Here is a 576,716-nt window from a genome sequence, read left to right as displayed (position 1 = left end):
GGCAGTTTTTCAGAAACCAAGCTACTGCCAACTGGTCTCCCATAAAAAGAGCAGGATCCCCAAAACCCAGTGGCTCTCTGACCATCGTTCTGAAAACACCTGACTGCTGACTGTGGAGGAAAGGTAGCAGTGACATCCAGAGCATAAGCCCCCATGGAAGAACGAGTACAGACGGTATAGGGTGAACAGAGCAGGGCTTGGAGTCACATAGACTCAGCTTAAAATCCCAGCTCCTTCCCCGCCACAAGCGTCTCCTCTACATCTCAATGAACCTGGCTCCTAACTTCTCCAAGTCTGTCTCCCTGTCCATACTTATCACACACGTTTTTCTGAAGCATAAATCAGTGATGAGATGAAGTCATGGCTTTGTCTCAGTTCCCTGGCTCTCTCTAGATTCTCAACCTCCTCACTCCTCCAAATCCTAAAGCCCAGGCGTCAACACAGACACCTTTCCAAGCCTTCCATGCCCCACTCTGCAGGCCTTCTCACCACAGCCTCACTGCTCTGCTTCAGGCCTCGCCCACTAACCCAAGGGCCGGGCATTCTTCCTTCATCTTGATTCCATCTCCGCCTCTGCCCCCAAGGGCCATGTCAGGGCCTTTTTGCCTTCAGCTCCTATGTTTCTGCTGCAGCAGCCTACCCTCTGCTCCCACAGTCACTCCTTAGTCACCACATAAAACTTCTCTCACCACAGTGAGTTCTGTCTCCTCCCAGGAGGCCACCTCAGATTCCCCACAGAGAACCTAGGCAGGCCATCTGACTCCCGCTGTCCCTGTTGTCCCCTCTGGTTTTCTAAAACGCCCAGATTTTTTTTGCTTAGACCAGACAGGGGTCCTTCACCAGGTCCAGGAGCCCCAAGAAGGCCCTCAATATATTTTTGTATTTATAGGAACACATGCACATTTTGTAGGAAAAGAGTCCATAGCTGCAGAGTTCCCTGATCCCAGAAAGCCTGAGATTCACTGCCTGGAGGCTCCAGACCCCCTTCCATCCCACCCATGACAGACAGCTCAGATTCAGTCCTTTGTAATTCAGTGTGAATTTTGGCCTTTCAAAGCCCAGTTGACAAGATTCCTCCTGCCTGGCCCAACATCTACATGAATTTCAGGGACACCACAGACTTTTGGTCCCTTCTCCCTAGCCTTGGCCTCAGCACAAGGCATGGCCTCATTGCTCCACCAGGGGTTTAGTGCACAAGCCACAAGCAGCCACCATCCTTCCCACCATATCTCCTCCAAAACAGAGACTTCTGGTGTGTGGGTGCAAGGCCCTGGAGGGTCTCCTTGGTGAGGACAGGATTCTATACACAGTGGATGCTGCATCGATGCTGTGACCATTAGAAGTTAAAGGGTCTTTGATTACAGCAGGTGGAACTGGGAAATCTGGCAAAAGTGGGGATCCCACAGATCCCTGGAGTAACATCTTAAAAGATACCAACAGACCATCTGATCCAGCCAGTTATTTAAAAACCCACTTCAGTAGCACCTGCACTGTACCCAACACTGGAGATAGACAGACATGCGAGATATGGCCCACTGGGATGGTGTTAGTGCGATTCCCATTTCACAGAAAAGGTAACTAACGCCCAAGGGGTTGATGGCTTGTCTAAGGCCAAACAGTTGGTAAGTAAAGGAGAGGAGCTAGGCAAGACCCAAGCACCCTGTCTTCTTAGGTTCAAGAGTTCACAGCATGTAACCCCACCCAGCGGCCCCAAATGTGACCCCGCAGGCTAGCCTCTGCTTCCTGCTCTAGATGTGGGAATGATGGGAGGACTGCCTGAGAGTGGGCAGACACTGGAGTTACCAGGTTTCTCTTTTGCCTGAGACTCACAGAGGGCTCCTGGCAGAGGAGGGTGGGAGAGAAGCTGGGAAGCCACAGCCTGTGCACGCAAATAAGGCAGCTGCATAATTAATCAACATCAAACAGTTTCATTAAGAGATGGAGCTTTGCGGCTGTTTGTCTTGGAAAATATAAAAAACTGAAACAGCAGGAAGGGGACAGGAGAAGGGAGGCTCAGATTGTTAAGGCTCTATTCAGAGGCTAATGTTTCTGCCCGCTGGGGGCCAAAGGGTCTACAGATGGTGACAAGATCTGTTGGGAGAGGAGGCTAATGGCCCCCAGGATGGCTTTAGCCCCCAAATATTAGGCTTGGGCTCCCAAGAGGTCATTTTATCCCTCCTGGACAGGGATGGTGCCCCTCAGCTGTCAGCCCACTAAGAACCACACCAGCCACCTGAACCCAGGCCTCTTACAAGAGCAAAGGTTTGAGGGAGGAAGGTGGGCATCGCCAGACAGAGCTCAGAGACCCATCCCGGAACAGCAGACCCTCTAAAAACTGAGAGTCCCAGCTTCCGAGCAGGGGGTTCCCCATGGAGGGAGCAGATGCCCTCATACACCCTGGGACTTGGTGCTCAAATTCCCCAAAATGATCACAAAGCACTGTGGGACAGAGAAGAGCAAATTGCAGAAACCAAACCAGGGGACCTATTTATCCCTAAATGTCCAGTTGTCCCCTCACCCCATGCCCAGCACCTCTTCTTTTACTCTAAAATGAAAAGAGGAAAGCAGGGGAGTGAGAGCTCCTCGCCAGGCCTTCTGGGAGCTAACGCCACAAGGCTGGAGTCTCCCTAGGCACCCAGCTGTGGGGTGTGGCCCCCAGTTGCCCTGGCTAAGTTCCCATGGGCCGGGGAGATCACCTCTCAGAAGAAATCCTTCCAACTCTTCATGATCTGGCTCTGATTCTCTTTCCAGCCACTTTCTCATCCCTCTATTCGCTCTGTGTTCCATCCATATCAAAGCAAGTTCCATTCCCCCAGCAGCCATGGCCTCTCACATTCCATGCTATTCCTTCTGCAGGAATGACCTTCCTATTCTCTGTGTTCCCTACCTAGCAAACTCTTTCTTATCTGTCAAGTCACAGTTCAAATACCCCTTCCTCTGTATAGCCTTCCCTGAGTTCCATACCCTACAAGGTCAGGTATCTTCCTCACTGTGCTCAACGTAATTTGTGTTTTAATTATTTGTTTACGTGACAGACTCTGGCCATGAAACCACAAGCTCCTTGAGGACAGGGACCATATCTTTCTTCATCTTTGTAGCACTAAGACTTGGGCTGCACTCTGTAAGTTTATCAAATGAATAAATCTTTCGAACTGAAACAGATCACAGATCCCTCATCCAGATGCCTGACTCTTGACGAATGTTTAAACCATTCAGAATGAGAAGTTCATTCTCTTCCTGAATAGATCTCAAATCCCTGAGACTGGGAAGAGGCGGAGGTGGGAGAAGTGACCCTCACTTAGCAGGTTGGGTCTCCAGGATCATGAGCAACAGTTCCTAAGAGGTCAAGAGGTCAGCCTTAGGCTGAGTGCCAGACCATAATAAAAGCCCAGTGTGCTGGGCCAGAGCCCCCTGAACTCTCTTCCTGAGCTGAGTGCTGCTGGGTGACATGGAGTGTCGTCTGGGAATGCGGTGGGGCGGAAGTTGTTCCAGTGCCTCTGGAATCCCATGGCCACGGGGCCTGTCAGAGAGGCCTCTACCCATCAGGAGCCTCTCCTGCAGACCTGGAGCTCCAGAAAGGAACCAGGTGGGACCAAACAGCCACAGTTCTACATGCCCACCCAGGTCTTCTCACCCTCTCTTCTGCCTGCCTCCCCCACCCCCCGTCCCCTTTCCTCCAAAACTGCTGACTCCTTGTGACTTAAGTCTTCCAGAGATGGCCAGAAGGGCAAGGATCCATTTTAAATTAACAAGGTTATTAGCAGTTAATTACCTGAGGTATCACTGTAATTGAAAAGAAAAAGAGAGGAGAGAGGCTCATAAACATTCCCAGGCGCCCGCCCGTTCTCTTCACTATCACTGAGGGGAGGATGAAGAGGGGAAGGGTGAACAGGGCCCTCTCCCCAACACGGGCCCTGCTCAGACCATTGGCTTTTCTTTCTCTCAGTGTTTCTGCACGTGCTCCCACCCATTTTCCAGAGATATGTGGGTGTAGGGGAACCAGACGCAGGAAGAGTACGCTGCCTGCCCCACAGACACTTCAGAGAAATGCTCAGCAGAAGCTATAAAGATGAAGGGAGATTTATTTCATATTAGGGGTGTGGAAAGGAGGCACATATCTGAGGCCTCCAGTGAATATTTTTAGTGATTTGTATCTCGATTGTCCTTAGTTATTCTACAATTAAGCATGGCTGGCATACGTCGGAATTACTGAATTTTGGTCCTGAATTCACTGCCACCAGAGATACCACTATGGTCAGGGACCCCCTCCTCCCCGACTACTCCTGCCCCTGCCAGGGCTAAAGACCGCAGGGAGGGGTAGGGCCTGGAGAGGACACAGAAGGAGGCGCCCCTCCCTTAGGCTGGCCACCTAACCCCAGCTCCTGCTAATGAGATCCTGAGATGAGGATGCCACACCCCACAGCTTCTTAGCAGAGAGGCCTCTCCTGCAGCAGCTCACCAGAGGCCACCCTGTCCCTGACACCTCACAGAAGGAGCCGAGACCCGCAGTCTCCATCAATGCCTGCCTGTGGGAGATGCAACCATCACAACTGTCTCCCGTTCCCACCAAACTGTTCCCTGTTTAGGGTAAACCAGCAGAAAGAGCTAACCTGAGAGAACCAAAACCCCCTACCAGTCCAAAAACTCTCCCGCAGAGGCAAGTGGCAGGTGCAAACGCCCGCACTCCCAGGCCAGGGCCCTGACACAGGCACTGCTGGGTCTCCTGTGAGGAGAGCAGGGGGTGGGTGCCGGCAGGATGGACAGGGGGCTGTCCAACCACTTCAAGCCTCTGCGGCCCTGAGACGCCTGCCACAGCCCCCGGCCACCCTCCCTGTCCTCCTTCCTTCCCCCGCTAACCCCACCCCAGCAATACCCTGGGTCCCCTGCCCTAGGCTAAGCCCCTTCGCCTCTGTACCTGACTCTCCTGAGCAGCATTCAGCCCCCTGAGGAGCCAGAGTGGTCAGGAGTAGACCCCTCACCACCCCCACCCAACCTTCTAGAGGCAACAAAAAAGTGCAAAGCAGGGAAGGGCAGAGCACGTGGAAAGCCCACACAACCACATACATGTGCAAGTATGAGTGTAGGAAGTATTAAGAAACATGCAGAAAAATGCACATAGCATTAGTTTTTTTTTTTAATTGAGCATTTACTATGTGACAGGTAAGTGACATTACTAGCTGCATTTTATGAATGGAGAAGTTAGGGTTCAGAGATTCTAATATGTCCAAGGTGATGGAGGGAGATATGAACCCAGGCAGTCTGTCTCTAAACTGCCTAAAACCTAAATCCTCCATTACATGCTTGGTAGGGGTGGGGTAGGGAGGGGATGGTTAGGGAGCCAAGGTGTATTAAAATGTTCCTCTCCCCACTCCACATGGGGAGGTTACTGCTCAACAGAGGACCAGAGTCCTTCCTCCTCTTTTCCCCACCCCAGGCAGGAGCAGGGGGTCAGAGTCCTTGGTCAGGGGGAAACTAACTCACCAGCACAGACTCCCCCAGTCATGCCCTCAACCTCTGGCTCCCTGCCCTCCCTGCCCTTCCAGCCACGCTCCTAAGGGCAGAGGAACCCAGCTGGGTCAGGGAGGAAAAGGCCCAGTCTGGTTCCCATTTCCTCACCTGCAGGGCTGCTCCATACACCCCACCCCCACCGCCCCGCACTGAGTTTGCACTGTTCAAAGTCACCTTGTGAGTGCCTCCTGTGCCAGGGAAGGCAGCCAGTGGGAGAGAAGCAGATGGGCCGCTGACAGGGGCAGCATGGAAAGAGCATCTACAGCTAGCATGGGCGAGGGCATGGGGAGGTTGCTGCACAACCTGGAACCTGGACTTGGGGCTCCCAGTGCTCAGGGCAGGCCCAGGGGTGAGCCCAGAACCCTAGGCTGACCCTGGAATCCGGTTCACCTGGACTGGACTCTGAGTCTGGTGGGCCACTGACTGTAACATCTGGAACCTGAATGGGCTTGTGAAACTGGAGGGGGTGGATCTGACACCTGAGAGCCACGAAGCTCCCAGGAACCAGAGCTTCACTCCAAAGAAACCTTAAGCCCTGCCCTTTCTTTCCTGGGAACAGAGGAAACAAAGTAGGGAGGGAAGGAAGCGGCCCAGGGCCTATCACTCCACCCTGCCCCCCTGCCCCACGCATCTCTGCCCACTGGGATTCACCTTCTCCCTGGTCCTCTGAGGCTCTGGACAGGCAAGGGTGTAGTGGGAGCCCACAGAGCTGCCTTCAGATCTCTCCCTGCAACTTACTGACTCTGGGAAAAATCACTTCACTTCTCTGGGTAACAGTTTCTATAACATGGGGAAACCACCCACCTTGTGGCTTACTGCACAGACAAAATGCCTAAGACACAGCTGGCACTCAGCAAATGTTATTTTCCACCCCCTCTCCCTCCCCACCCCTTCCCACTGGAGAAGCTCTCTCCCCGCTGGTGGGCAGGCCCGGGGAGTGGAGGGACAGCAGAGACTCCTCGGGGGAGCAAGCACTGGCACTTTGGGAATTGGAATCTACCGGAAGTCCTGCAGGGACAGTAGGATGTTGGGGCCACGTGCTGGCGCATTCTTCGGAACATGCTGGAACCTTTGGGGGGGAACACCATGCACTCCTGGGCACAGGCTGAGATATCATGAGAGGCCCACTGTGTAGTGTCTGGAGCAACCTGGGCACACTGGGACCTTCCTGACAGTTCCCAGAGTTCTCCTGGGGTTCCCCACCCTGAGGGCTGGGGGCCTTACAGGGTCTCCACTGGAGAGATACCAGAGCACAGTAAGAATACAATAGGAGCTGCTGGGGACATACTGGAAGGCTACTGGGAAAGTCCCTGGGGTGCCACTGGGAGGAGAAGCACACACCTGGGCATTCCAAGGGTCCTCTGGGACGCAATGCCCACTGGGGCCCTTTGGGGACCACCAGGGGCTCCCCGCAGGGCACTCACGGCTTCCACTAAGTGCTCTTCTCTTGATGAGGAGCACGGGTGGCTGGGAGGGTAGCCTGCCTGGGAGCCAGACACAGGGCCGCATTGCCCCAGAAGAGGGAGTCGGCATCTGGACCTGGGACTGGGCAGCAACCACCAGTCTGTGCTTCCGTGGTGTGGCGGCAGGCTCGGGGAACATGCAGCCTGGTCTGGAAAACCGACCCTGAAGAGGGGGGCAGCTCAGTCTGACTGCTGGGAGCCCTGCCTGGAGTCAGTGCCCCCAAACTTGGGCCCTAGGCCCTACATCCACCCCCAGGTGAGAGAATACCCAGGGCTCTGGGAGGCAGGACCGCTGGCTGCAAGGACCCTCTCAGGACTGAAGCAGGGAGACCCAGTGGGGCTGGCAGGGGCCTCATCAACAACAAAGCTTCCTCTGTGTTCCTGGAGCTCGAGCACAGGGATCTAGAAGGTACTCAGCAGAGAACAGCCTTCCTCCCCACGGTCGTGGCACTGGAGGGAGGCAACAACAACCCAAGCCATGCTCCAGGGTCATGTGTGGGTAGCTGCAATCTCACAGGAGCCTGCGGTGGAGGCGACGGGAATGCAGACACCACGGAGCAGCAGAGGGCTAACCTCACAGAGTCCTGCTACAGGCAGGCAGACAGTGCAGACACCCACTAACCAAAAAGCCAAAAGGGGAAGGTCGAGGTCAGTTTCCAGGAAAGGGCCCGGCTCCTTTTGAAGATCTAGATATGGTCAGAGGAAGAAAAAAAAAAGGCAAGACAGACAAAGCCCCAAACTTGAGCATGTTTATTATCAACTAGCAGGTATTCAACACCTCCTTCGTCCCAAGTGACTCCATCAAACGCGGTCCTCGCCCCCAAGGTGTCCCCAGGCAACATCGCCATCTCTCCTTCTTCCCCATATGCCTCTTCTCCTCGGAGAACAGCACCCCTCCGCGCCAAAAACCTGGACCCCACTCTGCCCCTCACGGCCACTCAGGGGCCAGATCCTGCCTTTTCTGCCTCAAGACGTATCTCTCTCCTCCTCCTTGGGCCCCGCACCGCGGCAGCACCTCAGGCAGATAGCCAGTGGGTTGGGACCCTGCCTCTGGCCTTGCCCATCTCCACGCAGTTGCAAAATGTTCTTTGTAAAACACCATTCCAGTCATCCCTGCCTCCTGCACAAAGTCCTCTCTTGCCACCTCAGAGTCCATAAAGTAGTATCAAAATTCCAAGGAGTAAAATGCCCTTCAGCCCAATGCCCTTCAGTCCCCAACACAATCTATCCTCCAGTCACCCTAAGCTCCTTGTCAATCTCTAAACTTTTATCCCTCTCACTCCTCTGGGCCTCTGCGTGTGCTCTTCCCTTGTCTGTCTCCCATGAATCCTTGAGACTGCCTGCAGTTTTGTATCCCCAGCACGTGGAACATGGAAGTGATTGAATGAATGGGTGGATGCCCATGGGAAAGGATATATTAAAAATCTCATGAAAGGATAAATTAATCTCTCATGAGGTTGTAGTATTTTCCACATCATAACAACGAGGAAACAGATTCAGAGAAGTGAAGCAACTTGCCCGAGGTCACAAAGAGTCAGTACCTCATCAGAAGAGCCCTGGAAGGCCCAACACAAAAGAAAGAACAGAATAAGAACCGAGCATGGGGTCAGGAGCGGCACAGGCAGGAGTCACTAGAGGTCAGGGAGAGGAGATGGGGAGCGAGGTTTGTAGAAGGTCGGTGCCTGCTGGTCATACAGCTCACGGTGAAGGAAGGAGGTTTCAGGCAGGTATCACTGGGGTCCCAGTAGGAAAACAGTGTCCTCCTCCAAGAATCAGAATGGGGCTAAAGTGAAGACAAGATACCAGGGTGGGGGACATTAGCTAGTGCTGGCCATGGTGACAAGGCTATGTGCAGGTTACTAAGCCTGGACTAATGGTGGGAGTCTTGACGTAGAAGTAACTCTTCCCCATTCCCAAAGCCCCGTGGGGCGGGGTGGGGACACGTATCCCAGTCTCAGGAAGAGAGATCTGCGGGCACACAGGCTGGACCTCTGGCCTGTGCAAAACAAACCTCAGCTTCTTGGCCCTGGGTGGTAATGGCTGCTAGGGAATCTGGGACCCTTGGGGAAAGATAAAGACTTGGATAACCCTATTGTCCCTATTCCCCAACTCCTATCCTCTTTTCTGCACCTTCCCCACCCTAGCCCTTCTTAGAAACCTTCCTGGTTTCCAGCATGCATTGCCCCTTCAAATAACAAGAGCTTCTCACCAGGCCCCTGACTTCCCGGCTTGTTCTGTGGTCTTCTCCGGACATGGAAGACCATCTCCCTAAGGGGCATGGTGACTGGGGGAGAGCAGTGGGACAGACCCGCCACCTGCCCTAGGCCTGGCCCCAGCCCCATCCACACCTGCTCAGGGCTCAGGGCTCCAGGGCCTGGTGGGAGGCGGCTGTGCTCCAGCTAGCCGGCATGTTTTGTTAAAGAGAATACAGCTGCTGCTCTACTTCAGTGGATGGGACCCAAGATAGCTGCATGCCCTGGAAAGCACCAGTGGTGCTGCTGGGCCAGAGGAGCTTGGCCACCTCTGCCCCCAGCCTTGGACAACCAAGGCAACTCACACCAAAGCAGCTCCTATGCACGCCTGTCTGGGGAAGTACAGACTTGGAGAAGAGTGAGTCACTCGGCTCAGGACACTGACTTAGTTCCTCTACGCCCTGCCGCCCCAGCATCAAGGAACCTTGGATCCAGGTACCCACGAGGCCCCAAGCAACATCATGCACCTGTCCACCCTCACTTGCACTTCCAGGACTGCTCTGCACATCCGTTCACTAGGCCTGAGGACCTGAGTGGCTGAACCAGGATATGCCCACAAGTCCACCACCCAGAGGCCTCCTCTCCATCATCCCTGGCCTGGTGTGAGCTAGCAGCTAGCTGGTGTCGGCCAGTGGAAAGCAGCAGAGAAGCTGTCAGCACCCACCCCTTCAGGGTGACTGGCCTGCCTCCCCACCCCCAGCCCCTGCTCAGCCCATTCCAGCCTGGCCACCAGACAATGAGGAGAAACAGGAGAGGGGCTGAGATCAGCACAGCCAGCCCCGGGCCTGGCCACCCACTCCTCCACCCCTGGCAGCACTGAGCCCCATCATCAGGCACTAATTAAATCCCCCTAATGAGGAAATAAGGATGCAGGAGCTAGCTCCACCATGGCCTCCCCGGCCCACCGCCCTCGCCTCTCCATTGGACTTATCGCTCGTCACAGGATGTTTACAATAATTTTTAATTTGTGCAATTATTAATCACTTTTCTATCTGCCTAATTTGCATAATAATTAGTCATCTCACTGTTTGGCATGCCTGTGAATGACAGTGTTTTAAATTGAATTAAGATTTTAATATTCTGTTTTCCTGCTTTCTTCCCCCTCCACACGCTAATCAAAGTCAGATTTGGCAGCCACAGGGAGGGCGGGGAGGAGGCTGGCAGGCACTGGACTTGGCCCACTCTGTGCTCCTGAGAGCTGTCTCCCAGAGGAGGGCCTGTCTGGAGGAGGCAACGGCAACCACCCCTCACCCCAAACGCGGCACTTGAAGGGTTAACCCAGGCTTGCCTAACCAGTAGAGGTAATGAGTGAGGAGTGGGCAAAGGCTCCGCAGAGGGAGGGGTCATACTGGCCCAGAGGCGCCAGAGATCAAAAAAGCACTTTCACTTTTTTTTTTCCCCCAAACAGCCTGCTTTTTGCAAGGGGACGTCAGAAAGCACATCACAGGCCAGTAATTGATCCTCGGTTACTAGTCTAGGTTAACTTTGATGGCTCGGGGTCCCCCAGGTAGAAAAGCACGCTGCAGCAGTCTAAAACCCATCGCCACTCTTCAGATGGATGGAGAAAACACATCTCTGCAGCTGAGTTTGGTCCCCCCACTCCCCTCTAGAGCCACCGCTGCTCCACAAGCCGGCAGACCCTCTGCCCAGGCTCAGCGGGGCACTTTGCAGACTGTGCCAGGGAGTGTTGGGTTTTGACTGACCAGAGGCAACAAGCAGGGGCACACTGTCCTCTGTCAGGAGGCTTTGGTGGGTTTCTTTCTCTCCTTCTTACCCTCTAGCCCCTCTCTTGACCACCCCAGGAATTCAGCTCCAACCCCGCCTCCCCACCACTATCGGCTTGTTGCCATGGTAATCCCGAGGCTGCCCTGGATACCCACTGCTGCTCCAGAATTCTCTGCTTAGGCAGGCAGCGCACCCCGCAGCCTGCTAAGAACACCTCCCCTTTGCTATCGCTGCAGACAAAGGGCAAGGAGCTGGGGCATGATCACCTACACATGGTCTGCAAAGTCAGACCCTGGTCTCTCCCTCCAGGTGAGTAGGGAGAGAAGACGGGGTGGGGCGGGGGGCAAACATCACACAGCAACCGAGACCTCCCCCAGGCCAGAATAGGAGGAAGGGCCCCGTCCTACCACGGAAATCCCTTCCTCCCACAAGGAGCAGGGCCTCCCAACTCTGCCCTTAGGGGCCAAGGGAGGGAAGTCCCCTGGATGGGAAAGAGGGAAGTGGGGTCTTGCTGCCAGATTTAGAGCTGGGTGAGAGGAGGGAGGGCTACCAGTTTCCAGGGGAGCCCTTCTCCTTCACAGGACTCCACGGCTGGTCTGCATTCCCCACCTGCAGGTCAGTCAGCACGGTCCGGCAGAGAAGTTCCAGGCATCCCTGGGGCCTCCTCTGGCACAGGGTATCTGTGGGCCCTCCAGTCAAGTGCTAATCCACCTAGGATGGCACCAGCCTCCGGGGCTGGTAGTACCAGGAACCACTTGCCTAGTCTTTACCTGAAGGGGCAGGATAAAAGTTGCCAGCGTTCAGGGGAGGTGCACTCCAACCCAGGAATTACAGGGAGAAACCGGGCCTCAGAGCTTTGGGCTGTGTCCTCAACCCCAGCTAGAGGGTGCACACAGCCCCCTTAGCATGTTGTAAAGCAGGCTCTGACGAGCCAGACTTGACACTCTGCTACACTGTCACTCAGGGGACCTCAGCCCTTACCACACCCAGCTTTACCCACCACAGCCAGCTCTCTGCTTCCCCACAGCCCCTGAGCGGCCAAGGGAGCCCTGAAGACAGTGAGGCCTGCACATATAGCCAGTGCCACAGCAGCCTCTGCTGGCCACCCTCGCCTCCCACACCCGACCTCGGGATGAAAAGAAGGCAGCAGCCCCTCAGATGCAGGCCCGCTGTGAGTTCCAATCATGGACCTGGGAGAGACCTGGTTTACCCCTGCTGTCTCAGCATAATTATCAAGAGCACACACACCATTCACTCAAAAAGTGTCCTGGTTTGGAGGATAAACTAATCACAACCAAGTTCAGGGTCCCAGAGAGCCCGGGGAGAAGGTGGAAAAACTCCAAGCACGGAGACAAGCAATCTTCTCTCCACCCCCACCCAGAGTTACTCTCTTCTAGGCAACACAGGAGGAAGCTCAGAGTCCCTGCCCCGGGCCAGAGCAGACGTGTCTTGACAGTCCTGCCTGGGGAGAGGGGGAAAGTAGCTCCTTCCCACTGGAGGAAATACTAGACAGGAACCCAAAGAAGATAGAGGAAAACTCAGCAAAAGGGTAGGAAGCCTGAGGGAGTAAAGTGCTATCTCTACATGTGTCCAGCAGGTGGCAACACAGAGCAGTCTGCATCCACCCATCCCCGTGGCAGCAGGGAAGCCCTATCCAGCTGGTTGCCTTGTCTGGCTCTGGCACGTGGCCTCTGTCCTTCTGCAAAGCCTCTCTCTCCCCTTCACTAGACTCTACACCCGCTTTTCCCCAGCTGACTCCCTAGCCTGAACCGCAAAAATCAACAAATTAACAGACTACGCGCGCGCGCACCCCACCCTTAACCTAAGAGAGGAAGAAGAGAATTCAGAGCCCAAACTAGGGGCTGCGGGACTCCTGGATCCCTTCGTCTCGTGCTGCTGCCTGGTTGATGCAAGGCTCTTAGGGGACCCCTTCTACCAAATGGGTAGAGATACCTGAGAACAGAGGTATAGAGACCACTGTGTTTCTTTGTGGGATGGGAATGGAGTCATAGAAATCGGGGAATTTCTATACGTTCTGTCATTTGGAGAAGTTAATGCAAATTGGCTGCAAAGTAATACATAAATGCACAGGATCTACATCAGGAACCAACAGTGGTGGCATTATGGGGACTCAGCAGTAACTACTCCACAGAGCCTTGTGAGACTAGTGGGAAGAGAAACCGACTGGTGCACAGGGGTTTTCCTGCACTGCCTTCCCACTTCTGGGCACCCCCCACCATCCCCCCCACCATGAAGCACATGGCCAGACCCTGGTGGAGGCAGAGGACGGTGTGTCCTGCACTGAAGTGGCTCATGGTCTGGTTCGTTGGCCCTTGGGCCTCAGTCCCACACCTCCACCATTTCCCCTCCAGCCTAAGACTCTCCCAGCATGTAGCTGAGGCCAAACTGGGATTTTTATCCCCCTTTTCCCCATGCAGGAGAGGATTATTGTGAAAAGAAAAAATAAGAATCACAAAATCCTTACAAAGATTTCAAAAAATGCCCTACCTCCACTTGCACATCGCTTGCTGAGTTCTGGAAGTTCACATTTGCCTGGGTCTCACCTGCAATGGAACCTCAACCTAGCATTTAGTTGAATTCAGCAAATACTTACTGTGTCTCCTATAGGGCAGGCTTCGTGTTGGATGCTGGAGACTGTGGTCTCCACCTTTAGTAAGCTCTAAGTCAGGCCAGGGGAGCAAAACCACATTCACTGTAATATACAGAGATTTATACTACAGTCAGGTATGACCAAGTATTATGGGAGCGAGCCCAAAGAGGAGGCATTTCATTCTGCCAATCTGCCTGTAGCGAGGAAGCCAGGGAAAACCCCACAAAGGAAATGACATCTGAGCTGGGCCCTGAAGGTGCTGCTAGGGGAAGGAGGAACAGGGCAGAAGCAGCAGCTTGGAAAAGCAGAGAGGCCTGAACCAGTGGCATCTGACCAAGGGGAGTGAGAAGTCCAGAGAGTCCACAGGGAAGGGGCCCACAGGTCAGGGCACAAGGGACCTTGACAGAACGCTGAGGATACTGGACACAACCTGCAGGCAAGGGTTTTGTCCTGTCGGCCTCCCATGTGGCCCTGGAGGACGTTCCTGTCCTCGGTCTCCCCTGCCGACACTGGGATAATCATGCTTCCCACACCCTGTCCCCACAAAAGCCACGGACTCTCTGTCACTGGGCCTGGGTTGGCTGGCAGAACCACTCCATGAATATCTGACAGGATGTCCATGTGCTAATTAGGCATTTACTTCATGCTGCAGACATGACAATCAGTTAGCCCAGCCCAGAGCACCCACTGTGGTCCGTTCTTACCCAGAGCAACCCCTCAAGACTCATTCATTCATTCATTTGGACAGAGAGCATAGGCTTTGGTAGCTCCGTGGTCTTTAGCCTTAGTTTCCTCATCTGCGAAATGGAAATATTAGCGTCAAATTTATTGCGTTTTTATGAGATTAATGTATAGAGAGGCCTGGCCCATAGTAGCCTAAATAAATGAAAGCTATTGTTAGTTCTGAGGTGTAACGCCTCGGCCTACAAGCTGGAGATTTGAAAGTGAATAAGAGACCTGAATAAGAAAATAATAATCAGAAAATTAGTAAGAGTCCTGGCCATAGAAGCTTACAACCCACAAAACAGCATGCTGAATGTTGGGTACAAAGTACCATGGAAACTCAGAGAAAGGCTGAATAGGCGAGCAGACTCTACCCTGGGAGAAGTAGAACGAGTCTGCATTCTGAGTTCCGAAGCGGAACTGGGAAGACAGGCCCTTCCAGCCCCTGCCCCATAACCTGGGGGTCCCCCAGCACCTCGGGTGGTTGCTTGAGTTTGCTTTTGTCAACACTTTCTCTTTAGTCCACATCAAAAGACTCCCCAAAAGACTCAGAAGTTAACTCCTCTCCAGCATGAGGCCATGTTGGCTGGGCTAGTCTGAGGGTCAGGAGAAGAAATGGGCCCCCGTAACCCTCATTCCAGCCTCCTCTCCTGCACCAAGCAAAACCAGGACAAGGACCACCATCCTACCACTTTGCATGCTGAGAAAGCGTAGCAGAACAAGAAAGTGGGATTTCTCTTGGAGACTGAAGGTAATCACATTGAGTGCAAACACCAACGGCATACGTGGAGATGGGGGCAACATGGCCCCATCCCCTCTCTCATAATATGTGTAAAGGAGCTGTGGGAACTGCTGACAGTAGTGAGCTCAGTGGTAATCAATGGTGGGATGTGGTCACCGTGAAAGCTAATTCGGTCTTAAACACACTGATTGCAATGCAACACTGATGACACTGATTATCAAATAACATTGATTACAATATAACCCGATCTACATGGAGGGAAGTGACAGTCCTACTGTACTCTGATCAGAATACCCCGAGCCTCAGGACTCACACCAGCTGCTGTACTTTAAAACAGACGGCAACAAACTGGAGTGAGTTCAGAGAAGAAAATATGGGACTCAAAATCATCCATTATAAGGATGGTCGAAGGAACTGGAAAAGAGTCAGATAGGCCCAGCAGCTTTCTTCTAATGTCAACATAACTGTGACATTACTTCCTAATCACACAGGAGGTGCCACATTAGGGGGAAAGAGTCTTACTGTCAGCCACTCCAGCACGATGAATCCCAGAGATTGTTCCCTGGGTCCCTGCCTCACGTTCATGTGGTACAGCCCAACCCACACAGTGCCTGCAGGACGACAGTGTTCAGGAATAGTTCCTCTAACCCATTCGGTTTCCCCTGATCTTTATTTATGACTCTGGGACCCACCTTGAGACCACCCTTCAAGGTTAACTTGAACAGGCCTCCACACCCCTTCAGCTGACCCCCTTGATCCTCTCCTACAGTCCTTCATCCTTTTCCTCCCACCTCTTCCTCTCCTGTCAGCCTCTAGCTGGGCTGTCATGCTTGGTTCTGCTGCTGGATTGGGTGTGGAGGGGAGGGAAGAGGCCCTATGTGAAGCATCTATAAATACAATTAAACTATGTATGAAGATTAATTTCCTACTACCTGATTATGCACAGATCGACTTGCTTCCTTTCTTATACAAGTTTCAATACATAGCTCTCCTCCTATTACCTTAACCTTATGGCTCCTGGGAGGGAAGCAGGTAGGGCATGGGAAGAAAAATGTGTCCCAACACATCTAAAGTGTTGTCAGGTAGAGAAGGGTTATTAGTCTGTTTTTGTAAGCCCCAAGATGAATAACTCAAATGGTGAAGCCACAGGAAATACAACTGAAAGGAGCTGGAGTTGCCCAAGAATGGAACACATTCTGTCCCAGGAGGTGGTGAGAGGACACAAAGTGTTTAAACATGGGTGTAAGTGGCTCTTCCCAGAAATACGATTTGCCTTTGAACTCCAGTACTGGAGTGGGTGTGAGGATTAGATTTCTTTATGGCACTTTCTAACTCTGATTCTAGGATTAAGATAATTAGCATTGCATCTCCATGGGACCAGAAGTTGGGACAGCAGTTGAGCTAATAAGTTGATGGAAAATACTTTTAAATTAATTGGTGTGGGGAAAGTGTAGTGTAGAGAAGTCCTTTAAGGTATCTTCCAACTCTGAGATTCCTATTTTGTGATTACAGGTTGTGAAAGAGTGTCAGCCACTGGCAAATCTATACAGCTGACAAGACGCCAGTCAGTCTTCTGTCTCAAGACGACAGCTGGTGCGTGGGTGTATGTGTGCATGCGCACACTGGGTGGAGATGGGGGCGGGAAAGGACAGGCATCGGAAGGGCCAGAGCTTGGGCTCACACACACACAGCGGAGATCCAGAGCTGGACTTGAGGCTGGCGGCAGATACAAGGCCTGAGCAGGCCCATGCCCACCCCCTCCCGAGCTGCAGCCGCAGCGTCTGTTGTTAGGGACACAGCGGCCTCTGCCTCCTCTGAGTCACAGCACTCTAAGCCATCAGAGCTCAGAACCAACACCAATATGCCAAAGCACAGGCACTCAGGAGCGGGGGACAGAGGACAAGGCCGGGCAGAGAAGCTAGTGCCAACGTGGCCCAGAAAGCCAATGCGCCGAAGTGCCCACCTGCAGCCCCTCTGCGGGCTCTGTGACTGTGGATGAGTATCCAGTCACCCCTCTCCCACGACTGCCACCCACTCCCCTACCTGTCCTCAAAGCTCCTGCTCTCTGCTCTGTCCTCCAATGCAGGGCTGACAAGAAGAGGACACAGGACACTTCCTGTCTTGGGTACTACTCTGGCTCAGGGCTCACCCGGACCTCGATGGTTCGCAGGCAGTCCTCCCACAGAGTTCTCATTACCTGCTCCCCGCTGTAACTGCAGCCTCTCAGTATCAACCAGAGGTTAAATGGCCCTTTGGCAGCCCCTTTCTCCATCCTAAGGACACCACATACCCTACCCTGCCTTGTCCATCTTACACTGGCCGGTCAAAAATGTTCATTATTCACCAGTCAAAAAGGTGCTTCTAAAAGGGCAGCAGCACCCCCTCTCCCAATCTGCCACCCTTGAATCTCAAATGCTGTGTCTGTGTGGCCAATGCAGAGACCACCTTCCTCTCTCTCTGAGGAACTGCAGGGGCTTCCACAGGTCCCGAGGGGTGTATCCTTCCTCGCAGCTTCAGAAGTAGGGAGGGAACAAAATCCATGACTCTAATCCTCCTGCGCTCCTAGACTACTCTTTCCTCTGCCCCTTAGGAAACACAGACACCACAGCAAACGCGCCAAGCCCTGGAGCAGGGTAGCCGCCTATCTGGAGCTCCGCCCACCTTTCAGTGAGTCCACCACTACCCATCCTCCTTGTAAGCCACCCCTCCGCCAGCCAGCACTACTCTCAAAGCCAAAAAATAGCCCAAAAACAAAAAGAGAGCTGAAATACTCATTGAGAAGAACTGCTTTTGAAATGCCATATGGCCTTACCTACAGAGAAAGCCCCCCACCAGTTCTTACTGATCCAACCACAAATAAACTAAATCTGGGTCCTGTCTGGACATACCATCAGCAGCAGTGGCCCACTTCTCCCCTTAGTCGGGTAATGGGTGAGGGAAGGCTGCCTGGAGGTAGATGGGGAAGAATCACTGGACTAGGCCAATCACGACTCCTCCCCCTGCTCTAGACACCCCCTCTCCTGGGGACAGAAGACCCCATCCACTTCAATACCCTTCTTCAAATGGCACAGCCCTCAATCCCACCCAGCAAGAGATGCTGGCTCACCAAACCCAGCCAAGGAAAAGCCATCCTGCTGTTCAGGTAAAGTCAAGAGTGCGGTAAGAGTGGAGTCAACAGGGGCACATGCCACCGATGCAGCAGGCACCACTCGAAATATCTTAATAATACCATTTTAAGAGAAGATACTGATATTTTATTAAGCACCTACTACATGCCAGGGACTATGCTACTTTATTTCAAATCCTCTCAAATAAGGAAATTATGGCTCAGATAATATTTTTTTTTTTTTTTTCTGTGGTATGCGGGCCTCTCACTGTTGTGGCCTCTCCCACTGCGGAGCACAGGCTCCGGACGCGCAGGCTCAGCGGCCACGGCTCACGGGCCCAGCCGCTCCACAGCATGTGGGATCTTCCCGGACTGGGGCACGAACCCATGTCCCCTGCATCGGCAGGCGGACTCTCAACCATTGCGCCACCAGGGAAGCCCATGGCTCAGAGAATTTAAGTAACTTGCTAGATGGTAGCACCTGCCTAGTTTATTGACCTCTCTAGGGGGCTGGCTCCCACCAACTTCCACTATTAATGAGGGGAAGTTAAGAAGGACCCCTCTGAACAAAGAGGTGGAAGTGAACTTCCCGTGATGGGCAAGCAGCAGTAGGGGATTGCTTTGCAGGAGTCAGAAGCCCAGGAGGAAATAGCCCCAGGAGATGGTAAATACTGCCTGAAGCCCCTTCCCAAGGCTCCACTCCAGACACAACATCTAGGCTACTTCGGCCAGCCCAGCAAGTCTCCATGGATTCACTTCAGTACAACCTATGAAGAATGTTACAAGCCCTGAACTTACCATGGAGAGAAACCCTCCCATTCAGGTGAGACTTAGCCTGGAGGGGTGCAGGGTAATAGGGAATAGAGGAGTGGCACTCTGCATAAAGCAGAAACTGACCCCTCTGTTCCCAACTTACCCAATTCCCCCTACCCAAGGGCACTCCCGTCCCCGAGGCGGATCCCAGGCTTGGGAACCACCAACCCAGGAGAATACAATAAGCAGCAAGTACCCCAGCCCTCTCCCTCCAAGAGCCTTGCAGGCAATATTTGGCTCCATGGTTAGCCAGGACCCCTCTGGGAGGGCACCATACCCACTACCCCAACCCAGCCTATGTTTCTCCTTCCTGTTTGGGCTGGACAAGCAGGCAGCCCTGCAGTCCAGGCTTTCAAAGCTCAGGTGATCCAAAAGGGGCTGGGAGGCCACTCTGGGATTCCACACTAATGACTCTCTATTTCTGGTCTTGGGGAGACAACTCTGAAGGTCAGAGGTGCAGAGGAGGCAACGCGGATATATCTGGGATCTGCTATTCCCATTATTAAAGGCTCAGTCGAGTTGAGCCGGCTGTGCAGGAGGTCCAGCCTGCTGGGGTCCAGATTCCCACCTTTAATCTCATGCCTCCCCACACAGAGGACACCCTCTGCACACTTTCTCACTCCCCTTAGGTGACTACTACATGACCACCACTCATCAGATTTCCTTCCAGAACCCTCCTCTTGGTCAGTCGATGTTCCCAGTTCACATTCAGGGCAGAAAAATTGCACTAATAATGCATCCAGTCTACATGGAGTATATCAACCAGTATCAGAGTGACTTCCAAGCCCCAGGATGGAATCAAGTCCTCAAACTTGACCGAGACAAGAGCAGCCAGGGGATCAAGAGAGTAACCAGAACTGTGGGCAACCTACTGTAAGTTTGCTGTGGGGGGAAGGGCCAGAGGAGGGCTCTATTTCCCAAGACAAAGGTAATAACTTCAGACTGTCTTCTGTCCAACTGAGAGACAAAGCTGGAGAAGGCAACAGAGCAAAGGACTAATTGTTTGACAATCTTGGATCTCCATCTAGTTCAGACTAACTTAGTCCTCTCATCTCACATACGTTTTGAGCAAGGACAAACTGCATGCTGTTCATAACGGGGCGGGGGGGCGGGGGTCAGCTCTTGCCCTACGCATCCTGGGAGACGTGAACTCTAACTGCAAGGCAGGAGGTAGAGTAGCCAGGCTTATCCAGTACCCATGAAACTATAGAGAATCAGACATCCCACTTGCCCAACCTTGTCTTAGCTTCTCCCCTATTAAAGCCTGCTTCCTTGGGGCTTGGAATGGCCCTCTACATACCTCTAACTCATCCGTGAACATTAGAAGGCCCAGCACCAACCCAGAGTCAGTAATATGTGCACAATGTTACACAAGTGTTACAGAAACAGCCACCCTATTCCAAGGTGGTAGATGAAAAGATAATCTTCACCCCGAAGTGACCAGGAACACTAACCTAGCAATGAAACAGTTCCTCTCCCTGCCCCCTCAGCAAACACACGTCCAAGCTCCTGTTTCCCAAGACCACATTTTCTAATGTAGCCTCAAGCTGCCTAACAGCGTGATTTAGAAAGTGTATCCATTGCCCTATCCTTCGGCTGCAGGTGTCACATCCTCTCTGCCGGGCCTTAGTATGATAACCGGGGAGTGTGAAAAGAAACGGAGATAAAATAAATTAAATTTTTGTTTTCAGAGAAGAAATAAATTTTCATTTGAAATTACCTGAAAATACACTGTACAGTTTAGGCAGGCACACAAATGACAGGCAAAGAAGGCATGCAGAGGCCCGGTGCCCTTCTATTTGGCATCCCTGGACTGGTTCATAGATATGGATTCTGACCTATAGAAATACTTCTACCCCACGCAGCAACTACATCCAGACCGTGTGGAAGGTCACCGCTCCTGGCTGGCAGACCACTACGGATCAACATCAGAAGCTGAGCTGGCCGAAGCAGGAGATGCCTTCCTGCGTGGGAAGAGTGCTGCCAAGTCTGACAGAGACACAGTGACCAGGGTGAAGTGCCTGAGCTCTCTGCCAAAGGGGGTCACATAAAGATCCCAGCTACCCCTCATCCCAAGAGGGGGCGCAGAGAACAAGAAAAAGAGTTTACCCGGCCAGGATACCCCAACGCCACTTTTCTTGGGAAATCCAGAAATTTGGCCCTCCCAAATCTGCAGCCACTTACAGACTCTGATCTCTCCCTGACCACAGAGGTGAGGTATGTATGCAGTTAACACATACTTGACACGTGGTAAGTACTTAACAAAAGATAGCCATTAAAATCATCAGCATTGTTTTATTATCATTATTTCCCCAGACATGCATTCCTCTCTTCCCAGATATCTTATCTGCTACCTCCCCAATCCCTGGAAGAAAGGGTCAAGGCTAAGTACCCCTCTAGTACATTCAGGGTCTTCACAGCCAAGCTCCAAGCTGAAACTGCCAGCAAGCAATTCTTCCAGGACTGTGGAACTCAGCCCCGAGTATGCCGTGGAGACCCTCATCACAGAGGCTATGAGAAGGCCCTGGTAAGTACTCCTTCCTGTGGGTAGGACACCACCCCCTGGACTCTCCCTTTGCCTCTTACCTGGCTATTAGGGTGAGGATGGATGGGGGGAGAACTGCAGAGAGAGGAGTGTGATGTTTAAATCCTGGCTCTTTTCTCTTGCACAGAGCGATTCTGAGCAAGTTACCCTCTCTTGCCAAAAGAAAAAGAAAACAGGCCCTGCTTACTAAGCACTAGACATTGTTTTACCTGTGACTCCTTGTAATTCCTGAGCTGACAGAGGGTGCTGAACGTAACACGCAGGAAGAGGAAGACTGATTCCTTTTTCAGCTGACTGCTCTCTGCCCCCTCCCAAGGGTAGGGGTTCACAGGCACCAAATGAGAATCAAACTACCACCAGGACCTCCTACATGCCCTTGTTTTCTGAAAGGGTGAACCTGTGTAAGCCCAAAGTCAACAGCATCGAATGTGAGGCAAACACACTTTCTCTACTGAGCAGAGGAAAATATTCAGGTACAAAGGAGAGACTGAGTCATTACCAGATACAGTAATGTTGTCTGCATATGGCAAAAAAGGCCAGCATCCTGGGGGAATCATGACTCGGCTGCAGCATGGCCCTATAATCTCTCTACCGACTTTTACAGGCCAGTCCAGCTGCCTGAAAGCCAGTTCCAGAAGTATTTATGCCAAAAACAGGACTCAAAACTAAAAATAAAAACGAAACCGGAAGAAAGAAACTGTCCAAATAACCTTTGCAAAAATGCGCAGTTCAGGACACACATTTCTTACCAAATTCAAACTTAAAACTCAGGCCTCAAGATAGCTACCTCACAGCCTCGACTCCGCCTTCTCACTGGGATGCCCCAGGCACACCCTAACCCTAGTCCAGCTCTTTGACTAGGGTGAGTAACCTCTTTAGAAAGGAACGACGCTCTCTGTGTCCTAGGTCAGTGTGTTCCAAGATACCTGAGGAAAAAAGAGATCAGAGTATTGCCCTCTTGCTAATGAACCAATGGCAAAGCATTAAGACTTCTCAAATCAGTAAAATCAATTAATTACATTCTATTTGAGCTACAGCGTCTGCTCACTGCTGTTTTTTGCCCTTTATATTTTTTGAGATATAATTCACATACCATAAAATGTTCTCTTTTAAAGTGTACAATTCAGTAGTTTTTAGTATTGCTCACTGCTCCTTAAGCCTAAACTTCAGGCTGAAGAAGGCATAGGAAAGGAAGAAGAACAAGAGAGTCTGAATATGATTTAAAAATTTAAAAAAAAAAAGTCTTCCATGTAGAGAAAGGTTTCCAAAGCCCAAGTAAGGGAGATTCTGGTCAAAACCTAAATACTACGTTTCTCTCTTGAAAATCTTTACCATATTGAAAATAGGATTATGTTTCTGGATCTAAGGTAGGGATAAGAAGTGGAAGAATATGCAACTGAATTTAGCCACCTATATCTTTGAAAGATTCTAGGTCTTATTATTTTGGAAAATGTGCATGGACCCAGCGCCCTGCTTCCCCAGTCCAGAAAAGATGTATCACACTGCCCTCTAGTAGCCAGCCTAGGAAATGACAGTCAGCTTCCAGCTGAACAGGCTTGGAGGTCTCTGCCCTAAAGGTGTGCTGTGCTCATACATGAAAAGGCAGAGAAATCAGAGGGAGGAGGAATTTATAAATTTTCACCAATGCCCACTAAACACAAAGCTTGCCCAGAATAGAATCTATCTGCTTCCCCTCCACCTCAGTCTCTGCTTGAATACAGGTGATAAATTCTTTTGTTAAGAAAAAAATTGGTGGTTTAAGATTTTCAAAGTATCTGAGCCTCTTAGTCCATTCAGGCTGCTATAACAAAAATACCATAGACAGGATGGTTTAAATAACAAATATTTATTTCTTATAGTTCTAGAAGCTAGGAAGTCCAAGATCAAGGTACCAACAGACTTGGTGTCTGGTGAGGGCCAGCTTCCTGGTTCACAGACAGCCAGCTTCTGGCTGTGCTCTCACATGACCAAAAAAGCAAGAGATCTCTCTGGGGTCTCTTTTATAAGGGCACTAATCCCATTCATGAGGGCTCTACCTTCATGACCTAATCCCCTCCCAAAGGCCCCACCTCCTAATACCATCAACTTGGGAGCTAGTATTTCAACAAATAAATTTTGAGGGGATACAACGTTCAGTCCATAACAGCCTCTTAAGGTGAGTTCTTCCTAAGAAACAGTGTAGGGCCCCACAAAAATGAAGTTAAAACCTGAACCCATGTGGAAATAAAAGCCAGCTGTGTACAACAGATGTGACAATAGACTAGAAGTTTAACATGCTCACCGCCACTCACAGGAAAGGGACTGGCTTTAACATAACTTACAAAAGTATAAACTCAAAAGTAGTAACTTAGAGTAGGATCCAGTGTCCAGAGCCTATATTCCCTGGGGACTTTTTAAAAAATAATCTTTTTATTTTGGAAAAATTTTAGACTTACAGAAAGTTGTAAAGACAATACAGATAGTCTCATTACTCTTCACCCAAATTTCTTGACTGTTAACTCACCTAACTACGTTCATTTTTCAAAATTGAGAGATTAACAATGGCATAATTCTATGAACTAAATTCCAGACTTTATTTGGATTTTACCAGTTTCACCACAACGTTCTAACCTTGGGCCTTTTAAAAAAATGTTTGGGGCTTCCCTGATGATTCACTGGTTAAGACTCCACGCTCCCAATGCAGGGGGCCCGGGTGCGACCCCTAGTCAGGAAACTCGATCACACATGCCGCAACTAAGAGTTCGCATGCCACAACTAAGGAGCTGGCAAGCTGCAACTAAGACCCGGCACAACCAAATAAATAAATAAAATATTTTTTTTAAAAATGTTTACAGCAAGGCACCAAAGGACCATACAGGCACTGCAGAGCCCAGGAGAACACTGGGTTCTAGTCCCAACTGTGCCACATGTTAACTATAGAACCTTCAAGTTTATTTTGAGCTGTTTCCTCTCTAAAACTACCTTCCTCTCACAAATGCTGAGTCTAGACACAATTTAAGTTTATCCTTCATCTCTCTGCCTAAGCTCTCCTCTGACAGCCACTGACCAATTAGGAAAGAGATATTCCTAACTTGGTAGTGACTTCAGCTGAGACTCTCCAGGTAGAGAATGGAGTCCCTCTGGGATTTTCCACAAAATCCACAAATGTCTCAAATGGTGGTGGGGGGGGGGCGGGGGCGGGCAGACAGCCTTTCTTCAGGATTGCAGCAGAGAGGATCGCTGTCTCAACAACATCCACTTTTCCCCTTTTCCTGGGTGTGCATCACATTTCTCAAGTTCCTTTGCATTAAGGGGCAGCCATGCAACTAAGTTCTAGCTGACAGAATGTGAATGGCTGTGTGCCACTTCTAGAGCTGGCCCACAATATCTATCAAGCAACCCTCCAAGCTCTGCTCAGCTCACCAAAATGGCAATACCCAAAGCAACCCTGGAAGCCATGTTAATGTTGGCATCAGCCTGGTCCCTAAATGACTGCATGGAGTAGAGAATCCCCCTCCCTCTCACCCAATCTGAAACTACCCTGGACATGAGTGAGGAGGGAGGAAAAAAACTTCTATTGTGGTAAGCCAGTCCATTTGGAGAATGTCATAGCAGTTTAGCCTACCCCAACTAATACAGGTACTAAATGTCAATTCCATTAGAGCAAGACCTTGCCTCTGGAAGTGTGCTTAGAGCCCCAGGCACAAAGAACTGAGTGGATCACATGCCTGAGGTCAGGACACACTATCTCACTCAACCATGCAAGGCCCCTCTTTTGTTTCCCTTTCCCTCCTTCATTCCGCATTCTAGTCCCATTCTGTTCCCTCCCAAGGACACTATTCTAGTAAGTTAAGGTGTAAATTCTCCTTAAAAAATACTTTCTGTGTTCAATTTACTTAGCTAATTTTTGCTATAAATTTCATTATTCCTTATTTTCCTCACCTGGAGTCTATCATGTCCTAACAGCTTGCATCTGACTTTTTTATAATATTCCATCATATACATATACCACATTTTACTCATCAATTCCTTTAGAAAGAGGCTTCTAAGCTGTTTTCAGATTCTCGCTACCTAAGATACATATAGATAAATATCCATATACGTAACTCCTTGTGGATCTGTGCAAGTTTCTCTGAAGGATAAAGCCAGGAGTGGAAACTGCTTTGAGGTAGGGTATGTACAAACTTAATACATCAGTTACCTATTGCTGCATAACAAATTACTTAAAAACTCAGCAGCTTAAAACAATAACACCCACAGAATGAAAGGAAATACTTGCAAATCATATATCTAATAAGAGACTTGTTACCAGAATATATAAAGAATTCTACATAACAGTGTATATGTGTGTATGTGTATGACAAATAACCCAACTGAAAAGTGAGCAGGGCTTCCCTGGTGGTGCAGTGGTTAAGAGTCCACCTGCCGATGCAGGGGACACGGGTTCGTGCCCCGGTCCAGGAAGATCCCACAAGCCGCGAAGCGGCTGGGCCCGTGAGCCGTGGCCACTGAGCCTGCGCATCCGGAGCCTGTGCTCCGCAACGGGAGAGGCCACAACAGTGAGAGCCGCGCGTGTACCGCAAAAAAAAAAAAAAAAAAAAAAAATGAGCAAAGGATTTGAATAAACATTTCTCCAAAGAAGATAAATAAAGATATTCAACAACATTAGGCATTAGATAAATGCAAATCAAAACCACAATGACATACCACCTCACACTACTAGGAGAGCCATAATCAAGAAGACAGATAATAACAAGTATTAGCGGGAGTTTCCTGGTGGTCCAGTGGTTAGGACTCAGCGCTTTCACTGCCGTGGCCCGGGTTCAATCCCTGGTCGAGGAACTAAGATCCCACAAGCTGCGTGGCATGGCCAAAAACAACAACAAAAACAAGTATCAGCAAGGATGTGGAGAAACTGGAACTCTCATACACTGCTTTGGAAGTTTGGTAGTTCCTCAAAAAGCAAAACATGGAGTTAACCATATGAGTCAGCAATTCTACTCAAAGAAAAATGAAAACATAAGTCCATACAAAAACTTGTACATGAATGTTCATAGCAGCATTAGTCACAACAGCCAAAAAGTGGAAACAACTCAAATATCAACAGATGCATGGATAGATAAAATGTGGTATATCCATACAAGGGAATATTATTCAGCCATTAAAGGGAATGTGGTACTGATACATACTACAACACGGATGAACCTTGGAAACACTACGCTAAGTGAAAAGAGCTAGATACAAAAAGCCATGTATTGTATGATAGTCCCATTCACATATTATATGAAATGTCTAGAACAGGCAAATCTACAGCAACAGAAGGATTAGCAGTTGCCTAAGGCTAGGGGAGCCGGGGCCAAGTGAAGAGTGGCTGCTGATGGATACAAAACTCCCTGTATCCAAAATATTTTTAAATGAATTGTGGTGAAGGTTATACAACTCTGTGATATGCTAAAAACTACTTAAACACGTTAAATGGGTAAACAGTATAGTATGTGAATTACATCTCAAGCTGTTAAAAAATAATAAACACCTCCTCTTATCTCAATTTCTTTGTGTCAAGAATTTGGAGCTGCGTGATTCTGGCTCAGGATCTCTCGTGAGGTTGCAGCCATGTTGTTGATCAGGGCTGCACACATCTAAAGGCTTGAATGGAGCTAAAAGGATCCACTTCCAAGGTAGCTCACTCACAGGGCTGATAAATTGGTATGTCTACTGGTGAGAGGCCTCAGTCCCTCTCCGCATGGGCCTCTCCAGAGGACCACTTGAGTGTCCTCATGACATAGTAGCCGGCTTCTTCCACAGCAAGTAATTCAAGAGAATACAAGGAAGATGCTTCAATGTCTCTTATGACTCAGCCTCAGAAGTCACACATTTCCAGTACATCCTACCGGTTACACAGGTCAGCCCTATTCACTGTAGGAGGGGACTACACGAGGGCTTAAATACCAGGAGTCAGGGATCATTGGGGCCACACTGGAAGCTGGCTATCAACACTTGATATTACGAAGACAATGATAACAACAGCTAATAATTTTGTGACATGTACTATGTGCCTGGCACTGTTCTAGGCTCACAATAAACCTGTGAGGTGGGTAATATTATCTCCATTTCAAAGATGAAGAAACTAAAACACAGAGAAGTGAAGTGGCTTATCAAGGTCACATAGTAAAAGACATACCTGAGATTCAAACTCCGACAAGATTCTCTCAAAAATTCTGCAATACTACATCCCAGATATTACTTATTTTCAATTAAGTTTTGCCCATTTGTTCTCCAGAATGGATGCACCAGTTGAAACTTCCCATGAGTTTTCATTCCCCATGAGAATTCAGTCTCTTCCTTATTTTTGCTAATAGATACAAAGTAGAAACTCATTAATGTTTTGATCTCTATTTCTCTAATTACTAGTAGTAATATACTTATTACCCATTCTGGTTTTCCCTTTAGATTTTACATATTCATATTCTTTGCCTATTTTTATTTTGTGTTTTGTATTTCTTTCCAATTTGTAGTAGTTCCTTCTACATTCAATCTCTTATAACTGTAATCCTTTATCAGTTTTAGACATTGGAAATATTTCCTCCTAATCTATACCCATTTTTAACTTTGATTATGGGGTGCTTTGTTGACTAGAAATCTTTAATTATGATGTAGGCAAAGCTATCAAGCCTTACGGATTGTGATTTGGAGATCTAATTTAACAAATTTATCCTCACCCCAAGGTCACAAAGACATTCCCCATTTTTTCTAATTGGCTGTAGCATTTTACCTTTCATTTAGGTAAAATCACTTTGGGATTTGTCTTTCCCTTATGTGGTTTAAGGCAGGGATCCAACCTTATTTCTGTCCATATAATAAACCAATTTTCCGAGCACCATTATCTATCTCTTCCCCACTAATTTGTGACACTACCTTTACCAGACACCGTGTCTCCAAACTGCCATGTCTATTCCTAAGTCTAGTTTAGCAATAATTCTTATTTTCTAAGAGGAAGGAGCTATCACTGTGAAAGTTTGTACTCATCCTGCTTCCTAGATGAATGAGAAATCCAGCTATCACCCTCCAAGATCCCTGGGGGTTCAGTATTAGCTTGTATTCTTCCCCAAAACAGAATATCCGTTTAAGAAAATTATTTTAAAAAAATAAATGTGTGTTTATTAAAAAGGGAAAACCCTAACCAAGAACAAACCCTGGGACACAGAGAAATCAACGCTTCCTCTGAAAGCCAGCAATAGGCAGTGTCGGCACACCTGAGAAGTACAGGTCCTTCAGTCCAAACATTACATCTCAAATATTCTTCTGTAGTCAAAATGGCATCCAACAAGTCGCTGGTCTGTGTGGGCCGTGATTATGAGCACAGATGACTGTTGCAGCTGGACGTCTGTCCACCCAGTGTCCACCACCACAACCCACAGCCACCCCCACTGCCTCAGAAAAGTTACATATCCTCAACACTCCACTTGTAGGCAAGTTCCTCCACCGCCTTCTTGCTGGCAAGCCTGGCAAAGCGCTTCTGTTCAAATCCATTGGATCTGCAATCAAGAAATACTCATCAGCCAGAATCCTGAACTGAACATTGATTTTTGAAAAAAGAGTTCACAATCTAATGAGCAAAAAGGAAAGTAAAGGCAATCGTGTGAAAATATTTAAGATATAAGCAACAGAATCAGAAAGACAGAATAATCCACCCTCTTATTAGTCCTTGTTCAGTTCTTTCTCAAACTCTTTTGACAACTGTTTCAAACATTTACCGCTCTCTAAAGGCCCAACTCACTCTCAGCTGATGTCTATGTATTATACTTTATCCATTCATTACACAAACAATTAGTGAATTCTTATTATATACTAGGCACTGTGTCATGAAAATGAGTATAACACAGCACCTATCCTGATAAACTCACAGACTAGTGGAGGAGATTGACATTTAAGCAAATAATTAAAACAAAAAGCATAGATTATGATAGAAATATGCATTGGGTATCACGGAAGCAGAGTGGGGATCTTACTCAGCTTGGGAGGGGGATGGACAAGAATGGTCAGCAAAGCCTTCGTGAAGGGGGCCCCCACGCTAAGTCTGAAAAGAAAGAGTTAACCAGAGGGCCAGAAGGGTCAGGAGGGCATTTCAGCACAGAGCATAGCACGAGCAACAAAAAGGCACAAAAGTAAGAAACAGCATGGCACATGCAGGGAACCAAAGGCAAACTGGTATGGCTGGAGCCTCAAATATGAAAAGAGAGTAGCACGAGACAAAGTTAGAAAGGTAGGTAGAGGGCAAATCATAATGAGCTCTGTAAGCCATAGTATAAAGCTTAGATTTCACCTAGTAAGGATAAATTTATTTTTTTTAATTTTTATTGGAGTACAGTTGATTTACAATGTTGTGTTAGTTTCAGGTGTACAGCAAAGTGAATCAGTTATACATATACACATATCCACTTTTTTTTTTTTACATTCTTTTCCCATGTAGGCCATTACAGAGTATTGAGTAGAGTTCCTTGTGAAGGATAAATTTAAAGTGGGAGCATAAACTGCATTTCAAAGAGATCACTCTGGAGGAGACTGAAGGCAGGTAAGTTACTGCAATGGTCCAGGCAACAGATGATGAAAGTAATGATAAAGAAGAGGGACAGAAAGAGAGAAAACATAGTAGGACTTAGTGATTGATTAGTTATATAAGAGCAAAGGAGGAAGAGGTAAGTTTGACTCATGGGTTAATAATTTTAGTGACTAGATGAATGAGGCTGCCATTAACCAGGACAGAGCACAAGAGCAGGAGCACGCTTAGAGTAGGGAAAGCTGATGAGTTCAGTTTTGAATATGTTTGCATTTAAGATGCCTCAAGTACATATCAACAGAGAAATCCAATGCACAGCCAGATACTCCAGACTGAGGTGCAAATACAGATTTGGGAATCATGTACATACAGCTGGTAAGTGAAGGTGTACTAGACTAGATTCAGCCAAGAGAGCACATGGAGTGAGAACAGTTAAGGGTTACAGATGGAGCCCTGAGAAACATTTAAGCAGGGGGCACAGAGGAACAGAAGTTCATAAAGGTGGCCGAAATGAAATGATAAGAGAAAATAACCAGAAGTAGGGTGTCCTGGAAGTCACTACAGGGGTGAATTTCAAGGAGTGGCCCTCAACTCCCTTCTAATACCATGTACTTCGTCTTCTTATATAAACTTCTTGAAAGAGTCTTTATTCACTGTCTACTTCCTTATGTTTCATTCACTCCTTGACACGTTAGAACCTGGCTTTTGTTTCACTATGCTATGGAGTTAACGCTCTCTCAAGTCATTACTGATCTTCCTTATTGCCAAACCCAGTGCCTTCTCCCTCTCACCTAATCAGTCACTAGGTCCTGCCATCTTATCACTTAACCAATTTCCCACTTCCTCCTCTCTCCATTCGTACTACCACTGTCATGGTTCAGACCTCCATCATCTTTAGCCTAATCTACTGCAACAACCTTGTATCTTGTCTCTCTACTTCCAAATGTGTGCCTTGCAAATGCTTCGTACGACTGCTACAATGCATCACCTATCTAGAATGTAGAGCTACTGTTAATCCACCAGTGGCTCCCCTCTGCCTCTAAGGTGAACACCAAGCTCCTCAGAAATGTTTCCAAGTCCTTCAGTGACCAGGCCCCTGCTTACCTTTCCAGCCCATCTCACACAACTCCATTTCACACTTACTGCTATCCAACATCAAACTGCTTATAACAGGCCCCCACCCCACCAAACACTAGGATGTTCCATATCCTTATGACCTTGCAATACAGGATGCTCTTCCTTAAATATCCTTCCTTTCCTTCTTATCTTGGTTAATGACATCCCTTAAGACTTAGCTCATGTATCACCTCCTCTAGGAAGCATGCATTCCCTGACCAGTCTCCCAAGGCTGACTCTAACTACTCTTCCTTTGTGCTCCCAAGGCACCTTGAAAATCCTCTATAGTAATACTTAGCAAGTAGCACTGAAATTATTTACTTGTCTGTCTTCTCCTCTAGATAGAAAGTGAGTTGCTGTGCTCAAGGACCGTCTCTCACTAATTGTGAGACCCAGGCACCTAGTACATAGCTGCTTAAAATTATAATACATATGCTAAGTGCTACTGAACTGATTGGGATGACAGGCTTCCCTCTTTCCTAAGGCCTTCCCTAAGGGATCAGTTGGGTGAGTAGTGAAAGGGTGAGGAAGAAGGGAATCTTATTATGAATGGCACCATCTCCAACCTTAGAAGCATGCATGGTGTTCTAGAGCACAAGGAAACCGCTGCTTCTTGTCTTGGGGAATAAGTACTTAAGAGAATCAACACTAATATGATCAAACAGACAAAAGGTCTTATGAATAACAAACCAAACCCTAAACAGAATCAAAGAAACAAACTGCAAGAGAACACACAGTGGAAAGAGATTTAGACCAAAGAATCAGGTGCCCAAGGTCTAATTCCAGCTTTATGAGGTGAGCTGAAAGACTATAAGTTGTTAAATTTATCGGGGCCTCCGTTTCTCTTTTAAATAATGTAAGTTAGTTTAATTGACCTTATGGGTTTTTCTAACTGTAACATACTATAGATCTGTTTTAGAAATATTCACTTGCCAAAAACAGACAAAAGCAGAAAAGGCAATGAGAGAATAAATAATCAGAAAGAAAGCAAGGATGAGAAAGGGAACTAAAAGGAGAAATCTAGGCGAAAAGAAGAATGAGAAGTGCAGGCAAACTACTGGGAGAGATGGAGACAAGTTATACCAGTTAAAAAGCAGGTCACGGAGAGCTCTGTTCTGGGTCCAGAAATTTGGAAAAAAAAATAGAAAAAAGAAAAAAAGAATGACCTCAGTGTAGCAGGAGTATCTTTATGGTTGTGGCTATAAAAAGATCTACTTCTGGCTATACAGCAAATTAGTATTCTGAAAAACCCTCCTGTTACCAAAAAGCCGATATACAGGGTGCTGCAAACGAAAGCAGGAAAGGAGCCTAAAACCACAGCCACCCTGAGGATACCTGCCAATATCAGGAACTAGAGCTCTGGATTTCGATGGCAGCTTAAAGGACAGAAGATAATGCCTTAGGCCCATATAAAGCAGAGCGGTAGATTCCAGACATGGCAGAGAACTCGTGCAAACTAACCTACACTCAGAAAACAATTATAAAATCTGGACAAAATATAAAGATACAAGTATCTGAAAGTATTTGAAGGCATGAGAGAGTGACCAAAAGCAGACAAAACTTGGGTGGGAGTCTGGGTGTCAGAAGAGATTTGTGAGGCTTTTTGCCAGAGGGCACTTCCCAGACTGCACAGCTCATGGAGGCAGAAAGCCACAGGCTTACTGGCTTAAGGTGTCAGTGCAGAGTGAGCAGAGCAGCTGGAAAATCAGGGAAGAAATACTGAAAGGGAGGGAGCTTCAAAAGGGATGAACTCCAAAATCTACATACAAACTGCACCCAAATCTTTGGCTAACTGCTAAACTGTGCTTGTGCAGGGAAAACCCCCTTGGGCCCCATGAAAAACCAGCAGCTAGAAACTGAAAGAACTGAGCAGAAATTTTAGCTGCTGCCCACTGCAAAGAAGTTAGAGTTTGGAGTTAAAATACAGTCAAGTTAACTGTCTGCTGGAATAAAAATCAACACACTTCAAGGACTTACCTGGTGGCGCAGTGGTTAACAATCCACCTGCCGATGCAGGGGACACAGGTTTCGAGCCCTGGTCCGGGAAGATCCCACATGCCATGGAGCAACTGAGCCCATGTGCCACCACTACTGAGCCTGCGCTCTAGAGCCCACAAGCCACAAGTACTGAGCCCGTGTGCCACTACTGAAGCCCGCGCGCCTAGAGCCCGTGCTCCGCGACAAGAGAAGCCACCACAATGAGAAGCCCGCGCACCACAATGAAGAGTAGCCCCGCTCACTGCAACTAGAGAAAGCCCATGCGAGGCAACGAAGACCCAATGCAGCCCAAAATAAATTAAATAAATAATTAAAATAAATTAATAAACAAAATTAAAAATAAGATGGTTACACCATCTTATTAAAAAAATCAACACACTTCAAAGGAATATAAAAGAATTCAAAGTCTCTGCAATGTACCATTCATAATGTCCAGTGTAACATTTTTAAGTGACCAGACATGTAAAGAAACAGTAAAATGTGATGAAACTCAAGAAAAAACTATGAATAGAAACCAATCTTGAGATAACCCAAATGTTGCAATGAGCAGACAGGAATTCAAAGCACCAATTATAAATATTCTCAAGGGAAAAAAAATGACGCATAATGAATGAATAGGTAGGAAATCTCAGCAGAGAAATATGTCAAATGGAAATTCTAGAGTTGAAAAATATAATAAACTAGCTGAGGGACTTCACTGATGGCACAGTGGTGCCCGCCAATGCAGGGGACACAGGTTCGAGCCCTGGTCCGGGAGGATCCCACGTGCCACAGAGCAACCAAGCCCATGTGCCATAACTACTGAGCTTGCACTCTAGAACCCGTGAGCCACAACTACTGAGCCCACGTGCCACAACTACTGAAGCCCACGTGCCTAGAGCCTGTGTTCTGCTACAAGAGAAACCACTGCAATGAGAAGCCCATGCACTGCAATAAAGAGTAGCCCCTGCTCACCACAACTAGAGAAAGCCCACGTGCAGCAAAGAAGACCCAATGCAGCTAAAAATAACTAATAAATATATTTAAACTAGCTGAAACAAAAAATTCAGTGTATGAGCCTAATAGGCTAGAGATGGCAGAAGAGTCAATGAACTTGAAATCAGATCAAAAGAAATTATCCCACCTTAAGAACAGAGAGAAAAATAATGATAGAAAAATGAACAGGACTTCAGAGATCTGTGGGATAATATCAAGTAGTGGAAATAGTGTAATTGGAGAAGGAAAAGTGGTTTAAAAAAAAGGAATTGAACAAAAAACAGCCAAATACCTCCTAAATGTGAGAAACATGAACTCATAAATCCAAAAAGCTCAACAAACTCAAAAAAGGATAAATACAAAGAAAACCACACCTAGGTACATCATAGTCAAACTGCTGGAAACCAAAGACCAGAAGGAAATCTTGAAAGCTGCCAGAGAATATATTATAATATGTATATGTTGGGGTTAGGGGGTGAGACAATGAAACAAATGAAATCTGAGGGTTGACTTCTAACTGGAAACAATGGAGGCCAAAAAGAGATGAAAAGTCTTTAAAGGGCTGGCAGAGCTGTCACAGAAGTCTGGTACTGTCAATCCTGAGTTCTCTTTGTTGGTTTGAAACCTCAGGAGTTCCCTGGGTAAAATCTGAAATTGGCCCCCATACACGGAGGACAACGAGAGACCAAAGAAAGAGGCAGATCACTCCAGATTGGCAGGTGGCAGGTTTAATAAGCAAGGGAACTTACATACAAGGTTTGTCTTGGGCGCAGGACAAGTGGTTCTCCACACCTGCCTGCCAGAACCTTAAAAGTTTATATAGAGGCCTTATATATAAGGGTTCGGTCCAGATGGTCTCAACAACACCCTACTCTCTCAAGGCTATGTCCTTGAAATGGCTGCCAGTATGGGAAGAGTAGGCAGGATGTACATTCCAAGGACAGGGGAGAGGTAAGGGCCTCCAGTTGCCTGCGTCCAGCTCACAGGTCAACCAGTGGTCACATCCCCTCGATAACCTCCCTCAACACTATGCCAGTGAAACAACCCTTCAAAAACGAAGGTGAGAAAAAATTCTCTAATTTAATTAATAGAACTGTGCCAATACCAATTCCTGGCTTTGATAATGTACTATGGTTATAAAAGATATTATCATTGGGGGAAGTTGGGTGAATGGTACACTAATACACTGTACTATTTTTTCAAGTTCTTGTGAGCCTAACATTATTTCAAAATTAAAGCTGTTAAGAAACAAAGGTGAAATAAAGACATTTTCCTATCAACAAAAACTGAATTTTTTGCCAACAGACCTGCACTGAAGGAATATTAAAACTTCCTAATTTCTTTAGGAAAGAAGGAAGAATACCAGAAATTGTAACTATGTCAGTAAGTACTAACAACTATGTATTTTTTTCTTTTGTTTTCTTAGTTTCTTAAAAAAATATATAACTGCAAAGTAAAAATTTTAACACTGTATTGTGGGATCTATACCATTTTTTATGTAGTATGTATGAAAACAATAGCACTAAAAACAGAGGTTAAGTAGAACTGTAGTGTTGCAAGGTTCTTATATTTTATGTGAAATAGTACAATTATAACTCTCAGTAGGCTGTGATAAATTAAAGATACGTACTGTGATCCTTATAACACTGAAAAAAAAATTGCAGAAAGGTATAACTAAAAAGAAAACAGAGCAATTAAAATTCACTACTAAATTCACACACCTAAAAGCCAAAACACTGACAATACCAAATGCTGGCAAGGATATGGAGCAACAGAAATCCTCACTCTCTGTGGTAATGTAAAATGATACAGCCTCTTTGGAAGACAACTGGCAGTTTCCTATAAAATTAAACATAATCTCAACAATACAATATAGCAATCATTGGGTATTTACCCAAGTAAACTGAAAACTATATCCACATAAAAACCCATACACAAATGTTTACTGCAGCTTTATTCACAACTGCTATAAACTGGGAGCAACCAAGATATCCTTCAACTGGGGAATAAACAGACTGTGGTATACCCATCCAATGCAATACTACTCAGTGATAAACAAGGAATACAGTACTGATTCATGCAAGTACATGGATGAATCTTAAAATGCATTTTGCTAAGTGCAAAAGGTCAGACTCAAAAGGTTACACATTGTATGATTCCATTCATGTAACACTCTGGAAAAGACAAAACTATAGGGACAGAAAACAACAGCAGTAATTATAAGGGGTTGGTGGAGGAGGTATAAATGACTAAAAGGAGACTTACACAGGAAATTTTAGAATGATGGAACTATTCCATACAGTACTAGGGTGGTGAATGAATGACTCTACTCATTTGTTAAATCCCATAGAACTATACACCATAATGAGTAAACACTAATATAAGTAAACTATAAAAGAAAAAAATTACCCAGGATGTTTGGGGGGGGGGGTACGGGGGCTGACTCTTTATGTTGGAAAATAGTATTTTGATTAGAAATTATAAGGGTATGAACAAAATGAACTGCACATAAATGCTACACTCTAGATGGTAAATTAGTTTCTCATTTCTGAATTTCTCAATTTTGAAACTGTTTTACATGTGTCCTGGGATGAGCAAAATGGATGGTGGATGGTGGGTGCCAGGTTTCTCAATGTTGGGGAGGTAAGCAAAAAGGAAAGGTAATACTTGGTTAGAGTCAGTTACATCAACATGAACTCTTATTTATATATATATGTAAATATATGTGTATATATAACACACTTGCAGGTGGATAGACGCAGAAACAATTGTAGATATGTGTGTATACACAGACTACTATACATGCATTAACTAGCTCTGTCTGCTGAGAGGGTCTAGAAACAATGACACCTCAGTAACAACAAGCACTCTAGGAGTTGGATCTTGGTTTCTAAATATCTTTCTCCATTAAAAGCAGCCAGGATTTCTTAAAGAAATGGCTATTTTAGGCACTGGGGCAGAGAAAATACAATATGAGCCTGAAGCACCTTATAGTAACAGAAAGTCAAAGAATGCTCAAAAAATAAAAGGATAGGCATATAAAAGGGACTCCTGAAAAAACTCCCAATGGCCAAAGAACAAAACAATTTAAGCAACAAAATAAATAACATACTATTAGATTACTATACAAAGTATAAAATATACATGAGTCCATACTGATATAAACAAATGACTGAGCAAATAAATGGTGAGATGAAACAGATCTTCCTTACAGAAAAAGTCTAAATAATATATGTAGATATCCTTCTGTAGGTCTCCTTTTGAGTGCAAGCTGAACTCAGTTGACTCACTTCCAGAGAAGAGAGTATGAAAGAAGAAAAACAGCAATTTTAAAGCAGAGAAACCTGGCAAACACTCACTACCTTAACCCAGTGATCCAGGTTAACATTACTAGTGATGTCATGTGGATATCATGTAACCCCTAAAATGATGTGATGAGAAGGACACTCCACCACTGTGGAAGTCTTTCCAAAAACCCATACCCTCAGGCTAATCATGAGAAAAACATCAAACAAACTCAATTTGAGGAACAGTCAACAAAAATACCTGACCATACCCCCCCCCAAAAGTGTTAAGGTTACAAAGAACAAAGAAAGACTGAGAAACTGACACAGATCAGAAGAGACTGAGGAGACATGACAACTAAGTACAATGTGGTATCCTGAATTGCATCCTTGAACAGAAAAAGAACATTAATAGAAAACTGGTGAAAACTAAATAAAATCTGGTGCATTAGTAATAACATACTAATGTTGGTTTCTTAGATTTGATTAATGTACCATGATAATATAACGAATGGTAACAAAACTGGATAAGGAGTTTACAAGAATTCTTTATACTATCTCTGCAAATTTTCTATAAATCTAAAATTATTCCAAATTACTTAAAAAAAGAATACAAAAAAATTTTTTCAAAACACTACCCCAAGCAACTGCAAAATACACATTATCTTCAAGTGCAAATGGGCTATTCACCAAGGTAAACCATATACTGGGCCATAAGACAGGCTTAATAAATTTCAAAAGATCAAAATATTACATAGTGTATTCTCTGACCTCAATGGAATTAAATTGGAAATCAATAACAATGAGATATCTAGAAAAGTCTAAATGTTTGGAATTCTAAAAATACACTCATAAGTAAATCATGGCTCAAAGAATGAACCAAAAGGAAAATCAGAAAATATTTTGAATAAAATCCAACATACATTCCTGAAAAAACACATTCCTTGGCAAACTAGGAATAGAAATTTCTCAACTCAATAAAGGAAATCTACAAAAAAAATTCTATAGTTTACAAGATATTTCATGGTGAAAAGGCTGAATGTTTTCCTCCTAAGGTTAGCAACAAGGTAAAATATGTCTGCTCTTACTGCTTCTACTCAACATTTGCACTGGAAGTTGTACCTAGTGCAATAAGGCAAGAAAAAGAAACAAAAGGCATCTGGATTAGAAAGGAAGAAGTAACACTGCTTATATTCACAGAGGACATGATCCTCTAGGTTCAAAATCTGACGGATCCTGCAAAAAAAGCCATTGTACGAAGTGACCTTTACTTCAAGGAAAGTGGCTGATAATATTTGTTGCCAATGATAAAATAGGAGCTTTCAAGCGTAAATTAGAATTTTGAAAAACTTGTACCCACTACCATGAACTCCTTTAGCTTCTAGTTATTTAAGGATTTTTGTGATGAGATCAAAGTTAATATTAATATGTATATATCATTATCTGATATTGTATATGAAATATGTTAACATTTGGAAGGTCTGAAAAACTCAGCAAACCAATGAACAGCAGATGATGTTATAAAATCATGCATGAGTAAAAGATCCATCCAAAATAGGAAAAAGACCAATGGATTTTAATCTAACAGTATGAAAAGCTTTTTGATATGGTTTCTGATTCCATATTACAAATAACCTTTAAGAAACTACCACTTATTGAGTTTTTGTGTAGTATTAAAAAAAATCTAGGGCTTCCCTGGTGGCGCAGTGGTTGAGAGTCTGCCTGCTGATGCAGGGGACACGGGTTTGTGCCCCGGTCCGGGAAGATCCCACATGCCGCGGAGCAGCTGGGCCCATGACCATGGCCACTAAGCCTGCGCGTCTGGAGCCTGTGCTCCGCAACGGGAGAGGCCACAACAGTGAGAGGCCCGCGTACCACAAAAAAAAAAAAAAAACCTAATACACCTTCCTTTTCTAACTACCTATGTATAAGGTTGAATTTTCTTCCTATATTTCAGCTAAACATACTGCAACAGACTAAATCCTGATGTCTTCTTGTACACACTGCTATATTTAAAATGGATAACCAACAAGGGCCTACTGTATAGCACAGGGAACCCTGATCAATATTCTATAACAACCTAATTGGGAAAAGAATTGGAAAAAGAATAGATACATGTATATTTATAACTGAATCACTTTGTTATACACCTGAAACTAATACAACATTGTTAATCAACTATATACCAATATAAAATTAAAAGTTAAAAAATAAAATACAAAAAAAAAGTTCTGATGTTTTCTATCAGCCCAGACATTAGATTTGCAAGAATGTAAATCAAAGCTATCCCGAATCTCACTTTTTTTTTGTTTGAAAAATATAGTTATTTCTCTTTAAAAACAGGGTAACTATGTTAACGTAATGGCTTTTTTTAAAGAATTAATAAATACTTTTTAAACTTCTTAGTTTAATTTCTAATATGGTAAATATTAACAGCTATAACCCACATAAACAAAACTTTTTAGAGTCCTCAATAATTATTAAGAGTGTAAAGGAGTCTTGAGAGGACAAATTTTGAGAGTCACTGTGTTAGATGACAGAACAATGTCCTTTAGCAGGCAAGAGATGGGATCTAACATGAAGTAGAGGGACTGACTTTGGATAGGAGCATATATAGTTCATCCATGATAGCAGAAAGGAATTTAGTGCATGTGGGTACAGATATGGGTAGGTGAAAAGACAAGGTGGTAGGGGCAGTGCAACATTACAAGTAACTCACTCCTAAGGCAGTGAAGAAAAGATTCAAGGGCTACATTTTAAAGATACAACATATAAAAGGCTTCAGACTAGCACCTATCATTCATCCCCTCCAAACCTTAGAAAATATCATTAGAAGTGATCAGTGTCAAAAACAAAGGGTATCCTAGCTGGACCACCTGAGTTATTTGCCCAGAGCTTCGAAAAGGAAAAAAGGAAGGAGTATTCTAAGCATGGGAAATGAGATTTGAGAAACAGAAGCAACCAAAGTGCATATTATTAACCTTGTGATTAGAGCAGAATATGAGGCAGAGTGTAGAATGATTTGAGAACAGTCAGGGAAGGTTCGGGTTAGATGGAAGAGAAAACAAAACTGTAGGAAATATTCAGGTTTACCTGTCTACTCCATCCCAGCGATATCCAGGCCAGATATTGAACCTGTTGGGAGGAGGTGCTGGGCCACTGTAGCGAGGTCTCACTAATGACAGGAGAGGGAGAAAAGTTAGTTACCTACGTAATTCAAATCAGAGCTGGATGGCAGTGGGAAAAAATTTTTTTGTACAGAAGTATCTTGAGTTAAATCTAAATTCCCCAGTACAAGAAATCTGAAACTGTATGGGAAAGCCTTCTTTGCACATAGCTATGTATCATCACCCTACTGATTTTCTCTCTTCACGTAAGTCACCTCATTCTCTGAAGATTCCCAGAAGGCTCACCTTTCTTATTCTTGTCCTCCTTGGCCTTATTCTTCTTGATAAGCTTGGCCATGGGGTCCCCCTCTCTTTCTTTTTCTCTCAGCATCCGATCTAGATCTTCATCATCAATATAGCGGGCCAGAGGCTTTTGCATTTCCTTCATTGCATCCTCCACATTTTGTTGCTGCTGCCGGCTCTGTGCAAGCCTAGACAAAAAGAACCAGGAGTGTCTGTTATCCTGTTTAACATTTCCACTCTTACACTGAGATGTACTGCTACACTTGGAGAACCTCCTCTTTCCAGCAGCCTAGGCCAAATACTGAAAAAGGTAAAATTGTTGAATACCAACTGGAAGTGTGGAATATATCAGTATCTTAGGAAGGAGACTGAGGACACTGAATTTCCCATTCCTAAAAACAGCTTTGAAGGCAGAAGAATAGAGAAATTACTTCCTCCGGTCACTGCAGTCTTGTTTTTCCTTTCAGTGGTTCTCTTACCCTTTTCCCCACTGAGCATACAGCTCATCTCTCTCCGAGTCCTTCTGCGCTTTTCTCCTCTGCTCTAAACGTTCCAGTTTCAAATTCCTCTTACGACCAGACTTATCTCGAAATACGGTTTCAGCATACTGGAATTCAGCTGCAAAGGAAAATTATACTTTTAAAGATAAACACCAGGTATCAAAATCAGAAATAATATTCTAACAGCTGAAATCAACCACTTGGGGTTCTCATGCTAGATAAGAACTTTCACAGCCAGACTACTAGTAGTCCCTACCAACATCTAAGTGCATATTGGTAATGATCCTGAAAATTAATGTTTTTCAAGAAGGAAAAGAACCACTTGGACCCAATGAGAAGTTAAAATAATGCACAAAACCAGAGCTGAAATTTGACAGCAATTACAACTTTTAAATATCAAGTATAATAAGCTACATTAAAAAAAATAAAAGCTACAAGAGCCTCAACTGGTCTCTGCACTTTCACATTTTTACCTTCAAGTGCCATGGTCTCTTGGTCCCGTCTCTCGAGCTCCTGCAGCTCTCGCTGTATGTCAGTTAACACCAACCCAGTTTTAGCCCCAGAATACATGTGTGCAGCCTATGCAATGGAAAAGGGAGCATCCAACATTAATAAGATAATGCAGCAATAGACACCATGGGTATACACAGTTAGGTGTATTTTTGTCTGATAATCAGCAATAACCAAACCAAAAACTCTAGCTTTATATTCTTATTACCAACCACAGGATTCACAAAATAGACAAGAAATAAAACTGAATTTCATGGAAACTTAACAGTACTATCAAGCTTACGAGTAAACAGAAACACAAACCAACAATATGCTAAAGGGAAGGCTAAGCATCTGTATTTCTGACTTTACAGCATATAAACCGCACACATGAAGACTCTCAGGTCACCTGATCAGAAACCTCTATCAAGCTCTAAGCCCTCTGGTAGAGATCAACACTGATAAAATATTTCATTTAAATCACAAAGTCAAGCAGACCTAAGATCCTGAAATTGTGGCTATATTTCAGGATAATGACAAGATATAACCAAATCTAAACTTCTTACTAAACTCCACTCTGTATCAAGATAACAAACCAACCCACAATCAATGTATATACTTATATCCCGATATCCTTAAACAATGTGCTAAATTAAATTTGATTAATAGTAAATTGCCCATGGACTAAGCAGATACATAAAAATGTCAAGGAGTCCAGCTGAAACACAGACCTCACTCTGTTCCCCAAAAGAGAAGAACCCTACTTCCTGGGCTAGGGACAGGCTGGTCTACCCTACCAGGACCACATGGGCTACAGAGAAACTTACCTGAAACGTCTGTGTTAGAGGAAACATGCACACCACAGGCTCTATCATTCTCTTTCTTAACCAACTCACTGGAATAACACCTTTTTTAAAATTTTTTTTATTTTTTATTTTTGGCTGCGTTGGGTCTTTGTTGCTGTGTGCAGGCTTTCTCTAATTGCGGCGAGTGGGGGCTACTCTTCATTGCGGTGCCCGGGCTTCTCATTGCAGTGGCTTCTCTTGTTGCGGAGCATGGGCTCTAGGCACGCAGGCTTCAGTAATTGCAGCACGTGGGCTCAGGAGTTGTGGCACACGGGCTTAGTTGCTCCACAGCATGTGGGATCTTCCCGGACCAGGGCCTGAACCCGTGTCCCCTGCATTGGCAGGCGGATTCTTAACCACTGCGCCACCAGGGAAGCTCTGGAATAACACTTCTTTACTAGTACTGGTGTTCTTTACAACACAATTACTCAGGGTTCATGCAGATTTGTTTTGCTAATTCAGGCTTCATCACAGATTTAAAATAACACAAAACACTTACTTCCCAGGCGATATGATTTCTAAAAGTCGTTTTATATTTTAAGCGCCTCTCTTTGAGCTCTGGAGACCTACAGTCCAATTTATAACAGCAGACTGCTTACACTAAATGCTTACTTTGTCCCAGGCACTGTGCTAAGAGCTTTACTTACTGACTCATTTAATTCCCACAAGAACCTTATGAAGTATGTACTACTATTATCCATATTTTAAAGATGAAGAAGCTGAGGCTTAGAGATATTATGTATCTTGCTCAAATCTCACAGATAGTACATATAAGAAGTACGATCCCAATATGTAACCTGTTTGACACAAGGTTCATGCTCCTAACTCCACTCTGTAAACTACATTCTCAGTTTATTCGTAAGAAAATAGGAAGTTTCTGTGGACCTATTAAAATGGGATTCATGGAACTGAGAGGATATAAAGGCAGAAGCTATTTAGGGAATCTGCTATTTGCAAGTTCACCCGGGCTGGGTTAGGCTGTCCTGACTTCAGAGAGAAGAAAAGAGCCCTAGAGGTCCCGTGAGCTAGATTTACTATGCTACTAAGAGTTACCTCTTGCTGCTTTGGCTTGGATCTCTGGGACTTGTACAGAGCTAGAAGACAGGCGTTATCTCTCTCTAAGAGAAGATATGGCTCCTGAAAATTCTTACCTTCTTTCCCAGAGGCTGACTCCTTCGAGGTGGAGACAGGTCAGAATCAGATGATTTGGCCCTCTGTTTCCTCCTTGGTGGAGAGAGGTCAGAATCAGAGTTCCAGTGCCTAGGTCTATTCCGTGGAGGTGACAGATCTGAATCAGAATCCCGGGGCCCTGAACTTTGTTTATGCCGTGGAGGAGAAAGATCTGAGTCAGAGGCTTTCCTACTATCACTTGGGTAGGAAGAAGCATCCAACATGTGACTCTGATGTCTCCTGGGTGAAGAGCTTGTATGATATTTCCTATGGCTGGGGGAGGAGCCTGGAAATTAAACAGTGAAGTCTTTAATTCCCTTGGCAGAATCTAAAAAATGAATTTGTCAGGCTAATGTTCAATATTCATTTAGTCCTCTTGTGAGGAACTATCACTAACCTAAACACAATTATGAATGACATGGGAGAACAGCAAAGTGAAAGACAACTTTTAAAACCAATAGGCAGGATGTGGGGTTCTATTCCCAAGTTCCTAGTGACTGACTAGCATGTTGAGATCTCAACATACTCATCTGTGCCATATATATATATATATATATATATATATATATATATATATATATATATATTTTAGGTTATTAATCTGTTTTGAGTTTATATATATATATATATATATATATATATATTTTTTAGGTTATTAATCTGTTTTGAGTTTATTTTTGTGTATGGTGTTAGGGAGTGTTCTAACTTCTTTCTTTTACATGTAGCTGTCCAGTTTTCCCAGCACCACTTATTGAAGACTGTCTTTTTCTCCATTGTGTATCCTCGCCTCCTTTGTCATAGATTAGCTGACCACAGGGTGCGTGGGTTTATCTCTGGGCTTTCTATCCTGTTCCATTGATCTATATTTCTGTTTTTGTGCCAGTACCATATTGTCTTGATTTCTGTAGCTTTGTAGTATAGTCTGAAGTCAGGGAGTCTGATTCCTCCAGCTCCGTTTTTTTCCCTCAAGACTGCTTTGGCTATTCAGGGTCTTTTGTGTCTCCATACAAATTTTAAGATTTTTTGTTCTAGTTCTGTAAAAACTGCCACTGGTAATTTGATAGGGATTGCACTGAATCTGTAGATTGCTTTGGGTAGTACAGTCATTTTCAAAATATTGATTCTACCAATCCAAGAACATGGTATATCTCTCCATCTGTTTGTGTCACCTTTGATTTCTTTCATTAGTGTCTTACAGTTTTCTGAGTACAGGTCTTTGACCTACTTCGGTAGGTTTATTCCTAGGTATTTTATTCTTTTTGTTGCAATGGTGAATGGGATTGTATCCTTAATTTCTCTTCCTGATCTTTCGTTGCTAGTGTATAGGAATGCAAGAGATTTCTGTGCATCAATTTTGTATCCTGCAACTTTACCAAGTTCAATGATTAGCTCTAGCAGTTTTCTGGTGGCATGTTTAGGATTTTCTCTGTATAGTATCAAGTCATCTGCAAACAGTGACAGTTTTACCTCTTCTTTTCCAATGTGTATTCCTTTTATTTCTTTTTCTTCTCTGCTTGCCATGGCTAGGACTTCCAAAACTATGTTGAATAATAGTGGTGAGAGTGGACATCCTTGTCTTGTTCCTGATCTTAGAGGAAATGCTTTCAGTTTTTCACCACTGAGAATGATGTTTGCCGTGGGTTTGTCGTATACGGCCTTTATTATGTTGAGGTAGGTTCTTTCTATGCCCACTTTCTGGAGAGTTTTTATCATAAATGGGTGTGGAATTTTGTCGAAAGCTTTTCCTTCATCTATTGAGATGATCATACAGTTTTCCTTCTTCAATTTGTTAATATGGGGTATCACATTGATTGATTTGCGTAAATTGAAGAATCTTGCATCCCTGGGATAAATCCCACTTGATCGTGGTGTATGTTCCTTTTAATGTGCTGCTGGATTCTGTCTGCTAGTATTCTGTTGAGGATTTTTGCATCTATGTTCATCAGTGATATTGGCCTGTGGTTTTCTTTTTTTGTGACATCCTTGTCTAGTTTTGGTATCAGGGTGATGGTGGCCTTGTAGAATGAGTTTGGGAGTGTTCCTTCCTCTGCAATTTTTTGGAAGAGTTTGAGAAGGATGGGTATTAGCTCTTCTCTAAATGTTTGATAGAATTCACCTGTGAAGCCGTCTGGTCCTGGACTTTTGTTGGAAGATTTTTAATCACAGTTTCAATTTCATTACTTGTGATTGGTCTGTTCATATTTTCTAATTCTTCCTGGTTCAGTATTGGAAGGTTATATACCTTTCTAAGAATTTGTCCACTTCTTCCAGGTTGTCCATTTTATTGGCATGGAGTAGCCTTGTAGTAGTCTCTTATGATGCTCTGTATTTCTGTGGTGTCCGTTGTAACTTCTTTTTCATTTCTAATTTTATTGATTTGAGTCCTCTCCCTCTTTCTCTTGATGAGTCTGGCTAAAGGTTTATCGATTTTATCTTCTCAAAGAACGAGCTTTTAGTTTTATTGATTTTTGCTATTGTTTTCTTTGTTTCTATTTCATTTATTTCTGCTCTGTTCTTTATGATTTCTTTCCTTCTACTAACATTGGGTTTCGTTTGTTCTTTCTCTAGTTCCTTTAGGTGTAAGGTTAGATTGTTTATTTGAGATTTTTCTTGTTTCCTGAGGTACGATTGCATTGCTATCAACTTCCCTCTTAGAACTGCTTTTGCTGCATCTCATAGGTTTTGGATCGTCGTGTTTTTGTTGTCACTTGTCTCTAGGTATTTTTTGATTTCCTCTTTGATTTCTTCAGTGATCTCTTGGTTTTTTAGTAATGTATTGTTTGCCTCCATGTGTTTGTGTTTTTTACAGTTTTTTCCCTGTAATTTATTTCTAATCTCATAGCATTGTGGTCAGAAAAGATGCTTGATATGATTTCAATTTTCTTAAATTTACTGAGGTTTGATTTGTGACCCAAGATGTGATCTATCCTGGAGACTGTTCCGTGTGCACTTGAGAAGAAAGTGTAATCTGCTGTTTTTGGATGGAATGTCCTATAAATATCAATTAAATCTCTCTGGTCTATTGTGTTATTTAAAGATTGTTATTTCCTTATTAATTTTCTCTCTGGATGATCTGTCCATTGGTGTAAGTGAGGTGTTAAAGTCCCCCACTATTACTGTGTTACAGTCGATTTCCTCTTTTATAACTGTTAGCATTTGCCTAATGTACTGAGGTGCTCCTATGCTGGCTGCATATATATTTATAATTGTTATATCTTTTTCTTGGATTGATCCCTTGATCATTATGTAGTGTCCTTCCTTGTCTCTTGTAACATTCTTTATTTTAAAGTCTACTTTATCTGATATGAGTACTGCTACTCCAGCTTTCTTTTGATTTCCATTTGCATAGAATATCTTTTTCCATCCCCTCACTTTCATTCTGTATGTGTCCCTAGGTCTGAAGTGGGTCTCTTGTAGACATAGCATATATATGGGTCTTGTTTTTGTATCTATTCAGTGAGCCTGTGTCTTCTGGTTGGAGCATTTAGTCCATTCACATTTAAGGTAATTATCGACATGTATGTTCCTATTACCATTTTCTTAATTGTTTTGGGTTAGTTTTTGTAGGTCCTTTTCTTTTCTTGTGTTTCCCACTTACTGAATGAGATCCTTGCTGGGTAATCTTGGTTGTAGGTTCTTCCCTTTCATCACTTCAAATATATTGTGCCACTCCCTTCTGGCTTGTAGAGTTTCTGCTAAGAAATCAGCTGCTTAACCTTATGGGAGTTCCCTTGTATGTTATTTGTCATTTTTCCCTTGTTGCTTTCAATAATTTTTCTTTGTCTTTAATTTTTGTTAATTTGATTATTCTGTGTCTCAGCATGTTTCTCCTTGGGTTTATCCTGCCTGGGACTCTCTGCACTTCCTGGACTTGGGTGGCTATTTCCTTTCCCATGTTAGGGAAGTTTTCGACTATAATCTCTTCAAATATTTTCTCGGGTCCTTTCTCTCTTCTCCTTCTGTGACCCATATAATGCGAATGTTGTTGCCTTTAATGTCGTCCCAGAGGTCTCGTAGGTTGTCTTCATTTCTTTTCATTCTTTTTTCTTTATTCTGTTCTGCGGCAGTGAATTCCACCATTCTGTCTTCCAGGTCACTTATCCATTCTTCTGCCTCAGTTATTCTGCTATTGATCCCTTCTAGTGTATTTTTCATTTCAGTTATTGTACTGTTCATCTCTGTTTTTGTGTTCTTTAATTCTTCTAGGTGTTTGTTCCTTAATTCTTCTAGGTCTTTGTTAAACATTTCTTCCATCTCCTCGATCTTTGCCTCCATTCTTTTTCCAAGGTCCTGGATCATCTTCACTATCATTATTCTGAATTCTTTTTCTGGAAGGTTGCCTATCTCCACTTCACTTAGTTGTTTTTCTGCGGTTTTATCTTGTTGCTTCATCTGGTACATAGTCCTCTGCCTTTTCATTTTGTCTTTCTGTGAACGTGCTTTACATTCCACAGGCTGCAGAACTGTAGTTCTTCTTGCTTCTGCTGTCTGCCCTCTGGTGGATGAGGCTATCATCTGTGTCATATTTATCCATACAGAGAGTGGGCAAAAAACAAACTGCACTCAGGTCTCAGTGGTGTGGTGAAACTTAAAACTACCTGGATTATATTCTCATGTCCTCAGACTAAAGTATAAAAATGTATTTGAATTTAAAAATTAAAATAGTACCTAGGGACAAAAGATGGAGTAAACAAATTTCACCACACAGCTGTGAATCGTAGACATAAGCATCACAAATCACCTTCCCCAAAAGCAATCTGCAATACATATCAACAGTCCTAAAAGCACAGAACCCTCTGACCCAATAAATCCATTTCTATTGTACTTAGTTTCCTAGGAAACATATCTACAAGTACTTCAATTCCCCAGAAATCTATCTAGAAGTAGATAAGGAAATAATTCAGAACAGGGCAACAGTTTATGTATAAGGATGTTCATTATAGAATTATAAAAGAAAAGGTTTAGAAATAACCTAAAATGTGCAACATTAGGGAAATGGTTAAGTAAACACCAACATAAATTATATTAACAAAGAGATGTTTTACGACATGGGGAAGATAATGTTAAGTGTAAAACAACAGGCAAGATTACACATGCAATATGTATTTACTGCCTAGACAAGTCTCAACTACATCAGAAATGAAAAGAAAAAAAAAAAGACTAAAAGGACATTGGTTACAACACTAGCAGTGGCTGCCTCTGAATGACAGAATTTTGTATGACCTTTTTCTACATTTCTGCATTCTATACATGCAACAAACATGTATATAATATCTTTATATGAGGTGGGGAGAATAAACAAAAGGATATATAAAAATTTCCTCCCTGCTACTGTAAATTTTTAACTCTCCTCAGCCCAACCTGTCACCACTTCCCTCCAGTTTTTAAAACTTCTCCAAAGCTCCATTCTCATTTCTGAAGATCACAAATACCTAATAAAGCAACTAAAATGTCCAAAAGAAAGTGCCTCAGGAACAAGTGTCTCTCACGGACAATCAAATGCTCACCTTTAGAATCATGCTGCTTACTTCCAAAACGGGATTTTGCTTGCTTTTTCCGTGGAGGAGAGAGTTCCGAGTCATATTCATACTTGCTGTTCTTTGGGAGTGATAGATGAGAAGGTCCTGGCCCCTTCCGATGTGGAGAAGTTTTACTAGAACTTTCTGGGGCTTTACTGCTTTTGGTTCTGGGCAGTGAATGAGGGACATTAGAAGCCAAGTCAGGGGAATTATGACGGGCCCTCCTGAGCTGTGGTGTGTCCACAGAGTCAAGAGTCCTTCTAGGCTGAGCTGTGTCAGGGGAGCTGTTATGGGCCCTTCTGCGAGGAGAGTTATCTGAGGAATTGTGGTGGGCTCTCCTAGGTGGAGATGGATCTGGTGTGTCATGACGGGCCCTCCTAGGAGATACACCTGAAGAATGACGGTAAGGCTTCCTGATGGGAAAAGGATCTGGTGAATCATGACGGGCCCTCCTTGGGGGAGATGGGTCTGAGTCATGATGGGCCCTCCTGGGGGGAGATGGATCTGGGGAATCATAACAGACCCTCCTAGGAGGAGATGAATCCGGGGTATCGTGACGGACCCTCCTAGGAGATGACTCTGGGGTATCATGACGGACCCTCCTAGGACGCAATGAATCCAGGGTGTCATGACAGACCGTCCTAGGAGGAGATGAATCCAGGGGGTCATGACGGACCCTCCTGGGAGGAGATGAATCCAGGGTGTCATAACAGACCCTTCTAGGAGGAGATGAATCCAGGGTGTCATGACGGACCCGCCTAGAAGGAGATGAATCCGGGGTATCATGACGGGAATGTCTGTGTGAGGGCAGATCTTCACTGTGGCCTAAACAGAAATAGCAAAAAGTCAGATTCCTACAAATGCTCTGTTCACCCCTGTAACCAAAGTTTCAAAAGATGCCCCAGCAGGATACATCTCAAAACTACTCAGAAAGCCCAAAAGGTATGCACAACTCTTACTTAGGGGTAGTAAACCAGCACTCATGTATATCCTAAGAATAATCTCTCATGTTTGCCTAACAAGTCATAAATCTGCAAAGTATTTTAAATGTATTTTTCATGTTACATCTTGTTAGGTAAGCAGGGCAGGTATCCTTGCTTTACAGACATGAAAACACAGACTCCAGGAAACTAAGTGATTTCTTACCTAGGGGTCATAGCTACTAAGATGAAGAGATAGGCTAGAACTCGGGCCTTCTAACCCCCAATCCAATGTTCTTCCCAAAACCTTATTTGTACAGAGTTCCCCATCAGAAGCTCCTACTGATATTTAGCCTAGATAATTCACAGTTTGTATCCACTCTTCTTTCAAAAGGCAAATTGACTAAATCTGTGCCACATCAAAATGAAATGCTGTTAACTATTTAATCCCTGCCATTATGCTCTTTATTAGAGTTGGGGAGAGCACCAGAAAGAAAGGATCCGCATTTACTGATCACCTACTGCATGCCCATTATTTATATAGATTATCTCATTTAATTCTCATAACAAGCCTAGGAGATAAACACTGTTATCCCTATTTTATAGATGAAGAAGTTGATACTCAGCAAGATTAAGTAGTTTGCCAAAGTGATCCTGCTAGTAAGTGGTGGAATGAATATCCAAATCCAGATTTGTTTGACTCCAGAGTCCATGTGCAATCTTTGAAAAGGAAAGCATTTGAGACTTTCAATATTCAAAGGCATAACAGAATGAAATGTTTATAGCAAATCAGGACAGTTCCAAAATCCAGTTTCTCTTCCCCCTCTATTTCTCATCACTGAGCTCCCTAAACAAAGAAAATACAAACACAAATAAAAGTTGGGTAGGACCCAATGAATACTTGTTAAATGGATGAATGAAACGAAGTCAGCTCCTTTACTTTGGAGAATAGGATCCTCTGACTGGAATCCACCCCTCAGAGAAAAGTACTGATATCTGTGGGGTACCTGACAGTAAGTCTAATCCACGAGGTTGATAAATTCCATGATATTTATAAAAAGGAAGTAAGGGTCAGAGATCAGTCAGGATATTTCCAGTAACCAATGGGCCAGTGAGGGTGAGGCAAATGAAAAACAACTATGCACGTTTATGTTTGTGTGTGTGTGTGTCTCTGTGTGTCACTTCCTAGACTACAGATATGGAAATCAGAAGATTCTCTCTGAAAAAAAGATTGTGAAGAAGACTGGAAACACAGCCACACGATAAGGCAGAAAATAATAGATATGAGTGAACAGGATTCTGATAAAATAATACTGATAATAAAGTTTTTATTCATAAAACATAATAATAATGTACTAAAAATTGAGGCAAAGGTGGTCATTAACCAATAGCTAATTGTCACTTTTTTATGCATTTTTTTCTAATCATAGTTTTAGGATAATTAACCTAAAGGCATAAAGTATAACACAGAAAGAATAAATTCTGTTTAGGAGTTAATTCTTCTACACTCCATATGTGAAAGGGAACAAGCATCAAGGGTAAACAGGAGTTAACTATCAAGAAGCAAGATCCTTCCTTATGTGAGAATGGAACAGAGAGGGTAAAAATCAGCACTCTTCCACTGGCCACACAGAGCCCAAATGACTGCTGGGACCAGGGCTGTGACTCACTGGGACCAAGTATTTCTTAGTCTGTGTCCCTTAGTAAGCAGACCTACCACCAAGTTTTTGGAAAAGGGGAAATGACTGCTAAGCCCCAAGTGATGATTTACCAAAGAGCAGTAGGCTGTAAGAATCAAATACCTATTAGAAATTCAAGAAATATGTCTTAATGGCAACTCTTTGTGCTGGGCAGAGGGAATACTAGGGCAAGTAAGACTAGGTCTCATTTCTGCTCAGACATAACAAATGTCCTTTACCAAACTCTCAAGAACTCAAAAAATGTTTTAAATAGATAGTTAAATTACTAGCCTAGGGAGAGGGTGTAGAGTGGCAAATGGAGGATAATGTGCTGCAAAATACCAATAATTAAGGGAAGAACAAAGAAAGATTTATTAATACAAAAAGAGAAGATAGAAAACATTGATCCTTGGCCCATACATGTGTCACTTCAACCTGGTAGAGGACAGAGGTTGCTTTAGTCTCCAAATTCTGTTCCTCAGATTCTGATAAACTCCTCCAAATATATACTAAGTGCTCTCCTGTTCTGGGCCAGAAAGGAGTGGGTGCTGAAAGACACCCAAATGAGTCACTTCCTGACCTCAGTAACCCTAAAACCAAAATATAAGAAAAAGTGGAATACTTGGTCTCTCAGTTCTCATATCTTACTACCTCTGAATAAGTTCCGAATTCTTTTTCACTATATTTTTCAGGATCGGTGACACACTAAAATAAACTATGCATTCATCTAAAAAGAAAAGTGTAGGATAGAAAAAAAAGGCTTCCCTCAAATCCAACAATACATAAAAAGGATCATACACCATGATCAAGCATGATCAAGTTGGATGCAATCCAAGGTCACAAAGGATGGTTCAACATACACAAATCAAATCAATCAGTGTGATACACCACATTAACAAAAGGAAAGACAGAAACACATGATCGGGCTTCCCTGGTGGTGCAGTGGTTGAGAGTCCGCCTGCCGATACAGGGGACACGGGTTCGTGCCCCGGTCCAGGAAGATCCCACATGCCACGGAGCGGCTGGGCCTGTGAGCCATGGCTGCTGAGCCTGCGCATCCGGAGCCTGTGCTCCACAATGGGAGAGGCCATAACAGTGAGAGGCCCGCGTACCGCAAAAACAAAAACGAAAACAAAAAAAAAAAAACATGATCGTTTCAGTAGACAAAGAAAACGCATTTGACAAAATCCAACACCCATTCATGACAAAAACTCTCACCAAAGTGGGTAGAGAGGGGACATATCTCAACATAATAAAAGCCATTTATGACAAACCCATAGCCAACTGTCACTTTTGTTATGCATTTTTTTTCTAATCAGAATTTTAGGATAATTAACCTAAAGGCAGAAAGTATAATACTTTTTTTTTCCTACTATATATCACAGGGAACTATATTCAATATCCTGTAATAAACCATAATGGAAAACAATATAAAAAAGAATGTATATATAATTGAATCACTCTGCTGTACAGCAGGAATTAACACAACACTGTAAATCAACTATACTTCAATTAAAAAAAAAAAAAGACACTTCTGAGTAAGAGATGAGTAACCATCAGGAAGAACAATTCAAAAGTTTTACACAGGGCTTCCCTGGTGGTGCAGTGGTTGAGAGTCCGCCTGCCGATGCAGGGGACATGGGTTCGTGCCCCGGTCCAGGAAGATCCCACATGCCATGGAGCGGCTGGGCCCGTGAGCCATGGCCGCTGAGCCTGCGCGTCCGGAGCCTGTGCTCTGCAGTGGGAGAGGCCACAACAGTGAGAGGCCCGTGTACCGCAAAAAAAAAAAAAAAAGTTTTACACAGAGATAATACTTTAAGTAAGAATTATAAAATATAAAAGTCTCTACAAAGGCCCCCCAGGCTATGTAGTTCAAATGTCGAAAGATCTAAAGCTGTCTCCATTCAGTGGGCCTGATTTGTATGAAAAAGCAAATATGCAGTTTTCATGTAAAGAAATAAACATATTGTGTCTTGATGTGAACCAGATAGCAATGCTATTTTGCAGTTCACATTTTCTAGCTCAGCAAATCATTTACACACAGGATTATATTCATATTGAAAAGAATCTTTTGTCTAGGTGATATGATTACCTTTGATAACTGGCACTTACTTCATAGCCAATGGAGCTATAATACTCAACAGTGAAAAACTGAAAGCTTTCCCCCTAAATTCAGGAAAAAGACAAGGATGCTCACTCTCACCACTTCTATTCAACACAGTATTAGAAGTCCTAGCCACAGCAATCAGACAAGAAAAAGAAATAAAACCTATCCAAACTGGAAAGAAAAAATAAAACTGTGACATGATACTCTACATAGACAACCCTAAAGCCACCACACAAAAATGATTAGAACTAATAAATGAATTCAGCAAGATAGCAGGATATAAGATTAATATACAGATATCTGTTGCATTTCTTTTACACTAACAATGAAACATCAGAAAGAGAAGGTAAAAAAAAAAATCCTGGTTAAAACAGCATTAAAAAAAATTACCTGGGCATAAACTTAACCAAGGAGGTGAAAGACCTATATGCTGAAAACTATAAAACACTGACAAAGGAAACTGAAGATGATTCAAAGAAATGGAAAGATATTCTGTGCTCTTAGATTGGAAGAATTAATATTGTTAAAATGGCCATACTACCCAAAGCAATCTACAGATTTAATGCAATCCCTATCGAAGTACCCATGACATTTTTCGTAGAACTAGAACAAGTAATCTTAAAATTTATATCGAACCACAAAAGACCCAGAATTGTGAAAGCAATCCTGAGAAAAAAATAATCAAGCTGGAGGTATAACCCTCCCAGACTTCAAACTATGCTACAAAGCTACAGTAATCAAAGCAGCATGGTACTGGCACAAAAACAGACACACAGATCAATGGAACAGAATAGAGAGCTAGAAATAAACCCACACACCTATGGTCAATTAATCTATGACAAAGGAGGCAAGAATATATAATGGAGAAAAGACAGTCTCTTCAACAAGCGGTGCTGGGAAAACCACACAGCCAAATGTAAAACAATGAAATTAGAACATTCCCTCACACCATATACAAAGATAAACTCAAATGGTTTAAAGATCTAAATGCAAGACCTAAAACCACAAAACTCCTAGAAGAGAACATAGGTGAAACATTCTTTGACTAAATTGTAGCAATATTTTCTCAGCTCAGTCTCCTTAGGCAAAAGAAATAAAAGCAAAAATAAACAAATGGGACCTAATTACACTTATAAGGTTTTGCACAACAAAGGAAACCATCAACAAAACTAAAAGACAACCTATGGAATAGGAGAAAATATTTGCAAATGATGCGACCAATAAGGTATTAATATCCAAAATACACAAACAGCTCATACAACTCAATATCAAAAAAACAACCCAATCAAAAAATGGGAAGAAGACCTGAATAGACATTTTTCCAAAGAAGACATACAGATGGCTAAAAGGCACATGAAAAGATGCTCAACATCCCTAATTATTAGAGAAATACAAATCAAAACCACAATGATGTATCACCTCACACCTGTCAGAATGGCTATCATCAAAAAGTCTACCAATAACAAATGTTAGAGAGCATGTGGAAAAAGGGAACCCTCCTCCACTGTTGGTGGGAATGTAAATTGGTGCAGCCACTGTGGAAAACAGTATGGAGGCTCCTTAAAAAACTAAAAATAGAACTACCATATGATCCAGCAATTCCACTCCTGGGTATATATCTGGAAACAATAAAAATACTAATTCAAAAACATACATGCACCCCAATGTTCATAGCAGCACTATTTCTATAGCCAAGACATGGAAACAACCCAAGTGTCCGTCAAGAGACTACTGGTTTAAGAAGCTGTGGGATAGACACACACACACACACACACACACACACACACACACACACCGAAATATTACTCAGCCATAAAAAAGAATGAAATATTGCCACTTGCAGCAACATGGATGGACCTAGAGAATATCATACTAAGTAAGTCAGAAAAAGACAAATATTATATGATATAATTTATATGTGGAATCTAAAAATTAATACAAATGAATCTATATACAAAACAGAAACAGACTCACAGACATAGAAAACAAACTTATGGTTACCAAAGGGTAAGGGGGGAAGGGATAATTTAGGAATATGGAATTAACAGATACAAACAACTGTACTTAAAATAGATAAGCAACAAGGATTTACTGTATAGCACAGGGAACTATATTCTATTTACTGTATAGCACAGGGAACTATATTCTTATAATAACCTATAATGGAAAATAATCTGATATATATATATATATATCTGAATCACCTTGCTGTACACCTAGAACTAAAACAATCTTGTAGACTATACTTCAATTAAAAAAGAAAAAAGCCTTCTCCTATAAATGGGAAATTCAGATTTACCTATTGTTGGAACTCACCTCCCAGAAGCTTCCATTTGGCACTGGAACGAAAGGCTTCCATCTGCTTTACCTCTTCCGGCCGCTCATCCACAAACTCAGCCACCTGTGGGAGTGAGAACAATACGTTAAGGAAATCCACAGGATCCAGCCAAGTAACACTGTTGTTGTCTCAAGAACCTGAAGCTACAACTATTCCATTCCTAATAATACAGGGCACACGAAGACCCAAAACGGCCATGAAGAAACAGGTACTGGTCCTCAGTTACATTTGCTCCATAAACATGTGATTGGCACTGGATGGTTTAACTATAGATCTTTCTCTGACTAATCAATTTCCCTCCAGAGGTTAATTTCTTTCATTACATACCTTCTTATTAATGTGCCAGGTATACAACTGCCACTTGTAAGCTAAAAGCTAAACTCCTTTTACCCTTTTACTTTTACATTCAGAGTGAAAACACAGGCAGGTTTCCTGTCATCCTATCATTCATTAAGGGCTTTGGACTCCTTATGAAAACTTTCTTATTGTAGGTAGTCACAATGACAGTTTTTCTAGTATCCAACCAAAAGAAGTCAATAAAATGTACACAGACTCATAGAATTTTTAAGGGATAAGACCATATTTCATATCATCCAAATTCCCAAACAAATTTGGAATCTTCTCTACAGTATACCTGATAAATGATCACTCACATAGTCCCTCCCTGACAGGGAACTAATTCACTGACATGGAACTCATGTTACAAGGCAGTCCACTGCACTTTGGGGCTAGAAAGTTCTTAGTTTCATTGGACCCATATCTACCTTCCTATAACTTCTTTCCATCCACCCTAGTCCTACCTCTGATGCAACTGATCCCCTTTCCACATGACAGACCTTCAAAGATGGCTGGCATAATAAATTCTAATTACACAGTAGCAACTATGAGCAAGGCACTGTGTTTTGTGCTTTACTTATACTATCTCACTTTATCCTCACAAAAGCCCTGGAAAGAAAGGCTCCACACTACTAAGAGCAAACTATGGCTCAGAGAAGTTAAGTAACTTTCTCAACCTAGCAAGTGGCACAACTGAAACTCAAACCCAGGTTTGAATTCCCCTCTACTTCTTCTCTTCTCCCAAGATCCTACCATCATTCTTCATATAACCTAGTTTTGAGATCTCTCACTGGGCATTAAAAACACAGGCTTTCAAACAAGATGGGGCTTCCCTGGTGGCGCAGTGGTTAAGAATCCGCCTGCCAACGCAGGAGACACGGGTTCGAGCCCTGGTCCCGGCACATCCCACATGCTGCGGAGCAACTAAGCCCGTGCGCCACAACTACTGAGCCTGTGCTCTAGAGACCACGAGCCACAACTACTGAGCCTGCATGCCACAACTACTGAAGCCCGTGCGCCTAGAGCCCGTGGTCCACAACAAGAGAAGCCACTGCAATGAGAAGCCCGTGCACCACAACAAAGAGTAGCCCCCGCTCGCCGCAACTAGAGAAAAGCCTGCATGCAGCAACAAAGACCCAATGCAGCCCAAAATAAATAAATAATTTATTTTTAAAAAAACAAGATGAATTGAGATCTAAATTCCCAGCTTTGCCCCTTAATATTTGTATAACCTTTGGCAAATTATGCTCTCTAAGCCTCAATTTCCTCATTTGTAAAAGCAGGATCAAAGGATTGCTATGAGGATTCAACAGATAATTCATGTAAGCTTAGCAGTGCTTGGTACATGGTAAATTACACCTATTAATCTTGTGCTGCCACTATTACTGTGGTTGTCCTAATTATTGGTTGTGATAATCTTGGAGTAACAAAAATGAATTCAATAACCAAGGTCTGTTGTAACAAGCATAGAGTCTAGCAGTGGGGCTAAAGCTTCCTTTATGTAGGTTTTGGGACAATCATAAGAGAAAAAGACAATATTATGAAGGAAAATTAACAGACCTGACTACAAAAAATCAAAATTTTTAAATATCAAAAACTATTATAAACGAAGAGGCAAATGACAAAATATACCTACGGCATGTAAAACAGATAATATATTCCTATTATACAAATATCAAATAAATCAATGAAAAAAATAAAAACTCCAAGTTTCTAAAAAAATGGACAAATACAAGAAATTCATAAAATACAAAAGCCCAATAAACATATGAAAAATCATTCATTTGACTATTTTTTCAAAGAATATGGATACCACTGTTCACCTGCCAAATTGACATAGGTTTGCAGTTGCTTTGTTGATGTGAATAATGTTCCAATATTGATGAAGAAATGGGGAAACTGACATTCCCATACACCTCTAGTGGGAGTGCAAATTCATACCACCTTTTGGAAAGCAATATGGGAAACACCTAAAATGACCATACTCTCTAACCTATTGCTTTCACTTCATAGGAATAAAGAAATAAATGGATTCTTACAATGATTTATGTCCAAAATGTTTATTAAATCATTACGATATTTTAAAACAGGAAACAACACATACAGCCAGTAATAAGACAGATTAAATTAATATGTATATTGAGCTACTATGCAACCATTAAAAGTCACATTCTCAAAGAATTTTTTAAAGTCTTACTAAAGTATTGACAACATAACTATTAAGTGAAAGAGCAGGCTCCAAAACCATATGTATAGTATAATCCCAATTATATTTGGAAAAATAAATAAAATACAAGTATTACAATCTATGAATTAAAGCATCTAAACGTTAGCAGTTGTTATCTCTGGATGGTCACAGTAAAAGTGATTATATATTCTTTTTAAAACTTAAACGTTCTTACAATTCCAAAATATTCTATAATAAACATGTATTGCTTTCATAAAATAAAAAAATAGGGCTTCCTGGTGGCACAGTGGTTGAGAGTCCGCCTGCCAATGCAGGGGACACGGGTTTGAGCCCTGGTCCGGGAGGATCCCACATGCCGCGGAGCAACTGAGCCCATGCACCACAACTACTGAGCCTGTGCTCTAGAGCCTGTGAGCCACAACTACTGAAGCCCGCACGCCATAACTACTGAAGCCCGCGCGCCTAGAGCCCGTGCTCCGCAACAAGAGAAGCCACCGCCATGAGAAGCCTGCGCACCGCAATGAAGAGTAGCCCCCGCTCGCCTCAACTAGAGAAAGCCTGTGTGTAGCAACGAAGACCCAACAAGGCCAAAAAAAAAAAAGAATAAATAATTAATTTTTTAAAAATAAATAAATAAAATTTAAAAATAACAACAAATGTTATAAACATTAACTAGGCTTCAGTAATTCATTCTGACTGAAACTAAATTGGCTCCTTACGATCACTATTTCCCTTCTAATTACTAACAAACCTTCTTCTAAATAATCTATCAATATTATAGAATATGCTGGGGATTAACATTAAACATACTCAACTGGAATTCACCTTTACAACCTTTTAGTATAATACAGCCTATCAACAGCTCTCCTTTTCACCTTGTTTCTCAGCAATTCTGAGCAAGGTTCCATGACCACACCAATGCTAACTTATTTGCCTATGCTTTTACCCACCTGGCTCTTACTCATCCTTTAAAATTCAATTCAGGTATTTCCATCCTTCATGGAATTTCCCAGTGGAATAAAAAGTATGCTATCTCCCTTGTGTTCTAATGGCACCTGGTACATATGTGAACTCTTATTTCCAACATTCATCATATTGTCATTTGAAATTCAGTCTCCCATTGTAGAGTATGACCTGTAAAGCACAGACACTATGTTCTCTTAATCTACATATTTCCTGTACTTAGGCAAGAGCATATAATTTAAAGCTTAGTTGAATCAGGGAATAAAATGAGCAATTAAAAAGTTTCCTTTGATTGAACCTGAACGTTATTTTTAAGGTAGGTTCCAACAAATTGAACCATGGTGAATTCTAACCATGGCTCTATCACCGACACTGAGGAATCCTGCCTCTCTGTGATCAGTTCCTGTTTCCAAGCAGATGGAGCCCTCCATATACAAAGACTGTGTATAGACATCAGCAAAGAAGACTACTTTAAAATAGCTCCTGGAAAGTGTCACCTCTTCTCTGCCCTCAACTTTCCCCCTTACTAATCTACCCTGCACTGGGAGTCGAGATCGAGAGGCTTGCATTTCAAAGTCCTCACAGCCTCAAAAGATACACACCACAGGCAAATCTCCATCATCTTCCTCTTCCTCCTTTTCTGTTTTAGTGGTTGACATAGATGTCCAGCTCACGTCATCATCCACAATCCGCATTCTAAATGTGAAAAATAAAAAGATCAAAAGAGAAGAAACATTTTTGGATAACAGCCTACAAACACTTATCTTTGGTTTTAGGCTAAAACTCAAAATCCTACAAGATCTATGGTCCATTCTTTGCCAATATGGCCAACTTTATCTTGTACCACTGCCTCCTCAGTTCACTACTCACTAGTCATCTTTTGGTGCCTACAACGGGCCAAATTCCTTTCCATATCAGTTCCACGTCTCAGTTCCTTCCCTCTGCCTGACCTACTCTTCTCATTCTTTACTGGGAAACTCTTACGCATTCTTAAAATCCTAGCATATATATAACTTCCTTCACAGACCTTCCAATACTATTTCACTTACCTCCCCCAACTAAGAACCCCCGTTACTCATTCTTGGAATACTTTATCACAAAGGAAATAAATCAACCAGTTGTGTAATTAGTTGTTTAAAGGCTGTATCCCCATTAAGCTATAAGCTCCATCAGAGTAGGGACTATGCCTCTCTCACTCACAGTGATATCCTCAACACCCTGCAAAAACTGGCATAGGAAATACTCAATAAATGTTTGTTACACGGATAAACTATGTAACAAACATAAATATAAACAGTCATTATTAACAGTTATTATTTGAAAAGGCAAGATCACTTATCACAACAACCATTTAATATAAGTGATATCATTCCGTTTTACTCTCATTTTTAAAGATGAAAAAACTGAGGCTTAGACAGATGAAACATCTTGCCCAAGGCCACACAGCCCATAAAGTGGCACAGCTAGGACGCAAAGCCTAATCAGTGTTACTCCAAAGCTCAAGTTAATTTCACTACATGGCACTGCCTCCAAGGAATCCACACAAGTCAGAGGGGACAGAAAGCAAGAATAACACAACAACCAAACCAGGAGAAGAAATGGATTAGTTCTTCGGAACTACTTGACTTTATTGGGTATATTATTAGTTTCCTAGGGCTGCCTAACAAAGTACCACAAACTGGGCGGCTTAGAACAACAGGAATGTATTCTCTCACAGTTCTGGAGGCTTCAAGTCTGGAATCAGGTGTCTGCAAGGCAATGCCTGCCAGTAAGGCTCTAGGGAAAGACCTTTCCTTGACTCCTCGCACTTCTGGTAACCCCTATTGTCAGCATAAATCCAGTCCAGTCTCAGCCTCCATCTTCACGTGGTAGTTTTCCCTCTAAGTCTGTTTCTGTATCCAAATTTCCCTTTTCTTAAAAGGACCCCAGGACCCCAGTCATATTGGATTCAGCGTCCATCCTAACCCACTATGACCTCATCTTAACTAATTACAACAGCAAAGGCCCTATTTCTAAACAATGTCACATTCTGAGGTTCTGGGTGGACATGCCTTGGAGGGAAGGGGCACTATTCAACCCAGTACACTGGGCCACATAAGTTTTCTCGTTTGAAAAGTGGGGGTATCAAAAATATCTACTTCATGGTACTGTTATGAAGCTTAAATAAATTCGTTTAGGTCTAAAGTACTCAGAACGGTGCCTGGCACATGACAAGAACTGTATAAGCGTTAGTTGTTATTGTTAGTAGTAGTAGGAAGAGTAACAGGAAGTGAGCATAGGTCTCCGACTCAGGACCGGAGTCCTTGGCATCGGAGAATCCCCACCGACATGTTCTGGGCCCTTAATATCCACGCACAGAACCTCTGAATTTGCTTCACCACTTTAGTCTCAGGGCACAATATTCATTCTCTGCGGGAGAGGACGGAATGCTACAAAGGCGGGAAAAGAGTAATGAAAGTTACAGCCAGGCCTGAATACGTCGAAGATACTGCCCAGGGGCGCGAGGAGCGGTCTGAGCGGACTCTGGGCTCAGGCAGCGCCGGGCGAGCAGTCAAGGGCGCTGGGCCCCTCGGGGCCGCCAGCGAGGAGCCCAGGAAGAGCCGGGCCGAGGGCGGAGCTGGGAAGGTGAGGGGCGGCGAGCCGCGCGGACCGCGCCCCGCCAGGGCCAACTCACCCCTTGCCGCCGGCCCCGCCAGTCTTCGGCCGCTTTTTGCGACGCTTGCGGCCGGACTCAGAGCCCCGGTCGACGCCGGCATCTGCCCCAGACAAGTAACGCTTCAGGTATTCGGCCTTTGAGAGCGGCGGAGCTGCCGCCATGGCAGCAGCGAAGGCGGGGAGACGGATCGACGCTGCGGACAAAATTCTTGAACGCGAAACGGAGAGCGAAGACTCTGGGAGGCGGGGCCAGGACCGGAAGTGAGGGAGGGTGTTTGGAACCGACAGGGAGTCTCGTGTGAGCTTTTGTGGGCTTACGAGGGGCACGCGCACGTTGCGGGCCCACTTCACATCCCTCTGACGTTACAATCGTGTTTCTTATCTTTGTCCATTCTGTCATTCAACAGACCGTGCAGCAAGCGCTGTTGTAGCCGCGAGGCTACAGCCACGACCCCAACAAGATCTCTGCCCCCAGCAGCTTCAGAAGGACCAGAGAGCAGTAGTTAGGTACGGGGGCTCTGGAGCTGCAGTGCAGCTTGAGTTTGAGTTCTGCTTCCATAACTTCCTAACTGTACGACCTTGGGCAACATACTTAACAAAATGGGGATAAAAATGACACCGAACCCAATGGTTGCAAGGACTAGGTTAATATTACTGTGTAAAGTGCTTTGAACAGCATCTGGCATAGTGTGTCAGTTATTTTTATTAGTATGTTTAGGTGGAGAGAAATCTGCTTTGATAGGCTTTCAAGAACTATTCAACAGGGCTTCCCTGGTGGCGCAGTGGTTGAGAATCTGCCTGCTAGTGCAGGGGACACGGGTTCGAGCCCTGGTCTGGGAAGATCCCACATGCCGCGGAGCAACTGGGCCCGTGAGCCACAACTACTGAGCCTGCGCGTCTGGATCCTGTGCTCCACAAGAGAGGCCGCGATGAAGAGTGGCCCCTGCTTGCCGCAACTAGAGAAAGCCCTTGTACAGAAATGAAGACCCAACACAGCCAAAAATAAATAAATAAATAAATAAAAAGCCAAGCATTTGAAGCCCTTTAAAAAAAAAAAAAGAACTATTCAACAGAGGAATTCAGGAATTCCAAACCCAATATAATTACTACGAAAAATATGGAGGTTTCTAACCTATGTATCTTACCCACATTTGATATTTGTTGCCCCTAGCTATCTCTTGCGTATATTTCCAATGAAAATGACCTGGATCTATTTTCAACATGGCAAGAGAGAAGCTAGAGAGATTGATTTTTTTTTTTTTTTCATTCAGTGTTTTATTTTTTAAAACTCAGGTAATTTACTTTTTGGCCAGGCAGCATGCAGGATTTAGTTCACCAACCAGAGATGGAACCCGTGACCCCTGCAGTGGAAGCGGAGTCTTAACCACTGGACCACCAGGGAAGTCCCTAGAGAGAGACTGAATTCTAATACTCAAGTTTAGGGAGAAGACTTTTCTTCCTGTGGGCATTAAGAGCTTTACTTGAATTATCTCATTTAACCCTCACATTTCTCAGATGCTTTTATTATCCTTACCTTACAGGTGAGAAAACTGAAGCTTGGAGAGGTTAAGTTGCCCAACTTCACACAGCCAGAACATATGACCCTTGGAAGCAGAGGCTAACAAAGTGGGGTGCAAGAGGTAATCCAAATTTCTTGAAAAAGAATTAGATTGCGTATTTTACTTATCTCACAATATGTTAAATTTTTGTCACGTTTTAAGGTTTATTAGTCAATAAAGTATTGTTATACTTTATAAATAAATACGCATATCTTGGAACACATGTTCAGAAAATATACATAAGAAAACAGGTTTGGAGGTCACTGCCCTGAAGCATGAACTTTTAACCACTGGGCTATACTGGGTGGTCACAGCACAGGCCCAGGAAGAAGAGCAGGCTGGGTCCCTCAGGGCCTATGAGAAGGGGGCACTGGACTGATAGGGCTTCACTAGCTGCAGGGCCCCACAGGTCTCCCATCCACAACCTGCCTTGGCTTCTAGTACACTTCAGTGTATCTCAAGCTGAACTCCACAGCCCTGCCTCCACCCTGGTGTCAGCAGACATCGGGAAAGTCTCATATTTCTGCTCCAGTGAACATTACCAGTATAGTCCTCTCCACCCCATCGCCTCCTGCCCATTTCTGTCTTCAGTTCCACCTCTACCCTTTCTACTCAGTACCAAACCTTAGCCTGACAAGACTAAGCTCAGGTCTTAACCCTGCCTCACAGGGCAGTTACGCAGGATCAAATGCATTCATGACCAGTGGCATGGTCTAAGTTTTGCCCTGTCTCTGCAGTTCCATCTAATAAAGCTAATGCCCCCACCTTCCCTGGCACTACCCAGACCCCTTCCCTGCTTGACATTCCTCCATAACATGGTGATTAATCTGACACTGTTCTACTTGTTGGTTTCTTGTCAACCCCCCACCCACTCTGTTTGCCAATTTTCCCCACTACACTTGAAGCTCCGTGAAAGCAGAGCTTTATTTTGTTAAGTTCTATGATGTGCCAGGCACAAAGCAAGCACTCAAACATCTATTGAAGGAATGAGTGAAATGCCAGCTCCAGTCCCCAAATTACAGTAGCCACACCGGAGAAAATGTTCTTCAGGAGGTTGAATTCTACCAGCATAACAAACAAGGACAGAGTGCAAAATAAACATAAAATAATAATAATTAATAATAAAACAAGGACAGAGTGATTTCAGAGGCCAGTGCTGTTTGAAAGCCACCATTTTAATGAGAACTTCTTCACCGGTCCTAGACTCCCTCCCCTCAGAAGACTCTCTTCCTGTTGAGAGTCAGTATTTTATACACCCAAACCAACTTCCAAACTCCAGACGTAGCTGTCTTCACCTTCTCCAGCTCTTCAGAGTTCCAACTTGACATGAGAGAGCACTGTGTGGAGGGAGGGTAAAGACTTTATAGGAAAAAAATGACAATGACATGCCTGATGGTTCATTTCTGGGTTTCTTGGCAGGCCAATTCAAATCCTCCAAAACAAGGTCAAGTAACCCAAGAGGCTTGCGTTTCCGTCACAAACTGTTCAGAAATTGTGCTCAGATCTCTGACTCAGACCAGGTGTCCTCCCCACATGGGCAAGACCTGGTGGGGAGGCCACTCCAGTCTTTTCCAATAGCAATAAATAACCCCGCGGTCTGAGCAGCACTGGAGGCTGGCCGGGAACCGCCCACGGCTACCGCTGGGAAGCCAGACCTGTCTCATAGCCCTCCGTCTTCATGTCATTGAGCCCCAGTTCCTCGTTTTGGTCAAATGTGCGATTATAGTGCTCCACCTTCATCTCAGGATCATCTTCCGGTGCGTACACGTTCTGCAAGGCCAAGGACAGACCATCAGTGCCTGTGCCATCCTGCCACCCCCACCCCCCCAGACAGCTTCCAATTCCCACTTTCCCAGGACCTTAAGGAGGTGTTTATTCCTTTTTGTTTTGTTTTGTTTTTGGCTGCACGCCATGTGGGATCTTAATTCCCTGACCGGGGATTGAACGTGCGCCCCCTGCAGTGGAAGCACAGAGTCCTAACCACTGGACCACCAAGGAAGTCCCTTTATTCTCTTTTTAAGGGCCTCCAACACCCCATGGCTAGGCTCAACTCGTGGGCAGCAACAGAACCCACATGGGCTAGAAGTGGGACTGCAGGGAGAAAAACTTTCTATCTGCACTTTCTTACGAAGAGAGTAGCATAGTCTTAACAGTGGAGAGACCTTAGAACAGTTTTGCCTGACCCATAATAACTGCTCAATAAATGTTAAAGTTACTGTTAATCACCAGAGTATCTCCCTAGTCAGCTTAAAGCCTTTTCCCATCTTGGCCTCTGGACAAGGCACCATTTCTCCTCAATCCACAGTCAGATTTGCAAAATGAAAATGCCACTGCTGGACTTAGAGCTGGGACTCGAGCTAGACTAGAGGAAGAAGGAACCTGGGAGTCTCCTTTTTCCCCCTCTTGACACACACTTACAGTCCCATACACCTTCCCCCTTCCTCTCTTATGTTCCAATTTCTGCTAAAAGGTTCCTTGATAAAAAGCAGTTCATTTAGAATTAAGTCTCTCAGTTTCTGGAGATATGATACATATTTAAGGAAGGTCAGAAAAGATATCTCTGTGAAATACCAGGGAAGGTCTACAGTACCTGCAAGTAGCTGTTTCCTGCTGGATCATCCATAACAAAGTGGGCCTTCATGTTACCCTCAATGATCTAAAGGAGACAGAATACAGCATGAGCATGTAAATCTTACATAGCTGCTGGCAGGAAGGGACTATGTCTGCCACACAGAAACCAACCCAATTTACACTGCAGAATCCCCCAAAGTTTTAAGAATTGGTGAAATGAAGGTGCCTCTAGAGGTGGAGTGGAGAGAATCTAAAATAAAGACTGTTAGACAGCTATTTAAGAAGCAATCCGGCATCCCCAATCTCCTCTCCCATTCCAAACAGACCAACGACTGCCCTTGCCCCACCCCAATAAAAGAGAATTCTGTGGAGAAGTTACCACAGCACACTATGGACAGGGGGACACTCGCCCAGTTGAGGGTAGAGGGAAAGAAATCAAGAACAGAAGTCAATGTACCCTTATTGGAAACAGACATACACACACCCCAGCCCTCTTCCCACACTCAGCTCTCAGAACACTGCCAGCCAAGCCTCCATCCTCAAGACAGGAAACGGAACACCCACTGATGGGAATTTGACCAGCCCGAGAGGAAACACCTAACAACTCTGGCACTGGAGTTACCTCAACAAAATGGCCAAGCTAAATCCCCCTCCAACGAGCCCAACGTCAGCAAGACTCACCCCACTCAGATGTTTTAGTCCTCTACTTTTAAATAGACAACCAATGACTACCAGACATTTGAGCAAAGCCCGTAATATTGAAAGACAGAAATCAAATGGGAAAAAAAACCTTAAGAGGAAATGGAAACTATGCGAGGAAAATAAAACGTCAAAAAAAAAAAACCCCAAAATTAATATTCTCAAAGAGAAAAAAATACTACATCCTTAAAACAACAGGATGCTACTTTTTTAAAAGGAGGAGAAAGTATTGAAAGACCAAAAGCCACTTGGAAAATAAAAATGTCAGTAGGAATGAAAAACTCAATTGAAGGGTTGGAAAATTAAGATAATCTCCAAGAGTAGAGCAAACACAAAGAAACTGAAAACAGAACAAAAAAATAAGTAAATTACAGAAGACCAGACAAGTCAGTCTAACATCCAAAACATAGGGATTTCAGAAAGAGAGAACAGAGGGGAAGCAATAGAATACTTTTTAAAAGCTTCCTAGAACTGAGCCACATGAGTTTCCAGATTCAAAGAACCCACCAAGTGCTTAGCAACAATGGTTGAAAATTGACCCACGTCAATTTTCTGAAATTTTACATCCTGAAATTTTACATCACATCCTGAAATAATAATAAAACAAGGACAGAGTGATTTCAGAGGCCAGTGCTGTTTGAAAGCCACCATTTTAATGAGAACTTCTTCACCGGTCCTAGACTCCCTCCCCTCAGAAGACTCTCTTCCTGTTGAGAGTCAGTATTTTATACACCCAAACCAACTTCCAAACTCCAGATGTAGCTGTCTTCACCTTCTCCAGCTCTTCAGAGTTCCAACTTGACATGAGAGAGCATTGTGTGGAGGGAAGGTAAAGACTTTATAGGAAAAAAATGACAATGACATGCCTGATGGTTCATTTCTGGGTTTCTTGGCAGGCCAATTCAAATCCTGAAATTTTACATCACAGGGGACAAAAAAGTAACGCAAGAATAGGTCACAAACAAAAGATAGGGAATCAGAATGCCTTCAAACTTCTCAACAGCCAAACTGGGAAACTGAAAGACATTAGCGGGAAACTGGAAGACCTTAGAAATTCTGATAAAAAATTATTTCCATCCTAGAATTCTATTCCCAGCCATTAATCTAATATAAGAGTAGAATAAGGACTTCCCTGGTGGTGCACTGGATAAGAATCCGCCTGCCAATGCAAGGGACACAGATTCGAGTCCTGGTCCAGGAAGATCCCACATGCCGCGGAGCAACTAAGCCCGTGCGCCACAACTACTGAGTCTGCGATCTAGAGCCCGTGAACCACAACTACTGAGCCCACGTGCCACAACTACTGAAGCCCACGCGCCTGGACCCCGTGTTCCACAAGAGAAGCCACCGCAATGGGAAGCCCGCACAGCACAAGGAAGGGTAGCCCCCGCTCGCCGCAGCTACAGAAAGCCCGTGTGCAGCAACGAAGACTCAGTGCAGCCAAAATTAAAATATTAATTTTTTAAAAAAGGTGGAATAAAAAAATTTTCAGACATGCAAAGTCCCAGAAATTTTACTTCCCATGCATTTTCTTAAGAAGCTACTGGAGAAGAGGCTCCAACAGAAAAAAGGGAGAAAACCAAGAAAGGAGATGGCATGGGATATCAGAAACCAAGAGAATCCCCAACATGTCGGTTAGATGTTTACATGTGGCAAGAAAGGGTATGCAGCTTCTTGTTCACTGGAGCCCCAGGACCACAAGCACTGACCGGCCAGAGTCCTCTCACCTGGTTCAACTTCTGGCTAAACTCCTGCAGTTTCTCTGTCCGGCCAGGACTGGAACTGTCGCCCAGTGTGAAAGGGTTCTTGGTCACCTGCAATAAATGGCATCCAAAATGCTAGAATACTGGCTCCATGTTTGATAGGCTTAACCATAAACCTGGTGCGGGGTGACAGGGGTGCCTGTCAGGGAAGCTTGGTCGCCATTTATGCCGCACCGCCTTTCTGACCTAGGCGGCCACCCCTAAAACCGTGTGAATTAATCTGCCAAGATGATAACGGGCAACGTGAAACAAAAACTATAGAAATGTTCTTAAATATGATCTCTAGTCCTCATTGGAAGAAGTGCAAAATAAAGTATAGTTTACAAAGACAAAATGCCCGACGACTGATAACCAGTTAAGCAAAATGATTCATTAAGAGGATAGAGATACGTTCGGTAGATTACTTCTTTCTGCTCGTGGACGCCGCCGAGTAAGCATCGTTGACGTCTCCCCCCACCCTCCACTGCCGTTATGTCTAAGTCAGAGTCACCCAAAGAGCCCGAACAGCTGCGGAAGCTCTTCATCGGAGGTTTGAGCTTTGAAACAACCGATGAGAGTCTGAGGAGCCATTTTGAGCAGTGGGGAACGCTCACAGATTGTGTGGTAATGAGGGATCCAAACACCAAACGCTCCAGAGGCTTCGGGTTTGTCACATATGCCACTGTGGAGGAGGTGGATGTGGCCATGAATGCAAGGCCACACAAGGTGGATGGAAGAGTTGTGGAACCAAAGAGGGCCGTCTCAAGAGAAGATTCTCAAAGACCTGGTGCCCACTTAACTGTGAAAAAGATTTTTGTTGGTGGCATTAAAGAAGACACTGAAGAACATCATCTAAGAGATTATTTTGAACAGTATGGGAAAATTGAAGTGACTGAAATCATGACTGACCGAGGCAGTGGCAAAAAGAGAGGCTTTGCTTTTGTAACCTTTGATGATCATGACTCTGTAGACAAGATTGTCATTCAGAAATACCACACTGTGAATGGCCACAACTGTGAAGTAAGGAAAGCCCTATCTAAGCAAGAGATGGCTAGTGCTTCATCCAGCCAAAGAGGTCGAAGTGGTTCTGGAAACTTTGGTGGTGGTCGTGGAGGTGGTTTTGGTGGGAATGACAACTTTGGTCGTGGAGGAAACTTCAGTGGTCGAGGTGGCTTTGGTGGCAGCCGCGGTGGTGGTGGATATGGTGGCAGTGGGGATGGCTATAATGGATTTGGTAATGATGGAAGCAATTTTGGAGATGGTGGAAGCTACAACGATTTTGGCAGTTACAACAATCAGTCTTCAAATTTTGGACCCATGAAAGGAGGAAACTTTGGAGGCAGAAGTTCTGGCCCCTATGGTGGTGGAGGCCAATACTTTGCCAAACCCCAAAACCAAGGTGGCTATGGTGGTTCCAGCAGCAGCAGTAGCTACGGCAGTGGCAGAAGGTTTTGATTACTGCCAGGAAACAAAGCTTAGCAGGAGAGGAGAGCCAGAGAAGTGACAGGGAAGCTACAGGTTACAACAGATTTGTGAACTCAGCCAAGCACAGTGGTGGCAGGGCCTAGCTGCTACAAAGAAGACATGTTTTAGACAATACTCATGTGTATGGGCAAAAAAACTCGAGGACTGTATTTGTGACTAATTGTATAACAGGTTATTTTAGTTTCTGTTCTGTGGAAAGTGTAAAGCATTCCAACAAAGGGTTTTAATGTAGATTTTTTTTTTTTTGCACCCATGCTGTTGATTGCTAAATGTAATAGTCTGATCGTGACGCTGAATAAATGTGTCTTTTTTTTTAAAAAAAAAAGAGGATAAACATATGGGTTAAGTCAACACACACATATATATGTATGTTTGGGACTTTCTTAGGTGCTGGAAGGACCCTCATGACCCCATTTTACAGTGAAATAAATGACTTATCCAAAACCGCAAAATATCTACATCAGCCCAGAATTAGGTGTGAGAATTTCCATTCTGAATTTCCAACAAACTTATCATCACAATGCAAAATAATATTTAAGCCTCTCAAATCAGCTTTAAAGCAAAGAAACCTCAGTTATCAGCTCCAAAAACTAGGACCTTTGCAGCCTTCCAGCCCCTTCCCCACAGCTGCACTGCGGAAGATGCCATGCACTATACTCAGGGGACTCACCAGTTCCTGGATGTCCTTCAGTATCCCCTCCAGTGTGGTGAACTTGCCCCCGAGGACAGCCATTCCCAGTTCAAATTCCAGCTCTGGGATTTCCATACTACATGTCTCGGACTGTGAGATGAGAGATCAAATTAGGCTTTAAATCAGGAGCTGCTAGAGAAAGCTAACCAGAGTCCTCCTGCCAAATTAGTACCACCAGTGATAATCTGGGGACAAAGTCAGCTGTCCCAGTTTTCTCTGAATCTCCAATTAAAGCTAGACTCACTCCTAGAACCAACCTTAAAAGGGGGCATTCTGAGTCATGGCTCCAGCAGACATCCTGTCATTAGAGATCTATGCTCTAATGACAGCAGACATCCTGTCATTAGAGATCAGAAACAAGGGCCCTCACAGACACTAGAGGCAAAAGGCTGCCAAGTCATCAGAAAGAGCTTAGGGGTCACCTTCTGAATCTGCACTTCCTACCATGGATTAACTCTGCTCAGGGATCCTCAAACCCAAGGAAGTAAGGAGGTACTTCACAACGCCAGGACATGATTGAGAAAAGACAAATTCCCCCTCGACAGAGACAGCCATTTGCAGAGGAGAGTCACTTCCCCAAGCAGGTTGGTACCTTGAGCAGGTCTCGAGTCATATCTGAGGGATCAGTGATGTAGAAGGTGATCCTGGTGCCCAAGGGCTCTACTGCGCCTCCAGATTTCACCTGCAACAGACAGCAGTGCCAGGAGCAGCAGCAGAGGAGACACCCATCCTCACCTGGTGCGGGGAGACCCGGAAGGGCTGGGGGAGTAGGCTTGGACCTCCAATCAGGCCCACTAATGGCTACCAAGGACAGTGCTTTCTAAACCAACAGTGGCAGCAGTCACCCAAACCAAAATCACTGAAAGCTGGCCAGGAGCAGAGTGCCCAGCACCAGCAGCCTGCCAAAGATTCACCCGAGATTGCCAAGAAACTGAATTCACGGTTAAAAAAATGACTCTTGGGGCTGAAAGGGACTTCCAACTGCAACTATCGTGTTGATTCCCTTTATAATTTTCTGGTTTAAGAACTGAAACAGCTTATGCTTGAATACACTCAGGAAAAGGGAATTTACAACCCTCCAAGGCAGCCCACTCTATATTCAGATAGACCTAGAAAGTTTTTTATTACTGAGTCAAAATCTGCCTCCCTGCTCTTCCACCCCTCTGAGCTGTAGGTCAAAAAGTAGTTCTCTCTCTTCCATATAACCAACTTTGAATGTCTTCAACAAGTTATGCTATCTCTAACTTTTCTTCTGTAAGCTAATTTCTAGTTCAAGAGCTCCTCACCCTAAGCAGCTTCAGAAAGGATGAAAGCTACTCTTCCCAAACGATGAAGCCCACCCACCTCATTGGTCCGATGGCCGCAGTTCTCGCAGTTGGTAGCCATGATGATAACCTCCTTAAAGTGGGGAATTTCTGGAAGATGGAATTAAGGAAATCTGCTTCCAGGACAGCAAGACCACCCTGTGGGGAAGAACAAATCCGAACCCCACAAACACACAGTTGCTGGTCCCAGGACTGCAGGAAAGAGATCACAAGAAGCAGCCTAACTCAGACAGCCCCCCAGAAGAGGGCAAGGTCACCACCCACGGCGATCGCTGTTCATCAGTGTTTGATGACATGGCTCAGGCCACACGCAGGAGCCTAGAGACCATGGCCTAATTCTCTCTTTGAACCCAAAAGCCAAGGTGCACGGTCTCATCAAAGGCAACATCCCTCTCATCGCTCGGAATAAAGCCTTGTGCTTTCCCTGAAGGGAGTACTCTCCAGCTTGGATATAATCTTCATGCCTGAGTCAGATGAAGAGCAACCCAACTGCCCGACAAAAGATACGAACTAGCTTCATGTTGGTCTGGGCCAGAGCATTGCATTCCGGGCAGTTGGTGTTGAACTGGAGCACCTGGAACACAACAGGGGGACGTAGAGTGAGCCCTCCCAAGCAGGTGAAACCTGCTCAGGCTGGACATGCAGCTGGTACACTGGCGGCCACCCGTGAACAGCGTCGGTCTCAGCCCACCACTCTGCTCCTTCCTCCACAGTTGCCAATGTGACTCACTTCGTTTCTGAGATCTTCCTCTTCTGGTTTCTCTTCTGGTTCCTCTGCCTAAAGTAGCAGAGATGCAAATCATATGTTGGCACACAGACCTCAGCCTCGCCAACACCCTGCCCCAGAGTGAGAGAAAATGCTCTGGCTTGCTTACGTCGGCTGCCACCTCGTGGGTTTAACAGAGAAGTTGGAAAGCAAAGCCCCAGGCAAGGGAAGAACAGAGCTTAGGATAGGATCACAGCCACTGCTGTCCTGTGTTGTAAAGTTTACCCAAAGTCCTTAAGTGAGCTAGAGGGGAGGCACACACATGCTGAGATAGCGTACACAGGGCGGCGGCAGCAAAATAAGTTCCCACTGACTCCCAGCAATCGGAGTGCAAGATAATTCCAGAGCATTCTTCTGGCTTCTTCAGGGCACTTACCTGGAGCCCCAGCATCTCTTCCTGCTGTAGAGTCCGATTATAGTGTGTGATCACCAGGGCATCATCTTTCCGGGGAGCATGTGGGTTTTCCACAAAGCTGTTCCCTGAGGGATCATCAATGATCTAACAGATGGGTAACGAGAGAGCAGTTATAACAAGAAATTATGTACGATCCTCCACCTACCATCAGACCACAGAGGCGCCACAGAAAAATCTCAGACTGTCTTAATGGTCCCTCCTACCCTAAATCTAGGGCACCTGGAGTCCCTCAGTACTCACCAGGGTGAAAGGAGAGGCCACTTGCTTTAGCTCCTTCAGTTTGACAATGAACTCATCAATTCTTTCAGCCGTGGCTTCTTCATTCGCCTGACAGGAACAAAGAGTAAAAGATCAGCCCTGGGGATAGAATTTATGCCCCCATCACTTCCAACAGGAAGCCACCACCTGTCTTAGTGTGACTGGGAACAGAGACTCAGGCTTCACAATAAGAGGTAGCAAGTAAGTTTGAAGTTTATGGGCGGTGCCAGATGAGCCTCATTTTCTCACTCATTCAGCCATTTAGTCCAGGCATTTGTGCCAGGTTATAGATAACAGTAAATGAACCAGAGCCCTCTCATGGGGCTCCACAGCCAGTTAAGAAGACAGATGACTAAATTTGCAATTATATTATTTCATACACATATATATATGTATATATGAAATGTCATAATAAACATAAGATACAATGGAACACTCAGGAAGCACAGATAAGCCCAAGAATATCAGGAAAGGGTCTTTGGAGGCAATGTTACAGTGTCTGTCTGAGAAGAGGCCTCAATGTACAGTGGGGGAGGGGAAGTGGAAAGGATAGTGGTACAGCATATGCAACATCCAGGCAGCTATAACATCGCTGTGTGCTTGCCCACAAAGTTCTCCAACATTCAATCAGAGACAGCTCAGCCACGTGGGAAGGGGAACAAGTGTACATAAATAATTTTTCCTTGAGCTGCCGCCATCAGAAAACCCCAGCTCACCCTTCGTGAGGGCTGATCCAGCTCCAGGCCAGAGACGGCACGGCTGATCAATCCTTCAACAGTAGTCAGAGCTGGTGAGGAAGAACAAAAGACTGGTCAGTCTTCACTTCGCTATCAAGTGCCTGCAGGACCCTGGGCAGTTCACTTGAACCCTCTGGGCCTTGATTTCACCTGTAAAATAAGGAGGCAGGGAACAAGGTTCCATTCACCTCTAACTCATTCTGGTTTTTCTGTAAGATGATGTGGAAAAACCCGGACGAAGCTTTAGGCCAACCCAATACTATCTTAAGCTGCTTTACCTAAGCTTTCTGTTTATGTTAAACCAATGAAGATCACAATGATGTGGCCAAACCCACACACAAGCCACTAGACCTGGTACCAGGAGTTTTGCAAGAAAGTAAGATTTGAGCTAGGCATGAACAGTGCAAACACTCTGACCTTAAACTTACCTCCTTTCTGGCTGAAGGCAGGAATTTCAAAATCCAGCTCTGGGATCCTTGTGGTGGCAGAGTCAGTCTTCACTACTTCTCTGTTCATGTCCTGGGCAGAAAGAAAAACCTTCAGTCCACAGAGGTCTCAACAATACAGGTTCTTCTCAGGAAATAAGAGTGCCCCCCCCCCCCCCCCCCCCCCCCCCCGCCCAACCACCACCCTCAGAGGCCCCAGCCCAGCTGTCTCTTCCTCTCTCCACTAGGGGGAGTCCGGACTACTCCTGCGGAATAGTACCTTGATGTGAAAACCAGCTACCCAAACGATGAGAGTACTATTCATAACAACTACTGCTCATTTGATACTTTCTGACAAAGTTTACAAAGCGCTTTCACAAGTCTTACCTCACCTGAGCAGATGACAGCACCAACGCCATTTTACAAAGGAGGAAACTGAGGCTTGAACACTTAAGTGGATTTATTTGAGGTCCGACCACCTGGACCAGAGCTCTGACTCCAGTCCCCAGGCTTTCTCTAGGACACTAGGGTAACTGCTCTGGGCTCCTCTCACCTCCTGGGCCCTGACGGTCAAAGTATAGCGCACTCCCTGGTCCTGTATCCTGCCTGCCGACTGGATCTCCGTGTTGTTCCAGCCACAGTGCTCGCAGGAAAAGGAGCTCACGATTATTTCTCTAAAGAAGGGGATCTCGGTGAGCAGGAGGCGCGTCATGCCCTAGGGAAGCAGAAGACAGTTAGGGAAAGAACCAATGAAACCCCCATCCCCCATCTACTGACCCCCGGGCGTGCCTCGCCTCCGGGTCCCCAACTGGACCAGCCTGGCCAGGTCGCCGACCCCCGCTCCTCCCCTCCTCAAACCAACCCTCCAGCCGCCCGTGGCCGCGCCCCCGCCTCACATTACGGTAGCAGTTCATGCACAGCGACTCGATCTCGGTAGGCTGCTGCTCCTCGTCATCAGCGCTAATAGGCCGGAACAAGTGCCCCGTCCCAGGCTGTCGGGCCTGGAAGGGCGAGGGGGCGGCAGTAGCCGCCGGGGGCCCAGGATCCACAGCCCCACTGGCCAACATGACCACGCGCTGCTCAGGCCCCAACTTCGGTCTTCTGCGCCTCTCTTGGCCCCACCCCTTCCTCCGGCACTTCCGCCAGCTACCGCCCCGCCCATCCTTAAAGAGGCCGAGGACTCCCCTCGGGGAACAGTACCTGACACGCGGTTTTCCAGTTGCCGGGATTATTCGGTCCAGACTTCCAAAGCCAGCCGGATCCAGGCTTTGCCTCCACCTCAATTCAGGCGTCACTGCCCCCAGCGCGTCCTCTCAGACCCAGGGCAGTTTTTTGCTCCTTTGCAATAGCTCCGCCATACTGGGTTCTAACTATTAGTCCACAAGTCTAACTACGAGAGGCTTGACGGCAAGGGGCCTGGCCGTCCATCTGTATCCCTGAGGAGGCGCGCTCCTCCCTGGGTTTGCTTGGATCCGCCGTTGGGCCAGATGCTGCCTAGGCTCTAGATCGCCCTCCCTTAGTCCCTCAATCTGTCTCCATTTCTGTTCTTCTCACTCCCTAGTTCTGTCCTCATAAACACCTGCCCAAATTCCTGCCTCAGATACACCGCCCTCACTTTTACCCCTATTGGCTCATCGCACCATATCCAACCCCAGCTGACTCACCCCTCCTGATCTCCTAACCACCACCAACAAAAACACCTCTTTGGGGGGTAAACTTTCCTTCCCAGCACCTCCTCTCCCTGGGCACCTTTCTCCCACTTCTGGTGCTAAATCTAGGGTGTCATGGAAGAGATCCAGTCTGCAGGCATGATGAGGCCAGATTCAGATGGGGTCTGTGCTATGAGGGAGTGTGGCAGTGAGAACTCTGCAGGGTGGGCTAAGCCGGGAGGAAAGGGTGCTGCCCTGGATGTTCTAAGGGTACTGGACTGGGTGTGTTTACCCTTTCCTCTCTCCTCTTCCCTCCACTTCAGCCACCCCCAATTTTAGACTTCCCAGGGAGCTATGAGGAGTTTGGTTGCCCCCAAGTGAATATGTACATGGGGAATGGGGGTGGGGGTATGAGTTTGAGGGTCCAAGAAGAGGGTCAGTCATAAAAAGAGGGACAGTCACAAAAGAGGCCATTCAGGGGCTTCCCTGGTGGCGCAGTGGTTGAGAGTCCGCCTGCCGATGCAGGGGACACGGGTTCGTGCCCCGGTCCAGGAAGATCCCACATGCCGCGGAGCGGCTGGGCCCGTGAGCCATGGCCACTGAACCTGTGTGTCCGGAGCCTGTGCTCCGCAACGGGAGAGGCCACAACAGTGAGAGGGCCACGTACCACAAAAAAAAATAAAAATAAAAAGAGGCCATTCAAAATATGGAACAGCCGGGACAAAGAAGACAGGCCACCTCAGGGGCCTTTACCTCATGCACACCGTCCTGTGGTAAGCAGGCTGGTGAACAATTCAGGTGCAGAGGAAGGGTCTCTAACCTAGGCACACCACAGGTGTGACAAACAGCTGTCAGCCCAGCCAGAGCAACACCCCTCCGATACAACTGGATTAGGAAGAGGTCAATGAGAAAGAGTAGCGAGGGATTGAAGGCGGGTGATGGGTGTGCTTTGGGGATAGTGGTGAGGCCACTGCTTTCAGACATAGTCCAAATGAGAGTCACACCAGGCAAATAAGCTTCCATCATAAGCATCTATTTCATTTGTGTCAGAAATCTAGACTTCCGCCTGGGAGTCGGGAGGGAGGGGCCAGAGATGAGGAGGGCACACAGTAGGCTCCCCAGAGAGTTTTAAGTAGCCCTCACAGATTGGAGGGCTCAGTCAGCTGTTCAGATGTAGTGTTATGTAAGGAAATCCAGGCTCTGCTCCCTCCCATCACGACCCACACCATTTGTCTACACCAGCATCAGCCAGCAGGGGTATATACACACACACCATCACATGTTCTCTTCATCATATTTTCTGCTCTTTCTCCCTTCTCTTCCCCCAACAGAAGCTGTCATGGCAGTCCTGGGGAGAAAAGAGCTCCTCTCTGTGGACCAGCTCTAGCAGTGGCCACCAGGTGGCCAGAAGTGATCAGAGCCTGGCCCTGGGAAGAAGAGGCAAGTGCTTCCAGCACCATGGCAACAGGCTTGCACATAATGACCCTGCACATACAGTGCCTCCTTCCCGCCCTCTCCCGCCACCCTAGAATGGAGCAACTCAGGAGGATTCCCAAATGAGCACGGGAAGCCGGGTTTGCAAAGCCTGGTGAATGTAATGCATCCGGACGGGGGAATTGCAGGTGGCTGGACGGCTTAGGACAACAGCCCTTTGAGTGACCTCAGCTATCCTGTGCAGGGCCCTCCACCCTCTGCCCAAAAGGCCACTGTCAAGGACATAGCTATGTTAGAGGTTCAGATCTTGGGCTCCCCAGACAAGAATCTGGGACGTGGACAAGTAGACTCTCAGGGCTCCCCCAGATGGCCAGGACTATGGTCACGAAGGCTGTAGTTGATGTCTTCCCACAGGTCGTCGAGGCGGGCCTGCAGCTCGCTCCGGGCCTTGCCTCGGTCCCCTTGTAGGAATTCTGGAGCGAAGGCGCTGTGGCCTGGCGGAGGTGGCGCCAGCTGCTGCTGGATCTGCTTGGTCTCTTGGTCAATGGCACGGGTGAAGGCGGCAATCTGCAGGAAGGTGTCGTGGCGGAAAGCCTGGAGTCGTTGGCGCACCTCCTGAGACAGCACCTGGGGGTCCGGCTGGGCCTCTTCCTCTGCACCGTCAGCACCGGCGCCAGCAAAGGCGCTGAGCTCTTCACGCAGCTGGTCGAGGTTCTGCTGGATGCGCGTGTGCAGGGCCTTGGCCTTGAGCGTGAGCTTGCGCGAGAGCACCTGCACGCAGCGGCTGAGGCGCGCCGGGCTGGCGGCCGCGTGCGGCGCCACGCTGCGGTGCAGCTCCTGCACGTGGTGCCCGATGCCGGTCACCAGGCGCTCCGCGTACGGGTGGAAGAGCTCCTTCACGCGGCCAGTGTGGTTTGCCACGTGGTCCTGCAGCTCCTGCAGCAGGCTCCGCGCCTCTTCCACGCCCCCCAGCAGCTGGGCCTTGGTGCCCTCTCCGACCACGCGCAGCTGCTCCTGCAGCTCCTGCACGCGCAGGGCCACCTGCTCCATCAGCTCCACCGTGTAGGGCTGCAGCTGCCGCCGCAACCCCTCCAGGTTCCAGCCCACGCGCTCGTGCACCTCGGCCATGTAGGGCTCCAGACGCTCCCTCACTTCCTCCAGCTCCTCCTGCAGCTGCTGCCGCATGCCCACCGGGTCGTGTGGGAGCCCGGGAGGCTCCCTCCCCTGACCATTCAAAGGACCCAGCTTTTCCAGGAAGTTGTTCATATTGCTGACGTCTGGCTCAAGTCTGTCTTTCAGGCTCCTGGGGAAGGAGACAGACAATCAGGCCATCAGACTGCTAGCGCCCTCATCTCCTTTGCCCCAAAGATGTCACTCACTGATCCTATGGAGAAACCAAGGATGCAGGGCGGTGGCCCCAGAGCCGGGTCTCCAGTACTAACCCAAGCCAACCATGACTCCTCCCACAGGAAGTACAAACACATGGCACACGCATATCCAGGTGAACACTTCCCAATTCCTTGTGCACGGAGGCACCTGGCCTCTCACATAATCCTTTCGTTCTGGAGGCTGCAGTGGGGGGGGCCCTCTCCCCTGCTCCCTGGTCCCACGCCTCAGAGGGCATGGAGGCAGCAGCTAAAGAGAGATCAAAGGTGGAGGCTGCCGGCAGGGGCTGCTGAACAGCCCAGGAAGACCAGGATAGAGGGCAGAGCTAGCACCGCTCTGTTCTCTTCCCAGGGAGGACCACAGGTTGAGCAATCAGGCACTGCATCATCCCACCCTCTGGGTGTCTTCTCCCTTTGACCGCACCCCTTGCCCTGGCCACTCACGTGGGCTCCCGTGCCAGCTTCTGCTGCTGGATCTGCTCCACCCTGCCTTTGTCCGTGCTGCTCTGGCTGAAGTAGTCCCAGAAGCCTTTCCGTGCCTGGGTGATTGAAAGCACTGTGGAGAGGGAGCAGGTGAACAGGGGATGGGTTTCCTCCCCCAGGGTGGACAGACCCCTCAGTCCAGCCTCCACCCACTCCTCCACAGTGAAGTCAGGGTTGGAGACCCACCTGAGAGGAGGGCCAGAGCCCAGGTCAGAACTGCAGCCACACTTGCCATGATGTTCTCTGAGAAGAAAGGTGAATGGAGGCCTGGTGAGAGTGAAGAAGCAAAGAAGGGACACCTCCCATGGGACTTGCCCCAAATCTGTTAACCCTCCCCTGGGTGTAGGGAGCTCAGAGCTATCAGGGCTTAAGAGGACTGACCTAGTTGAATGTGGCTGGGAGGGAAAGGGTGTCTTTCTGGGATGGGTTGGGGGGCTCCTTTTTCACCTCATCACATCATATAGAGTTTGTGGAGCTCAAACTGCTTTGTAAAGGTTCCTCCCCGACCCCACCCCGCCCAGAAGACCCCAGGAGCAGCTCCCTCAGCCACTTCTGCCACCACTCCCCTGCTCACCTATTCCTGCCCCCATTTCATGGCTGGGAAAACTGAGGTATCCCGGGGGTGGGGGAAGAAGCTGCTCTGCCAAAGTGCTCTAAGAGGAGGTCCTTAATTCTTAGTTCCCACCCACAGCTCTCTGCTCAGTTCCCTCCCTTAGGACTCCGACCCACATCCCTCTGCCCTGGCTGCTCACCTGCTCGGTTCTGGGCACAGAGAGCAGACATTCCGCTTTATAGTCCAGGGCCTGGGCCTCTGGCAACAATTGCTCTGAGTAAATACCACGTGGAAGTTCAAAGAAGGATGACCTCAGCTGCCTCCCAGTGCTTACCTCCTGCCCTTTCCTGGTACCCAGGGGGTTAATGAGTACCCTAGTATCTGGATGCTGCCCCAGTAGAAAAGTGCTTCCTGGAAAGTTTTACAAGGAGTGGGCCTGAACTCCTCACCCAGTTCCCCCAAACTCCTTGACTTCCAACCTTCCTGTGGACCTACTGGCTGACCCACCAATACAGACAAGCCTGTTTGTCTGCTGAGGGCCCGGCTCTTACTCAACTGCCCAGAAGCACTGTGCCCCAGCCAGACAGGGACAGTGTCCAGCTGCCTGAACCTGAGCAGCCCTTGACACCTCCACGGGCTACTCAGGCAGCCTGGGAAGAGCCAGCATTTATAGGGTTGAAGACCCACCCACCTTCCACTTTATGAAATAATCCTGGAACAAGCTGGGGAAGTTTGATGGGGTGAAGATGACATCATGAGAGGCATCTGGGCCAGGGACATGGGGCCCAAAGAATGGGAGCAAGAGGAGGATTCTCCCCATGGGGAAAGGCTGAACTCCACCCACAGGGCCTCTGAGGAGGAGAAGCCAAAAAGCCCAGACTTCCTCTGATGATACGCCCACTCCATATACTTAAACACACACATTCATAAACTCCTGATTTTTGCTTCTAAATGTATCTTGAATCGATCTCCTCCCCTCCATTTCCACCACTGGTCATTTTACCACACCACTGTCTCTCACCTTGACCACATTTGTAGCCCCCAGCAGGTTTCCCTGCCATGGTCCTCCCTATTCAGTCCGTGCTCTGCTGTGGCTGTCCCAACCCACTTCTGGCCTCATCTCCTGCCGCACAAACCCCTGGCATTCCCTGAGCATACCGCCTCTTTCAGGACCCTAAGCCTTTGTACCTGCCGTTCCCTCTGTTTGAAATATTCCTTGGTGAACTTATATTCATTTTTTTTCAGATTTAGTTTGTATTAGTTAAGATTTGGCTTAGCTGCAAATGATGGGGAAAAAAAAGGAGAAAGAGAATAGCTTAAACAAAATGGAATTCTATATCTCTCTTAGGTAAACATAGGCCAATCAAGGCTCCTTCTGTCTTGTCGTACTATCATCCTCAGCAAAAGGCTCATGTCCAAGTTTCAGCTGCTTCAGCTCCAGCCATCAAGTCTGCCTCCCAGCCAGCAGAAAGAAGGACATGTACCCTTCCTTTAAAGACACATCCCAGAAATGGTTCTTACCACTTTTACTGACATCCCATTGGTCAGAACATAGTCACATGGCTACACTTAGCTGAAAAGGAGAATGGGAAATGTAGTCTTTATTCTGGATGGCTGTATTCCCAGCTGGGAAAGAGCTATATTACTCAGGAAGAAGAGAAGAATGGATTTGGGAGAACCTGAGTAGGCTCCGCTGCACAGCTCCAGTATCACTCTAAATGCCTTCTCTGCCCTCACACTTCTCTGGAGACAGACGATTCCATATTAACCATAGAACATTTTGTATATTCCTGGAGTATCACACTTATTATCCTGCAGTGCAATGATTCATTGACATATGTGAGAGCTCTCTGAGTGCAGGGACTTTGTCTAATTCATCTCCATGTCCCCCTATTATGTTTGGCACAGCACATATTAAATGACTTGTCCATCATTACACAGTAAGAGGTGCAGCCAGAATTGGAACCCAGGTAGCTAAGGCCAGCATGGGATGGGGCAGAAAGGGGAAAGAGACCACAATCAGGTCATGAAAAGCTGTGTGCAAGCAGTCACTGAAGGGTATATGATGGAAAGATCACTCTGGAGGGCAGCAAGACAGAAGGTAAGGAGACTGCTCAGAGGCTGTTTGAGTAACCTGAGAGATGATGAAGACTCTGAACTAAGGCATAACAATGAGGATTGGTAGGAGAGAATATATTTGAAGGATACTGAAGTGGTGAACTGATAGTACCTGCTGACTGGTTGGATGAAGGAGGTGAAGGAGAAGGAGGAAACTAGATGTTTCCCAGGTTCCTGGGCAAGTATGTAGATGATTGCATAACTTGTGTCCATCAACAGATGAATGGATAAACAAAATATGGTATACACGTATATACAATAGAATATTTTTTCGTCTTAAAAAGGAATGAATTCTGATACATACTACAAAAATGGATGAATCTTGATGACATTATGTAAGTGAAATAAGCCAGACACAAAAGGACAAATCTTGTATGATTCCACTTACATGTGGTACCTAGAATAGCCAAATTCAGAGACAGAAAGTAGATTAGAGGTTACCAGGAGCTGGAGGAGGGAGGGATGAAGAGATAAATTGTTTAATAATACAGAGTATCTGTCTGGGAAGAAGAAAAAGGTCTAGAGATGGATAGAGGTGATGGCTGTATAACAATGTGAAAGTATTTAATGCCACTGAACTGTGCACTTAAAAATGATAATTTTATGTTATGCATATTTTACCACAATATTTTTAAATAGCATTTCTGGTACCCTAATGGTTTTCTGCTGAGCCTATGCTATAAAATATAGCTGCACTGGGTTTTCTGTGAATCATGATCATCACCACTCCTTCTAATGTCTTTTCTGGGATGCAGAGGAGACACCTGGAACCATATTTCCCAGAATCCCCTTCTCTCTATGGGCCTAGGTTAGAGTCAGCGGGGTGAGATGGAAGAGGAGAGACCATTATTCTTCATTGGTTGTTGCAGGCAGATGCGTAGCCAGACTTGGGGTTTAAAGCAGCTTCTGGGTGACTTTCTTAAGAATCACACTCATTGGTTTTGCAAACTAAGATAATTAGATGAGCTTCCCATTTGTAGCCACTTACAAGTGAACTTTTGAGAATCACTCCTTCAAGTGCAAGCTGAGATGGTCACTCCTCAAGCCCTTCCAACAGTTTACAAAACTGTAATTTTCTACATTACAGCCTTTCACACTTGAAAAATATAGAGTGGCTTCTGTTTTTCTGACTGAACTTAGATTAATACAATAGGTAGATGCAACACACACTCATTCTTCCCTATTTGATGATACAGTTTTAGTTTTTGAAATGTTTGGGTTGGTTGGAGGTATTTGTATATGTGTATGTGTTAAGTGCTTTGTGTGTGGAATCATTTTAAATCATTGTAGGCAGAGTGACACTTCACCCTAAATACTTCAACATACATCTCCTAAGAATAAGGACACTTTGACGTAAACAGAATACCACTATCACACCTATGAATATTAACATAATTCTTTACTATCATCTAATATATACCATATATTCAAATTTTCCCAATTCTCCCAAAATGCCTTTAATAGTTGTTTTCTCTCTCTTTTTTCCTTTTTAAATTCAGTATCCAACACATTGCATGGGGTTGTTATGCCTCTGTTGTCTCTTTACATTTAGAACAGTATTCCCCAACCCTTGACATTGACTTTTTTTGAAGAGTCCAGATAAGATGTCTTGGAAAGTGATCTGAATTGGACTAGTCATTTCCTCACCATTAGATTCAGGTTAAACATTTTTGTTCAAGTCTTTGGATTCAAAAACCAGTCCCCTGAAAGCTCTTACTTACAGAAGAAATCAGCTAATACATGTAACTGGAATGATGTAATTTTTAAAAATCACTATTTTGCAACCCTCAGGGAATATGTGATTCAGGCAAGGTTCATCAATGAATGCTAAAACCATTAAATGAAAAATTATTGAGGAAAGGGATGCTCGCATGCCTTCAAACTATCTCCCCACAAATTACTTATAAATCACCAAACTTTACTTTTGCAATGGAGAAATCTGGTGGTTGATTTTAACCAAGTGATCAAACTTAACATCACCAAACAGTGGAACAACCTGATATTTTGTACCTCCAGATATAATGCAATAAGAAGGGTCACCTCTGAAGTGCCTTGAACCTGATTATTTCCACAGAACTTGTTTAAGCTTCCCTGTCTTCACTGTCTCCCTGTTGTGTAGAATCATGGTATTCACAGACAGCTGAATTTTTAGAAGAGAGTTAACCATCTGTTTTTGTTTTTGTTGTTGTGTTTTGATCCGAGAATTGCCAACATAATCTGACTGTAGAGTAAAAAGAATTTTAAAATGTATATTTATAAAGATTAAAAGGTACCTTGCTCTTTAACGCTCTGTAGCAGCAGTTTTACTGTAAACACCTGTATTAAACAAGTATACGGATCTCAAATAAAAACTCAGTGTGAACCGAATGGCAAGACCTCCTAGACAGTCTTTCTCTTGTGACTTGTTCTTCAGAGGAACAATAGTGACTTCTCATTGTATGTAGTGTATAAAATGTGCTGCAGGTTGCCCTCCTTCAGTGTACTCTGCAAAGATCTCAAGTGTAAGCTGTGATGCAGCAATCTCCGCTCAGTGTGGTATCAGTTCCTGGATTCCCTTTCAGAACATAACAGGGACATAGAATATAATCATAATATAATAACTGCTCTTTATGGATCCATTCTACATTGCTTATATTTCTATCACCAAGTCTTAATGGAAGTCCATTTCTTAAAAAAAAAATTTACATCTCAAATACAATTCAAAAGGAAAGGTATTTAACACAGCATTAAAATAGCCAGACAAGTTAAGCACTGACCCGTGGGATCGTTTCTTTGTTTGTCTTGAACGACAATCTATTTGCATTATTTGTCAAAAAGAAAAAGAATTAAATAGGACATCTAGAAGTGAAATATATTGTCATTAAATTTAAAAAAAAAAAAAACTCAGCTACAATTGGAAAGAGAATTAGTAAACTGGAAGGTTGATCTGAGAAAATCACCCAGAAAGAATCATAGAAATAGAGAAAGAAAATATGAAATGGAAGTTAACAGACACTAACAGAATAGGAAAGTCCAATATATTCCTACCAGGATTTCTGCAAAGAGAATAGAGACACTTCAGGCAATATTCAAAAGATGATGGCTGAGAAATTTTGAAAATTGAATAAAGCTGTGACATGAATCATCAGTTATAGGAAGCATCCTGAGTCTTGAGTAGGATTAAAATTAAAACAAATGCAAATCAAGACACATTATAGTGAATCTGCAGAACATTGAAGACAGAGTATCTTAAAATCAACCAAAGAGAAAAGACTAATGATCTACAAATAAAAATTATTAAACTGACAGCTGGCTTATCAGCAATATATCTTCAAAAGACTGAAGGTAAATTAATGGCCAACCAAGAATCATACTCAGGTAAACTATTATTCAAGAGTAACAAGTTAATTTCAGAGAAGGACTGAGAGAGTTTATCACTTACAGATCCTCATTGAAAGACTACTAAGGATCTGAAATGGAAACAAACCCAGAGAGGAGTGGGATACAAATAACATGGAAGCAACAAACAATGAAATTAGTAAATGTTTAGGTAAATTAAAACAGCAGGGACTTCCCTGGGGGCACAGTGGTTGGGAATCCACCTGCCAGTGTGGGAGACACAGGTTCGATCCCTGGTCCGGGAAGATCCCACATGTGGCGGAGCAGCTGGGCCCGTGCACCACAACTGCTGAGCCTGCGCTCTAGAGCCCGCGAGCCACAACTACTGAGCCCACGCACCTAGAGCTTGTGCTCCACAACAAGAGAAGCCACCACAATGAGAAGCGTGCGCACCACAAAGAAGAGTATCCCCTGCTCACTGCAGCTAGAGAAAGCCCGTGTGCAGCAACGAAGACCCAACGCAGCCAAAAAAAAAAAAAAAAGCATTGGTGATTTTACATGTATTTATGTAAATGTGTGTATATATATATTTAAATATCCATATATTTAACCCATATGAGATTAGTTTTTTATAACTAAAATTGGTCAAATATTGGCAATTTCATATAGTTCAACCTAACATGAAACATTTTTACATGTAGTTTAGTCTGTCTTAGTCACTGCTGTATTTCCGACACTCAGAACGCTGCTTGTCACATGGCAGGGGCCTCAATGAAAATTGATGAAGGGATTGCTTTAGAGAAGGTGTTGTAAACAACGAGGAACGAAAATATTATTGACTGACCAAAATCACGTGGAGAATGGGAAAGGAGAGGTCAAGGTGAAAGCATGCGGCAGTCTTTACATTAGTCAGGAGGAAGATAAGAATATTGATTATCTTTAGACTTTAAGTCAAGTGGGAGGATTAAAATTTCAGGGGTAACCCATTAAAGATACAAAGAATACATAACTTTCAAACCAGCAAATGGGAAAAAGAGACTAAAGAACATCAGATTGACTTCTAGTAAAGGCTGGTGGATCGACTGTGTGCATCAGCCTCTGCTCTTTTCTGAAATCCCAATAAAATGACATTAAAGTGCACTTAAAAAATGCATAAACCCACAAAGAGAATAGGAGACAAAAGAAATTTTGGAAGCTGGAAAGCTTCTAGATAGTCAAACAATAGTAACTAAACACACCTGAGAAGATGAAATTTGAAGCAGCAGTGGAGAAAGGCAAGAAACCCCCTGATTGATATTACTGAACTCCCGAAAGCTCAGACATTAGCAGCAACAGATTCTTCTGGAAACATGGGTGGCAGTGGGGCTGAAAATGTGGCACATGGTTGAGAGTCTGTTTGAGAAGCAGATTCCTCTCCAGTTCCGCTCAGCCGGGTTTCTGTCCTTCCCCCAAAGCAGCAGGAAGCCAGAGGTTTATTCTCTGGAGAGAGTAAAAGAACGGGTCTCTGGCCTGAGAAAAACAAGATATTGTTGGGGCCAGGGTTCCTGTACTCAGAAGTACAGGATTTAAGTAAAATTTTATATATTAAGTTATGAGACTCCGCTTTCCACACACCATCCTTCCTTTCGGCCAAAATGTTGGCCTGTTTGACTTTACCCTCCAGAAAGGAGACTGGAATATTCTCCCTGTGAAATTAGACTAAGCCAGGAAAATAGACCTAAAGAAACTCTTTTGCGGGTTTTTGCGGTCAAGATGGTCCACGGTAAAGTGACCCATGGACTCAAGGCTTCACATCAGCTTCGTTTTTTCTTCTAATTTGCTATGAAATTTTCCAACATACAGAAAAGTTGAAGGAACAGTACAATGATCACCCTAATACTCACCATCTAGGTTCAGTAATTGTTAATATTTTGCCATGTGTGCTTTCTCTATATACATGTATGTATTTTATACGTGTGCCTAACCATTTGAAGTTGCAGAGAGCATGCACTTTTCCTCTAACAACTTTAGCTTGTATGTTCTAAAAAATAAGGACACTTTTCCACAAAACCACAGTACTCTTATCATACTTAGGAAAATTAATAAGAATTCCATAATATCATTGGATATACAGCCCATGTTCAAATTTCTCCATTCGTCATTTAACAAACTTTTTATTAGTGCTTTATTATTTTCTCAGTCAAGATCCAATCGAGGTGGGTGAGGGATAAATTAGGTGTCTGAGATTAACATATATACACTACTATATATGCAATAGATAATCAACAAGGACCTACTGTATAGCACAGGGAACTGTACTCAGTATTCTGTAATAACCTATATGGGAAAAGAATCTGAAAAACAATGGATATATGTATATGTATAACTGAATCTGCTGTACACCTGAAACTAACACAACATTGTAATAAGTCAACTATACTCTAATATAAAATAAAAATTAAATTTTAAAAAAAGGTCCAGTCAACATTTATGCATTGTCCCTTGTTGTTACTAAAGTACTCTTTGGTCTTTACTAAGTTGTTCCTACTTTTTAAAAAATGACGCTAACTATTTGAAAAGACCAAGCCGGTTGTCTTGTAGAATGTGCCATATTCTTAATTTGTCTGATTGTTTCTTTGTAATGTCATTAACCTTGTTTCTCTATCTTCTGTATTTCCCATAAACTGGAATCTAAGTCTAAAGGCTCAGTTATGTTCTGGCTATATTCCTTTAAAGAGGAAGCAGGAACTTCACATTACATCACATCAGGAGAAATGCAGTGTCCAGTTGTCCCGCTGGTAATGAACCTAAGTTTCATCAATTGGCAAGGCAGTGACAAGGAGATCTCTTAGCTGTAAACACATGCTAGTTCCCGTTGTAATTAGCAGGTGATCCCTTGGCTCTCTGTCCTTGGGAACCTGATGAATTTACCACACATTCAAGATCTTTGCCTGAAATTCTTATTTCATTGGGGATTTTCTAATTCTATTATTCCTTCTACATGTTTTAGCTGACATTATTCTGTAAAGAAAAGCTCTCCCTTATCAATGGGGATGAACTACAGTTCTTCCTGAAGCAGCAGCAGGGTAAATGCTTAATTCTTTCCTTTGACCAATTTACAGGAGAAGAAGGTGGTAAAATATTCTCCTCAATGGTGGCAAATTAAATGTTATATTTTTCTTTGGGCTGTCACCATGGACTCGGGGAATTTCTCTTTTTCAATTTTTATGATGATGCACAGTTATTACGAGGCAATATAGCCATGGTTGATGCTCAGACCCTCCCTAATTTGGCCAGTGGGAGCCCCTTCGAGCTGCTCCTGTGTTTTGTTTTTTTTAAAAAGATTTTAAATTTTATTTATTTTTTTTGGCTGCATTGGGTTTTCATTGCTGCGCATAGGCTTTTCTCTAGTTGCGGCGAGCAGGGGCAACTCTTCGTTGTGGTGCACGGGCTTCTCCTTGTGGTGGCTTCTCTTGTTGCAGAGCATGGGCTCTACGCGTGGGTTCCAGGAGTTGTGGCACGAGGGCTCAGAAGTTGTGACACGCGGACTCTAGAGCACAGGCTCAGTAGTTGTGGCACATGGGCTTAGTTGCTCCGCGGCATGTGGGGTCTTCCAGGACCAGGGCTCGAACCTGTGTCCCCTGCATTGGCAGGAGGATTCTTAACCACTGGGCCACTAGGGAAGTCCCTCCTATGTTCTTTTAACACATCCCACTTGTGAGTCAGGGTTCTTTAGAGAAACAGGACCAATAGGATATATATAGATATATAAAGAGATTTATTATGAAGGAGGCTCACACAATTATGGCGACTGAGAAGTCCCACAACCTGCCACCTGCAAGCTGGAAGCCCAGGAAAGCTGGTTCTAGTTCAAAGGCCTGAAAACCAGGGGAGTCAATGGTGTAAGTCTCAGTACAAACCCAAAAGCTCAAGTATTGGGGGCTGATACTGTTAACTCCCAGTCAGAGTCCAAAGGCCTGAGAACAAGAGCTCCAACATACAAGAGCTGGAGAAGATAAATGTTGCAGCTCAAGTAGAGAGACCAAATTTGCCCTTCCTCTGCCTTTTTGTTTTATTCATGTCCTCAAATGATTGGATGATGCCCACCCACATTGGGGAGGGCAATCTTCTTTACTCAATCCACTGGTAATCTCTTCCAGAGACACCCTCACAGACACATCCCTCACAGACACATCCAGAAATAATATTTACTGGGCATTCCTTAGACATCAAGTTGACACTTTGAGTGCTTCCTTGATTTCTGATACAACTAGATTTCCCAAGCTCACCTTGTACTTTGTTTGCCCCAGACCTGGATCTCCAAGGGGCCCTGGTTTGTTTTAGTGGAGAATGGTATTACCAAACCAGGTTCCGGTGCTTGGCATTGCCGTTGGGTTGTCTTTGCTTGTAGGCCCTTGCAGTTAACTAAAGGTATGAAATATATGGAAAAAAACCATGATTTCATATAGATATTTCTAATTCAAATTTTAAACTGCAGAATTTTTCTTTTTTTAATTTTTTATTCCTTTTCTCTTATGTATTAATTTGCTTTAACCTACAATACACATAAAATAGTTTCTTTTAGTCTATCGTTTGTCTTTTGACTTTGCTTAGAGTGATTTGATCTTTTGCCCTGAAAAATATTTTTATTTTTGTATAGTCAAATTATAAAGTAATTCACCTATTTTTTCTTAAGTACATGTATGGTTTCATCTTCTCATTTAGATCTCTCATGCATTTGGAGTTTATTCATCTCTCATTTATCTCTCGTGCATTTGGAGTATATGGCATGAGGAATGAATCCAACTTTATCTTTTCCCAAATAGCTATTCAGTTGTTTCTCACATACTAAATGTCCATTTGTTCTTTGGCCTATTTCTGGACTCATCATTCTGTTTTATCGGTTTGTCTCTTCATATGCCGCTACCACACTGTTTTACTTTAGAGCTTTATAGTACGTGTATCAGCTCCCTAAGGGTTTCCCCCTTATAAACATAAGCAGACAATCAAGAACCATAGCATAACCAAGGGGAGAAAGTGGGGGGGTAGGGGTGGTGGTGTGATGAATTGGGAGATTGGGATTGACAATATACACTAATATGAACAAAATGGATAACTAACAAGAACCTGCTGTATAAAAAAATAAATAAAATAAAATTCAAAATTTCAAAAAATGGAAAAAAAGAATCATGGCATATCTAAGGAGAGTCTCTCATATGAAAAATGTGGGCCAAAATAAAAAATAGAAAGCAGCAATGTAGAGAAAGAGTCTTTGCAGGGAGAAGAAAAGAAAAAAGAAAAGTGCAGAGAGATGTAAGAAAAGATATTTTAGGACTTCCCTGGTGGTCCAGTGGTTAATACTCTGTGCTTCCAGTACAGGGAGTACGGGTTCCATCCCTGGTTGGAGAAGTTTCACATGCCATGCAGTGTGGTTAAAAAAAAAAAAAAAAAAAGAAGAAGAAGATATTTTAACCATAAAACAACAATAGTATTTTTCTTTAAATGTCAATATGGATGACCAGAAAAAAAACTCTTGGAAATTAAAAAATATAACAGAAATGAAACTAATCAAAATAAACAAACCAAAACTCAATAGAAGTGTTACAAGATAAAGAAGGTTGATAAAGAGAAGGGAAAATTTAGAAGGTGGGAGAAACAATCCAGGAGGTCTAACATTCAGACAGTAAGAGTGCCAGCAAGAGACAGAATGAGGGAAACCATCAAAGAAATTATTCAGGAAATGAATTTCCAGATTGAAAGGGCCCCTCCAGTACTCTCATGCCTAAGGAAGTGGTTGCAAAGAGACCCACACAAAAACACTTCATCGTGACTTTTCATGACCACAAATGAAACCGTGCACCACAGATTGGGACTTGAACCCACATGCTGGGACTCAAACCCAGCCAAAACCCACGGTCTTCCAACTGAGGTAACACACCTGGTTTCAGGATTTAATGAAACTCAGATTCTTGATGTCTCATCACAGAAAGAATTCAGTGAGAGAAAAAGCGATAGGTAACAAGTGGATTTATTTAGAGAGAAACACACTCCACAGACAGAGTGGGGGCCATCTCAGAAGGTGAGAAAGACACCAGGGTATGGGGTTGTCAGTTTTTATAGAAGGGGTTAATTTCATAGGCTAATGAGTGGGAGGAGTATTCCAGCTATTTTAGGAAGGGGCTGGGATTTCCAGGAATTGGACCACTGCCCAATTTTTGATCCTTATGGTCGGTCTTGGAACTGTCATGGCACCTGTGGGCGTGTCATTTAGCTTGCTGATGTGAGCCTATACTGAGGCTCAAGGTCTGGTGGAAGTCGACTTGTCCACCATCTTGGACCCATTTGGTTCTAATCACTTTATGTCATGTCCTTGGGTTATGTCATTCTTTCAAAGGTTGTGCCCTGCCTCCTTCCCTCCTGTTTCACAAAGAGAAAGAGAAGATGTTATGGAACGCAAGTTCATGTGCCTAACATACAGGGAGTCCAAACAAACAGAAACATTGGAGTTTGGAGCAGAGAAAAGTTTATTGCAAGGGCCAAGCAAGGAGAATGTGTAGCTCATGCTCAGAAACCTTGAAATCCCCAATGGTTTGAGGGTACAAGTTTTTAAAGGCAAAATTTAGGGTGAGGGATGCAGGGTGTATGACTTTCTTCTGATTGGTTGGTTGTGGGGTAACAAGGCTGTGTTCCAGGAATCTTGTGCTCAGCCTGAAGTTACCATCCTCCACCTGGGTGGGAACCCCATTTCTGCAGAAGAACTGAAAGATATGTATGTATATGTATATTCCTTGAGGACAACCAGGACACTGCTTTATCATTGCACCATTGTTTCTTGTCTGCTCCTCCTTTGTTTCAGCAATACCTCCCCTCCCTAATTAGTAACTTTTAAGTCTAACCTTTGGAACTCAGGGAAGGTCTAGGAGGCTGAAGCCTTTTTCCTTCAAACAAGAAACAGGGGACACGGAAAGGATTTGAAGCCAGGAGAGCCCCACAGGGTCCTGCTTCGTTTCAGGAAGGCAGGGGATAGAATGTATGTGTGTGTGTGTGTGTGTGTGTGTGTGTGTCTGTGTGTGTGTGTGTGTGTGTGTGATGTGTACAAGTTGTGTATATGTGGAAGAGAACCCAATTTTCATTGACCATTAGTGGATAATCATAAGTCTGAAGATAAGATAAAGCTAAAATTGAAACATCAGAGTAATAAGATTTTCTAAGAGCCAAGAGTTGTTTTTGCAGAGTGAAAAATGGGGATGAGCTTGAGGGACTTCTGTTTTTTTATACTAACTTGTAGACTTGTTGGACTTTTAAAACTGTGTACCTTGATGAAATAAAAGCAGAATTTAAAAGTACATAAAATTATTTTTAAAGGAATACAATAAAACAAATAGAAGTACAAGCAGGAAGATAAAAGAAGCAAAGAAATACCATGGTAAATAGAAAATATAAAATAATATGATAGAGACAAATCAACAATCACAGTAAAAGGAAACAGATTAAACCAGCCCATGGAGCATCAAATCTGGAGCTAGACCGCCTGGGTTAAAATGCTGACATGGATTAGCTCTTTGACCTCGGGCAAGTTATTTAACTTCTCTGTGCATCAGTTTCCTTATTAGTAAAATGGGGATAATTATAGCATATAGTATGGTATAATTCATAGGTTCTTTGGGAAATAAATGCTTTAATATATTAAAAAAAATAAAATAAAAGCACTCAGAGCAATGCTTGGCACATAGTAAGTGCTGTGTAAGAATTTACTATTGTTATTATTATTATTTTCACATCAGACTTTACAAAACTTCCAGACATTTTCTGTTTAAAGAGGCACACCTGTAACATAATGTCAGAGAAAGTAACCTTTAACAAAGGGTGGGGGGAGAGTGGAAGGCTTTAAAAAGACATACCAGACAAAATAAATCAAAAGAAAGCAGGTATGACAATATAATATCAGAACACATAAGCTTTGGGGCAAAAAGGATTAATAGAAAGAAAAATTCACCAGGAAAAGATAAAACCTAACAGTAGGGACTTCCCAGGTGGCGCAGTGGTTAAGAATCTGCCTGCCAATGCAGGGAACATGGGTTCGAGCCCTGGTCCGGGAAGATCCCACATACTGCAGAGCAACTAAGCCCATACACCACAACTACTGAGCCTGCACTCTAGAGCCCGCGAGCCACAACTACTGAAGCCCGCGGACCTAGAGCCTGTGCTCTGCAACAAGAGGAGCCCGCGCATCACAACGAAGAGCAGCCCCCACTCTCCTCAACTAGAGGAAGCCCATGTGCAGCAACAAAGACCCAACGCAGCCAAAAATAAATAAATAAATAAATAGATTTATTTTTTTAAAAAAAACCTAACCGTATAGTCTCAAAAGACATAAACAAAAAACTGCTGAGTCTCAAAGAGAACTTGACAAATTTGATAGGTGATTTTAGTGCCATCTTCTCAAAACTGATAGAATCACAGAGAAAAGACGTGAATAATAGTCAACAAACTTGATATATAAAGAACTCTGCACACCCCAGGAAGCAGAGAATCTTTACATCACAAGTACATACCTCAAGGGAAATCCAAACATTATTTGTAATAGCAAAAAAAGAAAAAGAAAGGAAGCAAGGAAGGAAAGAAAAAGAAAGGGAAACAACCTAAATGTCATAAACAGATGGACAAATAAATGGTGGTAAATTCACAGAATGGAGTATTAACATTAGCTGGTAAAAATAAACATGTTTGATATGTATGTATTAACATGGATATGTCTCCCAAACAATGTGAAGTGGAAAAAAGCAATGTGCAGGAGGATACAAACAATTGTATATTAATCACTTAAAATTTTATAGCATGTGAAACGATACTGCATATCATTTTGGCTACATAAATATATATAAAAGAATAAACCATGGATGGAAAGGAGATTCACCAACTTCAGGCTAGTGATAGACTTTGGGGAGAGAAAGGAAATGGGGAGGGACTTTCACTATATCTGTCAGATTCTATTCCTTTAAAAAAGGATTCTAAGACATGAACATTAATATTCGTTGAATCTTGGAAAGGGGTGCATGGATGTTAATAACTCTGTCACATGTACCTGTATGTATGTTTGAAATATTTCATTGTAAAATTTTAAAAATAAAAAGCAAGAGATTAAATTGATGGAGAGATAAAGGAAATAAAGGCTTAAGAGTATCGCTGGTTTTGTACACAAGAGGCTCCTGGTGAGCCCAATAGAGGCAGATGCAGTGGCTCCGTGGATGTAGAAGCCAGACAGAGGGAAGTGAGGAGAAATGAAGGAAGGAAGGGGCTTGAATGGACCTTTGCTGTAGCTGCTTTGGGGGAGCAGGAGAGAGAACTGAGTAGGAACTCATAGAAGTCTTAATTAACAGACTAGCCAAGGGCCCACTAAAAGCTGCAGGTCTGAATATACAGTGGCATAAATCATAGCACAGTCTTCTCTAACAGGGTTCCATAAGGTGAAGTTGAAAAAGCAGACACCAGCTTTTTATATATATATATAAATTTATTTATTTTATGTATTTTTACTTTTGGCTGCATGGGGTCTTCGTTGCTGTGTGCGGGCTTTCTCTAGTTGCGGCGAGCAGGGGCTACTCTTCGTTGCAGTGCACGGGCTTCTCATTGCAGTGGCTTCTCTTATAGCGGAGCACAGGCTCTAGGCGCGTGGGCTTCAGTAGTTGTGGCGCACAGGTTTAGTTGCTCCGTGGCGTGTGGGATCTTCCCAGGCCAGGGCACGAACCCATGTCCCCTGCATTAGCAGGCAGATTCTCAACCACTGCGCCAGGGAAGCCCAGAAGCCAGCTTTTTGTGAGGAAAATGAAAGAGAAAGACAAGAGGACAAAGGGTCCAGGGAATTGCAAAAGCGTTGTTGAAGTAATGCACTGGATGGGAATGATGGAAGCAGGAGCCATGGATATGAGACAGAGAATGAGAGATCAGAAGGATGGGCACTGTGGCTGAAATGAGACAGAGGAAAAGGATGCTGAAATTGAGGAGGTCAAGGAGTTGAGAGGGAAGGTGTTTGGATGGGTTTTCCACATACATGATGCCACAGGCAGGAAGGCAGTCTCCGAGGAGAAGAGATAGATGGTCAACTAAGAGCCAGATGCTGAAGTCTGTAGTGAATGTGGAGGTCAACAATGAGGACCAGTGAGGGAGCATGGTCAGGTGGAGCCAGCCTCCAGGCGTCAGTGGTCTGGAAACAGCAACCGGGCTGCAAATCGTCTGCCTCTGTGAAGGAGGGCTGCAGGAGAAACCGGGGAGCAGGCATCCTGCACGAAGGCCAAGTTCCCACAAAGGCCAGGAAGTGGAGAGAGTTCTAGGCAAGGCTGAAGATGCAGAGGCGTCTGGTCCATGGGGCAATGGGAAAATTGGGAGGGAAGAGAACTTTGGGGTGTTGTGTAGAAAGAATAAACAAAGAAGGATGCAGGGGAGTGTAGGAGTGCTCATCTTGCCAGAGAGCCTTACTTTTGGGGCTGTGACCAGGAATGAAAGGGATGTGAGGCACAGTGGGTTTAGAAGAGAGGTTAATGTTGCATCCAACATGTCCAAAGCCTTGATGAAGGCAGCCGTTGACACTGAGACCAACATGGTTGGGACCTCAAGGGTGGGACCACTTACTGTGTTCCAGACACTCTGCCAGGTCTGGAGATGAACTTGGTACAAGTAACACCCAACTAGATTACACTGTGAGCCCAGGGATGTTCCAAGTGCTACACAGCAAAGGACGAGTTCTCTGGGTGATGAAGGGAAGAAGCAGGATGCCAAGCAAGAGAAAAGACGTGGAGGCCAGAAGTTATGCAATCCATAGTATGAATGAAGGGCTCAGTGTGGCTAGAGTGTGGTGGTAGGAAGGTAGCCTGAGCACATCTGCACGTCCCTCTGCCCCTCAGAGTCTGGCCCAGTAGGATTTGAAAATACTTGATAACAATAACCCCTCTACTGAGCAACTCCCATGTGCCTGGTATTTACCCTTTATCATCTGTAATGCTCAAAGCAATACTCCGAGGTAGGTATTGTTATCCTCATTTTACTTACTGAGAAACTGAGGCTCAGAGGGATTCGGGAACTTGCTCAGGGTCTTGCCCTGGGCCAATCCCGGGTCCGTCTAACTCTGAAGTCCATGCTCAGTACGCCAACTCATGCTCAGGATGAGAGAGAACTCTGCTCGTGGGGCCTGTACCACACAAAGCCTCTACACACCTTACTGGGGGACCCAGGGACCCACGTGCTCAGTGGAAAACCAGGTGCCAGGAATTTATGATTCAGTAGAAAGAGGGCTGTTGAAACACAGGGGAGCCAGGGTCCATGTGTAAGCTGATCTGGGGACAGGAAGAATAGCTCAGGGCCAGCCAGGGAAAGGACAGCCAAGCTCGGGACAGCTGCCAAGTCATCATAGGGAGTGGAGTCCACCCCTCCCTCCTTGTCCCATCCCACACTTAAATATGCCCCCTTCAGTGCCCCTTCTCTACTGTCCCCTACAGAGGTAGAAGCAGCTCTAGTTGTGGCTGGAACACCAGGTCCTTAGGTTTTTAGCCTTGTCAATCATGGCCTCCACAGGCCATGATCCATTGTGCCTCAGAAATGCCCCACAACAAGATGTTTGTGTCAGAAACACCTACTGGTGGTGCAATAGCTAGATGAGACCTAGCTATTGACATGGACTTTGATACCACAAAATGTACTGAGCACATTCTGAGTCAACACAGTGATGGGGGCCAAGAAAGATAAGGATTTTAGTTGTTTGGGTTTTGCTTATGTAAACCCTCCTTCGTCACCAGAGGTTTGAGGCTCCTGGCAGTGAAAACTGAAATGATGACTATGGTTATGATGATGATGATGATGATGGTGATGGTGATGATGATGACGATGATGAGAGAGAGAAAGAGAGAAGACCCTCAGGACCAGTGAAAATAAAAATTGTAGAAGACAATCGTGACCTGAGAAAGCACAAGACCTGAAGAACACAAGCACAAGCAATAAGGGCTGACAAAGTTGCAACAGTTGACTTTTGCGTTGGCTTTGGGTTTCCTGGAAATCCATGAAGAGGGAAATCCAGTTAGTTACATAATTGTCGTAAGCAGAAGAAAGAAACAGACCAGAATCAAAAAGAAAATAAAGCTTTTCCAAACATGAGCTGCAAAATAAACATCTCGATGGGACTTTGTATACAAGGACTTTTGAATCGTATTAAAAAGTCACTGAGAGATGTCAATTTTGCATAAGATCAAGGTGAGGAAGCCCAAATATCTAAGCTTCTGGTGATAAGATCTGTGGATAGGATTAAGAGTGCCTGATATTTTTTAGTAGGAAGTCCTGTCTATTAAAATATTAACTAACATTAATAAATAGCTTTTATTTTTAATCTAGGCATATGTTTAGATTTTTTTTTACAAATTTATTTTTATGTACTCAGACTGTTTAGTAGCCTGATTTATTGTTTAGAATATGTCATACTTACAATCCATGTCAATGGATTGTAATGTTCATTCACAATATGATTTTTAAGAGATTAATGTGGACATATCATAATTTAACAATCTCCTCTTGTACATTGTGTTTTCTTAATTTTTAAAATTATAAACAGCAATGTAATGAACACTTTCATAGCTAAATGCATGCATTCTTTGGTTATTCCCTTACCATTAATTTTTAAATGGAAGAACATTTTCTAAACAGGTGTATCCCTATTCACAAACCCTTTGCAGTAATACTGAGACCTCCCAGTGTTAGGACCAGTTAACCTCCCAGGTTGGAACCAGTGGCTTAGACTCTAAAGGAGAGATGCACCACAAAGCCTTCAGGCATTTTCTGTCTCTGTTACTTTCATGGATTTTCAGATACAAATTGAGTGCATGTATCTAATTTCACTTTTCTCTGAAACCTCCCTCAAAATATAGTGAAGAGATTTTTTTCTTTTTTTTTTTAGAAAAGATGTAGACCCATAGGGACAAAAAGAATGGAAAAAAAGACCACAGCAAAATTTTGAAAGCTAGAAAGCAGACAGACCAGTTGCAACTAATTTAGCAGGCCTGAGCAAACTGATCTGAAGTTGGCAGTGGGGAAAGATGAGTGCCAATCTGATTGATTGCACTGAATTCTCAAAATGTTAAGGAATTGTAGTAAATCTTCTGCTAGCCAATGTTACACCCGTGTATGAATTAGCAATACCCTCCCTTTTCTCAAGACACTCTACTGCCATCTACCAGAAGTTTGTCATAATAAATATACAATTCCATGATGTCTACAGGGCGGGAAAGGTGCACTCGGAACTGTGCCCTGCACAGCTTGCACAGCCATACATACCAGCCCTGACCTGGAGGCACCAGGTACCACTGAAAATAGACATGAATGAAGAGGCTGTTGTAAAATATGAAAGATTGGTTAAAACTATTTAAAAAGTTGGAAAAGCTTTAGCTTTATCTCTCTCACCTTGGCGGAAGATTGGAGGTTTATTCTCTGAAAAGGGGAAGACCGAATATCTATGGAAAGAGAATGCCTGGCAGAGTTCTGAGCACCAGAAACAGAGGGATTAAATCAAAGTGTGCCCTCTGAATGCTGAGTCCCATCCTGCTTCTTCCACTTGGCCCCGGGAGCACTGGTATCCAGGCCTTTACCCTCCAGGCAGGAGAGTAGGAGAAACTTCCTAGGGAAACATGACCTGCTCAAAGGAAAATACCTAACTATTTTTACTTTGGGGGTTCCCGAACTAAACTTTCCAGTGGATCACCCAACAGTGAAGCTCATAGTCAACAATACTATGTACTCATGTACATGGAGCTTCAAATCAGCTTTAAAATCCCCACTCTGCAGTTTAAGTAGATAAGCAAAGTTTACCAGGCATTTGAGGAAAGAGCCTAACATGAAAGATAGAGACCAAAACAAACAGACATTTAAAAAGGAACTTGAAGAAAACTGAGACTGTGCAGACAGAAGAACACTTAAAAATACCATTAATATCATCAGAGGGTTAAAAGAATATATTACAATGATGAAACAAGAACAGGATACTGCAAAAGAACATTCACAGAATTTTTTTAAAAAAAGCCCTTGCAAATTAAAAACACAATTGTAGAAACAGAAAACTGAATAAAGTGTGAGGAAATCTCCCAGAAAGGAGAGCATGCAGAGATGGAAGAAATGAGTGAAAAGAAAATTAGAAGACTTGTCCAGGAAGGTCCTATTATTGGAAGCGACTGAGCAAAAGTGGTATAATCATCTTAGAAAACAATTTTGCATTACCTGGTAAAGAAGAACATACGTATACTGTACCACTGAGCAAGAGAATAAAGATTTATTAAATTCATTCATTTATCCAACAAATATTGAGCACCTGCTAAGTCATTGTGCTGGGCTTTGACTATACAAGAATAATAAACAAGATAAACAAGACCTCTGCCCTCGCAGAAACCAACCAAGATTCTCATCTCAAGGCAGCTGGGAAGTATGACCCATCTCAGGCTCAATTTTGTCCACAAGGTTTGGGTTTTCGTGCAAGGAGTCTCTGGATAGATTTCCTGTGGGCAGAACATGTGTATGAAGGAATTGTAATTATTCTGTGGCTCAAAAGAGGAGTAAAAATTAGAACAAAGCTGGATTGAGAAAGAACCAATTGAATTTTTTTAATTTTGATAAACTTGAACAGAGTTGTCCAAAGATAGAATCAATTGTTTGGGGAGGTCGTAAGTTGGCTGTCAGTGGAGGTGTTCAATACTAAGCAGGATTCATTCACTGAGTGATTGCATGATGGCTATGTGCTGGACACTGGGCTAGGCACTGTGTATCAGTTAGCCATTGCTGCATTGCAAATCACCCCCAAATTTAATGTCTTATGATCTCTCACAGTTTCTGTGGGTCAGTGGCTTGGCTGTGTGGTTCTGATTCGGGATCTGTCATGAGATTGCAAGTAGGACGTTGCCCAGGTCTACACTCATCTAAAGGCTTGACCAAGGCTGGAGGATCTGTTTCCAAGGTGGCTCACTCGTATGGCTGGCAAGTCGGTGCTGGCTGTTGAGGAGGGGCATTGAGTTGGAGTTCCTTCCTATGTGGACCCCTCCACAGGGCTGCCTGAGTGTCATCACAACATCACAACATGGTGGCTGTCTTCCCTCAGAGTCAACGGTCTAAGAGAAAGCAGGATGGAAGCCACAATGGTCTTTATGCCCTAGCTTTGGGAGTCATATACCATGACTTTCACAAAGCCTATTGATCACCTAGGTCAGCCCTCTTCAATGTGAGAGGGGCCACACAAGGTCGTGAGTACCAGCGAGAGGAGGATCAGTCTCAGAGGCTGGCTACCACAGTGTGAATGCAATGATGAACGAACGAGTGGGGTGCCTGACCTCAAGAGTCTGTTGGTGTAGAGTTAGGATATTTCTTAGAGATGATGTCAAAGGAACAGGACTGAGACACAAGACAGATCCCTCCAGTCCTAACGTCCTGTGATTTTGTTCTTCTAGGTCTTAGTTCTTTACTCACTGTACCACTAAGCCACCGTCTCAGAACCAGCAACTCACATCCTCGTTCTTCTGCCACGGGCAATTCTGAGGTCTCCATTATTAGCTGCTTGTCATCACACAGCGACATAACATGGTCCCACTCTTGGTGCTCTCAGATACAGAAGTCCCTGGATAACCCCACGCTTGTTGTTTCTCTCCCCAGAGTGCACCACTGCCTGTTCTCCTCTTCCTGGGAGCGCAAGGTGTCCTATGATAATGCCAAGAGAACACTGTGTCCCCATGCGGGAGCTACTTTCGATCCAGCTGGGCAATCCCTCAACAGCAGCAATGCCCTGTGGGTTCAAGAGGAGAGCGGGCCCCGCCCCCCTTTACCCTGTTGTGCTCTTCTGTCCCTAATCAGGGCCATGCCAACCACCAGCCACTTCAGGGGCCGTGACCCCTCGGACGTTCTCAGATGACTTTTTACCTTCAAGCTTTGTGGAAGGGTGCAGGGGTATGGCTAATGTCTTAGCCTGGCCCACACTGATGCTGGTCGACCCTCGGTTTGGTGCACTAACCCATGCGCACAGAGGAGTCTGTTATCTCCAGTTCACCCAAGGAGCCAGAGGTGGCTGGGGGAGCTTCAGGCCTGAAATTGTGCTGGGTTCTGGGAGGACCATTGGGAGATACTGATGTGGGCTGCACCGGAGTCCAGAAAACGCCCTCCCCTGCCACTCGCAAGGGACTCTTAGGGCTCAGTTTTCCCGTGTGTAAGTGCTTCAGTCTTGCCAGGTGGTAAAAACCGGATCCTGGCGAAACTCTGGTGAATATTTATGTACTTGTTTGTTTGTTTCTAGTTTTTAAAGTAATACTATTAGGATGGCTATTTTCAAACACAACAACAGAAAATAACAAGTGTTGGAGAAGATGAGAGAAAACAAACCCTTGTGCACTGTTGGTGGGGATGTAAAACTGTGTAGCTGCTGTAAAACACAATATGGAGGTTCCTCAAAAAATTAAACAGAATTACCGTGTGATCCAGCAATTCCACTTCTGAGTATATTCACAGAAGAATTGAAAGTAGGGACTTGAAGAGGTATTTCTACACCCACATGCATAGCTGCATTCTTCACAACAGCCAAATGGTGGAAGCAACCCAAGTGTGCACAGACAGATGAATGGATAAACAGAATGTGATCTATACATGCAATGGAATAGTATGCAGCGGTCAAAAGGAATGAAATTCTGATATATGCTACGACACGAGTGAATCCTGAAAACATTATGCTAAGTGGAAGAAGCCAGACACAAAAGTAAAACTATTGTATGAGTCCACTTACATGAACTATCTAGAATAGGCAAACTCTAAGAGACAGAAAGCAGACAAGCAATTACCAGGAGGTGGAATGGGGGAGTGGTAATGGGGAATTACTTAATGGATACAGAGTTTCTGTGCGGTGATGAAGAAATTTTGGAGATAGTGATGATGGTTGTACAACATTGTGAATGTAATTAATGCCACGCCACTAAACTGTACACTTAAAATGGTTAAAACGGCAGATTTTATGTTATATATATTTTACCACAATAAAAAACTAATACTAAAACATTATCTTAAAGTCCCAACCCTACATAAATCTATAAAGTAGAAAGAAAAATCCCATTCTCCGGAGAGGAGACCCGATGAATTTTCCATCTAGGTTTAGAGAGTTCTTTCTTCCGTGTAGAGGGCATCCCCTCTTCTCTATGGGATTCTTGGTGGGGCCCACACTTCCCACTGTGCTGGGCTTACCCTGGTGGCGCCACAGCCTGGTAGTTAAAAGTAAAGCTCTCTAGCTGGATGGCCTGGGTTCCAATCCCAATTCCACCACTTGCTAGATAACGTTACGTCAGCACCCTGTACTGCCTTTTTCTCACCTACTGCATCTTTGATGTCACTTTCTGTCGTGAGGATTATATGAGTCGATGTGGTACATATACCATGATTTTTTAAAGCATCTAGCATTAATGAGTAGAGTGTCAGCTTTAGTGTCATCTCTGTATTTAAAATTTCTAGAAGCTTCTGCCACTGGTCGTTCCTTATTGGTCATGATCTTGGGGTGTGGGGCAGGGGGTAGCTTCCTCTTTTACTCCCTGTCGTCCCTTGGTGTCTTTCCCTTGAAAGCCCTGTAACCCCATTCTGAGAAGGAAAGGGGTGCCGGGCTAGACGTGGAGACCTGGGGTCAGAGCTAACAGCTGGGAGGTCAAGTCATTTGGGACAAAGGCTTGAACTGGCCCTTCTCTGGGGCTCCCTCCTGGGGAGGGTCTGTGAGCCTCTGAGGGTGGGGGGATACCCCACCTCCGAGGCTGCAGCAGCAGTCCACAGCTGGCTGTGCTGATGAAACTGCTCAGAGCCCGACTCCTCTCTTCCCCTGCCCCCTGCCCCAGCAGTTGGCAACCCGGGCCCCAGACCGACAGGCCCCGTTGCAGGAGGCTCCAGGGCAGAGCTCACCAGGGCCCCACGGCACCTGCTCCTCCCGACCTCCCAGGACTCTGCCCGGTCTCTAGGTCGCATTCCTCAACTCTGGAGACCATGGGTTTAGCAGTCAAGAAATTTCTGAAATAAGCATGAATCGATATAATGGAAGTGTGATGGGGTGGGGTAGAATAAATCAAAATTCACAGCAATAAGTCAGGTTAAAGGCACAAAAGAGCTTATGCCAGGAGGGACAGTCTCCCCCACTGTGCCGTGAGCTCTCCAAAGCCAAAGACCCTGTCCTGACTACCTCGGTGGCCCCTGTCCTGACTACCTCGGTGGCCCTCTCAGAGTGCAGCACATTGTCAGACCGATGCTCCACAAAAGCTATTTTGCTCATTGCCTGGTGCCTACGATCCCACATACAAGAAATATCTAGAGCAGGCAGACTCACTGAGACGGAAAGCAGTGGTGGCCGAGGGCCGGGGGAAAGTTACTGTCTAATGGGTGTGGAGTTTCAGCTGGGAAGATGAAAAAGTTCTGGAGATGGACGATAGTGATGGTTGCACAACGAGGTGAATGTACTTCATTGAAGACATTTGTTGGCTGAGTGAGTAGAAGCGGGCTGCATACTTCCTCTTTGGGTAACACGTGACACCTTTATCCACCTCCCCCTCGAGCTACCGCCACACCTCTCTCAGCACACCCTGCCCTCCCCCCACCCCCGTCGCACCTCCCAGCCCTCCGTGTCCCTCTAAGCATCCCCTGGCAGCCCCTGCTAAGCTTTGCCAAGCCCTCACCTCAGGCCCTGCAACACCAAGGATTCCCATGGTAACCAGACTGGGCTAGCTTCTCAGCAGCTTTATTGAGTAGCGAGAGGTAGTGTCACTTTCCACTGGACAGGTATCCACGGGTTGGTACCAGGACTGCTTTGGGACAGACAGACAGACAGGGGGCAGGGCAGGGCAGGTGTCAGTGGTGGGGCAGGAGCAGCAGGTGTAGCTCAGCCCTCCAAAGGGGCAGGCGTCGGCTCCTGGGCGGTGAGGGCGTGGGCCTGGATCTCTTCCTCCTTGAGGGTGTTGAAGAAGGTGTTGACTTTGTCCCGCAGGTCCTTCTCCAGGAAGCTCAGGTGGTGTTCCATGTCCCCCGCCAGGGGGCCCAGCTTCTGCCTGAGCCCCTCCACCTGCTGCACCATAGCTTTGTTGAAGGTCTCGCCGTAGGGCCCCACGGTGTGGCGGAATTTCTCCACCTGCTGGTCCAGGTGGCTGCTCAGCTCGGCCAGCGACTTCTGCAGCTCCTGGGCGTTGCCCTGCAGATTGCCACGCACGCTGTCGGTCACGGGCTCCAGCTTCTGCCGCAGCTCCTCCGCGCGGGCCGAGACCTTGGCCTTCAGCTCCTCGGCGTGCTTCTTCATCTGGAAGGCCAGACCCTCGAGCTGGTGGCTGAGTTTCCCCTGGACGTCCTGCGCGTAGGGGGCCAGGCTGCGGCGCAGCTCCTCCACGTTCTGGTCGATCTTGGCCTTGAGCTCGTCGGTGTAGGGCGTGAGGCGCGCCTTGAGCTCCTCCACGTTCTGGTCGATCTTGGCCTTGAGCTCGTCGGCGTAGGGCGCCAGCGAGGCCTGCAGGTTGTCCATGTTCTGCCTCAGCACCGCCTCCATGCGCTGGGCGTAGGGCGTCAGCTGGCGCTGCAGCTGCTGGGTCTGGGCGTTGACCTGCGCGCGCAGCTCCTCCGCGTAGGGCTCCAGGCTCTGTTGCAGCTGGCGCATGTTGGCCCCGATCTTCTGGCTCACCTCGCTGGTGTGGGGCAGCAGCCGGGCCCGCAGCTCCTCCAGCTCTTTCCGGATCTCCTCCTTCAGCTTCTCTGAGTCTTCGGTCAGGCGTTCGTGCAGCTCCGTGGCAAAGGGCACCAGCTTCTTCTGCAGGTCATCCTTGTAGGTGTTCACTTCCCCAAGTTTGTCTTGGAAGAGGGTGCTGGAGCGAAAGGACACAAGGGGGCCACCGTTACGCTTGGCCCTCCATGCCAGGACCTTGACTCCTTCCATAGCACTCACCTTACACACACCTGCCTAGGACAGGTGAGTGTGCAGGTTACTGAGTTCACCCATCTTCTCCCTGTGGCCTTCCCTATGGTGGATCATGATTTGAGCAAATGGATGTAATAGACGAAGGTATTAACATTGAACTTGTATCTCTGAATCTCCCCCTGAGCTTGAGTCACAATATCTACCTATCATGTGACCTGGAGCAGTTTGCTTTCCTCTGCTTACCTGTAAAGTAAAACATGTGGACTCTGAGGTCCTTCCCAGCCCAGGTGTGCTGTGACAGAGATCACATTCCCTAGTAGAATGTTATGTTCTGGACCTCTTCCAGCATCTTCTAGCTACACCAGGTGCTGCTTCCCTGCCATGTGCCCACCCTCAGAAGCTTGCCAAATATCCCCACCTCCCTTCCCATGATTTCACAGAGGCTTGTCCTTCTGGAATGTATTAGAAGCCAGCTCACACGACATTTCTTTCCCTTCCTTTCTTCTGCGAGCCGCAATACTAAGATGTGGCCATTCGTCATGCTCTAGAAAGTTAAAGCAGGGATTATTCAGCCCAACTTTTCTGTTTGTATATGTGGATCCCAGGTCTGGAGACCTTGGGTCACCAGAGAGTTGGTGGCAGGGCAGTGGGTATCCTAAGCTCAGGTCTCCTGCCTCCGATTTCAGCCCTTGCCCACTCATTGCATGGCCTTTAAGAAGCTCCACCTTGCAAGCTCTGCCCCTCTTACTTGAGCTGCTGGGTGAGCTCAGACTGCTGGAGATGTTCCACAGCCTTCTTGGCATTGTTGCTCAGCTGGCTGAAGTAGTCCCAAATCACAGTGGCCACCTGGTCGGCACTGACCTCCGCCTGGGCACCTGGGTGGAAAACAGAGCAATTCACAAGGACCTGTCTCCTTCCCTGCCCCTCTGCACCAGCCTTGAGCTGCAGACCGGATGATGGGGGGGAGCCCAGCCACTGATTTCCTTCTCTACGCTTGGCTAGCTGGAAGCCACGGGGGTATGTAAAACGGGTATAGCACCAATGCCAGGGGGCCCGCCGCTGTGAATGGACTAGCTCCTGTGAGCCGGGTGGCAACCAGGCAGCCGCCTGCATCCAGCTGTGGGCTGACAGGCGCTCAGAACTGTCCTCTTACCTTGGCCTCAGACTCTCCACCCTTCCCTGCCTGATGCAACAGATGGGTCCTGCCTGAAAGTCCCATCCAAAGGCAGCTCCTACTCACCGGTGACAGCCACCAGGGCCAGGCTCAGGACCACAGCCTTCAGGAACATCCTGGGCTCCTTGCTGGGCTGGAAAAGTCTCTTACTGCACTGGATCCTTCCTGGGTTCAGAGGGGGCCAAAGGAGAGGTTCTCAGGCAACTCACCTATGCTGCTGTTCGAACTGATTGAAGCTCAGAGCCAGCCAGACATTTAAATCCCCACCGGGCTGCACTCCCCGCCTTCCTCCCCATTGTGACTCCACGCTGGAAGGTGACACATTCCCAGGAGGCCTCTTGGACTTTCGTGACTCTAAGGCAACGTGGAAGCTGACGACAGACTGGAGCCCGGGAAGCAGTCAGAAGCTCTGTGCACGTGCCCCACCCAGCATTGAAGGGAGGATGGGTGAGGGGCCATGAGCTGGGGAAGAAACGAGGCCTAGGGAACACCTGAACCTGGGACTGATGCCCCAGAGGCCCTGTGGCAGCTCTGAGTCTGTGCCAGGCTTGGTGAGGGTGATGGGGAGGCAAAGTTCACAGCTCCTCTGTCTGCTCCAGTGAGGAGTGGCCCCCCACTCCTACATCCCCGGAACCGGACTCCATCTCAGAGCACCAGACTCTGGGCTGGGACATCCAGGGCCACAGGTGCGGGCAGCGAGCTGAGATCCAGTGCTCTGGTCAAGGTGTACCCAGGAGCAGGGGACCCCTGCAAGCCTTTGGGAATGTGGGTGGAGTTGGGGGGTGCCCCGTGTTGAAGGTGTTAACTGTAAGTGTGCTTCATGTCCCATCACTGCCAAGTGTGTCACCTTGGTCTAGTGATTCAACTTGGCGTAGCCCTGAGCCTCAGTTTCTCCTTTGAAAAATGGGGTTGTTGGGTATATTAAATGAGATATCGCTGGTGAAGTGAGTAGTACAGTGCCTGACAGAGTAAGCACTAAAAATTAGTTGTTATTGTTGTTAATAATAATATTACTATTTTCCTAATTTGGATCAAAGCAGGGAATACAGTAGAGTGCTCACTGCTCCATTGAGAGTGGCAGAGTTAGACCCAACCCTCCGGGGGTCATCAGGCAGGCGTGATGCAGGGTGAGGGGCAGGCTGGCCCGAGGCCTGATTTCTGCCCACCTCTCCAGCCACACTCCCTGGGTGGGAGCGGCCAGCTTGTGATGAATCACATGACCTGAGGCTCTCAGGGGGCCTCTCACCAGGGGATGATGGGGATGGTGGTGGTGTCCAGGAGATCTTCTCCTTGGGCTTCCAACGTTCTCTCCAAATGAGATCACACACAGGAAGATATCCACCAAGAAGGCGACACAGCCTGGTCAGCTTGGGCCCCTGTGCTGGACCACACACATCACCGTGAGAGACTATGAGATGAGATCCATTGTATCGCACTGTTGGCTGTCCTCTGCGAGTGCAGTGCCTGGGACGTAGATGGGCTTCCAGTAGTCTGCCACTGGAATAGACCACAGTTGTGCTAACCCTGACTTCCATGTCTCCGTTTTTTCATATACCAGAAGTGGCTTGCTGTATCGTGGGATGGAAGACAGCTAGAAGGCTTTCTGATGCTTGCACCCCTTCTGCAGAGTCCCCACTACCCAGCAGTGTCCCACACCACCCGTGGTCACTTCCAGTGTCAGGGAGCTCCTCCTTTCTGGAGCAGCCCGTGCCGTCTCGCAATAGTTATTAAGGGTTCCGGTGCTGGAGTCGGACGCCCTGGGTTTGCGTGTGGGCTCCCCACGTACTGACTGTGCGATCTTGGGTGAGTGTCTTAACCTCTCTGAGCCCCGTCTGCCTCAGCAGGGCATAGAATAGTACCCGCCTCCTGGGGAGTCAGGGAGCTAATCTGAGTAATGCTGGGAATGGTGCCTGGAGCAGTGAGTGGTCATCAAGTACGAGCCACGTTTTACCCCTGAACGCTTTACCTCCCTGCAGCCCTCCCGAATCACGCACAGTCCAGCCTGGGCTGGGTGCAAAGGTCAGTGTCCCATCACTTCCCTCCTCCAGGCCAGAGATGAGGAGGGCAGTGAGTCACCAAGGACACTCAGTTGAGTTTGGCCTCCTGGACTGACCGTCTGAGCAGTGGGCTTCTGGCTGGCACGGATGAATCAGCACTGCCCAGTCCAGCCTTGTGGCAGGGGCATGGGTCACAGAGGCTCATGTGCTAAGCCTCACTCGGACACAAGTGGAAGCAGAGTCAGTCCAACCCCAGAGGACCATTTTTGGCCTCAGCTGGTCAGGCCTTCTCCTGCCCACCCCCCTCCTCTCCTCCCACAACCAGTTATGGTGTGGGGGCCAAGCCTGGAGCGGTCTCCTCATTCCAGGGCAGCCGTGGTCGCGGGGGAGGGAGAGAAGAAGGCGGGGAGAGGTGGCTTAGTCTGGGCCACCGATAAGACCCTTACTGAGATAGCCCTACTGAGACCCAGCTGGAGCTGCTGGGAGGGATACAGGCACAAAAAGGCGCCAAGCCCTTTGAAAGAGTTAAGGTCCCAGGCCCCATGGCATGTTGCAACCCAGCTGCATGGACCCGCACACCCCGGTTCTCTGCCCAGCTTGGCACCTCACCGCTGGGTCTCTCTGCCAGCGTCTTCTGACCTCCCTGGGATCAGTGGCCCATTGCTGAGCAGGAGAGAGAGCACAGCTCCTCCAGACCCTCCACATGCATGGAAAGAGAGCTGGAGGAAACAGGGCCAAGGGCTCCAGCCAGCGCATTCTAGCCTGCCCCAGCCCAGCCTGGAACCTGGACTCCCACTGTGGCCCTCACCCCCGGGGCCGAGGAACAGGCCAGAACAGAAGAGGGAAGTGGACACAGTTGCCCTCTACCTTCCCCAATGTCCACATCCTTCCGTGACCTCCTAATCACCTTCCTTTCCTCCCCACCCCATCACCAAAATCTGTACTCAGGATCTGAAACGGATTGACTCTGATGAGTGAGTGACACAAGTCTCCAAGGGTCTCATCTCTCCAAGCGGCTTGGTACCAGCGTGGCTATTTGAACACCTGGATTCTTGTTCCCAGCTCTGCCACTGATGGGTTATGGGTACTTGGGTAGGCCTCTGGCCCTGTCTTAGGTTTCTCACCTGTAAAATGGGGTTAATAATGTCTACTTCACAGGAATCTATTTGTATTTTAGCAGATAACAAGGTCTAAGTCAAAGGAATGAATCTGTATGGAGAAACTTCAAGTCTCAGCCACAGATAAAGAATTCTGAGGGTAGAGCCAGGTCACTTTCTCAGGCCTGTGATTTCACACTGTGGGTTTAGTTCCTTCCTCCTGAGAAGAGGGCCGCCTGTCAAAAGCTCTACTTCTACATTGGAGGCTCCTTCCACCTTCAGACTGTGCTGTCTAGGTAAGGACAAGGTGTTTGGGAGAAAGGGAGAGAGATTTATGAAGCCCCCGCCATGAACCAGCTGCTTTGTACGTATCTCATTTACATTTCACCGCGATTCTGGCCTATCGGTATTCTAGCCCCATTTTACAGAGGAGAACATCGAGGCACTGAGGTGTTAGATCGCTGGCCCTGGGTCATATGAGTAAGTGCCAAAGTCATCATTTAAACCTAGAATTTCTTGGCTGTGATGTCTTCACATCCAGAAGACAAAGGCCCCTGATCCTGCCATCCAGGCTACAGCTCCCAGTGTGGGCCCAAGGGACATCTCACCCCGAGAAGGGCCCAGGCCTCTCCTGGACAGCTGACTGCCCCTGTAGAGCTCGTCTGGCCCCTCTCGCCACCAGACCAGCCTCACCACAACCTTGGTTCCCTTCAGTTGCCTAGCCAGCCAGGGGAGCTGAGGAAGCTGAAGCCCGAGGTGAGAGTACTCAGCGCTGGGACTCAATCCCAGCTGCCGCGGTTTGGGGAGGGCCCCAAACATGAGCCTGGATCCTGTCCCAGGGAATGTTATCAGTGGGTCCAGAGAGCAAGGTGAGGAGGAGGGGGTGGTAGGATAAAGGCCTGGGACTCAGAGCGGCCTTTGACCTTCTCCCACCACCCCCTGCTCTGGGATCAGCTCAAGGAGGCTTCTGGGTAAGCAGCACAGGGACTGAAGCCCAGAGGTGGCGATGCTGGGGAGGTGGCTGTGTGCCCTTAACTGTGTCCCACCTCCCCGCACAAGCCTCTACCCATAGGTCTTCTGTGACTTCAATCTAGGCACCCCATCCCGACCCGCTGAGTTGTTCCCAAGTCTGAAACAGCCCATCCCCCTCTCACATCACCCACCCCCCTTGCAGGCTGTTGTCAGGGCTTGGGGCTGGGGGTGGAGGGGCGGGAAGGACCTGGGACCCAAGTGTGAAGGGCTGAGCTTTGGCCTCTAATCCCTTCTCCCATTTCGCCAGCCTCTCCCTGGGGAGCCAGGCTGATCAGGAGGAATGGGGTCTCCCCAGGCCCACGCCACCCCCGGGTCCTGAGCCCATGTGGGCTACAGGGGTAGCAGAGAGCAGCATGGGCACCCGTAGCTTCCTAGAGGTTTCCCACCTCCCAGCAGGCCTGACTGCCTCTGGCTACCCTCTCTCAGGCCCTGGTCTAGATTGATCAGCAGGTGACCTTTGCCCAGCTCCCTGGGCCCTCAGTGCCCGCTGCCCTGGGGACAATATAAAACAGGTCAGAACCCTCTTGCCTGCTTACTCAGTTCATCCCAAGAAGCAGCTGCTCCAGGTAATGCCCCCTGGGGGGAGGAGGAGGAAGAAAAGGAGAGCAGGATGGAGAGGGCCAGGCTGGGGTCCCTGCCCAGCGCAGCCAGCAAAGCCTGGAGAAGAGCCTGCTAGAACCGAGGAAGCCTTAGGGCTCGATGAGCGTCCCCTCCCCAAGGCATTCTGGGGAAACCGAGGTCCGTGGGGGAAGGTCACCGGCCCAAAGCTACGTAGAGCATAGTGGCAGAGCTGGGGCTGGCACTGGCTCCATTTTCTATGCATTCTGCATGCTTAGGACTAGAAGAAGCCTCAGACACCCCAGTCCTACCCCAGGCAGAAAAACTGGGGTCTGGAGGGTACAGAAAGCCACCCAGAGTCACACAGCATTTCAGTGGCGGAAACCTGGCCAGGACCCAGGTGTCTTGATTCCCGGTCTGGTGGGGTTTCTGCTCCATGCCGCTCCTCCCTCTCTCTGGCCTGGGTCCCCCAAGTACCCTATCTGAAAGCCCTTAGCCTCCCCCATACTAGGACGGGAACAGGCCCTTCCTCCTCCTGGCCTGACCCAGCTCAGGTCCTATTTTAGGGGCCACTGCGTCTCCCCAGGGAGGGTCCAGCGGCAGTGAGGGGACGTGGGGCACCCCTCACAGGACACTTCCCTGCAGGAACAAAGGTGCCATGCAGCCCCGGGTCCTCCTCGTTGCTGCCCTCCTGGCGCTCCTGGCCTCTGCCCGTAAGCAGCTGGTGGGACTGGGCTGGGGGCGGGGAATGGGCCGCTATCTGCCTGGAGGACCCTTGGCAGGTGGCTTGGGGATGCCGGGCCCCATGAGTGCCTGGGCAGGAGCCACGGTTCCCCAGAGGCTGATCGACCCCACTCTCCTCACAGAAGCTTCCGAGGCAGAGGATGCCTCCCTTCTGGACAAAATGCAGGACTACATGAAGCAGGCCACCAAGACCGCCAAGGACACACTGACCAGCGTGCAGGAGTCCCAGGTGGCCCAGCAGGCCAGGTACGCCCTCCCTTCCCTGCCTCGGCCCCCCACCTGCCCCTGACTTGGTGAGAACCCAAGAGGCGGGCTGTGGCTTTCCCATGGCCACCAAGGACCTGCGCCTCTCTGAGCCTTTCTGTCTGTAAAACAGGCTCCCTCGCAGGGGCCTCTCATCCCTTTGTCCTCCTTCCTTTCTTCCGACCCAATTTCAGCCCGGGGTGTGTGTGTGTGTGTGTGTGTGTGTGCGTGTGTGTTTCTGCCTTGTTCCAAGCCCTGGGGCCCGTGTGAGCAGAAGTCGGTCCTTCCTCTCCCACCCTGCCCCTGCCCACTAGTCCTCTGCTCTCCCCAGCCCCCTTCCCCGCCTCCACTTCACCCGCATTGGCTGGCATTTCCATAGCAGAGGCATTCACAAACATTTTTAGTCCTCAGAACCCGCCGTGGAGTGGGTATTATTTTCCCCATTCTGCAGATGAGAAAACCAAGGCTCACTTTATCAAGTGACCTGCCCCATTTCATGCAGCTAATCAACCCTCTGACGATTTTCTAAATGAGAGACTGCTTCCCTCGGCCCCGCCCCACTCAGAGCCACGGGGATGTACAATTCTAGGGCGCCTCATGTGCCTAGACTAGAACGGCAGTCCTGACCGTACACATCTCCCCACTCAATCACTCCTCTCCGGCTTGCTTCAGACCCATGAGCACAAAGGTCTGCCCCCACCTGGAGAAACTCGGATTGGCTTGTGCTGGGGGTCCCATCATCACCTTCGGCGTCTTTTCCTGGGGTGGCAGCTGTAGGGGGTCCCTGCCTGAGGTCTTGTAGCATTGCTGGGTGGAGTTGAGAAGGTGCTGGGAGGGGCAGTGGGGATATGGTAGGAGCCCCATGGTTGCCACTGCCTAGAGACCGGCTCTCATCCCCACCCTGTTTGTTCCCCTCACTGATTTGACCCTCAGAGGCTGGGTGACCGACAGCTTCAGCTCCCTCAAAGACTACTGGAGCACGTTCAAGGGCAAGTTCTCTGAATTCTGGGATCCTGTCCCGAGCCCCACACCGCCTTCATCCGAGGCCATCTGAGATCTCAGTACCCCAAGTCCACCTGCCCATCCATCCTGCCAGCTCCTTGGGTCCTGCAGCCTCCCAGGGCTGCCCCCAAAGTTCGCTTGAAAGGGACGACATTCTCAGTGCCCTCCCACCCCACCCCAGACCTGGCCCACCCCCTGGGTGTGCTGTCCTTCCAATAAAGCTGGACAAGAAGCTGCCATGAGTGGGATGTCCCACGCGTGCCATGTATGTTTGGGCGTGGGAATGGGCCGGGGCTCTTCCGTGGGTGGGCTCAGGACTGACTCCAACTCGGGCAAGCCTGGGGCTGGTGTCCCACCCACCTCTTAGCAGCTGCGTGGGGTAAGGTAGGAATGACCCTACCTACCCTGCCTGCCTCCACGGGTTTGCGTGGAGGAGCAAAGGGGATGCTAGGCTTGGCAAGACTTTGATAAACTGTCAAGTGCTGTGTAACATGTCTTGAGTGTGTGCTCTGTGCCAGGCCCTGCGCCTGACATTTTATGTCATCATCAGAATTGAGACTGTGTGTGATCATCAAAATTCTGGAGTGGATTTGCCCCGACCGGGCCACCTGGCCCTCTCCACCACATTTGAGGGAAGGAAGCTGAGGGGGTAGTAGTTAAAGTAAGATACATCTGGGCTCTAGTCTTGGTTCTATCGCTTCATACCAGCCTCAGTCTCTTATCTGTAAAGTGGGTACAATGATACCCCATCCACTGTAGGTTTGCTGAGAATGAATGAAGGAAAAGAGACAGTGCACAGCACCTGGGACATCAGAGGCACCTGGTGAATGGCTGCCATTGTCACTACAGGCTGAGCTGCTTGTCCCCTTGGGACCAGGATTGGAGCGGGGGGGGGGGCAGTGTCCTGGGACCTAAGGAGAAACCCAAGGTCACCCAACACAGGCTGCGTCCCTTGTGTCCCCAGTACCCAACAGATGTTCACGTCAGAGAGTTCCAGAACTACAGACTACCTGAGCAGCCCCCCACTCTTCCAATGACAAGACTGAGGCTCAGAAAGGGGAAAGCACGTGCCCAATGTCACTGAGTCAGCAAACAGCAGAGCTGGACCTCAAGCCCAGGACAGCTGTCCACACTCTGCTCAGCTGACACAGAAAAAGGCTTCGTTACTCCCATGCCAGGTGTCAAAGGCTCCTTGACAGATCTTGGTGGTGTCAGGACATCCAGCCCCACCTGGAGACGTCTGCTCTCTCTTCGGAAGTCCACCTGGGCTTCTCTTCGGGCCCAACTTGGCCAGGGATCCCAGCACCCACACCTGGAAAGCGTTCTCACCCAAATCTGGGCTTGACGCCTATCGTAGCTCAGGATGGTTAGGAACCAAAAACAGCCCACTCCTTTATCCAAGAGCTGTTAAGATACACTGGAGGTAGAGGAGGGGTAGATTTTCCAGCACCAGGGCAAAAGGCCCTGAGCGGAGAGGGAAGGGAAGGCTCCACGAATGCACTGCCCAGATCTTTGCAGGTCTGTGAAGCCACAAGCATGCACATGGGGGTGTGCATACCTGAGTGTGAAGAGGGGCCGGCTGTACACGCTCAAGTCCATGTGAACTTGAATGCCTGGCCACAAACTTATTTATTGCTTTTTAATAATCATGCGTGCTCAGGAGCACGTAGGTCTGAAAGGGGCAATCTAGACCACCCTGCTCTTCAACCTCGGAAGTGACTTCACATCTCCAAGCTCCAGCTTCTGCACCCATACCATCAATTTCATGGCAGTCTCCCCAGGATCTGGGGAAGGATGCAGTAAGATGATGGATATGAAAACACTTCGGGGATTAAAATGTGCTAGCTACCTGCAAGAGGTGCTGACTATTTTTCTGACTCAGGCCAGAAAAAGAGGGGCTGGCAGGGCTGGAGCCCCAAGGATGGGGCTGGCACAGCTGAGCCCGAGGAAACAGTGGCTGTTTCCAGGCAGGGTGGGAGTGTGAGGAATGGCACGAGGCCCTTGTGAAAAAGGAAAAGGGACGTGCTTGTTAAAGTCTTTTTTGCATTAATAAAGGATGAAGGAACAAGTGCCAAGCCCTTCATTTCAACCTGCCCAAATCCTTCAAGTTCCAGTGGCTCGTTGCGTCGGCCTCCCCTGCCCTAGAGTAGGAGGGCTGGGGGAGGCTCCTGTCCTCTGCCCACGGGAAACGCTGGGGACAGGGAACCCACTTCCCCCAGCAAAGCCACTACTTCTTGCTTGAGGCCCTTTCAGGGCACCTGCGTTGGATTATCTGTCACTATGCCTGGTCCTCTATTATTTCCTTTCTGTCCCCACTCTTGAGCCCCCCGGCCAAGCAGGTCTTCGAGCATTAAGGCCCTGAGAGGCCCCAGTTCAGAGCTGATGACTCCACTGGGAAATCAACAGGTGTCCCCGCCCCCTGGCCACGCCCCCCTGGAGTCCCCTCCAGCGTCACTCCCCCCACCCCCCCAACCTCATTCTCCCCAAAGAGAATTTCTTGGCTTTTGGAGAACTCTTTATTGTTTAAAAATCATCATCGAAGCGTCAAAAAAACATACAACCCATCACACCCTTCCCGCTCCGAAAATGTTTATTCTAAGAAACTGAAACTGATGGCGAGGGGAGCCTAAGGCATCTCATTGGGCATTCAGCTTCTTGGAGGCCTCGTCGATGGCGGCCAGGATGCTGACCTTGAGGCTCTCCAGCACGGGCACTAGGCCCTGGCGGAGGTCCTCCAGCGCGGGCTTGGCCTTCTCGCCCAGCGCTCTCAGCTGCTCGCTGGCCTTGGCGTGGTACTCGGCCAGGCTGCCGCCGCCCTCCTTGAGCATCTCGAAGCGGGCGGCCATGCGCTGGCGCAGGTCGTCGCTGTAGGGCGCCAGCTGCTGCCGCAGGGTCTCCACGTGGGCGCGCGCGCGGTCGCGCATCTCCTCGGCCAGCGGGGTCAGCTTGTCCTGCAGCTCCTGCACCTTCTGGCGCGCGCCCTCGCGCAACTCCTCGCCCAGCGGCGCCACCTTCTGGCGGTAGATCTGCAGCTCCTCCTGCCACTTCTTCTGGAATTCGTCCAGGTAGGGCTGCACCTTCTGCTTCACCTCTTCCAGGTCCTTGCTCATCTCCTGCCTCAGCGACTCTGTCTCCTTTTCCAGGTTGTCCCAGAACTCCTGGGTCACCGGGCCCAGCTGTTCGCGCACTTTGGCAAACGTGCTGGTCAGGCTGTCCCAGTTGTCCAGGAGTTTCAGGCTGAGGGGGGAGAGAGAGGAGGGCTCAGGGCAGGCCTCCCAGGCACCCCGGCGCTCCCCGGAGCTGCAGCCCAGCGCCCCCGCTTACCTGGGGTGACACCTGGACACACCTGTCCCTGAAGGTGCGGTAGCTGGGGGCAGACCCTCAGCCTGGCTTCTCCCATCCATGATCTCCCCCCCCCCCCGCCCCCCACTCCCACTGCATCCCACTGACCAGATGGACAGAGGAGCTAGAAAGAGACAGAGCTGGTTTTGGTACCCAGTCCTGTCTGTCCCCGAAGCCAGGCCTTTTAAGGATCTAGTCTCCACCCTTCCAGCCCATTCTCCTCTCTGAAGACAGCCATCCTGTTGCTGGCCGGAGCCGAGGAGGGAGTTAAGAAGGGACTTAAGAAGAGGAAGGGGCTCTGCAGGCAGAGCGCGGTGCCGTGAATACTGACCCGGCAGCACGGGTCTGCCCCCTGCTAGGGGGCTGTGACCCTGCGTGGGGATCCCACTTCTGTCTTCCATCCAGGTCTTCTATGGGGCCCATCAAATAGCAGGTGGGGATTCAGCCAGTCTGGCTGCTTCTTCCCACAGGCCTCCCCACCCCCAGCACTGGCACCCCCTACCCCTGCCCCAGGCCCCCAGGCTGGGTCCTTACTTGAGCTGTTTTCCCAAAGCGGAGGCTTCAAATTGGGCCACATAGTCTCTGCCACTGTCTTTGATTGCATCCACGTACACGGTGGCAAAATCCTTCACCCGATCCCAGGATGACTGGGGGTCATCTTGCTGCCAGAAATGCCGAGCCTGGCTCCCTGGAGGTGGGAGGGGAGACCCAGATCAGGCCAGCTCTGGACCGGGATCTGAGCTGAAATGCTAGGTAGGGGAGAAGGGGGTGAGGGAGAAATTCTGCTCCCTGTGCCCAGGAGGGTGGACCACAGCGGTTCAGAGAGAAGTCGCCCCCCAACGGTCAGCTCCCTAGGTTGGGGGCACCTACCGGTGAGGAAGAGCACAGCCAAGGTCAGCAGCACGGCTTTCATCCTGAAGGGACGTGGGTGACCTGGAGGAGAAGACGGGCCCGGCTGAGTGGGGCTTGAAGGAGCCCGCGCACCCCATCTCACTGTAGCCCGGGAGGAGGGGGCGGGGCACAGGGTAGGAGAGGGCCAGGTGTCCAGAGCCCCAGCGTGGGGCAGAGGAGGATCCCAAAGCCTGAGCCTCAGATGCCTAGAGCTGGGGGAAGCAGGTTGCAGCACTTACCTCAATGGCCAGCAGTCTCTGAATAGCCGGCTCTCCCCCAGCCTATTTATGTGACCAGGCAGGGGATGGGCTGGGAGGCTGATAAGGCCAGCCCAGGCCTTGCCACCGCTCACTGGTCCTGGCTATGTGGAACTCAGAGTTCAAGGATCAGCTCTGTCCCTGGGGCCGGGCAAATAGAGCAGGCAAACAGGAAACTGTGAGGGCTGCAGGGCCAGGGATCAAGGGTTCAGGCAGGGGTGGGAGGGAGTGGGTGCAGGCTTGCGGGTCCCCAGAGTCTGGGTCAGCTGCACCCGGCCCCTTCTCCTCGGTCGGGGCTGTGTGCCGGCCATTGTCCATTGTGCCAGTGCAGTAGGTGAATGGGAGGAAGGAAGAAAAACACATGAGCTGCCAGCGATGGCTGGGACTTCTCCACTCAGGCGGTGTCCTCCCCCGCTGTCCACTCGCATTCCAGGGAGATTGTCTCACCTCCACCCTGCACCCGCCTCACAAAGGCAGCAGACGGTGCTCCCACCAGTGCTGTCGCATCTCCTCGTCATCCCCCCTCTCCAGGCCCTTGCAGACCTCCCAGATCCAAAAGCAAAGGGAGCCCTGTGCTAGGATGCTGCCTGGGGAGAGAGACAGGACAGTGCTCAGTGGCTCCCAGACTCTGAGATGTCAGAGACCTCTAACATTTCCAAACAAATTCTAAAGACCAACACAGAGCTGCCAACTTTTTATTTTGTCATGTTAAAAATCTTACCCACCGCTGCGCCCCACCCGGCCCAAACCTTACCATCTGGTGGGATGAACTGGGAGATTGGGATTGACATATATACACTAGTATGTATAAAATGGATAACTAATAAGAACCTGCTGTATAAAAAAATAAATAAAATAAAATTCAGAAATTCAAAAAAAACCCCAAAAGAGCATAACCTCAGAATAAAGGACAGTTGCTTAAATGGGATACATAGATCTTAGCATTGTTAATATATTTAATTAATTAATTTTTGGCTGCATTGGGTCTTCGTTGCTGCGCACGGGCTTTCTCTAGTTGCAGCGAGTGGGGCTACTCTTCGTTGTGGTGTACGGGCTTCTCGTTGCGGTGGCTTCTCTTGTTGTGGAGCACGGGCTCTAGGCGCGCAGGCTTCAGTAGTTGTGGCGCGCGGGCTCAGTAGTTGTGGCACACTGAGTTAGTTGCTCTGTGGAATGTGGGATCTTCCTGGTCCAGGGCTCAAACCCATGTCCCCTGCACTGGCAGGCGGATTCTTTTCTTTTTTTTTTTTTAATTTAATTTAATTTATTTTTAACATCTTTATTGGAGTATAATTGATTTACAATGGTGTGTTAGTTTCTGCTGTATAACAAAGTGAGTCAGCTCTACGTATACATATATCCCCATAGCCCCTCCGTCTTGTGTCTCCCTCCCACCTTCCCTACCCCACCCCTCTAGGTGGACACAAAGCACCGAGCTGATCTCCCTGTGCTATGCGGCTGCTTCCCACTAGCTGTCTGTTTTACATTTGGTAGTGTATATATGTCCATGCCACTCTCTCACTTCGTCCCAGCTTACCCGTCCCCTCCCTGTGTCCTCAAGTCCATTCTCTATGTCTGTGTCTTTATTCCTGTCCTAACCCTAGGTTCTTCAGAACCATTTTCTTTTTTTTTAGATTCCATATATATGTGTTAGCATATAGTATTTGTTTTTCTCTTTCTGACATACTTCACTCTGTAGGACAGACTCTAGGTCCATCCACATCACTACAAATAACTCAATTTCGTTTCTTTTTATGGCTGAGCAATATTCCACTGTATATATGTGCCACATCTTCCTTATCCATTCATCTGTCCATGGACACTTAGGTTGGCAGGTGGATTCTTAACCACTGCACCTCCAGGGAAGTCCCAGCATTGTTCATATTGATCTTGGATCCCACACAGGTGAGAATGGACACCAGCCCTTAGGGATGGCTGGTGTCAGGGAAAGACCTCTGGACTGCTAGTGGCAGGAGCCTAGGTTCTTATTTCATCTTTGCCTTCAGTGTGCAAAATCCTGGAGGAGGATTGTGAGCCAGTTATGTAATGTCCCTGAGCCTTGGTTTCCTATCAGTAAAATGAAGATAAGAACGGGGGTGGCTGGAGGACGAACCCAGGGAAATCCTGTAAATCAGTACCGCGTGCTTGTTGGTGTTTGCAGAGCCATCTTGTAAGGTTTCTCCTGGAAGGTGTGCAAGCCCCCAACACCAGGTCACCTGCAGGGCCCCTGTCATAGAACCTGTGAACGTGCAGGCCGAGAGGAATTTTGAGATCAGCCTCTCCCCACCCACCATCTTCAGATGAGGAAACTGAAGAGTGGAGGAATTTGCCCAGTGTCCGTGGTGTCCCAGGGAGTTAGAGGCAGGGCTGGACTTAGAACCGAGGTCTCTGGACTGAGGACCCAAGGCAGAAATGTGCTCTGCACCACCTACTCAGGAAACTCCCTAATGTTCTCAAACCCAGCCGGGGAGTGCCGTCTGCCAGACCCCGGAGTGGCGGGGCTCCAGGCCTCTCCCACTCTAGCCAGCCTCATGCCTTTCTCCTCAGAGCGGAAAGCTCTGGAGCTGGACCACCTTAGGTTTCAATCCCAGCTCTGTCACTTGTTAGCTGTATGACCCAGGCTGGTCCAGACCTTCCTTCCACCTCACCTCGGTCTCTTATCTGTTAAGTGAAGATAATGATAGAACATGCATCTCCTGGAGTCATCGTAGGGGTAGCACGCATGGCAGGCAGGATAAGCCCCTCCCCCAAACACATCCATGTCCTACTCTCTGGAACCTGTGACTGTTCCCTTACATGGCAAAAGGGACTTTGCAGATGTGATTACAAGGACCTTGAGGTGGGGCAGCTATCCTGGGTTATCCAGGTGGGCCCGTGCCGTCACAAGGGTCCTTAAATACACAAGAGGGAGGCAGGAGAGGGAGAGTTGGAGAAGAAGGTGGGAGGTCAGAAGCAGAGGTTGGAGTGATGTGATTGCTGGAAGGGGGCCATGAGCCAAAGAATGCAGGCAGCCTCTAGAAGCTGGAAGAGCCAAAGCAGCAGAGTTTCCCTAGAGCCTCCAGGAAGAATACAGCTCTGCTGACTTCATGCTTTAAGGCTAGTGTGACCTATTTTGGACTTTTGACCTCCAGACCTGCACTGTCAGATAATAAATTTATGTTGTGTTAAGCACTGCATTTGAACATGCATGGCAAAACTGAAAGGGACCTGGCACTTAGTAAACAGTAACTGTTCTGTGGCCCAGAGTCCCAATTTCGGCCATTCTGCCCCCCTGCTCCCACTGAGCACACTTGCACTGTCAGACCAGAGCTATGACCTCCGTTTCTGGTGGCAGAAGTGGGGTACGGTGAGGAATCACATTTTCTCTGCGTGGCCTTGACGTGCAGATGCCGAGATGAGAGACTGACCCACCCCCAAGGCTCTGTGGGCTCAGCGGAGAGGGAGGCTGCCACTTGGCCAGCCCAGCTCCCTTGCCTGTTGTCTAGAGTCTGAGGGAGGCCGGTCCCCTGCTGGGGCAGCTCAGGGGTGTCTCAGGACGAGAGGCCCCTTCCTCCTGGGGAGGGGGGGCGGTAGAGATCCTCCTAGCCAGCACACGGGGGGCCTCAGAAGCTTTCCGGTTGGGCACTGTTTTGCCCCGCTCTTTGGTTCACTACTGAAACGATGAGAGCAAACCTAGTGTCTGGCGTCTGCACAGTTCTTCAGTGGCCACAGCAGTTTCACGATGAACTCGGTCTGTCCCTTTAAGGCCAGCAGGCCAGATATGCCCCTTGTGGTGTCTGAGAGAAGGCGGCAGCCGGGAGCTGCTGAGAGCCGCCCTGCGCCCTTCAGCTGTTAAGTGCTCGGCGCTGGCAGGAAGGGCATCAAGGGGCCTGGCTTCTAGCTCTTTGGTGGTTGCCTGTCAGCCAACAGCAGCCGGACCCCCGACTCCCAGAGCCCTTGTTTGATAGCATCTTACCAAGCCAGAAGCTTCCTTTTTAAATATACTTATTCACTAGTGTGTCTACTCCACCTCTTTGTAAGATATTTGGCTTAAACCAGCCCAAACCCCTCGTTACTAATAGTTTGGAGAAGCGAGTCTTTCTGGACAGAGACCTATGGGAAAACCACCACCAATAGCAAACGGAGCGCATCTCAGAACCAGACTTGGGGTCCAGCCAGTCATTGTCAGAGGCGCCAAGTGCCCGGATTGGACTAGCTGTTTGGTGGGTGCAGGGCCTACCAATGCAGGCCCGCAGTCCAACCACCCTCTTCCTTGATCTGGGGAGTCTCCAGAGTGACCGTTTCTGAAGTGGGTCCCCTGACAGGTGTGGGAGTGTGGCTGGCTGGCTACAGGAGTGGATTTTGCTCAGAAATGACAGGCCACTCATTTCACAATTGATGTCTCAACGTCGTGCTGGTCAGTCTGCGCTGGGAGGACTCTGTCCCCTGCTGGGCCTGGCACATAACAGACACTCAGCAAATATTTGCTCAAGGAACCACACTGGCAACCAAAGGAAGGGTCACCAGGGAGGCAGATGGTCATCTGAGGGAGTGGGCCTGGAGAGGGGACACAGGAATCTGGAGCGTTTGGCCCTGTATCACGGGCCCTGCTCAGAACATTGACTGGGAAAGCACATGGTGCAGGTCGGGAGGGGAGGCTTGAAGTTAGGAAGGTCTGGATTGATCAGGGGAGGAGATCCCCACAACCACCATCACCCTATTCACTATCTGGCAATTTTGTTGCAGCTCCTGGTGATAGGTTCCAATTTAGACCCAGGGCAGGGCATTGTAACCAACCAAGATTCCCTCCTGCCCTCCCGCCTGGGAGATGAGGCAGCAGGAGCAGACGTCTGGCTCCTTGGCAGGCACGCCAGCCTTCCGAATTCTTGATCTGTGCCGGTGGAACGGGCTGGGGGCTACCACAAAGTCAGAGAGACGAGTAAGGATCTGTCAGCAGGGCTTCCATCTTCTAGAGCTCAGACCTCAGGGCCTGCATCCAGGAGGCAGGGCCCTGAGCTCATCTCAAAGGCATCTTGGCTGCATTCAGGAGGGCGTGGCACCTCCCATAAAAGGTTCTTACAAATCGTTTGAAGTCGTCTGGGTTTATCGCTGTTTGGTTTCAGAGACACTCCCAGCCTTCCACGGGCCTGTGTACACACTCAGATGATTTCTAGAAGACCCTTATTGAGAAGGCTTTTTCCTGTTCTAAACAGTCCCACAGCGACTTTCTGGTCCACCACGGACTCCCTCCTCTCCCTCTTCTTCCTAGGAACTCCGTATTTCCAGCTTTTGTAATCTTTCTTCATAGAAGGGCCTTCCATCAGCTATCTGTCAGCCGTGGCTGGGACCCTGCTAGAAATTCTACCTTGCCCTCTGGAGTCCAGCCGTGGAAAAAGCGGGAAAACTATAGCAAAAGTCCCCTTCCATCCTAACACTTAGAGTTGATCGTATCCCTGGGCTGACTGAGGTCACCCCATAAAGGCCCCAGCCTGTGCCAACTCTTTGAGGTCCTCCTTTTACTCCTTCAATAGTACGCTCTCAAGGAATGTTTTCCACCCGACTCAGCAAACTCTAACGTTCCCTTCTGAGGGGCCAGAGTCCAAGCCAGGTGCCTGACGACCCAGCATGGAGCCGAGTTCCGCCTTCTAGAGAATGCTCGTCTCGCAAGGCGGGTGAGATAAAGCTGCTCAAAGCCCCACGCTACACGCCCTCAGCCTCCAGCATTCCAGCTTCCAGCCTGAGCGTTTCTCCCAACTAGACTCCAAACCACAAAGGCAAGAAACATATCAACGTAAGATCATAATCAGGTGTTTATTTGCACAATCCCCTACGGTCCAACCAAGTTACTAAGTTGTAAGTGCCCACCAAGAAACGACTAAAGGTCTTACTGCAACTTGGGTCTGGAGGTTTTTAATCCTTTTTTAGTTCAACATAAATGAGAAAGAAAAAAAATACTCTGACATTTTCAAAGAACAGAAATAGGAAAGTATGTTCATATACATTCAACATATACTGCGCATATTGGTCACTACAATACAAAGCAATGATTTTTTAAAAGTGTAGTTCGCAAGATGGCACGGTTAATAGGCTCACTGGCTTTCGTCTGGGTGGTCGCAGGGGGGCGGCAGTCTGCTCGGTCCATCAGCACCGTGAACAAAACAGGCTGAGCACGTGGTGGGAGGCCAGCATGGGAAGTGCAACGAGCCCGGAGAAGTCAACAGTGGCTGTCTGGGCTGTCTCGGTTGCTTCCAGAAGGTGAGCAGCTGGTGGCCACACCAAGTGGAGGGGATTTGGGGACCAAGGAGACACGGAGAGATCCCAGGAAAGGCTCTTGCACTGCAGAAACCCACTCGAGGGATACCGGGTCCAGGAGCTGAGCTGCCAACATCAGTGAGAAGGCCAAGCTGCATGGGGATCCTGTCAGCAACACCAGGATGGCCATGCTGGGAACCCGCTTTCCTCTGTGCAAATTCAGGGTGAAAGACTAGGAGGCGCCGGGGGACCTTTTACTCTGCTTTCCCAGCAAAATGGATCAAGAGTCGGGATATTTAACACCTCTTCCTTGTTTTGAAGATCGGAAGGCGATAACCCAGATCCTCTGTCAGCCCCCAGCCAGCAGAGAAGACTTTGGTTTCTAACAGCGAAGAAAAATAAAGATAATGACACAAATAATAGCTATTGCATATGCACTGCTTCAGCTGGGGGAAAGGAGACCACTACATCTGTCACTGGCACGAGTGAGAACGGTTCACAATTACAAGGTCTAAATAAAATACTTTGAACAAAAGGTGCAAGTCACAATTCAAATAGAACAGAATCTGGTTAAACATTTCTCTTTTAAACAAAAATTCCTTTTGTTTTTATTTATTAATAATAATAATAACAATAATAATAACAATAATATCAACATTTACCAAAAACAATTCCTACATGATCAAGAATTAAAATAGGGGCTGAGGATGCCCAGGGAGAAGGAGAAGTTAGGAGAGAGGCAGGACCCAAGACAACCTCCTGTTCTTCTTGCCTGTGACAAAGAGGCTGAAAAGGAAAAGCATTACATGTATGTATATATGGATGTATACGTATACATCCATATATATATATATATATGTATATATATATACGGAGCAACAATCCTTGTTATAGCACAATATAAAATGAGAATAAAAGGTGACACAAAAGCATAGTGTACCACTGTCGGGTGTTCAGTCCATGGGTAGAACCAGCAGGATGATAAAGGCAACCAACTTTCCAGGTTGTAAGAGGGGAGCCGAGTTACACACCAAACAGATGTTCTAACTGGCAACCCATCGACGCCAGGCCACTCGCAGCCTCCGTGCTAACATTCTCATATGACCTTGGCTGGGCCAGACATGCTTTTCAGTGGATCCCAGCAGCAAAGACCTCTCCAGGTTCCAGGCTTGGGGTTTCTCTTTTTGCTCTCCAAGGGCCAAAGGCTGTCATCCCTTCCTCTGTCTCTTTCTCCAGCTGCTAAGATTCCAGAGGATGTTACCCTCTAGCTTCTGCTCCTGCGGAAGAGCAGTGCAGGGACTGGAGGGCGCTCTGTGGACGGAGGCCAGGGAGGGGAGTGGCTCTGCGCCCCTGGCCACCGTACACTAACTGCTTTGCTCTTCTGTCTCAAAAAAAGGAAAGAAAGAAAGAAAAAAAGAAAGAAAATCACCTCCAAAAGAAAACATACTTAAAAAAAAAAACAATCAAAAACAATCCAAACCAAAACCAAACAAAACCACCAACTCAAATACACCAAATACACTTTCACGAAAGGCGGCGAACATGGATTTCCTGTTTATTTCCTTGGTGACTTGGTCATACAGGCGAACGTGGCAAAATCCCCCTCAGAACCCAAAAGAACAGCACGCTGATGAACCAAATGTGAGGAAAGGAGCCGACATTCTGGGTGGAGGGAAACACAATGGCAACTTGGCGCAATGCTGCTAGATACTGTTGGTTTAAAGTCAACCTTTTCATTCCCGCGCGGTACATAAACCTGCAACAGAGCAGCAGACACAGAGGATTAGTTTCCAAAGAGAGAGACTCATATATTCCACTGAAAACTTAAAAAAGAAAAAAAACACAGGTGCGCTTTACCTCAGATATTTAAAGAGCTCTGCCTAGTGTGGATTCGCCAGGTGGCTTAACTTCCATCAAGTCTTTTCTGTCAATGAATTCTCAAAGACAGAACCGATACCACCTGCTGTGTGCGTTCAGGCGTTACTCCAGCCAGACTGGACTGTTTATCCGTTCTCTACCACTGGCCTCTGATCACACATTTCTGGAATATTTTGCCACTTGCAGCACAGCCTTAACAAAATCTGGCTGGCCATGTTTTCTTGCTGAATTTCATCCTTCAGGACTGAGTTCAAGGGTCACCTCCTCTCCCATTACCCTGGCCAGAGGTCCCGTCTGTCCTCTGAAGCCCCAAGCTCACTTACTCTGTGGAGGCTGTGGCACCTATAACACGTCTTATCCCCCATAATTCAACCAAGGGACTATGGCCAGCATCCACCCCCAAACAACTGGCGTAGTGCTTAATGAAGGAACAGGAAGACACAAAGACCTTGATGGGAAGAGTGGCGTTGTCAAGTTCACTGGCTCAAGTTCACGTGGAAGGAATCTCCTGATGGGATCAGGAGCTGGTACTGGGCCGAAGGGCTGGTCTGGCCCCAGCCAGGGTGATACTCACCCTCCATCTTTTGCTACACGCCTGCCTGTTCCATGCTGAAGGAGACCTCGGGGTGCTTGTAGCTGAGCAGTATGTCTGTAATACACGTGGACGGGTAGCAAGAGGCGTTTAAATGCTGGCTGCCGTCAGTCAGGTCTGGATGCTCGTGACCTCCAAGACTCTCCCCGCATTCTGCAAGACCAGAAGCAACATGGGAGATATGCGGGCAGCGGGGTGGTAGGTAGGCAAGAGGTAGACGGAGGTGGAGGAGAAGTCTGAACCTTCCGTAGCCCGACTCCCAGCCCTGAACTCTAGCTCAGAGCAGGCCCTCGGTCTGGCTAGTGACCGTGGCTGGGGGCCAGGCTCCTTCCTGTTGTCCCCAGTGTCCGTTTTTCCCTCTTCCTTTACAGTCTCCCACCGTCGAGCACCGTCAGCTCCTGTGGTGTGGAGGACACCCTCGCGGCTGGCAGACACTGACTCCTGGGCACGCTCTGTACTCAGGACACTGCCCTAAACACTTTAAACCCCCCAAGCTAGTTAATGCTCACAGCACTATCTAGGACAGGGGCTCTGTCTGTCCCTTTACAGGGGAGGACCCTGGGGCTCAGAAAGGTTAAACGCCTTAACCTGTGGAGCCAGTAAAGGGCAGTGAGAATTTACCGCAGACCTGTCCGCTCCCGAGCCTGGGCTTTATAGCAACTATGATACCCTCCCTCTACTGGTCCTAAAGGGAGACAGACATGAGGACACGGTGCCCTCTCATCAGAACCAGAAAGAGTTATGGAAGGAGCATCTTAACAGAGCGCTGCAGACAGAAGTGTGACGCCCCTGCCCTCAACCCGGAGGCGCGCTCCTTCACGCACTCACACTCGGTGCAGGAGAACTGGGGAAAGGCTGTATCCAGACAGAACCCCTTGGGGATGCCGTGGCTTCCCATGGGCTGTTTGTACAAGAGGGGAGTAGTCACTGGTGACCATGAAAGGGGGGCCCCTCCAGGAACTTCTCCGGGCTGCCCCACGCATAACACCCCTCACCCTCATTCTCCCCATCCTGGAACTGCTGGCTCCCCATGAGCGAGGACTGACTGAGAACCGCATCTGACATCCGGGCAGAACTAAGTGCTTTCCCAGCCACGAGACTCATGCCAGGCAAGTTATCCAGCTGCACCTGCAGGAAACAATTAGGGAAAGAAGTAAGGATATCAGAAAACGCGCCACCCTCAGGGACCCCTAGAGACAGCTGTGCCCTCCAAAAGAGCCCAGGCAACGGCCGGCCTCAAGCACTACCACCCAGACTCCCTTCCTCTGCAGGGCCATCTAAAGGGGGACGCGGCAATGGTGACCCCGCGGGAAGCTGAGGCTGGGGCTGGGGGTAGGGTGGGAAGGGAGGGGCACGGTGAATCTCAGCTGGTGGTCAGATGCCCTTGACATCTACATGGCCTTCCAGTGCCAGGTTTCTGACCTATCTCATTACTATGAGGAGTCTGTCTTAGGACAGCACTGTCAACAGCACTCTCTGCGAGGATGGGAATGTTCTGTACCTGCCCCGTAGGAAGCCAGCAGCCACAAGGGCTACTGAGGCCTGAAATGTGACTAGTGCGACTAAAGAACTCAGTTTTCAATTTTATTTTGTTTTAATGACATTTAAAATTGAAAAGCCACACGTGGTTGGTTGCTGCTGTATTAGACAGTGCTGCCTGCGAGTCTGCCCTAAAGAAACGGCACTTTGCCGAGTGGATTAGCTCCCTTATCTGAATAAATCCAATGTAGCTGCCAGAAAACTAACCAAGAGCCTGAAGGCTCATTTGCTGGGGCCTGAGTTTAGACTGTCTGGGGAGAAGTTCAATAACTAAGACAAGAGGAAGCAGACGGCAACCGTTCTCGATTCCTCAGTCTCAAATGTGGAGCTCAGGTTCTACGGAGATGCTCCTGGAGTTCAGGATTGCTTGTTACGGTGATTCCGAGAAATGCTCCCTTAGTGCCCGGAGGTGCTGCACTCTGGCTGAGGAGAAGGAGAGTATATGCCACCCCGCATTCCTAAGTTCTGTTTTCAAGGACCCACTTCCGGAAAGCAGGAGGGGGCCGACATACATAAGCGTCGTCACTGTTCTGGATCGTGTGGTGTCTCTGGAGGGTCCGGGGCCTGTGGTGTTCACTGACTGAGGGGTGTGCTGGGTACCCAAGTCCATTGTGATCTGGCAGCTCCATTGCTTGTCCTGGAGAACTTCTATCCATGCAGTTCCCTAGGACAGACTCTGAGGGGACAGAGCAAAATAGGGTCAGCAGACCTAGAGTTTCTCCCAACACTGGCAACTCTCACCAAAGAAATGTCTCGCCAGGGCCAGCGGGCAATGGTGAGGGCCACGTGCGCACTCTCCGCTCATCCTCAGCTGGCTGGTGATGCTCAGAGGAGCCTGGACCAGCCTGCCAACCCTGAGTCTTAACAGCAAAGCCGAGGCTCTCTCTTGCAGGGATCACACCCTTAGGAGAAAAAAAATCCCACATATCAGTGGTTGGCTGGATCACACTGAACATTTTCTTTTTTTCTTCATTTCTCTGTTGATTTGACAGTGCTATGTTCCCACACCTAGATGCACAGAAGAATCATTCTTGGCGCTTTCAGGACCTCTAGCCTAGAAGGATGGCCTCCATCCTGTGGACGCCTCTCTCCCCTTCCTTGGCTTCCCCTCTGTACACCACCCAGTCCCCTCCTCTCCTCCTCTGACTGCTGCCCCCAGCTCCTTCGCTCTTTACATTTCTATCCTTGACTGTCTCTCTCTCCCCACACTTGCTTTGGCAGTATCATCTATTTTCACGACTTCAACTACACTGCTTCTCTATAAAGAATTACAGAAATGCTCTTTTAAGCTCCAGATCCAAAATTCTAACTATTTACTAGGTATCTTTCAACCTGTCCAATTCAGTTGGACTCAACATGTCCAATTCTAAACTCATCAGCTTTCCCCCACAACCTCTTTCAGACATCCTGGTTTTGGTGCCTACTTTCCTAATCTTCTGGGTATGATGAGCTTGTGGAGTTCATATTGATTCCTTACTCCTGGTTCCACATCATCTTAAGTCAGAAGAATGTGCCCCTCCAATGTTGGCCACTTCAGTCTCTTTCTTACTAATCTCACTGCTTCCACTGAAGTCCTGTTACCTCTTGCCTGGATCACTATAAAAGCCTCCTAACCATCCCTCTAGCACCGTCCTACAAAGACTAACCTTTCTATAGGGGAGCCCCAAACCCCTCATTTTCACAACACCGTCCCAGCCTCTCTTCCCACGAGTACGCCACACGACTCTCCTCTACATTCTAAGCTCTGGTCAAATGGGACCATGGACAGTTCAATGCATTTGCTCTCACTGTTCTCTGTCTCTGGAAATGCTTGATTCTTTTACTTCCATTCCTGCCAATCCGAATCAACTCATCCTTCTAGGTCCAGCTCAAATGTTATAATTTTTATGAAAATTTCCCTTTCAAACAGAAATAGATCTTTCCTTCCTTTAAACGTCAGAAGACTCTATTGGACTCTGATTACTCTAATGTTATTCCTGGCACCATCTTCAATTGCATACTCGTCTTAAGTATTCATACTAAACTGTAAATTCTTGGAAGACAAGCCCTCATGTATTCTACGCATGTTTGTGAGCCTTCACTATTCCAGAACACTGTCCTCTTCCCAGTGTTTAATAATAATCTCTTTAACTGATATTAATAAACACTCTCTTAATGTGGGTTAGCCACCTGTCAGAGTCATATAACCCTGTGGACTGGATTTTGGGGAGAAAGAGGAATTCACGAAGACTGAGTATTTCTTCTTCTTGACCAAGGATGGTCAAGAAGAATACCAGGGCCACACCTAAGTTGACAGGATCCTCCTGGTGGCACTCCTGGCTCCAGTCCTTAAGAGCCTAGAACTTCAACGTACGTTTTCTTTGCTTGGTTGGTTTTTCTGGGTTAAAGCTCCCTGGTAACTATTGGGCTCATCTCCTGATGAACTGTACCTTAGCGAGACCAGGTTTTTAAACAAATTTTAATAGGAAATACAGTCCTAATGCTGCCATCCCAGTATCTATTTGAATAACGAAAGTAAAATGCACTGCTTGAGTGATGGTTAAAGGGTTTCAGGTCTCTATATTCAAATGGTCTCCGTAACCATCAAGGTGAGGCCTGGGTTCAGGGGCTGAGGCAGGACGGGAAGGGAGGGGAACAAAGTGACATGCACGTTGCTGGTAATGCAAAACGCTCTGGAGAAAAGTGAAAGGATGGGAGCTTCCAAACTACCAAAAAATGAAGTCAAGTGAGAAATCTTTTGAAAGTTCTTTGAGCAAAGAGGTCAAAGGAAGAGCCAGGAGCCACCGCTTTTGCTACTGAAAGCTAAAAGCCAGCAGCGAGAGGAAGATAAAAGCAAGCCTACGCCAGGACTTGCTCTGTGGGATTAGGTCACCCATCCTACCCACCCAGCCCGATTCCTCTCAGTGGACATAGCTCACGTGCTGGCCGCAGGGCCAAACAAAAGCCACCGGCAGGAAGTGGTGCAAGGCTGCCTCTGTGGAGTGAGGGCCTGGCTCTTGAGTCTGCTTTGCCAGGAAGGAACACGAGTAGCTGCTTCTTACTTTTCCGAAGTGTTTTCTAATGCCTATACTTTCTTCTTTGATAGCTAACCCCATCCACTCAATTCCCTGGGGCTCCTTTTTTCTGGACTATAGAGCTGGATGCAAATCTCATGAGCTGCACCTCCTTGCTCTCCCAAAGACAAACACGAGAGCTCTCCCGTTTAAAGATTTTTAAAGGATGATTATCAAACGTGAGGAAATGGCGAGGCTAACAGCATGTATAAGCCCTGGTTCTCGACATTCAGTTCCTTCCCACCTCTTCCAGAGGCCTCACTGTGTTTATCTGATACGTATGCTGAATCTCCCTCCCCCAACCCACCTCTCTTTTTTAAATCTATCTTTATTCCTGAGAATGGGGTTTCTCCAAACCCAAACACCTACCCTCCTTTTGGCCCTGCCTTTGAGAAGGTCCCATGGATGCTGTCCTCCTAGCCTGCTCTCTTCACAGCCTTTGGGTCTGGTGCCAACACACCTGAAAGTGCCACCAAGACAGAGCGAGCTATTGCTTGACAATCACATGACGAGCCTTCCTGACTCCCTGGCCTAGAGCTCAGAAGCACTAGCTCTGGGGTCAGGAAGACCTGGGCTTGGATCCTGGCTTCACCAGGATTCCTGAGGTGGGGGATCCTGGGCAAGTTAACTGACTTCACTGGGTCTCAGTCTCTTCATCTGTAAAACAGGACCTACTCCACAGGTGGGTAAAGGGCTTACTTGAGCTTGGTACTCTGTTATGAGCTCAGTAAAGACTCATACTCATTTTAGAGATGTTACTTCTGAGTGGATGGGGCACAATGAACCAGCTGACAAAAACAAACAAGAAAATGATTTTATCACAGAATCCTGCTTCCAGAATTACGGGGGCAATTTACCCACAGGTAAGTGAACAAGTGAGTCACTGAAACTGTAACTTCCAGGAAAGAAGCCTCTGGTTTAGGAGCGACAAATGGGAGTTAAAAACTAGACGAAAGGGAGCTCCCTGGCGGTCCAGTGGTTAAGACTCGGCGCTCTCATTGCTAGGTCCCAGGTTCAATCCCTGGTAGGGGAACCAAGATCCTAGAAGCCTCGAGGCACAGCCGAAGAAACCAAACCAAACCAAACCAAAATCAATCAAACAAACAAAAAAACTAGACGAAAAAGAAGCCTATTAAGGACTTCCCTGGTGGCACAGTGGTTAAGAATCCGCCTGCCAATGCAAGGGACACGGGTTCGAGCCCTGGTCCGGGAAGATCCCTCATGCCACGGAGCAACTGAGCCCGTGTGCCACAGCTACTGAGCCTGCGCTCTACAGCCCGCGAGCCACAACTACTGAGCCCACGTGCCACAGCTACTGAAGCCCGCGTGCCTAGAGCCCGTGCTCCACAACAAGAGAAGCCACCGCAATGAGAAGCCCGCGCACCACAATGAAGAGTAGCCCCCGCTCGCCTCAACTAGAGAGAGCCCGCGCACAGCCAACAACAACAGCAACAAGAGCCTATTAATAGGAGTTGGGTAACAAACCAGGGCTCTGTCTGTTCAAATTTCAATATAACTCACAGGTCGAAGATCTGGAAGGGCTGGCATCTTTTGCTTGGCAGATATAACTTGGAAGGGGTAGAATGGGAGGCAAGAAGGCATAAAGAAAAGAATATGACTAGGAATTCGGGAAACTTGAAGTCAGGTTCCAGCTCCCTCACAAACAGTGTATGAACTTGAATAAGTCATTTAATCTCTCCTAACCTCAGTTTCCCTATCTGAAAAATGAGGGTTGTTTGGGGGCTCAAGAGCTAACACATGTGTAAGGGTCTTTAATAAACTGTAAAGGACTACACAAGAAAAGTATTTTTAGTAAGAATGTTGAGTCCTGCGTTTAGAAGTCCCCTGTGACACTCTATAGGTGAGACCCTCTGACCAGTGTGGCAGCTGCGGGGGCGGGGTGGGGGAATGCGGGCATGTGTGTAAACAGACCAAGCCTCTGGCCAAGGAACGGGAAATTCGGGCTCAAATCTTTGGCCTTCTTTATGCCAGTTCAGCAGCTGGAGGAACTATGGAGCTCACCACAGGATATATAAATAATGCGGAAAGAGGACTGCTGGGGGCAGAATTCTCGGGTATTTACCCAAGTAAACCTGAGACAGTACAGGAGGAAGGATGATCATCTGATCACGCAAGGGGAATAATTACACAAACGGACCCAAAGCACAGCGCCCACCTACCCAGGGAACCTCGGGGCAGCTTGCACAACTCTCTGTTGAATCTGTCAATGTTGACTCATCCTTACTCATTTACTGGGTTTTAAGGGAAAATGAGAGAAATGACATGTGCACATCCCTCCTAAAGGTTCTGAGGGGTAAACCCTCCCAGCCTCTGTCATCATGTGACTCCTCTGTGAAGCCTGAAGTCCACCAATGCTGCGGAAGCTGAGTAGGCTCGGAGAAGAGGATGCAGTTTTCTTTGTGAGTTCAAGCTGGTAATCTCACTGTGTAAACCGGTTATGCTATCGTAGTTATTTGCAAAGTAAAAAAATAAATAAATAAATCAAGTGTATGTAATACTACAGAGGGAAGAGAAACCTTACTTCTACTTCTGGAGTGGCAGACAGGAGATTACAGGCAGCATGGGGCATGTCTAGCCCTGAACCTTCTACACATTACAAAGAGACCTTTGGCATGTTGCCTGCTCAGCGCTCTGGCAGTGCCTGGCCCTGCGCTGATTGGTGGCATACGGCCGTAAAAGAAATAGGTAAGCATGGCCGCTGATACGATGGCATGTAATTTTCCTTGACTAACACCAGCAATCCCTGATAATCGACCCTTAAGAAATTTTAGAAAGATGCCAGTAGCTCTGCTCGTTATAATTATACCTCTTACAGCACTCATTACGTAGCGCTTCATTTAAGGCCATTTATGAGCTTGTCTCTCCCAACCCCCAGTACGAACTCCCTGAGGGCAGGTTCTCCACCTTTTCATCCCTGCATTCCCCACTGGACCTAAAATACAGTCTTGTGTTGATCTAGTCATTCAATAAATTTTGCTGAATTTGCTCTATCACAGAAGTAAAACGTGAAGTGTTTGGGGGCCCGTGTGTAACTACACAGAGATGGAGGTCTCATCAGAGCAAGCAGCAGGCGTCGCCCCAACAAAGACATAAACAAGGACGGGCTGCACCCTCGTGCCTGCAGGGTGGTGGGCGGAGCACATCACAACCCGTTCTTGGCAGAAGGAACGGCAAATTATCGGATGATTCTTTGGCAATTGTAAAACTGTGAGCTCTCATGTTTTTAAGAGTAGAATCATGTCAGGTTAAAGCAGGAAGAGATTGTGGAGCCTAGTTTCTCCTGTAAAAGGGATCATAAGACATACGCCCAAGGTGGGTGTGAACACTAAATGAGTAACTGGCTGGAAAGCACCAAGCCCAGAGCAGACCAACTCTAAACACCTTCTCGGAGGGGGCACCCAGCTAACATCCCTCACGATGGGAGGAGCGGTTAGGTGTCGGGGTGGTCACAGGTTTAAGGTAAGGACAATGGGGGCGCTTCAGGATAAGAAGAAATTTTAAACACACATAGGTACATCCCCGGAGCGATTCTAACTCTAACTCTGGAGTGGCTTTGGGCTTCCCTGGGCTATTTTTTCTCTATTGCATTATTTTACTATACTGGATTCTAAACTCACAGGGTAATAAACTTGGGGCTTTATTTATTAAAGATAATTGTATATATGGTTCCAAAAGTCTCAAAATAGAAGTCGAAAGAGGTTAGAAAGAAGCAAGGTGAATAGTATTCAAGAAAAGGCATACGCCGTAGCTAAGTTAAAGAGTAAGTTGAGAGTAAACTGGGCAGAGACAGGAAGGATCATCTCTACCATACACTGGCAAGCAGGGCAGGAGCTAAGATTAGGGCTTCTAGCAAAGCTCGTATCAAAGGTCAGGAAAAGAAGATTTAAGAAAAAAGAGGGCTTTGGGGGGGAAGCCAAACTGATCATGAGGCAACAAGGACAGGGTAGTTTTGAGCTGAAACCTTTAGGGGTGTACTTATGGCTTGACTCTTCCAGAAACCACAAGAGATGCTTGCAAGGAATAATGGCGGCGATGGTGGTGGATGTAAGAAGTTAGGGGGAAGGAAGTGGCCGAAGTAACCGTAATCACTCAGCTTGGGGAAGAGGCGGGAGGGACTCGTCAAAAGAATCCTGACTGCGGGCTTCCCTGGTGGCGCAGTGGTTGAGAGTCCGCCTGCCGATGCAGGGGACGCAGGTTCCTGCCCCGGTCCGGGAGGATCCCACATGCCGCAGAGCGGCTGGGCCCGTGAGCCGTGGCCGCTGAGCCTGCGCGGCCGGGAGAGGCCACGGCAGTGAGAGGCCCGCGTACAGCAAAAAAAAAAGAATCCTGACTGCAGTTTCGGCCTGAAGCGAAGTGAACTGATTTAAAGCTGCGGGGAGCTGCTGGAGCCAGATCATCCTCTGGATTTCAGGAAACCTTGGCCCTCACAGCTTCTACTAACTCCTTCACGTAGACTAGACTTCAGACCGACCAAGGCAGCTTGCTTCCCCCCAGAAACGTGCCTGAGACACTCCCACCCGCTGGCCTTTCCTCATGCTTCTCCCCTAAATCCAAACGGCAAAATCCTTTTCATCCACCAAGACCCAACTCAAATGTCACCTGCTGCGGGAAACCTGTCCCTGCTCTGACGGAGAACTGGTCTCTCCCTCCCCTGGTCTGCCACGGCACTTGGACCAGCCACGTCCTGCCTTCCTTCAGGCCCCAGACAGACCTGCAAGCCCGCTGAAAGGGGGTTCCTCTGACAATCAGGGGACACAGGCGAATTCAAGCCCCCTGGTCTTCCTGTACATAGGAGTCACACAGGAGGGAAAAGTGAAGGGAATTCAGAGAGAGTATTTTTGAAGAAAAATATTTCAAAAGGTTATTTTCACACGTGGCAATCCAGGGTGCGGGTGGGGAGTGTGCACTACTGTGTGCTCGCTCGCTCGTTCCCCGAGCCTTGCACACCCAGCGTGTGCTCAGCGAGGGTCTGCTGGCGTGAAGTGAGTAGCTCTCGGGTTCAGTGCTACTCCCGAGCTGTGGGCCCTGGGGGCAAATCACTTAATCTGTGCCTCAGGTGTCTCACTGGTAAAATGGGGACAGTAAGAGTTGTGAGGATTAGACAAATTCATATGTGAACAGCATCTGGTGTCTGGCACATGGAAAGCACTACGGAAGTGTCAGCTTTTCTCCTTTTCTGGTGAAAGCTGTCATTCGCACAGGAAGCTTTCCCACAGCATCCCTGATGCCGTCAAGCTGCCTCTGCTAGAACACTCCCAGCCACAGGAAGCTCCCAGGCTGCTGAGCAGCCTATTCTGGAAAGTTCTCAGGAAGGTCTTCCCCAGGGAACTGAAATCTGGGGCAACTTCTATCCTGATCTTGGTTCTGCCCCATAATATGACCCCATACCTTTTCCATCTGACAGGTATGATAGCTCTCCTGAGTTTCTTACCCCGAGCCTAAACATCCCCAAGTCTGTCAGCCAATCCACATATGGCCTGGCTCCGGAACCTCCCACCATCCTACGTCTGCCTAAAAACACAGCAGCCGCAGGTGGACACGATACGTCTGACTGGTGCAGACCTCAAACCGGATGGCACCCATCTGCCCAAAAGCCCAGGATTTAACTGGAGTTTTATGGAACCACACCCCTATCAGTGCTTAATGAGCACAACGTGAAGGCACCAGGTCCTCTGCAGGTAAACTGATTTAGAGCCAGGTCTTCCATCCTGCTCTGTGCCAGCGGACCCAATTCCCCCAGGAGTTGAGTTTTGTGTACTGACTTTAAAAGGACAGGGCAGGAGAGGCAGGCAGCTTCAAGAAGGGGAGGATGGGGAGAAGTGCCCAGCTTCGGGGTTGTATATTTCATGGAGAAACTCGTTTTCAAGATCTGTGATGATGGGAGGGATGTCAGTCCAGATTTCGAGTAGGGTGAATGCCATGACACGAGTGGAACAATGTCTTCTGAGTATAAGTTACTGACAGTAATCCCAATCTCCTCCCAAATGAAAATGAATGTGCTCGCTAATTATACAGTGATACTAAATGAAATGGCATGGGGTCCCTTATGATGCTGTAATATTCTGTGTTTAGCTTATTAACAAAGTGATCAGAGTAATAATAATACCTCAAATTATTTACATCATACATTCAGATGATCCAGTGTGCCTCTCTCTCCCTCTCCCTCTCTCTGTGTCACACACACAAACATTACGTATAAACATAAATACATACGTGTATGTTTTAATCTTCACAAATACTCTGCAAAGGACCGTTATTCCTCCCGCCCTTTTTCACAGATGAGGAAATAAGAACCTGAGGTTTAAGTGACAAGGTCACTGCATTCGTAACACAGGCATGTCCAGGACTGAGGGGCCCTGACTGTTAGTTCAACACTACTTACACTAAATCCTATTTCCTTAGCACTGGCTGGCTTTTATTCTACCGCAGAGGTTAAAGCCAGCTATTCTGATGACAGCCGAGAAATTCTGGGTTCTAAGGAACCACGGTACAAATATAGGAAACAGGTAATATACCTTACTGACTGTACTATCTGTATGTTAATTGTCTATCACTCTCTTTTAAGTTTCAAAACAGATCCCCTTCCCCACCAGACCCCCACTTCCTACGTGCCTCTCCCCTAAACGGTGCTGCAGGGCTTCTCAGGAATTCTTTTTTTCTTAGGAACCCAGAGTACCAGCTGAAGAAAGGTAATACTGCTGAGCTAACTGAATGAGGGCAGACTGGCCCAGGACTGGCCTTTGCGGGGCTCTTACCTCGGCTGGACACCTTATTTCTATTGAACGCAGCAGCTGGCTGTCGGTACGGATGTATCCCCAACTCCTGTACGTGACTCACGGTTCCTAGTAAAGATTCAGGGTCCCCGGGCCCGCCAGTACTCAAGAGCAGGGGGCCATCGTGGCAACCTTTGGTCAACGTGTTCACGTTCTTCCTGTCCGGAAAGCCGTCCTTGGCCCCCTCACACGAGCACTCCTCCTCCATGCTCTCTGAGTGCACAAGCGCCGGCTGGTGAGCGTAACCGTGGGTCGGGGTGGGTGAGGAAACCTGCGAGATACATTCTTGCGCCCTGATTTGCAGAAGATGCTGGGGGCTGGTGTGGTGGTGGTGATAAGAGTCAGCGTTTTGATACGGTAAAGCCTGGCGCTCTGTCATACTCTGTCCCCCGAGGCCGGGAGCCAGACTCCCTGCATCCCCCTGGTTCATATGCCTGAACAGTTCTTGGTACTCTTGCTGCTGCTGCTGCTGCTGCCGCTGCTGCCTTTTAATGAGCTGTGCAAACTCTGCTGGGGGCAGCCGAATGTCCGAGTGGCCGGTGAGCGAATGCCGGGGGGAGAGCAGTCCTTGGAGGATGTGGGGGACCTGCTGGTGTCGGGCGTAGTCCGGCGGCGTCGGGGACAGCAGGGCCTGCTGCAGCGCCGACGCGGTATAGTGCGGTGGCTGCTGATGTGCGCTGGGAGGGAAGGTGGGGAACTGGTCAAGTGGAGGGACTTTCAGGGCTTGGGTGGGAGGTAACCCCACTCCTGCTGAAGGGCTGTAGCTGCTGGGGGAACCCCGGGACTGGTCCGAAAACAGATGGGGGTGTAAATGCGCCTGGTCGTAGTTAGCAGGGGAGAACCGATTCACGTTCAAGCTGCAGACACAAAAGGGAATGAGTACCAGGCATCCATGTGACAAGTGTGCTAGACTCCCCAGGGGAACAGCTACCACGCTTCCTCAGTGGGGAGCCCCCGCTGGTACAGAGGACTGCGGTGGACGGGGCAGGGAAGATGGGGATGTATGCGTCGTCCCCACCCATCCCCTCTGGTTGAAGGTAGCAACGTCACTTGAACTATTAAGATGTACCCATCTCTTAGAATATGGGTGACAGAGAAAGAAAGAATCCTAAAAGAACAGACAAGGGGAAATGGCATTTTTACCAACTCCCCTAATTGGCCACTTTCTTCTTTGCAGACATATAGTAAGGTAGCTTTGTCCTTGTCTTCCTCTGTCTCATTAGCATTTTGACCCTGGGTCAATATACAGGTTTCAAGTCCGTCCCAAACCCACCACCCCAATTTTAATAAGGCTGAAATGAGCACAGCCCAGTCAGAACCCTTCTCCTTTCCTCCTCCTCTCTCACCCTGCTAAGGGGCTTCCTCCCACCTAGGTCACCTGGAGAGGCGGCTAGGTGACCCTGGGCCGGCTTACCTGTGGGCCTCCGCACTGTCGGCACTCAGCTGCTTGGACAAGGGCCGGTGCCCGTAGCTGAAGGCGGCCATCAGGCTGGTCCGGTGCTGCATCTGAACCTGACTGGCGCTGGGGCTGATGGAGACGCCCCGGCCAGCAGAGCCTGCAGCTGTCCCGGGCATGCTGCTGAGCATGTCAACAGGCTCCTGGACTTGGATGGTCACCTGCTGTGACTGGGGAGGCTGCTGTAGGCCCAAGCAGGTCAGTGCCACGCTGGGAGGAGGGGAGCAGTTCTCAGGCTGCTGCTGGAAGACTGCACTGCGGGAGGGGAAGCCTTGAAACTGGGAGGGAGATGCAGCACCTGGAGAGAAAGGAACCTCAGAGTGACCAAATGCCCGGGTTACCAGCTGGCCGGAAGTCACGGGAGCCAGTGAGGACACTTAACCTGCATACCACCCAGAGCAGTGCTTCTCCAACGCCAGGATGCCGAAGGCTCCTCTACAGGACTCGAGAAAACACAGGCTCTCCTGGGCCCGACCCGCGGAATGCCGATTCAGTAATTTGTAATTCCAGGAATTTGTCGTTCCAATAAGTTGCCCGAAAGCTGGTCTGTAGATTATTCTTTGAGGAGCTCTGATCCAGGGCAGTGCTTCTCAAACTCTAACGCACATGCAAACGGCCCGGGGATCTTGCTAAGATGTAGATTCTGATTCAGCGGGTCTGCGATAAGATCTGAGATTCGACTCTTCCCACCGATGTTGTTCGTCGGGGACCCCACTTTGGGTAGGAAGGGCCTAGAGAGCAATTTGAACTCTCCAGGGGATCTACACTGGGTGGCGTTACTTAAGAGATCCTCAGTTTTTGGAATACTAAATGCTCAGAGTGCTGGTCTCTGAAGGCCCACACAGACTAGGGCACACTCATCTTCACCTTCATCTAAACGCCCACAAGCGAGGAGCCACGTGCCCAGTGGATCACCAAACCCAGGCATGACAGGAGGGAAGGTTCCGGTAGTCGCCTTTCATTGGGTAGAGTTGGAGGGGGTTTTATGAAAAATATTATTAACGGTCAACCTTTACTGAGACCTATTTTGTTCTGGAGACTATCTCAAGAATTTCACATATATATTTATTCAGTAAATAGTACTAGCATCCCTATTTCACCTTTGAGCAAGCTGAGGCGCCCAGAAGTTAACAAACTCGCCTGAGGTCTCACAGCTCAGGAGTTGGTAGCAGAAGTCAAACTAAGGCAGCCTCCCTCGAACACTACGTCACTCTGCCACCCGACTCGATCGAGGGCTTGAGGCACTCAAGGCTAGGCCTCACTTCTCCCTGCGCACACCACGGTTCGGCATAAACCTCTGCACTCACCGTGAGGCTGGACCATGGCGCTGCTCATGGGGGGAGGGCTGTTACTGGGCGGTCTGAAGAGGTGGTTGCTGGCATGGCTGGGGGGAGGGCTTGCAGGCTGGATCCTTAACCTTGAAAACAACAGAGCCAGATGAGCAAACGCGCTTCCGGAGGTGGCAGGGTGGCCTTGCAGTTAGTTTCCGCCATTTGACACACAGGCGGAAACTACTTCTTTGGTTTTGATAAGACTCCAGGCTAGAGAGACATGCACAGACCGCCCACCACAGTCTACTTAGAGCCGTCCACATCTTATTTCCCCAGACTTCCCAAGGGGGCAGAGGTCACTGTGGGCCTCCATCTGGCCTCCTCTATTACTGGCGTCAGGTTACTTTGTTCACGGGGCTAAGAAAATGAAGCGGCACAGGGAGTCGGGGTTTTAGGGGGCCACGAAAATTGACACTGGCCTCCCTGCTTTTCAAGTGGGTTCTTCCAAGGTGAATGTTAGAGTCAGTCAGTATCGCCCATGAGAGTCAGGCCAACAGCTTAGGCATGAAACACCACGCTTCATTACCTCTGGAGCTGGTGGGTGAGGAGGGCGGGCTGATTCTCACACGCAGCCTGAAGGGGTGGAGAAGGCTGAGGAGGACAGATAGAATCCTAAAACAAACGCGGGAAAGGAGAAAGAACACTCGTGAGCTTGAGGATTAATGAGAGCCGTTCTCGGGAAGGGAAGAAACTCTCTGTGACCAAGATTTATGCTATTGTTGTTCATCAAAAGGTTTGATTACCTTTACTCAAACATAGCAACCATGCATACAACTCAGCTCCTCTTTGCCCTGCGGGATCTCCTCCAAAGTTCACAGGCAAATCAGCCCGAAAGCAAACTCCAGAGGAGCTGGAGAAAAAGCAAAGAGGGAAGAGGCCTACTTGAATCTGTTGCTGGAGAATTTGATGGTGCTGCTCCTGCTGGTACAGCATGTGCTGCTGCTGGGTCTTCTCCAGGGCTCTTTCATCAATCTGCCCCCCGTACATCTTCTGCAGCTGCTCGCACTCCTGAAGGGAAAGCGGTTAATACAGATGGGATGCAGCCAGGCCCACGCCGCGTGGTGATGTCAGCAGATGCAGATCTGCCCCCAGGTCTCACGGGCAGAAGGAGCCACACAGAAGAACAGTGTCCTTGAGGAGCAACTAACCCATTTACGTAGGCATTTGTGTACGAAATACATTCATGCTCTGTCCTGGCAGAACAAAAGGAAAACACCAAGATGGCCTGCGTACAAGCAAAGGTTCCAGTGTGAAATCTGTGTACAAAGCACATGCCACTCGAAGCTGGGTCGTCAGGAAGGCAGAAAGGAAGCTGGCCCTTTATAAAGCCTGGAGGTGCACTTCCTTCCTCTGGGAGCGCCATTCCATACCAGCTGGAGAGGATGCCAGGTGGTAAGAATGCAGAGCAGGCTCCAACAAGACCCAGTGCCCATAAATCATGAGAGGAATGCCAGGGTTGCTTCGAAGGACGTTCCCTGGGGCCTCCCACTGAAACACAAGCCCAGAAATTCCTCTCTAATGAACTACAGAGACAAGGGGAAAATTTAGTCCCTTCCTGGGGAAAGCTGGACATAACAAGAAGTAAGGAGAGTGTCAGGAAGCTATTTGCTTTGGAACCTCTAAAACTTCAGTGCTGCTGACACGAAGGGGGTAGAAAGTTTAACACCCGGGTCCTCCTGCAATAGCGGTCTCTGTTACCCACGCTTCTCCAGAGATGCCTGCCATCTCTTCCATTACCTGCTGCAACTGTTTGATGCTGCTGTTGTTGCCCATTTTTTCCAGGTGAGCTTTGAAGGCCTGGATGCTGGCAGCCCCATCAGAGAACCGGCGCACAGGGGAGAAACGCTCCGTAGGGAGGTGCAGGGTGTTGGAGTCCTTGTAGGTAGAGCTGAATACATGGGAAGAGAAGGTTAGGGGCTAGGACTCAGGGGTTTTGACCAAATCACCTAGGGACACTGCTCCAGATGAACACAAAGCTTGCTGGCTGCACGTGCAGCCCTGCACATTACGCCATCTCCACGTCATCTCCAGAGGCCAGTCGTTTCCCTAGCCTGCTTCCCTTCAGAGGTATCCAAGTGACCATCGTCCATTTCCACTTACCTTGAGTTGGCTTAACATCCAAGCCCGGTAAGGTCCTGGGATCAAATACATCCGGTTCTTACAAATACACTGGGTCAGAGAGAACAGCTTCACAGTATCCCTCAGGCCCAGCTGTATAGGAACTCTTGCTTTTATAATCATGTCTCTATCTAGTGCCTTTAGAAACCTAGAACAAACCTACCCGTCTGACCCGAAGTTTTCCCTGAGCAGCATTCTCCGTATGATGGACCAGAGGGAAACTACAGTCAACTGTGGGGTCAAAGGTCTGGCCTGGAATTCACAGGTTTTGTGCTAGAAAACGGAGGGTGCAGGTTAAAGTGGGTAAAATGGGGACTTGTGATCCCCAGATGGAGACAGCCCATTCTTAAGGAATGTGGGCCTCAAGATCCTGCACGTACCTGGTCAACGCAAATAAGGTTACCTGCCGTGAAAGTTAACTTCTCAGAGCAGTGGCACCCTCCCAACCTGCTAATGAAAGAGGAATCATGTGGATAACCTTCAAAATGACCCACTGCTCAATCAGAACGCAGCCAGTGTCTTACGGAAAGAAAGAACAAGCTATCGATAAGGAATGCCTAAGACAGCATCAGAGTTAGAAGCTACCACCTGTACTTGTTACCTAATCAGAAAGAGATGTTTATGGGTTGAGGTAAGCAGATAAAAGGCTGCCAAGGCAGCATTCCAGCAGCTGATGGAAAGGATCAGGATTTCATGTCAAGGGCAGAGGTGACATCACACTGAGCCATGGGTGAAATGATGGACCACCTTGCCAGTCACTCCTTCTGGACTGAAGCAGAACCAAGGCTAAGGAAGAGGGTTAACAAGCGAGTTCAAACGCGGCAGACAGGGAGGGACTAGGAGGGTCTGGTGACTGTGCAGAGGGGTCAAGAGGGTTCTGGCAGCAGGTGGAAGCCCTTCACCCTCTCTTCTCTAACGATGGCTCCTGTTTCAGACTCTACCTGAAGCTGAACAGGAGGGAGCTGATGAAACGAACACGAACATGTATCTGGTTCAGCAACACAAAAGACAAATGGTTTTGGCAGACGCACTCCAGAAACAGTGATCGTGAGAGCCGCTCTCAGGAGTATTTCCTCAATACTTCTTATTTCTGCTTCTACTTCAGGTGTTTGGAGTCAAAGCAAGCAAATACTATTGTCTCCTAAAATTTGATTCTTACACTTGCAATATATTCTGATAATGGACACATTTCTGATTCATTCAGAAAGTCATGTTCTTCAAGGAGTTAATATGGCCTGTCTGCACAAAACACATTCTCTCCCCTCAGAGCAATACTCCCAGGTCCGGGTATTTCATGGCTTTTCCAGAAGATCAGGTTGTGAACAGACTGACACCCCCGGCAGCCCAGCACAGCAGATTCAGTGGAACAGTTCTGATGCAGCTGCTCATTTTGGAAGCACTGATAGTATCAACTGTGTTTTATTTTTATTAGCAATCATGTTCAAACTCAGGACAGCCTCATGTTAGGCTGATATTCCCACTACACTCTTCAAACAGGGACTTGGCACCCCACCTAGATAAAATCCATCTGTGTCAGTTGTTTTTTGTTGTTGTTGTTAATTACACTTAAATTTTTTTTTTAAATTTTAACTTACACACTTCCCACATTGAGAAGGTCAGTCAGACCCATCTTCTGTCTCCATGTTGGACTTCATCTATGATACCCCAGAAGAATAGATAATATGTGCTGTTCTTGAGTCATTTCCTCCAGCAAATGAAAGGAATTCAGTAATCTATTCAGGCTACCCATTTGCAGTGTTTTATAGCCTGGGAAAGTTTCTCTTTTCCCCTGAAGACTTACTTCAGCCTCTTGTGTTGCCATGTTTTTACAACCCCATTGAGACACGCTGAGGTTGCATAAATGCCCCACCGTACACAATCTGTCACTCATAAAACATTCATTCCAATTCGAACTGGCTTGACCATAGGAAACCCTCTACCAGGAGTGTTCACACAAAAACAGGCAGCAGACAGATTTCCAGCAGGCAAGGCCTTGACAATGACTAGGCAGGGTGGAGACCACACAAATGGAGCCGTGGGCCAATGTGGTCTTTCTTTAGTAACAGGTGTAAACAGGATATCAGGTCTGATAAAGGCAGACTAGGGAGATGCGCTGAGCTTCATGCTTCCCCCATAAGAACACATCCTGAGGAGCACCTGAATCAAACAACGATTAAACCCAAAGGCCTGAAACTAAACAACAGACCCTGACATAGGATGAAAAATTAAGTGTGGGGCTATAAAGGAGGGGAAGATAGAAACAGGGAGAAACAAAGTAATAAAGGGTCTGTTAGGTAACAGTGTAGAACTCAGTTATTGAGAAATCACAGAAAATGTTTGGAGTGGAAAATGCAGCTAATAATCACTCAAAGTACTCTCGATGTAGTATGGTAACAGTGTAGGCCCTGAGAGATTTTCCTTAGAAAAATACTGTCTTCCCGTGCCATCAGAGTTTTATTTGAGAAATGTCATTTCTACTAATAAACCATGTTCACTGCATTATTCATGGTCATTTATAAAAGCTTATCTTCCTCCTTTCTAAGTTCCAACGTGGCACTAATGAAGTCTCAGTCTGCTCAGAGGTCACCTGTCTCTGCTGATTACCTCTGATGCCCAGTGGGTAACTAGACACAATAAAAGCACTGTGTCAAGACTGCCAGTGTGAGCCTGTTGCAAGACTGAATAACAACACATTTATAAACTTAATCTCCTTGGAATCTGCTTTCCAACCTTCCCAAGTAAGACTGCTTTTCGCTGTCCTCCCAAAAAGATTGAAAGAAAATAAGCTCTAGCAACTGGTGGTGGCTTTCAAAGTGTGGCCTTTGAGCTTGGGGACAGCTTCAGGATGGACTAAAGGTTAAGATTTTCAGTCATCGAGGTGTTCCCAGAAGATAATCATCTTCTTAAGCCAGCAAAGTGTCATACCCCTCTGTTCCAAGGCTTACTTGAACTCAATTTTGTGAAGTTTTCTTGGCAAGAAAGGTTACACTTGTTTTTATTTCTTTAAGACAATGAATTATAAATGTACCAGAGACCTACTGAAAGATCTTGCCGTCAGAATATTGCAAGGATGACTTTTCAAGCACAACACTCAAGAGGATGCAGCATCTCTGCTCTACCACTCACAAAGGAATGCATCTCCCCCATACCTAAGCTCCTTGTTCAGCGGCCACATGATAAGAAGTGCTCATTCTTTTGATGGCGATGGGTTATTAAAGGTCAAGCCTACTGATGTGGCTACAGATCCTTCTATTTCCAGTTGGCCTTCTAAGAGCTTCACCCACTTTCAGGTTTCAAGTTCAGTTTCATCTATAAGTCAACATCTAGAATCATGAGAATCACCTGCAGGTACTAAGCATGCCTACGAGGTAATGGGAAAGAAGCATCTCATATTGCCCTGGGCACTGCTTAGTTAAGGAGTTGAGAAGATGTAAGTTCAGGATGCTATTTAAAGCCACGATGCTAGTCGCCATGTCTGTAGGACTAGCCAGAAGGGTGCCTGTCCAATGAGCCTCAAGGAGCTCCCACGGCTCACGTGGCTACTCACCGATGCTGATCAGGTACCAGGTGAGGGGGCCAGACCCGGGAACGGAAAGGCTGCTGTCCTAGCTGCCGCTGTAGGTCCGGTGGGATCTCAGCTGTAGGGTTGGTCATGGCCAGTGTATGTCTTTTGGACCTATTTGCCAAGTACCTGCAACAAGCAGGAGCACATTTCATAGTAAAAAAGACAGACAGGAATATTCCTCAGCAAGAAGCATTAGAAGTTAATCCAAAGCACTCAGAATGAAACAGTGCCAGAGCTCAAAAAGGGCTCGATGGCCAACAGATCCCTGACTGGATGAAAGTGAAACATGTTCCAAAAGGCCAACAAAAGTTGGCTTACCACTGAAGTGGCTGAATTTTGGACCTAAGAGTAGCCATTAAGAGAAGAGAGAAAACAGATGTAGCTCACAAAGTGGGATCAATTTCCCTTACTTCATTCCATTCAGGAAAAGAATTTATTTTCTACTTGTTAGTTTCATTCCTCTTTTCTCTCCAAATTTCTAAACTACAAGTCAGAGGAAATGAGCCCTAAGGATTGTTCCTAGAGATGAGCCAAGAGAGATATTCAGAAGGGCTTCACATGTGTCTCTTGATGCCACTGGCCCCGAGGGTTGGAGAATGACCTCGCTGCAAGTCACAGAAAACAGATCTTTCCATGTGGGGCTAAGCGAGTTCCAACACCACCCCTTCCCTCATGCCCCATGACTGTAACTCCATCATCAGAGAAGAAAAACTGATGTTGTCCCCAGGGAACCAACATTCTCTAAAGGATGAAGAAATGAAACCACGTGAAATGTTTAGAATTGCTTTTTAGGGGAAAAAAAGGCAAGGCAAGAAAACAGAAGTTTCAAAAGCTGAAGAGTGGACAAGCTGATGACTTTTCTTCTGAAGATCTTTCAGATCCACCACTAATACCATCAATAAGGTATCAGTCCCCCTTGGTCTGACTGATGACTCCCTCCACCACTGATGCTCTTATTGGGCATGAATAAAAGAAGCATTATTCCTTCCATTACCTCAAAACGGATGGGCACTTTACCCTTTAAATGTTGGTCTAAGGAAGAAAGAAGGAGCTGAAGGAAGTAAAGTGCAAGACAAAGAAGATGAAATGAAATACTGCTGTCTAATTAAAGTAGGAAGGCAGTAAGTTTCCTAATTTCTCTTCATGACACCAGCAGCACCCACGTACAACTTTACACACCCTGTGACTGGCAAACTATAGAAACCACAGCATCAAGAGAAAAACAAAGTCAACACGATTCCTCTATCGGCTACGCTGTAGAAGGAGCTGGCCCACCAGCCAACACCCCTGTTCTTCACTGTTCTTCCCACATGGGACCAGACTCTTTTTGAACAGCAGCTCTCACACAAAGCTACTGGGGGTAGGGAAAGAATACTGGCCAGCAACCGTCCGGGTCTTATAAAGTGGTCTTGTTTCATTCTTAACTACTTTGCCCATTCCAGCTAAAAACAGTTAACAGACTAGAGAGTAATTAGCGGTATGCAGACTTGCCAGAGGGTAAGCCATTAGTGGTTTAATATCCATTTGATAAAAACACCCGAAGTTTCCCCAAGAGCCCATGAAAACCATTTTATTTCAACTTCCCTCAAGGGAAAAAAACATATAATCTTGAAGAACACCTGTATTTCTGGGAAAATACATGCTGGATTCTGGTCAAACCCCCCTCCCCGGAAAATAAGAAAGTCAGCTCTCACAAGGGGGCGTGCACGGAGCTGAGGACCATGGCTAATGGAACTGAGGCCAAATGAACAGTACAGCATGCCTGATGGTCACTGCCGTTTTCTGTGAATTAGGCATCTCTGCAAACAATGGATATTTGCATCTGTCCCTGGCCCAAATCCCATATTCTTTTTTCAACATCTCTTTGTTGATACAAGGGGATGGAAGAAACACACAGCAAACAGTACAAGAGGTATTCATTCTCTTGGAAAGGAAGAGTCCATGCCAGCGGTCCATGGCCAGACTAGCTAGGATCACTGTCATCCCAAATCTCCAATTCCTTTTCAGTAACAGTTCTTGGCAGGTAGGAGCAGGCTTTGGGCCTTGTGAATACTATCAGAGTTGCAATATGAAGGCAGGGGGCAAGGAAGGAAGGAGGGAGGAGAGAAAAAGTTCTTATGGTTATTGCTGTCACTTAGGGGACTTCCAATGGTGCTTACAGAAATGAAATTTTCTGGGTAGTCTTCTGTTACTTCCATGTGGGGAGGAACATGCCATCTGGCTTGAGCAAAGAGGCCACACAAATGTTGAAGCTGCACTGTACCACCTCCTTGGGCAGAGGTGACCTTTCGCTGGCTGCAGGGGGAGCCTGCCCAAGGACGTTCTGCAAGCACTGCCAGGTGCCACATTACCTCTGCACAGCTTCCTGATCTGGCTCCCCATCCGAGCTCTCCTCGTCCACAGGGGTAACTGCTGGCACTGCCTGAAGAGAGACAGGAAGGAAAAGCTCAAGGTGGCGCTTCTTCTGCAGGAGCTCTTACTCTAGACACTGGGCTTGGGGCAGGCCTCTCTGTCACTTTTTTTTTAATCTGCAAAGCTTTTCTAGGATCCCTGGGTTATACAGAACTTTCATATACCTTTCCATTGTTCCATTTTTACCTCGCTCGGTTGATTTTAATTTGAATTTCTTCCTCTGATTCATCTTCCTTCGTTCATTTATTCATCCAACAAATAGCTGAATGCCCACTATGTTCCAGGACAAAATGTGAATTAATAAAGTTCTTGCCCTTGTTTTACAGTCTAGTGGAGGACAGAGATAGGCAAACGGACAAGTACAAAACAGCAGGACCCAGTCATGGGTGCTTGGGAATTGAGGAAGGCATTCTGGAGGACACGGCCCCAGACCTGAGACCTGAAGGATGAGCAGGAGTTAGCCCAGCAAAGAGGGGAAGGGGTCGCAAGCGTCTGAGGTTTCCAGGCCAAGAGAAAAGAGAAGGCCTGCGGGTGTCTGAGGACCTGAAAATGTAGGAGAAGCTTGTTTACCTGGAATGTCCAGGAACTGACCTGTTGTTTCATATTAATGTTATTTCCAGACTTTAGATATCCTTTACTCCAGAAAAGCATACTGGTTTTTTAAAAGCACACTTTAGTACATAACATAAAGTTGTGTAATTACAATTCAATGCTTTAAAATCGCCGTTACGCACCAAAACATGTAAGTGAAATGAGGACCGCCATAATGCATGCATTACTGTGACTCTTCCCGTCTGCTTGTGGACTGGAATGCTGTATATCCTGGATAGCTACTCACAGCCTGTGGCTCACATAATCACCCTGCCTCAAGCACCAGAGCAAAAATCATACCTCAGTTATTACAAAAGAGCATTTTTTTAACGGACAATAATTATAAAACAAAACAAACTTTTGGAATAGTTCCATTGTCTGTATGCTCCTAGGGTTTCCGGATCCCTTACTACAGTTCTACAAGGCTGGAGTGAACAGGGTTAGGCAGGAAGTGGCTACAGACGAGGCAGGAGAGGAACACTGTGGCCAGTTATAAATGGCCTTGAATACCACATTAAGAAGTTTATTTTGAGAAAAGGCAGTGGTGAATCACTAAAGATTTTAAGCAGGGACATGATGTTACAAGATTTATGTTTTAGAAAGCTGGCTTGCTTTAGTTGCAGCATGGAAATGGCTGGTGATGAGGATTAGAAGACAAGCCGGAACAAGGAAGCCGGTTAGGAGGCCACTGTGCTAATCCAAGCAGAGGAGGACAGTGGCTTGAGTTAGAGAAAGGGCAGTGGGGATGCAAAGAAGTAAGATACTTACTTCACAGGCCCCGGGTAACTGATTTGACATGGGGAATAAGGGAGAGGGAAGAAGTAAAGATAATACCCACATTCCTAGCTCGTCTAACCAGGAGAGTGGCAGTGCCATTCACTGTTACCCAGCAGGAGAAACAGGTTTCACACAGTCAGGATAAGTTCATTTGAGGACACGTTGAATTAAAATGGTAAGTACTTGTTGAATAACCAACTAAATTCGTGCAGTCGGTAGTCATGTATACAGAAGTATAGAACTCAGAAGAGCATTCTGGGCTGGAGAATCACTGAGTAACTGAAATTAGAGAAGTGGACAAGATCACTCAGAGAGAGCATGTAAAATGAGATGGAAACAGGGCCTCAGATAAAACTCTGGGTTTCACCTACTTCAAGGAAAAAGAAGAAAGGGAACCTGAAAAGGAGGCAGGTGCAAAACAAAAAACAAGGAGAATGGGGTAAAAGACGACAATATTTCAAGGAGAAAAATGGTCAGCAGTGACTAATACAGTTGGGAGGTCCAAAAAGATAAAGATTAAAAATGTCCAGTGGACTTACCAACAAAAGCTTGTTAGCGACCTTGGCAAAAACAGTTACAATGGACAGAGTAAGTCACCGCACCTCCCATAAAGCTGTCCCTGATCCTTCATAACCTACATTGAACTTGCCCTTCTCTGAGTGCCTCGGCCACCTACAAGTCCATGGTCTTCACTCTGGTACTTAATCACATATGGCCCTTTACTGTTATTCCAATACTTCACATATGTGGATCTTACTGTCCCATATTATAAGCTCAGTGAGGCCAGGAACCGTGAATATAAATTCTTTCCTTTTCCCGACAGCAGTGTTACTGAAAGTGTGGCCCGTGGACCCGTGCCAGTCCACAGACTGTTTCGTTACCAATCCAAAATAAGGTGGGTAAAGAAATAGAGAGTGAGATTTACAAACCTTTACAGCAACTTAACGGAGTAATTTTTTTCTGTTGAATCAAATAAAATTTAGCCTTGCAGTTCATATATTTAAAAAGTTTTACTTCTCTAATAATTCACTTTCATTTTATTTTACAAAGGTATTTATCCCTGATGGATGGATTGAAGGGGAAAAAAGGTCCTCAACTAGAGATCCATTAAGAAGCACTGCCCTAAAGCACCCAGTAAGGGCTATGGATATAATTAGCACCCAATCTTAAGGCAGCATGAGACTAAATGAATGAATAAATGAATGAAGGAATGAATGAATGAATTTACCTACGACAGAAAAATAATCAGAAATAAACAGAACCCAGCGGAAGAAGAGAATCTTTGAATGTGACCATCATATATAAAAAAATTGGGATTGAAAGATACCAGCTGTCAGGTTTGAGCTTGTGAAAGCCAAATAATCAAGTGATTCAGGTTGTACCGAAAGTGTGAGGTGGTGTTAATCAAAGGAGGAAGGGTTGGTGAGAATGTAGTTTTGGAAACCAGTCTAAAAAGCAATTAAGTCCAGAGAAAACTGTTAGCTTCCGCTGCCCTCTGGCGGGGAAACGTTACCTGCAGGAAGGCCAGGTCTGAGGCTAATGCTCCCCCCCGCCCACCCGCCCTCGAAGCGCAGGGCTGCAGCTGCCCTTTATGCAAGTATCTATAAGTAGCCCCCTGAGGATGAGGCCTCCAGAAGCAGGCTGCAGTGTGGAAATTATTTGGTTAAGTGAAGAAGTTAACCAAAAATTAACTCTGGAAAATTCTACCAGCCTGAAGAAAATGGGAATGACACTGAGCATCATACACTGAGGGAAAGAAGAAATTCAGACATTTAGGTTGGAGACTCTGGGTTCTACAACCTCTGTACCAAAGGCCTCTGAGAAAGCAAGTTGGGCTTCGTGCTGCAACTCACTGGTGTCATGGTGACAAGAGGGGAGGGTCCCCGTGGCCGCTTCAGCAGCTGCTGGGCATGCAGTTGGATGTTGGCGCCTCCATCTGATGCCCTCCGGCCAAGGGGGCCCATTCCGTTCAGCAGCTGCAGGGTGGGCGGCTGTAACAGGGACTGCTCCTGTCAGGAGTAGAATGGGAAGGGGCAGATTGGTGAGGTGGGAGGAAAGGAGGAGAGAAAACAGCGGCACTCTAATCTACTGAAACTAAGGGATCCTACGATGATGACGTAGACTAGAGAAATCTTCCCTCTCACCCGAGCTGCTTTGCAAGAGAAATCATCCTTCCCTATAAGGACACCCTTAAATCCTGGGGACAGTCCCTTGAAGTCTCTCAAAGGAAGCTCAGATGTGCATCTTTAGGGGCCAGTCCTCTCCCATTTCCGGGTACCTTGTATTCCAGCTGCCCAGCTGGCTGCAGATTTTGCATGGGCAACAGGTTGTGCATGAAGTTCATGTTAGGGGCCACCTGCAGGAATGGAGCCTGCGGGTTGACTCCAGGAAAGCCAGGCAGCAGCTTCTGCAGATCTTCCATAACCTCCGTGCTGATAGGAAACAGGATGACACAGAAGTTCAGTTACAATTCTCACTCACAACCTATATCCCCAAAGTGATGAAACTGCTAAGTTCAGCACAATTTATTTTGTTTTATTTTTCTACTTTCCTCCTAAATCTGTATTTCCCTCTATGATCCCAGAGCGAGTGGAGGTGTGTAGAGCCTAGCGTGTGGAACCTGGCGCTCTGCCATTTTACTATCTGGGCCTGGGAATCGCCATTCTTCACGGACCACTCACATAAAACCAACAGCTCTGAGCCAAGAGGAAACGCTGGCCCCAGTCCAGTTCAGGTTTCCAAGGCCTGGAGGTGAATGGCAAGTTTCTGGAGGAGGACACAGGCCATCCACTAAAACAATGGCTGCCCGAAGTAGCAACTGATTCACCAGGGAAAGAATGCAATCGGTGCCAGTCAGTGCTGATGGGCAGATAAGCGTGGATCTGTCGAGCTCCAATGGTGGGGTTTACCGCACACTTTAAAATAAGAGCTCTTTCCACTAACAGCGCGACACCGGACTCCACCCCTTTGCAGCTGACGCAGTCTCTGGAGCCAGAATGTCCCCCTATTGCCTGTGATCGTAGGCTGAGAATGAGAAACGTGAAGCAAGCAAACCAGCAGGCAGGGGAGGCTTTTCTGGAAATTGAGAACTCGGAGAAAAAAGAACCCTAGCTTTGCCCCTAGCTGAGCTCTCAAGAGAGCCCTGGCCACACCCTTTTCTTCCCTCCTCTGTACAAGAAATAGCCAGAGAAGAGGGGTGGCTATTTCAGTCGTGAGAATCTCCAAGTGCAGAACAAAACTGGGAGAGCTGGTCTTCAGTCCACTTCCCCAGCGTGAGGGCAGCAGGCGACACACTGAAGGACTGTGATGGGGAAACACTTGGGGAAACTGGTACTTATTTGGCGTGTTTTTGGATTTTTGTCTACTTAATTTTTAACATATACAAATTATATCATACTATTTGTCCTCACTTCTTAGATGAGTCTTGCATTAGAATATATGGCAAACAACATCTCTAAAGGCTGTCAAACTCGGATGAATTTTCAGGGGTACCTTTACGTGGCTTAGATCAGAAGACCTTAATCTTTGTGGGAAAAGACATGCTATGCTCTTCACCAAAGTACTGTGATTACCTGCCACGATGGTGGCTTTCAGCCCACCATCCATGAGGGACAGCTCTGTGATTTTTAGTCAAATCCAGTCTCATCTAGCAGGGACCCTGAACTGAGTTAAAAACATGTCTTGGCCACTGGATTAGATCTCATCTGGGAGATACAGTGAAGTAGGGAAAATGTGCCATGGTAGGAACTCAAAGTCAGTGGGAATTCTCCGCCCGGGTGTTAATCGGGCAGATACTCACCGTGGGTCGGCCACGCCCACTGTGTGCCTCCTCATCGACAAATAGCGGACCAGCGCTTCAGGGGAAGGCTCTTCACCCTCATCACTGTCCAAGTTCACCGTCCCATCCGGCTGAGGAGGAGAGAAACACAATCAAATTAGAAATAAGAAGTAAGGAAAGGCAGCAAGGCTATGGGCAAGAAAGCAGTTTCAGCTGACAGCTATCAGAGGATGCTACTTGCCTCCACAATTTGATTCTCTGGGTTGATGAGCTGCACCTGGGGAACGCTGATGTTCATAGTGGTACCAGCCTGCTCCGCCTGGAAAGCAGTACGCACACAGACACACGTTCCTTCAGTACCAGAGGGAAATAATGATAGGCTTGCAAAGCATTCTTGAGTGCTAAACTCTATGTTTCTACCTCTGAGTCTCTGGTTCATCTGCCCTTAGAAGCTACCAGGAAGCATTCTTTAGAGAGGACAGTCTCTCTCAATGATTTGCTGTTTCTTTAAAAAAAAAAAAATTCAACTATTGTTGTCCCTCCCAAGTACTGGGCTACTCTTCCATCCTCTCTGTCAAAGAAAGGTTCAGTTCTTTGCTTGACCTCTGACAAAGCAAGAGATGACAGCCGGGAAGGGACAGAGGTACGGAAGAATAGGAACTCTCGTGACCTAGAGTTAGTGAGCGATGGCTAACCAACCCCCCTCCATGTTACTTGTCCTGAATCTGGTCACTGGAGTTATTGCCCACCTGGATGTTGACTGGTGCTTGAAATGCCATGGCTCGGGGCATGCTAGGAGGTAGTCCGACACGCAGAGTTTTGTGTCTCTTATGCCGATCACACAGCAGGCTGTAGATTGCACTATAGTGATCATAGGCATCTGATCTTAATGACTACCAAGAGAAAAGGGGAAAGAGCAAAAAACCTGGGTGATGTGGCATGTCAATGACCAAAACCCTTTTAATAGTAACATTAGAAGACCAAAGCGCCTTCCTTCCAAGGCCCAGACAGGGGCAGAGGAAGAAGAACGGGAGGAAAACAAAAAGATCCAAGTTCCCAGGAAGAAGGAATAATGGAAAAGGCAGGACAGAGGGAGCAGAGCGACACCCCACCTTGTCCTCCACTCATTTACAGATACCTGTAGTGTCCGCTCTTTGTCCAGTCCCATGTCCTCCATGGCTAAGAGGACATCCTCATTTAGGGGGTCCATCTGTCTTTCTTCCTTCAGCTGCTGGCATTCAGCTATTAACTGTAACAGAAAAAGGCAAGCTATCTAACTCCCAATCAACCATGTCGAGATGGCACATCATATATAATGAACAAGCTGTCCCATGCTGCCTGGCTTGGGAGATTCTTGGCCTCAGACAAAGCTAAGCAAGAAAGCCCTGGGCGCTCAGCTAGGAGCAGGTAAGATCGCTAAGGCCACTATCTTCCTGAGCTCCTTGGGGTACCCGGGATGGCTATAGTGGTTCAAATAAAGGAGTGCTACAGGAGCCACTGGACTGAGCACACTAAGAGAAGGGAAACAACCCCGCGGGAGGAGGCTGTACTGCCCCAAGAGCCGGGAAGGGACTCTGATCTGGGGACAAGCAGCAGGGAACTGGTATCACTGTTCTCCAACAATTCAGCTGGTTTAAGATTCCTTCTTGCTGGCTTCACTTACTTTAGGATTACACAACAAGTCTGTACCCAGGCCCGCCTTTTCAGGTCCTGGCCTGATTACAGTCTCATGCAGAAGAGACTGCAGTAGCCCTAAGAGGAGTTCCCTGGGGCGAGTGGTGCCCAGCTCACCCTGTCAAAGCTGGGATCAGCGTCCCCTAGCTTCATCCACTTGTGCTTGCAGATCTGCTCCATGGAGAGGCGCTTGTTGGGGTCTAACACCAGCATGTGGCGGATCAAGTGCTCACATTCTGCAACAGACACAGAGCCTGTGTCAAGGTCGGTGAGGGAAGCACCGCTGGGGCTGAGGAACCAGAGGCAAGGTGAGCAGGCGGCTTTTCAAGCTCCTGACTTCTAATTTGTTTCTCTTGCTTTGTGATCCTTACCTATGTCCTTGCTTACTCCAGGAGAGACTGGGCAAAGGCAGAAAGAGGTGGAGGAGAGAGAAATTCAAGTCTGGTAGTCTGGTTACTTAATACATTCACTAAAAGTCAGATCAGAAAAAAATCTGGGGATAATCCCTGGATTTCATTTATTTATATTATGTACGATCTCATTTAAGGCAATTAATGAAGAGTTTTGAATGTCCTTCTGAAGAGATTCAGTTATCTTACAAGGTCCTCAAAATAGTCCCTCCCTCCTCTATTCATTCCTATGTGCATAGTAAGGCTTTCAGCTTAGGGTCCAAAGCGCTCATCAAAACTCAAGGAATTAGATGTTCTGATGGTTCCAGGTGTGGGAAGAAAGGCACAGGCACAGAAATGCCTCCCTACCACACACTGGGTCTCTGCTGGCCTTACTGATCATCTTCTCTGCGTTGTTTAAACATTCGCGGGTGCGTACAACTGGGCTCTGAGCTAAAGAGATTCAGGTCAAGAGACATCTCTCTCGGGGAGCTCATGCTACAGAATATATTGCAAAAAGAATGACGGTTTCGAAATCAAGATGCCTATATTCTGATTTCAAAACCACCCTCTTATTTCTAAGTTTTCTCATCTGTAAATTGGGGGTTTTGAGGATGAAGGTGATGATGATGATAGAAACAGCAGTATTAAGATACTCTTCTGAGCACTTTACACAATTATTTTTATCTCATTCAACCCTCACAGCAATCCTAGGAGGATGGAACTATCATTCTCATTTCGGAGATGGTAAAAATTAGGTGCAGGGAAGTCAAGAAGCTTGTCGAAGGCCACATAATAGGTCAGATTTCAAACCAGACAGTCTGACTCTTTGGTTGGTGCTCTGATCCACACCCTATCTCACCCAGAACCCGCAGAACAAAGTCCAAAGTCCTTTGACCTCCCTGAGCTCCAGCACACGGGCCTTCTTTCTAGACCGTGTGCGTGCTTCACTCACGCCCTCCAACGGCATTTACACGCGCTGTTTTCCTCAGTTGGGGCGGCTGCTCCTGAACCCTCACTTGGCTGGTTCCTTGTCATTTGGGAAAGGGCTTAAATGTCACTTTCTGAGAAAGATCTTCCCTGGCCGCCTCATCCTCCTCAAGTAGGCTTCCAGTCGCTCTCTATTACATCACACTGATTTTCTTCACACTAATGACTTCTTTGTGAAATCACCTTGTTTACTGCTTATCGTCTAACTCCTCCCCCCGCCCAGGTAAGGCCCACGTCTTTCTTATTGCTGTTTCCAGCACCAAACCTGCAATGCCAAAGATGATTATTACACCTAATAGGAGCTGAACAAACAGCTGCTGAATACGTGAATAAATAAATATTTATTGAAACTCTAGTCAAACAAGATTGTATTTGTGGAAATGCTTTTTAAAACTATAAAATTCTCTATAAGATACAAAATTGTCTGTTTCTGTTTTACTCCAGCTGTCCTGAAAATAAAACTGGCCAGTGATAATAACAATAATAAATTAAAGAGAATTTAATAAGTTAAAAGACTTTTCATATACAAGGCACTGTGCTTACCAACTCTATTTCATTTAATCTTCACAACAACCCTATGTTAGATACTGTTTTCAGTCCCATTTATAAAAGAAGAAACAATTAACGTAACCAACCATTGCAACCTAAAGGGCCGAGCTAGGACTTGAGAGCTACGCTCTTGCACATTTTCATGTGGATACAAATCATTTGGTATGTTTTTCCAGAGTAAGTTCAACTCTGAAACCCCACACTTTCTGCACCATTTGGCAAACACCATTCTATATCACCATCGTGAAAGGAATACAAAGAGTGATTAAGACAAACTACTCTTAATTTTTAATTTATTCTAACTTTAAACGAAAATACAACAAAGCAATATATCCCTATATCAAACCGATATTACGGGAATCATCAATTTGTTCTTGCTTTATGATCAAAAGTATATTCAAATGCAGTGTGGATCTCAAAGGCTGTGGTTCCTATATCCCTATAAAACAAACGCCATCTACAACATTAAGCTTTTATTAAAATTATGTCTCCAGAGCAGCAAGGCTAGACGCCACAACTGTGGTCTCTATGGAGATGATAAATATCGCTGCCACACATCTTTATGGTCTGCAATCACTTGAGAGGAAAAAAGTGTTCTTGATTTAGAAAGTTACTAAAACTAAAGCCCCCCATGTAGGGAGAACGCCTGGGCCTGATTCCAAAGCTGGGAAATTATTGTTAGGCCCTCTAGATGGCACTCTACTGTTTTCTTTTGGTTTCCACATAGCATCTAGTGCATGAACGGTAGCCACGTTAGTTCTGAATCAGATGACCAAGGCAGAATGATGTTTAGTTACAGGCTCACTTTAAAACAGAATTCTCAAGGCATTTTATTAAAAACAACAACAACAAAAATTAACACCACTGTAGTAAGTCCTGATTAGAAGATGTATCTGGTTCAATATCAGGATCTTGAAACCTCTATTAAGTCATCCTTAGCCATTATTTGGTTTCAGATGCCTTGAAAAATCTCCAGAAAAATATGAACAAGAATTTATACACAAAAATGTGCGTGTATTTTTAGTCTATTCAAGGAGCCCCCAGAGCCTGTCACAGATTCCACAGGCGTCTACAGGTCCCAGGCTGAGAATGCCTTGTTGCGGTGGCAACACCTAACGGATACAAGCTCTTATCTGTGTGCCCTATATAACATCCAGCGCCCAAAAGAGCAGAAATCTAACACTCTTCATATATTGCACAGATGGTAAAGTATGACAAAATGTGGAAAGCCAGGGTATTATTATCAACTCATGTTTCCTAAGTGTCACATATAGCTCAGGAAATTATATTCAAACTAGACTGGAAAGTACCATTCTACATAAAACATGGCAAGAGGGTGAAAACAAAGGAAATAAATGCTTTCAAACCTAATAACACAATTAACCACTGGACAGTCAATTGAAATGAGTGGAAAGAAAATGGGGCCTCAGATCAAAGAGTACAAAACATCATCAACTTTCCCAGATGCCAAAGAGAACTCTATTTTAATGTCAAAAATGTCCCCATCGCTTGTTCCCTCTCAAAGGGCAGACCTTTGCTACTGAACAGAACTGAAGCACTTGGGGCAGTGCAGGAACCCTCGGCTCTGCATGTTCGCAAGCGCCAAGTGGCCTCTGCAGTGAAAATCGCTGTGGCCCCGTGAAACCTGATGCCACCAGAACCACCGGTGACTAGAGGATGCCCAGCTCAGACCCTGCCCCGCGGCGCTGACAGCATTTGCATGACTCTGTGGAGAGAGGGCTGCTGTAAGGGCAGGGTCCTGAAATGGGAATTAAGTTCAGACTGCCATCTCAAGTTGTAATTCCATCTGAGGCGGGGTCTTTAACACCTTTTTTCTTTTTTGACCTTGATAATAAACAGCTTTCTCTAAGAGGCTGAAAGCATTCAGCCCGAAGGAGAAAATAATAAAGGATGAAGAAGGGGAGTTAAAAACCAACTTCAAAATTCACCCAAGATTGTTAATAGAAGCTCTGTCTCTAGTTTCCAAGATAGAAGAAATAAATAGAATAGCTTAAGAAAGAAGTTCCTGACTAAAACTTTGAAAACATGTCCCCCGAAGACAGGGTAAAGGTCATGAGGCTGATTTATCTTGGAGCAGAGAAGGTGTAGGCAGGAAGGGGCACACTGGGTGTTCTTCAAGTATCTGAAAGATATTTATACAGCAGACAATGTGCATTTATATTTTGCTGCTCCAGGACCCTGAATTTGGAATAATTATAAGTAACAAGTTCAATTTAGGAGAAATCTTTCTAATTATTAGAGTTGATCCAAAGTACTTGATCAAGGTCCTAGGGATCTAAGGAGGGGCCCCTTAGGGAAGTGAGGGGGGCAGTCAAGTAGGCAGGACCATACCTGGAGCACAGCTAATTTTATTTATTTTATACATTAGTATTCTTAGTAAGGTTTTATTTAAAAAATTAAGTCCAGGGCCTTCCCCGTAGGCACAGTGGTTAAGAATCCGCCTGCCAGGGGTGGTGGTATGATGAATTGGGTGATTGGGATTGACATGTATACACTGATGTGTAAAACTGATGACTAATAAGAACTTGCTGTATAAAAAAATAAATTAAATAAAATTAAAAAAAAGAATCCACCTGCCAATGCAGGGTACACAGGTTCGAGCCCTGGTCCAGGAAGATCCCACATGCCATGGAGCAACTAAGCCCGTGCACCACAACTACTGAGCCTGCGCTCTAGAGCCCGCGCACCACAACCACTGAGTCTGCATGCCACAACTACTGAAGCCCACACACCTAGAGCCCGTGCTCTGCAACAAGAGAAGCCACCGCAATGAGAAGCCCACGCACCACAATGAAGAGCAGTCCCCGCTCGCCGCAACTAGAGAAAGCCTGCGCGCAGCAACAAAGACCAATGCAGCCATAAATTAATTAATTAATTAATTAATTAAAAAAAATAAAGAACCCCCCCCCCCTTTTTTTAAAAAAAAAAGAAAGAAAATTAAGTCCAGAAGCAACTGAATAGGATGAACTCTTTGGTCTCCTCCAACTCCAAAAACCATATAACTATGAAAAGGGAACAATTTGACCTGAAATATCAATTTGACCTGAAATAAATATCCTTATTGTCACGAGAAATGTCTAATCAGAGGCTGGCATTTGAGATGTCGTTAGAAGGGCCCCAGTATTAGGTGTGAAGAAGACTTGGGATCCTTGAACGTCTCAGTGAACTCTGTGTCCCCAGGGCCCGCATAGCACACGGTATGTAACAGGTTCTCAGTAATGCCAGTTGAAAGAAACACGGGACTAGGTGACTGCTACAATTCCTTCTAACAACTTTAATAATCTGATTCCAAGAGCCCACAATAGAATAGGCATTCTCCATGCTTCAAGCTAGAGAAAGCAGCCAACTATCACCTTACAGAAGATTAAGATGTGGCACTATTTGGGGGCAAAAGCCTGGGTCAGATGATTTCCAAGGCCCCCCCTTTGCAGCTTTAGAGTTCTTTGTCTCATTCACACAGAGGGTACTTACTCACTGATCTGTTCTGAGGCTGCACAGAATAATATGTAAATCAGATTACCACGTGAGGAGACGTCTGCATGTGGCCTAGCCATAGCGTCTAGGTTATGGTACAACAAACCAAAACAGCTCCTGGCAGATAAATCTTCTCCATAAACCCTGTGGATGTGTCTGAAAGTATTAATAATGTATCCTTAGCCTCTTAAGAGAGTGAGGGTGAGAGAAAGAAAAGCGTGGAAAACAACACACGGAAGGAGGGAATGAAAGATTAATAGAGCAATTCATTCAAAAATATTATTTAATAATAATTACTAACATTTACCAAGCACTGCTAATTAAATAAATTAACCCTTTAAGTTAAGTGCTAATTAAAATAAATTAACCATTTAAGTTAATTTAAGCATTTAATTTACACACTAATGCTTATTAGTATTATAAATATTTCACAAGTAAGGAAATTAACAATCAAGTAAGTTAAGAAACTTGACCAGATGATAAGAGGCAAAACCAGGATGCAAATTCTGGTCAGTGTTATGCCAAAGCCATATAATACCTAAATTAATTGTTGATGTATTAGGTAGTAGCTAGAGTATCTTTATGAAAACATATCAAATCAATTTCACTCCTCTTCCAACAGATCAAATGCCATGTAGTCACCACAGGTTCTATCACGATAGAGTCACCTATAAGCCAAGTTCATAGAAAGTGGGCTAGGTGATAACTTCATTGTCAGAAGGCTATGAACAGCTGGAAAACAGTGTTACGGGGAATGGCAAGCTGCATTAAGGTGAACTGAGAAGGCGGGGACACGATGGGGAGGCTGAAGTGCACTACAGAAGAGTGAGCTTGGTTTACATACTCTGGCTGTTGCGTGATGATGGGGACTGGGAAGGAAGGCTGGCAACGACAGGCTTCCCCAGTCAAGGGATCACAGGCAGAAGGCGCAGGCAAAAACTCAGGAACTGGCCCTCAGAGTCTGCAGGCTGATCCCATGATGGAGGAAATGCCAACTGTCCCTTAAGCCCTTTAAGTGTGGCCAAAGTACGGGACATGCAAAGCAACCATTTTCAGCTCTGTGGGCAGAGGAGTGGTCTGAAAGGAACTGAGTCACAGATTCTTTCTGACCACATAAAACTGCTTGGAGCTGGGGGAACAGAAGACATCTGTGTGCCAGGAGGCATGGGAAGAATGTGAGGAAGAAGCAGTCACCCAGGAAATTCATGCTTCTTACAGGTCCTTGGAAGAGGGTATGGTGTGGTGTGTGGTGTCTCACATCCTCTTTCCAGTCAATACTAGGTATGTTCAAAGGTAATGCCAAAACATGTAGCCCAAGAGCTCTTTATTTTCAATAACTTTAACAAACTTCTTAATAAGGTTTAATTCTCCTGAGCAATTCACATTTCAAAGAGAGCACTATTTTTCTCAAATCTCAAAAATCAAAAAAAGAAACCAAAATAAATGGCTAAAATTAAAATGTCTGTTTCCCTGAAAAATGAATTAACTTCATTTTTTTTTTTTTTTTTTTTTTGCGGTACGCGGGCCTCTCACTGTTGTGGCCTCTCCCGTTGCGGAGCACAGGCTCTGGACGCGCAGGCTCAGCGGCCATGGCTCACGGGCCCAGCCGCTCCGCGGCACGTGGGATCTTCCTGGACCGGGGCACGAACCCGTGTCCCCTGCATCGGCAGGCAGACTCTCAACCACTGCGCCACCAGGGAAGCCCAACTTCATATTTTTTTAAAAAAAGTTACATGGCACTAAAGTTTTAACACTTTTCAGAACAAGAATACAATGTGAGATACTGTCTGATTCTGCTCTCCACTTGGCCAGCTCAGGTACCAGCCTGGGGGAGAACTGACACTATTACAGCAGGCAAACAGAACAAGATTGATGACTGGTCTGCAATGACAATCTCTGGATGGAGCACCATGGCTTTGATAAGAATCTGTGTTCTGGACTTACAAATGTTTGTGACTCAGAGCTCCTCTTTAATGCTATCTGACTTTTCCAAAAGAAAAAAAGAAAAGAAAAAGTCTGTCATAATGTCCTGATCCTGTCATAATCATGGCTAAAAGAGTGTGCTATCTTGCAATGTCATGATCCCTACAGAAATAATTAAAAAGAAACTCAATAAGAAATCATAGGTGTTTTTGCCAAGATAACTTCTTTTGGTATGAAGATGGCCGGAGCTAGGAATCCTCACTCTGCTTGTGGACTAAGTCCTAGAAATGATATTTTTTAACATGCCCAAGGAAACCCTGTCATTGTCAGCTGTCAGCTGACAAGGTCAAATCTATCTTACATAGCAACTATTTTAAAATCTAAACAAAGTAGACAAATGGTCTTAAAATAAGACATTTCTATGTATAAAGCACATACACTGAATGCACTGTCATATACCTGCATTGAGAGATCACATAAATGTTAAGTACAATCATACAAAATACAGGGTTTTTGCTGTTGTTACAATGAAGTTTTGTTATACTGGATATTGCTAGAACAATGGTGCTGTAGGTATTAAAAGATTTTTACTCTATAGAAATTAAATTTTGATACTTTACTGTTACAATAGAAATGCATAAACATTTCTAACTTGTATTTCTAACTTTAAAGTGATAGTCAATACCACAGTTTTACACAATGAAAGAAAATACACAAGCTTGGAATTAACTCTAATAGAACTTAATCTGCAATAACGTTGGTTGTGATAAGATTTGACTCATAATAAACAAGCACCGAGATCAGCTCCTCTAAAAGAAGTGACACTGAGGGAAAAAGGTCTTGTTTTGAAGCCATTTGCTTTTAGTTCTTTCGGGGAGAGAAAAATGGGAGTCCCAGTAGCAAAGCACTCCATAAAATTCCTACAAGGATAGCCCAACAGCAAGAGATCAGACAAGGAAGTGGAGAGTGATTTAAATACAAATTCTACCACACTGGTTTCTGCAAATTATTATCAGAATGTTCTGGAATAGAAATAAAGTTCCTTATGACCAAATCCTGTGAGACACTTTCTATGGTTGAACAGAGGCCAAAGGGAGATGGCTTGGCACAATCTAGCAAATAATGATGGCGCAGATAAGAAAAGCTTCTATGAGGAATCCATAAAGTTAGGCTGAGAGGCTAAAACTTCCATTTTAACAGTTTATCAACCTGAGATAGACTGAGGAGAAAACAACTGTTTGACCCATAGGTATCCATTTATTAGAAAACTAACATCTATTTCTTGAACTTTGCTTATTTTCAAGGTGGCCGTGATCTTGCCAGAATTAGGATTTAGAAATTAGGAGCCGCTGGCTTGAAGGCTGGGGACGACCACATCTACCCCTGACATGCCACACTGTCATACTAGAGGCGGTCCAATTTGCAGTTCACATTTTTAAAATAAAAACTTGTCACTTACACTACCTTATTATTCAAATATATTTTAAGTCCTAATAGCAATCATTACAGTGGAAGAAAACTCTGGTTCAGCTTTACATCAGAGTCCAATACATAGTCCTTGATACTAACACTTTTTTCCAAAAATAATCCAGATGCAGATGGGCAAAGATATCCATTCCAGGACTCTCTGGATACTTGGAATAACCTGTGAGATATGTACTCACTGAGAATTAAAGTACAATCGAAGACAGTTAGGTGGCTTCTGAAGCCAGAGTGCACGGGCTCAAATCTCAGCTCCACCACTTCCCAGCTGTGTGATTCTGGGTGTGTTACTTATCCTTACCATGCCTCAACTGTCTTGTCTATCAAATGACAAGAGCAGCTTACCTCATAGCGTTGTGTTAAATATTCAATAGGTTAATGCAACGGTGTCTGGTACCAAGAAAGTGTTCAATGGATGTTAGCTATTATTCATATCTCTGGAGTCCTTCCATCTAGAACTTCTTCCCTTAACTCTGTTTTCCTCTCTAGGGTTGCTGAAGCTAGGAGACAGTGTGCTTGAAAAGGGCAGTACGAGATAGGGCAGTACCCGTATTAACCCCTGGTTTTCTATCATATTAGGTAAAATCACGGCACAGCTGCTCAGGGGAGGCTTGCTTAACTCTGAGGTAGCCCTAGCCTCGTTCCTGACATCGTGTGGATTTCTGCACTCACTAACATGAAAGCACTACACAGGTTGTCTCCCTAGAGGCTGAGTATACCTTTAAAAAGTACGAGAGAACTGTTTTGAGGACTCTGAGCTCCTTAGTATACGGAGACTGATGGGCGAGTTACTTTAATCTCCCGTCCCAATCCCGCATGCTGTGTGGTTCTTGACGAGTAAGCCAATCAGGGCAGAATTGTTTGCATCTAAGTAGAAGCTTTTTGGCAGTAGCTGCATGGTAGTCTCCATCAGAAGCATAATGTAAGCCTGGGTCTTGCGTTCCCAGGGATAAAATGCTTATGCAGTATTACAATTAATTAAGTCACAATGAAGTCTAATCAATAAAGACTCAAAAATATTGTCCACAAGAGATCTCTATATACTTGCCTCAATGCATTTTTTTCACTGTAAATTAATTCTCCTTCAGCTAAATATTGGGCTGGCCCAAAAGTTCGTTCGGGTTTTTCCATAAGATGTTACCAAAAAATCCAAACGAACTTTTTGGCCAACCCAATAAATGACTGACCTTACTATATCTGCTAGCAGGTGATATACGTGGTGAATAAGACAAACCAGGCTTTAAGAAGTAGGCCTCTGATGGTTTTTAAAAATATACTGCTAGTGACTGAGCTTGGTGCTCAAAAACTTTACATTGTTGGCTTCCGTCAGTGGGACCGGAACTCAGAGAAAGCAACTGCTAACATATGTGGCCAGGTCAGGTCTCACCTTCTGCAGAAACTCAAAAAAACAGCAAGGTTCAACTTTGAATCCTTTTATAATTTAGGCTCAGGGTTTTACCTAACTGCTCTCTGGGATGCTCTGAGAAGTTTAATCCAAAAACACTTGCCTAGACCAAATGTATTTTACTTGAGACATTGAAAGCCAACTCTATCGTAGATCAAACCCTTTTAAAAACTAGAAATCACTTGACCTGGTCATTTACATATTAATGTATATAACAAAAGTACGTAAAACCAATTAATAATTCACATCATCAGTGAGTTACGTATCACTTTAATAATAAAATGCAAGAGTCTGATGGAAGAGTCTATAGGTAAGTGATGATTCAATTTTTCATTAAAAAAAATTTACTGAATATTTATGCCATACCAGTTGCTCTTAAGGCTTATGGGAGGATGATGATGTGTGTGTGAAACACAGTTCTGATATACAGGAGCTTGCATTCTAGGGAAGAGGAGAGGAAGACACATACATAGCTATTGAACTAGGTAGTATAATATCGATCCCCCTTGAATAAATCCTCTTAAATTTATACCACTGTCATTGCAACTTGAAAGTATGTCTTTAGAATATCTCGGGATGTCCAGGAAGGGAAGGTTGTATCAAACAAACAAGCCTAGGCCTAGAAATGTCCACTAATTGGGAGGACACTTCATTCCACACATTACTGACAATAAAGAGATGCTTAGAATTCTTAAACTAACCGTATCCATTTGTATAGCATGGCCTCCCACACAGCTGTAGATACTCTGGAACTCAACTTGGCTAGAAGAAGCTGGACCATGAGGCCTTCCCCACTCGGCCACCCAAATGCTCATTTGAAAACCGACACCAGCTCTGCTGGAGTTTCTAGATCCTTCTGGCAGAAAAATGGATAAACTCAGTTCAAGTCCATGACAACAGCCTGAGAAAAAAAGGATCTTGTTTTTTAGGACTTCCCTCAACTACATTATTATCTGTAGCACAGTAATGGCTGACCTGACAGGCTGGAAAGCGGCTGGCTCCAGCCTCCATATAAAGAATTAACTCTAGGTCTAACGAGGTGCAATTATGCCTAGAAGCTAGAGGTGTAATCAGCAAAAAGACTCAGGGACAGACTCTAGGTTTCCTTTACATGAACTCGAAACTTTTTGGTACTTGACGGACGTCTAAGCTGAGAGAAGACTAAACCATCGTATGCCTTTATCCTTCAGACAGCAGTCTCGAAGGGCCTTGGGATTCAGGCCTACGCTGGTAGGCAAGGCCGAGCACATGTATGTCCCTGAGGGCAGAGAGATCACACTAGTAACACAGCAACCGTCTACTCATTTCCTAGATTGGGTTGTCACTTCCTGTCCTTAATCTTACAAAAAATGTTATTCCTACTTAGGGAATTACTTGTCCAGGATTAAAAAGTGACCGCATTTAGGATAATTATGTTGGTGTTCTATGAGTCTTTAAACTTCCATGTTAACGTATATCATGTTATAAATATTAGCTCTCCCTAAATAGTTAAAATGTTACATGGTTTATTTCTAAGCACTGAGACACGATGTGGCTGACAGCAAGGCTAGCTATTTCACCAGCATCCACTATCAGAAGCCAGCTCTGTAAGGCTGCCATGATGTGGAGGTGGAGGGGAGAACGGATCCAAGTTGCTCACAGGAAACACTGTGGACACTAGGAAAGCAGAGGAAGTGGTTTGTTTACACTGCCCTTTCTCTGCAGCGGTGCGGTGTAGCAGAACAGACGCTGAATTTGAGTACTAACTTGGTCACTTATTACCTGTGTGGCTTTAGGCATGTCAACTAATTTCTTTAAACTTCAGATTCTTAAACTTCATTGGCAAAATGATAAATGCTAGTGTCAATACCAATTCCAGAGTACAATTACATAGCTCAAATTACATAGCTCAAATTACATAGCTCAAATCCAGAGTACAATTACATAGCTGAAAGCCCTAAAGAAACGTAAATTACCGTTATTGATATTATTATTTGAATTATTCGGTAGTGAACACTGTAACAAATCTATGCATGCATGCATGCATTCATTCAGCAAATATTTACTGAGTGCCCACCAGGACCCATGCACTGTCCTAAGCCATGGGAACACAGCAGTGAACAAAAACAAAATCGTATTACAGTCAAGAGGCAGTGGGGATAAGGGGTGGGGACACAGTAAACAAATAAGGTCAGGTAGTGGTAAGTGCCATGAAAAACCGTGAAGCAGCGTTACGGAAAGAGAATGACGGGGTACCAGGAGAGGTCTCTCTGGGGGGACATTTAAGCAGAAACCTCAAGTTAGGTGAGGAAGCCATGTAAATATGTGAGGAAACAGGAATGCATGCACTTGGAAAGTCTGAGAAACAGCAAGGACGCCTCTGTAACTGGAGCTCGGGGCCTAAAGGGAAGAGAAGCAGGAAATGAGATTAAAGAGAGGGGCCAACCACAGTGTGCCTTGTAGGCCATAATAATAATGACTTTTGGAATTGTTTTCTAATAATAATGACTTTTGGAATTGTCTTCTAAGTGTAAATGAAAGTGACTGGAGGGTTTTAAGAAGGATCCTATTTACTATCTACATACTGTTTACTAAATCCTACCACATGCCAGATACTCTGCTAGGCTAGAGACAACTGTGGAAAAAAACCCACATTTTGTCTTTACTTTCTCTAAGCTCACAGTCTGCTATGGAAGATATATAATGAAAGAAACAATTACAATGAAAAGTTTGGGAAGTCCCATGATAAAAGAAAGACTGGTAGAAATTATCTAGATTCTTATTTTTATCACATGTAATTTCTTGCTCTAGAATACAGGAGTGGGTGGCATGGGGTAGGGTAGGGGGAGGAAGAAGTACCCCAGGCAGAGGGAGTTGCTCCAGAGAGTATCACTTGTTCCGGGAACCAGAAGGAAATTAGGGCGACTAGATGTAGAATAGGATCTGGGGCTGCAGAGATAGGCACGAGCCAGGTCACAGAAGTATTACTATGTCATTGTTTTTCAAAAAGCAGTCATGAGATCAATTCAGTAAGTTATAATTAGCATTTTTAATGTAACAGAATAAAATGTATTAGAGTGCACTGCACCTAGTAAAGACAAGTTTTACTTTTTAAAAAAACTTTTGTTCAGCTGTATGTATATATGTATTTTCTAGGTCACTGTATGAAATGTATCTTTTACTACGGTCATGGTCAAAAATGAAGTCAGTGCTCTAGCCCCATTAAGGAGCGAACTGCAGCCTAGAGGCAATGGTAAACCATTGAAAAGTTTAAGCCGGAAAATGATATAACCAAATTTTGTGTGTGTGTGTGTGTGTGTGTTGTCATATATAGTTTAGAAACATTACTCATGCAGCCGTGTGGAGAACGCATTAGAGAGGGATAAGGCTGGAGCCAGGCGTCCATTTAATTGGCTATTATTTAATCCAGGCAAGAGCCACTACAGAAGTGTCTACAGGAATGGAGGGTTGAATCTACAGCATTTGGTAAGTGAGTGGCTGTGGTGATGGTAAGAGAGGAGGAATCAAGGCTAGCTTCTTGGTCAGACGGTGACACCATTCACTAAGATAGGGAACACAGAATGGAGCAATTCTAGGGAGGGATTAAATTCAGTTTTGAAAATGTTTCCACTGATGTGAATTCAAGACATACAAGTAAAGCTGACTGGTAGCAACTGGTTGGATATATAGCCTCTCATTCCAGAGGAGAGGTCTGGGCCAGAGAGTTACCCAAGTGTTAACTGGGGACTGAACATCACTGTACTCCCTGAAGCCACAGCAGTGAATAAGATGCTCAGAAAGATGGTGTAAAGAAGAAAAGATTTAAAGGATGAACAGAGAAAGAGAAATCTGGCAAACAAGGTATACTCAGAGAGACAGGAGGAAAACTGCAGAACGTGGCATCTGAGAAGCAATGGGAAAAAAAGTGTTTTAAAAAGTAAGGAGTGACTCAACAATAAGAAAACAAACAACCAAATTTAAAAATGGGCAAGGGACTTCCCCGGTGATCCAGTGGCTAAGACTCCACACTCCCAATGCAGGAGGGGCCTGGGTTCGATCCCCTAGCTGGGGAACTAGATCCCACATGCCGCAACTAAGAGTTCCCATGCTGCAACTAAGACCCGGTACAGCCAAATAAATAAATAAATAAATAATTTTTTTAAATGGGCAAAACATTTAGACATGTCACCAAAGAAGATATACAGATGGTAAACATGCATATGAAATGCTAACCATCATACATCATCAGGGATTACAAATTAAAATAACAAGCTACTACTTCACATCTACTAGAAAGGCAAAAATCCAAAGCACTGACAATACCAAATGCTGGTGGAGATGCAAAATGGCACAACCGCTTTGAAAGACACTTTGCTGGTTTCTTACAGAACTAAACATACTCTTATCGTATAATCTAGCAATCACACTCCCTGGTATTTAGTCAGATGAGTTAAAAACTTACATCCACACAAAAACCTGCACACGGATATTTATTACAGCTTTGTTCATTATTGCCAAAACCTGGAAGCAACCAAGAGGTCCATCTGCAGGTGAATGGATAAGTAAACTGTGGTACATCCAGACAATGGAGTACTATTGAGCATTAAAAAGAAGTGAGCTATTAATCCACGAAAAGACACAGAGGAAACTTATATGCATATTACTAAGTGAAAGAAGCCAATCTGAAAAGGCTACATAATGTATGTTTCCAACTATATGACATTCTGGAAAAGGCAAAACTGTGGAGACAGTAAAATGATCATTGACTGCCAGAGGTTAAGGGAGTGGGAGGGATGAATAGGCACAGAGGATTCTTAGGGCAGTGAAACTGCTCTGAATGATACTATAACGGTAGATACATGTCATTATGTATTTGTCCAAACCCACGGAACGTACAACACCAAGACTGAGCCCTAGTAGACGATGGACTTTAGATGGCAATCCAATGTAGTGTCACAGCAGGTTGACGGACCGTAACAAATGTTCTACTTTGGTGCCGGATACTGACGGTGGGGGAAGCTATGGGTGTGAGGGGACAGGACGTATATGGGAGCTCTCCGTACTTTCTGCTTAATTTTGCTATGAACCCAAAACTGCTCTAAAAAATAAAGTTTATATTTAACAAAAGAAAGAAAGGAGTGAACTTTTAGCAGTTAGCACTAAATACTGCTGGGCAGTCATTAAGATAAAGACCAAGGATATCCAATAGATTATGACAAGATCACTGGTGACTCCGGCCAGAACAATCCACTCCACCCCTTCTCTGCCTCCTTCCAGAGTAGAACTGCGAAGAGCTGTGTCTGTTTCCTTTCTCCGCTTCCCGTCCACCCCTTTCCGGCCGCATCTACATGGGTCAGGGTTTTACTCCTGTTCCTCCACCAAGGCGGTACTTCAGGGTCATCAGTGATCTCTTTAAATCCGGTATCCAGTTCTGTATGGCTAATAGCATAACTGATGACATTCTGGGCTCCTACCATGCCTCCCGTCCTTCCACTGACCCTACCTAGGACTGTGCTAAGTCACTTTTCTGTCATCAAGGACTCTGTAGTTAATAGCCATTGTTTCATGATCATTAGGTCCAGGTGGCCTCTGTGCTCTGGTGGTCTCCAAACAATGATGAAGACCTTTGCTGACATATTCCTGGTGCCCATTAATAGCCTAGCTACCCATTAATAAATATTGACTTAGGAATGCACTTACTGTTTCCAAGCACATACCCACGCCCCTTAGGTTAACGATAAAATTGTCCCCTTGGCAGTGCACGGTACCGTTGTGAGTGTTGCTGGATGGTTGTCCGCCTGATCCTACTTATTCTGTGAGTAAGTTACCCTATAATAAACTGACCCATTGATCACCTGGAGGTGCCTACCTTGTTTTTTGGTCTCAAGATGCCTTCTCAGTTCAATGGGTGCTTTCCGTTCCCTCCGTCCTCCAACAAGTTCTCAGTCACCTGACGTATCAGCAGCACCCCCCACAGTTCCTCATTCCCTCCTCCTTGAAACATCCTCTTCACTTGTTTTCTAGAACAGAGGACTCTCTGGCTTACCTTACTAGCAATTCCTATGCGGATCCCTCTTCACGTTCCTGATCTCTGAATATTAGTGTGTCCCAGAGATTAATCCTTAGACCTCTTCTCTTCTCTGCAATCATGGCCTAAAAAGTGACCTTATCTCAGAGCTTAAAATACTATATTACCTACATACTGATCATTCCCAAATGTGTATCACTAGCCCACCACTCCCAACTAAGGTACAGTCCTATATTCAACTGCCTATACAATATCTCAACTTAGATGTCTAATGGGCATCTCAAACTAACACATATAAAATATCTCTGCATTCCTATCTCTGTTAGCAGTAAATCCACCCTTCCAGTTGCTCAAGCCAAAACCCCTGGATTATTAATAATTACTTTTTCTCTCACATCAAATCCCACATATATGTTGTTGGAGCCAGACTGCCTAGGCTCAAATTCTAGTTTAGTCACTTAGTAGCTGTGTTATCTTGGGAAAATTGCTAAACATCTCCTGGCTTCAGTTTTATCACCTATAAAATGGGGGTAATACTCCCATATATCTTACAGGGTTGTTAATTTTAAATGAGTTAATGTTTGCAAAATGCTTGAAACAGAGCCTGCCACACAGTACATACTATCTCTCTCTTTTTTTAAAAATATTTATGTATTCATTTACTTGTTTAGGCTGCACCAGGTCTCAACTGTGGCATGATGGATCTTCACTGCAGCATGCGAACTCTTAGTTGCGGCATGCGGGATCTAGTTCCCCGACCAGGGATTGAACCTGGGTCCCCTGCATTGGGAGCGTGGAGTCTTACTCACTGGACCTGACGACTTCTTACCATCCCCACCTCTACACCCCAGTCTGGGAACTAGCCACCAATATCTCTCACGTGGATTATTGCAAAAGTCTCCTACTAACTGGTCTCCCTCCTTCAGCCCTTGAACCTTTCAACCAACAGAGCTGCCAAAGTGATTTTTTTAAAACACAAAAGTCACCGTAAAGTTCTTTAGATATTTTTGCATGTTTGAAAATATTCATAATAAAAGTTAGAAAAAACCGAAAAGTCAGATAATATCATTCCTCTGTTAAAATCCTCTGATCCTTTGCATTTCACTCAGAGTGAAAAAGGCCTTAACGCTGACTGACTAAGCCCTCAAAGTGAGCTCTCTGTTGCCTCTCTGATGGCATCTCTCCTGTCCCCTCACTCATTCCTTTCCAGCACAGAGGCTTCCATCCTGTTCCTTAGACACCCAGTCATGCTCCCTCACTGGGGCCTTTCTACCTGCCGTCCCCTCAGCCTGGAAAGCTCTTCCTCAGACTGCACGGCTCACGCCCTCGCCTTCTTCAAGCCTTCGCTGAAATGCTGACTTCTCAGTGAAGGGGTTCCCTGACATACCTTTCCAAATAACCACCCACCCACCATCCCTAACACCCCTTCTCTATTTTATTTTTCTCACAGCTTTTTTCTAAAATGCATTTTAGAAATAAAATTTCTGAAATTTATTCTAGATGCAATTCTCATTTATTCTAAAACGTCATTCCCACGTGCTTATAGTGTGTTGCCAACCCAGCGGACATACACTCTGTATGTTGTTCCTTAAAGTGAAATCATGATTAAGCAAAACTAAATAGATTGCTTACAGCATTGTCTCCAAAATATTCTTAAGTGCACATAGATGGTGATGAAACACTGTAGATTCTGGGTGCCTGGTGTCTGTCTTCAGTGTTAAATTCTTCTAAGAGCTACTTACCCTGTTGCCCACTCATTTAAAAAGTACTTTTTGAGTCTGGGGGATAAATGTCATAGAGGCAGGAAATGTAGTAGCAGCAAGATTAAGATGCAAAGCCTGCTTTATCCTTGGCATTTATTACCACATCTCAATGGGGCCCCAGTAAATAGAAATATCCTGAAAAAGGGTGAGAGATGAGGTGAAGACAGGGGTGAAACTACTATGACTACTGCTACTATGCGATGTACCTATTAACGTTACACACATTATTTAATTTAGTTCTCACAAAATGGTCAGCCATTTATTGATGAGGAAACTGAAGCTCAGAAAGACGCAGTGGTCTGCCACACCACACTGGTAGTCCTATGTAGAGCCCAGAGCCAAACTCAGGAGGGTTATCTGATGCCAAAGCCTAGATGCTCTGTTCCTATAGAACCTTGCCTCTGGAGGTGTCAATTCAGCAAACTGGAGCCAAAAAAGGTGGTTAAATGGGCAATTTATACTCTGTCACTCAATTCCTGGGATAACTTAGCATGTCTAATGTTCCATGAACCCAGTCATAGCTGTGTGATGGCAACTCCCTTACCTGTGGACATAAAAAATGGGATGCGGAACTTTCCACTCAACACCCGGGCCCGCAGATTCTGCAGTGTGCTCCCATCAAATGGCAGGGCACCACACACAAGCACATAGAGGACGACTCCGAGGCTCTGCATCCCAAACAGAGAGTACATACAATTAATCACATCAGAGGAAACAAAAAAGGCCATTACAGTATGTGTATGAAGATAATGGTGAGTCATGCACGAGATAATGGAACAAACTTTTTCTTCTTTTTTTATGAGAAATAATATGGGGCATTGTCAAGGCCAATCATCTTTAGAATAGTCAGCATTCTTCTTTGCTTCCAGACATTACTTTTTGGGAACATAACTAGAATTTCTCTCAGTACTCATCCTAGGGAGAACGCAAGTGGCAACAACAGAAAGAATTTCTGTTCTTGGCAAGGGTACCCATCCAAGCTTGCCCTAGGGATTTTTTTTTTTTTTTTTTTTGCAGATGCAAAGGGGGAGGTTGAACTCCGTGACTCAGTCCATAAGACAAAGGTTGAAGAACTGACTGCACCAAGAATTGGGAATTCAAAGAACAGGTGATCAGTTCTAGTGCAGTACTACGTGTTGTCCAGGATGAGGACAGCTGTCATCAGTCAAGGGTAACTAATGCTATGGGGTATAAGGGAAGGCAGTCACATACCCAGATGTCCACTTTGGGCCCGTCATATTCCTTTCCTTCAAAGAGTTCAGGTGCAGCATAGGGAGGGCTGCCACACCAGGTCTTTAGCAGCTGCCCAGGAGTGAAGAGGTTACTGAAGCCAAAATCTAGAAAGACAAATGGATATAACTCATGTTATCTTTACCCAGTGAATACTAGTTTCTAGTCAATAGAATAAAGGTTCTGGATCCTTAAGTCTGAATATCAAACACGAAAAGAGAACCTTTAGAAATTATATAACCAGCTGTTTAAATTTAAAGTAATAGTGAAATAGAAATACAGATGGGCTGGAATGCAAAAGACGCATGGTTAACTAAAAGTAAATATGATTGGTTTATGTCAGCAAAACCAGCACCGTTTCCTTCATAAATCTGGACTGAGTAAGGTGAGTGGTATTTATTTACGAACAAAAATAAAATTGGATAATGACTGATATTAAGACCACGTCAGAATCGGTAAATACATGTTAAGTCTACTCACCTGGACCCAGGATTTTCAGATTACTTTTACTTCTTATGACAAACACATTTATGACCACTAGAGATATAGTGAACTTAAAAATTAGACAAAGTGACTTTATTATCATTAAGGTGGCTTATTCAAAATAAAGAATATGCAACTTATTTACAAACAAACCACAAACACTTAATATTTTAACTTCAACTCCTTTTGTGCTTCAACTTCCCCCCTTCATTTCTCCCCCTCCCACTGTCTGAAGAAAGAGTTGACGGGAGATAGGAGGGGTGTGGTTTGGGGAGGAATACCAAAAGAAAATGAACAAGGATGGCAGGCAAAGGATAGAGTCTCGTTGACTTATAAATACTTTTATGCACATAGATAGTTAGATGAACAACGTGCAGGTATGACAGGCTAGAGCTCCCTCCTGCCCCCAGGCCTACCACATTCCCATAGTCCCAGCAGCTGAAGACTCTGGGCACCTCCCTACTCTCGGAAACACTCCTCCCTTTCCTAGTTTTACTCTCGTTGACAACTCTGCCTCCTTTTGCTATGTGCTTTTCTTCTTCCTACCTTCTCCAGAAGGTGTTTTCTCGTAAAGCATGTGCTGATTTTGACTATCGCTCCTTGCCCTGTATCTTCTCAGGGCCAGCTCTTCTGGTCCCACAGCTTCCACTCTCATTTGTTTGGTAATGATTCTCCAAATTTATATCTTTGGCCCTGGTACAATGCTTAAGCTCCTGACAAGAACTTCCAGTACTTGCCTGGGAAGAAACATCTCAAACTCCCCATTTTCCAAAATCAAACCTGCTCTTCCAGAAATGTTCCCACGTTCATTCTTGGCACTACCTCTGCGTCACCAGGAGCACTGGTGTCTTCGCTCCTTGCTGCTTCTCATCTCCATTTCAAACCGGAGGTACAGCTTTTACTGCTTCTACCCTGCAAGTGTGTCTTGAACCTATCTCCTTCTTTCCATTTCCATTCCTCCCACCTCAGTTCATACTCTTATCATCTCTGACCTCGACTGATGCTCTTGCTTACTACCCTCTATGCCACCCATTCATAGCACAGTGAACGTGACACAAATCACATCGTGCTGCCTGCCTGCTCAAAAACATTCGGTGGCTCCCTTCTGCTTACAGAACAGTCCAGCTCTCTTAGCATTGTCACTTAAAGGTCCTCAGGACTCAGCTCCGCCCAACCTTTCCAACTCACTCCTAGCCATTCTAGCATCACTAGACTATGCACAGCTTATGTGCCTCTCTTATGCTACTTACTCTCCGTGCCATGCTTTTTCCCTTCCTTGCCACGTTTGAAAGCGCACTCATTTTCAAGGCCCAGTCAAATATTACTTCCTGTATGAAGCCTTAACTGACTCCCACCACAAAATACCATGCCAGTGGCTTCCTCCTCTCTGCTTCCATGGCCCTTTGCTTATACCTCTACAGCCCAATTACAACTCTGCCTCATGCTATACTTAGTTGTATTATGTGTTTATACCCTCCACTAGTTAGTAAATGGGAGGGATATCGTTTTATTTATCTTAGTCTCCACACAGTGTTTTCATACATAGCAGGGGCTCAAGAAAGGGTCACTAAATTAAACTGCAATAAAACTGCAATAAAATCCCTGGGCCAATCCTCTTGTCACCTCCTGGCTACTGGAGCCTTTTCATACTGACTGGCAGCTGGCCAGCTACTAGAGCCTCTACCTCCCAGCCAGCCCTCCTAAGGTTGTAAAAAACTTAATGATCACAAGGGGCTTAGAGGTCAGAGCCATCATCAGAATCACTATAGCTACTTCAAGGAGAGAAATCCAATACTCTCATTCATCAATGCAAAATAAATGCCTCTTCTGCCAAGTCTTCCTGAATCTCCTGTAAGAAATGTCCTCCACCTACTATCTCTGCACTCCCTTATTACTTTGTATTCCTCCTTTATTTTGGGTATTTACATATATAAATACCCTATTCTTCTAGCTCCTTAAAAATATCCTCTCTCTCTAGTAGAGGTCTACCCCCTCTCTCCCTAGTTCCTTAAAAATACCTGTTTCATCTCTGACTCTCTCACATTACCTAGCATACTGTTTAATTTAAACACAGTAGGCACTTAACAAATGTTAACTATGAATGCAACTGCAATTAAAGCCCTACCAACTAACCTACAACTTTTGAAACCCAGTACTTTTAATTTATAAGTTAAAGTCTGCATGCACTGAAACCTGTTTTTCTTAAGAGACTGGCGATAGGTTGCTAAAAATCCCAACAAATGAGATTCAGCAGAGCAGGTATCTTTGGGAATTATCCAGAAAGAGGGCTCTTGATATATCTTTTAATTGGTTGGCAAAGACCTTCACCAGGTCCTTTCCCACGACTAGCCTTCTCTGCACAGCGAGGAAGACGTGCTGATGGAGTCTGTAATAACTAATGGACTCTGACACTGGTGTGATTGGATAGCAAAGTCCAGAAGAGTCATGGAGTATTCTGCTTGTGTTTTGAATGGAGAATGCAACAGGGCAGGCAATGAATTAAAACCACTTGATTTTAAAACTTCCTAATAAGCAGCTTAAAGTACATAGGAAATCTGTCATTTTGAACAATGAATGCTCTATCTACAATTAGTAACCTTTCTATGATTTTACTCTGTCGGGCAGAAGAAGGCACAGACTTAATGGCACGAGCTTGTTTTTTAGTCTACCAAACAGGAAATCTTTACAAAGGAAACAATATTAAAGGAAACCATCTTCAGCGATGGTTATAGGCTTAGATTGCTATTAGGGGTTTATATGAGAAATGAGTGTGCAGGAATGAATGACATGACCAGGGCCTGACATCTGGAGATGCCACATCGGGGGAAACACCTGCTTCCAGAGCATGTTACAGCCACACAGCTGCCCTCAACAGCTAGACCCGATGACCGACAGCAAGATTTCAGTAAGATTCAACAAGAAACCCCCCACCAGCAGCTCGCTCCTATTTCCTATTACAGAAAGCAAAAACCCTTTAGTCTTGTAAACCTGTCATGGGGTCTCCTCTAATCATTCCAAGTATTTTTCTTACTCCTAACCCTAAAGCGTTGCACACTTAAGCGAAGTTTATTTTGCCACGCTTGCTATGACACTTGTTGGAATGGACTTGTGCATCTTATTTTGGCTCAGTAGCTTAGCCAAATGTCTTTCAGTCTTTACTAAAGCTTCTTATTCCTAATGTCTCTTTCATGGTCTCCAAGTTCCACCATTATCTTCACTCATGTATTTAACATGTATTTCTGGAACCCTTCCAATCAGTAGAGCAATGTGTTGGTTCCTATGAAAGAACCAAAGGCAGAAAAGATATGTTCCTATGGAAGGACTCAAAAAGAAAGCACAACTTAAGTTGAGTGGACTGGAGCTAGAGAAGCAGAGGGGGATATGGAAAGGGTTTTCTAAGTGGTGGCTGGGCAAAAGCAGAGTAAAGGCAGATCACTTGGAACTAGTGTGCTAAGTTGAAGCAACAATAAAGAAACTGCCCTGGGTATGGTGTAGGGTTCACCAGAGGTATATGGCAAAAAATAACATTATACAGTAGCAACAGGCCAGACAAAATATAGCTTTAAGTGATAGAACAAGGACCCTAGATTTCACCATGTGGACTTTTCTTTCTTTCCTTTTCTTCTATTTTCCCCAAATTTACAAATTGTATTAGATTTCAGATACAAAGAATTTGATTATGAATTAATTATAATCTTTGGTTCCTGGCACACTCTCACCATTGCTCCACATGTGGCCTGCTTGTATTTAGACTTTTTTTCTATAGCCTTATTATTATATAAAATTCACCCATTTAAAGTGTACTTGCAGTGGTTTTTAGTGTATTCATAGAGTTGTACACCATTACCTCAATCAATTTTAGAACATTTTCATCAACCTAAAAAGAAACTCTGTACCAATGAGCAGTCACTCTCCATTTCTCCCCCCTCAACTCTCCCACCAATGCCTCCACCCTAGACAATCACTAATCAACTTTCTGTCTCTATGGATTTGACTATTCTGGACATTTCATATAAAAGGAATCATACAATATGTGATCTTTTGTGACTGGCTTCTTTCAATTAGCATAGTGTTTTCAAGGTTCATACACATTGTAGCATCTATCACTAGTTCATTCTTTTTTAATTGCTGAATAATATTCCATGGTAAGGACACACCACATTTTATGTATCCATTCATCAGCTGATGGATATTTAGGTTGATTTTTTTTTTGGTACTATGAATAATGTTGCTATGAACATTCACATAAGTTTTTTTGTGGATGTATGTTTTCATTTCTCTTGGGTATATACCTAGTAGTGGAACTGCTGAGTCATATGGTAACTCCATGTTTGGTCTTCTCAGGAACTGCACAAACCGTTATCTGAAGTGGCTGCAACACTTTACATTCCCATCAACAATGTACAAGAGTTCCAATTTATCCACATCTTTCCCAACACTTTCTTTTTTTTTTTTTAATTTTTGGCTGCATTGGGTCTTCGTTGCTGCACGCGAGCTTTCTCTAGTTGCAGTAAGCGGGGTTACTCTTCGTTGAGGTGTGCGGGCTTCTCATTGTGGTGGCTTCTCTTGTTGCGGAGCACAGGCTCTAGGCCTGCGGGCTTCAGTAGTTGTGGCGCGCGTACTCTAGAGCACAGGCTCAGTAGCTGTGGCGCATGGGCTTAGTTGCTCCGAGGCATGTGGGATCTTCTTGGACCAGGGCTCAAATCTGTGTCCCCTGTCTTGGCAGGCAGATTCTTAACCACTGTGCCACCAGGGAAGCCCCTTCCCAACACTTATTACTATCTTTTTATATTTTTTAAATTACAGCTATCCTGGGTGGGGGACTGGTTTTAATTTGCATTTCCCTGATGGCTAATGATGTCGAGCATCTTTTTTCATGTGCTAATTGGCCATTTGTATATCTTCTTTGGACAAATGTCTATTCAAATCTTTTGCCCATTTTTAAATTGGGTTAACTTTCTATTATTGAGTTGTAAGAGTTATTTATATTCCCTGGATACAAGTCCGTTGATATGATTTGCAAATATTTTCTCCCATTCCGTGGATTATCTGTTCACTTTCTTTTTTTTTTAAGAAGATGTTGGGGGTAGGAGTTTATTAATTTATTTTTGCTGTGTTGGGTCTTCATTTCTGTGCGAGGGCTCTCTCTAGTTGTGGCAAGCGGGGGCCACTCTTCATCGCGGTGCGCGGGCCTCTCACTATCGCGGCCTCTCTTGTTGCGGAGCACGGGCTCCAGACGCGCAGGCTCAGTAGTTGTGGCTCACGGGCCTAGTTGCTCCACGGCATGTGGGATCCTCCTGGACCAGGGCTCGAACCCGTGTCCCCTGCGTTAGCAGGCAGATTCTCAACCACTGCGCCACCAGGGAAGCCCTGTTCACTTTCTTGATAGTGTGCTTTGATGCACACAAGTTTTCAATTTTGATGAAGTCCAACTTATCTAGATTTTCTTTTGTAACTTATGCTCTCGGTGTCATATGTGAGAAATCATTGCCTAACCCACGGCCACAAAGATTTACCCCTATGCTTTATTTTAGAAGTAGTTACTTATTCTTCGTTATGCAGTGAGCACCCCTGAACCCACCACCCAAATAGAAAACTGCTATCTTAATAATTACATCTAATCGTAAGCACTACCCATCCCATCCCCTGTCCTCTTCCAACCACTGATTTTCAACCCTGTGTATACATCAGAATCACCAATGTATTTAGAGTGATCCACAAACCTTACTTCAGACCTACTGGATCTCCTGGAAATAATTTAGACATCTGAATGTAAACAGATAAAACAACTCTTTCCTAAGGGGTTTGAGAACCACTCTTACAGTGATGAGTCGTTAGAACTTCTGGTACGGGCAGATGCAGTAAAATTAACCTGAAAGCAAGACTGGATTAAGTGTGATGTGAAGTGGAAGGCCTGTGAGAAAGTAGAAACAGTGAAAAGGAGAAAGACAACTCAAAAATTATTTTGAAAAAAAGACTGGACAGTACTTGAGGACAGATAATAATACATGGGATGAAAAGGAGTGAAAAGTAGAGAGTAGTTGATTTGGGAAGAAAAAAATTTTTTTTTGGTCATGGGTTGAGTTTAAGAAGGTGAGAAGAAATTCAAGTGAAGATGTTCTGATGAAATGAATTGTAGTAATGAACAGATAAAAGTTTTTTGAAAGAATAAGTGGAGAAAGAAGGATGGCTGGGAATCAAGGCTTAGGAAACACCCATAGGTACTTCCTATGCTATAGGTGCAGGAATAGAAAGAAAAAGGAGCAAAAGGGAGAGAGAAATATATCATTATAATAAGAAAGCTGAGAGAGGAGAAAAACATTTCAAAGAAGGAAAAGGTGGTCTGCAGCATCCATATAATGTCACCCAAGTACTATGCAACTTTTATCTGAGGGAAAACTATATCACATGTAATGACTCGAGACTAGAACTGGTATAATTTCCCCTGAGAATTTTTGTTAGTTAATCTGTCTTAATGCTAAGTCATAGGAATGAACTAAGAACATAACCTAGATTCATTATGAATCATCCAGAATGTCACACTACGAATAAAATAAGGCCTTTCTTACTAAGTTGGATGACAACCAATAAATAATAATTCTGAACTATGAGTAAATTTGTTCAGGGTACTTAGAAACGAGCAATGTGGCCACGCAGCTGAGTGGCACAGACGCTGGAGAGCCAAGTATACTGGGCTGCCCTGCTTCGTCTCAGTGCCACAGTTTTCCCATTTGTGCAGCACTTTGAATTCTGTGGAATAAAAAGCCATTTTTCAAGGGACACTCTGTCAAGTGCTGTGTTTTGGTACCATGTATTTATTATCTCATTGAGATGAGCGTTATTTTTGTTTTACGTCTGGGCAAGTGAGGGTCATTAAGTAACATGTTCAAATTTAAAGTTTAAACAAACCCCAAAACTTACTAAGAACAAGGCCCAGCCTATAATTCCAGCCTGGATGCCCTCAAAGCCCACATCCACACTGTGCTTTCAGCATCAGGTATATGTTTATATTTAGGTAAATGTACATCCCATAACTTTTTATACAACTTCCAAATTCCTTAGTTATTATATTCTACTGTTTTTCATCTTCTTCTTGACTGCCAACCCTTTGTTCTGCTTATGTAATTCCCAAAGGCATACAGGGCTTGAGACATACTGCTTCTTTACAAGTTGCTTTAAAAACAGTGCACTGAAAAGAAGAGTAGGCACTGTATATCACTGAGGAAAGGATGAATTTCTTAGTAAATGGCATAGGTACATCTGATTTTCCATATGGGAAAAAATTATATAGGACACCTTCCTCACATCATATCATAAAATTAATTCCAGGTGGATCACAGACTTAATGTAAAAGGTAAAACTACAAAGTTTTTTATAAAACAATAAGGGAGACTATGTTTATAGCCTCAGGGGATGGAAGAATTTCTTAAACAAGAAACAAAAGGCACAAATCATAAAGGAAAAGATGGTAAATTCGGTTACATTAAAATTATACTAAAATGTCTGGGCCAGGAAGCACATAAGAAGCTGCTCAACATCACTAATCATTAGAGAAATGCAAATCAAAACTACAATGAGGCATCACCTCACACCAGTTAGAATGGGCATCATCAGAAAATCTACAAACAACAAATGCTGGAGAGGGTGTGGAGAAAAGGGAACCCTCTTGCACTGTTGGTGGGAATGTAAATTGATACAGCCACTATGAGAACAGTATGGAGGTTCCTTAAAAAACTAAAAACAGAATTACCATATGACCCAGCAATCCCACTACTGGACATATACCCTGAGAAAACCATAATTCAAAAAGACACATGCACCCCGATGTTCATAGCAGCACTGTTTACAACAGTCAGGTCATGGAAGCAACCTAAATGTCCATCAACAGACCAATGGATAAATAAGATGTGGCACATATATACAATGGAATATTACTCAGCCATAAAAAGGAATGAAACTGGGTCATTTTTAGAGACGTGGATGGACCTAGAGACTGTCATACAGAGTGAAGTACGTCAGAAAGAGAAAAACAAATATTGTATATTAACACATATATGTAGAATCTAGAAAAATGGTACAGATGAACCCATTTGCAAGGCAGAAACAGAGACACAGACATAGAGAACAAACGTACAGACACAAACATACAGACACCAAGGAAAGCAGGGCGGGGGGTGGGAAGAATTGGGAGATTGGGATTGACATATATACACTAATATGTATAAAACAGATAATAAGAACCTGCTGTATAAAAATAAATAAATAAAATTTAAAAAATAAAGTCTGTCTTGCTCATAACAAAATTATACTAAAATGTCTATTCATTGAAAGAGAGAGTGAAATGAGAAATCACGAAATGAGAGAAGTTATTTGTAACCCATAAAACAAAAGACTCGGGCTTCCCTGGTGGCGCAGTGGTTGAGAGTCCGCCTGCCGATGCAGGGGACGCGGGTTCGTGCCCCGGTCCAGGAAGATCCCACATGCCGCGGAGCGGCTGGGCTGTGAGCCATGGCCCCTGAGCCTGTGCATCTGGAGCCTGTGCTCCACAACGGGAGAGGCCACAACAGTGAGAGGCCCATGTACCGCAAAAATAAATAAATAAATAAATAAATAAATAAATAAATAAATAAATAAATAAGACAAAAGACTCATATCATTATTGAAACAAAAACTCCTATAAATCAGTAAGACAGACAACCCAGTAGAAAAATGGGCAAAAGACTTATTTAAGCAGACACTTCACAAAAAAGGCCAAAGACATGAAAAGGAGTTCAATCTCATTATTAAAGACAAAATAAAAAACTAAAACTACAATGAGATAACCATTACACACTCACCAAACTGACAAAAATTATAATGTGTAATAATACCCAGCATTACACACTACTATACAGAAGTGGATAGCTAATAGGGACCTACTGTATAGCACAGGGAACTCTACTCAATGCTCTGTAATGGCCAATATGGGAAAAGAATCTGAAGGGGAGTGGATATGTGTATATGTATAGTTGATTCACTTTGCTGTACACCTGAAACTAACACAGCATTGTAAATCAACTATACTCCAATAACAAATTTTAAAAAGAATACACAGCACTGGTGAAGACATGCAGGAATGGAAACCCTCACACAAACTGACACACCAGTTTAGCATCACCCAGTAAAATCTGAAAACAGACATACAGTACAACCTAGCAACTTTACTCCTCAGTTTATACTCTTCATTAATGTTTAAGGATGCACATTAACGTTTAAGAATGCAATGTTCATCGCAATTGTTAGTAAGAGCTCCAAACTAAAAGCAATCCAAATATCCATCAATGGATAAAATGGAAAAGTAACTTGTGGTATACTTCTGTCATGGAATACTAGACAGAAATAACTGCGCCACAACTACCGAAGCCCGCACGCCTAGAGCCCCTGCTCCGCAACAAGAGAAACCACCGCAATAAGAAGCCTGCACACTGCAACGAAGAGTAGCCCCGCTCACTGCAACTAGAGAAAGCCCACGCACAGCAACGAACACCCAATGCAGCCAAAAATAAATAAATTTTAAAAAATGATCCACATCAAAAAATTAATAATAAAAAATAAAAAGGGATAAAGGTATGAGAACTCAGAGCTGCCCTTAGAGAACAGCTAAGAGGGTAGGAACTGGGAGTTACTTGCTGAACAGGAATCCCAGTGAAGTTTTTGTTGAAAACAGCAATAATCCTATTTGAAGAAGAGCAAACTATGAAGATGTGATATATAATGATAGAGTTTAGAGTTGTAGTTAAAAACAATTTAAAAGTAGTAAATATTTTAATGATATATAATTGCTGTCATAATATAACAGCAATTAGGTATAAATGATAAGCAGTTCACTTCATTAAAAATATTAGTAGTAGTGTTATACTAATAAAATAACTACTTCTCAGTAACTCATATTAAGAGACAAAGATGGCATACATTATGTAATGGTCTGAATGTGCCCCCAAAATTCACATGTTGAAATCCTAATTCCCAAGGTGATGGTATTAGAACGTGGGAGCTTTGGGAATCGATTAGGTCATGAGGGTGGAACCCTCATGAGTGGGATTAGTGCCTTATAAAGGAGGCGCCAGAGAGACCTCTAGCCTCTAGCCCCTGGACACACTGGGCAGGCTCTAGCTATGAACCAGGAAGAGGGCCTTCACCAGAAGGCAGTCATGCTGGTGCCTTGAGCTTAGACCTCCCAGCCTGGAACTGTGAGCAATAAACTTCTGTTGTTTATGAGCCACCTAGTCTGTGGTATTTTATTATTGCAGCCCGAATGGACTAAGACGCCTTACTCATAGTTTAAAAATCAATTTTTGTCTATACTGTCACTGTCTCCCCTAACTGAACAAGAGCTGCTATCAAAGAACGACACTGAAGAGACTTAGATTTTCCTTCTTTTCCTTCCGTATGTCTAACTTAAGATAAACAGGCTTGATATACTAGCGAATCAAAAAACACGGACGGCCAGAAGAGAGGGGAGGGAAAAAATTCAAAAAAATGGGATAGTAAAAAACAGAACAAAACAAAACAAAAAATCAACACGTAGGTAACTGAGAGTTAACCTAATCTTGGCAAATCTTTCTGATAAATAATCTTAACTCTCCCCTAACTACAAGATATTTTTTTTCTGCTTATAACATTTTAATTATTCAAATCCCAGTGGTAAGAAGCCAGTGGACGGACAGAGGCTAAACATGTCTTTATCACCTCAGGCACTCTGTATTCAGCCACTATTTTCTTTTAGCTTTCCAGAACTACCGTCCTAAGGAATACTAAAGTGCTGCATGGCCCCAGCTCATGTCAGCCCAGGATGGTTCTAACCAGGGGGCACAAGGAAAATAAACTACGGCATCACAAGCTCACACGGCGGCGTCACAAGGCGAAGGTTGGAGAACGCTGGTGCAGTACAAAGGGAAACGCAGAAGCAGGGCAACGTCCACAAGAATAAAAAACAAGAACAAGAACAACAAAAATAACATAGAAACTTAAGGCAAAGAAGAGAACAGATTCAGTGCATGTTCAAAATGATAAGTATATAAACTCTGTAGTTTTGAAGTGTACTGATAATGCCAAAGAAAGGAAGGCGGGGAGTAAACACCACAGCCCTATCAAGAATTTCTGTGCTCTTACAACAATATGGGAGAGACTAAGTAAATTATGTTATATCTATTTGATATGCAATCATTAAAAATGATTACATGGAACAGCGTAGGGAAAATATTTGACATACCATAAAGGATAAAAACTACACGTAAAATTGTACATACAGTGACTATAATTATAAAAAAGCATGCATAGAAAAAAAATGCGTTCAAAATGGTAAGTTTTGGAGGTGAGATTCCAGTTTGAGTACTTAAAAATCTTTTGTTGTTCTTTAAATTTCCTATAGTATGCTTATATTATTGCTTTATTATTCTGTATTAAAAATTTTTGTTTTAAAAATAAAGACTTGAATAATAAGAACTAAAACACTGAGCAGTTAGTTTCAGAAAATTCTCAGGTACAAAGATGCCATAAAGATACTTTATATCCCTGCCTCTTTATTTATTGGCACAGGAAAAAAATTATGACCTACAGAATCAACATTAAAATGATGAATATTCTAAAGAGTTACAGAAGGAAAGGGAGAAACAAGAGAAGAAACTGGTTGAAGTGAATACTCACACCCACACAACAGAAGCCATATGGGTGGAGTTGTTCTCTTCATGTGGCCTATGGTCATTTATTTCTCCACTCATAAGTGGCTCCTAACATAATTTGTTAGGTCTCTTTTCCAACCCCCAACACCCTGGTTGGTTAGCATTTGTCTGCAGGCTAGAATGGTATCTTACATCCCCTTAATACAGAGCAGCAGACTAATTGGAACCATATGTCTGTCTTCTAGGGATGGTTTAAATACCAGAGCTTTACTATCCATTTTGAGACTTGAAATCCTTTGTTCTAGGCAAGATCAGGAGGCTGGGGCTATACGGGGCAGTGATACTGTAGCCCTAAAAGTTAAGTATATCAACATCTGGGTATGTCTATGCAGCAAGGGGAAAGAGGGAACGGGTGGCACGAATTTAAAAATCAGGACAACTGCAAGAGGAAATTTTCTTACTTGGTCCACCACCTCAGAGTAACACCCTTGACTTCTTTTTTGGCTGACCAAGGAACAACCCGAAGCAGATATAACAGATTAGGCGCAGCCTGCAGCCAGTTCCAAATGTTCACAGTGTCTGTGAAGGTGGTACAGTAGTACAGCTACAAGTGGCAGCCAACCCCTTCAGGAGTGACTTGTGCTTCATTTCACTTCCTCGTTGTGATAAGTAAGCTTGGAAGTACGGGGCAGAGGAAAAACGTGAAGTGGGAAAATAATTACTTATCCTAAATAAACCACCTCACCAGAAAATACCGAGACAAGATCCTTCCTGTTTTTTTTGTTTTGTTTTGTTTTTGCAGTACGCGGGCCTCTCACTGTTGTGGCTTCTCCCGTTGCGCATCACAGGCTCTGGACGCGCAGGCTCAGCGGCCATGGCTCATGGGCCCAGCCGCTCCGCGGCATGTGGGATCTTCCCGGACCGGGGCACGAACCCGTATCCCCTGCATCGGCAGGCGGACTCTCAACCACTGCGCCACGAGGGAAGCCCCCTTCCTGTTTTAAAATCTGAAAGCTTCTGAGGACTCATAACCCCAATGCTGCACTTGCAAGTAAAGACAAAGATCAAGAATAGAAATAATTTAGGGCCCTGATTAACTTCTCAGTGGACTAATAAGTACGGGGTGTGGGCCACAAGCTGTCAGGTATTCTAGCTAGAAATGATTTGACAAATCAAAGATCAAGACCTGTAAAAGAACACTTTATAAACAGGATTTAGACCGTTATATGGACTGTTAAGATAGAACATGACACGGAAGAGGAACTAACCTTGTTTTTCCTACACAATATTACTAGCCTAGAAATCATGTGACCCAAAAGCTTTATTTGGATTTGAACACGAGTCAACTGTGTGAATCTCAAAATATTGGTAGTGACAAAGGATGAGTTTCAAAGTTCCCAGGAGTCTCAATATTAGTTTGCTCTTAAAAATGGGTCTGGGAAGTCCTGAAGTGTTTAGCAATCCCTTCAACCTCTGGCTGAACTTCCTAACTAGGAGCTAATAGAGAAGTAATGCCAAAAACTACTGACTCACAGCCTGAGCATTTATACTCAAGAGAAATTCCTTCATGGGAAAAAAAAAAAAATCAAGTAATCAGCTTATTTGGGAAGGGGGGCATTTGGTTTAGTTTAAGAAACCAGGGGAGGTCAGAATTGGAGGAGGGGACAGATAATATTCAGGAGGTTGAAAGAATATATGTACCTTCTTGGTAATGTGTTAGGTATTAGAGGACCATTCTGTTGCAGCTCCTACTATTGCACCATACACAGGGCTCTTACACAGCTATCACTTAATCTTAGCAATCTCCTGACCCTCCACAACTTCTGAGCACTGTGTATCATACAGCATGATGACTACCTCCGTGGAAAATGAAAGTTTAAAAACAAAAATGCTGGAGCAGCATTACATTGGTATTTTCAATGAATGACATGTATTTGCCCCCAAAGTTTTAAAAATATCTTAGCAGTTAGGATCACTGAACTCAGATATTTTTAAATGAAGTAATAAACAAATCCCCTCCACTCTTATCATAGATAGCACTACCCCAACCCTTCTCAGGAAAGGCAAAAACCCCTCACCAACACGGGATCTTTTAATCAAACTCAGTATTGAGTAGATGTATAAAGGAAAAGGTTATAATAAGACCTTTTCTATAAGACCTACAAACAATATTCACTGGAATTCTTGAAAACATTAATGCATACTATTGCAATTACGATTCTAAAGTGATTCATATCACTTAGAAAAATAATAGTCCAATCATTCAATCAAGTAAGTTTCTAATCCTGACAGGTGAGCACACTATACAAATTTTTAGTGTGCCTTTTATGGACCATAATGAATCAAGGTCCCCTTAACTTCTCAACAGAAACTAAAGATACCAAATGGAAATACAGTATATGGGTATAACAATAATATTTTCCAAATTAAAAATTAAGGCATATGGTCTGATAAGCAGAAGGCTACTTTTGGAGAAAAGAAGGTACGATCACATATAAGATTCTCAGTTGTCACCTAGAAACTAAGCAGGCAAGAAAATACCATCTTAGGTTAAACCTAACAGAATAGAATAAACATAACTCAAATGAGAGGAAACATCTGAACAGTAACCCACCTAAAAGGTAAGGTGTAAATATACTAACAGGAGTAGGATACGCCCCAAGTTTCTGAGGGACCATTAGTGCATCAAGGGGCAAACAACATAATCACACATCTAACAATATAATTATATGCATAAATTGAGTTTTAAGCAAAAGTTTAGGGGCAATTGGTATATCATAGAGGAGAAGGGCTTTCCTGAAAAAGAGTCTATCAAGAGCTCAGAGAATCTCTCAATCTGATTAAAAAGATCAAGGTCATATTTGGACTAGAATGTTAAGAAAACTAACCTATTTAATTGTACAAGTACTCGGTATTTTCCAACTTTTCTGACTCTCAAACTTCTTTCAAAGGAATATATTATCCTAAAAACCTTGCAAGAAAGAAATTTTAAAAATAACTTTGTCATTTTTATGTGATTTATGATAAAGAAGTAATTTAAGTAAAATATTTTATATTAGTACATTATTAAAATTGATAATTTTAATACATTTAATACATTATAATACAGTATGTATTACATATATGTACATATATGTATTGTTTATAATGTAATATATGTAAATAATACATATATGTAATATATGTAAATAATACATATATGTATTATTTATAATGTATTATAATACATTATAATGTATTATAATACATTATAAATAATATTTATCAACAAAATGAAAAGGCAACCTACTGAATAGGAGAAAACATTTGCAAATCATATATCTGATGAGGGGTTAATATCCAAAATACATAAAAAACTCATACAACTCAGTAGCAAAAAAACAATTCAATTTTTTAAATGGACAGAAGATCTGAATAGACATTTTTCCAAAGAAGACATGCAGATGGCCAAGAGGTACATGAAAAGATGCTTAACATCACTAATCACCAGGGAAATGCAAATCAAAACACCTGTTAGAATGGCTATTACCAAGAAGACAAGAAGTAACAAATATTGGTGAGGGTGTGGAGAAAAGGGAACCCTTGTGCACTGTTGGTGGGAATGTTCACTGGTGCAGCCACTACGAAAAACAGTATAGAAGTTCCTCAAAAAATTAAAAAGAGAACTACCATATGATCCAGCAATTCCACTTCTAGGTATTGATCTAAAGAAAATGAAAGCACTGGGAATTCCCAGGCAGTTCAGTGGTTAGGACTCCTTGCTCTCAGTGCTGAGAGCCCAAGTTTGATCCCTGGTTGGGGAAATAAAATCCCATAAGCCGCGTGACGTGGCCAAAAAAAAAAAAAAGAAAAGAAAAGAAAATGAAAGCACTAATTCAAAAAGACATCTGCATGCTCATGTTCATCGCAGCATTATTTACAATAGCCAAGATATGGAAACAACCTCAGTGTCCATTGACAGATGAATGGATTTTAAAATGTAGTATATGTATACAGTGGAATATTATTCATTTTTTCCATTATGGTGTATTACAGGATATCAAATATACTTCTCTGTCTATACAGTAGAACCTTGTTGTTTATCCATTTTATATATAATAGTTTTCATCTGCTAATCCCAAACTCCCAATCCATCCCTCCCTCAGCCCCCTCCCCCTTGGCAACCACAAGTCTGTTCTCTATGTCTGTGAGTCTGTTTCTGTTTCATAGATAAGTTCATTTGTGTCATATTTTAGATTTCACATATAAGTGACATCATATGGTATATGTCTTCCTCTTCCTGACTTACTTCACTTAGCATGATAATCTCTAGGTCCATCCATGTTGCTGAAAATGGCATTATTTTACTTTTTTTAAATGGCTGAGCAGTATTCCAGTATGTATGTGTATGTATATATATATATATATATATATATATATACCATATCTTTCCTATCCATTCAGCTGTCGATGGACATTTAGGTTGCTTCCACGTCTAGGCTATTGTAAATAGTGCTGCTATGAACACTGGGGTGCATGTATCTTTTCTTTTCTTTTTTTTTTTAAACATCTTTATTGGAGTATAATTGCTTTACAATGGTGTGTTAGTTTCTGTTGTATAACAAAGTGAAACAGCTATACATATACATATATCTCTATATCTCCTCCCTCTTGCGTCTCCCTCCCACCCTCCCTATCCCACCCCTCTAGGTAGACACAAAGCACCGAGCTGATCTCCCTGTGCCATGCGGCTGCCTCCCACTAGCTATCTATTTTACATTTGGTAGCATATATATGTCCATGCCACCCTCTCACTTCATCCAAGCTTACCCTTCCCCCTCTCCATGTCCTCAAGTCCATTCTCTATGTCTGCGCCTTTATTCCTGTCCGGTGGGGTGCATGTATCTTATCGAATCATAGTTTTGTCTAGATGTAAGCCCAGGAGTGAGATTGCTGGATTATATGGCAACTCTATTTTCAGTTTTTTGAGGAACCTCCACACTGTTTTCCATAGTGGCTGTACCAATTTACATTCCCACCAACAGTGCAGGAGGGTTCCCCTTTCTCCAAACCCTCTCCAGCACTGGTTATCTGCAGACTTTTTAATGATGGCCATTCTGATTGGTGTGAGGTGGTACCTCATTGCAGTTTTGATTTGCGTTTCTCTAATAATTAGCGATGTTGAGCATTTTTTCATGTGTCATGTGTGTCAACTATGTGTACCTGAAATGCCTTTTTAATGAAGGTACATTAACTTTTCATTTGTAAAAGCTCCAGTCTTAGGAATAGGATTCAGAAGAGAGAATTTTCCAAACTCCATTTTCCCAAGGGTCAATATACGTTAAAGTTCCTTAGCCCCTGCTAGTTGAGGGTCCTATACCATTTCAGGGTGAGAGCACAAGGGTGAGGCGTTATGATTCCTAGGCTCTACTAGGACCCGAATTTGGGAAAGTCACATGGCCTCTCTGGGTCTCAATTAACTACCCATCAATCAGGGAGGTGTACTGAAAGATTACCTAAACAAAGGGTGTTAGGATAATGACATAAAATTTGGGATTGACACGATGAATATTCGTAACTACTTTTTGTGACCTGTCAGGGACATTCTCAATCACCAGACTATGGAAGGGGTCTCAGAAATCCAAGGTTTCCAACCTTTGTTTTGAGATACAGATATGACTGTATCTTAGCATATTCATACTGGCGGTGAAAGGTCAATAGACTTACCAAATGTTTTAGTTTCTCACTTTTAAAAAATGAAGTAGTCTAGATCTCACTGCATTAAAGGTCAAAAATTTCCACAGTACCTCAAATCCATGCACTGTGGAAATTCTTTCCAAAATATTGGCTTTGCTGTAGCTGAACTTCAGATCTTTGCTGTCTACTGATTGCCAACTAAAACAATAACACCGGAGTGGAAACCATCTCATGGAGACCATTCTGGGAGTCGACATTTAAAGAAAAAAGTTTCCAACTTCCTTAGGTTAAAAAAAAAAAGTTTCCACTATTTTCAAAACATTCTCATAATGTCTGAGTATTTCAAATAACTTTGCTTCAGGGAGTAAGCCAGCTACATTTAGGCAATCTTTTATAAATACAGAAATTTCTCTAGTAAATTTTTAAGGACAAGAATTAAAATTCCTTTTGAATAGCAGTGAATCAACCATTAAAAATAAGGCAACACCAGTTTGATAGCTTAATATAATCCATCAATAAGAAAATCTGATTTCTCTATTTCTAAACATATCTGACTGGAAGTTCCCTCTTCCTGGCCCAGAGATGTGACTGGTTACCCAGTCCCAGAAATTCCTCCTCTGCTCACATCTCTTGTATTTGTTGCCCTTTTCTTCCTTCCCATATCCACTGCCACCACCCGTATGCAGGATTTTACCATTTCACAGCCTTTTAACTGATCTTCGTATTGCCTTCCTGTCCCCTCTCCCTACTCCCACCCTTTTTTCCTTATCCACCCTGAATCTGATTTATTAAGTCTGGTATTCAAACAATTTTACAATTTAGTACAAATACCTCCCCCTCCTGCCTTCTCAAGCATGACTCCTTGATCCTTCCCTCTCACCAAGCTTTTCTGCAGATATGCTGTGTGCATTCTACTGCTGCCCATGCTTCTCCAACTCAGCTTCTCACTGTAACCAAAATAAAGCCCCAAATCCTCACCATGTGCACAGGTCCCCAGGCGAACTGGCCCTTGCCAGCTCTCTCATCCCATCTTTCCACTTCCGGCCTTATTTATTATCCTCAGCCATGCTAAACTTTCTCTTACCCCCTAAATATGTTGAATTCACCTCTCGCAGGCCTTTGCCTTGCTCTTCCTTCTGTTTGGAAGGCTCTGACTATCCTCGTTATCCTCTCACAAGTCGTTCTATCAGACTACTCGATATTACCATTTTCACAGCCCTTATGAGAGCTTGTTTATGTGTTTACTGTCTATCTTTCCCCATCAGAACATTAGTTCCAAGGGACTATTTTAATCGCTGCTGTATTCCCAATGTCTGCACACAGCAGTTGCTTTACTAACATTTGCTTACTGACTAATCCTACTGGCATTCTCTCCTTGACACCTATCCTTAAAGAATTCTATTCATCCTTTAAGACTCACCTCAAGTGCTATATTCTCAAAAGGGTGTTTCTGTCCTCATCACCACTGTGTAAAGTTCAGATCAACAAAGTTATTGAGCACCTACTATACAACAGGTACAATAAATGGGATATGCTTACAGTCCCTGTGGCATCTGTAATCTAATGAAATTCTGCAAACTAAAGTGGTTTCTCCATCCTCTGAACTCCTGTGGTGACTGGACTATACAATTAACGTGATAATGAATCATGATGTGCTCTGTAACATCTCTCCTATTGTATCAAACTGCAATTTGGTAGCTGTCGGCCATGCTGTCACCCAGGGATACAAACGATGTGCTAAGAGAGCCATGTTGTGCCTCCTCCATCCTGAATCTGCTCCTTTGTGGATCCTCACACATCTGAGGCACAAAGTGAAAGGTTAGAGACCAAGAACCCTATTCTTTTCCCAGCGTTGAATTCTCTACATGAAAGAGATTTGCACGAGTGCTCTTTATAAGAAATTCAAACGTTTAGCAAGTTAAAGGTGTTTTGGAAACTCTAGTGTTTTCTAAGCAAGACATATTTGCATGCCAAATATGTTGAAATTAAATGATATACGTGAAAATGCTTTGCAAAGTACTTTTTATATATGTAAAGCATAATTTTGGTGTTATTTAACTTTTCAAAGCTCTAAGCATTTGCTGCCCACATAGACTGTAAATTCTTGAGGGCAGGAGTCATGTTCTGAGCCTTCTTTTTTCTGTTCCATGATACCAGAGCAAAAAGCCTTTGTTAAGAACAGTGAAGATTACAGATAGCCACTACAAATTCTTCGTTCCAGACTTGGCAACTGTGCCTTTCAGAAATAAAATTCTTTATTCTGAAAACAATCAATGCTTATGCTGGATTACTAATGATAGAAACATCTTTCAAATAATTCTACAGAAGATAGGTTTGTGACCAGCATTAAGAAGAAAGCATTAAAACCAGAAAAAAAAAACCCAAAGTATTCACCTGAGCTTCATTCTCTCTAGAACTGGCACTAGAACAAAAATTCATAGGTAAGAATTTAATCACAAAAACTCTTAAACAATGGAATGATGTTGAATCTTTTAATATCTGTAACTGAAACTTATCTCTCGTTTCCTGGGAACACATATTCACTTGAAGAGTGCTAACATGGACTTTTATAATAGCTAGATTTTTATAGTAGTACCAAGTATTACATGTAAATTGTCACATTACTTCATACAAAAAGTAAACATATATTCCTGTAAACACAAACATCCCCAGAACAACTTATTCATCTACTTTCGAACAGGATGCATAATCTTTTCATCAAAACTACTAGGTAAATATTGGATAAGGAAAACATGAATTCCTTAAATTTCCTGATCTGAATTTTTATTAATTCCAAGTTAATTTGCTACTATAACATATACGATGATTTTTAAAATGAGGTGCTTAAGACTAACAATATTTTAAATAAAATAAAAAAACCCTCTTTTCTCTCTCATGTGTTTCTTTCATATACAGTAGTTCTTTCTTACTGAGATTTATAATAATTCATCAAAAAGACTACTGAAAAGATCAGGGATCTGAAAGTTACTTTTAGCTTTCAGAATAAAAAGTTGATTTCATTACTTATCTGAACTTATCCCATCAGAACCATCCAACCTACCTCTCTAAAATTAGTCATGCTGTAGTCAGCTTCAACTAGAAGCGTTCCTCCCACTGGTCCATTAAGTTCAAAGAAGGCCTGGCTGATGAGAACGGGTATTTTATCCAATTTATGTGTAGGAAGGGAAGTTCAGGCAATGACTGAGAAACTGAGTAATGACAGCATGTAGGAAAGAATGCGAACAAAGACAATGTCAGATGCTGTAGCAGAGCACAAAGCTAGGGGCGCTCATTTATTCTTTGCTTTGCTCTGAAAACAAATAATAAAAATGCAGATTTTAGGTTAATGAAATAAAAATCTTGACAAAGTATATGTATTAATACACAGAGAGCCCAAGGCTGGCTGTCAGGACCCCTAGGAGTCTGTAATTACACACCAACAGGTAGAGACTCATATTGTGACTGCATGGGTTTGTTTTTAACTATTAACAAAGGAAAGTATTTAAAAATCTCCTTACCCAAATATTTGTCAGTAGAGTTTCTAAATTCAATTATCACCAACCCCTGCTTTTTAAACTTGGCTTCTCAATGCAAAAACTAAAAGCCGTACAAATTTCCCTTAACTAAATCAAAATGATTCTAAATTCAAAATCAAGAACCAAGGAAGCATAAAAACTTTTTCTTAGTCTTTGGTCAGTGAAGGTAGACTAAGACTGTAGCAGAAAAAGAGGGTCTTCTTTTTTTTTTTTTTTGCTGTGCGTGGGCCTCTCACTGTTGTGGCCTCTCCCGTTGCGGAGCACAGGCTCCGGACGAGCAGGCTCAGCGGCCATGGCTCACGGACCCAGCCGCTCCACGCATGTGGGATCTTCCCGGACCGGGGCACGAACCCGCGTCCCCTGAATCGGCTGATGGACTCTCAACCACTGCGCCACCAGGGAAGCCCTGAGGGCCTTCTTTTAACTCACTACCCTAATCAAAAATCCAAAGAACCCTACAGTAACATTTGTGGTAGGCTGAATAACAGCCCTTCAAAGACATCCTTGTCCTAATCCATGGAACTTGTGGATGTGTTATCTTCTTTTGCAGATGTGGTTAGGTTAAGGATCTTGAGCTGGAGAGACCATCCTGGTTCATCCAGGAGGGCCCAACGTAATCACAAGGGTCCTTACAAGAGGGAAGTAAGAGGATCAGATTAGGAGTGGGAGATGTGACAATGGAAGCAGGAGGTGGAAGTGTGATGTAAGGCCTGGAGCCAAGGAACGCAGGAGGCCTCCATGAGCTGAAAAAGGCAAGGAGATGAATCCTCCAAAGCCTCCAGACGGAACCAGTTCCACCAATACCTTGGTTTCAGCCCCACAGGATTCATTTCAGATTTCTGACCTCCAGAACTATAAGATAAACTTGTATTGTTTCAAGCCACTAAGTGTGTGGCAATTTGTTACAGCAACAATAGATAACACATTTTATTATACTTTTAGGGATTGTGAAGCTTAGTAGGTGTTATTACCATTAATTTAATTGAAACTACAATGAATAATTACAAAAGAGGGTTTGCAATTGTCAGGCCTTTCCACCCTACCCACCCTTGTGAGCACTGTCAGCATCTAGAGAGCTTTAGAGAATATAAACCAGACGTCAGGGCAAAGGAAAAACATGATTTCACGTAAGATAAAGAAAGCTTCTAATTCCTGTCTACTATGTACTGAGCAAATACAGAACTCAAAGAGCTTACAACTATAAAAGTTCTAATCAGCCCAACTTAGATAAACAAAAGGCTAGGTGACATTCCGAGGATGTAAAAGTAGAGCCTGGCAAGTGAGCAGTTATGTACACAAAAGAAACTGTCAGAAGAATCAACAACCTACAAGGGTTCACATAGGTACTTTGACCTATAATATAATATATATTTGAACTCTCAGTTCCCACCCAGTTAAGGAGGGAAATCTTCAGAATTGCTTCTTACCTAGGCTTTTCAAGACAGTTATATTCTAGCTAAAGTTCTGTTTTCTATATGAGATTCCAGTCCTTTTTTATCTGGAAGACGAGGGACATACAGTGCAACACCAAAAACTGTCAGAAAAACAAAAATGGTTTATTTTCATATTTATAATTTCTATATAAACTGCAGTCACTTTCTTCTATCAATAGGTGGTGAGCTTGTATTGGTTAGGCAAATGCTGACAGTTTACTAAAATTGAAGTATGAGTAGAGTGAGGCAGTGAAAAGTGCTTTTTTAGGCACTGTCAGATGAGCAGATGAATGAAATTTGAGGATAAAAAGAGATGGACTGCCTTTAAACCACCGTAAGATCTATTCTTCTTAAATGATCCTAAAACCACAGTCTTAAGAATAAGCATGCTCTATATCAGCAGTGACACAAATCAACCTTCTCAAGTGACGGTGAGAAGGCACACAATTTTATCAGTTTTTTTTTTTACTACTTTATTCTATATTTTATTCCTTATTCAAAAATTACTTTTTCTTCTTTCTTCCCAACCTAGTTGCATCCCAAACTACATAAAAAAATAGCATCAATGTATTTTGAAAGCTTATTAATTTTCAAGCCACACACACACAAAAATCCTTTTTATAATACTTCTTTCTGAATAGATAAAACAGATAATCCCTTGCTTTAAGAACCTTGAAGGAAAAGCTGCTTCACTCCTATTTCACATCCTCAGCATACTTCTCACCTGCTATTTTGATATTCAGATTGGCATCCAGTAGCAAATTTTCAGCTTTTAGATCACGATGAACAATATTCCGACAGTGACAAAAATAGACAGCTGCGACAATCTGTTTGAACTTCCGACGGGCCTCCTTTTCTGCCATTCTGCCATGGGCCACCAGGTGGTCTGCAGTGAAGAAGAATACCGTCAGTTCTTGTTTTGGGACAGTGGTATAATTTCAAGAGGTAGACAGAAGGAGTGATACAAGTGGGCCCAGCAAATGAATGAGTCAAAGAAGTAAAACAAACAAATGGAAAACAATACACTTACAGTCCTGATTTGTATCTATAAAAATTCATTAGTAATGAGCACCCAAACTTCGTTAAGTATAAATCCCATTACACATACATATGCATAAGAATACACTCGCCCTACCATAAGGAAGGAAGAGCTGTGAGGGATGCACATAATGGTTTTCTTCAAGGATCGTAACACTCAACACCTTCCTGTGCGTATCTCCGTTGCGAAAGATTATACAGCAAACATGCACATGAAGATACACAGCAAACATGCACATGAAGATAAGTATCAGCAATATTTCCTGTGCTAAAGGGTGAGTCAAAAAGCAGAGTCACAATAATCAATCACTTTAGGAAAGAATAGACAGAAATTAGTCATTGCTGAGAGGGGAAAACCTGCTTTATACAGGATTCTGTTTAGGCTAATATCTCTTCTGCTTTCTCAAAGGTTTACAATTTGACATAAAAATGTACTTATTTGGTGACTATTATCTGGAATGCACGGTAATATGCCTGCATCTTTACATTTGCATTTACTGTGCTTACCAAATATTTTTAAAACTATGTTATTAATTTTTACAGATAACATCAATAGAAAACCATGTGAGTTTCTACCACTTTAAATGAAATAATTTCATTGGCTATGTCACTAACTACGGTATAACAAAAGAATTTACATGTGATAAACTTTGTAATTCTATAAATCAGGCTATCCTCTATATTTAAAAAGGAATTGATTGACATATAATCAATGTCATAAGTTCTATAACACTTTTCTAATAGTGGAAGTACGTTTATATTGAACCAATGACATACATATCTTTAACCCAGTTCTTCATCTGACAGCATATACGGATCACGACAGCTGATGGCATTAGAAATGTCAGTGACACAGTTTGCTCTGTTTGAAATCTGTAATAGCTCATCAGCACTATCCTTAAATCAACTGATCTAGCTGGAAAAAAGACACATTTGCCATCAAAAGCAACCTGAGATAGTGGGAAAGTGGAAAATTAGACAATATAAGTGTATTATTTTTTGTTTTTAATAGTACTTTCAGTAATACTACCCAATTGTTTTGGCACCATTTCCATCCCCCATGGGACAAGTCAGGTGAATCTTTTCTTCATCACAAAGAAGAACTTTGAGATAAAACATATGCACCAGTAATGACTGACAAGATTAACAGTTTAGGACACGAAATGGAGTGGGGGTGGTCTGAAGAAGGGGGCAAAATGACAATCCACCCACATATCAGATTTTCAAATAATTCAAAGTACATTCTGACCACAACGGACATTAAACTTTGGAGACCAAATACATTAGTAATTTTAACAACAATGTTATAAGTAGTTTATTTAAATTATTAAGAAAGACCCCTCAAAGGAGTTGTTATAATTGTTAAGAGTTATCAATGACCCACACATAAGATCTTTGAAGCATTTCCCTCAAAAACAATCATTATTATGGCCAAGATCACCAATTTGGTAGAAAGAAAGAGAAAATAAGAAGTCTTTAGCTTAGATGTTAAAAGGACTAGGATACAGCTTTCTACAGGAGTTTAGACGTGGTGATAAGTGAGCTCACACTCTGGTATGTTTAGGCTTCTGGTGAGATCTGTCAAATGAATTTCAAACAACACAAGGTCCCCAACTAGGGACAGGGAGTGAATACAAGCTGTTGAAGAACTGGATGTCCATCAGATGTGGACACCATGCTCCACTTGAAGAGGCCATTCTCTCTAACAGTACCTGCTCCTTTGACCCACTATTTCTCTTCACCCAAGGCCTAATTATTCTAATAATGTGCTTTAGCTGCTAAACCTTGTCTAATTAAAGAGCTTTGAAGAGACAGCTATTCTTGAGAAATACAAAAATAAACCCTTATGAAGGTTTACCCTCAGAAGCTCATTTGGCCAAGCCACCCATTAATTAAAATGCCCAGGAGACATTCATCTGGCAGTAAATACTAATTACCAGAACACATCAAAGAGCTTCTTAAATACAACAGAATGATTAATTTCGCAATTTCCAAAATAAGTGATTTTCTTTTATTAAAAAAACCTCTTTGTATTTTCTAAGTACTTTGTTTTCCTAAAATGATTGGAAAGTTCTCAAAAATGTTACATAGGCCAGGAGCTGGTAGAATGCAGCCTCGTTCTGTCTTATCTCTACAATGACACATCGGTTGTCCTTGGATGAATCGTTTATACTGCCAATATTGCCACCTCTTGATCTGCTAAACAGAAATAAATTCTGTTACATACTATGGCCAAAGAAAGTATAGCATATTTGGGAATAAACTTGTACTTTGACTAAGAGTTATCATATATGACATAATTTTAACTTTCAAAGACATTTAAAAAGCTATTTTTTAAAAAGGTCCACTCATTACTACACAAATACTATTTCAGCATTTAGTTAATAGATCATAAGGATCTTTGTTCAGGATTCTGTAATGCTTGAAAGTGATTATTATTATACACCAATTGTACTGTTACACGGTTCTGGTTACAAGGTATTTGTGATAGCACACTGGGTAAAATGGCTTAAACTATATAGTACTTTCCATAAAGATACCTCCAGTATCCCTACAGCTAAGAATATAAAGAAGATACACAATTTACTTTTTTAAAAAATGTGTTGCCTGCAAACGTCAGATGTTTCTTACTAGCCATTGTGTTTGATGTTTAAGTTCTTTCTTCTTTGGGAACGTTGTGCTCTTCCCCACATACAGGACCTTCATACTGGCTCAATGTCATTCAGACTTTAGCCTCTGCTTTTATTTTTGCCCATCTTATTACCACCACCACCACCCGCCGCCTCCAGCCCCTGTTAGTTTGCTTTCAGTGTAAACCTACAGGGTCTAGTGGGTGTGCCAGGAAGCCAGAGCCTGCAGCGGTTTTTGGTCCCTGCTGAAATTGCCTTTCAGCTGCCTGCTGACAAATGGCTGCTTTATGTTCATGTGTGCTCCATAGGCAGGCAGCAAAAATTCTTCAAGTTCAAATATGACATTTAACTTTCAGCGAAGAAACCCAGAGCAGCAGTAGCCCAGCCTGGACTTAACACAAAGTCACAGCATTTGAATACATACTGGGGTAATTTCAGAAGGCAAATGAAACAAATAGCTCCCAAGCCACTCAACATTCAAAGTAAAATACATTCTGCAACTTGTCAGGATAAACCCACTTGCAAGGAACTCTAAAGAGTTGTTCTGCTTCTTCTGGACAGTTTAGTGAGCTAGTTCTCCGAAATACTGGGGAAGATGCCACCCATACCTCCAGTCCCAAACACCCCACCCTGCAACCATGACCCCAGCCCCCCATCCACACCCCTGAGTCTAGACAATCTTCACTCCATCACAGTAAGTCCCTTTTCACCATCAATTAACTACTACTCTATTTAGTTGCCATTATACCTCTGGGGCAAATTTAAAGTTTTTCTCTATCACAGCTTCAACCATTTCAACACAGACAAGGATGAGGTGACTCTCAATTAAAAGGAGAAAACGGTTCTCCTGTTTTCAAGTTCTTATCAAAAGTGAGGAGCCTGTGAAATAAAAACAAAACAAAACAACAACAAAAGAAAAAAGTAAGGAGTCTAAGTTCTCTTTCTCACTTTCCAATCACCATAAATAACTTGGCACTGGATTTCTGTAATCTTTTTTATCTGCTCTTCCTCACAAAATCAAAAGTAGTTACTGACACTAAGGGATTTATATACCTCACGAGGAGTATATCATTAGAAGCGGAGGGAATGAATTCTGAAGTTTCAAAAGTCTTAGAGCACCAGCGTTTACAAAGTTTGCTTCAGAGTTCACTGCTTTTTCCACAGTGAATTGCTTCAAATTCACTGTTTGTAATTTTGTCCCAATCTGACTCAGGAAGAAATATCTTGTGGTACAGTTAGATTCTAACCTTTCAAAGAGCAAAAATACACATAAGGCAGTCTTAACGTCCCTAGACCAGCCTTGCTGGAGTGTCAGAGGCATGCCACTAATGGGGTAGCGGTGGGAAGCCAACATTTCTTAAAATAAGTCACTTTCCCACTATAAACAGACAGTGTCTCCATTTGTCTGCTAAGTCTACAACATCTAAGATCCAAAACACTAGCTGAAAATGAACATACCCTGACAGCAGGTCAAGCAACAGGGCAGAAACTTTTCATTTTACATGATGAAGAAACAACCCAGTCTAGAATGGGAAAAAGGCGGCTCATGTGCTAAGCTTAGGTGGCTACCTGGAAAGATTTCTGCCAATTCCAAGCTAACCACAGCTAGCAGTTCTTTGCTTTGCCACTCAGTTCTATCATTTCTTCTTTCTACACTCATGGAAACGACTTCCTGTTTATCAAACAAATGCTTCTTTCCAAAAGAGTCAGGGCGAGGCCAAGATAACTCAGCTTCCTGGGAGAAGGTTAACAAGAGTGCACTCAAATGTCACACTGTCCCTAACCCTCGGAGGCCCCAAGCTGCCAAGGACTAGAGGAAGAGGGCTTGTTATTTGGTTTTCCTTGCCAAGATTCCAGCTACCTCATACCAGTCCTCTTTACTTGTTGCTGCTGCTGGTTACCATCTCTTTTCTTCATCCTTCCAGTGGTCCAGGCCAAAAACCTTGCTGTCGCCTTTCATTCTCTTTCTTTCATACCCCACATCCAATCCATCAGCAGATTTTATAAACTCTGCTGTCAAAATACATCCAGAATTCAACTATTCCTCACCCTTATCCCCACCCCACTCTAGTGCCACCAACCTAGTCCAATAGCCATTATCTCCCTCCTGGTTTACTGCAGTAACCTTAGAATAAACTCCTAACCAGTATCCCTGATTCTGCCCTTGGCTCACTGCGATCTACTCTCAAAATGACAGCCCAGATAAGAAGTCTTTTTTTTTTGGAAATAATTACAGATTCACAGGAAGCTGCGGAGATAGTACAGAGAGATCCCATGTACCCTTCACCCAGTTTCCCCCAATAGTTAAATCTTACATAATTACAGAATAATATCAAAACCCAGAACTTGACATGGGTAGAATATGTGTATACTCCTATGTCATTTTATCACATGTATAGATTTGTGGAACTACCACTGCAATCAAGATACAGAATTATTTGGAGTTACTCATTACTGAGTATTCTTGCAGGCATAAAAACAAAATGTCCACTATTACTTTTTTCTGTCTATCCCAAATATTAAACTTTTTCCTTCGGGGTTCTGAGAAAGCACAATTTCTTTCTGATTCACTTACAGTCACAAGATATGCTTTAGTCCTAAAAGTTTTAAGCTAGAACTATTTCTATTTTTTTCCTATGCCTTCTTACTCATACAAAAGAGCTTTGCATGTGACGGATGCTTAATAATTACAGATTAACTCAGGGAATATCGACCAGAGGAAAGACTATATACATATTTTTGTACTCTTCATCTTGCCACTAACAAAGTTTGTAAACTAAGCATGGTTTATGTTAAGGCTTTATAAAAAACAAACATGCTATTCTTTTGATACAAAGTCTGTTTACATTAATGTATAAAGGAGGATTTGTTTTCTTATAGTTTCTTAAAAAAATACTTCTAGACTAAGTATAAGCCCAGGTAGCCTATGAAATAGGATCCCGTATATTCTTAAAGGCCTTTCAAGAATGTTATTCAGACTTCTCAGATATAGTGCAAATGTTTCTCATGCTACACCAGTATACTAGCAAAGGTGGGTTAGCTAATTTTGTAATACAGAGATTCTTCCCTGATTCCTAGTATAACTGCAGGTTCCAAATCCAGCCCATTCTTTCTCTGAAGCTTTCCCTAACCTACTCATCTACTCTAGAAGAACTGGTCCATAATTTGTATCTAATGGCATTTAGCATATACACCTCTGTAACATCAGTGAACAACTGTATTACAGTTGTTTCTTAACATGTGTATCTCCCTCTCTAGACCAGGGATTCTTAGTCCATGGATGGGTTTCCACCCACGAATCCTGTAAGGTAAAGGAAAATATGGATAGTGTGCTTCCATTTGTGTAGTAAGGAAGAGGAAATACAAATATGTATGTGGGTGTATGTATGTATATTTAATTTATATATTCTAAAGGAAGTAATATTAAGTGAGAGACTTCTTAAAATGGTTACTTATCAGGGAATGGAAAAGGGGTGGAAGCTAGAATTTCCTGAATGTACCCTTTTTTTACAGTTTTAGTCCTGAAAACATGTAATGTCTTAAATAACTTACACAATTCAGAATTGAATCAAAGAGAAGAAAAATTTCTAAAAATTAAAAGCAAATTGGAAAAAAAAAAAGAACGTAACTCTGAGTTAAGTTGTGACATAACCAGAAAATAATTTTTTTAAGTGACAATTGAACACAGTGTCTTGCCTATGCATCTTTAATGGGTTATATCCTAAGGACAAAAAGAACCAGCAGTCTCTTTAATATTTGTAATAATATTGCTATTACTTTGAGTCAGTCTTGCCCTCACTCTCATGTAATTACGTTAAAGTCATTTGAAACCACAAATTTTCAGCATAAGAGAAATGAGACATAAATACATAATATTCAGGAAGTAGAAACACTGAAATCTTAAATTTCAATTGGAATGTTAGTATAAACTTGTATTTTACTTTTCTCTCTATAAAAACCACACATTTGCTACCTCTGTGCCCTAAACAGGCCTCTAAGCAATGACAACCCAGTAGTAATATAAGCATCCTTAGGGGACAGGCTGAAGGAACCAGAGCTCCCAGGAGAAATGTTTGATTCCAGGTCTGAGACAGGAAGTGTTCAAGATAAGCCTGGAACATCTTACCTAAAAGCAAGGAAGCTATTAAAGACTAATGGGATCAGGGACTTCCCTGGTAGCGCAGTGGTTAAGAATCCACCTGCCAGTGCAGGGGACACGGTTCGAGCCCTGGTCCAGGAAGATCCCACGTGCCTCTGCGCAACTAAGCCCATGCGCCACAACTACTGAGCCTGTGGTCTAGAGCCTGCGAGCCACAACTACTGTGCCTGAGTGCCACAACTACTGAGCCCACACACCTAAAGCCCATGCTCCAACAACAAGAGAAGCCACCGCAATGAGAAGGCTGCGCACCACAACGAAGAGTAGCCCCTGATTGCCCCAACTAGAGAAAGCCCTCGTGCAGCAACAAAGACCCAAGGCAGCCAAAAATAAATTAATTAATTTTTAAAAAAAGAAAGAAAGAGGGCTTCCCTGGTGGCGCAGTGGTTGAGAGTCCTCCTGCCGATGCAGGCGACACAGGTTCGTGACCCGGTCTGGGAAGATCCCACATGCCACGGAGCGGCTTGGCCTGTGAGCCATGGCTGCTGAGCCTGTGCGTCCAGAGCCTGTGCTCGGCAACGGGAGAGGCCACACAGTGAGAGGCCCGCGTACCGCAAAAAGAAAGAAAGAAAGAAAGAAAGCTATGTGCAAACACATAGCTTTAAAAAAAAAGACTATTGGGATCATGTCAAAAGAACACAGGAGTCAACTTAAAGAGGCTTCCGCTAGCTAAGTGGAGTAATTTGAGCATCAAAAGAGTAATAACTCAATGGACTGAAACACTTCAAACATGTTAAAATCTGTCAGTTCATAATGATATTACAAAATAAACAAATAAAATCAACTTCATTGGTCACCACTGGTGATTGCTAGGGTACCAGTTCATTACTCTGAAATTTAATACATAATGAAAAAGAATCACGCATTTATTTTGCCTTTATTGTAGTTTCTAAATAGTTTACAGGCAAAGTTCTTTACAGAAGAATTAGAGCTAATAAATGCAGAAAGAATGAGAGAATTAAAAAATCACCATTTTGCAACTTCTAATGAAGTAATGTATTTATTAGGCAACTAAATAAGAGTGGCTAAAACATTTGATCAAAAGTGGATGAGAAACTTTATAAAAACTTTATGAAACTTTATACATCACTAAAAGTGGTGAAATCGGACATTATACAAATCCTGAAATGAAGCAACAGTTAGACTATGATGTATTCCTCTCCCCGACCCCACCAAGGCGACCCTTATTTAACCAAACCACTTTACAATAGAAATAGTGAGCCAGAGACAACATGCTGAATGATGCAATAAGGATCCAAATCCAGAATGTGGGAAATTTTACAAGATGATCCAGTTTCTTCAACAAATAAATGGCATAGAAAAAAAAAAAAAAACGTGTGTGATGGCAGGAGAGAGAAGGGGTTGTTATAAAGCATAAAAAATTTAAGATACTTATCAACTCTGGACTTCGTTGCATCATGATATGAATAAACTATAAATAGATGTTTTGAGACAATTGGAGAAAGCTACGAAACACGGCCTGCCTATTAGTTAATTTTGTTGGGTTTAAGAATGGTATTATAGACTTTAGTTGATTATGAAGGATTAGCTGATACTGGATTTACTCTCCCACTTTAACCAACTGTAAAATTTGGACTGTTTGCAGACACTGGGCAATAACCAACAAAAGGTTATGATTCTTCAGAGAGAGAAAGCACAAGAGTTGAGCCCCATATTCACCCCAAACCACAACCTATGAAAACAGATCAGAGTTAGGGGCTGGTAAGGCAGTTAGAATTTGGGTGGCAGGAGAGCAGAGAAGGAGAGAGAAGCAGAGGAGGAACATCAAAAGTTACAAAAGAAATTCTGATGAGGTCTTGGCCAACTCTCAAATTGCATATGAGCAAAAGCAAGACTATAAAAGGCCTAGCATTAGAAAGTTGCTGGGAGGATGAAAGCTAAAGAGAAAATTTTAGAGATTATACAGTGCACAGGGGATGCTGGCGTTCAGATACAGCTTACAAGGCAAGACCTTGGTGAATATTCTACATATTCAGTGGAGAGCCCAGAGGACAACACCCTGGGAGTAAGGGCTGTGCCATGGGAGTAAGGGCAAAACTAAAACAGAACCAACATGACAATGCCTAGAACTAATAAGCCTCAGCATGATCAAGCTGATCCATCATAATTCAACCTCCTGCCAGCACAAACTCAACATTGTAGAAGATAACATAATCCACAGTCTTTATAACGTGTCACTCTTAATACCCAGTATACAATAAAAAAATTACTAGACATGGGAAGAAGTAGGAAAAGTGACCAATAATCAAGAGTTTAACGTCAATAGAAGCAGAACCAAAGATGACTTGGATATTGGAGTTGGCAGGCAAGGAATTCAAAAATGACTGTGATTAATACATTAAAGAAAACACAGGGAAAGATGTACAAAAAGGATAAGATGTAACACGTCAAAGGAGAATCAGTCTCTAAAATATATATAATTTATAGGGACTCCCCTGGTGGCGCAGTGGTTTAAAAAATCTGCCTGCCAATGCAGGGAACACGGGTTCGAGCCCTGGTCCAGGAAGATCCCACATGCCACAGAGCAACTAAGCCCGTGTACCACAACTACTGAGCCTGTGCTCTAAAGCCCGAGAGCCACAACTACTGAGCCCACATGCCACAACTACTGAAGTCCATGCGGCTAGAGCCCGTGCTCCACAACAAGAGAAGCCACCGCAATGAGAAGCCTGTGCACCGCAACGAAGAGTAGCCCCCACTTGCCGCAACTAGAGAAAGCCCGTGCGCAGCAACGAAGACCCAACACAGCCAAAAGTAAATAAATAAAATAAATAAATTTTTAAAAAGTAAAAAATATATAATTTATAAACATATTCTAAAATGGCAAAACACCCAAAATTGAGAACTTATTGGATAGGTTCAACAGCTGGCACGGCAAAAGACAGGATTAGTGACCTTGAAATAAATATTATTGTTAAGTTTTAAAAAATCCTTATATGCAAGAGAAAATATTAAGTATTTATATGTGAAATGATATGATTTCTTGATCTGCTTTAAAATACTTTTAACCAAAAAAAAGTTGGGGGAAAGGATGAAACAAAACCAGCAAAATATTAATAACTATCAAAACTAGGAGATGAGTACATCAGAGTTTATTATACTATTCTCTTTCCTCTTACATATATTTGAAAATGCCTATAAAAAGAAGTTTTTAAAAATGGAATCTATCATTTGCACACCTATTTTCATAACAGCATTATGTGCAATAGCCAAAAGGTAGAAACAACCCATGTATCTATCCATCCACAGATGGATTTTAAAAATGTAGTATGTACATACAATGGAACATTACTCAGCTTTAAAAAAGAAGGAAATTCTGACACGTGCAAACAACATGGATGAACCTTGAGGACTTTATGCTAAGTAAAATAAGCCAGTTGCAACAGGACAAATACTGTATGATTTCACTTATATGAGGTACCTAGAGTAGTCAAACTGAGAGAAAGAACATAGAATGGTAGTTGCCAAGGGATGCGAGAAAGGTGAATGGGGAGTTGTTATTTAGTGGGTACAGAGTTTCAGTTTTGCAAGATGAAAAGAGTTCTGTAGATGGATGGTGGTGATAATGCAAAATAATTAACACCACTGAACTATATACTTAAAAAGTTACAACAGTAAATTTTATGTTATGTGTATTTTGCCACAGTTTTTTTAAAACAACAAAATCTCTCTCTCTCTCTGTCCCTCTCCCCCTCCCTACCCCACATGCACACACACACAGACACCAGCCCAGAAAATATCTTCAGGATATCAAAGTTTGAAGGCACACTGAAATAAAATGAACTAATTCCAAAAAATGAGCTAAAAATCTCTTTATATGTCAAATATTTTAAAATATTATGACTAAAATATCTTTATTTTTCTAGAAGTTTCACTTTGTCAGAAAAGACTTCATTTTCCAAAGACTTCATTTTCATTTAAAGAAAAAAAAACAGTTCAGAAAACCCTCAGAAAAAATATTAATACAGGAGCCAGGTAAAAATATTCCTTTTGCTCATTCTCTGGGGCATTTATTTTTACATCATGATAGAACCAACAGGATGGTCAGACAACAACCATGAATAGATATCTGGCAGTAAAGTGAGGTCATCGAACTGTAAGTTTCCAAGCACTAAGCACAGGTGGTGGCTTCCTCATATACCTTGGGCAGGTTACAAACATAAATGCTAAAGTCATGTCTGCTATTGAGAAAATAAAACCAAAAAATGAAGAATAATGAATGGGAAATTAATTAGGGAAGGAGACGGAAGTAAACTGCTTTAATTGAGGATGACTGAATGAGATTCAGTGATACAGTTATTTGCTTCTGTCAGTAAAGCCTTAGAAAACATCTAGTTCTTGTAGCCAAAGGGAGTAAATAATTTAGTGAGAAAACAGTATTTTAGTTATAAAAATATATAGAATGTCGTGAGGATTAAATAAGAAAAGCATGTTACAACAACAACAAAAGCACCACCCAAAACACAGTAGTGTGTTCAAATAAACAAATGTGATAGTGTTCTCAAACATTTAGGAAGTTGAAAGATAACATATGTAACACTTAACACAATATCTGGTACAGGATGATTATACAGTTTAGTCTTTCCCATTCTCTGCTCTGTAAGTGAGTCTGAGGGTCCCATAGCATAAATAAACGGCTTTGCGAGAAGTTCTGGGTTCCATACATGTTGACACTTTTAGGAAATGTCATTTTTAAGGCACTGAGAATGTCCATAATAAATCATACACACTTCAACACAGTACTGTTAAGTTAATAATTTATTTTAAATGCTCATGAGTTCTGCCTGGTATTCAGGAAACTTTTCTTGATAAAGTGCTGGATTTATAACTTCACAGTCTCAAACAGGAAGTTTGGGGATATATATCTAAAGAATTCATACTGTGGAAGTTTTAAATTATGAGTTTAGTGGTTTACAGAACTAACCAGCTTCTGAATTCTGTTTATAAAATTAAACAGACTGGGCTTCCCTGGTGGCACAGTGGTTGAGAGTCCGCCTGCCGATGCAGAGGACATGGGTTTGTGCCCTGGTCCGGGAAGATCCCACATGCCGCAGAGCGGCTGGGCCCGTGAGCCATGGCCGCTGAGCCTGTGCATCCGGAGCCTGTGCTCCGCAACGGAAGAGGCCACAACAGTGAGAGGCCCGTGTACCACACACACAAAAAAAATTAAACAGACCCACACTGTAATGGCTGCCCCTTTATAATACAGTGTCAAACAGTCATTTCAATAAATCAATTGAATGAGTAATAAATGCTCATTCAATAATCATTTATTGAAGCCTATTACATTGCTTAGAATTCATAATCTTTAACGTCTTCCTCTGCAGTTATCCAGAAAACAAAAAGGTGTTTTCCTCCCATGTCAAAAACTCGTTTAACTAAAATATGTTACGGAATAACATGAAAATTCTGTGCTTGACTTCGTTATACTTCACTGTGATACAATGAAATAAATATACTGCGTGCCTACTATATGTTAGACACTGCATTAAATAGTGAAAATACAGATGAATAAGATTCAAATGTCACAATCTGCAGTCCAGTGACATTCTTTCATTCAGTTAGTCTTTCATTCAACTGATCAATAAATATTTAATGAACATGTATTCTCTGCGGGCACTTTTCTAAGTACTAGAGATTTATTAGCAAGGCTCAAAAGTTACAAATCCTTACTCTTAAGAGGTTTATATTTTAGTGAGGTGAGACAATAAGCAAACAAACAAACAAACAAATAAATGTCAGTTGGTGATAAGGACCAAGAAGAAAAATAAAGCAAGGAAATACAGAGTAGTGGGCCAATAAGAAAAGTGAGATTTCACACAGCACGGCAGGCAAAGACCTCTCTAATAAGGTAACATTTGATAAGAGACCTGAAGGAAATGGAAGAGAGAGCCACGTGGATATCTGGGGAAAGAGTATTTCAGGAAGAAGAAATGGAATATGTCAAGGCCTTAAAGTGAGAACATATCCAGAGTTTAATGAACAAGAAAGAGATGCTGGACTTCCCTGGTGGCACAGTGGTTCAGAGTCCGCCTGCCGATGCAGGGGACGCAGGTTCGTGCCCTGGTCCGGGAAGATCCCACATGCCGCAGAGCGGCTGGGCCCGTGAGCCATGGCCGCTGAGCCTGCACGTCCAGAGCCTGTGCTCCGCAACGAGAGAGGCCACAATGGTGAGAGGCCCGCGTACCGCAAAAAAAAAAAAAAAAGAAAAAAAAGAAAAGAAAGAGATGCCAGTATGAAACGGGGGAGAGTACTAGGTGCTAAGGTCAGAGAGGTAGCTGGAAACCAGGTAACATAGAGGTTTATAGACTATGCATTTATTCCAAACAGATGAGAAAGCCAATAGAAGTAGAAAGTGGAATGGGAAGATTCCACTTTCATTTTAAAAGAATCACTCGCTGCAATAGAGGAATCAGGGCAAACTCAGGGAGCCTGGTTAAAGGCTATTGCCATAACCCTAGCAAGAGATACCTATGACTTTGGTCAGATTGGTATTGGTGGAGGTGGTGGTATATGACCAGGTTCAGCATATATTCTGATGATAGAGTCACCCAGATTTACTGACGGATCTGGCCCAAGGTATGAAAGCAAAAGAGAAATTAAGTATGACTCTATAGAAGTTTTTGGTGTGAGCAACTGGAGGCACAGAGTTGCCGCTATTGAGACAGGGGAGACTGGTGAAAAGAAAAAGTTGGTGAATGGAAATCAAGAGGTCAGTTTACATATGTTAAGACTGCGACATCCATCAGACATCCAAGGGGAGATGTCAAGTAAACAGCTGGGTATATAAACCTAGAGTTCAGAGGACAAGTCAGACTGGAGAGTTAAAATTTGGAAGCCATGGGACTTCCCTGGTGGTCCAGTGGGTAAGAATCTGTACTCCCAATGCAGGGGGCCTGGGTTTGATCCCTGGTTGGGGAACTAGATCCCGCATGCATGCCGCAATTAAGAGTTAGCACGTTGCGGGCTTCCCTGGTGGTGCAGTGGTTGAGAGTCTGCCTGCCGATGCAGGGGACATGGGTTCGTGCCCCAGTCCAGGAAGATCCCACATGCCACAGAGCGGCTGGGCCCGTGAGCCATGGCCGCTGAGCCTGCGCGTCTGGAGCCTGTGCTCCGCAATGGGAGAGGCCACAACAGTGAGAGGCCCGTGTACTGCAAAAAATAATAATAATAAAATAATAAAATAAAATAGTTAGCATGTTGCAACTAAAAAGTCCGCATGATACAACTAAAAAAAAAGATCCCACATGCCACAACTAAAGATGCCATGTGCCACAACTAAGACCTGGCACAGACTAAACAAACAAATAAATAAAATATTTTTAAAAATAAATAAATAAAATTTGGAGGCCAGAAGTTTCATGGGCCATAAAAATCAATTAGGGAGTAGATGTGCATAGAAGAAAAGAGGTCCAAGGACTACACCAAGCAGCACTCCAAAATTTAGATGTCAGGAAGATGAGGAGGATCTGGCAAAAGAACCAACAGAAGAAAAAGTGATCAGTCAAGGGACTATTGTCTAAATTACTCAGTCTAGTGCCAGTAAATGACACAAAAATACAAAAGAAAAAAACTCAACTGCAAATAGTGGTATAGTAGAGGTATGCTCAAAGGAAGAAGGAAAAAGGCAATAACTCTTCGAGCACAATCAGGGCAGAGTTGACAGAAAGCATAACATTTGAGAAGAGTCATGAACGTTGAGTAGCAATTAATAAAACAAAGAAGGATAGCTGGGCTTTTGTATCTTGTGTTCTGACACGTCCTATGGATAATCAGCCTTCCAACCAATTCCTCTGAGGACAATCCCTTTATAGACCTTGTGAAGTAAAAAAGGACAGTATTCTACAAGAGATCAGGAAGTAATGTAAACTCGTCTGAGTCCCCACTAGCTTCAGACTACCATGGGACATGCTAGGGTACCTGGTAAACCCCTTTCTGCCTCTCTTGCCTTCATAACCTCTAGCTAACAAGGCTTTGAGCCTTCTACATTCATTTCCTACCAAAATTACTATTTTTACTGATGACAACACAACTGGGCATGGGTTTTTTTGTCTTTCATTCCAAATCAAGTCAGCTGCCCCTGGTAACAAAGATGCTAGTTTTAAGGCCAGCCCAGCCTTGGATTACATTACATTTCCCCCTGGGGAAGAGGTACAGGATGTAGGGGCTCAGGAAGGAAAGCCAAAGACTCCCACTGTTCCTACCACAAGTTCAAAAGATTTTCATGAATTAAGCTTCTCAATTTGATGTTTGCTACTGGTTCATTTTCAGAGCCCTAAATGGGTGTTTCTAACAATTTTGTCTAGTTTTATATTTTTTCTTTGGAGAGAAGATATTCTTAACTCTGTTACCATCACTTTTTTTTTTAATATTTATTTTATTATTTATTTGGTTGTGCCGGGCCTTAGTTGCAGCAGGCGGGCTCCATGGTTGCAGCTTGCTGGCTCCTTAGTTGCGGCATGTGTGCTCCTTAGTTGCAGCCGACAGGTTCCTTAGTTGTGGCTCACCAGCTCCTTAGTTGCGACAGGCAGGCTCCTTAGTTGTGGCATGCAAACTCTTAGTTGCAGCATGTGTGTGGGATCTAGTTCCCTGACCAGGGATGGAACCCGGGCCCCCTGCATTGGGAGCGTGGAGTCTCAACCACTGTGCCACCAGGGAAGTCCCACCATCACTTTTATTTATCTTATTTTCAATTGCTACGTCTGTACATATTTTAGAGTTCATTTATTATATTATATAACATTTATGCACTCATACCTCACCCCATTACATTCTGATTTCTATTCTTATTACACTAGTGAAACAGCTCTCTTTAAGAATACTGAGAACATCTTTGTCTCAAAGCCAGAAGTTACCTTGCATTCCTTATCATATTTGACTTTTCTACAGCATTTAATACTGCTCCTTTTTGAAATTCCTATTTTCCTTGGTTTTTATAACACCACAGTCTTATTTCATCGACAGTGGCTTTTCATATTTTATGGCCTCATTTTCAACTTAAATACAAATACTGATGGTAAGAAGGGTTTCATCCTTAAACCCCATTCTTTCATCTTTAAACATACTGATGACCAACTACCATCTATCTGCTGATGGAAACAAAATCCCTAGGCTCTATCTTATCCCTGATTTCCAGATTTCTATATCCAATTACTTGATGGACAACTTTCACCTAACTGGTGCCTCAAACTAAATATGTCTAAAACAACACACTTCATCTGATCTTTTTTTTTAAATTTATTTTATTTATTTATTTTTGGCTGTGTTGGGTCTTCATTATGGTGCACGGGCTTCTCATTGCAGTGGCTTCTCTTGTTACGGAGCATGGGCTCTAGGTACGTGGGCTTCAGTAGTTATGGCATGCAAGCTCAGTAGTCGTGGCTCGCGGGCTCTAGAGCACAGGCTCAGTAGTTGTGGCACACAGGCTTAGTTGCTCCGCGGCATGTGGGATCCTCCGGGACTAGGGCTCGAACCCATGTCCCCTGCATTGGCAGGCGGATTGCTAACCCCTGGGCCACCAGGGAAGTCCCATCTGATCTGTTTTTAACCCTGGTATTCTTTATCTCAATAAATGACACTACTACTGTCAAAAACAGGATCAGAAATCTAAAAATCATCTTACTGCCCTCTTACGCATTTTCTCCTTTACCTAGCACTGTACTTCCCAATAGTTTAGTAACCTCTGATATGCTTAATTAATCTAAAATTTCAGGAATACTGCCTACTTCTTCTATATAAACTATGATAAAATAAAAAGCCTTGAGGAGAAAAGGTGAAGTTGTTATTATATAAGTAGAGGAAATGTTACTAATTTATACATACTAGCTCTGCAAACAAGCTATTGCCTATGCCTAAATCTCACAGTAATAATACCCATCTAAGAAAATCTGTCTCACCCTCTTTTTAAATGGGGACTTATAACAAGAGGGTAAAAAAGACTTCATGTTAAGATTGTTTTGCTGCTATGTCTATGATCTATTTTCAAAACAGAAATTTGGTTTATAGTTATAATAAAAGATCCTCCCAGAAATACTTTATTGAAGTCATTCTACATGGAAGAACAGATTCTTCAATCTGGTGAATGGGAAAGAACATATACTCTGGAGTCAGGTAATTTTCAGCTCTGTTACTGATTAGTTATAGGACTTTGGCAAATTATTTAGTGTTCCTGAACTCCAGTTTCTTTGTCTGTAAGATGATGGCAAAAATATCTATGTTACAAGATTATTGTGAAGTTAAAATGAAAAAGATGAAGTCACTACCTTACTTCAATACGTCATCATTCTTAAGTATTACTATACAGTCTCCTAACTGGTCTTAGAATGTTCCATCCCAATTCTTCCTTATATGGTAATGATTCAAGATGAAATTCAATTCTTTTACATGGTTGGTTCATTCATTCATTCACTTACTCTTTCAGTAGTTACTGATCATTTCCCTCAGTAATACTTGAGTCCAACAGTATGAACTGGAGAGCAAGAGGAGCCATGGAGTTGAATGGTGAGCAAAAACAGACATGGCCCCTAAACTTGTGGAGTTTGGTGCCTGGTGGGAGAGAGAATCCACTACATAATTACAGAAAGAAATGTAAAACCGAACTGGTATCAGTACTGCCAAGAAAGGATACAGTACAATGAGAGGGTGTGATAGGGGATTTGGCCAAGTCAGAGAAGTCTTACAAAGCTCTTTACTATGGAGCCTATCAAACCAGCCTTATTTGCGGCCATTTTCTCACACATAGCCTATATTAAAACCATACTAAACAACTAAATGAATATGAAATACGCCACGCTCTCTCTCCTCTTGAAATCTTTTGAACATGCTACAGCATTTCTGAAATACCTTGCTCCCCCAGTTAATTCCAGAAAGTATCCAAAGATACAGTTCTTACACTACTTCTTTAAAGCCTTCACCACCCATGATATTAATATTAATCACCTGATTATGTTGGGGTATGCCAATTCCTCTACCTGACAACTGATAACCTTTGTAAATCATTAATATTTTACGGGGAGATATTCTGAGATTATGCCAAAATCCTGTCCCCATCTGTATTAGTTCCCTTAGGGTGCTGAAACAAACTACTACAAAATAGGTAGCTTAAAACAACTGTAGTTTATTCACTCACAGTTTTGGAAGCAAGAAATCCAAAATCAAGTTATCAGCAGGGACTCACTCTACCTGGAGGTTCTAGGGAAGAATCTTTTCTACACCTCTTCTAGCTTCTGGTCACTGTCAGTTTTCCTTGACTTGTGGCTGCATCACTCCAATCTGCTTTCTTCTTTTTCAAGATTGTTTTGGCTATTCTGGGTCCTTTGTAATTCTACATAAATTTGGAATAAGGATATCAATTTCTACAAAAATGTCAGCTTAGATTCTGATGGGGACTGCGTTGAATCTGTACATCAATTTGAACAGCACTGTCATCTTAACAATGTTAACTTTTACAATCAATGAACATGGGATGTTTTTCCAATCATTTAGATGGTCTTAAATATCTTTCATCATTGTTTTATACTTTTTTGTACTTTTCAGAGTATAAGATTTGTACTTCTTTTGTTAAATGTATTCGTAAGGGGCTTCCCTGGTGGTGCAGTGGTTGAGAGTCCACCTGCCGATGCAGGGGATACGGGTTCGTGCCCTGGTCCGGGAAGATCCCACATGCCGCGGAGCGGCTGGGCCCGTGAGCCATGGCCGCTGAGCCTGCGTGTCCAGAGCCTGTGCTCCGCAACGGGAGAGGACACAACAGTGAGAGGTCCGTGTACCGCAAAAAAAAAAAAAAAAAAATGTATTTGTAAGAATGTTATTTTATTAATGCTATTGTAAACTGAACCATCTTATTTCTTTCATTCTCACATTGTTCACTGTAAGGATATGGGAATACAATTGAACATATTACTCTTGCATCCTGCAACCCTGCTAAACTCTTATATAGTTCTTACAGTTTTTTAGTGGATTTGTTATGATTTTCCATATACAAGATCACGTTATCTGTGAATAAACTGTTTTACTTTTTCCCTTTCCAACCTAGTGCCTTTTATATCTCTTTCTTGCCTAACTGCTGTGGCTAGAACCTCTAGTACGATGTTTAAATAGAAGTGGAGAGAGATGAAATCTTTGTCTTCTTCCTATCTGTGGGGGAAAACATCTAGTCATTCACCATTAAGTGTGATGTTAGTTGTGAGTTTTCAGACATCCTTTATCAGATTAAAGAAGTTCCCTTCTATTTCTAGTTCGTTGAATATTTTTATCATGAAAGAGTGTTGGATTCTATCAAGCACGTTTCTTCATATATTGAGATGATCATGTTATCTTTCTAAATTTTAAATGTATTGGACTATATATAGTTGATTTACAATGCTGTGTTAGTTTCACATGTATAGCAAAGTGATTCAGTTACACATATACATATATTCATTATTTTTTAGATTCTTTTCTCATATAGATTATCACAGAATATTGAGTAGAGGTCCCTGTGCTATACGGTTGGTCCTTATTAGCTATCTATCTTATATGTAGTATTGTGTGTGTGTTCATCCGAAGCTCCTAATTTATCCCTCCCCCTACGTTTCCCCTTTGGTAACCATAAGTTTGTTTTTGATATCTCTAAGTCTGTTTCGGGTTTGTAAATAAGTTCATTTGTATCATTTTTTAAAAATTAGATGCCACATATGAGTGATATCATATGATATTTGTCTTTCTCTGTCTGAGTTACTTCATTTAGTATGATAATTTCTACAGCACCCTTGTTGCTGCAAATGGCATTATTTCATTCTTTTTTATGGCTGAGTAATATTCCATAGTAAATATGTACCACATCTTCTTTATCCATTCCTCTGTCGACATTTAGGTTACTTCCATGTCTTGGCTATTGTAAACAGTGCTACAATAAACACTGGGGTGCATGTATCCTTTCGGATTACAGTTTTCTCTGGATGTATGTCCAGGAGCGGGACTGCTGGGTCATATAGTAGTTCTATTTTTAGACTTTTAAGGAACCTCCATACTGTCCTCCATGGTGGTTGTACCAATTTGTACCAATTTACATTCCCACCAGCAGTGTAGGAGGGTTCCTCTTTCTCCACACCCCCTCCAGCATTTATTGTTTGTAGACTTTTTGATGATGGCCATCCTGACCAGTGCAAGGTGATACCTCACTGTAGTTTTAATTTGCATTTCTCTGATAATCAGTGATATTGAGCATCTTTTCATGTGCTTTTTGGCCATCTGTAAGTCTTCTTTGGAGAAATATCTTTTCAGGTCTTCTGCCCATTTTTTGATTGGGTTGTTTGTTTTTTTGACTTAGAGCTGCATGAGCTGTTTGTATATTTTGGAGATTAATCCACTGCCAGTTGCTTCATTTGCAAACATTTTCTCACATTCTGTAGGTTGTCTTTTTGTTTGTTAATGGTTTCCTTTGCTGTGCAGAAGCTAAGTTTAACTAGGTCCCACTTGTTTATTTTTGTTTTTATTTTCATTACTCTAGGAGGTGGATCAAAAAAGATACTGCTGTGATTCATGTAAAAGAGTGTTCTGCCTATGTTTTCCCCTAAGAGTTTTATAGTGTTTGACATTATATTTAGGTCTTTGTTCCATTTTGAGTTTATTTTTGTGTATGGTGTTAGAGAATGTTCTAATTTCATCCTTTTACATGTAGCTGTCCAGTTTTCCCAGGCCCACTTCTTTACTCCATTGTACATGCTTGCCTGTTTTATCATAGATTAATTGACCATAGGTGCATGGGAGATGATATGTTATCTTTTATTTTCTTTTATTGATATGATGTATTACATTCATGAATTTTGATATGGTGAACCAACCTTGCATTTCTTGCATGTGGATAAATTCTACTTGATCACAGTGTATAATTCTTTTTATATGTTGCTGGATTTCATTTGTAAGTATTCTGTCGAATATTTTTGCATCCATAGTCATAAGAGAGACTGGTCTGTAGTGTTTTGGTTTTTTTTTTTGCGGTACGCGGGCCTCTCACTGTTGTGGCCTCTCCCGTTCGGAGCACAGGCTCCGGACGCGCAGGCTCAGCAGCCATGGCTCACAGGCCCAGCCGCTCTGTGGCATGTGGGATCTTCCCAGACCGGGGCACGAACCCACATCCCCTGCATCGGCAGGTGGACTCTCAACCACTGCACCACCAGGGAAGCCCCTGTAGTGTTTTTTTCTCTTTTCCTTGTGAAGTCCTTGTCTGGTATTGGTATCAAGTATATATCAAGTGTATATATATATATATGTATATGTATGTGTATGTATCAAGTACTCCCTCTTCTACTTTTAGAAGAGTTTGTGAACATTTGCTGTTAACCCTTTTCTAAATATTTGGCAGAGTTCAGCAATGATCCTCCAGACTTGGACTTTCTTTATGGGTGGTCTTTTGATTCCTGCTTCTATCTCTTCACTTGATATAGATCTATTCAGATTGTCTATTTCTTCTTGAGTCAGTTTCAGTAGTTTGTGTCTTTCTAGGAATTTTTCCATTTTATCTAAGTTAAACAATTTGTTGGTGTACAATTGTTCAAGTATTCCTTTATAATAATTGTTATTAATTTAGGGTCAGTAGTAGTATCTCTTCTTTCACTTCTAGTGATTCTAGTGTTTGAGTGTTTCTTTTTTTCTTGGCCAATCTAACTAAAGATTTGTCAATTTTGTTGATCATTTCAAAGAACTAGCTTTTGGTTTCATTGATTTCCTCTATTTTTTTCTATTTTCTATTTCATTAAATTCTGCTATAATTATTATTCCCTTCCTTCAGCTTGATCTTAGGTTTGGTTTGCTCTTACTCTTCCACTGTCGTAAGGTAGAAGACTAGGTAATTGATCTTTCTTATTATAGGCATTCTACAGTTATAAACTTCCCTCTAAGCACTCCTTTAGTTGCATCCCACAGGTTTTGATATGTTGTCTTTATTTTCATCCATCTCAAAGTACTTTCTGAATTTGCCTTTGACTTCTTCTTTGACCCATTGCTTACTTTAAAATACACTGCTTAATTTTTACATATTTGTGAGTTCCCCAAAGTTTTCCTGCTATTCATTTCTAATTTCACTCCACTGTGGTTGTAAAACATTTTGTATTACTGCTAAAATTGAATAAGTTTAAATTTTATGCACATTTGTTTTATGGCCTAGTATATGGTCTATCTTTGAGAATGTCCTGTGTTTACTTGATAAGCATATATATAGTATTGTTGTTAGGTGGAGTGTTCTATAGATGTCTGTTAGGTATAGTTGGTTTACAGTATTGGTCAAGTCTTATTTTTCCTGTTGATCTTCTGTCTACTTTTTCTATCCATTATTGCAAGTAGAGTACTGAAGCTTCCAACTATTGTTACTGTCTATTTCTCCCTTCATTTCTGTCAGTTTTTGTTTTACGCATTTTAGTGCTCTGTTATTAGATACACGTTTATAACTGTTATAGTTTCCTAATGTATTACCTTCTTATCATTATAGAATGTCCCTCTTTATCTCTAATAGTAGAAATAAAGCTATTGTGTTTTAAAGTCTATTTTGTCTGATATCAACGTAGCCATTTGAGCTTTCTCGTCATTGCTGTTTGCATGATATATAATTTTCCATCCTTTTACTTTCAGTCTATTTGTATCTTTGAATTTAAAGTATGTTTCTTGTAGACAGCATACACTGGACCATGTGTTTTTAGTCAGTCTAACAATCATTGCCTTTGCATTAAATTATGCCACCCATTTACACTTAATATAAGTACTGATAATAGCTGGATTTATACCTGCTGTTTTACTTATTGTCTTCCATATATTTTATGTCTTTTTTTGTTTTCTATACCGCCATTACTGCTTTCTTCTGCATTAAGTGAATATTTTTTTATGAAGCATTTCAACTTCTTTAATGATTTTTTACATTATAATTTTCTGAGGGTTTTTTTTAAGTGACTGCTCTAGTGTTTAGCATGTATATTTTATCTTATCCAAATGAGCTTCTGATTTATACCAGGTGATTATATAGAAGGGTTCTGCTTTATAGCATCATTTCTTTTACCCCCTTTTTTAGTGTTTTTGCAATAAAATTACATCAATTAATGTTACAAATCCAACAATACATTGCTATAATTATTTCTGTGCCATGTGTAATGACTTCCTTAGCCTAATGCAATTTTTCTCACACACATATCCTTTGTATCGTTATTGACAAATATATTACACATATATTACATTATAGCCTTAACAGTGTATTTTATATTCAATTTATTTTTAAACAGGTTAAAAGAAAAAAGGAGAAAGTATGCATCTCTTATGACTTTTATAATTACATAATGACACTTATTGGTGCCCTTTATTTACTGTGTGAACTCAAATTACCATCTGAGGTCACCTGCTTTTACCTTGAAGAACTTCTTTTAGTATTTCTTGTAAGGTGTAGCTGTCAGAAACAAATTTGCTCAGTATATATATTTTTCTTTATTTTTTGGCTGCGTTGGGTTTTCATTGCTGGGAGCGAGCTTTCTTTAGTTGCAGTGAGCGGGGTCTACTCTTCATTGCACTGCTTGGGCTTCTCATTGTGATGGCTTCTCTTGTTGCAGAGCACGGGCTCTAGGCACGCGGGCTTCAGTAGTTGCAGCACATGGGCTCAGTAGTTGTGGCTCGCGGGCTCCAGGGCGCAGGCTCAGTAGTTGTGGCGCACGGGCTTAGTTGCTCTGTGGTATGTGGGATCTTCCCAGACCAGGGCTCAAACCCGTGTCCCCTGCATTGGCAGGCAGATTCTTAACCACTGTGCCACCAGTGAAGTCCCTCCCTCAGTTTCTGATTATCTGAGAAAGTCTATTTCACCTCCGTTTTTGAAATATATGTTCACTGGTATAGGATTTTGATTAATAGTTTTTTTTTTCCCTTTCAGGGCTTTAAAAATGTTATCCTATTGCCTTCTGGCCTCCGTTGTCTCTGCTGAAAAGTCTGCTATCTAAACCTACAGAACTCCCTTTAAGTGACGCATCATTTTTCTCTTGATGCTTTCAATATTTTGTCTTTGACTTTCACTATTCTTACTATGATGTATCTGTTTGTGCATCTCTTTGTGTTTAATCCTGATTGGATTTTATTGAGCTTCCTGGATATGTAAGTTATTGTTTTTCAATAAATTTGTGAGGTTTAGAGTCATTATTTCCTTGCATATTTTTTCTGCTCCTTTCTCTCTTCTTCCGGTACGCCCATTATAAATATGTTGGAGCACGTGATTGTATCCCACATTTCTGAGGCTCTATTCATTGTTCTTAATTTGTTTTTCTCTCTGTTCTTCAACTTGCATAAAAAGCCTATCTACAAATTCACTTCTTGTTCTGCAGTTCAAATCAGTTAAGCCTCTCCGATGAATTTTTTATTTTAGTTATTTTACTTTTCAATTCCATAATTTCTTTTGATTCCTTTTTTTAAAAATTTCCATCTCTTGAACATATGTATATGTATAACTGATTCACTTTGTTATAAAGCAGAAACTAACACACCATTGTAAAGCAATTATACCCCAATAAAGATATTAAAAATTAAAAAATTTCCATCTCTTTATTGATATTCTCTATTTGATGTGACCCTATAATCATATTTTCTTTCACGACTTCAATTGTGAGTTCCTTTATGTCTGTGAACATGTCCATAATGGCTACTTTAAAGTCCTTTTTTGATAAATGTGGCCTCTCTGACAGGCAGTTTCTGTGGCCTGCTTTTTGTTGTGGCCTGGGTCATACTTTCCTGTTTCTTTATATGTTTCATAGTTTGCTGTTGTTGGAAACCAGACATTTTAGATAACATGTTATACCACGTCTAGGTACTGGTACACCTCTACCCTTCTGGAGCATGTTCTTGTTATTTGCTTGTTTATTTGTTTAGTGACTGGCTGGATTGTTTTAGTGAAGTTTATTCCCCCATACACAGTGATCAGCTTCTAATGTTGTTCCTCAGGGGAGGCACAGCCTTGGTATATCCACCACTACCCTCAGATCACTGGATCACCATGGTTTGGGCAGGGCTCTCTTCCTGCCTTTTCTTAACCAAGCCCAGCTGTTAAAATCCAAAAACTGTGGCTGGTTGCTCTTTTTTTTTTTTTTTAATATCTATTTATTTGGCTGCATCGCGTCTTAGTTGAGGCACAGGGCTTCTCTCTAGTTGTGGTCGCGGGCTCTAGAATGCACAGGCTTAGCTGCCCCACGGTATGTGGGAGCTTAGTTCCCCAACCAGGGATCAAACCTGCATCCCCTGCATTGGAAGGTGGCTTCTTAACCACTGGACTACCAGGAAAGTCCCTGGTTGTTCTATTATTTTCAACAATGCCCTGGAGCATAAACTGGTCTATAAACAATCCAATCAAGTTCTGGTTCCTTTGAAGAACAGTTTCTGAGATCAGAGTTTGATTTTTCTTCTGACCTTAGGAAGGCTCTTGTGATGTTTTACTCCCTGGGTTCTTACCTGCAAACTAGCTGGCCTATACTTTAGCCTGCTCGAATCTCCTCTGAAATGCCTGTAACCACAACCTCCACAGTTCTTGTGTGTGCCTTCAGGCTTGAACTTCTTCACTCCCCATTGCAAATGAAGTCAGTTCCCTTGGGAAGAAATTAGGAGCTATATGTGTTATGGTCTGTTTCTCCCTCTGGGCAAATCTCTGAGCCAGGACTCTGAAGCTAGGCTGGGGACAATGGAAAAGTTTTCCTTGAGTAACACTCCCTCTCTAGGAGCTGAGCTCAGTGCAGAGAAAGGGGACACAATCTCAATTCTCCCAGCTTGACTCTCTTGGGATGACCCACCAACTTATAACCCAAGGCAAGAGTGATCTGGGTCCCAGTATTCTCAGCATGCCACACCCAAACTCCACAAGTCAGGGCTGGGTGGAAGAAGGAGTCCCCACTGTTCAACTGCTCTCACCCAGGACTTAGCAACAGCAACAGGTAGCTGGGGCAGGATAAGAAATGCTGATGTCCAGTTCCTCCGGGAAGAAAGCCATTAGTCTAGGTGAAAGGAGGGGACCAGAGGGCAGGCCTGTGTTCTTGGCTACAGTAACCTTGAGTGTAATCTCCACCTTGCTGAGCTGGCTAGGGGGAAGAAGGAAGCAGTACTGGCTTAAAAAATACAGACACTCTTACTTCTTACTAAATTTTCACAGATATTCTTGAATAAATGTTTCTTCAGTTGCTGTTCACCCTTAGAAACATTTCCAGAGACTTTCAATGGCTGGATTTTAGGGGTTTTTTAAATCACTTTCACCAGTTTCACTGGGGAGCAGGGCAGCAGAGCTCCTCATGCTATCCTGCCAGAAGTTGATCACCAAGGTTGCCCACTCTCACCACTCTTATTCAACATAGTTTTGGAAGTTTTAGCCACAGCAATCAGAGAAGAAAAGGAAATAAAAGGAATCCAAATCGGAAAAGAAGAAGTAAAGCTGTCACTGTTTGCAGATGACATGATACTATACATAGAGAATCCTAAAGATGCTACCAGAAAACTACTAGAGCTAATCAATGAATTTGGTAAAGTAGTAGGATACAAAATTAATGCACAGAAATCTCTGGCATTCCTATACACTAATGATGAAAAATCTGAAAGTGAAATCAAGACAACACTCCCATTTACCATTGCCACAAAAAGAATAAAATATCTAGGAATAAACCTACCTAAGGAGACAAAAGACCTGTATGCAGAAAATTATAAGACACTGATGAAAGAAATTAAAGATGATACAAATAGATGGAGAGATATACCATGTTCTTGGATTGGAAGAACCAACATTGTGAAAATGACTCTACTACCCAAAGCAATCTATAGATTCAAGGCAATCCCTATCAAACTACCACATTTTTCACAGAACTAGAACAAAAATTTTCACAATTTGTATGGAAACACAAAAGACCCCGAATAGCCAAAGCAATCTTGAGAATGAAAAACGGAGCTGGAGGAATCAGGCTCCCTGACTTCAGACTATACTACAAAGCTACAGTAATCAAGACAGTATGGTACTGGCACAAAAACAGAAAGATAGATCAATGGAACAGGATAGAAAGCCCAGAGATAAACCCATGCACATATGGACACCTTATCTTTGATAAAGGTGGCAGGAATGTACAGTGGAGAAAGGACAGCCTCTTCAATAAGTGGTGCTGGGAAAACTGGACAGGTACATGTAAAAGTATGAGATTAGATCACTCCCTAACACCATACACAAAAATAAGCTCAAAATGGATTAAAGACCTAAATGTAAGGCCAGAAACTATCAAACTCTTAGAGGAAAACATAGGCAGAACACTCTATGACATAAATCACAGCAAGATCCTTTCTGACTCACCTCCTAGAGAAATGGAAATAAAAACAAAAATAAACAAATGGGACCTAATGAAACTTCAAAGCTTTTGCTCAGCAAAGGAAACCATAAACAAGACAAAAAGGCAACCCTGAGAATGGGAGAAAATATTTGCAAATGAAGCAACTGACAAAGGATTAATCTCCAAAATTTACAAGCAGCTCATGCAGCTCAATAATAAAAAAACAAACAACCCAATCCAAAAATGGGCAGAAGACCTAAATAGACATTTCTCCAAAGAAGATATACAGATTGCCAACAAACACATGAAAGAATGCTCAACATCATTAATCATTAGAGAAATGCAAATCAAAACTACAATGAGATATCATCTCACACCAGTCAGAACGGCCATCATCAAAAAATCTAGAAACAGGGCTTCCCTGGTGGCGCAGTGGTTAAGAATCCACCTGCCAATGCAGGGGACACGGGTTCGAGCCCTGGTCCGGGAAGATCCCACATGCCGCGGAGCAACTAAGCCCACGCGCCACAACTAGAGCCTGCGCTCTAGAGCCCGAGAGCCACAACTACTGAGCCCGCGTGCCTAGAGCCCGTGCTCCGCAATAAGAGAAGCCACCGCAATGAGAAGCCCGTGCACCGCAACGAAGACCCAACGCAGCCAAAAGATAAATAAATAAATATTAAAAAAAAAAAAATCTAGAAACAATAAATGCTGGAGAGGGTGTGGAGAAAAGGGAACACTCTTGCACTGCTGGTGGGAATGTGAATTGGTTCAGCCACTATGGAGAACAGTATGGAGGTTCCTTAAAAAACTACAAATAGAACTACTATATGACCCAGCAATCCCACTACTGGGCATATACCCTGAGAAAACCAAAATTCAAAAAGAGTCATGTAACAAAATGTTCACTGCAGCTCTATTTACAATAGCCTGGAGATGGAAACAACCTAAGTGCCCATCATCGGATGAATGGATAAAGAAGATGTGGCACATGTATACAATGGAATATTACTCAGCCATAAAAAGAAACGAAATTGAGCTATTTGTAATGAGGTGGATAGACCTAGAGTCTATCATACAGAGTGAAGTAAGTCAGAAAGAAAAAGACAAATACCGTATGCTAACACATATATATGGAAGTTAAGAAAAAAAAAAATGTCATGAAGAACTTAGGGGTAAGACAGGAATAAAGACACAGACCTACTGGAGAACAGACTTGAGGATGTGGGGAGGGGGAAGGGTGAGCTGTGACAGGGCGAGAGAGAGGCATGGACATATATACACTAATAAACATAAGGTAGATAGCTAGTGGGAAGCAGCCGCATGGCACAGGGATATTGGCTCGGTGCTTTGTGACCGCCTGGAGGGGTGGGATAGGGAGGGTGGGAGGGAGGGAGCCGCAAGAGGGAAGAGATATGGGAACATATGTATATGTATAACTGATTCACTTTGTTATAAAGCAGAAACTAACACACCATTGTAAAGCAATTATACCCCAATAAAGATGTTAAAAAAAAAAAAGTTGATCACCCATTTGTCATTTAACGTGGAGGTGAAGGAAGCAAAGTGCTGGGGCTGTATATGTGCTGTCTCATTTCATCTTCACAACTGTAAGGCAGATATGACAGATCTGACTTTTATAGACCATGAAACTGAGTTCCAAAGTCCCAGTAAAAAAGCAAATAGTGGCAACAATCTGATTCAAAACCAGGTATAACTGCCTCCAAAGCTCATGTTCTTGATTAAGCCCGTCCCTTCATCTCTGATACAGATAGTTTTAAAAATGAGACCTCATGAGACAGTTATATCCCTGTGCAGGCACAATGATTTCTTTAGGTGATACATCAATTTCTTCCTCCTCCAGATCTTTTATAATAATACCATGAGAAGTACTACTCTGTTTCCTCATGCCTTGAGCTACATTCCCACAAAGAATCTATCTTTTATCTTTTCTGTACTTTTGAAATCTGTTTTCCTAAAGAGCAAAGTAGGTATGATGTGCACTGAGTTTGGTTCTTTGATTATTATGAACATTAAGATGACAAGGTCTCTTTGCTCCCAAGATTACCATTATGCATAAGCACAGATGCAAAGCCAAGCAAAAATGTCATTAAGAAGTGATACCTCCTTTAAAAAAGACTCGCACTTATTTTGAAGATTCTTAGATACAAAATTGTCAGATTTATGGGGAAAGTTTAACATACCAAAATATTCATAGTCACAACTCACAGTCATTAATGAGAAGATTCCACTTTAAAAGTGATATCATGCTCTTTAATATATTTTAAATAACAAAGTGCCAATATTTTGAAAATTAAAAAAATTCTTACCATCCAGATTTAAACTAAAACAAAATCTAAAAAAATAAACTAAATAAACCTAAAATATATAAGAAGAAACCTTTCTCTATATTCACATGCCAAAAAAGAAATAAAATTTAAAAATAAAAAGACATGTCAATCTAGATTTGAAAGTTTAGTCATTATCTCTATTTGGCTCCATTTATCATTGTTACCAAAAAAAAAAAAAAATGGGGGGTGCCAGTTTTTACCACCTCAAAAAGTCATATTTCCTGGTAACAAATTCTCCTGCTTAATTCTGATGTTGTGCTAACCTAAGTGTTAGAGGAAAAAAAGAATAGCTACTGAAGACAAAACGTCCTAAATTACAAGAATCATTAAGGGAACTGTGAACACGTGGTAAGGAATAGAGTTACATGTTATATTTAAATAAATGTTAAAGAATGCATTAGGGTGAGACTGTTTGCTCCGAGTGGCTATTTCACACACAACACAGGCCCACCACACTTGTAAGCGTTCTGTCACACTTGGTCACCCCAATTAGAATCTGGCAATAGGAAAGACCCTCAAAAGTTCAGAGAAATGTTTGTTTTTGAAGATCTTTAATCTCAACCATCAACACCTTACTGAAATAAACAAAACACCTTTGCTAAGGAAACAAAGATGGTGAAGACTTAAAAGAGATGAATCAAAAATAATTAAAATTACTTTGTTGATAGAAAATGACAGCACTGGAGGACAGCATCAAGTCACAGCTGCTCAAGTGACAACGGCATCGAACGGCTATTTTAAGTTTGCCGTGGTGTGCTCAATAGCTGTTTGAAGAATGCAGTAAATGTACTTACCAAATATTTCCCCTCCACTAGCATATTCTGTCACCAGATAAATCATCCGTTCTGTCTCCATAACCTGGTGCAAAGGCAGGAAAGTGACAGTGATACAAATGACAGGCTGATATCACAGGAAGAGAAACGAATGAATCTTCTTTTGTCATTTGAAGTATTAATAACCATTACTGCCTAAAGGAAATTTAAAACATCAGGGGATTGGGAGGGTGACAGACATAAACGTTATTAAGAAGAAAGGAGGAAAACAGGTATTCCTCCAAGTTCTTAAAAGTAGGAAATATTTCCTACTTGAGAGAGTCCTTTTGTCATCCCAGGAGGCCTCTGCAACCTTTTAAGCTCCACAAAACTGAGAAGCGAAGAAGCTGCCAAGAACCAAAAAGTTCACATTCGACAGTGATCACCTGAAGCTCAAAAATGTCCCCCGCAAAACCCAACCAAAACAAAACTTAGGGAGAACAACAGGAATCACTTAAGAACTGCACAAATATCACATATGGCTGTGCTTTTTTTAAATGGAAATGACAACTTTCCTGTCCACCATCCTTTTATTCAAAACTGGGAACGATAATATAAATATTCAACACTTCAATAATATAAACGACTTACTTGTATTTTTATCTTAGTCTCTATTTTGCCACTGTTTACAAAATTAGTTGTAGTGTGTTGTCAGTTCCTTCTTCCTTTTTACCTTTTTCATTAAATATTTATTAAAGTAATATATGAGTATATATGTTCATTATAAACATTTTAAATACCCAGTATATAAACAAAAGACCAAAGGTTTTCCTCTTTCCAACCCCCTCCATTTTATTCCTCAGTGGAAACACTGTTTATAGCTTATTCTGTAACATTTTAGAGCAGTGCTGCCCAATAGAAACATTGTGAGTCTCATATAAAATTTTAACTTTTCTAGTAGCCACATTAGAAAAGAAAAAGTTAATTCTAATAATATATTTTATTATCATTAATATTATTTCAAAAATTTTTAATTGTAAACAGCTCCAATTTTTATATTTACATTAGTATTAAGTGAAAGTAAAAATCCAGTTCCTCATTCACTCTAGCCACATGTTAATACACAATAACCACATGTGGCTAGTGGCTATCATAGTAGGCAATAGTTTTACACTTTCACTATGCTTCAAGGTTAATTATTTTATCAAATCATTCCCTAGTCACTTTATTTTTGACATCTCTATACGTTAATACCATAACAGTATCATACATTACCTTATAATAATAGATCTATTTCTTCTTTTCAATAGTTTCATAGTACTCCATTGTATGTATGCTTATTCTTTTAATTTTTCAATCTAATAACTGTGTCATTTTTTTCACTTTAATTTAAAAACTCTGTATAGACTGGTGATACTAACCCACTATTACATGTATTGCTTCCAAGTTCTTTATATGTTGACTTATATAACAAAAAGTAAGTACCCTAAATATATGCAGTTGTTTAGGAAAAAAAAGAAAAGGAAAAAAAAATGTCATAATGTATATCTCCTTTGTACCAGGCCTTTTATTGACTGTAAATCTTTTAAATTTTATTGAAGTACAGTTGATTTACAGTGCTGTTTTTAATTTCAGATTTTTTTGAAAAGAACTTTGCAGGAGTTCAAAAACTTTCCTATATAGTTATCTATATTTGGCTCACTCTATAAACCCAAAGAGACTAAAGCTTTAACAAATGACCTGAAAACTGCCTTGACAATTCAACAGCCATTCTTCACCTTGGCAGTTCAGAATCTCCCATTAACAATATTAGCTGCCAAAGAGCAAAATTAAAGCTTAAGAAAGGGCAATGTTCAAAGCCAGGGCTGAAAGTATATAAACCTTATAGGCTAATGAAATCTTGGGTAAGAAAGGTAAATTTGCAGATTTCAGTTATAAGGTTAGTACCTATAAGTTAACCTCTTGAGAAAGATCAGCCTAATAAGCTCTACAACTATTTAAAGATGATTTACTTTAAAAAGTGAGGTCAAGGGCTTCCCTGGTGGCACAGTGGTTGAGAATCCACCTGCCGATGCAGGGGACACGGGTTCGTGCCCCGGTCCGGGAAGATGCCACATGCCGCAGAGCGGCTGGGCCCGTGAGCCATGGCCGCTGAGCCTGGGCGTCCGGAGCCTGTGCTCCGCAACGGGAGAGGCCACAGCGGTGAGAGGTCCGCGTACCTCAAGAAGAAAAAAAAAAAAAAAAAAAAGTGAGGTCAAGAAGTTTACTCAACCTGTCAGGATAGGAAGGAAGCAGAGGTTAGACACCTCTGAGTTTGCAGATACAGGTCTTCAGGCAACCCCAGAAACCTTTCATGGGTTTCCTTCTGGGGTACAGTGGAGGTGTGGTTCAACATAATTTAGTGTGATGGATTTCAACAAGCCTGCTCCTGCTGATCTAATTCATTTCATTATGTGAGCAGCTGATGCCAGAGACGAGCCCTAACACTGTAGCCTTAACCGTATACACTAATATCAAGACATGCTTTCTTTCCCATGAAAGCAACAGACTATGAAAGCTTCCCCTTTGGGCCTTGGTCAATGTACTCTTCACACTCTTACACATGATCCCGGATCTGGGCCAGTAACCACTTACTGCAGACTAACAGCAGCAAATGAATTGAGGGGGTGGCCACATCCTGCAGAACCAGGTGATGGCTGATCTGGTAGAAAGCAGTGAGCAGGGCTGGCCCTATGTACAGGCAGAGCTCATGGCTGCCAACACGCTGCAATTTGAGAAGCACCTCAAAGCTCTACCTCTCCCAAAATACCTCCTCTACCAGCCTGCTAAAGCAAGGTCCTCCTCTCCTATCTGGCTTAAAATTCCAGTCATTAGATTTACCGCTTTTGCAGTAAGGCTAGGGAATGACTTTTGATGAAGGCATGAAATATGCATGCTTCTTGGAAGATAAGAAAACTAGAACAGAAATCTCTTCCATTACACAGAATCAATCTCTTGGTTATCAAAGTAATCAAATGCTATCTTAGAAAACTAAGTCTAGTACCCTGTTAGAATAGAAAGGAGGTAGGCTCTGACTCATACAAGAAGCCATGCTTAAAATATCCTTTGCCATCATAATTCATAACATGATCACAGAAATTAGTATTTAAATAATATTGTAAAAATTAATATTACTTTCACCCCTCAAAATTCTGTTCCTTTTGGGTTCCCCATTCTGCTTTAAGATTCTGACCTAAATAAGTAAGTTCTCATCACCTTTTTGTGTAACTCTAAGAATGGCATCCAAGTCTTAAAGAACAAATTATAAAGGCCTACTTAGGTAAGTTAGACCTTACCAGTAAATACCCAAGGGAAACAGAAGTACTGAGTTGGGGGATAATAGGGTAGGATAAATAGTAGGATGAATATATGAACATAGAAACAAAAAAAAGTTGCAGATGTTCACCCACCCACCTTCCCTTCAAAAGTAACCACAGACACAAGTGACCATTCTGGGTTCTTTGTTGCCATACGCTACACCACTAGTGATCCTACCTGGTAAAGCCTGATAATATGGGGGTGGCAAAGCATCTTCATAATTTGAACTTCTCGGAAAATCTTCTTCAAGTTTTCTTCATCCAGCTGGGTCTTATCTATGATCTTGATAGCAACCTGACAACAGAGAAAGAAGATTTACTCTGATGCATTATTTATTATTTTTTAATAAATTTATTTATTTTATTTATTTATTTTTGGCTGTGTTGCATCTTCCTTGCTGCACACGGGCTTTATCTAATTGTGGCGAGCGGGGCCTACTCTTCGCTGCAGTGGCTTCTCTTGTTGGAGAGCATGGACTCTAGGCACACAGGCTTAGCAGTTGTGGCGCACAGGCTTAGCTGCTCTGCAGCATGTGGGATCTTCCTGGACCAGGGCTCGAACCCGTGTCCCCTGCATTGGCAGGCAGATTCTTAACCACTGAGCCACCAGGGAAGCCCTCTGATGCATTATTAAAAGGAGTTTACTAAGGAAAATTAAATCCACTTTAAAACGTATTCCACAAAATACAAACTGCCAGTATTTTGTTTACAGAATGCCAATGAAGAAAATAAATTCACTCTTTTTAGAAAGACAGAAAATGGACTTCCCTGGTGGCACAGTGGTTAAGAATCTGCCTGCCAATGCAGGGGACACAGATTCGAGCCCTGGTCCAGGAAGATCCCACATGCCGCGGAGCAACTAAGCCCATGCGCCACAACTACTGAGCCTGCTCTCTAGAGCCCGTGAGCCACAACTACTGAGCCCACATGCCACAACTACTGAAGCCCGCATGCCTAGAGCCCGTGATCTGCAACAAGAGAAGTCACCGCAATGAGAAGCCTACGCACCACAACGAAGAGTAGCCCCCACTCACCGCAACTAGAGAAAGCCTGCACACAGCAACAAAGACCCAATGAAGAAAGGAAGGAAGGAAGGAAGGGAGGGAGGGAGGGAGGGAGGAAATGGATTCCTAGCAAGTTGGTCTCAAAGGAACAGACTCCTAAAGCTAATGGGTCTTCTGCCATTTCTTAAATTGCTGCTACAGTAAAACCCCAGGACAAAATACTTCATTACTCTGCAGATGCAGTTACATTTTAGGCAAATCACGCTGGGTGCAGAGAATGGTATGTAGGGCCTCTTATTAAGACAAGAAGCTTATATCATAAGTAAGTGATGACTTAGTAAGGGCTGACCAGAAATTCCACAGGTGCATCCCACACCTCACCAGGTGCTTCTGTAACTCAGTAACAGTAGTAGTAGTGGTGATGGTGGTGGTGGTACCAGCAGCAGTTACTATATACTGAACACTAACTGTATGCCAGGCATAATCCTTAGTGCTTTGCAAGTACTGACTCATTTAAACCTTAAAACACTCCATATTATTATCAACCTTATTTTACAAATATGGAAACTGAGACACAAAGAGATTAAGTAATTACCCAAGATTAAGTAATTTATAGCTAGTATGTGGTAGAGCCAAGATTGAAGCCCAGGTATCTCAGCTTTGGAATCAAATTATTAATGATAACCCTCCAAAAATCTGGAGATCTTTCTGTGCCGTATATACACTGCTTCAGCATAAAACAGCTTTCTACTTTGCTCCTAATTCTTTAGATACTCAGCAGCGTACATATTTAAAAACAGAACGAATGATGAAAGACTTTTAAAATTACTAAATCTAAACTTCGTTATTCTCAGTAAAATACTCAAAATATTGGGGTGCCCCCGAATATCTCTATATCTCAGTTTCAATTACTCAATCAGTATGTAATCAATGAATACTAGTTGGACGAAGGACCAGAACTAGGCAAATTCTAGCCCCTTTCAGTTCTTAAAATTCTATGATTCTATACACTGGGGGAAGAAAACAAAATTTATACTAATTGAGAAAAAAAGGAAAAAGAAAAAACAGGGAAGCAAAAATGTCAGTACTAAAAAGTTTAGCCCAAGGATATAAAGACAGTATGGAACTATACGTGGTAGATGATTCGAATGTATGAATGACCAACATAACAATAACTTTGGAGCTGTTTCAGATACAGAATGAGGACTAATGGGAGAAAGGTACAGGCAGACAAATTTCAGCTCAATTCAGAGTTAAGCCCTGCCTAATGATGGAATGTGATAAAATGAGGTGGGTGTAGCTTGCGTTTCAGAGATTAACCAGACACAGCCTTCACTTCAGTGAGCTCACAATCTAGTAGAGGAAAGACATATGTGAAACAGCCAACTATACAACATTGGAAATACAATCAATAAAGCTATGTACACAGTATAAGTAGAAAAGAGGATGAAGTATGACCTTCACTTGGGGGGAGAATAAGTAGACATAGGGAAAGACTTCACAAAGAAGAGAGAACTTGAGAAGAGACAGAATTGAGATGGGCATAAAAGAAGGAAGAGAATTTTATAAGGAACAACAGCAGAATCATTAACAAGTCCTACCAGCTGCTTGACCTCCTAATAAGTCTTGAACCATATGACCCGCGACCACGAGCATTTCTACTCCTCATCACTGTGTCAGATCACACACAGTGTGCTGTCTAATATAGTAGGCACCAGCCACATGTGATTACTGAGCACTTGAAATGTGCACGTAAAATATACACCAGATTTCAAAGACTTAATATTAAAAAGGGAATATAAACTATCTTACTGATAATTTGTACATTGATTACATGTAGAAATAACATTCTGGATATACTAGGTAAATAAAATATATTATTAAAACTAATTTCAATGAAAAAGCAATCCTATGGAATGGGAAAAATATTTACAAATCACATATCTGATAAGGGATTACTAACCAAAATATAGAAGGAATTCATACAACTCAGTTTAAAAAAAAAAACCCAATTCAAAAATGGGCAAAGGACCTAAACAGACATTTTTCCAAGGAGGACATACAAATGGCCAACAGGTACGTGAAATGGTATTCAACATCACTAGTCACCAGGGAAATGCAAATCAAAACCACGATGAGACACCACCTCCTGCCTGTTAGGATGTCTACTATCAAAAACACAAAAGAGGGCTTCCCTTGGTGGCGCAGTGGTTGAGAGTCCTCCTGCCGATGCAGGGGACACGGATTCGTGCCCCGGTCCAGGAAGACCCCATATACCGTGGAGCGGCTGGGCCCGTGAGCCATGGCTGCTGAGCCTGCGCGTCCGGAGCCTGTGCTCCGCAACACGAGAGGCCACAACAGTGAGAGGCCCGAGCACCGCAAAAACAAACAAAAAAAAAGATAAATGCTGGCAAGGAAATGGAGAAAGGGGAACCCTTTTACATTGGTGGTGGGAATGTAAACTGGTACAGCCACTATGAAAACAGTATGGAGGTTCCTCAAGAAATTAAAAAATAAAACTACCACATGATCCAGCAATCTCACTTCTGGGTGGGAAACGAAAGGAAACAAAATCATTATCTCAAAGAGATTATCTGTACTCTGATGTTCATTCAACAGTCAAGGTACCAGAAATGACCTAAGCGTCCATCACAGATGAATGGATAAAAAAATGTGGTGTATGTATACTACCGAGTATTATTGAGCCTTAAAAAAGGAAATCCTGTCATTTGCAACCAGTGGATGAACTTGGAGGACATTATCCTAAGTGAAATAAGTCAAAGACAAATAAATATCACGTTACCGCATGGTACCACCTACATGTAAAATTTAAAAAAGAACGAAAGAACAAATGAACAGAAGAAAGAAAGAGCCAAACTCACAGAAACAGAAAGTAGAAAAGTGGTTGCCAGGGGCTGAGAGGTGGGGAAAATAGGGAGAGGTTGGTAAATGGGTACAAACTTTCAGTTATAAAATGAATAAGGTCTGAGGATCTAATGTAAAAAATGATGACTACAGTTGATAACACTGTGCTGTATCATTGAAATCTGTTGAGAGTGAAACTTAAATATTCTCACCATATAGAAAAAAAAGATAAATATGTCAGGCGATAGATATGTTAATTAACTCAAGGGGTAAACCCTTTCACAGTGCATACATATCAAAGCATCACATTGAACAATTTAAGTATCTTACAATTCTATTTGTTAATTACACTTCAATAAAGAGGGGTGGGGGGGAACCTAACTAATTTCACCTGTTTTTACTTTTTGAAATATGACTACTCAAAAAGTAAAAATTATATACGTGGCCCTCATTTTATTGGACAGCACTGGTCTAGATGATACCAATAAGCTACCAATTAAAGCAGGTATTCCAAGAAAATGACTTCTGAAATACTTGACCCAATACTGAGAATTGCCAGCCACCTATCTCAAACAAACTTGGCAGGCTACAAGGCACTCAATGCTCAACACTGCCTCGGGGAGAATCTTAAATAAGGCCTCAAAAGTTGCATTCCAAGAACTCAATTTAATTCCATTAAAAACTGTTTACTGAGCAACTGACTGGCTTAAGGCAGTGCCCTCCAGCAGCTCACTAGCAGCTACTCTCAACAGGGATTCTGTGAGACAATTAAGTTTTACACTCAGTTTTACAGCAGTTCTCAAACTTTTTGGTCTTGGGATTCCTTCTCTTAAAAATTACTGAGAACCTTCAAAGAAGTTTTGTTTATATGGGTAATATCTATCAATATTTACTTAGAAATTAGATTAAAATTACAATCAGAAATTAAAACAGAAAATTTTAAAGCAGAAGAATACACATGCACACATTTCATCAGCCATCAGAGTAATCATATCATCAAACATCAGGTGGTCTTTTGAAATCTCCACTGCATAATTATGAGAGAATGAGAGTGAAAAATGAAAATAATGTTTGAATATTTATAAAAACAGTTTTGACCGAGGGACTCACTGAAAGAGTTTTGGCGACTCTGGGGTCCCTGGATCAAACATTGAGAACAACAAGGCATCACTGTATGTAATGAATTAACTTCTTGCCTAGGCATCTAGAATGGTACTGAAACAGGAGGGAAGGGGGCAGAACACAACCTTTAAAAGAATGACATGGCCATAGGACATGACAAAAACTGGTTAGAACCAACTAAGTCCAAGATGGCGGAAGATGTGACTTCCACTGGACCTTAAGCCTCATTATATGCTCATTGTAATACATTAGCATATGCTAAATGACACACCCACCAGAGCCAAGACAGCTCTGAGGTTAACCATAAAAGGTCAAAAAGTGAGCGGCGGCCCAATTCCTGGAAATCCCCACCCCTTCCCCAAAATAATTGGAATAATTCTCCCACTCATTAGGCTACGAAATTACCCAGCCCATAAAAACTAATCATGTCATATTTCGGGGCCTCTCACCTTCTGCGATGGCCCACATTCTGTCTGTGGAGTGTGTTTCATTCTAAATAAATCCACTTCTTACCAATCACTTTGTCTCTCACTGAACTCTTTCTGTGACGAGACATCAAGAAACTGAGGTTCATTAAGTCCTGAGACCAGGTGTGTGATCTCAATTAAAAGACCGTGGGTTCAAGTCCCAATCTGAGTTGCACGGTTTCAGAACCACCTTTGGGAAAACTGAGAAAATCTTCACTCAATTTTTTTTTCCTGTAGGACTTAATTCCTTCTATAAGAATTAATTCATTCTCAGTTGAGATGGCTTCTAGAAAAGGAATTTAAATGTCTTTGCAATCAGCCTTGGTGAAAAGCTTTCTCCTTTTAAACTTACTAGAAAATAGAATTGTCATCAGGAAACAGGTTTAATGCAACCCCAAACCACCACAAACTACACAAGCTAGACTATAAGCACTAAATGGCCATGATTAAAGATGTACCATATGTACCACGGTCAGGACGTAGGCTGGTCATACTCTTGGGAAGATCCTGACCTTTGCGCTGGAACCAATCAAGGAGTTGGTATTTTAGTTTGTAACAAATATTCAGATCAAGTACTAAGGGGCAAAGACATACATTTGGAAAGAACCCATTACTCCATCCATTTTACATACCATCATAACTGTTTCTGGGAAAATATGCAGCTGTCAAGCCTAAGGAATGACTGAGATGTTAGGATTCTAGCCAACTTCAGACAGGAGGATTCAACATGACCACCAACGATAATGGTCAATCAGCTCTCAATGAATCCCAAAGGAAATACAGTTGACCCTGAACAATGTGGGTTTGAACTGCTAGGGCCCACTTACACACGGATTTTTCTTGATAGTAAACACTACAGTACTACACAGTCCATGGCTGGTTGACTCCACAGATGTGGAGGAATCAGGGATGTGGAGGGCCAGCTGTAAGTTTTATGTGGATTAATCCCGGTGTTGTTCAAGAGTCAACTATAGTTTTAAATAAAAGAAAAAGAAAAAAAAAGATTCAACTATTGTTTAAAATATCTAGCAGGTCTTTAGGTGATTTTTATTTTTCTATACTTCTCTGTTTGGGCTGTACTGAACAGGGAAAATAAAATAATTCATGCATGCACAATGTCTGGGGGATAGAGAATTGAGAGCTTACCTGCACTGACAAAATATACCATGAAACATGCATTATTCTTGGAAGTATTTCTAAGGTGGAACACGGTATATCGCGCATAATTAATAAATGAAAATTTTCTGGTGACGACTGGGAATTCAAGGCATAGAAGGGACATTTTTAAGGCAAAAAAGAAAATAACTTCTCAGTTCCAGTAATTCCCATCTGGTTAACATTTACCGTCTCAGAAAACAGAAGTCCTAGGAATGTCTCTAACACAATGGGCAACTCCCTCAGCCTAACTGACATTATTGTTGTTGTTATCTTAACATTTACATGGTGCCAACAATACTTTGTATGCTTTACAGAACATTAAATCAACTCCTGGCCTGTAGGTTTACCACTTAAATGAACTGAACAAAAAGATCTTTAAAAAGGGACGGGGGGAGATAGGAGAAGAGGACGGAGTTGATAAAAAACATGAAGGTAAGGTTAGAATTACTTACAAAGTATCAGTCCCCGTTCCATTTTCAGGTATTTATTTTGGATTGACCAAATCTCAGAAGTCTAAGAGGGGGATTTAGATTGAGATTGACGGCTGAATTCTAAGGGAGCTATTTAAAAGGATGCCCTGAAGCCTTTTTTAAAGGAAGAATTTAAAGGAAGAATTTAAAGGAAGGGCAGGAAAGAGGGAGAGGCCCAAAGAAGATTGGAGGGCAAACAGGAGCTTTGAGAAGAGAGGAGGGATTGGGCAGAAAAGCATAGAGAAATGGGGAGGAAAAGGGTAAGAGCTAAATGGTTTAACAAGGAAGTCCTAATAGTTTAAAGTGGCTACCAAAGCAAATGGTATAATGAAACGATACTAATTGTTACAGAAATGTTTTGAAATAAAAGAAAAACAGAACAGCAGTTAGTCCAAGGAGAAATTTAAAGTTATGGTAGGAAATTAAGCTATGAAAGATGAAATTTTCGTGCCAGAGAAGAAAGACTGGACATGTGAGTAAAGAACTTGGCAATGGCCTGGACTGTGAGGTCAGAAGGAAGCAGAAAGCTGAATGGATTTCAAGATGAATTTTCTTAATGAAGTACATGCTACTCCTTCCTAGAGTGCCAGCTCATAGGTAAAAATAACACAGACTCACAGAAGGATTGTGCTCTTCCCAAGAACGGTATTTGTCAAGGAGTCTGTGTACTGTTAGGCACATTTAGATGCAGCACCTAGAACACTCAAAGCTTTTTAAATCACCAGCTGGAAAGAGAGCTAATCTCCCCAATGGAGATTTATTACACTGAGCATCTTGCTAACCTTACAATGAACGGTAGTGTTGTTCCCAGTGAACAAAGTCAGCAACAGTTCATATTTTAAATTGTTTTAAATTATATTAATATGCCCCCAAAGCCTAATAACATAGCCTGCAGTAGCAGGAGGTTGATCGAACCAAAGGGAACACAATAACAGTTGAAAAGCCATTCTAAATTCCTCATCTCTTTGCATCTCCCAATTATTTGGTAATGAAGACTAAGGGAAAATAGGAAACAATCTCCATTATCAGATAAGCATCTTACCCTCCCTACTTCTGAAACTCTTACCTGTCATGCATCCTTAGGTGTCAGGACTGTGAGCTAATTGTGAAGATGTACATCTTCGTCAAGCCAGGCATTTCTAGTCTGAATGGTTATAACACTGGGCTGTCTGTCTTCCCTGCAGCAGCCCAGAGTTAGAGCCAGCTTCCCTGTACCCATCAGGAACACTGCACCAAGCACCTTCTGAGGGGCTTTCCTAATCCCAGCTGCAAACCATAAGTGCTGGCAGGAAATGTCCCCCTGGGATTCCCCCAAAATGGGAATATTTTTGTGTGGTGGCTTTTTGCATTTATTCCGACTTCAATGAGTTCCTTTTATTAAGTAGTCATCACATTTTCAAACCAAATAGATTTTATTTCCATAATGAATGTCTGCGTCTCATGTGAAGTGAACAGTGAAGTTTAAGTGACTTAAATCACTCGCCTGCATAGTCTAACTGGAACATTAATTAATTCTCAAATTTCTGATATTTATTTTAAAGGCAGGAGGAGGAATGTTGATAAACAACAGTGCCATAGAAAAAAATCTGAAAAACTGTTTCAGCAAAGTATAGCTCATTATTATATGGATTATTGCTATTAGATTGGCCAAAAAGTTTGTTCAGTTAGTGAATACGTTGTTCAGTTCAGTTCTTGGTGGAAATTACTTTTATTTTTACTTAAAACTGAATGAACTTTTTGGCCAACCCAATACATATCACATGTATGTTAACATTATTGTACCCATATTAAATGTAAAAACACAACTACATGAAGTATGTACTTCATATCACAGTTAACATTTAATAAGATTGTTCGTCCTTTCCCTTAGCAGGATTACATGCATCCTAAATTCTGACTTTCTATAATAGTCCTAAATTGACATTACAGTACAAGTCTAGAATTCTAAAAAGCTACTAGAAGTACCAGCAAGGATTTTACTTTTCAATAAGCTACCATAATTATGTATTAATTCACTAAAATATTAAGTATAGTTAATAACAGTGAGGGTTTTTTAAAAAATCATTAAAAGCATCCACAATTTAAGCAAAAACCAACCTATTTATTACACTGTCTACTGGGCCCTCTTTTGATGACAGTATTGTTTTTAAGCAAATGGATATGACTCCTAATTCACTGCCAAAGAGACCCAAAAGAATCTCCAGACATCAGAAATAGTTTCATTTAAGACAGACATATTTGCATAAATATCTTTTTAGAAAACTAACAGACCATGAGAAACATCACCCAAAAAATCACAAGGAACGAGAATTATGAGATGAGAAATGAAGGGAGAATAGAGAGCGGGGGGAAAAGAAAATAAAATGTTAATTGATAATAACTTCACACTAAAAGTAATTACCCCTCCCTATTCTTTTTTAAATTTATTTTATTTTTATTTATTTTATTTTTGGCTGCGTTGTGTCTTCGCTGTGCGGGCTTTCTCTAGTTGCGGTGAGCGGGGGCTACTCTTCGTTGTGGTGTATGGGCTTCTCACTGCAGTGGCTTCTCTTGTGGAGCACAGGCTATAGGCGCGTGGCTTCAGTAGTTGTGGCACATGGGCTCAGTAACTGTGGCTCACGGGCTCTAGAGCGCAGGCTCAGCAGTTGTGGCATATGGGCTTAGTTGCTCCGCGGCATGTGGGATCTTCCTGGGCCAGGGATCGAACCCGTGTCGTGTCTCCTGCATTGGCAGGCAGATTCTTAACCACTATGCCACCAGGGAAGCCCTATCCCTCCGTATTTAAAGATCTCTTTGAATTCTCCTGAGATCTCGGGGTCACAGATTTCTTTAGAGATCATACTTGCATTCTTTGAAACAAAGTCAAAGAAAATTCCAATAAATCAAATGTACTTTTCTGAGTAGAAGATGGCACAGAATAAAGAGTTCTGGTAGGAAAGACATAAAAACTAACACATACAGTAGCAGAATCTTTTTCCCTCTGAACAAAATCTCATAGAAGCTCTAATACATAAGATGAGGAATGGGAGAAGCACCTACTCTGGTTAACTCTGGGTAAGAGGTCCAGAGACAGACAAAACTTTTCAGAACCCTAGGGCTCTGGAGAACAATTCAGAAATCACTGGGACAGCAAAAAGAGAACTGGAGTGAGTTGAGATCTAGAAACATTTGTGACCTTGGGCATATCACCTTACCTCTATAGTCCTCAAGGTCCTTATCTACTAAATGAAAGGTGTGACTGTAAGTGACTTGCAGGCAGAGTTATCAAGACAAGGTCTCACCATGCCAATTCCTATGTAGAACTCTGAGAGACTCTGGTGTTGCTTCTTTTACATTTTTATTTTATTTTTTTAAGTTCCAAGGTTCATTCACATAAAATCAATCAGAATCACCAAACAGTTCTCAATCTTGAACAACTAAAATATTTAAGCCATCTAGTTTTACAGTGCTATATAATATAGAACGATATGATAAGCAGAAAGATGTATTTACCACATTTGAGATAACCTCAGTGAGTAAGCTCTCAAGTATTACCTTTCTTACTTAAACAGCAATTAAATACATTGAAGCATAATACCACTGTCTACCTAGGAAAGCCTTGGCATTTTTGCTGCTAATATTTTCTCTATTGGTAAAATCAGTATCTCCTACCACTAAGACTAAGAAAACTGATCATCAATAATATTATTAATTTCCATTCCACTTACAGAACAAACAATGGTAGTCTAAATTAAATGGAATGTGATGCAGGCCACAATTAAATCAAACTAATTAAGCCATAAATTATAAACAAATTAGGAAGATGTCAATATAGAAACCAAAAATCCAAGTCTAAGAATCTTATCCAAATTTGATAGTTTCCATCTATAAAAAGAATCTTAGAAATGAGAAAATTGAAGTGTCAAGTTAGTTTTATATTTTTTCTTTGTGTGTTAGACAAGTTAATCCCAACATATTAAACATAATAAAAATAGCTTTAAATTTATTAAGCACTTAATACGTGCCAAGGCAGTTACTTTTTACTTTTTATTATGAAAAATTTCAAATATATATAAAAGTAGACAGTAATACAATTAAATCATCAATCAGCTTCAACAATTTTTAACTCATGGTCAATCCTGTTTCATCTATACCTCTAACAATTTCCTCCAAAATCCCAATTGCCATAACATTTCATTTGTAAATATTTCAGTATGTACCTCTAAAAGGATCCACTCTCTTATCTTAAAACATAACTACGGAACAGTTATCACACTTGAAAAAAATAACAATAATTATAGGCATTAACTCAATCTTCACAACAACCCTGTGAAGTAGGTACTACTATCATTCCCATTTAAAACTGACGCACAAACCAACCAGGTAATTTGCCCAGGTTATACGGTACTAAATAGCAGAGGCAGAATTTGAACCCAAGCATTTGAGCTCTAGAACCTGAACCCTTAACTACACACTATGTTTTGCTGCCTCTCGAAACTAGATTTTACGGTAAGGAGTTCTTAAATATAAACATAGTAAACTGATTAACAAAGGAATGAATGACAGAATCAGAAGTCAGCAAAATTTTGAAACCGGGAAAATACATCACAGTACTTCACCTCTCCTCCAACTTCTTTCTTCATCTTCTGCTGGTATGCTCATGAACACCTCTACCTTCCTTCGTTTAACATAATGCCAATTATTACAAGGTTTGTTCTTCTCACTACAACCAGCTCCACCAGGTTAAGCTGATATTTGGGATGTACTCTCTGACTAGCTTTCATCAAAACAGACTCACTGGGTGCAGTCCTACTCAAAATTAAATATTCTCTACAGAAGTCATAAGATGTAGCAGACAGACCCTAAGGTGACCAACCTCCAGTGATTGCACACACCATACATTCATTCATGATTTTGTGTAATCTCTTCTCTCCCCTCCATCAAGCTGGAAGTCCTGATGAAGCAAGTGGCCATGTTTGAGAAGCTCCTAAGAAAAGGAACTGTGGATGGTCTCAAAGAACTGTAGGCCACCTCTCTAGAACCTGCGGGCAGCCTCCAGCCAACAGCCAGCAAAAAGTCAGTCATAAAGCCACAAAAAAATAAACTCTACCAGTAGTCAGAATGGTCTTTGGAGTGGGTTCTTCCCCACTGGGGCCTCCAGATAAGAATGCAACCCACCCAATATCTTGATTACAGCTTTATGAGACCCTGAGCAGAGGGTCTCCTGACCCACAGAAACCATGAAATAAAAATGTGTGCTGCTCCTACCTCGACTGGGGAGTCGGCAGTGACTCCCGTGAGGAAGCGATACTTAACTGAGCTCTGATAGATGAACAGGCGTTAACTGGGGGGACGAATGGTCAAAGGTCCCAAAATTGGGGTAGCATGGCAAACAAAGACTGAAAGAAAACGAGTGTGCTTAGAACAGGGTAGAGAAGGAAGACCAGACTGAGGAGGGCCTCATAGGCCCTGGGAAAGAAAGTGATTTGGAGGACTTTATCCTGAAAGCTATGATTAAAAAGTTTTAAGCAGTGGGTACCATAACACCTGAATGTCCCAGAGACATCTTTAATTCAACTGTACAAAATCCAATTTCATTATCCCTATTTCTCACTTCCCAATTTCTATAAATGGCACTATCCTTCTTCTAGCTAGGAAATGACAAACAGGCTACATTATTTTACATTCCTACCAGAAATGCAGGAGAAGGTTCTAATTTCTCCACATCCTCACCAATACTTGTTATTGTCCATCTTTTTTTAATTATAGCCATCCTGAAGGGTATGAAGTGATACTTCATTGTGGTTTTAATTCTCATTTTCCTAATGACTAATAATGTTGAGCATCTTTTTAAGTGTTTATTGGGCAGCTGTATACCTTCTCTGTTCATTTTTTAATTAGGTTGTCTTTTTATTATTGAGTTGTAAGAGTTCTTTATATATTCGCAATACAAATCCCTTATCAGATATATGATTTGCAAATACTTTCTCTTCATTCTGTGATTTGTCTTTCACTTTTTTGATGGTATTGTGTACAGCACAAAAGTTTCTAATTTTGATGTGGTTCAATTTAATGTTTTTTCTTTTGTCCCTTGTGCTTTTGGTGTCCTACCTAAGAAACCACTGCCTAACTCCAGATCACAAAGATTTACTCCCATGTTTTCTTCTAAGAGTTTTACAGTTTTAGCTCTTACATTTATATCTTTGATCCATTTTCAGCTGATTTTTGTGTATGGTGTAAAGCAGGGGTCCAACTTCACTCTTTTGCATGTGGATATCCAGTTGTCCCACCATCATTTGTTGAAAAAACTATTCTTTCTCCATTTAATTGTCTTGGCACTCTGTCAAAAGTCAAATGACCACATTTGGCTTTTATTTCTGGACTCCTGAACCTATTCCACTGATCTGTCCTTACATATACTATATACTGTCTTGTCTCCTAGTTCTTGATATTCTAGATGTTGATATTCACCTTACTCTCTTAAGGTTGGTGTTAATTACACAAAACAATGGGTTTTGTAAAGTCTCAAGCACCCAACACAGGACCTAGGACCCAGAACCCAGAGCAACTATTTATAATTATTTAGCAACTATTAATTATTAATAGCAACTATTAATGAAACAAACCGAAAAGATTTCTGCTTGCGATTTAGGGGGAACTTTTAAAATTATTTTTAAAAAGGTCAATTGATAAAGCAAATATTAAAAATCGAGATGAAAATAACCAACTTAGCAAAATAACAACAGAGAAATAGAACTAAGAAAGAACTGGAGTAACAGTTACTAGGCAACCACAACAATTACTAAAGGGGACGACTACTCCAAATTTTTATTCCAGTTAATTCATTCATTAATGTAACTGTGTATGTTAGATTCTAACTACTTCTTTTAAAAAAGAAAGAAAGGACTGAGGTGCTTACAAAATCAAATACATAAAATAAGACAATTAAAAAAAAATCAATAAATTCTTTCCTCCTATTTTCTCAAAGCTATAGTGCCCTTGGGAAAGGGCCAAACACTTCTAGATCAGCAGATATGCAAAGGATTCATTAGCATTAAGTCCATTAGTCTACAGGCAACACACACGGGGAAACTTCTAATATATGAAACAAGGACAAACTGTGTTAGATTCTTCAAAGGATAGATATAGGAAGTTCTGGCCCTCACCTCCCCAAATCTCTGCTTTTTAACCAAAAAAGAATAAAGAAAAGTGAGGGTTTCTTTGTCCTCTGGTTCCTCCAAAGTAGGTCAGGTCTGTGTGTAATTATTGGCTTTAGCATTCCTTCAGAAAAGGAAGAGATGTCAATGCATGGAGATTTTTAAAAACAGCACACTCAGGCTAGGGGTAGAGGCAAAAGAGTGCCTCTGCTGCTTACCAAAAAAATAAACTAAGAACAGTCTTTTGTTTTTAAAAATCGTAAGTCAATTTTAAGACAGGTAGGATAAGAGGCCTAATTTCTCATTCTAAGGCTACAAACCCCTGAACTTCTTGAACATGTGGATAAATCCTCCTTGTTTCATCTTCTTCCTAGTCATGCTCCCTACTTAGCAAGGTTGACATGAAGAAACCGTGAAAAACAAATTCAAGATATATTTACCGGAGGATTTTCTATGTAAGAACACCTACCAAAAGATTAATTAAGAACTAGTATTTTGCATTACCAAATCTTTCCTTAGAAAAAGAATCACTCTGGGGTTCTTTTTAACAATATGCTCATAGAAATTTTTATTGTGAAATACGTCACATACAAACCACAGTTCCTTATGTGCTTTTCTATTCTAGTCCCTATTTCAAGACAATCACTATCCTAAAATTTATATTATCATTCCTTTGCTTTTCTTTACAGTTTTACCCTATATGTATCACCAAACAACATATTATTTAGATTTGCCTGTTTTTAAATTTTATATCAAGAGAATCAGACTGATCATTGTTAACTGCCTTTTTTTGATCCTTATAATGTATTTATAATATTCCTCCATGAAGATGCATGCAGTGGTACCTAATTCACAATATTTATGCTAAATAGTCATTCTTTTACAAATATACCATCTTTATTATTGCTTTACAGTTGCTGGACATTTAGGTTGTTTGCATTTTTAGCTATTACGAACAGTATTTTAAATATTCTTATACTTGTCTCCAGGGCCATGAATACAAAAGTTTCACTAGGGTATATATTTAGGAACCAATAAGTAAAGCCAAATTGTTTTCCAAAATGGTCATATCCAACAGTGGGACTGTTCCCACTGTCCCATATCATCACCAACAACTGTTATTTCTCATTTTTGCCAGTCTGGTGAGTGGTGGGGAGCAAAGAGTTCCTCGCTGTTTTAATTTGTATTTCCTTGATTACTGAAAAGGTTGAGGATCTTTTCATATGTTCACGGACCATCTATTTCAGCCTCTGTGAAATAAACTTGTTCGCGACTTTCCCATTTTCTTTTTTTTTAATTTGAAAAGTTCTTTTATATTCTAGATGAACTTTGTCAGTACATCTTCTCTCAAGTTGTGGCTTATTTTTTCACTCTCTTTATGGTGTCTTTTTTTAAGTAAATTTTTTGATTGAACTATAACAGATATGCAGAAACATCTCCAAATTATAAGTGTAGCCCACATACGAAAAAGCAACTTGGCCCTTTTGGCTCTATGAGCAGCACCATGGCGGTCGCCAAGAACAGGCACCCTTCTAGGAGGCCTCACTTTTAGTCTAGTGCAAATTACCTAGACTATACGAAGGTGATAAAAGCATATTATAAGTGATTTTTTTCCTATTGTGAAAAATAAAAAAGAACAAGCGCCTTACAAAAGGCAGCAAAATGGGAGTCAAGAAGAAAGTGGTTGATCCATTTCCTAAGAAAAATTGGTATGACATAAAAGCACCAGTATGCTCACTATAAGAAATACTGGAAAACCACTAGTTACAAGAACTCAAGGAATGAAAATCACATCTGATGGCTTCAAGGGTAGTATTTTTGAAGTGAGCCTTGCTGATCTGCAGAAGGATGAAGTCGCATTTTGAAAAGTCAAGCTAATTACTGAGGATGTTCAAGGTAAAAACTGCCTGACTAATTTCCATGGAATGGATCTTAGCCATGACAAAATGTGCTCCGTGGTCAAAATGGCAGACCATGATTGAAGCTCATGTTGATGTCAAGACTACCAATGGTTACTTGCTTCATCTATTCTGTGTTGATTTTACTTAAAAACACAACACTCTGATGCAGAAAACCTCTTAGACTGAGCATCAACAGGTCCACCAAACTTGGAAGATGATGGTAGTAATCATGACCTGAGAGGTGCAGACAAATGACTTGGAAAAGTGGTCAATAAATTGATTCCAGACAGCATTGGAAAAGACAGAAAAGACTTGCCAATCTACTTATCCACTCCATGATGTCTTTGTGAGAAAAGTAAAAATGCTGAAGAAGTCTAAGTTTGAACTGGGACTAAGTTTGAGCTTCATGGTGAAGGTGGTAGTTCTGGAAAAGCCACTGGGGATGAGACAAATGCTAAAGTTGAACGGGCTGGTGGAAATGAGCCACCAATCCAAGAATATGTTTAAGATTCAGAGAAAAAATCCGATTTGTGGGGAAAGAAAGCAATTTTGGGTTCTCAATAATTTTTAAGAGTGTAAGAAGTCCTAATATCAAAAAGTTTGATAACTGCTAAATCAGACATATGTGGTATCTTATTCTCCGTGCCATTAAACCTCATATGTCCCATCTCTCCTTTCTCTGTACTAAATTTCAGAAATTTTCTTCAGATCTATCTTCCACTTCACTCTTGAATTCTATCCAATCTATACCATCCTTCCATTGTGTTTTGTCATTTTTTTCTCTAAATTTATTTATTTATTTATTTTTGGCTGCGTTGGGTCTTTGTTGCCACACGCGGGCTTCTCTAGTTGCAGCGAGCGGAGGTTGCTCTTTGCTGCAGTGCGCAGGCTTCTCATTGCGATGGCTTCTCTTGTTGCGGAGCACGGGCAATAGGCACGCGGGCTTCAGTAGTTGTGACACGTGGGCTCAGCAGTTGTGGCTCGCAGGCTCTAGAGCGCAGGCTCGGTAGTTGTGGCGCACAGGCTTCGCTGTTCCACGGCATGTGGGATCTTACCGCACCAGGGATCGAACACGTGTCCCCTGCATTGGCCGGCAGATTCTTAATCACTGCACCACCAGGGAAGCCCCTGTCATTTGTTTTTTATTTCTAGAAGTTCTGCTGAGACTGGGCTCTTCTTTCACACCTTCCTCAACAATTTTGAGTCTCTTCACATACCGTAATTTTAATCTCCTCTTTTATTTCTTTAAACATCTACAGTCTTTACAAGACTAATGATTACCGCTGATGTTTTAGTTATCTAACACTGTGTAACAAACCTCCCCAGAACTTTGTGCATTCAAACAACAACAATCACTTATTTTGCTCACAAATTTGCAATCTGCCCAGGGCTCAGAAAGGACAGCTTGTTTCTGTTCCATGTGGCACCACCTAGGGCTGCTTGACAGGAAGTTGGAGGATCCAGTTTCCAGAGGCTTCTCACAAGGCATCAACAGGTTAGCACTGGCTGGCAGCTGGCAGCTTAGGCCTCAGTTCATCTCCACATGGGTCTCTCCATGGACTGCATGGGCTTTTTCACAGCATGGTGATGGGTTCCAATAATGAGCATCCCAAGAGAGCAAGGAAGGTGTGCGGCATTTCTATGACTTAGCCTCAGAATTCACATAATATCACTTCCGTGTTGACTGACTTTTGGTCAAAGCAGTCAGAAAGCCCTGGCTAGGTTCAGTGGAATGAGACAGACTCTACTTTTTTTTTTTTTTTTTTTTTTTGCGGTACGCGGGCCTCTCACTGTTGTGGCCTCTCCCTTTGCGGAGCACAGGCTCCGGACGCGCAGGCTCGGCGGCCATGGCTCACGGGCCTAGCCGCTCCGCAGCATGTGGGATCTTCCAGGACGGGGGCACAAACCCGTGTCCCCTGCATCGGCAGGCGGACTCTCAACCACTGCGCCACCAGGGAAGCCCCAGACTCTACTTCTTGATAGCAGAATAGCAAGGTTCTAGAAGGGCACATGGGCTGGGAAATACTGCGGCAGCCATCTTTGGAAAATATAATCTGCTACACCTGACTCACTCATAGTTGCTTGTCTTCTTGTGCAAGCTCACATTTCTTGCAACTTTATCCATAAAAATTTTTGAGGTCTGTCCACAGAGATTTAAATTTGATTCTCCCAGACTCTGGGAATCACAACCAACTAGGACTACTAACAACAAAGTTAGCAGCTGAGAGATTTTCAGGCCTTACAAGTAGTGCAAAATCCTGGCTGCAAATCCACGTGAGGGCAAGCTTCTGTTTAGGCAGTTTCTTGGGAGACTTTTTCTCCTCTCCATTCAGACCCAAGGCATTAATATGCAAGTCTCTGTATGCAGGGAATTTTTTCTCCTACTCATCCATTGAGAAGTCACCTTTCTGGGATCCCAGTTTTATATAGGGCAGTTTCTAATATGACCTCCCACTCTGCTTGGACACTGTTTTCTTCTCTTGTCCCTCCTCCCTTTGGCTCTAAAGCCATAGGAAACCCTCAGCACAAACATCACCATCAGTGCTTACTCTACATTGTGGAATCATGGTTTCTAGTCCTTTCAAGGCCTTCAGTTGTTTTTCTCACATGGGCTTCAGTATTTTACATATATTTTTCCTTTCCCCAGCTTCATTTTAAAATGTTCTGACCAGAAGGGAATTCTCTGCACATCTAATCTACCATATTACTGTCAAAGAAATTACTCACCATTCATTTTAAGCTATTTCACTTACTAAAAAAAGATAAATAATGTCAGGAATACATCTATGTTTTTAAAAGGCAGCCATGTAAAATACCATATTTACTTGGATGGAAATGCTTTGGAAAATGTCCTTAATTAATACACTTCCCACAAAGCAAATCAGAAGGAACTTAAACTTATTAGAAACAGTAACTTTTGCCCCAGATTCTTCACATCTCTTAAACTCTATTGGGCTCTATGCCCTTGTACGTATTTTTTTTTAATTTATTTATTTTATTTGTTTATTTTTGGCTGTGTTAGGTCTTCCTTGCTGCGTGGTCTTTCTCTAGTTGCAGTGAGCAGGGGCTACTCTTCCTTGAGGCGCATGGGCTTCTCACTGCAGTGACTTCTCTTGTTGCGGAGCATAGGCTCCACGAGCGCAGGCTTCAGTAGTTGTGGTAGTTGGGCTCAGTAGTTGTGGCTTGCGGGCTCTAGAGCACAGGCTCAATAGTTGTGGCGCATGGGCTTAGTTGCTCCGCGGCATGTGGGATCTTCCCAGACCAGGGCTCGAACCCGTGTCCCCTGCATTGGCAGGCAGATTCTTAACCACTGAGCCACCAGGGAAGCCCCCTTGTACGTGTTTTAAACATGGTTTAGAACTGCACCACAACCCAAGGTAAAGGAAACTGTACCGATTTAAAGGAAAAAACAACAAACTATTTCTAGAGCCAATGTCTTAAGGTTAAAATTCAAAAAATAAAAAGATGAGGTCAATGTCATATAGGAAGAGGTAAGTTCAAGTTCTCTTTGGCAAAATGAAAATGAATTAACTGGATTTAATATTCATATGCATTTTTTGAAACATATTCTTAAGACTAAAGAAACAGCAGTTCATGAAAAAAAGAGCTATAAGCCACTGGAATAAAGCCTTTGCGCGTCAGATCTCCCCACCATGCTGAAAGCAATGGCTACAAATTACCATACTCCCCAAAAGATGACAGCCAAACTCTTCTATCCCAGAGGAAAAATGGCTATTGCAGCCATTAGTCAGCACTGCAGGAGGCTTAAGACTAAGTCACTGAACAGACCATTTATTGTTCTTCATCTTGTACAATATGACCTTTCCAGCTCAGCCTGCTAAACATCACAGTGGTCCATGAGGAGAAAATCCACATGGAAGCAAATTCCAAAATGCAATTTACCCTATAGGCAGCTTGCTTTTCCAGATTCTTCATCCCACTTTGCTCTACTCCCCTCTGGGTCATAACAGAACTTGGCAAATGTTAGAATTTGCTATGTATAAACTCTGGAGCCCAGATTAGAAAACTCAGCAAAGTATGCATTTGGTACTGGCAAAAATGGTCGCTTTGTGCACTGATTCAGATTTGCTAACTTAGGATATCTACGGTTTCAAAAATGTGTCTGCAACTGTTGAAATAAAAAAAATTGGAGAAAAGGCACGTGTCACACACATCCCAACATAGGCTTACGAGTCTTCTGAGATCATCCTCTCCGTACCAACAAAATACCAAGGCCATTACACAATCTGTGGTTTCTTCTCATAATTGAAGAAATTAATAGCTTTGGATGCAAAACTTAGATAGCTTTACTCTGAGATATTCTCCCAGCCTTGGAGCTCTGTGTATAGAATCCCAAAGTACCAGTTACCAGACTCCTAAGTAGAGGTCTACAAAAGGTTCTTTTCATTCACTAGCAATCTTTCTTCATAGAAAACTTCAAAAACGTCTTTTGGAAGAGTTTTCCACTTATAAAAAGAGTCAGCAACAAAGCCCTATTGTATAGTAGTTTGTGTTTACCAAGTTGATAAAATCCATCTATACTGTAATTTCATGTCATACTTTATTGATAGCTCTTTTCCTTATATTAAAATCAAAGAGTTAGCATCCTAACAAGGTAGAGAGTACACAGGATACATTTAGCACATGACGTATGACCAAGTTTAAAAGGGTTGAACCTGGAAAAGGTAAGTGCTCAGTTTGAATTGTAAGTAATCTGACATACTGATTTGGGGAGCAAAGCTACATTCTATAGTTTTAGGCAATGTAAATCTAAAGCATAACACAGCAATGAGTTTTTCCATCTGAGTAATAAGGGTATTCATATAAACTAATTACAGCCTAGAAATTAATTAACTGATCAAACCAGATGAGTTTACCCTTGGTAAATTAATAAGAGCTTGCTTGTCCATCTGGACATTAAAATGCTAGTCAGCAGAGGTTTTGTTATAACTTAATCTTTTCTGATTTGCTTTACATCAGAATTTTTTTGGCCTCCATTTGTTCACCTACATCTCTGGAAGTTCCTTTATACACATCCAATAAAAGCAAAACGAGTACTTAAGCTTGTACATATGATTCTAAGGGGCTATCTTTTTAATAAATTTTGCATTTATTTAGAGCAATAATGTACATGCATAAAGATATTATTGTTTAAAAAACTTATACTTTGTAATGCAGTCCCTTAACACACCCAAAAAAATCAGTGCAACTAATGCCTATTCAATGAATAGTATAACTACAAATAAAAAGGTCCTCATTTACTCCTGCACAGAAACTGAAGGACCTACTAGCATTAACCTCAATTCAGTATTTTAGACACACAGGCTTTACGGAGAAAATGAGTTTATAATTTCAGATACCTCTAACTGTCAAGTCACATAACCAGGTCTGGGTTTCTACAGGGCTGTGGTAGCTCACTTCAGTTAGTGAAGCAACCCATCAAGGGCATCAATCAGTCTGGTTGGGGGGAAAAAGCATCAATATATTTATTATATTTTGGATATATACATTTTTTTCAGTCCACTCTTCCACCTTTTTCTGAAAAACAATTTTTTGTTACACTCTAAACTTCTGGCTTTTGATATCAAGTAGAGAACCCCAATGTCATTAACGGTGCAGAAAGAAGAGCCTGGGCTTGAGGCAAGAGAATGAAATTGGAATCCCAACCCTACCACTTAGTTTTACATCTGTAGAACAACTACTTTAATAAAGTTGCTATAAAGGTTAAAAGATATATCACCTAGAACTGGTGATATAGCTGGCATAGAACAGATAACTAATAAATATTGGCTGTTCTTATTAGTACCAACACTATTATTATTATTATTATTATTATTCCTGATGGGTCCCTACCCTGTTTCCTAGCAATTCCAAACTTGTCACTTTCTTCAAGCCCTCTAGTCAAGTTCAAATCCCTAACTTTCAACAAATGACCCACTCTTGTGCTTGACAGAGAAAACAGACATGAAGAATTCCCTCAATTTCATGTCTCTAGATATCTTCATGCACCCAAATTTGCCTTTTCTTTTTCATTCTAGAAGAAGCAGGTCTTTCCTCCAACCTCAGGCAAGTAATAAGTGCCCAGTAACTGTTAGTCACTAACTATCATCCTCTTCCTCTTCCTCAACAAAAGGAACAGGAATTTCCAAACTCCACGTTACTGAAGACTGGCTGTTGCTCCAATTTCAGGCTTGGCAACTACCAGCACTCATGTGATTATGGAGAATGGCTACTGGTTTTACAGTAATCCATTACTCTCTTCTTCATCCTCAAAATCCATTTAGCTGACACAAAGGAGGTCAAGTTCTCATAAAATAACTAATGGTTCAAACTCATAGAAACAGAAAGTGGAATGGTGGTTGCCAGGGGCTGGGGGGAAGGGAAAATGGGGTATTTTTTAATGGGCATAGAGTTTCGGTTTTGCAAGATGAAGAAAGTTTTGGAGTGTGGTTGCACAACAATGTGAATGTACTTAACACTACTTAACTGTATACTGAAAAACAGGTAAAATGACAAGTTTTATGTTAGTGTTAATTTTACCACAATTTAAATACATACATACTGGTACTAGCTCAAGGCCACCCCAATATGACCTCTGCCAACCTTTGCCCTGAATTCATTTTCTGGACTCCTATTCAAATTAGGGTGAAAGTTCATTTAGCCATTTCAGTTTGTTCAAGCAAATTCCTGACCAACATCTAGATAACTTATATAACCTATGTTTTTATAAAAGATAAAAAAGATGCCATGTTGTTGAGGGATACTTGGGGGTTAGGATTGAATTCTCAGAGATAACAAGTACAGCATCTGCTTCCCTCCACCAAGCAGAAATAAATATTAAAATAATTCTCCAAGAATACTACTCACACTCCCAGTGGAATCTTCTGACATTGGCACACAGGATACTTGGGACAGAGGTATGGAAGTGAATAAACATGTGGTAGAAAGCTCTCTTAACATAACCTGCTCCAGTGAAACTCACCAAATGAAACCCATGTCGTAGGAAAAAATTTGACTTGAGATGTAAATATTTATAAAAACTGTGACTTAAAGACCATCTATTTTTAGGAGAGAAAATATGCAGTAAATCTAACACAGCAACAAACTAAAATGCAGGGTGAAAAGATAATAGTAAACCATTTCAACCAGAATAAGAAACTGTACTTTTGAGAGTTTTTTTTTTTTTTTTTTTTTTTTTTTTTTTTGTGGTACGCAGGCCTCTCACTGTTGCGGCCTCTCCCGTTGCAGAGCACAGGCTCCGGACGCGCAGGCTCAGCGGCCATGGCTCACGGGTCCAGCCACTCCGCGGCATGTGGGATCTTCCCAGACCGGGGCACGAACCCATGTCCCCTGCATCGGCAGGCGGACTCTTAACCACTGCGCCACCAGGGAGGCCCGAGAGTTATTTTTAAAATGTTAAGTATTCACTCTTTACCTCAAGAATCATTATACAGAGAACTGAGTGTGTTAAACACATGCAAACACATATGAACAAAAGCTAGGTTTGGCTGTATTCACAGAACTTACCTGTAGTTGGGTGGTACAACTCCCACTCACCTCTTGAAGTATGTAAAGGACATTACCTCAACACAAAGGACATTACCTCAACACAGAACCATGTAATGTTAACACTAGAAATATCTTATTCTAACCCAAGCCCTTTGTTTCATAGATGATGAAACTGAAGCACTGAAGGGATAAGTAAAACCTATGTACAAAATAAATTATGAGATCCCAGCATATAAAAATTCAGTAACTTTCTAATATACCAACATTAATTTATAAGAAGATGTGATGATGATAATTTTTAAAAGAACACATTCACAATAGCCACAAACTATCTCAAGCCTTGGAAAAAGCATTACAAAAATGTGTGAGAATTTTATGGAGAAAGCTAGAAAACGTTAGTAAATGACCTAAAAGAGGACACATGCCGTGTCCATAGACAGAAATGCCTAACGTTGAAAAGACCTCAATTCTCCTTCTTGCCCCTATGTAAGTCACACTCTAGTCTCTCTTCCAAATAAAACTACAATAAACAAAAGAATATTCTTCTATGTTGTGGGCGATAATGGCAAAGGGACGCAGGGGTAAAAAATATAAGGATAAACCAGGAAAATAAGTCATCTTACCCAAGCAGTTTAAACCTTAAATGCAGGTTTCTAGCCTATAACGCCTAGCCAGCAGGACTCTTCCTTCTACATTCATTATTTCTGCGAGTTCAAATGTCCCTCAGATGATCTGTGTTTTCATGCAATTCTCTATATTTGCATTAAAAATCAGTAAAGCCTTTTAAAATGTAAAGTGAACTTTGGAAACAATGTGGGCAGACCGGAAACTAATTTAACATTGTAACTTCATAGCCCACCTTACACTTCTTTAAAGTCTGTACAAACTTGCACTTCAGTATTCTGCCACTGTGCTTCCTGAAAACAACACCAATAGAAACTATCTTTCTAAGTCCCTACAGATCAAGAAGACAAGGTCAGCCCCCCACCCCACCCACAACGCCACACACACCTCCAGGACCAAAAAGATACAGCACCATAAAATCCTAATAAAAGTTCTGCATTAAAACTAAAGGCAACCCAAGTTATTTTCAGTGAGTAGTCTAAGATAAAGAAGGGGGGCTTCCCTGGTGGCGCAGTGGTTAAGAATCCTCCTGCCAATGCAGGGGACACGGGTTCGAGCCCTGGCCCGGGAAGATACCACATGCCGTGGAGCAACTAAGCCGGTGCACCACAACTACTGAGCCTGTGCTCTAGAGCCCGTGAGCCACAACAACTGAGCCCGCGTGCCACAACTACTGAAGCCTGCGCACCTAGAGCCCACGCTCCGCAACAACAGAAGCCACCACAATGAGAAGCCCACGCACAGCAACGAAGAGTCGCCCCCGCTCGCCGCAACCAGAGAAAAGCCCACGCGCAGCAACGAAGACCCAACGCAGCCAAAAATATAAATAAATAAAAGGAATTGAGTAAATTAAAATGAAAAATTAGACCTGACCCTGTGCAATTAACTTCCTATTACTGTGGACTTCCAAATTAAAATCCCATGTGTAGATTTTGACACGTGAAGTAGAACGAGGTGGGACAATTAACAACTAAATCTTTAACCTAAGCAAGATAGTTTCTGACAGTTTAACTCAAAAAGGTAACTAAAAATACACATAGGGCCTAAGTTAAACCTTACTGCAAACTGGGAAATAAGCAATTGAAACTTCTGTTCTAATAACTTCCGAGTCTCTTTAATATTTTATTACACCAGATCCAAAGCTGCCAAAGTTTAAATATCAGTCTGGAGACAGGGGCAAAAGATTCTTTTTCCCCTCTCCTGCAGAAAAAAATAAATTGGAAACCGTAGATATTCTGTGAGAAGGCAGTAAGACAGTCTGTGTTTTAACGGTGCAGTCATGTAAAGTCTATGGCCAGACACACCGACTATGCGAGCTGCTTGGCAAGCAATACAACATGGGGTTTACTAATACCAATCACTGTAGGGCTCTTGACTAGCCAAGTACCAGCAAATGTGCACTAAGTCTACAATTCAGAGGTGAGAACTTTCCTGAATACAAAGCTACTATAGAGGCCAAGTGTCTAGACTTGAGGAGGAGGAAACCTGCCAACATCAGAGAGCTTCCCCAGATTAAAGAATGAACATTTTCCCCCTTTGAGAGAGAACGGGAGAAAATGTTATGAATGAGCCCCAACAGTCAGAAAGCTAACCAAAGTTGGGTATATCCTGTATACATTAATGAATAAAGCAACAAGTCTAAACTTACGGGCCTGCAGAATACAGATTTGAATATCTTAGTATAACAGTACGGATTATTTTATTAAAATAAATATTTAAAAGTACATTTAAAAAACATTATTTCTCCAGTTTCTTCAAGAATATAGGACAGGGGCTTCCCTGGTGGCGCAGTGGTTGGGAATCCGCCTGCCAATGCAGGGGACACGGGTTCGAGCCCTGGTCCAGGAGGATCCCACATGCCGCGGAGCAACTGGGCCCGTGTGCCACAACTGCTGAGCCTGCGCTCGAGAACCCGCGTGCCACAACTGCTGAAGCCCTCATGCCATGGCTGCTGAGGCCCGCGTGCCTAGAGCCCGTGCTCTGCAACGGGAGAGGCCACCGTGGTGAGAAGCCCGTGCACCACAATGAAGAGTAGCCCCCGCTCACCGCAACCAGAGAAAGCCTGCACGCAGCAACGAAGACCCAACGCAGCCATAAATAAATAAATAAATTTTAAAAAAGAATATAGGACAAAAGACCAGTGAACTATATCCCTAGAGTTAAACAGGAATAACCTCTTTGACAGGCTCTCAATTCTTAAACCTTAGTTTTCCTTAAGGCTCTCTCTCTCTGCTTAGGCTGCTACTCAGTCACTCCTCCCAGACTCAGATATCTCCAATCAGACCATAATAGCTTCCATGTCTGTATCTCCAGGCTTCATATTTCCAACCATCACCCCCTGGATATCACCCTCATCTTCTCCATTATACTGGAAAGTCAGCCCATCCATAATTAAACTGATCACATTTTCTCTTCCACTGCCAAATCTTCTCTTCTACTCTGAATTCCCTTGTCACCTAAAAGCATTGTTTGGATAAAGCAATAATTAATCTACTTCCTAATTAATCTACTTACCAAAGGTCTCCTGCTTCACTTCCCCAAACCATTAATCCCTCACATTCCAAAAATGTTCTTCTATCATGAAAGCAGTATCACAAAATAATAATCGCTACATAGATAAGTTTTCTGTGTGAAGTACTGGGCTTTATGTATATTACCTCATTCAATCTAATCCTCAAAACAGTGCTCTGAGGTAGGCATTACTGTGCTTGTTAAACCGAGACTGAGGCTTATCCAAAGTCAGAGAAACAGCTAATAAGTGGGAGACTAGGAGTTCAATATCAGATACTAACTCAATCACTATATAAAACTACCTCAGTACAGATTTTTTTTTAATTGAAGGAAGGGGGAAACCAGGCATAATTTGATCATCCTAATAATTAAGTTACTAATTCATCATTTATCATACAGTTTCTGTCATGAAGTACACATTATTTTATATTATTAGAGATACTCTCAAAACACGAATCTGATCTAAAAGACTGAACCAAAAATATATTTTGGTGATTGCCTATTGCTTAAGCAATGAAGTCAAATTGTATTTCACAATCTGCCTCCAACCTACCTTTCAATTATATCTTCCAATACTCCAGCTACTGCCCCCTTCCCCACTCCCCACACTTTTTGGCACTAACTAACGTACACAACTAGTAATTCTCATTCACTCTCCTCAGGCCAGGTCTGTGGGCAATGTTTTTAATGTAGCCTACCCTGACTTCTTCAAGCAAAATTAATTCCTCCCTCTTCTTGCTTCTACAGCAGATTTTTCATTCTTTTTTTTTAAAACACAGCTTTATTATTTTTTAATAGATTCGCTTTTATTTGAATACATTGTTTTGTGTGCATTTTTTTTTTTTGGCTGCACTGGGTCTTCATTGCTGTGCACGGGCTTTCTCTAGTTGCGGCGAGCGGGGGCTACTATTTGCTGTGGTGCACGGGCTTCTCACTGCAGGGCTTCTCTTGTTGCAGAGCATGAGCTCTAGGAGCACGGAATTCAGTAGTTGCAGCATGCCGGCTCAGGAGTTGCGCCACGTGGGCCCTAGAGTGTGCGGGCTCTAGGGCGCGCAGACTTCAGTAGTTGTGGCATGCAGGTTCAGCAGTTGTGGCTTGTGGGCTCTAGAGCGCAGGTTCAGTAGCTGTGGCGCACGGGCTTAGTTGTTCTGCAGCATGTGGGATCTTCCGGACCAGGGATTGAACCCGTGTCCCCTGCAGTGGCAGGCAGATTCTTAACCACTGCGCCACCAGGGAAGTCCCCAGGTTTTTCATTCTTAACTTATACCACACACATCTATGTACATATACATATACATTCATACACATATATCATCAAGTTATTACACACACCGAGAAAGGGAGTCATCTTATCTTTTCATATATTTAGACACACATACAGAAACCTCATATATTTTGCACCTATAAGGAAAGGCACTTGTGTAGTAATTCTTACTATTTCTGTTCCTATCTCTTCCTTTCTTATCTACTTCTTACCTACATACACTCCATATGCTCTCCAGCATATTTTTAAATTACATTGAGGCCAAAGGAAAATATTTCCAAAGGTAAAAGTAAATGACATGGCAACTAGCACTACGGTCAGGATCAAACATGTAGCACCTAATATATATTAACTGTACAAATTGTTTTGTTTGTATTTAAAGAAGTAGGGCTTTTCACTGTGCTTTAGGTAGCAGAAATGGCCACCACTGTCCAGGATAGGGAGGTAACAGCATGAGGAGTTGGGATTCAAAACGTTATCACTAAAGGACCAAATACGAACAACAGATTTTTAGATCTTTACTTCCTTTCCCCTCCCCACAGTAATAGAAATGCTTTTTCATAGACACAATTAAAAAAAAAAAAATTAGAGTAACCCTATAGTAACCACACTATTTCCAGATTATTTTGCCCTCTATAATACCTTGCATTATTAACATATTTTAATTATAAAATGTCTGGATTAACTGGAAAACATTTTTTTTATTACTGTTTAACAACAACAAAAAGACACTATAGGCAACAGAATAAACGTAACCTTTTATGGCAGACATAAAAAGACACCCAAAAAGACAAGGTTACTTAGCTTCTGTAAGTGATTTCTTTTCTCCCTCTATCCTTCTAATATATTCTGAGAAACATACAGGAATGGAAATTTAAGAAAACATTCATATTCTTCCAGTGCAGACCTAAAGCAACAAGGGAAAAAAAACCTCAAGTAATGGAAGGGAATGGGGAGAGGAACAGGGGCTGTAAGATGTCAGCAGGGTGATAGGGGAGGCCAGGTTGCCAAAGAAACCAAACAGTAAAGAATAAGAGGAAAAAAATCGTTAGTTGGAAAACCTCTGAATGCTTTTACAGGAGCTCAATCCCTTGTCCTAAAAAGATGTGCTGCAAAGAGACCAACTGTCACGAATGACAAAGGGGACCTGGAGCAAGAACACCAACTGCCAAGCAACGCCCTCTTCTAAATTACACAGTACATGTCCATCAATTAGAACGACCGCAAATGAATTCGGAATCCATGATGAATCTTCTGACTGCAGAAACCCAAACTTTGTGTGTGTCTGTGTTATTTTTTTAAAAAGAGCTTCTGTCAGCTTACATTTAAATAAGTATAATGGTATATTTAAACAGACATAAATACAAAAACTATTACTGTTTATATAAGCTGACCCAGGTAAAGAAACTCAGCGAGCCAGAAACACTTGTGAAATTTGCTAGCCTCCCTTCTTCCTTAAAGTCCAAAGTTGTTTTGATTTACCACAGTTTAGAAAGAAAAAAGTGAAATTACGAAGTATTATTTATAAGCAGCCAGTAATTACTGGTTTTGAAAAGTTTGAAATGAGCGAACCTACTTGAAATCCCCAAGGCAAACCTTTGTTCTAAGGCCACTAAATCGTTTTGTAGTTAAGGAGATAGGGAATTAATAAGGGGAAAAAATTACACAGAAGAAAAGAATGTTAATTTTATTTTCTCTGGAAAACATAATATTTTAGAGCATGGTGGTTAAGACCATGGTTTCTGAAGCCCTACCCCTTATTAGTTTTGGGATCTTAAGAAAGTTTCTTGCCCTTGCTGTGCTTCAGTTTCTTCACTGGTTAAGGTAAAGAGAGTAATAATATCTAACTCACAGGGTAGCTGTCAGGTTTAAATGAAATAATGATTAAAGCACTTAGGGCAAACAGTGCTCGGTAAGGATTCAATAAATGATCACAAAATCCCTTTGAGATTATCTAATTAATTTTCTCATCTTGACCATGGTTATATATACTGCAAACTATCCCCTATAGTATCACTGTCAGACTAAAGTTCCTAAAATCATCCTTTCACAGTGCATGAGGAGCCATGTTTACTCACAAACTCAAAACTATGGGTCTGGCTTTCAATATCCTCTGAAACCTGTCCCCACACAATCTCTCCAGTTACTGCCCCCAAACAATCAGTTTTCGTCCTACTACTCTTCACTCAACTTCACACAAAACATACTTTTTCATTTCTGCCTTTGCAGCAACTACAGTCTTCTTAAAAGGTCCACTTGCCAGGCACCTCTTACCCCTACTTTCTACCTGAGCAAATATTAACTACCCTTCCAGGACACAGTTCAGGTTCTTTGAGAAGACTCCAGTACTTTGATCTCCTAGTGATCATTCCTAATCCTCTCAACAACCTAGCTCCTGAGGATAAACTGTGACTGTTCTCTACTTGTACCTGGTTCATTCTAAGTATACAAGACAACAATCTCCTTGAGGGCAGGGACTATATTTTCCCTTAAACATCATCCAGAGGTCCAGCAAAGCTATGCACCTTGATAATAAGGCTTTTCACTCACTTGTTTTCACAGTTGAAAACAAGGGAAAAAATTTTATTCAATAAACACAATAAACAGTAAGCCTCCTAAATCCATATTATAGCTTAACTCTAAGAAATTAGAAAATATTCTCATAAATATAGCTGTAATTTTACGACCAGAAAAATATCAGTTACATATAAACTTGCCCAAACCCAGTGGCATGAGAAAGAGGCAGATTCAACAGGATGAAAATATGGTATTTGTCTCTCTTTATTTTTTTTTTAGTATTTATTTATTTATTTGGCTGCGCCAGCTCTTAGTTGCAGTATGTGGGATCTAGTTCCCTGCCCAGAGATCAAAGCTGGGCCCCCTGCTTTGGGAGCGTGGAGTCTTAACCACTGGACCACCAGGGAAGTCCCGGTACTTCTCTATTTTTGATGTAAAAAGAATAAGCGGCAGCGTTTCACTATTCTTAAGTTGCTAATGAAAGCATGCAGGCTTAAAAAAATCGGCATGTTCCCTGATCAGTATCACATTCATCCACAGCAATATCATGGATGACCTTTTCACTTTAATCCATTATCAGAACAAAATCACAGATCTACCCTAATGCAAGCAATTTTACATCTCTCTGAAGTTCAACAACTTGAGGGAACAAGATTCAGAGGAACCACTGGCCATTATTACTGGATTACCTCTCTTGAAATTTCCTCAGTGCCAGTCTTCATTTTGCCATGCACTTGACTCCCTGGCATCTAGTCTGGAAGTAGGCTTAAATACATACACACAAGGAGGTGTGCTGAGCAAAACACTGGTTATATACTCAGCCAGTTCATCTGGATCAAACAGGGCAGGCAGTCTGATAGATAGGCAAACCAGATGTGGGCTGAGGAGACCCGAAACAGCAGACTTTCTCATACGTACATCAATCATTCATTCAACAAACACGCAAGGCACTAAGTGCATATCTACTTCTATGTACTATATACTATATGCAAGGCACTTTGCTCAGTATTGTGGGGTTAAGAGTACTTAAATCACTGACTCATTCTATACTGGCTCATGTTTGTTTATTTATTTTTAATAAATTTATTTATTTTATTTACTTTTGGCTGCATTGGGTCTTCATTGATGTGCATGGGCTTTCTCTGGCTGTGGTGAGCAGGGGCTACTCTTGGTTGCGAAGCGCAGGCTTCTCATTGCGCTGGCTTCTCTTATTGCGGAGCACGGGCTCTAGGCATCCAGGCTTCAGTAGTTGTGGCTCGTGGGCTCTAGAGCACAGGCTCAGTAGTTGTGGCGCACAGGCTTAGTTGCTCCGCGGCATGTGGAATCTTCCCGGCCCAGGGTTTGAACCCACGTACCCTGCATTGGCAGGCGGATTCTTAACCACCGCGCCACCAGGGAAGCCCATGACTCACATTTTTAATAAAAGGCATATGACATATACTACCAAAAAGGCAAATATGTCATTTATTTATATTTCACTTTGATTCAGAAAATGTTTAAGATAGCTTATAAAAAGTCACACTGGATAAAATATAAAATGATGAAGGGAAAAAAGGAGAGAAAATGAGATTAGAAAGACAAGATAAAGAAAAAGTAAGAGGTTTATTTACTAAAATGAGAACATTAAGATCTTTAACATTTTTCCAGAATCGGACAAATGTACAACATAAAGAAAACAGACAGAATGCTATGAATTTGAAGGAGTAACAGATCTCATCCAACCAGGGTGGTTAGGGAAGACTGGGACCCAAAAGAGCACACAGTGCCACTGTTGACTAAGAATGTGAATTCCTTTTTTTTTTCGTTGCAGAGCACAGGCTCCGGACGTGCAGGCTCAGCGGCCATGGTTCACGGGCCCAGCTGCTCCGCGGCATGTGGGATCTTCCCAGACCAGGGCACAAACCTGTGTCCCCTGCATCGGCAGGCGGACTCTCAACCACTGCGCCACCAGGGAAGCCCGAATTCCTTTTTTTAAATAACAAAGCAAAACTGTATTCTGTTGCTCTAAAAACATGTGTATACGAGATGCTTTTCTAGACAACTCCCAAACAGAATTGATCACCTCCTTATCAGTGCCCTATAGTACTTTATGTAACTTTATTCCTTCCTCCCAGGTTTTTCACTATCTTTGTAACATCAATGCCCAGACCAATGTATTATACGAAGCGCATAGTAGGTGCTTAATGAATGTCTGTCAAATCAATTTAACAAGCCAATTATTTCCATGGTTCCACTAACCTCTGCGGTCAATCCAAAGTTTTTTTGCCCCTTCTACAGTTTTAGACATGCCCAGGAGACACAGAATAGATTGGGACAGTGGTACCTCATTAATGTTCAGTAGTAGTATCCTAGGAGGGTACTATATATAATAATCCAAAGATGAGCCCAGGGGCTCAAGGGAAGCAAAGTAAGGAAAAGACTGACAACTGTTGTTTGAAACATATCTGGAATTCTTCTTCCTTTTACCTAGGATGAATTTTGGATGTAAAGAGAAACGAATGTTTAAAATCTCAGTTTCACCGTAATGAGAGTCAGGGACTTTCACAATGATCTCATAGATAAAGAAACAAAATGGCAAGACAAAGGTATGACTTTCATCATTTCCTCAACAAACTGGAGCCTCAGAAAAGCCCCAGCCTGGCACACAGAGGTCTCATCTAATCTAGGGTTTTGCTCTTGCACAACTCCAAGATCACTGAAATTTTTCAGAAATAGTCATAGAATCATAAATCTGTATGTGTGCAGTTACATGAACTTTTTACTTCATAAATACAGTAAAAAGATAATTATTAGCCATATAAAAATAGAAATTTAGCCATAATTCCAAAGTAATCCAAAAAGCTGCTTTTAATGAAACTAAAAGTGGACAGTTAGGGAACTAATTTTATTAACTGATCCATTTTGAATAAATCAAAGAGAATATTGACAACTATAAAGATACTACCTTCAAGAACAAAGGGATATGAAATCAAGGAACATTTCAAATCATATTCCAGATTTACACAACTAATCATAATTCTTAGCTTTTACTTCAAAAGATTTATGAAAAAAATGTATTAGCACAAACATAAGGGAACCAAACTTGCCTAGAGTTTGACCATAGAGTTAAAATATGTTAGAACAGTCCTGGAATCATAGGTTCAAATACAAAGTTTAAAGCATTTTGATGTTTTTTTATTGGTAGATACAGTTGACTTTTATATCCATCAGTTCTTTACATGAAGTTGCCATAACAGGCCAAGTGTTTGATACTTAAGCCATAGATAGATGTTTGCGTTCCAATTACACTTCCAAACTGTAAATGTCCTGCAACTTTTCTGAAACTGCAACTTCAATTCCTCTAAAATTCTTAAAAATCTGTGATTCTTCTAAGCTCCGGGTAGATCGGCAATGGCAAATTAATTACAATCCTAATTGCTATCTAGTCAATCCAGATGAACACTTGTTTTTATATCAATTTGAAGTTCAACATATTTGTAGGTCTTAGCAGATCGGTAAGAGTACAATCTTGTGAGACACAGGAGGCAGCTGGATCTCTAAGAAGGCCTTTAATTGAAAAATATTCTTGATCTGAGGAAGCAGTTCAGGAAAATGCTTCAATTTTCCACGATCTAGCGATCTGGCTTTAAATACAAATCATCTTTCCATATGTTGCTTTAATTTAGTATCTTCCCAAAAGAATCCCATAAACTGGTCATGGCTAAAGGTACAAAAATGAGGTGACTTAACAATCATTTTCATCATCATCACATCACATGCCATTAGCCTACTTGCTAATAAATTCACAACATAAACTCTTCTGACAATTCATTGAACGCTGAGCACCAAACCACCTTTCTATGTTTGTTTTTTAAAATACTGATATTTTTTATTACAAAGCAATACATGTCTATTCTGGAAATTTTAGAAAATACATATCAAAAAAGAAGAAAAAAATCACTAATGTTACCACTTACAGAATGCAACCACTGACATTTTAGTGAACAGTAGTCTGTCACCTGGCTCAATGTTTTCCACCTCAAGCTCAGCTCCATCATCTCCCCAACTTCTTCCAGGTCCACCTGGATTACCTAACTCAACACCTCACCCTAAATTCCTTGAGTATGTCTGTAGTTTTTTCCTATATGTATACCTACCAACACAGAAGTGAAACTATACTATATATACTTACCCTATGAAACATGCTTTTTCCACTTAAGAACACATATTGTTTATCTTTCAATGTCTTTAGTTTTCTACAACGTTATGAAAATGTGTCATAATTTAAAATTGCTCTTCCAGGATTAGACTTTTTGGGTTTCGTTTTGTTTCATTTTGTTGCTATTCCAAACAATGTTTCAGTAAATATTCTTATGGGTACATTTTTGTTTTGATCTGCAATTATTTCTGTAAGACAAACTTCTAAAAATGAAACTGCTAAGTCAAAGAGTATACACTTTTAAAGCTGCTGACACATTGTGGATATGTACCACTAAAGCTGTGCCTATCTAGTCCCCTGCCCCCAGAGCAACACTGAGTATGATCTCTTTTTAAATAAAGCTTTGCCATTTTGGCAAGTAAAAACGACTGTCATTGTAACTGGCATTTATTTGACTGTGGGTGATACGTATATAAGGTATATCTAATATGAAGTTTGTATATTAGATAATTATATGTTTTTTCATTGTTGCTAAAAATTTCTATCAGCTCACTTTTACCTCCAAAACCTCTTTGCCTGACCTCTGAACTTTAGCAGGCTTATATAAAAGGGGAAAGTACAGCATAAAATAACACTGTTCTGCTATTCCTGTCTTGGAAACTATTTTCTCAAACCTAATGTTGGGCAAAATAACATTTCTATGACTTATGCTCCAATATAGAAGGTATACACAAGAGAGGTGACACAATACCTTGAAAAATAAAATCTATCTGCAATTAGCTGCACATTGTTAGAGTTTATAAATCAGATCAAGCCACTTGGGATTTGTTTGTTTTTTAACTACTTTCCTAGACATCCCTTTTAAAATATTAAGTGCATTTTAATGCATAGTCCTGTCATGGAGCCAAGAAATAATAAAACGGGGAATATCAACTCTCTTTAAGACTATCATATTACTAAAACATTAATGACAAAGCATCATATTAAAGTGATATATCTTATAAAAGTAATGACAGATCCCATTAAATTACAACTGATTCATCTCTTGTTACCGTGCCCAAACCAACCTGAAAGACAAAGTAGCTTTCGGGCTCAAGATTTTCTCTAACTTGTCCAGCTCATTCACACACTGCCAAGGCCAGCTCCAAAGTGATTACCTGGATTTTAATGAATGCATTTCTTAAAGTTTATTAATGTACTTACTTGATGCCAGCATAGCTGGAGGGAAGATCACTAGTCCAATGAGATCATTAGGCATTGACACCAGATTATAGAAACATTAGGAAATGACAAAAGGTTGCTTAGCAGCAGTTTTCCAAACCCATTCACATGAAAAACAACTGACAGTAATCTTCTCCATAGAGAAATCACAGACTAAATCTATTCATAAAAGAGCATTCACTGATCTCTCAGCAAAGGAGCTCAACTAAAAAAGTCTACCTTCTTGGCAAATTTTCCTCATAAATAGGAACTAGAATATGGGATATCATAATTCCCTCTCCCCAAAGTTCTCCCACGTTCAGATAGGTGGGGGGACAGCAGGGAAACCTTCCTCTCCACGGAGGTTGAGCTGTCACTCAACTACACTACTATCTAAGTCAATGTCATAAGTCATTTCCAGGTCATCTTTGAATATATGGAGAATGTGAAAACTAATAAAGGGAAACCTCACTAAAATGGAGTCAGGAGGCCAGAAGGGGGAGCTCTCACGCACATACCACTTGTCATCAGCACAGATCCCAGCAGGAAGAGATGTACTTTGCATCTCTGACAGCAGGAGGAAGATTTTCCCCTCGCCAGGCAACAGCTCAGCCAATGAGAGACTCACAACTCAGCAAATGAAAAGCCCACTATCCTTCGAATTCTCAGGTTCCTCCAAAGGACTTTTTGTGTATAACAGCCCCTCCCAACTTCCCCTTCTCCTCTATAAAAGAGTTCCCTCTCCTTTGCTTTACCAGACTATCATTTGTGGTTTGACATAGTTGCATGTTCCGAAGTGCAATTCTATGCTGCTCCCAAATAAGCCAGTTTTGCTGGTAAAATAACTGACTGTTTTATTCTTTTACGTGAACAAGAAGAATCTGGCATCTGTCTCTGCCTTTTCCGTCCTAGTTACAACCATCCTAGGCAACTTCCCATAACTATGACCTTATTGCCAAGGACCTTTATCTCCACTCTACTTTGTTGTCCCAATCCCACTCCTGGATTAGTCATAATCCATAACTACTTCAAGTCTTGAAATCCTAAAGTTCAATATCTGCATCAAGCTAGACTGACTTTTCTAACAATCATAATACCCGTCCTGCAAAATTATGAGAAACAACAAGCCTTCAAACAAGCATTCAAATAAATGTTAATTCTCCTCCCCCACCTCACTGTTCCCCTTGGAGCAACCACAGCAACACATACTCTTCAATCTCATTAGAACCTTCAGTCACTTACTTGGCTCTTCCTCTTCCCTTTTCTCCCAGCTGCAGTTTATCTCCTCATGGCCAACCTGCTAGGACAAGTGCTGCCACCTCCTCACCTAACACTCCTCAACTCCGTGGAATCTGCCTCCCACCCCAACTACTCCACGGAAACTCTCCTCACAAAGGTCACCAACTGACCCACTCATACCAAATTCAGTAGATACTTCCCAGTCTCTATCTTAAGGACCTCCCAGCAGTCTCTGACAAAAGTGACCACTCCCTTCTTCAGTCTTCCTTCTGCTTCAAAAAATAAAACAAACAAATAAAAAACCCTCCCCTACCTCCTTGACACCTTGTTATCCTCCTCCTCTCCCAGTCCTCCACGAAGCAGCCGGAGGGATTTTTCTAAAGGTCTAATTTGATCATGACCCTCTCCATCTTAAAGCAGTTCACTTGCTCTTAAGCAAACTCCTCCTCGTAGTTTATAAGATGACTGGTTAATTCCCCTGGCCTCATTTCTCGCAACCCACTTCCCTGCCCTCCACAATCCAGCCACACTAAACCATCCATAGTTCCGTAAACAAGCTAGAGTTTTTCTCTCACCTCCTCCAGCCACAATTTCCTCAACTGAAACATTTGTGTCTTTCCAACACCCCAAATCCCCACCCCTACATCTTGCACAACTTTACTTGGGTGACTTCTACTCATGCTTTCCTAAAAAGGATTCCCTGCTCCCTGGGGCTGGGTTAAGGTCTACATGATATCATAAGCTCCTTGTTATAGTATCTGAAAACTGTAATTGCCTGCTATTTGTCAAATATAGACAAATAACACTAGACTGGAAGCTCCCTGAAGGCATTAAGTGTATCATGTTCACCCTGTTAACCCAATGTACAACTAACTCTGTGTCTGACACATAACAGGGACTTAAACATTTCTCAAATAATGAATGAATAAAGCGCACCCTTCTCTGTACCCCTAGAACAACTCTCTAACTCAGGTCATTATTCCTTGCTTGAATGATCACAACAGTCTCCCAGATCACAACAGGACTCCTAATAAAGGAGTCTCTCTACCTCCAATCCACCTTCCACGTTGCCACATGAGTTAATAAAAGCAAATTTGATTCTATCTGCCCTCTTCTTAAAAGATATCAGAAGTTTCCCCATTATCTGTGGGAACAAATCCAAATTTCTTAGCATAAAATGCAAAGCTCCTTCATTACCTGGTCTCTACTAATCTATCCTTTCTCATCTCTTGGCACTTCCTCACACTGTCATTGTGCTTTGGCCCTTATGAAACCATTTACAGTTTCCAGAACTTACCATGCTTTTCCAAACCTGTCTTTGTATCTAGCCTAAATTCCCCTTGCCACTTAGTAAAGCCTACAGTCTGAACATGATAGTAACATCTAAAAAACTTCCTGACTCTGGAGTAGACGCTGACCTTAAGTTGCGAATATTGGGATAAAGTATTAGTCTCCCAAGGGAAAGAAAAACCACAGCATCCATCTTAGATCATTTTCCCAAACAGAAGCAGAATCTATTTACATACTTAAGTTACTTTCACTGGGGTCCATCTGGGCAACAACTTCTCCTTCACAATGCACTTGCATCTTAGTTCATTACTGAGAAAAAAAAAATGCCGCATTCCAGAGGAAGAAAAGAAAGAACATTTCACAATACTGGCTTCACGATAAATACACTTTATCCTAAAACAGTATGAAGCAAAATTCTCAATATAATAAAATACTTGTCACTAGCAGTTCTTTTATGGAGAACATGTAGGAGGAAGGCTTGTCATCTGACAGTATCTACCAGGTTAGCATTACGCAAGTATCAGAAATAACAAGCAGAAAGTACCAGCTACTGTCACCAAAAAGTCTGTATCCCTAAGTGAACTCTACTGTGAAATGAGGTGGAAGTTGTGTTTTTCCTGTTCTAAAACCCAACATGCTCACATTCCTTACAGGTAGCCAATACTGGTAAAGTACGGATTTGCCAGCATGAAAAGCAGTCAGTGTTCTGCCTTAAGTATACATGACTTGTGGAGTAAATGCAGCCTTTGTAGTAGTTGCTAGAGCAATAACCAACAACAACCACCAAAAAAAAAATGTTAGTCTGCCTACTACATTAACATCTCTTTTCCCATGATACTGATTTTTGCCACACTGAGCGTCCTGTAATGATGAGAAATTAACAATGACTTTATCAGGTCTACACTATTCAAAATCTGACAGGATTTATACAGAATCACCAAGCCGCATGTGCCCAACACTCACTCCTTTCTGTTCAATGAGTCTTTCGTGAATAAGAACATAAAAGAAAGCCCTGACTCAGGCAGATCTAGTTTGGAATTCAAGCTCCACGACTTACTAGCTTTACACTTTGTCAAATTTGCTTAACATCTCTAAGCACAATTTCTTCTAATGTAAAACAGGTATAACAAAAGTACACAGCTCATAGGGTTGTTCTCGGGATTAATAAAATCACATATTCAATACAATGCCATGTATAATATACAGTAGGACTCTGTAAATAGAAGCTATTATTACTATTATTTAGATTTTGCCACTATAGCTATTCTATTGCTTTAGGCAGGGTCAGTATCACAGAGGGTTATAAATGTCCTCTTTTGGAGAATTTATATCTTGGGAAATTGAATTGAAATAATCCAAGCTGAGAATTTAATGCTCAAAATGATAAACTCTGATTAAACGTGATATTGCCTTCATCTGGGCATCTAGAGAAACTGGTGAAGAAAAAGCAAAAGAAGAAATCAGATTGAAGTATTTATTAAATAACAAAATGCTACCATAGGAGTTGTATATATTAAAAATCCTCTCCAAATAACCTCATCATCCATTGATTAGAAACAAAATTCGTAGAATACAACTCTGAATTTAGCTAGTTTGAACTAAGACTGGAGCTTGTCTTCAATTAAGCTTTGACACGTAAGTTCACTGAATCTACCTTCAGGGGCATATGCTGATAAAAGTAACTAACAATATTATTTGGACTCTATAAACAGGAACCCTGAAAACACTTGGGTAAATGCATTTTGCTAATCAGCTCTGACCTCTGATAATAATAAAGGGGGAGGGAAGTAAAGACACTATTAATTAAGACCTGATTCAATTCTTTCCTTCTAACCTTTTTTTAAATTTTATTTATTTATTTATTTAGGCTGCACTGGGCCTTAGTTGCAGCACACGGAATCTTCGTTGCTGCATGCGGGATCTTTAGTTGCGGCATGCAAAATCTTAGTTGTGGCATGTGGGATCTAGTTCCCTGACCACGGATTGAACCCGGGCCCCCTGCACTGGGAGCACCAAGTCTTCGCCACTGGACCACCCAGTGGTCCCATTAGAGGAAGTCCCATTTCCTTCTAATTTTAATGAACAAACATGAGTCACAAGAGCACTTCTTCCCACTTGCCAATAACTTTCTTCCACCCAAATGCACTGAGACTCCTACCTCCTCTCCCTAACCCACCTTCCACTAACACTAGTCCAATTCCTACTGGGCAATGAGAAGGGAAACAAGGTTAAAAGCTATGGGATAATAAAGAGGTCCCCAAACCAAAGATTTCTAATTGAAGCTTAATGTCACAAGACTTGAGCACTAGAAGGCATGTCAGAGACATCTAGTGCAGCTACCTCAATTTAATTGGTAAGGAAACTCTAAGAGTTGCCCTGTCTCATGCAAATAGTTAATGTCAAAGCCAGGATTAGAACCCAAAACTCTTATCTCCCAGTCCAATGTTTTTCCTACTAAATCTGAAATCAGTTTTTAGAAGACTGTATCAATGACCCCTTCTCCATTTTTACTATCTAATACCCAGAATATAAAAACAAAGTGTGAACAAAGGATGAGGCACTGGAAACAAAAACTACTACCAGCTAACATTTATTGAGAGCTTATTATACACCGAGCACTCTGTTAAGCACTTAGGTGCATTATCTCCTTTAATCTTCATAACAACCTTACAGTTAGGTGCAATTATTAGCATCCTTTCTCAAATAAGGAAATTGAGGCACACAGAGGTTAAATAACTTCCCCAAGGTCATACAGTTAGTAAATGGTGGATCTAGAATTTGAGCTCAGTCTCACCCCAGAGCCTGTGCGTAAGTAGCAAAGCAAAACAGAAAAAGATATCACCAGAAAAGCAGTTCATCTAGTCAATATCCACAAAATTTCCTTCTTCCAAAGATACTATATTAGGGCCTCTATTTTGACCTCAAGAGATCAAATCTCTTAAGAGAGATTTCTGTATGGGATTCAAGGTTTGCTATAATCCTGCCAAATCTAGTAAAATCCAGATCTATATTTGGCTTTGATAGAGCTGCAATGATCAAAAAGTTAGCAAGGACAGAGCACTGTTCTGCTCTCAGGCTATTGGCCCAATTTTAATTTCAAGAATGAAGCCCAAAAGAGGATTTTCCTTATTAAAACAAAAACTATAATTCAAAAAGATACATTCATACCTATGTTCACACAGCAGCACTATTCACGATAGCCAAGACATGGAAACAACCTAAATGTCCTTCGACAGATGAATGGATGAAGAAGATGTGGTACATATATACAATGGAACACTACTGACTCATAAAAAAAGAACAAAATAATGCCATTTTTGCAGTAACATGGATGCAACTAGAGATTATCACACTGATTGAAGTAAGTCAGAAAGAAACAGACAAATACCATATAATATCACTTATTTGTAGACTCTAAAATATGACACAAATGAACCTATCTATGAAACAGAAACAGAATCACAGACATAGATAACAGACTAGAGGTTGCCAATAGGGAGAGGGTTGTGGGAGGGGTGGAGTGGTATGTTGGGGTTAGCAGATGTGAGCTTTTATATATAGAATGATAAACAACAAGGTCCTACTGTATAGCACAGAGAACTACATTTAATATCCTATGATAAACCATAATGGAAAAGAATATAAAAAAAAAGAATGTGGGACTTCCCTGGTGGTCCAGTGGCTAAGACTCTGCGCTCCCAATGCACGGGGCCCAGGTTCAATCCCTGGTCAGGGAGCTAGATCCCACATGCCGCAACTAAAAAGATCCCGTGTGCTGCAACTAAGACCCAACGCAGCCAAATAAATAAATAAATAAACACTAAAAAAGAAAAGAGAATGTGTGTATATATGCATAACTGAATCACTTTGCTATACAGCAGTAATTAACACAACACTGTAAAACAGCTATACTTCAATTAAAAAATAAAACAAAACAGCAAAAGAGACATGCAAGCAACCTAAATGTCCATCAACAGAGGAATGGATAAAGAAGATGTGGTACATATATATAATGGAATATTACTCGGCCATAAAAAGGAATGAAATAATGCCATTTGCAGCAACATGGATGGACCTAGAGATTGTCATATTGAGTGAAGTAAGTCAGACACAGAAAGACAATATCATATATCGCTTATATGTGGAATCTTAAAAAAAAGGGTACAGATGAACTTATTTACAAAACAGAAGTAGCGTCACTAATGTAGAAAACAAACTTATGGTTACCAGGGGATAAGGCGGGGGAGGGATAAATTGAGAGATTGGGATTGACATATACACACTACTACATATAAAATAGATAACAAATAAGAACCTGCTGTATAGCACAGGGAACTCTACTCAGTACTTTGTAATGGCCTATATGGGAAAAGAATCTTAAAAAAAAAAAATAGAGTGGATATATGTATAACTGATTCACTTTGCTGTATACCTGAAATTAACACAACATTGTAAATCAACTATACGCCAATAAAATTTTTTTTTTTTTTAGAAAAAACACTATCATATACGTCCACATTTTCTCTGCTTTCCTCTGCTGTATCTGTCTTTGTTTCATTGAGGCAGTTCTCGGCCAACAAACACAGAAACTGGTAGAAAGCTACAATAAACAAGATAATTTAGAAATCTCAAGACCCTCCAAATAATGTGTCCATTTTTTTTAAAAACTATTAATGCTATGATTGGGTCTGTTTTAAAGGTGCTAGATTTTTTAAAATTTATTCATCTTATTTTATTTATTTTGGGCTGCTCTGGGTCTTCATTGCTGCGTGTGGGCTTTCTCTAGTTGCAGCCAGTGGGGGCTACTTTTCGTTGCGGTGCATGGGCTTCTCACTGTGGTGGCTTCTCTTGTTGCAGAGCATGGGCTCTAGGCACACGGGCTTCAGTAGTTGCGGCACACGGGCTCAGTAGTTGTGGCACACGGGCTTAGCTGCTCCGCGGGCTCCGCAGCATGTGGGATCCTCCTGGATTAGAGACCGAACCCATGTCCCCTGCATTGGCAGGCAGATTCTTAACCACTGCGACACCAGGGAAGTCCCTGTGTCCAGTTCTTGAGTCTTTGTCATACAGACTTTTCTATTCAACTCAGAGAGATGCCTGTTCCACTCAGCAAACTCTCCTTTAAAAGTGGAAAATTTCAGAATGGCAGTCATGGCCACAGCCCAACGGTAAGGAATGCAGCTCTCCACACACTAACCTTCACAAGCCAATACTGGAAAGTCCCAGAGAACTGCAACTTTGGCCAAGCTATATAGTGAAGTGGGTTTCAAGTTTAAAATGCCCTTTAGGGCTTCCCTGGTGGCGCAGGGGTTGAGGGTCCGCCTGCCGATGCAGGGGACACGGGTTCGTGCCCCGGTCAGGGAGGATCCCGCATGCCGCGGAGCGGCTGGGCCCGTGAGCCGTGGCTGCTGAGCCTGTGCATCCGGAGCCTGTGCTCCGCAACGGGAGAGGCCACAACAGTGAGAGGCCCGTGTACCGCAAAAAACAAAAACAAAAAAAATGCCCTTTAAAATAAGGTGCAAGTGGGACATCCCTGGTGGTGCAGTGGTTACAAATCCATCTGCCAGTGCAGGGGACACGAGTTCGATCCCTTGTCTGGGAAGATCCCACATGCCGTGGAGCAACTAAGCCCATGCACCACAACTACTGAGCTCGCAAGCCACAACTACTGAAGGCCGCACGCCCTACAGTCTGCGCGCCGCAACAAGAGAAGCCCCCCACCGCCACTCGCTGCAACTAGAGAAAGCCCGCGTGCAGCAACAAAGACCCAATGCAGCCAAAAATAAATAAATAAAAATAAAATAATAATTAAAAAAAAAAAAGAGACAGTGGCTGGTTCACTGGGTCAGTATCCTTCAGACTCAACAGAGGTCGGTGCATTGATTTTGAAGTCCAAACCACTTGGGTTTGAATCCAGCTATGTCACTCACTAAACTTGGGACTTCAGGTTCAACTACTCCCTTAATTTACTTATCTCTAAAATGGGTATAGTAACATCTAGTTCACAAACTGACAAAGTAATAAACAAGAGAGTACATTCTATGTGGTACATACTAAAAATCTTATTTGTTACTATTTTTTGCTGCTTTTTGATAATATAAAGTATCACAACCCCAAGAACATGATACTTATATAAACAGCAAGTCTAAATGGCCCCAGGAAAGATGTGTATCAGAAAGAGGCAGGATATCTGGCATGTTATATGTGTCATTCATTCCCATTGTGGGGTTAAGGTGAAGCACTGGGGGAATGAAAATGCATCTAGCAAGGAAGAATCATGACGCCACAGTAAAGTAGAGAGAAGGAAGGAAGGGAGGGAGGGAGGAAGGGAGGGAGGGAGGAAGGGAGGGAGGGAGGGAGGAAGGAAGGGGAGCAGAAAGCAGAGGCTGATTAATGAATAAATGCAGTATTCCTTGAACTTTGCTCAAGCTAAAGTAATCAGCTCTATATTTTCATTTAGAGTCAACTACTAACACAGACACGCATGCACACACACACATACAGAGGACAAAGGAGTTCGAATACAGAGCCCTCTCTCTTGGTCTTTGGCACAACTGGGTTAGCATCTGTAAAAATACAGTATAAAATGTAAAGTCACCAGGATATGAAACTGACCGAACTTTATTAAATGAAGGTAAAGAAGAAGGCTCAATGGATGCTTCCTTATGGACTGTAGCTTTGATCTTAGATGGGCAGATTCCATACCTAGCCAGAAGCAGAATCTAGGTAAGCTCCATGATCAAGTGTTGTGGTCAACCTTGGGCCAGGATTTATTTGAAGTCTCTCCTAAGTACTTCACTCTAAGTGTACTCAAGACAAAGGCTCTTTATATTAAACAATGAAGGAGGGAAGGGAGTGAAAGTGGGAAGTAGTAAGAGAGAAGTGAGAAGTAGTAAGAGAGAACCTAAGATCTTCACAATGTGAAACGGTTAAATGTAAAACACTTTGGGGGGTAGGTGCTGCTGTTTTTTGCAAATACAGGTATTTCTGTTCAGGCTATTTTAACCCCTCACTTACCTGGGGAGTGGATAAGAAAAATGCACAGTTGGCATTCTGTTCTATTTTTCCCCCAGAATGAAAACAGCAACTTTCACAGAAAAGCCCTTGTCTCAGATTAATCTTGTTATGGAACATTACACAATTACCACAAAGGAAAATGAACTGATTTGAAAGCAGTCCTAGCAAAGCCATCAACAACAGAGCAGACCAGTGGATTCACTGAAAGAAAGAACCTGGAATTGGGGACTTAACCCTCAAACTGAGATTATCATCCATAATTCACCACTCTCCTAATCAAACCCACAGTGTTCCCTTTGGCCCATCCTCTATTATATTATAGCACCAGCTTCCTACTGAAAGCAAAAGGATGAAAAATAATAATCTGTTTAACTAAATATCTGTAACATACCTAACATTTAATGTAAGCTTGTTTGCCTTCTCTTCACCCAATCTACTCGCCCATCCCTCAGCAATTAGAATCAGCAAATCTGTACTGAATGCTGAGGGTGTGGGTGGGGATATACGTACACAGGTGCACATGCCAGTGCACATTCAATCACAAGTGACTGTGTGTGGTGGAGGCTCCAGGCAACATTCTATCTGTAGAGCCCACGCAGCCCTGGGGCTCACAGTTCTCTTAGGGTGTACCACAATAATTTTCAGATTAAGAGAATTTCTTTCTTGCTAGAAATTTGACATTAGGCAAACTCTAAGAGTTTAGAATGTGAGTTCAGTGTACCGTCAAGTTGTTCAATCTTCCTCACTAAAAAAATGCATACCGTCTTCCTTCCAGTAACTAATCCATCACTTATGGAAAACATATGTTAGAAAGAAATACGTTTGGCAGACAGAAAACCCAGTTTTAAAAGCTGTGAGGGAGGAAGACATACAAAAAAGCCTGACTCTGAAAAAAAAAAAAAATCCTGCAATATAACCATAAAATTTGAATTTATTCCAAAACAAGTAGAAAATTCGACCCTTAAGCCTAAATGATTGCCAAAGGAAAATAAACTAACATTCATTGCTAAGCACTTTTTTTCTGGTTTTTATCCCTACAAAAACCCCAAGAGATGAGTAAATCATCCCATTTTACAGCTAAGGAATCTGAGTCTCAGAAAGGTTAAGTAACTTGCCTAACATCACGCTAGAATTCTGAACCGAGTACTTTCTGACTCCAAGCTCTATATTTTTTCTACTGTAACCTTGCAAACTCACAAATCTATTAATACAGAAACAAAGGAGGAAAAGGCAAAACTATAAAAAATCAATTCAAATTCTCTATGGAGAGAAGTCAAAACCTTGAATTCAGTTAAGCACACTAAATATGTATACTGTGTGTATATATGATTAAAAGCCTTTCCTGCAGAAAATAACACTATGGTTTCTTTTAAAAATGTATTAATCTCAAATTCCAGAATTACTTCAAAATCTTGTTGGCAAGGGGCTTAATTCTATACAATTAAGACAGAAAGTAAGGAAATCAAAATGTTTGACTAATAAACAAAAAACCAAATCCATAAAGTCATTATGGCTTCTGAACCAGAAAACTTAATTACAAATAGCCTTACATTTGGTAAAATTACTTTCCTGAAGCATAAGTCTGCAATTACACTAAGTCCACAGAAAGCAACCCAGAAATAAACTGTTCCAAAATTAGACCAACTAAAGGTAGGAAGACAAAGATATGAGTTGGTATTTTTAAGAAACTATAATGCATAAAGTCAAAATTTATTGTTGAAAACGAACCTTTACGTAAATACCATAGGAGTCACAATTGCTTTATAGGCCGTCAATCTCAGTATACTTATTAGCATGCTCTAACATCTATAACAAACCAACATACCTTACAAATCCTTTAGAGATCCTCACTTAATAATTCACACCTTATTGTCTTCTAAAAATTTTCTTTGGATCTAAATTTTCCTACAGCTGGATGTTCAACTACTCCTCAAGAATGTTTTCTTCATCTATTTTGTTTTAATGCTAAAATGGTACCACTTTTGTTTATTTCTCAACTTCCAGATCAGCATTAATCAATCTTATGAAACTTTATCTACCTCCAAAGTCCGGATACTGAAGATGCATCTGGGGAAAAATATGTATTAAAATATGAAAATTTTAGAATAACACTAATGACAACTCCTGTTACCAGTTTATCCCTAAGGAGGTTGATTCTGGCTGCCCAGAGAAAAGGCCACACCAACATCAATGGGACAGGGGAGAGAGGCTTCTACCATGGAAGCTCAGTCTCCAAAAAGCCTCTCCCAGACAGGCTTCCCCCCTTCCTTGCTCACAATGGGCCCCCCTTTCTGAAGATCAGAGAGGGAAGGAAAGGACGGGAAGCAAAATAAGACCTCCCTGCACTTCGAATTTACTCTTTCCCCTTCCCCTTTCCAAATACCTATATACTCTCAGCAGCCATACTGAAGGTTTTAGAGACTCTTCTCTGCAAAAGGATGGGTGGGATGGGAAGCGTAACTTCTCCAGTCCTGGGGTAAAAGCTGTGACAGGTATCCCCTACATGGAGAGAGCCGATAAACCAGAGACAAGAGGATTAGCCTGCTATGTTCTCATAGGTATTGGAGGTGAGGCGTGCAAGACCTACTAGAATACCAAAGTCTGACTTTTCTCTTTTTTCCACCTCAACTACCCTCTTCAGTTCCCAGGGCCTGTGCCTATTATATCACCAGGGTTCTCTCAGCTTAGTGTGGGACTCTTCTTTCTTCTCTGTTGGCTTATTGGGTCATATGCCAACTGTGCTCCCATTCCCTGACCCCAAGGCCACTGTCCTATTGAACTTTTCCTTTAACTGTTTAAATGCTATTCCTATGGAGGAAGGCCAAGGTTATCTACCCCACTTCATTAAATTACATTATATGAGTCAACCAAAAAAAAGGTTACTATGGGGTTGTTGTTTTTTTTTAATTAATTGATTTTTGGCTGTGCTGGGTCTTCATTTCTCTGAGAGGGCTTTCTCTAGTTGCGGCGAGCGGGGGCCACTCTTCATCGTGGTGCACGGGCCTCTCACTATCTCGGCCTATCTTGTGGCGGAGCACAGGCTCCACACACGCAGGCTCAGTAGTTGTGGCTCACGGGCCCAGCTGCTCCGCGGCACGTGGGATCTTCCCAGACCAGGGCTCGAACCCGTGTCCCCTGCATTGGCAGGCAGATTCTCAACCACTGCGCCACCAGGGAAGCCCTTACCATGTTTTTTAAAGAAATATATCTATAGAGTGTAGAGATGAAATCTGAAATCCCCACCCCACGCCCTCTTTTACAAATTGAACCTGTAAACGTTTTGTAGTAAGATTGCTGATGTGTTGCAAATAGATTAGTCAGGCTAAACCACAATGGGGTGAGAAGGAGTAATAAAAAGGAAGGCTGAATGGGACTGTTTAAACATGTTTAAATGAGTATTTAGGGATGTATTATGATTACATTCTTAATTCCAAGAGATAGTTTTGGATGAGTCATTGTGTTGTACCATCCAGAGAAGAATTTCTTTCCATTGTTACACATAACAGAGAGTAGACTATTCCTAAGGGGTTATTTTCTACAGAAATTAAACAGAAAAAATTCTTTTTTTCCCAGAACCAGAAATTCTGTTGAGATTGGTGAGATTCTCAAAGAATTCAACATCACTTAGCCATTTTGTAACGCTGAGAGAAGCTTCTTGGGATTTACTGAGGCTTCATTCATACATAAAATTCTGAAAGGTATAGCCGAACAACTACCATAAAATAAGGCTTCCTGCTTTGCAGTTTGGCTATCAACACAATTCCAATCTGGTTATCTCTCAAACACTTAAAAAAAAAAATTCTTATGTTGTCAAGGGCAAAACAACACCATTTATTAAATCAGAGCAGATTCAATGGCCTCTACACAGGCCTGTAGAGAAACTAGAATCCTCACTATGCAATCAAACTTGAAACAGTTTACTTTTTTTAAAAATAAATTTATTTATTTTATTTATTTATTTTTGGCTGAGTTGGGTCTTTGTTGCTGCTTGCAGGCTTTCTCTAGTTGTGGCGAGCAGGGACTACTCTTCGTTGTGGTGCGTGGACTTCTCATTGCAGTGGCTTCTCCTGTTGCGGAGCACGGTCTCTAGGTGTGCAGGCTTCAGTAGTTGTGACACACAGGCTCAGTAGTTGTGGCTCACGGGCTCTAGAGCACAGGCTCAGTAGTTGTGGCACACGGGCTTAGCTGCTCTGCAGCATGTGGGATCTTCCCGGGCCAGGGCTCAAACCCATGTCCCCTGCATTGGCAGGCGGATTCTTAACCATGCACCACCAGGGAAGCCCGAAACAGTTTATTTTTGAAACTTAGACCTCAAGAAGGAAAAGAGCTGCCTAAAGTCACAAAGGTAATGTCATAGCCAGGCCTCTAGAATGAAATATAAGTCTCTAGATTCTCAGTCCACTGTTCTGTTTATTACATGATGCTGACTGCTAAGGGCCTCATCTACACAAATAGAATGCAGATTATTTTAGGGCAGGATCCATGCCCTATATATCTTTGTGTCTTCCACTGACTCTTCTGTATAGCTGAAGTTACAATGAATACTTATCCACTAATTACACCTAATCAACTAACACTTAATGGTCTAATAATTTCAGCTCTTAAGAAATTTAAATCTTAAAGGTAAAGCAATAAAACTTTTAGAAGCTAATATTAGAGGTTATCCTCATGACTTTATGTCACAAACAAGATACAGAAAGCACTAATCTTACAGGAAAATACTACTAAATTTCATTACCTTAAAAGTAAGAACTTGTTTATCAAAAGACACCATTAAGAGTGAAAAGGCAAGTCAAAAAGGTATCTGTTACAGGTACAAACAAAAACAAAAGGGCTCCTATCCAAAATATGTAAAGAACTATCACAAGTCAATAAGAGAAAAAGACAAATAGCTGAACAGAAAAATCTGCAAGAGACTCAGACATCACAAATGGCAAATAAACTCATGAAGAGGTGCTCCTACTATTAATCAAGGAAATGCAAACTAAAATCACAATGAGATACCACAACACTCCCATTATATAGCCAAAGTTTTTAAAGTTTGACAATAACAAGTGTTGAAGAAGACGTAGAGCAATAGGAACTCTCCTATACCACTGGTGAGAAAATGAACTACTACAACTACCTTAGAAAAAAGTTGGGCAATATTGAGTAAAACTGAAAATAAGGAAATCTCACGACCTAGTAATAACTTCATTTCTGGGTATATGTCCCAGTGAGGCTGATATGTACCAGAATACATATATAAGACGGTTCCTGACAGAAAATTCATAATAGCTACAAATTGGAAACCACCTCAAATGTCCACTAACAGTAGAATGAATAAATTGTGGTATATTCCTGCAATGGAATACTATACAGCAAAGAAAAAGAACAAACTATTGTTATAACATATAGACAAAACCTAAAACTGGGCAAAAGAAGCATACGTATTTTGTAATTCCAATTACATAAAGCCAGAAACTAGGCAAACTGTATTGTTTAAAGAGGCACATTTAGGAGGCAAAACCATGAAGAAAAGCAAAGAAGTGAATATCAAAAAGTTAACATGTTTGTACACAAGAAGCTGGCTTCTAACATGCTAGGGATGTTCTATTTCTTGATCTGTGTGTGGTACACATGAGTATTTATATTATAACAATTCACAAAGCTGTACATTAATTTTATTTTGCACTTTTCAGTATGTCTACTTTCTTTACCCAAAAATAGGTTTTAAAAGAGCTAAGCACAGGCTAAGTACATAGTAAGCACCAATAAAACATATTATAAGCTTTTTTTTTTTTTAAAAGGCAAGAAACTATTGAATTGATGTGACACACTTTGGGAGAATCAAAGTACCTGTGAGCATGAAGCAGTCACATATGAAAGCAAAAGCAGTTTGACTCCTGACTGAATACGTCATTACCCCACGGAAAATAAACTGGTTGTATAGCTCCTTTACAGCCAAAGGAGGTAGAAGCAATTAAATCCCATATATGGGAAAGCACACAGTTCCTGGAGGCAGACAATGTGGATTTCAATGTTAGCTACTTGGCCTTGAGCAAATTACTTAATGTCTCCAAATCTCAGTTCCTTCATCTGTCAAACTAAGAAAATTCCTGCCTAGCCACATAGCATATCATGAAGTTCAAATAAAACAATGTTTGTGGGCTTCCCTGGTGGCGCAGTGATTGAGAGTCCGCCTGCCGATGCAGGGAACATGGGTTCGTGCCCCGGTCCGGGAAGATCCCACATGCCGCAGAGCGGCTGGGCCTGTGAGCCATGGCCGCTGGGCCTGCGCGTCCGGAGGCTGTGCTCCGCAACGGGAGAGGCCGCAACGGTGAGAGGCCTGCATACCGCAAAAAAAACCAAAAAAACAAAAAGGAATGTTTGTAAAAGCACTTGCTGAGTGGTAACATACCAAATATACGGTCTTATTAAGCTATTGCGCAGTATTATTTTAGACATGGGTAAATCAAGCATAGAGAAGAAAATACCATGGAACACGAACATATGAATACTTCATACCCTACCTTTCATTTAGGATGTCGGAAGAGATGATGCCTCTAAATTGGCGTAAAATATGAGCCCCTAAATTGGCATAAAATATGAGAGGGTAGGAGAAGAAAGGATGAAATCCCAGATAATGTGAAAACTGAAGAGCACCTTAGGAAAAAACCTGCAGCTGATAACTAAATACAATAGTACTCACTAATTCTGACCAAATGACAACTCCAAATGAGAGCGTCACTCATCAAATACCATTACCTAGTCCTAAAACGTATTATTTTTGATGGCAGGAACTGACCTTAATCATCTTTATAGAAGCTTTAGGTGTAATACAAATAGAACAACAGGAAAGAAAGAGCCCCCTGTCAGTCCAATCAACTCCAATCCTCAGCAAGTAGGCAAATGTTGCTGGGAAGAAAGCAAGAAGAAAAAGAAATGCTATGACCATATGCCTCAGAGAACAGCAATTCTGAAAATGTGAAAGACTGGATTATTATAACATTTTAAAGGAAATGAGTAGATTGCAGAATCTCAGAAATGTAATGGACACTAGCCATCATAATAGAAGTCCTAATTTTACAAATGGAAAAATGTGATGCCTCAAGAGAATGAGAAGACAAACCGCAGACTGGGAGAAAATATTTGCAAAGACAAGTCTGACAAAGGACTATTATCCAAAACATACAAAGAACTCTAATTTAAACTCAACAATTAAAAAACATCTGATCTGGGGTCTTCCCTGGTGGCGCAGTGGTTAAGAATCCACCTTCCAATGCAGGGGATGCGGGTTTGATCCCTGGTCAGGGAACTAGATCCCACATGCATGCCGCAACTCAGACAGGCACAACCGAAATAAATAAATAAGTAAAATTTAAAAAATAAAAAAATCTGGGCTTCCCTGGTGGCACAGTTGTTGAGAGTCCGCCTGCCAATGCAGGGGACACGGGTTCGTGCCCCGGTCCGGGAGGATCCCACATGCCGCGGAGCGGCTGGGCCCGTGATCCGTGGCCGCTGAGCCTGCGCGTCTGGAGCCTGTGCCCGGCAACGGGAGACGCCACAACAGTGAGAGGACCACATACCGCAAAAAATAGTAATAATAAAATAAAATAAAAATTTAAAAATCTGATCTAAAATTGGGCTGAAGACCTTAACCGACACCTCACCAAAGAAAATACACAGATGGCAAATAAGCACGTGAAGAGATGCTCTACATAACATGTCATCAGAAAAATGCAAATTAAAACAGCAACGGAATATCACTACATACCTAGTAAAGTGGCAAAAATCTAGAACACTGTCATCATCAAATGCTGGCAAGGATGTAGAGTAATAGGAACTTTCATTCATTGCTGGTGGGAATGCAAAATGGTAGAGCCAACTTTGGAAGACAGTTTGGCAGTTTCTTACAAAACTAAAAATACTCTTACTATACAATCAATAATTGTGCTCCTTGGTATTTACCCAAATGAGTTGAAAATTTAGGTCCACATGAAAAACTGCACATGGATATTTATAGCAGCCTTATTCATAACTGCCAAAACTTGGAAGCAACTGAGCTGTCCATCAGTGGGTAAATGGATAATTAAACTGTGGTACAACCATACAGTGGAATATTATTCAGTAATACAAAGAAATGAGCTATCAAGCCATTAAAAGACATGGAGGAAACTTAAATGCATACTGCTAAGTGAAAGAAACCAATCTAAACAGGCTACATACTCCATGATTCTGAAAAACAGGCTACATACTCCATGATTCTGAAAAAAAGCAAATTTATGGAGATAGTAAAATAATTTGTGGTTGTTAGGGTTAGGGAGAGGGAGCAATAAATAGGTGGATCCACAGGATTTTCAGGGCAGTGAAACTATTCTGCATGATACAACCCATAATGCTGAATACATGTCATTATATGTCTGTCCAAACCCATAGAATGTACAACACCAAGAGGGATCTCTAAAGTAAACTGTGGGACTTTGGGTAATAATGATGCGTCAATGTAGGATCATCAATTATAACAAATGTACCACTCTGGTGGGGGATACTGATAATGGGAGAGGCGATGCATGAGTTGGGGTAAAAGGTATACAAGAAATATCTATAGTACCTTCCACTCAATTTTGCTTTGAACCCGAAACTGCTCTAAAAAATAAAGTATATTAAAAGAGAGAGAGACAAAAAGAAAAAACAAAATAAAACAAACAAAAAACCAACAACAACAACAAAAAACAGTCCAAAGACTAGAACTGACCTACTGAAGGTCACAGTAAGGGGCAGTTTTATTAGTAAATAATTACAAAGAGAGTTCAAAACAAAGTTCCCATAATAAACAGTTAAGACATTCACAATTAACAAAGCTCATGAGAAATCAAAATCTCCTCCTCTCCTCTTCTCCTCCCACTATTAAAGCTTAGAAATCAACCTTGCCATAACAGACTGCAAAATGTAGATTTTAGCCCCTTTAGGGCCAAATTCTCATTCGTTCTGATTTTGTTCACTACTAAGCAATAATGTTTAACTTTAGGGAAGTCAACAGCAAAATCCTGCAGTTACAAAGGTTTCTAAGTGATAAGGCAGATACTGGAAATGACATTTTCCAAGAAAATAATCTGAAACTTTAATCACTGAGGTTCAAAATGGACAGTATATCAGGAAACTAATATTCCCTTTTTTTTTTTTTTTTAAGGATCCTTAACATTCTTGAAGTTGGCCAACAGGTGATCAACTGGGGCAAGAATGAAGCTAATTTAATTGGGAAATTATATTAATTATCTAGCAATGTCCTTTTAAGAATTAGAAACTACTAAAAAGACTGAGATAAACTTTAATTTATATTGTACTTTAGGTTTGGACAAATCCAAAAACTGTGAATAATAATTATTAAGGGTCACAACTTAATGCTTAGGTGCCACATAACCACAAGACTAAACTAATAGAACAGGTTAAAAAAAAAAAAAAACCTGAAATCACTGGAAGAGTATTTTATTTATTTATTTATTTTTAAATAAATTTCATTTTATTTCATTTCATTTTTGGCTGCGTTGGGTCTTCGTTGCTGCGCGCAGGCTTTTCTCTAGTTGCGGCGAGCCGGGGCTACTCTTCGTTGTGGTGCGCAGGCTTCTCATTGCGGTGGCTTCTCTTGTTATAAAGCACCGGCTCTAGGCGTGCGGGCTCAGTAGTTGTAGCTTGCGGGCTCTGGAGCGCAGGCTCAGTAGTTGGGGCACACGGGCTTAGATACTCCACGGCATGTGGGATCTTCCCGGACCAGGGCTTGAACCCATGTCCCCTGCACTGGATTCTTAACCACTGTGCCACCAGGAAAGCCCTGGAACAGTATTTTAAACGATTTTTTTGTTCCCTTAATAATCCTTTCAAAGAATAAAGGGAAATTTGCTATTTTGAATTTAAGTGGTATAGAGGTTTCCAATAGGCACACATCGAACCAATTAAACATAAGCCTCATATGCCCCACACAATTTCAGGAGCAGTGAAACTGTAGATCAGTGGCCTTATGTAAGGCACAGTGACGTCAATTCCATCTCCCTTGACACAAGATAGGGGTTGGATTAAGAAGCCTGCAGGAATTTCATATCACATTTCCATTCTTCAGTACTCATTCATTTGTATCATTTTGCTGTGACCTTCCTCTCCAGAGACATATATTACCGGGACCAGACACATAATCTCTATTAACCTGAAACTATCCTACTAATAGGACTTCAGGCTTAGCAGAACAGAGGGCTGATGTTGCTTCTTCTTTCCTCAGTATGAAATAAAAATAATAAATAAAAATACTTTTTCCAAAATGTACATGGATAACACTAATAAACACTGTGTTCAATATTAGAGAAAGAGATATCTCAAGAAATCGTTGTTAACTAATAGCAGGACTACAAAACAAAATCATTTTCTGCCCCTGTATTTTCCTTAATCAAAGAAGAGGCTACAAAACAAGGATTTACTGATACTACTGACCCATAAGGGGCTACACTATTTCTACCTGAAAGGGAAGGGAAGTTCAAAGTGGTACCTTCCCCAAAGAAAAGCCCCACCTCAACCACCTGAACCACTAGCTAAAACAGAAATAATGACACAAAAAAGAAAAACAACCTCCCAAACCAGAGGCTTGACTACAGGAGCCAGATGAAACTATATATTCGTTTGTTCAGAAAAAGTAAGTGTCACAGCCAACTTGGCCAGTTCTCACAAAGCACACACCCTTGAGAAGAGCCTGGGTCATCCACGGTCATTTGGGCAGTTTCTCCACAAGAAGAGCAAGCACACTGCATGTGTAGTGAAAAACAAACATTAAACCTCCAGAACTATTTGCACAAAAGAAAAATAGGATCAATTTGGGCTGAGAAGGAGTGGTGCTTATCAAAGGTCAACCACGTCGTACACGTTTGCTCAATCTCCTTGGTAAAGAGCAAATGGACAGAAACGACTCCTTACCCAGAATTTTCCAAACATTAACCAATGCCCATAACAGCCTAGTGAGGTAAATGAGGTTTTACACATAGGGAGAGACGCCCTGAGGATACAAAAAAAAAAAAAGTGAGGACCTGGCCCCTGGGCCAATGTCCTCTCTGCCTTTCACTTGGTATATAGACTACTCAAAAAAGACTGCCTGAAGCCTCTGTTTTCCACCTTAGTATAGAAAGCACCTCTCAATTCTCAATTTCACACATAAGAGACTATGTTTTAAGATATAAAGTCTATACCAAAGGTAGCAGGGCTGCTTTGCTTACCACTTTGTCAATTATTATCAAAAATTCTATTAATTGGTTAAGGAAGACCTTCTGCCTATATATACAGGCTTTACTACCAAAAAAAATAGTTTTAAGTAAATTTTACTTTGTATTATTTATACTACCAGTTGCTAAAGAAACAAAGTCCTGATCATTTGGTACTTGGGCATGTCAAAATATTTTTATTATACAAGTAAATATGTCTGGGAACTGACTAGAGGAAAGCACAAGAGAACCACGTGGATGACAGAAATGTTCTACCTTGATTAAGATGGTGGTTATAACATTTATCAAATCTCACCGAATTGTATACTGAAGACCTGTGCATTGCCCAGTATGCAAATTTTACCTAAAAAAGACAAGCATCAAAGATGATTATTTAATAACCAAACACTTGAGTTAGGAAGCACCAAGGGGAAGCCCCATATCACACCACAAAAAGACAAAAATCCCAGTTGAAAAACTTGCTCTTTTTTTCCTCAGCCTGTCATCTCCAACTTCTGTGCACTAAGTAATTCCTAGGGAATCAAGTGGCCACGGGGCCTTCACAGCCTCCACTAAGCAGAAAGGAGAGGGTCTCAGGGCAGTGTGGAGAATTGCATCCGACTGTGAGCATGTAAACCATGTTCATCAACTAGAGTTGCCTCGGATATCAGGCAAAGTAACACAAACCATCCCTGTGTCAAAGGCATCATGGAAAAAAGCATAGATGTCTCCTCTGAGGCAGATTAAGAAGAAATGAATTGAAATTTCATTGGTAACCACATGGCCCAAATTAGTCTCTCATAATTGTCAGTGAGATGCTTATCAGATTGTACAGAGCAAGTGAGGAATGTAAAATGGTACAAATGTAAATGATTTATATTACAAATGGAAATTGCCACTTTCATCAGCAAGTAGCTCAAAGAATATTTTAGCTGAAAAGCCAGGTCTATTTTGTTCAGAAGTAAACCCAGAAATGAGTACATAACAGGATCTCTATTTCAAGGGTTAATAAAAACACCTTTTATTCTGAAATTTTAAAAAGGGGTTGGCGGCGGGGGGGGGGAGTTCCTTCTTGATAGAAATGCCAGGTTTAACCATTGGCATGTCGGAGAAAACACAAGTGACACCCAAGATAACTAGTGTAAGCTAAATTACAACATGTTCATTTTTTAAAATAGCTCTTTAAAATAACTCCAGTGCAACTCCAAAGTCAGTCATTCTTACTAGCAGTCTTAAAAAAAAGTATTACCAACACTGGCTACATAAATGTAATTACCCATGCTCATTTCTGACATTCGCCTCTTCCCTAAAGACTACTAAATATAGCCACTTCAGCATGTAAGAATAGACTGTCTTGGAAGATAAACAGGGCTTCAATAGTGCTTTATAACACTAAACTGATGTAAGGTTGCAATGTTCCCATGGGCTCATCTGGTGACACTACCGAAGTTAATGCTGCAATGTATTTCAGTCTCCTAGGCTGAAACATGACCTTAGAAACCATCTAATGTGGTTGTTTTCAAACTTTCAGATGACTTTCCGCCTTCTTTTTGCCCCATCACACTAAAAAGACACAGAATCATCCATCAATAATAACAGATGCAGAAAAAGACCCACAGGTCATTTGGAAATGTGCAGCCACCACCACACCCCACATTTCCACTCTGTGCCCTGTCTGAACAGCTTTCCCCATATTTCTATCCTTATTCACAAGCAAACCAGGAGGCTACTCTACAGAATCCTGGGACTCTGGGTAAATAGAGCTTGAAAAAAATCACTGATCTGGTCCAACCCTTCACTTTACAATTAAAAGTAAGATGAGAGGCAGTATGGCGTAACTAAAAAGGAGACCATGGAATAAAAGTCAATTCTGGTCCTAGCCCTTGCCAGGTGTATGACCTTGAGCAAATCTCTTAAACTCTTTACACTTCCTCATTATAAAATTGGTATGATCATATCTCCGCCCAGTATTTTCTATAAAATTCCTTTGTAAACAGCAGAGCATTACATACAATATGGTGTTTTTTTGTCTTGTTTTTGGCCACCACGTGGCTCGTGGGATCTTAGTTCCCCGACCAGGGACTGAACCCACGCCCACAGCAATGAAAGCTCAGAGTCCTAACCAATGGACCACCAAGGAATTCCCAATAAGGTGTTATTTTTATTGTCAGGTTATTATAAGCCAAGACAACACAGTGAGTTAAGAGCACCACCAGACCTGAAACTAGAGGCTCCTGACAGCCTCTCCAAGGCCTTTCTCACTACTTCACACAATACTTGTGTTCACTGCTAGACCATTCTTATTAAATTCTCAAACTTGGGTTTTATAATAACCATTTTTATCAGGAAAACAAAATGGTACCATGCATAAATCAAAATCTTTACGATTACGTGAAATAAATGTAAACGCAAGGAATTTACAGTCTCTGCAAGCCAAAAAGGGGAAACACAGATAAAGGGGGTACTTGCATTTTGCACGATGATATGCTGTGAATGCTCACTAAGGTACTAATGAAACAATTTTGACCATTCTGAGCTGCTGTGTGCTATTGATGTGCTGAAGAAAAAAATAAAAGCCTACAATAGGGCTGAATAATAACTTGAGGGTATATGCATTGATCAGAACACAAGCGTTATTTTTAACGGTTAAAAATGTTGCAAAGCAATACATGGTTGAACTCCAGGTCAAATATAAATACAACTGGACAAAGTAATCTAACCTACAAATTATACATTAATAAAAGACTGAATGGGCATTATCTCTGCCACAAGCCTTACCACCTGGGTGCTGACTATTTAGTGCTCTCACATCTACTGGCCCTCCAGCCACTGAGCGTCCCCACTCATAAGCCTAAAATGAGTCATTGCTGTTTCACCTGCCTAAAGTGTGAGGAGGAAACAGTGAACTTAAGAAACCAGATGGAAAAAAGGATGGAGAAAATAAAGCCAGAGACGTCATTAAAATGTAGCATGAATGGGGAAAAAAGTGTGTGTATACATATATTATTCAAAGAATTTCTAAGACTAATGGAAAGCTTCTTCTCACCCCCAACCCCTCCAAAAAAACAACCCTTGGAAAATACTACCAATGTAATTTTTTTTTCAGAACACAAAAATTTCTTTTTAAAGTTGTGTTTATAAGCTCATATATATTCATAAAGTGATTCATTTGGTAGGAACATATAGTCATCCAGAAGCAGTGAACAAGCTATATAGCTTTAAATGCTCAATCTACCCATCTAGACTTAAAGGTTACAGTAGCATTTCTGGAAAACATATTACTCATCACTGTTCTAACTATACATCTCTGTATAGAAAACATGGAAAACAGGGTGGACTAGTAGTACACAAGTTTGTCACTGACAACGGTTAGAAAAGTCCAACCACGTTAGAAAATAGCATGGAACTCTGTTAACATCTGCATAGTTCATCACCCTGGAAATTTCACATCACAGATAATAAGCATATGGACTACTTTCAGGGAAGGCTGTTTTCTGAAAATGACTCACCCTAACCCATCTTCAGTGTCTAAACATGAGATGAGACAATGCAAAAATAAAGCAATGGGTCAATAATGCAACCAAATTATAGCAAAGTAAGGTAAACTAAACTATCTTGTAATTGATAGGTATGTCCTCCCTAAGTTCTGAGTAATTCTCCTCTTATTTCAATGAAGATAGTGCATTACACACATGCAGCCTGAACATACAGGATGCTTTTTATTACTGATAATAATACTAACTAAAATTTACAGAGTATTTATTGTTTAAAAAGCACTTGTTTTATTATTACTACTACTATGATTGCCTCCATTTTGCAAAAGAACTGAAGCTCAGAGAAAGGAAATGAATTGCCTAAAATTATGAAGACAGTAAGAAATAATGGTAGGACTCAAATTCAAGTGCTATGACTCTAAATTCTGTGATTTTCCTTAAAGTTAAACCTTTTTTCATTTATCAGCATGAAATCCTTCATTCATGAAACCTTTCGTTCATTCATTCCTTTATCTAGTAAAGAAATATTTATTCAACATCTATGTGTTGCACACCATTCTCTTCTTAAGGAAACAGAAAGGGTACGCCTGCTTTAGGTGGTAAAGAAGTGTATATTACAATCTAGCATAATGGTCAAGGAATGATTAATCCCTAAAAAAAAAGATACCAGCGTAGGAAGTGGCAAAAAGAAATGTGTATGTGGCACAATGGGAACACAGATGAGGAAGCCCTTAACTCTTCCTATAGAGGGCAAGAAAGTTTCCCATAGGAGGTTATAATGTTACCTGAATCTTGAACCATGAAAGAAATCTGGCCAGTAGATAGAGGAGGTAGGGGGCGTGTAGGAAATAAAAACAAGAGGGGCAAAGGCCAGAAAACTCATATATAATATATTGAGGAAACTAGCTCACCATGACTAGCAGCCAAATCAGGCACCACCCGTGAAGGAGATGGAAAACAGGTAGGGGCCATGGCAATCAAGACCAGGCTTATTGATGCAATGCTAAGGAAAATGGGCTTTGTTTTACTGGAGATAGAAGACAGTGAAGGTGAGTAACATGCCGAAATTTATGCTTTAAAAAGATCAAACTGGTTTTAGTGTGGAGGTTGGAACTGAGGGATAAAAGGCCAGAAACAGGAAAATCAGTTAAAACTCTACTGCAGTAGTACAAAAAATATGAGTGCCTCAATTAAGACAGTGAAAAGGAGAATGAAGGGCAGGTAACAAATGAGAAGTCTATCTTGAAAACAGGATCTTAAAACTTAGTGATTGACAAGAAGTCACCAGGCAAGGTTCAAGGAGTAATCTAGGCTAACTCAAGATTTCTGGCTTATACTACTGGGTGAAGAAGGAGAAGCTGTTTTGGTTAGATAAATAACGAGTTCTGTTTTAGGTAACTGAATTAAGTCTGTGATATCTATGTGGCATAAGGTCAAGATGTCCAAGATACAGTTAGAAACTGCACCCTAAAACAGCACCCTAAAACTCAGAAGAGGTATGGGATTTAGGAGTCATTTGAGTGTAAGTTGTAGCTGAAGACATGGACCCGTCGCTGGTTAGCCCAGAAAGAATATAAATAGAGGAGACTGAGAAGGGAACATTAATGAACCCAAATATTTAAGGGATAAAGAGAAACAATGTCAGAAGACTGAGAAAAAGAGTTGTAGGAGGAGAGCCAAGATAAGATGTTTGGAAACTTAGAGAAAAGAGAATTCAAGAAAGAGCAGGGGGGCACTTCCCTGGTGGTCCAGTGGTTGAGACTCCGTGCCCCCAATGCGGGGCCCTGGGTTCCATCCCTGGTCAGGGAACTAGATCCCGCATGCTGCCAGGAAGACTCGGCGCAGCCAAATGAATGAATGAATGAATAAATAAATACATAAATAAATAAATAAAAAAGAAAGAGCAGGAGTTACTGCAATTAAAAAAGAAACTAAAGAATAAAGTTTTACAAAGAAAGGGGAGTATGAGGGGACGTACACTGAAACCATATTTCTGTAAAGTATTCATATTTGGCAATGTGTGAAAGTTTTCAAAAGCCTGTAAGATACCCACACCCGATGACACAGTAATTCCACATCGAAGAGTCTATTCTAAGGAAGGAATCAGAAATCCTACAGTGGTTTATAAACAAAAATGTTCATCACAGGATTATTTATAATAGCAACAGAATGAAAAATTTTTTTGCTTCATAAAAAGATAGTTTTATTATAAAACAAAACATGGATACAGAAAGAAAAAGTAAAAGCTTGATAAGCTAAGGTGAATATTCTTTGTAACTGACATCCGGGTCAAGAAATAGAATGCTGGGACTTCCCTGGTGGTGCAGTGGTTAAGAATTCGCCTGCCAATGCAGGGGACACGGGTTCGATCCTGGTCTGGGAAGATCCCACATGCCGCGGAGCAACTAAGCCCGTGCACCACAACTACTGAGCCTGCACTCTAGAGCCTGTGAGCCACAACTAGTGAGCCCGTGTGCCACAACTACTGAAGCACATGCGCCTAGAGCCCATGCTCCGCAACAAGAGAAGCCACCGCAGTGAGAAGCCTGTGCACCACAACGAAGAGTAGCCCCCACTCACCGCTAGAGAAAGCACAGCAACGAAGACCCAACGCAGCCATAAATAAATAAATAAAAAGGGGAAGAAGAACAAAAGAGTAACATTTAAAAAAAAAAAGAAAGAAAGAAATAGAATGCTGCCAGCCACCCCAGGAGCTTCTCTTTGTGCCTCATCCCAATCATAACCCTTCTCTGTCCTCCAAAGTATCCACTATCCTGGTGTTTACAGTAATCACCTCCTTGTATTTTAATAGTTTAATTACTCAAATGTGCATCTCTAGACAATATTGTTTAATTTAGCAAAAATGTTTAAAATGTATGAGAGGAATGGCTAAATAAATTATAGTACATCCATACAATGAATATTAAAGTTATTAAAATTATGTTCATGGATAATTTTCAGTGACACAAAAAAAATTTATGATAATGTTTGTTGAAAAGAGCAGGACACAACCCCCATATTCAGTTAATTATGTAAAATTAAAACGCATAGAGTCAAAAAAGAAAAAGGTGTAAAACAACAAAATGTTAGTGGAAGTTATATACAGGTAGCGAGATCACTTGTGGTTTTTGTTTTCTTCTTTAGTCTTCCTTTTTGCATGTACCAAATTTAATAATGTTCATGTATTATTTTTTTCTTCTTTTTAAATTAACCATTTTTTTTTTTAGGATATCTCATTGAGGCTCTACTTTGAATCCCAAATAACTAATGCTGAACATCTCTTCTTGTGCTTATGTGCCATCTGCATATCCTTGTCAGTCAAATGTCTTTGCATGTCTTCTGTCATTTACTAATTGTTTTTTTTCACTATTGAGGTTTAGAGTTCTTCATATATTATAGACAATAGTCTTTTGTTGGACATGTGGTTCACAAACATTTTCTCCCAGTCTGTAGTTTATCTTTTCATTCTTTTAACACAGTCTTTAGCAGAGCAAAAGTTTTTAGTTTTCATGAAGTCCAATTTATCAAATTTTCTTTCTATGAATCCTGCCTTTGATATCAAGTCTGAGAAGTCTTTGCCTAGCTCTAGATTCCAAAAATTTCTCCTGCTCTTTTTCTAAAAGTTTTATAGTTTTATGTTTGCATTATTTAAGCCTATGATCCAGTTTGAGTTAATTTTTATATAATATATGAAGTTTAAGACAAAGTTCATTTTTTTGCTTATGGTGTCCAACTGCTCCAGCACCATTACTGAAAATGCTATCTTTCCTCTATTGAATTGCTTCTATATATTTGTCAAAAATCAATTGGGCAATGGCTAACAGGTACAGCGTTTCTTTTTTAGGTGATGAAAATGTTCAAGAATTAGATAGTGGTGAATGTTGTACAACTTGGTGAATATACTAAAATTCACTGAATTGTACACTTTAAAAGGGAAAATGTTATGGTTTGTGAGTTACAGCTCAATTTTTTTTAAAAATCCACTGGAGATATAGGTATAGGTCCCTATTCTGTTACTCTGAGTTCTCTATTCTTTCCATTGATCTGTGTGTCTGTCCCTCACACAAACTCGATTATTGTAGCTGTGTAAGAAGTCTTGAGATCAGGTAGCATGATTCTTCCCACTTTTTTTTATATTTTGCTATCCTAGTTCCTTTGTATTTCCATAGATATTTTATATTGAGAATAATCTTGTCTATATCTACAAAAAAAATCTTGCTGAAAGTTTTATAGGAATTGTACTAAACTCATGTGTCAATCTGGGAAGACCTGATATCTTTATTATACTGTGCCTTCTAATCCAATATACACTGTTAGTATATTGAAATACAACTGATTTTTGCATGTTTATCTTATATCCTGTGACTTTGCTAATACACATATTATTTCTAGGAGTTTATCAGTAGATTGTTTTCTACATAGCCAATCATGACATCAGTAAATAGGGAGATTTTATTTCTTCCATTCTGGCCTATATTTCCTTTGTTTCTTTTTCTTGCCTTATTGCCCTAGGTAGAACTTCCAGCACTATGTTGAATAAGAGTAATGAGAACAGACATCCTTGTCTTATGCCCAATCTTAGGAGAAAAGCATTCCATTTTCACCATTAAGTACAATGTTAGCTGTAGGGTTTTTTGTAAATGCTTTATATCAAGTTGAGAAAGTTGTGCTCAAAAAGGTTGGGCCCTTCTGAGATTATGTATAAAAAGAGTCTGCAACTCATCAAGGGGGAAAGTAACTACTTGTATCTCTCTCTCCCTCTCTCATGTATATATATCCAAAGATCACCCTATTAACCTCGGAAGGCAATATATGTACTATCTAAGCAATCCACTCTATGGTAAATTATCTACACTTGACTCTTAACAATGCTAATTAAATTCAACCATGATCTTTCCTATCAGGCATTTCCTACCAGAATAGCTCTGTCATAAACGTAAGACAATAACTTTCTGTTTTAAACTAGTAACCTAGATAACTTGGACAATTAGATTATTAAATACAGTAATGGCAGAGACTATGCCACACATTGCTTATATTCCTACTGTGCCTTGAACAGAACCAGAAATAAATAAAGCTATTGATTTAAGTCACTATTTTATGGCATCATTATACAGTTTTTTAAAAAGGAAAGCCCATGGGCTTCCCTGGTGGTACAGTGGTTGAGAGTCTGCCTGCCGATGCAGGGGACACGGGTTCGTGCCCCGGTCCGGGAAGATCCCACATGCCGCGGAGCGGCTGGGCCCGTGAGCCATGGCCACTGAGCCTGCGCGTCCGGAGCCTGTGCTCCGCAACGGGAGAGGCCACAGCAGTGAGAGGCCCATGTACCGAAAACAAATAAATAAATAAAAATAAATCATTCTTTCAAAAAAAAAAAAAAAGGCCAAATGTTTCAACCCCTTCAATGTGAATTATAATGGACTACATCACTATTTAAGTATGACGGATATTTACAACCTATAGAGAGAAACAGTTTGCTTCCCACTTCTCAAATATCTCATCCAAATAATAAAAATGGGCTTCTTTTTCACATTTACTAAGAGGAGTCTAGATGAAAGTGGGAAAACACCCCTGTCAAGTTATAACAACTAAAGACTGAATATGCAGCAAAAATAATAATAAAAATTACTTGTCTACTTTTTGTAGATTCCTTAGGAATCTTTCTATTGACCAAGATTCTATTAATAGTCTGAAGCATTTAAAATATTTTCCCTTCGATGGCTATCATAACATAAGGTGGGGAAGGCTCAAAATGAGCAGACTGGTCTCTGTTCAGGGTGTGTGTGTGTCTGTGTGTGTGTGTGTATAATGTACACAAAGTCAGGTCCTCCTTGCAAAACTTTTTTTTTTAATTTTTTAATTTAATTTTATTTATTTTTATACAGCAGGTTCTTATTAGTTATTCATTTTATACATATTAGTGTATATATGTCAATCCCAATCTCCCAGTTCATCCCACCACCACCCCTGCCCCCCCCACCACTTTCCCCCCCTTGGTGTCCATACGTTTGTTCTCTACACCTGTGTCTCAATTTCTGCCCTGCTTATAGTCATTACTTATTGTGGAAGTCAGGCTAATCCACAAATTAAAGCATTTTTCAAAGATTTTATTTTCAAGCCACTAACTTAGAAATGTTGCTTTATATAAAAGCACTCACCCTGTATATGTCAGTATAACCGAAAGCAATAAATATCTATCTGCCATTTCAAGCAGAATAGAAGTTGTAAGTTCCTAACCCAGCTCCAGTATTTGGTGAGTGAGTATTTGCTCTTAGTTTGATTTCTTCTAGGCCTAGAACCGACTGACCCACACTAATTTGCTAAATAAACAATGGGCCTAAAGCTTAACTACTAGTTGTTAGTCATCAAAAAAAAAAAAAAGCTGTTTGTACTCCCCCAGTTTCTTTTTACTTCTAAGTGGAACACAACCAAAACCCAGAAGGTAAAGTCAAAAGAGAGAAGGGGGCAGGGAAACATGGCTTTGAGCAACCAAAAAGAAAATCAAAAGGTTCATGCAACCGAAGCTCATGCACTATGTTGAAGAGAAGGGGCTCTTGGGCCCTTACTAAAATCTTATTTTATATAAAAATCATTATCACATTTATCTCCTGGTTTCCAGCCCACAGCATATTAAAAGGGGAAAAAAGTAGAAAGAGGAACCAGGAGAGAAAAAAATCCGTTGGAGTAGCAGTGACAGAAGAGACAGAAGTATTACAAAGCAGAATTCAACAAAACATTTAGTTCCTTCAGTTCATGGGAAAGAACTCTATACAGTTCGGCACAAAAAATAATGTTCATAGTGATGACCCTAAGTTATCAAATAAATTTAAATTATACTCATATGTTCTGTTTAAAAAAAAAGAAAATATTAAATACATTAAACATACATATTCAGGAAAGTGTCACTATTAAGCTCATAAGTCAAACAGATCTTTAGACTGAAGCATGTACTGGCTCTGTAACCTTGGACAAGTTACTTATATTCACCAAGACCCAGTTTCCTTATATGTAAAATGGAGCTAATAAAACACACCTCATTGGGTTGTTGTCTGGTACTAAGAGCTCAACAATTATTAGTCATTTCTATTACTACTGCTCCACTACCACTATTATTCACATGAGAAGGATTTCTGTTCCAAATGGTTTTTATTGAGGTATAATTACACACAATGAAACACACATATTAGCGTATCATTTGATGACTTTTGACAAATGTATGCACCCATGTAACTATCACTCCAATCAAGATCTAGGATACTTCCTCCAAAAAGTTCCCTCCTCTTTTCTACTCAATTCCATCCATCCACCTAGAGACAATCACTATTCTGATTTCCATAACCATCACTTAGTTTTACCTGTTCTACTATTCAGATAAATGGAATCATATAACATGTAGCCTATTGTGCCTGAATTCTTTTATTCAACATAATGTTTTTGAGATTCATTTCAAGTTTATCTTTTTAAATTTCTTTCACTGAAATCATAAAAAATTATTTGTATGAATATGCCACTACTTAGTTATCTGTTGGTTGTTTCAAGCTTGGGGCTATAATCCACATATTTTTTAAAATCATAGGGTATATAATGAAGATTCATTTACCAATAGTATTCACCATATAGAATATCTTACCATTGATATTAATAAAAGAAGCATTAATGTGGAGAATGTAGATACTTCAAGGCCTATAGAGGGCCTTTTAATGATTAAATATTCCATACTTCTCACACACCAATAAATATATAATTGAGATTTCAGTTAGTCATAAAGCAATCTTTTATCATATCTGACGAATATTTTTTAATTCTGTAGATGATAAAGAATATCCTCAACACTATTAATAAATTAAAATCCTATACCTAAACAGGAGGAAGCTCCTGTGCCAACACTAGTCTGGTTGACCCACTTAATGGAGAGCTTCAGCATAAGTCTTATATGAATTCAAACTCCTGATACAGACGCTACACAATTTTCTGCCTATAGGACAGTTCCCATCCATGCCCAGTATTGCTGAGTGTAGCAATACATTTTTACTAACATCCCTTAACACCGGTTTACAAGAAAGAACCTTATTTCCTGCGATGAGAAATAAGGCATAAGTTTAAAGAATTCATCTCTTTAGTCATTTTTAAATAATTAACTAATCTGTACAGCCGAAACCCATGCTCTGGCTGATAATATCAATAATAATGCAATTTCTCCCAACACAAATACATTTTAAGTCAAGTTAACTCAGGGAGGAAATTCTGCCTCATTAGTGAAGACCCTATCCTCTGTGAATTTAGACAATGACTAGGCTTAGAACTAGTTATCTAAGGAGAGTGGTTTTCAAAATAATATCCAAAAAATACGAGGACTTTAGCATTTACATTACTTTCATTTATTAAATAAACTGTAACTATTTTTAAGACTTCAATAACAGAGATGCACACAGATGTGTTATATGCCAATTTTAATAAAACGGAGACAAGCTCCAGGCAATTTCACCTACCAGGTTAACTTGCTTTTGTGCAGGACTCAAAATAAGGCTTCTCCAGCCATTTCTGTCCATTTGCTGAATGTGAAATTCTTTAAGATATGCCCTTCACTAGAAAGACTGTAGTTGTGCACTGGTGTTTGTTCTTATTCTTCTTCTTACTCAGGACTGTGTATATCCACTTATGTAAAATGGTACAAGCACACACATATGCTGCACTCCATTAGTTGTCAGGCAGCACTGCCTCAGCACATGCTCTAGATGACACAGCATGACTGTCACAAAATAAGTGAACCTGTAACGTGAAAGTCTGGGTCCTTCTTGCCCTACTTTTATATTTATGATAGTATTATCATAAGCTTTCAATACTTCTTCAATAACTTAATGTCTGTGGTAAGGTAAAATGATTAATGAACAATATCAAAATATGATTAAAATTCTGAGATTTAAGGAAAATATCTAATAATGAATATAGCAAGATTGGTCAGGCTCAAGGCAAATTGACAATTAGTGTTAGAAACCAATACCAACCAATTCTTCAACCATTATCAAACACACTGATAATAGTATGTGAAATGAAAGACTCTCATATCAATAAATACGATAATAGCTCTTTGTCAATGGAGGTCACCTTCTACAGCGAGAAAAAATATATATCTCAACTCCTTGATACGTTTAGTGAAGTTAAACCTTACAAAATAGATTTATGATCCCTGTCAAGTTATGACATAGTTTGTTGGGGGGAGGGGGGAAGAGTGAGCATAAAAAGAAAGCTTAAGGTTATGGGGGGGGAATTCAAACAAAATTTAAATCTAACAATGAAAATACCACAGCATTGTTCAAGGTAAGTTATCACACAGAACATGAGTAACTAGTACACACTCTGGAGGAAAAGCTTATTAAATCCTATACTACTAACACTGTAAAGAAGTTTATTGGATGAATATACTACTGTTTAAATATAATTATAACCATTAGTTGAAACAAGAAACTAGAGAAAAGCATCTACAATACTTGAATAATTGAAAGGCTAAAATTATGTGAAATCTCGACACTTTAGCTAGCAAGGTCATGAATGTTGAAAATCTCATCATGCAAGTGATGATGCAAAGGGTTTATCTGTCAAACATGCACAATAAGAGGGAAAAAATTAATATTTAGATAACTTTTTAGTATGCCCTCAAATAAGTTGGTTAAAACATAATGAGATATGTACTAGTGGTAATAAAACAATGACAGGAAAAACTGCAGAAGTAGTGGCTCTTATAAAAACTATTACTTAAATATAGTTTAAGTAAGAATGGCATGTTCCATAGATAAGCACGAGCTGTTAAGAAGATGCCAGTATGATTCAAACTATCAATTTATTAAGGCATGGTCTGTAAATTTCAGACTTCACAGAGCTATTTGGAACTATATAATGAGTTCCAGAAACTCTTCTTTCATTTGTGAAATTTGTTAGTTATCTAACCCCAAGTTCTATTATAAACAGTTCAAATAAAGCCCCCGCCCCCCCAAAAAAAAACTTGCCGTTTTTACTTTTCGTTACCAAGAAACTCCTTTAGTATCTCTCAGTTACAACACAGCTGCACCAGCTGGTACATCCTGCTAATACTTTAAATAATTCTGCCAAGCAAGATTGTAATGCTACCAAGCTTTACAACTGCAAATAATGTCAACGATAAAATTAAGACAAAATCTCAACTGAACATACAAAACAAAATATATTTATCTGTTTTAAAATTTTGAGTGAATAAAAGACGACAGGCAACGAGGATTCTTTTTTTTTAATGACTCTGATAATATTTTCAAACACGCAATGAAGATTTAAATTAGCCGAGAAACTTACTCAACAATCACTCCAAATTGAACAAGTATGAATTAAGGAATATCAGTGATTCTACTACGAAATTAGGATTTCCCGCTACTCCATTTTAAAACTTCTAGAGCAGATTAACTGAAACGTTTTCAGAGCAATACAAACACAGCACAATGGTTAAGGGCACCAGATATGAGCCTAGCTCTGCCAAGTATTCACTATCTGTAAACTTTGTATTAGTTACCTTAACTCACTGTGCCTCAATTTTTTCATTTGTAGAGATAAAAGTAACTACCTACATTACTGGGTTGTTGTGTAAATCAATACACATAAAGCTCTTAACAGGATTCTAGTGCCTGGGTGCTTAGAAATGTTAGATGCCATTGTTGTTTGTTGTTGTTAGGCAGGGTGGTCTTAAAAATGGTTACCATTTACAAGGACCCTTCTGTGTAAACCAGGATTTTTTTTGATACTGTGCAACTGAAACAAAACACAAAAATAACCTAGAGCTCCCTAGAGCTCAAACATAGACTGACTTTCTTTAAAATTCAGCAAACTTAAATATATATTTATACTAATTTATCAGTTTTGCACTCATTAGGGCTCCAGATAAAAATTCATTTACAAAACCTCAGACTAGGTCAAAGAACTCAGGACAGAAATTTGGGCTATAAAAATGTTCTTTGAGAAACCAACCCAGTCAGAAGTGGTCTTACACTCAACTTTTAAAATATCTGATAGAAGTAACAGTGCTAATTCATCCAAGCTCAAAATTGGATGCTCCCAGGTGAACCTGTTTTCAAAAGAATAAAAATATTTCAAAAAATGTTTTGGGGAAAAAAAAAAGACAATGAATTATTTTCCTCTCAGTGAGTAACAAGATAATCCTAGTAAGGAATGTGTGTGAGGCTCAGATGAGAGAATTGTTTTCAGTGAGAGAAGAGAAACAATAAAGAAGAAAATACAAAATTACAAGGGAAAAATTAAAACAATGTTATATGTGTTTTACCACAATTTAAATTTTTAATTAAGTCAAAATAAATTATTTTCCATGACCCCATGCATAGCATATAACTGTACTTCTCTAAAATCCAAGATCCAACCTTTTTGGACAGGATAGAAATAGGAAATAAAATTTTCAAAAACAATAATGTAAGTAATAAATTGTTCCTCATAAAAACACAAAGAATATGTAAGCTGTGTTTTCCTGAAAGTGGAGATATTTTACAAACAGTTCTCAGAAAAAAATAACCGTAACAAAAGGAAACGTGGAAATATGGATGCTATGGGGACAATTCATGGGCTCATGGGCTCATTCAAAGCTTTGGAAGGCCCACTCTGACTCTACTTAAAGAAGAGTCAGGGGCTTCCCTAGTGGCGCAGTGGTTGAGAGTCCGCCTGCCGATGCAGGAGACACGGGTTTGTGCCCCGGTCCGGGAAGATCCCACATGCCGCGGAGCAGCTAGGCCCGTGAGCCACGGCCGCTGAACCTCCGCGGAGCCTGTGCTCCGCAACAGGAGAGGCCACAAACAACAGTGAGAGGCCCGCGTAGCACAAAAAAAAAAAAAAAAAAAAGAGAGTCAGTATTCTGACTATACTTAGAGAAGAGTCAGAGCTCCTGAAGACAAAAAGCCTTGAAACCTAAGGTAGCAAAATCATCATGGGAAGTATTTTAGGAAGTAACTCGAGGTTTGTGTTTTCCCCACAATGTGTTAGAGGAAAGAAAGAAAAATGAAGATCTAACTACATCATCTCAAGAGCTCAGAACAGTTCCTTTAAAGTAAAATTTTAGACTTTTCTCCCCAAACAAAAATTGACATATCTGTTGTCACAATGCCATCACAGGCAACTTACATTAATGTACAGTTAGCTCCTTCAGAATTGTTACATGCCACCAAGCCAAAGTCAGCACAGAAAATATATTAAATGACTCTCTGGCAAAACAGAGCTTCCAACAGGGCAACGATAAACATAAAATAACTCTTATGAAAGTTGGGGTATTATATAAAAATATGCAGATTCCTTTTAAATTTGAAATCCCCAATTCATTAAGAAATAAATCCCCCCTTAAAAGAAACTCAGAGCACCATATCAACCAGGCCAGGTCATTCAATTCTAATGTTACAGAGTGAATGCAGCAAAATTAGAACATGTTTTATACAATATTAACTAGTCATGTGAGATCTTAATTTTAAATGTTTGCTTGTTTACCTGCCCCCATAGCTAAGTACTGTATATCATTCGTTTCTGTCTTTAAAATATTTGGTGGTGAAAATTAAAGCTAAGTAAAGGATACTATCATTTTCTCTCCAAACAAAAAAACTACTTAAGATAAGTATTAATCTAGGAAGACTCTGGTGCCTGGTCTTTACCCAGAATCTTGGTTGTGTCTGTAGGAAGGGGGAAAAACTGCTTTTATCAAGGCCAAAGGCAAACACTGCCAGGGAAAAATCAGTCACTGTAAAATGTATAGGGAATAATAAATCAACAACAGCCCTTCTCCTCAAGCAGCTTAACATTAACAATAAAAGTCAACTACAAGAGATAACACAAAGCAAAACAAGATTAACTGCCACATGACTCAGAGACAATTAGGCTGAGCTCAAACAAGGGAATGGATAACCTGGGCCAGAATAAACAGAAAGTTTCCCTAAGGCTAAGAAGCATTTAAGGAAGGTAATGGGCAGAAGTTCTTAGAACCAGGAAGGGCACTCAAGCACTGTGCCTGTACTCTCATACTGATGAAGGAGGCTACCTTGGAAGGAAGTGGATCTGACACCTTTTATCAGCATTAAGCAACTAACATGAATGAGGATGGAAAAGAAATATAACTGATTTCCAGGTTTCTGCCACTCCCAAATAATAAAGCAAGCATCAAGACCTAAACTGGGTAAAACAAACTTCAGTGACTCAGCTTAGGACCAGCTGTAAATGAAGTTCTGGTTAAACAAAACAACTGCTTTCTTTGAACTTGCCTCCTGTGTCAGTAGGGTAATTGCCCTAGATAAAGAGACATCTTCAAAGGCAGAAATTATAAAAGACATGGCACTTTGTCACAGCTTACCCTTCCCCCCCCCCCATATCCTCAAGTCCATTCTCGGACATATATACACTACCAAACGTAAAATAGATAGCTAGTGGGAAGCAGCCGCATAGCACAGGGAGATCAACTCGGTGCTTTGTGACCACCTAGAGGGGTGGGATAGGGAGGGTGGGAGGGAGGGAGACGCAAGAGGGAAGAGATATGGGAACATATATATATGTATAACTGATTCACTGTTATAAAGCAGAAACTAACACACCATTGTAAAGCAATTATACTCCAATAAAGATGTAAAAAACTAAAAAATAAATAAATAAAATCAGATAAATATCACTTGTAAAAAAAAGACATGACAATCAAGCAAAAACAAACAAAAAAACATGCACAACAAAAGAACCACAACAGAGCCAGTGGTTCAAACGCTGCCTCGTTTCCTTGCCAAGAAACAAGTTAATTCCTATGCTAAATACCTTTCCTCAGTTTTCACATGGTTTTTCAAATGCTGAATGCATCAAGAAATCATACCTCTTAAGTTCTAATGTTTTATGATTTCTCTTTTTTGTTGTGTGTTCTGTGGTCGAGATCTGTTTTGTCTTATTTCTGAATCAAAAGAAAGCAGAAACCTTAGCCAGAATAATTTACACCAGATATGTGAATTTACATATCAGACAATATTTTTAAAAACAGAAACATCCTCCTGGGGACTCTTCTTATAAGATGATTGAACTAAGGTGGCCTAAAGACAACCTTTTCCCCCTTCCAAGCACAATCTTCCTGTTCTCTCAGCCTCATCTGAACCTGCTCAACTAAACAAACAACCACGCAAAGAAAATTTCACAGAATACTAACTTCAATAATTTACAGACAAACCAACACACCCCTGGCTCCAGTCTAGAATAAATTACAAGGTTCTTTATTTGCAATGACTCTGCGCTCCTCTTCTCTTTATCCTCTTATCTCCACTCCTAATAATCTCATATTTCTTCCCTATACATGAATCAAAGCTAAGATTCTTTGAAATATCCCACACATTCACGCAGAATCTCTCAGATCAGAATCACCTCAGCTCTACATCGAGACTACAGCAATCCTCAGCACAGGAAGGTGACTCTTGAGGGTGCAGTTTAACAGAAAAAGCATAATTAATAAAATAAACCTTATTTGATCAATAAAAAGATACCCATTGTCTTCATATTACAAACACCAAAAATAAAGCTCAAAAATGAGAAAATATTCAGAACAAACTCAGTTTAAGACAGGCTTGCCATTAATGTACGTTTGTAGGTGCAATGTACACTAGAAGTCTTACTGCATATCATAAATGGAAATGTTTCCTCTTCTCAGATAATAGTTTAATTTTGATAATTTTTATTTTAAGAGAGTATTTTTATTTTAAAAATAAGACAATTTTGTAACTATTTCAAAGTACTACAAAAGGGGATAAGGCATGAGATTTTTATGTTTATCAAAAGAGGCGATGAAAGCAGCAAAAATCTCTGATCAATGGCTAGAGCCACAAACTGCGTAACACAAACAACATCTCCTACAAAAAGTGAACTTACTGAATAAGAAAAATGTTGGAACCTAGTGCTTTGAGCTCCTAATCTAGTGCTCACTTATTTGCCGTGAAATAGAGAACAAATAACCTAAATGTTGGACTACTATCTTCCCCAAATTAGAAAATAAAATAATGTGAAGTAGAGGAAAAGAAAAAAAAGAATATCATAAAAAACAGATCTATTTAATACTTTCACTGAAATATGAAGGTCTAAGTTCAAAGGGCATTTTTTTTCCAAAGAGAGAAGCAGCTAGTTTTACATTAAATAAAACTTCCTGTTCTATAAGTAACATCAGTTGAGCACTTAATATGTACTGGGCACCATGCTAAGTGCTTTCCATGATTATCTGGTTTAATTCTCCCAAAGACACTAATGAAGTACCCACTGTTATTTTACAGAGGAGAAAACTGAGGTTTAGAACAGTTAAGAAACTTGCTAAACTAATAAATTAGGAAGCTGAAACTCCTATACAGGTCTTCAGACTCCAAAGCCTGGATTCACCACTATTCCCTCCACGAGGAAAGCAGCGGTTTCTAGCCTAGCACTGACTCTTCTTGGCTATACATAAAATCCTGCATCTCCCCATACACTCATCTCTACCGCTCCCTCAACCCACCTGAACTCTTGCTAATTGTTCTTTGTCATTTAGAACTTCTTACATGGCTAGATAAATGTCAACTTCAAAAAGGTGATAAGGAAAGTGCCTTACAATCTTGAAACACAGCTGATGGGCCCCTTTTCCAAAGCCTGGCTTACTCATTCATTCATTCATTCAAATATTCACTGAGCACCTACTATGGGAAGCAGTGCTGTGTAGTGATTAAGAGCATGAGATTGCTTAGGTTCAAATCCTGGTTCCATCACTAACTTAATATATGACTTTGAGTAATTTACTCTACCTCTCACTGCCTTAGTTGCTTGCCTCATCTATAAAACAGAGATACCTATAGGTCTGTAGTAAAGGATTAATCATGTAAAGAACTTAGAACAATGCCTGGCACTTCATAAACAAATGTTAGCTTGTATTATTACTGTGTGGGGGACATTTAAGCTAGAAGCTATGCATGATAGAGGTGATATGGCATGGTATGCCCTCTCTTCTCAAGCTTGCAAAACATCTGCATAAATAACCACAGACCAATCTGTAAATACTACTACAGGTATTAGTAAATCAATGCTATATGTCCGAGCAAGGAGAGATTACTTCTAGCTAAAGAGATCAGGGGAGGTCTCATGGAAGAGCTAGAACTTCAGCTAGACCTTAATATAAAGGTAGAGAACATTCCAAGTACACAATAAAATCACGGAACAGTTAAGAAATTGAGCTCCAGTAAGGAATCATCATGCGAGAACAGTGGTGAAAAACCTGAAAATGTAGGTAAGACTGGGGTCCGATTATCAAGAAACCTGAAGGTTCAAATAAGGAGTTCACAAAAATACTATCATATTTTAAAATGTGAACTAGTATTAATATTCCCCCCAAGTGGAATACACACGTGGAAACGAGAGAGCGGAGGCGGGGGCGGGGAATGCAGGAGGCGTGGGAAAGAGAAAAAAAATGGCAAAGCAAGTCAGAGGAGTTGCAGAAATCCAGGCTTGCGGGTAACACCATCATATATACCAGCCTTTCTCAAACTGTACAGTGGCCAACTAAATTTGAGAAAAGCTACACACTCCACCCCGTTTCTCTCTTCAGGGGTTCACAAGGCACACCAGTATTTTACGAACTCTCAGATGTCCTATAGCAAAGAAACAGACTAATTTTGTTCACTATTTTGTTATTTTGTTGTGGAACCCTATCATTCCCCAAACTTACCTAATGATTCTTTTCCTCTTAGAACATATACTTAAACATTGAGGGACACTACTGTTCTACAGAACTTATTATGGAAAACTTTGATACTAAATACCTGGGAAAATGGGGTGTGATCACATAAGAGAAAAGAGATATCTTGCAGCCCTATAATCATTTTTTGAAAGTCCCTTCTAAGATCACAGACTACTCTGGAAGTCTCCCTTATTTTGTTTTATCCTAAGTGGCAAATAAACGAACTAAAGGAGTACCATGAGTATCATACCTTTTTTTCTACTTTGAGAACAACAAAAATTTTAAGACTTACACTCCAACAACAATACAACCTGAATTAACTTCTAATTTACTTGCCCAAAGTGGCCCAAGTATTTCACAGATGTATTTTCCTTTCTTAAGCCAAAAAAAAAAGGACTGGTAGAGCCTGTTTATGCCTACTCTCGTGTCTTTTTAATCTTTTTCTTTCCAATTTACCATTCTCTATTCTTCCATCCATAAGTGATTTTCCCTTTACTGGCCCTCTTTTGTCCTAAATACCTCTGTCTTCTTTATTTCTCCCAGGTCCCTGTTGAAATTATTATCTTGAGCCTTTGGGCTCTCAGTATGATCAGAGAACACATTCAACATAGGTGACAACACCATGGATGATAGACAGAAGGAGCACATGCTGCAGTTTCACCATTCCAAACCCTAGTAGACACTGCCCATCCACCATAGCACTCCTCCCAAATAAACCCATAGTGCTCTCAACAGCTATTTCCAATCTCCTGAAAGTGAAACCGATTTACACATAGGTTCTATAGGTCCCATCTGCATTCTTTAGATTCCACCGGCTGAAATGTGAAATGCACTAGCAAACACATCTTACAGGTTACAAAAGAAACACAGATGGTCTTCAAGGCTGGAGTGGTGTCTTATTGCACATCTACATGAGTCTGGGTTTTAAAAGTCAGTACCTGCATCAAAAGTGCCTGAGACACACACAGGGCCTTACCAAAATACTACCACATTCAGGAACCTTCGCCCAGTTAACATACCTATGGATGAATAAATAATGAAGATAAACTTTAAAACAACCTTGAAATATTTGACCTTCTAGGAGGCTTTCCGCTACCCTAACTGAATGTTTTCAGTAAGTATGCATTTCATTATGCTTTCTTCCTGAGTTGGATTTCATCTAAATGTGGATAAAGCACTGTAATTAAGGAAAACCAATTGGCAAAAATGCTTTAAGAGCAAGACCTCTTTTAAAATAATTAATATCTGTCTCTGTTCAACTAAAAATGTGGAGTGCATCAGCATGAAGGAAAATATAAGATTCATTCAATGACGGCACATAACTAAGCTAATTAAGGTAAGTAAAAAAAACTTTACTGTTCGTGCCCCAGTCTGGGAAGATCCCACATGCCGCAGAGCGGCTGGGCCCGTGAGCCATGGCCGCTGAGCCTGCACGTCCAGAGCCTGTGCTCCGCAACTGGAGAGGCCAAAACAGTGAGAGGCCCGCGTCCCGCAAAAAAAAAAAAAAAAAAAAAAAGAGTCCTGTACCACAATGTTCATTGCAGCTCTATTTACAATAGCCAGGACATGGGAGCAACTTAAGTGTCCATCAACAGATGAATGGATATGGAAGATGTGGCACATATATAGAATGGAATATTACTTAGGTATAGAAAGAAACGAAATTGAGTTATTTGTAGTGAGGTGGATGGACCTAGAGACTGTCATACAGAGTGAAGTCAGAAAGAGAAAAACAAATACCGTGTGCTAACACATATATGTGGAATCTAAAAAAAATAAAGGTTCTGATGAACCTTTAATAAATAAATAAATAAACTTCATTGTGTTGAGGGGACAGTCTAGGAACCTAGCCTGAGGAGCTGAGGACTGAAGATCCACTTTATTTTTATATGGTAATAGGTTTTTGTTTATACGATAAGTACGGATTTAATATTGAGATAGAAAAAGAAGTGAATTGCAGTTTAGAAATTGCTGTGTTTCCCTTCTGTTTTTTTCTTTAGTTATTAAACTTTCCCTTTCCTTAGTTTGTAGCGTTATTTCATGGCATCTTTGTGGGGCAGGATGTGATGATTTTTGCTGAATCAAAAACTACTACCGTTTCTCCGGTTTCACAGGTTACAGAAACTCTGCTGAAGTAAATAAGTTGTAATTTGAATATAGAGTCTGTTTTGGGGACTCTTGTGGGCATATCTTAGTTTTAAAAGGGAAAAAAAGATTTAGTGTTCTAAAGGGATATATAAACACAACTTTTTGACACTGGCTTCAGATTTCATTGGTTCAACAGATATCACTATTGCATAATACATAATCTTCCAGTATGGTAGCTAATGAGATACAAAACTGCATAATTACAGCAACAATTATTTTCCTTATAGAATTTCACGGCTACTAAGTAAACAGTGGGATTTTTTGGGGTTTTTTTCTGTTTTTTTTTTTTTGCGGTATGTGGGCCTCTCACTGTTGTGGCCTCTCCCGACGCGGAGCACAGGCTCCGGACGCACAGGCTCAGCGGCCATGGTCACGGGCCCAGCTGCTCCGCGGCATGTGGGATCCTCCCAGACCAGGGCACGATCCCATGTCCCCTGCATCGGCAGGCGGACTCTCAACCACTGCGCCACCAGGGAAGCCCGGGTTGTTGTTGTTTTTGATATTGAGCTGCATGACCTGCTTGTAAATTTTGGAGATCAATCCTTTGTCAGTTGCTTCATTTGCAAATATTTTCTCCCATTCTGAGGGTTGTCTTTTAGACTTGTTTATGGTTTCCTTTGTTGTGCAAAAGCTTGTAAGTTTCATTAGGTCCCATTTGTTTATTTTTGTTTTTCTTTCCATTTTTCTAGCAGGTGGGTCAAAAAGGATCCTGCTGTGATGTATGTTATAGTGTGTTCTGTCTATGTTTTCCTCAAGAGTTTTATAGTGTCTGGACTTACATTTAGGTCTTTAATCCATTTTGAGTTTATTTTTGTATATGGTGTTAGGGCGTGTTCTAATTTCATCCTTTTACATGTAACTGTCCAGTTTTCCCAGCACCACTTATTTAAGAGACTCTTTTCTCCATTCTATATTCCTGCCTCCGTTATCAAAGATAAGGTGACCATATGTGTCTGGGTTTATCACTGGGCTTTCTATTCTATTCCATTGATCTATATTTCTGTTTTTGTGCCAGTACCATACTGTCTTGATTACTGTAGCTTTGTGGTATAGTCTGAAAAGTCAGGGAGCCTGATTCCTTCAGCTCCGTTTCTCTTTCACAAGATTGCATTGGTATTCGGGGTCTTTTGTGTTTCCATACAAATTGTGAAATTATTTGTTCTAGTTCTGTGAAAAATGCCATTGGTAGCTTGATAGGGATTGCACGGAATCTGTAGACTGCTTTGGGTAGTAGAGTCATTTTCACAATGTTGATTCTTCCAATCCAAGAACATGGTATATCTCTCCATCTGTTGGTATCATCTTTAATTTCTTTCATCAGTGTCTTATAGTTTTCTGCATACAGGTCTTTTGTCTCCTTAGGTATGTTTACTCCTAGGTATTTTATTCTTTTTGTTGCAATGGTAAATGGGAGTGTTTCCTTCCTTTCTCTTTCAGATTTTTCATCATTAGTGTATAGGAATGCCAGAGATTTCTGTGCATTAATCTTGTATCCTACTACTTTACCAAATTCATTGATTAGCTCTAGTAGTTTTCTGGTAGCATCTTTGGGATTCTCTATGTATAGTATCATGTCATCTGCAAACAGTGACAGTTTTACTTCTTCTTTTCCGATTTGGATTCTTTTTATTTCTTTTTCTTCTCTGATTGCTGTGGCTAAAACTCCCAAAACTATGTTGAATAATAGTGGTGAGAGGGGGCAACGTTGTCTTGTTCCTGATCTTAGTGGAAATGGTTTCAGTTTCTCACCACTGAGAATGATGTTGGCTGTGGGTTTGTCATATATGGCCTTTATTATGTTGAGGTTAAGTCCCCCGTATGCCTACCTTCTGAAGAGTTTTTATCACAAATTGTTGTTGAATTTTGTCGAAAGTTTTCTGCATTTTCTGAGATGATTCTATGGTTTTTCTCCTTCACTTTGTTAATATGGTTTATCACATTGATTGATTTGCGTACACTGAAGAATCCTTGCATTCCTGGGACAAACCCAATTGATCATGGTGTATGATCCTTTTAATGTGCTGTTGGATTCTGTTTGCTAGTATTTTGTTGAGGATTTTTCCATCTATGTTCATCAGTGATACTAGTCTGTAGTTTTCTTTCTTTGTGACATCTTTGTCTGGTTTTGGTATCAGGGTGATGGCAGCCTCGAAGAATGAGTTTGGGAGTGTTCCTCCCTCTGCTATATTTTGGAAGAGTTTGAAAAGGATAGGTGTTAGCTTTTCTCTAAATGTCTGATAGAATTCGCCTGTGAAGCAATCTAGCCCTGGGCTTTGGTTAGTTGGAAGATTTTTAATCACAGTTTCAATTTCAGTGCTTGTGATTGGTCTGTTTATATTTTCTATTTATTCCAGGTTTAGTCTCGGGAGGTTGTGTTTCTCTAAGAATTTGTCCATTTCTTCCAGGTTGTCCATTTTATTGGCATATAGTTGCTTGCAGTAATCTCTCATGATCCTTCATATTTCTGCAGTAATCTCTCATGATCCTTCATATTTCTGCAGTGTCAGAAATATATTTCTGCATATTTCCTTTTTCATTTCTAATTCTATTGATTTGATTCTTCTCCCTTTTTTTCTTGATGAGTCTGGCTAATGGTTTATCAATTTTGTTTATCTTCTCAAAGAACCAGCTTTTAGTTTTATTGATCTTAGCTAATGTTTCCTTCATTTCTTTTTCATTTATTTCCGATCTGATCTTTACGATTTCTTTCCTTCTGCTACATTTGTGGGGTTTTTTTGTTCTTCTTTCTCTAGTTCCTTTAAGTGTAAGGTAAGATTGTTTATTTGAGATTTTTCTTGTTTCTTGAGGTAGGCTTGTATAGCTATAAACTTCCCTCTTAGAACTGCTTTTGCTGCATCCCATAGGTTTTGGATCATCGTGTTTTCATTGTCATTTGTCTCTAGGTATTTTCTGATTTCCTCAGTGATCTCTTGCTTATTTACTAACGTATTGTTTAGCCTCCATGTGTTTGGGTTTTCTACGTTTTTTTCCCTGTAATTAATTTCTAATCTCATAGCACTGTGGTCAGAAAAGATGCATGATATGATTTCAATTTTCTTAAATTTACCAAGGCTTGATGTGTGACCCAAGATATGATCTATCTTGGAGAATGTTCCATGCACACTTGAGAAGAAAGTATAATCTGCTGTTTGGGGATGGAATGTCCTATAAATATCAATTAAATCTATCTGGTCTGTTGTGTCATTTAAAGCTTGTGTCTCCTTATTAATTTTCTGTTTGGATGATCTGTCCATTGGTGTAAGTGAGAAAGTCCCCCACTATTATTGAGTTACTAGCGATTTCCTCTTTTAGAGCTGTTAGCACTTGCCTTACGTATTGAGGTGCTCATATGTTGGGTGCATTGTTATATCGTCTTCTTGGATTGATCCCTTGATCATTATATAGTGTCCTTCATTATGTAGTGTCCTTCCTTGTCTCTTGTAACATTCTTTATTTTAAAGTCTATTTTTTCTGATATGAGTATTGCTACTCCAGCTTTCTTTTGATTTCCATTTGCATTCTGGAATATCTTTTTCCATGCCCTCACTAGCAGTCTCTATGTGTCCCTAGGTCTGTAGTGGGTCTCTTGTAGACAGCATATATATGGGTCTCGTTTTTGTATCCATTCAGCAAGACGCTGTCTTTTTTTTTTTTTTTTTTTTGCGGTATGCGGGCCTCTCACTGTTGTGGCCTCTCCTATTGTGGAGTAAAGGCTCCAGATGCGCAGGCTCAGCAGCCATGGCTCATGGGCCCAGCCTCTCCGTGGCATGTGGGATCTTCCCGGACCGGGGCACGAACCCGTGTCCCCTACATCGGCAGGCAGACTCTCAACCACTGCGCCACCAGGGAAGCCCAAGCCTCTGTCTTTTGGTTGGAGCATTTAATCCATCACGTTTAAGGTAATTATCAATATGTATGTTCCTATTACCTTTTTCTTAATTGTTTTGGGTTTGTTTTTGTAGGTCCTTTTCTTCTCTTGTGTATCCCACTTAGAGAAGTTCCTTTAGCATTTGTTGTAGAGCTGGTTTGGTGGTAATGAATTCTCTTAGCTTTTGCTTGTCTGTAAAGCTTTTGATTTCTCCATCAAATCTGAATGAGATCCTTGCTGGGTAGAGTAATCTTGGTTGTAGGTTCTTCCCTTTCATCACTTTAAGTATATCATGCCACTTCCTTCTGGCTTGTAGAGTTTCTGCTGAGAAATCAGCTGTTAACCTTATGGGAGTTCCCCTGTATGTTATTTGTCATTTTTCCCTTGTTGCTTTTCATAATTTTTCTTTAATTTTTGCCAATTTGATTACTATGTGTCTTGGCGTGTTTCTCCTTGGGTTTATCCTGTATGGGACTCTCTGCACTTCCTGGACTTGGGTGGCTATTTCCTTTCCCATGTTAAGGAAGTTTTTGACTATAATCTCTTCAAATATTTTCTCGGGTTCTTTCTCTCTCTCTTCTCCTTCTGGAAACCCTATAACGCGAATGTTGTTGTATTTAATGTTGTCCCAGAGGTCTCTTAGACTGCCTTCATTTCTTTTCATTCTTTTTTCTTTATTCTGTTCCACAGCAGTGAATTCCACCATTCTATCTTCCAGGTCACTTACCCGTTCTTCTGCCTCAGTTATTCTGCTATTTATTCCTTCTAGTGTAGTTTTCATTTCAGTTATTGTATTGTTCATCTCTGTTTGTTGTTTAATTCTTCTAGACCTTTGTTAAACATTTCTTGCATCTTCTCAATCTCTGCCTCCATTCTTTTTCCAAGGTCCTGGATCATCTTCACTATCATTATTCTGAATTCTCTTTCTGGAAGATTGCCCATCTCTGTTTCATTTAGTTGTTTTTCTGGGGTTTTATCTTGTTCCTTCATCTGGTACATAGCCCTCTGCCTTTTCATCTTGTCTATCTTTCTGTGAATGTGGTTTTTGTTCCACAGGCTGCAGGACCGTAGTTCGTCTTGCTTCTGCTGTCTGTATTCTGTTGTTTTTGGATGGAATGTCCTATAAATAACAATTAAGTCCATCTTTATTAATGTATCATGTAAAGCTTGTGTTTCCTTATTTACTTTCATTTTGGATGATCGGTCCATTGGTGAAAGTGGGGTGTGTTAAAGTCCCCTACTATGATTGTGTTACTGTCGATTTCCCCTTTTATGGCTGTTAGCATTTACCTTAAGCACTGAGGTGCTCCTATGTTGGGTGCATAAATATTTACAATTGTTATATATTCTTGTTGGATCGATCCCTTGATCATTATGTAGTGTTCTTCCTTGTCTCTTGTAATAGTCTTTATTTTAAAGTCTATTTTGTCTGATATGAGAATTGCTACTCCAGCTTTCTTTTGATTTCCATTTGCATGGAATATCTTTTTCCACCCCCTCACTTTCAGTCTGTATGTGTCCTTAGATCTGAGGTGGGTCTCTTGTAGACCGTATTTATACGGGTCTTGTTTTTGTATCCATTCAGCCAGTCTATGTCTTTTGGTTGGAGCATTTAATCCACTTACATTTAAAGTAGTTATCGATATGTGTGTTCATATTACCATTTTCTTAATTGTTTTGGGTTTGTTATTGTAGGGCTTTTCCTTCTCTTGTGTTTCCTACCTACAGAAGTTCCTTTAGCCTTTGTTGTAGAGCTCGTTTGGTAGCGCTGAATTCTCTTAGTTTCTGCTTGTCTGTAAAGGTTTTAATTTCTCTGTCAAATCTGAATGAGATCCTTGCTGGGTAGAGTAATCTCGGTTGTAGGTGTTTCCCTTTCATCACTTTAAATATGTCCTGCCACTTCCTTCTGGCTTGCAGAGTTTCTGCTGAAAGATCAGCTGTTAACTTTATGGAGATTCCCTTGTATGTTATTTGTCGTTTTTCCCTTGCTGCTTTCAATATTTTTTCTTTGTGTTTAATTTTTGATAATTTGATTAATATGTGTCTCGGTGTGTTTCTCCTTGGATTTATCCTCTGTGGGACTCTCTGCACTTCCTGGACTTGATTGACTATTTCCTTTCCCATATAGGAAAGTTTTCAACTATAAGCTCTTCAAACATTTTCTCAGTCCCTTTCTTTTTCTCTTCTTCTGGAAGTCCTGTAGTTTGAATTTTGGTGCATTTAATGTTGTCCCAGAGGTCTCTGAAACTGTCCTCAATTCTTATCATTCTTTTTTCTTTATTCTGCTCTGTGATAGTTATTTCCACTATTTTACCTTCCAGGTCACTTATCCATTCTTCTGCCTCAGTTATTCTGCTATTGATCCCTTCTAGAGTATTTTTAATTTCATTTATTGTGTTGTTCATTGTTGCTTGTTTCATCTTTAGTTCTTCTAGGTCCTTGTTAAATGTTTCTTGCATTTTGTCTATTCTATTTCCAAGATTTTGGATTATCTTTACTATCAGTATTCTGAATTCTTTTTCAGGTAGACTGCCTATTTCCTCTTCATTTGTTAGGTCTGGTGGGTTTTTACCTTGCTCCTTCATCTGCTGTGTGTTTTTCTGTCTTCTCATTTTGCTTGTCTTACTGTTTTTGGGGTCTCCATTTTGCAGGCTTCAGGTTCGTAGTTCCCGTTGTTTTTGGTGTCTGTCCCCAGTGGCTGAAGTTGGTTCAGTGGGTTGTGTAGGCTTCCTGGTGGAGGGGACTGCTGCCTGTGTTCTGGTGGATGAGGTGGATCTTGTCTTTCTGGTGGGCAGGACCGCATCCGGTAGTGTGTTTTGGGGTGTCTGTGACCTTATTATGATTTTAGGCAGCCTCTCTGCTAGTGGGTGGGATTGCTTTCCTGTCTCGCTACTTGTTTGGCATAGGTGTCCAGCACTGGAGCTTGCTGGTCGTTGAGTGGAGCTGGGTCTTCGCGTTGAGATGGAGATCTCCGAGAGAGCTTTCACCGTTTGATATTACATGGGGCTGGGAGGTCTCTGGTGGACCAATGTCCTGAACTCAGCTCTCCCACCACAGAGGCTCAGGCCTGACACCCGGCTGGAGCAAAAAGACTCTGTCAGCCACCCGGCATAGATCTCAGCAACCTCAGCATATGATTTTCTTTCTTTCTTTGGCAGAGAACTTTCATCTTTTCACTTCAAGGAAGCAATTTACGGCTTCTCTTTGGCATATCTGAATTGCCAGCGTCACTACTCTGGTGCTTTGTGGCCATTATTAAGTAAAATCAGGGTCACTTGAACATAAGCACTGCAATACCACGAGGCGCGAAGTGACAAACGGCAGGATGTGCTGGACAAAGGGAACACAGTGAAGTTTAAATAAAATTTAAAAATAATACTGAAATCATCTTATATTCAACTCTCATAACTAAAGAGTAACAACCCTACCACTTACAAAACCAACTCCAGGTGACATTTTCATGGGAGTTCCCCCAAAATGCCTGAACTCTTCATAATCCTGCTAAATATACTAATCATGCCTTAACATAGCTTGAACATAACAAAGCTTAGCTTCTGTATCATGTCGCTACTAGGATGAACATTAAACTGAGCTTCTCAGCCATAGGGCCCATGTCTTATTATTCAACCATATTTTGGCCTCCAAATCTAATTTCTATTTTCCCTGGTTCTGAACTTAAGTTATATTTTATAATATTATTGTATTTACTTCCTGTCAGTATTTCAAATCCTTTGTAGAACAAACCGAGTATAAGTAATGTTTTATTCACCTTTGTGTCCTCAGTATTTAGTGCAGTACCTGGCACATAAATTCTTCTCTTTTTTTAAATTAATTTATTTGTTTGTTTTTATTTTTGGCTGTGTTGGGTCACTGTTGCTGTGCGCAGGCTTTCTCTAGTTGCGATGAGCAGGAGCTACTCTTCGTTGCAGTGCGCAGGCTTCTCATTGTGGTGGCTTCTCTTGTTGCGGAGCACAGGCTCTAGGCGTGCAGACTTCAGCAGCTGTGGCACTCGGGCTCAGTAGTTGTGGCTTGCAGGCTCTTGAGCGCAGGCTCAGTAGTTGTGGCGCATGGGCTTAGTTGCTCCACGGCATGTGGGATCTTCCCAGGCCAGAGCTCAAACCCATGTCCCTTGCATTGGCAGGCAGATTCTTAACCACTGCGCCACCAGGGAAGCCCAGCACATAAGTTCTTAATTCATGTTTACTGACTTGAAGGCTACTGCCCCAGTGCAGTTCTAGCTCAATAAAATACCTATGGCAAATGACCATAGCAAACCTTAGCAATGTAATTTATTGGCCTGGATCAGAAGCTATATGCCCTGAGCTGGTGTTCTAGACAATGTTTTTGTCAATGAACAAAGGAATGTCAAAACTCTTTTTAAAATTGTTTTATTCCTTGAATCTTTTCAAAGAAAACAATCATTTCATTTTTACATAATAAATATAAAAATTCAAGTAGATGAAAGAGATTTTCAGATTTCAATTTGAATAACCATTATTTTTACTTACTTTTCTGTTTATTTTCACTTTCCAGGCTCTTTTCTTTTGAGTAGATGACAAAGAAACCTATTAAAATGCTTCTAAAATCATTTATCATTTATCATTTATTTATTTATTTATAAAAACCTATCTCATCTCAGTGATCACAGCAGACCTGTATCAGTCTATTGGACAGGAGAAGATGGCAGAAGAGTAGGACGCGGAGATCACCTTCCTCCCCACAGATACATCAGAAATACATCTACACGTGGAACTGCTCCTATAGAACACCCACTGAACGCTGGCAGAAGACCTCAGACCTCCCAAAAGGCAAGAAACTCCCCACGTACCTGGGTAGGGCAAAAGAAAAAACAGAGACAAAAGAATAGGGACGGGACGTGTATCAGTCTATTTCCATACATGGCAAGGCATAGTATATCTATAATATAATTCCTGTTTGGACAAGATTATGAGTCCTGGTGACTATATTTTAATTATGACTCATTCAGACAAGCCAAGACATACTACTAAACAAAAAGTAAACTGCTGACTTAAAGATCTGATGATACAAAACACAGTAGATTCTGCCAGGTAATAGTGTTTCCCTCTTCAGCAGCAAAAGGCACCAAGCCCTGTCACTTTAAAGATAGACCTCTTCACCCCATATTTTGTGCTGCCCCCCTCAAAAAAAAAGTTAAAAACCTTAGGGTCCAATCTAAGTACCTACCTAACTGAGGCAAATCACTCAAACTATCCAATACTGAGGATAATAAATAAAGGAATCAAACTATCCAATACTGAGGATAAAAAATAAAGGACAATAACATATGCAAATCAGCCACTATAATTTATCCAGTTATCTTTCTTGGACACAAACAACGGAGACATGTTCAAGAACAAATATAGGAGATAAAGACTAGTGACAGGAGTTAAATAGATAATATTTGTATACATTAAACTACCACAAGTCAGTTCTACCTACTTCATTATTCTCCTTAAGCTCCAAAAACACAAAACAGAAGAAAAGTCTTCTATTCCAAAAGTTGTTTAGAAAGGATCTGTCAATATATAACCAAATATCTGCTTACTGATGGGAAAAATCTCTGTTCACCAGCCAAGGGACTTTGGAGAATAAGAACTGCATGTGGCATCTCCCCTTCACAGCCTCCTAATTCCACACCAGTTTGTAGTTATTCTTGTACTACAAGAGTATCAGTTTCAGAATGTAAGCCTCATAAGCCCCCAGGAAAGTCATTCTAGTAGAGCTGTTCCAGAAAGTTTCACTTTAGTTCCACAAAGAATCTAAGAGGCCCAGTCCTTGACAAGAGTGAACAGTAATTGCTCTCTTGGTTTCCGTCTCTGACCTGTAAAAGAGCAAAGCTTGGAGCTGTCTGTAATCCATAATCCATTTTAATATTCTGCTAGAACACTACAAAAATGTGGCTTTCACTAAAGGCCCTGGCATGAAGCTAAAATTGGGATTCTCAGTTACTAATCCTGTGTAGAATTTGTTCTAATTCTCAAAAAAGTAGAGGAAATTCTCCTTTCCCCCCCCCCACCACCACAAATAAAAACGGCAGTGGTGAGGTCCACAACACTTCTGACAGGCTGTATAACACACTGTCTTAATCACACTTCAGATAAATAACAAGTAGTAGGCTATTCTTCTCCATGACATTACATTAAGCAAGTAATCTGCTCCATTATTCTGGCATCTATTTCTCTTTTTGTGTGTGTGGTACGCAGGCCTCTCACTGTTGTGGCCTCTCCGTTGCGGAGCACAGGCTCCGGACGCACAGGCTCAGAGGCCATGGCTCACGGGCCCAGCCGCCTCGCGGCCTGTGGGATCTTCCCGAACCGGGGCACGAACCCGTGTCCCCTGCACCGGCAGGCGGACTCTCAACCACTGAGCCACCAGGGAAGCCCTGGCATCTATTTCTTAAAGTTTGATACAGCTATCACTTCCAAAACTTAGGCACTGTGTAAAAATGTATGGAGTAAATTGATGATTCTTAATTTCTGAGCTAGATCATCATCCAGTTTAAACACTTTTTTATAAAAGGAAACTGGAGTTCAAATGTGTTAAGTGATTTGGCCAAGGTCACATGGCCTAGGGTAGAGTCAGGACACGAACTGGGGTCTCCTGACTCCAGTCTCATGTTCATTATGACCAGAGGAACCAGACAATGAGACAGCTCTACTATTCATCAGTGCTAAGTGCAGTGGGCACTTTTCCTATCCATCTGTCTTTTAAAAGATACAGTCCCTCTCTGTTCTGCACAATAGCCTATGTGGAAACAGAGCACATATGAGCTAAATTACTATTCAAGGGTCATTTAAACAAGCATGATGCAACACTGAGGCACAATGTCCGTGTTAAATAAGCAGCAAAATACAATCAAATAAAGGCTTTATTTAAGCCAAATTATGTGTATATGTCCCCACTCCATCATTCAACTACAAACCTTCTTTAGGGCAGAAACTGTCTCTTCTTGATCTCTATATACTTTGGAGTATTAGCTCCAAAAAGTTTTGCTTATATACCCCCTAAAATAAAACTGGGAGGAAAAAATCCTTCCTTGAATATTTTTAAGTTGATACTGAAAATTTTTTATCAAAAGTTTAAATCATTGCAAAGGCTGTACTTTCCTTTATAGATCAATATAGGCCAATTTAAAACTGACAACTAAAAAAAAAAAATTTATGTCATTAATTTAAATACATCCAATGAAATCTAAACACTTGAGTAATCTGATACCCACCATCCTCCTCCATTTTAAAACTATAACAGTATTTCATTTCCTATATGAAATGTTATACTATTTCTTTTTCTCCTTGAAATTATATCTCTATTCTTCTTCTTCCGTAGTATTTTATTTTAATATAAATAAATAAAAATTTTAATATAAATTTTTATCCTTTCCTGTAACGTATTGTTGTTGTTTGTTTTTAAATGACTGTTCTATGTTTTTATTTATTTATTTATTTATTTATTTATTTATTTATTGGGTCTTCATTTCTGTGCGAGGGCTTTCTCTAGTTGTGGCAAGCAGGGGCCACTATTCATCGTGGTGCACGGGCCTCTCACTATCGCGGCCTCTCTTGTTGCGATGCACAGGCTCCAGAAGCGGAGGCTCAGTAGTTGTGGCTCACAGGCCTAGTTGCTCCGCGGCATGTGGGATCCTCCCAGACCAGGGCTCGAACCCGTGTCCCCTGCATTAGCAAGCAGGCAGATTCTCAACCACTGTGCCACCAGGGAAGGCCTGTTTTTTCCTTTTTTTTTTTTTTTTTTGCGGTACACGGGCCTCTCACTGTTGTGGCCTCTCCCGTTGTAGAGCACAGGCTCCGGGCGCGCAGGCTCAGCAGCCATGGCTCACAGGCCTAGCCGCTCCGCGGCATGTGGGATCTTCCCGGACCGGGGCACAAACTCATGTCCCCTGCAACGGCAGGCGGACTCTCAACCACTGCGCCACCAGGGAAGCCCGAAGCCCTGTTTTTTTATTTATTAAAGTATTTCCTTTGGATTGAGTTCCTGTTACTATTATTGGTAGTTGCAATTGGTGAAAACAATGCAAATGTACTATAAATTTTGATAACTAACCGTAAAAAGTTATTTCCTGTTTTGGAGATGCAGATATTAATAAGATGTATGGAGAAGGGTATACACCTTGATAAAGAGAAGTTTCACACTTGATGCCAGTGTCACAGCTATCCTTTTGTTGGAACCCTGGAGTATTTTACACCTCAGATAAACATACATCAGTGAGATTCAAGATGAGTGAAAGGTATGGCTTTTTCTTTTGTCAACCAGAAGAGCTGGAACTAAAGGGAGAGTAGGAAAAGAGAGCAAGGATTTTGCCAGTCTTGTCTTCAGACAACAATTTCAGGAAAGAATATAAATGAATATGGAGGACTCTCAAAACTAGCCAACCTAGATACCTTTAGACATGTACTCCAATTTGAAGATCACTGCTCTAGCTGGGTTCATTTATTGGAACTTAATAAAATGACAACGATGCCTGGCAGACAGGAAGAATCAGTGTACATTTCCCGCCACTAGGCAAATCTTATTTTTCCCCATCTCTCGTACACTTATTTAAATAAGACTAAAGTCTTATTCAGATATGGCAGTGTGATTTATTTTTAAAACATATATAGGACTTCCCTGGTGGCGGGCGCAGTGGTTAAGAATCCGACTGCCAATGCAGGGGACACAGGTTCGAGCCCTGGTCCAGGAAGATCCCACATGCCACGGAGCAACTAAGCCCCTGCACCACAACTACTGAGCCTGCGCCCTAGAGCCTGCGAGCCACAACTACTGAGCCCACGTGCCACAACTACTGAAGCCGGCGTGCCTAGAGCCCATGCTCTGCAACAAAGAGAAGCCACCACCATGAGAAGCCCGCACACCGCAACGAAGAGTAGCTCCCGCTCGCTGCAACTAGAGCAAGCCTGCGTGCAGCAACAAAGAACGAATATAGCCAAAAATAAAGAAATTAATTTTAAAATATATATATATATACACATACAGCTCAGTCTGCCAAAGAATAATTGATCAAGTTGGCTACCGTCTTGGTACCACTTCTACACATACAATGATTTTTACACCACAAACATTCAGATTACTTTGCAAAAAACCAGAAGGCTTTTTAAGCATATATGAAAAGAAAAGTGTGTCACTGATGAAAATCATATTTTTGACACTTTTATAAAAACCCAAGGTGATTTACATTTCAAAAATTAATTAAAATACTTTTAATTCTATAAGGCCTATTAAAACTTTCCTTATAATTCACTATGAGACAGATTTCTCAAGATCTGTGAGGTATACATCCAAGACGGAATGGCAAGAACTTTAGCCTATCGAATTTAACAGGTCAGAACCTGCTTTGTTTAAAATACTTCTTGATCTCTCTCTGTGTTAATATATTTGTCTGGATTCTAAGAGATGGATAATTCCATCCTCATCTGATCTGCTCCTACTTCTACTCTGCCCACTAGGGTTATAGGGCACTGAGCAGTTACCAGGCTTAGGTCTGACAAAGCCACCCCCTTCTCCCACTAATCTTTGGCCTCACTTGGAGCTCAAATGTAAGTAACCTTATATTCCATCACACCAGGCAAACAGGTAACACCCCAAACCACATTACAATTTAATACAGGAAGTTGGGAATACATTTTTTTGAGATATAATTCGCATACTATAAAATTCAACCTTTGAAAGTGCATAATTCAATGGTTTTTTTGTATATTTAGAAGATTGTGCAACTACCTCCACTGTCTAATTCCAGAATATTTTCATCACCCCCAAAAGAAGTTCTATGCCCATTAGCAGTCACTCTCCACTCCCTCATCTCTCATCCCCCTGTAGCTCCTGGCAACAACCAATCTACTTTCTGTCTCTATAGATTTGCCTATTCTGGACATTTCATATAAATGGTATCATAGAGTACGTGGCCTTTTGTGTCTGGCTTCTTTCACTTAGCAAAATGTTTTCAAGCTTCATCCATGTTGCTGTGTTATCAGTACTTCATTGTTTTTTATGGCTGAAATATATTCCGTTGTGTGGAAATACCTCATTTTGTTTATCCATTCATCAGTTGATGGGTATTTGGGTTGTTTTCACTTTTTGGCTATTATGAATAATGCTGCTATGAACATTTGTGTACATGTTTTTGTATGAACATATGTTTCAGATTTCTTGGGTATATACCTAAGAGTAGAATTGCTGAGTCATATGGTAACTCTATGTTTAACTTTTTGAGGAACTGCCAAATTGTTTTGCAAAGTGGCTGCACTATTTCATATTCCCACCAGCAATGTATGAGGGTTCCAATTTGCAAAATAAATTTTATTTTCCAAAATCTCTTCCTTTACAAGCCTTCTGCCTTCTTTAAAAAATGAGCATCAGGATAACACAAGATTGTAAATCAACTATACTTCAATTTTTAAAAAATGAGCATGAGGAAAATAAACTCTTTTCTCCACAATCCATTGTGTGTTTTAACAACTAGCTTATTTTTTAAAAAACATATTCTCTGTGAAGAATATAAGCATTAAAAGAGAATATAAACGGTATGGCTATAAAATATTGAGACTATCTTAACCAACACATTAGAATATTCACATCTAAATGAGTACTGTGCCTCATTTAATTACTTAAGGAGGTTATACACCCATCCCGTCTTTGGAAACTCCTCTTTTGAATTGCTTTCAAGGTCAGTTCATAAAGGTAAATAAAATCAGTCTTACAGTATCATACAGCCATACCTTTTTCCTGTTAAGGACCAGACACCATACTACCCAGCCTGATCACCCACCTAGTCTGTTTTGCAGACATGAGTTCAAGTGATTCCTGGCCACTTCCACAAGTCCAATACAGCCTTTTGTAAAAAAAAAATAAAAAGGGAAAAATAAGGAAGGAAGGAAGGGAGGGAGAGAGGGAGGGAAGTTTTTTTCCTACCACTGAGAATATTCTTCAAAATGGAGTTTTTAAATGGACCTTGTATTATACTACAATTATATAAGATATCATCATTGGGGGAGGCTAGCGGAAAGGTACACAGCACTCTATGTGCTATTCTGCAATTTCTTGTGAGTCTATAATTATTTCAAAATAAGAAGGTTTTAAAATACAGACCTTAAACAAGGGGCAGAGGGACTTCCCTGGTGGCGCAGTGGTTAAGAATCCGCCTGCCAATGCAGGGGACACGGGTTAGAGCCCTGGTCCGGGAAGATCCCACATGCCGCGGAGCAACTAAGCCCATGTGACACAACTACTGAGCCTGCGCTCTAGAGCCCACGAGTCACAACTACTGAGCCTGTGTGCCAGAACTACTGAAGCCCGGGCGCCTAGAGCCCGTACTCCACAACAAGAGAAACCACGGCAATGAGAAGCCCGCACACCGCAACGAAGAGTAGCCCCCGCATGCCGCAACTAGAGAAAGCCCGCCTGCAGCAACAAAGACCCAACGTAGCCAAAAATAAATAAATACATAAATTTATAGAAAAGAAATCTATTCTCTGAATCATTAAAAGGGAAAAGTTTTAACATTTCAATCTTTAGCAGACTTAATAAGAATAGAGTTGAAAAGGCAGAAACAGCTCTACTCATACGCAACAAAACAAAACAGGTCTGATAGAAAATAGACTTTCTAGCTTTGGACTGTGTTCCTTTAATCAAAAAACATTAGAGGTTCTCTTACACTCTGGGAGAAACTTCCTGCAAAGACCACAGGCCATCCGCTGCATTCTGCCTGCTATAGGTAGGAAGCTTCATTGCAGTATCAAATTTCTGGTTGAAGAGCTCACTGAGGTCCTAAACAAACAGTTCTGTGTCTCTAATGCCATACTTTCAGAAAGCAATCATTTGCAGAAGATGTAAGACACTGATTGCTGAAACGCGGGAGGATCCAGCACTTTACTATGGGCCAAGCAAACAGCACGACTGATTCAATGTTCATTGGGGGCCACTGTGTACTAGATACCAGTGACACAGAGGTGACTAAAAGACAAGTTCTGCCTTCAAAGAAGCCACTTTCTATTGGGAAAAATACACCAAAAGAGTAACTGTAATAAAGGTGTAAATGCTATTGTAGACGTATGTAAGAGGTGCTCTGAGAATAATAATAATAACAGCTAATATTTATGAACTACTTCATATGTGCAGGTTCTATTCAAAGCATTTTTCCTATATTAATTCACTTAATCCTCACAATAAGAGTAACATTATACACTTTTTATAGATTAGAGGCACAGATAGGTTAAATAGTTTTATCCCACTTCTACAGCTACATTATTAACCAAGGCAGACTGACTCAGGGATTTTAACTGCCCACTATATGGCCTCTTAAAAAAGGACCAATTAATGTTGCCTGGAAGGGCAGTTAAGACTAAAGAGAGGAAAAAGAGTAGATTAACATATTTATCAATGTATCCACTCATCACTGAAGGATGACCAGAAATTCACCAGACAGATGAGGAGTTTGGGGTGGAGCTTTGGGTGCTTATTCACAGGGAGTGGTTGAGGGGGCAGCACCCTAAGCAAAAAGAAAAAAGAAGTAGCAATAACAGGGGAGGGACAAAGGCCTGAGTGTGTGGTGCAGTCGCTGAAGCGTCAGCAGTCTAACCTATAGACAGGGTAGGACCCAACAGTTCCAGGAACAAGAGATGAGGCTATAAAAGAAGACTGTGGGTCGTGGGTCTTGCAGGTTCACATGGCAGGTAAGAGGGACGCATCTGAGGCCTTTACCACTGAGTGACATGAGGAGATCTGCCTTCAGTAAACATAAATCCATGAAAGGTGGGAGGTAGCCTGGAGGCCGGGAGACCAGCTAGGAGGTAGTAATAATTACCAATAATTATTATATTGTTGGTAACAATAATTCTGTGAAGAAGTGATAAGGAGTGGAACGAATGCAAGCAGATGCTTCTGAAGTAGAATCAACAGTACTTGGTGACTAACTGCAGGTGGAGGTAAGGAAGAGAAGGCAGACCGAAGAAGGTATTTCTCAGGCTCTTGTTCCAGGCAGAACAGGGCAAAAGGAAGATTGAATTTTGGGAAGAATAATAATAAATAATAATAAAGTAAGTCCTACTATTATCGCCCTTTCGAAAATGGAGAATTTGAGGCTTAAAGAAAATAAGTCATTTAGCCACAGTCACTAAGCACTGAAGCCAGAGGGACACCTCAGACAGGCAGTGTAAGGTGCCTAGGGAGGCATCCAAGTGTGAGCCTTTAGTAGGCAGCTGAGCGTCTTTGTATGGACCTCAGGAAAGCTGGGAGTCTTACAGACAGAGTTACAGTAACAACACAACCTTACTATTATTACTATTCCTACTACTAGTATTTATTAAGCACTTGCTGTAAATGAGGTACGGTTTAAATGTTTTACATACATTATTTCATCTAATCCACATGACCCTGAGGTAGGTATCACTATTCTCCTTCATACAGAGAAAGAAACAGAGAAATGAAGTAAATTGTTCAGATCTCTCAGACAGAAAATAATGGAATCAGATTCAAACGTGGGTCTTTCTGATCTGGAGGAGGGACGAGAAGGGAAAGAGGACCTGAACGTGAGTTGGGAGGAAGAGCTAAAGGACTGAATCCGGAAGAATATAAACACTTAAAAAGCAGGGAGAGAAAAAGAGTCAAAGGGGGCTTAAGAAGTAGTAGTGCATCAGTGAAGAGAAGAGAGAAATAGGAAGGCACTTCTGTTTTGAAAACTAAAGGAAAGGAAGTTTTTAAAAAGAACAGGGTAATTAATAGTGTCAAATGATATAAAGAGCTCAGATAGAACAAGAGTTTATATTAGGTAACTAGGTTTATCAGTGAGGCACTGAAAACCCTCCTCAGGTCAGTTTAACTGAAACTGCTGGGACAGACTAAAGATTACCACAGGTGTAGGAGAGAAAGAGAGGTGAAGAAACAGAAGTTAGGTGGTAAAAAGAAATAACATAAAAAATAAAAGAGGTTACTAGCAGGGTCAGTGAACTACACACTGTGTCCCATCTTTTCCTTTGTTTTTTTTTAAACAACGTTTAAAGATGTAAAAAGCATTTTTAGCTCGGATATACAAAAAACAGACTGCAGGACAAATCTGAGCAGTAGTTTCCCAGCCCCTTTTTAGAGCATGGTGGTTAAAAGCACATACTTTACAGCCAGACTGACTGGACTAACATCCAGCTCCTCACTATCTGGGTGACCTTGAGCAAGTCACTTAACTTCTCTGTGTCTTGCTTTCCTTACCTGTAAGATGGAGAGAATAGCGGGAGCTACCTAATAGGGTCTTATGTAAGGATAAGTAAATACAAAAAAAGTATGTGGCTGCTGAAGAAAAGACCTATTGATGTGGAGGATCCGTTAAAGGATCGGCAGACAGAAGAGAGCCAACAGAGGAGGTATGGAATGGAAAAGGTCTAGGGTTTTGTTTTGTTTTGTTTTGTTTGCGGTACGCGGGCCTCTCACTGTTGTGGCCTCTCCCGTTGCGGAGCACAGGCTCCGGACACACAGGCTCAGTGGCCATGGCTCACGGGCCTAGCCACTCCGCAGCATGTGGGATCTTCCTGGACTGGGGCACGAACCCGTGTCCCCTGCATCGGCAGGCAGACTCTCAACCACTGCACCACCAGGGAAGCCCAAGGTCTAGTTTTTAAAAGTCCCAAAGAAGAAACAGAGAAATAGAATGAAGACAGTGAAGGTGAATGCACAGAGCACAGGCTCTATCCCAAACATTGGTCAAAGTATAAACTAGTTTGGAAGAGAGCCTGTCAACTTTTATCAAAATTTCAAATGTGCACACCTTTTAATCCTTTCTCCTCTTCTAAAACTTGTCTGTGCATTTATATCCAAGCAAGTATAAAGCTATGAATGCAAAGATGTTCCCCCTTCAGTAGTGTTGGGAAAATGAAAAAATGGAAATAACTTAAAAGTGCATCAATTAGGGGAAAGGAGAAATGAAATAATGCATACAATGGAATCTTATCTAGCCATTTAGAAGAGATAAATATGCTGACATGGAAAGATTCTTATAATTTTTTAGTTAAACTTTTATTCTGAGATAATTGTAGAGTCACACGTATTGTAAGAAATAATACAGGGAATTCCCTGGCTGTCCAGTGGTTAGGACTCGGCGCTTTCACTGTCGTGGGCCCGCGTTCAATCCTTGGTCGGGGAACTAAGATCCCACAAGCCACACAGCACAGCCAAAAAAAAAAAAGAAAGAAAGAATACAGAGGGACTTCCCTGGTGGCACAGTGGTTAAGAATCTGTCTGCCAATACAGGGGAGAGAGGTTCAAGCCCTGGTCCAGGAAGATCCCACATGCCACTGAGCAACTAACCCCATGCGCCGCAACTACTAAGCCTGGGCTCTAGAGCCCGCGAGCCCCAACTACGGAGCCTGCATGCTACAACTACTGAAGCCCATGCACCTAGAGCCCATGCTCCGCAACAAAGAGAAGTCACTGCAAAATGAGAAGCCCACGCACCGCAATGAAGAGTAGTCCCCGCTCGCAGCAACTAGAGAGAAAGCCCGTGCACAGCAACGAAGACCCAGTGCAGCCAAAAATAGACAAATAAATTTATTTTTTAAAAAAATAGAGATATCCCATATACTCTTCACCTAGTTTCCCTAAATAGTGACCTCTCGCAAAGCTATAGTTCAATATAAAACGTTAACTTTTAATATAAAAAACAAACTTAGAATAGCATGCATATTACATACACTCCCTTTTTTGTATTTTAAGAGTGCATACAGTTTGTACATGTACAGAAGAAGGCATACATTTGATTGCTAGTAGTTGATAACTCTGCAAAATGGTAAAGGTTAAGGAAGAAAGAAAATGAAGGACACTTCCTTTGTGTACATTTACACTAAGTGTTCTTACAAAGTACATATATTGCTTTTAGGATATCACAGGCAAACAGAAGGATTAACTTTTGAAATAAATAGGGCACCTATTCTTTTGATCAAAGGGATTTAACATTTGGAAGCAAAGGGGAAGGAAACTGAGGACAGTCACACTGAAAGCCTCTATTTACTCAATTAAGCAGAATGGCAGCTATGACTCATTCTGTCACAGCCTACTCACTGCCAGGCTCTGTTCTAGGCACTGGAGAATCAAAAATTAACCAGACAGGTGCGATCTCTGAACTCAAGGAACTCAGCACCTACCAAGGAAGGTGGACATTAACAGAAATGACACAGTTATTAAAAAAAAAAAAAAAAAAAAAAAAAAAAAAGAAATGACACAGTTATAACTACCGGTACAGTGCAGCACAGCAGTTTAGAACAGGGGCTCTGGGGCCTGACTGCCAGGGTTCAAATCCCAACTCTCCTACCAAATGGCTCTGTGACTTTGGACAAGTGACTTCACCCTCTTCACTTCAGTTTCCCCATCTACAAAATGGGGACAATTCTAGGCCCTATTTATTTACCCATCTATCTATCCCCTCGGGTTGCTGCGAAAACTAAAAAAGTCCACAAGTGCTTAGAGTGGTGCCTGACACACAAACACTCAAATGTTTACCATTATTGTTGTTACTCTCATGACCATTAACTATTTCAGGGAGAATATGGTCTATCTTCAGGTCAATGGAAGGTCAGCAAAAGCTTTTCCAAGCAAGTGACATGTAAGTCCCAAAGAGGAGTCTGAATTAAACACCAAAAGAGAAAACCCGTCTGGCAGAAGAAAGAGAACCCTATGCTAAGAATGAGCTTGGCGTGTTAAGGATCTGAAAAAAGCCTGTAGAGTGGGGGCTCTGAGAGAAGAGAGATGGCTGGAAAACTAAAAAAGGCTGTTAAACTTGCCAGTTTATCTTTATCTGAATAACAAAAGGTGTTATACGGAAATAATAGATGTGCTGGGTTTTCTTAAATGGAGCATGTGGAAGCTTCTGTGATAGAGGGAGGTGAACCTGAGCTCAACAAAAATGGGTAAAGATTTAGAAAGAACAGTCATTCTGGTGAAGGAGAAATGAAATCAACTACAGACAAGTAAGAAGACTACTAAAGAGAATAACAAGCATAGATGAGGGGGGAACTCATGAATTAGTAACAGAACAAATTAATACGATTCAATCATTTCTTGAAGCCCTACAGCAGGAACACGGAAAATGGGCAGTATTGTTCATCCACAGCTGGAGATCTGCATGACATGTGGGAGAGAAGAATAAAGGTGCAGGAGAACTGAGGATACTTATGACTCATCGCAAGTGACCAGCTATGGTGTCCATATGGGATAAACCGATGCCAGGAAGAATGTCACAAATTTGGAGACAGAAGATTTAACGGGCTGGAGGCCTCAGTGAAATCAGAGAATACGTTCAGTAAATGGCAAACTGAGAAGGCAGGAAACTGCGTTCAGAGAGCCAAATTTCCAAATTTATGATTTCAGAGGTGGAAGTTCTGACTGGCCACAGGAACAGACTGCTACAGACAAGTGGAGGGACAGATAGCTGCAACAAAGATCAAGCCAGAATGAGATTAGGATATTGGACAAGTAAGCAAAATGGACATTAAAGGCACATGAGATCATGGAGGGAGTAAGAGTAAACTATTACAAGGATTAGAATTAAATTTTCAGTTACATTCTTAAATATAATACCATGAGGAATGTGTTTTAAAGTATCTGGAATACAACAGGGATGCCTTGCTAAAAAACAAAGCTTCACCTATTCATTTAGCCAAATAATTTTCAAAGACCTCCCTGCTATAGTAGGCATTCCTGACTAAAGCTCTTAGACAAACAGAGAAAGAAACTTTCTGGATTATTTGTCACAACTGGAGAGCAAGCCTCATGGTAATGGTAAAAACTAAAGGCATAGACAAGCCAAAAACTGGGAGGAAATCTTTGCAAAACATATATCTGACGAAGGACTGGCATCCAAAATAATAAAAACTCAATAGTAAGGAAAAAAATTGTAATGGGCAAAAGAGCTGAACCTCACCAAAGAAGATACACAGAGAGCAAACATGCATAGGAAAAGATGCACAGCTTCATATGTCATTAGTGAATCGAAAATTAAAAAATGAGATATCACTACACACCTATTAGAACAGCCAAAATCCAAAACACTGACAATACCAAACACTGGCAAAAATGTGAAACAGGAACTCTCTTTCGCTGCTGGTGGGAATGCAAGATGGTGCAGCCACTCTGGAAGACAGTGTGGCAGTTTCTTACAAATCTAAACATACTCTTACCATATAATCTAGCAGTCATGCTCCATGGTATTTACCCAAGTGAGCTGAAAACTTAAGTCCACACAAAAATCTGTATGTGGATGTTTACAGCAGTTTTATTCATAATTGCCCAAACTTGGAAGCAGACGAGATGTCCTCAGTGAATAGATAAATAAACTGTGGTACATCCAGACAATGAAATATTATTCAGGGATAAGATGAAATCAGCTACCGAGCCTCAAAAACACATGGAAGAACCTTAAATGCATACTGCTAAGTGAAAGAAGCCAACTTGAACAGGCTATATACTCTATGATTCCAACTATATATGATTCCAGAAATCTGGAAAAGGCAAAATTATGGAGTCAGTAAAAAGGCCAGTGTTTGCCAGGGAGCGGGGGTGGGGGAGGGAGGAATGAATAAGTAGAGCATGGGGTAGTTTTAGGGCAGTGAAAGTATTCTGTGTGATACCATAATCGTAGATACATGACATTAGACATAGGTCCAAATCCATAGAATGTACAAGATAAAATGTGGACCCTAATGTAAACTATGGACTTTAGTTTAAAATAATGTATCAATATTCGCTCATTAGTTATAACAAATGTACCACACTAGTGCAAGATGCTAATATTAGGGGAGAGGGAAGGTAAGGAGGTATATGGAAATTCTCTACATTCTGCTCAATTTTTCCGTAAACCTAAAACTGTTCCAAAAAATAAAATCTATTAATCAAAAACTAAAACTACACTAAGGGCATTTACCATGTGAGTCACACGAGAGAAAATAATGTCTGCTACTGGTGAAGAAATATATCCAAGAGGTTCAGGGTGCAAACTGCTTGAGCTGGATCTGGCTCTTCCACTTACTGGCTGTGTCACTTTGGGCAATAAGTCTCAGTTTCTTCACTGGTAAATTGGGGATGTTCATCATCACGGAGTTAAGAAGAGTCCATACATGTACAGCACTTAGAATAGTGACCAGAATAAATTAAGTGTTCAATAAATATTAGCTCCCTGTTACTCAAAATAAGGTCTATAAGCTTGTAAATCAATATTACCTGCAGGCTTGTCAGAAATGCAGACTCTCAGGCATGCCCAGATTTACTGAATCTGCTTCTTAATAAGATCCCCCAGGTAATTTCTGTGCATATAAGGTTGAGAAGTGCTGTGTCAGGTGGTACTACTAGCATCACAACTATTCTTCAACAGTGCCACTAGAAAAGGAGCATAAATACTGGAAGAATCCAAATTATCATTTGCTAATGATTATGACAGTCTAAAAAACAGAGAGTGAATCAACTGTAATAATTAATGAATTTTGAAATATATGCTAATGTGACAGTAATTAAAACATGTAGTACAGGTACACAGTACCCTTTATTAAGAGTATATGTTAACAAGACCATTTCAAACATGTAGGTAGTAAATGATAAAAAATATTGATAGCCAGTTGTCCTAGTAGTTTAAGTTAGATCCTTATCTCACACTATATTGAAAAACCTGAATATTAAAAATAAATTTACAAAACACCAGAAGAAAATTCAGGATATTTTAAATGCTCACGTAGGTATCTACATTCCTAAGCATACCATAAAACCCTGAAGTCATACTAGAACTACAGTTTTAAAAAACACTTTTATATGACAAAAAATACCACAAAAGTTAAAACTCAAGATAAATGATATGCGGAGAGAAAATACACCATATGTAACAAAGGATTAATAACCATAATATGATTTTTTAGAGGTCCTATATATGAATAAGAAAACAAACAACAGTCTTTCAAAAGCTAACAGAAAAAAATGGGGGTGGGGGAATAAAGTAGGTTTCATATGCAAAGGGAGTTACGAAAGCTACAGTACAACAAAATAAAATAAACGCCCCAAAATTTACCTACAAGTGTTTGTATGTACACAGGAAAAGGTATGGAAGAACATATACCAAACTGTTAATAGAAGTTACCTCTAAAGAGCAAAATGTGGGAATGTGGGACTTTTTCTTTATAAATTTCTACATAGGGGCTTCCCTGGTTGCTCAGTGGTTAAGAATCTGCCTGCCAATGCAGGGGACACAGGTTCAAGCCCTGGTCCGGGAAGATCCCACATGCCGCGGAGCAACTAAGCCCATGCGCCACAACTACTGAGCCTGTTCTCTAGAGCCCGCGAGCCACAACTACTAAAGCCCGTGTGCCTAGAGTCCGTGCTCCACAACAACAGAAGCCACAGCAATGAGAAGCCCATGCACCGCGACGAAGAGTAGCCCCCACTCACCACAACTAGAGAAAGCCCATGTGCAGCAAGGAAGACCCAACGCACCCAAAAATAAAAACATTTATTTAAAAAAAAAATTTCTACATAGATTGAACTTTTTACAATGTACATGCTTTTTTTTTTTAACTTACCTTTGTTTAATTATAAAAGAAAAAATACTGATAGCTTTAGTGTAAAAGGCTAATATTTTCAGTAGGAATCACAAGCTTCCTGGTCTTCCCAACAACTACTTAACCTCAAAATCGTATGGCATTTGGAAAATATACTTCACATTATCAAAATTTTCCTAAGAATTCTTAACTAAAAATATGCCAACTTTTTGTCCTCACCAAATGGGCCACTGTATTCAATTTCAAGTGGCCCTCTGTTCAAAGCCGGTTCCAACCTAACTTCAAAAGTGAAGTGTCTAAACCAGACAAGAAATTTAGCAACATAACACAAAATATTGATATGGAACCCACATGTCCAAAATATGCCTAACAGTAACAGACAGCAACTGTTTAAGGGTAACTGCAAGTAACTCCATATCCACTTCAGTTTCAATTCTGAATCATTTCTCACTAAACTGGAAAAAAAAGTTTTTTGAGCCATTTGTCACCTCTGACTAAACACAGGCTTCAGCCCCCAAATCGCTAAGTGTGGAAAAAGTACATGCCCTTGAGAAGACTGCCAATGGAAGGGTTCTTCCAGAAAAAGTGGTTCACACACACAGCAGGAAAATCTTGTATAGAGGGAACTCGGCTACCACGTTCATTCCCTCAACCAATTTGAAAACTACTGGAAGTAAATGACTAAGAAGTAAAACATGAGACAAGATGAAAAAAATCTTACATACTGAAAAACACATAAAGTGGTTCAAGTCTGTTTGTTTTAAAAAGTTGTCTTTTGCTGAAATTAGAATATTACATTCTTTTGCTCTGGATGAAATAGAAATTAGCTTCACTAGTTTCCTATAATGCACTTCGAAATTTTTAGCTGCTCTCATGGATTATATGACTACTTATACTTAACAAAATGTATTACATGTAGATTTGCCTATTCTTTGCATCATTAGACCTGAATTTAATAAATAAATAAAACTACCAGTTGTTGGAATTCAGCACCCTCCCCTTTCCCTAACACTGTCGCTCAAACAAGTTTAAGCTAAAATAATCAGCATCCATGTCTCAGAAGATGTGACCATAACCACGATAAAACCTTTAATTAGTGAGGTTGGAAATCTTCCACAAAGCAAAGCAAAGATTCATTACCTTTCACCATTTATGTCACAGGCACAGTATCTTGGTTTCTAGAGCGGCCAGAGTCAGAACCACTAAGCAAGGCAGGACCCCCTGCTCAATCTAAATTCAGCTGCCAGGATATCTGCAACCAAAACAAACTGCAGGGCCTAGCTTCCCTTGTTCAAAAGGTAAACAATCCCTCTGGCCTGACTTACCAATAAAGATGTGCGTAAAAAGATTATCAGGAGGAGAGCATACCCAAGTTTTAAGCTCTTAAGTTCTCAGTGAAGTTTCTTAAGATTCCTCACTTAAAAGAGAAAGACAAACCTTGTCAGTAATGTTAGAAATGGCACACTCTACTCCAGGAAAAACAAAACAAAAAAAACCCTCTTCAGGTACACTGATAACTTTATCATACACCAATGAGCATATTATCAGAAAGATCTAGGAAAAAATGTGCCTGGAAGAATACAGCATTAAAATTCATACACTGGTCGAGAGAAAAAAGACCCAAAACTAAGGTCAAAATCCCTCAGTATTTTTAATGTTGGACTTGCTCCTGTCCTGAACAAGCTCCTAAGCTTGCTCTCAAGTGTAATTTGTCAGTAACTGCCAAGGAAAAAATTTAAACAACGCAGAGTGCTTGTTTTATCCAATTTATAACATACTTCATTATCATCAGACAAACACTAAAAGTTACATAACCCTACGTCTTTGTAATTATCTCCTAAAGACATTTTAAATGAAAACAGCCCTACTATTTATTGCCTCCCTTTCTTAACTCCTTTTTCTTTATTTTTTGAGATTACTGACTCTCAAAACTGGATAATAGAGACTGGTTTACCCTTCCTCCAATTCATCTACCAGGCATTTGACCTTCAGTGGTAGTTTAGTGTTTAACCATCATTCACATTTCTTTTCTACTGATAAACACTGCCACAAATTAGGATGAACAATACAATTTGGCATGTTATCTTATCAGACTGTGTACTTACAATTATTGGCTGCTACCCAGATCTTGACTGGTCTACTCTTACACCTACGACAACTCCTTTTGGAAAATGCACCTTAAAACAGAACTTCAACTTAAGCTCTTTCTGCAGAAAAGGCAGGGTAATTAGTAACTAAACGGCCTACAAATTGAGTTCTCTTGAAACACTCAAAATAGTAAAGTTAAGTAGTAGATCTTAACTGCATTTGACTTTTAATTGCTAAAAATCTTGTGCTAGAGAGAAATCAGGAATAGATCCCATAGAAAATAATTTGTCTCTAACGATTCTTTTTTTTTTCACATCTTTATTGGAGTATAATTGCTTTACAATGTTGTGTTAGTTTCTGCTGTACAACAAAGTGAATCAGCTATACGTATACATATATCCCCATATCCCCTCCCTCTTGAGCCTCCCTCCCACCCTCCCTATCCCACCCCTCTAGGTGGTCACAAAGCACCGAGTTGATCTCCCTGTACTATGCAGCAGCACTAACCATTCATTTTACATTTGGTAGTGTATATATGTCAGTGCTACTCTCTCACATCGTCCCAGCTTCCCTTTCCCCCACCATGTCCTCAAGTCCGTTCTCTACATCTGCGTCTTTATTCCTGCCCTGCCACTAGGTTCATCAGTACCGTTTTTTTTTTTAGATTCCATATATATGCATCTCTAACGCATATAAAATGGAATGTGGCTTGACTTCTTGCCCTGCTCTGATAAACCCCAAACTACTTTATTACTTTAAAAACTGAAAGGAGAAAATGAAGACTAAATTTTTAACTTTAACAGCTACTTAAAACAGTAAAATAAAAATAATCACACTAAATAATACATCTCATTAATGAAGGAAATGAATTTTTCGTGCAGCAAATCAGACAACCCATAAACTTTTGAAAATAATTCATGAAAACAAATTTTAAACCTTACACTATATTTCATTTGAGAGCATGGAAATTTAAGTATGCTATAAGATAAACTATTCTATGTAAAGGAGTTTAACAAAATTGATGTATCTGTTATAACTATGAATGGCTATTTTCACACAAATCTAGCACCTTTCTTCAGTATCTTCAATTTTTTCTTAAATCTTCATAAATTGATTTTAATAAAGTTTATCCCCTGACTGATTGATAGATTTTTTTAAACTTCTATCAATCTAAGATCCCTGACATCTTTACACCAAGGAGGGAGTCTGGTCTTCAATAGAAAACATGATTTTTCTATAAACCATGTTAGATATGAACAGGTATTATCCACACAAATTACTTATCTTTCAAATATTATTAAAATCTGATGATTAGTAAACAACACATTGCCATTGCCCCAAGTACCTGAGAAGTAGCTGGAAGACAGTTTGCATGTGCTTGTGTTATGGGTTAACAGCAAGGATTTCTTAGATATGATACCAAAAGCACAATTCATAAGAGAAAAATGGATAAACCGGAATTCAAAATAAAAACTCTTGCTCCTGCAAGACACTGTTGATATATGTATAACTGATTCAGTTTGCTGTACACCTGAAACTAACACAACACTGTAAATCAACTATACTCCAATAAATTTTTTTAAATAAAATAATAAATAAAAGACACTGTTAAGAGGATGAAAAGATAAATCAAAGAAACGAAGAAAATCTTTGCAAAGCATTTATCTGATAAAGGACTTGTTTCCAGAATAATAAAGAATTCTTGAAACTCTACATTAAGAAAACAAACAACCCAATTTTTTAAAATAGGCAAAAGATCTGAACGAGTACTTCACCAAAGAAGATAAACAGCTAGCAAATAAGTACATTAAAAGATGTCAGTATCATTAGTTATCAGGAAAATGTAAATTAAAACCACAAGATAGCACTACACACTGATTAGAATGGTAATGGCTAAAATTTTATCACACTAGTGTTGGTGAGGATAAAGAGCAACAGGAACTCTCACACACTGCTAGACAGAACGTAAGACAGTACAGCCACTTTGGAAGACAATCTGGCAGTTTCTTAAAAAGTTCAACACACACCTACTAACCAAAGGATCCAGCCATTCCACTCCAAGGTATTCACCCAAGAGAAATTAAAACATAAGTCTACCAAAAGTTTCACAAGTTCATAGCAGCTTTATTCACTATAGCCGAAAACTGGAAACAATTCAAGTGTTCAACTGACGAATGAATAAACAAATCCTGTTATATCCTTACAATGTAACAGTGCTCCCATATACCACTCAGCAAAAAAAACTAACAAACTACTGATACAGGCAACAACAATGAATGATCCTAAACACAGGATGCTGATGAAAGAAGAGTACATCCTGGATAAGGCTGTTTACATGAAATTCCAGAAAAGGCAAAGCTAACCTATGGACAGCAAATCAGTGAATTTCTGGGGGTAAAGAAGGGTGGGAATGAATGCAAAGGGCAGTAAAGGAACTTCTGGGGATAACAGAAAAGTTCTTATATCTTGATTATGTGACCATTATTTGAGTGAGTATATCTGTCAAAATGCAAAACGTGTATCTAAAATGGTTCAATTTTACTGAACGTAAATTATACATCAATCAAGTTGATTAAGAATATCAAAAGCAAGATACATAGTGGTAGCAATCAGAAGCATAAGGTAGGGGCATAACATTACACTGGGCAGATTTATCAATGGCAATGAAACAACAACCACCAAACAAACAGACAGGACAGAGGATAAACAAAGTGATGGGTCCTGATCTGCTAAAAAATCCTGGCTAGAACCACTTTTAAAAATTAAGGGCTGGGGGCTTCCCTGGTGGCGCAGTGGTTGAGAGTCCGCCTGCCAATGCAGGGGACACGGGTTCGTGCCCCAGTCCGGGAAGATCCCACATGCCACGGAGTGGCTAGGCCCATGAGCTATGGCCGCTGAGCCTGCGTGTCTGGAGCCTGTGCTCCGCAACAGGAGAGGCCACAACACTGAGAGGCTCGTGTACTGCAAAAAAAAAAAAAAAAAAATTAAGGGCTGGGAGGGACTTCCCTGGCAGTCCAGTGGTTGGGACTTTGCCTTCCAATGCAGGGGATGCGGGTTCAATCCCTGGTCAGGGAGCCAAGATCCCACATGCCTTGCGGCCAAAAAGCCAAAAAACATAAAACAGAAGCAATGCTGTAACAAATTCAATAAAGACTTTAAAAATGGTCCACATCAAAAAAAAAAATAAACTTAAAAAAAAAAATTTAAGAGTTGGGAATTCCCTGGCGGTCCAGTGGTTGGGACTCCACACTTCCACTGCAGGGGGCACGGGTTTGATACCTGGTTGGGGAACTAGGATCCTGCATTCCACAGGGCACGGCCAAAAAAATAAAGAAAGAAAAAAAAACTTACAGGACTTCCCTGGTGGCATGGCGATTGAGAATACGCCTGCCAATGCAGGGGACACGGGTTCGATCCCTGATCTGGGAAGATCCCACATGCCATGGAGCAACTAAGCCCGTGCGCCACAACTACTGAAGCCCGCGTGCCTAGAGCCCGTGCTCCACAACAAGAGAAGCCACTGCAATGAGAAGCCTGCGCACCACAACGAAGAGTAGCCCCTGCTCGCCACAACTAGAGAAAGCCTGCGCGCAGCTACGAAGACCCAACGCAGCCAAAAATAAAAATAATTAATTAAAAAAAAAATTTAAGGGCAAAGAAAAATATATATTCCCAAGAAGAAGGTGAGGTGAGAAAAGGCAGAAAATGCTTAAAGTCAACATTACCTATATGCACTACACATCTCAAATAGAAAAGAATACCAGTTACACAGAAAACAATTACCTTTAATTAAGCAAAGGGAGTAGAAGGAGCTCAGTACCCAAGATATCTGATCTGAACCCAGATCTGCCACTGACTCACACTTTATTAAGGGCATTAACTCTGAGCACCTCAGTGTCCCTCCCCTTTTTGAAACAGAAATATTAATTATGGTCCCTGAATAGCCCTTTTGAGACACTGTAGAAATAATTTATGTGAAAAAACTTTAAGTTATACAGGAAAGTTATATTCTCCATGCAAAAGCATGCAACTAAGAATATACTACATTATCATCAAATCAAATTAATAATTGGGTATCTTAAGAGTCAAAACTGACTCTCCAACCCAAAATGTCTCCCTATAGCCTATAAAGGCAAGCCCAAATGCCTCAGCTAAAAATTCATGTCCTTTATGAACTGACCCAATCCCATCTATCTAAAACATCTTGTATCAATCCAAATTCATCTACTTCTCCCAAACGTAGTATTTTCCCTCCCTGGACATGCTGTCCCCATACTTCTGTCAGCAATCCAACTCCTATACTTTGTTTAAAGGTGACCCCAAAGTCCACTGGCCTAATAAAACCTGCTTATCCCTGGGGGGAAGGATAAATTAGGAGGTTGGAATTAACATATACACACTAGTATATATAAAATAGATAACCAACAAGGACCTACTGTAGCACAGGAAACTATACTCAATATTCTGTAATAACCTATAAGGGAAGAGAATCTGAAAAAGAATATATATACATACATATATATGTATAACTGAATCACTGTGCTGTACACCGGAAACTAACATGATATTGTAAATTGACTATAATGCAATTTTTTTAATGGTAAAGAAACAAAACAAAAACTGCTTATCCGTAACCAAAAATGTTCTTTCCTTTTTCTTAATTTCTAGTGCTTACTCAGCACTATAAAACATGGCATTTAATTTTAAACCATAGTTTCCTATTCTCTAATTATGTATTGCCTTTTAAATCTTATTTCTTCACCTACAGAAAGGAAGAGCCTTAGAGATGCATAGTATGACTTCTACCCTGTTGTAATGTACCACACTGTTGGGAAGACAGAAAGTAGAGCTTGTTGCTTTCTCAATGATGCTGTATTACAGACAGATTACCAACTTAAGGGGATGGAAATCTAAACCACATTCCATTTTGGCAACATCAGCAAGAATCTATGGTTTTACTTGCCCCACCTGGAGTGAAGTTGGAAGAAGGCAGAAGTGTAGGTTTGACAATTCTATACCTAAGTTGTTGGGCTTTTTGTTTTTCTATGGGTTTCAGTGTTTTGCTTTTTTCTTTTTTTTTAGTTTTTATTATTATGGGAACTTTCAAATATACACAAAAGTAGAAAGAAACTGTATAGTGCACCTCCCGTACCCATCAGCCATCTATGACAATTATAAACACAGAGCCATTTGTACCTGTACTCCTGACCACTTCTTCCTCTCCCCAGCAGCCCCAGATACCATATTATGTCATCTACATTACGTCAGTATGTATTTCTAAAAGCTAAGTACTTTTTCTTTTGAATATGACCACAATATTATTACTCTATCTAAAAAGATAATAATAATTCCTTAACATCAAATATCTAGTCAATGTTCAAATATCCTCATTCTCATATAATAATTTTTTTATCAATTGGTTTGTTCAAGTCAGGATCTCAGATTACTTCAGGAGGAAAAACGGTTTCTTTTCTCCTGCTCCACGGCCTTCCACTCCTTCAATTCCATATCCTACCTCTCTTAATTTTTAGGTGTAGGCAGAAGAGCATTTCCTTTTCCCAGTACCTACTACTCTCCTTCTTAATCAAGAAAACATCTATTCTCAGTGCCGATACTGAAGTCTACCATTACCTCAGAGCTCTTACCACATTCAGAAAAACATTTAATCCAATGACACAGCCTCCTTCCTTCACAGTTAAGCTGTCCATTTCATTTACTACTCCAAAGAGTTTTGAACTCTAACATCATATAAATATAAATAATGAAGCCCCTTTAAACGATTATCTTTCCATTTCTATGAATCTCTCTGAGGAGCTCAATTTTAAGTTCTTACATTGTCAGCTTCCCATTTTAAGTGAGTTACTCTTAACAATTCATGAACTAAGGCACAGTAGGTAAGGCATTTAAGCCCAAAAGATTACAGGTACAACGCTGAGAGATCAACATTGGGTTGGCTCTCTTCCTTAGCCATGAAATTCATCCCTCACTAGTCACAAAGGGAACCAGGTAAGAAGCTATGTAATAATCAGCTCAAAAACAAACCCTAATAATCAGCTCAAAAAAAAAAAAACCCCTTCATTAGAAAATAATATAAATGCAGACAGTGAATCAGTGGGGTTATTTAAATTCATTGTGAACACATATTAATAGAAGCAGATAGCAAATGTTAGGAAAACAACTAGAAGAGAAGAGAAAAAGAAAGCATAATCTTCACAACTACTTCTAAACCCTAAGAGCTAGTAACTTGGACATTCAGCAGGGCAGGATGAATCAAAACCCTTTTATTACCCACTTGCTTGGACTCAGGATTGTGAAGGACAAAAAACAACATGGCAGTCTCTGTCTTTAAGGAACCCACACTCTGGTAAAATTAGACTAAGGTATATCAATAAGCACTAAATTGTGCAAAGCACATTTAAAGCAGTGGAGCTCATGGAAGGGGTCAGCAAAGGCTAAAGAAGTCAAAGAGAATTATGTGACAGTCAGAAGAGCTGAACCTTGAAGGCAGGACATAGTAGGAATCAGTAACACTAGGACACACTGTAAGCACATGAGGGTGGAGACCATGCCTCTTTCACCACTCCATCCTAATGCCTGGCACAGAGCCTAGAACACAGGCGACCCTCAAATATTTGTGGATAAATAGAAGGACAAATAGAAGGACGAAAGGTAGAGGGAAAAAAAGAAAAGAAAGAAGGGGGGAAAAAAAAGAATAGGCATTCCAGATAAGAGGGTTTTTTTAAATTATTTTTTACTGGAATATAGTTGAAAGAGTTTTTTTTTTTTTAAATGAAAGATTAAACATGGCAATTTCATGAGGCAGTAAGGAAACACTGAATGGTGAGAAATTAGGTAAAATAGGTAAAATGAACCCAGCCTATCCCATAGTTTTAAAAGTCAGCCAAAAAGATATAAAACTGCTTCCATATTAAGTACTAAAATGAATATGTCCAGAAAGCACAGTTATGTTTCCACTTTTCAGGAACACTAACAAAAAGTATAAATGGCCATTTTTCCTAAAATGGTCATTCATCTTTGTAATATTATTGGGCATAACCTAGAAACTGTGCTAACATTTCCCCAGAGGTGAACTAATACCATTTGCTGGTAAAGATGAGTAATTCTTTGTTTTTGTTTTTGTTTTTGTTTTTTGCGGTACACGGGCCTCTCACTGTCATGGCCTCTCCCGTTGCGGAGCACAGGCTCCAGACGCGCAGGCTCAGTGGCCATGGCTCACGGGCCCAGCCGCTCCGCGGTATGTGGGATCTTCCCGGACCGGGGCACGAACCCGTGTCCCCTGCATCGGCAGGCGGACTCTCAACCACTGCGCCACCAGGGAAGCCCTAAGATGAGTAATTCTTTTCCTGAATTTTTACTATCTGGAAATGTGACTGGGTTATCACTAAGGTCAGTCTCTTTGGTGGTTGTTTAATCAAATGCCTGAGACTCACCACAATTAAAGCAAGAGACGGCTGAGTGCAATCTAGCATAAAAGCCAGTGACTAATGCTGAATCACAGCTTCCAAGCGGTTATTTCACCATAATGTCAACCTCCCATATTAACACCCCCTACAGTGGTCCTTGGAAGTACATCAAAAGTATTATCCAATAGTATTCTCCAATATTTTGCAGGATAATGCTAAAGAATTGAGAGTGGTAAAATCTAGTAGGGTCTTCAGCCTATAAGCCAAAATTTGTGAAGTCAAGGAAATTCTTACCTCCTCAGACTACACAATGGGAGGAGTATTCATGATTATGGCATATACTCAGTGAATATGAATTCCCCAGACATTTGCCCCCAAGAAATGTTCCAGGTCCTGGCTACCACCAGCTACAGTCTTCAGTGGCAGCTATATAATCTCTATATAGAAGGACTTTAGGAACGTCAATCTAATGAGGGAAGGGGACCTTGGAGAATTCATCATAAAGCTACATATGCATGGTAAGTGTATTACTTTCATTTAAATTATATGCATGTTCAGAGTGAGTGTGGCCAGCTGTTAGCATCTCCAGTCATTTTCCTCAGCATTCCTTCTACTCTTCCAGCCCAAATCATGAGAAAAAGGCAAGCTGTCTGCTTATAGATTAACACTGTTACAATGACAGTGATAGAATTCTGGTTATTTACAATTTCACTGTTCAATTTGGGTGCCTAACACCTGGTAAGATGGAAATAACAAGAGCCCTGGAGTCATACTGACCTACTTATAAAATCTCAGCTCTACCACTTAAAAGATTTGTGACCTTGAACAAGTTACCAAACTGAATCTGTTTCCTCTATGGAAACTAGGTATAACAACAGTTTCTTTGCAAAGCTGTTGAGAGATTAAGCATGAAATTATATGAAGTAACCAGAACATAGTAGGCACTTAGCATATGGTAATTATGATGGAAGGCTGGTGACCAGGCCTATACTCAGGTTTCCAAATACTATTAACTATATAATGAAAGCCTTTATCAGCCTCACTCTCTCTAGTCCAGTTGTGAGGTGACTTACCTACCCTTGTATAATCTCATCTGCTGTCTAGAGGAAAAAGGCTCCCTCCCACTAATCAGTCTTGGGGCCAAAAGTGACTCTGACATTACAGCCATCTCCTTGCCATGCTATCATCTCCTCCCTGTCTCTGGAGCCTCTAGAAAATCCTATGTTTTCTCTATTGCCTATTTGTTTCATGGCCTTAGGCTACATGCACTCCCTTAACAAATTCTGAATGCCCAGTTTTGCCCCCAGTCTATTCTAGGAAACTCTGAAAGTATCCAGTTTCTCAAGAACGACCATGTTTTGGTTTGCCCTACTACTATACTCCAAGAAGGCAGCCAACCCATCATGTTCTGCCAATGCCTAAAACCCTTTTTGTCTCTGTCACAGGCTGATTGCCAGCTCTTCTCTCCCCTGGTAAGCGAGATCCTGATTTCTAGAATGACAGGTACATCTCTCTCTCTCACAAGCTTGCCTCACTCAGGTTTATTTCATCTTATTCTCCCACCAGCACTTCCCCACATCCCCACAACAGTATTTCTAGTTTGGGAAAAGTGGAAAGATACTCAAATCAGAGTTAAAAGACCTTGGTTCTTCTACCTCGACCTCTGTTAGTCAAATTTATTCTTCTTTGTAAAATGCTGTGCTTACCTCACAAGATCGCAGTAAGGCTCAAATAAGACGTCTGTGAATATGTTATAGAGATCCAAGATATTATTATAACTATAACAAGTTTCTGTTGTGACTTAATATTTACTTTTTTTATTTTTATTTTTTGACTGGATCAGGTCTTAGCTGTGGCGCACAGGATCTTCATTGAGGCATGAGGGATTTTTCGCTGCAGCGCGTGGGCTTCTCTCTAGTTGTGGCGTATGGGTCTTCTCTCTCTATTTGTGGCACACGGGCTCTCTCATTGAGGCGCACAAGCTCAGTAGTTGTGGTGCACGGGGATCGAATTGGATTGCATTAGAAAGCGGATTCTTTACCACTGGACCACCAAGGAAGTCCCAACATTTACTTTTTTTTTAAAAAAAAATCTTTATTGGAGTCTAATTGCTTTACTATGTTGTGTTAGTTTCTACTGTATAACAAAGCCAATCAGCTATATGCATATGTATATACCCATACCCCCTCCCTCTTGCACCTCCCTCCCACCCTCCCTATCCCACCCCTCTAGGTGGTCACAAAGCACCGAGCTGATCTCCCTGTGCTACTCCCTGTGCTATGCAGCTGCTTCCCACTAGCTATCTATTTTACATTTGGTAGTGTATACATGTCAACGTTACTCTCTCACTTCGTCCCAGCTTACCCTTCCCCCTCCTGGTGTCCTTAAGTCCATTCTCTAGTCTGCGTCCTTATTCCTGTCCTGCCCCTAGGTTCTTCAGAACCATTTATTTTTAGATTCCATATATATGTTAGCACACGGTATTTGTTTATCTCTTTCTGACTTACTTCACTCTGTATGAGAGACCCTAGGTCCATCCACCTCACTACAAATAACTCAATTTCGTTTATTTTTCTGGCTGAGTAATACTTCATTGTATATATGTGCCACATCTTCTTTAACCATTCATCTGTTGATGGACACTTAGGTTGCTTCCATGTCCTGGCTATTGTAAATAGTGCTGCAATGAACATTGTGGTACATGATTTTGAATTATGGTTTTCTCAGGGTATATGCCCAGTAGTGGGATTGCTGGGTCGTATGGTAGTTCTACTTTTAGTTTTTTTTTTGGTGGTACGCGGGCCTCTCACTGTTGCGGCCTCTCCCGTTGTGGAGCACAGGCTCCAGACACGCAGGCTCAGCGGCCATGGCTCACGGGCCCAGCCACTCCGCAGCATGTGGGATCTTACCGGACTGGGGCACGAACCCGTGTCCCCTGCATCGGCAGGCAGACTCTCAACCACTGCACCACCAGGGAAGCCCTACTTTTAGTTTTTTAAGGAACCTCCATACTGTTCTCCATAGTGGCTGTATCAATTTACATTCCCACCAACAGTGCAAGAGGGTTCCCTTTTCTCCACACCCTCTCCAGCATTTATTGTTTGTAGATTTTTTTGATGGCCATTCTGACCGGTGTGAGGTATTACCTCCTTATAGTTTTGATTTGCATTTCTCTAATGATTAGTGATGTTGAGCATCTTTTCACGTGTTTGTTAGCAATCTGTATACCTTCTTTGGAGAAATGTCTATTTAGGTCTCTGCCCATTTTTGGATTGGGTTGTTCATTTTTTTGATATCGAGCTGCATGAGCTGCTTGTATATTTTGGAGATTAATCCTTTGTCAGTTGCTTTGTTTGCAAATATTTTCTCCCATTCTGAGGGTTGCCTTCATCTTTTTTTTATGGTTTCCTTTGCTGTGCAAAAGCTTTTAAGTCTCATTAGGTCCCATGTGTTTATTTTTGTTTTTATTTCCATTTCTCTAGGAGGTGGGTCAAATAGGATCTTGCTGTAATTTATGTCAGAGTGTTCTGCCTACGTTTTCCTCTAATAAGAGTTTTTATAGTGTGTGGCCTTACATTTAGGTCTTTAATCCATTTTGAGTTTATATTTGTGTATGGTGTTAGGAAGTGTTCTAATTTCATTCTTTTACATGTAGCTGTCCAGTTTTCCCAGCACCACTTATTGAAGAGGCTGTCTTTTCTCCACTGTATACTCTTGCCTCCTTTATCAAAGATAAGGTAACCATAAGTGCGTGGGTTTATCTCTGGGCTTTCTATCCTGTTCCATTGATCTATATTTCTGTTTTTGTGCCACTGTCTTGATTACTGTAGCTTTCCAACATTTACTTTTGAATATAAAACCCTAACTTTTTTTTTTTTTTTTTTTTTTGCGGTACGCGGGCCTCTCACTGTTGTGGCCTCTCCTGTTGCGGAGCACAGGCTCTGGACGCGCAGGCTCAGCGGCCATGGCTCACGGGCCCAGCCGCTCCGCGGCATGTGGGATCTTCGCAGACCGGAGCACGAACCCGTGTCCCCTGCATCAGCAGGCGGACTCTCAACCACTGCGCCACCAGGGAAGCCCAAACCCTAACATTTTTTAACTCCTCTAGCATTATTTATATTAGCAAAGGATCAGAAATAACTCAAATAGTCATCTACTAGGGGACTAACTAAAAAAATATATGATACATCTTTTCATGGGAATACTGTATAGCATTTTTTTAAATTAGAAAGCTCCTTATATAGCTACATGTAATAATCCTTAAGATATAATAGTGAAAAAAGATGCAGATCAGTGAGTATAATTTACTACAATTTGTTTTAAAAGAGGGGGTACAGTAAATAGATACACACATTTACTTATAAACACATAAAAAATATCACAGGATATATGACACTGATAATACTGACTATATAGGAAGGAGATCTGGATCGCCATGGGGTATGTGCAGACAGAAAACTTTTCTCTGTATTTCACTCTTTTGTAGCTTTAAAATTTTTGAAACGCTAGCCCCTAGAGGGGGTAGGAAAATCATCTCTTCATACAACTATATACCTGAGAAATAATATGGACCATTAATGAGGATGACAGCATAACTGACAATTCATTTCCTGGGCCAGCCTCAACATCAAAATTACCACCACCTAAAACAAACTATGTTTCCTTCCATGATCTCATTCCACCAAGTGACCAGAGTTAATTTATTCCTTCTAGTCAGACTTCCTGACTTGCTAATTATGTATCCATGTGCTATGCATGTCCACACTCAACGCTATTTATAAACTCTTAAAACTTATTGTCTTAAGGGATCTACTGCAAGTCTTAGAAAGGCCCTCTGAACCATAACATTTTCCACCTTCAAGCCTGGTCAAGGATCATTCCAATGCTAACTTTTCTGAACCAAAGACTGAGTTCTTCCTCTTAATTACTCAAGGTTCACCACAGGATCCAAGCAAATCAGTAATTTGAGTCTCTTTGGTTAGATGACTCTACTGCAGACCACCCCCTACTCAGAGAAGAGTAGATTATGTTAATTTCCTCTAATCTGGCAAAAAAACACTCCTTCCAAACCTTGCAAAATAACTCTTCCAGGGCGATAAATAAAATGTATGAAGGCAACATCCTCCCAAACCTAAACTGTAAACAACATTGCCTTAAACATGACTTTAGTCATGCTGGAATGATATCATAGGAGCTAAAACACTGCTCAAAACAGCAGCAAGTGCTACCTCCATTCTTGCTGTCCTATGACAAACAGGGTATTTTTGGACCTAGCCTATGAAGCAGCACTCTGTTGATTATGAGCTCCATCCTCTGAATTCCTTTCACATTCAACCTTGGTTTTCACTTTTCTGGCACAGCGCTCCAAAACCTCAATGCAATACATAACGAAATGCTGGGTTACTTTAGCGCAGACAGGTCAAGCCTCCAAAAGCTTTCTAATTAGGAAATCTCTTCAGTGAAAGCATATAGAAATGTGCTGACTCCTTTTCCCTTCTCTCTTTTTCCAACAGCTATTTGCTTTCTCCGGAGCAAATCTTCAGTCAAACACAAAAGCCAGCCACCTAGCAAAGCTCAAATACAGACAGGTGTTTTGCAAGCACAGTTAAATCTCAGGAGTAACTGATCAACATGCGATAACATCTATTAACAAGGTGCTTATTGGTGTGCTAGGACAGTTAACTGCCTAAAAATCTCTGTTAAGACTAGCATTGAGAAAAATGAGGAATACAACTAAAAGAAAAAGTAAGCCCACTCTCCACCAACAGAAAACTCGCAAAAGAAAGAATCACGTTAAGTCAACTGGTCCTGCCACACAAAAACACTTTATTCCAGGGTTGTTTTTCAGTGATACTTAATTCCATGATGGAGACTAGGGACCGTAAACAAACCTTTTTGAGTATTTTTCTATTTTAATTCTACTAAAGTCCATGGTTAGGCTTATTAAGAAAAAGTCTGAGAGAGTATGACAAAACCATTGGGTTTTTTTTGACAAAATGGGTACTCATCTGAAAATATACTTGTAAATTAGCAGTTACTTAGAATTAAGAGTTTCGTTGAAACACCCTAGAATACTGTTCCAACTGAAAAGAAAGCAAGGATCTTATCACAATAGGTATGCCCTGTTCCATTAGCTCTGTTCCCCAAACATCAAGTTTCTCTGCTTTAAACTTCTTTAATACTCACAAGACCCTAAAGTTGGTTCCTGCATGAGACAGACATGACAGAAAATCCCAAGAGAATGCTAATTTCAGACTGTAAGAATTTCTAATGTTTAACAGAGAAAAGAAGGCTCAAGAAAAAGAAGTGATTATTTAGCAATGTTACCTGGGCTTTGCCCAAGTCATATCCGAATCGATTTACTGCACGCCACAGGAGGGAAACAAGTCAAGCACAGGTGAAAACTCAAGGTCACTAAACTGAATTCTGTATAGCACTTTTAAGTAGTATCTGTTTCACTATGGGCTTTGGCTTCAGCTGGGTGCCAGTGCAATTTCTTGATGCCTTTTCTGCCACCTATCCTCTCTCTCTGTATTCTGCATTAAAAGATTGTGAGGAAAATGTTATGTTTTCTAGAGATACCCAAGATTATAAAATGAGAGTTTTTTTTTTTTAAAAGGACACTTAGGGGCTTCCCTGGTGGCGCAGTGGTTGAGAGTCCGCCTGCCGACGCAGGGGACACGGGTTCGTGCCCCGGTCCGCGAAGATCCCACATGCCGCAGAGCGGCTGGGCCCGTGAGCCATGGCCGCTGAGCCTGCGCGTCCAGAGCCTGTGCTCTGCAATGGGAGAGGCCACAACAGTGAAAGGCCCGCGTACCGCAAAAAAAAAAAAAAAAAAAATACACTTAGGATGTCAAGCCAGAACGACGTATGTCATATCCTAGAAAAGCTCTTCAACAAGTAACACTCCCAGATCATTTCTACTTTGCAGGCTCTCAGAATGCATTAAATGTTTCATAAGTTAAATGAATGTTTTCTAAGGGAGAGCAAGGAGTTTTACTAAAGGAGATTACAGTGCTTCCCAAACTGGTATTATATTTAAGAATGTTTGAGGCTGACCTTCCAAATATCCTTTAAGTACTACAAAGCTATAATAATTAAAGCTGTACAGTATCGAAGCAAGTAAAGACAGCACAATCAATGGATTAAAAGAGTTCAGAAATGTACCCAAGTATCTGGAGATTTTGTAGACAAAGTAGCTTTTTATTTTTTTATTTTTTATTTATTTTTTGTGTGTGGGATATGCGGGCCTCTCAGTGTTGTGGCCTCTTCCGTTGCGGAGCACAGGCTCCGTACGTGCAGGCTCAGCGGCCATGGCTCACGGGCCTAGCTGCTCCGCACCATGTGGGATCTTCCCAGACCGGGGCACAAACCCGTGTCCCCTGCATCGGCAGGCGGACTCTCAACCACTGCGCCACCAGGGAAGCCCCAAAGTAGCTTTTTAAATCAAGAGGGAAAAGATGGATTATTTAATAATATTGTTTTGGGACAGACAACAAACTAGACATCTGGGGAAAAAGTTAGATTCATTCACTCAATAAATGGAGGGCCTATTACCTGCAAGCACTGTGCTAGATACCGAAAATAACAACATGGGAAAAACTGTACAATCCGTTGCCCTCAAGGAGCTTCCAGTCAAGGGGAAGAAGAGCCATTAATAACCACAAAAATGAATGTAAACCTGCAGCTCCAATAAATTTCACAACTGATTCCCTTCTCACCTGGTTTAAACCAAAATGCATTCCATATGAAACAAAGATCTAATTTTAAAAACAAAACCATAAAAATACTTGAAGAAAACATGGGTAAATATTTTTATAAGATTAGGATGAGGAAGAAAACTGAGAAACCTTAAAGTAAAAAACAAAAAAAAATCTGACTACATGAAAATGTTTACATTTTATAGTAAAAAAAATACACATACACTGTCGAGACAAACACAGAAACATATCTATAATATTTTAATAGGTAACTAATTTCCCTAATATTCAAAAAGCTATGCACATTAATGAGAAAAAGCCAAAAAGCCCAAAAGAAAAATAGACAGGACACAGATAATTCCAAGGAAAAATACGAATAGCCAATAGACAAATTAAATGATAGTCAAATTCACTAATAAATAACTACAAACTAAGATGACATTTTCTCACCTGTCAGACTGACTCCCTAAAAAGACAGTTGGTTGCCAATGTTTAAAGAGAGCAGAGGAGCACTGTCATACACTCTCATTGAGTGAATTAGCTTGGCCTTTCTTGGAGGGCAATTTAGCAACATTTATAAAATTTTAAGCACTCATACTTTGACTCAGGCATTCCACCTCTAGTGAATTATTCTATTAAATTACTGAGAAAATGAAGAACTTAGTTTCTAACATTGTATATATCATAATGGAAAAGAACACAAAACTTTTGGGAGGTTTACTCTAGGTTGGACCTAATAAAACACTGTTTTTTTTTTTTTTAGTTGTGGTTCGCAGGCTCTAGAGCACAGGCTCAGTAGTTGTGGCACGTGGGCTTAGTTGTTCTGTGGCATGTGGGATCTTCCTGGACCAGGGATCGAACCCATGTCCCCTGTATTGGCAGGCGGATTCTTAACCACTGCACCACCAAAGAAGCCCTTTTTTTTTTTTAATTTATCTATTTATTTATTTATTTGGCTGCAGAAGATCTTCATTGCGGCATGCGGGATCTTTAGTTGTGGCATGAGGGAATCTTTTAGTTGCGGCATGTGGGATCTAGTTCCCTGACCAGGGATTGAACCCGGGCCCCCTGCATTGGGAGCATGGAGTCTTACCCACTGGACCACCAGGGAAGTCCCCAAAACATTTGTATTTTTAAAAATTAAATTAAATCTGAGATTTATAAGTCTTTTGAATAATAAACAGTGCAAAAGCAAATAGAAAACCAGTACAAGCATACAAATATAAATGTGCAGAAACTGTTAAGTGACATATAATTTGAAATAAAAAAATAAAAGCCGGAAACAACCCTCAACCTATCAATAGGGCACTACTTAAATAAATTATAGTATATCCATAAAATGGAATACTCTGCAGTATTAAAAAGCTTGAGACTAGAGCAAAATGTATTGATGTGATAGAACGTGGAGATATATTATTAAAATAAAAAATGAGTAGCAAAACCACTATATATAAAATAAACAACAAAGACCTGTATAGCACAGGGAACTATATTCAATACCTTGTAACCTATAATGGAAAAGAAGATATACATATATACTACTGAATCACTTTGTTATACACCTGAAACTAACACAACATTGTAAATCAACTGTACTCCAATTCAAAAACAAAAAACCAAATAGCAAAGAAAACATCGGCAGTACATTCTTTGACGTTGATCTTAGTAATATTTTTGGAATATGTCTCTTCAGGCAAGGAAGCAAAAATAAATAAATAAATGAAACTACATCAAACTAAAAAGCTTTTGCATAGAGAAGGAAACCATCAACAAAATGAAAAGGCCACCTACTGAACTGGGAGATGATATCTGCAAATGATATACCCAATTAATATTTAGTTAATATCCAAAATATACATAGAACTCATACAACTCAACATAAAGAAAACAAACAACCCAATTATAAAATGGGCAGAGGATCTGAATAGACATTTTTCCAAAGAAGATATACAGATGGCCAACAGGTACATGAAAAGATGCTCAACATCACTTATCATCAGGGAAATGAAAATCAAAACCACAGTGAGATATCACTTCACACCTGTCACAATGGCAGGTCAAAAAGACACGAATAACAAGTGTTGGCGAGGATGTGGAGAAAAGGGAACCTTAGTGCACTGTTGATGGGAATGTAAATTGGTGCAGCCACTATGGAAAACAGTATGGAGATGACTCAAAAAATTAAAAAGAAACCTACCAGATGATCCAGCAATTCCATTCCTAGGTATTTATCCAAAGAAAACAAAGCCACTAATCAGAAAAGAGATAGGCACCCCTGTGTTCACTGCAGCATTACTTACAATAGCCAAGATATGGAAGCAACCTAAGTACCCATCAACAGATGAATGTATAAAGACTTGGCATATATATATATATACACACACACACACACACAATGGAATATTATTACTCAGCCATAGAAAAGAATGAAATCCTGCCATTTATGACAACATGGATGGACCTAGAGGGCATTATGCCAAGTGAAATAAGTCAGACAGAGAAAGACAAGTACTATATGATTTCACTTACATGTGGAATCTTAAAAAATAAAACAAATGAATAAACATAACAAAATAGAAACAGAGTCATAGATACAGAGAACAAACAGGTGGTTGCCAGAGAGGAGGGTGGGTAGGGCAAGAAGAGAAATAGGTGAGAGAGATTAAGAGGTACAAACTTCCTGTTGCAAAATAAATGAGTCGCGAGTATGAAATGCACAGTGAGGGGAATACTGTCAATAATTATGTAATATATTTTTATGGTGACAGATCGTAACTAGACTTATCATGGTGATCATTTTGAAATGCACAGAAATAATGAACCACTATGTTGTGTAACAAGAACTAACACAGTATTGTAGGTCAATTGTACTTCAAAAACAAACAAACAAACTCACAGAAAAGGAGATCAGATTTGTGGTTACCAGAGACAGGGGGAGGGGGAGGAGGAACTGGATGAAGGGAGTCAAAGCTACAAATTTCCAGTTGTAAGACAAATAAGTACTACAGATGTAATGGTACAACATGATAAATATAATTAATACTGCTATTATGTTATATGTGAAAGTTAACAGAGTATATCCTAAGAGAAAGGATTTCACAAGGAAAAGGAACTTTCACTTTTGATGTTATTTATTTTGTAGAGTCTGATTATTTTATAACACACATGTATCAGATAGATACATAGATAGATGTTTTTAAAGAGACTTTGCGGCTATAAAATGTCCTGGAAAAGGGAGATCTATCCCAAAGTGAGAGAAAGGTACAAAATGAGTACAGAGGAAAATATTTCAATAGAACATGTAATTTCAGAGTTAGAATAACTTTACAAATAAGGAAACTAGAGCATTAAAATTTAAAACCTTTGTGCTGCAAACAAAACCATCACAAAAGTGAAAAGACAACCTACAAAATAGGAGAAAATATTTGTATGTCATATATCTGATAAAGGACTTATATCCAGAATATATAAAGAATCCTTGCAACTCAACAATAAAAAGACAACCCAACTAAAAAAATGGGCAAAGAATCTAAATAGACACTTCTCCAAAGATCTACAAATGGTCCCTTAGCACAGAAAAGATACTCAACACCATGAGTCATAAGAGAAATGCAAATCAAAACCACAATGAGCTACCACTTCACATTCACTTGGATGGCTAAATCAAAAAGAAAGAAAATAAGTTTTGGTAAGCATGTGGAAAAACTGGAACCCTCATACATTACTGGTCAGAATGGAAAATGGTGCAGCCATTTTGGAAAACAGTTTGGCAATTCCTCAAAAAGTTAAATATGGAATGTTTATGATGCAAAAATTCCACTCCTAGGTATATGCCCAAGAAAAATTGAAACACATGTCCCACAAAACTTTGTACACGAGGGGAATTCCCTGGCAGTCCAGTGGTTAAGACTCCACGCTTCCAACGCACAGGGCATGGGTTCCGTCCCTGGTCAGGGAACTGAGATCCTACATGCCGCTCAGTGCAGCCAAATAAATAAATAAAATAACGTAATTTTAAAAAAAAATTGGTACACGAATGTTCACAACAGCATTGTTCATAATAGCCAAAAGTGGGACTAATGCAAATGTCCACAATTTCATGAATGAATATACAATATGCAATATATCCATACAATGGAATATTATTCACCCATAAAAAGGAAGGAAATTCTGACATGTGCTACAACATAGATGAACCTTGAAGACATTATACTAAGTGAAAGAAGCCAGACATGAAAGGCAATATGTTGTATGATTCCATTTATATGAAATGTCCAGAATGGGCAAATCTATAGAGACTGATTAGTGATTGATCAGGGTTGCAGGACGGAGGCTGAAGAAATGGACAGTGACTGCTAATGGGTCACTTCTTTTAAGAGGAATAAAAACATTCTAAAATGGATTCTGGGGGACTTCCTTGGTGGCGCAGCGGTTAAGAATCCGCCTGCCAATGCAGGGGACACGGGTTCGAGCCCTGGTCTGGGAAGATCCCACAGGCCGCAGAGCAACTAAGCCCGTGCACCACAACTACTGAGCCTGCGCTCTAGAGCCTGTGAGCCGCAACTACTGAGCCCGCGTGCTACTGAAGCCCGCGTGCCTAGAGCCTGTGCTCCGTGACAATAGAAGCCACCGCAATGAGAATCCCGCGCACCGCAACAAAGAGTAGCCCCTGCTCGCCGCAACTAGAGAAAGCCCGCACACAGCAATGAAGACCCAATGCAGCCAAAAATAAATAAATAAATTTTTAAAATAAATAAATAAAAATAAAATAAAATAAAATGGATTGTGGGGACTCCCCTGGTGGTCCAGTGACTGCAAATCACCTTCCAATGCAGGGGACACGGGTTGGATCCCTGGTCAGGGAACTAAGATCCCACATGCTTCAGGGCAACTAAGCCCGAGCACCTCAACTACTGAGCCCGCGTGCTCTAGAGCCCATGCACTACAACTAGAGAGCCCACGTGCCACAACTACTGAGCCCACGTGCTCTGGAGCCCAAGCGCCACAAGAGAGATGCCCGCATGCTGCAACTAAGACCCATTGAGCCAAATAAATAAATATTTTTAAAAATAAAAAATAAAATGGATTGTGGCGGGGAATTCCCTGACGGTCCAGTGGTTAGGACTCTGTGCTTTCACTGCTGGGGCCCAGGTTCGATCCCTGGTCAGGGAACTAAGATCCCGCAAAACGCGCAGCACAACCAAAAAAGGAAAAAAAAATGGATTGTGGTGATGGTTGCACAACTCTGTGAATATACTAAAAACACTGAATCGGGTGAATTGTATGGTATGGGAATTATATCTCAATGCAGCTGTTGAAAAATGATATACATTAAAAAGAAACTGGAAGAAACTTCCCTGGTGGCGCAGTGGTTAAGAATCCTCCTGCCAATGCAGGGGACACCGGTTCAAGACCTGGTCTGGGAAGATCCCACATGCCGTGGACCACCTAAGCCCCTGCACCACAACTACTGAACCTGTGCTCCAGAGCCCGTGCTCCACAAGAGAAGCCACCGCACTGAGAAGCCCGCACACCGCAACGAAGAGTAGCCCCCGCTCGCCACAACTAGAGAAAGCCCGCGTGCAGCAACGAAGACCCAGTGCAGCCAAAAAATAAATAAATAAATAAATAAAATTTTTTTAGAAAAAGAAAGAAACTGGAAGCCCTATGGGGTTAAGTGACCTGCCCAAAGAAAGCTGCCAGGCTAGTAAAAACTGAGACGTGAAACACGTGCCCTGACTCCCACAGCAATGCTCAGTGCATCACTTAGACTGCCTCGAGCTGCTCTGATGGGCCAAAAAGGTTCCCCAAAGACTGGAAAAGCAGAAAACACTGCTACTAGCATAAGGAAAGGAAGAGAAATTTAGGTAACACAACTAAAATGTTGTTTTCAAATTTTAATGTGACTCCAAAATTGATTCTTGGCCTAAAAATCTAAAAACCATTGATAGAAGAGGTTGTGACTTAGTAAAACAGTACCCCTTTTACTAAGAGCTCAATCAGAGCAGGGCACGGGATGCAGCTGCTGGCTGAAAAGGAAGAAGGAAAATGAGATGAGAAGAGGCAGCAGGCTGAAATCACCGGCCACTCTTCTGCATATGTCAGAGGCCAATGGCTAACAATGCTTCAAACAAGCTTTATTCTTGAGGACTGTGAAATCCTGTACCGAGATCCGCAAGTATCAGCTCAAAACTGAATTACCTCCCAGAATTACTATACACATATAAGATATTTAGAAATAAAAAATTAACATGGTATCTCTGCAGCTGACTTGGACACAAAGATCACTGCTGGAATACAACTGCCCCATTTGACTAGAATAACAATATCACTGTTGATGTAGAAATGGAAAGTAAGCCAAGAACATACAATCACTAAAAACATTATTTTGAGGGTTTAAAAAAATGAGCTACCAAAAACCCTCATCTATTGTCAGAACACTGCTTAGGCAACACTAGAACATTTTGACAGAAGGAAAGGACAACAGCAGGCAGGAAGCAGAAAGAAAGAAGTAAGAAATCCTGCAGGTGCCCAGCTAATCCTAGTAAGAAACACACAGCTCTACTCCTGCCTTCCACAATAACAACAATCCTGTTCCTTGTGGTATACGAACACGATTGCTTTTGCCAGGAACAGAAAACAACTTACTACGTGAAAATGTCAACTTGTTCCATGGAACACTACATTGGCAGTGAACAGATATAAACCTTTCAAACTACAAAGTTTTGGCTGTTTCCTCAACCAAATTTTAACATCACTGGCCTATTGTCAAATTCAGTCCAGTTCATGCAAACTCTAACACAAGTGGACAAAAATACTACGCTGAAGTATACACTATAAATAAAAAACTCTATAAAATATCTTGTCCTCAAATTTCTAACAATTTGGCTTACTTATAAGTATAAAATTAATGCAGAAGTTCTCTTAACCCACCACCTCTCAACCAACCTGCCGAAATAACTGATGCTTCCCCTTTCCTCTGTAAAACAACTGGGGCCCCAGCATGCAAGCTGGCCCCAATTAATAGCCACTCCCTCTACTCCTGGATATTTCTGCTCCCATCCATTAAGTTGCATGCTTACCAAGAATTAACTGGTTTTCCCCAAACCTATTTATACCAGTTGTTCTTGTTATTATAGTAATGCAGTTTAATTATCTATGTAAACGGATGAGAAATCTGGGAGAAAAGAAAAACATGTTTCTTTGAAAACTAAGTTGAATGCTTAAAATGACTTGGTAAAGTCAAATTAGATGTGGATGAGACAAGTGTAAAAGACTAGGGCGAGAGAATCAAGAACTCAAGAGAGATTCTGTACTCATATTGCTTCACAAATGCCTTTAAATTCCTACTCTGCTTTAAAAAAGCAAAACAAAACTGGAAATCATAGATGATGAACTATGGGTATGTTTAACACAAACATGATGAAGAACTTCAATCAGGACATCAATATACAGAGAAAGGTCTACATCTAAGATTAGCGAATGTGTTTCTTAGACAAACTGCAAAGAAAAAGAAAAGGAGGGGAAATCTATAGAGTAAAACAAACAATTTTTTAATACAAAACTTAAGGGACATCAATCAATTATAATGTATGGACTTTATTTAGACCCTGATTCAAACAAACAAGTGGATAAAAAAAGAAAAAAAATATATTTATGTATATGACACTAATTTGATACTTAATGACATTAGAGAATTATTGTTAATTGTTTTAGGTAGGATAATGGTACTGTGATTATGTTTTTTGAGAAACAGTCCTGGCCTATATAGAGATACATGCCAAAATATTCACAGATGAAAAAAATTCTGGGAATTGCTTCAAAATAAACTAGGGAGAAAAGAGAAGCTGGAAGTGATATGGGTGAAAGATTGGCCATGAGGTAATAATTGCTTACACTGAGTGATAGGTCGATGGGGGTTCATTATATCATTCTTTTTAATTTTGCTTATGTTTGAAATTTTCCATAATAAACACTTTTTGAAAAAGATTAGTGGATTAATGCATATTCACATTTTAAATTAAAATAAAATATTAAAAGTATATATGCATCATTATTTCTGATTTCCCTGCTTCATTCATTTCCCCTAATTGACTAAGCAAATCATAACCCAAACTGACTGTATAAAAGGCCTTCTATTGGAGACAAAAGAAAAGAGCATATTGTCAGATGCCTAAAATACAGCAGTGGTAACCCCCAAACATTCTAAGAACAATATTCCACATGACCCAATTACCCCTGAAAACCTCTTAACGCATACAGTGCGTAAAGTAAATACAAACATAACAGAACTGGTGTATCACCACATTTATTCACATAATTATTTCCTTTACAATTTCCTCACCACCTTTTCACCATTAAAAAAAGAGAAGAGTAATTTACAACCTTCATCAATCTCTGAAATTCTCATTCAGGTTTACCGAAGGATAGTTATTTAAAAATCAAAGATTCAAGTAATCAGAGTCTTTCTCATTAACCTTTCTTCTCTCCTTCGGCAATTTCTCCAATTTAAGTTTATGTCTCTTTGTAAAAGACCAGGAGAGAATGATGATTCATAAAAAACAACTGAAAAGGTTAGAGTCACACTTAACTCTTTTCATTCCTCGTCCAGGTTTGGTTCAGAGAAGGAAGGATTAGGCAGCTGCTCCAGCCCTCTTTAATGTGTCCCATACCTACTGCCCTAGGTTTAGAGGTGCAGCAGAGACTTAAAAGCCCTACACTCCCAAACCAAGGAGGGCAGAAGTGGAGACAAAATAAAAAAAGAAGAGTTCATTCACTTCTGGGAGGCTAAACTCTGGCACAACCTTTCTGGAAAGCAATGTGCCAATATATGAATCAGATATCTTAAAAACATGTATACCCTCTGACCCAATAATTTCACATCCAACAATCTATTCTGAGAAAAAATCAGAAATGCTTCAAAGATTCATGCACAAAAATAGTCATCACAGAAAATTTCTAACAGTGAAAAACTGGGAAGAACCTTAAATTATGAAAAAGGTTAAAAAAATAATGGCAGTCATACAACAGCAAAGTACACATCCATTAAAATTGATGTTTACAAATAGTTTAAAATGATGAGAAAATGCTTATAATGATAAGGGGGGAAGAAATAAAATAGTATATCAATATGATCTCAATTATGTATTTTACAATATTAATAACTGTTGCCTCTGGGGGGCAGGATTATGGGTGATTTTTTTCCTTCTGCTTCTTTATAATTTTCTGAGTTTTCCCAATTATAATCAGAAAAAAATAGGGCAAGGTGGTAGAAGTGAGCCAGTAATAATAAGCAACTGGGTTGAAGAGAATTTATGCTCAAGACTTCTTGTATTCCTCCTCTATCAGGTCCCGGCTGCGAGCATTCAATTGCTCCTTTAACTTAACCCTTTGCCCACCCTGACAAGAATAACACTTATCCTCTTGTCTTCTAGTATCAGTAGCCGCTACTTTTTGCCTACAGATGACAGAAAAAATACTATTTGAATGAATCCATTTAAGGTAAGGACCAATAAAAGTAACCCATTGAAATTAAGGACCAGTGACAGAAAAACAGTAGTCGTTTTAATCAGATCACTTAGTATAAAGAAAAGAACAAGTGGCAACTCCAACAAAGAGTGTGAAGTTACTTCAGGAAGTGCCAGCAGCCCAAGACAGCTTAGTGGGTCTCCTAGGCAGAAGAGGGAAAACAAGGCACTGGCTGACCATACTGACTGTACCCATGGGACCTTCTCAAGGAAGTAACCCAATGGGAACCTGTATGTGTAAGAAACTTCTCCTTAAAATAAGGGATTTGAATTTAAATTGCAGGATTTACTTTAAATTATACTGAACTTCTTAATAATGAAAGTTTGAGATATGCCAAAAGTAACTTGCCCAGAAAGGCTGTGAAATCTCCTTACCTAGAGATTTGTGAGAAAAAGGTAGAATATTATTTTTCTTTAACATCTTAACTGGAGATAGAAAATTTCAATAATAAAATTCTAAGATGCATTGAGTATAAAAAGCAAACTCAGCTCCCATTTTTTAAAATAAATTTATTTATTTTATTTATTTATTTTTGGCTGTGTTGGGTCTTCGTTGCTGGGCGCGGGCTTCCTCTAGTTGCAGCGAACGCGGGCTACTCTCCATTGCGGTGCACGGGCTTCTCATTGCGGTGGCTTCACTTTTTGGGGAGCACGGGCTCTAGACACGCGGGCTTCAGTAGTTGTGGCACGTGGGCTCAGTAGTTGTGGCTCACAGGCTCTAGAGCACAGGCTCAGTAGTTGTGGCACACGGGCTTAGCTGCTCCGCGGCATGTGGAATCTTCCCAGACCAGGGCTCGAACCCGTGTGCCCTGCGTTGGCAGGCAGATTCTTAACCACTGCGCCACCAAGGAAGCACCCTTTTTTTTTTTTAATCCTTACATTCATTCACTAAATGAGTATTTACAGGCATTGTAGTAGGCACTGGGAATACAGCAGCAAACAATAGCTTAAAATCCCTGCCCACATGGAGCTGACATTAAATTATCACCCTGTGCCTCCTAACCAGCTTTAAAAGTTAGGTATTTTCTTCTTTTTCTTTTTAAGTGAAATGATTTTTAGAAATTTCAAGCATGTCAAAACACTGCCAGAAAACAAACAGCACCTAGCATTTGGACTGATCCAGAGATGCCCTTAATAAATACTGGGGAAACAAGACTAAAAAACTGTGTCTCAGGCACTGGGGTGGCAGGCAGACAATTTCACTATATACGAGTTTGCACGTTTTGAATTTTGTGCCATATATCATTCATTCCTAGTTTTTGATAAACAATTTTTCAAAAGCTTATTGGCTGGCTGGCTGGAATGAATGAATGAAAAATTTCTTCTCCAAAAAATTCAGTCTCAAGAAATGTGGTTGGTTAACCTAAAATTTCACATTCAATTCTTCTGGAGGGAGCAAAGAGAAGCAAAGCCTACTGCTAGTAAGCATGGACTGGAGCTGAAACTAGGTAGAAATTTGAAGATTTCTCAGAAATTCCTAATCAATACCTAAATATAGTTTAAGATAACTGGCCAAAAGTACCCAAATGAGTGAGCCCAGCCTACACAGAGGAGCTTAAACAGGCGATGGGTTTGCATCTCCTTCCTTTTCAGTTTCTGGGAAATGAGACTGAGTATTTACAATCTGATTCCTAACTCTCTGACAAGCTAAATTCTGAGAAGAAATACTTATCAATGTGGCCAGGGACTCCTGGTCTACAGTGGATCACACACCTCCTGAACAGACATATGTTCTAACATAACTTCTCTACGGCTCATCCAACAGTTTTGTCCTTAGCTGATGGAATTTTACTCTGAACAGATCCAAAAGAAACCCTCTCAAGCTAATTCATCCAAGACTGTTGAGGGCTTCTCAAAGACATTGCCAAGGTCATTATACACATTCCCATGGACAAAAGTCCATGAGAATGTACACAATTTTCATCCTCTGGATGTTATCAGTCATCCACAAGACAGCATGACTATACTATTATGCCAGAAGGGACCAAGCTATAATAGGGACCTATTATAAAGGAGGTAGGGACTCACCTGATGGGTGAGGTCATTCACCTGGGGAACAGGCCAAGCTCTTAGATGAGAAACTAGAACCACATAAGAGGAGCCCTAGATAAATGGTTCTCTTGGCCCTCACCTGCATCATCAAGGTATGTATTTTGGTGACCAGTTCTCTTAATGAGTTATAAGATGGCACTATTCCCTGGAAACTGGTAGTGTTCTGGTAAATAAGGAGTCCATCTAAGAAATGTACCTTCAAAGACAGACCAGACCAACCCAACACAGCAAAAGTATAATTACTCATGTTCCCTGAGTGTGAGCTAGATATAGTGGCAAGAGCAAACTATATAAGGCAGACTGTGTTTATGGTCATTGCTTTTTCTGTGTTTCTTTCTCTTTTTACTTCCTTATCATTTTGAAAGGCTTTTTTGACACCTCAGTCATGTCAAGGGAGCACCAAGGGGCATTTGAGTAGGAGATTGAAAGGCAACGCAGTGTACCTATGGAGGACTGCAGGTAAGTGACAGAGGTGATAGAGTGAAACAATGCCAAAGGACAGGTTAAATACAGTGTTGGTATATCCCCTATTTGGAAAATTTTCCTCTCATCATGACTTCTCATCTTTGGAGTTTAATAGAGAGGATAAATAATCTTAGACTTTAATTAGTAGGTGTATCTTGTTTCTCTAATGAAAGAGTAAGTATTCAGAGGGCAAGGGCAATGTTTTCTATGATTGGAGGAGTCACGGTAGAGTTAACTAGGAGTAGGATACCTCGATTCTATTTCTACCTCCCTCACTAACTAGCTATAGGATTCTGGGCAAATGGGGGGTGGGAGAGGTACAGGAGAGAGCTGTGAGTCTAACAGATAATTGATCTAAACTACTTTGATGGCTCCTAAAAGCCTGAGATTCTAAATTCCGTTAAGTCCATCTTTCTAGACTCTAGAAAAGAAAGAGTTGGAATAGAACATCTCTAAGATCTTTTTTTTTAATAAACTTACTTACTTATTCATTCATTCATTCATTCTGTGTTGGGTCTTTGTTGCTGTCCACTGGCTTTCTCTAGTTGCGGCAAGCAGGGGCTTCTCTTTGTTACGAAGCACAGGCTCTAGGCACACGGGCTTCGGCAGTTGTGGCACGTGGGCTCAGTAGTTGTGGCACGTGGGCTCTAGAGCGCAGGCTCAGTAGTGGCGCACGGGCTTAGTTGCTCCGCGGCACGTGGTATCTTCCTGAACCAGGGATTGAACCCGTGTCCCCTGCATTGGCAGGCAGATTCTTAACCGCTGCGCCACCAGGGAAGTCCCCCAACATGAGTTTTTAAAAACATAAATCAGATAATGTCAGTGCTCTGCTTTGATATCTTCTGAGGTCAGTCCCCTGTTTCACACCCAATTCCATAAAATGGCCTATAAGACCCATATGATCTGGCCCCTGTCTAACTTTCTGATCTCATTCCTTACCATCCTTTCTCTTGTTCACTAAGCTCTAGGCACCCTGACCTTGGGTCTAATCTTTGGACAAACCAAGTTCATTTCTACCCCAAGGCCGCTGCACGTGCCATTCCTTCTGCACTGAATATTCCATCTTCTGAATCTTCCCAAGCTGCCTCTTTCTCATCATTCAGTTGTCAGCTCAAATATCACCACCCTGGAAAGGCCTTCCAGCACCCTGCCCCAGACACTCTCTAGCCCATTTATTTTCTTCATAGTATTTGTCACTATATAAAATTATTTGTTTACATGTTTCTTGCCTATCTCCTCCCATCGGAAAATAAGTTCCAAGAAGGCAAGAGCTTTTTTTCTCTTTTGTTTTTGGGGTACTCGAGAGCCAGAGTAGAACCTGACACAAAATCTGCATTCAGTAAACATACGCTGAATGAATGAATGGACAAGGGAAAGGTTCCATCTCTGTGCAGAGAAGTTTTAGGTGTTTTTTAGACTTACAAAGGCTCTGGTAAGAAGAGCACATTTCTTTTTCCTTCCAAAGCATCCATTTTGTTCTCTTTTATGCCAGGAACTAGAAAACATTAGCCAGATTGATGCTTGGAAAATGAAAACAGCACTTCTGGCACAGAAATAACTAGTCTGGGCACCTCTGGCTTGAGCCAGATCTATGACTTTCTAGGGAGCTGGCACCAAAGTCAGAATGTTAAAATAAACAGTTTTGATGCTGAAAGTGGAATACTGGTATTTTGACTCTGGAAAAACTAGTCCAAATCAGTCTTAGCTCTTCACAAAGTTTCAACAAACCTTTCTCAAAATGAAGTTAGTTGTCTTTCAATAGTCATTTCTAGATTATCTAGGGATGGAACTATCCTCCTCAAATGTAACTAATATAAATCTTGCTTTCAATTTCTTTTTGACATAATTCTCTTTTCTATTTACTAATGAATCTTGTTTTCAGCCTTCTAACGAGCACAAGCATCATCCTTAGAAGTGAAAATAATACTATTGGCCCACTTTGAGTTGTTCTCCTTGTGGAAATGAGTTTGCACTAAACCACACAGCACACAGATGTGTCCTGGCTCGTCAGTATTTGGAAGGGGGTCAGGGAGCACAATGTTTTTTCTGTGTAATATCTCAAGTTAAGAATCCTGACCTTAGCCCTCTAGGTAGCACACCCTGCACCCAAGTGCAAGTGTCTCCTTAAGCTTGTAGGAATATTTGTTCATATTCTCCATGAAATTTAAGGGAATCTCTGGAGAAAAGACTGCACTCAAACTCTGTTCTGTCACCAGTCTGACAAAGTGTAGCTACACAAACACCCTGAATATTCAAGGCAGCCCAAATAAAAGCCAGTGTTAGTCACAGTTTTCATTAGACAAGTCTCATAACTATTTTAAAAGTTTAATGGAAAACTATATTTTTAAATGTCAATCGCATGAAATTAGCCCATAGTCCACAGGAATTAAATCCACTCTCTCAAAGAGGCACGTGAAATAATAGCAAACTACTTTTTTAACCTGAAAGCAGCACATCATCAGGATGACATCTACCTACACTAAACAAATGGCATTCACGAACTGTTCCAAAGTGGTGAAAAGCAAACAAAGGGGGCTATGTCTTACTCATTTTTGTTACTATTGCATCTGATGATGATGAAGAAGATGGTGATAGGGACTTCCCTGGTGGTCCAGTGGCTAAGCCTCCGTGCTCACAATGCAGGGGGCCCGGGTTTGATCCCTGGTCAGGGGACTAGATCCCACATGCCGCAACTAAGAGTTTGCATGCCACAACTAAAAATCCCACGTGCCGCAACAAAGATCTTACACACAGCAACAAAGATTCCGAGTGCTGCAACTAAGACCCAGCACAGCCAGATAAATGAATAAATATTTTTTAAAAAGAAGGTGATAATATTTATTATATACCTACTATGTGCCAGGTACATCTGTTCTAATAGTTTCACATATATTATCTTATATAATCTTCATAACACCCAAACTTGTGAGGTAAGTACTATTGTTATCTCATTTCATAGATGAGGAAATCCAAGCACAGACAGGTTAAATTACCCAGCTATGAAGTAGCAGAAGATCCAAACCCAGGCAGTCTCATCCAAAGCTCAAGCTCTTACCACAAACCAATAAACAGGCAGGTGATATATCAATATATTTGTTAAAATACATTTTTAAAGTATTTGATCAATGGCTTTTATAGTCATGTATGCTTTTTTTTTAAATGCATACAAAATATATCTACTCTTCGTTCCCATTCATCCAACCAGTGAAAGTATGATTAGGTACAGGCAACCAAATAAGCAATTGAGAAGAGAAAATCTTTTCTTTTTTTCAATCTCTTTAATATTTTATAGTGTCCTACCAAAAGAATAGGGCCAGAGAATCTCAGACCAAGGCGCCTCCAGAAAAGGGAACTCAAAGAAGGTAGGACAAAGACAGCCGGGGTGAGCTGCTGACCAAAGTATGTCACAGATGAATATTCTCTCCTGTTAACTGTTCTGCAGTGACGCTCTAAGCACTGCAGTGCTGCCAATATTAAGTCTGAGCTCATGAATGCCGTGCTGCAAAAGTCACCAACAACCAAATAGGAAAATATTTCCCTTTCTCTACTAATTTTATTCATCCCAGAGTCCTGATCTAGGAGGTTTGAGAGTTAACAGAATTTGGGAAAGGGCCAGCTTTACCACTTATTATTGGACCGAGCACAGTAGCTTAGTCAATAAATAAAGTTTACTTTAGCCTCTCAGTCCATGGAATAGGTAATGTGTGTAAGAAAAGGTGACCATAAGTATTCCTCTGATGTTCAGAAAACACCTATTACCTAACCTCTTTCAGACAACACAAATATCATCTGAATTACCTAAGTCTGATGGTTATATATGGTTATCGGAAAGACCTAGACCATTCAGTGGCCTACAGGGAGAAAAAGGAGAAAGAAAAAAAATCACATACCTCCAAAAAAATCAAACAAAAAACATGATACATTCTGAAAAGAGATGGGGAAAAAAAATAGCTAGCTCTCTTTGGTTCCAAGTGGCTTGACTGAAGAAGTAAGATAAACACTGCAGTGCATGGGAGAAAAATCCATCTACCTGAGTAACGGAACAGCAGCTTCTGCCACTGCCAATACCCAGGCACCTTCCTTGCCATTATATAACCAAACCATGGCCTCAATAGGCCATCATACTGTATGTCAACAGTTCTTAGACACATCTGAGCTGTCAGCATTTGAGAAACCTTTCCAAAGTGGATTCAGATAAGCATGAAGCAGGCCAAAATACGTTCATCATTTACTCAGAGCACATGACAGCTCCTTGTGAATTAAGCTTCACTCATGTCGTCAGAGTAAGTTAAGTAGAGAAACACAGGGTGCCTATAACTGTAACTAGGAAATTGCACACCGCTACAGAAACGCAAATGAGTGCTGGTGTGGTCCTGTCACACATGCAACTCATTGCCCAAGCCATTTCAGCCTCATTCAAGATTTTGAATATTTCCATGCATAGGAATTGCATAACTGCACACCACAAATGATCAAAGAAAAAACCAACATAAACAGTGACACCCATTTATAAACAAGCTGATGTTTAAAATGCTGCAGTCCTAAAGGATACCAAAGACTTTGAGAAAAACTTAGACACAGACACACACACACACACACACACACACTGGAAAATTAGAAAGCGGGGAGACCAGCCATAATTAGCCACTGGCTTTGCTGACTACTGAAGATAGAAATGTCTCTATTATATATAAAGCCAAGAATCAACTGTTTGCAATTACATTTACAAAAATATTCAACCCTCTCTGTCACAGATTTTTTTAATCAATATTTTGGTGTATCCAAGGGCTGTAAGATACAAAATTCTTTAAACCAGAGATACCATAAACCAGGCAACCAATTAAGTTCATAGAGTCTGTCCCCCAGAGGTCAGAGCAAAATAATCACAGGAGCTCGACATGATTACTTAGGTGGGAGGGGGAGGCCGTGGCGAAAGGAAATACCAAAACAAGGAACAAGGCTCCAACAACTAGAGCTGTTTGTAAACATAAATTTGGCTTGGCTAACAGTAAACACAACTGGAAACACTCAGGGGGGCAGAGATGCACCAGAGTCTTGGCTCAGTCTACTCCCCGCCAGGGGGCTGAGGGGAGCACCAGGAAACCTGGCACTTTGGGATCTCATTCCGCTCAGACCTGCAGACTTGAGGCCCTCTGACAGACACTGACAGAAAGGCTGAAGGGCCCCCCCCCAGAGGAAGTGAAACTGACCAATCAATTTTCCACAGCCACCCCCCAAAGCCACCCTGCTAAGAAGGGCCCCTAACAGTCTGACAGAAAGGAGGGAAAAAGGGACTTCAGGTCATAAGTGAGCAGGAGACAAGGCAGAGGTAAGTCACTGCCTTCTGAAAGCAAGGGGCTGCCATAAGAGCAGAAACAAGGTAGGTGACAAGAACCAGAGGCTAGGCTGAGGAGGGGAGGGGAATTGACGCGGCTTTGGTAGGAAGCAGCAGCAGCTGTAACAGTTCTTCGTTAGTCAGGGTGAGGGAAACACAAATTGCAGCTTTAAATATAATGAATGACTACATCTAAAGTATTCATTCAAGTGAGAGACGGAGCAAAGAAAGAAATCCGGAGTACAAATGGGCTTGTGAGTCCTGTCAAAATCAAACAATTCCTCCTCGGGTCTTCGATTCCAATACTCCCAAAGAAGACCACAGGAAAGAGCCAACCATATTTCCTCCAAAAATGAATTTTCTATGTAAAATATTAAACGGATATGGCTTCCTAACTGACCTTGCCCAATTTCACCACCACAGCTCCACAAATCCCTTGGGAACCAAAGGGCCCCATGAGTGTCTGGGTTCCTCACACACCTCCTCAGTCACCAGGCTTTCCCCTCACCACTGACAGCCCACCCTGGGCTCTATAAGGCCCACAGTTCTGGACCCTCCAACAACTAAATATAACCAGCAATCCAGCTCTCCCAAACTGTTTAACCCCTGAGTACCTAGGGCCACCACAAACCTGGGCCCCCCTTGGGCCTCTGTTCCCTGACCCCCTTCCTGCAGAAAAATAAAGTGCTTTTCTTCCTCCATATTTCCCCATTTTTTTTATCGCCTCCTCCAATAATCCTGTCTGTCCTCAGACTCCCATTCCCACCATCTATCAGTCTTGGACGATCAAATGCTGATTGGTGCCTCTGTCAAAAGGTACCAGGTCCCTCATACCTCTCAGTACCCTGTACCCACCACATACCCCTGGTACGTGCCCCAGCTATCCTCGTTCCCCTCATAATCCCACATCTGCGGGCTGCCGGTTTCACCCGTTTTCCCCCCATCCTCCTGGTCCACATTTCCTATTCCCCTGCCCTCATTCCCTTAGGATTTCCTAACTGCTGGTTCCAAAGGCTTCTTAGCTTACTGCCTCCTGGCTCCGGGAGAGTTCCAAACCTCTTCTTTCCAATCATCCCTTCTACGACCCTCCGCACAGCCCAGGGAGCCCCCTCCCCATCCCCGGCTCCCTAGTTCCCCAGGTCCCCGCGCTCAGTGGCCCCCTGCGTCCCCTCTGCCGTGCAGTTACCCTCTCCCGGGTCCCCCGGTGTCCCCCACCTTCTGCTCGCCCTCTCCGCACTCTCGCCCGACAGCCCCCTACCCGTTTCCCCGGTCCCAAACGCTCTCCCGAGCCCCGCTCCCGCGCCGACCCCTCAGCCTCGGTGTCGCGGGGCTCTCCTGCGCCCTCAGCACTCGGACGGTCCCGGGCCGCGCAGCCCCGCCGCCGCCCGGTCCCACCGCGCCACTACCTTGGCCTTGGTGACGAGGTGCGTGGCCCGCTTGACCACAGCGAAGTTGCCCTTGCCGATGGTGCGGTCGATCTCGTAGTAGCCGATGCGGGCAGGCACCGGCCCGCGGGAGGCCGGGGCTGAGGGACGCGGCGGGCCAGCCGCCGGGGGCACAGCAGCGGGGGCGGCCGGGGGCCCCGAGGCGGGCGGAGGCAGCAGGCGGCCCGCCGGCCCGGCTCCCCCCGCTCCGGCCCCGGCAGCCCCGCCAGCTCCGCTCGCCGCCGCCGCCGCCATCTTGTTGTGCAGTGAAACCTCCGGGGCCGCGGGGAGCCGGCTGGGGGGAGGGGGGGAAGGGGCAGAGGGGCGGGAAAAGAGGTGGGGGGGAGCCGGGGGACGTCACTCCGGGAGGCGGAGCGCCCGCGCCGCCGGGGCCTGGCGCCATGGCAACCGCTCGTCACGTGCCGACGCGCGTCACTGCCTAGAGCCATGGCAACCGTGACCTCACCGGCGAGCTCGACCTTCCCGCGTGGGCACGGTTTCTCGGGTGTCGGCTCTCGGGTGCCCCCCTTCGGGGAGGAGACAGTGGGCACCGCCAGTGTGCCAGCAGGTTCCAAGCCGCCGCAGCGTTGCCGGAGTCGGGGGTGCTTATGCCTGACCCAAACCAGCCCTCGATCCCCCGGAACAGCTAATGTGACCCCTAGTGTGACCTCTGTCCCAGTTCGGCAATCACCCAGGCTCCTTTAAAACAAAGTATTTCCTCATCACCAGAAATATTAGCACTGTCCCACTTTAGCCCTTGAAGCCCCAAAGGCAGGAATAGCTACAGTATCGAAGCAACTGTAACCAAGTCGGAAGCAAGGCAGGGGAATTCTTCAGTAAAATTCCTTCCTCTTAAAAAACGCAACTCACCCGGTACAACCACTCTAATTGTCACCGAATGTAGAGGAATGGGGAAATTAGGATTTGCGTGCTCAAGGGCGGAGAAACCAGCCCAAACACGCATTCCAGTCATTGGGTGGGTGAGGGCCAGAGCAGGGACGTCATTTTCCTTCCTCCCACCCCGTCTCTGAATAAGTCTATAGCTAGATGATTGTCAAAGAAGTGCCTGCGTCCTATTTCTGTCACTTGTAGAACCCTGATGAAGCAGTGGTGCACGTCATGGTTAAATGCGTTACGTCTGTTGGGCAAAATAAGTGAATAATAAAATAAAAATTCACCCTTACCAGCGACTCTCCAAGGACATTAAAGGTGATCAAATCAAATTCCAGTAGTAAATCTCATATCCCTTTTTCTTCTCTCCTGTGTTATCTGCCATTCCACACCCTCCAGAGCCCTCACTATCTCCCGGGTTTCCCCCTCTTTCCCCCCCACCCTTTATTAAGTAGATGGGCTTTAACAGCTTCAGGTAGGGCCGGGGAGGGGTAGGCTACTGGACTGTCAATAAGGAGATGGTCTGGTCAGGTAAGTGGGGAGCAGGGAAGGCTGTGAGCACTCCAATGCTGAAATGTATTCCTCCTTCCAGTCCTGACCCCTCCACATCTATGTCTCTCCTGATGGCAGAACTGTGTTGTCAGGTCACTGCATGTACAATATTAAAAACTGACACCCAGGGCACTGTGAATGTATGAGAAGCAGAGCCCCTATTTACTCTCTCTGACCAAAAGATATTTACTAGCTCTCTGATTCCCCATCTGACTATGAATAATGGCTGGGACTAGGACAGGACAGGGAGGTCATTCCACAATTGCCTTGAATCAATTCCCTGGTTGCTCTTCCAAATTACCAGCACAATTAACACTAATTGGCTTCTTTACTAGCAAATAAGGATAAGGATGAAGTGGTCCTCAGCTTCTTGCAGTGGTTAAGCCGTTTCATTGGTTGAGCTCATTCAATTGCATATAAATGATGGCATGTGGCCAGCCTCTCATCACTTTGACCCTAATCACCTGCCTCGAACAGGGACTGTACATTAACTTTGGTGCTGGGCCCCAGGGTCCCAGTTATCCTATCTCCTTAAGGAAAGGAGGAGGATGGGGGTCTCAACAGAAAATTTATGAGCAGTAAGGCAAGGGGGAAAACTCTTTTGCTCCAAGGGCTGCAAGAGCAGCACTGAAACCATTCTCGTAACAACTTTACAGCCTCTCCTCCACCCATGGAGATCATTTGAACATCAGGTACAGCAACTTCTGCCGCTCTCTGGAGGGTGTCAAAAACAAAGAAGCCTCTGGGGAGAAACTAGAAAATGGAGCGTTGGTCTAACTTCCCAGAAGAAGAGGCAGGCAGATCACCCTTGTCCCTAGTAATGGCCAGAATGTGTATGCTGTGTATTATGTGATTTATGCTCTGTGCCTGTATGGATAGAGGCCAGTAGATGCTGTGTCCTATTGAGACTTGGACAAAGACTTGCTGGAGATTTCTCTGAAGAGTCCTCTTTGGTGAGAATAATATAGAAAATTAGGGAGGGGATTGATGAACGAAGATCATCAGGGAAAAAGGAAAACAGTTTAGATGTATGTATTTAATAATTATTTGTTGAATACCAAGAACCAAGTTAAGTTTGGGAGGAACTCACAATAACAACAATTTGCCAGGCACTATGCTAAGCAGTTTATATAAATGAACTTACTTAATCTTGAACAACCCTGTGAGACAGAATATATTATTATCCCCATTTTGCAGATAAGGAAAATGAGGCACAGAGGGATTAAAGGAGTTGACCATGGTCATAGGGCTAGAAAGTGAATCCTAGAATTAGCATTCAAACCCAGGAAGCCTACCTCTGGAAGCTGAGATCCTCCCCCACTGGATTATAAACCCTGTCAGAGTAGTAGCTAGTAGGAAAAGTAGTTCCCCCCAAAACTCAGTTTAGACCCAGGGAAGAAGAAGACTTGGAGGGTTCTGGAGAACAGGGCAGAGCAGGCACCGAAGCATATCAATAAAGAACAACAGATAGCAAAACTGATTGAAGTGATGGCTTTACTTGCAAGTAGCTCCAGAAAGAGGCTCACTACTTATTGTGCAGGAGTTTTGCTGCCCTTAGAAAACAGACGGGAAGGTGTGTTCCTGCCCTGCTGCAGACTCAGAGGGGTAGCTTGAGGGCTGGATTCTCGGAGTCCTGCAGTCCAGGGTGGAGACAGAGCTAGCCACCACCCAGCTTCCAATCCACCACCATGACAATTTGCCCTTTTCTAAAAAAGCAAAAGATAGATTCAAAGATGAAAATGAGACATTTTCCTCCATAATGTCATTGCGTTTTGTTTCTAAAATTTGAAAAGGGCAAACCAAGGCATTCTTGATGGATAGGATAGGCCCTTAGGAACTTCTGGAAGTGATGCAAAACCTCTGAGGACCTAAGGTCTGAGTGGGGAGTGATATAAGCAGTGGGAGGGAATACATTAACTCTTTTAAAGTCTGCAGAGCAGTTTACCAACAACCCGAAAGGAAACTGCAGCCTCACCACATAACTCCATAGATTCTCAGAGGCATCGGAACCTTGAAGAAAGTCTAACGCCTCACTCTACATTGTCCCAGCTCATTACTGCTCTGAAAGAAGCTAGCATTATATGAGCATTCAGTGACACAGAAGCATTATTCAGAAACTCTGTATGACAAAAGGCAACATCATATAATGTTTACATGCCACATATTCCCAAACAAGGCCATTATTAACCAGTTATAAATTCTGCCGTCACACAGAAATCAGGTCACTGTTGGATACACATTGTCAGGACACTCAGTGTGCCCTGGTTCTCTGGGTGAGCTGAAGGTGCATCTTCTCTCTGTTGGGGCAGTGCTCTGAGTTACCACCTCAGCTCTTGCCTTTCCTTTCCTATCCCAGACCAACCTAGTCATGACCAAGTGCATCCTCTGGGTGCCCAGAAACAGGTCTGAGCGAAGTAAGTACATAGTCTCCTGCTGTAAAATATCTTGGGGAGGGGGCTTGAGAGCAGCTTTCGGTCAAGGATTTTCTGTCCTGCTTGCCCACATTTTTCTTTTTAATGCAACCATTCAAGCTACTAAATGAAACATAAAAATTACCCTTACTACTTTGCATATGTCCTAGGATACGGTTTAAGCATTTTTAGATTATTATTAAATAATTACCCTTTAGATCATCCAAAAGACCTTTAAGTGTGATTTGTTTTAAGGTTTTCTGCATTCTTAGATGTGACTATATTATCATTTGGGATCAATGTTTTCCTCAGGTAAATACACCTGTGGTTTTATAAGGAAAATCAGTGGGAAAATACATTTAGTAAAGAAAAAGAGCTCATTCAGAACAACTTTTTTCACAAAAGGATATGATCCTTAAGGTAAGTCACACTTAGTTACTCTGTGATCAACTCCCAAATATTTACACTAATTAAAAAAATATGTTTGGGGCTTCCCTGGAGGTCCAGTGGTTAAGACTCTGCACCAATGCAGGGGACACAGGTTCGATCTCTGGTTGGGGAACTAAGATCCTGCATGCTGCACAGCTCGACCAAAAAAAAAAAAAAAAAAAACTATATATATATATATATATATATATATATATATATATGTTTAACAATTTCTTTCTTTCTCTTAAATGAAAAGTGTGATACTCAACAAATATTAAGATTTTGGCATATTTGGATCCTTTTCTTTCCCTTGAATATAGAAGTGTATCTCAATTCTAGGAATTCACCTCATTTCACAGAAAATAAAGGCACGCTTCAAAGGTCTACATTAGACAGAAGTTCTTTATTTCCCTGGGTCTAAACCAACAGAACTGCAGCTTTCCTCTTTTCACTTTATCTTCACATCTCTCCTGACTACAAAGCCATCATCTCTGCTACACCTGCCTTGGGAATTGCCTCTCAGTTTTTAGTGCTCACCTTCAAACAGCCCTGCATTGTTTTGGTAGACACTACAGAAACACTGTTTTTACACTGTTTTTACGGCAGCTTCCTTTCATTATAATTGGGGTTTGCTTAATTTTTCTACCAGCCTTTCCAGCTATTGGTTAAGAAAAATTTATACTATTGGGATTGATTTCTGTAGATAGCTAATCTACCTTTGTTTGCTTCATTCCCACCACAATTTTCCTCAGTTAAACTAGAAAATCCATCATCTGCCTCTAAGGCCGAAAGTAGCCCTCTCCCTTGTCTGCAGCGACACCTGCTGGTCAAAGTTCTAAACTACATGATTCCTAGCTGGACTCCCTTTTCCATTCCACTTAGGCTTTCTAGTCCTCTCTGTTTAAACTACAGGCAGTTGAAAACCACAATCCCACAGCAGGAGCCAGGAAGCTGGAATCCAAATGCAAGCCGGCTCCAGGAAGCTGGATGTCTCTATGGCCAAATAGAAAGTACAGTGGGCTAAAGTTACAGTGGCTCTTTGGGCTGGGATAACAGTCCACAACTGTGGCTTTGTGCCACCCAGGGATGTCTCCGGTTATCCCTAGAGTCCTCGTGGCATTTTAAAAGACTTCTTTAGGGTGAAATTATTTCTGTTTGTTCTTATTTTTAAAATAATTTTATTCTTTTGGCATGTTTAAAGGGCAGCCTGGAATAATGAGTAAAAAGAGTGAGGGTTAGACCTCGCTTAGACAGTTAGACCTAAGCTTTCCAGTGGGCTTTTCCACTTCCAGGTTCATCTCTGAGCCTTGGTTTCCTTTTCTGGAAAATCACTCCTACTTCGTGCGGTTTTTAGAAGAATCAACTATCATACATACGTAGAGGAACCTGGATTAGAGTCTGGTACATAGCATGCACTCAAGTATTAATTTTCTCCCTCTCAGTGCTAAAAGCATATAGACAACACCATACTGCTTTCCAAATCACTTTCAAAAGATTAGGAAGATTGAGAATAGAATTAGGGCTGCAAAAATGGATTAACTTCAGAGTTAAAAAGAGAAAATTATAGTTTTAAATGTTTTGATTGGTTGACTAAGCATGTACAGTTCAGTGATTAGAGGTTGGACATATTTGTGTTTATGGTGCAATTCTATATGTCCAATGAAAGCACTTTTACAGCTTCATAAAGTAGTTATTATTTCACTTTATAGATGGTCAGTTTACTTGACCAATCTGATGATTGGCTCACACAGCCAGGACATGGTGAATCTGGAAGCAATTCCAGGCCTTTGAAACTCCGAAGTGAGTTGTCTTCCCAAACTTTAGAGTATTCCAGTGTCTATGGTCTGTTTAAAAAAAAAGATGCCAATGATTTTTTCTCCTAAAATTTATTCAAAATATATATGTAAGAAAAATACTACAATGTTTTTATCATTGCTATGCAACAGTCTGAGAAATTGTGTGCATTTCCAAACTTTCTGCAGAATGCAAGTGCTCTGTGAAAACACTATAGGAGCTCTATGAGCTCCTGGTGGCATTTTTTCCTTCTAAAATTCATTTAAAACCATATATGTAAAAATTACTGATTATACTTATAATAATGTCTTTATTTTATGCAATAATCTGCCTTTAAGAAACTAAACATGTGGTATGTGGTTTTTAAGTCTATTTTTCAAAATAAAACACCCTAATTTCTTTTTATTCTTAATTAAGATGATAACATTGAGTTAAATTCTAAGTTAAAAATAGGGGCAAGATATGATGAAGTAGGATAATAGGGTTTAACCTCCGACCCTACCACGACTCTAAGCTCTGAGTTGAGCCACATTCCACTAAAAGCTGGATGTGGAAACCAAAGTAGGAATCAAATCCTCCATCCTTACATTTCATACCAACTTTAATAACAACTTCAATTTCTCTAGAGATTTTTTTCCTGTGACTTCCAAGCATCAAGTATTTATGGATTCATTGTTCAGTTAAGTCCAATTCAAACTCTTGCAACCTGGCTGCAACTTCTTTTTCAGCTTCTCAAATTTCGTGTATCTTCCCACCCAGCCCTTCTCCACCCAGGAGTGCCGTGGGCTCCTTTCCTGTCAAAGTACATTCTGCACTTCCTCCTTAACTTTTGCTCCTGCTTCTCCTTGTGTTTGGAATACCCTTGAAGCTCACCCATCTGTCATTTGAAATTCTACTACTTCTTTAAAGCACAGCTCAGCGCAGGAGTTTTACAATCTCTGTAAAAATTAGTCACAGCTTTTTTTCCCCCCTGGGGCTCCCAAGCATGAGTTCACATCCTGACTCCACAACATATTCGTTATGTGATCTTAAGAAAACTACTTAACCTCTCTGGGCCTCAGTTCTTCAACTGTAAAATAGGTATAATAACAACACCTATTTCACAGGAATATTGGGAGGATTGAATAAATTGCTACATTTAAAATAAAGTAGTGATAATTGGTGCTCTACGAATGATTGCTAAGATTATTATTATTATTAATCTATTGTAGCATTTTTAACAGCCTAACTTATTTTTAACAGTCTAACCACTTTACATGAATGGCTCTCTAACTAAATAGCAATCTCCAGATAGGCAGGAACGTATCTGTTTTGTTAGCTACTATCCAGGTCTTCACTCTGTGCCTGGGACACAATAAATACTCAGTAGATATTTCTTAAATAAATTAATGCCTCCCCGTTAAATTGTGATTTCCTTGAGGCCAAGGACTTCTGTATGTTCAGAGCATTTCTTCATCACTTTATTTCAACATGTACAGAACCTAATGCAGTGCTGGTACCTTGTAGCACTCAGCATATACTTGCAAAAGTAAAGTAAGAGAAAAATAGGAAAGTTTTATCCGAAAGTGAATACTCTCTCTCTTCTGAGAGTTCAGGCAGACATGACTGGTGCTCTAGGGCTGTCATCCAAAATCTAACTTTGTTCTGAGCAGTTTATCTTGCAGAAATGTGGGGATCCCATGGCACTTCTTAAAAAGCCAAAAGAAAAGTGAAGGGTTTGCTGGGCAATCAAGCACCCTCCAGAAAACTGAGCACATAGGACTCTGCCCCTGCAAGGAAACAGAAGGCTGGAAGAAAGGTACAAGAAGGGGTAGTTGGCAAAGATCCCATTTGGACTTCGATTTGAGAGAAAGGAAAGATGAAAGAGTCCTAACTACCATTAAATCATGACCCCAAGACTGCATAAGAGCTAAAAATAGTTTCTCCAAAGAGGTAGTTTAATCTCGTTCTGTCCCCAGGACAAGTGGGAAGCCATTGATTCTACTTCACTGTCGTTATTTGTTAGACTCTAACCAGGTCTCCAGGGAAAATAAAGCCTTTTAAAAACTCTCCTGTCCACTCTTTCCACCTCTTTGAACGTTGTACCAGAGGTTCCAGAAAGGGCAATTAGGCAAGAAAAAAGAAATAAAAGGCATCCAAATTGGAAAGGAAGAAGTAAAACTATCTCAGTTTGCAGATGACATGATCTTGTATGTAGAAAATCCTAAGGAATCCACTAAAAAACCATTTGAACTAATAAGTGAGTTCAGCAAGGTTGCAAGCTGCAAGAGAAATATACAAAAATCAATTATATTTCCATACACCAGCAATGAAAATTCTGAAAATGAAATTAAGAAAACAATTCCACTTATAATAACATCCAAAGGAATAAAATACTTAGACATACATTTAACAAAAGAAATGCAAGACTTGTACACTGAAAACAACAAAACATTGTTGAAAGAAGACCTAAATGAGTGGAAAGATGTCCATAGATTGAAAGACATAATATTGTTAAGATGACAATGCTCCTGCAATTGATCTGCAGATTCAATGCAATTCCTGTCAAAATCCTACTTGACTTCTTTTGCAGAAATTGACAAGTTGATCCTAAAATTCACATGAAAATGTAAGGGTCCTAGGATAGTCAAAACAATCCTAAAAAAAAGCAAAGTTATAGAACTCACACTTCCCTGTTTCAACACTTACTACAAAGCTACAGAAATCAAGACAGTGTGGTACTGGCATAAAATCATATATATCAATGCAAAAGAATACAGTTGGGCTTCTACCTCACACCATACACAAAAAGTTAACTCAAAATAGATCATAGACTTAAAAGTAAGAGTTATAGGCCTTCCCTGGTGGCGCAGTGGTTGAGAGTCCGACTGCCGATGCAGGGGACACGGGTTCGTGCCCCGGTCTGGGAAGATCCCACATTCCGCGGAGCGGCTGGGCCCGTGAGCCATGGCCGCTGAGCCTGCGTGTCTGGAGCCTGTGCTCCGCAATGGGAGAGGCCACAACAGTGAGAGGCCCGCGTACCGCAAAAAAAAAAAAAAAAAAAAAAAAGTAAGAGTTATAAAACTCTTAGAAGAAAACGTAGGAGTAAATTTTCATGACTTTGGGTTGCCAATGGTTTCTTAGCTGTGACACCAAAAGCACAGCAGACAAATAAATGATAAATTGGACTGCTTCAAAATAAAAATGTAAATAATAATAAATAAATTTGTGCTGTAAACTATACCATCAAGAAAGTGAAAAGATTACTTATCGAATGAGAGAAAATATTTGCAAATCAGATATCTGATAAAGACTTGTATCCAGAATATATAAAGAATTCTTACAACTTATTATGAAAAAGACAAATAATCCAGTTTAAAAGTAGACAAAAGATTCGAATAGGTATTTTTTCAAAGAAGATCTACAAATGATCAATTAGCACATAAAAATATACTCAACACTACTAGTCCTTAGGGAAATGCAAATCAAAACCACAGTAAGATACTACTTAATGGCCACTAGGATGGCTAAAATAAAAAAGACAGACAATAAAAAGAGTTGGTGAGGATGTGGAGAAATCAGAACTTTCATACATTGCTGGTGGGAATACAAAATAGAACAGTCATTTTGGAAAAATAGTTTGGCAGTTCCTCAAAAAGTCAAACACAGAGTAACCATATGATCAATTCCAACTCCTACGTATAGCCAAGAAGAATGAAAACATGTTCATACAAAAATTTGTACACGAATGTTCGTAGCAGCGTTATTCGTAATAGCACAAAAGCAAAAACAACCCAATGTGTATTAACTGATGAATGGATAAGCAAAATATGGTATATCCATATAATGGATTATTATGCAGCAATAAAAATAAATGAAGTCCTGATACATGCTACAACAGATGAACCTTAAAAACATTTTGCTAAGTGAAAGAAGATACAAAAGTCACATATTGTATGATTCCATATATATTAAATGTCCTGAATATGCAAATCCATAGAAACAGAAATTAGATTAGTGGTTGGCTAGGGCTGGCAGCATTGGGCTATAGGGAGGAATGGGTATGATTACTAATGGATACAGCATTTCCCTTTCGGGTAATAAAAATATTCAAAACTTAGATTGTGGTGATGATTGCACAAGTCTGGGAATATCCTAAAACCCTTACCTTGTACACTTTAAATAGGTTAATTTTATGATATGTGAATTATATCTCAATAAAGGTGATAAATTTTTTTATTAAAGAGAAACTCATCAGGAAGAAATTCTCTACCAATAGAGACCCAGCTAAAAGGAGTTCAGTAAAGACGGGGTGGGGGTGGGGGCAGGAATCAAGCTTTTCATCCAAGCACCAAGGTCTTTGTGAGAAGAGGTGCTTTCAGGGAAGCCAGTGGGGAGGGTTAAAGTCTGAACTACTCTTCGACCTGTAGAATCCAGAATCAGAGTCAGTTTTATTTCTATAAAGAACACACACTTCAGGGAAAGAAGAGTGTATGAGAAATATCTCAGGGAGGGAGAATTTCACAGGAGGAGGAAATAAAATGTCTCCCCATTTCCATTCATCAATTTTATTGAACAAGAGCTCTCAAAGATACAACCCAGCTTCATATGCAATGACTTAAATAGGCCACCAGGCACAGGGCTTCCCTGGTGGCGCAGTGGTTGAGAGTCCGCCTGCTGATGCAGCGGACACGGGTTCGTGCCCCGGTCCGGGAAGATCCCACATGCCGCGGAGCGGCTGGGCTCGTGAGCCATGGCCGCTAAGCCTGCGCATCCGGAGCCTGTGCTCCGCAACGGGAGAGGCCACAGCAGTGAGAGGCCCGTGTACTGCCAAAAAAAAAAAAGAAAGAAAAATAGGCCACACCGCTGATCCCACTGATCAGCTGGCAACCTTGTCCTGCAGTCCCTGCAGAATCCCTCACAGTTATAAAAAGCTCATCTGGTTCGGTGGCAGTAGCAATGTCTGCTTATTTCTTGTCTATCCCTTGTTGATAGACCCCAAGGGTTGTTGATTGTAGTCTCCTGGGCTGAATTATTTTCAGCTACCACGTGTTTATGTAGTACCCTGTATGTTGGAGGAGGTCATCAAAAGGATGTGACTGCTGGCTGACCCTTCAGGTGGACCCGGGCAATTGGAGGTTCCTCACTCCCTTCCCTGTCCTTGGAAGGTACACTCTGCCTACCTTTCCCTCAGTAGGAGCTGTTCCAAGGATGCAGCCTTGAGAGAGTAGGGTGTTGTGGAACCCATCTGGACTGAATATGTGACTGAACCCAGTTAAGACCTCTATATAAACTTTTAAGATTCTAGTGCGGGGGTATGGAGACCTATTCATCTTGCCTCCGCCCAAGACAAGCGTTGTAAATACGTTCCCTTGCTTATTAAACCTGCCACCTACCAATTTGGAGAGGTTGGCCTCTTTCTTCATTCTCTCCTTGCCCTCTGTGTAAGGGGGCCCGTTTGCAAACCAACCCTGTCGACTTGGGGGGAAAAAAATTGAACATGCATACCGCTAAAGCTGGGGTTTCACAGCAGCAAAGATACAGTCACGGGACCAGCTGTTCCAAGTATGTGACAGACCCAAGAGGAGATCATGAATTACATCTCCTCCGGGATGGGGTTTGAGGTATGAATTGGGGAAAGAACTAGAATAATATTCACTTACCACACCAAAATAATGGAAAGAGGTTAGCAAAGTTTCCATAGAAGACAGTACAGCAAAGCTGCGCAAAGTACATCAAAAGTAGTGGGATAAAGAAAAGATCTAAAACAAAACAGAGCAGACCGCTTAACTTCAAGTTATATAAACCAACAAGCCATAAACACCTCCTACATTGTGTACATGAACGAGCTTCAGTGAAATGAACTCCCTGTCTTTGAGAAGCTGGTCTAAAATTTTTTTCTTTAATTTACAAAGACAATACTATGCTGTAGTTGATTCTGTAGCAAAAATTTCCTTTCCCAGGGAAATAGCCGAGGTGTACATTAGCATTGCATCTGATAATATGAAATATATGATCAGCACTTAGAAAGAGGGACAGATAGAATGTCGGAATTTGTGGCTGATAAAAAGGAATGCTGGGTAGTCAAGAGACAGAAAGCAACAGAGGAGGAACCTAGGATGCCAGTTCAACTCGATAAAATCAGAGCATTTCATACCAGAAAGGATCCTGTATCTTGTTTTTCAATCCCCTTATGTTGCAGCTGAAAAAACTGAGCCTTAAAGGGATGAAGCTATGAAAGGACTTGTCTGAGCTCACACAGATAGTAGCAGGGTTGGAATCTGAAACGACATCTTCTGACTCTCTCCTTATGAAGCCAGCACTTTTGCCTTCACACTGTTTCCTCCCAGGAGCAAGTCAAGAAAAGCCGAGGAACCAAAGGACCAAAGCAGCAACGAGGGATCCTCTCCTTACCATTACTATGGCAGTTGAGAGATCTGGGAGTCAAAGGCAAAGAAAGAGTGGGCTATGAGGTCTGTATTACTTAGCTCACGTTGCCAGAACAAAATAGATAGACTGGGTGACTTACACAACAGGAACTTATTTCTCATAATTCTGGGAGCTGAGAAGTCCAAGGTTAAGATGCTAGCAGATTCAGTTCCGGGAGGAAGAGTTTCTTCCTGGCTTGGAGATGACTGCCATCTTGCTGTGTCCTCACCTCTCAGAAAAAGAGAGCTCTGGTCTCTCTTCCTATAAGGACACAAATCCCATCATGGGGACCCCATTCTCAGGAACTCATCTAAACCTAATTACCTATCAAAGGCATCACATTGGAGGTTGGGGCTTCAATATATGAATTTTGGGGCAGACACAAACATGCAGTCCACAACAAGGTCTCAGAGGTCCAAGCAAGAGAAGACCCCAAACACAAGAGAGCAAGTTGAAAAAGAAAGGAAAAATGATGAAATAAAAATGGGTTGCCCTGGACTTCACTGGTGGCGCAGTGGTGAAGAATCCGCTTGCCAATGCAGAGGACACAGGTTCAATCCCTGGTCTGGGAAGATCCCACATGCCGCGGAGCAACTAAGCCCGCGAGGCACAACTACTGAAGCCCGCGTGCCTGGAGCCCGTGCTCTGCAACAAGAGAAGCCACCACAATGAGAAGCCCACTGCAGTGAGAAGCCCGCGCACTGCAATGACAAGCAGCCCCCGCTCACTGCAACTAAAGAAAGCCTGCGCGCAGCAACGAAGACCTAACGCAGCCATAAATAAATAAGTAAATAAATAAATAAATAATTTAAAAGAATCTTAAACCAAAACTAGAAAACAAAAGTGTTGTCCTTAGTCCTCTTTCACCTCCTGCTGAGATAGGGAGGATAAAGAGAGGTCATACAGAGGGAAGATTGAAGCTAGATTGAGAGTATAAGCACTGTAGGTGGTCCCTGATGCGCCAGCAGTGCCGTAATGGTAAGAGACCTTCACTGGAGTCAGTTAATAGAGGGTCAAGGCTCAGCTCCACCACTGAGGATCTTGGGACATCTTGACAGCTTGGAACATCTCAACTGCAAAATGAAGATACTGATAACCTAACTACAGGGTGGTTATAAAAACTAAATGAGGTAATGTTTATAAAACTACTTTGCAAATTATGGAGAGTTGTGTAGGTTTGTTTTGCTGAATGTTAGGATAGTTATGGGACTATGCTAGTGTTACAGATACAAAAGAAGTAGAAAGCATGGTTTCTGATCTCCAGTATCTTGTGATCCTATAAGTATAAATAAGGCTTACAAACATGAAAAGCCTTAGGATAGCACATGCCTGCACAGGGTTGATCAGGGATCTCATCTTGTCCATTGCAGGTGACTCCGTTAGGGCTGCTGTGTCTGGCTCGCTGGTAGGGTGGCTTTAAGGAAGTTTATTTGCCGGAAGCCTGTGGTGCCTTATATGAGAGACCTCCTCCTAGGGGAATATGGAATCAGGCATGACAGGCACACCAAGAATTAGTGCCTTGGTCACCTGTGTGGAGTGTGGTTGTTACTACTCAAATGCAACACTGCCCTAAACACTTAGCTGAAGATCCAGGCCTCAGAGAAAAGACAAGTCTATGGACATTGAAAAGAGCTGTTTGCCTATCTCTATAACACACTGGAGCTCAAACAACATGCTTTGGGACCACTCTCTGAGTGTATAACACAAAAGAGTGATAGAAATTATTGCCTCCCCTGCTGCAAACCATGTGCTCCTCTGATACCCAGTAGACACCCCGTGGAGCAATGGGAAAGACCCAGAGAACCCGGAAGAAAGAGCAGAGTCATGGCAGTGCCAGCCTGCAGAGGTGTCAGTTTCCAGCAAGGACTGCAGCACAATAACTGAATGCGACAATGTGTGTATTGTTGCCATCAGAGCGGTGACAGTCCCTAGCAGAAACTGCCATGCCAGGCAGCGTGGTCGGAGGCAGTGTTCATAGCTCAGCTTAGAGCAGCAGCAGCTCTTGATCAAGCATTGCGGATATTTTGGGAATGAAGGATGTTAGGTAGCCTATGGAGCATCCAGGAACATTGGGGTGGGGGTGGGATTTGCAGAGGGATGGGGCCCCTGTATTATCAGGTGACCGGTAAAAGGCCAGCAAAAAAGTTCATGTAATACAGTCATTTCAGTTAACAAAAAAGGTCAGTAGACTGGAATCACTGACATCACAGAGGAGGTGGCCACTGGACCTTGAAGTTGTTCACCATGCATGATTAAATATTGAAAGATGCCTCTTAGCCCACAAGTCATAGAGCAAACATTCAACTATTAATTCTCCAACACCCAAAGTGCCAAGTGAGTTTTAAAAGAGCCCTTTTTAACACCACTGTGCCAGACTAAGAGGTAGCAAGTCTACCTCGCAGGTAATTCTTGCCATTTGCCTATACCCGGAGAAGCTGCTGCCTCTGCTTTTTCCAAAGAAAGCCTTCTCTGTGTTCTCCCTTGCCCCAGGGACCCAAAGGAGACAGAGGCTCCTTAGCTCTACCCCTGGTGAATAGGTTGGTTGAGTCTCTCATGTCTCCCAAAAAAGTCAGAAACAAGTGGTAGCTGGTGATACAATAGATCTAGATTATGCATAGCCCTTGCCCACTGAAGAGTCCCTGCAAAGATGGTCGCCAGTGTTGCTTAGGGAACCTGCAGCAGTAAATCTCAAGTGGTGTGGTGGTTGCCATAGGCAACACTCTATCTTCCCTGAAAACAAGAGGCAGGTGTTCCCTTTGCATCTTTAATACATTGGGGATGAAGCTATGGAGGTAGGGAGAAAAATTGATTGTCCTTAATCCTGAATTTATATTAAAGGTGACTACTCAATGAATTGGAAGCTGAATCTCCTTTAGGATTTCCTATGGTGGAAAGGATTTTTCAGTCTCCTGTTTTGGAGGAGAGACAATAACCAGCGATCTAGCTAAGTCACAAGTAAATCAAATGAAACTTAATGATGATAATAAAAGTTTCAAAGTTTATAAGCTTGTTTCCTGAATGTAACCAAAGAAAAGGGTGTAAAATCAGTGGTTCTTAACCTTTAGTGCCCCTAATATTCAGCTAGGAAATTTGCCTCAGGAATTCTAAATCAATAAGTCTTAGTTGAGGCATAGGCGGTGGCACCCTTATTTACTCTTCTTTCCACCACTATCAAGAGTTTGCAAGCAACTTATTCAACTGAAACTTTGGAGCCTTCAACAGACTTGTTGAAATGATTGGGGAAAAGCTAAGAAATTCATAAAACATAGGAGCCTGAAGACACGATTTTCTCCTTGAATGCTGATCCTTTCACTGACAAACTCCTTCCCTGTCCCAAGATCCCACCACTTCTGAGATTGGGAGAAGTTTGGAATATACCTAGAGCAAAAGAGATGAAACAGCTATTGGCAGGATTTTACCAGTGCATTCTTCCTATTGCTATAGAATAGCTACTCTCTGGGCTACAGATCCTAGAAAGGGTGAAGAGGAGAAAATTAAGAGTCCCAGTTGGGCTTCAGGTACCAGTCCTCCTCTAAGCATGTAAAGGTAAATTTCAGGCTTCTGGGGCTGTATATACTGCCCTGATGGCCCTCAAATTACAAAGCCCTTGATCAAATTATTGTAAGATCAATTCTGACCACATCCTCTACTTAATTCTGGTTGCTGGTTATCTTAGCTCAGACTGCCATAACAAAACACCAGAGACTGGATGACTTATACAACAGAAATTTTTGAAGTTGATTTATAGTTGATTTACAATGTTTGAGGTGTACAGCAAGGTGATTCAGTTATATATGTATACATATATGTGTGTATATATGTATATTCTTTTTCAGATTCTTTTCCATTATAGGTTATTACAAGACATTGAATACAGTTCCCTGTGCTATACAGTAGGTCCTTGTTGTTTATCTATTTTATATATAGTAGTGTGTATCTGTTAATCCCAAATTACCAATTTATCCCTCTCCCTCCCTTTCCCCTTTGGTAAGCATAGTTTGTTTTCTATGCCTGTAAGTCTATTTCTGTTTTGTAAATAAACTCATTTGTATCATTTTTTTAGATTCCACATATAAGTGATATCACATGATATTATACAACAGAAATTTATTTCTTACTATTCTTGAGGCTGGAAGTCCAAGATCAAGGTGCCTGTATGGTCAGGTTCTGGTGAAAGCTCTCTTCCTGGTTTGGAGAAGGCAGCCTCCTGGCTGTGTCCTCACATGGCAAAAAGCAAGGGAGCTCTGGTCTCTTCTTTTTCTTATAAGGACACTAATCCAATCATGGGGTCCTACCCGAATGACCTCATCTAAACCTAATCACTTCCCAAAGGTCTATCTCCAAATAGCACATTGGGGGTTAAGGCTCCAACGTGTGAATTTGTGGGGAACACAAATATTTAGTCCATAACATTGGTTGATTGCTTTATTTATTTATTTTTTAAATTCTCGGAGTCCCATTCTGCCCAGGACACCTCCCCTTTCTCTACCTTTTAAAACTTTTTATTATGAAAAATTTCAAACACAGAAATGTAAAGAGAATAGTACAATGATCCCTTATTTGCCTATATTCCAACTCAGTTATCACCTCTCTGCCTCTCTTTTTTCATTGGTCCCAACCTCCAACACAACAAGACAAGTAGTTTCTATGAAGACAGAAGCTGTGTTTATTTGGCATCCCTAGGATCAGGGGCACTTAATAAGTTGTTGCTGAATCAGTCCACTATGAAAATGACACTGTGCAAATGTGCTAGATGTTACAGGAGGTGCCAAGATAAATTAGACCCAGTTCCCGCCCTCAAGGAGTTTATAATCTAGAGGGGAAGTAATGGAGTCCACCTCACACTGGGTGAAAACTACCTGCCAGATACAGAAAGTGTATCTGTGTAAGATACCTAGGTATCTATTCCCTGGGGCACAGTCAGACTCTAATCAAGGAGTTACTCTTCCTACCAAAGGAAAAGAGTCTTACTTTCCTCATCTCTACAAGAGAGGTGGCAAGAACACCAAGGGCTCAGATAAGCGCTCAGAACAGAAACCTGAAGGGTCAGACAAATGAAAAGAGAACTCATTCCTGGGAAGTGGGCATTTCACAAGAAGTGATAATATGAGCAAACCTCTTCTGTAAGAAGGTGGCCAGGAGTTGGGTACCAAAAAGGAATGGTAAGCAATTGCAGATGAGGAGCTGGAGAATTGTCCACTAACAATAAGGGCCCTGATGCAAGAGGTCACATCCTAACCTAGATCGGATGGGACAGGAATAGCAGTGTTGCATAGAGAGTGGAGCAGCAGAATCTGAAAGAGATGGGCAGAGGAGACCAGAAGTCTTCAAGCCATAACTGCTTAAAGACCTCAGTAAGAAAAGAACTAGAAATTACTATAAGAACCCTACTCTAAACTAGCTTTTAGTAGGTCGCAAACAATTTTATTCAAGTTAACTCTGTGGTGAATTGTATTATGTTTCTCATTCCAGGTTATGAGTTCATTCTAAATAAAATCCTTAACAAACATGCCCTTAAGAAGGTTTATTTCCATCAGGGAGTGCCCCACATAGTGCTAAGACATGTATTCATACAGATGCAATGCCAGATGCCCACAGAAGACACAGGTGAAGTATTATGGAATCTCAGAGGAAGGAGAAATTTTCTTTTCAGAGGTTACAATCAGGGAAGCTTTGTGGAAATGGATATTTCAATTGGATCTTGAGAGATGGGTGAGATATGGACACATATGGGAGATCAGAACAGGACATTTCTTAATAATAGCCACCTTTTTGTTTGGTTTGTTGCTTTGTTTTTAATACAAACTACGTACAATTTTCAAATTTAGAAACTGGTAATAACCCTTAACCAGTGTGGCTAAGAAATGAGTTTGGATGCAGTTCCAGATCTTCTGTGTACCACCCTGGGCTCGTTTCCTCCTTGTTTAGTTGGAATGTTTTCTTGGCTCAGAATTCTGAATTTTATGCGTTTACTCAAAATTCAGTCTATATTGGACCCGCTCCCATTCCCACCATCACCCCCTCAAACCCAGGTGTGTTCTCTTCCTTAGCTTTCTCAATGCACATGTGATGATATGTAGATGATAAATACAGAAAGACACATTAGGGGATTTGCTTGTTTGTTTTTAATCAATAGACTAATTTTTTGAGCAGTCAGGTTTACAGAAAAACTGAGCAGAAAGTACACAGTTCCCAAATACCCCTTACCACTCCCGCACCCACATTTCCTATTTTATTAACATCATGCTTTAGTGTGGTACATTTGTTATGATTGATGAGTTAATATTGACACATTATTATTAACTAAGGTCTGTGTATGTATGGTCCATAGCTAAGGTCTGTGTATGTATGGTCCATACATCTCCAAATGTATAATGACATGTATCCACCATTACAGTATCATACAGAATAGTTTCACTGCCCTAAAAATTCCCCTATGTTCCACCTATTCATTCCTTCCTCCACACCCCAACCAGTGATCTTTTTACTGTTTCCATAGTTTTGTCTTTTATAAATGTCCTATAGTTAGAATCCTATAGTATACAGCCTTTTCAGATTGACTTCTTTCACTTAGTAATATGCATTTACGTTTCTTCTGTCTTTTCATGTCTTGATAGCACATTTCTTTTCAGTGCTGAATAATATTCCATTGTCTGGATATACCACAGTTTGTTTATTCACTCACCTACTGAAGGACATCTTGGCTGCTTCCAAGTTCTGGCAATTATGAATAAAACTGCCTTAAATATTCATGTGCAGGTTTTCATGTGGACTTAAGTTTTCAACTCATTGGATAAATTCCGAGGAGCATGATTGCTGATTGCTGGATCATATGGTAAGAATTTGTTTCATTTTGTAAGACACCACCAAACTGTCTTCCAAAGTGGCTGTACAGTTTTGAATTCCCACCAGCAATGAATAAGCGTTCCTATTGCTGCACATCCTTGCCAGCATTCGGTGTTGTCAATGTTCTGGATTTTGACCCTTCTAATAGGTGTGTAGTGGTATCTCGTTGTTTTATTTGCAATTCCCTAGTGATATATGATGTGGAGCATCTTTTCACCTGAGTATTTGCCATGTGTATGTTTTCTTTGGTAAGATGTCTGTTCAGATCTTTTGCCCATTTTTAGATTGGGTTGTTTGTCTTCATATTACTGAGGGCATTTGTTTTTGTTTTACAAAACAAAATGAGATTATGTATTTCTCTCTGTCTTGCTTTTCCCACTTAGTACATTGTGGAAATCCCTCTAAATCAACTGACATAGATCTAATACATTCTTTTTCATGATTGGGGAACATTCCATGGTATGAATGGTCCACAGTTTATTCAAACATTCCCTGTGGATGGTTATTCCCCTTGCATCTGGTTCTTGCTATTACAAACAATGCTGCAGAGCACACCCTTGAGCTTATTTCCTCCCACCCTGGTGCTTTTATTTCTGTTATGAAAGGAAGATTTAGTTGGTGGCTAGGAGTACAAGTCCTGAATTCAGACAGCCTAGATTTGAAACCTAGCTCTTTACTTATGATCTGTGTCTCCTTGAGCAAGTCACCTGATCTCTCTGTGCCACGGGTTCTTCATTACTCCCTACAAAACAAGGATAATAATACCTCACAGGGTTGTTGTGAGGATTAAATGAGATAATATATTATTGTGCATGGAACAGAATCTGGCACAAAATAAGTACTCAATAATTGTCACCCTTGACTGTTTACAAGATAGATTCCTGGCAGTGGGATTGCTTGCTTGAAGGGTATGTGCATTAAAAATGTTTTTTTAATGATTCAATCTTTTTATTTTTTTTAATTTTATTGACATAGTTGATTTACAATGTGTTAATTTCTACTGTACAACAAAGTGATTCAGTTATACACATGTATACATACTTTTTCGTATTCTTTTCCATTATGGTTTATCACAGGATATTGAATATAGTTCCCTGTGCTATACAGTAGGACCTTGTTGTTTATACAGCATTTTAAATTCTAACAGATGTTTCCATATTGCTTTCAAAAAGTCAACAACGTTCATATTTCCACCACCATGAGAGTCCTTCCTTTCTATGTCACTGTCAGCAGTAGGCAGTATTACTCTTTTTAGTTCTTGCCAATTTGATAGGTATAAATGACAGCATTGTACTTGAATTTGCATTTCTCTGACTGCTGGGAAGATGAGCATCTGTTTATATGTCTTCTTGTCATTTGTATTTGCTCTTCTGTGAATTGTCCATTTATATCTTTTGTCCACTTTTCTATGTGTTGTCTTTTTGTTACCACATTGTGAAAATTCTTTACATTTATAGGTCTTAGTCCTTATACGTTCTTTGTATTGCAGAAACTTTTCTTGGGACTTCCCTGGTGGTCCAGTGGTTAAGAATCCACCTTCCAGTGCAGGGGACATGGGTTCTATCCCTGGTCGGGGAACTAAGATCTCACATGCCAAGGGGCAACTAAGCTCGCGCATGGTAACTACTGAGCCCGTGTACTCTGGAGCCTGTGCACCACACCTAGAGAGAAGCCTGTGTGCCGCAGCAAAGATCCCACGTGTTGCATCTAAGACCCAATGCAGCCAAATAAATAAATAAATACTAAAAAAAACCACAAAACTTTTCTTAACATATTAACAGTCTCTTTGTTTATGGAATCGTTTTCCACAAACAGTTTTTGGGGTTTTTTTGGTATTGTTAAATCTATTCCTTTATAGCTCCTGGGTCTCCTGTCTTGATTTACAGGTTACATAACATTTAGTTTGTGTGTGTGTAGGTGCCTAAATTTTCTTCTATAATTTTAATTGTTTACATTTAAGCAGGGGTTTTTTTGCATATGATGTGAGGTAATGATCAAACTTCATTTTCCCTCTAGGCCATTTATTAAAGCCACTTTTCTCCAATAAGTTCAACTAGCATTTTTAATCTAAAAAAATATCATATATTTTTGATATATTTCTGGATAATCTATTCTGTTCTCATATATTTTATTACAGAGGCTTTATAATATAAATATCTATTATGGCTACTTTATCACTGTTGTTCTTTTTCATAATTTTCTTGGTTATTTTTAAACATTTTTTCTTCCACATAAACTTTAAGATAGTCTAATCAAAATTAAAAACCCTGTTATAAAATATCACAAAGTTTGCAACTATCTCCAACAAAGTATGCATATTCATATATATACTATCTTCCAAAGGTATACACACAAACACACATACTTTTTCACTGCACCATTTGCAGTGCACATTATATTCTAATATATTCTAACACATGGGTAATTTTATTTTCATATGGGAAGATGAGGATATATTTATTTTAATATGCAAATGTGAAAAATATTAACAATTGTTGAATCTAAGGTGTTCATTTGGTTGCTTGAACTATTCTTGCACCTTTTCTGTAAGTTTAAATTCTTCTAAATAAGAAATTTATATTTATTTTATATTATTATATATATATAATATTATTATAATAAATAATCTGGGAATGTAGATTGGGGGATAAGGCCAATAAAATAAAGCCATAAGTTGCTAATTATTTAAGCTGGGTGATAGGGACATAAGGGCTCACTATATTATTCTATTTTGTATATTTTTAAAATAAGAATCTAATTTTTTTAAAAAATTGAAGTGGCATTTTCATTGGAATTCCATTTAAATCATGTAGTAAGTTGGTGACATCTTAGTTGTGTTAAGTCTTCCCATCCAAGAGCATGGTAGATCTTTCCTTTTATTCAGGTCTGGTTTTATGTCCTCTGGTAAGATTTCTCTTAGGCTTCAGATTGGTCATTCATTGTTCCAATAAGTATTTGCTTAGGTTCTTACCACAGGCTAGGCACTGTTCTAGAGGCTTGGCATCCATCAGTGAGCAAGACAAAGATCTCTGTCTTTTTGAAGCTTAATGCTAATGAGGGGAATCCAACAATAAACTATAAAAGTAATAAAGAAATAATATAATATGGTAGAAAGTGACAAATGTGATGGATAAAAGTAAAGTACAGCAGGAGAAAGGATTCAATAGTGCAGGGAGTGGGTGGTCAGCAAAAGCTTTATTGATGGTGGTGACATTGAATAAAGACTTGAAGGAGGTGAGGGAGTTAGCCACAAAGAAACTGGAAGAAAAATATTTGAGGAAGAGGGAAAATGTTTGTATGCTGAAAAGAATTATCTGATAAAGAGTGAAAAATGATGACTACTAGGAAGGAGAAGGGACAATTACTGGAGTGATGTCCTTCATTAGATGACAGCGATGGAATCTATGGTGCAGGTGGAGGGACTGACTTAAGGCAGGAGCACAGAGAGTTCACCTATGAGCATAGGTAGGAAGGTGGAGAGGTGTGGTGTTGGGAGTTTGTGAAAGTCTTCTGGTTGCTTCAACTTTCTCAGTAAAATAGGGAGCAAGGTCATGATCTGGATGGGAGTTAAGACGTTTTGAGGAGAGAGAAGCTATGAAATTCTCATCCAGAAGAGTGGATGAATGAATGAACTAGGGGTATATACCATCGTTGCTGGGCAGCACTGAAACTCACTTGAAGTTCATGGGACCAGTTAGCTAGGCTATGTTTTTTCTCCAGCCACTTTCAGCTGCTCAGAGCAAGTAAAATGTTTTTATGTATCTAGAGTTGTGGTTATTACCAAATAAATATGATTATATACAAGGATTTGAATATAGTGACTGATCATGGAATTTAAGTTAGATCAAGAAAGAAGAAAGGCCACAAAGGGAATAAGGTATAGTGAAAAGGCAGTAGGAGGACAGGACGTCCTGGGGGATTAAAGAATTGCAGGTGTCAGGGTACTGAAAAGAGTGTGGGGTCAGAAAAGAGTGACAGTTGGTTAGAGAGGGAAATGCATGGCCATGATGAAAGGTTGTAGTTATTGGTGAAATAAGATGGAGGATTTCCCTGGTGGTCCAGTTAAGACTCGGAGCTTCCACTGCCAGGGGAACGGGTTCAATCTCTGGTTGGGGAAGTTCCACATGCTGCGTGGTGTGGCCAAAAAGAACCCAATGGAAATAGGGTGGAGGACAATATTAATGGAGGAGAGGATGTCAAGGAATTGAGAGGTAGGATGTTAGAAGGATTGTCTACATGTGTACTGAGATTACCAAGAATTAAGAGGAGGAATTCTGGAGAGTAAGCCAGGAGCTAAAACAGTAAACACTACCGCAGAAAGAGCTGAATGGCTGCCACTGAGACCCTACAGCCTGAAAAGCCGAAAATATTTGTTATCTGCTTCTTGGCAGAAAAAGTGTGTCAATTCCTTCTTTAAAGTCTTGTTCATAAAACTGCAGGGGTGGGACTTCCCTGGTGGCACAGTGGTTAAGAATCTGCCTGCCAGTGCAGGGAACATGGGTTTGAGTCCTGGTCTGGGAAGGTCCCACATGCCACAAACCGCTAAGCCTGTACTAAGCACCACAACTACTGAGCCTGCACTCTAGAGAGCCTGCAAGCCACAACTACTGAGCCCCCATGACACAACTACTGAAGCCTGCAAGCCTAGAGCCCGTGCTCCGCAGCAAGAGAAGCCACCGCAATGAGAAACCTGCACACTGCAATGAAGAGTAGCCCTTGCTCGACACAACTAGAGAAAGCCCACGCGCAGCAACGAAGACCCAATGCAGCCAAAAATAAATAAATAAATAAATTTATTTTAAACACTGCAGGGGTCACATTATCCAACGTGGGAAAAGAAAATGGGTTTTCCTCCTCCTCTCAAATAATATTCTGATCCAAGTAGACTAGCATTAACCAAATACCCTGTGTTCTGTGGCTTTTCTCTTTATTTTCTTCATTGCCCTGGTGGTTTTATCCCATTCTGTAGATGAGTCACTGATGCTCAGAAAGGTCCCAAGGTGAGTAAGCATTGAGGTCGGTATTCATCATTAGACTGCCTCTCTTGGAAAGGCAAAAAAGATAATAAAAACATTTCAGTTTATTACGATACCATAGGTGGCCTTATTGCATCTGAGAGTTGAACTGATAGATATGTAGTTCCTTCTTTGACATCTAAAAGTGAAGGAAACAAAACTAATGACATTGAAAGTAAAAAAGTAAAGAAATAAAATAAAATAGTAAATACATGAGGTGGGTATATTGGGATGAGAAGAATATCAGAAGATGCCCGAAGCTATTACAGAGAGTGGGTGATGTCTGAAAACATGAGATTCTGAGCTTGAGGTTATCAGGGAGGAAAGACTGAGAATGATCTGAAAATAGCAGGACACCTACCTGATGTCCGGGCCCAATAATATGACAGTCGTGGGAGTATATACATACAGCCACCACTTTAAATGCAAAAAGATGAAGGGAATGTTCAAGAAATATTTGAGAATATAGGTGATTTTGCTGATAATGGATCATAAAATTTAGAGTAAATAGTGGAAGAATTTTAGGAGTTGGGAGGGGTGGGGGGGACAGAGTAGGGGATACGCCAATCTTTATGGGGCTTCCAATGTGGGATACGGGGTGTCATGGAAGAACCCCAACCTCATTGAGGAAGGCAAGAAGTAACAAGACTCCAAAGGTGATAACTAGGCAAGCAAGCAGGTTGGTCTGCCACAACTCCTTGGTGGCTAAAAGTTGACATTGAAACTTAATGGATCAGAGCAAAACAGTTTCTTACAGCACAGCAAACAGCAGGAGTATCAGCCTAACTGTGCTGATTCCCCTTGCCCTTAGGCCCCATAGGATGATATAATAGGCCCAGATGGATGCTGCACATGCAGTGGGTTGTGCCACAGCTAAGAATTTCAGGCCCAAGCCTCAGTATCTTTTATAGTAAGCAGCAGACAAGCCAGCCCCCCTCCCCGCAGAAGGTACAGTTGAGCAAGCAAACAGCAGTCACACCGTGGTCACCTTGAGCTACTTAGTTGCTCCTCTGACTATCGAAACTGCTCAATAACATGGGATAAGTCTCGCAGTTGGTACCCTCTGCAGGGATGTCCAGGACACACAAGGGATTGCCTCTCCCAACTTCATGGTGATTGATATAAACAGAGATCAAAAACATAATGGGATTAGTTCCAAGGGATTCAAGGCAGAAGTTCAAGTCTGTTCAGTGTGGTTAGGGAATAGGGAGTGGTGGGTGTCTGGGTATTATTTTTTACCCCTGTTAATAGAGGCAAGGAAGTCTAGGGATTCAAGATCTCAGTCCCAGTTCATGTACCCCTCTTGTTCTCTGATGATGTAGGTAGAAAGCCTGATGGAAGGGGAAGGTTATAATCAAGTTCTCAGGAGCTCAGGTTCACTCTTGGCCCTGTTGGTGGAGGGGCACATTTACACCAGATGCAGAATCCACTTTGATACCTGCTGAAGGAGTTGGGATTTCTCAGGAAACCAGGGGTTAGTCTAAGGTTAGAGATCCCCTCTTTGATCACATGATGTGAATAGAAGACCTGAGAGTTGTGTGGTCTTAGTTCAGTGCACGGACCAGTTACACAGGCACACCCTGCACTCTCTTTTTTTGGCCATGCCACACGGCTTATGGGATCTTAGTTCACTGACCAGGGATCGAACCTGGGCCCACAGCAGTGAAAGCCAGTGAAAGCGTGGAGTCCTAACCACTGGACCACCAGGGAATTATACCCCTTCTGCTCTCTTGATATTGGGGTAAAAGAACTCATGGAGACATGGTCTTAATCCCTACATACCAGTTCACTCAGACTCCTATTGGGGAAGGGCAAAATTGTTTCTTCAGTCTTTGTCTTTTTTTTTTTTTGGATTTTATATATATATATATATATATATATATATATATATATATAAATATATATATATATATAATATAATATAATATTTATAAAACACAAAATGCACCATTTTAGCTTTTTTTTTTGCAGTACGCGGGCCTCTCACTGTTGTGGCCTCTCCCGTTGAGGAGCACAGGCTCCGGACACACAGGCTCAGTGGCCATGGCTCACGGGCCTAGCCGCTCCGCAGCATGTGGGACCCTCCCGGAATGGGGCACGAACCTGTGTCCCCTGCATTGGCAGGCAGACTCTCAACCACTGTGCCACCAGGGAAGCCCCATTTTAGCTATTTTTAAGTGCACAGTTCAGTTGCATTAAGTTGCAAGTTGCATTCATATCGTTGTGCAACTGTCACTGCCATCCATCTCCAGAACTTTTTCATCTTCCCCAACTGAAATTTTGTACTTATTAAACACTAACTCCCCATTCCCCTCTCCAAGCCCCTGGTAACCATCATTCTACTTTCTGTCTCTATAAATGTGACTACTCTAGTACCTCATGTAAGTGGAATCATACAGTGCTTGTCCTTTTGTGACTGGCTTATTTCACTTAGTATAATGTCCTCAAGGTTCATCCATGTTGTAGCATGTGACAGAATTTCTTTTTTTTTTTTTTGACCATGCCATTCACCTTGTGGGATTTTAGTTCCCTGACCAGGGACTGAACCCAAGTCCTTGGCATTGAAAGCACAGAGTTCTAACCACTGTCCCACCAGAGAATTCCCGAGAATCTCCTTACTCTTTAAGGCTGAGTAATATTGCACTGTACACAGACTACATTCTGTTTGTCCATTTATCCATCAAGGAATGCTTGGGTAGTTTCTGACCCTTTTGATTAAAACATCTGGGGAAACTAGAAGGCCCCTTTTCCTCCTTGATGGGGAAGGAAGTCCATACACTTTGATTATAATCATAATTCATAATCTTCGGTATGTATGTGCTACTAACACTGATGCTGATCCAAGTATGGTCTTATTTATTTATATAATGAATTCACTGTCTAACTTTAAAAATGGAACGTTGCCAATAATTTACAATCTATTTATTTGCTTCTTCCTTATCTTCTTCCCTTGCCCACCCTAAGGGTTTTTTTCATATATTTTATTGCACCTTATTCCTGAAATATATACTGTTCATGACACTATCCATTTATAAAAACTGGTAGAACTTTATAGCACAAAGAGTGACTCTTAATGTATGAAAATTTTAAAAAATCAACCAGGAGGACAGAAGATTCTAGGATGGAATATAGACTATTACAAAAGAATCTATATTATAAATGACATTATTTCACTGAAGTGGGTGAGGAAAAAGAGGTGCTGACTTAAGTAACTTTGGAAACTCTGGAAACTGGAAGACTGAAAAGGAACTATACTTAAGCTTTGTCCTCAGGTTGATAAAGTCGTTTTCCTTGGAGGTATGGGTTAACAATTCTAAAACCACTCTACGCATAGACCAGGAATGAACAAATAAGTATATGAATGGCAGATGATGGGAACCCGCTTTCTTACTGTTGGAGTGAGAGGGTACAGTTAGGAAAGGAGGGAAAGCTAGAGTGAACCATGTGATACTGGATTATAGTGAGAGCTATTAGTATGAACTCGTGTTTAGCTTAACACAGATACTGAGAGATGATGATAGTGTTGTGTATACACATATAGGCACAGATACGGTTATTTCCTAGCTCTGTCCTATGAGAGGCCTACAAGCAATGACACCCTGTAGCAACGAGGACACCCATTAGATCTTGGTGTCCAAGATCTCCACACCATTCTCCAACAATATATTTTAGGTGGGCTTCACCTTATATATTCTCTCTCTCTCTCTCTCTTTTTTGGTTTGTTTGTTTGGCCATGCCATGCAGCTTGTGGGATCTTAATTCCCCGGGCCCTTGGCAGTGAAAGCGCTGAGCCCTAACCACTGGACTGCCAGGGAATTCCCTACCATGATACTCTTTTTTTTTTTTTTTTTTTTTGCGGTACGCGGGACTCTCACTGTCGTGGCCTCTCCCGTTGCGGAGCACAGGCTCCGGATGCACAGGCTCAGCGGCCATGGCTCACAGGCCCAGCCGCTCCACGGCATGCGGGATCCTCCCAGACCGGGGCACAAACCCGTGTCCCCTGCATTGGCAGGCGGACTCTCAACCACTGTGCCACCAGGGAAGCCCTCTTTTTCTTTTTTTTAAATTAATTAACTAATTTATTTATTTTTGTCTGCGTTGGGTCTTCATTGTTGCGCGTGGGCTTTCTCAAGTTGTGGCTAGCGGGGGCTACTCTTCGTTGTGGTGCATGGGCTTCTCATTGCAGTGGCTTCACTTGCTGCGGAGCACAGGCTCTAGGCGCGCAGGCTTCAGTAGTTGTGGTACGCAGGCTCAGTAGTTGTGACACACAGGCTTAGTTGCTCCATGGCATGTGGGATCTTCCCAAACCAGGGTTCGAACCTGAGTCCCCATCATTGGCAGGTGGACTTTTAACCACTGTGCCACCAGGGAAGTCCCCATGATACTCTTTTTGAGGTATCAAAATATTTACATTTTTTTCCCATGAAAATATCATGGAAAAAATTTGTGTTTTGTTTTCTTGTTTTGTTCTCTGTCTTCAATATTAGAGTCTTTTCTCAGATATCTGGTAACTTTGGCTTCTGCTTGGCTCTTGGTTAAGAATGAGGAAGTAGAGCTTCCCTGGTGGTGCAGTGGCTGAGAGTCTGCCTGCCAATGCGGGGGACACGGGTTCGTGCCCCGGTCAGGGAAGATCCCACATGTCGCGGAGCGGCTGGGCCCGTGAGCCATGGCCGCCGAGCCTGCGCGTCCGGAGCCTGTGCTCCGCAACGGGAGAGGCCACAACAGTGAGAGGCCCGCGTACCGGAAAAAAAAAAAAAAAAAAAAAAAAGAATGAGGAAATAAATATCTGTTGAAATCTCTGAGCACATCCGTGGGGCTTGCTGACTTTGAGCTTCACTATAGGGGTGAACTGCATGGGTCATTTGTTGAGAACAAGATTCCCCAGAGAAATTTCTTTCAACCACCTGCCTTGATAGTAAAGGTGTATGTTCTGGGAGCCAAGTGGGAAAAAAGGTTAGGGACTCTGCGTACCCAGCATTCAGTATATGAAGAGTCATTTCATCCTCCTGCTTTACTGTGCCTCCCATCCTCCAGTCCAGAACCTCTCTGTTTTACCTTCTCCAGAGAATATAACTCAAATATTCTCCTGGGATGAGGGACAGGCTCAACCAATGCTATGGAGTGGGAAATCTATCTTTCGCACTTAGCTTTCACACAACCCTCCTCATTTTAGTCCAGCCCCACTCCCACACCCAGTTCCAGAGGTACTTAGTGCTGTCAACCCCTGTGCCTTCTGAGGATTTTGTGATGTAATTCAGGTTGGCTCTCAGATTTGCCCACTGCCAGTTAGGCATTGAGCCTACTCTGTTCTTTCAAACTAATAACGCTTTGATTATTACCTACTGTTCTTCCTGTCCTAGTGAGTCTTTTTTCTTTTAAAAATACCATTACTGTATTGATAGTCGTGCTTTGAGAGGGAGTGAAATTAGATGGATGTGCTCAGTTTGCCATATTAATTCAGAACCTTCTTACCTCCGGTCTCGTTCCCGTCAAATCCTACCTACAAGTCTTTACCTCATCTCTTGCCAGAAACAAGTGGAATTAGGGTGAGGGAGTCTAGACAGGCTCCCTGTGGAGGGTGACCAGTGATTCAGGTCAATGTCAGTGAAGGCATGGTAAATCCTGTCTCCCTCTGAGTCAACACTGAGATCCAAGAGGCTCTATCTTCGGGGTGAGACAAGATAGCAAGCACCAACGCACCATGACAATGTTAATAATCAAGCCATTAGTTTGAAACAGAATCTAATGAGGAGGACCAGAGATGGGGCCTCGCCCCCAGAAAGGGTAGTCTGGGAAGAATTGTATAGGTTGTCACTTAACCCAATGGTGAGGTTCAGGATAGGCCTATAGTTTCAGTGAGGAGAACTAAAGGACTAATCCAGAAATCACATAGAGCTAGAGCTGGGATGGTGGGCTTCAGCTCCAAGGATTCACCACTGGAGCAAGACTAACACCAGAGAGACTGTAGCCCCTGGGTTTGTCTAGGTCCTTGCTACTCAGAATATGGGTTCAAGGACCAACAGCTGGGGTATCATCTACTAGCTTGTTAGAAATACATAATCACAGGACCTACCCTAAGCTTATTGTGTCAGAACCTACATTTTAACAAGATCCTCAGCTGATATGAGTCTGCCCACAGTTTAAAGGTCTTCTATACCTACCTCTGGGGGCAAGCTGAGGGCAACAGTTGCTACAATTAGGGATACTCTTACAGACTTGCAGAAAATAAATCAAACTGAACTGACACTACTTTATTCATGGTGAGTAAATGGATTTTCCAGTGCTTGATCTACTCAGATAAAACCCAAGTATACCATTATGATGGGACCACAAAGTCAATAAAATTTGTAGGATGGTCATATTTTCTCAATTAATATGGAAGGGCCCATCACACTCTTAGGTTATTAATTTTATGAAGGCACTAAAACCAGATGGAGAAACACGTGTCTTATGTCTCAACAATTGCCAAGGGTTTAGAAAAACAAACCAAGAAAAACATGAGGACCTTTGGGAATCTAAAAGATGAAACGTAGGATTTGTGTAGCCTCACATTCTTGGTGTAGTAGAAACATAGTATTTTGAGTCAAAAGACCTGGTTTGAATCACATGTCCTTCACTTACTGGCTAATAGTGGCCAAGTTATTCAACCTCTGAGTTTTCTCATCTGAAAATGAGGAATAATAATACCAAATCATAGGGTTAAGTGAGCATTAAATAAGATGGTAAAGGGACTTTAAAGCTATGAGGTACTGTGCAAATGTGACTTTTGTTGTTATTAAGCCCCTGGTTCAATTACAATTCTGTAAAGTAGAGCTATGACCAAACTGTATGACTAGAAAGTCTGGGGAATGCGGTAATTACCTGCATGTTGTGATTTGGGAGACACCAGAAAAGGTCTTTGCTTGAGTGATAACTACAGCGTCTGAAATTCCGCCATCAATGTTATTATTCCTTGAGGTTAAATTAGTCTATTGTCTCCGTGAATCCCTCTGTTAAAATCCAAATTCCACAATGAAAATACAATCAGCCCCTACTTGTTTTATTGCTTTAAATGTTTCAAAATTTTTTCGTATTTATTATCTTATATTACCCTTTCAATTATGTGATATGGTGGAGTTGATATTTTTACTATTTTTGCCATTTTGCAAATAAACTAATTGAGGCTCAGACAGCTGAAAATGACTTAACCAAGTTCACACAGTCACTTCCATCCCTCCTGAAACTCAAGTCAAACATTTAAGTAAGTCTTTATCCTTCCTTTCCCTGCTATCTTATATTCGAGGCATGAGAAGATGCTATCAGTTCTACCTCCAAAATATTTTAAAATCCATTTTCTCTTCTCCATGTCTACTGCTATTTACTTTATCTACCATATTTCTACATCATTATCATCTCTACACTATCATCTCTCACCTGGACTACTGTGATACCCTTCTGACTCTTCTCCCTGCTGCTACCTTTACCCCCACAATGCATCCTCATAAAGTAACCAAAATGATCTTTTAAAAACAGAAAGTGGATTTTCAACAAATGGTGCTGGATATCCACATGCCAAAGAATGAAATTGGACTCTTACCGTACACCGTATACAAAAATTAACTCAAGGGGCTTCCCTGGCGGCGCAGTGGTTGAGAGTCTGCCTGCCGATGCAGGGGACGCGGGTTTGTGCTCTGGTCCGGGAAGATCCCACATGCCGCGGAGTGGCTGGGCCCGTGAGCCATGGCCGCTGAGCCTGCACGTCTGGAGCCTGTGCTCCGCAACGGGAGATGCCACAACAGTGAGAAGCCCATGTACCGCAAAAAAAATAAAAATAAAAATAACTCAAAATGGATGAAAGATCTAAACGTAGAAGCTAAAACTATAAATCTCTTAGAAGAAAACATAGTAGAAGAAAAGCTTTATGACGTTGGATTTGGCAATGATTTCTTGGATACAACACCAAAACCACAGGCAACAAAAGAAAATATAAATAAATTGGACTTCATCAAAATTAAAAACACTTTGTGGGGCTTCCCTGGTGGTGCAGTGGCTGAGAATCTTCCTGCCAATACAGGGGACACGAGTTTGAGCCCTGGTCTGAGAAGATCCCACATGCCGTGGAGCAACTAGGCCCATGAGCCACAACTACTGAGCCTGTGTGTCTGGAGCCTGTGCTCCACAACAAGAGAGGCTGCGACAGTGAGGGGCCCGTGCACCGCGATGAAGAGTGGCCCCTACTTGCCACAACTAGAGAAAGCCCTCGCACAGAAACGAAGACCTGAGACAGCCAAAAATAAATAAGTAAATAAATAAATTTATAAAAAAAAACAAAACACTTTGTGCATCAAAGAACACTATCAACAGAGTGAAAAGACAACCCATGGAGTGGGAGAAAATATTTGCAAATACCTGATAAAGGATTAATGTCCAAAATACAAAGAACTCCTACAACTCATCAACAGAAAAACAAACAAACCAATTAAAAATGAGCAAAGGACTTGAATGGACTTTTTCTCCAAAAAAGATATACAGATGGTCAATAAGCACATGAAAAGATGCTCAACATCACTAATCATTAGGGAAGTGCAAATCAAAACCACAATGAGGGGGCTTCCCTGGTGGCGCAGTGGTTGAGAGTCCGCCTGCCGATGCAGGGGACACGGGTTCGTGCCCCGGTCCGGGAAGATCCCACAAGCTGCGCAGTGGCTGGGCCCGTGAGCCATGGCCACTGAGCCTGCGCGTCCAGAGCCTGTGCTCCAGCAACGGGAGAGGCCACAACAGTGAGAGGCCCGCGTACTGCAAAAAAAAAAAAACAAAACCACAATGAGGTACCACTTCACATTCATTAGGATGATGAAAGAAAGAAAGAAAAAGAAAGAAGAAAGGGAAAAGAAAAGTAAAAGAGGAAAAGAAGAAGGGAAGGGAGAAGGAAGGAAGAAAGAAGAAAGAAGGAAGAGGAAGGAAGGGAAGGAGGGAGGAAGAGATGGAGGGAGAGAGGGAGAAAGGAAGAGAGAGAGATGAAAGAAAGAAAGAAAGAAAGAAAGAAAGAAAGAAAGAAAGAAAGAAAGAGGAAGGATGGAAGGAAGGGAGAAAGAAAAGGAAAGAAAAGAACAAGTGTTGACAAAGATATGCAGAAATTGGAACCCTTGTGCATTGCTGATGGGAATGGAAAATGGTGAAGCCACTGTGAAGAACAGTATGGCAGTTCCTCAAAATATTAAAGAATTAGGGAATTCCCTGGTGGTCCAGTATTTAGGACTCTGCACTTTCATTGCTGAGGGCCCGGGTTCAATCCCTGGTCAGGGAACTAAGATTCTAAAATCCGTGCAGCACGTCCAAACAAACAAACAAAAGAATTACCATACAATCTAGCAATTCTACTTATGGGTATGTATTCAAAAGAATTGAAAGCAAAGACTTGAACAGATATTTGTACATTCATAGGAGCATTATTCACAATAGCCAAAGATGGAAAAAACACAAATGTCCACTGATGTATGAATGGATAAACAAAACATGAGGGGGATTTTTGTATATACATTCAATGGAATATGCTTCAGCCTTAAAAATGAAGGAAATTATGACACATGCTACAACATGATGAACCTTAAAGATATTATGCTGAGTGAAATAAGCCAGACACAAAAGGACAAATACTGTATGATTCCATTCATATGAGGTACCTAGAAGAGTCAAATTCATAGAGACAGAAAGTAGAATGGTGGTTGCCAGGGGTAGGGGGAGAGGAGAATGCGGAGTTATTTTTTAATAGATACCGAATCTAACTTTAGGAAGATGAAAAAGTTCTGGAGATGGATGGTGGTGATAGTTTCACAACAATGTGAATGTACTTAATGCCACTGAACTATACACCTAAAAATATAAAGTGGTAAGTGTTATGTATATTTTACAAAAACAAACCAACCAACCAAAAATCCCTCCAAAGCAGAAACCTGATCTTCTCAATCCTCTCCTTAGGATCTTTTAATGATTCCTGTTTACAGTTAGCATGGGCTGCAAGGCCCTGCATGACCTGGCTGGTGTTTACTTTGCCAGCCTCATTTTGGGAAGGAAGAAAGGGAGGTCAGGAGCGATAAAGGGAGGAATCAGAGTTGAGATCCAAATCCAGGTCTCCTGACTCTCAATGATATAGTCTGTCTACTGTAATTACCTGCCTCCTATATTTGTAAGTTAAACTTAATCAGCTAATTAACACCTTAGATCAAATAATTTAACAATTGTTTTCCAATGTGATACCTTGCTGAGAATACAGTCCTTACCTACATAATATGATAACTTTTACATGAAGAAAGGTATCCTGAGCAGGTAGCACTGGAAAATAAAAGCAGAGTGGGGAACTGCAGTCAGTTCTGATTTGTTCTAACTGGGGAAGCAGGGGAAGCTTTACAGAGGAAGGGCTATTAGGACTCAGCAAAGCTTTAAGAAGAAGTAGAATTTCCATGGGTAAAGGATGGTAAAAAGGACACTGAAGGCAGAGGACAGCCAGAGCAAAGACAAGGGAAAATGCATGAGTGGAGAATGCCTGGGAACAGTCAGGTAGATGGAAGGGTGGAGCAGATGGAGTGTAGACTGGAGGGGTGGGAGATGAAGCTGGGGAGGCAGTTCAGGACCTAAAAGGGAGAAGGGAACCCAAAGCCATGATAAGGAAACTGGACTTTAAGAGAAAAGGAGAGTGAGTCACTGCACTGTAGAATCAGAGCCAAGGAACCCCAGGAGTTTTTGGTGGAGAGAAAGGGAAAGGGCAACGTCATGGGCCAAGTACCTGCATCTGAGCATGTGGGGACTTAGGATGGGGAAGGCAGAAAGATGGGGAAGAAAGAGGAAGGTCTCTTCCGGACCTATGCTCAGACAGGGAAATTAAGAGGAGGGGACCAGAGACAGGCGCTAGACAACTGTGGTACTGTTTGATGAACTCTCAAGAGTGTAGTTGGCACAGGAAACTATATTAAATATCTTGTGATAAACCATAATAGAAAAGAATATGAAAAAGAATGTGTATATATGTATAACTGAATCACTTTGCTGTACAGCAGAAATTAACACAACATTGTAAATAAACTATACTTCAATAGAATAATTGTTTTAAAAAAGAGTGTAGTTCGAACCTGGAATCAAGAGACCTTAATGAAAAAAGTAACAGAGGTGGGTGGATCCTAGAGGGTTTTGATAAAGATCTTAGATAATTTCCTTATTTTAGAAATTTTAGCCTAAGTCCTTGAAAATTGCACTAATACCTCTGGCTGACTGGCTATCTACAACAGCAGAGTGAATGGAATAAATAAATAAGATTTTTTAAAGTTCAATGTTTATAGGCATATTTATTTTAAAAGTGACTGGGGACTTCCCTGGTGGCACAGTGGTCAAGAATCTGCCTGCCAACGCAGGGGACACAGGTTCGAGCCCTGGTCCGGGAAGATCCCACATGCTGCAGAGCAACTAAGCCCTTGCGCCACATTACTGAGCCTGCATGCCACATCTATTGAGGCTGCATGCTGCAACTACTGAAGCCTGCGTGCCTAGAGCCTGTGCTCTGCAACAAGAGAAGCCATTGCAATGAGAAGTCCGCACACTGTAATGAAGAGTAGCCCCCGCTAGCTGCAACTAGAGAAAGCCCACGTGTGGTAACAAAAACCTGATGCAGCAAAAAAGAATTTTTTTTAATAAATAAATAAATAAAATAAAAAATGACTGAATTAGAAGACATTAAATAATGTTGATACACACCAGGAAGGGATTAGGCAAGGAAAGGCACGTTATTTCACCACAAGAAATAAAGACCATAGTTAGAAGTTAATGACCAGCCAAAGATTTAGGTCTTGTGGTAGTTTTCCTAGCTCCAGAGGATCATTATGGTGGAAACTTCTTTATGGTACTTAGCTGAAATAAACAGATGGCAGCTGGAGAATTTTGCTCTGCGACCCCAATGTAGTGTTAAAAAGAAAGAACTCTTTTAATAAGTCTGGTGTGTTAGGAGGGAAGGCACAAAAATCCAAAATGGTTTGGTGATACTGAAAATCCTATCAAGTAAGAGGGCACAGTGAAGCTCCAAGAGGGCAGACAGCTCTGTAGCCCAATCCGCTAGAAAGCGACCAGCACACAGAAACACTCAGTGAGTATTGTAAAAGAACGGGTGGATGCACAGGTGTGGGTTCTTGGCTTTGTTTTAACTTAGAAGATCTCCAGCAGTGAGCCACAAAGCTCTGAGCTTGGTCCTGAGCTGTTATGTTCTTTTGATGGAAGAAATACAAAGTATGCTTACCAAAGAGCTATCAATAATTAGGGCTGGCGAGTAATACGCTGGCCTTAGAAGAAAATTCCCTGTCAAGGGACTACTTAAATCAGAATTTCAGTAAATATCTGTAAGTTGTGCTATAAATAGATTTCTACATGACTTCTCACCTGAGATGCCTTCTAACTTTCAAGTTCCCCGATAATGATTATGTTACTCCTTATACTTAAGCGCCTGCAAATGTTCCCTATTGCCTATCTACGTAACAATTTCCTCTTTGCAATGCCCTGCTTACTTTGATCCTACTCTCCTTTTTTTTCAGCACTTTTTCTTTTTCCAGCACTTTTGAAAAGCTTTTTCTCATCCCACACAGAGGCCATGCCTGTTCTACTTCAGTGGTTAAAAGTTTAAATAACGTAAGTGTTGGATTTAGAAGGAACTGGCTCTGAATTCCAGATCCACCACTTGCTGTGGGGCTTTTGGTAAATTACCTGACTTCTTTCAGCTTTAGTTTTATCATAAAATGGTGATGATGATGATGATGATGATGATGATGTGTTTTCTGAGGATTAATAAAGATCATATGGAAGTTCCCAGGACTGTGTCTGATACTTAGTTCTGTCATCTTACTTCTTCACGGATTTTTTCCCCTTCTGTCAGGACGATACTATTCACTGCCTAACTGCTTTTGAATTGTTTCACATGTTTTCATTTTAGCGTTACTACTAGATTGTTATGAAATCCTGGAGTCTGTAAGCAGGGTCCAAAAAGTTTGACCTCCCGTACCTGTAGTACTTGTCTATAAAATGAGACAGCTGGACCAAATAATCCTTTTATCTATGAATTCTGTTATTTCAATATGCCTTTTGTATCCCTGAGGTGGCTTGCACAGTCTGACACATAACTATTTGTTCACTGATTGACTAAAATCTCTTTGTTGTTACTTCTCTCTTTTCTATTTACAGTAGTCATAATATAGTAGTAGTAGGATCAATATAGTAGGATCAACTAGGATAATGTATATGAAAGTAATTTTAAAATTTGAAGTCGTAATTATATGTGTGTATATAAAGTATATATTTATATATATTATATGTATACATAAGCAGTACATAATATATATAAACTACCATCTATATATATCTGTATATAAATATATGTAAATATATAGATATAGCTAGCTAGCTAGCTAGCTAGATAGATGATGTGATAGCTGTAATAGTAGAAAGAATAGTGGTAATAGGACCATCCATGATTTGAGGCAATTCTAATTTATTTACCAGTGTAAGACTGAGGCTGGACTTATGTGACCCCAGGCCCAGCTTATGCTTGTCCAGGGTGACTCTCTGACAGCAGAGAGGTCCCATGTCATTGGGAAATTATTATTTATTAGTTTTACAGCGCATTGTACACAGAATCCATGCTCTGTGTTAGTCAATGTGAAGAAAATAAAGCTGATTCAGGCATGATTCCAATCTGGTGAAGGAGACCGCTAATATGAAGTTATCACCATAACATTTTACTCCTGAGAGATATTAAGCAAGGGAGATTTTTCTCCTGCTGCCTCTTCTCTTCAAGCCTTTAATCTTGCTGGCCCCTTACTTCTCTCCTTTACCCTCTCTGCTTTATACCTGGCAATTCCTATTTATTCTTTTTGTTTTAATTAATTAATTAATCTATTTATTTTTGGCTGTGTTGGGTCTTCATTGCTGCACGCGGGCTTTCTCTAGTTGCAGTGAACGGGGACTACTCTTCCTTGCGGTGCGCGGACTTCTCATTGTGGTGGCTTTTCTTGTCGCAGAGCACGGGCTCTAGGTGTGCGGGCTTCAGTAGTTGCGGCACGCAGGCTCAGTAGTTGTGGCTCACGGGCTCTATAGCGCAGGCTCAAGAGTTGTGGCACACAGGCTTTGTTGCTCCGTGGCATGTGGGATCTTCCCAGACCGGGTATCAAACCTGTGTCCCCTGCATTGGCAGGTGGATTCTTAACCACTGCACCACCAGGGAAGTCCTTCCTATTTATTCTTTAAGACTCAGTTCAGGTACACAATGCTTCCACTCCCCCCATACCTTACCATCACATTACTAAAGGCCTATTTATAGCAGTTCCTTTTAGCTAGTACATCATGTTCAGCAATCAAGAAAAATTAAAAGGCATATTAAAAAGCAAAAAAAAAAAAAAAACAAACAGCAATTTGAAGAGATAGCACAAGCATCGAAACCAGACATCTAACCACAGTTGTTAGAATGATCAGACCTGGAATTTAGAACAACTATGATTAATGTACTAAGGACTCTAAGGGATAAAGTAGACAGCATGCAAGAACAGATGGGTAATGTAAGAAAAGAGATGGAAATTCTAAGAAAGAATCAAAAATAAATGCTGGAGATCAAAAACACTGTAACAGAAATGAAGAATGTCTTTCATGGCTTATTAGTAGACCGGTCATGGCTGAGGAAAGAAACTCTGAGCTTGAGGACGTATCAATAGAAGTCTCCAAAACTGAAAAGCAAAGAGAATAAAGATTGAAAAAAACAGAATAGGATATCCAAGGACTGTAGGACAACTACAAAAAGTATAAGATATGCATAATGGAAATAACAAAAAGAGAAGAAATAGAGAAAGGAACAAGAGGAATATTTGAAACAATAATGACTCAGAATTTCTCCAAATTAATGTCAGACACAAAATCACAGATCCAGAGAGATTGGAGAACAACGAGAAATATAGATGTAAAAAACCTACACCTAGGCATAGCATTTTCAAACTACAGAAAACCAAAGATAAAGAAAAATGCAAACTCCTAGAAAATAACATAGAAGAAAAACCTAGATGATCTTTTAGATATTAATACAATGCCAAGGGACTTCCCTGGTGGTGCAGTGGTTAAGAATCCGCCTGCCAATGCAGGGGACATGGGTTTGAGCCCTGGTCTGGGAAGATCCCACATGCCGCAGAGCAACTAAGCCCGTGCACCACAACTACTGAGCCTGCGCTCTAGAGCCTGCGAGCCACAACTACTGAGCCTGCATGCTGCAACTACTGAAGCCTGCACACCTAGAGCCCATGCTCCACAGCAAAAGAAGCCACCGCAATGAGAAGCCCGTGCACCACAACGAAGAGTAGCCCCCACTCACCGCAGCTAGAGAAAGCAATGAAGACCCAACGCAGCCAAAAATAAATGACTAAATAAATTTTTAAAAAAATACGCAGCCAAAAATAAATGACTAAATAAATTTAAAAAAATACAACGCCAAAGGCACAGTCCATGAGGGAAATAATTGATAAACTGGACTCCATTAAAATAAAAACTTCTGTACCACAAAAGACAATGTCAAAAGTCTAAAAAGACAAGCCACAGAATGGGAGAGAATATTTGCAAAAGACATCTGATAAAGGACTGTTATCCTAAATATATAAAGAACTTTTAAAACTCAACAATAAAGAAACAAACAACCTGATTTTAAAAATGGGCCAAAGTCCTTAACAGATTCCTTACCAAAGAAAATATACAGATGGCAAATATGCATATGAAAAAATGCTCCACATCATACATCATTAGGGAATTGCAAATAAAACAACGAGAATATCACTACATACCTATTAAAATAGTCAAAATCCAGGACTTCCTAGTGGTCCAGTGGTTAAGACTCTGAGCTTCTACTCTGGGTTGCATCTCTGGTGGGGGTAGTTCTGCATGCTGAACTGTGCGATCAAAAAAAAAAAAAAAAGTCAAAATCCAGAACACCAACAACATCAAGTGCTGAGAAGAATATGCCATTGGCTGCTGGGAACACTAAATGGTTTAGCCACTTTGGAAGACCATTTGGTGGTTTCTTACAAAACTAAACATACTCTTACCATATAACCCAGCAATCATGCTTCTTGGTATTTACCCAAATGAGTTGAAAACCTAGGTCCACATGAACACCTGCACATGGATGTTTAAGGCAGCTTCATTCATAATAGCCAGAACTTGGAAGCAACCAAGATATTCTTCAAAAGGCAAATGGTATATCCATTCAATAGAATATTGTTTATCACTGAAAAGCAATGAGCTATCAAGCCATGAAAAGACATGGAGGAATCTTAAATGCATGTTACTAAGTAAAAGAAGCTAATCTGAAAAGGCCATATGCTGTATGATTCCAACTACATGATGTTTGGAGAAGGCAAAACTATGGCGGCATTAAAAAAAAAGACAGTGGTTGCCAGGGTTTGGAGAGGGAGCTGGTAGGGAGGAATAGGTGGAACACAGAGAAATTTTAGGGCAGTGAAAACACTGTGTGATATTGTAATGTTGGATACATATCATTATACATTTGTCCAAACCCACAGAAAGTACAATACCAAGAGTAAACCCTAATGCAATTTATGGACTTTGGGTAATTATGATGTGTCAGTGTAGGTTCATCAACTAGGGGCAGGACGTAGAGAATGGACTTGAGGACATGGGGAGGGGGAAGGGTAAGCTGGGATGAAGTGAGAGTGGCATGGACTTATATATACTAACAAATGTAAAATAGATGGCTAGTGGGAAGCAGCCGCATAGCACAAGGAGATCAGCTCCGTGCTTTGTGACCACCTAGAGGGGTGGGATAGGGAGGGTGGGAGTGAGACACAAGAGGGAGGAGATATGGGGATATATGTATATGTATAGCTGATTCACTTTGTTATAAAGCAGAAACTAACACACCATTGTGAAGCAATTACACTCCAATAAAGATGTTAAAAATAATAATAATAAATTAATTAAAAAATTTTAAATGTAGGTTCATCAATTGTAACAAATGTACCATCCTGTTATAATAGTAGGGGAGGCTGTCCATGTGGGTGGGCAAGAGGTATATGGGAAATCTCTATACCTTCTTCTCATTTTGCTGTGAACCTAAAAGTGCTCTTTAAAAATTGTCTTAAAAAAAATTCAGATCAGGCATCATTTTCTCCTAGACACCTTTTCTAACCAACCCACCTCCTCCTTCTACTTCTTAGAATATTCAATTCTCTCCTCTATCATTGTGTATTGTATTAGAATCATTTGTCCTCACTATCACTAGATAGTGAGTTCCTTGAGGAGAGAAATGTTACCTTACTCATTTTTCTCCCCATTGTTTAGCAGAGTGCCTGACACATAAGTAAGAATTAAATAAATATCTACTGAAATGAAAAGAAATTCAGTGGGCCTAAGATGACTTTGTCAATTACTTGGACATTGCCTTTAAGAATATCCAGCTTTTTAAAACATACAAGAAGATGCAAGAAACTGTCTGCCAGAACTAATTTGGATGATGCCTGGTTACCTCCTGTGTTCCAACTTCCCACTGCACTGCAGCCTTTTAGGATTCCAGGTGCTGATTCCTATTCTTGACCTCGCTTCCACCATCTGCTCCCCTCAGCTTTAACGGTCTTCTTTCTTGAGACCTGAAAATTAACCTTGACTATTCATCCATCAAATATTTACCAAAAAATATTTATTATGCCTGGCACTTCCTGGTACTGGGGTTACAAGCAAACAAGGCTCCTACCCCAGAACTCATTTAGTCAGGGAGAGAGACTTGTAAACACATGGGTAAGAGAAAGGTAGACATTGTGATAGAAACAGCCATGGACTATTGGCACTCAGAACTCAGGGTTTTATCTTGAGAGAGACCCTAAAAATCCATGATTTAAGGATTTGTCATTTTTAATGAGGTGGAAATTTGAATGAAACTATCTTGAAGGTTGGTGGGCAATGAAAGCAAAGCACTTAGCCAGATGTCTAGACGGGGTGTGTATTTTGGCCTGACATTGAGGTTCTTAACTCATTCTCAAGCACATTGTTACATTCATTACAGATATCAAGCTGATTGTTTAAATTTTTCAGGTACATTTAATCAGAGAGTAAATGCCATTGTAGGGTTCCCAAAAATGGGGTGTTCTCTAAGACCTCAGAAAAATGTTCTTATGAATGTGAAGGATAGATGTACTTAAGGATAAATTTATTAAATATATAGACCTGTACAATGAAAGTTACAAAATTTGCTGAGCAAAATTAAAGATGATCTAAAATGATGGCACAATAAATAGTATTCATGAATGAGAAGTCAATGTTGTTTTCAGTTCTCCCCCAAATATGTATTCAATGTATGCCAGTCAAAATTTCAAAAGGCTTTTTGTAGAAATCAAGAACATGATTCTAAAATTTATATGGAGGGAATATCCTGGCAGTCCAGTGGTTAGGACTCGGTGCTTTCACTGCTGGGGAGCCTGGGGTTCAATCCCTGGTGGGGGAACCAATATCCCACAAGCCACACAGCATAGCCAAAATTAATTAATTAAATAAAATTTATATGGAAATGCAAAGGACCTAGGATAGTCAAAACAATTCTGAAGAAGAAGACAGCTAGAAGACTTACACTATCTGATTTCAAGAGTAACTATATAGTTACAGAAATTGTGATAGTCTGGTATTGATATAAAGATAGACATAAATATAAATGGAACAGAATATAAGTCCAAAATTGATCCACACATATATAGCCAATTGTCTTACAATACAGCAGCCAAGATGTCAATAATTCAATGGAGGACTTACCTGGTGGCGCAGTGGTTAAGAATCCACCTGCCAATGCAGAGGACACGAGTTCAAGCCCTGGTCCGGGAAGATCCCACATGCCGCAGAGCAACTAAGCCTGCAAGCCACAACTAGTGAGCCTGTGCGGCACAACTACTGAAGCCCATGCACCTAGAGCCCGTGCTCCGCAACAAGAGAAGCCACCGCAATGAGAAGCCCGCGCATCGCAATGAAGAACAGCCCCCGCTCGCCGAGAAAGCCCATGCGCAGCAACAAAGACCTAACGTAGCCAAAAATAAATAAACAAATAAATAAATTGCGCCGGAACAATTGGACATCCATATGCACAACAATTAACTTTGTTCTTTACTTCACACTATACACAAAAATTACCTTAAAAAGGATTACTAACTGAAATGTAAAACTTAAAGATATAAAACTTCTAGGAGAAAACATGGGAGAAACTCTATTGTATTGATAACTAATAGTAAAGATTTCTTAAATAGAACACAAAAAATAACACACCATAAATGAAAGAGAATGATAAACTGTATTTTACCAAAGTTAAAAACTTCTGTTCTTCAGAAGATACTGTAGAGAATTCCCTGGTGGTCCAGTTAAGATCCTGCATGACGAGTGGCATGGCCAAAAAACAAAACAAAAATTTAAAAAAAAGCAAACAAAAAGACACTGTTAAGAAAATGAAAACACAAGCCACAGATTGGGAGAAAAAAATGTCTGAAATAAATATATTGACAAAGAACTTTTGTTCTGAATATAGAAGAACTTTTACGACTCAGTAATAAGAAAAATAACCTAATATTTTTTAATGGGCAAAAGAGTTGAACAGGCACTTTGCAAAAGAAGATATATAAATGGCCAAAAAGAATATGAAAAGATGCTTAATATCATCAGGGAAATGCAAATTAAAACCACCATACGATATCATAACAACTAGAATGGCTAAAGTTTTTTTAATTGATAATATTGTGTATTGCCAAGGATACAGAGCAATTGGAACTCTCACAGTCTGCTGATGGGGGTGTAAAATGATAAGCCACTTTGGAAAACAGATGGGAAGTTTACTATAATGCTAAACATACACTTGCCATATGACTCAGCATCTCCAGTCCTAGGTCCAAGAGATCCAAGAGAAAGGAAAACACATGTCCACACAAAGATTTCTACATGAACTTCCATCCTCATTTTATTTATAATAAGCAAAACCAGAAACAACCCAAATGTCCATTAACTATTGACTGGATAAACAAATTGTAGAATATCCATCAACAGAACACTACTTGGCAAAAAAAAGGAGTGAACTATGTACTGGTACACACAACAACATGGATGAATCTTAACATATCATGTTAACAGGAAGAAACCAGAAACAAAAGTTGACTCTATGATTCTATTTATTGAAATTGTAGAAAAAGCAAAACTAAAGTGACAGAAAGCGGATCAATGTTTGGTCATGTCAAAATGACTCAGGAGCCAACTTGAATGGGATTATTTTGGGGCAATCTGGTTATCAATAAGAAAAATAATTGCGATGAATGAAACATATCAAATGTGTTTCAATCCATGAGTTTATAATGATATTAAACCACACACACACACACACACACACAGTTAAAAAAATGTAAGAATATGACAAATTAACAATTTTCAGTTGGGAAGACAAAAATGTTGTTATATAATATGTTCTTTTTTTTTTAATAGATCTTTATTGGAGTATAATTGCTTCACAATACTGTGTTAGTTTCTGCTGTACAACAAAGTGAATCAGCCGTATGCATACACATGTCCCCATATCCCCTCCCTCCTGAGCCTCCCTCCCACCCTCCCTATCCCACCCCTCTAGGTCATCGCAAAGCAAGGAGCTGATCTCCCTGTGCTATGCTGCTGCTTCCCACTAGCCAACTATTTTACATTCGGTAGTGTATATATGTCGATGCTACTCTCACTTCACCCCAGCTTCCCCCTCCCACCCCATGTCCTCAAGTCCATGCTCTATGACTACATCTTTATTCCTGCCCTGCAACTAGGTTCATCAGTACCAATTTTTTTCTTTTTAGATTTGATATATATGCGTTAGCATACAGTATTTGTTTTTCTCTTTGACTTACTTCACTCTGTGTGACAGACTCTAGGTCCATCCACCTCACTACAAATAACTCAATTTTATTTCTTTTTACTGCTGAGTAATATTCCATTGTCTTTACATTATTTCTAACAATATCTTGACCTGACCACAAAGATCTTAAAATTGAGAAATAAAATACTTACTGACCATATGGTTACTGATTGAAATAAATCGAGGCAAATGAAAATGTGTTAATTTGTAAGAATGGGAGTAAAAAAAAATTTTCCTGTTGAAACATTTCTTAATGTTGTTTTAACAATAAATAAAACTCTGGAACTTTTTCTATAAACCATCGGACCTTGCGTTCTACCCACAGAAATTCCCTGAATTCACACTGTGTGTCCATTCTCAGTCCACATAGCTTTTCTTCCTTCTTTTCACATCTGAAATGCCAGGTCCCCTGAAGTCTCCCAGTTTAATTACTGTAAATGATGAAATGTCAAATAGTCTCCTAAATTCCAGGCCACTTGGGTGGTGTTTTGACACTCATTCTCAAAGTCCTAGGTTTACATTTGATCATGTTTACGTTACACCAATCAGTCCATAGACCTTTTGTCAGGGTTTCTATATTTCCTCCCTTTGGGTTGGCATGCAGTCATGAGCGAAACCAGAAAGAATTCGGATGGAATCATTAAACCCATCATCATTAATGGAAAGACAACTTGAAGGGCAAGCTCTCCTGATAGCTTTCAGTCAATTTGTCTCATAGTCAGAAAACAGCTATTTTTACCTATCACCAGCTGTATGGTGATCTGGAAAACTGTATGGAAAACACAGACCCTGAATGGGGCCCAGGGGAAGGGGAGGCTGTGTGTGGGAAGTGAGGAGTGAGATAGCGTTGTATGCCCCAGAATTACGTTCCTGCAAGGAACTGAGGGGATAGTGGAGGCTTAGAGGTAAAAAGAACCTCAGCAATGACCTAGTCCATCCCTTTCACCTTACACATTAAGAAACAAAGGCTCAAAGAAGTAAAGTGAGCAATAGCCTTCAGAGAAGAACCCAGGGTACCCTGAAGCTTAGTTTAGGGTCCTTTCCACTCTACCGCCTGCATTGTTTAAATGAATTATTTAGAAAGCTAAAACAGACATATTAGGAGGCAACATCAATAAATTTCAGGGTTCGGTGACATTCAGATTTTGCCAAAACACTAAAAACTGCCTGAGCCACAGAGGTATTCAAATATTAGCAGAGGCTAGTTTAACCAGCTCTAGTGTTCCCTGGGGCACACTTCCCTTGTTTATGTTTATTAATTAAAAAGTTGAAAACAAGGAAGTATAAAGATAGGTCATAGGTTCCACATAGGCACAAATTCAATGCTTGATCATTCATTCCTGGTTGAGCAATACTTAATGAGTGTCTGCTATGCATCAGGCAGCATGCCAGGTGCTGGGAATCCATACAACAAGGTCTCTGCTCCCTCAGAGCTTAGAGTATAGCAGGGAAGACAGTGTATTGAAGTAGTAATTACATTAAAGTGTGTTGAGTGTTAAAACTGAAGAAATTCAGGATCCTATGGATTTATCCCTGGAGACTAATTCAAGCTGCATGATTTGAGTTCCCCAAACACAAATTCTTTTCGATAAAACATTTAAAGCAACAAACATTTACCTGCTGGTGTGCCATAAATTGTGTGAACATCTGCAAGAGAATTCCTAGGTAAATTAGCGTTTTACAGGTGGACAAATTATTTTGGATTATATACGTCTGATAAATGTAGTACTATTTGACAGTACAGGTCACCTGAAAAATAATTTGACATATCTTAAAACTTTAGGCTTCCAGGTTTTCACAGTAATTCTTAACGGGTTTTGTCTGCAAAACCGACCCCCCTGATAATTTTCAGAACTCTGGAAGGCTCTACCAATTCAGACAAGGGTCTTAATGAATCCTATCCATTTTTAAAGGGCCAGCTCTGGGCCCTGCTCCACCAAACGTTTTCATAGCCTGCGTACATCTTTTGCCCCTCCTCTCTGTTACAGATTCCGCATTTATATAGGATTTAGCACATCATCTTTTTAATATTAACTGTGTGTATGTGTATATATATATATGTATATATATATGTATATATATGTCTTCCCCGAAACTGGATGGATCTCTAAGGAAAAGACTGTCTCTCCATCCCCCTATAGTATCACCTTAAGAGGCGGTCATCCAAAATCCATACATTCATCATCAACAGAAATTCCACCCATAAATGTAAGGGACTGCCTCATTAACCTTGGGGCCCTATTTCCCTCCCACTGGCAGCAGTCTGGTTTATTCCATGGGGTGGAGGAGGAAGCCAGGTTGGCGGGGTGGGAAGGGAATGGCGTCAGTGCGAGGTCACAGCACATTGTCCCGAATGCCATCTCCACACTACGGTGACATGAACGCAGGACTGAGGGATGCAGCCGTAGGAAAGATAGAGGCCCAAGTCACGCAGACTACATGCAAAACGAGGGCAGGATAGAGAACAAAGCGTGGAACCTTGCGGGGCGTGTCAGGACACCTGGGCGCCGGCAGCGAGCTCCCGCAGAAAGAAAGTGAGGATAGGCGAGCTAAGCCAAGGCCTGGCAGGATGGGGCGGGACTTCCGGAAGCCATTTGCCTGAGTGGCAGGGGAACCGGAAGTGGGGGAGCTGCAGCGGGTGCTGAGGCCGGAGGAGGGACGCGCCGGAGCGGGGCTACCGGGACTGAGCGAGCGACAGACGCGCCACCCGCCGACGCCGCAGCCGCTTGGGGCCCGCACGGACCCTGTGCCTGAGTGAGTGCAGTCCGGGACTCGGGGAACCGGTGGCTTAGAGGTGGGGGTTGGAAGAGGCTGCGATTTGTTATTGTGAGAGGCCCGCGACCTCCCCTCCCCCACCCTGCCGGCCCCTCCCCCGCGCCACCCCTCCCCCCCGACCCTTGGGGTGCCTCCCGCGCTCGCCCCTTCTCGGCTGGCCCGGCGTGGGTTCCCTGGCTGCCCTCCCTGCCCCCCGCACCTCCAGGCCGCTCGCCGCCTCCCTCGGAGCCTTTCCCCAGTACCCCACCCCCAAACCTGCCGCCTCCTCGGCCGCCCAGCCGCCCCGCCTCTTCCCGCGGCCGAGCACCGTGGCGGGGCGCGCCGCCCGGCCCGATCCGGCCCAGCCCGACCCCCGGAGCAGGCCGCCCTGAATCCCCCGCTACCGCGGCCCGGGGCTCGCCGCCGCCAGCCCCATTTCCAGCCACGCTTCTGCCTCGGGTCTCGGCTGTTGCCTTTCCTTCCTCCCCGAGGTTGAACCTCTGACCCTTTTTTCCCCTTTCCTCTGTCTGAGAGGCCGTTGGCGCGGGCTCAGACCAGTTACTGTTATTTTGACGGAGCACTTTTTGCCACCCGTCAGAAACTTCTCCGTTATCTTCTCTAATATATTCAAAAATCCATAGGCTGTCACGACTCAGAAGGGCTTATTTCTTAGGGGACTGTCCAGTCCAGCACCTCATTTTAGGGATGAGGCCCAGCGAGGCTGGTGATTTGCCCAAGGTCAACCAACTAGCTAAACCTGCCAATGGACAGGTTTTCTTAGGTGCTTTTTACCTGGTCCCATGTCCACGTACCAGATCAGGATCTTCTGGCCTTCAGGTTTGAGATGTGCCCGTTGCACGGTGACTCACTATTTCCATACCTCCCAGGCCAGCGTTGCTTTTCATAATGTGTATACAAACCTTAAGAAAACCAAACACATGAAGCTTTGGCCTCTTTTTAGAGCTTACCCATGGAGAAAGGGAAGACCACCTGGACCCACCCTAAGGCCTCATTTCGTACAGCTTTAAATGGGGGGGTTCATTTTGGGGGAGTGGTAAAGGTATGGAGAAAACAAGGGGTATTGTCCCCTTGAGCATCAGAATACGCCTTTGCCTTGGATATGCCTGTGTCTTTGGATTCTTCTCCTGGGCACATCGTTCTGATATAAAGGTTGCCTCCTTGTGCGGGAGCAGGGGAGGAGTATGAAATCATTGTGCTTTAATGTGTTGACTTGGGCATTTGATAATAAATTCTGATTGTGCTGGAACCCCGGGACCCACCCACCAGCCCACTGAGGCAGGGTACTAGGGATGAGGCCTGCCTTCGCCTTTAGAATAACCCTGCCAGCTCCATCTGAAACAAAATGAAGAGTCTGAGGTCAGAGTGGAAACATTCTGAATCTTTTAATTCTTAGTGCAACTTTCCCCCTCCATCTGTTTCCTGGTTAAACTAAAGAAACATACAGCTCAGCTTGAGTATTTATAATTCTTTGTTGTTGGAACTGGTTTTTGATTAGACACACACTACACCACGGTGGTATAAGCATTTGGAAATTCTGGTGTTAAGACTGTCATAGTCGGAGTTAAGTAGAGAAGACAGAAAATGCAGGAAAATTGGGAAATGCTGTGCAAGTCACTTACTCCTCATCTTCCCAGAGAACTCATTTTAATGGACAGTTAAAGCTTCCCTGGAAGAGTATGTCTCCTGATAAATTAATTTCTTCTGACCTTTATCTCCATTCTTTTGGGTTTTTCTAACTGAACATGCTGTTTGTGACCTCAGAAGTTAATGACTTGCTGCACAGAGGCGATTATTATGAACCAGTGAGGTGAGATGGGAGTCAAATCCCTCTCTGTTGCTACTTTTTCTGTTGTTACTAATTACAGCATTCTGAATACTTCTGTGCCACAATATCGCTCTCTACGTGAGGCAGGAAACCCCAAATCACTCAGATTTTTGTGACCCACCACAGGCTGTTCTCGGATGGCTCCTGATTTGATTCTTCATTTTTATTATAAACAGTACACAGTTTTTTTTTTTATCTAACTCCCGAATTATTTGAATCCCCTAAATGCATAGTCCCCAGCTTGGTTTTTTCTTTTCTTTCTTTCTTTCTTTCTTTTTTTTTTTTTTAATCCTTTGGCCGCACCACATGTTATGTGGGATCTTAGTTGCCTGACCAGGGATCGAACCCACACACCCTGTGCAGAGTGTTAACCACTGGATTGTCAGAGAAGTCCCCCTAGTTTGGTTCTTAAAGAGGAGATTACATGGGTTTGCCCCTCAGTTTTTTTTTTTTTTTTAACCGCTGTTTAAAAATGTTACCAAGCCATAGGCACAGGTAAAACTGAAAGCTCCTTTGTATTGTAAGATTTTGATTTGGCAAAATAATCCAAAATCCAAGTGTCTGAAGGCACAAAGAAACAAATTTTGCTCAGAGGAGGAAGGAGGATGACCTTGTATTCATAGTTAAAGAAGAAAAAGACTAGCTAATTGGGAATATTGTGCTAAATTCTCTCAGTTTTACCTGCCTAGTAACTTTAGGTAAGTGACATTTTGTTCCTCAGTTTCTCTGTCCCTATAGCTTTTTCATTTTGCTCATGACAAAATTTAGGACTGAGATGAAAGTGTTCTGCTAAGGGTATCAGAATGCCGTTAAATTTGGGTAGTAGTAATAGGATATATAAGTGAATTGACTTAGTAAATTAGAATTTATCATTGTTTCATACAGTCTTTTCTATATAAAGCCTAATGCCCTTTGCTCAAGAGTAATAGATTTTGGAGGGTAGTATATCACCCTGAGTTCAAATCCCAGCTCTCCCTATCATGGAGCAGTTTCCTTAAATCTCCCTGAGCTTCAGTTTTTATTTAAATAACAAAGCTCCTAGCACAGTGTCTTGTAAATAGTAAGTTCTCAATAAATCTTTATTGCAGTTATTATTTTTTGATCAGTTGTTTACCTGTTGGAGAAAATCTAAAAATCCATGTCTGTAAATTGAATCATAGATCTAAAGAGATCTTATAGTTTATATAGACCACTGGTCTTGAAAGTCGAGTATGTGTGCTGCCCTGGGATGCATAAGGAGATCCATTGGAATATAGGAAAATATTTAGAACCTCTTTTTACATTCATTTTTTTTATGTAAAGAAAAAAATTACAAATATTTAATACACAGGTTAACAGCAATTCACATCTAATTTATAAATATACATATATTGAGGAACATTTCAAAAAGATTCTAAAACATTAAAAAATGTTTGAATCCCGCTAATCTGGACCAGTCTTTACTCATATGCTTTAGTTCACTTTATGCTTTTCTAGTAGGTGTTCACCTAGTTTCTGCAGCCCCCTGGGAGGAATCTGCCTTGAGAGACAGGTCATGTCATTTGCAGTTCTGTTTGTTATAAATGTGTCTCACTGTACATTGTATCTGCTGGCCTTGTCTTCCTATTTGGGGACATGCAGAATAGGCCTAAAGTCACTTCCTAGTAATCTTCAAATACTTTGATGGCTATTTGTCCCGTTATTTCCTCTTCCCCACAGTTTTTCTACAGGTTATAAACATACCTGTTTCTTTCAACTATTTCTGATATGACAGGTTTTTTAATTTCTCACCATCTTGGCTCCTTTCCTTGAAACACCCTCTGGTTTCTCAGAATTCTTAAGTTTTTCAACAAAATCTGAACCTGGTGTTCCAAGAACTGAAATGTAGTTGGAGTGCCTGCATTGTGTGTTTAAGTGGTGAGGGATGAATTTGGATACATTTTATTATGGAGGCACCTCATATGTACAGTTTTGTCATCCTTGTTCTTTTAACAATCCCCAGGAAAAATGGTTTCAGTTACATAATCACACAGTGAGAGGGGGACAGATAATTTTTCTCGTTTTTAGTAGTGATCGCTCAGTTAACCCTGTGTCAGTTAACTTTTGCCTCAAAAATACCTAACATGTTAAGAGTTTCTCCAGGTGGGAAAATAAATGAGGAACGGTTGGGTTTTTAAAATCTATTTTAAAAGTTAGGAAATAGACTTTTTCAATTAGTGGAAAAAGGAGCTGTTTTGTTGCTGTATTTCTTTACATTATATATCTAATTTTGAAATACAGAAAATGGGAAAAGTTGCTCCTTGTTGGTCTTAAGGACAATAGAGCTTTTTGATCAGCGGGGAAGAAAGTTACTTACTAAAATTAAAGTGAGTATTAAGTGCCATATCAGATTTAACCTGAATAGCCAGACTTGAATCAAGAATTGAATGTAGACCCCCCCAAGAAACTTTTATATAGAAGATTTAGAATGTTTTATTGGCTAAAAACAAAAAGTTTCTGTGTGGCTATTTGTTTTAACCCTGTAATCCTTTTTTTGTTTTCTTTTATGTATCTTCTGATTTTTCCTCACTTTTCTTAGACAGTGAAACTCCAAACAGATATCATAGTCTAATTGGAACTATGTAGGTTCATCTTGCAGTTCTTCCCGATTCTTGCATTTTACATTGATGTTTTTAGCTCCGTGTGGTATAAGTCATAAGTCTTTTGGGTGAAGTGGTTAGATATAGGTCCCCTTTAGGGAGTCAGCATGAACTGGTTTGTGATCAGTGGGTCAGATGTGACGTAATTGGGGTCAGACAAACCTCATTTCAGTCACTGAACAAAGTACCTAAATTATCTGATCCTCGTTTTCTTCATTTTGCAGTACTTTTGTGAGGATCGGAGGTGGTATGTATAAAGCATAGAGTAGATAGTCCTTCATAGGTAGCTATTGTTTTCTGATAGTTGCAAATTTTAGTAATCTAAAGAAATATACACAGGTTTTGAATGATATTTTACATCTTTAGTCAGATATAGGCTTAACCCTGAGCCCAATTTTTTTTAGACCTAGTGTCATTTGGAACTGATCGAATTTATTTGCATAATTAGTGTTAAAATTGTTTCCTTCTGTAATTTATTTTTCATGAAGGTTTGCTTTCATGTTTAGGGCTTGTTACTTTTTGATCCTCAAAAACTACTACCTTGGTAATCCAGGGTGTTTTGTTTACTCAGTGAATACTTATTAAAAGGCTATAACTCTTTCTGAGAAAGTTTAGTTGTATTTGAGGATGGCAAAGGAAGGAAATAGAGAGTACGGCCTTTTTTTCTATAAGCCACAAAACCCCAGCTTTTTCTCTTTCATCATCCTTTGCATTTTCCAAGTAACCTCTTGAGCCTGATGTCTCTAGTATGTATTGTCCAGAATTGGTTGAAAACAGTCTGGTTTCTTACTTGTCTTTCTAGAAGATTAGCATTTCTAATATTCCTGAATTTCACTTACTCCTTCTTCTCCACTATCAGATGCCGTATTTAGGTCGTCGTTAATCAAATTTTTTTTTAGTGGATACCTGTCAAAAATAAAAATACCTAGTAAAATTTGTAGAAAACCAATTCCAGGGACTTCCCTAGTGGGCTAGTGGTTATTAACACTCTGCTGCGCTCCCACTGCAGGGGACAGGGGTTTGACCCCTGGTCGTGGAACTCGATCCAGCAGGCTGCGGAGCACTGCCAAAAAACAAAAAATTTTAAAAAATAATAAATAATAAAAATGGAAAAACCACTGCCAAAGCCCATGACTAGTTTTGTCATCATCTGTAGTACAGGTATTTGTGTGATTTTAGTGATCACTGGATTCTAATCGGTGCTGTACTAATTCTTAAGTGTGTAACTCTAGCAGCCTAAAAGGCTCTAATGTAGATGTCATTGAACTTGAAGGGTTTAATTTCTTGTCATTTGTTTCTTACAATAACATGTATTTATGAAAAATTAATATAGGTGTAAGATATATACTGATGTAATGCATTGTTCCTGAATGATATTCAAACCTGTCTGGAAGTTTAGTAGTGCTAGATATTTATGGGACTTAGACAGTCATGTCCTGGACCTCGTCTCTGCTGAAAATAAACTCCAGTTGCATCGTTTCTAGGCAAAACCCAATGGAATTTATTTAATTCTTATTGTTTAAAACCTGACTTGTAATATTTAAGTAAGTGGTAACAAAGAAACATTCCTGTCAGTGAACAAAACATAACATAGACATTTTTTCTGCAGGTGTAGAATGAGCCAAGGAGACTCAAACCCAGCAGCCATTCCACATGCAGCGGAAGATATTCAAGGAGATGACAGATGGATGTCTCAGGTAAAAGGGGGTGCACATGCATTATTCACATAGATGAGTCTCTTAAATTTTTAGAGTCTTTTGACCAGAGCTACAATGGGGTGTTTTTAATGGTCAACAAGAATTGATTACTGTAAATAAAAATCTAATGTTAGAGATATCGTTCCTAATCACCATGTGATGTTGGAACTGAGGAATATTTTGAGAGCATGGGCATTGTGTACTGTTAATTTTAATAGATGACAGTGTCTCTACAGTATTCTTTCTTTAAGCTTTTTTAAATTTTGAAGTAATTTCAAAATTATACAAATATTACAAACACTTTAAAAGCAACTTCCTGTATCCTTCTCTAGACTTGCCACTTGTTAACATTTTGCCACATCTGCCTAATCATTCTGTCTGTATCTGTTTGTACTATTTACCAACTTACAGTTTTTTCTGAATCATTTGAAAGTATGTTGCAGTCATCACAATGCCCCTTTACCCCTAAATATTTGAGTGTGTTTTCTGAGAACAAGAACCTTTTCTTACATAACTACAATACAGTTATTAAAATCAGGAAATTTAACACTAACATTATACTGTTACCTAATCCAAAAACCATATTCAGATTTCCGTAGTTGTCCCAGTAGTGTTCTTTTTTTCTTTTTTCTTTTCTTTTTTGTGGTACGTGGGCCTCTCACTGTTGTGGCCTCTCCCGTTGCGGAGCACAGGCTCCGGACGCGCAGGCTCAGCGGCCACGGCTCATGGGCCCAGCTGCTCCGTGGCATGTGGGATCCTCCCAGACCGGGGCATGAACCCGTGTCCCCTGCATCGGCAGGCGGACTCTCAGCCACTGCGCCACCAGGGAAGCCCCAGTAGTGTTCTTTATATCAATTTTCTTCCCAGTCTAGGATCACACATTGCATTTGATTGTCGTTTCTCTTCATTCTCCTTTCATCAGAAACATTTCTTAGCCTTTGTTTTTCATGACCTTGACCATTTGGAATAGTATAGGGCATTTATTTTGTGGAATGTCCCTCTTTTCTCATAATCAAGATTCACAGACATTTTTGGCAGGAGTATCAGGGAAGTGATGTCTTCAGTGCATCACGTAGAAGGCATGTGATGTTGATTTGTCTCATTGATGATAGTAGCTTTGATCACTTGGTTAAGATGGTGTTGGCCTAAACCAATTCTGTTTCATTATAATATGGTCTCACAGGTTCTTATTTTAGTCAAGTGGGTTACAATCCACTGTAATTTTGAAACTCATTGTGCAAAGTTTAGCAAGTGGGAATCCCTTCAAGCTCTGGCCCCTTTGCCCTCTCAGTATGTCCCATTGTTTTTTTTAGCACTTTATTTTTTTTTTTTCAGTATTTGTAGCTTGCTTTTAATAACTGTTATCCTTTACAATAACTATATTTAACCTTTATCTGTTTCCAACCGTATTACCTTTTGAACTAACAAGTTCAATATGATTTTAAGTCCCCAGAGTTTCCTGTTTTAGTATTTAGTGATTCTCTTTATACTCTTCATAGTTGTATTCTCTTTCTGTTTTGGTCATCTCAGACTTAAAAATCAGTCTTTCAACTAGCTTATTTTGAGTGGTAGGTTTTTTTGGTGTTTTTGCAGTACGTGGGCCTCTCACTGTTGTGGCCTCTCCGGTTGCGGAGCACAGGCTCCGGACGCGCAGGCTCAGCGGCCATGGCTCATGGGCCCAGCCGCTCCGCGGCATGTGGGATCCTCCCGGACCGGGGCACGAACCCGTGTCCCCTGCGTTGGCAGGTTGACTCTCAACCACTGTGCCACCAGGGAAGCCCCCTGAGTGGTAGTTTTTTATTTTGACTGTTCTCCTATGGATCAATTATGTGATTATTCTTTCTTAATCTTCCTCATTTGTTTATATCTTTAAAAAAGTATTATGAAATATTTTGAGCATCTGTGTATTTGCTACTCATCCTAAAAAAATAAAACATTGCTAAAAGAATTGCTGTTCCCTGTATACCCCTCATTGATCACATTTCTTTCTCTTTCCTACCTCCCCACCCCCAAGCCAGTAATTTCATGTATTTACATACTACATATATAATCTCTAAACAATATAGTTAGTATTTTTGCACTTTTTTAAATTAATTAATTTATTTATTTATATTTGGCTGTGTTGGGTCTTCATTGCTGCATGCGGGCTTTCTCTAGTTGCGGTGAGTGGGGGCTACTCTTCGTTGCAGTGTGTGGGCTTCTTCTCATTGTGGCTTCTCGTTGTGGAGCGCGGGCTCTAGGCGCACAGGCTTCAGTAGTTGTGACACACAGGCTCAGTAGGTGTGGCTTGAGGGCTCTAGAGCGCAGGCTCAGTAGTTGTGGCGCATGGGCTTAGTTGCTCCGCGGCATGTGGGGTCTTCCCAGACCAGGGCTCAAACCCGTGTCCCCTGCATTGGCAGGTGGATCCTTAAGCACTGCGCCACCAAGGAAGTCCCTTTTTGCACGTTTTTAAATGGTAAATAGTATCTTTCTGAATGTATTTTTCTCTGCAGTAATCATACATATTAAAAATATAGCTGTAGTTTATTCATTTTTTTCTCTTTAAGTAGTATTCAGTTATTTTATATGAAAATACCACTGTGGGTTGTCTTTTATCTCATTGATAGGCATTTAGGTCATTTATAAATTTACTAAAAGTAGTAACTAAAACTAGATGCCTTTGTTGTTTCTGGCATAAATTAGAAGACTTAAAATGATTAGCACTGACTGGGAAAAAATTAGTCAAATGGAAGAAAAACAGATACGAATATTTAAATTTTTTAAAAAACTTGTATAGTATGGAAGGACTAACTTATATTAAAATATATTATATACCCAGATCTTGGTTTTTAAATACAGTTCTCCAATGAAAGGAACCAGGGCTCTTTAGAGAAATGATTGATTCTATAGCTGGAGCAAAGAAAATAAAAATATGGGCCTAGAGCATCTTCTAGTGCAAGAAAGCAAGAAACTACTCGAAAAAGAGAAAAAAAGATGGACGGCAGGAATATCACTGAAGTGATGGGTCCGCGGTGCATCACATAGAATACATGTGGTATTGGTTTGTCTCATTGATGATAACTTTGACCACCTAAAAGACCTGAAAGAGCTCCCAAAGTGCAAAGTTGAACATTTTGAGCAGTGTGACAAATGATGGTATTATTGGTTTATAACTGAAAGAATAAAATAAGTGTTCATTAATGCATTCTGCTATAAATAAATGAGTGGATGAATAAATAAATAGGGGAGAAGGGCTAAATCTTCCTTACAGAATAATTTTAATTAATAAATGTAGAAGTAAGGAGGGAAAAGAAAATCATGGATAGAACACTGCAGTAATAATTACTGTAGGCATGATCCATTGATGAATACTAACATTAGTGGACACAACTTTAAGGAGAAATGGTATATTTGCCTAGCCTTAGAGTATCTCCCTGTAAATTACTTTGGTGGTTTTAAGGTACGCCCACATATTTTTTGAGACCCCTCCCTCCAGGAGGTGGAGCTGAAGTTAGTGTCTTGTTTCTAACATATAGAGTATGGAAGGGAAAATAACTTGATGGTGGAGAAAACTGGCAAACACCACCTTACCCAAATGATCAGTATTAACATCACCAGTAATAAGTCATGTTCCCTGATATGATACAACAAGGACACATCACCTCTGTGGTAGTCTTCCCCCAAAATCCATAACCTCAGCCTATTCATGGGAAAACATCAGACAGACCCAAATTGAGGGACTGTCTACAGAACACCTTACCGCAACTAAATGTGTCAGGTCATGAAAGACAAGGAAAGACCAAGAGACTGTCCCATATCGGAAGAGTTAAAGGAGATATACAGATTAAATGCAATGTGATATCCTGATTGATTCAGGAAATGGGCATTAGTGGAAAAATTAGTGAGATCTGAATGAACTTTATTTTAGTTGATAGTATTCCCTAATGTTAATTTCTTAGGTTTGACAAATGTACCATGCTTATATAAGATGCTAACATTGAGGGCTTCCCTGGTGGTGCAGTAGTTAAGAATCTGCCTGCCAGTACGGGGGACACAGGTTCGAGCCCTGGTCCGGGAAGATCCCACATGCTGCGGAGCATCTAAGCCCGTGCGCCACAACTACTGAGCCTGTTCTCTAGAGCCTGCGAGCTACAACTACTGAGCCTGCATGCTACAACTAATGAAGCCTGTGCGCCTAGAGCCCGTGCTCCCCAACAAGAGAAGCCACTGCAATGGGAAGCCCAAGCACCACGGTGAAGTTTAGTCCTCACTCACTGCAACGAGAGAAAGCCCACGCACAACAATAAAGATCCAACGCAGCCAAAAAGAAATAAATAAAAAGTAAATAAAATTTTTAAAAAATCCTTACACCTGAAAATTCTGTTTTTAATAAAAAAATAAAAGACGCTAACATTGAAAGAAGCTGAGTTAGGGGTATATGCAAATACTCTACAATCTTTTCAGTTCTTCTGTAGATAAATTATTTAGAAACAAAACATTAAAAGAAAAGCAGTCATGATTAAAACAAGTATTGAAGTGATACTCAATACTACTCACGGAGTATTGCTAAAATATCCATCCCTATTCTAGACTTAAGTACCACATATCAAGAAGTACCTAGAACAGATGAACATGTCCACCACCACCACAGGAATGCAGTCAACAAAATCCAGACTATGGGAGAGTCTATAGGTCAGACAGTCATATTTCTTAAAAAAGAAGTTTGGGAGGTGGTGGCAGAGGAAGGGGGAGCCTATAGATTAAAAGGGATTTAAGAGACAAATTGTCTGGATTCTGATTTTAAAAAACAAATCATAAAATAAAATTTTGTGACATTGAATTTGAACACTCACTAGTTATTTGTTGATATTAAAGGATTCCTGTTAATTTTAGAGGATAGAACTGGTATTGTGGTTATATATATTTTTAATCTTTTAAGAGCTACATGTTGAAATATTTATATATGAAATGTTATATCCTCAGTTTGCTTCAAAATAATCTAAGAATGGACTTCCCTGGTGGCGCAGTGGTTGAGAGTCCGCCTGCCGATGCAGGGGACACAGGTTCGTGCCCCGGTCCGGGAAGATCCCACATACCGCGGAGCGGCTGGGCCCATGAGCCATGGCTGCTGAGCCTGCGCGTCCGGAGCCTGTGCTCCGCAACGGGAGAGGCCACAACAGTGAGAGGCCCGCGTACCGCAAAAAAAATAAATAAATAATCTAAGAATGGGGTGGGGCAATAGTTTCTGGAATGTTGAAATAATAGTGGCCGTAAGTTAGATGATTGCTGTATCTGGTAATGGATACACAGAGATCCATTGTGTTATTCTCTCTGCTTTCCTGTATTTCCTTGATATTTTCCGTAATCGTAAGTTTTTTTTAAGGGTGATATTAAAAGACTTGACCGTAGACAAATTTAATAACAATTCGTATCAAAACATTAACCACCTAAAGAAGGCTTAGCAGCAGACTGACAGAAATATTTTCAGTAAATATTACAGATGAAGCACTGATACTGTTGTATTATCAATAAAAATATCCTCAAATATACTAGATAAGTGTCTCAATGAGCATGACAGGAGCTTTAACTTTTTGTTTCCAAAAAGTACAGATTAAAACAATGGGAAAAGAAAGGAGGGAGAGAAAAATATTAATAACCCGTGCAGGTGCAAGTATAGTAAAATGAGTTCTGATACATTGCTGGCATCAGAATAGATATAGCCAATAGCCATTTTGTTAGTAATTTGGAAGTATATCCAAGATCCGTGAAAGTGTTAATCCCCTTTGCCCTAAAAATTCCCAGCCTGTAAAAGAAAATGTGTGTGTGTGTGTAAGTTTCTTCATCTCAGTCAATAGGAGGCTTCTGGCAAATCTGTCATTAGGATAAAGAGCTAAAAAAAAATGAATGTGCCACTGGATGCATCCAGTAGGATATTAAGTGGTGTTAAAAATTATGGTTATGGGCTTCCCTGGTGGTGCAGTGGTTGAGAGTCCGCCTGCCGATGCAGGGGATACGGGTTCGTGCCCCAGTCCGGGAAGATCCCACATGCCGTGGAGCGGCTGGGCCCGTGAGCCATGGCCGCTGAGCCTGCGCATCCGGAGCCTGTGCTCCGCAACGGGAGAGGCCACAGCAGTGAGAGGCCCGCGTACCGCAAAAAAAAAAATTACGGTTATAGGGAATTCCCTGGTGGTCCGGTGGTTAGGAGTCCATGCTCTCACTGCCGAGGGCCCGGGTTCAGTCCCGGTTGGGGAACTCAGATCCCGCAAGCTGTGTGGCGCTGCCAAATAAATAAATAAATGAAGATTTTTTTAAAAAATTACACGATAAAATTTTTTAAAATAATTATAGTTATGAAAATCATGTAGCTACATAGAAAAATATTTCTAATATAATGTTAATGCAGTTATAATGTGTGCTCTTTATTGAGTACCTACTGGGTGGCAGCCAGAAGCTGGACCCCTTTTATACAACTCTCATCTTCACAACTCTAAAAACAGAGTTGCCAGCAGATGTGTAAAACAAAACTCGGGGTTATGTACTTGCTTAAGGTCACTGCACTAGAAAGTAGATAAGCTAGACTTCGAACATAGGTTTTTCTGTCCCCAAAGCTATTGTGCCTTAAGGAGATATATACATACGTTTCAACTGTGTTGCGGGGGGATGTGAAAAAATAATGAGAGAAAAAACCCTAAAACGTTAATAGGTACTGGGTTAAAATGGTAGGATTATAGATGTTTTGCTTTTATCTTCTCTGTTTTTCCAAGCTCATTGCAACTACTTTTATACTTAAAAAGAAAATTTAGAGTACTTAAACCTTTAGAACAGCAGAGCTTAAATTCCATGACATTCTTTAAACATAAGCTGTTCTGTTGGTATTGAGAGGTAGTTGGCACTTTAGCATACACAGTAGAGAGCCGACGTGACGTGAAAGAGCACCTACTCAATAAAACTAGCTAAAGCCTTATTCTTGCTCATCTTATCCCTTCAGTTTAAAAATACTTATTGAAACAGTAGTAATTTTAAAAAATTGTTTACACAAGACATGGACCCAGGAGAAAAGAAAATGTTATCCCAAATCCTGTCACTGTAAAAGAGATGTCTTAATCAGTTGTCAAATTATTTCCAGAAATATTTTTGTATTTTCACCAATAGCAGTGAAATATCTCAGTTTCACCACAGTGTCATCTGCACTTGTATTATCAGCAGAAATACTTAAATAGTAACTCCATCTTAATTAATTCCTAGGGGAAGCATAATTGAATGTAGAGTTTGAGAAAAAGAAACAGTATTCAGATCTTTCCATAGAACTGGGTTAGAGACCTGCTAAACCATCATGTTAATTTGTTTCAGGGATGAATATAAAAATTGAAGGGCTTCCCTGGTGGCGCAGTGGTTGAGAGTCCGTCTGCCGATGCAGAGGACACGGGTTCATGCCTTGGTCCGGGAAGATCCCACATGCCGCGGAGCGGCTGGGCCTGTGAGCCATGGCCACTGAGCCTGCACGTCCGTAGCCTGTGCTCCGCAACGGGAGAGGCCACAGCAGTGAGAGGCCCGCATACCGCAAAAAAAAAAAAAAAAAAAATTGAAACTATGTCCTTCAGTTTAGCATCAATGGGTAAAATCTTTTTAAAGGTGTCTTATGCCTTAAGAGCAAAGAGAAGCATGCCAGGCCTAGGTCACCCTTGCTTAGAAACTTGAATTAGACTGAAAAAGCCTGAGTCCCAGTTTGCCAACATCTCACATTTAGAGGTTAGCAGACATTTTCAAAGACCATATTAAAATCATTCAGATGAAATGCATGCCTTTTGATTGGATCCTAGTTCAAAAAATAGATACATATGATACTTTTGGAACAATTGTGAAGATTAAACGTTAGATTTTATGGGATTATTGTTTATTTTCTTAGATGTGATAATAGTTCTATGGTTTTATAGGAGACTGTCCTTATGCTTAGGAGATGCATGCGAAATATTTAAAGGTGAAGAATCACAATGTTTGCAGCTTACTCTCAAATGATTCAGCAAACACACAGATAAAGCAAATGTGGGAAAATGTTATTGTTGAATGTAAGTGAGTGTGTACAGGTGTTCATTGTATTACATCAGCTTTAAGTATATCTGAAATTTTCTTTAAAAGAGTTGGAGGAAAGGTAAGCTTTTAAAAAAACATGAACGCATTTTTCTGTTCTCATTTTCAGAAGGGCCCGGGAGTTAATAGCATATTGAGAGGAATCAGCTTTAGGGACAGACCAAATAGAATGTTTAACAACAGAGTAACTGGTTGGACAACTGTTCTGTCTAGGCCAAGAAATCTCACAGGGGAAAATGCCAGTTTCTGATTGTTCTTTCTTCTTCACACCAGCACAACAGATTTGTCCTGGACTGCAAAGACAAAGAGCCGGATGTCCTGTTTGTGGGGGACTCCATGGTGCAGTTGATGCAGCAGTATGAGGTAAGGTGCGGGGTGAGGGTGGTCCTTGGCTGCTCATGTCAACACATTCATTGATAACAGACTTGCATTCATTCCACTCTAGTTCAGAGTAGAAGGGAAATCAGACCTACCTGATCGGATTCTTTGTGCCATCAAGCATGATGAGACAAAGGACAAAATACAACATTATTTATAAATAAGCTCTCTTTTTTGCCTTGGCTTCCAAGAAGCTTCACATTGTATTTGTTTGTTTATATTTGTCCTAGTCATGATTTGTATTTTACTATTTTCTTATTTGTATTTGCTCATTTATGTTTGTCTTAGTCATGATTCTCAGTTCTTATTGTGTTTTACCATTTTTATATTTTATATATTTTTGTAGTGAACTGTTTTGAATCTTTTTGAGGTTAGGCATTCTCCCAAGGGAAATTTAAAAGAAAAGATAGCTTTATATCTTTTTGGCTCAAGCACTCTAAATTTTTTCATCTCATGTTTCTACTTCACCCTATTCCTTTAAATGGTTGAATAAAGGGAAAGGAGAGTTTATTGAGTTGGCAGCTTAATTATAAATGTTGGTACCTAAGTGGCATCAGGTTGAGCTGTGACTCAAGTCTTGAGCTGAGATCTAAAGCTGTACTGAAAACTGAGTTACACAATGGCATCTTCAAAGCCCTTTCAGCAGTTGGTAGCATACCACTTGCAGTGATACATTTGAATACAGAAAAGGGAAACTTATTTCAGATGCCTCACAACACATTGCAATTGAGGGATTTTATTTCCCACTAATTTCAGCTTAAATAAATCAAGTTTTTCTCTTTTCAGATATGGCGAGAGCTTTTTTCCCCACTTCATGCACTGAATTTTGGAATTGGGGGAGATACAACAAGACATGTTTTATGGAGACTAAAGAATGGAGAACTGGAGAATATTAAACCTAAGGTGAAATGAAACTTATTATTTTTTTAAGAATATCCTTATCTTGAGTTTTCTTATCTTTTGCAGATAGTTAAATTGTCAGAAACTGGTAGTAAAAAAAAAAATTGCTTCTTTAAAGCGTTATTTCACTGTTGTCCTTTGCTTCCTGCCCCTTTAAGTTAAATGATATTGTTTAAGACATTCCAAATACATGCTTAATTAAGAATCAGTGTATTGCTTGCTTGGTTTGTACTTGTTATAAATATCTTCTGCTGTAGAAAGGGATTTGATGCTAATAAGGTATGCTATTCTGTTGACCTGAGGCAGTATGAGGGGGAAAGTGCTCAGAGGTGGGCCGTGGGAGCAGGGCTATGATACTTGAGGAAGTAATTTTGGATCCATTTAAACATATAAACAGATTGGTAATCAAAGCCTCCAAGTTCTTCTGAAGAAAATTTGAAGCAGATGTGAACAAATGTTCAGCCCAAACATTTGCCCAGTGCCTTATAGCATTATCAACATCCTGAGTTGGCACACTGCATATAAATTTTTTCAACCCAAACAACAAAAAGGAAACAAAGCTGAGCCATTGATAACAGTTGCTGTAGTTGAAAGTATTTTATTTTTGCCTTTCTAACAGAAAAACTCATGCATATTCCTTTCTTTTGTGACAGGTGGAAATTACTTTGGGTTACATAGGAAGGTGTGTGTCTCTAGGTGATAGCCACCTTGTAAAATTATTTTTTTGAAGAGAAAAACTTTTAAAAACTGTATGCAGCCTCCACCCCACTGACTCTTTTCCTTGAGTAGAACTGTGTATTTATACCCACTACACTCCCTTGGGTACTTTTATTTTTTCTAGAAGGTACTTTAACTAAGGGAGTCTTATGATGTCGCAAGTATTTTCCCCCATGTTTCTTAGATTTCACACTCTTTTTTTTTTCTTTTTTGACTTGCAGTGGTTTTATTTTTATACAGTTGAATTTATTATCTTTTTTGTATAGTTTCTGGATCTTAAGAGATTAGCTTCCAACTGCACATAAAATAAGTTTCTCATCTTTTCCTAGTACAGTTTTCCCACTTAAGTGTTTTTCTGTTTGGAATTTATCCTGATGTATATGAGGCATACATTAATAATGTTTTAAGATGGCTGCCCTGTTGAAGTTACCAATACCATTTGAGAAGTTCATCTTTCCTTCTTTGATTTTTAAAAAAATTTATTTTATTTATTTATTTTTGGCTGTGTTGGGTCTTCGTTGCTGCGCATGGGCTTTCTCTAGTTGCAGCAAGCGGGGGCTACTCTTCGTTGCGGTGCACGGGCTTCTCATTGTGGTGGTTTCTCTTGTTGCAGAGCACAGGCTCTTAGGCACGCGGGCTTCAGTAGTTGTGGCTCACAGGCTCTAGAGCGCAGGCTCAGTAGTTGTGGTGCACGGCCTTAGTTGCTCCGTGGCATGTGGGATCTTCCCAGACCAGGGCTCGAACCCCTGTCCCCCGCATTGGCAGGCGGATTCTCAACCAATGTGCCACCAGGGAAGCCCCTCCTTCTTTGATTTTTGAAATAAGATTTTCAACTAACTAGTGGACATTCCTGAGTATTTATCTTTTTTCTCTTTTTCTTCCTTCCCTCAATTATAGGTCATTGTTGTCTGGGTAGGAACAAACAACCATGAAAATACAGCAGAAGAAGTAGCAGGTGGAATCGAGGCCATCGTACAACTTATCAACACAAGGCAGCCACAGGCCAAAATCATTGTATTGGTATGTGGTCTTTGGGTGGGTGGAGATCTTGATCTCATTAGGTAAGGTGGGGGGTCTTTTTAGAAATGTGATCACTCATGAACATAGAGAATCTTTAGGTTGGAAGCAGTTTATCATGCTCCCGAGAAGCTCTTCTCTGATATGTCCCATCGTCTTATTGGTCTCATTTCCTAGAACAGCTGTGGGGTCATCTTTTTTCTGCTCATCCTTGTTTAGAAGTGGAAATCCTCTTTGTTGCCTCAGGTTGCCTTAATTTTTTTTTTTTTCGCCTTGACTATCTTCTGATAATTTTTTAAGTTGCATATGAGACTTTTCATAGTTCCTGAGTCTCTTTTTATTAGACCTGAGTTTGGATTAGCCTAGATGTGTTGTTTTGTTCCATGGTTAATATGGTAAAGGTGGTGTATTTATCAGAATCTCTGAATTCTTTAAAATATCAGAGATTCCATCAGGAAGAAAATGGGTTCTTCATAGTCTTACCACTAACAGGAAATGCTACCCTTTGTAGAATTAAAGCATTGTCTTCATGGTCTCAGGGATAAACAGCTGTCTATTTCAGTGTTAAAGTTTACCTGTAGATATTCTTAACCTAGCTAAAAATGTATGTTTTTGAGAAATCTGACGTGTATTCAGTTCTTCAATGAGATACAGTGTTAAAAAGGTAGTCATTTATTCAACAAACATGAGAGAATCACGATGTACAAGGCACTATCCTAGGTCCCGAGCATACAAAAATGAGTAAGGCGGTTCCTCTCAAGGAGCTGGTGGATGGACACAGCAATATAAACAGAATTATTATACTGTATGCTAAGGAGAGAACAGGGTACATTTTAGACATAAAAATTGACATCTGAGTTTAGTTTTAAAGAATTCATTGGTTTCCAGACAAATAGAGAAATGAAAGAAGAGAAGGTATTACAGAGAAGAATGAGAGAGAGAGAACGGGAGGGAGGAAGAAAGGAAGGAAATGATCAAAGGCTTATACATGTATGTGTTTGTTGGGTGAGTGAAGGAGGGTGCTAGAAGAATTTTAGGGTTATCATTGGAATAAAGTTCAAGTCTGGGATAGTTAGAGGCCACAGCCAGGTCCCATGTTAGGAGTTTGGATATTCTCTTATGACAGGGTTCTGGGGAGCCAGGTCTTATTTTTTTATTACATGGTATTTAATTAATTTATGTATTTATTTATATCCTACATTATTCCAGAAAAGACTACATTGTGGTTAAGAGTCCATCTCTTAAGTACAGTGGGTGGTACATTGTAGTTGCTTAGGACATATTTGTTGCATGAATGTTGCTGAATAAATCCTCCATAAATATTCTTTGTTTCAACCAGACTTTTGAATTTGATATATGGTGGTGTTATCTACAATACTAAAACATTGGAAATAACCTAAATAATCAACCCCATGGGGGAATGATTGCACAAGTCATTGGCTATAATAGCACTAATCATATGACAATTAGGAGGACTGTGTGAAAACAGAATTTATGATGTATTTAAGTGAACAGTCCGAATATTAAACGGTATGTATATTATATTTAGAATTGCTTGAAAGTAAATATGCAAATTGGAAAAGGAAATAAAATTAAAATAGTTGTTACATGGTAAAGGAATTAGGAGTGTATTTTGTCTCCTTTAAAATAATGTTTTAACAATTATCAGTTATTATAGAGAAAAAATCACATGGCATACCCTTGATAGTCATTTATTAAGGAAAATGTTATGCAAGTATATAAGCTATTTTTCTTATCCTTGCTTGACAATCCCAATGGGTATGGCGCCCTGCTCTTGAGGCTTAATCCTTTTTTATGGCTTTAATTACTATGGTATTCTTTGAAAGTCAGAATAACATATGTATTTATTGGTCACTGGCCATCCTTCCTGGTTGCTCATTATATCTCAACCAAGCTTTGATGTGCCAGCGCTGAGGGCTGATTTTCTTTGTTAACTATTAGATTCATAGCCTTATACTTTTAACAGTTATATAAACTAGGGTTTAGGATTGACCTTGTCTGCACTTGACAAGGACGAAAGGAGATGGATTGGGGTAGCATATTCATAATTCTCTGTAGTTCTCTTTGGAACTTTACGGTCACACAGTAAGTTAATAATCGAGGTCCAGCATTTTGCTGAAAAAATTTAAAGCAGACGTGAATAACGCTTTGGGCATAAAAATTTTTTTGATTCTTTTAGTAGAACGCCTACAGAAAACCCGTTTTTATGAAATAAGACCTCTTATCATACCCTGTAGGAGAAACAGGTGACAACATTTTTGCCTAAATAACAATAACTTGCTGTGTGGCATCATTAGCTATAAACCAACTAAAAGGTTGGGGATTTCTGACAGTTTTATAATTGGATCAGTTATCTGTATAAAGGCCATTTCTAGTTTGAGATGATAAAACCTTGCACTTGCCATATAAGAGCTGGCTTTTATTTACTATAGTAGAAGGACAGACATCTGATTTATCTGAAAATTATATTAGATCATTAACAAATAAGTTAAAAATGAATTTAGAACACATCTCTGTTTTATACTACCAGATATTATGTGGCTCTGATTCATCAAGACAGCATTTGTTCCAACTCCATTTCTCGTGTGTTCTAGTGTAGGTTCCATGTGGCATTAATGAATAGATGTGTATTTGAGCTAGATTATTCTAGCTGTGTGGTGGACTATATGGAGGATAAATTGAAAGGGTAATACCACTGGAGGTAGGAAGACTAGTCAGGAGATTTTACATTAATTGAGGTGAATATTGGTTAAGTTCCCTAGCCATAGCAGTGTCTATAGTCAGAAAACAGAATGGATTGGAAAAATACTTAGGATGTAAAAGCTGAGTGATTTAATGATGAATAGATAAGGTACATGGGATGAGAGACTCAGGGATGTTGGAAGGTCAGTTGACACAGAGAATGTAGAAGGAACATAGTCTATGGGGGAGATGATGAATGGGTTTTTGGACATGTTAAGTTGGGTGTGCCTCAGGAGCATTCAAATACACAGTTCTGAAGCTCCAGGAAGAGATCTGGGCTAAAGTGTGTAGGGTGTAGAGAGTACTGGGCCAAGGACAAAACCCTGAAGAATACCAGCAGTTAAGGGACAGGAGGAGGAGGAGGAGCTCAGGAAGAAACCTAAGAGGGATAGTCAGAGAACTTTCATTAAGACAGTGTTTCAGAAATCAAAGGTATAACAAGTGCTAGATGGAGAGTTCCAGGGATATTTGAAATCACAAGTAAGTAGGAAAAAACAGTGAGTCTTCTCATCTTATATTCTTCTCTGCTCTTCCCCAGGGTTTGTTACCTCGAGGTGAGAAGCCCAACCCTTTGAGGCAAAAGAATGCCAAGGTGAACCAGCTCCTCAAGGTTTCCCTGCCGAAGCTTGCCAATGTTCAGCTCCTGGATACAGATGGGGGCTTCGTGCACTCGGACGGTGCCATCTCCTGCCACGACATGTTTGATTTTCTGCATCTCACAGGAGGGGGCTACGCAAAGATCTGCAAACCCCTCCATGAACTGATCATGCAATTGTTGGAGGAAACACCTGAGGAAAAACAAACCACCATTGCCTGACTGGCTCCCATCAGTGTTAATAGCGTCCCAGCTTCCTCAGATCAGTTATATCACTGGCACTACAGAATCCTTCTCTTTCTTAAGGCACTTTGCATTGTAGAATGTTCCTGGATGTTCATATCTAGTGTTTGAAGGGGAGGAGGGATTTAAACTGGTCCTGTACATAGAAGGTTTGTTTGACACAGGAGAAAAATTAGCCAAGGAAGATGGTTGTTTAAATTCATTGGAAACCAGAAGGGGACTTTTTAGTTATATGTGTGACACATTCATTGACTTATCACTGTTTTTCCTAGGACAACATCAAGCCTAAGTACTGAACAAAATGAAGATTCTTTCCTTGGCCTTTCTTTCTATGGATTATGTCATATATAATAATAATTAGAATAACACCTTCTTGGCTTTAAAACAGATGTTTTTCCAGTTTTTAAAGTTCATAATTTAGCCTTTTTTTTATTTTGCTTTACTCATACGTATTCTCAATGTTATAGCAACATATAACATCAGATTGAACGTGCTTGTCATTCAAGTATGGGAGATGCTATGGTTACAGGTGAATTTATTCCACTCTGTTAACCTTTCCCATGCTTAGCAGTGAAAAATAGGTTTTGCCCCATTTGGGGGACTCAATGGAGGGTATTATTTTTATGCTGCTGAATATCACGTCTGTAATAGACCCATGCATGCAGCCTTTCCTCTATTCCCCCTCATCCCCTCTTTTTTTTTGGTGGGAGGGGTCCTTGTTAACATTACAAGCTTTTAACACGTTTTTGACCTAGGAGCTCTGTTGCTGGAAGTATAAATCCCCAGCCAGTTACTCTCATGATGATATTACTGATGGGTAATTCATTCTTGTGTGGTGGTCTGTGCTATAGAGTCTGTGTAGTGCTGTCCATATTCAGAGTTCTGGTTTGTTTTGTTTTGTTTTTCCCTTAGAACCTGTTACAGTTTTCCTTCTTTTGGGGGGAAAAAAAACCCAAAACTCTGTTTCCCACTCCATAAGCCCTGACTTTATTTCAAGTTTTGTAGTATTTTAAGGTGTATATTTTATTTTATTTTTATTGGCTTAGTTTTTAAATTATTATTAGTCCAGAAAAATTTGGCCTCTTCTCATGGGGAAATGGTGAAACTGCTCTTCCGAATAGATATTCTGCTTGATCCCACTGTTTTAGTAAAAAAAGAACTAGTAAAAAAGAACTTCGTTTAACCTTCAGGATTTCTCAATACATCTTCATCTGAGAATTTCTTTCGAGAGAGCTCTTTATAATCTTAATGGTTTGTTGAGCTACAAGAACTGCCATTTAAAAAATAATAGGACAAAAAATAATAGGACAACAGGTGGTTTATTGTTTAATATACCTATGGAATATGTACAAACTGGATTTACAAACAAGTACTTTAAACTGGACCAGGTGGATATTGAAGTAACCCATCAAAATGTGCTCTGCAATGATTCTGCTTAACGTTCAAGTTCAGTAACTAAGGCATATGTTTCTTACTCTGCTTGCAAGGCACATGGCATTGCTTTTGTGTGTTGGAGGGCGATTTGTGGTTTGTGCTAAGAGCCGCTTCTGACTGAAAGGGATAGAACTTGGGCGATTTTTTTTTTTTCCCTCCTCGAGGCTTTTTCTGGGAATTTTGTTTTTTGGTTTTTTTGTCTTTAAAAAAAACAAAAACTTTCCTGAATGTATCATGTCTTCATTAACAACTGAAAATATATGTGGTGTTTACTAAACTTGTTTACTATATTAAATTTTCCTTTTTATTTTTAGTAGCCCAGGTTCTTGAGTTTTTCAAGACAGATTTTTTTTTTTCTTAGCTGAGGTATAGTTCTAGGGAGGAGATTTAATTAAGCCACAATTTTGTGTGTGAAAAGACAGTTTCCTATCCAGGTCTTTTCTGTTGTCAGAGGGAAGGAGTATGGTCCAAACAAACCCCATTAGGTTACTCCTGCAGCATGTGCTTTTAGCTTCTCTCTTGACTAAGGATCAAATATCCCTTTGTGAATTGGCCTTCAGCTCCTTTGCTTCTGTGTATAAACCTTGGATGTTAACTACATTTTATATTTACCAGAGCTATTTGAGCAATAGTATTTGAACCACTAGCCTTTTAAATAAAAGTCTGCCCCATTGCTAATGTGCAGATACTGAGTCCACTTTCATTTCTTGCCAGCTTTCTTTGCACTGCTTTAGGCAAAAAGTGTTCTTCTGTTTTTCTTTGATTGACACTCGTTTGTTGCAGTGACAGAACTTAATGCTTAATCTTTGGATTTCATATATATATATATATATATATATATATATATATGAGAAATATATACACACACATATATGAAGTTTAATGCACTGTCCAAGTGAAATGTCCTAGTTGTCCTTGTGATTAAGGGGCCAACTTTCCAGGCAGCCAGCAGAGGTGTTAATTCTGTTTGTCTCCCAGCAAACTTCCATTCCTTTGCCCACCCATTCCCACTGCACTAGATGGCAGCTGGTGATGGCACAATAAAGATTTCTGCAGTCCCATCTTGAATGTGGCAGGTTGAAGATGTACTGCCAAGGGTGATCTAGGGCATGTTGTTTTGCTGCCACATATTCTAGACTGCCATGGGCAGTGGTTTGGCTACCACCTTGAGTCTATTTGGACATCTGTCTAAACCTGAATTTTTTGTCAAAAACCTTAACACAACAAAACAAATCTTGAGTAGCTCATGCCCTGCTCTTAGGAATTTTGTCGTTGTTTAAAAATAATGTTCAACTTTCTTTATCTTTTTTATTTTTTTAACCTAGTCACTGTTTACAGTTGTATGCTAACGCCTGAAATATTGTCTGTGCTGTGGTATATGAGCATTGCCAATTTTATATTTATTGCAGCGAAGAAGAAACTAAAGATATAAGAAAATGAGGAGCATGACTGTGCTCCTAAATCTGTGTGGGTGCATGTGGGAGAAGTGAGTTGGGATCCCTTGAAAGGAGGCTTTTTGGGGTGGGATCTCCCAGGCTTCTCCTTGGTGTTCCTGCTTGGGGATCACTGCTGCTAGTTGACTGGACCTCCCCAACAGAGTTTGTGATTCCGCTTTGGCAAAATTTCATTGACTAGTAGAACTCATTCTGTTTTAGTGCATATTTCAATATAAATGTAAACATTTCACTCAAACTTGCTGTCTTTCTGTCTCCTTTATCATAGTTTGAATTCCCATGAAGAGAGAAGGGATTTTTTTTTTCCTACCTTATCACAGGCAAATTGGATACTTAGATCATCCTGCTGCTTTTCTGTGGAGCTGAATGTACCAAGCTGACCCTCATCACTTATCTCCTTGGGGGTGCAGAATGGCAGGGTAGGATGAGCAGATAGAAGGAATCCTAAGTAGATACGTGGAAATATTGTCAAGTGAAATGTTTCAGATTTGTTAATAGTATCTGGTAGTTAAAAAGAGAATTAAGTCATTAAATTGACCTCTTGACCCTTTTTCCTAATTTCAAATCTTTAGAATTTTATTCACGTTAATTGTCCCAATTTCTATAGTTTCTCCATTCCTCATGCTAATAATCACCAGTTCTTCTTTTTTACATTTTGGAATATTTCTTTCTACTGTTACCGCCAGCTTGAACTTAAGTGCCTCAAATTAACTGGAGTATTCTGAGTTCCTGTGTCATCTAGGGAGAAAAGCTTCAGGATAACATTTCCCATATATTAACCACCTAAGCAATTTAGGTAGGTGCATTTCCACTTTACTGTTGGCTGGGAGGCCTGGAGAAGTTTGCTGTCTTGTCAAAGATGAGTCATGTAATATAAATGGTTGAGCTGGGATTTGAACCCAGCTTTACCTGACTTCGAAGTCCTTGCTCTTAACCACTACTCATTCAAACTGGGGTGTCTTTTTAGCTCTAGATTCTGATTCACTGAGTTCATTGCAGATACATCCCTAGTTTCTTTTCAGTTGAAAGTCCTGGGAATGAAGTCACAGTCTTCTCACCTGGACCAAAGGCAACAGCTTCCTTCAGTCTCTGCAATCAATATACTCCCTTTCGAGTCCATCCTCCACGTGGCCATGGAATTAGAATTTATTTAAAGCGCATTATCTGGCCATCTTGTTTCCCACTTTAAAACCAGCAGTAGAATTTAAATTGTGTTTATAGAGCCAAGAATTTTTGGTGGTACGCGTGAAGGGGTTCAAAGACTGGCAACTGTATTAGCATGTCAGGAAGTTCAGATTGACAGGAGGATACTTGGGTAAGTGAAATAAGATTTTGAAGTCTAAAACAGGAAAGTGTAAGTACAGTCAGTAATAAATGGCAGAATGATTAAAATAGGAGTTGTCAGCTTCCATATGCTGAGGGGTGGTGGTGGGGGCCACAAGTGCAGATGGAAATACTGAATGAGGGTTCATGTCAGACCTTCAGAAAACACAGCTGCCTCCCTTGAAGTCCACTCCATACATGAGTCCAGACAGTTCTGCAGGTGGGTTTCTGTGGATGTGTGCTGTGGACTACCTCATCTGACCTGGGTGAATGGCCTCAGTCTCAGTATAACAATGTGGCTGCTAGTGACAATGTGGACGCAGTTCTTTATCACCGCCTCCCCAAGCTAACACATCTGCCCCAAGGACAACCTCTTTAGAGCTGTGTGACCAGAACAAGGGTCACTTACCTGGCCCATTAGGGCCTATCCAGATGACTAACTCCACCAACCACGCCAGCAATGATTACAGCAGATTGATATGCCAATAAAATGTTCCTAAGCAGCTAAAAGTGTCTGTGGTTTTTGCGACATTCGCTTTATCACTTCTCACCATGGTGAGGCTATTGGATTAAAATGATTTACTCCTATAAAAGGATAAAATTTGGAGATAACTAAACTGAGGTATTTTTGTTTTTCTACTTGCCTCCCCCTGCCCGCCCTCCCCAGTTAATCACACCAAGTTCCTCTCCACCCACCCCCCCAGAGGCATTGCCTTGTGAGCTGGTCACAGGTTCCCCTTAAATCACAGGACAGCAGTGAAAGCAGCCTGGGGCCTGAGGCTTTGCTGATTGTTTCCAGACTGCTGTGTGAACCTCTTCAGTGGCCCAGAAGTGGAAGAGAGGGTAGTGTGGTGGAAGGGGAAGCTCCCTCACCAGCATCTACTTGGGGAAGGAACCAGCAGGAGAATCCATCCCTGCTCTTCTCCAGCCAAGGCAGGAGTGAAACCTTAACTCAGCTACATGTTTTTACATAGCCACAAAGCAAATAACTTAATTGTTTTGCTAAACACAGTCTTTCTTGGGCCTGATTTTATGCTATGCCTCTTGCCTCTTGCTTATTTGCTGGCTTATTTTATCTTAACAAATCACATCAAAAATATGTATCAAAAAAACAAATTTTACACACTGATAGAGCTTTGACAGCACCCCTGTAAAAATTAATGACACATCAGTGTACTGCAGCATGCTCTTTGATAACCACTGATAGTCCAAGCTATTAAATATAACATCCAGTGTGCTCCATGACCTGGCCCTCTTCAGTTCGTTTATATCCTCCCACCTCTTACTTTGAACTTCATGCCAATAGCATTGAACTCTGAGTCTCTGCCTTTGCCCCAAGTTGAGACCCTCTGGAATATGCTCCTGCCCCTTTGCCAAGCTAGCTCCTACTCATCTGTTAAGAATCCTTCAGAGAGTCCTGGAATGTTTTCTGATTTCTCCTATTTTCAGCTCACATCTGTGCTAGGTCTCTCATCTCTGAATTCCCATAATACCCTGTGTAAATCTTTTACCATTGCACTTAATCACTTTTCTACACTGCTAGATATGAATTCCTTAAGAACAGAGAATGTGTTTTAAGTATCTCTGTGTTCCCAGCACCTAGCTTAGTGACTAGTACACACTAGGCACTGAATAAATGAATGAATGAATGAATGAATGGATAGGAGATCGAGTAATTTCTTCATGATCATCTAGCCAGTAACGGTCAGAATTGAAACCGGAATACAAATCATTTGACTTCAATTTCTGTTCTTTCAATGGTATTATGCTGCTGCTTGTAAGAAACAGTAGACATTATTCCAGCTAGTGATAAATTTACCTAAGAACAGTGAAAACCAGAAAGATGCAGTATATACGTATTACAAAAATTATTGAGACATTTTCTGGAATTGTTTGATTAGAACTAGATGGAATTATGAAAGATACATGCACTCCAATATTCATAGCAACATTATCTTCAGTTGCCAAGACGTGGAAGCAACCTAAGTGTCCATCAACAGATGAATGGATAAAGAAGATGTGGTATTATATACACAATGAGATACTACTCAGCCATAAAAAAGAATGAAATTTCACAATTTTCAGCAACATGGATGGACATGGAGGGTATTATGCTAAGTGAAATAAATCAGACAGAGAAAGACAAATACTGTAGGATATCACTTGTATGTAGAATCTAAAAAATACAACAAACTAGTGAATATAATAAAAAATAAGCAGACTCACAGATATAGAGAACAAACTAGAGGTTACCAGTGGGGAGAAGGAAGGGGGGAGGGGCAAGATAGCAGTAGGGGATAAAGAGGTACAAACTATTATGTGTTAAATAAGCTACAAGGATATATTGTACAACATGGGGAATATAGCCAATATTTTATAATAACTATAAGGAGTATAACCTTTAAAAATTGTGAATCACTATATTGTACACCGGTAACTTATATAATATTGTACATCAATATAATACAAGTATACTTCAATAAAAAATAAAAAAGAACTAGATGGAATTAATAAAGATGGTTTTTATAGGAAAAGTGAAGTTAGAAGAAAAATCTAGACTGGTTCAGAGGGACAAAAATATCGTGAATGAGAAAATCACCTTTGTGAAGACTCTAGGAACCAATGAAATAACAGAAGCAGCTATAGGATGTAGCCTGTGTCCGAGCCAGAGTGTAAAGAGAGGGGACCTGTTCTGATAAGAACAACTTGGAATAAGGACTGGGTAGCTGTATGTGATCTGTAGATACAGTCAGAGAGGAGTAAAATGTTCTTCAGTTGCATCTTCTGATTTCTTAGCCAGAGACCCAAGCTTTCTTGAAATAGGAGGATGGCTGGCTCAGTTTTATCAGTGATCTTTGGAGACACGGATTTGAGTTGATCAATTATTCATCTGCTTGTTTTCAGCAACCTGATGACCAGCTTCATTTCCTGGAAAGCCCTGATGTTGGTTCCATCACATGGCCACAGGGAACCGGATGCCTGAACGCACTGTGCACATTTCCCCTTCTGAATGGTGAAAACGAAGGTTTAGGAAATGCAGAGTGGCTGATCTGTCTCTGGCAGAAAGTCCTGGCCACTTGGTCAAAGCTCTTCTCCCTTGACTCCCCTTCTACTCTTTAGACAATAATTCAGGATGATGAATTCAGTCAAGCCCAGCTCCACTGTGTGCGGCATTTAGGAGGACAATGGAGATGAGAGGTGGATCCTGAAGGCTCAGAAACTGCAATTTGCCTAAGATGCACAATACAGGGAAGTAAACATAGAACTTTCTATCATCAAAGTCCTTCTTTTTTCCACAACACCATGAAGCTATGGGATGGGTATGAGACCTTATCCCCAGAATGACAGAGTAAATACTGTACCTTTAACTGATTCCTAATCTGATGTGCACCCCCTTTTCACAGTCTTTGATGGAGAGATAAACAGACATGAGGGCAGCTCTGGGAAAGAACAGAACTTGCATGGTGGGAAGAAGGGCTGTTCTCTTGCTTCTGGAGCTGCCTATACCCAGGACAATTGTATTTGATCTCCAAGTAGATACACTGAGCCCTTTTTACGGTCACAGTGAAAACAGGGAACTTCAAGTTCATTTCCTTCAGGGGGGCTGGTTTTACAACCTTTTTTTCTGGGTTAAAGTTATACCATTAGTTAATTCTAAAGTCTGTTTTGATTCTGCCGCCCACCTACAGACACGGCCACTACCTACCACCCAGATTCCTAAATTACTCGATCGGATTCAGCTAATCCATCCTGCTGTTGGTGAGTCTTAAGGTCATTTTAACAATACCCCTGAGCCAGCCGAAGCTTCCTTCCTGTCTTCTTGCTCCAAACTCTGAAAATCCTGTGACACAAAATGGAGCTGGACTCGTGGAAAGCTGTGAACCTTGTCAGCTGCCTGGTGAATGGTCCCATTGCCCAGGTCCTTTCTGCATTCAGGATCAGAAGGATGGCCCACAGGGAAATGAAAGGAAGTCATCCGGCCTTGTGACCCAACACTGCCCCCTTCATCACCAGGGCTGGGGTTGGGCTTTTTATATAACATGGCAGAGAATGCAGTAGCTGGGCCTATGCAGAAGGCCAGGGGGCCTGCCCTCAGGACTTGACATCTCTTTGCACTTAGAAGTCTGGCTTTGAGACCCAGCACTGCCCTTCTTTTTTTTTTTTGCCGTACGCAGGCCTCTCACTGTTGTGGCCTCTCCCGTTGCGGAGCACAGGCTTCAGATGCGCAGGTTCAGCGGCCATGGCTCACGGGCCTAGCCACTCCGCGGCATGTGGGATCTTCCCAGACCAGGGCACGAACCCATGTCCCCTGCATTGGCAGGCGGACTCTCAACCACTGCACCACCAGGGAAGCCCTGCCCTTCTTTTACGCTGACTGCTGCAGCCAACAAAAAAAGCCTTCACTCCACTCAGGGCTGCCAAACCTCAGAAAGGGCCTATTCATAACAGGCTTGTGCTGTCTCTCCCTCCGGCCCCCAACCCTCCTACCCACCGTGGGTGGGGCAGCAGGGCTGAGGAAAGTTCTGCAGACCTGAGAAACCCTGGGAAAACACAGGGCTGCTGCCCTCCCACCCTGTCTGAACACTCAAGGTTAAGCCCTTGAGACCTTGAAAAAGGAAAAGATGTTGCCCGGAGAAAGGGAGCAAACAGAAATATTGATCGTCACAGTTGTTTGGCCCCAGATCGGTAGTTCTCAAAATTTATTGTGTATAGCAAACTTCTGGAGTGCTTCCTAAAATGCAGATTCCTGGGTTATACCTCTAGAGACTGTGATTCAAAAACTGCAAGTAGGGTCTCCATGAGCATTTTAAACAGGCCTAGAGGCACATTTTGCCCCCAAACCTGAGGCAGAGTTGGAATGTTTCTCCCCACCCCCAAGCCCAGCCTGGGAATATTCAGTACAGCCTCAGCACCAACCAGCCTATGGCAGAAATGCTCCGGTCCTCAACTTGTGGTCCCCACAGAACCCGGGAAAGCTCCTGGCACAGACAGGGTAGACCAGTTAAATCACATCAGCCTCAGTGGAGAGCTCAAGCTCAGGGTGGCAGTATTTCTTAAGAGTTCCAGATTTACCGGGAGGTTTGTGATGAGGGAAAAAGTGAAGTCCAGTTGGAATGTGGAAATCTACATTGACTCTCCACACTGGGTTGCTGACTGCGTGGAGGGCTCATTGTGAAGATACCTCTTGTAATCCTGAGGGTCCTCTGATTCCGATTCAGGTTTGTATAGATATGTGGGATAGAGTACTGGACCAAGGCACAGGGGACTTTAGTGAACTACTCATGAGCTGACTTTTTCTGGGCTTCGCTCTGCCTATCTGTAAAATGAGGGGTTGGCCCAGGAGTCTGCTAAGGTTCTAGAGTTCTCTAGCCCCTGCAGCTTGCTTTTGTTCTTCATCCTCACGTACGAATGCCTGGGCAGGGGCTAGGTCTAATTCTCTCCCTCACTCTTTGCCCAGTATAACTAGAACAGTACCTGGTACATAGTAGGTGCCCATTAAATATTTATTGCAGGAATGAATACATATTTATAACACGTCATAAGCTAAAATAGTCCTGACTGGAACAATGCCCAGGTAGTAAGGCAGGGGCAGGGACTGAGGCTGCTGGAATCTTGCAAGCAAGAGAACCCTGACAAGTCAATGGCTTAGGTGGCTTCATCAGGGTATCTGACAACTTCAGAGGTGGCCTTTCTTTCCCTTTAAACATATCTAATTTGTCTTAGGTATGTTCTTAGAATTTGTGTACATTGTAGAAAATTTATAAATTTTAAAAATATATTAAATAAATGTAAAGACCATCCAACCAGTGATCTTTCTTTTTTTCTTTCTTTCTTTCCTGAACTTGTCTATACTTTTGGAATTAGAGGAAAATGATATGATACCTGTTATTTATTTACATTTATTTTTATTTATTTATTTTTTACTGCATTGGGTCTTCGTTGCTGCACGCAGGCTTTCTTTAATTGGGGCCAGCGGGAGCTACTCTTTGTTGTGGTGTATGGGCTTCTCACTGTGGTGGCTTCGCTGTATGGCCTCTAGGCGCGGCCTTCAGTAGTCGTGGTGCGTGGCCTCAGTAGTTGTGGTGCAGGGGCTTAGTTGCTCCGCGGCACGTGGGATCTTCCCGGACCCCGTGTCCCCTGCATTGGCAGGCAGATTCTTAACCACTGCGCCACCAGGGAAGCCCGATACATGTTATTTAAAAAGCCACCTGTAATTCAAGGGTAATCATTGCTAAATTTTATGCAGTTTTCAACGTTTTTCTATGCATGTCTATGTATTTGGAAAACATACTGTTTATATAGTGTCATAACCTGAATTCTCTGCTTGCATGTCCCTAAATGTCTTAAGCATCACTTTCAATGGCTTCATGATAATAGTACATTTAAGCACTCCCTCATTATGGACATTTAAGTTGTTTCCTTTAAGCTTTGTATTATAAGGATCACAGTGATAAGGATATTTGCCCACACTTTTTTTTAATCTGTATTTCTTACTTCCTTAGGATAGCATCCCAGAAGTGGAATTATTTGGTCAAAGAGTGTAAAGCTCTTTAAGCTCATTGAGACGTGGTGCCAAACTATTTTGTAGAAGTTTCTTTCAACGAGCTTTGTAGCTGCCCCAGCAGAGAAGAAGAGAAACAGCCCTTCGAGCTTGAAGGCATCCTTGAAGCTGTGTGGCCGCTGCAGTGGGAGGCGGGAGCACACAGGGTTCCTCGGGCATTTCTGTCTCGGCTTCCCCTCCACGGGCAGTTTCCTAGTTCTTAGAAATTTTTCTTTTCTTAAGATAATTGGGAGAAAAAAAAACGTCCCAGGGGTGGAGGATGTTAGTGGTAATGGCAGTGGTGGTGGGGGTGAGGGTGACCCTTACGTGTGAAAAAGAGAATTTGTCAACAAGAATCCAACACTTGGAGATCCTTCACGGAAACATCCATCTAATCCAAAGTGAGCTTCCAGAGAAGGTCGGAATAATGAAAGAGGAGCCGGTTACAGGATAGGAGTGGGAGAAGGCCTCCAGCTGGAAAGCGGCGTCCCCTTTAAGACCCAAACAGAAGCCTGGCCCTTTAAATCTGTGTCAGTTTCCCCTGACGTCAGCGGGCGGGCCGGCAGCCCTGCTGTTTATCGCCCCGCGGCGTTGCTCACTCCCCGGAGTTCTGAGCACCGAAGCCGGCGCCCCAGAAACTCGCCGTGCCGCGCGGCGTCGGGTCGCTACCACCTATCACGCCCCTCACCCTCAGACTTTCCTCCTTTCGCGGCCGACCCCACCGCCGGCTTCCGCTCCCTTCCGCCCTCCCTCCCTCCCTCCCTCGCTCCCCTTTCCCGGCGTCTCCAGGCTCCCAGCAACTAGCCGCCTCCAGGCTGTCACGGCCCTGGCGGGCGTCCGCCGGGTCTCCCAGCCGTGCTCGGCCCCTCGCGAGCTGGGGCCCCTTCCTGTGGCCCGTACCCCAACCCCTCCCCATCCCCTCCCAGCCGCCCCAACCCCTCCCTGGCCGCTGAGAGCGCGTCTGCGGCTCCAGGGGAGGGACCGTTTCCTAATCTCAGGCCGAGGTTAAAGTTCTGGTCCTGGTGAGATGCTGGAAGCTGCGGCCAGAGCCGCAACCCGCCCTGGAGGTGACCTGTCGCTTATCGTCGCCGCCGCCGCTGCTGCCGCCACTGCCGCCCGGCCGGGGCCATGTTCGCTCTGGGCTTGCCCTTCTTTGCACTCTTGGTGGCCTCGGTCGAGAGCCATCTGGGGGTTCTGGGGCCTAAGAACGTCTCGCAGAAAGACGCCGAGTTTGAGCGCACCTACGTGGATGAAGTCAACAGCGAGCTGGTCAACATCTACACCTTCAACCATACTGTGACCCGCAACCGGGTGAGGGAAGGGGCTGGGCTCGGGGCTGGTGGTGAGTGGGCTAGCGGACCAGGGTTCCGCGATGCTGTCAGTCCCCAAGAACAGCCGCCCCACTGGGTTTCCCAGAACCACGCTGGACCCTCTTGCCAGCCCTTCTTCCTTTGCCAGGGATGTTTGTTCTGAAGCTACCAGTGGACAGTTTCTGAAGTTGCCTCTTTCCCATCTTCTCTTTGATCCCTTCCTTTCTACCAGCCGTAGTCTGAGCAGGACTGGCCTGCTCCCTACCCAGCACCCAGAGTCTGACAGTGCTGTGGGGTCTGGGAGCAAGGAAGCAGGCTTGCTACTGGGCTTGGCCCAGAAAACCCCAGGGGGATGAGACAGGCCCAAACTGAAAGGCTCTGCCTCCAGGGAGTTCTAGCTGAGACTCCCCAGGGAAATGAATGCAGGACTTCCCAGGCTGCTTTAACTGCTGGGAACTTCCCAGCCCTCTTCCTTCCCTTGGAAAGACAGCTGGCCTTGTAAGTTGAAGGTGGTGGAGATACAGCCAACCCCAGGTTGGGTGGGAGGGGAGAAGGAGTTTGCCTACCGTGGAGAAGCTTCCTCACCCTGATTTCTCTTTCATTTCTCCCCAGCTGTGAGTTGAACATGGGCACAGCTAGGTCTGGGAAGCCTAGACCCCAGGCAGGGCTGAGATTTGGAGCACTCTTGCAGCCTGGCTCACGGTCTCCTGCTCAGCTCTCACCAGGACTGGATTTACTAAGAAGTGGTGGAGTTCAGAATGGGAATCTGATTTTTTTTTTTTTTTTTTTTTCAGAATGGGGAGGGATTGGGTTTTGATGGCAGGCCAGGATCTGCCTTCAGTGCCTGGTTCTCTGAAGTTTGATCTCATCCAACTTAGAATCCTTTCTCTTTTTGCCCCCATATGTGGGGTTACCCTGAGAACGGTGGCCTCTGTCCGTCTGGGAGGTGCTGCCCTAAGGGCTTGGGTTTCAGCAGCCCAATAACAAGCAATCCCAGGGTTTATTTTATCTTATTTTTTTCTTTAAGCTCCGACTGTCCTATATACTTTCCTCCATAGTGCCAATGGTGGGAGTGTCTCCATTTTATAGAGGGGGATGTTGAGGCTCAGAGATGTGAAGTGACTTTTCCACAGCCCTATCCCTTGGTCAGAGCTAAGGATAGAACTTGGCCTTCTTGGCTTTCAACGATCCCTGTTTCCCCACCTCCCCGTGGCCTCTGGCTGCCAGATGAGTTGTAGAATAGGAACTTCCTGGCTCACAAGGAAGAAGGTTGGGGAGCACTTCTTGCTCTCCCGTGTCCCTGTGTGTGCGCATGTGTGTACATGCACGTGTGTGCAGACGCATGTGTGTGCAGGCATGTGCATCCGTGAACTTTTATAGCAATGGGGTATGCTGGGGATGCCTGAGGTCTCCATTGTGTTTCCCGTCCTCTCCCCTAAGTCCCTCCTGGAGTCTGGGGGCTGCTCCGGCAGATGAAGGGGCATAAGTAGCTCCCCAGCTCCACCTGGATGGGGAAAGCACAAAGCCGTCTGCTTGAGGGAGGGCAGAGCTCACAGTCTCTGGAGCCATGTGTTCCCGTGGCAGAATTAGAGTCACCACGGGCTTGACTGAGGGACATTTCCGTGTCATCTTGCAGACAGAGGGCGTGAGAGTGTCCGTGAATGTCCTGAACAAGCAGAAGGGGGCTCCTTTGCTGTTTGTGGTCCGCCAGAAGGAGGCGGTGGTGTCCTTCCAGGTGCCCCTGATCCTGCGAGGGATGTGAGTAGGACCCGGGGACCAGGGAGGGGGGGTAGGCCCAGGCCAGGCCTTGCCCAGAGCCTCACTCAGGGCCTTGTCCAGGGCCCCCGACCACCTGGGTGCCCCTCTGTTTCTCCTCCCCATTCCCCGAGCCAGGAGGCTGGTCAACGGCACAAGGGCCCAGCCAGCTGACCTGGAGCTTGTCAGCCTAGTGGAGGTGGGGTAGGGAGGTAGTGGGACCAGAGCGGAGGAATTGGGGCTCTGCTCCCCTGGAGTGGCATGCTGGCTGTCATGGAACCGCAGTCATGTCTCATCTCTGCCTCGGACCATAGGTTTCAGCGCAAGTACCTCTACCAAAAGGTGGAACGAACGCTGTGTCAGCCCCCCACCAAGAATGAGTCCGAGGTCCAGTTCTTCTACGTGGATGTGTCCACCCTGTCACCAGTCAACACCACGTACCAGCTCCGCGTCAGTCGAATGGATGACTTCGTGCTCAGGTCTGCAGGGGAGAGCGAGGGGGCCACGGGACTGGCCTCCTTCACAAGCTCTGGGAGTAACGGTGGGGGGCTCTTCTCTGCCCCACAGGACCGGAGAGCAGTTCAGCTTTAATACCACGGCAGCACAGCCCCAGGTAAGACCTCCCTGTCAACGGTCCCTCCAGAGGAGAAATGGGGAAGCTTGAACTTGGGGGTGGGAGTGGTCAGCACTCTTTGCCAGGAGTTTCAGGTTGGTTGTACTCTCCGTGGAGGACTCTCTAGAAGCAGGAGCACTTGCCCTAAGGTGGCGGGGGACAGACAGTATAGGAAGTGCAGAGACATGGGGTCTGGCTGCCATCTTTCCTACTTGCCCCTTGGGCACTGTCCTGAGTGCCCAGCTGAGGTTGAGGGGAGTGGTGTATGGGAAATGGACCTGCTTGTGGGCAAGGCCTTTCTTCCCAGAGAGCCTCCACTGCCCAACCCTGGGAGGATTCACACTCTTCCCTTCTAGAGGGGCAAAGAGAGCATCCTCATGGGATGGGGCTCTCCCCGCCCTCCCTATGCCCTCAGTACTTCAAGTATGAGTTCCCGGAAGGAGTGGACTCAGTCATTGTCAAGGTGACCTCCAACAAGGCCTTCCCCTGCTCAGTCATCTCCATCCAGGATGTCCTGGTAAGTAACCTGCCCTTTTACTCTCCACCAGTGGATAGCAGGGCTGCTGAAGAGAGGGGACAGGGCCCAGGACCCTGCCCATCTGTCTGTCCCCTCCTCCCTCTGTAGTGCCCTGTCTATGACCTAGACAACAACGTAGCCTTCATTGGCATGTACCAGACTATGACCAAGAAGGCAGCCATCACCGTGCAGGTAGGAAATGGGCGTGGCCCGCTGGGGGATGTGGCCAGGTGGTTAGCTTTCCTAACCCTCTCTTCTTTGCCCCTGCCCCATTCCTACCCTACCCACAGGACTGAGTCTTGGCCGTCCAGTCCCTGAGACTTTGGGTCCCCTGATACATGCAAGCATTGAATCACAATCCCAGTTGCCTTTGGGGACAGGAAAGAGCAGAGTACCCTTTATGGCTGCTCTGTACACTTCATTCACCACAGCTGGGAGAGGAAAGGGCCCTGGCTGGTGATGAGGGCTGCCCTTGGCAAAGGCTAAAACCTGTGCTGGGGGCAGGGAGGGAGAGGCATGTGTTCAGCTCACGACGTCTAGTTGTGCAGCTGACGGAGGCAGCACGGCCCCTCCACTTTTTCTCCTGACTGATGCCCAGGCTATAACAGGGCACCCATGGGTTCCATGATGATGGGGCATACCCTCATTTGCTCACCTGGCAGTAGTGTTAGTGCAGGGTATGGGCTCTGGAGTCAGACGATCCTGGCTTTACCACTTACTGGCAGTGTGACCCTAAGCTAACGTCCAACAGGGATAACGATAGTACTTACTCATAAGGATCTTTGTGAGGATTTAATAAAATAATATATGAGCAAAGAGTTTAGCATAGTGTCTGGCCTGACACTATGTATTCAGGCCAGACAGGGTTAGGTATTCAGAAAAGGATGGTGATGGCGATGACAAATGATGACGGTGCTGTGATGATGGCAGTCATCTTCGTCATCACTGTCCTCACCATCCTCCTCATCGTCACCGTCATCGCCATTATCACCGTCCTCATCCTGCAGCGCAAAGACTTCCCCAGCAACAGTTTTTACGTGGTAGTGGTGGTGAAAACTGAAGACCAAGCCTGTGGAGGCTCCCTGCCTTTCTACCCCTTTGTGGAAGGTACATTTTGTGCCCTGGGCCTGGCCAGGGGTGGGAGGGCTTGGACACTTCCTGGGAGGTAGAAGAGCCTGTGTGGCTGATGGATGGATCTGATGGGATGTGGGTTTCTGGCTCCAGACTCTCCCAGGCCTGGTCCCACCAACTCTAGCCAAGCTCCAGGCAGGCGCTGGTTTGCCATTTTGCCATTTTACTTCCAGATGAACCGGTCGATCAGGGGCACCGCCAGAAAACCCTGTCAGTGTTGGTCTCTCGAGCAGTCACGTGTGAGTGCGGGTGGCTGAGTGGGGATGGCCTGGCCACTGGCTCTTCTTTCAGGCCTGGGGTAGGGAGTGTCCTCTGAATGGGAAGGGTGAGGAGGACCTACTCGAGCAGGCTGACAGGGTAGGAAGGAGGAGTGATCTTGGAGGGCTTCATGGCGGTGGTGGTGGGGGGGCGGCGGGAGGCTGAGTAATGTGCTTTGGAGCATCCATGAGTAAAGAGGTGGAGGGACTGAGTTCTAGATCTGTCTCTGCCACTGTGGGCAGTGTAATCTCATTGAGCCTCAGTTTCCCCATCTCTGTAACAGGAGTAATAGAATGTTAGTCTCTATTAGTCTCACTAAGTCGGCTTAGCACAAAATTAGTAGGAAAGTTCCAGGCCCCTTAGTCATGCTCGATAAATGTTTACTGAGTGATTGAATAGAGCCCTTTGTAAACTGGAAAGTATAAGATAAAAATAAAGGATTGTGACGGGAGGGGAAAGAAGCTGCCTCTCCTGCATGGATTCCTTATTCAGCACATTAGTTTCGAGTCCCTTCTGTGTGCTTGGTGCTGTGCTCTAGCTGTGGTCCTGAGGGTGCCCCTGTCTAGAGCCTGTTGCTATGCAGGGTGCTGAAGGCTGTGAGGAACCCAGGACAGTCACTGTGGGAGGTCAGGGCAGAGAAAGCCTCCTAGAGGACACAGCTCCTCAGCTGTGTTTTGAAGGTTAAGTCAAGGAGGGGTCTTGGAGAAAGAAGTAGGGGAGGAAGTTCTAGCAGAGGGAGCTGTGTGAGCAGAGCCAGGAATCATGTCGAGTTTGGCATATTGTTGGCACTGGCGGGGCCATTCCACCCGAGGGGAGGCGTGGAGAGAGGCGAGCCTGGGCCCCGCGTGCTGTGATGGGCAGGCGTGGAAAGTGCTGGTGTGTTTTCCTCCCCACTTCCCTGCCCACAGCCGAGGCCTACGTTGGCGGTATGCTCTTCTGCCTGGGCATATTTCTGTCCTTCTACCTGCTTACCGTGCTCCTGGCCTGCTGGGAGAACTGGAGGTAAAGTGGGACCGCTGGGCCCTCCCCTGCTCCGGGGTAGGTCAGACACGGGGAAATGGCCTGGCAGGATCTGTGTGGCCCTGGATAATCTCCAACCACGAGGCATAGGAATGCAGGTCCCTGTGAGGGTCTGAGGTCCCTGGGCCTCTGCTCTGGAAACCAACCCCTCCCCTCAACCTTCTTCCCAAGCAGGGAGACCCCGCATTGCTTCCCAGCCTGAGAGGACCCCTGGGATCATGGATGGAGGACAGGGTTATGGGGTGGAGAGGGTGGAAGGCAAGCCAGCCCAGCATAGGAGGGATCCTCCGGCTGCCTTTCTGGTTTGTCTCTGGATTCCGTCCCTGCAGGCAGAGGAAGAAGAGCCTTCTGGTGGCCGTGGACCGAGCCTGCCCAGAAAGCGGTACCTCCAGAGGGTCTGGGTCGGTGGGCTGTTTGCTTTGTGGTTTGGTGGGGATAGTGGTGGATGGTTCCCTTGGGGGTTGGAGGAGGAAGGTCCCACTGAGGGCTTCTGGATGTTCAGATAGGGAGTAACACTGTAGGTGGAAATGGGTCTGGGGCAGTGTGCCTGTTGGTCCCTAACGTGCCCGTCTTAAAGACTGTCACTTGATTCATTCAGTGTCTGGGTCTAGGTACGCTGTCTGCCGCTTCAGACAATGCGACTCACCGTCTCTGGGATAATTAACCTTTCGTTCTCTTTCCCCTTCTTCTACCCCTCTCTCTCTATCCTCCCTCCTGCTTGGGACCTTCACTCTCAGCTTCTCTCCTTGGTAAGCTCCAGGTGCTGTGGGTGGAGGAGCTCGAGTCCAGAGTGGGGAGGGGGAGGGGAAGTAGAGGGGTGTCTGGGTGGGACCCGGGCAGGCCGATGCTGGTCTGTCCTTGCTGCTGGTAACTTAGATGGTCAATTCCTTGACTTTGCTGTCTTTCTAGGGAGGAAAGAGGGGCCTGAGAGTTTCCAGTGGGGCAGGTGGTGTTTGCTGGTATAGGTGCTTATTCTTTGCTGCCGCCATGGCCCCTCTGTGTCTCTCTTTGGATTCTTCCTTCCCCCTTCTCTCTGGCTTGCAGCCTCTCTCTGCTTCCAAGGCTAAGGGGTCCTTGACTTCTTTCTTTCTTTTTCTTTTTTTTTAATGACTCATAAATTATAGTTTATTGAATTTTTAGAAACAGAATAATTAAGCATTGCAACTTTGTTTTAACATTTCTGTTGAAAAACCTTTAAAGCGTATACATACATACTTTAATAACCACAATATACTCTATGATATTTAATTTTTCATGGTAACAAAGGGCTTTGAATATTAATCAATATGCTAAATACTAAACTACTGTAATATGTGCAAGAGATTTCCTAGTACATTATTCTCATTTTAGCCCGGTAGCACCCTGCAGGTGAGGAAGGTAATGTAAGGGGTCCCTGACTTCTTGTTGCAGGTCACCCTCGGGTCCTGGCCGATTCCTTCCCTGGCAGCTCCCCTTACGAGGGCTACAACTACGGCTCCTTTGGTACGCGTCCGCACTTGAGCTCATGCTTGCCCACTTGCCGGGTCACCACCTCCAGGGTGGCCTCCTCGGCGCCCCCTGGAGACGGGTCCAGAGTCCCCTGCCCTGAGGTCTCTTCTGCCTGCCTCACCATTTACTGTTCCCTACAGAGAATGGTTCTGGCTCCACTGGATCCACCGATGGTCTGGTTGGCAGCGCGGGCCCTGGGGACCTCTCCTACAATTACCAGGGTGAGTGGGCCAGGCAGGGCAGAGCTGTGCGGTGCAGGGCTGGTGCTGGCTGCATGAACCGTGACAGTGGGCGGTTGCCTCTTCTGCCAGACGCTGGAACCAGGGAAGGGCTTGCTGTCTCCTCACCCCTCTCCTCCCTCATCCCTTCCTCCTTGGTCCCACTTCCCCGGTAACTTTCCCTTTCCTTTGAAGGGCACGACCAGTTCAAGCGGCGCCTCCCCTTTGGCCAGATGCGGCAGCTGTGCATTGCCATGGGTAGATGTGGGGAGGGCGAGTGCTGTTCTACCAATCAGCTCCTGCCAGGGCGGTTGACTGGAGCCAGAAGGCTCTAGGACCATAAAGACGCTTTGTGCATGGCTTCCCCATCTAATGCCAATAATTGCTAGCTCGTGTGTCTTTTGAGATAGGCAGGCACTGGCCCCTGATGCTGGCAAGCTGGCACCCCAGCCTCCCCCAGGCCAGATATTCTGGTTGGCTGTTGTGTTTTCCAGCACCTCACTCCCTGGCCTTCTGGGGCTCATGGGCCGGGGTGTCATGTCCTGGCCCTGGGGGCCTTTGGTCAGCAAGGTTACAGGAGGAAGCTTCCGAAGGCACAAGAAAAGAACAGGATAAAGGATTAGAGAGGAGGCAGCCTCTCACCCTTGCCTGCACCCCAGGGCCCACTGGGTCTTTACCCAGTGGGGGCCAAGGCAGTGTCTTCTCAGAACCCACACAGCTGGGCATCTTCTAATCAGCGTGACTTCTGCCAAATTCAGTCCTGCTGCTCGTGTCTGGGGCCCGGGGTCTGCTCGGTGTCCTGGCCTGGAAGCCTAGCTCAGTGAGGCGGCAGGGCTGGAGCAGTCCCTGTTTGGTGGCCTCTTCGCAGAGTCCACCCTTGTTGCCCTCAAGGACTTAGGAGCACCTGATACCTCCTCCCCAGGCCTGAGCCCACCTCTAACCCCGCTCTGAGGCCACAGTTTGCCTCTTCCCACTGCCTAGTAATTGTGACAATTGTCCCAGGTGGGTGGGGACAGACCTTGGGTTCTGTGCCCACTAGGTTACCCTTCTCCCCTTTCTGCCCCAGACCATTCCCTTGATCCTGTGGGCACCCGGCCACGACTGGACTCCATGAGCTCCGTGGAGGAGGACGACTATGACACATTGGCTGACATCGATTCAGACAAGAATGTCATTCGCACCAAGGTGTGACCCCACGTGGGTTGGCCCTGGTCACAGGTTCCCAAGGAAGGGAGATTGTGTGTTCAGCCCCAGCGTATCTCACCACTGGGTGGCATGTTATGAAAGCAAAGGGAAGGAGCTTGCTGGGGTGGCACAGATTCCAGGGGAAATTGACTCGGCTCCCAGCCCTCTGGACCGCCCAGAACTCGGCCTGCTGGAATTCTGGCCTGTGGGAGGGAGGCCCCCCATGTCCTCCTCTAACCTGGGCGAGAGGGGCTTCTCTGGGGCAGTGGGGCAGGGGGCTCACTCCAGCTTCTCCCCAGCAATACCTCTGCGTGGCTGACCTGGCACGCAAGGACAAACGCGTCCTGCGGAAAAAGTACCAGATCTACTTCTGGTGAGTGGGCGGAGCAGGCCGGCCTTCCTGTCATTGGCAGGACGGTGCGGTGGGTTCTCGGGTTCTTCCTCGGTGCTGCCACCTCACCGCCGCCCTCCCACTCCTCAGGAACATTGCCACCATTGCTGTCTTCTATGCACTTCCTGTGGTGCAGCTGGTGATCACCTACCAGACGGTGAGTGGGCAGGGGCCGGCTCCCCAGGGCCCATGCTAAATGCCCTCGAGGAGCTGCCCCAGGCTGGGACAGTGCCCCAGTGCAGAGCCTTCCAGCCTGCGGCTTTGGAGCCAGCACAGGTCCTAGGTCATGGGTCCCGGGTTCCCATCCCAACTCTGCCTTACCAGCTGGGTGGCCTTGAGCAAGTCACTCAACCTCCCTGAGCCTCAGTCGGTTCATCTGCAAAATGGGGGCAGCATGCCAGCGTGGTGGCCCCTCCCCCAGGTCATGGGGATTTATGAAACAAAAGTGCTGGGACTTTTTAAGTCTCGGTTTCCCTTCCCTCTTCTCTGTACTGTGGGGCAAGAACCTCCATCACGGTCACGCCTCAAGGTTTTCAGCCACACCTAGCGAGGGGGGCAGTGACTTTACCAAAAGTGGGGCTTGCTGGTGTCACGTGTGCACATGTGCTGGCCGTGGCGGCACCTTCCATCCGTTGCAGAACGTGACTGGTGGTGGCGCAGGCTGTGGACTGAGGCAGTTTAGCAGTGCCCCCTCCCTGCTCCCGCTGCAGGTGGTGAATGTCACAGGGAACCAGGACATCTGCTACTACAACTTCCTCTGCGCCCACCCTCTAGGCAACCTCAGGTGGGGATCCACTTGGGAGGAGGCCCCTTTTCCCGTCGTACGGTGAACCAGGGCAGGGGCAGGGGCTCTGCGAATGCCCGCCTCGGGTGGGGAAGTGGCCAGGGCATGAGGCCGAGGCAACGTGCCCGCTGTCGCCCCTTCCAGCGCTTTCAACAACATCCTCAGCAACCTGGGGTACATCCTGCTGGGGCTGCTCTTCCTGCTGGTCATCCTGCAGCGCGAGATCAACCACAACCGGGCCCTGCTGCGCAACGACCTCTACGCCCTGGTGAGGAGCGCTCGCCTGCCCGCTGAGGCCTCAGGCCCAGACCCTTCCTAGCAGGCAGGGCCCTGCCCAGCCCAGCCCAGCCCAGCTCAGCCCAGCCCAGCCCAGCCCAGCCCTGCCCAGCCCTGCCCTGCCCTGCCCTGCCCTGCCCTGCCCTGCCCTGCCCAGCCCAGCCCAGCCCAGCCCTGCCCTGCCCTGCCCAGCCCAGCCCTGCCCAGCCCTGCCCTGCCCTGCCCTGCCCTGCCCTGCCCTGCCCTGCCCAGCCCAGCCCAGCCCAGCCCAGCCCTGCCCAGCCCTGCCCAGCCCAGCCCTGCCCTGCCCTGCCCTTCCCTGCCCAGCCCAGCCCAGCCCAGCCCAGCCCTGCCCTGCCCTTCCCTGCCCAGCCCAGCCCAGCCCAGCCCAGCCCAGCCCAGCCCTGCCCTGCCCTGCCCAGCCCTGCCCAGCCCAGCCCAGCCCTGCCCAGCCCAGCCCAGCCCAGCCCTGCCCTGCCCTGCCCTGCCCGGCCTGGCCCGGCCCGGCCCGGCCCGGCCCTGCCCTGCCCAGCCCTGTCCAGTCTTATCCTGCCCAGCTTTGTTGTGCCCAGCCCTGCCCGGCCCTGCCCTTGCTAAATACCCACTCTACCCCCCATCCCACTCCTTTCTCATGATCTCCCTCTTTAGGGCCCCTTCCTTCCTCCCTTCCCGCCTTACCTCATCTCTCCCTTCCCTTCTCTCTCCGCAACAGGAATGTGGGATCCCCAAACACTTTGGCCTCTTCTATGCCATGGGCACGGCCCTGATGATGGAGGGGCTCCTTAGCGCTTGCTATCACGTCTGCCCCAACTATACCAATTTCCAGTTTGGTGAGCGGGGCCTCCCTCTTCCCTGGCTGAACCTCAACAGGAATCTGCCTGAGTCTGCCATCCCCATTCACCTGCAGGGATTGGGATCCCCAAGAAACAGCCACGTGGGCGACTCCAGGGCTGGAGGACCTGTGTGAACACGCATCCTCGCTTGTAGAACATAAGCGTCTGGATGCTGTTTCATACATCTGTCAAGCCTTTCCTGTGGAAAGGCACGTGCACGCACTGAGAAAACAAAGATCATTAAGATGCAGTCCCCGATCTCAGAGTGCTCGGACTAAGTTGTCCTTGTCGTCAGGGGAAGTCAGACTGTGGGTGACAGCCAGTGGGGCGGCAGTGGGGCGTGGCAGGGACAGTTAAGGAGCTGCAGTTCAAGCGCCAGCCCGCCACCAGCTTGCTCAGTGGCTGTGACGAGGTGTGGGGACCGGGGTTCCATGCCCGGGCTCCGCAGATGTTTCCGTAGCTCACGTCCACGTCCCTCCACCTAGACACGTCATTCATGTACATGATCGCGGGGCTCTGCATGCTGAAGCTGTACCAGAAGCGGCACCCAGACATCAACGCCAGTGCCTACAGCGCCTATGCCTGCTTGGCCATCGTCATTTTCTTCTCTGTGCTGGGCGTGGTGAGGCCCCGGCGTGCTCTGCTCACCCGTAGGAAAGGTGCACACGTGTGCACACACCCCCGTCCACCCCTGCAGGAGAGAGCCCTGCTCCTTCCCTAAAGTGCCCTCCCAGCCTGGTGGGCTTAGAGCCGGCTCTCCCAGAGGAAGGGCGGGCCGGGAGAGCAGCTTTCTCCTCAGCCCTGCCTTTGGTGGCCCCAACAGGTCTTCGGCAAAGGGAACACAGCATTCTGGGTCATCTTCTCGGTCATTCACATCATTGCCACCCTGCTCCTCAGCACACAGCTCTATTACATGGGCCGCTGGAAGCTGGGTGAGCGCTCGCCTGGGGCCTGCTGGGGTTGGTGGCCTCGGGGACCTGGTCTCACGGGAGACTTTTGGGTTCTGCCCTCTCACAGGGGGCCCAGGGGAGTCGCTGGGTACGGAATTCAATGAGGCCTTGGCACAGCTGTGCCCCCGAGAGGCCCTGGGTCCTCTCAGCTGGCACAGATCAGGGGCCGGGACAAAAGGGTGCCCATGCCTTTCAGCACCTTCCCTTCTTATAGACTCGGGGATCTGCCGTCGCATTCTCCACGTGCTCTACACGGACTGCATCCGGCAGTGCAGCGGGCCCCTCTACGTGGTACCTGCCCAGCTCCCCGGGCCCCTCCTCCTCTATCGCCACTCTTCCTCTTCCCTCCACTGGGGGGCACTCGGAGCGCAGCTGAGAGCCCAGGGGCGGGGTGGGGACCCTCTGATGGGCCTCCCTCCACTTCTCTCCCTGTCTCTCAGTTCCCCTGTCTCTGCTTCCCTCCAGGACCGCATGGTGCTGCTGGTTATGGGCAACATTATCAACTGGTCACTGTGAGTCCGGCCATCATCTGTGTAGCCAGGCTGGGTGGGCAGCTCGGCGCTTGGCCAGCCATGGGCTTCTGTGGGGAACATGGACAAATTTGGGCATGAGACACGGGGGCTGGAGAGAGAGGTGTTGGCCCGTGGGGTTCTAGAATCTTCTGTGGGCCTCTGAACCCAGCCCCACATCCTCATAAAACATGGGTTGGTGTGGAGGGAGAGCCCTTCCCTTGCTCCTCCCCTGCTTCACCAGCTCTTCCTCCCTCCTGCCAGGGCTGCCTATGGGCTCATCATGCGTCCCAATGATTTTGCCTCCTACCTGTTGGCCATTGGCATCTGCAACCTGCTTCTTTACTTTGCCTTCTACATCATTATGAAGGTGAGTGGGGCTGGCTGAGCCCCTCAGCCAGCGGCTCTGCCTTGTAGGGAGGGAGATGGGCACAGCCTCCCTGGGGCAGCACCAAGAGGGAGTGAGAATTTTTCTGTCCCTCTCTCCAGGCTACTGAGTCTTGAGGAGGGGAGAGGCTAGTCTCTTGCACGTACTCCCCGGGAGCCAGCTATATCCTCAGACCCGTTTCCTGAGCCCCTTCTGTATTCTAAGTATGGCCCGTAGAACTGGTAGCACTTGAGGCCACAGCTGGCAAGAGCCCCGTTCTGTGGAGAAGGGGTTGAGGAGGTGGGGCTTGCTGAGTCTGTGTTGGGCTTGGGCCTCTGAGGGCTAGGTGCTTCCCAAGGGCCCCTCGTGCCATCCAACGTGAGAGGAGCCCCCAGGCCATACACCCCCCAGCACAGGGTTCTGGGCACATGGATGGAGGCCCAGCCAGGGTGGGCCTCAGGGGTGAGGACACCAGGCTGCTAGTGTGGGGACAAGTTGAGCTGTGTAGGGTGATGGGATGGATCCAGGAAGGCTTCCTAAAGCATCCATGTGAAAGCCTGGGACGGCGCTTCCAGGGCAGGCCAGGAAGTGGCGCAGGGCCCTCAGGCTGCTCTTCCCCATCTTCCCCCCAGCTCCGGAGCGGGGAGAGGATCAAGCTCATTCCCCTGCTCTGCATCGTCTGCACCTCGGTGGTCTGGGGCTTTGCACTCTTCTTCTTCTTCCAGGGGCTCAGCACCTGGCAGGTGAGTGGTCCTCCTGCCAAGAGGCTACGGGAGTCGCCCACAGGCTCATCGTGAGCCCACAAACGGCCAGTTCTCTTTTCAAAAATTGTTTGTGAGCATCGCCCGTGCTTTTCACAGCTGCTTTCTCATTTCGTCCTCCTACCGTTCACCATGCCAGCGTGGAAGTATCCCCATTTTACTTATGAGGCAGTGGAGGCTCAGAGAGACCCAGTGACCTGCCCAAGGTCACACAACCAGTGGTGGCACAGCTGGGGTTTGAAGCCAGAGGTGTCAGGCTCTTCCCTCTGCCTCGTAGGGCACCTGCTGTGATCAGAACGACGTCTGGCAGGGTCTCTGCCTTTGAAGCACTTATAATCTAGTTCCAGAAAGAGAGAGACTGTCAATTCCTGGCTTTTCTTTACAATATAGTACAATGAAGGGTAATAGACTAGACAGGTAGGGGATGTGTAGGAGGGCAGAGGACAGAAAGGCTTCTGTGAGTTAGGAGGTCCAGGAAAGCTGCTTAGAGGAGGCAGGGCTTGCTCTTGGCCTTTAGAGACCCTGGCTGATGGGGAAGGGCCCTGTGGCCCAGAGGTGCCGTGACTTGAGTAACGAGGCAGAGGCAGCTTAGGGGTCAGTGACTGCATTCGCTTGGGAGCCGGGTGAAGACCGTGAGCTCCTTGAGGGCGCTGCGGAGCTTTCTTGGTCATCTCTGTGGTCTCAGCATATGGCACAGACGGCCCCCAGACACAGAGTGAGGTCCAGCCAGTGTTTGCTGGACGGAGGTTGGGGAGATAATGGAGGACCTCGAGGGCCTCGGGTCATGGCCCACAGGTCCTGGCTACTGTCACCCTCGGCGGGGCCGTGTGAGCTGACAATAGTGCTTTGGAGAGAAAGTGAGCCGGGAGGAGCCCTGGAGGACTGATTGGAGCCGGGGGCGGAGTCCAAGGCAGGGAACGGAGTTAGGAGGCTTTGGTGGCCTTCTAGTCCTTCAAGGGAATCATGACCAGTGCTCTCAGGGAGCAGTCTGCAACTAAAGGCCAATTCTTAGGTGTGGGAGATGAGGGCAAGGGGTGAGCCTGAAAAAGGGTGCTCTCCACGGGCTTCCCTGGTGGCGCAGTGGTTGAGAGTCCGCCTGCCGATGCAGGGGACACGGGTTCATGCCCTGGTCCGGGAGGATCCTACATGCCGCGGAGCAGCTGGGCTTGTGAGCCATGGCCGCTGAGCCTGCGCGTCCGGAGCCTGTGCTTCGCAGCGGGAGAGGCCACAACAGGGAGAGGCCCGCGTACCGCAAAAAAAAAAAGAAAAAAAAAAAAGGGTGCTCTCCAGCCTAGGGCTGGGGCTGGGAATGGAGAGTGCCTGGAGGGGATGGGAGCTGGTCTGGCCCAGCCTCCCCTGGGTGGTGTCAGCAGGCAGCTCTCCCTGTTCCACCCCAGAAAACCCCTGCAGAGTCACGGGAGCACAACCGGGACTGCATCCTCCTCGACTTCTTTGATGACCACGACATCTGGCACTTCCTCTCCTCCATCGCCATGTTTGGGTCATTCCTGGTATGTCGGGGAGGCTGGAGAGGAGGCGGAGGTGGCCTCCTTTCCTGGGCTTGACTCCGCATCCGCCCTCCAGGTGTTGCTGACACTGGACGACGACCTGGACACAGTGCAGCGGGACAAGATCTACGTCTTCTAGTGGGAGCCGGGCCCCTTGCTTCTCTCACTGGGCCCTTAGCTCCTCCGCCGCACTGCCCAGAGCCTCCGTAGTGCCAGGGGCGTGAGTCCCAGCCCTGCTGCCCAGTGCCAGGTGGCCGTGGGACAGCGAGGTCCAGCCCAGGCTTGGCCCGGGACAGTCACAGGGTGGCCTTGAGCCTTGTTCCTGCCCTCTGCCGGGGAGGAGGCCTGCCCCCCTGGAACCCTGGATGTTGGCCAAATTGCTGTTTTCTTCTCAGTGTTGGGGCCCTCCGCAGGTCCCCGTCCGTCAGCTCTCTGTTTGTCATCTGCAGAAGAAAGGAGGGAAGTGTTGCCTGCCCATCTCATGCCTTGCATTCTGCCCATCCGTCCCCTCCCCCCTGGCCTGGGACCCAAAGCCCTTTCTTCTTCCCCGAGCTTCCACTCCAGGGCCCTGGTCTGGGGCCTGATTCTCTGTCCTGCACCAGGCTTCTCTCCACTACTCCTGGGTCTGCATCTGGCTGCCATCACTGCCCACTCAGCTCAGCCAGGATGGATGGGGCTGTCGGATTTTGGGGACCGGCCAGCTGGTGCTGGGCTTTTGGTGCTAAGGCCTGCGAGGGGTCCCAGGCAGTGCTGCCTCCTACCTCTGACCTGTGCTCAGGGCTGGCTCTTTAGCAACGAGCGTCAGCCCACATTGTCAGAACCACCTTTGATTGAAGGACTGAATTCAGAGGTCACTTTCGTATCCCGTCAGCTCCCAGACTGATGTTGGCACCAGGATTGGAGGGAAAAAGCAACTCATTTTCTTTCCCTTCCTTTTTCTTTCCAGGCCCTTAGTCCTGCCAAGCCCCAGTTGGGGGCCTTTCAGTGCCATTGACACTGCCCGAGAATGTCCAGAGGCGAAGGAGGGGAGATACAAAGAGCCCAGCCCGGCCCGCCTCCTCCACGGCCACGGGAGCCCCAGTGCCTATCTTAGAAAGGGGCTCAGGGAAGGGACATGACATTCCCCTCTATGTCCCTGGTCCAGCCTCACTCTAGGACCCAGGGCTGGCTTCTAAGTTTCCGTCCAGTCTTCAGCCAAGTTCTGTGTCAGTCGCACACATGCACACATATGAAATCTTGGAGTTTACACTGAGTTGCCCCAGCTCTGGTTCCCCTGGCTGCTCTGCGCCTTGGATCCTCTTCGCCCTACCTGGTCTGTTCTAGATGCCAAGGTCGGGGGAGGTCAGGTCGGGCCTCTGCCTTGGGGATGGGAATGTGTTTTATTCTCCTCAGCTTGTTTTTATAGCTCTCCTTTGGGCTGGGGAGAGGAGGAGGGAGGGTCTGGATCTTTTTTCAGAGCTCCGTTTAATGTCTGTTTCCATGCTATGGTTGCATTTCTGTTTTCTATGAATGAGTCTGCATTCAATTAAAGAAACAACCAGATGCAGTTCTTGGGCCCATCTTTGCTCCCTCTTTCTGGGTGAAGATATTGAGAATGATGGGTGGGGCAAGGCGCCCCCATTTCCCAGGTCTTCTGGTCTACCTTTCTCTTCCAAGCCCCAGTCCCATCGGGAATAGCAGTCCCTCGATGCCCTCACGTGTTTTTCCTCTCCTTTGAGCAACGGCATCAATTCAGTCAACGTTTACCAGGGGCCTGCTCCATGCTAGGTGCCATGAGGGTGGAGAGGATAGCGTAGTGAAAAAGCCTTAGCTGTGCCATTTCACCTCCGAGAGTCTCCCCTTACCTGGCAAATGGCAGCAGCCTCTGCCCACCTGGTCCCCACCCACCAGTCAGACGAGCTTCACTTCTGATCTGAGCCTCTCCCAGCTCGGCGGGCTGCGGGCCGCAGGCACAGGCAGTACTCCCTGACCTGCTTTAATGGACAGGTGGTACTCTGGAAACACCAGATGGTGATGGATGGTTCGAGAGTGGGCATGTGGATGACATGCAGGCTCCAAGAGGAAGGAGATTTGAAATGACCCTGGAAGGTTGATTTAGATTTCCGCAGGCTAAGGAGGACAAGATGGGGAGCGGGTGGGGGTGGGAGCGGGCGGGGAGCGGGGAAGCTGGTGAATTCAGGACACAACCGGAGGTCTGGGCTCCTCTCTAGCCGATCCCCAGCTCCTCTCCATGCTCTTCCCCGCAGATGCCACTAGGGGGCAATATAGCTCTTCGCGCCACTCGGCTCTGGCATCGGGAGCTGGCTGTGGTGGGCAGACCCTCCCTAGACTGCCTGGCCCGGCCGTCCCTCTCCTGGTGGTGCTGGGTGTGTGGTGGAGAGTGTTAGCCCCTCCCTGCCAGGCTGCCCTAGGATGGGGTGGTGCCACAGCAGGCAGGCCAGAGACCCCACTGGGGGCCTCTCACCTTTCTTCACTTCCTATGCGTTCCCGGTACCCCACCACCACCCCCGAAGCAAGATTTGAGCAGGTCTCCTTCCTGGGTGATGGGGTCCAGTCTGTTTTCCAGGGTAGGTAGGGACTGTTTAAAAGGGAGGAAGGGATGACAGCAGCCTCTGAACCTCCTACCCCAGTGTTGGTGTCTCAGGCCCTAGAGACCCCCTGGATGGGGCCAGGGTCAACTGAGCTGTTGCTGAACCCTCAAATCCCACCCCCAGCTAAAGCGTGGAACTCAAGACCCACCCCAACTGTAAACTCTCAACCTGAGCAGGGGGCGGGGTGGGGCGGGGGCGGGGGGCGGGGTGGTCGGCAGGGATGCCCAGCTTCTGCCACTCAAGACTTACCACGTGACCTTGGGTAAGATGCACTCCGAGCCCTTGTTTCCTCATTTGTAAAATGGGATAGTAATTTCGCTGTCACGATGCAGCTGTGAGTATGAAACGAGCAGATGTGCAAAGTGCCCGGTATGTAGCCCGTCCTCAGTAAAGGTGAGTTCCTATCTCCCACTGGAGCCAAAAGCCCCTGGAGGAGAGCGTGGCTGCTTAGTCCCCCACAAACCTCAGGGAGGGGGGCCCCTAGCCTCTTTCCTCTTTCCCTGGACGGCCCCCTCTTGAATTTCCCCCTCCCCTCAAACTCGGAGGCAGGAAACAGTGTTGAAGGAGCAGCCGTAAGTCCAGACAGCAGGGAAAGCCTTCACGGTCCTGTCCATAAAAGGCTTTTCCCGGCTGTTACCCGCCGGCAGCGCGGCCCCGCCCCCGCCCGCTCCATCTCCAAAGCACGCAGAGAATGTCTCGGGCAGCCCCCGGTAGACTGCTCCAACTTGGTGTCTTTCCCCAAATATGGAGCCTGTGTGGAGTCACTGGGGGGGCTGGGGGTGGAGAAGGAGCCAGTTTCCTCTAGCAGGGAGGGGACCGGGGCGAGCCAGCAGCGGGGAGGCTGACATCACCGCGGTGGCAGCCCTTTAAACCCCTCACCCAGCCAGCGTCCCGTCCTGTCTCTCCAAGTCCAGACAGAGCTCACTCCTTCCTGCGAGCACCAAGGAACGCCTGTAAGTACATCTGTCCCAGGGATGGAGGGGAGTTGGGCTGGGGCTTGGCAGTAGCGGTGGGTGTATCGCTGGCAAGGCCTCGGGTGCCCTGCCTGGGGCAGCCCACCCTCTTCCAGCACGCATTCCTAATCTCCACCTGCGGAGCTGGTCCTAGCTTGATGGGTGGGATGGGGTTGCCGGAGTCCCGTATCTCTTAGACTGGGCAGCCTTGGGCTCACTGAAATGCCCAGGGAGACTTGGCTGGTGCAGAGGGATTGATGGTGGAAACCTGGGAACTGGGGTGAGGGAGGCTCCCCATTTTCAGCCATAGTCACACCCACGGGGGTGTGATAGGCTCCAGGTGGTGTTGGTTTAGACCCAGGTCTTGTAGTCTGCTATCTACCTGGGAGGATGTCCGAGGAGGTGAGGAGGCGTGTGGTACACCAGGGCTGGAGAGCAGTGTCCCACGGGTGGGTCCCCAGGTCCTGAGCAGCATCAGAGAGCCCCTGGGTAGCCAGTGCGGCAGTGGGCAGGACCACAGACTCGTCTTCTGGAACAGGCTGGGGTGGCAGGGTGCAGGGCCTGTGAGAGAGCTGCCTTTCCAGGTACACAGCTCCCTCCATACTCTGAGTGGGAGCCCCTCCCACCCCCCACCCCCCACCCCCCACCCCACCCCGGGCAGAGGAGTGGGGGTGAGCACCTCCAGGAGCTTTGGAATGATAGCCTGGGTGGTGCGGGCAGGGCCAGGCAGAGCCTTCCCCAAGGGTCTGGCTGCTTCCCCTCAGTGGTGGCTCTTCAAAGGGCAGCAGTGAGTCGGAAAGGTCTCCTCTGTCCCCAGGATTCAGATGAGCCACCCCTCCTGCCTTCTCAGATCCACGTGTGCGCATCCTACGTGCTGTGTTTTATTCTGAAGAGAGAGGGGCACAGCAGTCCTGCAGAGACCCCTGGTTCTGCCAGTTTTTCTGGGTTCCTGCTGGTGCCAGCTTTGCAGTTGGACTTGTATTTTTCTCAGGGGAGGGGAGGCTGATGGAGCCGCAGGCCAGGAGGGTCAAAGCAGAGCCTCAGGCTGCCCTATCCATCCTGTCCCAGGAGGCTTTGCCTAGAAAGGCCCCTGGGTGGGCCGCCCTGCCACCCTCGCCCTCACCCTCTCCTCACCCCTCCCCTCCCCAGCAGCTCCTAGGTGGGCCTGGGGAGGGCTTTGTCAGAGGACTTTGAGGGATTCTTGGGACCCTCCACTTTCAGACTCTACCAGGAGGGAGGCGGGGGTGCATTTCATCCCCCTTCTTTATTCTGATCAAAATCCAAATGTTGTCTCTGGATCTAGGGGCCGCAACTTTGTGTACTTGTCACTGTGAGCCTTGACACCTTGACTGTCCTGAATCTCCTGAGACCGGAAGCTAGGGGTGGGGGACACACTGCTGGCACCCTGTTCCTCACGGGCCCAGCGTGAGGTCTGGGAGGGGAAGGCAGATGGGAGGGGAGGTGGGGAGGGGAAGGCAAGAAGGTCTGGGCATGGAAGGTGGGGAGGGTGGTGGTGCCCGGACCACAGGGATGCACCTGGCCTGCCTGGGATGGGACGGTGAAGGCTGAGATGAGGAGGGAGGGTGGGAGGCCAGGACGAAGGATGCCCTGGTCCCAGCTGCTTGTGTATTTTGACCACAGTTCTTCACCCAGGAGTCCTCGGGAGGTTGGGAAGCAGGGATGAGACACACAGCGGGGTGGGGAAGGGAGGGACTTGGCCTTTGAATTCTTTGGCCCTCACTTTACAAATAAGGAAACAGACTCAGAGAGAAGTGAGTTGCCCAGTGGCTGGAATTTAGAGGAGCCCTTCTTCTGTTTTTTTTTTTTTTTTTGCGGTACGCGGGCCTCTCACTGCTGTGGCCTCTACCGTTGCGGAGCACAGGCTCTGGACGTGCAGGCTCAGCGGCCATGGCTCACGGGCCCAGCCACTCCGTGGCATGTGGGATCCTCCTGGACCGGGGCAGGAACCCGTGTCCCCTGCATCGGCAGGCGGACTCTCAACCACTGCACCACCAGGGAAGCCCCCTTCTTCTGTTCTTCCTCTCAAATTTCGTTGTCCCCTCAGGGAATGATTTTGAACAGGGGTGGAGGCTGCAGCCGGAAGAACACTTACTGTTTTTCACCATTTGGTCAGGGGCTGGCTTTCCCAGGTCGCTACCAGGAGACCAGCTCTGGGGACAAAGGACTGACATTTTGAGGAGCTCCGCTGAGGGGCAGGCAGTGTGTTCGGTAGCCACAGACAGGGCCTCATGGAATGTTCCCAGCCCTCTGGGGTAGATAACATTATCCTCACTGCAGAGACGGGGCATTCGAGCTCAGAGGAGTTGTTGGTTGCAGGGAAAGAAGGGCCGGGCAAGTGCAGTTTGGCGGCTGAGCTGGGCCCATGTGAAGCGATGATGTTCACTGCCTCCCATGGGGGTGGGTGGGGAGAGGGACTCAGCTCTGATAAGACAGGGAGTTGAGGAAACGCGCTGACTACCTCCATCCGCAGACCATTCTCTCCTCCCAACCTCCGACCTCTCTGAGGGCCAGGGGATGGTTTGGCCTCGTTTGGTTCCTCTTCGAAGGGTGAACTCTGGCACCACCCCAGGGTGATACCTGAGGCGGGTCAGGTTCCTCCTGGCTGGCCACATGCTGGTCTGCCCAGCGGCCTGCCTGCCTGGCCCTGCTCCTGCAGCCTCCCCTCCCTTGGTAGGGCTCTCCTGAGCGAGGCCAGCCCCAGGCCCTAAGGCAGCAGCTGCTGCTGGTCTGGACGGGGAGGGCTTCCCATGCTTTGGTTGGCAGATTCTTGGCTCACGTCCCTGGAGGACTCTGGCTTCCTGGTTACTCAGGCTCCCACCGGGGTGAGAGCCTGAGGGCACGAGGGCCAGCCGGTGGGTATGCCAGCTCGCACGCAGCCCTCTCTCATCTGGCTCCCCGGGGAAATGCAGCTTCTTGGCCCAAAGCTCTTGGGCTTTGCTGGTTTCCTAGCCCTTTCCAGGGGTGGGTAAGCTTCGGCCTCTGTAGCTGCAGGCAGGAGGCTGAGCTGAGCTGGTAGAGAGGCTGAGGGCTGGAGTTCCCACGTCTGGGAGAAGTGAGAGCTGGAGATGCCTCCATAACTTCGGGCAGAGCTGCCAAACCGCCTCCCTGGACAAAGACATCTGCTGGCTTTCTCTTGAGGGGCAATGTGACCTCTTCCGAAAGGCCTCTGCAGTGCCTCCATGGTCAATCTTGGCAAAGAAAGAATGCTCTAGACCAGGAGTTATCAAACCCATGGGCTAAGTACAGCCTGCCATCTGTTCGTGTAAATAAAGTTTTATTGGAACAGAGCCATGCTCACTTGTTTACACACTGCCTAAAGCTGCTTTGGTGCTACAGTGACAGGGACCTTATGGCCTGCAAAGCCTAAAATATGACCGTCAGTAAAATGACTGTCTGGTTATTTACCAAAAAAGTTTACTAACTCCTGCTCTAGACTGCCAAAGATCTGGCCTCCAAGTTCAGAGAGGCTCCGTGGACTGAGGGGATGAGCTGGCCCGGGTGAGCAGTGCCATGGAAACAAAACCAGGAAGCAAGGGGAGGTAGATAACCGGCTAGGGTGGTTGCCCAACACAGAGCTGGAAGACCTGCCTGGCACCAGGGACAGCAGAGCTGTTCTCTGAGCCTCTCCCTCCTCCGGCTTGTGCTGCTTTAGCTCCCCGCTAACATGGCCAACAAGGGTCCTTCCTACGGCATGAGCCGTGAGGTGCAATCCAAAATCGAGAAGAAGTACGACGAGGAGATAGAGGAGCGGCTGGTGGAGTGGATCATAGCGCAGTGCGGCCCCGACGTGGGGCGCCCAGACCGTGGGCGTGTGGGCTTCCAGGTCTGGCTGAAGAATGGCGTGGTGAGTGGCACCCGGGGCAGGGGGGCTGGGTCCATGCCATCCTGCCGGAGTTGTGGGGCAGAACCCCCAAACCGAGTGCCAAGCTACCTTCTACACCCGGCAGATTCTGAGCAAGCTGGTCAACAGCCTGTATCCGGATGGCTCCAAGCCGGTGAAGGTGCCTGAGAACCCGCCGTCCATGGTCTTCAAGCAGATGGAGCAGGTGGCTCAGTTCCTGAAGGCAGCTGAGGACTATGGTGTCACCAAGACTGACATGTTCCAGACTGTTGACCTCTTTGAAGGTACAGAGAGAAGAGGGGTGGAGGCAGGTGGGGGACAGGAGGGTGAGGCAGGGACGAGGGATGATCAGAACTGCCATGATGACGGCTCTGCACAGCAGGAGTGGGATACGCCAGGAGAATCCCACACCCGCAAGGGCGTACCCTGGGATCTACTGTGCCTCTTTCGATTTTAGGACCAACTCTGCCCCGGGTTGGCCAATTTTCTGAGGTGTGGGCAGGCTCTGCCTTGGAGTCCTGTTTACACAGTCCTGAAGATCATTTCCCCTCCCCTCTTTCTACTCACAGGCAAAGACCTGGCAGCGGTGCAGAGGACCCTGATGGCCCTGGGCAGCTTGGCAGTGACCAAGAACGATGGACACTACCGTGGAGATCCCAACTGGTTTATGAAGTACGCGGCCACCAGGGTTTCCCTGCACCCTGAGCTTGGGTCTCTGCAGGAGACGGGCTAACCCTTTAGTACAGTGATTTGGGGAAGCAGATAGCCAGGAAGGTATGAACTGAAAGTCTAGGATGGGGGGAAATGGGTCCCTAATACTTCTTGACTCCTCCCTTTCTACCCTCCTGTCTCAGCCAGTCTCCATAGCCTGTGCTGTGGGGCAAGCTAGATAAGGAAACGAGTGGTGAAATGGGGAGGGAATGGGATCGGCCTAGGAAGTAACACAGGAAACCAAAGATGGGTGGAAAACACACAGTCCTGGCAAGTCTTTAACCTGGTTCCTCCTCTCCTAGGAAAGCCCAGGAGCATAAGAGGGAATTCACAGAGAGCCAACTGCAGGAGGGAAAGCATGTCATCGGCCTACAGATGGGCAGCAACAGAGGGGCCTCCCAGGCTGGCATGACAGGCTACGGCCGACCTCGGCAGATCATCAGTTAGAGGTGGAGGGCCAGCCCCCGGCCCCGCCCTCGCCCAGCTCGCCGGCCGCAGCCCTCCCGCCTCGCCAGCCTCACCCACCCCCGTGTAGTTCCTTCAGCCCCGGCCAAGCTTCGAGGCTCCGTCACTGAGCAAAGGTGACTGCACTTGGGCAGCTCACCCGCACCCCTCAGCCTCAGCCCAACTTCTGACCCCAAAGCACTGCTCCCCTGGCCCACCTCCCAGCTTCCCGGCCAGCTCCACTGTCTCTCCCTCCCGGGCCGAGCAGGGGAGACGTGGGCTGGCAGTGGCCTGGGTGTGGGCAAGTCCACCGTCCTCCTGGGCAGCTGATGCTCATAGAAGGAGACCCAGGCCAACCGCCCCCGGGTTTTTTGCTGGAATATTTTGGGGGTTGAAATTCAAAAGGAAAAAAAAAAAAAATACATCAATCTTTTCTCAGGCCTGGCTGGCAGCGTCTGATTTGCCCTGGTCACTTCCGTTCCGGTTACAGGAAATTTGAGCAGGGAACAGGCCGGCAGCTCGGGTTCACGTGTGTTCCTGGCTGCCATCCTCTGAAGGACCCCTCGAGTTCCAGGATTTCAGGGGCTGGGAGAGGAGAGTGAATCTCGGGACTGAAGGGAACGAGCAGCAACTTGGAGACTTGCATTAGCTTTGGGGAGGCGGCAGAAAGGAGATGGGAAGGAGCAGAACCGTGAGGAAGGTTTTTATTTTGGAAAAGCTGTGCAGAAAAAATTCAACAAAATGTTGCTGTGAAAAGAGAAAACCAAATCTTAAGCGTTAAAAAAAAAAAAAAAATTCAAATCGACCGACTAGCTCAGAAGAGGGGAGGAGGCCAAGAATGGGAGGAAGAGTCGCAGCCTGCCAGGCAGATGGCTGGCCTCCGGCAGGCACGGCCATTTCCCTGAGCACTTTGCAGAGGAAGACGGGTGGTCGCAGGGCTGCAGGGCCAGTGACTGATCCGACACCTGGCCCAGTCCTGCCACAGACTCCCCCAGGATGTGCCCCAGCCCTGCCAGGTGCGTCGTACCGATCCTTCAGGATGAAGGGTGGGCGTGATGGTGAGGGGGTCAGGGGTGTGTTCAAGGTTGGCTTCTGATCAGGGCTAATGGAGGCCGCTGCTTCCAGGGCACGTGTGCCGAGCTGAGGGTTGACTGCCATGCCCATATGCCAAGGTCCAAGGCTTAGGCTGGAAGGTGAGGGGGAGAGAGGAAAAGTCTGCTGTTTCTGGCCCCTGGGTCGTTAAAAGGACAGGCATGTCTGGGGCTCTTCCCAGCCTCCACCCCTAAGCCCTCTTCCCAAGTGACCCAGTGATGTTTCTGCTGAGATGCTCTTCTGGCCATGTGTGGGTGAGGGTCCCTGTGCCCAACACCACTGGCTTGCCCTGGAGAAACAAGGATGGAGACCTGCCCAGCAGGGGCCCCAATCCCTTGTCCGGGACCTTCTCACCAAAAACTCCCGTTGGGTTGGAGGAAGGTTCCATGGCTGTTGCGAGACTGTAATCTGGCTCCGCTTGTACCTTCCGAAGGCCCTTGCCCTCCCTGAGTGTGGTCTTTAGCCAGAGGTGCTCTTTAGGCCCCTGGTCCCAGATGGAAGCGTCCCAGGTGGTCCCAGGTGGAAGCGTCGGGGCTGCCTTCTCCCCAGAGCTCCCGGGCCTGTGGAGCCGCTTTCCAAGCTTCCCCAGTCTTAGGAAGTTAGAGCCTCTCCCACGTTGGCTGTCAGGCCCAAGGTCAGCAAATCTGCGCCTCCTTCGCCTGCAGCAGGTCTGGGGGCAGGTGCTGAGGGCAGTCCAGGGCACTCCTGCCCTGGGACAGGCTCCAGTCCCCTTGATCCAGCAGGTCTGGGGCGTGGAGCCCGGAGGTGGCGGGAGGGCCCTCGCTCTCCATCCCCACTCCACCTGGATCCTGGCTGCTGCAGAGGGGCACTGATTCCAGTTCTGTCCCCTCCTCCTTGGCTGTTCGGCTGCGCTGGGGCCGGTGGCGGGGTCCACTCCTACAGACTGGGTGAGAGGCCACATTCCTCTGGCTCAAGTACACTTCCAGCATGTAGTAAATGGTCCAGAAGACGGCGAAACAGCCTATCAGCACCAGGGTCTGGGGGAAAGTCAGACACCTGTGTAAGGGTGGTTTCCCAGAACAATGGGCTCAGAAACTCTCTCTCTTCCTAGGGGCTGCCTCTCCCACCCCAAACCACTCCCCCTGTTCCCCCCACACAAGGAATGCCCTGGAGAGTTAGCCTGTACAGTGGGGACCTAGGTCTTCCCAACCCCTCACTCCCCAAGTCACCTTGAGTCTCCCACCGAGGACCACATCCCTCAGGACATTCCTGCCTGCCTGCAGCTTGGGTTTTGGCCCTCGTACCTTGAGGGTGTTCGGGGTGATGGTATAACCATCTTCCTCTGGGATTTTCAGCCCGGGAGGGCAGGGCAGCGTGAAGCCATCGTGCAGGTATTTCCCACTCATGGCACTTTCTAGTAACCTGTGGAGAAGAAAGGAGACGAGGATGCCCTACTCAGCTTGGTTCCTCTACCGCCTGCCTCGCCCATCCGCCCACCTCACAGCCAGACAGACGGAAGCCCCATAGCAAACAGGGGAGGGCCACGCTGTGGGTTCCCAGGGAGGTGGCACTCCCTAAGTGGCCTTCTCCCTGACCCCGTGAGTCTCCCTCCCTCTGACACATGTGTCTACACCTACCTTTGTCTGTCCCTGATGTCTACTGGACTCCACACAGAGCCATATAGGGTCAGCTGCCATTGCCGGAGGATGCCAGCCTGGGACGTCTCATCTCCTAGAGCCGCAAGAAGGGTGGTCCGTGAGCCATGCCCCGCTGTTGGCCACACAGACAGCAGAGGCCCTGCCCACCCCGCCACCCAGAGGGACTCAGACCACATGAGCGGCCACAGTAGTTGTCTACCTGTGTCCCACTGACCCCAGGGTACTGCAGACGTGCCTCTCGGGGTGCCCTTAGGAATGGAAAGGCGGAGGTGAAAGGTGGCACTCCCAAGTGGAGAAGTTTTGCCTCTTTCATACATACATATTTTGGGGTTTCAGCTGGGATTTTTCTTGGGAAGAAAAAAAAAAAAATCCAGCTAAATTAAAGGAAGGTTTGAAAACCACCAGTCTGGTGATGAACACCTAACTTGGCTGGAAGTTGGGAGGGTTGGGTTCAATTTCCAGTCCTCACTGAGATACTGTGTGACCTCACACAAGTCACTTCAAACCTCTGGGTGGGCCTCAGTTTAAAAAAAAAAAAAAAACGGTGAAAATTAGTCCTGCCCTTACCTGCCTACCAGGGCTGGCCAGAGGATGGTTATATGAGAAAGAACTTGAAATGTGGTTTCAACAAGGAATTTTTGTTGCTATCCTGAGGAAAAATGGATCAGTCACTTCTCCAAGGAATATGAGAGGTAGTATAAATGAACAGTTCTAGGTATCAATGCCCATATTTTTGGGTGGGGCATACGTCTTGGCATCTACCCTCTTGGTCCGATGGCAACCCTATGTATTCCACCTGGGACAATTTCTGTGGGGACTCTGAGATCCAGAGGGACCAGATGACAATCACGAAAGGCAGGGCCCTGGTGGGGGGCAGGCAGGCTTACCTACATCCCTGACGACGAGTCTGTAGGTCCCTTTCGCTCTTTCCCCCCAGCACCGCACAGTGGAGAAGGTCCAATCATTGAAGCCATTGGGGTCCCTGGGGCACGAACAGAGGAGACAGAGGAAGGCATGGAGCAGGGAACTGACCCCTTTGCCCAAAAGCATTTTCTTACTGTAGTAGCAGTTGCTGTCTGAGCTACAGCCATCGGGAGGGTGCCATGGAGGGCCCTCAAGTGCTGGCCCTTGCCCCTGGGATCTCAGGGCTGAGGGACCTGTGTCAACGTAGTGTAGTGGAAAAAGCAAACGTGGAGAGAACACGGGCTTGGGAGTCCCATAGGTCTAGGCTTACTGCTATTCTCTCAGGCACTTAACTAGCTCTGTGACTTGTTTCCTCATTTGTAAAGGGTTACAAAGTCTACACTGCATGGTCCTTACTAGGATTAAAGAAACTTGTGACTACCTAGAGGGGTGGGATAGGGAGGGTGGGAGAGAGGGAGATGCAAGAGGGAAGAGATATGGGAACATATGTATATGTATAACTGATTCACTTTGTTATAAAGCAGAAACGAACACACCATTGTAAAGCAATTATACTCTAATAAAGATGAAAAAACAAAAAGAAAAGAAACTATATTTCAAGTGCAGTGCTGAGCACATTGTGAGCACTTGAACAAAGAAGGTAATAAAGCCAGTGCCACGGTAGCTTAGGACAGTGCCAGTGTCCACTCCTCCCATATCTTTTCCTGGAAAAGGCCCTTGTCGCAGAGAGAGCTCAGGTGAGGGCACGTGTACGTACGAGTCCAAGCTGCGGGGGGTGCCAATAAGAGACATCATGCCACTGGGGCAAAACAGCTTCAGTTCCAAGCTGCCACGTCGTGGATGAGTGATGGAGACTGTCACGGCCACGTGCTCCAGGGTCTTCAGCCCCGACATTTCCAGGTCCATCCTGCTGACTGTGGGAAGTCAGGCTGGGCAGCTGGGAAACCAGCCCCACAAACGCTTATGCCCTCACTTCACCCCAACAGACAAAGGAACATACTCATGGAAGACACATACAAATATCTTTGGCAACCCTGACTGAACCTCATGTACACTAGTAAATGGAACGCAGTTGCTGCTTTCAAGTTTACAATCGAGTTTAGAGTCCAGTTGGGAGGACAACACATACCCAGGACACAATGGAAGAACCAAACGGAGCAATTTCCAACATTCGTTCACCCAAAAAATAATTTACTGAGTACCTCCTACATTTCAGGCACTGTGCTAGCTGCTGGGAATATAGAGAAAAGTTGGACATGGTCTCTGCCTTCTATGTGCAAGTGGAAGACGATATGGAATGCGGTCTACATAACTGATGCTAGAACAGAGATGAGTCAGATGGGTTTAGGCACGCAGCCATGAGACACACTCAGAGGGAGGAAGTGAATACGATTGGTGGAGAGTGTTGGTAGAGGGTATTCTAGAAGGAGAAATGGCATGTAGAAAGGCAGAGGTGGACATGAACAAGTTTCATACTGAAGGAAATACAAATTAAGAAAAAAACTACTACAGTGAAAAAATTTCAAGGAAATTGTGCTGAATGAAAAAAAGCCAATATCGAAAGGATACACAGGGGCTTCCCCGGTGGCGCAGTGGTTGAGAATCTGCCTGCCAATGCAGGGGACACGGGTTCGAGCCCTGGTCTGGGAGGATCCCACATGCCGCGGAGCAACTAGGCCCGTGAGCCACAATTACTGAGCCTGCGCGTCTGGAGCCTGTGCTCTGCAACAAGAGAGGCCGCGATGGTGAGAGGCCCCCGCTTGCCACAACTGGAGGAAGCCCTCGCACAGAAACAAAGAGCCAACACAGCCATAAATAAATAAATATTAAAAAAAAGGTTAAAAAAAAAAAGGATACACAGTGTGTGATTTTATTTACGTAATATTCATGAATAACATAACTGTAGCGATGGAGAACAGATTAGTGGTTGCCAGGTGCTAGGGATGGTACAGAGGGGACGGGTGTGGCCATAAAGGGGTGGCACTGAGGAGTCTTGGGATGCAGTGGTTCTGGATATTGGCTGTGGTGGTGATTACACAAGGCTATACATGTGGTAAAATTACGGACACACACACACACACACACAGAAATATGAGTCTAACTGGTGAAATCTGAGTAAGTGCTCTGCATTGGACCAATATCATTTTCTTGGTTTTGCTATTGTCCTAGAATTAAGACATTTCACATCAGGAGAAGGGTGCACAGGACTTCCCTGAACATTTCTTTGCAACCTCCTGTGAATCTACAATTATTTCAAAATAAAAAGTAAAAAAAACCCCAAACAAACAAAAAAACCCCACCAAACTACTGAAGTGGAAGACTCAATTGGGGAATATTAAGAAATTAGGCTGCAATGAGAAATGATTCTTTCCAAAGCAACTTTCCTTTCATTAATTCATGCCGACAGGCAAAGCAGAGAGCAGCACCCCCATTTCACAGATGAAGAAGCTCAGAGAGAATATGAGAGTATGGGCAGGGGACCTAGCATGGGAAGGGCTTTAAAATTTTTATTTTAAACAGGCAACTGAGAGCTATTAGAGATTATCGAGCAAGGACAGAGTTTTAAAAAAAAAAGTGCTAAAGGAAGGTTACTCTCAACAGCTGTGAGTAGGCTGAATCAGAGTAGGAAGAAGAAACAGGTGACAGGAAGCCCAGCTAAAATGCTTGATTCTAAGGGTAAGCCGATGTGAGCGTGGATAACTGATCAAAGAAGAAAGAGCGGGGAATTCCCTGGCTGTTCAGTGGTTAGGACTCTGTGCTGTCACTGCCGGTGAAATAAACCCTTTCTCAACTCTTGTGCCTGCTGGTGCTAATGGCATGGGCTCTGGAGCCACCCAGCCTGGGTTCAAATCCCAGCTCTGCCATTTACTAGCTATGAGAATTAGTTTATCTGTAACGTGTCCCCATCATAGTTCATGGTTTATCATTTTTTTAAAAAATTTGTTTATTTTTTATTTTTGGCTGCGTTGTGTCTTCGTTGCTGTGTGCGGGCTTTTCTCTAGTTGTGGTGAGCGGGGACTACTCTTGCCTGCGGTGCGCGGGCTTCTCATTGCGGTGGCTTCTCTTTGTTGCGGAGCACGGGCTCTAGGCACACAGGCTCTAGGTGCACGGGTTTCAGTAGTTGTGGCAAGCGGGCTTTAGAGCACAGGCTCAGTAGTTGTGGCGCACGGGCTTAGTTGCTCCACGGCATGTGGGATCTTCCTGGACCAGGGATCGAACCCGTGTCCCCTGCATTGGCAGGCGGATTCTTAACCACTGTGCCACCAGGGAAGTCCCCATGGTTTATCATTTTAAGGTACACTCTCTGTCTCTTATTTCCTGCTGTACCTGGGGCCCCGGGCTCTGGAGAATAAAATTCCCAACTCCTGCCCGGATAAGGCTGCTAAGGATGGGAGAAGACACCTGGGAGTCTACCTTTTAATTGATCTCTCGTTTTACTCTCACACCTCATCTCTGTCTTCTGTAGTGCATGGGGCCTCCGAGTCCTGAGCCTTTGGGGATTCTGAGGCATGAAACGAGCCTGTTGCCTAGGTTCACCCTTACAGGTATTTGGTTTGCAACTTTCTTAGCCCTGCCCACTTCTCCACTCGTTTTCCGTCTTCCAAAAATGTGCTGCAATCTCTCCTTTGCTGTGGTCTCGCCTCTCATTCTCTTTGTCCTTGTGCTTATACCACTTTTATTCCTTTATTCTCACTTTGGTGAGGTTTTGGGAGTAAGCAGAGATAAAAGCACGTGTTCAATTCACCGTCTTTAACCAGGAATCTTCTTCTGTCCCCACGAACTTTTCAACCCACCGCAGTCTAGCTTTTGCCCCCATGAACAGACTGAAACAAAGTACTCTTGGCAGTGGAAGCATGGAGTCCTAACCACTGGACCGCCAGGGAAGTCCCAAAGTATTCTTCTTAAGGTCACCAATGGCCTCCTTGATAAACCAGGGACGCCCTCAGTCCTTGCCCACTTGCCCACTCCCATCAGAACTACCCTAGATTCCAGTGACACCATCCTCCTGTTTTTTTTCCAACCTCAGGCATCTCTTCTCAGTTTTCTTCTGAGGCCCCTTTCCTCTGTCCACTCCCTTAATGTCAGCCTGTGTCCTAGGTCCTCTTTTATCCTTGTCTACCCCCAACCCTAGTGATCTCCTTCTTTCCCAGACCTTTCTCTTCCATTTTTATGCGGGTGACTCCCAAACCATTACCTCCAGTCTAGACTTTCAAACTTATTTATTCAACTGCTTTCTGAATACAAGCTTTAGATGCTGCATAGAAGCCTCAAACACAGCAGAGCCCAAATTCTCTTCCTCAGCTCTTCACACTCCATAGTCCCTGCCCAAACCTCTTCTTCCTCCTGGGTTCTTAATCTCATGTAACGGCGCCACCATCTAATCAACGACTCCAGCTAAAAATTCACAAATCTTCACATATACAGGTGCGTGTATATAGACGTACATCTGTATACGTACACCTTTATATATAAATTTTTACTATAGAAAGTTTCAGACCTATATAAATGGAGAAAACAGATGTTCTCAATACCTCACTTCAATAACCACCAATATATATGGCCAATCTCGTTTCATCGATGATCCCCACTTCTCCCCTCCCCAGATTCTCTTTTTTTTTTCGCGGTACGCGGGCCTCTCACTGTTGTGGCCTCTCCCATTGCGGAGCACAGGCTCCGGACGCGCAGGCTCAGCGGCCATGGCTCACGGGCCCAGCCGCTCCGCGGCACGTGGGATCCTCCCGGACCGGGGCACGAACCCGTGTCCCCTGCATCGGCAGGTGGACTCTCAACCACTGCGCCACCAGGGAAGCCCCTCCCCAGATTCTTTGACAGAATCGCCAGGCATCATATCCTTTCATTAGTGAAGATTTCCCATGTATCTCTAAAAGGTAAAGCCTCGGGAATCTCTCTGCTCTCCTTCTCCCTTACTGCTAACATCAATTGGTGATAATTGACCTCGAAGGCTCCCCACAAACTTCAAGATAAAGGCCAAACTCCTTACCATGGCAGACACAGTTCCATGTGGCCCTACCACCTGAGTTTCCAGTCTTCCTCTGCCAGTCAGGAGCCACGCTCCAGCCACACCACGTGACTTGCGCTCCCTGAAGATACCGTCGACTCTGCACGTGTTGCCCCTGCTGCCTGGATGTCTCTTTCCTCGCCTCTTCCCCCGGCTAGCTTACCTGGTGGGACTCGGGTCAATCTCAGTTGCTTTGAGAACCCTCCTGTGTCTTCCCTGGTGGCAAGAGGCACCTGCGTCATCTCCACTGCAGTGCTTGTAACACTGCGCTCTACCTGCAGGAGGGACCGTCTTCCCTACCAGACTGGGAGCAGCTCTCTGAGGGCAGGAATCGTGTCTTATCTCTGAATCCCTAAAACTTAGTACAGTGCCTGGGATGAGGTAGGTCTCACATACTTGTAGAATGAATGAGTCAATCAATCAAGAGACATTTCAGAGAAATAAATGAAAGACAAAATTCTGAGGGCTGGAGGAAGACCTAGGGAGAGGCAAGGGATACAGTGGGATTGAAAACTCCCGAGTTTCAAGTTTGGGAGCCTAGGGAATGGTGATGGCACAGACAGAAATGAGAGAAACTTGGAAAGCAAGCTGGCTGTCGATAGGTGATAATGAAATCTAAGATGCTGTACATTTTAAACGTAAAGTACTGATGGGATATCCAACAGCACACAGCGATTTAGGAATAGAAAGATGGAGGAAAATATTCCTGGCATAGTTGAAGGAGAGTGTTAACATGGAAGATAAGGGCCTAACGGAGAGTAAATGACACGTTATAGAGCACGACAGAACAGAATGGAATCCAAAAAGAGCCCCGCGAGTGCTTGTCTGTGTTAGCATGTGTACGCAGTGGCACGTTACATGCATTTCCTTATTGGGGTGTACAGCGACTCGGGTGGCCAGCCATGTGGCAACACGAGAACTGTTTTATTAGAATTAAGTGAGTTAATCCTTAAGCCAGTGCTTGGCACCTAAACACTCAAATCTTAGTTGATGATGATCATATTATTTTGCCTTTGGCAAGCTGGGGTCTTTTTCAACCGCCCTCCCCCCGCCCCACCCCACCCCGAAGATCCCAGGGATTTATTTGCCCATAATCTTGCGGAAGCCAGAAAAATCTCTACCCCTCTCACTGGTTAGGGATCAGAATAAGAGATGTTGATCTAGGAATCATTTGTGGAGAGGTGGCAGCGGAAGCCATAAACACAGCTGTGCCGTCGAGGGAGAAAACGTAGAGGGAGGGTCAAGAACATGGAATGAGTCGTAGAAGGCACTCTTGGTTTGGGAGTAGTGAGGAGAGCGAACAGAAAAACCAAGTTCCTTGGGCAGAGAAGCCAGAAGAGGGCCATGGAGCAAAGGAGGTCACTGCAGCCGCAGGAAGAGGGAGGCTGCCACACAGGTCTCGTGAGTCCAGTCAAAGAACAAGAGGGCTGAGAAGGATGGGCTGTGAGCTGGCCCCTGGTCTGAGCAGGAGAGGGGCGCTGTGAGTGATGGAGTAAGTCTTCAGCGGTGGAGAGGGTGTGATAAAGGCGAGCAATTGCTTTGGTTAATTCATTTGAAAAGGTTACTGGTTGGAGGGGGGCAGAGGCTTAAAGGTGTTTCCTAACAGATGCTCGGAGGGTGTTTGAAGGCAGGAGGAGGAATCAGTGGGGAGAGAAAGACTGGGCAGGAGAGGAAGATTCAGAGCCAGGAAGGAACAGGACTCAAGCATGGCCAGAGGGGGAACCAGCACTGGCTGCAAACAAGGATAAAAGGGTAATTGCAAGTGGTGTTCAGGAATCTTCTGTAAATACACACAGGCTCCCTTGTGTTTTGGATACTCCTCCCAAACCCCGCCCTCCCTCCCACCCTCTGGTAGAGATTTCAGACCCAGAGTCACAGCTAAAGGAACCGAGGGGCGCCAATCCCCTTCCCCCTACATCCTCCTCCTGTCTTGCTCTAGAGCTGCCCTGCCCAAGAAGGTGGCCACCAGCCACATGTGGCTATTTAAATTCAATTACAATAACACACAAACTTAGTTCCTCAGCCACACGAGCCACATTTAAAATCTTCAATAACCTCACATGAATTGCACAGCACAGATAGAGAACATTTTCATCATTGTAGAAAGTTCTCTTGGACACCACTGCTCCAGAGTCTTAGTGGTATTGCACCCCTTTTCCATCTCAGGGATGTTCAGTTCCTTCTACCTTACAAAAAAGTTCACCTTCCAGCCCTTGGACACTGACTCACCCAGGTCTTGGTGGGAAAGACTGTTCCTTGGCTATAGGGATAGAGGTTTACTAACTGTCCGGGACTATGCTCAGCTCTATGTGAACTGGACTTTCTGCAGCCTCCAAGCACGCCCACAAGCGTGGACCTTCAGTTCTGTCTGCTCAGGGGTGAATGGGGTCACGACAGAGGGGAAGACACCTTTGCTGACCTTGAAGATCAGCAGTCCGCTTGCTGCCCTGCAAACCAACGAAGGGCTCCATTGGCAAAACTCGCTGAGTCTTCACCTCCCTTCTCTCCATCCTTCTCTCCCCACTACCCCACCTCCCACTCTCCTCTGCCCAGGACAACCTGTCCTTCTTTCTCTTGCTTCCTAGTGACAAACGAGCAGGTGCCAGATGCCTCTATACCAAGGGAAGTTTGTTAGACACGCCGGGGAACATCCCTGGTCAGTGGGAAGCAGAAGATGATGAAGCTGGGAAGGACCCTAAGTCGACCCCCTCATCTGATGGATGCGATCGCAGGTTAGCAGCCCTGGATGGGAGGTGCAAGTGAAAAGACATACTGTCCCCAAGACGTGCACGTGCGAAGCCCCGAGGTTCCTACTGAACCGCAGTCCTGGGAACGTTCCTGCACTTCTCTGCCTTGGCTGACGCTTTATGCCCTTTCCAAGACAGCATTCCTTTTACGGAAAATGCAATGAACTGGGCCCATGGATTTCCTTCCACGTAGAGGGGAAACTGGGCAAGTGCTGGACGTGGTTAGGGAGAGAGACAACGGGACTATTCCCAGTGAAACCTCCACCCCAGGGATGCCGTCTCCACCTCCCCTCCATGCTCCCATCTTTGGCCATTCCTCCTTTTGCCACTGTTGTGGTTTGAACACTTCCTAGGAGGATGGGAAATGCGAAAACAGTTCCATTTGTGTACAAAGCATGACATGCTTCAATCTTCACAAAAATTAGTGAATAACTCTGCCTGTCAAAAATCCTTGAGGAAAAAAATCCCCAGGGAACTGGAGGTGAGGAAAACTCCCCAGTGGGAAGTCCGGGAAATCTGCAGACAGAAGATCCTCTTGCTCAAGTGTCCCAATCCAGCTGCCCTCTTCTCTGGGAAGGGGCTCAACCTCTGTGCTCAACGTAAGACGACATCTCTGACTGACAACACATGGCCCTCACCCCTTCAGAGAGTCCTAGCGGCCCCAGGTGTGATGGACGCGTGGGCAGAGGGAGGGCCACCACAGTCTAGGGAGCCCTCTGGGGACTCCTCTGTCCTCCCCCTACAGGCCCCAGCTGACTCTCTCTGTATTAGACAAGCCTGAGAATCAAAGGAAGACATCCTCAACTCCCTCATTCCAGCCAAAGGCCACCGGGTTGCAGAGAATCGCCTGGCAAGTTCCTAGCATGGAAGTCAAAGGAAAGTCTTTCAGCTCGTGCCTTGTCTCCCAGGTCCCAGTCCCAGCCCTCCCACCAGCCTTCCTAATCGCTTGCTCGGCAGTCCTTTCCACCACCAGTAACTCAGGAGAAAGGTCTCGTTTAAGCACCCGGGGGGCCAGCCAACTCAGAAGCAGCAACATGTCCTAAAATGGTCAAAGAAAACTCCACAGGTTTGGCTGGAGCTCAGCTCCTACAGGAAGGGGGTAGGATCCGGCAGGGAGGATGAGTTTAGCTTCTCCATCACCCCGCCCCAAACCTCAGGCCCACGATTAACCCCCTTTCTGCTGACTGCTTACCATTCCACAGGACCTCCAGGGGGCGGGCGGACAGTGGGATAGCCTTATTCTCTTTCAACATGGGGCTGACGTAGGAAGCTAAGTAAGGGACAGACGTCCAGATCTATGAAAGGAAGGGGGGACGGCGAATGAACAAACAAGATGGACCCCACACACCCACTCTCATCTACTTGGCCCCTAGGGCACTGCTCTTTTGACTTCCCCCTTCCTCACCACCTTCCTTCGCTCCCGAGGCTCCTGCGGACCACCTGGACTGCTCCCTATGGCACCAAAGCAAGGAAATGCTGTGTCCAGGACAGCAGATGAGGGGCAGAGGACCCTGAGGGCTCCAAACGATACTCAGGTCCCATTTACTCTCCACCCACAGTTTAGAAATTTTAATTATAGTGTTGAGCCTGCTTCTTCACTTGTAAAAGGGGTCTCAGATGAACGAGCATTTATTAAACATCTACGATGTGCCAGGCAGTGTCTTAGGCATTCTCCCCACCTCCTCCGTCATTCCACGCAGGACACCTGTTCACCTTGGCCGCGTTCACGAGTCTCCAAGCATTGAGCAGGCCGAACCCGTGCTGGTGGCTGTGGCTAAAGCCGGCCTCGTTGGTGATCCAGTCCGCGCGGCGATCCTCATACTGACAGGACAGGGGTCCCGGTTAGTCTCTCGGATTTTAAGTTTCCCTGCTCGCCCTGCTAGCTGATCCAGTCCAGACTCTCCCACCAAGGCTGCTAGGAATGGATTTCCCAAGGAAAGCTGGGACAAAAGGGCAAAGGCCTGTGATGTCACCAGCCCAATGGCCTGTTTCTAGAGAGGGAGCCAGGAGCCACAGGCTCGGGTCAGGAGCCCAGCCGGAGCTCTCCTTTGCTGGTAAAAGAGCAGCCCCAGAACAGGTGCGAGTGAATTTAGGTCTGTGGTCTTGAATGGGGTCCCCACACTTGTTCCGTGCACATGCAACTCTGGATGGGATTTGGCACCCAACGTCTGGGACACCTAGAACCTGAATCCTCCTGAAACCTCCAAGTCCTTGGGACCGAAAGTCTGACGTGGGCTGGGCCAGGCCATTTGTCCACCTGTGAGGATCTCACCTGGGTGGCTGTGAAGACGATGATGTGCTGGACGTCACGCCACGTGAGGCAGGGCCGCACCTGCAGCATCAAGGCTATCATGCCGGCTGCCAGAGGGGCCGCGGCTGAGGTCCCCGTGTGGCCCTCGGTGCAGCCTGTGCCCTTCTGAAGGTCCCAGTCTGTGGTCACCTGGGAAGCGGAATGGAGAGGACGGGGACTGGGTTAGGGACTGTTCCCAGGTGCTGTGGAGGGAGGGGTGCGGGGCTGGGCCTCAGCGCGAGCCTCCGGGGGCCCTTCCATCGCGAGAGCTGAATGTCTAGCAGGTCGGGATGATGGAGATTCTTCCTCCTTCTTCGCCTAACAAGAGAATCTCTGGAGAGTTGAGAAGAATTAAAAAGTTACTCTGGGGGTCTGGTTACTGTGGGGGAGGGGGCGGAAAGGAGCTGGAGAGAGGGGAGAGGCCTCACGTGCAGAGGATGGTTTCCTGATTCCGGCTCCTCTGGTGACCCCTTCCCAAATCCTCCACCCAACCCCAGCCCCGCCCCTCCAGACCCCGCAGCCCTTGGAGACAGAGGAAGTGGCCGGGAGCTCCTGGGCCCCAGCTGGAGCGGGGACAACAGTGACGGCACCGGTCGAGGAAATCCAACTTGGCAGCTCAGCGACAGGGCCTGGAGTGACATCCGTGCGAACAAAGGGAGTGTGTTCCCAGGGAGAGGAAGCTGTCCCCTTGTCCACCCGTGGGCTCAGCGTGGGTGTAGCACCTACACCCCCTGCCCACCCTGGCCCGGGGCGATCCACAGGCCTCCCTGCCTCCCTGCTCTGGGCCTGGTGCCTCGGGTGGTTTCCACGAGTCCCCCCTTTTCCACCTGTGGTCCTGAGGTGGGAGGTGAGAGCGGGGGTCAGGGAGACACAGCATCTGCCTGGCATCCAGTTCTTTTCATGCTCTAATCCACCCTGGAGCCACAGAGGGTTTAGCCGAGGGGGGCCCTGCCTAAACCTGCTCCAGCCATGGCCCTCTGGATCTGGCACGCGGTGCCCATGCTAAGACCAGAAAATCTTCCAAGCTTCTCTCCTGGGTCAGATACCAAGGTGCTAACTTCTCCCAAGAGCTGCCCTTTCTCCACTGTACTCACTGCTCGCCTTCCAGCTGTTACAGAGGCTGCCAAGACATGTCATTTTCACTCAGACTTCGTGTGCATGGAAGAGGAGGCAAAAACTCTCCAAGTGGAAGTCTCAGTGAGGGTGGAAAGCCTGGTCTGTGCCAGGGAGCAGGTTGATTTTTTCCTGCTACGGAAACAGCCTCACAGTGACAGTCTAGTGTGTAGCTGCGAGGCCTGTGAACTTGCCTGTGGCAGGAGCCCCAGGCAGCCACTGGAAAGGGCCGGGCAGCAGACGGTGGGCAGCCTGTACCTCCGTGCCCGCCCTCAGGAAGGCAGCCCCACCGAGCTGGTCATTGAACAGAAACTGGCAACTGGTTTCCAAGGCAAGAGCGTCCCGAAGATGGGAGCCTGGCTAAACAAACTCTCTTTTCATTTCCGGACAATTTATAGCTCAGATGGAACGTGGTAGGGGTGGGGGTGAGATGCGGAGCTGTGTCAGGAGGAGAAAGGCAGGCAGCGCACAGTAAGAGGAACCATTGTGCTCGGCAGCCTTCGCAGTCCCTCGCTGGGGCCGGGTCGAGCGGGTTCCCGAGAGTTCTGCCAGGATGTTCCTGCTCGTCCTCCCAACCCAGCCTGGCCTGGGGTGGGCGTGGGCGGTGCCCTCCGCACCCAGACCCCCGCCTGCTGAGCGAAGCCTCCTGCCCACTTACTTTAGTCAGCTCCCTTTTTTCTTCTCTCGGGGTGGGGAAAGGGGCTGGGGTCGCCGGGCCCTGAGCCGTAAAACACTGTGCTGAGCAAAGTCATTTAGTGGCAAAACAGAATTTCAGTCTCTGGGAAAGTGAATGTGACCCAGAGGAAGCAGCCGAATTCCCAACGGCCCTGGAGAGCGCTCCCAACCCAGAGCCGCTGGAGAAATGGGACACCACCTGGCTGCAGCCCAGCTCTGCCCCAGAGCCCCTTGTCCCCGTATCCCTCTGTTCGGGGCACTGGGGACCGGCAGGCAGCTCCAGGATGACGGGATGAAGCTCGGCCAGCTGCGTGTAGGCACGGGACCCTGAATTCTTTCACAAGTTCCCACAGCTTGAGAAACTCCACTCCCTTGCTCCGACCTCTTGTTTGCTGTGGCTCCAGTTCCAGCTCCAAGGAAAGAGCTGTCTCTCGGGCTGACTGAGACATTCCTGACTCCTTTTCCCGCCCATTCCGTGCCGACAACCACCAGCTTGACTCCCAAGGATGAACAGGAACAGAGCTCACAGTATTTACATAAGGGCTGCATAGCAGTGGAATGATGATCCTTTTTTTATAAAGGCTACAGAAATTTAGCCAAAGACCACGTTCTACCAAAGGAAGACATTTCAATCAATGTGATACTTAATCAATGTGAGTGATTCCTATGATAACATGCATATTTGTAAGTTAAAATTTTAAAGATAAAACCCCTTTACAGATATATTTAGAGTCCTCAGCTCCATTCTTCCAACAGGGGCAGACCCTTAGGGACACAGATCTGTAGGGAAGAGGAACCCGAGGGCCCGGCGGGGGGCGCTTACGATGCTCCGGAGCATCTTGTCCCCACCGCTGAAGGTGACCGCCAGCGTGGAGGCACACTCCTCTGCGTAGAAAGGCATCCGTCCCTCCTCGTCCACAGCACCTGGGGACAGAGTAGGGGAAATGGGAGCAGAGATAAGGGCCTGATAACACCAGAGTCATCTCTGAGTTATCACCTGGGGGGTTTTCCTGAGTTTAAAAAATGATCTCAGTGGTCCAAGTCCTTCAAGTACCCACACTCCTCACCAGGACAGGCAGCCTCAAATGGCAGAGGGTATTCTGTGCCCTAAGACCATTCTTTCAACAGGCTCCAGGGTGAATCTGGGGGGCGTTCCACCTCAATACCTACTCATCCATTCGCACATGCATTTTCCTCAACATTTATCAATTACCTACCGTAAGTCGCACACTGTGTGAGGCATGGGGGCCATGGGAGAAGGGCACAGACCTGATCTCAAGGAGCCCATGGTCAGGGAGGAGGTCGGGTAAGTAAATGAAAACAACCGGGATGCTAAATGCTATGGGAGGGAGCACAGGTAAAGGGCATTTGGGGGTCAGGGAAGGCTTCAAGCAGGAGCGAAGGGACCCATGGAAGAGAGGCCAAAGCAGAGGCCTAAGCAGCTGTGGGGAGTGGAGGTGGGGGGTGGGCTTGGTATCCCAGATGATGGGTGGAAAGTGCTCCGGGGTATGACTTCTAAGGAAGTCCTGACATCCTCCGAGAGCAGGGCTAGTCCCTCCTAACCATCAGAGCCTGAAGAGAAGAGCAGATCATGCATACACTTTTAGACAGGCCCATGGAAGCTGGGGGCACACCCACATACACCGTCCCGTCACGACTGAGTGTCTCTCTCTCTCACACACACAGGCGTGAGCACACATGCACACTCGGGGCCACCAGGCCGCTACCTATGGTGACTGTATAGATGGAGTTGGCGTAGCCATCGTAGTTGCAGTTGTCGTTGTGCTGGCCCCCATTGCCACTGGCTACCACGAAGATGCTCCCAAAGCCCTGGCGGCCAGCGATCACCCCGTGTTGCAGGGCAGCCTGAGGGGCAAAACGTCCAGGTCAGTTGAGGAGTTCATAGGAAGACCCCAACCTCCATGCCGCTCACTCTTTCCTCCCCTTCTGCCAAGGGCACTGGACATGGGAGAAACAGATTTAAAGATGGACTCAAGGTGAAGAGGCTGTTAGTGGAACAGCTGTATGGTGCACGGGCTCTGCTTATCAGAGAGGGTAGGGCCAGAAATGGGGAGCCAAGCACACAACCAGAGTGAAACAATCTCAAAGCACTGCTCCATTTCTCTCTAAGAACGTCCTCCACACTCCCCCAACCCCAGGTCAGGAGCGCTCTTCCCAAAGGAGGTGCCCAGGCTACATGGTAGGTCTGGCCCTGCAAATGGGGGTGGGGCGGGAGCAGTCCCAGGAACGGAATGAAGAGGGGGTCCTAGGTCTCCCAAGTCTCCACGCGGTCCCCAGTTACCTTCCCAAGCTGATGGGGACCGTCCACCGTCTTTCCATCGTCATCTGGTCCCCAGCTGTTGAGAGACACCCAGTGGGAAGAGCCAGAGCCAGGCTGTGGCTGCCCACCCAGGCCCCCCAGGCTCAGCCGGCTGTCCCTCCGCCCGGGCCCTTCCTCTCCTCCCAAGGGCTCCAGCTCCGGACTCCCATGATGAAAGGACACAGGGGTCAAAGGTCCAGCCCTCACTCCGAAGTGGAAAACAGAAGTACGTGCTAAAGTTCTTCTTGTCCTTGGAAACTTTCCCAGTTTAGGACTACTTTAACCCTTTCTCAGGTCCCCGGGGAGTACAGAGTGGTAGAGATGGATGGGACCTAGGGATCTAACGCTAGGCTTGATGGCAGAGCACCAGCGAAGGGAGTATCTGTGAAAGCTCTCGGGTCTGAGGAGTTCTCCATTCTTTCTCTGAAAGGAAATGTCCGTGTGGATAATGCCATGCATTTACAGGAGACACTGCTTGGGGAAGAGCAGGTACCATCAGTGCTGGGGGGCAGCCCAGCCTCAGCCCCTCCTTATCAAACACCCCCTCCCCGCCATAACCGTAACCTGGAGCTGCAGGTGTGTTTCTGGGGGGGGGGGTGTGATGGGGCCTGGTGCTGGGTGTCCAGCTCTGCTGTGGTTGGAAAGGAATGCCCAATTTCTTCCAGAGCCTTCTGAGTTTGATAAACAGATAAACACGAGGCAGGATGGAGCACTCCTCGTGTGGCAACCTGATTACTGGGGGGACAAGGGGCTTAAGACTGAGAACCCAGACGCTGGGGGTCTGGAGAAATGAGGGCAGTGGACTTACAGGCTGATCCCAGTAGGGAGAGCCCTGCTGGGACCTGCCCGAGTCAGCCCATCCTGCTGTTCTTTGGTTGGAGGATTCGCCCAGTGCCCGAGCCTCTGGCCCCCTCACCTTGTTCCTGGCTCTGCCTCACCTGCAACTGTAGATGTCATTGATCTGATAGTGCTTGTTGAACGCCACAGCCTCCATGCTGTCTGTCAGGGGTCCATCCAGTACCCGGATACCTAGGCGGTGAAGGCCATACCGGCTCCTCAATAATGCTGGTCCCCTAGATGGGGAGCTGGGTGCTGGGGGGCCCCCTGTGGAGACTTACTTTTCCTCTAAGTGCTCTTGGGTCTTTTGAATTTTTATATCATGTGCATGTACCTGTCCGGAAATATTTTTTAACATAATGCTAAATCTTAGACTTTAAGGATCCCGGGGTCCGGTGGGAAGATGCAGAGCCTAGAACGTAGGGAATCCAAGGTCCCCTTCTTATGTGCATCCTCAATCATGTCAAACACTGCAGTGGTGCTTGACACACAGAGGGTATTCAATAGATGGTACTCATCAGCATTACTCCTCTCACGGATGCCTAATCTCACCCAATAAAATGGGGTGGGTCACATCCTGGTGACCACACAGGGCGGAATGGAGCTTTCAGAAGGGACTTGGGCCCTGAAGGTTTCTGGCTCCCTCTGTAGCCCCATTCGCAGAGAGGGCTGCTGACCTCTGCTGGAGTGTAAGAGGAATACAGCCAATCTATTCCAACCTCGGAAATGCAGGTCCCAAGCATTTATGAGGAATCACGCGGACAGCGTGTCCCCATTCATCCCCTTCACCTTCTGCCTCAATGGACAAAGACCGAGAGGCAGAGGAGCCGCAGTACCACCCCAGCGGGGGCCAGGGCTGTTCCACTCTCCTGAAAGGTTGGAGAGCAGACGGTGACCATCAGAAGGGCTGGGAACGGGAAAGCTGGGAGAAGGGAGAGGGGCCTCCACAGACACACGGGGGTCACGGAGGAAGGGCAGACCAGGAGGCACTTGGTAAACCATTAAAATACAAATACAGCATGAATGAGTATAAGGAGTTATCATCACAGTGAGCTGAGCATTGACAGGGCGTAACCATGATCAGAAAAAGGGAAGAGTCGTCTGCGTAGGTGGGGCCTGGGCCTCCATCTCCCATCCAGAGCACTTCATACTTTCAGCTGTTTTATACAGTGGGGTTCACTGCTAAAAACATGTTGGAAACACAGTGCATTGAAAAAAATCAATGAACTGATAAGTCCTGCAGACACCTATTTATAAGCTTAACCTTTGCTTTCTGCTGTGTGTTGAGAGTGAAATAAAGTTGGGTTGGAATTCATGGGGGAGGGACAGAGGATGGACAGCTGTCACAGGAGGAATGTACCGAGGCTGGACTGGAGGTACCTGCTATGCGGCTCCCATACGCCACTCCCACGGCACAGAAGCTGTTGTTGGGCACGGCAGCGATCTCTCCTGCACACCTCGTGCCGTGGTGGTTGCCATTCTCCACATCCGGGTGGGGCATGGGGTCAGGATCGTTAGAGTTGAGGTCATAGCTGCCCTCGGGGCTCTGAAACAAGGTGGGGGGGACGGGCGGGGCATGTGGTCACTCGCTGGTTTACAAGGGGTCAGGTCTTGGAGCTCAGGGAGAGAGGGGAACTGGGATTTGGGGGCTCTAAGCCAGCACTGTGGGCCCATCTCTGCAAACCACATGGGCTGTGAGATATGAGGACAGGACACCTTGAGGCAAAACTGAGGAGTGCTGCGGCTCTTGGAAAATTTCTCTCTTGGCCATTATAGATGTGCCTAGGAGCCGCCTCCATGGTGTGGGAAGCCTGGATAAAAGAGGTTTGGGGCTACCAAAAAGTCAGGCTTAAGGAATTTGTGCAGAGAGGGAAGCTGCCCACAGGGGCCACTCCTTACTCCCCAGGGCAGGGAGTGGCAGCAGGAACCAGGAAGTGTCTCCCTTGCTGAGCTGGAGCCACGTCCAGTGTCTTAGCTACCAGGCTGGAAGGCTGGCTGCGGAAGAGGAGTAGATGAAGAACACCATCCCACCTTCCAGGCCCTTTTATTTGGCCCAATGACCTCTAAGAAAGGGGACAGGCCTGAGGGAACATCAAGAATCAGATAAGGCCCGGCGGTGGGGGACGGGTCGTTCCAGTGCCACTCACATAGTTGGGTGCGATGTCCTGGATGGTGTGCTCCACACCGTCGTCCACGACCACCACGGTCACCCCTTGCCCAGTTACATTGCGCTCCCATACACCCGTCACGTTGATGTCCCTGCCGGGGCTCCGCCGGTTATTCTGCAGGAGAGACAGGGTCAGGAACTATTCTCTGAGCCCTGGGAATCCAGTGACACACAGCATAGCCCATGGAGAGACAAGTTACAGCGAGCAGCCCCTGTGCACTCTTGGCCGCCGTCAAGGAGCCAGAGAGAGGTTGCAGACCAATAAGGGTAGGTGGGGACAGAGCCAAGGAGGGACACGTGAGAGCTTTGCCACCGCCGAGGTCTCCAGGAAGGCCTGGCATCACTCACGGGCAGTAAGGGTGAGAAGGTGGCTAGGGTCAAGGGTTGGACAATATAATTCATAGGCCATATGATACACATTATATTAACACCGTATAATGTAACGTTACTAGTTAACTCTTGTAAAGTGTTTCCCATGTGGGCACAAGTACCTTAGTTCACTTAACCATAACCATAACCATTACAATCTCCATTTGACAGAAAGGGAAAGTGAGGCACGGAGAGGCTAAACAGTGCACCCAAAGGTACACGCTAGTCAGTGGCAGGCGGCCCAGGCAGCCTGGTCCCAGGGCCCACGCCCTGCCATTGCAGTCAGCCGGCTCTCTGGATATGAGCACAGGGAAGGTGGAGCCCGAGGACGAAGCCCACTGTGGAAGCCCACAGAAATGTCTCCTCAGGCAAAGGATGGGGAACCCTGAAGAGTAACACAGACAAGAGGCCACTAAGGCACCGGGTACCCCCCGCCCAGCATCTGAGGCCCGAAGCTGCAGGGCTGGACTCACCAGGTGCCACTGCTGCGGGAACTTGGGGTCATTGAAGTGGACGCTGCGCTTGGTCCGCTTGAGCAGCCTCTGCTCTGAGTGCCAGCGCACGGCTTCGTGCCTGGCCAACACAGCCTCCACCTGCTGCCGGATGGCCTCCACCTGCAGGGCCTGCTGGTGCCCTGCTGGCTGGACCAAGAGGTAGTGCCCCTGGAGCTCCCCGATGCGTCCTGCATTCACCAGCCCTGCCGCCTGGGCCAGGGCATCTGCCCGCTGCTCCAGCGACTGTTCTTCCCTTTCGCCTTCTGGGCTGTCCACACGCACCGCCCAGCTCAGCCCCTCCGGACCCTGGGCCCCAGGCCCACCTGCCCCCACCAGGCCCATCACCCAGGGAAGCAGTAGGAAGAGCCCGGCTAGCTCCAGGCAGAGGCAAATGGGCCTGGGGCCCAGGGGGGCATCTGAGTGTGGCACTTTCTGCCTCCCCTTGGGCATCAGAGCAGTAGGCTGCAGACAAAGAGAAAGGACACCAGAGGTAAGAACGCGATAACACGGCACACCTGGAAATCCCTAAGCCATGCCTTCTAAATCATTAAACATGTGATCCTCTCCTTTTATTCGCAGTTATCTCTGACCAACAGGGATAAGCCCCCAGGGGCAGTGTGGGCCAGCACGAACCCCGGGGGGTCCCTCAGTGGCACGATTATCACTAGATAATCAAGCAGGATGTCTAGCTGCTAACAGGCACCGTGCTGCTCTTTCCCACTGTTGCCATGAAAAGGGCTCAGAAGTCATAGGACTCCTGCAAATTCCTGGCAGAGTCATGACCGTTCTTTAGAAGAGGCCCTCCTCCCTTCTTTAGAGGCGACAGAAATCTTTCCCCAGCTGACGTCTTGGTCCCCTTGTCCTGAGGGCTAACTCCCCGCAGTGGGGCCCCGTTCCCACCTGGACCCTGAGTGAGGCTGAGCTCCTGGTCTGGCTAACCACCTCACGCTCATTTTGTGCAAACGGAGAAAAGGCATCCCTTTCGCTGTGAGCAGTGGTGACTCCAGGCACAGACTGCAGACCTGTAGGCCCCAAGAAAACAAGAAATGGTGTCCTCCCAAACCCAGTGGAGCAAGCAGAGGCTGGCCATGAACTCTAGGATCCGTGATCAAAGAAACTGCAAGTGATTAAGTATCATTTCCAGAAATCCCAAATAGGTCACAGACTAGAACCGAACTGGTCCATTAAGGCCAGATCAGTACATAATCCAGAAACCGTATTTCTCGACCTAAACGTCAGGCCATCGTCTTTTCTTTTTTTCCTAGATGCCTAGAAGAAGGCTTGAACTCTTAGCAAAAACCCCTCTTGAAAAAGTACGTGGTACTGCTCCCTAGAAGTCCGGGGGGTAGTAGCTAACTTCCTGATTTCTGTACCTGTGGATGCCAGGGGAAGTAAGAGTAGGCGGGAGGCGGGTGAAATGGGGAAAAGCCGAGCATGCAAACAAAACTGAACAGGCGTAAGAGGCAAGTGGACACCCTGGGGAGAAGGGGTGATTGGAAAGCAGCACTAAAGGGCTACTCTTAGTCACTAGCTCAGCAAGTCGGCTGAGAAGTGAGGGCTCAAGCTCTAAACCTGGGACTGCCACCCATGGTTTGACAGAAGGGCCAAATGAGAACTGGTGGGCAACTGTGGGGACAGAGACAGGTGAATGGGTGACAGAACACGTGTGTCCCTATTGGTGGCTGGGCTTCAGAAGCATCTGCTCTCTACGGGGGTGGGGTGTAGGGGGGTCACCTTGAGGTAGGGCTTAGTACCCACACAAATATGTGAATGGATTAGTCTCAAAACATTACATAAACATGGGTATTTTACCGAAGTCTCTTTGGAAAGGGAGAAGGGGATTTCTGCCACCTAACATTTCCCTCCCCAAATCTACATATCTCCTTCTCTCTTTTCCTCTGAGGTTCCCGGGCAAATTCCTCCCTGCGCTCCAGCAGCGTCGACTGTCCCAAGATATTCAGGTGTCCTTCCCAGTGTGCATACAAAAATCTTGTTAGATAGCCTGATAGTGACCCAACTAGGCAGGCTCCTTCAATCTCAGTAGAGCCCATAGATTTCCGGAAGAGAGGAGAAACCTGACCACTACATCCTCCAGTCCCTCTGGCAGAGCGGTACCTTAACCCCACCCCAGTCCTCACCCTAGGCTTCTGGGTAAGGAAACTTAAATACCCTCTGAAAGTAGATCTCAAACTTCACCCAACTGCTAGGCGTGTCTTTACAGCTCTGAGGTGCCAAGAGAGAAGAGGAATGATACGGACAGCCCAGAGTCCAAGATTCTGCTCCCAAGAGACTGTCCTCCTCGCAACCTCTACACCTGTTCCTAGAAACCAGGCTGCGTACCGGGGTCAGTTTCATTGATTTCCCCCTCCCTGGCCTCGACTGCCCCGTGCAATGTGCTCCTCTCCTCGGAGGACCCACACTATCCTGGATCCAAGACTCCGTGGCCCCGTCTCCCTGGGCTCCCCCACGCCGGGACTGAAGGCGCCCTCTGTGCGGCTCCCTCGTCCTCAGACACCGGCTGCCCCCCTGTTCTAGGCCACCCGGACTTCCAATGCCCCGCCCCCACCGAGTTCTCAACTCACCCGCCTGGCCGCAGCTGCTGCCGCCGCCTCCTTGCGGAAACTCACGGCTTCCCGGGAGCCCGAGAAGCCAGTGACAGTAGCATCACTTCCGCCCAGCGGCGCAGCCAATCAGCGACGGGTCCCCCGGCCGGCCCGACCAGCCGGGAGCAACTGGCTCTAGGGGGCCGGCTACTTCGGGCATCCTCCACTGAGAGAGCAGCGTGTGTGGGTGCTCCTCGCGGGGGCCCACCGCCCCGAGTTCTCGGGGCATCTTCAAGAGGGACCTTCTCTATAGGGACGGTTCTCTCCTTCATGGTGTCCTCTGGAAAGGGCATCTCGGTTGCGACCTTTAAAAGCACCTCGTTCCTGTTCTTCCTCTGATCGTCATGACCCCGACTCTCCCTGTAATCTTCCTAGAGGGGGTCCTCCCTCCACCAAGTCTCCTTCCTTCTCGCGGTCGCATCTCCCTTAGTCCCTGCGCCCCGGGAGAAGTCCACTAGTAGTATCTTAGGGGCTTCCTCAGCGTCCGCGACCCCTTGACGGTGCCGGCTCCGGCCGCCAGAGGGCGCCGTCGGGGGCGGCGCAGTGCCACCGCGGCCTCTCCTCTGCCGGCCGAGCCTCGCCCCCGCCGCTCGTGCCGCCGGAAGTGGGAGGTGTCGCGCGCGGGCCGGCGCTCGACCCCTCCCCCCAGGCTCGGCCGCCCCCTCCCCCCGCTCCGCCCGCTCAGGTGAGTCCCGTCCCTCCCCCCCTTCCCTCCCGGGGGCGCGGCGCGGGAGGTGTGTGCGGGCGGGCGCGCGGGCGGGGGCTGCGGCTCGAGGGGCTGGGGTCGGGGCGGGGGGCGTGGAGGGAGCTGCGGGGATGGGGGGCGGGGGTCCCGGCCTAGAAGTGGGACGGGGGTGGCAGCCGGGCGGGGGGCGAGGGCAAGGTGCGGAGGGGCTCTGGCCGCAGGAAGCTGCAGGCTGGGCCAGCCCCCTGTGGAGGGCGGCCGGGACCACCGGCGTCGCTTCCCCCCATTGTCCCCTTCGCGACCGTCCCCCGATCTCCCCCCGAGGACCCGTCGCTCCCAGCGTCGCCGTCTGGTCGCCGCCGCGTTGCGGTGCGGGGCTTCCCTTGGCTCCTTCGACTTAAAGCCCCCTGCCGCAGCCTCCTGCCAGATGTCCCTGTCCCTCTCCCCTTTGGGCTCTCAGCCACGGAGTCGCACGTAGGACCCGTGCCCTGTGGTTTCGTTTCCCGGGCGCCAAGGACCCCCGGCCCGGGCCCTGATGGGGCAGGATGTTTGCACCTGTGCGAGCAGTAATGGCGATCTGGGGCCTGTTTTCTCCCGGGAGCCTCGTATAATTTGATGAGGGAAACTGAGGCACAGGGGGTCTCTGGCCTGGGACTGAAGTGTGGACACAGCCCAGCCTCCGTGCCTGCCCTATGCGCTCTTGGAGGGTCAGGGATGTACCTGGGATGCTATTAAAATAAAAACAAGAATTTAAACTAACCCTGTGTTACACCACCAACCCCCCGCCCCCCCCCGCCCCAATATTCATTTTTTTTCTTCCTCTTCACCATAGAAGGCGTGAGTTTGTCCTGCAACATCTCTTACTTGGATTACCGTGTTTTTCAGCGTCTCATTTTCATGCTGGAGTAACCAAGATTCTCATACTCTGGCACCTTTAGTAACTCTAAAGAGTCTGTACTTTCCTCAGTCAGTGGTTGTCAGACTTTTCCCATCTGTGGGGAACCCAGAGTAAAAGTGAAAGATACTTGGATTGCCCAATAAAATATTGCTTTTTCTCTCTCACACAAACATCTCCAGATTAACGGAGAATGCTTTTGATGTAACAGCCATAAAATGATTCTAAAACATAAGCTATTATTGATGTTAGGCCCCAAATCACATCCTTTGTAAATGATACTTGGCAAGGTAGGTAGGCATGTGGATCATTTGGAAGATTCTCATGGTCTGTGAGACTGCATGTCTCCTAAAGTGAAAAAGCTTTGCGCACATATACGTGTATATATGTGTATATGTATATATATATATATACACACACACACATATATATACATACACATACATATACACATATAGTGACGTGTGAGGACCGATATCCCTTGGGACCTATTGCATGTGATGGCTCTTTTAATATCCTACTAGAGAATACCCTTAAGTGTTTTCTCCTGGAGCCCAACTTTTTCTTTGTGTTTCTTTCCTGATATGACTCTGTTGTACGGACATTCTGAGAGGGTGAGATATATTTGTTTTGAAATTTTGGAACTTGTAGCCTGTACTTTGTTTCTGAATGTGCAGAGCATGATGGCAGCATCTGAGGTCGCTGGCGTGGTGGCCACTGCTCCCAGTCCTCCGGAATCCTCGTCTAGTGTATGTGCTTCCAAACCAGACGAAGTTCTCCCAGACGGTCTAAGGTAACGTGTGGACTCTCAACTGGGAAGATTTCTTTTGGGTAAAGGGCTTTGGAGATGGGCTTCTTATGGAAGTGTAGTTCGTCTTTCCCCTTTTTGGCTCTAGTGACATTGCATTAGATGAAGCTTTTTAAAGGTAGGGACTATCTGATCTATATTTGTATATCTGGTACCCAACACAGTATCTGACACTCAGCAGGCATGCTAATTATTTGTTGAATAAACAGATTAAAATACAGGGGGTCAAACTCATTTGAAAATGCAAATATTTCCCACCTTCTCCTACATGGACTATCTGTTTATTTAACTCTATGTTTATATGTTACATCTGTGTGTGTGTGTGTATATATATATATATCTATATATATATACACATTATATCTAATGTATATAGACACATGTATATGTATCTACGTCTATCTATAGGTAAATAGATAGCTTTATTAATATGGCTTACTGCTTCATGTATGTATTTCGCCTTCCAGCTAAACTCTTGAGCACAGGAATTATGAATACCCAACCTTGTTTTACAGTGCTTAAAACATTGTTATGTATAATGTTGTACTAGGTTGACTATGTATACTACCTCAACTCTTTTTTTAATTTAATTTTTATTTATTTATTTATGGCTGTGTTGGGTTTTGTTGCTGCGCGCAGGCTTTCTCTAGTTGCGGCGAGCGGGGGCTACTCTTTGTTGCGGTGCGCGGGCTTCTCATTGCGGTGGCTTCTCTTGTTGCGGAGCATGGGCTCTAGGCATGCAGCCTTCAGTAGTTGTGGCTCGCTGGCTCTAGAGTGCAGGCTCAGTAGTTGTGGTGCACGGACTTAGTTGGTCCGTGGCATGTGGGATCTTCCTGGACCAGGGCTCGAACCTGTGTCCCCTGCGCTGGCAGGTGGATTCTTAAGCACTGTGCCACCAGGGAAGTCCCCTACGTCAACTCTTTTGTAGAGTACCTAGGACCTAATACAATAGATAACACTGTGCTAGCAGCTTTATATGTGTTAACACATTTAATTCTCTCAACAATCTCAGCAGGTAGGTGCTAATGCTGTTATTCCCATTTATAGGTGAGAGAACTTGAGACACAGAGAGGTTAGTAACTTGCCTAAGGTTACCAAGCTATGTTGGAGTCAGTGTTTGAACCCAGGCTCTTCTGACTCCAGCGTACTTAATAAATGTAACAAATCTGTTACATTTGTATTTATTATTTGTTACTTGTTATTAAGTGGGTAATAGGGAAAAATGTTAAGTAAACCTAACCATAAACTTGGATCTTCATTTTATAAATAGAATCAGACACATACTACTAGTAATAATAATAACAGCTAAGGTTTATTGAGTGTTTACTGTGTGCCAGAACTAAATACACCAGATGCGTTATCTCATGTAATCCTCACAATAATCTTATTAGGTAGGTAATATTATTTCTGTTTTACAAATGAAGTTAAGTAACTTGCCCAGAGTTAAACAGCTAGTAAATAGCAGAGTCAGGATTCACACCCAGGTACTGTATCTGCCCAAATTTATAATTAAGTGTCCCCCCCCCCCCCGCCACTTAACCCCCAGCAAGGAATCAGCTTAGAGTATTTATAAAGATTTTTCATGTCACAAGGTGCTGTCTCTGTTGTTTTATTTTGAACAGTAGGTACTATTGAGGAAAGGAAGGCACAATGACCTGAAGCCTAAGTCAGTACTAGTTTGGAGTCCTTAAGGGCATAGTTGACAGAAGCAGTTGTTTTGTTTTGTTTTTTAATAGCAAAGGAATTTAACACACATTATTCCTGGTAAAAGACTTACAGTCGTGAATGTTGGATGTCATTGTAAATAGGTTTTGAAGATCTCTTAAAAGCAGTATGGTAAATGGTTGTAGCAAACAATGAAACAACGATTTCAGTGTATACATGTGTGTATATTTGTTATCTGGGGTAAAAGTTCTGCTGACAGCTTCAATTTTGGATTCAAAATCGTCTGTACTTCAGTCAACTTGAAGTGAAGATGCTGTGCTCTGGAAAGCTGTTGGTGGTTCTGGTCAAAGATCTGTAAAATGAATTTGAATGAAAATTATTTTTGTGAAACGAGAGTGGAATTTAAAACAATATTTCTCAATCAATATTTTATTTATTAAAATATGTGGAACAAAATTAGTACATGTACCTAAATGAAATATTCTAAGTAACAGCAGGCTACTTCACCTGCATCCCCCCAAACCTTTGGCTCCTCAGCGTCATTTCTGTGTGACCGTTCACTGCAGACTGTCTCCTGAACCCAGCTTCTTCACCACCACACCATACTCCCTGCATGTGGGACAGAAATCACTGGGTGGAAACTAAGTTCCTTTTCAGTTGGCTAATTTGGAGGGGTTTATATAGTCTCGTTTTGTTCTTCTAGTGGTTATGTTAAAAGTATTATATATTTAAGCCTCTTTAAGATTGGGTGAAGAGAGAAACCTTTTATCTTATGTTTTTGATAGCCCCAAAGACCCTGCACAGAAGCACAAGAACTCGCCTCTGTCGAGTGTAAGTAACCAAACGATAACCAAGGAGAATAACAGAAATGCCCATTTGGAACACCCAGAGCAGAATCCTGGTTCATCAGCAGGTGACACTTCAGCAGCGCACCGGGCGGTTTTAGGAGAAAACTTGATAGCCACGGCCCTTTGTCTCTCTGGCAGTGGGTCTCAGTCTGATTTGAAGGACGTGGCCAGCACAGCGGGAGAGGAGGGGGACACACGCCTCCGGGAGAGCCTCCACCCCGCCACTCGGTCTCTTAAGGCAGGGTGCGATACAAAGCAGCTTGCCTCCGGGAATTGTCCTGAAGAGAAGGCCCCACAAGCCTCCATCCTAAAGGAAGGGAGCAGGGACACAGGCTTGGATTTCCCACCTGTGGTGCCTCCAGCAAATGGGGTTGAAGGAGTCAGAGTGGATCAGGATGATGATCAGGATAGCTCTTCCCTGAAGCTTTCTCAGAACATTGCCGTCCAGGTCAAGTATCAAGTTTCTACTACTAAAACGGAATTTGGGCTTTTAATTTTTTTTTTTTTTGAGGGCAGGAGATATTTCTTCATAGTTGGTGGAGAACTACTCTGTCTCGTTTTTTTACTGGCAACTCTCGTACTGTTTTCATACGGTGCTCTGTGATGACTTCATTCTGGTGTTCAATAAGTAACAGCCCGTGTCTAATCGTGGCGACCAGGAGCTTCATGACCTACATACAATCACTTTCACTGAGTAATTGATGAGCGTAGGTCATTAGCATTCATATTTCCTATCTTCGACCTTGCAGGAGGAATCCTTGTTAATTCTCTGACCTACATCTTAAGAAGTATGGGGTATCCTGCCTTCTAGTGACTGGTGTGCTTTTTTGTAGCAGGAAGGATGAGCACAGTAAATTGTAGGGGCCAGAATTCTTATCTGAGTCTCGAGCTTGTCTCTCCATCAGTTGTTGGGTCTTGTTCAGCTTATTTTGTGGGGTAAATGCTTCATGCTACATGGATGTCAGTGGACATTTGCCAGAACTACAGTTCTCTTGCTATGAAGCTGATAAGGGGAGAGAGCAAAAAGTTAACTTCTCAGTTCCTTGTGGCAGATTTCTCGGTGAAAGGACGAGAGCAGTTCTGCCTTTTAGAATGTCTCTGAACAGTTCTGAATATAATTGTTTCTTTCTTTATAGACTGACTTTAAGACGGCTGATTCAGAGGTAAACACAGATCAAGATATTGAAAAGAATCTGGTAAGTAGTTAAACTGCAATTGTTCATGTATGAAACCATTAATGCAGAAGATCTAGAGTCACATCATCTCAGTTGGAAAAGGTGCAGGAACCTCCTTTATAAAATCCCTGACAGATGGTCAGCTAACTTCTACTTGATCACCTCCAGAGATGGGAAGCTTACTACTCATGAATCAGCATATTGCATTTTGAAAATAGCTCTTATTGTTAGATCTTATTATGAGGTGAGAACAGAACCACTAAAACTTCTTGTTATAGTTCTCTCTTGAGCTACGTAGAGTAAATCTAAATCCCTTTACTTGTTAGCCCAAAATATATTCAAAATGTTTTTTTAAATGCTTTTTCCTCTTATCCTTTAAGTCTGAACCTTTCCAGGTGAAACATCCCCAGATTTTTTTTTTTTTTTTTTTTTTTGCAGTACGCGGGCCTCTCACTGTTGTGGCCTCTCCCGTTGCGGAGCACAGGCTCCAGATGCGCAGGCTCAGTGGCTATGGCTCACGGGCCCAGCCGCTCCGCGGCATGTGGAATCTTCCCAGATCGGGGCACGAACCCGTGTCCCTTGCATCGGCAGGCAGACTCTCAACCACTGCGCCACCAGGGAAGCCCCCCAGATGTTTTTTTAACATTCTTCTTTTCTTCATATGATATATTTTTAAGTCTTTTCTTCAACCTGGTTACTTTTTCACCTAGACATGTTACACCTTCTCAATGTTTCTTTTGCAATGTGATCCTGAGAGCTAAATGTAGTAATGCACATACAGTGTAATTACTTCACTATACAATGGAACTGTTGTGTCATTCTGTGGTGACATTCTACACACCATTTCCTAAGCTGACATCGTCACACTGTGGAGTTTTCACTTTTACTCCATCAGGTCTTTTTCTCATGTATTGTTTAGTTGTATCTTCCAATTTTATGCCTAGGTAATTATTATTATTTTTTTTGAGCATCACTTTTTAAATCTGTTTTTTACTTAAAAATAGGTAATTGGTTTTTAAAACTTAGAGAACTTCACATTTATTTTTGTTAAAGTGGTCCACTTGATCTTTCCCTGGCATTTTGTGGCAAAACTTCCACCCTGTAAGTGTGTGGATATCTGAATGTCCATTTTTCAAGAGGAAGGATAATGCTAGAAAAGGCACCCTAAGTTCAGGAAGGGGTCTTTAGGGTAAGATATGTTAATTGAATGGAAATAAAGAGGAAAACCAGGTAAGAAAGTGATATTTCATGCAAGTTGAAGAAATTGAGGGGCAGATGGGAAGAAGTAAGTTATTGGAGTACATTAACCACATGAAAACTTTTAAATAGAGAGTAGCAACTCAGGAGTTATTTACAACAGGCAAGTAAAAAGATCCTAGAGATGAGAGACCTGATGGCGATGTGCTGGGTGAGAACCAGGCTAGGAGAGAACCTCCAGGAGAAGGAGAAGTCGCCTTTTCTTGAGCATTTATTCTAAACACTTTACACGGAGTGTTTATTTGGTCCCCACAGTTGTAAGGCAGGGTTTCGTTGACCATATAGCAATTGAAGGGGCCAACTAAGAGGTAATAGATAAGCTTTAGCATCAGTCTGAAACAGAGGTGGAAACTGGCAAGCCATTAGGCCAAAAGAGGCCCAGGGTTGTGTTTTGTTTGGCAGTATTCTTTTGGGTGGTGGTGTGGCCCACATGCTGTAATTTTTTAAATTATTATTATTTTTTAAATATTTATTTATTTAGTTTGGTTGCGCCGGGTCTTAGCTGCGACAGGTGGGCTCCTTCGTTGTGGCTCCAGGGCTCCTTAGTTGTGGCATGCGAACCGTCAGTTGCAGCATGCACATGGGATCTAGTTCCCCGACCAGGTATTGAACCGGGCCCCCTGCATTGGGAGCGTGGAGTCTTAACCACTGTACCACCAGGGAAGTCCCTATTATTATTTTTAAAACACAATATGATTATATTTTCGTACACAACCAAAATACAAAACACCGTAGTAAGTTGACAGCAGTAGAACATGGTATTTCATTTGCATTGCATAACAGACGGTTAACATTCTTAGTTGTAAATGAGTTCTCCACATGCTTTTTTTTTTTTTTTTTTCTCTTCTCGGTACGCGGGCCTCTCACTGTTGTGGCCTCTCTCGTTGCGGAGCACAGGCTCCGGACGCGCAGGTTCAGCAGCCATGGCTCGCGGGCCCAGCCGCTCCGCGGCATGTGGGATCTTCCCGAACCGGGGCATGAACCCATGTCCCCTGCATCAGCAGGCAGACTCCCAACCACTGCGCCACCAGGGAAGCCCTCCACATGCTTTTAAAAAGGCATTGGGACTAAGCAGGTATTAAGCTTAGTGGCAATACGGGGAACTTTGCTCCTGTTTTATTTGCTACCCTTTTCATGCATTTACAGTAATTGCCCACTGCCTGCATTTGAAATTGTGACTCCTGCCTCTCAGGACCAATTCACCATCAATGAAACAAAGTAACAATGTGTAACCCTTTGGCTTATTAAGATGAGAATTGTATCAAGTAATTTGCTGTATGCCTTTAAGCCATCCATTTGTATGTACTAATAGTATGTACCTTGAGACTTCTTTCCGTGAAGACTAGAGTTTTTTTCCCCATCCCGTGTTGTTAAAAAGATGCATTATCGGGCTTCCCTGGTGGCGCAGTGGTTGAGAGTCTGCCTGCCGATGCGGGGGACACGGGTTCATGCCCCTGTCCGGGAAGATCCCACATGCTGCGGAGCGGCTGGGCCTGTGAGCCATGGCTGCTGAGCCTGCGCGTCGGGAGCCTGTGCTTCACAACGGGAGAGGCCACAGCATTGAGAGGCCTGCGTACAGCAAAAAAAAATAAAATAAAAATTTTTTAAAGATGTATTATGGACAGAGAGGTACCATAAGGAAGTAGAGAGAGAAGAAAAGAATCCTCTAATCTACTAGTTTTCATCAATTGGTTCTTAACCTTTAACTTTTCTTGGGTTAAGGTCCTCTTTCAGAATCTTTTGAAAACTTTGAATTCTCATCTCAAAAAATTTTATACACACCTATCCATAGACCTCAGGTTCAGAATCCCTTTAAAGTTATGATGCTAAGGTGTCATCTGTTTAGGGAGCTTTAGTTACATTTCAGTACATGGACTAAGGACTAGCTTATCCCAAAGCTAAAGTCCCATCTTGAGAGCTTATTTTTTATTATCATAGTGTGATAAGTTTTTCCCTATTCACTTCTAAAACCTTTCTTTTATTTGAAAGTAGTTATCATCTAATGAACAAATTCAGTTTAATGCTCTGTTTAAATTTTACACTGGTTACCTTATACCAAATGTGCTTTAAATTGACCCTCTAAGTTTCAGTGTTCCTTTGAAGGGTAATCATTACTTTTCTTGATTTATTAATGTGGGGGAGGCAGAGCTGAACTGTGACCCTTAGAAGCTTCACCTCTTTTATTGACTTATTTATTTATTGGCTGCGCTGGGTCTTGGTTGTGGCATGCGAGAGCTTTAGTTGCAGCCTGCATGCGGGATCTAGTTCCCCAGCCAGGGATCAAACCCGGGCCCCCTGCATTGGGAGTGTGGAGTCTTACCCACTGGACCACCAGGGAAGTCCCAGAAGCTTTACTTCTGCTCCCTATTTATATGAGAGCTTGCCGATTTGACCAATCTGAATACCAAGTGCCCCAGAACTCTTTGGTGGATCTGCCAATTTGTAGTGCTAATGACCAGTAAGGAGTCCAGTTTCTGGATGCATTTTGAGTAGTTGATCTGTTCTTTGTTTTTGCTCGTTCTTCTTCCTCCTAATAGATAAAATACCTTATTTCTCTTATTCCCTACTGCAGGGAAATTAGCCTATAAAGGGTCAGTTAGTAGATATCTTAGGCTTTGTGGGCTATATGTGCTCTTTTGTAACCACTCCACTCTGCTGTTGTAGTGTGAAAGCAGCCAGCCAGCTGTCGGGTATGGCTGTGTTCCTATAAAACATTTACTTATAAAAACAGACGGTGGGACCTCCCTGGTGGCACAGTGGTTAAGAATCTGCCTGCCAATGCAGGGGACACGGGATCAAGCCCTGGTCCGGGAAGCTCTCACATGCCGCAGAGCAACTCAGCCCTTGTGCCACAACTACTGAGCCTGTGTGCCACAGCTACAGAAGCCCGCGCACCTAGAACCTGTGCTCCGCGACAAGAGAAGACACCGCAATGAGAAGCCCCCGCGCTGCAATGAAGAGTAGCTCCCGCTCGCCACAACTAGAGAAAGCCCGTGCACAACAATGAAGACACAATGCAGCCAAAAATAAAATAAATAAATAAAATTTAAAAACAAAAACAGTTGATGGCTGGATTTGGCCCACAGGCCATAGGTTGCCACCCTCCATCTTAGCGCAGTGTTGTACAATAGAATTTCCTTTAACGATGGAAGTGTTCTGTATCTGTGCTGTCCAGTATAGTAGCCACTACTCACATGTAGCTACTGAGTACTTGGAATGTGGTAAGGTGACTGAGGAGCTGGATGTTTACATTTGCTTATTCTAATTAATTTAGCTACAGCATCGGACACTGCAGCCATAGCGCCCTGCATGGTGCCTTGAACAGGGACATGGTGAATGTTTCTTACAATGAAATTGGCGAATTAAACTTCTCATCTGTTGTTACCAATAGGATAAAATGATGACAGAGAGAACCCTGTTGAAGGAACGTTACCAGGAGGTCCTGGACAAGCAGAGGCAAGTGGAGAATCAGCTCCAAGTGCAATTAAAGCAACTTCAGCAAAGGAGAGAAGAAGAAATGAAGAATCACCAGGTATTCTGCTTATATTAAAATTGGCAATAAGTAAAGTATAGTCCCTAATCAGACTTTAATTTTGTTTTCAAATTAATAGAAATAAAAAAGCAGTATTTAACTTTTTAATGGTTATCATAGAATTTTAAGGATAAACAAGAACCTTCGAGGTCATCTTGTCCAAACTCTCACTCCTATTTTGGTTCAGAGAGGAAAGGATTATTTATTTATTTTTTTTTTCGGTACGCGGGCCTCTCACTGCCGCAGCCTCTCCCGTTGCAGAGCACAGGCTCCGGACGCGCAGGCTCAGTGGCCATGGCTCACAGCCCCAGCCGCTCCACAGCATGTGGGATCTTCCCGGACCGGGGCACGAACCCGTGTCCCCTGCATCGGCAGGCGGACTCTCAACCACTGCGCCACCAGGGAAGCCCAGGATTATTTATTTAATATATTTGTTTGACTGCCTACCTGGAAAGTCATTTGATTAGACTCCTGTCTCACACTATATTTAAAAATACAATTCTAAGTAAATTAAAAATATACATATAAAAACTGGAAAAAAATTTTAAATCAGAAGAAAATTTAGAAGAATATTTATATACCTGAAGTTGCAAGAGGTCATTTTAACCCAGGCAGAAAACCTAGAAGATTTTTTAAAATTAATTATATATAATTAAACTTTTTGGCATGGCAAATGATATAGAAAACAGTCAAAAGATCAATATTAGACTGAGAGAAAATATTTATAGCACATAGGACGAAGGGTTTAAGATGACATTCTGAGATTCCTACAAATTCATGGTAAAAGCCAAACAATCTAGAGAAACCAGGAAAAGTTACTGTATTACTTTCCTATTGTAATAGTTTTCTACTGTAATAGTTTCCCATTGCTGCTGTAACAAGTTGTCGTGAATTTAGAGCTTAAAACAACACGTTTATTATCTTAACAGTTCTGTAGGTCAGAAGTACAACGTGGGTGTCACTGGGCTAAAATCAAGGTATTAGGAGGGCAGCATTCCTTTCTGGGGACTCTAGGGGAGAATACATTTCCCTGCATTTCTGGCTTCTAGAGGCTGTTTGCATTCCTTTACCTGTGGCCCCTGTCTCCATCTTCAGAGTCAGCAACGTTGCATTTCTGTAACTGTTCTTCCCTAATCACATCTTCCTCTGATCACAACTGGGAAAGTTTCTCTGCTTTTAAAGACCCATTTGTGGTTAGATTGGGCCCACCCCGATAATCCAGGATTGTCTCCCTATCTCTTTTGCTATGGAGGGTAACATAGGTTCCAAGGAGTAGAACATGGACATTTTTGTGGGGAAGAGGTTATTATTTTGCCCATAACAGTCACAAACAGTAATTCACAGAAGAGGAAAAGCAAATGGGTAACAAATGTATGAAAATAAACTCAGCCTTACTAGTGTCGATCCATTTGTATAGCAAATATTTTTTGAGTTCCTGATGTACGCTCTGAAGATTTAGTGGTGAACGAAACATAGTCTCTGCCTTCATTGAATGCTTATTCTAGTTGGAGGAGACAGACAATAAAAACAGCAAAAGAACAGGAGGTAGTGAAATGCTCATTAAAATTACTAGATACCATTCCTCCCTCTTTCCCAAGAGATTGGGAAAAATGAAATAAGTTGTCAAAGGTAAGGAAAAATGAACTCTTTTTAGACATTGGTAGGAGTGTGAATTGTTATGACCACTTTAGAAAAGATTATTAGGGCGACTTCCCTGGTGGTCCAGTGGTTAAGACTCCAAGCTTCCAATGCAGGGGGCACAGGTTCAATTCCTGGTTGGGGAACCAAGAATCCCGCATGACGTGCAGCGTGCCAAAAAGTTAAGTAAATAAATAAACAAGTAAATAAGTATATAAATAAAGTCTGAAGAAAAAAGATATTAGGAATTGTCACTTAAAATTTTACAATGTATATATACCTTGACTTAGCAGTCTCATTGTTAGGAGTCTATTCTACAGAAATAAAAGCTTTTGTATGAAAATATAGGTATACAGGATGTTTATTGTAGTATTATTTGTAGTTACAAGAAAACTGAAATCAGCCTTAACAGGATGGACTGTTAACAGAGACTGGTTGACTAAATTCGTTATATACATGTCATGTCGTGTTATACAGCTGTTTTTTAGTTTGATCTGTATTTATCGATAGTATGCTCATGTCAGGTGAACAAAAGCAAGATGCAGAATAGTGTATATAAAATTACCTCATTATAAAGAAAACAAAAAAGCAAATACGTACGTAAGTACACATGTATTTGTGTAAGAATGGAGAAAGATGTGAAAGCATAGAACAAAACGCTTAACACATTGATTACTTTATGGGTGGAATTGGTGTGCATTAGGGGTGACTTAACTTTATTACTTTTTGTTTGACTTCTTATTATAAATATATATGTATATAGTTAAATAATTTAAAAAGAACAAAGATAACCCCTACGCATAATAAAGTAGAGCCGTAACAAAACAAAACAAGACCATATTTGTTGGAAGTAGCAAACTCCCACCCTGTGCAGGAATGCCGTTCTCAGCAGTCTTGACAGGTGTTCATTCAGCCTTTATATGAGCACCAGTAATGGAGAGCTTACTGCTTCACAAGGCAGTAAATTCCGTTTTTGAACAGTTGTGATTGTTAGAAATTCTTTTCTCCTGTTGAATTGAAATCTGCTTTATTATAACTTACTCCCTTTTGGGACTTTTTTGACTGCTTTTGGGACTACTCATCACCAGATTCCTTCAATTCAATTTGAAATCACTAAAGTCAATATGTTAATTTGAGATAGTTGAAAGTAACCTTCAGACCAAAAGAACTAATTCATTTCCTTCTTTATTTGTGTGTGACTATAATTGTGCGGGACTTAGGAGATATTAAAGGCTATCCAGGACGTAACAATAAAGCGAGAAGAAACAAAGAAGAAGATAGAGAAAGAAAAGAAGGAGTTTTTGCAGAAGGAGCAGGATCTGAAAGCTGAAATTGAGAAGCTTTGTGAGAAGGGTAGAAGGTAAATGATGCTGTTAAGAATAAAAACCCTGGGTTTATGTGTGTGTGTGTTTGTACATAACAGGCCAGTTCTATTTGTGTTTCTACTTTCTTTTCTTTCAGTCTAATTTTTATTTGAAAAACAAGTGCACAAATTAAAATCCTTGAGTGATTTTAGCTTTTTCAGCACCCTATGTTAAATTTAATAAAAAGTGTTTCAGGGATTCATCAGTACATTGAAATAACAGCAGCTCATTGTTTGGTCCCAAGTCTGATCAGGATTTTGATATATATCTAACACCTATTTCACTTGCCTTATCTGATGTTTGACAGTTTAGGCTATGAGGCTACTTTGATTATGTTAAATTCAGCACCAAAACCAAATTTCAAACTAACATTGCAAGCTGTTTGCAAAGCTATTTAATGGATCTGTGTCCTTTTCAGGGTACTGCAGCAAGGCTAAGGCGGGCATAGAATTTGGTCATAGTTTCAATTTTCTAAGTTTCTTAATGTGACCTGTTTGGAAGTCAAAATAGTTGTGAATATTGTGATTTTATTTAAATTCTACTAAAATGCATTTTTATTTATCAAGAAAATCTTGGCTTGCTAATGTGTCCGAGAGCTAAGTGAAAAGTAGCGGGATACTTGGAAAATGATTCAGCAAATGAGGAAAGATGATAAATAAGACAGGACATTTTGGAATAATTGGGAAAATTTGAATATGGATTACGTATTAGGTAATATTGTAGCAATGGTAAATATTTTGCGTGTGATTATGTAGAAGGTTCTTATTCTTAAGAGATACTTGCTGAAGTTTTAGGGGTTGTCATGATGTCTATAACTTTCAGGTGGTTCAGAGGGAGAAGTAAAGTAAATGTGGCAAAAAGCGTTAACAGCAGGTGAATCCAGATGAAGGGCATGTGTTCACTGGACTATTCTGTTAACTTTTCTGTTGGTTTGAAATTTTCAAAGAAGAAGTTGCAGGAGTGGGGGTAGATATAGGGAGAAATTAGCCAGGCAACGAATAGGGAAGAAGACATTGCAGGCAGGGGACCTACAGACGAGAGAGATTAGCAACTGAGACCTGAGGTAGAGAGGAATGAGGCTAGTGGAGGAGGCAGAAGCCCGATCACAAAGGCTCAGATCCCGTGTAAGGAGTTTGAGATTTTCCCTGATAGTGAGAGACTAGAGAGTTTTAAGGAGGGGGTGGGGATGAGAGGATGAGATTTGCACTTTATTTATTTATTTTTAATTAAAAAATTTTTAATTGAAGTATGGTTGATTTATAATATATTAGTTTCAGATGTACAACGTAGTGATTTAAAACCTTTATGGATTATATTTAAAGTTATTATAAAATATTGGCTGTATTCCCTGTGCTGTATACTATATCCTTACAGCTTATTTATTTTATACACAGTAGTTTGTACTTCTTAGTCCCCTACCCCTATCTTGCCCCTCCTCCCCATCTCCCCACTGGCAACCACCTGTTTGTTCTCTGTATCTGTGAGTCTGTTTCTGTTTTGTTACATTCATTCATTCTTTTCACTTTTTAGATTCCACATGTAAGTGATGACATACAGTATTGTGTTTTTCTATCTGATTTATATCACTTAGCATAATGCCCTCCAGGTCCATCCATGTTATTGCAAATGGCAAAATTCCATTCTTTTTTTATGGCTGAGTAGTATTCCAGTGTGTGTGTGTGTGTGTGTGTGTGTGTGTGTGTGTGTGTGTGTGTGTGTGTGTGTGTATGTATTACCACATCTGTTTTATCCATTCATCTGTCGTTGGACACTTAGGTTGCTTCCATATCTTGGCAAATGTAAATAGAGATTTGCAGTTTAGATAGATGATGATGCCAGTTGGAGAACAGACTGGAGTAGTGTAGAGGACCAGTTAGGAGACTTATCTGTCAGAGCCTGCGTTACAATAATGGTGGCCAAAACTGAAGTGCTGCAGTGGGGAGGAGAGATGTGAATCCATTTGTAAGGTGTTAGGGGTAGCACTAATAGGTGGACAGGGAAGAGTTATAGAAACGCCCATATTTCTGGCTTGGAAAATTGGGGAAATAATGGGGTTTTCTAATAAGATGTCTTATTCAGTTACCCACTTTACAAGTTTCAAGTTAAATTCTACCTCCTTTGTAAAATCTTCCTTATCCAGTTCTTCCTGAACTAATCTCTCCCTCCTCAGAACATCTATACAGCTCTCTGCTGATTTTGCTTATTTTTAAATTTTTATTTATTTATTTTTTTGTTGTTGTACGCGGGCCTCTCACTGTTGTGGCCTCTCCCGTTGCGGAGCACAGGCTCCGGACGCGCAGGCTCAGCGGCCATGGCTCATGGGCCCAGCCGCTTCGTGGCATGTGGGGTCTTCCCGGACTGGGGCACGAACCCGTGTGCCCTGCATCGGCAGGCGGACTCTCAACCACTGCGCCAGCAGGGAAGCCCCCTGATTTTGCTTATTTTTGTATTATGCTGTACTCTACATTTTTTTCTACCTGTGTATGTCTTGGCTGGCCATTGATATTGTAAGCCTCTTGAGGATAAAGACTGGACTCTCCCTCTTCATATGTATTAAAAAAATTTTTTTTACTCTTTTGTGTTCTTTTACACTTAGCTCAGTGCTATATACTGATAATTATTGGACAAATATTTGTTGAATTACTGGATAGGAAATTAAATTTCACCTTGATACTATAGATGAATTTACGTAATAGAAATTTGCTAAGTGCTTCGTACTGTTTGAAGGTAATTACTGTGTTTTTTATTGTAATTATAATTTTTAAAGAAGACACCATGAACTGACCAAAAAAAAAGACCAAATATTCAGTTTAGTCACGTATTTGGTTTTTTTCCTCCTTGACACCTGGCTGCTTTATAATGGACATTGTCTTGCCTTTGTGGGGACACTTTCTAGTTTCCAGCTTGCATCCTTCAAGATTATTGCTGGTATTAGAAAGGTGAGGCTTCCAAGCTAGTTCTCTTCTATGGTCGAACTTCTTTTTAAGCTCCCTGCCTTTAATAGTGACTCATCGAGAATAATAGCAAATAAGGCTCTTCTTGAATAAAGATGGTGAGCTTGCGCTTTAAGAGACATCATCGGTTGATTCACAAAGGTAGGTTGGGACCAGTAGCAGAAAAATTGCAATATCAAGCAAGGGTCTTCTTTTTTTTTTTTTTTAATATTTATTTGGCTGCACCAGGTCTTAGTTGCGGCATGTGGGATCCTCCCGGACTGGGGCACGAACCCGTGTCCCCTGCATCGGCAGGCGGACTCTCAACCACTGCGCCACCAGGGAAGCCCGGGTCTTCTTTTTTAAAATGCTCTGAGCTTGCCTGATGAACTCGTGATAGAGTGATAGGTAAATAGCAGATCAAGGGAGTTAATGTTGGAAGCATTACTTTGGATGTGATATAAGAGTTTATGCTATATTGAAATTGACAGGGTGCAAGAGGATTCTTTTTAGAAATTTCTCACCAAATGCTAGTTTATTTAACTGGTATGCTTTGAAGTCCTAATAGCTTGTCTGGCAATCAGTAAATCTAGTGAGTATTTCTTAGGTGCAAAGCAGTGAGCTAGACTGTTCAGCATCCTGTATTTTGACCACAGCCTTCAGTCCTTCCAGCGTTCTGTCTCATTCCCAGTAAATGTACACTTTGACATCAAGTCCTCTTTCTTGTTTTTTGACTTCATTCCAGTTTCTCCCAGTCCTCCAGCTCCCTGGAAGCATTTCTTTGCCTAGCCAGACTGGACTCATGGTCCATTACTTGAATTTCTCCCTTACCATTACCATCAATTCTGTGGAGGCTTGTTCCTTTCCTTTCATTTTTCCATAGTACTCCAGTCCTGGGCCAAGTCAACCCCCACACCTACCCCCCCACCCCGCCCCCTCCTACATCTCTATTCTTCTTATACTTGGGCTGCCGAGGGCTGCTGCAGGAGATCACACTGTGTGTCTTGAGGCCAGAATAAATTTGACAGAATAAATCTGACTTTCAAAAACACCCGGATCCTCAGGACTCCCTCTTCCTCTGAGGGCTGTCCCTAACTATTACCTCTCTTTCTAAACTTTCTGTCTCCACCACTTCTCTCCTTAGTCTTAGCAAATGATCTTGCCTTTTATTTGACTGAAAACATAGGGGCCATCGAGTAAACCTTCCTTCAGTTTCCTATCAGCAGATACATCCATCTTTTCTTCCTGTCCTTGTATCTGAGTCTAAACTACCTGTGTGTGAATCCTGTTCCCTCTTGCCTTTCCCACTTCTCCATAAGTGACACCACACTCTCCTCCAGTGACTAAGCCGAATAACCAAGTCATTCTGAATTCTTCTCTTAACCCCTCTCTGCTTTACCAAGTCCTGTAGATTCTTAATATTAATTGTCCCTTTCTCTCCATTCACTCTGCCACTCTTAGTTCAGGTTTCGATCAGTTCTCCTAGATTCTGAGGCAGGCTACTAAACGTTCTTTGCCTCCAGTCTCCTCCATTTTCATTGGTCTAGTACAAATCTGTCGAAGAAATCTGTCAAAGAATACGGATCTGATGATGTCATTTCCCTGCTTAAAGTCCTTCATAGTTCCTAGGGTAAAGTTTAAACTCTTTAGTTTAATATAAGAGGCCCTCAATTATCTAGTCCCTGTTTATGTCCCTAGCTGCATCTTTTACCATTCCCCCAAACCACCATGCTAGTTTATACCTAGGTACTACATGTTGTATCCTGAACTCACTTAAAACTCAGCCTGTATCAACTGCTCTAGAAAGCTTTCCCAGATACTCCCCTTATCCTCCCCTTCACACACCCTGACCATTTAATTTAGATGACCCTCCTCCGTATTCACCTAGCATGGTGTGTATGCTTCTGTCATCACTGACCTCTGATGGTCTTTTGTGTTTACTGGAATGTTTCCCACATTATACAGTCAGCTTCTTGAGGGCAGGTATTTCGATTATGTATCGCTGTCAAAAAAACACTGTAGAACTTAGTGTCTTAAAACAGCAACAATATTTTATTATTTCTCTCAATTCTTTGGGTTGATTGAGTCTCAGATGGATGGTTCTTCTAGTGTCCTTTGGAGTCTTTCCTGTAGCTGCCGTTATGTGGCAACTGGGGCTGGAATGTCCAAGATGGCTTCATTCATATTTCTGCCTTGGCAGGGACACGTGGAAAGCTGAGTTCCGGTGGGACTCTGGGATGTCTAGGCCTTTTCACTCTATCTCTCCATGCTGTCTCAGGACTTTTTCCTCTCCAGGTGGTCTTTCCAGCTAAGGAGCCAGATTTCTTACTTGGTGGCTCAGGGCTCCCAAGAGTACAAAAGTGGAAGTTTCCAGGCTTTCTTAAGGCATAGACTTGGGACCAGTACAGTGCTACTACTGTGGCATTCTGTTGGTTAACATGAGTGACAGGGCCAGCCCAGATTCAGTGTGGGAGGGGACTGCGAGGAGGAGGCCTGGTTCACTGGGAGGACTCCATTTTTGGAGATTTGCTACCACGGCAAGTAACACATCTTGTTTAACTTTTTCTGCTGAGCACGTAATAGTTTCTTTTAGATACGGGAAATCATAGAAGTTATATAAACAGGGGTTACATAATTGGAGGTGTTTTAGAAGTATGCAGGATGAATTATGAGGAGAGACAGAGGCTGGGACATCAACCAGTAAGCTCTTACAATAAAGTGAGTTTATAAGAATTATTATAAGACTAATGGTGGTTGAATGAAAAGGGAGAAATGGATTTAGGAGGGATTGGTGTCGGATTATTTTAAGGATTAGGACAGAGGGAGAAGTCAAAAATAACTTCATTGTTTTGACCCTGGGTAACTCTGTGCCGCCATGGACAGTAATCGGGAAGTAGAATACCAGTTCTAAATTTTGAGGATAAAGTAATACTTTTGATGATACGGGACATGCAAGTTAAAATACTTAGTAGGCAATTAGAAATGGGAGACTTGAATACAGAAGAGATGCTATGTCTTCATTTGGAGTTGCATATAGGTGATAGTTAAAATGATAGGAGTGAATTTTCTGTGGGAAAAAGTATAGAGTAGGGCTCAGTTCTGAACTTTGAGGTACACCTGCAGTTTGGGAGTAGAAAGAGGAAGAGAAGGCAAAAAGAATAATCAGAGAAGGAAAAGGAAGCAGTTTAAAATAGTAGTATAGGGTTTCAACGGGAGAAGGTGGTTAACAGCGTCAGAAACTATAGGGTAGGAAATGAGAACCAGGTCTGATTAAAGGCTATTGGTAATTTTTTAAAATTAATTAATTAATTTATTTATTTATTTTTGGCTGCACTGGGTCTTTGTTGCTGCACTTGGGCTTTCTCTAGATGCGGCGAGCAGGGCTACTCTTCATTGCGGTGCGCGGGCTTCTCATTGCAGTGGCTGCTCTTGTGGCAGAGCACGGACTCTAGGCACACAGGCTTCAGTAGTTGTGGCGTGCAGGCTCAGTAGTTGTGGCTCACAGGCTCTAGAGCGCAGGCTCAGTAGTTGTGACGCACAGGCTTAGTTGCTCTGCGGCATGTGGGATCTTTCCGGACCAGGGCTCGAACCTGTGTCCCCTGCATTGGCAGGCGGATTCTTAACCACTGCGCCACCAGGGAAGTCCCGCTATTGGTAATTATTGAATGTAACCAATAGGGATTTTTAGGTAGAGGAATTAGGTTATTGGATTGATTTTTCCCCCAATATTTTATTATGAAAATTTTCAAGCATTCAGAGAAACTGCAAGTATCGTACACTAACACTCACCACCTAGATTCAGCAATTAACATTCTATTAAATTTGTTTTAACAGTATCTTTCCCTCTATCTATTCATCAGTCCATCTTGTTTTTTATGCATATTAGAGTAAGATGTAGTCATCAGTAAGTTCACCTATAAACTCATAAACTTGTATATCATTAATTAGACTTTAATATTATTTGTGTTTCCTTTTTTGTGGTAATAAATTGTATATGCAGTTAAATATATAAATATTAAGTTGTACCATTCAGTGAGTTTTGACAAATGTATATACCCTTGTAATTCAAAGCCCATCAAGATATAGAGAATACTATGATTAAACCAGATAATTTCTCATGTACCTTCCCTGTCATTCCCTGTCCTTACACTCCCAAAGGTAACTACTGTTCTGACTTTTTTATCGAAGACTAATTCTGTATGTTCTAGAATGTCACATAAATGAAATCATACAACATGTACTCTTTTCTTTCATTCAGCATAATGCTTTTGGTAGTTTTCATGCTGTCTTTTTTATTCTTGAGTAATATTCCTCTTGTTAATATACCCCAGTTTATCCATCTTCCTGTTGATGGTAGGTAGCAGTTTCCAGATTTTTGACTATTATGAATAAAGCTGTGAATATTCAAGTGCAAGTCTTTGTGTGATCATATACTTTTATTTCTCTTGGGTAAATTCCTAGGAATACAATTGCTGGGTTGTAGGGTAGGTATATGTTTAGTTTTATAAGAAAAGGCCAAACATATTTCCAAAGTGGATATACCTTTTTATACTCTACCTACAATGTTTGAGAGTTTTGGTTGCTTCATATCCTTGCCATTCAAGTGGTTGTGCAGTAGTATTTCATTGTGGTTTTGATTTGCATTTCCCTAGTGACTAATGATGTTGATCACTTTTTCCATGTGCTTATTGGTCATTAATTTACCTGTTTTCGTGAAGCATCCTGTCAAATATTCCCCCCCACGCACACCTTTTTTGCGGGAATTGAGGTTTTGGCTTTCTATGACTGTATAGTAGATGCTCTTTACATATTCCAAATAGTCTTTTGTCAGTTACATGTTCCCTGAAAATTTTCTTCCAGTCTCTGACTTACCTATTCATTTTAAAATTGCATCTTTTGGTGAACGGAAAATTTACTTTCAATGATGTCTAATTTATCAAGTTTCCATTTATAGGTATTGCATTCTCTGTCCTAAGAAACCTCTGCCTCCCCTGAAGTAGCAAAGATGTTCTCCTCTGTTTTCTTATGGAAGCTTTATCATTTTAGCTTTAATATTTATGTCTCTGATCCATCTCAGATTAATTTTTGTGTATGGTGAGAAGTAGGGGTTGAAGTTAATTTTTTCCCGTGGATATCCAGTTGTTCTGGCACCATTTGTTGAAAAGACTTTCCCCATTGGGTTGCTTGACACCTTCGCCAAAAGCCAAATGGCAGTATGAGTCATTTGTATAAATAGTGGGTTTATTCTGAGTACAGTACCAAACTATTGCATTGATATATTTGCCTATCTTTATGTCAGATCACAGTGTTGTAATTATTATAGGTTTATAGTAAGTCATGAAGTCAGATTATGCAAAGTCTTCTGCTTTTTTTTTTTTAACTTTAAAAAAAATAATTAATTTTTGGCTGCGTTGGGTCTTCATTGCTGTGTGCAGGCTATCTCTAGTTGCGGTGAGCGGTGGGGGGCTACTGTTTGTTGTGGTGTGCGGGCTTCTCACTGCAGTGGCTTCTTTTGTTGTAGACCATGGGCTCTAGGCGCAAGGGCTTCAGTAGTTGTGGCACGCGGGCTCAGTAGTTGTGGTGCACGGGATTAGTTGCTCCGTGGCATGTGGGATCTTTCCAGACCAGGGATTGAACCCATGTCCCCTGCATTGGCTGGCGGATTCTTAACCACTGCGCCACCAGGGAAGTCCCAAAGTCTTCTTCTTTTTGTTCAAGATTGCTTTGGATATTCTAGGTTGTTTGCACTTACATATATATATTTGAGAAGCAGTTTATCATTTTCTACAAAAACAACAGATTTTCTGAGAGTTCTTATTAATATGATTGGATGCTTAATTTTATCAAATGGTTTTTCTGCATCTGTTAAAATTATCAAATGCTTTTTCTCCTTTATTCTGTTAATATAGTGAATTACGTTGATTTATTTTCAAATGTTAAACCAATTCTCCATTCTTGTGATTACACCCAACTTGGGCAAGATATGTTATTGTTTATATATTGCTGGATTTGACTTGCTAATATTTTTGAAGGATTTTTATGTCTACTTTTATTGAGGAACAGTATTCTGTATTTTTTTTATTTTAAAAATTTAGTTATATCAGTTGCTGAGGGGGCGATGTTAAAATTTCTGTGATTATAGATTTTTCTCTTTTTCTTTTTAATTCTGTCAATTTTTGTTTCTTATATTTTGAAGCTGTGTTGTTAGATGCATATACAGTTATGATTGTTATGTATTCTTGATGAATTATCTTCATCATTGACATTGACATTTTATCATTATGAAATGTCTCTATCTTGGTCATACTCTTAATGTTTATTTTATGTAATATTAATATAGATATTACAGTTATATATGCTTACTCTTTACACAGTATATATTTTGCCATCTTTTACCTTCAACCTATCTACATTTTTATATGTTTGTAGACAACATATAATTAGGTCTTTCTTTTTGATCTATTCTGACAAGCTTACTTTTAATAATAGGCTTTTAGTGTATTTGTATTTATTATGATTATTGATATGATTAGATTTAGGTCTACGTTTTTATTTTGTGAATTGAATATTAATTCATTGACTATTCTTTAGAATTCCATTTTAATTTGGCCTTTTCCACCCAGAATACACATCTATTTAATTCACTGGCAACATGCATCATAAAGACAAACTACATGCCTGTTGATTATGCTATATTAGAAAGAGTTGTAATTTTCTTGAATAAAGTATTTGGGAAATTTTCATAGTTTTAATTGTTGAAACTTAGAATTATCCTTCAGATTTTTTTTAAAAATCAAAAAAATTTAGGTATAATTTACATGCAATAAAATGCACTTATTTTAAGTTACAGTTTGATGAGTTTTGACAAATTAATCACACATGTAAACACTAACACAGTCAAGGTATAGCACATACCCACTACCCTAAAATCTTCCCTGTATTCTGTATTTTTTTTTTTTTTTTTTTTTGCGGTACGCGGGCCTCTCCCGTTGCGGAGCACAGGCTCCGGATGCACAGGCTCAGCGGCCATGGCTCACGGGCCTAGCTGCTCCGCAGCATGCGGGATATTCCCAGACCGGGGCATGATCCCGTGTCCCCTGCAAAGGCGGGCAGACTCTCAACCACTGAGCCACCAGGGAAGCCCCCTGTATTCCTTCTTAATCACTGTGCTTCCTCCCCACCATTCCCAGGTAAACACTGATCTGCTTTCTGTCACTGTAGATTACACTTATCTTTTCTAGACATTCGTGCCTTTCTTTCACTTACATTTTTGAGATTCATCTATGATGTGATGAATGTGAACTATATCAGTAGTTCATTGCTTTTTTTTAAAAGACTTAATTTTTTTAGTGCAGTTTGAAGTTTACAACAAAATTGAGAGGGAGGTACAGAGATTTCCCTTATGCCCCCTGCCCATACACATGCATAGCCTTCCCTTTATCAACGTTACTCACTAGAGTGGTACATTTTTTACCAAAGGTGAACCTACATTGACACATCATAATCACTCAAAGTACATAGTTTACCTTAGGGTTTACTCTTGGTGTTATACACTTTATGATTTGGACAAATGTATAATGACATATATTTATTATTATACAGAGTATTTTTCACTGCCCATCCTCGGTGCTCTGCCTGTTTATCCCCCACTCCCCAACTGATCTTTTTATTGTCTCCATAGTTTTGCTTCTTCCAGAGTGCTTGTATAGTTGAATCATACAATATGTAGGCTTTCAGATTGGCTTCTTTCACTTAGTACTATGCATTTGAGGTTTCTCCATGTCTTTTCATGGCTTGATAGCTCATTTCTTTTTAGCATTGAATAATATTCCATTGTTTGAATGTACAACAGTTTTTTATTTATTCATCTTTGAAGGACATCTTGGTTGCTTCCAAGTTTTGGCAATTTGCATAAAGCTGCTATAAATATCCAAGTGCAAATTTTTGTATGGACATAAGTTTTCAGCTCCTTTAGGTAGATACCAAGAAGTGTGATGGCTGGATCATATGGTAAGAGTATGTTTAGTTTTGTAAGAAACTGGCAAACTGTCTTCCAGAGTGGCTGTACCACTTTGCATTCCCAACAGAAATGAATGAGAGTTCCTGTTGCTCCACATCCTCGCCAGCATTTGTCGTTGTCAGTGTTCTGGATTTTGGTCATTTTAATAGGTATGTAGTGGTATCTCATTGTTTTAATTTGCATTTTCCTGATGACAAATGATGTGGAACATCTTTTCATATCCTCATTTGCCACCTGTATATCTTTTTTGGTGAGGTGTCTGTTAAAGTCTTTGGCCCATTTTTAAAATCTTTTTTGTTTTTAAACTGAGAGATGATATTTTAAATTTAATTTTATTCTTATTTTTTTGGCTGTGCTGTGTGGCCTCCAGGATTTCAATTGCCTGACCAGGGATTGAACCCGGGCCACGGCCGTGAAAGCCTGGAATCCCAACCACTAGGCCACCAGGGAACTTCCTTATTGTTTGTTTTATTGTTGAATTTTAAGAGCTCTTTGTATCCTTTGGATAACATTCCTTTGTCAGATGTGTCTTTTGCAAATATTTTCTCCCAGTCTGTGGCTTGTCTTCTGATTTTCTTGATACTTTCTTTCACAGAGCAGAAGTTTTTTATTTTATTTATTTGGCCTCACTGCATGGCTTGTGGATCTTAGTTCCCTGATCAGGGATTGAACCCAGGCCCTTGGCAGTGGAAGCGTGGAATCCTAATTACTGAACTGCCAGGGAATTACCAGAAGTTTTTAATTTTAATGAAGTCTAATTTATCAAGTATTTCTTTTGTGGATCATGTCTTTGGTGTTATATCATTCATTTAGGTTTTCTCCTATGTTGTCTTCTACGAGTTTTATAGTTTTGCATTTTACATTTAGGTCCATGATCCATTTTCAGTTAATTTTTGTGAAAGGTGTAAGGTCTGTGTTTAGATCCATTTTTTTTTGCATGTGGATGTCCAGTTCTAGCACCATTTGTTGAAGAGACTCTTTGCTCCATTTTATTATCTTCACTTCTTTGTTAAAGATCAGTTGACTGTGTTTATGGAGTTCTATTTCTAGGCTCTCTGTTCTGTTCCACTGATCTATTTGCCTATTCTTTCACAAATACCACGCTGTCTTGATTTTATAGCTTTATAGTAAGTCTGGAAGTTGAGTAGCATCAGTCTTCCAATTTTGTTCTTCTCTTTCAATATTGTGTTGCTTATTCTAGATCCTTTGCCTCTTCTTATAAACTTTAGAGTCAATTTGTTGATATCCATAGAATAACTTGCTGGGATTTTGATTGGGATTGTGTTGACTCTGTAGATCAAGTTGGGAAGAAGTGACATCTTGACAATGTTGAGTCTTCCTTTCCATGAACATGGAATATCTCTCCATTTATTTAGTTCTTCTTTGATATTGTTCATCATAATTTTGTACTTTTCCTCATACAGATCTTGTACATATTTTGTTAGATTTATACCTCAGTGTATGTAGTGTAAATGATAATTGTGTTTTTAATTTCAAATTCCACTTATTCTTTTTTTTGGCTGCACCATGTGACTTGTGGGATCTTAGTTCCCTGACCAGGGATTGAACCCACACCCCCTGCATTGGAAGTGCAGAGTCTTAACTACCGGACTGCCAGGGAAGTCCCAAATTCCACTTGTTCGTTGTTAGCATTTAGGAAAGCAATTGACCTTTGTATATTAACCTTGTGTTGTACAACCTTGCTTTAACAGCTTATTAGTTCAAGGAGGGTTTTTTTGTCTGTTCTTTCCAATTTTATAAGTGGATGATCATGTCATTTGCAAACAAAGACAGTTTTATGTCTTCCTTTTCAGTCTGTATACCTTTTATTTCTTTTTCTTGCTTTATTACATTTTCAAGGACTTCCAGTATGATGTTGAAAAGGGGTGGTGACAGGGGACTTCTTTACCTTGTACCTGATCTTGGGAAACTTCAAGTTTCTCACTCTTGAGTATGATGTTAACTGTAGACTTTTTTTGTAGATGTCTACCATGTTGAGAAAGTTCCCCTCTATTCCTAGTTTACTGAGAATTTTTACCATTAATGGATGATGGATTTTGTCAAATGCTTTTTCTACATCTGTTGACATGATCATTTGATTTTTCTTTTTTAGTCTTTTGATGTGATGGATAATATTAATTGATTTTTGAATGTTGAACTAGCCTTGCATACCTGGGGTAAATCCCACTTGGTCATGATTCTTTTTATACTTTTTTGTATTGATTCGCTAATATTTTGTGAAGGATTTTTGCATCTGTGTTCATGAAAGAGATTGGTCTGTAACTTTTTCTTCTTTTATTTTTGTCTGGTTATGGTACTAGGGTAAGTGCTGGCCTCATAGACTGAATTAGGAAGTATTTCCTCTGCTTCTGTCTTCTAAAAGATTGTAGAGAATTGGTATAATTTCTTCCTTAAATGTGTGGTAGAATTCACTAGTGAACCCATCTGGGCCTGGTATTTTCTGTTTTGGAAGGTTATTAATTATTGAATCAATTTTTAAAATAGATATTGATGTTCATTCCTTTTTAATGCTGAGTAGTTGTCCATTGTGTGAATATCCAACAATTTGTTTACTCAGTTGAAGATGTCCTTCTAATATAAACTGTCTCCTATTGTTTCTGATGAGAAGTCAGTGACGGTTGTTTCTCTCTGTGTATTGTGTCATTTTTTTCCCTATGGTTTCTTTCAATGTTTTCTATCCTTGGTTTTCAGCAGTTTGACTTTGATTTTCCCAGGTGTGGCTTTCTTCCTGTTTTACCTGTTTGGGGTTTTCTCAGCTGCTTATTCTGTAAAGTTATGTATTTCACCAAATTTGTGAAATTTTGACATAATTTTCAAATATTTTTCCTGTCCCATTCCCTCCTTTCCTTCTGGGACTCCACTTTCACATGTGTTAGAACTTTTGATATTGTCCTGTAGCTCATGGGGGCTCTTTCATTTCTTTCCAATTCTTTTTTTTTAATATTTATTTTTGGCTGCGTTGGGTCTTCGTTGCTGGGCACAGGCTTTCTCTAGTTGCGGCGAGTGGGGGCTACTCTTCATTGCGGTGCGCGGCCTTCTCATTGCAGTGGCTTCTCTTGTTGTGGAGCACAGGCTGTAGGCGCGTGGGCTCAGTAGTTGTGGCTTGCAGGCTCTAGAGTGCAGGCTCAGTAGTTGTGGCACACGGGCTTAGTTGCCCTGTGGCATGTGGATCTTCCCGGACCAAGGCTTGAACCTGTGTCCCCTGCATTGGCAGGCAGATTCTTAACCACTGTGCCACCAGGAAGCCCTCCAATTCTTTTTTACTCTGTTCAGCATATTGGATAATTTCTCTTGATGTGTCTTCAAGTTTACTTTTTATTATCATTTCCAGTCTATTAAGCCCATGCATTGAATTTTATATTTCCAGTATTGTATTTTTCAGTTCTTTCATTTCAGTTTAGTCTTTTTTATAGTTTCTATTTCTCCGTGAAGAGTTCTTGTATGTTCACTCCTTGTGAGCATACTTTTTCCTTTTTGTTCTTTTGCATAGTTAAAATAGATGCCTTAAATCTTTACCTGCTAATTCCAACATCTTGGTCTCCTTGGAGTCCTTTCTATTGATTGCCTTTTTTCTTGACCAGGAGTCAGAATCAAAAGCATTATTCTAAATAAGAAACTAGACGCAAAAGGTATGCACTGTATGATTCTATTTACATGAAGTTCTAGAAGAGACAAAACTATAGTGAGAGAAAGCAGATCAGTTGCCAGTGGCTCAGGGTGGAGGGAAGGGATTAACTGCCATATAGTAAATATTTGAGGCTTTGTAGACCACCTGTCACAGCTACTCAGCTCTGCTGTTGTAGCATGAAAGCAGCCATAGACAGTAAGTAAGCAAAATGAGCATGGCTGTGTTCCAATAAAACTTCATTTACAAAAATAGATAGCAGTCTGGGTTTGATCTACAGACCATAGTTTGCAGACCCTGCTTTTCCTGTTTCTTTGTACATTGGTAATTTAGGGTTGAATCCTGAATATTGTGAATAATACATTGTAGAGACTCTGGATTCTGTTGTATTCCTCCATTAAATCTTGTGGTTTGTTTGTTTAAATTTGTTTTATCAGGCTATTTCCTTGGTTGGGCTTAAACATCATACATACATGTTTGGTGGGCAGCAGCTGTGGTCTCTGTTGAGTTCATTTATCTGTAGATGGGTTCCTTGGAGTCTCTTCTGTGCATGTGTGGTTCAGGGATCATCCAGAGATTTAGATAGATTTATATGCAGAATTGGGGGTTCCCCATTTGTGGCTTTTATCTTTTGGGGATTTCTCCCTCATTTTCTAGCTATTATGGTAGCTCCCAGTTTTGTCCTTTGGCTCTTGAGCTGGTAAGGCTGCAAGCCTTCTATCTCAGTTTTAGTCATCAGCACAGAGCTGTCTGGGGTTTGTCCTTAGGTGAAAGATGAATAGCCATTAAGAAAACAGGAAACAATAGTGGTATTCACTTCTTCCAGTTGTCAGGTCTTCTCCTGGTTTTTGTTTGTTCTTTAGTATCTTTAGATAGGTGTTTTTTTACATTTTGTGTAGAATCTATAGTTTTTTGTTTTTGTTTTTTTTTAAAGAATTTATGATTCCCAGGTGCTGGTCCAGGACCACACTTTGAGAACCACTAGATTTTTTTAAAAAATTAATTAATTAATTTATTTATTTTTGGCTGTGTTGGGTCTTAGTTTCTGTGCGAGGGCTTTCTCTAGTTGCGGCAAGCGGGGGCCCCTCTTCATCGCGGTGCGTGGGCCTCTCACTATTGTGGCCTCTCTTGTTGCGGAGCACAGGCTCCAGACGCACAGGCTCAGTAGTTGTGGCTCACGGGCCTAGTTGCTCCGTGGCATGTGGGATCTTCCCAGACCAGGGCTCAAACCCGTGTCCCCTGCATTGGCAGGCAGATTCTCAACCACTGTGCCACCAGGGAAGCCCGAATCTATAGTTTTTTATCTGCAGAAATGGTTGGTCTATTAGGAGCAACTCTGCCCTTAGTGGAAGTGGAAACTCTCCAGATTTAATTTTTAGAAGGACGACTGTGGCTGCATTACGTTAGATGTGCTAAAGTGCAGATAAACTTATGTCAGGAAGACAGTTTTAACAAGATAAAATGAGGGCCTGATCTCAGTGGCAGAGAAAGAGAAAGGAGGGGTATTCTGAGGTAGGATTGCTGAGATTTGTTGATTGTTAGAGGGAGAAGAGGAGTAGTGACAATGAGATGGCTGGAATGGCAGAGATGATGAATATAGGAAGTGGAGCAGGTTTACGGCAGTGGCCTTGAAGGGGAGGTTGTAAATTCTTGTTTTAAATTCAGTTTTAAGGAGGTATACTTTATGTAAAATACACCGGTTTTTTTCCTACAAAAAGTGTAAAGTTTGGTGACTTCCATGGTGATCCAGTGGTTAAGACTCCATGCTTCCACTGCAGGGGCCGTGGGTTCAATCCCTGGTCAGGGAACTAAGATCCCACATGCCATGTGATGCAGCCAAAAAAGGAAAAAAAGAAAAGAAAAGAAAAAGGGTAAACTTTTTCTTTTTTTTTTAATGTGTAACATAGGCAAAATTAATTTAAGTCAGTAAGTTTTTGAGAAATTTCACATTTTCTGATTCCACCCACTGCCAAGCACCTTAGTGGGTTTTTTTTTTTTAGCATGCAACTTTTGTATTGTTTTCTAAATCTAAAGAATACAGTGATACAGTATACAGTGATATTATACTGCATCTACTCACATGAAAAGGAACAAAGTATCGCCCCTGAAATAATTACTGATTACACAATACTGCAGACTGATAAACACTGTAAGTACTAAAATGTTAACATTTCAACATACAGTGTCAACGACATCCTGCTTTTTTTTTTAATTGGTTAAAACATTTGTTAAGGTCATGCAAAATAAACACTTTGTGAAAATGTTAGATTACACTCAAACATCAAGGCAATGAAACCCCAAAGAGCAACTTTTTAATGCAACGACTGGTCAAGTAGATAAACTATTCAGCATATTAATAAAAATCCAATAAGTGAAAAACATCAAAAGTGTAAACACTAAATTTAGGTAACTGCTTGTCTACGATCTCACCACCTACAGTCTTACCTGTGACTGAAGATATACTGCCAAAATTGTTCTACATAAGTAAGCTATGTTAAAATGACCAAAAAAATGTCAATGCATGATGCAAGGGTAAATTTCTAGTCCACACAATACTTAAATGTGATCATTGTCTTAACTCTGCTAACAGTAAATGAAAAGTCACACCAGATTTATCTTCTTTTTACTCTTGGTTTGTTACATGTTTTTAAACTTTTGTCTACAAGTATTTCTTATGATCCTCCCCCAGAATTAACATGCTTGTTTAGGAACAGGTGAAGCAGATAAACCCTGCCTTGGTATAGAAGGCAGTGATTTCGTTTTCCCTAACTAAGTATTTCTTTGTCACTTGTCAACTGTCACTGACCTTTCTGCTATAGTTATGTCCTCAGTGTCCCATTCCATAAAGATTTTTAGTGCCTATTATTATCCATGTCTCCCTGATTCTCCCAGAAAAAGAATTCATTTTTTTCCTCTCATCGCTAGGCTCACTAAGGAAAGCTGAGCACACAATTTAAAGGAGTTACAGAGTAGACCAGGGAGGGTTCTCGGGCAGGTGGATGGTGCTTGAAGCCAGGTCTGGGATCTGGAGAGAAGAGCATCCAGGTCATAGGAAGGTGATCGGCCCCTCTCCGTGGGCCACTCTCCTAAGCAGCTCTCAATGACACAGTTACTGGGCTCTCCTTTAGGCACTGTTGACTCACTTTCTTACCAATTTTTAAAGCCCTCTTTATATTTTCTACTTAAAATTTAAAAAACTCTTTGATAAGCAATTTGTCTATTATATAGAACACCGGTTCTCAACTTACAGAGCATTAACCTTTAATCTCTAGGTTATTCCATAACCTAGTGTTTGGGTCATACTCTTCAAGATAGTCCTTTCAAGAATTTTTGCCCAATCCACAGTTATCATTGTCAGTCAGTCTTGCCACAATGTTTTCAGTTGGGCTTCTTTGCTCTCTAATGAAATACGGACACACTTCAAAAATTCGCCACGTGTAATCTTTGGGATCCAGTTTTCTCAAGCAGTTTACTTTAGGACCATGTTTAGGGTCAGACAAGATGGATCAGCCTGGTTCTGAATTTTAGACACCCTAGAAAAAGAGAAGCATCAGTTCCTATTGAAGAGTATGTCAAACTGAATAGTATGAGAAACTATAGGAATACTGTATCAGTAAAAATACCAGGTTTAACATGCACAAAGCCAAGAAAAAACAATGATGCCAGATTCTGAATTTATATTAGCATTGTCCTTTGAACTCCCAGCAGAATAAACTGCTGAATGCAGGTACCACATGGTGCAATAAAATTCACCCATTTTAAATGATGAATTTTGACAAATGTATACTGTTGTATAACTACCACCACAATCATGGTATGAAATATTTCCGTTACTCCAGAAAGCTTCTTCCTGACTCTTTGGAATCAATTGCCTCCTCTATCCTGAGCCATTGGCAACCACTGGTCTGCTTTCTCTCAGTGTAGCTTTTGCCTTTTCTAGAACTTCATGTAAATAGAACATAGAATATATAGCCTTTTCTGTCTGTTTCTTATTTAAGATAAAGCTTTTGCAGTTTATCTATGTTTTTGCATGTATCAGTAATTTAATTCCTCTTTACTGCTGAGTAGCATTTACTTATAAGATTATACCAAGTTTATTTATTAGTTGATGGACATTTGAGTTGTTTCCATTTTTTGTCTGTTATAAATAAAGCTCTGAATATTCAAGTACAAGTCTTTATGTGGACATGTTTCTTTTCTCTTGAGTAAGTACTTAGGAGTGGAATCGCTGGACCATATGTTTGCTTAACATAAGAAACTGGCAAACTGTTTTCCAAAGTGGCATTACTATTTGGCATTCCCACCAGCAATGCATAAGTGTTCTGGTTACTCTGTATCCTCACCAGTACTTGGTATTATCAGTCTTTTTAGTTTTAGCCATTCTAATAAGCGTTTAGTAGTATCTCATTGTGGTTTTAATTTGCACTTTTCTAATAACTTTTTTTGTGTGTGTGTGGTACGCGGGCCTCTCACCATTGTGGCCTCTCCCGTTATGGAGCACAGGCTCCGGACGCGCAGGTTCAGCGGCCATGGCTCACGGGCCCAGCCGCTCCATGGCATGTGGGATCTTTCCGGACCGGGGCACGAACCCGTGTCCCCTGCATCAGCAGGTGGACTTTCAACCACTACGCCACCAGGGAAGCCCCAACTATTTTTTTTTTAATTCATTGATTTGGTTGTGCCCAGTCTTGTATTTGTCAGGCAGGCTCCTTAGTGGCTGCTCGCCAGCTCCTTAGTTGCAGCACATGGGCTCCTTAGTTGCGCCTCACGGGCTTCTTAGTTACAGCTTGCCGGCCACCTGCATTGGGCGCACAGAGTCTTAACCACTGCGCCACCAGGGAAGTTCCAACATTTTCCTAATGACTGTTGATGTTGAACATCTTTTCATGTCCATGTCTGCCATTTGTTGTTCTTTTTTGGTGAAGTATTTATTTGAATATTTTATCCATTTAAAAACATGTTTTCTTATTGAGTATTGTCAATACAGGTCCTTTTATCAGATATGCGTTTTGCAAATATTTTTTCCCAGTATATAACTTGCTTTGCATTTTGTAGCAGTGTCTTTTGAAATGCAAACGTTTAATTTTTTTAAAAAAATTATTTTTTATACGATTTTAAAGGTTACACTTCATTTACAGTTATTACAAAATATTGGCTCTATGCCCCGTGTAGTACAGTACATCCTTGTAGCCTATCTTACACCCAATAGTTTGTACTTCCCACTCCCCCATCCTTATATTGCCCCCCTCCCCTTACTGGCAATCACTAGTTTGTTCTCTGTATCTGTGAGTCTACTCCTTTTTTGCTATATTCACTAGTTGTATTTTAGATTCCACATGTAAGTGATATTACACAGTGTATTTGTCTTTGTCTGACTTATTTCACTAAGCATAATGCCCTCCAAGTCCATCTGTGTTGCTGCAGATGGCAAAATTTCATTCTTCTTTACGGCTGAGTAGTATTCTATATATATATAGAATATAGATAGATAGAATATATACCACATCTTCTTTATTTGTTCATCTGTTTTTTTGTTTGTTTGTTTGTTTTGCGGTACGCAGGCCTCTCACTGCTGTGGCCTCTCCCGTTGCGGAGCACAGGCTCCGGACGCGCAGGCTCAGCAGCCATGGCTCACGGGCCCAGCCGCTCTGCGGCATGTGGGATCCTCCCGGACCAGGGCATGAACCCGCGTCCCCTGCATCGGCAGGCGGACTCTCAGCCACTGCGCCACCAGGGAAGCCCCCATCTGTTTTTTTAAAAAATATTTTCTGAAATTAAGATTTTTAAAAATTTATTTATTTATTTATTTTTGTCTGCGTTGGGTCTTTGTTGCTGCACACAGGCTTTCTCTAGTTGCCGTGAGCGGGGGCTACTCTTCGTTGCGGTGCGCGGGCTTCTCACTGTGGTGGCTTCTCTTGTTGTGGAGCATGGGCTCTAGGCACACAGGCTTCAGTGGTTGTGACACACAGGCTCAGTAGTTGTGGCTCACGGGCTCAGTAGTTGTAGCTCACAGGCTCTAGAGCGCAGGCTCAGTAGTTGTGTGCATGGGCTTAGTTGCTCTGTGGCATGTGGGATCTTCCTGGACCAGGGCTTGAACCTGTGTCCCCTGCATTGGCAGGCGGATTCTTAACTACTGTGCCACCAGCGAAGCCCTCATTCGTCTGTTGATGGACACTTAGGTTGCTTCCATATCTTGGCAATTGTAAATAATGCTGCTATGAACGTTGGTGTACATGTATCTTTTCAAATTAGTGTTTTTGTTTTTCTTTGGATATATACCCGGGAGTGGAATTGCCAGGCCATATGATAGTTCTACTTTTAGTTTTTTGAGAAACTTCCATACTGTTTTCCACAGATGGAAATTGGCTGCACCAATTTGCATTCCCACCAACAGTGTATGAGGGTTCCCTTTTCTCTGCATCCTCACCAACATTTGTTATTTGTGTTCTTTTTGATGACAGCCATTCTGACAGGTGTGAAGTGATATCTCATTATGGTTTTGATTTTCATTTCTCTGATGATTAGTGATGTTGAGCATCTTTTCATGTGCCTCTTGGCCATCTGCATTTCCTCTTTGGAAAAATGTCTATTCAGTTCTTTTGCCCCTTTTTTTTTAAAAAAAATTTATTTATTTATTTTTGGCGGTGTTGAGTCTTCATTGCTGTGCGCGGGCTTCCTCTAGTTGCGGTGAGCGGGGGCTACTCTTCGTTGTGGTGCCTGGGCTTCTCATTGCAGTGGCTTCTCTTTGTTGCGGAGCATGTACTCTAGGAGCACGGGCTTCAGTAGTTGTGGCACGCAGGCTCAGTAGTTGTGGCTCACGGGCTCTAGAGCACAAGCTCAGTAGTTGTGGCACACGTTGCCCATTTTTTAATTGGGTTGTTTATTTGTTTTGATGTTGAGTTGTATGAGCTGTTTATGTATGTTGGATATTAATCCCATATTGGTTATATCCTTTTCACGTATTTTCTCCCATTCAGTAGGTTGTCTTTTCATTTTCTTGGTGGTTTCCTTTGCCATGCAAAAGCTTTTAAATTTAATTATGTCCTATTTGTTTATTTTTGCTTTTATTTCCTTTACTTAGTAGATGGATCCAAAAAAAAATATTACTGCAGTTTATGTCATACAGTGTTCTACCTGTGTTTTCCTCTAGGACAGTGGTCCCCAACCTTTCTGGTACCAGGGACCGGTTTCATGGAAGACATTTTGTCCATTGGGGTGGGGGGGATGGTTCAGGCAGTAATGAGAGCGTTGGGGAATGGCAGATGAAGCTTCACTCACTCACCCACTGCTCACCTCCTGCTGTGTGGCCCGGTTCCTAACAGGCCATGGACCAGTAGCAGGCCGCAGACCGGGGGTTGGGGACCCCTGCGTTAGTAGTTTTATAGTATCTGGTCTTACATTTAGGTCTTTAACCCATTTTGAGTTTGTTTTTGTATGTGGTGTTAGAGAATGTTCTTATTTCATTCTTTTACATGTAGCTGTCCAGTTTTCCCAGCACCACTTATTGATGAGAGTGTCTTTTCTTTATTGTATATTCTTGCCTCCTTTGTCATAGATTAATTGACCATAAGTGTGTGAGTTTATTTCTGGGCTCTCTATCCAGTTCCATTGATCTATGTGTCTGTTTTTGTGCCAGTACCATACTGTTTTGATTACTGTAGGCTTGTAGTATAGTCTGAAGTCAGGAAGCGTGATTCCTCCAGCTCTGACCTTCTTTTTCAAAATTGTTTTAGCTATTCAGTGTCTTTTGTGTTTCCATACAAATTTTAAATTTATTTGTTCTAGTTCTGTGAAAAATGCCCTTGGTATTTTGATAGAGATTGCATTGAATCTGTAGATTGCCTTGGGTAGTATTGTCATTTTAACAGTATTGATTCTTCCAATCCAAGAACACGGTATATCTTTCTATCTGTGTTTTCTTCATTTTCTTTCATCAGTGTCTTATAGTTTTTGGAGTACAGGTCTTTTGCTTCCTTGGGTAGGTTTATTCCTAGGTATTTTATTCTTTTTGATGTGATGGTAATAAATGGGATTGTTTCCTTAATTTCTCTTTCTGATATTTCCTTGTTAGTGAATAGAAATGGAACAGATTTCTATATATTAAGTTTGTATCCTGCAACTTTACCAAATTCATTGATGAGCTCTAGTAGCTTTCTGGTGGCATCTTTAGGATTTTCTATGTATAGTATCATGTCATCTGCAAACAGTGACAGTTTCACTCCTTCCTTTCCAATTTGAATTTCTTTTATTTCCAAAAATTTAAATTTTGATGACGTCCAGTTTACCAGTTTTTTCTTTTGTGGTTCCTGCATTTTGTGTCCCAAGAAATCTTTGCCTAACCGAAAAAAAGGAAAAATCAGTTTAGTTAGAAGAATGACATTGTTTACATTTTTGTAAGCCTCTTTAATGGAACAAGCTTAATCCTCCTATCTACCTCTGCATATAATCTCCTGCAATATGTTGTTTTGGTTAAAGTACAGGAAGAAAATCTAGTGATATGCAGGTATGCAGTTGGAAAAGCAAGGAGTATTTTAATAGACTTTTTAGATAACTGTGAATATTCTTCTTTGACAGTGCTCCAAAACTTGACAGATGATAGTTTCTTAAAGTTTCGTTGCATCGTGGAAACTGAAACCACTTCAGTGATTTTGTACAGTTTTATTAAAATTCATTGTCTTAACTTGCACTTTGAGTGGATCTTTTAACTGTGTTGGCTAGGGAAGGAAAACCTTTTCCCTCTATCCTAGTAAGTTCAATTTCTGAGGCCTGTGAATTAACCTGACAAAGGACAGAGTAAGGAGAAAAAACCCAGTTTATGCATGCAACATGCATATAGTGAAATAATTCAGCAATGAGTAGCTCAAAGGAATAGTTAGAATCTGGGGCTTATGGGAGAACAAATGACTTCTTAAAGTGGGGGAGAAAGGACACTTTCTGGACTTTTGGAAGGATAAATGGGTTTTCAGGAGAACAAGCAGGAGTTTAAATTTGTGATAATATTTATATGTACAGGTATGAATAGTTTTTCCGTCTCCTTCAGGGCCATAAAATTCTACTGGAGAAGAGATTTAGGGTAGGTTTTATTCACATTCTTTCTTCTGGGAGTAGCTCTGCCCTGAAGAGGTGTTTAGGACAGTCTTATTTCCCAGAAATTGCTGCTGTTAGCTAGAGAAAGCTCTGAGAAGGCTTTCTTTCCTGTGTCTGTTGAATCTCAAATGTTTTCATCTTTTTGTTGTTGTTTCATTTTATTTTTTATTTTTTTGGCCGCATTGGGTCTTTGTTGCTCTGTGCAGGCTTTCTTTAGTTGTGGCGAGCGGAGGCTACTCTTCGTTGCGGTGTGCGGGCTTATTGCGGTGGCTTCTCTTGTGGTAGAGCACAGGCTCTAAGTGTGCGGGCTTCAGTAGTTACAGCACGTGGGCTCAGTAGTTGTGGCACACGGGCTTTAGGGCACAGGCTCAGTAGTTGTGGTGCACGGGCTTAGTTGCTCCGTGGCATGTGGGATCTTCCCAGACCAGGGATCGAATCTGTGTCCCCTGCATTGGCAGGCAGATTCTTAACCACTGCACCACCCTGGAAGTCCACGAGTATTTTCATCTTAAAATAATCTTTATACCAATTCGTGGGTTCCAAGTGGGCCCCATCATTGATTTGGTAAAACAATGCATTGATAATTTGGAAAATATTGCTTCAGAGTTATGCAGCTCTTCCAAGTGTTGATACATTTTATTATACAATGTTTAAAGAATCACATTTGTTGGGACTTCCTTGATGGTCCAGTGGTTAAGACTCCCTGCTGTCAATGCAGGGGGTACAGGTTCGATCCCTGGTCAGGGAACTAAAGTCCCGCATGCCGCATGGTGTGGCCCAAAAAAGAAAAAGAAAAAAAAAAGAAGAATCACATTTGTTTATATCACTGTGGACCTCATCAGAATAGTCTTTAAGTAATGGGAAGCCTTCAAGCTCCCAGTGGCCCATGCAGACTTTCCAAAATTCTAATTTTTACCTGAAAGCTCAAATGTTATTGTTGGCAACAAACACTGTCAGTTGTTTTCTTTGAAATAACAAGAGTAATTTGTTCATTTTTCAAGAACGTGTCTGCTAAGTACTCAAATTCAAATAACCATAGTTTCTCAGTTGTTCTTTTAAGTAAAAATGATTTTACATGAAAAAAGAGGCTAGTTCAAGTTTCAACTCAAACAGTCTCACATGTGCTTTTCCTCAAGGCAACCATTGTATTTTGGCATGTAGCATTTCATAAACAGAATATTAAACAGTTATGTATTTAAGGGTTGAAATTTAAGAGGATTATTACTTTTGATGGCTTCATCAAGGGCATCCTGAAGTAAAAGTGCCCCCCCACTCCCAACTGCAAGTGTGTGGCAGTAAAGAATACAATGACTAGTAGTATAATTTGATGCCACTGCCTTCATTTGTGTATGGTGCCAATATTTGTATCCACTATAATTTTCATACAAGTAGGAGCAGTGCAAGTATCAACACAATTGTTCTCAGATAAACCATGAGATTCAAAAGAGTTATTCATCTTGGATTAGGTCAGCATCACTTGTGTTTGTTGCCAGGAATTCATACACGACATCATCTTCAGTGATTAGTTGGTGCCAATGCTAGATGAATGTAAACAAAATAGCAAGACTAGTCTTGTCTGTGGATTCGTCTATTTGTAAAGTAAAATTACAATTCTGCAGATGAGTTATTAACCAAGTCTTCAAATTTGCAGCAAAATCTTTAATTTGGTGAATTAATGTATCATTAAAAAAGAGGCACTGCCATGATTTATTTTACTGACTTCATTCAGCAGGCATATAGCAATGTCACCTGTACCAAGTCGTGCTTCTCCAGTTAAGGAAGTACAGTAACTTACCCTAAGATGCTTCAGTGGCTTTTTCATTTCTAGCTTGAAAGGTGTTAACAATTTTTAAGACTTGTAAAGAATTCATCACATCTGCATTTAAAATATTCAACTACTTTTTCTTTAAATTCTGAATGATTGATCTCAAAATGTCACTATAACTTAACTGGCATAATATAATTAGAAAATGTTGTGTTGCCTAAGATACAGTAAGATAAATTATTAACATCTATAAAGTCAAGAGAAAGATGACTCTTGTCATACTTTGGTTTCATATTTACAATTTTGCCTAGTTTTTTTGGAGTAGATTCTTCCTTTCCATGAGTCAGATAACTCTAGGCCAGTTGCATCTTTTTTAGTATCTTTAAATGTATGTATTGCAGTTGTGGGTTGAAAAAGTAAGTCTTCTAATCTCCCTGTTTGGAGTCAATGATTCATTCTTAAATATAAATGAAAAATTACAAATAAATTTTCTTTTATTTTAGAAAAAATTAAATTCTAAAATAATACATTTTAGATATAATTTAAAAATTGAGAAGAGTTTTCCAAAAATTTTTGAAGTGTTATTGTAAAACAAAATAACAAAAAGTACTTGTTTCTACCTGATGTGTGAACTTTGAAATATTACAGTAATGATGTATTGAATAGTAATGAGATTATAGTAAGTATAACTAAAGATAGCTGTAAGAGCACAAACAGAAGTACTGAGAAGGAAAATACCTTAAATTATACCCTAAACCTACTACCTTAAAAAATGCTAGAAAACGTTAGAATACAGAAGCATATATTCCACTAGCCATCAGAGTGATGATCTCATTACACTTTGTGTAGTCTCAGGGAAACTCCACTGTAGACTCATGAAAGAATGAGAGTGAAAAAGGCAAATGAATTCAGTGTTATTATGAAACTAATTTTGCTTCATAGACCAGGCCCTCAAAGGGTTTTGGGGACCATGGACTGTGTTTTGCAAACTGCTGTTCTAGATTATTTCTTCCATACCTAGGGCTTCTACTACTATCTCTGCTAGTGACACACTCATCTGTATCCCAGCCCAGACTACTTATATATCCCTTGCCTGCTGAACTGCCTGGACTATTTCCTCTGCTTGGTGCTCTGTTTCTCTTTGGCATTTGCATATGCTGTTTGATCTGCCCAGAATTTCCTGTTCCTTTTGTTCACTTGGAAAGTTACTGAATTGTGAGCTGCTTGGGGGCAGGAACTAGGCATCTTTATATCCCCAGCTTTTAGCAGAAATGTGTAGCACATTGTGCTGCTTAGTAGATGTTGAGTTAAATTGAATCAAGGAAGAACTCTAGCCTCATAAACAAAAACTTTGCAGTGCATCTTAGGGTAAAGTTTTTTCTCTTTTTGTCTGATCTCATTCATTCTATTGGGTTGGCCAGAAAGTTCCTTTGGTTTTTAAATAAAAATAAAGGACACATTTTTCATTTTCACCAAGAACTTTATTGAACAACATATTCACCATTTTGGTCCACTACCTTCTGCCATTTTTCAGGCAACTTCATAATTCCATCTTCTCAAAACTTTTTATCTTTTTGAGCAAAGAACTGGTCCAGGTACCTTTTCGTCTTCCAGGGAATTGAAATTTTTTCCATTAAGAGAATTTTGTAAAGACTGAAATAAATGGAAATCCGAAGGTACAATGTCTGGTGAATATGGTAGATGAATCAGAACTTCCCAGCCAAGCTGTAACGGTTTTTGCCTGGTCATCAAAGAAACAAGCAGTCTTGCGTTATCCTGATGGAAGATTATGTATTCTCTGTTGACTAATTCTGGACGCTTTTCATCGAGTGCTGCTTTCAGTTGGTCTAATTGGGAGCAGTACTTGCTGGAATTAATCGTTTGGTTTTCCAGAAGGAGCTCAAAATAGAGGACCCTTCCAATCCCACCATATACACAACATCACCTTCTTTGGATGAAGACCGGTCTTTGATGTGGTTGGTGGTGGTTCATTTCACTTGCCCCACGATCTCTTCCATTCCACCTTATTGTACAGTATCCACTTTTCATCACCTGTCACAATTTGTTTTAAAAATGGAACGTTTTTGTTACGTTTAAGTAGAGAGTCACATGTGGAAATATGGTCAAGAGGTTTTTTCCTGCTTAACTTACGTGGAACCCAAATACCAAAGTGATTAACATAACCAATGATGTGGTGCAAAAATCATTTGGTGCGAATGATTTTCAGCACTTGATTTGGATATTTTAAGTATGCCGGCTCTCTCCCAAGTGGTATAACATTGATTGTTCTCAATTAATGTCTTGATTTGATCGCTCTCCGCTTCACCTGGTCTACCCAACCGGAGCATCGTCCAGTGAGAAATCTCCAGCATGAAACTTTGCAAACCGCTTTTGACACGTTTGATCAGTCACAGCACCTTCTCCATACACTGCACAAATCTTTTTTTGGGTTTCAGTTGTGTTTTTACCTTTCTTGAAATAATAAAGCATAATATGCCGAAAATGTTGCTTTTTTTCTTCCATCTTCAATATTAAAATGGCTACACAAAAATTCACCAATTTTGATGGGTTTTTTTTTAAACGCATGCTGATATGACAGCAGTCACAATACAGCCTAACAAAATTATCTCGAATGAAGTTAAAGACAACTAAGCGCTACTGGACCCATCTTACGGAAAAAAACAAATAAACTTTTTGGCCCACCCAGTATATTGGTTTGTATTAGCTTCAGTTCAGAGAAAAGACTTTTATAACCTACCTCAAATTCAGGACGGCCAACTCCTATCTATATTAACGCATCCACCGGTATTTGTTTTGTTTCCTTTTGCCTTGTTTAGAGTATAATATATTCTGAAAGGAAGGTATTTCAGCTGAGGACTCAACATCTTAATTTTTAGTTCTGTCTTTGACTGTTGAGAATATTTCACGAGACACTTATCATCTGCTTCTCTGCATTAAAATCACCTGATTGCTACCACCACTTTTGGTGGAAAAAAATGTATTCACGTATTTTAGTTTCTCTAACATCCAAATGATAACTAACATTTCTTAAGTTCTTACTATATGGCAGAGACTGTCCTATATGTTCTGCATGTATTAACTCATTTAACCTGCATAATGGCTCTGTATGAGAGGTAGATTATTTTATTATCCCCATTTTTCTTTAGGAAAATGAGGCAAAGGTTAAGTAACTTGCCAGTGGTTGCACAGATAGTAGATAGTAATAGTCTGGGTTTGAACTGTGAGTTTAGTTTGGCTCCAGAAGCTGTGCTTTTAACTGCTGTGAGAAGCTTCCTCTCAAATCTAATTACTTTTATCATTAACCTATGTTAGTACACATGCACAGATAGATGCTCATTATAATATTTATAATTGTGAAATTGAAAATAAGAGAATACCTAAATCAATAATGGGATATATGTACAATGGATAGTTATTTAAAAATCACAGTTTTGAAGAATACTTAATGATATGGAAAAATACATTAGGATGAAAAAGTAAGATAATAACCACAGTTTTTGTTTGAAAAGCGTATATAATGGATTTATATGTTACATATGCATATATAAATATACAAATTTATTTTAAAAGACTGAAAAGAAGTATAATAATGATTTTTTTGTGGGTAGAGCAATTGTAATTGTAGAGCAATTTGTTGGATGCTTCCCATGGGCTAGGCACCATATTAAATTCTTCATGTGTGTTTTCTCAGTGAACTCTCCCATCAGTCACATGATGTAGGTCCTACTCGTTTCTCAGATGAAGAAACTGAGGCCTAGAAAGATTAAGTAACTTGTCAAGGGTCATACAACCAGTAAGTAGAAGAGTTGGGACCTCTGTATTAGGCTCTTTCTGTTTTTTTTTTTTAAATTGAAGTATTGTTGGCTTACAATGTTGTGTTAGTTTCTGGTGTACAGCAAAGTGATTCAGTTTTACGTGTGTGTGTGTGTGTGTGTATGTATGGGTATTCTTTTTCAGATTCTTTTCCATTATATATTATTACAAGGTATTGAATATAGTTCCCTGTGCTATACAGTAGGACCTTGTTTAACTACTTTATATAAAGTAGTATGTATCTGTTAATCCCAAGCTCCCAATTTATCCCTCCCTCCCCCTTTCCCCTTTGGTAACCATAAGTTTATTTTCTATGTCTGTGAGTTTGTTTCTGTTTTGTAAATAAGTTCATTTGTATCTTTTTTTTTTTTTAGCTTCCACATATAAGTGATATCATACGATATTTGCCTTTCTCTGTCTGACTTACTGCACTTAGTGTGGTAATCTCTAGATCCATCCATGTTGCTACAAATGGCATTATTTCATTCTTTTTTATGACTGAGTAATATCCAGTGTGTGTGTGTGTGTGTGTGTGTGTATACACATCTTCTTTATCCATTCATCTGTCAGTGGACACTTAGGTTGCTTCCATGTCTTGGCTATTGTAAATAGTGCTGCTATGAACATTGGGGTGCATGTTTTTTTTGTTTTGTTTAATTAATTTATTTATTTTTGGCTGCATTGGGTCTTCGTTGCCATGAGCGGGCTTTCTCTAGTTGCAGAGAGTGGGGGCTACTCTTTGTTGCAGTGCACGGGCTTCTCACTGCGGTGGCTTCTCTTGTTGCAGAGCGCAGGCTCTAGGCGCATGGGCTTCAGTAGTTGTGGCACGTGGGCTCAGTAGTTGTGGCTCGCAGGCTCAGTAGTTGTGGTGCACAGGCCTAGTTGCTCTGCCGCATGTGGGATCTTCCCGGACCAGGGCTTGAATCTGTGTCCCCTGCATTGGCAGGCGGACTCTTAACCACTGTGCTACCAGGGAAGCCCTTGCATGTATTGTTTTGAATTAGTAGACTCTTTCTGTTTTGTATTTTCTAAATTTTTTATAATTTGTATTATTTACATGATGAAAAGCAAAATTAATTTTTTAAAGTATGCAAACGTATTGGGACAAGTCAGACTTGTACAGTCTGGTAGGATTTATTCATTGGAACCATTGATTCTTTAAACTAGCTAAGCAAAATAACAGAAGCATGGGACTTGAAAGAAATTAGACCAAGCATTTAAAGAGTTAAAACATACTCAGTGGTTTCTATTATATCAAGGATTTTTTGGGCATCTACTATGGGCAACTGATTCTTTTTTTCTAGCATGGGTTGCAGTTAGTACCCCTTAGTGAAGTGAAATCTGTTACATATCTTACAGGCTAGTGAACGTATGGTAAGGCTGACCATTTTTATGACTGTTTAAGAATTCCTTAACCATTTTTGTTGTGGTTGCTAGTAGTTCCTTTTGTCTTGTTGGATCCCAAGGAGATAGATGTTGCCAGATGCCCAAAGAAGAAGATTTTTCTGTGTGTGAATTTGTGGGTTGTCCCCTGTGGACGTGGCAGTATTTTTCTAATATAATTGTAATCCCTAGTTGATAAATGAATTTAATGAAAATTAGAGGTGTTCGATGAACACCAATAGTCTTTAAGAACAGCATCATTCACAGAAAGCAGCAGCCATGTTTTCCTACAATCATCCCATCGTCACAGAGTGTCTAGTAGGCTAAATGGACCGCTGATTGACCCCTCAACGTATATCACATATTCTTATGGTAAGAGGATTCTGACTCCTCATATATTTTTTCACTTGAGGAATATGTGCTGTATTAGGAAAATACATCTACTTATAAACCTTTGTCTAAAGAACTGTTAGAGAAAGAAAAAGAAAGAACTATTAGAGAATTCTTCCTCTGGCAGGAAGTTTATTTGGAGAGGACAACACATGGAGATGAAGGAAGAATATGCCCTCCTAGTTGTATCTATTACATGAGTTGACCTTGTCAGCAGAGGGCCAGACGGATGTTAGTGAATCAATAAATGAATGTGTGTGTAAGAGACACACAGACATACACACTTGTACTTTATGAAATAGCTAGCCAGGGGTGTGTGGAGAACTGGGCAATGAAAAAAGGGACCTGAAACACTTATGTTAAGTGGATTTTTTCCTTTCATATTATATTTAAGGTTACTAAAAAAACCAGAAGATGAATAAAATTATTTCTCTCACCGTAGAAAAGTGGGAACATTTTTCTTAAGACAGAATCCTTCCCAATCTTTTCTTCTTATTTTCACCTTTTAGAAATTCAGTGAAAATAATGTACACATTTCCATACTATTCTGTCCACTGATCTGGGTAATCCTGTTGCTTTTAGCTATGTAACTCATTACATTACAGTCAAGTATAATACAGGGAAATTCTTCTGCCGGTTCTGTTCCTTTGTTGGCATCTTCGGTCCTGAGTAGAATGATCAACCACCCCACATCCTGGGAAATCCCTCATTCCTGGGCAAACTGGGACAGTTGGTCACCCTAATCCTAAGGGTGTATATTACACTCTAGGGATGGGGCTGGGGATCTGGTGTAAGAATGAAGGAAACTGATGGAAAGGAAAAGTCCTGAGGTATGAAGACAACATTTTTTCCTTTTGAAGAATGTTTACTATAGCTAAGGATGTGTGAAAATCAGTAAGCCAGTATCTGTGTGGTTAGTAGTGAATTAGTGATTGCTGCCTTAGGGATAAGTATTTTGGGTTTAGTCCTGCATTCTTCAGTACCCATACCAAAAGACAAGGAGTCAGAGGAATGCCATTTTGATTTGAGCACTCCTGGATCATAGAACATTCTGCCTTCAGTGGGTTTTGGTTCTAAGTATGCACTTTGTTCTGGGTAACTTTATTTTAGCAAATGGAGATGTGAACATTTTTACTTTCAAATATAGGGTGATTATGCAATTTCAGACCACTTTAAACATAATTTATATATATCTATAGTTAATACTTGGAGTAACACTTCCTCTAACATACTAGGTAGACCAGTTTCAGGTTTTACTTTTGCCTTGGTGTTCCTTAGCAAGCTTGTCTTTCTCTCCTAAGTCTTGTTCTTGGCTTCTTACCTTACAGAGAAGTGTGGGAAATGGAACTGGATAGACTCAAGAATCAAGATGGTGAAATAAATCGGAACATTATGGAAGAGACAGAACGTGCCTGGAAGGCAGAGGTGAGATAGCCGCTATGTTGAAGCTATGTTGAAGGTCTTGATTTTGGGCTTCCAGATGGTGTGTACTTTTGGTATAGTATCAATACTGTACACTAAGCTATTTAAGTATTATACCGTAGAGCCACTAAGCATTGTTTTAACTATCTAAGGGTAGCTTTGTGTACGTAAAATTAATAAAGTGTGTGTGTGTGTGTTTGTGTGTATGTGTGTGTATGGTTTCCTTAGATCTTATCACTAGAGAGTCGGAAAGAGTTGTTGGTATTGAAACTAGAAGAAGCAGAAAAAGAGGCAGAACTGCACCTTACTTACCTCAAGTAAGTACCTTCCATTTCTGGGGTCTTAATGGCCCTGCAGTTTTGTGTTTTGGAGGCATTTCTTTTTAGGTTTTGAAGCCCTGGGCCAGCTAGTCTGGCACTTATTCTGTCTTCACGGGGAGTCATCTCTGTGTGATAGTAATTTGTTCAGTGATTTCTCTTCCCATACTCTAAACTTCCTCACTCTCTGACTCTTCCCTTTCTACAGTCTTATAGTTTTGTACTTTTTATTGTATTATTTCCAATTGGATAAACAGTATCTCTTATGCTGTCAAGCATAACAAATGTCTTTGGAGATTTGTTTCTTACACAGTCATTTCTCCTCTTTCTGCCGTGAAATTTGGAGGACCCCCGTGGCATTTTCAGCCAGACAAGAGCCCTCTCTCTGTGGTTGGTCCGCTTTCTCCAATATTTGTTTTGCAAGATGCTGGAGTTAAAGTGAGGCAAACGGCTTAGAACCTTGACCTTCTCCTGCACATGCTCCGACCTCTTCTCTCCAGGCCCATTAGCCAGCTACTGTTCTGCTATCTCAGAGAGTTAGGAATTGGGTTTTCTTTAATTCTGTAAATTACTGTTGGTTTCTTGAAAGGTCAACTCCCCCAACACTAGAGACAGTTCGTTCCAAACAGGAGTGGGAGACAAGACTGAATGGAGTTCGGATAATGAAAAAGAATGTTCGGGTAAGTGTAGTGATGCGTGATCATTGAGTCAGAGTTAATCTGTGCTTAAACACTTCTGGTGATAGGGAAGGACCTTTTGCATTGCCCTTAGGGCCTGTCCTACCACTCCTCTTGCTTTCCTGATATAGGATGGTGCTCTCTTTTTAGGCAGGCTCATTCTGCTTAGCACTAAAGGATAACTCTTGCTTTTCTCTCTTTTCTAGGACCAATTTAATAGTCATATCCAGCTAGTGAGGAATGGAGCCAAGCTGAGCAGCCTTCCTCAGATCCCGACTCCCACTTTGCCTCCACCCCCATCAGAGGTAAGAGCGCTGGCTTTGGGGAGTCTACCTTTGTGTGTTGGTGGCAGAGCCTAGAGTCTTTCACTTGTTCTTTTTATGAAGATATCGGGACCATCCTTATTTGGTACAAGAAACAGTTGCTCACTGATCTCTGCTCCAGTTTCCTAAACTTTCATTTTCTTTCTCTCCCACTTGTCTTCCACCTCGTCCCCTCTGCAGACAGACTTCATGCTTCAGGTGTTTCAACCCAGTCCCTCTCTGGCTCCTCGGATGCCTTTCTCCATTGGGCAGGTCACAATGCCCATGGTTATGCCCAGTGCAGATCCCCGTTCCTTGTCTTTCCCGATCCTGAACCCTGCCCTTTCCCAGCCCAACCAGCCTTCCCCACCCCTTCCTGGCTCCCATGGGAGAAATAGCCCTGGCTTGGGTTCCCTTGTCGGCCCCCATGGTCCACACGTGCCCCCTGCCGCCTCCATCCCACCTCCCCCAGGCTTGGGTGGTGTTAAGGCTTCTACTGAAACTACCCGGCCCCAACCAGTAGACAAACTGGAGAAGATTCTGGAGAAGCTGCTTACTCGGTTTCCACAATGCAATAAGTAAGTATCTTTAAGGGTTAATTTTAAAAGTGTTTTTCGGAGAAATGTTTATGGGTTAAAATAGGAGAGGTTTCATAGATATTCCTCATGAGTGTAGTATAGAATCTCTCCCCCTCAGCATTTTTCTTTCTTAGGGCCCAGATGACCAACATTCTTCAGCAGATCAAGACAGCACGTACCACCATGGCAGGTCTGACCATGGAGGAGCTGATCCAGCTGGTAGCTGCGCGACTGGCAGAGCACGAGCGGGTGGCAGCAAGTACTCAGGTAAGAAAAGCTACTTGGCGGAGAACTCAGACCTGCTGAGATGTTGGGGAAGAGGTAGATTTCAGAAATATTTGGGGTGGGAAGAAGCATTGCAGCCAGGGGTATCTGGCCTGCTTTCTTCCTTTGCTGCGCTGGGAAATGAATGACTTCTCTTTGTTAAATGCCCTGTTTCTCAGATGTTCCTCCCTCACTGTGACAACGTTTCTGCCCACAGCCCCTTGGTCGGATCCGGGCCCTGTTCCCTGCTCCATTGGCCCAAATCAGTACCCCAATGTTCTTGCCTTCTGCCCAAGTTTCATATCCTGGGAGGTCTTCACATGTAAGACTCTATTCTTTGAAAACTGGGATGTGGAGAAGCTGGGGGTGAGGAGGGAGTGGGTTTGTAGGTGGAGCGCAGGAAGAAGCCATCATCTCCTCAGCTGGGTTGTTGACAGCCCCAGCTGGGAAAATGCAGGTACTCTGTATTGGAACTTTTCTTTCTTTTGGTGTAAAATCTTTTTGCTACATGGAAAGAGTAGATGGAATCATGGGCATATAAGGCAAGGAGGCCCAGAGGTTCCTTACTCTTTTGACTGTCCCTCCTCTGCTGTACAGGCTCCAGCCACCTGTAAACTGTGTCTAATGTGCCAGAAACTTGTCCAGCCCAGTGAGCTGCACCCAATGGCATGCACCCATGTGCTGCACAAGGAGGTGGGTGCTGCATGCCTTCCTCTTTTTTCCACTCTCTCTTTTTGACAGCTGAGATCGTTTAATTTTCTTGAACATTGTACAGTGTTGACGCTCATCATTAATATCTAAACATAAGGTTTCAGTAAACCGTGGCTTAAATGTCAGCAGAATTCAGAATACTGGCAGCTAGGCTCTCCCAGCTTCCTTCTACCCCCTTCCCTGTAGGGGACTGGACTGGGTAAACAGTTCATACTAGAACACCGATAGTCGCTGCCTTGGAAAATTGACAATAAGATATACATATCTAACCATTGTTTCAGACGTACCATTGCCAAGAGACTTTGCTTAGATGAGAGGAATGGAATAGGGAACCTGAATATGAGATTAGTAACTCCATTAATAAAATAGTTGGAAGGCTGACCTATTAGAGATTAGCTTCACAAACTGACAAGTTATTCCTGTCTTTTATGATGGTACCAGACAGAGTTAAATCTCTTAGCACCAGGGATGATTTTTTTTTTTTTTTTTACTATTTTGTTTTGTTCATTTTGTTTTTCTAAGAGGTAGAAACTGAATTTATATCTAAATTCTTGGTAAGGGAAAATCCTGAATAAGATTTGAGGGCAATGGGTATTAGGAGATGGAAGCTCATCTCAGGCTAAATAGATGGCAAGAAGGAGCAAGTCTGTAGACAGTCAGCAGGAAGCAGCTTCTCACTGTCATTAGCTGATTGTTAATGTTCCCTGTAAAACAAGATCAGGTTCACCTGCTCTGAAGACTCTTCTGGCGGTAAAAGCCAGTGAAGCAGCCCTTCCGGTCCCCCAGTGAGCTTTTCTGACTCAGTAAACATCCCTTAGACCTGTTGAACCTTAACAGCGCTCTCTCCCCTCCTTCCCTCCGTCTTTCCTGATGAACCTGAGGTATGTCTTTCTTTCTTTCCAGTGTATCAAATTCTGGGCCCAGACCAACACAAATGACACTTGTCCCTTTTGTCCAACTCTTAAATGACGGACCTGACTGGGGAGGAAGAAGAGGAGAAACTGATGTGAACAGGAAGCGCGGGTTCAAGATTTCTAAAACTCTATATTTATACAGTGACATATACTCATGCCATGTACATTTTTATTATATAGGTAATGTGTGTATAGAAAGTCTGTATCCAGATGTTCGTAAATGAAAGTATGTATATTATGCAGAAATGGTCTGTCCCCCTCACCTTTCAATTCCTCTGGGGGAAGCAGATTGTAGGTAAGATGGTATTTAATTTGGCCTTGAAATTATGATATTCCTGCCTAGGGCTGTTTTCAGATGCAATATAAAAACCATCTAGGAAGCTGCTCTTGCTCTACGGCCACCCTGCTCTGATTTGGCTCAGCCTCTAGTCCATTTTCTTAAGGCTCATGTGTGCCGATTTGAACCCTGGTGCTCGCCTGCTGTCCAGCCAGATGCCTTGCTTATTGGAAGCCTCCGGAAGCCTCAGTGCTATTCCAGCCCCCCTACTCCAAATGGAGAAAATGAGACTGATTGAGGAAAAAATATATAACCCTGATAGTTTGATTTTTCGTTGAACATTTTACTGTGTTAACACTCATTATTTGTACATAGACATTAGGTTTACAGAATAGTCTGTTTACATCAGCAAAATTCACAGTCCAAGAATAACAACATAACCAGGTCCCGTTTCCCCCATGCCTCCACAAACTTCTGTCCACCCTACTTCCTGGATAGTCATCTCTTTAGAAACTAGCATAGCCCACAGGTCTTTCCTGGGCCAAGCCATCCCTTTCCACCACTGACTTGGCTTCTGATCAAGCTTTCATAGACCAACCTTGTGAAGTCCTCACCGCTTCCCCTTCACTTCTGGTCTTCTAGTCTAGCTATCTCCCCTCCCCTTGAAGGTTAAGGCAGTTGGTTCACAACCAAGTTGTTTGGTGACCTTGGGTGAGTTCCAGGCAGGCACTCGGGTGAGGAGATGTCTGTGCAAAATTCCTTTCAGGATGATCTTGGGATATGGGTTTGAATTTTTGAAGCAAGAAAGCTATGGGGGACATGCTTCCTGTCCTGGGACAAATGGAGACCAAAGTGCTATGAAGAAGGGAGGTTAGATTTCAGGTTTATAAGTCATTTGTTCTGTGGGTAGCTGTCTGGAGCGAGGTCATTTTTCCACCTCTGCTTATTGAGCACTTCCAGTTTCTAGGTTTATACCGAGGAAAGCTGCGTTTCTATTACAGCTTTGAATCCTTCCCTGTCGCTTTATCTTTACTCCTAATGGAAATGGCTTCAGCTCCCTTCTCTTTTGGAATTAAACAAGTAAAAATTAAGCAGTAATAAAAAAAAATTAGCTCCAGGAAAGGATATTATTATATTACCAACAGGTGAATTTTTCCCGTTCTGGGACCTGGAAATGCTTACTCGCACTAGTGGTACATATGAGGGTAGCAAAGATTTTTCCTTTCAGAGCCAAATAATTCTCTCCTCCCTCTTTATGTTACTCTTCCTTGTCTTTCATCCTTGCCTGTCAGCTCATGAACATACTCTTTCTCTTCTCTGGTCTTACTTGTCCCGGTTTATTGACTGGCAACAGTGTAAGGAAATGGATTTCCTGGGATCTCCTTGGCATCTTGTAGGGTGATGGAAATGGCCTGAGTACTCCCCACTGTAGAGGTCAGATGACCCACTTTCTTTGGTTAATGAAATATTAATGACTCTAGTTTGGTAGCCATCATGAACAGGGAATGTGGCAAAATGGAAGACCAGTTCCTTTGTTCTTTTCATTTGGTGGGGGGGGGGGGGGGATTCATTTTTTATCTTGTAATCTTAAGATTTTATCTCCCCTTAACTTTGCAGCAGCCTTTGGGCCACTTGCAGTATTTTTCAGTATCCAATGAAAATATAGAAATTAGAAGTGGGTCTAAAATATATCCTGTTTCTTTTCTACAAATCTTTGACACCAAAGGAGTAAAGAGAAAACAGGAGGGGATGGGGGGCTTAACTGCTTCCTAGTGAAAGCCCCTGGAAACCAGTTGCAGCAGGAAGACAGTGTGGTGGAGGGTGTGCGTGGGGGCCGGGACTCATCGTCGCTCTTTGCTCCTTCTTGTTCAGGATCAATCCGAAAGCAACAGTTAAGTTTTGGCCACCCTTGTTCTCCCTTTTCCCTCTGTCCACTGGCCTGCACTGGTACAAGCTGTGCAGACCCCTGGGGAAGGCCCCTGATGCAGGGAGTGGAGATGGGACAGTCATTTTTCTGGCATAGAATTTAAAAATAGAAATATAGAATACATATTTTTACAAGGAAGAAGCTGTTGTCTAGATTTTTTTTTTACACTTCAGAGTTCACGGTTTCAGGGTAGAAAGGAAGAAACTGTTAAAAGAAAAATAAGTACAAGTTTTCTCTTTCAAAGAAAAAAATAGGACAATGAGACTTACTAAGGAAGGGGTTGAGTTTTATACCCTGCAAAGAGCTGGGGAAAAACCAGTTTTCCCCAACGTGGGTCGAAATTATAAAGTGGAATGTGGCATTTTCATTTCACGGTAGCGGTTCTGGAAGTTTATTTACACAGTAAGTTCCAAGCTGGAAGTGGACAGTCTCCAGTCTTCCTGTCAGTCTCTGTGGTTATGGGGTGTTCCCCGTCAGCCAAAGCAGCACCAGGTGCAGTGGGAATGAAGAGGACTCAGATAAAAAACTGCGACTCAGTATTCTTGTTTTATTGGTTTATGGCTTGTGGGCAGCTGGCCGAGGCCAGGATCTCCAGAGGCCCTCTTTGTATTTCCCTCTCCCTCATCAGGTAATTCTACGCTGTGTGGGTCCCATACTTGGAAGCAGTGTGTTGACCAGAGAGGAATAGGATCCAGTGGAATAGTAAGAAAATTCAGCTCTTCCCATTAACACTGGTATCATAGTCGACTGGCTTAGAACTGATAGGGAGGAAATGAACTTGGTCCCCACTGTCTAGCCCAAGAACCAGCCTGGGTACCCAAGTACTATTAGGAGCGGGGAATAAAGAGCAGGATAGGGGCAAAGGATGGCTTCCATCAAGGGGCTCTTGTGGTGAAGGGAATTAGGAAGCCCGGAGGCTGTCATCCTTTTTCCATGCAGCCTTGATACTGAATGCGATGCTGGTGGAGCCAGAAAGCCCTGTGTTCCTGACATTCTTGGTATAATACTAGTGCCACTGTGGGATGCCTTAGCCAAATAAATGAGGGAGACCTTAGAGACAGGGAGAAGGCAATGAAACTGCTCTGCATTATGTCAAGATCTTACTACCACTTACAGCTGAACAGGAAGAACTCCAGGCAGGGGGTATAGGGCATCAACTCTATCCCTGTTGAATGAATCTTCAAGAGTCTGCTTTTAAGGATTAGATAGGAGAGGTTTCCTATCTATTCTTAGCACCTCAGCTACAAAGCTCTGGAGAAATAGGACTGGGGGAGGGGGTGAACAGGTAGCCAGGAAGACAAAGTGCAGCCCTGTTATATTTGCTCTATTCCAGCTGCTTTCCCATAGGGCACCTGGGGCTTCCAGGGTTGGGGATGTTTCAGTGCTACCAGTCACGTGTACAGTAGAAGGTTCAGGTAGGGACAAGGAATTAATAAGGTAGAAATTCATTTGTTAGACGGAACGTTTTAGTGGGCACTTTTCCTTTAAGAGAGTTAAAAAGAGCTTTTTGGCTAGAGAAGCCCTCCTTCCCATCGCACTTTTGGTCAGGCTGCAACCACAGAAAAGAAGACATTGGGAAGCAACACCCATCTTAGAAGGTGGGATTCTTATCTTGGAGATGCCGTCTAAAACTGGGACTGGCGAGCGGTCATGTTCTGGCCTTGCCTCGCTTTGATCCCAGCTTCCCTGTCTTTGCACTCCCTCTCCTTCTCCTCGTCCAGCCACCCCCATTTGTACAAATTATTTGTACAAATTATTTTTAAATTATTTTTTAATTCAAGAGGCAGTCTTTGCACCAATGTTATAGGCTTGTCTATACAGTCCCTATCTCTAAAGCAAACAGCAAACGGTGCGTCTGTTCCCGCTGACTGTGGCCAGCAGGGAAACAAGATTGGCCCTTTCTCTGCTAGGGTACTGCAGAGACACACACTGGGGTCACCTTACTTCTGGAACTAAGAAAAGAAGAATACTTTGGGTTGGAGAATCTAAAGGGATGGTGGACAAAGGCTCAGGGCTGAAGTTTCAAGCAGCAGAATTTCCCAACTCAAGTTTGAGGTGACCAAGGGTATTCCCGCCATCAGAGCACTTCTTTCTTCCCTCTCCTGGTTCCTACAGGTGCAGTCCCTGCAACCTACCTTGCCAGCTTTTCCTTTTCTGTCAAGGCAGAGGCATTTGTGGGTGGGTGAGGGTCTTGAGGTGCTCTGGCCACAGGTGCCATCTGTGTCTCCTCCTTGTGACCAGAGCGAACCACCAGATGTGGTCCAGGGGGATCTCTCTCTTCTGCCCGTGGGACTCCTCACTTCAGCAGGGAGATGTCATCAGCAAAGTCATCGTGCTGATGGCGCAGGCAGCGGAGGCAGCGCCACTGACACACCATGAGGCAGAGGGGCAGCATGAAGAGGGCGCAGATGGCAGCCATGACATAGGCTATGGTCATGAGGGTCGATTCATCTGTCTGTGGGATGTTGTAGCCACAGTCTTCCATGTCCAGGGTGACAAAAGGACCTTCTACCGCTGCTGTCCTGAACTCATCGTGCACTGGAGAAAGGGCAGATGTGAGTCACAGAGCAGTTTGGATTACACACCCAAAAGAACTTCCCGGGACAGGCCTTGAAACCGGCCCTTGAGGAGGCCGTAGAATCTCCCTCCTGGGAGATATTTAGGAGCAGGACAGAAAGCCGTTGCTAGGTGGAGGCCTGGCTCTCCTCCAGGTCACTGGGGACAACAACCCTTTCCTGTCTACCTGTCCAATAGGACAGGGCCCTAAAAGTCAGTCATTCTAAGTTGACCAAAAAGCCAGCCCTACATATACCTAGTAAACTCACCTGCTCGTGCTGAAATTCAGCTGCAAGACCCTGCCAGTAGCATTCAACCTCGGCATACGGCAGCTGACAGGGTCACGATAGGCCCAGCCTGCCACCCTTGGATCTAGAGCTTCCCAAGGTGCCGAGGCAGCTCTTGCTGTTCTGGGTCTCCAGCAGAGGTTGCCAGTCCAGGCAGGGGTCAGCATGCCAGGCGATACAAAAAAACCACAAGCACCGGGGCTTCCCTGGTGGCGCAGTGGTTGAGAGTCCGCCTGCCGATGCAGGGGACGTGGGTTCATGCCCCGGTCCGGGAAGATCCCACATGCTGCGGAGCGGCTGGGCCCGTGAGCCATGGCCGCTGAGCCTGCGCGTCCGGAGCCTGTGCTCCGCAACGGGAGGGGCCGCAGCAGTGAGAGGCCCGTGAACCGCAAAAAAAAAAAAAAAAAAAAAAAAAAGGCACAAGCACCGACACTAGCTTTTACACAATACGTGGACTCTGGCTTGAGGCAACTGTTACTCCCTCCCAGACTGACAGGGGCCCGGGTACCCTCAGCACTGGACAGGGAGAACGGGGATAGACTGACCCCACACCCTCGTCCCTGGCGCTCTCACCATGGCAAGCACTGACAGCAAAGCCAATTCGTTTCCGGGCCCGATCAAAGACAACGTAGAAGCCCTCCATGATAACGGCTCCCATGACGGTGCCCGTGGATGACTGTGAGATGGCGAACTTGTAACAGTCGTCTTGGGACGTGGCCACATCTTCCACTGGCCGCAGGTATTGCTAAGGATAAGCAACCAAAGAGTGAGAGTATGTCTTCTTGCACCCTTCACCCCATCTCTGCCTTCTTGGTATCGATGCCCTTAGCCTGCCCTTCCCTTTGCCAGCCCTGAGCTCCGAGAGGCTGGTTTTTCCCAGAGCCCTTTACCGCTGGATCCTCATCTATTTTGTCTTCCAAGTTCTAGGAAGCCATGCCTGCTCACTCTTTCTCAATATATCCTTTGTTCTCATCTTGGGATCCCACTGATTCAGGCCAGGGACATACCTGTGGAAGGATGGTGATTCGGAAGGACTGATTGGTGACCTCACCCATTAGGTAGAGTGAGATGACCGGGAAAATGTTCCACGGGGTGGTGCCTGCTTGCCAGCACACCAGCTGCTCCCCGAGCCAGAAACCGTCTGGGAACTTCTCCGTCTGTGTTGATGGGAAAAGGATAAAGATGAGGAAACGGCCTCTTTCACCATCTCGCCTCTCCCATTTTCAGATAACACTTACTGGGCCCTTTACTTGCTTTTCCATGAAATATCCAAACTGGGGAAAGGTCAGCCGAAACCCAAGGATTAGAGGAAGAGAGCAAGAGAGTAAGGCCAGAACTTTGGGCTGGGGGACTGTGTGCTGAGCAAGCTGAGGCCCACAGCAGAGAACCGTTGTTTAAGAGACCTAAGCAGAGGGATCTAAGGGTAGACGTCTTGGCTCTTGTGGAGGAACGTGCCTCTCACAGACTTCCTGTGACACTCTGTCATCTCTTGTACCCCTGTCCTGAGTCCCACTGACCGAGGAGGCTGCCTTGATGGATTTGACAGCAGCTTCAAACACTTTCTTGGGCAAACGAAGGTTGGTGGTGCCACTGTCAACGATGCTCTTGTCATAGTTGTACTAAGAGGGAGAAGAGAGGGTTAGAACATCAAAAGCCTTCTTGATGCCAGGCTTTGGCCAGAATTGGAGGGGTGAGGCTGACTGCTTGGGGTCCTTCCTGGGTTGGCATCCTGGCTTTGCCACTTCTTAGGTGGATCTCCTTGGGCAAGTTACTTAACATCTGTGCCTCAGTTTCCTCATCTGTAAAATGAGGATAATAATAGTACCTACCTCAAAGAGTTATTAAATAAATAAAGAGCATTAAATAAATTAATATATTTGAAGTGCTTAGGATTGTGGCCTGCACATGGGAAGCATTCAGTACATGTTAACTCTTATTATCTTGGGTGGGTAGACATTCTCTAAATCTTGAAAATAAAAATACCTTGTATAATGCTTTTAACTTTTCATAATACGTTTGTATCTGTTCTAAGTTAACATACGTGAAGAATCTAGGTAAGGAACACCCAAATAGTTTAACTGCCATTATTGGGTCTTGCTGTGTGTCAAGCACCGGGATAAACACTTTATTCACTTTCTCTATTTTCACCTTTCTCTATTTTCATCACCGTCTTTGGAAAAGCTGTTTTTACTTCTGTTTTGCAGGTGAGGAAACTGAAACACAAAATAGTAACTTGCCTGAGGACACATAGCTAGAGCAGAGCTAGAAACCCAGGTCTTTCTTACTCCGAAGCCAGACTCTTCTACTACGTGGTGTCACACTGCCTCGCGGACGACTTGCCCAAGGTCATAAAGCAAGGCAGTGACCGGAGTCCAGATATGCTTTTTTCCGTACCAGACCATATGCCATGCAGCCTCTGGGGAAGTGCTAAGCCAGTCCCTAGCCCCAAACCTCAGGTCCCGCCATGTGACCATTAAGCTCCTTGCTGTTCTAGGCTCAGCCCCCAACCCTCCTGCAGGTCCTGCACCTCAACCTCACCCTCCCAGCCTCATAACTCGGGGTCTGGCCTCACGCGATGTTGCCTCCCCCTTGCCTCTCCCTGCCTCCCCCAGGTTTTATTACCTCCTTGCAGTCCATTTTCAGATCCTGTCCATTGATCTCCACCCGCACAATGATCACCTCGTAATACCATTCCCGCCGGATGGGTGTGTACCAGAGGCTGCCCATGTACAGCGAGTGGTCGATACCCCCGATGATCTAGGGAGCAGAAGAGCCAGTACCCGTGTGCCAACACAGAAGGACAACAAGTCACCCAGAGGGCAAGCATAGGATCAGTCATTTCTGGGGTGGTAAGGCGCTCTGCACATCACCTTTCTCATCTTCCTGCTTCTAATCAAACCACGCCGTAAAGCGACTGATACTTTCTTAAATGTGTTAAAGGATGTGTTCAGGGGAAAAGGCTTTCCAGGATTTTTAATTGTTTCAGAACCACACAGCCCTTGATATAAAGTTATTTAAACCTAAACTGGCATAATAAATGTTGAGTGAATGATAATTTGCTTCTGTTGTAAGTTTTATTTTCTCTGCTTGTTGGAGACAGAGTTCACCAGTTGTCCTAAATGAATTAATAAATAGACTTTTAAACTCCTTACATCTGTGCCTTCTCATCATCAGACTGAACAGTCTTGACTTGAGAGGCCTTATTTTCATTTCCTTTGAAATTTTCCTAATCATCTGTCATCGTTTCCAAGTTTACCACAGGAGCCTCAAGTCCTTTCTGGAATAATGCAAGGAAGAAAAGGGTAGAAAAAGAAAAATGGAGGTGGGGAACATGAAGAGGTTTCTCTCGATTCTCAGTAGTGGAGCCCGAGGCTGTGGTGTGGCCTCAGGGCAGGGAGGCAGCAGGTGCTCACGTCTCTGCCCAGTGCCCGGGCCTCCCCTCTCCTAGGGCCTACTCACCATGCTCCCTCCAACTGAGGCCAGCACCTCCGACTGGTTGAGGGGGAAGCCAGCACCACAGAGCTGCAGGGAGAAGAGATTGGGCACGTGGGTCTGCTTTACCAACGAGTCAAAGAATGGCTCCAGGGAGTCGTCAGGCTGTGACAGAGAGAGACAAGGAGTGACTCCTCGCACAGAGGGCCCCAATGGAAAGAGGAGTGGGAGGGCAAGAGCAAAACTTGGGGGATGTTCCTTGGGAAAGACCATCCTGAGGCACTGAGATTTGGTGGAGAGAGGGACAGCAAGACACGCTGGCAATGCAAACAGGAAAGATCTGTAGGATCGTTGATCCCCATCTGCTTAACCTGTTTCAGAGTTACGGGGGCCTCTCTCATTCTTAAAGATCTTAGCGTCAATAGAAAAGATAGCCTGTTCCTCCACCTGTCACCATAGTTCTGCCCTCTGTAGGGATGAAATTCAGACTGCCACCCTATCCACCTGTAAAGTAATTCTTTAAACTGATTTGTTTCCCTCCCTTATTCAGTTCCCTCCCCTTCTCTCCCGTAACTCCGTCCCTGTGTAGCATGCAGTGTGCAACGTTCAGGCAGAGTGTCTAGGGCTAGCCCTTGTTCCTCTCACCCTGGCGATCTCAGCGTAGGCCAGCCCCAGGATGCCCTCCCAGTTGGAGCCATTGATGAAGAACTTGTCTGATTCAGTGATGGCAGCGATGTTGGCACGAACGGTGACGTTGGGGCCGTGGGGGATGCTCACCAGGTCGGTGCCCAGCTCCCCCTCCCACTTGCCCTGGGTGTAGGGCACATACACGCCCTTCCGGAGGTCCCGGTATGTACTGGACCTGTGCAAAGCAGGCAGAGATCTGTTGGGTGCGTAACCACAGCTGGTACATGGAGCCAGCATCTAACCTACTCCCAGACGCCGAATCTCATCTCGGTCATCTACATAAGACAGGATGCTGTCAGGCTGCTCAAGAGAACATCCGTAGCTCCTTCACCGGGAACAGAATAAGTGACCTTGCAGACAGATGTGGGGAGCTGTCTCTGGCGCTCGCTCTCCTGTGTCCATAGCCCGTATTCCTAGATCTGGAGCTCAGGCCCTGGAAGAACAAGTCTAGGCTTTGTGTATTGTGACTGCTGCTGCTGAAGGGACAGCTAGCGGGCATCTCCCACTCCCCGCCCCCTGACCTTATCACGCTCTTAAAGAAAAGGAGCCATTGACTCTTGCTGCCTTGGGACCCAGTGGTACCATCTGAGTGGTAGAGAAAGTACCAAGCGGGTGAGCATGGAACTTCTTCAGCAAATTCTTCCAAGGAAGGAGTTTGCACGGGCACCTCAGCAGGGCGAGCAGGCAAGACGCACCACTCGGATGGAACGTGCTTATCACCATGTGTCACCCCCACCTGTGTGGAATGACGCCTCTGACCAGGGCTGGTGTGTATGATGGGGGCAGTGATGGGACACGGGCAAGGAGCTGGGATGAATTCCCTTTCATGGACCCTGGCCATGCCCCCTTCCCTGACTGCTTGCTTTAGATAGGGAAGTTAAAGGGCAAGGGACCTAAGAAGGCGCCTTTGGCATTTGCCTAGAAGTCCAAGAATGGGGTGTCAGTCTCGACTCACATGTTTTCACACACACATACGCCTCAGACATTAGATGGCCTCTCGCCACTTCCTGCTTTTCTGTTAAAGGGGCTCCCAGATCATCCCTCACTGCCTCTGTTACCTTAAAAACCCACTTCCACCCTCCCTCCCACCTGTTAGCTAAGTCCAGTTGCTGGAACTCCCGGGAGGCAGGGAAGCATTTAGCTTTCAGTCCCTGATATCAGGCCAGGCAGTGGAGCCGTGGAAGGCTCTTCCTTCCCTTCCTTGAACCGTGCAAAGCCACCAAGAGTAGCCCCCAGGCGAGGACACAGCGAAGGGAGCTGTCACTGCAGCCTGCTCAGCCTAGACTTAGGTGGTGGCATCAGAAAACCAGAGCCACTGAGGGGTGTGGGTTGGAGTCCCTGGGCCTCCCAGTTCAGGCAGAGAGAAGGAGACCTCGAGACTGCACTGGGAGCTTTGGGGCTGCTCTCCTTCCTGCTTTCCCTCCCCCAGGAAGCTGCCCTATCTCGGAACTGACGCACTTCCTGGCTGCCCCTCAACTTACCCTTCCCATAGTTTACCTCCTCAACCCTCCAGCCCCTCCACTCTTCTCTTCTGGTCACTGTTGCCTTCTTTTCCCTCCCTCCTGCCCAGCAGGAAGAAAGGCTCTGTGGAGTTGGTCCTTCTCCCTGCAGCCCTCCCCCGACCCTCCTTTGCCCTGGATCCTTGGGAAGAGCCTTCCCCCTTCCTCTCCCCGCACTCACAGCTGCCTCTGGTAGTAGCGGTGCAGGAAAGGGTGGGGGGCGGCCCCAACTGCGAAGTTACTGCTGCCTGTGTCCACCAGGATGTTGAGCTGTCAGAGAAAAGGGAGAGAAAGATGCTAGGACAGGAGGCCTGGACTCACTCCCTTCATTGTCCTGTACCCTCCCCATCCCCCGGCTATGTGGTCTTCCTTTGGAGTGTCCAGGGTGAAGCTTCCAGATGCAGGACTGGACAGGCTGGCCCTGCTAGTACCATGACCACAGTCAGAACATGGGGTCCTGTGACGCCCTCAGCATGGCCTCAGAAACCTTGTGTCTGCTTTTGTCTTCTCTGCAGAATTGGAACATTTTCTGTGTCATCAGCGCCATATAACTGGTGTGTGTGTGTGTGTGTGTGTGTGTGTGTGTGTGTGTGTGTGTGTGTGTGTGTGTGTGTGTGTGTGTGTGTGTGTGTGTGTGGTTTCCATTCCTATTTCTGTCTGCCTGCAGATGCCCTTCCTCACTCTGTACTGGCCCAGTCTGTCTGCAGAGCTTGCCCCTTCGCCTCCTCTCTGGTTCTCCTGGGAAGCACATCACCGGCAGGCAGCCTGGCTCATCCCCCTCCAGCTCAGAGACGAGCTATTCTAGGAGCTGGCACTGACCAGGGGCGCTGTGGGGACCACAATGGCATGTTGAGGCCCACGTGTTTCTGACCCTGGCTGCCAGAATGTGGCTCCCCATGAAGGGCCCCCTTCTGTCTCAGAGGTGACACAGACCTATGAGTCCCACTGTCAGAAATAGTGGGACTATAGCCAGGAGCCCTGTATGAGGTCCTGGTGAAAAGCCATCTCCTCGGGGCCCTGGTTTTGGCTCATTGAAGACGGACAGGTGTTGTCTTGCTGTTCCTTCCGTGCAGCTCCTTCTCCGTCTCTTCTACTTTGTCCTCCTTCCTCCTGAGATGGCCTGACCCCTCCTCAGCCAGTCAGCCGTTTTTTTGATGCCTCCTATATCCTCACAGGCAAAAAGGAAAGGCCCCTGTCCTCAAAAACACAGCAATCTATAAAGTGAATCCTCTCTCTTTTTTTAATGAATTTATTTTTTAAATTTATTTCTGGCTGTGTTGGGTCTTTGTTGCTGTGTGTGGGCTTTCTCTAGCTGCGGCGAGTGGGGGCTACTCTTCATTGCGGTGTGCAGGCTTCTTACTGCGGTGGTTTTTTTTATTGCGGAGCACGGGCTCTAGGTGCAGGAGCTTCAGTAGCTGTGGCTCACGGGCTATTAAGAGTGCAGGCTCAGCAGTTGTGGCGCACGGGCCTAGCTGCTCCGCTGCATGTGAGATCTTCCCGGACCAGGGCTCGAACCCGTGTCCCCTGCATTGGCAGGCGGATTCTTAACCACTGCGCCACCAGGGAAGTCCAAGTGAATCCTCTCTTGCCCACTTGTGTGTCCTTCACCTCAGCTTCTCCTCTGACCTCAGGGCCCTCCATTTCTGCATCACCTCTCCTCAGTGCAGTGAAGTCAGCTGATCTTGGCCTTGCTGCAGGCTCCGACCTTGTCACATAGGGCAGGTCACTGTGTTTCGTCCCCTCTGCCGGATCCTCCGGCTCCTTCCTGCTCTCAGTGGTCCCTGGTAGGTCTGCTGACCGCACCTCCCCCAGCGGCCGCTCAGGCTTCCTGGCCTCCCCATGGCCACTGTCCCCTAGCTCTCTGACCCTGCCTCCTCCCTCCTTCCCAGCCCCCACTCCTGGCCTGCCTCCCATTTCCCTCCCCACCCCTCTGCCCCTACCTCTCCCTGGTGTCCCTCTCCCCGGTCTCTAAGCAGCCACTGGCCCCAGATGCTGTGCTTTCAGAGAATCAATAGAGCTAGAGGCACAGCAGTTCAGATTTCAATCAGCCAGGTTAATGATTAAAAAGGCTTCTTCACCCACCCACTCCCCAGAACCCGCTCTCCCACCTGCCAGGACTCTGGTCTCCGCGCCACGGCTGGCCTCAGGCTTACAGGCGCCCCTGCTATCACTGGACCCCAAAGAAAGAGGGTCTCCTCCACAGCGCTGGCGCCGGTGGTGGTAGGGGGGACCGCCGGGAGTGAGTGTACCTGGCCGGCTCTAGGAGAATCCAACCACCTTTGACACTGGAATGGAGCTCTATCTGGGGGCTCGGCTCGGCTGGTCCAGGCCCCCTCCTCCCCACTCCTCTCTGTCCTGTACGGGAGGAGCCCTCTCTGCAGGCCACTCGCCCCCCCAGCCCGGGGGCCCATCATCCCTGGTGCCCTTCCAGTTCCAGCCTTTCTCCTCACCTGAGGAAGTTCTCCCCACTCCGCCCCCAAGGGGGTCAAGCCCGGGGAGGAATGACCCCTCCCCTCCCATTGCTCTCTCTTTAAACCCCCAGACCCAATACCAGGACTTCAAGCCACCACTGCTCTCTCTGCTGCCCCCTCTCCACCCTCCACGCACACAGAAAAGGGAAACCAAAATAAACAGTTGCCTCTTCCTCCTGAGCAAATGTCCTTCTGTCTGTTTGCCCTTTGCACTGTGATCCTGCTTCCGAGAGAAGTGATTTTGGTCCTGTCCTTCCAACATTTCTATCATGAGCCCCCCGGGCAGCCTGAAGGAGGAGGGTTTGCGTGCGCCCAACCTTAGCAGACGCCCTCCCCTCTAATTTCACCCAGCAGGGGGCCGTCAGATGACCCCTCCCCCCATCTCCCACAAGATCATTCCCACATGCCCCGTCCATCCTGCCTTTCCACAATCCCTCCTCCTGCCTAAGGAGGATCCACCCCTCATGCCACGCCCCCCCACCCCCAAATCTGGATTCTTCCTGTTGGCATTTACAAATGCTTGTCTCTTCATTTAAAAAAAAAAAAAAATCTTTAATCTCACATCCGCCTCCAGCTACCCTCTCTCTCCTCTCCCTTCACAACCAAAGTTCTCGGCCAAGCTGTCTTCATTTCTTCACCTCCTACTCATTCCTCAACCCATTCTCAAACTGAGTTTCGCCTCTATCCCTCCCTCCACTATAAAACAGCCCTTACTACAGTTACCAATGATTTTGTGTCACCAAATACAAAAGACGGTTTTCAAATCAATCCACATCTTGCTTGACCTCTCTGGAGCATTCAACGCTGCCGACCCCTCCCTCCTTGAAACACTCTTCCCTGTCACCCTATCCCGTGCTTTCCTCCTGCCTCTCTGATAGGATCTTCTGTCTACTTTGCAGGCTCACTTCTCAAGGCCTGGGCATTGGTCCTCTTCCCCTCCTGCTCTACTCTGTCCTTAGGCCATCTCATCCATGGCAGCGGCTACAATTACCACCTATGTCCTTATACCTCCTGAGCTTTCAGCTCTAGCCCCTTCCTCCCCTTCGAACTGCCTCAAAGACACCTCGAATTCAGGATGTCCATGGCTGACCTTACCTGGTCCTGCCCATCTGTTTTTTCTTCACAGTTTCCTACATTAGTCACCATCCATCTGTTCCATAAGTCAGCAACTTCAGAGACATCCAAACACCTTCCTCTTCTTCACATCTCCATCCAAGGCATCAACGAGTCCTGTCCAATTAACCTTCTTGAAAGTCTCCGAATGTATTCATTTCTTGCCACCTCCTTTGCCACTCCTGGCCAAGCTATCATCATCTCATCCTGGAATACCACAATAGCTTTTCAACTGATCTTGGTACATCCACTGTTGACCTCTCCAACCTGTTTCTGCACTGTGGCTAGAATGATCTTTTCAAAGCGCAGATGTGACCACGTTACCCTCCCGTGTCAATGGCTTTCCTTTGCTATTATAATAAAGACTTAAAGCTTTAACATTTCCTATAGGGCCCTTCATGGTCCAGCCCTGCCTACATAGCCAGCCTAGCTTGTCCCATACTCCCCCAAGCCCTCTGCCCACCAGCCACACTGGGCTCATTTCAGGTCCTCCAATCAGCCATGGTCCCTCCCGCAAATGCTGTTGGTCATTCACTCTGCCTGGATTATCCTCCTTTCCACTTGCAGTTCTGTCTACTCATCTCCTATCATCCTTCAGTCTGAGCTCAAAAGGGACTTCCTAGGGACCTCCCTGGTAGCGCAGTGGTTAAGAATCCACCTGGTAACGCAGGGGACACGGATTCGATCCCTGGTCCGAGAAGATCCCACATGACGTGGAGCAACTAAGCCTGTGCACCACAACTGCTGAATCTGCGCTCTAGAGCTCACGAGCCACAACTACTGAGCCCGCGTGCCATAACTACTGAAGCCTGCACACCTAGAGCCCATGCTCCACAGCAAGAGAAGCCACTGCAATGAGAAGCCCGCGCACCGCAACGAAGAGTAGCCCCCGCTCGCTGCAACCAGAGAAAGCCCGCGTGCAGCAAGAGAAGCTGCATGCATCAATGAAGACCCAAAGCAGCCAAAAAAAAAAAAGGGACTTCCTAAGGGAGAAAGACCAGGTCATATTCTCTGATTAAAATGCTTCTGTAGGACTTGCCACTATAATGTCATACTGAATCTCATCTCCCCTTGTATCTAATTTTTTAAAAAATCCCCATTGTCTCCCTACTGGGTATCACAGTGGCTGGCAATAAGTATTTCTTGAATTAATGAATGCTTAAAGGAAAAAGGAGAAAGAGCTAATCTACCCTATTTTCGGGGTGAGGGAGGGATCTCTCAGTGGCCCCCAAACTATGGGTGTTTTTAGGTTATAGGTGTGGCTCTAGCTCAGACCTGCCTTCCTCTCACCAGGCCCCCTGGTTTGATACAGGCAGCCCAGAGTCCTGGAGCCATCTTACTTCTTCCCTACCCCTTGGGGCCAGGCCAACTCAGAAGTCCCTGTAGAGCTTGCCTTTAGATGCCCAGAGGACCGCAGCATGGAGTCAGGGCTAGGTCAGTGCCAATCACTTAACAAACAAATATGCCCCTGGGGGCCTCTGAGGGATTGCAGCTTCATGGGAAGTGCTAACAAGCCCCACAGGGAAAGGCACACTTGCCCATTCCATCCTGCAGGCAAGGCTCCCCTGGAGGAGTCTGCAGCAATAGATCTTGGGCAATGAGACAGATGTGGAGCTGCTGAGTCCAGGGTAAGCTCTTTGTTCACAAATCCCACCTGTCTTGGCCCCAGCTCTCACTAGCAGATGGGAGTTACTTAGATTCTTCTGGGTGAAAAGAGCCTTCAGGAGTCATCTGTCCATTGGCCTGGAGATATGGGAGCTTGTTCCAGTTCCGAAAGATCTCTAGTTATTAAGATCCACAACCTTTCTTGGCAGCCTGTGCTAGGGTCTTACCACTTTCACACACCTCTGGGAAAGGGCTTTTTTTTTTTTTTCTGCCGTGCGTCACCATGTGGCATGTGGGATCTTAGTTCCTCGACCAGGGATCGAACCTGTGCCCCTACATTGGAAGCTCGGAGCCTTAACTGCTGGACCGCTGGGAAGTCCCTGGGAGGGGGCTTTAATTCCTCCTGCTAAAGGAAAGTCTGTTATCTTCTGTGTGGGCCTCAGAGTTTACGGGGGAAGGGCCCTTATATTCTCGTAGTATAAGCCTTTCAGCTGACGCTGAGATGTAGGAGCATTTCTTCCATTTCACAGAGGAGGAAACTGAGACCAAGGGTAAATAAGAACGTAACCCCTCTTACACATAAGCCACAAAGCTAGGACAAGAGCCCCTTGCTCTGACCAAGCCCCAAGTCTTCTCTTTCATCTCCTTGACCTTCCCGTCTCTCTCATTCTCTCTCACTGGGAAAGGAAATACATGGTAGATTGTTACACTAATGAATCAGACGCCCTGTATCCATGCCCTGGTGTGATCCCCTCTGACACTGACGCTGGGCTTGGCCATGTGACTTGCTTTGACCAATGGGACATCAGCAAAGGAGGAAAGCAGAGGCTTGTCAAGTGCTCTGTGCACTGGGCAGACTGGCCTCTTGGAATGCGGCCCTGAGCCTGTACGTGAGGGGGCTCAGTCTTGCCTCCTTGAGGATGAAAGACTTCACAGAGAAAGAGGTCCAGCAGGCCCGGCGTAGTCCGGCCCCCAGCTGACCCACCAGCTGAATGCAGCCACACGAGGAGCCCAGGTGAGATGTGTAGGATCACAGCCAGCCCACAGAATCCTGAGAGGCAACAGCTCTCGTCTTAGTTTGTTACACTGCATCAGATAACTGCTACAAAACTACCTGAATTAAATCCTGAGATCCTTGACTTTGGGGCACCTACCCACCCATCGGTCAACTCCAAATACCATCTCTTATCACTTTTCCCCTCTCTCACCATCAAGTTTCTCAGGAGCACAATGATCTGTCACCTCTGCATATGCCGTTTCCTTTTCTTGAAATGTTCTCTCCCCGTTCCATCTAACTTCTGTTCAATTTTCAAGTCGTGGTTTAAACATTCTTTCTCCAAAGGTCCTGCCCTGATGCCCCCGCCCAGATTAGGTTCCTCCTCTCGTAGGTCCTCAAGAACAACTGTGCTTCTTTGCCTACCCTTTCATCCAACTTGAAACCATTTATCCAATGTCTGTCTGTCCTACACACTATGAGTTCCACAGGGAAGGGAGCACATTTCTGTGCTTATTATCTAATTCTTACCTAGCTCTCAGTAGGTGCTCTGTAACAGTAGGTGCTCTGTAACAATTGTTTTTAACTGTAATTGCCTCATTTGCTGCAGGTCTGTGTGACTCTAGAGTCTTGCCATTAGTTCTCAGCCCCAGGGTCCTTGCAGGGGTGATTTTCAATCCGGTACTGTGTATGGTGATGATGGCAATGGATGCCCACTGTACCCACGAAACTGAGTAGCCACCCAGGTTCTTAGAGCAGTCCGAGTGATTTCAGGACTCGCTGCTCCCGGAGTCCTCTGAGTTAGCTTCATCTGCTTCCCTAAGTGAACACTCCCAGACCTGAGCTTGCCCGAGGCTGAGAGATGGGGGCAAGGAAGGACATGAGGAACCTCAAGTCAGCAGCTGGTCCTGGCTGAGAGCCAGCGCAGCACACAGCTCCTGCCTCGAACTGAGTCCGGCAACTGGGTCCCATCCAGGCTCCTCCCACCTTGACCAAATCAGCTGACCCAATGGAAATGGACTCCTTTCTCAGACATATCCTCTGCTTCCACTTCGCTCTCCAGGCTGAAGCTGGCAATCAATACCTGGGAGCAAGCAGGCTCCCTGGTGCCACTCACCCCATCTTGGGCTGTTTTTTAAAAGGAATCCCAAGGTGGCTGGGTCATCCCAAACCTTATCTAGGGCAGCCTTCCCCCTTTAGACAGGATGCTCCATTTCCCCCGGGCTCAAACCCAGCTCAACTAATATCTATCAGTGCTTCCTATTCAAATGAGATGATGATGCGAATGGTCAAAAAACTTACCTGTCTGTTCTTAAAGAAAAGATCTAAGACAATGGCTTTCAAACTTATTTTTCAAGCAGCAGAACCCTTTTGCAATCTCATTCAGGATCCCAGTGTACCAAAGAGAAAAAGCAGAGATGCTCTGCTTTAGGGAGAGCTTTTCTTCCTTTGTCTCCATCCCCTCCCTGTGGTGGCTCTCAAGGCGTCTCTTCAGCACCTTCAGCCTCCACGGAACCCATCTGGGAAATCCTGCTTGGAGGGTAGCACAGCCACTGCCACCTGCTTTTCATTGTCAGACAGTTCCTGTTGTCTAACCTTGTCCCATCCACAGGTTATAGGGGCTGTAATAGTCTCTGAGTCTGTCCTCAGGTGAGAATGAAGCTGATCTCTGGCCTAAGCCCACTTTCCTCCATGGCACCCGGTTGTGCTCAGCACATAGGTCTGTTTGCCTGAGCCATTGGGAGATGCCAGGGTTCATGCCTTGTGCTATTTGGTGAAAACTCCACAGGCGCTGGAGTCGAACAATTGGTGGGGTTCACCAAACCTGAGAGGCCAACCAAGGAGACATCCAGCCTGTACATAGTGGGGTTACACTGGCCAGGAGACAGGGTAGCCACTGGGCCCATCCTGCCAGGGGAAGCTCGGGGCAGCTCTAGGACCAGGAAAATGGTGTTTCCTTTCCAGAACTCCCCACTGCCCAGGCCCCCCAAGCGAGATGGCTCCCAGCAGACAGAGAAGTTAGTTGGCAGGTAGGAGGGCTTCCCTGAGAGATGTTTCTCTTCCTGGATTTTCAACCAAAATTTCTGCTTAGCTCTTTACTGGAGATACCCAAGAAGGGCCCTTGACCATCTACCTTAGTGAGGGGGCACGGTCTTTCTCAATGCCTCTCCCACTCCCAGCTGAATTCTTTCTTTCCAGACCTGGGGAGGAAGAGCAGGAGATAGGTGTGAAAGGACCGCCTAAGAGTCCCAGCAGAGGCCTACGTGCAACTGAAGCCCAACCCCAGTCTCTAGGTTGCCTCCCAGTGCCTGAGGCCAAAACTGTCTTGACGGGGGCTGGGCTTCAGGGTCATCTAACTTGGAGGGTGATTCTTTGAGTTCAAAGGTTTTCGACCTTTTAAGTACCAGAACTCACTCACTCACTCAATCAAACAAACCTGGAATTCCACTGTATAAATACAACAAAAGCTGACCTATTCTGGGAGATTTGGGGGCAGGTGGGACAGGGGAGGGCTTGGTGAGGGGAAAGGTGGAAGGTACAGTCTTGCCTCTTACCTTTCTCTTAACCTCTCCCTCACCCTTGAGGTCCCTTTACAGAACCCCACAGATCTCAGTTTGAAAACCATTCTAGGGAGGGGGTCAGGAAAACCACTTGGCATCTTCATGGGTTTTGAGATCCGGAATCCTCACAGTTTTCTACTTCTCTGATCATTTTCTTTTGCTCCCTTGATCCCTCATCTACATCCGATATTCTTTCCCTAATCGTTTTCCTCTTCTCTCTCCATTCTCTCAAACAAGTTCATTTGCTAACTTGGCTTCCACAAGCACCTCTCTACAGGTGACCCCTGAGTCTACCTGTCCAGTCCCAACTTGTCTCTTGGCTTCCAGTTCCCCATTCTCAGCTGGTTGCTGGATACATCCACAAGAATTGTCCACTGGCATCTCGAACTCAACCAACATGTCCCAGACTATGGAATGCTGGAAAGAACCAAGTATCTGGACTTGGAATCCAAAGACCAGGATTTGAACCCTAGCTCTCTTCTTCCCTAGCTGTGTAATTTTGGGCAAACCACTTAATCCCTCTGAGACTCAGTTTCCTCCTGCCCAAAACAGACATGCTAATACCTTGCCCTTTTTAATTAAAGCAGAGTAATAAACATGGAAGTTTGGTAAACTATATTGTGCTTTAAAAGCTTGCTCCTTTTGCTGTGTATCCTGTTGCAAACACAGTCAGAGAAGTTCAAAGGAGGGAGACTTCTTCTCTTCTCTCTCCCCCATCAGGGACAGGGAACACCTGGTTGACCTGACAGGTGAATGCTGGCTCTCTGAAGACTTCTCCTCTTTTATATCTTCTTTCAGGCCCGTGTGTCCTAATTGAAATCCTTGTCTCGGACTCTAGAACATCCAAGTTATCCTGCACCCTGGAGTAGTTTTCCTAAAACCAAAATTCACTAGACCACTTCTCTGCTGCCCCCAGAATGAAACCCAACGCCCACTCAGCCTCACAGCATCCCTATCACAGCTTCCAGCTTCTTCGCATAGTTCACGTCTCTCTTTACGAAGTTTTTTCTCCCCGCTCTCCAAATAGCAAAGCTTTCTCATCTTTCTAGGCCATATTCAAATGCTACCTTTTCTAGCAAGCCTTTCCTAACACTCTGTCAGAAGTAGCTGCTTTCTTTATACTTCCAAGACTCACTGTTCTTCTATTTGTACCAAATGTACTTGGTCTTGTGTGACATTTAGGCGTTTACATGTCTGTGTCTCACACCAACTCGTGAGCACTCCAAGGGCTGAGACTATGACGTATTCTTCTCTTTTGTAAGTAGGTACTCAATAAATATTTGTTAAACTGAAAATTGACCATCACCAGATTTCAATCCTAACAATTAAATGATTGGCCTGCGTTTGGATGGCGATGCTTGTACTGTTATAATGAGATGATATCCTTTCATTTAAGCAAAGAGAATGAAAATGCTTTCTCCAAGATCTCCAGTTCTGTACTTACAGTAGCCCATCAAGAGTTCTATTTAAAGGTCTTACTCTTTATTTATTCATTTGCTCAACACTTTTTAGGTGCCTGTTCTGAGCCTGGCGCTGTCATAGATACTAGCCAAAGAGAAATAAAACACTACAAAAATTCATTAATTAAAAAAGACATTGTCCTCAAGAGCTTGGTGTTTTACGAGGGAAACAAACACAAAAACAGTGACACGTGCTCCTAAGTGTAGTAAGGAAGACGTGAGTTGGTGTCAGGAGAATGGAAGCGGGATCTCTGATAAACTCTCTCTTCTTCTCAAATAGGTGGTATGGAAGAGTAGGGAGGTCAAGGGTGAGACACGGTCTCAGCTTACTGACCTGCCAATTACTTAATCTTTCAGTCCCCATTTCTTCTGCTAGAAGCTGCATATGGTAAGACCTTTTTATATACTGCAGGAATTACTGTAAAGAACAAAATAGTCTATGTAGAATATATTTTAAACTTTTATAGGACTTCCCTGGTGGCGCAGTGGTTACAAATCCACCTGCCAATGCAGGGGACGTGGGTTCGAGCCCTGGTCCGGGAAGATCCCACATGCCGTGGAGCAACTAAGCCCGTGCACCACAACTACTGAGCCTGCGCTCTAGAGCCCGCGAGCCATAACTACTGAAGCCTGGGCACCTAGAGCCCGTGCTCTGCAACAAGAGAAGCCACCGCAATGAGAAGCCCGCGCACCACAAAGAAGAGTAGCCCCTGCTCGCCGCAACTAGAGAAAAGCCCGCGTGCAGCAGCAAAGACCCAACTCAGCCAAAAATAAGTAAATTAATTTAAAAAAGCTTTCATAAACTGTAACCATAAATACAAGGATATATTTGTACACCCATAGTCCTAAACCATCCCCTCCTGCCAACTTTCTCACAAATGGTCTTGTCACGTTCTAATTCATCCCAGATCGGAATCTTGAAATCACCTTTGACACCTTCCTCCTCACCCTTCACACCAATGTCACCGAGCCTTGCATCCCAGTCTTCCCTCCTTTTTCCACCTGATCACAGCCTCACTCTGTCCTTGTCATAGCGCTCCACACTTGGACCTTTGTGACAGAGCCTCCTGCTGCCTGCATCTCTCAGTTCCATTCTTTCTAAAATTCAGATGCCTCTTCCTAAAAGATTGCTTTCTTCGTCATTCCCCTGCACAAATAAATTCAATTTCCCCCTTATTTCTGCAGAGACCAAAGTCCAAACCTTATGGCTTGACATTTAAGGCTTTTGGCCACTTGGTTCTATCTTATTTACCCAAACCTGTAACATTAGCTGGCCTGGGTTTCTCACCGTCTCCTGAATGAACATGCATAAGCCCAAACACACATAACGCATTCTCTTCATTCACTGTGTCCTCGCTTGGTCTCAGGGGATAGGGTGGGAAGGAGTGGACACACAAATGAAGTTGCGATCCCAGTTCGGGAGGACTTTTCTGTGCTGGCAATGGTCTCGACCCTCCTATCCATCCTTCGACCATGCTCATAGCACATCTTCACGAGGCCTTGCCTGATTTTACCTCCTCCAGAGCACCTATAGGGACTTCCCTGGTGGTCCAGTGGTTAGGAGTCCGCACTTCTGCTGCAGGGGGTTCCGGTTCGATGCCTGTTTGGGGAACTAAAATGCTGCATGCCGTGCAGCCAAAAAAATAAATAAATAAAAATAAACTGAAGAAAAGAACGCCTCCCTTAAAAGAATATAGATGGAAAAAATTTAAAAAAAAAGAACACCCGTAGCACTCACTCATGGTACTGCTATAAATCAATGCTTTTCAAACTTGAGACACAGCCCCTGAGGTTCTGACCTAGTAGGTGTGGGGAGGGGCCAGAGAATTTACATTTCTAACTGGCTCTGATGACAAGGGTCTGGGGTCCTCACTTTGAGTACAACTGCTGCAGATTACTTTGTACAAGCACTTATACTTTCACTTCCACACTAAGCTCTTGAGGTAGAAAATGTATTTTCTGTCTCTTTGTGGATCAGTCTCCCCAAACCAGCAATGAATTGCCTGGCATATAGAAAGTGCTCCCCAAGTTTCACTGTTGCTCGTTTACAGTACTGTGCCTTTCACATTCTCATTTGGTGCTTATAACAACCCCACTGGGTCGGGAGAAAGGGCATCCTTCTCGCAGACTGCGGGGGGCAGAATCAAGTCACCACAGAGCACAGACTGGCTGGCGTTGGCTCAGGTATGGAGCCGTAAGCCAACTCATAGGGTGGCTCTAACTGGGGTCTCCCTGCCACTGGCTTCCTGGACTGGTGCTGAACTTGGAGCCCACTTTTCCCTTCTCCTAGGAAGGAGTGGGAAGGAACTGACATTTATTGGGCAATTACTCTCTGCCAGTTTCTGGGCTGGGGGATGTACATATTATCTCAGGGGCCCAGGGAAGTACAGTAATGGGATCCCCCATTTACATGTTTTACGTGTAAAACATGGAGGCTCAGAACACCCAGGTTTTTATGCTTCTTTGCAGAGCACAGAAGAGGCGGGAGGGGCCAGACAAGTAGGAGAAAGTGATTTCACATTTACTGGAGGACAAGTGTGTGTCCAGGTGCATTGTTCTAGGTGCTTTCACCTGCCTAGTCTCCTTAATCCTCACAATCACCTTCCAAAGGAGATCTCATTTCACCCATTTTTAAAGACACGGCAACAGCCTCAGAGAGGTTATATAATTTTCCCAAGGACACACAGCTGGGAAAAGGGAAAGCTGTGGGTTGTGGAGCAGGAATTCCTGGTCTCTCTGACCCCAAAGCCCTTGTTGGTCCCAGAGCCCCGTTCTGTGTCCATGTCACAGGGTCTCTGCACAATTTGCATGGTGCATCAGTAGCAGAAACGGGACTAGGAACCAGGTCCACACAGCCTCCTTCTCCCTGACAACAGCTGGCATCCTGTTGGCTCAGGCTGCTAGAGGCCTGGATTCAGGCTCTGTCCTTACACCGATTCAAGACTGTTTACAGCACATAGGCAAGAGGAGGGGTAAGTGGGGAAGACCAGAGCCTTGGATCAGCTGAGAGGTGGGAGGTAGGCCTGGGTGGCATGGACCTCGGAAGGCTTGCTTCCATCAGGTAATTGGGAAACGGAGGCTTGTTTTCCCCCTAGATCTGGTGTGAGAGCTGTTTAGAAGTCCAGGAAGTGTGGTGGTTCCCTCTGCCCATAGACACCATAGACACACTCCCACCTTCACAGACCCTCCCAAGGACAAGCCTCCCAGACACAGATCAGGGGGAGGGGGGTGGCTCAGAGATGTGCGGGCTCAGATTCAAGGTGACACTCACCAGCACACACAGAGCCATCCTGCCACCCGTGCCCGGGCTCAACCACAGAGGAGGCAAATGCTCACAGAGGGCAGCCACGGCACCCCGCGGAGGGCTGCTCATGGCACACTCCTACCCGGCCAGAGGTACAGAGGGTGAAACCTCCAACCAGCCACCTTGAGTGTACCTTGGAGGATTGTCAGGAAGGATGGGGGGAGCTGGCAGGCAGTGTTTTCTCCGTCGCTGCCATCCCCCACCCCTGAGCACCTATCAGCTCGTGGAGGGAGTCTCATGCTTAGAAGGGGGCTCTGGCTCCTCTGCTCTATGCAGTGTGTGATCTGTCCTTTCCCCAGACTCAGTTCAGTTCCCTCTGGCCAGGACTTGGGAGGCATCAGGTAGGGGAGGGACTGGAGTGCAGGATGCAAAGCTGGGGAGGAAGTAGGGGCAGGGGAAGGCAAGAGTCAGCCCGGGGCTTCTGGAGGTCACAAGGAACTCGGAAACCTTGCTTCGCTGTCCTGTGGCAGCACAGACACGGGGAGAAAAGGGCCGGTCCAACTCATGCCAGGATTCCTTGGTCCTCAAGATGCTGGGAACCAATGGTCAGAACCCCAGATGCCAAGATTGGGTGACCAAGATCCAGAGCAGTGGGGTTGGGAGACTCAAGCTCGGTCTGGGCTGACACCTGTTCACAGCACCCCTGTGGTTTGGACTCTTCTCCAGGTCAGGCTCCCCCCACTGACAAGTTTCTCTTGCCCCAAATCCTTCCTGAGCCATGTGTGTGTGTAAGACAGAGAGGGGAGGGCAGACAGAAGCCTGTGAGGGGAAGGGAAGTGGGAAGGGGGGCTTTGGGGCTGACTGCTGCCAGTATGATCCCAGAGGACAGGTTTGGGAGAGGGTCCCTCCAGCCCGCACCGTGCAGCCCATTTTAACAGGAGCCGGCATGCTGCACCCCCAGCCTGTCTCCCCTCGGCTCGTGCAGGAGGGAGGGTAGGGCTGGCCCGGCAAGCTTACCGTCTGTGGGGGGCTGCCCACGGTCATCTCCACGTAGTAGCCCTGACCGGACTTGCCCCTCAGGTTGTCCACCATCTCCACAAAGCTGCCCCTCCGGCTGGGCTCCTCGTCGGTCTCCCGGGGCAGCCGCAGCCCCAGGGGGGCGCCCCCCAGCCCGCTTCGCAGGGGCAGCCGGATGCCAGGCTGGGAGCCGTGGGCAGGCAGCACCCCAGAGCCCATCCACAGCAGGAGCCAGGGCAGCGCTTGGGCCATGGTGGGCCCTGGCCTTGGGGCGCTCTGGGCTCACTCCAGCCTGCGACCGTCCCTGTGGCCTGACCCCAACTCTGGGTGCTGGAGGTGGCTTCTCAGGAGAGTGAACGGTGAGACATCAGGGCTCCAGCGCCTGCAGGCCCCTCGGCCAGCCCTGGCTCCAGGCTGTGGGGAGCGGGCAGGAGAGATCCACAGAGAGACAGGAGGGGAGAAGACGGATCCGGAGCCTGGCTACATCTGGCCAGCGGTCCAACCTCAACAGAGGTCCGGGAGAGGCCGGCTCGGGCCCCCCGGGGGGCTGGGCGGGGCGGGCATGGCAGGTCGGAGGCTGCTTTCCTGGTCCTCCCGGCGGGGCGGCAGCAGGGGAAGGGTCAGGGGCTCCGGGCTCCTACAGCTGCGTTTGCAGCTCAGGCCACCATAATCCCGCTCCCAGCTCCCAGGCAGCCTGGGGAGACGGAAAGACTTGTGGCAGCGGCTGTCAAAGCCAAAGGGTTTTCGCTTTTCCCTGGGATCGCTGGGAAGTGTAGTCTTCCCGTGGCAGACAGCCCGGCTTCCGGGGTTGGTGAGGGGTCTGGGATGCCCTCTGCCGAGATGGAGTCCACCCTGCAGGACCCTGGCAGGATGGGAAGGGCCATCGGGATGGAGTGGCGGCAGACCTCTCTTGTTCCGTCAGCCTTTCATTGGGCATTTCTGGAGCAC

At 43.4% G+C, this 576,716-nt stretch overlaps 14 protein-coding genes and 1 pseudogene across 18 annotated transcripts; 7 read left to right on the top strand and 8 right to left on the bottom strand.

Moving 5' to 3' along the window:
• Window positions 1–26,773: 26,773 nt before the first annotated feature.
• Window positions 26,774–64,908, bottom strand: BUD13 (BUD13 homolog). The gene is made up of 10 exons (XM_082845533.1): window positions 62,536–64,908; window positions 60,464–60,557; window positions 56,353–56,437; window positions 49,319–50,155; window positions 43,793–44,097; window positions 41,781–41,886; window positions 41,287–41,425; window positions 40,811–40,995; window positions 40,491–40,572; window positions 26,774–29,002 (listed from the first exon to the last, which is right to left on the bottom strand). Exons 1-10 carry the CDS (start codon window positions 62,676–62,678, stop codon window positions 28,909–28,911), a joined length of 2,070 nt encoding a protein of 689 aa, XP_082701659.1. The 5' UTR covers window positions 62,679–64,908; the 3' UTR covers window positions 26,774–28,908.
• Window positions 64,909–65,225: 317 nt separating this feature from the next.
• On the bottom strand, window positions 65,226–78,291 carry ZPR1 (ZPR1 zinc finger). The gene is made up of 14 exons (XM_082845536.1): window positions 76,086–78,291; window positions 75,743–75,904; window positions 75,193–75,283; window positions 74,744–74,814; window positions 74,010–74,096; window positions 73,731–73,853; window positions 73,319–73,366; window positions 73,096–73,162; window positions 72,608–72,678; window positions 71,856–71,945; window positions 71,243–71,353; window positions 69,073–69,159; window positions 66,666–66,731; window positions 65,226–65,845 (listed from the first exon to the last, which is right to left on the bottom strand). The coding sequence occupies exons 1-14, from the start codon at window positions 76,254–76,256 to the stop codon at window positions 65,711–65,713; spliced, it is 1,380 nt and encodes a 459-aa protein (XP_082701662.1). The 5' UTR covers window positions 76,257–78,291; the 3' UTR covers window positions 65,226–65,710.
• LOC309965794 (heterogeneous nuclear ribonucleoprotein A1-like) lies at window positions 69,518–70,890 on the top strand. The gene has a single exon (XM_082845539.1). It carries the CDS (start codon window positions 69,580–69,582, stop codon window positions 70,540–70,542), a length of 963 nt encoding a protein of 320 aa, XP_082701665.1. The 5' UTR covers window positions 69,518–69,579; the 3' UTR covers window positions 70,543–70,890.
• Window positions 78,292–78,413: 122 nt separating the features above from the next.
• APOA5 (apolipoprotein A5) lies at window positions 78,414–81,006 on the bottom strand. 2 transcript variants are annotated; one of them, XM_082845538.1, is made up of 4 exons: window positions 80,893–81,006; window positions 80,327–80,383; window positions 80,102–80,213; window positions 78,414–79,575 (listed from the first exon to the last, which is right to left on the bottom strand). In XM_082845538.1, the coding sequence occupies exons 1-4, from the start codon at window positions 80,921–80,923 to the stop codon at window positions 78,624–78,626; spliced, it is 1,152 nt and encodes a 383-aa protein (XP_082701664.1). In that variant the 5' UTR covers window positions 80,924–81,006; the 3' UTR covers window positions 78,414–78,623. The 2 variants fall into 2 exon arrangements, with proteins under 2 accessions (XP_082701664.1, XP_082701663.1); XM_082845537.1 differs by having other exon boundaries at window positions 80,327–80,407; window positions 80,893–81,005.
• Window positions 81,007–104,861: 23,855 nt separating this feature from the next.
• APOA4 (apolipoprotein A4) lies at window positions 104,862–107,521 on the bottom strand. Its single transcript, XM_082844211.1, has 3 exons — window positions 107,273–107,521; window positions 106,781–106,907; window positions 104,862–105,979 (listed from the first exon to the last, which is right to left on the bottom strand). The coding sequence occupies exons 1-3, from the start codon at window positions 107,319–107,321 to the stop codon at window positions 105,013–105,015; spliced, it is 1,143 nt and encodes a 380-aa protein (XP_082700337.1). The 5' UTR covers window positions 107,322–107,521; the 3' UTR covers window positions 104,862–105,012.
• Window positions 107,522–111,801: 4,280 nt separating this feature from the next.
• Window positions 111,802–114,121, top strand: APOC3 (apolipoprotein C3). Its single transcript, XM_082844838.1, has 4 exons — window positions 111,802–111,898; window positions 112,536–112,603; window positions 112,757–112,880; window positions 113,811–114,121. Exons 2-4 carry the CDS (start codon window positions 112,549–112,551, stop codon window positions 113,929–113,931), a joined length of 300 nt encoding a protein of 99 aa, XP_082700964.1. The 5' UTR covers window positions 111,802–111,898; window positions 112,536–112,548; the 3' UTR covers window positions 113,932–114,121.
• Window positions 114,122–116,372: 2,251 nt separating this feature from the next.
• On the bottom strand, window positions 116,373–118,218 carry APOA1 (apolipoprotein A1). The gene is made up of 3 exons (XM_082843808.1): window positions 118,092–118,218; window positions 117,756–117,909; window positions 116,373–117,116 (listed from the first exon to the last, which is right to left on the bottom strand). The coding sequence occupies exons 1-3, from the start codon at window positions 118,132–118,134 to the stop codon at window positions 116,516–116,518; spliced, it is 798 nt and encodes a 265-aa protein (XP_082699934.1). The 5' UTR covers window positions 118,135–118,218; the 3' UTR covers window positions 116,373–116,515.
• Window positions 118,219–124,165: 5,947 nt separating this feature from the next.
• Window positions 124,166–372,474, bottom strand: SIK3 (SIK family kinase 3). The gene is made up of 25 exons (XM_082845541.1): window positions 372,196–372,474; window positions 232,947–233,063; window positions 229,455–229,518; window positions 198,901–199,062; window positions 175,371–175,495; window positions 174,703–174,826; window positions 156,273–156,391; window positions 155,620–155,730; window positions 155,231–155,374; window positions 154,723–154,800; window positions 154,503–154,612; window positions 152,982–153,135; window positions 152,557–152,712; window positions 149,275–149,345; window positions 146,906–147,049; window positions 142,978–143,128; window positions 142,123–142,248; window positions 141,767–141,852; window positions 141,217–141,326; window positions 139,868–140,207; window positions 138,436–139,310; window positions 129,119–129,282; window positions 128,063–128,195; window positions 127,050–127,220; window positions 124,166–126,353 (listed from the first exon to the last, which is right to left on the bottom strand). The coding sequence occupies exons 1-24, from the start codon at window positions 372,466–372,468 to the stop codon at window positions 127,063–127,065; spliced, it is 4,095 nt and encodes a 1,364-aa protein (XP_082701667.1). The 5' UTR covers window positions 372,469–372,474; the 3' UTR covers window positions 124,166–126,353; window positions 127,050–127,062.
• On the top strand, window positions 248,629–249,830 carry LOC309965899 (small ribosomal subunit protein eS1-like; annotated as a pseudogene). The gene has a single exon. The product of its transcript is annotated as a small ribosomal subunit protein eS1-like (transcript).
• Window positions 372,475–420,135: 47,661 nt separating the features above from the next.
• Window positions 420,136–444,799, top strand: PAFAH1B2 (platelet activating factor acetylhydrolase 1b catalytic subunit 2). The gene is made up of 6 exons (XM_082845314.1): window positions 420,136–420,230; window positions 426,304–426,391; window positions 434,732–434,821; window positions 435,623–435,739; window positions 437,351–437,473; window positions 440,772–444,799. Exons 2-6 carry the CDS (start codon window positions 426,311–426,313, stop codon window positions 441,048–441,050), a joined length of 690 nt encoding a protein of 229 aa, XP_082701440.1. The 5' UTR covers window positions 420,136–420,230; window positions 426,304–426,310; the 3' UTR covers window positions 441,051–444,799.
• A 7,921-nt stretch (window positions 444,800–452,720) lies between these two features.
• SIDT2 (SID1 transmembrane family member 2) lies at window positions 452,721–469,172 on the top strand. Of its 2 annotated transcripts, XM_082844893.1 has the most exons (27): window positions 452,721–453,134; window positions 454,770–454,891; window positions 455,203–455,367; window positions 455,456–455,501; window positions 455,917–456,018; window positions 456,127–456,210; window positions 457,026–457,125; window positions 457,323–457,388; window positions 458,316–458,409; window positions 458,757–458,809; window positions 459,838–459,909; window positions 460,056–460,136; window positions 460,329–460,391; window positions 461,200–461,318; window positions 461,618–461,691; window positions 461,800–461,866; window positions 462,420–462,493; window positions 462,638–462,761; window positions 463,482–463,599; window positions 464,088–464,224; window positions 464,426–464,534; window positions 464,767–464,843; window positions 465,018–465,064; window positions 465,326–465,431; window positions 466,061–466,171; window positions 467,587–467,700; window positions 467,774–469,172. In XM_082844893.1, the coding sequence occupies exons 1-27, from the start codon at window positions 452,952–452,954 to the stop codon at window positions 467,834–467,836; spliced, it is 2,571 nt and encodes an 856-aa protein (XP_082701019.1). In that variant the 5' UTR covers window positions 452,721–452,951; the 3' UTR covers window positions 467,837–469,172. The 2 variants fall into 2 exon arrangements, with proteins under 2 accessions (XP_082701019.1, XP_082701020.1); XM_082844894.1 differs by lacking the exon at window positions 460,329–460,391 and having other exon boundaries at window positions 452,722–453,134.
• A 1,933-nt stretch (window positions 469,173–471,105) lies between these two features.
• On the top strand, window positions 471,106–476,696 carry TAGLN (transgelin). The gene is made up of 5 exons (XM_082845540.1): window positions 471,106–471,241; window positions 474,915–475,106; window positions 475,210–475,387; window positions 475,673–475,775; window positions 476,117–476,696. Exons 2-5 carry the CDS (start codon window positions 474,927–474,929, stop codon window positions 476,259–476,261), a joined length of 606 nt encoding a protein of 201 aa, XP_082701666.1. The 5' UTR covers window positions 471,106–471,241; window positions 474,915–474,926; the 3' UTR covers window positions 476,262–476,696.
• Window positions 476,697–477,866: 1,170 nt separating this feature from the next.
• PCSK7 (proprotein convertase subtilisin/kexin type 7) lies at window positions 477,867–500,546 on the bottom strand. The gene is made up of 17 exons (XM_082845534.1): window positions 500,508–500,546; window positions 498,826–498,947; window positions 497,905–498,387; window positions 497,043–497,177; window positions 496,276–496,441; window positions 494,997–495,087; window positions 494,041–494,095; window positions 493,466–493,604; window positions 492,562–492,662; window positions 489,933–490,100; window positions 489,374–489,481; window positions 488,853–488,955; window positions 480,651–480,807; window positions 479,857–479,951; window positions 478,949–479,042; window positions 478,616–478,733; window positions 477,867–478,348 (listed from the first exon to the last, which is right to left on the bottom strand). Exons 3-17 carry the CDS (start codon window positions 498,373–498,375, stop codon window positions 477,986–477,988), a joined length of 2,364 nt encoding a protein of 787 aa, XP_082701660.1. The 5' UTR covers window positions 498,376–498,387; window positions 498,826–498,947; window positions 500,508–500,546; the 3' UTR covers window positions 477,867–477,985.
• A 638-nt stretch (window positions 500,547–501,184) lies between these two features.
• Window positions 501,185–551,064, top strand: RNF214 (ring finger protein 214). Of its 2 annotated transcripts, none has more exons than XM_082845531.1 (15): window positions 501,185–501,213; window positions 502,786–502,901; window positions 505,367–505,877; window positions 506,566–506,625; window positions 511,253–511,393; window positions 514,252–514,391; window positions 546,782–546,878; window positions 547,104–547,192; window positions 547,782–547,872; window positions 548,076–548,174; window positions 548,373–548,749; window positions 548,884–549,016; window positions 549,231–549,335; window positions 549,611–549,706; window positions 550,628–551,064. In XM_082845531.1, the coding sequence occupies exons 2-15, from the start codon at window positions 502,789–502,791 to the stop codon at window positions 550,691–550,693; spliced, it is 2,118 nt and encodes a 705-aa protein (XP_082701657.1). In that variant the 5' UTR covers window positions 501,185–501,213; window positions 502,786–502,788; the 3' UTR covers window positions 550,694–551,064. The 2 variants fall into 2 exon arrangements, with proteins under 2 accessions (XP_082701657.1, XP_082701658.1); XM_082845532.1 differs by having other exon boundaries at window positions 505,367–505,412; window positions 550,628–551,062.
• A 1,497-nt stretch (window positions 551,065–552,561) lies between these two features.
• Window positions 552,562–576,462, bottom strand: BACE1 (beta-secretase 1). The gene is made up of 9 exons (XM_082845535.1): window positions 575,769–576,462; window positions 561,485–561,573; window positions 559,763–559,979; window positions 559,145–559,282; window positions 558,308–558,442; window positions 557,203–557,304; window positions 556,693–556,842; window positions 556,259–556,430; window positions 552,562–555,380 (listed from the first exon to the last, which is right to left on the bottom strand). Exons 1-9 carry the CDS (start codon window positions 576,018–576,020, stop codon window positions 555,139–555,141), a joined length of 1,497 nt encoding a protein of 498 aa, XP_082701661.1. The 5' UTR covers window positions 576,021–576,462; the 3' UTR covers window positions 552,562–555,138.
• Window positions 576,463–576,716: the final 254 nt, after the last annotated feature.

This window comes from Leucopleurus acutus, assembly GCF_964270905.1.
Source record: "Leucopleurus acutus genome assembly, chromosome: 8".
Taxonomy (NCBI): Eukaryota; Metazoa; Chordata; class Mammalia; order Artiodactyla; family Delphinidae; genus Leucopleurus; species Leucopleurus acutus.
Note: the sequence above shows the minus strand (reverse complement) of the source record. Positions and strands in the feature narration are given on the sequence as shown.

Excerpts from the sequence above, each read along its gene's own strand:
- PAFAH1B2 (XM_082845314.1), top strand. The coding sequence starts at position 426,311 with ATGAGCCAAGGAGACTCAAACCCAGCAGCCATTCCACATGCAGCGGAA. Across the intron at positions 426,392-434,731 it reads ATGACAGATGGATGTCTCAG|CACAACAGATTTGTCCTGGA; the intron begins GTAAAAGGGGGT and ends TCTTCACACCAG. Across the intron at positions 437,474-440,771 it reads AGGCCAAAATCATTGTATTG|GGTTTGTTACCTCGAGGTGA; the intron begins GTATGTGGTCTT and ends GCTCTTCCCCAG.
- RNF214 (XM_082845531.1), top strand. The coding sequence starts at position 502,789 with ATGATGGCAGCATCTGAGGTCGCTGGCGTGGTGGCCACTGCTCCCAGT. Across the intron at positions 514,392-546,781 it reads CTTTGTGAGAAGGGTAGAAG|AGAAGTGTGGGAAATGGAAC; the intron begins GTAAATGATGCT and ends CTTACCTTACAG. Across the intron at positions 546,879-547,103 it reads AACGTGCCTGGAAGGCAGAG|ATCTTATCACTAGAGAGTCG; the intron begins GTGAGATAGCCG and ends TGGTTTCCTTAG.
- APOA1 (XM_082843808.1), bottom strand. The coding sequence starts at position 118,134 with ATGAAAGCCGTGCTGCTGACCTTGGCTGTGCTCTTCCTCACCG. Across the intron at positions 117,910-118,091 it reads GGCTGTGCTCTTCCTCACCG|GGAGCCAGGCTCGGCATTTC; the intron begins GTAGGTGCCCCC and ends TCCCACCTCCAG. Across the intron at positions 117,117-117,755 it reads GCTTTGGGAAAACAGCTCAA|CCTGAAACTCCTGGACAACT; the intron begins GTAAGGACCCAG and ends CTCCCCCCTCAG.
- TAGLN (XM_082845540.1), top strand. The coding sequence starts at position 474,927 with ATGGCCAACAAGGGTCCTTCCTACGGCATGAGCCGTGAGGTGCAATCC. Across the intron at positions 475,107-475,209 it reads TCTGGCTGAAGAATGGCGTG|ATTCTGAGCAAGCTGGTCAA; the intron begins GTGAGTGGCACC and ends TACACCCGGCAG. Across the intron at positions 475,388-475,672 it reads GACTGTTGACCTCTTTGAAG|GCAAAGACCTGGCAGCGGTG; the intron begins GTACAGAGAGAA and ends TTCTACTCACAG.
- PCSK7 (XM_082845534.1), bottom strand. The coding sequence starts at position 498,375 with ATGCCCAAGGGGAGGCAGAAAGTGCCACACTCAGATGCCCCCCTGGGC. Across the intron at positions 494,096-494,996 it reads AATGACATCTACAGTTGCAG|CTGGGGACCAGATGACGATG; the intron begins GTGAGGCAGAGC and ends GTCTCTCAACAG. Across the intron at positions 479,952-480,650 it reads ACCCCCCGCAGCTTGGACTC|GGACCCCAATGGCTTCAATG; the intron begins GTACGTACACGT and ends TTCGTGCCCCAG.
- SIK3 (XM_082845541.1), bottom strand. The coding sequence starts at position 372,468 with ATGGCGGCGGCGGCGGCGAGCGGAGCTGGCGGGGCTGCCGGGGCCGGA. Across the intron at positions 233,064-372,195 it reads ACCTCGTCACCAAGGCCAAG|GTTGCTATCAAGATCATAGA; the intron begins GTAGTGGCGCGG and ends CTCTGTTGTCAG. Across the intron at positions 143,129-146,905 it reads CTGGTACCTGATCAGCATCG|CTCTACCTACAAGGACTCCA; the intron begins GTGAGTAGCCAC and ends CCATGTATTCAG.
- APOA5 (XM_082845537.1), bottom strand. The coding sequence starts at position 80,923 with ATGTCTGCTCTCTGTGCCCAGAACCGAGCAG. Across the intron at positions 80,408-80,892 it reads CTGTGCCCAGAACCGAGCAG|GCCTCCATTCACCTTTCTTC; the intron begins GTGAGCAGCCAG and ends CACTCTCACCAG. Across the intron at positions 80,214-80,326 it reads GGCTCTGGCCCTCCTCTCAG|TGCTTTCAATCACCCAGGCA; the intron begins GTGGGTCTCCAA and ends CCCTCTCCACAG.
- SIDT2 (XM_082844893.1), top strand. The coding sequence starts at position 452,952 with ATGTTCGCTCTGGGCTTGCCCTTCTTTGCACTCTTGGTGGCCTCGGTC. Across the intron at positions 456,019-456,126 it reads TCTCCATCCAGGATGTCCTG|TGCCCTGTCTATGACCTAGA; the intron begins GTAAGTAACCTG and ends CTCCCTCTGTAG. Across the intron at positions 458,410-458,756 it reads GCCTGCTGGGAGAACTGGAG|GCAGAGGAAGAAGAGCCTTC; the intron begins GTAAAGTGGGAC and ends CCGTCCCTGCAG.
- LOC309965794 (XM_082845539.1), top strand. The coding sequence starts at position 69,580 with ATGTCTAAGTCAGAGTCACCCAAAGAGCCCGAACAGCTGCGGAAGCTC.
- BUD13 (XM_082845533.1), bottom strand. The coding sequence starts at position 62,678 with ATGGCGGCAGCTCCGCCGCTCTCAAAGGCCGAATACCTGAAGCGTTAC. Across the intron at positions 44,098-49,318 it reads TAAGCAGCATGATTCTAAAG|GCTCCTCCCCCAGCCATAGG; the intron begins GTGAGCATTTGA and ends TTTAATTTCCAG. Across the intron at positions 40,573-40,810 it reads GGAGGACAAGAATAAGAAAG|TGAGACCTCGCTACAGTGGC; the intron begins GTGAGCCTTCTG and ends TCCTGTCATTAG.
- APOC3 (XM_082844838.1), top strand. The coding sequence starts at position 112,549 with ATGCAGCCCCGGGTCCTCCTCGTTGCTGCCCTCCTGGCGCTCCTGGCC. Across the intron at positions 112,604-112,756 it reads GGCGCTCCTGGCCTCTGCCC|AAGCTTCCGAGGCAGAGGAT; the intron begins GTAAGCAGCTGG and ends CTCTCCTCACAG. Across the intron at positions 112,881-113,810 it reads CAGGTGGCCCAGCAGGCCAG|AGGCTGGGTGACCGACAGCT; the intron begins GTACGCCCTCCC and ends TTTGACCCTCAG.
- ZPR1 (XM_082845536.1), bottom strand. The coding sequence starts at position 76,256 with ATGTTGGCCAGTGGGGCTGTGGATCCTGGGCCCCCGGCGGCTACTGCC. Across the intron at positions 75,284-75,742 it reads TGACCGTCAGGGCCCAGGAG|GACATGAACAGAGAAGTAGT; the intron begins GTGAGAGGAGCC and ends CTTTCTGCCCAG. Across the intron at positions 74,815-75,192 it reads TGCCTTCAGCCAGAAAGGAG|CTCTGACTACTGTTGAAGGA; the intron begins GTAAGTTTAAGG and ends CTTCCTCACCAG.
- BACE1 (XM_082845535.1), bottom strand. The coding sequence starts at position 576,020 with ATGGCCCAAGCGCTGCCCTGGCTCCTGCTGTGGATGGGCTCTGGGGTG. Across the intron at positions 559,283-559,762 it reads CCTACGCTGAGATCGCCAGG|CCTGACGACTCCCTGGAGCC; the intron begins GTGAGAGGAACA and ends TCTCTGTCACAG. Across the intron at positions 557,305-558,307 it reads TGAAAATGGACTGCAAGGAG|TACAACTATGACAAGAGCAT; the intron begins GTAATAAAACCT and ends TCTCCCTCTTAG.
- APOA4 (XM_082844211.1), bottom strand. The coding sequence starts at position 107,321 with ATGTTCCTGAAGGCTGTGGTCCTGAGCCTGGCCCTGGTGGCTGTCACC. Across the intron at positions 106,908-107,272 it reads GGCCCTGGTGGCTGTCACCG|GTGCCCAGGCGGAGGTCAGT; the intron begins GTGAGTAGGAGC and ends TTTTCCACCCAG. Across the intron at positions 105,980-106,780 it reads GAGCTCACCCAGCAGCTCAA|CACCCTCTTCCAAGACAAAC; the intron begins GTAAGAGGGGCA and ends CTTTCGCTCCAG.